Source organism: Equus przewalskii, chromosome 5 (genome assembly GCF_037783145.1).
Source record: "Equus przewalskii isolate Varuska chromosome 5, EquPr2, whole genome shotgun sequence".
NCBI lineage: Eukaryota > Metazoa > Chordata > Mammalia > Perissodactyla > Equidae > Equus > Equus przewalskii.
This window is the reverse complement of record NC_091835.1, coordinates 54474213-55050928: the sequence shown is the minus strand read 5'-3', so window position 1 is coordinate 55050928 and position 576716 is coordinate 54474213. Positions and strand designations below refer to the sequence as shown.

The 576716-nt window shown below is 36.9% G+C and overlaps 1 protein-coding gene across 49 annotated transcripts; it reads right to left on the bottom strand.

Annotated features, from left to right (window-relative positions):
- Nucleotides 1-201652: 201652 nt before the first annotated feature.
- On the bottom strand, nt 201653-563804 carry CCDC91 (coiled-coil domain containing 91). Of its 49 annotated transcripts, none has more exons than XM_070620911.1 (15): nt 532426-532613; nt 531611-531700; nt 466716-466758; nt 464484-464562; nt 425052-425140; nt 423996-424156; nt 422091-422294; nt 421245-421349; nt 366608-366685; nt 340294-340401; nt 285435-285527; nt 285271-285339; nt 282098-282274; nt 259293-259406; nt 201653-202750 (listed from the first exon to the last, which is right to left on the bottom strand). In XM_070620911.1, exons 5-15 carry the CDS (start codon nt 425068-425070, stop codon nt 202640-202642), a joined length of 1239 nt encoding a protein of 412 aa, XP_070477012.1. In that variant the 5' UTR covers nt 425071-425140; nt 464484-464562; nt 466716-466758; nt 531611-531700; nt 532426-532613; the 3' UTR covers nt 201653-202639. The 49 variants fall into 49 exon arrangements, 46 of the variants coding, with proteins under 46 accessions (XP_070477012.1, XP_070477013.1, XP_070477043.1 ...); XM_070620912.1 differs by having other exon boundaries at nt 531607-531700; nt 532426-532600; XM_070620942.1 differs by lacking the exon at nt 425052-425140 and adding an exon at nt 461908-462054 and having other exon boundaries at nt 532426-532600.
- Between the last annotated feature and the right edge of the window lie 12912 nt (nt 563805-576716).

The following is a 576716-nucleotide window of genomic DNA, read 5'->3' as shown; positions in this document are numbered from 1 at the left end:
CACCTGCCCCACCCATCCCCATCAGGCACAGGGGCAGTACTGTACCAGAAAGCATTAGCATTTGAAATTCCAGAACTTTTGCTGTTCTCAGATAGCGGTATGAAGACCTAGAGGCAGAGTTGCGGTAAGATCAAGTTCCCGGGTAACAGTGGCAGCAGTGCTAGCACCCAGCCTCCCATTTTAAACACTCCCACTGTGTTTAAAGCACAAACTGTCGTGCCCTGTGCTCAGCTAACAGAGGAATTCTGCCGCTAGACCACTTCTGCTGTGAGATTTGTGTGTGTGTGTGTAAGGAAGATTGTCACTGAGCTAACATCTGTGCCAATCTTCCTCTACTTTATGTGGGATGCTGCCACAGCATGGCTTGAGGAGCGGTACTAGGTCTGCACCCGGGATGCAAACCTGTGAACCCTGGGCTGCTGAAGCAGAGCACACAAACTTAACCACTATGCCAGCAGGCCAGCCTCAGCTGTATGATTTTTTTAAATTGCTCTTGGCCACCAGCCCCTAGTTTCTCCAGTCCTCCAAGGGAGGCTTCTTTTTCTTCTTGAGTCAGCCAGAGGTCATTTCTGTTGCTTACACTTAAGAATCCTGACTGACACACTACCTAATCCAGATAGAGCAACACTACTGCCCTCAGATCCTCCATTGGTGACTTTGCCGCCTCAAGCAGTGTGCTTAAGTGTTCACCATTTTATCCACATGAAGCATACCTCAACTTCCCATTTTGTGAAATGAAGACATTAATACTTCAATACTTGCTTCCACATCTCCTCCTTTCCTCTAATACAAAAATATTTCTATTTCATTCTACACTTGTAGTTGCCTTCTGTATTTTGTTTATGAGTTGATTCTAAAAGTTGAAAACAAATCAACAACCTTTACACCATGCTCATATAAAAATTATTCAACTCTGAGAGCATAGTGGATTATCAATATCATTTCTTCGTTATACATCTTATATATGTCATAATCCTTCTACCACTCAAATAAAAATGATCCTGCAATCAAATTGGAATGAGCTGTTTTGTTTTTTTTTTAACAATCTGTCTCTTGCTTCTTATAGAACCTTAAATTTTTCCCACCCAGGCCTAGAGGGTTCTATTCTTCTTTTCCGATCTGGATCTTCTAGCGCTGCTACAAATCAATGAGTCTAGAAGAAGATGCCACTCTTTTCCTGCTTTTAATCCAGTGTTTCCTGGAAACCACATTTTGCTTTTCTTTGTTTCCTCCCTTGTTTTATAGGTTTGATATTGTGATTTTTAGTAAATTATGAATATTTGGTCTTTGTTCATTGTTCATCCCAGTTTCTGTCACAGAGCTCCCCAAACCTTTCAATCTCCTGAGCAATGAGAGCAATAGGAGCATCTTTGTTAAATATTTGGCCTCTTGTCCTTAGTTCCTGAAATTGCTTCAGAGCCATGAAGGTGAAATGGGTGTCAAGCCTCTTTTCACCACAGCTGGGTTTATATTAATGAGATGACTTTTGGAAATCACCTAAAGATGGGTCTGGCTGCGAGGGGAACCAACCATGAATAGAGGGTTGGAACTTTCAGTCCAACCCCCTGATTTCTGGGGAGGGGAGAGGGGCTAGAAGTTGAATCAATCACCAGTGACCAATACCATGAAACCTCCAAAACACAAAACGAGGGGATTTGGAGAACTTCCAACTTGGGAAACCAGAAGGCTTCTACATGCCACTGTGCTGGGACCCAAACTTCATAAGGACAGAAGCTCCTCTCTTCAAGACCTTGCCCTATGCATCTCTTCATTTGGTTGTTGATTCTTATCCTTTAATATCCTTTGTAATAAATTGGTAATCTAGTGAGTAAATGGGTTTCCTGAGTTCTGAGAGCTGCTCTAGCCAATTAATGAACCCAAGGAGTGGGTCTTGGGAACCTCTGATTTACAGCCAGAAGTACAGATATCAACCTGGGCTTGGGATAGGTCTGAAATGTGTCTAGGGGAAGGAGGTAGTCTTGTAGGACTGAACGTTTAATCTGTGGAGTCTGATGTTCTCTCCAGGTAGACAGTGTCAGAATTCAGTTGAATTGTAGGACACCCAGCTGGCATCAGACAACTGCTTGGTGGGGTGGGAAACCACACTCCCTCTCAGTGCAGAACTATTTCAATAGGCATACATGTCCAAGCAACCCTCTAAGAAAGGGTCTGTGGAAGATAAATATTTGGGGTCCTTGCCTTGCCTTGCTGAAGAAAACTTTCATTGATAGAAAATTTGGCTAAAAAGAAATTCTGAATTGAAGATAAGTTTTATATGGAAGTCTAAAGGTCTTTATCCATTGTTGCTGGTGAAATGTCTGGTGATGATTAAATTCCTGTTTGTTTCTTTTTGGTCATTGTTTCTGAGGGAATAAATGATACAGTTTGATGACAGAGTGTAGGGGAAAGTAGATAATAAGAAAGATCCAGAGCAAGAGGTGTTGTCCAAAAAAGTTGAGGAGAGATGCTGTACTGGTACAGAAGTTAATGTATTATTTTCGGCAGCTAGGGTAGGAGGGGAGACGTTAAAAGGAAAAAAGATTGAGTGGGAACTGCAAATAAACTCATCTACTTGACAATTGCTTAGTCACTCTGGATTTCCCCACTACAGTGAACTCTATAAAGATAACTGTTCCTCTAGAAATGATTCTCTTAGAGAAATTGTTGATTAAAAAAAAAAATCAATGAGGCAAAATTCTTTTTACCCTCCAAAACACACATACATACGACATATGATAGTACTGAGATTTTTGCCTCTTCTGCAGAAAGGAGGTAGCAAATTAGAACATAATATAAATATCTTGCATCTTTAATAGCACAGTGAAGAAAAAACTTAGTGAATTACTAATGCAGTATTTTGTAATCAGAACATTTTCTTCTCCTGAAAATATATACCCGTATACCAATTATAACCAGCACCATTGGTTGTTCAGAATTTATTTTGCTTTATGAACCATGTAGAATGAAAAGAAATCAGGTTAGAATTTGGTACCCTGTGACATGATAATGCCTACTATCATTACAATTTCAACAAACTTGAACTGGGATTCAAATGAATAGCGTGACTCCAAAGGAAATGGTTTCATAATGGCGTCCAGTGTTCTCAATTAACACAGGAAAGATTAATGGCTTTTTTTTTTCCTTTGGTGGTCTCTGTTGAGGAAAAAACATTAGTTGCCATTTGATTTTCCACTCAATTGCGTTTACCAACTGGCAGACAAACCAACAGGGAAAGTTCCTCCATCCAGGAGCTGGATTTGCCATGGGTGTGGCCCAGGCATGTTACCGCAGCTGATTCTCCACAGTCTGAATAGTCCACAGATAGCGACTCTCACCAAGGGGAAACTCAAAGACGGAACTAGGAGGAAATACAGCAGCTGTCAATAATTATTAGAGACTGTCCACTTCTCTTCCTTGTGTCTTAATCCTCTAATTAGGAACCTGTTCGTCCTTTGAGAACAGCCCAAGTGTATGTCTGATTAGCCACTTCCCAACAGGGAGCAAACTGCATATCAAAATGGATTTGACGCTTCTCAGTAAACTGACAAATCAGCTAAAGACTGAGTAAAATGAAAATGTTAGAAATATCACCTCCCAAAAAAAGTGATGACTGCTATAGGCTGGAAGAGTTATGATCTGTCAGAATCTTCTGTTGCGAGGAACAGCTTAGCCATACACCAATGCTCCATGGCTGCTGCAGTCAAGAATCTGAACACGGCCTGGAATTCTCTGAGGATGTTATTCATAAAGGCACAGTTAATCAAACTCAGACCTCTCTTCAAAATCTCACTGTACAAGCCAAACCTATTGCCAGCAGAAGGAAGGTGCCAGACCAGAGAAGGTAAGCTAAAATCTGTGTGCCCTGGCTTCAGAACTATGAGGTCTCAATCCATTTTAAAAAGCAAAAAAAGTTTGTTTTGTGTGTGTGTTTTCACATTTATCAAATAGCTAGCTTTCTGTCCATACAATCAGAGCTTTGTGCTTATCCAAGGATTTTCGACCTACATAAATAGATATTTTTATTTATACTAATTTAATTTACCAGAAAGGAAAAAAAATCTCTCCTCTCTCTCCCTCCCTCTTTAGAGGAATTCAGAAAGGACAAATATGAGCCAAAATCACTTCTGGCTAGAGTCTATGGTTACCAAGCTGAAAGAGCAGGCAGTTTTCTGGGTAAATGGTCTTGCCTCAAACGCCAGATGCCTGCTAAAAGTATCACAGGCTCTCAGAAGCTTTCTGGGCCTCCCCTGCCATCACAAACACAAATGGTGGATCTTTCAACAGAGGTGCTGGCATCTTCTCCACTGATTACACCCTTGGGTTCTGAGAAGAATGATTTTCTTTATTCTTGGCTTTAAGGAAGTCTCTATCCCAAAGGCGGAGTCACTTGATTTGAGTCAAAGGTGGGGTTGTTTAGAAGTAACTCAGAGTGATTGTCACCCAGAGAAGTCCCTAAAACATTTTGCATGTCTAAGGCTTTGTTTTTAAGTTGTATGTGCTTATAAGAACCAAGGCAAAACATTGTAAGATGGCCAAAACGCAGAACTGGTCCAAACCAGAAAGGTCCTAGATGGCGATGAGGTGCCCTGTGCAAAAGGAAACATGTACAAAAGGGGCTGAGGGCAAAAGGAAACATGTTGCAAAATGTGCCATGTGCAAGAAGGGAAGATCTGTGCTTGCCCCAAATGCCCCCGCCCTGAGCCGTGATGCAGAGGCTCCTCCCCTTCACATCCCATACGAACTCTGCTCACCTTCCCTTTGAGGCAAAGGTCTTTTAGAGCATGCACTCTGCTTATTCCATTTGTTGATCCACCAATAAAGTTTCTGCTCTCCTATTCTGAACCCAGTCTCGTTCTATTGGTGCCAGTGGCTCCAGGCAAAAGGACCCACTTTTGGGTCACTGGTCCCTTCGGGCTTGGTAACATGGTGAGAGACCCTAAAGCGTTGCCATGTTCTTGCCACTGAAAGGAAAGAATAATTGTAAAGAGATTTGGGTTGTCTCAGTTTGTACAATTTCTCTGCAGGTTCACATGCTAGCTCTTTGCTGAACACTGTTTTTGTTGGTTGGTTGGTTGGTTGATTTTTTTCCCTCTTAACTTAGGGACATAGTTGTCAAAGCTCCTTGAAGATGAATGTGAAGCGAAAGTACCAATAGGTGTGCTTGGGTTCTGCTTCCACAGGGGAGAAAGTGAAGCAGCACACATGGGGATTATAAGATTTGAGCCACAGATCTGGGTTTGCATTTAGCTCTGGTCCACATCTCTGATCTTCATCTGTAAAATGTAGATGAATATTCCTACCTCATGGTGTTGTTGAATTTTTTTTTTCATTAATAAACTTTATTTTCAGGGCAGTTTTACGTTTACAGAAAAATTCAGCAGAAAGTACAGAGAGTTCCAATATATCCCCTCTCCCTCTGCCTTCAATTTCCCCTATTATTAATGTCTTGCACTGGTATCATGGGTTGTTGAATTTTAAATTACATATCATATAAAAAAGCACAGCATTTCAAATCTTAAAGGGTGCTTACAAATGTGAACTATTGATTGTTATTCAAGAGCCTCTCATTTGTTAATACATAAGACTTTCATTTCTTTGATGACATTATATGGGTCACTCTTATGGAAGATCTCCCCCAGATCCCTACCAGACCACCACACGATTTGTGAAATAGCATCTGTGAAGATTTGTTCCTTTAGATTTGAGGTCTGTTTCTCCATAACATTTCTTTGAAATGCAAATACCCCTATGAAAGAGAAAAGAATAACCAGTATTATCATAGATAACTATTGTTGATTAACAAAAGACACAGTCCTCATTCAGACTCCAGAAAGCTACTTAGCATTAGTCGTTTTAATAAGAATGATAAAGAGAAGAATCCAGGTTCTTAAGTACAACATTGTGCAAGAGGAAGACTGGAGTGGTTTTATATGGTTCAATGACCTCAGAAGGGGAAATTATGGCACAGGAAAGGAGAAAAAAGGGAAGTCAGTTCTAAAAGAAGGGAATCTTGACTCAGAGCCCTTCTTCAAGGCAGACAGAATCAACCTCTGAGCAGGACAGCAAAGGATCTCGAAGTCTGGCCAAGTAGGAGTTCAGACAGTAGGATGTTGTTCACTGCCTTGACATTGGACGAACGTCAATAGGACCAGCTGGAAGAGCTTCAAAATAGTGCAAAGAGCATGGTTATAGAAACAGTGAAGGTTGAGAAGAATGAACATATTGGAGCTTAGGAGTGATAGAGAAGTAAGCTTAACACAAATGATAGACTGAATCCATTTTGGAATTGAGTCCCTGATGAATACACTTGCAGCTGGTTATAATTGAGGAGAAAAAAGAAGGCAAACATGCATCTTGTCTAGAGTTCAAAAACATGTGTGAGGCTCTCAAGGGGTTCTTAGCCATCATTGACCATTAAAACCCTTGCAAAGGTCTTGTAAGTACAGATAGCTGGGCCCTATTCGTAGTAGATTCTGATGGTGGGGAGGGGCAGTAAAAATCTTTGCTTAAGCCACTTCCCCGCATCTTAACTAATTCTCCTCCCTATTGGAAGTGCTGTTTAGTTTCCAGAGCCTAGTATATTGCTCAGGCAACCCAGAAACTTCCAGGCACTGCTGGCCAGAGCCTGAACCAGACCTAATAATTCTTTTCCTAGGAATCTACCACAAGAAAATAATCAGAAATGAGGATGAATTTTTCATTCAAAGATGTTCATTGAAGCTCATGTAAATTAGCAAAAAACTAAAAATAAACTGAAGTCCAATAATAGAGAATTGGTATATCCATATTATGAAATATTACACATTATTTAAAATTGCTTTCTAATAACTGTATGATATAGAAAAAAACAACACATGATGTAATGTTAAGTGAAAAAAAATCCATGAAGACAAATCTGTGTATATAATATGAGCTCTGTCTAAAATCCTGAGCACCACCACTTACACACTAGATATAATACTCCAAGAAAGAGCAAAATGTCAACCATGGTGTGTCGTATTAGGATTCTCCAGAGAAACAGAACCAAAAAGATAGACATATAAAGAAACATTTCTATAAGGAATTGGCTTATGGAGACTGGCAAGTCCAAAATCTGCAGAACTGACATCCCAGTTTGAGTCTGAAGACAGAAACTGTTGTTGAACCAGGAAGACCAATGTCTGTCCCAGCTCAAGTCTGAAGGCCAGCAGGCAGGAGGAATTCCTTCTCATTTGGAGGAAGGTCAGCCTTCAGTTCTCCTCAGGTGTTCAACTGGTTGGATGAGGCCCACTCACATTATCGAGGGCAATCTGCTTTACTCAGTTTATTGACTTAAATGTTAATCTCTTTCAAAAACACCCTTGTAGAAACATTTGGAATAATATTTGCTCAAATATCTGGGCATCTCATGGCCCAATCAAGTCGACACGTAAGATTAACCATTGCATGTGCTGTCACTGCATCTGTAAATTTAATGACAGCAGGGACCATATCTTTTAGTATGAGTTATTATGTTAATGATTTATGATTTATTAGCCAAGCTGAATTTGCTCTCAATATTCAAGAAAACTAAATCATGTCTTCTTTGATGTGTTATCCAAAGCAATGACATTCTTTTATTGAAATTTTCTTATTTTTGTTAGACTATGAAGAGTTGTTAAATTAGTGAAATCTCTGAGATCATTTAGTGTGCCTAAAATACATCTAAGTGGAAACAATTGGCAAATGATTTCTGTAAATTATTAGTCCCAAAATATTTGACAGAATTCAGTTATAAAGATTGTTTTGTTATTGCTTGTGATACCACACCTCTTAATCTCAAGTTCATGTGTCCAATGAACTGGAAGCCAATCACTGAGACCCCAGTGCTTAGAGGTAGAGAAAGGTTTATTCGAATTGGCCAAAATGGGAAGGCAGGAGGATGGATTCTCTCAAATTCACCTTAATGAAAGAAGAAAGCAGAGGGTCCTTATAGAGCTAGGGGGCTTGGGAGGAGGACTTTCAGAGAAACAAAGGGGAAGTCTGTGTTTCTTTCAGTCCAGATAAGCCCTTGGGCAACCAGACTTCTGGGCGTGAATGGCAGCTGGGAGCTGGTTATCTGGTGGTCTGATCATCTTTAAAAGGCATTCCTTTTCTTCTGCCAAACAAGCTCATTAATTCTTGTGACCCTTGAGTCACTCCTCAGGTTAAACAGAAAAACAGTAAATTAACAAGATTAACTTCTTTTCATCTGTGTCTGTGTTGGGAACAAGGTTGAAGGGTAATCATGAATATTTACAGTAACCCCCAGCTACCTGGCTTCACTTGTATTTGAATACATTGCACATAAAATCATGTACATTCCCCCACCCTCCAAAGAATATGTACTACTTGATGAGGATGATTTTAGGCTGGTTACTTTTAAAAACTGCAGATGGGAAGGAGGCTCTGAGGAGTAGAATTTGCTTGCCCTTTGATGAGAGACATTTGCATTTGTGAAGGAAGTCTCCATCTGTGGGGGGTGTCTCCCTCTCTGCACCAGGAGGAAGGGGTGATGGCCTTATCTCTGGAAACTCTTAATGGGGAAGGCAAGGACTTAAGTTATTTACTGTCTGGTAACCTCACATAACTGACCCCTTCCCTCGCCACCAACATCCTCCTTTGTCTTTAGCTGAAGATAATATTTAAGGTGGTGGCTTCTGCCATTTGCTTAATCCAGTTTGACTCTTATCTAAAAGTTATAGAACCACCCAATAACCAGGCCCTACCAGAACTGATACCATTTTAACAACTTTTTTTTACATATTCTTTCCTTTGTTTTGTAAAGAGATAACTCACATACCTATGCCTTAAATTTAGCCCTACCCTCAACCCATGTTTGCAGCAGCTCCTACTGCCTATGGGTCCTGTCCTCATGCAGCAGCAGCTCTTTACTGCCCATGGGTCCTGTCCTCATGCCAGAAGCAGCAACAGCAGCAGCAGCAGCTCTGACTGCCCATGGGTCCTGTGCCCATGCCTGAAGCAGCAGCAACAGCTCTGACTGCCCATGGGTCCTTTCCCCAAGCTATTTCATACTACTCTCTAAATAAACGAGCACTACTGCCAGACCTTGAGAGTCCAAAAGATCTTTCTTTCGACTCTTCAGCTCACTGACCCCGCATCACTACTGTAACCTGATCCTACGCAGTAACTCTTACTTCAGCTCAGCATTATAGAAATTTGTTCACTCCTCTCAAGGCGGAGGTGTTTTCCTAAAAAGATTCTCTTTATAGAGGCTAACTCTAGGTGTGTGTTGGTGGTCATTGTGGTTAGGAGGGTCAGAAGGACTAGGATGAAGTTGTAGAGAAGAGGAGGAGAAACAAATATTAACTTTTCCCAATTAACTTTTACCCAAAGGATAACTTTTAAGTAAAAACAGTAATTTCCCCCTCTTGAAAAACAAAAAAACTAAGCGAAATAGCCTACTAGAGTAACACAAAAATCAAAAAAGCAGCAATTGACACTTTGACTCCATTTTCCTTCCCAGTGGTATTCACCCCTCCTCCACGTGGAGAACCTGAGACAGAGCCCTTACAGTAGGTGACTTGTCCCAAGTTCAAGGTGAAGGCACTCTGGGCTTCCTCAGATTAATCCTCTGCTCAGATCACCCAGTCAAGACGCTACTCACAAGGAGATAAGACTTGTTTCTTGGGATTGCCCATTTGCATCAAGTGTCATTTGACAGCCCCAACCATAAACTGGTCTGTGTAACTAGGCAATTAAATTTAAGAGGGGGGAGGGATACCTCTCTTGTTAGATCAGGAATTTAGCCCTCTTCAGATCTCCAAACAGTAGCAAATGTCTAGGAATGAGCTTCTGATCAGTCCTGATCCTGTGAAAAAGTTGGAGATCGTCAACACAAAATAACCAATAGCCATTCTATAGATAAGAGAGAGAAAGTGAATTTCACTTGAGCCAGGGTGAGAATTATAATACAGAAAGGGAGTTCCCACAAAGGAAGAAAGCATTCCAGAGGAGCATGGTTTTCAGTACAGTCTTACACCTTTTAAGAACAAAGAGCAAACATTATACACACCCAGGATACACATTCATCAGAGTTTCAAAGAGGTATTCAGTTGCAAATTAGCAGGTCAACATGACCCTGATGTCAAGAAGGGGACTAATTATGGGCATTACTGATACAGCCTAGGAGGGGAAGCATGCAATCTTATCTTAAAAGAGTATATTCTTTAATGGTTAAGCAGATGTACAAGGTCTGTTTGATAGGCCATAAATCAGGCTCCTTTAGTTCACGCTGAATCAGTTTTGAACCCAAATAGTTACCCCGTATATCTCAATATGTGAAAATCTCTTGTCAGAGAGGAACCAGCTTTATAAGACCCCAGTTTCCTTTTCAGCTTCAGTGATGCTCTGCTAAGAACTTACCCTAAATTTGGGTTCCAGAAGGCTCACCCCAAGCCAGACCTGACTCCTGAGCTGTCCAAGTAGTGCCTACCCATCCCAACATGAGTTCAGGCCAGGTACTACCATACTACCTTGTAACCACAGGACCGGGAACAGAATGTGCCATCCTCAAACATGCCTCTTTGGCATAAGGGCTATTTTGAGCTGATGATTATTACAAAAACAGCAGACATAGGGAAAGCTCTGAAAATCTAGTGGAAATTACCTGTTTGTAAGGGAAATTGACGTTTATAAGCAAAATCTCCATTTGTAAGGGTGCCTCACTCTCAGTGCCAGGAGAGGGAGGATGACTCTAAATCTCTAGAAACTCTTATCTACAGGGAATTTTAATTACCTAAATTTGCATAGCAACTTTGCCCTTGCTTACTGTGCTTTTCCTGGAAACCTCCCATAACCGACCTGTTCTTAAGAGGATGTTAAAGCTACTGTTAGAGGCTGCGACCCAGCCAAGAGCATGGGCAGAAGAGAAAATTTTGATGTGCCAATCGAAATTCATCCTGCTAGTGCTTGCAAATACCAGCCTGTCTTCCTTGATCCCTTCAACCTTACCTTATACTCTGGATGGTGGCGACATAATTGAGAGCCGGTCCTTCTGTTTCCTTGCCAATCCATGGTGCGATAAACTTCTTTCAAAGACCAGTATGCCATTGTATTGGTTTCTGTGCATATAGGGTGGCAAGCCCTTGCTGAGTAACAACCTCACCTTGAAATGTCTCTGCTTTCTTGCACCAAGACCAGACCCAAACCTAGAAAACAGAGGTGACAACAGGAACTTGGTCCTAGCTGTGCACCACGCTGGGATGCAAGACAAGGGACCTCAAGCTGGGTGGTAGGTGAAAAAGCTTCAGGTCTAAACTTAGATAATCCACAGGAAAGTCACTAAAGGTTGATTGTACCTCACGTTCAGACTCATAGATCATCTCACTAAATTGGATAATAGTAGTGTATGTGTTTTTGGCTTTAGGGTCTACAAAAAGCTTTTCCATACATTTACTCCATTGATGCCCTTGGTGATCAGAACCCTGTGGAAACAATGTAAGCAGGAGCTGGAAATGCTGCTCATGCTCACATGACCCAATTTCTCAGAGTTTTAATTCAAATGCCGCGTTGATATGACATTTTCTTAGTCCATGTCCTTTTTCACTCCAAAAACAAATCCTGGGGTTTTTTTTAACCTTTCATTTTGATTTTTCACCTCTTCTACCACCTGTGATTCTCATACATTCCTCATGGTAATATTTTTCTTTATCCATGCCCACTTTTTCCAGTAGCCATTGAATGCCTTCCATTGTGCTAGTTACCCGAGGTTTGATGGTGTGTATATTATTGCCAAATAACATAAGACATGCTTCTCTTCACAGGTTGCTCACAAGCAAATTAGGAAGATGTGGTAACATTAAGAGCTGGCATTTACAGGCCTTTTAAGTGCTTTTTATGTGTTAGCTAAAATAATATTTACAAACACACCATATGGTATTATTATCTACACTAATAGATGAGGAAACTGAAGAACAAAGAAATGCTTGATTAGTTGACTAGCATGCAGCTAGATAAGGAACCAAACCACAGTTTGAAAGGCAGTCTAACTTTTTAACCACTTTGTTATAATGTGCCCACTGTATAAATGAGACAATGATTAGAAATATATCATAAAATATTTAATAGTATGACCAACACAGTCATGGAAATAACTAAACAATTACTATTATGTGGTATAAGCATCAAGAATAGGGTGAAGCTGGGGTTCTTGGGAAAGGATTCTCTTTGTTTCCCTTTATCTGAGGGTAGTGGTTAAGCCTGCAGTGGTTAAAACCTCTACTCTCTTATCCCCATCCTCTCTTTACCCTGCCTTTGCGTGCAACACCCATCACTCTATTGACACAGTTCCTAACAGTGGCCACTTAACCACTGGATCTAGTGATTTTGCTTTTTAGCCTCAGTCGTCCTGACAAGGTGAGGTGCTGCTCCTGTCTGAGGACTGGGGCTCTCTAAAGTTGCCCTGCCAGCTCTCTTTTGTAGCAGCCAAATGCCAGGTTCTAGAGTCAGCCTAGCTGTGTGACCTCGCACAAGCTTCTTAAATGCTCTGTGCCTCAGCTTCCACTTCTGTAACTATTTAACAGGGCTTTGTGAAGATTATATGAGTCAATATGTGTAATGTCCTTTGAGTAGTCCTAGCACGTTAGAAAAATTTGCTCACTAAATACCAGTTCTTATTAATATTGTATCATTATTAGTTATTTATTGTTATTATATCTTATTATCTTCTGAGTGATGGTTCAGTCCGCAGTTTGCCTTACATGTCTTTCCCTCACATATTAGAGATCTAGGCTGAGGTTCAGTCCTCATCCTATCTTCCTTTCTGCATCCTGTCTTCCCCAGAAATTGATCCTGTCCTGAAGTTTCAGTGACAGTTTAAGTCAGATAACTGCCTGATCTGTAGTGTATCCCTGGGTTTCCTTTGAATTCTGATTTTCTATTTCCAACTCTTTACTAGACTGTATTGCTTGCTGTTCTTGCTACAGCATTGAACAGAACATATCTAAGACCAAACTCTTCATCTGAAGCTCAAAATTGGTTTTTCCGTCTGATTTTCCTATTCACGTAGTGTGGCAAACAGACCTTAAGGTGACCCCCGGTGATTTCCACCTCCTGGTGTCCAAGCCTTGGTGTGATGCCCTCCCCTGGATGAGGGCAGGACCTGTGTCTTGCTTCTAACCAGGAGAATATGACAAAGGTAATGGGGTGTTACGTGATGGAAGTCCAACTTAGCAGACTGGAGCAAAAGGCTCTTCTTACGGGCTTGATGAAGTAAGCAGCCATATTGAAGAAGCCCCCGTGGCAGAGAACTGAAGGTGGTCTCCAGGACCTGAGGATTGCTTCCAGCTGACAGCCAGCAAAACACAAGGGTCCTCAGTTATACAACCACAAGGAAATGAATTCTGCCAACAACCTGAATGAGCTTAGAAGTGAATTCTTCCCCAGGCGAGCTTCCAGAGAAAATGTAGCCCAACTGACACTTTGGTCGCAATCTTGTGAGACCCCAAGCAGAGAACCCAGATAGGTTATGCTCAGATACCCAACCCACAGAAACTGTGAGATAATAAATGTTTATGTGTTGTTTTAAGCTGTTAAATTTGTTATGCAGCATAGGAAACTAATACGCTTGGTATCAGCTGATTTCCATGGCAACACCATTGTCTTGGTCTTCCTGGAATTAACGTTATCTTTAATTCCTAGCTATTCCTTGTCATTCACTCACTAAATCTGATATGAATGAACTTATAAATAATAATTGCTAATATTTATGGATTAATTTTTTAAGCCATATGTTGTACTTAGTTTTGTAATAACCAGTGACTTAGGCATTCTCTTTATAGATGGTGAGATTGAAATTTGGAGAAGACACGTAATTTGCCAGAGGTTTCACAGTCAATAAACGTCAGAGCGGGGATTCAAATCTGGCACATCTGAGTGCTAATCCTATGCTCTTTCTACTACATTGGACTGAGTACTCAGATAGTCCTAAATTCAGAATCGGAAGTCATAAGTTACAGTTAAAATTAAAACTCTTCATATCATCATTTTAAATCATTCAATATCTGGTCTTGGTTTCATCTTACAGACTTTTTTCCTACTGTTCATTTGCTCTCTCTTAAATTGTTTGATGTTTTTCTATCTCCTAACATTGATCCATAATCTTCCCTAGTCCTATAAAATCCTCAGTAAAACAATATATCCCTTTGATAAGTTAGCATTGGAAAAGGAATGTTCAAGTGTGGAAGGGTGAGCTCGCCAAGAGGCCCTGATGCTGTCACTCTAAATGTCACCTTGAATTCACATCTGAATCACAAAGATTACTTCTTTTTCTTTTCTTTCTTTTTTATTGCAGTAACATTGGTTTATAACATTATATAAATTCCAGGGTACATCATTATATTTCGATTTCTGTGTAGATTACATCGTGTTCACCACACAAAGACTAATTACAATCCATCACCATACTCATGTGCCTAATCTCCCCCTTCACCCTCCTCCTTCCACCTTCCTCTCTGGTAACCACCAATCCAGTCTCTGTCTCTGTGTGATTGTTTGTTGTTGTTTTTATCTTCTACTTATGAGTGAGATCATATGACCTATTTCGCTTAGCGTAATACCCTCAAGTTCCATCCATGTTGTCAGAAATGGCCAGATCCCACCATTTTTTATGGCTGAGTAATATTCCATTGTGTATATATAGCACTTCTTCTTTATTCATTCATCCCTTGATGGGCACCTAGGTCGTTCCAAGTCTCGGCTATTGTGAATAATGCTGCAATGACCATAGGGGTGCACGTATCTTTACACATTCATGTTTTCATGTTCTTTGGATAAATTCCCAGCAGTGGGCTAACTGGATCCTATGGTAGATCTATTCTTAATTTTTTGAGGAATCTCCATACTGTTTTCCACAGTGACTGCACCAGTTTGCATTCCCACCAGCAGTGTATGAGAGTTCACAAGGATTGCTTCTGCCAATGCCATGCTTATCCTCATAGGTTACTGCTCCCTTGCCTTTAACATATGAGCAATGTGCCAGAGATGTCTGCCATTAGCTGCCCTGCCCGCAGCCTCTCCTATAGGAAATTGCCCTACTCACTGCCCTCTTTAAAAGGTGAATGGATTGTTCAATATCAGTGCCATCTCCAGTCATTTGAAGCCCGAGGCAAAGAGAAAAATGTGTGTCCTTAATGCACTTATCAAAACACCCTTGCATAGTTTGAGCCAAGCAAGAAAAGTTAACAGAAACTCTACAATCAAACACAACTATATAAAAGCTCTGCATTGTACGATCTGTTCTTATGTCATTGTCAACACTCCTAAACCTATCTGGTGAGAAAGAAAAAGGCCACAGTGTCCAAGATCCACAAGCTGATAGAAAACAACTCTCCTCCATTGTACAATAGCACAAGATCATAAAACAAACAAGCAAAACCACCCCATCTGCATTTACAATATTAATATTTTGTCCCTCATGGTATTTTTGCATTCATTTTATTTTTTAAATATTGTATTAAATGATAAAATATTATTTGTCTTGATTATTGACTTTTTTGGCATCCCTTTAAATTATGCACCCAAGGAGAGTGCTTCATTCTTTTCCCCTTAATTCTGGCCTTGTTCAAGATCAACTGCTCAGCCTCAGCTGATTGAACTTCCTATGGCCATCTGAACCAGGGACGGCCCATGTGAGAGATTTGTCTTTGTTGTCTCTGTTCTGCCATTAAGGAAACTGCTATGGAAAATACATTCCAGAAAATCCTACAGCAATCATACAAACTTTCACACATAGAATGACATCATCCTTTCCCCACACCTCTCTCCCATTCTTCCAATGTGACCAAGATGTCTCCTGTGGAAGGGAGGGGTGAGGGAGGGAGTGGGAAGGAGAGTTCCCAGGCGGAATCTGAAAGGGAACAGGACTGGGAACTCCATGCGGAAGTTGGCTGTGTAAGATAATGAGGAAACCTAGACCTCGTAATGTGAGGTTTTATGCAACTGGTTCTTCCTTGTCCAATTTTCTTTGGTTTTCCCTTAAGTTTGTACTAAATCCCCTCACTGTAAAGTATAACGCCATCCTCCAGGGGCCTGATCCTTTGATGAACTTTGCCTAACTACTGTGATGCTTGTTAACTTCCTCCTTTTATACCCACTGTCTGTCCCACTGATAAGCTGTCTCTCCTGCATCAGGGGTCCCTCCTATTTCAGTCACCTTGGGCAGCTCCTGAGCTACCTCTTCTAGCTCAGTAGGATCAGTTCCTGGGGTCAGTCTGAGGAGTCAGAATTGTGAAACTGATTCATGACCTTCTCCACCAAAGAACATAACCACACTGGCCACCTACAATTTACCAAGGAAAAGCCATTTATTTTAGTAAACTACACATTTTAATAAATGAAAATTTTAATAAATAAACATTGATATCATCAATTTAAGAGCATTCACCCTTGGAGATTTGTACAGTCCTGATGACATTAATAAGAGAATATCTTTGCTTCTCACCCTTCTTCCTCTGGTGCCAGGAAGACTAGCTACATTCACTCCCTTCCTTGCAATCATAAACTCAGCTTATCTCCTGGGAACCAGACCTTCTCCTGGGCTGGACCTGAATCTCTCATGGCCATAAACACACAAAGAAATGTTAACGCTGCGGGAAGGAAATATTCACTCCTAGTAAGCTGGTGGAAATTCCATGTAGGCCCGTATTTGGAAGTTTTCCCCAATAGTCATGGAATCCAGAAACTTATCTTTACTATTGCAACACACTTTTCAATTGTATGATTGACCTCCCAAAATAAATTCTAAGTTCCTTCTTGGAAGGACCATGTTTTAAATGACTTCCACTCCCTAGACTGCCCGGCAGAAATCACCATATAAAGAACTCTATAAAGAGTGACAGATCAGACAGTTTTGAGCATTGTTGCCTCAGTTATTGCACAGTTGTTTGGGTCAGGCAAAGGGCAACAGGTTACTTAGGTGAAGTTCCTGCTAGTCCTTAGGTCCTTGGAAGAAAGAAGAAAAGACTGGCTGTCGGGGCTGGTCCATGAAGGGTCAGGACTATCCTGCACCAAAGCATGGGGAGGGGAGGCATCTGAGCTGTGCATAACAGGACTAGTTTATTAGGATATTCAATGCAGATCGTGAAGGACCACCTTCATCAGGAGGGCAAATACTTAGTTGCTGTCCCGGAAAAAGCCGCTGGAGGTCTTGGTTTAGTAGGGCAGTTCTGCACCACTCTATGTACAGCACAGATGATCCAGACGCACAAGAATGAGCAGCTGCTTTGCAGACGGTAAGTTGGATGGATGAAGTAGAGAGAAAAAGGAAAATGAGGCTAGAGTTGAAAACTAGGGGCCAGAAACATGAGGAGGCTCTGATAAATAGAAAACTGGCTTAGAGATTTTTTTCACAAATTCGGCCTATCTGCAATGCATCCCTCTTATAAGGGCTTTTCTAGACTTGTCTCAGGGTGGTTAATTAAATTCCTCAAAGTCACACAGTTAGAAAATTAGAGAACTGAGTTTTGGAATCTATCTAAGCAGTCAGATAGAATTTAGCTTAATACTGCCTCTGAATAGGAAATTTTTCAGCATTTCCTCCACCAAATAATGGTATTTAATTATTTTTATGCTTTTTTAATACTCTAGTGTCCTGGCAGTTCTCATGTTACTTTTGTCACTCTTTTAATTTCCTTTACCTTACAAAGACTTTTACTCTGGTAGATCACAGCACAAGGGAATTATTCTCTGTTCTAAAATCTAAAAGATCAAACATATTTCAAGCTGTCGGAGGGCAAAACATTGCAACAATGATGCAGTTCTAGGAGCCCAAATCATTTTAAAAACTTGTTTACCTAGAAATACAAATGTCTCCAGTGACATTTGACATTAGCGATGTGCAATATTGATGACAACACAGTCTCACTGGACTTTGTGTTCCACAGCCTTTGTTTCATCAGTAAAGTGACATAAAAATTTAGCTTCTCATGATCCCACACTTAGTACAGAAAATTAAGCTCAAACTTTTAAAATGCTTCATGCTTAAACATATTGATTATTTTTTCTGGAAGGTAAAAATGAAAGTGATAAATTTTCATTAATGGTCTGAAGGTATGTTTTCAACAAAGTATAGTACCTAATTTCTCTGCTTTAGAAATCTGACTGAATGGAAATGTGCGTGTTTATTTATTTGTTTGAGAAAGAAGTATTGATATGAATCTGAAAAGCCTGAAGACCCAAACTTCTGCACACATGAATAAGCACGTGATATTACGGTTGTGACACAAAGACAGAAGCAAGGATGCTATAGACTGAATGCTGATGTCCCTCAAAATTCGTATGTTGAAATCCTAATCCCCAATGTGATGGTATGTGGAGGTGGGACATTTGGGAGGTGATTAGGTCACGAGGGTGGAGCCCTCATGAATGGAATTAGTGTCCTTATAAAAGATACACTGGAGAACTCCCTCCCGCCTTCCACCATGTGAGGACACAACGGGAAGACAGCCATCTATGAACTAGAAGGAAGTCTCTCACCAGACATGGAATTTGCCTACATCTTGATCTCAGACTTCCTAGCCTCTAGAACTGTGAAAAATAAATTTCTGTTATTTATAAGCCACCAAGTCTATAGTATTTTCTATAGCAGCCCAAATGGACTAAGACACAGGACTTTCTCAGGAAAGATTTTCAGCCTACTAATAACTCTGAAAAATGTTCCCAGCAAGGGCCTAAGTCAAAGAATATAAAGCACAAAACCTCATTTCTTGAAGGTAGAGGAGCACCATCTAATCGGACTTTCTGTGACGGTGGAAATGTTCTATATCCTGAGCTGTTCAGTGTAGTTGCCACCAGCCACATGTGGTTATTGAGCATTTGAAATGTGGCTAGTGCAACTGATGAGTGAAATTTTTAAATTTTATGTTATTTTATTTAAATTTAAATAGTCACATGTGGCTAGCGGCTACCACATTGGCTAGTACAGCAGTAGAATGCAGCAAAGATGTTCTCATATCCTTAACTTCCCATGCTTAAGGAAAGAGCAAAAAGAAATTCTTTGAGGAGAATGGTTTGAGTGAGGAATGGGGAAGACCACATTCATAATCTTAATTTCTGGTTGTATCCATTGTACGCTTCTCAGTTTCACTTTGCAGACCAATAAAATCCACTACAAATTGCACTATGGTTTTACTGTAAGAGGCAGCCGGGGATGGTGAACAGAGCACTGGACAGGGGGGTACTTGATCTGGAATTTAGTTTGGGTGTTCTGCTACCTGAACAAGCCCCTGTCTCTCTGAACTTGAGTTTTCTTAGTTGCAAAATGAAACAGTTGAACTCAACAAATGCTAGAACATCACCCAGCGACAATGTTTTACACTCTCATCCTATTGACAAGACATTATTAAAACTTTTTTAAAAATCAGTATTATTGCTTCATAGAGCTATAAATAAAAATCTTAGAAATCTATTGATTTAAAATAAAACTCTAAGGGAGTGCCAGAAATGCTTTGGATTTTCTGCAGAAAAGATTTTGTGACACATAGGAAATATAAATAGTGGCTCAAACGCATCCTTTGCTAGGAGAACAGAAGTGGGCAATAAAGCTTATGTGTATGCTTAGAGCTGCATCTCTTATTCCCACAAGTTCCATTGGCTTTGCCCATAGAACAACCATAAGTGATCCACAAAATTGTCTCAGCGTCGGGCTCTACGCAGTGGAGGCAATGTTTACACAAAGCGGTTAGCTGTCGTCCTGTGAGAGGCCTCTAAATCAGATTTGCACATGCAAGCAAAGGTTTGCAAGGACTAATCAGATAATTATACCCCAGGCAAGCAATCTGCATGGCAAATGGGGCGGAGTTTTATTTTATTTGCTTTACATTTCAGCCTTAGTAAAACAAGGCACCGCGTAAAATCTCAACTTGGGTGGTGTTTTGTTTGCAATTACTCGTGTTTGCTAAAATAGGTTATGAGTTTATAAGGAGTATGTTAGGCTCTGTGACTTACAGTGCAAAATGACCTCATACTGTTGCCACCAGCAGGGGCCTGTGCCATCCAGAACTGTTTTTCTCCATACTCGTCCCCCAACATAAAACATCCTAAGTTTTTTTGAAAAATAGACAAGGAACTCCACCTCTGGCCTCTGAGGCTTAATAGTCTATCTTCAGATGTGTGGTTTGTAACAGAAAAAAGTACATAAGCCAGTCTACACCTATTATCTTAGTAGACAGATGACCAGTTGAAACTTTAAATGTCTGACGCTCTTCTCTGTGCCTTTTAGCAAACTCTCGATATAGTTCTAATGGGCTCTTAAAATGTGAGGTAACCACCAGAAATAGCAGCTTTATTTGAAAAGCTCACTGTTAAGATGCTTTTGCTAATCTGACATCAGGGAAAACGCAAGTTCAAATTTCATGCTTTGGAAAGCAATAAAAATCACCACCTGGAAATCTAGAGGCACAGGCAAATTGCTATTCAAAGCAGGTGTGTCAGCCTCGTAGAAACATGGCAGAAGTCATTCAGTGGTTCTGGAAGGAAGGTTAGGGTCCCAAGAGGGCAGCAACTTCCTGGAGGGCCTTTGCTGTAGGCATTATAACTGGGCATGTCGTAGGCATCCCGTGTCTAGCAAAGAAAAATCTATTAGTTATGCCTGGGATGGAGACAGGTGGGTTAAACTGACTGATTCAAACCATCACCTTGAAATAAAAGAACTAAAAACAACAGACCCCACATGTTTATGAGCTCAAATCCTAGAGGGCATTTCTATAAATCTTTTCCAATTTTGATTCTTTTTTTTTTCTTCTTGGCTCTGGCCTGGATCGTGAAAAGAAATGCTATACGCTGCCAGAAAGAATATTTTTGGAGCTTCCAGCCCCAACTTGGTAAGTCCCTCTGGTTCAGATCACGTTGGAATAATTTCTGGACTTCCAATTATTTAATATTTACCAACCACTAATGCTATTCTGAGAAAAAACTCAGAGTATCTGATGTAGTCATTAGTTAGCAACTGAAAAAAGGTATGAAGAGACAGGGTGGGAACATACACTCATTAATTTTTTAAGCTTCTATTGAGTTCCTCTAGTGGTGGGCTGCATCAGTATTTCTAGTTTTTTACTCTATTCTGTATCCATACCTTTCGTCATGTGGCTTTGAAGTTTCTTCCACAAGACGTGGAATGTATTTCCCCACTCAACTAATGTTGAGCTTGATCATGTGACTTGCTTTGGCCAATAAAATGCTAACGGACGTGACATAATTAAATATTTGAAGTGTGTGTGTGCAGTTGGGTTGCCCACTCATGGTCCTGCTTCTGCCGTGAGAACGTTTTCTTCTGGTTAGCTGATGCCCCTTCAGCCTGGGTCCCAGGAACAGACCAGAACACAGCCTACAGCAAGCAACGAAGCCAACTGGATCCACAGCTTGAAAAGACTCTCTGAGCTGAACTGAAGCTAGATCTTCTGAGCCACAGGTAACCTCAGAACCATGCTTTAGAGTATACATACCAAGTTTTGTGCGATGCTGAGTTTTAGTGTGGTTGGCAATAGAGCATTTTTGTGGTAATTGTTGACAAAGATACTTCTTATGTACTACGCATTGTGCTGGACCCTGTGGACCTCAAGATGAATTAGAGACAGCTCCTGCCCTTGAGAAACTCTGGGTCTAATAGAGGGGATGTGTACATAAACTGCCCAATGTAGTTAGTTTATGAGAGGTCTGGATCAGGTACTCTGGAAAAAAGGAAACAAGTTGAAGAAAAAGATGGATGGCCACCAGAATAGAATTCCACTGCACTGAGTTCATTCTAGTCCGTTTTTTACTTTCTGAGAAAACTGACCTTTTACATAACTAATCAAATCCAAGCTCCTGCTGGTTAATAATTTTTTCATAAGGTGTGTGTTTAAAATATACTCATTTTCTCCTCCGTACCTACATGTACATTTATGACAAAATGACAGCTGATCCAAAATTAAATTCAGGCTAAATCTCTAACATAAATTGAGTTCTATTCTATTTATCGGCAACACGAGAAGTGTATGTTTCTACCTACCAAAGTAAATACCCAAACCACCTGGGGATGGACAACAAGATATGTTCTTTCTCCATATGTAAATTCAGGTCATGTGGAAATGCAAGGTGTCAAGGCTGGATTCCCTAGGAGACATTTTCACACCTGCAAATTCCTCCCTACCATTTAGGACATCCAACCTGTATCCCACTGTTCATTTGCATTAAAGAAAAAGTTCCATCTTTTTCCTGCAGAAGGAATACTTTGGATTGCCCCCAAAGACTTATGAAATTCTGGAGACGGCAAACAAGGAGGTGAGGGATGGGAGAAGAGATGTTGAAGCTATTGATCTCAGTTGGAGAAAGGCTTATGCTACGTGTCTCAGTCTTTGCAGTGAGAGGCATGGTTGCATCTGCCCTTAGTCTGTGCGAGGCTGCTAGGGGGCCTGAGTCAAGGTGTCTAGGCATTGTGTTCAACAATGTAAATATTCCTCTGCGTCTGATAATTCAGGAATGCTGGAGGATTCGTGCTATAACCAGCATCAGCTGATATATAGCATGAATGCCCCTACTCCACACTTTCTTGCCAATTGAGGCTTTCAAATTCTTCTAAAAATAATGTTGCAAAAAGCTACTGCAGTTTGAAGCTTAAGCACATGAACTTTGGAGCCAAACAACCTAGGCTCGAATGTTGCATCTACCACTTCCTAGAGGTATTATTTGGGAAAATCAGTCTTTCTCTATAACTTGATTTCCTCATCCATAAATTACGTATAGCAATACCACCTATTTCATAGGGTTGTCATGAGGAGGAAATGAGATAATGCGTATAAGTTGCTTAGAAAAGGCCCTCGCACATAGGAAGAGCTACGTGATTGGTGTCTATTGCTATTACTCCCCATCTACTAGACTAAGCATTTTCTAGCTTCCCATCTGACCATCCTTGCATTAGGACATCGTCATCACAAATGTTGGGACTGAGAAAAGACTTAAACATTTAGTCTATCTGCTCATTCAGCTCCTCCTACCCCGGCCCCATCACATCTTCTAGACTAGGAAACAGGCTCTGAGAAGTTAAGTGATTTGCTCAAAGTTAATGGCAGAGTCAGGACTAGAACTGGGTTATCCCAGCTCCTGATGCAGTGCAATTACTATTAAACTAAGCTAAGGTAAGCCACTTTATCTCGGGGGGGGAGGGGTGATCAAGGTTGATCACACCTAGGCAGAGGGCTTTGTGTAGCCCATCGCAGAGAATCACCACCAAGGTGCACGGGGCGAGGTCAGGCCAGCAAGGACCATCCTTATGGCTTCCCAGCAGCACTATCCTTTCTTTGGTTACATTAACTGATGGAAGGATTTGGGGAAGAAAAGTAGAGGCACCACAGATGTCTCTTTCCTACAATTTAATCTCTCTTTTGCAGAGGAATCTGTGGGTTGAGACTCTAAACAATTGCTTGTTCCCAGCTGTGTTTCTAAGGGATTTAATACTTCTGCCTCTTTATATGACAGTTAATATTCTAGCAGGGGCTAGGTTTTACCACGGGTGTCGATTTAGCTCTGCCGTGGGCATGAGGTCCCTTTCCAACTCCACTAAATCCATGCTACTTTGTACAATGCAAAACCTCCCCTCCATGCCAAGACACACACACACACACACACACACACACAGCCCTAACAGGAACTAGTGACACTCTTCTTTATGATAAACCTGTTGTGTAAACAAAGATTATGCTTCCTTTGTCATTGAGAAAATTGGAATTTGAAAAGTTTTATGGATTAGAACAGCAGAATGAGGACTCCCACCCAATCTTCCATTTCCAAATGCTTTGTTTTTTGAGTAAGGACAAATGTGTTAGCCATTCTTGTACAGGGTGCCCTGTCTCAGTGTTCATAGCTGCCACTCAGTGCCAAGGGAAGGCAATTGATGCCAAAGGCTCTTCTGTATTTTTTCATCCCCAAAGAAGAGAGCTCAAGAAAAACTCATTTTTGACAGGTGATTTCAAATGGATAACATATACTTTCCTTTCTGAACTCCAGACTGGCGCAGTGTTTCGCTCAGCCTTCGTGCTCAGATCTGCGTGCTCTCAGGAGATACAAAGCGTTGACATGCAGTTCTGTATTTCTAAGTATTAACACACGTGGAGGGAGCCTTTACAATTACTCACTCACGCCGAGGTCTCGGGAAGCCCGTTTGAGTCCTTCTCTCCCTGACGGCCCGTCAAGCTGCCATGAGCCAGCATGGCTATTGTTGTCATGTGTTGGCAGGAAACCTGCCCCACTGGAACGCTCACAGCAGAGTGGAAAAGGTAAAGACGAGCAAGTAAAATGGGAACGTAAACGATTTTTAGCAATGTTTTTAATGGCACATGGAGATATCTAAATACCCAGTTCTCAACTCCTCCAACTCTAAGCTGATTGTTTTAGCGCTAGGGCATCAGGAGGCCACATTCTCCCCTCTTCCCGTCTCTCCATTCTCCCCCTTCCCTCAAACCCCACACATAGGAGGGAAAACCCCCACAATTTCTCTGTAACCTGAAGGAATGAGTCTTGTCAAGTTAGTTCCATTTTCCTCATATGAGTTGTTCTAGTAAGTTTAAGAGGTCACCAGAGCCCTTTGAATTAGGAACAAATCGCAAATCATCGTAACGTTACACCTATTCCTGTTTTATGACAGCAATAAATCAAAGCAACCTCACAGTGTGAAAACCAGCTACAGCAGTCACAAGTGCCAGGCTCTTGGAGATGCCAGTGCCCAAACATCTCTAGCTTTGCAGTGTATGTTTTGGCTCCTGGGGGCTCAATTTTTCAATTAAGGATTAAAAAAAAAAAGTGTGTGTTTGTGTGAAAGAGAAAGAGAACAGCTTCAGGTAAATTTGCCAGGCCAGACAATGGGGCTCTTGTTCTTTAAGAATTTTATTTATTTATCTTAGATTTACTTTTGTGTTCATACGACTTTTGAAAGGAGTTTTGGATATGGCGTCCAGCCAAAGAGTGTTACACAAAATTTAACGTGACCTTGATTGTGGAGGAAGTGCAGGTCTCCTGAAGATGCTATGTCGTATGGTACCAGCAAGGGCTCTAAAAACCTGTTCAGCTTTCACCTACAAGTCGTGCTTCATTACGTATTGATTAGAATGCCAGGTGGCTTTGCAAAATATTTCTTGCATGATTTCTAGGCAGTTAGAATAACTTAGGAAGAGACTTGGTACATACCCGTCACTTAAAGTTGGTCTTTCCTGGTAGGCAATTGAAATTTTAAAAATGCAATTATTATTTCCTACTAATTTGAGCATCTATTTCAGAGAACATATTTAGCTTTATACTTGCTTCCTGGAATAATTTATCACTTATTACTAATCAATAAAAAAGCAATGAGGGCTAAAGTTTTGAAACAATGAAATTGCTCTCATAGTTCAAAAGCGTGTCTGGGTGCTAATCTTTTATATGAGTTGATGCTAATAAACCTTTTGAAAAAAATTACCTGACTTTTTTTCTTTTTCAAAACAGCAATTATATTGAAATTATTTCACACTTTTAATTCAGGGACCACCAGAAGGTTTATTAAATATCTCTCAATATCTGTCAGATTAGCCTTACTCTCGTGTCCGTAATCAAAATCAAAGACTCATGTTGGGTTGCTGCTTCCTCTTCATACCTGGACCCATGGTGGTGGTCAGTTTCTCCCTTCACAATCTCAACAACACCCCCCACCCCCGTTTCCCACTCCAGACCCTCGTCCACTCAGGCAGCATTTTCACAGCCTCCTCACTACGTTTTATCTTTCATAACCCTTTAATCCTTTGTGCACAACAATGTCAGATTAATCTCTCTAAAGCTCCAATTTCACCATCTTACTTCCCTGATTATTAAGAAGCTCCTATGACTACTTATTGCCTGTCACATGGAAGCATATCATCACTGAGGCCGTAGAACTGTATGAGTCAAAAATTAACCATCACCGTAGCACTCACAGACAGAGCCACATGTGCAGACAGGCCTCAGACAGGTTATATCCTCTTGGGCTGGTTGTGATCAAAGCCTGGTCTTTGACATGTTTTTAGATACATTCTATTTACCAGACTTCCCACTAGGCCCTGGAAAATTGATTCATTCTAATAACACACACAAAGACAGTTAAACACTAGGGCACAGTTTATTAATTTTCAGTGGGCCAACCACCACCAGGCCTGGGAACAGGACTGGTCAGATGTGAACCAGGCACTCCCTTCCTGGTGAGTGGTTCCTCTCGGGAGACTAGACTATTTATCAGCGGGTGTGTAGGGAGCACAGAATCGGAAAAAGGAAATTGATTGTTGCCTGAAGGAAATATGCGTCAGACTCATACAACCCAACATTGACCTTCTCCACCCAAGGGATAGCTCAGACTAAGAAGGAAATAGAACTAACCTTATCATCTAAATTAAAGCACAAATCTCCCTGGAGAGCGATGGATAAACAAGGATGGTTCTTTTTTTATTATTATTATTTGTGTTAGTTTTCAATATCTAAAAAAAAACAAAGAACACTTACCGGTTTCCAGATTTTGTGTCATTATGGCATCTCTTTATGACCTGTTATTACATACAACCTTCCTTTCATTTTAGGCTCTCTTCCTAATGAGGTAAGATTTCATAACCAAGCTATTCCTAAATTGCAATATAGCGTGGGATACAATGACACACATCCGGACATTGCCCATTGTTAGTAAATTGTGTCCATTTCATTGAGACTGACTTCTCAGCCTGGTTTCTGAATTTCTGAATGCAGAGATTTATTTAACTTTCATTCATATATCCCTATCCTATCACCAAATGGCCCTGAAATTCCCTTCCCCATCATAAACCTTTCACCCTACTGATAGAACCCTACCAAGATTCTAGCTACCTCTTCCATATTTGTTAATTCAATAGTTTTTCATTCAATGCTTTCTCTTTGCCAGACACAAAGGCCTTGCTCCCCTGGAACGAAGGTGTCAGGCAATCACACTAATAATCACAGCACTATTTGCTAAGAGCTGTAATAAAAAGTAGCTGCTATGTGTGGAAGAAATGCTGAGAAGGACATGATTCAGTTTATCCTGGAGAGTCACCATATGCTTCACAGAAGAGGTGACACCTAAAGATGACCTTTAAAGGGCATGGGAGGTAGAATAATGCTTCCCAAAGATACCTACATTCTAATCCCCAGAACTTGTGAATAGGTTATGTTACATGGAAAAAGAGGATTAAGGGTGAAGATGAAATTAAAGATTGCTTATCAGCTGACCCTGGGATGGGGCAATTATCCTGTATTATGAATGGGCCCAATGTAATCACAAGGATCCTTAAAAGTGAAAGCAGACTAAGAGTCAGTGTCAGAGCAATGCGATACAGAAAAGGCTCCTATTGCTGAATTTAAAGGTGGAAGGGGACTATGAGACAAGGAACGTGGGAAGCCTCTAGAACCTAGAAAATGCAGGAAAACAGAATCTTCCTCCTGATTTTAGCCCACTCAGACCCATTAGGGACTTCTGATCTCCAGAACTATAAGAAAATTAATTTGTATTGAGCTAAGCAGCAAAGTTTGCAGTAATTTGTTAACAGCTGCAATAGACAACGATACAAAGAGTCAGTAGGATTTCACCTGAGAAAGGGGCTAATGAGGGCCTTGCAGTCAGGGGCATAAAGTTTAATTGAATGCTTGTGGCTAGGCACTATGTCAAGTGCTTTTTGCATCCTGCTACAAGAGAAGAGGTCCTTTTTGTGTAGTATGACCACACCATGATGTACTATCAGTAAAGGTTATTAGTGATGTAAACCAGAAAAAGTGCTTTGGAATCAGCGGATAAATAGTAGTAATAAGAATGATGTTACAATGTGGATTAAAGAGGTTAAATATGTCAAACTCTGGGAAATCAAGCACAGGAATATACTGAGCAGAAGGTGTGAAATCACTCCTCTAGCATACAATTCCAACTGCCGTCTTAACATTCACACCAAGTTCCATTTGCACCTCACGTTCAATTGTTTTTAGATTAAACTCATCATCTGCCTCCTGCAAAATCTACTTGTTCTTCAAAGTGCCCTGTTTCTGTTCACGGCACCACTGTATTGCTAGTAACTCAAGCTTGAAATTTCCAAATCAGCCACCTCCCAACCTCCCTACATTCAACCAATTATCGTGTTATATAGCTTCTATCACCATGATTTTCTAATATCTTTGCCCTCTTTCACTTTCCCGAGGCCACCCATATATGTGCTATTTTAACCTCAAACAATTATTTCTGCTCTTTTCCCAATGAGTCATGAATTTCCCTTTCCCTCATCACGCTTTCTCCATGAAGTTTCCTTGTTCTTTTCCTCCTCTGAACTCCTTCAACACCAATTGTTCTTCAAAACACTTAAAACTTCCTGAGAGAATGTTTTTGCTTATTATGTTTCCCCATGCCCTCTCTTACTCACTCCTTAGCTCACCACTGCTGACATCACTACTGTTGGCCATTCTATTGAAACGGCTTTCCCTGAAGTCACAAGTGACCTTTATTTATGAAATTTCAGGATCTATTTCAAGCCTGCCTCATCTTGACCTCTCTGTGACACTGACATCATTGACTATTCTTTTCTTTCTGAAACTTTTCTCTTCTTTGGATTCTAAACTATCCTATTTCCAGTTTCCCCTTTTATTGTTTTACTAATTATTTTGTCTTCTCTAATGACTATCCAGCCTCTTCTGTTTTCCTAATACTTCCGCTTCCTGCAGTCTTAATCTAAGTCCTCATTATTTTTCACCACACACGTCTCTGCTCTAGGTATTGAATACAAGTATAGCTTGGAAAATGGAAAAGAACACTAGAATTTCTTAACTCTCTGATTATTAGAATTCTTCCTTTCTAAATAGTTTTTGAGTATCTGCTTTCTGTTCAGTAGCATGCTCAACAGAGAAGAGAATTCAAAAGTGATGAAGACACAGTTTTAATCTTCTGAAAGCTGATAACCAATTTAGACAGATGCAACCTATACATATAAAAATTTTGAGAAATGACCAAAGGCAGGATTCATTCATTCACCAATTGACAATGACCACTGAACAACGCCAATTGAGTGTAATTACTAAATAAATATGATAATAAAGGAATGTCTCTTATGGATAAAGAGGACAAACACAAAACCACCAGATAAATAGCTTTTCCCTCTCTTTCCTTGAATAGAGGCAGAAAGAGGAAATTACATGAAGAAAATGTCATTTTCTAAGTTGTATTCAGCCTTGAATACTGCCTCCTTTTCAGTTGTCATGGTTCCTCACTGCAATAGAGGTAACTTAAATTAAATCTATCTTTTTGGATTTGTTAAAATATTTTAAAACATATCATCTTTATATTAAAAAAAAGAAACCTATCTGAGAAATTATAGCAAGGAAAATATTTCCCAGGTGAATTAAACTTGGACCTTCAAAACTGTCCCAGCTCTTCTTACTGAACTATTTATTTACTTATTTGCAACTATACATCATTCACCTGCATTTGCAGCCATTTCTTTCTCTAATAAAATAGCCTCAAGTGTCTGATTAGATAAATTTTAAAAATTGACATTTATACAAGATTTATACTACACCGTCTCTAGTATATAGCCAGCCACTCCTGTCAGACAACATACGGTAACAAAACATTTTGGGTTCTGGCTTGAATGGGAATCAAATTAGCTCAGGCATATCATGATGAAAATTTCCCTTTCTGGTCCATTAGGCTGCAGTTTTAAATGGTCTGGAAAATTGAGAGTGTCATTCTCTATCCCTGATTCTCCATCTGTAAATTGAGAGCCCATATTTCTTACTATTCTACCAATAAGAAAGTTTCTGTTTTTCTACAAAAAAATAATTATTCTATTATATAATTCTCCTTCGGCAGAGGGAAAGGAAGCAAATCTTGTATACACTGATGCTTACCTAAATCCTGGTATAAAAACTATCACAAGTCATAATAGACATAAAATACAATCCTAGAAGTAGATGTGCTAGCTGAAGCTTTGTGGATTAAAATGAAAGAAAAATTTTGAGCTACAAATACTTCAAAACCAGTTTGCCCAATAAACTGAACCAGAAAAAATAGATTTCCTCAGGATATGTTTATTTTGATCACTATTCAGTCCATAAGTAGTATGAAATAAACTTTTGCACTATTTCAAATCCAATTTTCCACTGAAGATTCACTTCAGGCGAGAATCCACAGGTTCATCCAACTTAATCTTCACCACCTCTCTATGGGCACAGAAAACAGGATGAGATATTGACTCCCAAAGTGCAGCCAAAACCAGGCTATAATCTTTTCAAGATTGTATACAAGAGAATACAAAAACAGACGGACACATACACGGCCAACTGATTCATAACAAGGGTGAGACTGGAACAGAGTAAGAAAAGGATGATTCTTTCAATAAGTGCTACGTGGTTAGTTGGTAATTATAAGGGAACAATGCATTTTGACTTCTATCTCAATCTATTCACAAATATAAGTTCCAAATGAATTATGGTCTACATATGAAAGATAAAATATTGAAGATATTAGAAAAGACAGAAGTAAATATCTTTATGACTTCGGAGTAGGCAAGACTTTTTTATAGACCCAGAAAGCAGTAAACATATAGAAAAAAATTGACAAATTGACTATATTAAAATTAAGAATTTCTGTTTTTCAAAAGACATCATTGAGGGAGAAATAGGCAGTTCACAGAGGAGAAGAAGCTGCTCACAATGCGTATATCCAACAAAAGACTCATATCTAGAAATATAAAGATCTATAAATCAATAAGAAGATTGACAGCCCAAAAGGAAAATTGGAAAGCCTTGAGTAACCACATCACAAAAGAAGATACCTAAATGGCCAATAAACATCTGAAAGGTACTTAACATCATTAGTGTGATAGATCGGAAAAATAGTTCACTTCTTCCATCCCTGTCTCCATGCCCTTTGCTGTGTAACTTTGTAGCACTGACTGACTCTGAATCTGAGCTAGGCTGTGTGACTCACTTTGACCAATGGATATTAGCAAATGTCATGCAAACAAAGGCTGGAAAAACACTTGCACAATTGGGCTTGTTTGCTTTTGCACCTGTGCCATGTCCATGAGAATGCTGGGCTAGCCTGCTGGAGATTGAGACACATGTAGAGTAGAGATGAGTAATCTCAATCACTCCAGCTATAACCAGTCTAGATCTGCTGACTGGCAGCTGACACCCCCAGGCATGTGAGCAATCCCAACCAAGAACAGCAGAGCTGCCAAACCAGCACCCAGCTGAGTCCACACTTGGGATCAGCCCATGCTCCCTGTGGAGTGCCACTAACACTTTGTGGTTGCTTGTTATGCAGCTTTATTGTGGCGATATATAACTGATACAGTTAGTCATGAGAAAGATGCAAATAAAAACTCGATGCAATACTACTACATACACACCAAAATTGCTGAAATAAAAAAAAAAGGAAATCCCAAGTGTTAATGAGAATTTAGAGCGATCAAAACTTTCCTATGTTGTTGGTGGGAATGTAACTTGTTTCAGTCACTTTAGAAAACTATTTATAATACCTACTACAGCTGAACCTATGTATACCTTATGATCCAGTAATTCCACTCCCAGGTACATATATATCAAACAGAATGTGTATATGAGTTCACCAAAAGATATATACTAAAATGTTTATAGCACAACTGTTTGTAGTAGTCAAAAAATTAGAAACTACTCAAATGTCCATGAAGCAAAGAATAGATTAACAAGTTGTGGTACATTCACACAATGGAACTCTATATAGTGGTGAGAATGAATTACCACACCTACACTCCATGATGTGGATAAAATTCACAAACACAGTGTTGATCTGAAGAAGCCAGACATAAAAGAGTACATATTGTGTGACTCCATCTGCATAACAAACACAAACAGGAAAAGGTAATTAATTCCGTCAGAAGAAGGGAGAGTGGGTTATTCTTGAGTGGGAATAGCTGTCGGAAGGGGGAATTGGCGGGATTCTGGGGCACTGGTAACATTCTGTTTCTTATTTGGCTATGGGTTATGCTGCTGTGTTCAGATTGCAAAAGTTCCAAGGTTTACACGAAAGAGGGGGAATGAAATATAGATATTAGAAATGCTTCTAGAGTTCAGTCACATTTGACAGAAAAGTCAAGATAGCTATAGCTTAACCACAATAGAAGTTTATTTCTCCTTCACGTAAAGGAAATTCAGAGGGAGGTAGTCCAACAGTGGGGTGACTGGCTTCATAAACCAGTCTTTTCTCTTGATGCTTCACTATTCCTGGGTTCCTTGGTCCCAGATGGCTATTCAGACTTCAGCTATCCTGGCTGCACTGCAACCAGCAGGAAGAAGAAAGGGCCAAAAGAGGATCCACCTTTTCCTTTATGGAAACTTCCAGAAAGTGCACATAATACCTTTGTTTGCATCCCATTGGTCAGAACTTAATTACAAGGCCACCTCTATCTGCAGAAGACATGGAAAAATATAGTCTATATTCCAGGTGATACATACCCAACTGAAAATCACTGTCTATTTTTCAAAGAAAGGGGTGCAGAATGGATATTGGGGGCTAACTAGTAAGCTTTGACATGCCTTCTACAGAAATCCTTTACTGGCTTTCTCTTTCTTTAGCCCTATTTATTATAGGAACTAACTTTCCTTCCTGAGCAGCATTGGCAAACATTAAAAGACCAGGTGGTCAATATTTTAGGTTGCAGCCACTCAATCCTGCTATTGCAGCACAAATGCAGTCACAGACAATAAATAACTAAATGAGCATGACTCTGTGCCATAAAACTTGATTTCCAAAATCAGACAATTGGCCAGATTTGCCCCATAAGCTGTAGTCTGCTGGCCCCTGCTCTAAATGCTCCAGAAAACCAATAAGCCCCATGAGGACAGAGACAACATTTGACTTACTCCCCACTGTGTCCCCAAACCCTGGCATGTAGTCATTGATCAAAAAATATTGATAGCAAAACTGTGAGTACCTATTTAAAAATACCTTCTTTAAGATATTACAATTTTTGTGCTAGAGTTTATTCAAAGAAAGAAAAGGAGTTAAGTTGAATTTCACCAAGAGATAGTACAAAGTTGAAGGTGAATGGAGAGGAAAAGAGGAAGGAAATGTGTGTGTGGAGGGGAAACTAAAAGAATAACCCAAAAAGAATAATTTATAAGCCTGGTAGGGTCATGAAGACTTTATAGTTAGTAAACAAACAAATTAAAAAATTCTTCTCCTCCACTCCCCATGTTCTTTCAGATTCTTTTCATTGAAGTGAAATGGTGCTGGAGGAAAGGTGTTCATTCTCACAATTAGAGGATCTAAATATGCTCTAAGCCTGGGGAAGCATTGTTTCTTCAAGCTGAGAGATTCTTTTCTGTAGGGTCAACTCCCTCACCCCATTCATCCTTTCTCTCTGAAAATGATCCAGGGAAACTGTGTGCTCCTTCTCTTGGCATTCCACAAATAGAACAGAGCAAGACATTAATGAAGAGAGAAAACAGTATTCCATTTATTTTGCTTTCAGAAATAGACTTGGAATGGCCTGTGCCAGAGTTGTACTATATCAAAGAAACCATAATCCAAAAGCCTAACCCTTTTTAGATGATAACCAACTGCATTTTGTATTTTCATAGAATTACTTTATTTCCATAAAAAACAGAATTTCCATTTTTCCAATCAGTGAGCTGAGTTTCTAAAGCTTCCTGTGGTCTATTTACATTTCCTACAGTAACCTTCTCAAGCAACAGACCAAGGAAAATATGAAACATTTTTTTAATTTCATTTTCCCTTTTTAAAGGAACCTCTATATTTTCCTGACCTCATTAAGGCCCCAGAGACAACATCAATTTCCAAATACAAATTAGCAACAAATTAGCAAATGCCTCCTTACTATAAAAATTATCATTGGTTTTCAGTTATACCATCACCTCTGGTCATGTGTTATGGATTAGATACTGGTGTTAATTTGCCAGTTTTTTTCTCAAGAGCAGTTAGTTAGAGAAGCAAGATAGTATGATGAATCTAAATGTCTATGAGCTGAAAAGCAGGATCCTTTAAGAGACTGGCAGATACTGTTAAGGAGAGACTTACTACTAACTGCTTAAACAAGAGATGAGGGTAGGAAATCAAAACCTTAGAAGGTTGTATTTATTCATTTGTTTAAACAATATTTATTGAAGACTTCTATTTGACCATCACTGTGATAGGTGCAGGTAGAGGGAAAGAGAAAATGTAGCTAGTCGTGATGCTGGAGACCCCTAAGTGTTGCTCTCAGGGCTTTGGGGTTATTGCAGAAGAAATGACCATAAAGATAAGAAACCTGGAACTTCATCAAACAAATCATTTTGAGAATGTTCTTGACTTTCCCACATCCTTTAGGGAGCAACAGAGTGGGACCACTATTTAAAACATGGAAATTTAAATAGTTCTGTGGATATCATTCAGCCTAAAAATCCTGCAGGCTTCCTCCGTCTGTTATTGTATCTTCAGCTGTTTCATTCATCTCAACACAAAATGGTCCTTTCGAACTCACGGCTTGAGTTGACATTGTTTTGGGGGAATGCTTCCTCCCTCTTTGAAGGAAACCCGAATTGGCACAGCACTCCTGGACTGCATCAGCGACCGCCCTCCCTCCCACCCAGGCTAAGTGGAATTACTTACCTGAATGGTAAATATGAACAGAAAAAGTAAGCAGAGCCCTCCCCTCTTGCTTTCTCTTGAATACAAGCTTTCTGCAGGGAGCAGGAGTTCCAGGCTGATAATAATGCCTAGGTTTGGGACTTGATATTAGGAAACTAACTTACGTGCAAATATAAACCAGAGTCTCCAATCTGGCCTTTCATAGTCATAAAAGCAAAACGTTGATCCCCACAAGTCAACTTCCTTGTTTTATTTCTCACTTGGTTCAGAGCTTGAATAGGGAAGAAGAGTGTTATTACTGGTCCCTCCCACCTTGACCCTAATAGCTGGTGCAATGGACCATGAATTTTGAGAAAAAGAAGATAGGGAATGAAATTTGCAGCAAAAACAAATCAAAATGAAAAAACAGTGATGGAAACAAAACCATGCCTAGAGGCATTTGATGGAGCCAGGATGCTTGCTCTGAGCCGTGGGGCTTAGCGAGGGGCATGCACCTCTTTGACCTTGATTGCTTGCTTTGTTTCTTTCGAAAGTTCACTTCAGAATGGCTTCTGTGTTCCAGCTGTACAGGTGTTAGTACGGGGATTGGCAAACCATGGCCCATAGGCCAAATATGACCTGCCTTCTGTTTCTATCAAAAAAAAGTTTTATTGGAACACAGCTAAGCCTATTCATTTACAGGTAGTCTATGGCTACTTTCATACTACAATGGCAAAGTTGAGTGGCTGCGATAAAGACCTTGTGGCCCACAAACCTAAAATATTTATATCTGGCCCTTTACAGAAAAGTAGCTTACTAAGCCATGCATTAATGGGTTGAATAGTCTAATACCCTCTGCTGTGTTTCTCAGCCAGTTCTGTAAACCACTAGGAAATTTTGGCCTTGGAATTTTAAGTATCGACTTTCACCTTGGGCCAAGGCAGGACTGACTTAGGAATTGGGTGGCTTGTCTGCCTTTGATGTACCCTGTGCTAATTACACATGTGAATCTCAGAGTTCTATATTTCAGCTTTGCCCATAGAAAAGAAGAGGACTTTATTATGGAACAAACAACAAGAAATGAGGGCCTCTACCTTGCTGTAGATATAATCTGCACTTGGACGAAGGAAGAAGGAAAGCTGGCTGAAATCCTTATTAAAACAAAGGCCAAAGCTCTGTTCAAGAAAGCTGATACAAGTGACACCTTCACCTTGAGAATTATGCTGACACAGAAATAATACTAATACTTAGGGCATCAGATAGAGACATTGCAGGAAGCGTTAGATAATAGACTTTGGTATTTCAAGAAAGTTTTTTCCCCATAGAAATGGCAGAAAACATATAGCTAAGATGTGGTTCAATTTGAATACTTTTTAAAATGTGACTGGAAAAGGAGGTTGAGGTTTTAGTAGTTACCAGGACAAGAAAGTGACTGAGACCCAAAGAACCCTAATAGAAAACAAGTGGGATTGAACCTTAAGAGAGAAATTGCTGAAAGAGAAGAACAAGAGAGTCTAGAAGGACTCCTGATCTGAGCCTCAGACGATAGAGCAACTATGCTTGAGTGGGAGCGAGAGGCTGTGTGGAAGCAGGAACTGGACATGTGACAAAGGGAGGAGGCAGAGAGCCCTTCCAGACGTGGGAAGGTCAGAAGGACATCTCCATCTGACCAAGCCAACCATGCTTCAAAATCCAGATGGCCAAAAGACATCAGCACCAAGAAAGATAGCTTGGCCAACAGCCTTACTCTGTCCAAATGGAGGAGGTCTTATTGGCAGGTATCCAGGTTACACAGGGCCCATGTAGGCAATATTCATCTGAGCCAGAGATATAGTTCAGCAGCCCTACCCAGCTCATTCCATTTGCGGAATCCCAAAGACTCAGGATACACATAAGCCCCACTATACAGAGAGTAAGACAGTATCCATACCTGATCACTGTGAGAGCAGATGAAATAACTCAAAATTGTCCGCATAACTGGGACATTGAGTTTCCTGAGTATGGTATTTGGAGTCAAAAGACTTTGGGTTAAAGTCCATTTTAACAGATGTACTTATGAAACGGTTTTTATACTTTCCAAGACTTAGTTTCCTCATTTAAATGGAAAAATACTTACTTAAAGGGTTTTTGTCAAAATTAAATTCAAAATTGTATGTGAAAATGCCTGTGCCATGTCAGGCATATATGAGATACTCAATATTTAGGAAATGTCATTTCCTTCATATCATTCTTAAAATAAGAGAAAAATTTTACAAAGGGATAGACACAAACCAGGATTCAGTACAAAATGTGTCTAAAAGGTCAGCATCCTTTCCCAACCCCACAGTCTTTAAGACCAAAAAAGAGGCTAAAATTTACAAGTTAAGATTGTAGCAGACACTATGTCTAATATAGCTTTTCCAAATTTCCCATTAAATTAAAATATCCATGAATTTAAACAAAAAGGCAAAATGATGACAGTACTGTAAATAAAAAATAAGAAAAGACCATACCTCAAAGTACGAGGGAGAATTTCCACTGAGTGAATCACCCATGAGAATGGAATCAAATACACATTCTTGGATTATACAACATACACTCCTCCTTCTGAAGCAGAATTGGACAGAAGACCCCAGAGAAGGTAAGAAAAGCTGTGGGCCAACACAAAGGGTGAGAGTGTGTACTACTCAGGAAGACAGGAGCCCATTGAACAAATACTTAGGAACTGTGTGACAGGCAAATTCATTGTCATTCTCTGCTCTCCCACCCCATTCAGCCCTTCTCCAAAATCAGCAACGTTTTCTTATCTCCATTTAGAGACTGACATTCCTGGACATCACTGCAAGAAGTTGAGTAGAGTGCACAGGTAGGGAAGGTTTATATCCTGGGATAATTCAGTAACCTAAGGAAAAGTATTGTAAGAGAGATATAAAGAGAAAGCATACTAGGCCGAGCAGGTGCTGGGGATGAAGTCTTTCATGTACTGTATCATTCACAGGAGCCTTGTAAACTGCATCTGAATCTCTAGCTTAGTCACAGGACCAGACAATCTGAGTAAAAGAAGATCCCAACCTAAGACCTGCAGAGTCACAATACAGGAATGCTTACTGGACATCACACTGAGCAGGTGGTTAAAAATCAACCGTAATGTCAGGAGATGGGCTGGGGTGGGACTAGATGGAGCTTCTAACATGGATAGAAACAGAGAACTTGTTTAGAATGTTTTTCTCTGAGAGCAAATCCTTGACCTAAAGGGACCTCTTCCCAATAAAGAATTGGCAAACAAAATTAAGAAAATAAGTGAAGCCTATGAAAAGACAACAAAATAAGGTAAATAGAACAAGGTCCTTAAAGGTAAAAAAAAAATGTTTAAAAATCATATTATAAATATTTCAAAATTCATAAAAAGAAAAAAATAGTATATTAGTTATTTATTGCTGTGTAACAGTATCATTGCAAACTTAGTGCCTTAAACCAACACACATTTATTATCTCGCAGTTTCTATGGTCCAGTAGTCCAGGCGTGGCTTAAGGGGGCCTTCTGCTTGGTGCCTCCTAAGACTGCAGTCAAGGTATCAGCCAGACCCACACTCTTATCTGAGGCTTAGCTGGCTAACGATCCATTTTTTAAGCTCATTCAAGTTGTTGGCAAGATTCAGTTCCTTATAGTTGTAGGACTGAGGGCTTCAACTTCTTGTTGTCTCTCGGCCAGAGGCCACTTTCAGCTCTCCGTGGCTATCTGCTGTTTCTGCCATGTCAGATTCTTCAACATGGCTGCTTGCTTCCACAAAGCCAGCAAGGGAGAGAGAGGCCCCAGCAAGATGCGAGCTACTATCTTGTATAATGTAATCACATAATCATGTACATGTAACCACATACATCCGTCACCTTTGCCATATTTTGTTGGTTAGGAGCAAATTAAAGTTCCTTTCCACATTCAAGGAAAGGATCACACAAAGGCATGAACATCAGGAAGTGGGAATAAGGAGAGCCACCTTTAGAATCTGTCTGCTATAGTCTGCCCTCTGGTCCCCCATGATTCCTGTCCTTGCCACCTGCAAAATAGATTCGCTCTCTCCCAAAGACCCTAGGAATATCATCTCATTACAATATCTACTCAGATTTCAAAATCTCATCATCTAAGTCAGGTCTAGGTATGGATAAGACCCCTTGAGTATAGCTGCTCTTAATCTGTGGATCTGAAAAACTAAGAAGACAGATGATCTGTCCCCTATATCCTTGATATTTACTGGTTGGACAGGAAGAGGACAACAGCAATAGACATTTCTGTTTTACAGGATGAAAGAGACAAAGAAGTCACTGCTCCATAGCAATTCTGAAATCAAGACGGTCAAACATTGAGAGTTTCTTGATTAAATTTCAAGGCCTGGAAATAATTCCTTTGTGGCTCTTGACTCCTTCTTCTGGGTTCTTGGTTCTATCCTTTGAGTCATCCCTGTTTTTCCATGAAAGGCAGCGGGGGTTTGCAGCTCAGTAGTTTTATTAGGCTACTTCCTACCAGTAGAATTAGGTGTTCCCAATAGCTTCTTTTCATTTTCACTCTCTCTCTCCCTTGTGGGCTTTGTGGAAGCAAGAGGCCATCTTGGGGAACCTGACAGAATAGGAATTATGAGTGACAACTAGGAGCTGAGTGTGGCCTCTGGCCAACAGCCAACAAGAAATTGAAGCCCTCAATACTACAACCACAAGTAACAGAATTCTGTCAACAACCTGAGTAAGCTTGGAAACAGACCCTTCTTTAGCCAAATCTCAGATGAGAGCACAGCCTTGGCTGACATTTTGATTGTAGCTTTGTGAGACACAAAGCAGAGGACCCATCTAGATGAGCTGTACCTGAACTCCCGACACACAGAAAATGGGAGATAATAGTTGTATGTTGTTTTAAGCCACTAAGTTTGTGGTAATATTGTTAGATAACAATAAAAAAAGTAATACAGAGAGCATTAATAAACCAGATGTAATGATTATTAACACATGACTAATTCTTTTTATCTATGCCCTTGATTCATTTTCCCCAACCCCACTGGATTACTTAGAAGCAAATCTTACACATCACATCATTTTATCCATAAGTAGTTCAGTATGTGTCTCTAAAATATGAGCTCTTTTTAAAAACATGATTAAATGCCATTATTACACCTAAATAATGTAAAACAATTCTTTAATATCATCACATATTCCATGTTCCAATTTCTCTAATGTCTCCTAAGTATTTTTCTACAATTTGTTTCTCCAAATCAGTATCCAAACAAGGCCTATTCACTGAAATTTGTTGACATATCTTTTAACCTGTAGCTGTGATCTCTCTCTCTCAATCCCCTTCTCTCTCTCTCTCTATCTCCCCCTCATTCTTTTTTTTTTTGTTTTTTGATGAAGATTAGCCCTGAGCTAACATCTGCTGTCAATCCTTCTCTTTTTGCTAAGGAAGACTGGCCCTGAGCTAACATCCATGCCCATCTTCCTCTACTTTATATGTGGGACACCTACCGCAGCATGGCTTGTCAAGTGGTGCAATGTCCACACCTGGGATCTGAACCGGCAAACCCCTGGCTGCCAAAACGGAACATATGCACTTAACCGCTGAGCCACTGGGCCAGTCCCTCCCCCTCATTCTTTCTATTTCACTCTTTCTCCTTCCTTCCCTCCCTTTTTCCTTTCCTATTTTTTCTTTTTTTCTTTCAATTTATTTGTTTCCCATGTTGAATTTCCCATATTCTGGATTTTGCTGATTGCATTTCCATAGTTTCATTTAATGTATTTCTTTCCCCCTTGTATTACGTAGAACAGAATTTCTCAACCTGGGCACCGTTGACATTTTAGACCAGATAACTCTTCTCTGTGGCGAGCTCCTCTGTGCCTTATAGGACGTCAAGCAGCATCCCTGGCCCCCATCCACTAGGTGCCAACAGCACCCACCCCAGTTGTCACAACCAAAGCTGTTTCCAGACATTGCCAAATGCTCCACGGGGTGGGGAGATCACCACTGGTTGAGAACAATGACCTAGAAGAGCCCACTTCTGACAATAACTTTGTAGGACAAATTTTTAAAAAATTGCAGGGTATATTCTTTATGGCTTAAAACCATACATTAAGAAACTGGATCAGGATCCATAAACAGCAAATAGATTGCAATAACAGCACATACAGAAGCACTGACCTGAGGGTTTTTAAAAAAATTTCAACCAAATGTAAAGAAATCCCAATTTCAATAGCAAAATTAAAATCTGAGTTGAATCAGTAAGTTGGAACATAAATTAGAAAACCTCCAAGAATTCAGTTAATGATCAAAGAGGTGAATTTATTCATACAACAAACATTTATTTATTGAGCATCTACTATATGCCAGACACTGTAATAGACACCGTAGATACAAAATAAATAAGACACATTTGGTTTTAACCTCATGGTGCTTACATTCTAATTAGAGAGTGGACAATTACAAGTAAACAGATAAATAGAAAAAACATTGCAGATTTTTTAAAGTGCCATAAGGGAAATAAATTGGATGTTGTAGTAGAAAATATTTGTTCAGTGAAGCTACAACCTATAGGATGGTCAGAAAGGCCTCACTGAGAATGGCATTTATGATAAAGATGAGACAAAAGATTCACGTAAAGAATAAGAAAAGAGCACAGATAATAGCAACTGCAAAGGCTGTTAGGCACACATCCCCTCCATAAATTTTGCTCTAGGAGCAATTGTAAGGCCATGTAACAGGAGCATGATGTGAGAGAAAGAGAGATTGACATGAAACAAAGTTGAAAATGCAGATAGGAGTCAAATCCTACAAGGCCTCTGTAGACCATCATAAAATATAAAGGATATTACTGTAAGTGCAACAGAAGCTTTTGAAGGACTAAAGCATATCAACATATATACAACGTCCCAGAAAGAGAAACAAGGGAGCAAAGGGCAGAAAAAATATTTTAAGAAATAGTGACTGAAAACTCCCCAAATTCAATGCAAAACATTAATCTAAGTATTAAAAAGCAAAGTGAACTCAAAGTACAAGAAATGCAAAGAGATCCACTCCTAGGTACATCGGACTCCAACTGTTAAAAGCCAAAGACAAAGAGAAAATCATGAAAGAGGCAAGAGAGAAAAGACTCATCACATAGAGGTGGCTAGAAAGTCTGAACCTAGAGTTGATCTCCTCAGTCAATCAAGGCAGTGACTAGAGGGTAGTAGATTACACAACAAGCAGGGGCAGAGAATACTGTAGCTGGGTGGCCTAAGCTTCAAAGAGGAGATTTTATTCAGCCTTGGTTTTGTTTTAGTCTTCATTTCAGTGGAAAGGGAGATGAATTGTTTGAAAGTAATGGCAAGAAGGGAGAGCCCTCTTCTTCCGGTATGTGGGATGTAAGAGAAGACAAAAGGGTTACTTTAGAAGACTCAGGGGAGAACTCGACCTCAGGGAACAGCCTGGTTTCAGTCAAGGCAACAAAGAGAGGAGAACGTTCAGAGAAAATGTGGAATTTATAGAGGATATTGCAGTTGTAAGATAAAAATGATGAGAGATATTATATATGAAGGACAGAAAAGAAATCTCACTTAAGACTTATAGATATTCTAGAAGAGACAGGAACAGAATATTAGGGGAAAAAAAACTAATAAAATATAGCAAACAAGAAGAACTCCTTTGGTTGTACAAATATCTGAGACTACAGAGTAACAGGATTCCTGAGTTTCAAGTAAAACAACGGGCGGTGCTGGGATGGGGGAGAAGGAGGTGGATTAAATACATAGATAAATTTTAAACATGCTTTTTTTTTTTTTAATTTGAAGGAAAAGTAAAAATATCTTCCCAGCTTCCAGATAGAAAAAAAATTTTGCAACACAAGTTTTATGTAATCGAGTTATAATTAATGTGACAGGCAATAGAAAGATATTCTCATATTCAAAGACTTAAAAATACACGTTTTCCTGAGAAAATTGTTTGGTTATTCATCCCAGTTGACCAAGAAATGAATCAAAATCAACAACAGAAATGTCACAGTATAGTCAATATATGGTGAGAACTGTGTTTATAAGAAACCTGGAGTTACTGAAAAACACATTATAACAACAATATCTTAAATAGAAAATTGGGCTTTAAGTTATCTTTCTACAGAAATCTCAGTAATAAAGGTAGTTTAGAGCCAGTAGAGCTTATGACTGTGAAACCTAAACATTACTGAGGTGTTTCAGCAGTTGATTACTTTTAATCTTGTTCAAGAGTATTAGGCTTTCTCTTCCTATCACCAATAGCAATAGCACAGCACAATGCCTTACACAGATCCTTATCACCATTATTGTCCATTGTTATGATAAATACACCATTAGAAATAAGCAGATGTATTGCGAAGCAAGAATGTTTTGTGTTGTTTCCATGAGCACTTGGTGCTAGGTCCCTACTGGACTAGATTTATCACCAAAGGTGTTTTGTGAATCTAAAGTATGCTCTCCACTCAATACAATAAAGAAAGATTCTATGGAGAAAAATTTCTACATAAAAGGCATGGAGGTAATCATGGAAACCAAATAAAACATGGAATTAAGAATAAACATTGGTTGTATTTATGAGGAATAAGAATGACAATGACTATATTTCCTGAATATTTATTATGCACTGGACAGTGTTCTAGCACTGTTCTAGATTCTTTACCTATATTATCTCATTTCATACAAATAACAGCCCTACGAGGTCCATGTTCCCATCTTGCAGATGTGGAAACTAATAAATTCACACAGTTAGTCAGTGGTGGACACCAAACTCAAACACAAGAAGTCTGATTCCAAAGACCATCTCCCCAAATCATCAGACATACTCTCTCTAAACAAAACTGGATACCTTGATAAATAGAAAAAAATGTAGGATTAAATATATATCCATTAAGCTCAAAAGCAACCACAGACATAATTTAAAACAGTACTTCTACTTTGCATGTCATGCCAAAAGGGCAAAGCACATAAATCATTGTTTATGTAACAAAAGAAAATAAAGGAAACGATCAGTGCAAAAGAGTTCAAGTTCTCTATTAAAAGATAAAAGAATAATTCTGCTAAGAAGTATTCTATAGTTTCTGCTCTTTTCTTCCGATTCTGATCCACCTCTCCAATGGAACAGCAGCACCACAAGGTGGCCAGAGCCTGAATGTGTGTGCTGGACCAAAATCTCTACTGAGGCGCAGGGCTCTGTTTCCTTCTGGACGAGATGGGAGCCAGAGAACCAATGGCAGGAATAAGGATAGGAGCCCTCTATATACAAGAGAGATCGGTGGAGCCCCCAAGGGTGTGTTCCTAGAAAGACTTGCTAGACTTTCCCTACCTCTGCAGAGCTGTCTATCCCTATCCCTGAGACTGGGGGTTATAACTCTTGAGTTGTAGGTGTACTGGGCCAGAGAGCTTTCCCCTGGTGACTTAGCTAAGGGCTGCTGGTTTATAGCAGGTACATCAACTGTCCACTAGAGCAGAGATGGCTGTGTCTTTCTCCATGTGCCTGTTTGACACTGTGACTCCGAAGTCTTGGTGTGAACCTCAACATATATCAACCACGAGTAAGTAAAGGTAAATAATGACACATATAAGGAGATCTAAAACCCAAAAGAAGGGTTAGCAAGTAGAATACCTAGATTAGGAAACCTCTAATGAAACAGAACCACTGGATGAGACAGATGGCAATGTTAACAACAATAATAATAACAATAACATGCACACTAAAGGAGATCCTACTGCAGAATAAAATTCCTGATTTTCATGTTAAAAATTTCAATGAATGGACTAAAAATGGGATGGTCACTGAGCAAACGTTCGTGAGATAGATCCCAGTAGCCAATCACATAAATAGTAAAATCTTCAAAAAGAATAAAAGGAACAGAAATGGAGAAGCAATAATAAAAGAAATAGTAGAGGAAAATTACTCTGATTTGATCTCTTTCATTCTGCACACTGATGTCTTAATCAGGATTTCATGATTAGATATGTGTTTACTATCAGAGAGTGTTTTTGAATTTCGAGAATGAGAAAGTAACGATTAGCAAAACTGAAAAGCACAATATAACTTCTAAATTAATAATGGGAAAGTAGAAATAAATAATTTTTAACAACTACAAAATAAGAAGAAAAAGAGGATAATCTAAGTGATAGAAGAACTAAAAGTAATATAGTGGAAATAAACCAAATATCTCAGTGATCTGAATGGAAAGACAGATACGGTTAAAATGTAATTTACAAAAGCTAACTTTATACTGTTTAAGAGAAAATTTTTAAATCTAGACGATATAGAAGAACTGAAAAGTAATAACATTAAAAAAGCCGGTCTGGCTGCTGGTTTCTTTAGTGTTCAATGCTTGAAGAGAGACATGAGTAATGATAAAATGCAAAACATATGAAGAAAATTTGCCAGAAATAAATCCAAAGCATAAAATTATTAGAAATCCGAGAAGAATTAATTTAAAAATTCATTCTTGTGAGATTTTTAAATATAGCTTTTTCGGACATGAACAGATCTAACAGACAATATATAATACAATGAGCAAAATTGTGTGTGTGTGTATCCTAAAATTGAGAATAAACTTTTTTCACATCCATTGAAGATGCACAAAAATGGTACTGGGCCTCAAAATTATTTTTTTAAGTATAGATTTTACAGGTCACATTCACTGACCAAAATTATGTGACATTAAATTAAAATTTAAAATTAGGTTTTTCTTTAGTATTTCTTGGAGGCTAAGACACATGCTCCTGAATAAGACCTAGATTAAACCATAAGTCAAAATTAAAATCACAAACTAAAAGCAATGAAAGGTGAAAATACATAACAAAACCTATGAGATAAAGCTAAAATTTACTCAGAAGAAAATGTACAGCATTAAATATCTTCAGGAGAGGGTAGCAACAACTGTACTTAGTATTCTTTTTAAAACATCAGAATAAGAATAACACATAAAAAAGAAGAAAACAGTGGGAGGAACTTAGTAAATTTAAAGGTGAAATTAGTAAAAAAGAAAACAAAAATATAGGAAGCACAGAAAACAGTCCTAAGGCAACTTCTTTGAAAAGAACGAAAAATGAAATGACGAAAAAAAGACAAAGAATGAAATGAAAAAAGGGTAAAATCCTCAGTACACCAATTAAGACAAAAAATACAGTAATATAATTGAAATTAGATAAGAAAGGAGGCATAAACGCAAATTAAATTACAGAAGAAGGATTTAAGGCAAATTTTATGTTTAATTCTACGGCCACAAGTTTGTAAACTTGCAGAGGAAATGGAAACCATTAATTACCAATATCAAGCCATGGAGAAGTAGAAACGTGAGTGAGATCAATTTCCTGGGAAGATACTTGAAATAAATTAATATGTTGTTACATTGGTATTAATCAGTCCAAGCTAACAACTGTAAGAGATAAACCCAGAAATCTCTGTGGGTTAATAAATGGAAGTTTATTTCTCATTTACATTAAATCTGAACAGGTGAGATTGACTACCCGAAGCAGTGTTTCAGGGGCACATGCCCTTCCACTGTGTGGACCTGCCACTCTGTGAGCTTCAGTGACTGTCTGCACTTGGCAGGAAGGTGATGGAAGAAAGAGAATGTGAAGGGTCAGACAGGAGCTTTTGTTTGGGGCCGGTCTAAGAGTGACTTACATAAATTCTGCCCACATTTCCTGGACCAGAATCTAGTCTTAGGCCATTCTTACGGGAGTGGGCAAAGGAGGCTACAAAATTATCTGTGTGCCAGGGAGAGAAGGAACAAGGCCATAGTGAAAACTAGCAAGTCTTTGCCACAACATTCTAATACCTTAATATACCCTAATAAGAAAAGTGGCTGGTTTCACAACTCCTTATCATTAAAGAATTGATAATCCCCATGGTGTGCTGGAGCTTCTTAATGCCAGTGGATGAGAGCTAATTGTATCTCTTCCTAACTTGCAATTCAGTGAAACTGCATTCGTAGCCGTGATGGAAGTACTTACGCTACAGAAATTGGCATTCGCTACAAACTAAGGCATTCCTCTCCACTGCCATCCGCACAGCTGGTTGTTTGCAAACACCAACACACTACTGCATAATTCAAATACTCTTTAACTTATTCCAAGCCATAGAAAAATATAAAAAGTACAGTTCACTTTAGAAAGCCAGGAAATTGACAATGATAGAATCCTTTTTTTGAAAAAGTAACTATAGACCAACATCCCTAATTAATATAGATTCAAATCTAAATCAAAAATACTCTGAGATTATGTTTGTAAACAAGATGTGTCTACATTCCCTTCCTAGGGAAGTGGAGGTCCTGATTCTCAGGTCCAGGCTGCAAGACACAGAGCGAAAGAGAAGCTACAAATAGCATCTCCGGTGAAACCATCTCAGGAAGCAAAGCATCAGTTTCAAAGTGGTCCAGCAGATGGGCAAGAACCAAATCTGCAGTGAAGAGTTCAGACAAGATGGAGGAAGCAGGTTTGAGAGAGCAAGCAGGTTAACCAATGAATTTCCCTGAGGCTGGAGCACACATGGTGGGAGCCCTACCAGGAACCTCTGGCTCAACATTTCAGTGTTGAGGAGGCTGAGCCATCTTAGAGTTTCCTCAAGAGATTCTCTCCTACCAGTGAAGGGTTTCCGCTGGTTCACTTGGGAATGTCTTTAATAACTCTCACGAATTTCAAACAATAGGAGTTGAATCTCTATGATGGTTTCTCCAAACGTTTCCCTTCCTGCTAAACTATTTGCAGGAGCTGACCGTAGCATTACTGGTGCCCAATGACTCTTTGTGACGTTCTGTGGTTCTCTGTACCTCTGGGTAATTGCTGGGACGTGGTAGGGAATGTAGGGTCACATTGCATCAGAAATATGGTAGAACTTCAAATTTTCCAACTCTATTAAGACTGTTCTTTATGTCTTTGGCAAGGAAATAGCACAGCAAAGAGAAATAGGCTTTTGAAAAGGAGACAAGAATAATCATCATTTTCATTTGATATGACTGTAAACTCTGAAATCCCAGGAATAATAACTGAAAAGGTATGTATAAAAATGGAGAAGTTTATATGACCAGATATAAAATCTAGGAGTAGGAGAAGGAAGATTTAAAAATCAAAAACAAGCAAGACAGAAGAGAAACGAACTGAGAAAAGAACCAGGACAGTGCCATCCCATGGAAGCCAAATTTTAGGAAGCTTTGAATAGAGTTCTAAGCAATGTTAGATGATGTAGAAAATCATAAGAACTCAAACAATTAGGGATGCCAGCTACCGGGCGCCAGTTCACCTAAAGCCCCTGGATACCAAAGACCTGACATCTTCTTAATCCTCTGAGACCCCAGGCCCTCACTCCATTGATGACTTAAATGTCAGATGATGGCAAACAGACATACTCCTCTTCTAAAGTCAAGAACTAAATATTTTATGTTTACATAACATCACTGAAAAATTCTCTCGTATTGCAGGTCACATATGCCCACAGTGGATAAGACATGTGCCAAAGTCTACAGACTTCTGGTGCTAAAGTGCTGATTCTTCCAGCTGAGGAGAAATAATTTGACACCTCTGAAACAGCGTAGTTGACAACTGCATACTTGTTCCACAATCTAAGCCATTCAATTACGTTTCAAAACATCTCACTCAGCGATATTCTCTTTTTTTCCCCCTCATTGGAGCAGTTCTTTCTCCTCTCTGATGTGGCCTTGCAGAAACACTCCAAGCTACCACTGCTAAGCTTTTCATTTCTTTTCCCACATTCACTTACACAGAAGAAATTACTCCCTTTAGCTGGCTGTCTAAATTATTTGAGAATACTTTTATTTATTTATTTATTTGGCTGAGGAAGATTTGCCCTGAGCTAACATCTATGCCAATCTTCCTCTATTTTGTAGGTGGGTTGCCCCAACAGCATGGCCGCTGACAAGTGGTGTAGGTCCACACCCGGGAACCAAACCTGGCCACCAAAGCAGAATGTGCCAGACTTACCACTAGGCTACCAGGGCTGGCCCCAAGAATACTTTTAACAGCTCCCAAAATTGTATAATAATGCATAATAACCTAGAATAATGTAGAATTTATAACACAGTCACAAAACAGACCTGACAATCCAGAGGAGAAAAGCAACGCTAGTTTGCCTAGGTTTATGGAGGAACATCTTGCTAATTTGGGTTAAAAGAAATACCTCTGGGGGCCGGCCCCATGGCTGAGTGGTTAAGTTCATGCACTTTGCTTCGGCAGCCCAGGGTTTCACCGGTTTGAATCCTGGGCGTGGACATGGCACCGCTCATCAGGCCATGCTGAGGCGGCATCCCACATGCCACAACTAGAAGGACCCACAATTAAAAATACACAACTATGTACTGGGGGGCTTTGGGAGAAAAAGGAAAAATAGAATCTTTAAAAAGAAAAAAAGAAATACCTCTATTTACCAATATCTTTGTTTTGTGAACCCCTTCAAACACTACTTTGGATATGAGGCTTTGGCGTGTTTGATCAAGGGGTTTTTTGTACACGTGTTCTCAACTATGTGATTTTAAGTTTCTCTTTCAAAGCAGACCTTCAGGAATGGTGCGATGTCAAATCAGTTTCGAGCAACTCATAATATATAAGACAACGCCATCTGTCAAAATACCAATTTGGGATATCCTGAGTACTAATCCAACTGGTTAAATAACGGTTACAATCAAAAAGAAAAATACAACTTAGGCTATCCTTTGATTAGATAACTCTCAGCTTTTTATACAGTGAGTTGAAGTGATAGGTCTCTTTTGGGGGATCCACACTGAAAGACACATTAGTTATAAAATGAGGTGTTCTGACTATAGTCTGAAAGGATTGATATGGGAGAAAGTTCTATGTAGTAATGAGAAATAATTTGTCATAATATATTTCTTAATTTTATTTTTAATTATAAATAAGTCATGTTTAAATATATAAAACATTTATACAATTCAAAAGTCAAAACTTTGGCAGCTGGCTCCATGGCCGAGTGGTTAAGTTCACGCGCTCTGCTTCGACAGCCCGGGGTTTTGTCTGTTCAGATCCTGGGCGCGGACATGGCACTGCTCCACAGGCCACACTGAGGCGGCGACCCACACAACAGAACTAGAAGGACCTACAACTAGAATATACAACTATGTACTGGGGGGCTTTGGGGAGAAGAAGAAGAAGAAGAAGAAAAAAAAAAGATTGGGAACAGATGTTAGCTTAAGTGCCAATCTTTAAAAAAGAAAAAAGATCAAATCTTTATATTTAGAAAAAGAATATATTCTGAGAAGTCATCTCTTTTCTTACTGTTTCCCCCTGTTTCTACCCTAAAGGTAACTGTTTTCTTTAATTTATGGTTTATTGGCCTTTTATTTCTTTTTTGTAAAAATAAGCTTACAAGGATATGAATATATGTAAGCATATATATTTCCCTTTCTTACATAAACTGTAGCATGGTGTACCTACTGTTTTTATTGCTATTTTAATAAAAAGGCAAATACTTTCCATGATCTTGACAAACAAAACTCAATCTAAACTTTCATAAAAAGCTTCAAAACCTATTTGAACTTTTTATTTGCCATAAACGTCTGGTTAAACCTTCATTTCTCCCCCGCCCCCACCTCTGTTTTGTCCAGGCATGGGGTGGGATTGAGAGAGTTAACTCTTTAAATTGATCTTTTTTAGTAGAGACTGGCGATGTTGATCAGGTTTCTGATATACCCAAATTGTCCCACATGCCTAAGCTAGGTCTCAAAAGAGTTGAAGTTGAATTTTGCTCAGCATTTAAACGGAATCCCCACCTGTTTTTAACCAAAGTTGTCTTTGTTTCAGTCAATTGCCCTTTAAGCTCTAAACTCTAAGGAGAGTTTGAATTTAAAAAGTAGCAATTGGTCTGTCTGTAGTGTGCAAGAATTCTGATTCTCCTCTTCCAGTTTGGTCAGTCTTTCATTTCTCTCCTAACTTTTCTAAAGGAAGAAGAAGAAAACATATCTTAATTGTATAAGGTAATCTGCATCTCCTGTCGCTGCCTATCACTGCCTAATAAACACCTACCCTTCCCGCATTTGTATTTCTCTGCTTGTTTCATATTTTCTAACAAACTAAATAGATGAGGGCAGTGGTCACTGTACCTTCAAGTATCCTTATACTCTTAAGGAATGCTTTATCCCAAGAACAGAATTTTGCTGCTGCCTGTTCTTACAATCCAAAGAAACTAGAAGTATTTGGTTTCCAAATGTTCACTGATTCTCCATCTTTATTGAATTTAACTGTTCATTCAAGAAATAGGTATCAAACCAGCCTATTTGTATGAAGCACATTAGAGGAACTATCAGCCTGTATCAGCCTGTTCAGAGATTTGAAGGAGAAAAAAAGGAATCCACAAGTTTAGTGGAAAATGTGAATTATTTGAAAATATTTATAGGGAATGTGGTGCAATGAGGACACTGAATTTGATTCAGAGGATGTCAACTCCAGTCTCCATTATCATACCAACTAGCTATGGAGCCAGAGACAACCCACTTAACTTGTAAGATCCTTAATTTTTGCACACATAAAATGGGAATAATACATTCTTTACAAAAGTATTATGAGAATTAAATGAGATTATGTGTATGAAAGCACTGTATATAGTGTATGTGAACATGTTATATAAATGTAAGGCATGAAATTGGATCAAGCATATGCCTACCTACTTTTCCCACCTCCAGTCTCTAGAAAAAGCAAAGAAGATATCCTTCAAAGTGAATAAACCCACAACTGCTCTAGAAAATAAGAAAAGCATTCAATAATGGCCCAGAAATTTGGAGGAACCTGCTGAAAGATGAAAAGCAGGTAGGATCAGATTCATTAAATAACCCATATCCCACAGCTTAAATGTGAAAAAAAAAAAGTTAAAAGAAAAAGGTGGAAAGGGTTCTGAGAATTCTACGTTTTACAGCTAAAGAATGTTAAGGAGCAGAAAGAGTCTCTATAGGAACCATTCAGAGTACCTAGGTAGCTACACCCTCTGGGCTTGTGCCAAACAGAGTCAGCAGAAATGTTTTCTGGATAGGACAGTGTGGGCACTTGGAGCCAAGAGACCACAGAGAGTTGGTCATATCCACATTGAATAAGGATCCCCAACTCCAGAAGATGGACACTTTGGCCTGAAACGTCCAAAACATTTCTTGAATATTTATTCAAGAAATATCCTTCTCTTCCCTCACAATCACAGAAAGCAGACTACACTAAAGAGAAACAGCATTCTTTAGCAGGTAAACAGGGATAAGAAGTACAAAGAAAACCACAAGGAAACAAGAGAAACAAGTAGTCCATGAAAAAGAGGCACAAAACAACCGTAAATGCACATAAACATAAGCTGAAGAATTTTTTTTTTTAATTTTGATGCTTAGACTGTGCCGCAAAAAACAATTAAACCAGAGTATCTGGGGTGGGCCCAAAGCGTCAGTATTTTTTGTAAAGTTTCTCAGTTGGTTCCATTGTGCAGCTACAACTGATTATCATCAGAACAAATACCATAGAAAATATAGTTAATCAAACCAATATAATAAGATTCTAAAGAAAGAATCACAGTCCAAAATGGCATTGTGAAGCATGAGGAGCTATGTGGATCCTCTCCCCAGCAAAACAACCATAACTGGTGAAAATTATAAAAGATAATGATTTAAAGTCTTTTTAAAGTGTCCTAAGGGTATATAGCCAAGGGAGAAATATTTTTTCAAGAAATTCCACTAACTCTTAGTAAGAACAGGGAGAGTCTATGGCATTTGAGCAACAACCTTTCCCCTCCCTCACTCTCACCTCAGCATGACAGTAGCTCTACTCCAACTGGGTACAACCAAGAACACGGGGCTCCCTCTCACTACAGTTCCCAGCCTAGAGCTATAGTTTCTTTCCAAGAGAAGCAGACTGCCAGTATTCCTTATTACTCCTAGTTCTACGTGCAGAACCTCTGTATCAAGCAGGTGCAGCTGAAAGGTCTAGGGCTCCTTCTTCTACCCAGATCTCATTTGTAGAGTGGAAGCTCTACCCTAGATGCAATACTGAACCCTAATAACTCTTGCCCTGGTTCACTGGTACAGCAGAGGTTGCATACTGGGAGAGGCAAGTCAAAAAGCCCGAATGTTACCACCTTACACATCCCTCTGGTATAGAACAAGGGTGTCACTCTGAGAGAAATGAGCTACTGTGCCCACCACCAGCTCAAGAGCAGTGGTGCAAAGGTTGTTCCCAGGGGGAAGAAGTACGTCATAAGAACAGAAAACTCTGTAGCTCTCCTTAAGTGGACTAATGTTACCTGGGCCAGAGTATAGGGAAGTGCAACCGTATGGGCACTGTTGAAAAAAATGGAGATTTTGGTAGCAAGCAATTTAGACGAGACTTGTAGCTCCACTGTATTCACAAGCAAAATAGTAAACAAGCTAGAAGTTTAATCAAGAAAGTCAGAGGAAAGGCAGCTAACAAGAGTCCTATTGTGGTAAGAACAATTCTCAAAGACTGCTGAAACACTACTCCTCCAAAGGGGCCTGAATTTGACTGTATAGATGGAGGAACAATTTATGCCACAGGCTGTTGTCAAAAACAAGTTATCACTTAGCAATTAGTGGAGGCTGACAGCTGGGTATGATGCCAATAGAGGCAGAACATCCAGAAACTTAACAGGAAGATCAAGGAAAGATACAGTAAAAGTGGAAACAACTCTCATTTCTTGGGAGAAAGGAGTCAGAGGGAATGTGCTCATGCCCAAAGCTTATGCCCTCAGAGGAGCTGCTGCACACTGCTGTGAAAATAGATTGCATGCAAATAGGGCAGCCAAGTCACTAAACAAATAAACAAGCTAAGAAAACAACAGAAACAAGGCTGGGGAAGAGTAAAGATTACAGAAATCAGGATCTAGAGTTGTGACAATATAGTAACTAAAATGTCCAGTTTTTACCCAAAAATGAGACTTATGCAGAAACAGGAAAGAGTGATTCATACAGAGGAAAAAAACCAGGCAAGCGAAACTGGTTTTGAGACAGCCCAGATGTCAGCCTTAGCAGGCAACACTTAAAAGTAGCTATTGGAAATATGTCCAAAGAATTAAAGGAAAACATTCTAAAAGAAGGTATGATAACAATGTCTCAATAAATAGAGAATGGCAATAAAGAGATAAAAATTATTTTTTTTTAAAAAAAGGGAAAAGAACAGTAACTGAAATGAGAAATTCACTAGAAGGGCTCAACAGTAGAGTTGAGCTGTTAGAACACAGATCAGTCAACTGAAGATAGATTAATAAAGATTATGCAATCTGAAGAACAAGGAGAAAAAAATGAAGAAATATGAAAAGAATTTCAGAGAAATGTGGGACGACACTAAGCAGACCAACCTCTTTGTAATGGAAGTACCAGGAGAGGAGAAAGGAAAAGAGACAGAAAAATATTCAAATAAATAATGGCTGAAAACTTTCCACCTTTAATGAAAAGCATTAATCTAAATGTCCAAGAAGCTCAATGAACTCTAAATAGGATCAATGCAAAGAGATCCACATCCAAATATGTGATAGTCAAAATGCTGAAAGACAAAAACAAAACAAAACAAATCTGGAAAGCAGCAAGAGAAAAGTAACTCAGCACATGCAAAGGAACCCTAGTAGGATTAATAGCTAACTTCTCATCAGAAGCAATGGATGCTAGAAGAGAGTGGGATGACATATTCAAAATGCTGAAAGAAAACTGTCGAAGAATCTGATATCCAGCAAAACTATCTTTCAAAAATGAAGGTGAAATATAGACATTCCAGATAAACAAAAACTGAGCTAACTGGTTTCTAGCAAACCTGCCTTAGAAGAAATCCTAAAGGAAGGTTTTTAGACTGACAGCACATGATATCAGACTAATTTCAATGTACGTGAAGAAATAAAGCACATTGGTAAATGTAATTATGTAGGAAATTATAAGAGACAGTATAGTTGAGTATTTCTTCTTTCTCCTCTTACTAATTTAAAAAGCAATTGTATAAAAAATATGATTTAACTGAATTGTTGAAACTATAACTGAACTGCAATATATTTGACAATAATAGCACAACAATGGTGGTTGAGAGCAAAGCTGTACTAAAGTAAGCCAAAGACACCAGATGGAAACATGAATTCAAAGGAACAATTGAAGGAAATGAGAAATAACAAGTAATAAGGTTAATATAACAAACTATAAATATGTATTATAATCATTTCTTCTCTCAGCTTCTTTAAGACATAAAATAATATAATTATAATAAAGTGATGTTGGGTTTGTAGCATATATAAATATAATTAGTGTAACATTTACAGCACAAAAAGTGGGAAAGGAATAGAGTTATATAGTAGTAACATTTGTATATCTCACTGGAATTAAGTTAGCATAAGTTTTAAGAAAATTGTGAGAAGTTAAGATTACTGTAAGCCCTTGAACTAAGAAAATAACTCAATATAATACAGTGAAAAATCAATAAAGGGATTAAAATATTACACTAGAAACTTTCACTAAATGTAAAAGAAAGCAGTAAAAGAGTGACAGAACAACAAAAAATATATGAGACATATAGAAAATAAGTTGCAAAATAGCAGACATAAAGTAACCACGTCAATATTAGCATTAAATGTAAATGAATTAAGCAATCTAACCAAAAGCCAGAGTTTGTCAGACTGGTCAATATTAACATTAAAGGTAAGTGAATTAAGCAATCTAATAAAAAGACAGAGTCTGTCAATCTGGATTTAACAAAAAACAAGATCTACCATATGCTGTCTAAATGAGAATAATTTAGATTCAAAGATGGAAATAGGTTGAAAATTACAGGATGATAAAAGATATTCCATCTAAACAGCTACAATAAGAGAGCTAGAGTGACTACGCTAATATCAGACAAAATATACTTTAAGACAAAAATTGTTAATAGACACAAAGAAGGACATTTTATAATGATAAAATGGTTAATCCATCAGGAAGATATAATAATTATAAACACACACACCAAAAAAGAGCTTCAGAATACATGAAGCAAAAACTGACAGAATAGAGGCGAGAAATAGACAATTCAACAATAATAGCTGAAGACTTCAGTACTCCACTTTCAATAACAGATGGAACAACTAGGCAGAAGATCAACAAGGGTATAGAAGACTTGAGCAACACTATAAACCATATAGCTAACAGATACCCATGGACCACTCCACCCAACAACCACAGAATAATTGTGGTGAGGGTTGTATGACTCCGAACATACTAACAACCATTGAAAGGCACACTTTATGTAGGTTAACTTTATGCTATCTGAATTCTATGTCAATGAACCCATTTTTAGAATGTTTAAAGAGTAGCATATATTCAGAAGGATAAGAGATCTCACATTTATGATACCATAATAAGAGATTATAAAAAGAACCAATTAGAGATCTCAGAAATGAAAAGAGTGATTACAAAAAAATTTCCAAAGATGGGCTGAGTATCAGAATGGATACAGATACAGTTAAAGAGAAAATATAGAGCTGAAAGATTCAACCCAGTAATTCGCTGAGAATGCCATGCAGAGGGCAACAAAGAATATGTGGATGAGGAGTTAGGAGACGAAGAGGATGACCCAGCATTTCTCACAGCCTCCTAATAGCGGTTTCTGAAGAAGATCACAGAAAAAATTGAGGCAAAGATAAAATCAAAAAAACAATAGAAAAAACTTTCCAGAACCTAAGAAAGCTCAATTCTTCAGATTGAAAGAGTCCACAAAGTATTGCACAGGATGAATTAACCAATATTTATGGATTCAGGTATTGAGGAGATAAAGTAAATCCTAAAAGTCTCGAAAAAGAAAATAGTATATTATCTACGAAGGTCTGAAGAATCAGATTGACACCCAGACTTTTAATTTGCAGCCCTGAACGTAAAAGACCACAGAGCAATAACTTCACACTTCCGAGGAAATGTAATTTTGAATCTGTAGCCTTAGATCCACTCTGTATGCTCAGAATTTTATCATCTACCTTCTTTAACAGAATTACAGAACAAACGTTGAATCCAACAGTAAATCTAGTTTTAAAAGCAAGAAATTCAGAAATCTTTTTTTTCAGATACAAATCATTTATTAACTCTTTATTTGAGGCCAATTCTTAATACCAAAATTTGACAAGAGGATTGAAAGAAAGGAAAAAACACTAGTCAATCTCATTCACAAACTTGTATGCAAAAGTTCCAAGGAAAATATTAGCAAACTAAATCCAGTAATATACATAAGGAATAAAACATTACTTTTTGTTTTTTTTTAAATTGTGGTAGAATATACATAACATACAACTTACCATCTTAACTGCTTTTAAGTGCACAGTTCGATGGAATAAAGCCATTGTGCAACCATCCCCCTATTCTTCTCCAGAACTCGTCTTATTTTGAAAAATAAAACAGTACCCATTAAACAATAATCCTCCATGACTCCCTCCCTCCAACCCCTGGCAACCACCATTCTACTTTTTTTCTTCCTCTCTTCCTCTCTCTCTCTTTTTCTTATCTCCCCTTTTCCCTCATGCCCCAGCATCTAGTAATCACTATTCTAGACTCTGTTACTATGAGTTCAGTTTTTGGGTTTTTTCACTATTCCACATAGAAGTGAGATCTTTCAGTATTTGTCTTTCTGGATCTGGCTTATTTCACTTAGCATAGTGTCCTCCCGGTTCATCCATGTTGTCACAAATGGCGGATTTCCTTCTTTATAAAGCTGAATAATATTCCATTGTGTATAGATAGATAGATAGATAGATAGATAGATAGATAGATAGATAGACACATATATATACACCACATTTTATTTATTCTTTCATCTATCAGTAAATCTTATCAAGCCCAAATAACTGATGATGTATAACGTAAAAATAAAAATATAGCATTTGATTTGAAAAGTATAAGTGATTTCAAAAGAGAGTTCTCAGGACAGAGTAAAAGCATAATACATAATATTTTTGTTTTATATGTGAAAGAATATAGATACTGATTAAATCAAGATATAATAGAAAAATATAACTATGTCACTGGAAGCTCTCTAATTCTTCAAGTATCCCATCCTCAGTCCATAAAATAGGAACTTTATTCTCTCAGAGAAGTTCTAAGAAATTGTTCTAGAAATGTTCTAAGAAGTTCTAGCAAATGTTCTGTCATTCAACCCAACGCTGACTTCTCCTCCCCACGGAATTGTGCAGCACATCTGGCATTATGCACATCTGACTGCATAATGATTGCCAAGACATCATAGCTGAGCATAAAATAAGACTTATTCAGAGCTAAACACTTTTAAAATCAAAATCACAAAAGCCTTTCAAAAATCATAAAGGGAAAAATATACATATAGTAATGTGAGTATGTTTAAATCCATTGATTTGACACATAGGGGCCTCCTACATAAAAGCTGCCCAGCCGGCCTTGGTGGTCTAGTGGTTAAGATTCAGTGCTCTCACCGGTGCAGTCTGGGTTCATTTCCCAGTCAGGGAACCACACCACCCGCCTGTCGTTGTCATACTGTGGCCACTGCATGTTGCTGTGATGCTGAAAGCTATGCCACCAATATTTCAAATACTAGCAGCAGCAGGGTCATCCACGGTGAACAGGTTTCAGTGGAGTCTTCCAGACTAACACAGATTAGGAAGAAGGACTTGGCCACCCACTTCTGAAAAACTGGCCATGAAAACCTTGTGAATAGCAGAGGTAAGAGGATGGTGGACAAAAACTGGGCAGAGTTCCCCTCTGATGTACACAGGGTCACTGGTAGTCAGAATCAACTCCTTGCCAGGGCCTGCAAAGGTTTAAAACAGACCCAGAACTGATCTATCAGGTTCTGGAGGCTGGGGAGGTCACCGCTGTTTGTTGATGGCTGAGTCTCTTGCTCTCTTGCACTCTCTCCTCTCTCTTTGAGTTTGGCCTGGGAGAAGTGGCCCATGATTTCTCTGCTTCCTGTTGCCATGGCTAGCGCACTGGGGCAAGCCCTTGCTCCCCACTCTTCTTACTGGTGGGTATATATTCCATTGTGGGGAGAGGAAGAGGAAGCTTTGTGTCAGCCTCAGACTCAGCTCCTTCTCTGATCTAGGTTTACCAGCATCGGGGTAAATAATATGTCTATCTCTCAGAGAGTCCAAACTCCAAAGAGGAAAAAGGATAAAGGATTCTGCTCCATCAGTATCCTCAATAAATATTTTTATTAAAGGCTGAGTGTATCTATAAAATAACAGGAATGTGATATGTCGTTTCCAAACCACTGGAAGAAAAAGAATATGGAACAAGGAAAAATCAAATGTTTCAACAAAAGATGGAAAAATACAAAATAAGATAGCATAGAAAACAGGAGACATAAAACAAAATGTCAGGAGTAAGGCCCAATAGGTCAGTAAATACAATAAGTGCAATTGAGTTAAACTATATATATATATCAATCAGATTAAATGAATGCAAGGAGTATTATTAGATGTACAAGGACAAGTTAACCATATTTCAGTAACAGAAGAATTTGTACTTGGAATCACATGAAAGCGGTCAAACAAATTCAAACCAACTCAATCGTATTCACTGTCTTCAATACAATCGCACACTGGAAATTCAAAGGGAACCAACCAACAAATATCTGCAATGAAAACTTATGAAAAAAGTTGTACTAAATACTAAAAGTATGTACTAAATTTTTCTTTGGGAAGATAGCAATTGTATTTCATTTCAAGAGGTCTGCCAAAGAAAAGAAAACCTTGAAACTAGAGAATTTTTTACTGTAGTTCCCCTAATCTCCTCACACCTGTGCTGGTAAATATCAACCAGGAAATAAACCTGGGAACTGTCATAGGCTTTCAATTCAAAGGAATTGTGGTTACAAGGAACTGTCCTCAGAAGTTAACACCAAATTCCCTAACAAGCAAACGACTTGATATGTAAGGTTATGTTGATAGAGTTTAGTATCAGTCCTTTGCCCTTTTAAAGTAAATGCGTGGCATAATGGAAATCACATGGATTTCAGAAATACCCTGAGATGGCGTCCTGGTTCTACCACTTCCAATATGTGACCTTGGGTAAATTACTTAGCTTTTATGAGCCTCAGTTTCTTCACTTGTAGATGGGGTTAGTAACAACTTACCTAATAGTTTTTTGTGAGAATTAGAATGCACGTGAAGCAGGCAAGACAGCACTTGACACATGATAAGTGCACGGCAAATGGTACCATATTTATTTGCTAGGGCTGCCGTAACAAAGTGCCACAAACTGGGTGGCTTAAACAACAGAAATTTATTGTCTTGCAGTTCTGGAGGCTAGAAGTCCAAGATCAAGGTGCTGACAGAATTCGTTCCTTCTGAGGGCTATGAGGAAGAATGTTCCATACTTCTCTCCTTGGCTTATAGATGACCATTTTCTCTCCTTCCTCACATTGTCTTCTCTCTGTGCATATTTCTGTGTCCAGATTTCTCCTTTTTGTAGGGATACCAGCCATATTGGATTAGGGCCTACCCTAATAACTTCACTTTAACTTAATTCCTCTGTAATGACCCTCTCTCCAAAGAAGGTCATATTCTGAGGGACCAGGGCTCAAGTCTTCAAGTATGAATTTTGAAAGGACATAATTCAACCCATAGCAGATACCTTTTCTTATTATTTTCTCTAAATGTTCCCATGAAGTGGAGAAAATCATTGTTTTAAGTCAGGTCAAAATAGGCCAATGTGATATGAGAAAAGAATACCAAGTGCTGAGACTTCTGCATACGAAGAGCAATTTCCTCCCCTAACTCTTTCACCGTCTCCCCTCTGTCCACAAAACCCTCTGCTTGGGACACCACAAAACCGAGGAAGGCCACTGTAGATGAGAGTCCTGCCTAGTGCAGAGCTCAGGGCATTTCTCTTGAGTCATCTTGGTAAAGGCTGGCCCTAATTCTATTTGTATATGGCTCAACCTCAAACACCAGCTATAGATGAGTACTTTAATTTAGGCTGGTGAGTGGCATTTGTGGTCATTCTCCCCTTGAGAAACTTGAAACTACAGTTTCTGGCAAACAGACAGCTATGAGTGAGTCTTTACTTAAAAGTTTTCCTTTGCAAGGGTGAATGAGTCCTTTCACAGGAGAAAGTTCATTTAAAAATTCTAGGCAATATTAATACATAAAGAAGAATAAAGATATACGCCATGCTTTTTTTTAGGAATATGCCTTTCTATTGTGGCAACCTCTTAGCCACAAAGTCGTAGAGAATTAAAATGTTTTTCCTCGGACAAAGTATCCATCCACTGTGAGAAGAAAATGGCAAACTCCGGTGCTATTGATGATAAACTCTTCTTCTCTGTAAATGAGCTGAGAAATCCGGGGCTAAAACTGCAAATTCGTGCAATGAATTCAGACAGACTTAAATTTCAGATCTGCCCTGGTGGCCAACATATGAGCTGTCTATATTCAAGGTAAAGCCTTTTTTCCCTTCTTTTTTTTGGCAAGTATACTGACTGCTGGATTATTTCCTTGCATATTTTTAATACCTCAACCAGCTTATATAGAATATCTTGAAACAGATATGCATTTATCTTCAAAGAATGAAAGTACTCACTTGCCTGGATGAAAGAGTAGGGGAGAGCTTAGTTTTCAACCCCTTCCAGCTGTTAGTAAAGATTATGAAGATTTTCTTTACCCTGTTTTCACTTCATTGGTAGAATAATGAAATGCATGGAGACCTCTCCCAAAATGGGACCTCTTATGTGAGTGTTCTGGGAGTCTGGCTTTCTGTACAGACATAAAACTACAAAATCAATTTTCCAGTCAGTGTACCTCCTATATCTTATACAGATACAGGGAGAGAATGACTGCAAAGAACACAGACTTTGGGTTTACATAGGCTCAGGTCTGAAGCTAGCACCATAATTTATTAGTTGCACCCTTGGGAAAATTGCTTAACCTGTCTGAGCCCGTTTCTTCATTTCTAAAATGGTCTTTGGAGGAATAGAAACAACTGCGAATCCCCAGTAGTGAAAAAGAAGAGAAAAGACTGTTCCTAAGGAGAGGCAACTTGAGAGTAGGTAAGCTGAGCACTCTGCTGCTCAGAGGGAAACTTTGTGCAGAGGCCAAATGCATGAGCCTTGGAGCAAGAGAGAAGGCAACGACCCTTCTACTGACATCATTGTGTCCTGGATAGCATGGCAGGCCCACTCATGTAATGGATCACATTTGATTCTTACATTAACCCCAGGACAGGATATCACCATCGCCATTGCATGGAGACTAAATGAAGTTAAATAAATTATCCAAAGCCATGGAATTATAAGATGTAGAGCCAGGAATTAAAATTGTGTCTAACTACAGAAGCTGCAGGTTTTTTTAACACCAAACTATGTTAAATAATAATATCAATAATCATAATAACAATCTCGTTCCTGCAGAGTCCAAAGGGAAGCTGGACCTCTGTCCCTTGGTCCATCTTCTGTAGTTCAGGCCCTGGCCCTCTCCCCTGCTGTGTGTTGTTGCCACCTGTTGCCAGATGCTCTTAATACTTGCTTCTCTCTAATCCTAGCCTGACCCTTGCCCTCCTCAAACTCCTGCCCGGAGTTTCGAGCCTCTATTTTGCCTTCACAATCCCATCATTCCTATTTGGACTCTCGTCCAAATCAAGTCCTTATTCTGACAAGTTATCCCTGAAAAAGTAGGAGGAAAAGACTTTGATGCAGAGAAAGTGTTCTTCATCATGCTCTCTACATCCTCCTTGAGATCTCGGTTCTTTCGGGAGACTATGCGAGCACCCAGGCCAGGTTAGGGACCTCCTTAAAAGTTCCTCAAATCCTCCGTGCCCATTCCTATCATAGCCCTTAGCAAACTCTGTTAGACCTCAATAGTTAACGTGCCTGTCTCCCCAACTAGAGTTTGAGTTCTTGAGGGAAAGTATATATCTTACTCATCATCAGCTCCCCAGCACTTTATATGGCACTTCACACATAGGAAGTACTCAATCAACGCTTGGTGAATAAGAGTAGATATCACACGGTGATATCGAGTGAACCAGAAGACAGTTATACAATTAAACTCAAGAAACATTATAATTATACATTATGATTTGTTCCCACAGATCCTTGATGTGGTAACAAGTGAAGTTATTTTAAAATGGCTTTTGAAAGATAATAATCCAAATGTAAAGAGTATTTTGGGAATGGCAGCACTTAAGAAATTAGAAAGCTGAGTTCAAATTTTTCATCCAAAATTTATAATATTCTGGCTTTTTTGCCATGAAGCAAACAAAAGTCCAGTTGGATTATGATAATGTCTTTAGTTTAATTTGAAGAAATGTCCACTTTGTTGTGATCGTATTTTCTTCCTTTTTTCTATCATCTTAAAGCTTTCTATCACTACCTATCTTAGATATTCTCCAAGTAATAGATGCGATATTATCCAAAGTTTATTCAAACTTATCTGAACCTTTTGGGGCTAGAAATTAGGTGGGAACTGTTTGCTTCTGGAGATTTCTAGTGCTTTTTGGCTTTGAAAGGCTGGAAATGCAACAAGAATAGCTTTTCTTGCGGTATTTTGGTTTCTACTCCCAACCAAAATCAGGAAGTGCAGAGATGCACAAAAATTAAAATAAAGGGGAAAAAGTTAACTCAACTTTTTGAATCTCAAACAAGATTCAGGTTCAATTTCAGTTTAAGGCAAAGATCTTGTTTTATCCAAACCACTTGGCCGTTTCGTTGAAATAACTGGTAGGCTAGCATATGGAATTCTTTTCTAATGTAAGGATAAAGGGAATTGCTGGTATGTAGAATCATTATGTCAACAGAATGTTCTATGATATTATCATAGAACATAATAGATGATAGAGTTCCACAGGACAGTGACGGCAGTGAAAGTATAGAGCTTTACAGCACAACTTTTACTTCTCATAACTCATATTTTTTAATAGATATATTTTATAGAACATGATTAATAAGATGAGCTTTGTCCAGCCTGAGTTTGCCACTGCTTTCTTTGGGAACATCAAGAGAAAAGAAAGGTTACTCTGTTACAACTCCTATTTAGAACCCAAAGTTGGCTTCTGTATTGATCTGATTGGTTACTGAGTCAATCAGGAAGACTCTGAGAATTCTTGCTTAGACAGTCAAGGGAGGGTGCAGGAGAATTAAAAAGCGACTGATCAAATCATGAGGATAGTGAATGTTCAATTCCATGAAATTTTATTTTATTTTATTTTATTTTTTTGAGGAAGATTAGCCCTGAGCTAACATCTACTGCCAATCCTCCTCTATTTTATATGTGGGATGCCTACTACAGCATGGCTTGCCAAGAGGTGCCATGTTCACACCCGGGATCCGAACCGGCGAACCCCAGGACGCCAAAGCGGAACATGCGCACTTAAGCGCTGCGCCACTGGGCCGGCCCTTGTATTTTATTTTTTGAGACTCTAAAATTTCAGAGAACACCAAATTCTATCCATATAGAGCCAAGAACAGTAGGGATTTATGAATGGTAGAAAACCCAAGTTTGTTATAAACCATGAATGGATAAAAACAAGACTCAAACACTCAGGGATAATTAGTATCCTGAAAAGAGTCTGCAGGTTAAATTTATTAGCTGTTCTATTACTGGAGAACAACTTGACTACAGGAACCTATTTGCCTGATAAGTGCCAAAGGAAATAAGTGGAACTATTTTTCTCTTAGACTGTGTCTACATGAAAAAGAAGTTGGCCAGAAGACAAGCCAAGTCAGTCAATTCACTTAAGGGACGTCCATCAAACCATTGCTTGGCACTGGAATGTTCACTTTTCAACTAGTTGCATTGGTGTCACTCAGACACTACCACAATCAAATGTCTACGCAGAATGAAGCTCTTAAGAAACAAACGATTTAAAATTTGAATCTTACTTGAGTTTTAATACCCCTGCAAAAAGGTGCTAATAAGAATGATTGCTTCAGTTATCCAACAAACATTCATAACTTCTTAGTACAAATGCCTACTGAGCTTATTTTGGTTTTATATTTCTGATATTTTGACCTTGGTCATAGGCCCAAAACATTTAAGTGACAGATGTTTAACGTATGTTTTGGTATTAGTACCTTATCTTTTATGGCTTAGAATAAGGGATCTCTATATACATTGTTTTGTACAACGTGCTAATAAACTGTTTGAGATATTATGTTTTTCAGGCCAAGACACAAGGATGTTTAATTGCATCAATGCAGAGATTGCTTTGTTAAATATCACCAACATCTTCAGGGTGCTTGCAGATAAAATTTTTAGTGATGTTTTGAGAAATTTCAACAATCCTTGAAGTACTATAAAAATATAAGGTGGATTATTAGCATGTATCTTTTCTTATTTGAATATATTATAATAATATACCAAATCAAGTTTGAGAAAACCCCACAGTGGTGCCAGATTGAAAAATAAGTGGTATAATTTTGGGGGCTGACCCAGTGGCATAGTGGTTCAGTTCACACGCTCTGCCTCAGTGGCCTGGGGTTTGCAGGTTTGGATCCTAGGTGCAGACATATCCACTGCTCAGCAAGCCATGCAGTGGCAGTGTCCTACATACAAAATAAAGGAAGACTGGCACAGATGTTAGCTCAGAGGCAATCTTCTTCATATACACAAAACAAAATTACAAAAAAAAATTGGTATAATTTTCTCAGGGAAAAATTGTTGGTATTGGTAAATAAGAGTTATGAGCTAGTTGTCCCTAGTTATCACACAAAGATAAAGGTCTATAGTTTGTGATGGGACTGTCTCAGAAATGTATGTCTCAGATCTAATGCAGAGGGAGTACCAGGTAAGCAAAGGAAGTTCCCAAGGACATCTGAACAGTGGACAAGTTGGCTGCATACTCTCTAATTCTCTTTTTTTTTAAGATTTTATTTTTTTCCTTTTTCTCCCCAAAGCCCCCCAGTACATGGTTGTATATTCCTCATTGTGGATCCTTCTAGTTGTGGCATGTGGGACGCTGCCTCAGCATGGTTTGACAAACAGTGCCACGTCCACGCCCAGGATTTGAACCAACACTGGGCCGCCTGCAGTGGAGCGCACAAACTTAACCACTCGGCCACGGGGCCAGCCCCATCCTCTCTAACTCTTGGTGATCCCAGGTCTATTCTATGCTGCTCTGCCTTGGTATTCACTTTCAACTTCTCTGCCTCTGTGTGGAAATGGAAAGTAGACCTTCTGTAGAGCTGTCTTAAGTGCCAGGTTAAGAAGATGCCAGACTTTTCAAGGAAAGTGGATTTCCCTTGTGTGTTCTGGCTTACAAAGTCTGTCTCTTTCATTTTAGGAGTAAAATTGTCGCACCTTCTAAACAGCAGAATAAGCCAAACTCAACAATCAAAGTCCTGTTTTTCTGTGAATGATCTTGACTGGTCCCTTGAGAAAGGGAGTTGGGTGGGGAATATAAATGTGTAAAGAAGGAGCAAAACACTGGCTTGTATTCTTGCCGTAAGCATTTCATCTGTTCACTGTCTGCCTCTATTGTAAAAAAGAAAAACCTGATTCATGATACAAAGGGCTGGGTGGAGCTACAGAATCTTAGATGTCTCTTTATTCAGAATGGAGAGTAGATGAGCAACAAGCAAGGGAATTTCCCCATCCATGTATATCTCAAAATTAACCAGAGACGACCCCTTAGAAGTGAAGAACATTTGAGTCTCTTAAACTACCAACTTCTTTGGGATACCCGGAAACAACGTCGCCTAGTTATATTGATGCCTTTGTGGTACTGCTATCTTCTTTCTTAGAATAAGCCAAATCTAAAGTCACTATCCACAAAAATCATCAACAAAGTATCAACTTCTTATGCTTCACATTGTAGCTACCCTAAGTCATCTTGTCGTTCATATATATACACACATATTTTTGTACATATATTTATTACCAGAATTGGTCCACAGTAGTCTCTAAATAATTTCCTGCCTTTACCAGGAAGATGGCAAAATGCAGGAAGTTAATAAAGACAGAAATCTGAGAATAATATAAAACCAAATAAATCATCACAACTCGAAACAGTCTTTCAATATTTAGTGTATCTTCTGCCACGTGAAACCAATATGTCTTAATTTCTGAAACGTTGGAACGGAAAGAATCAAACGATGCCCTTTTTTTGTTGATGTTAATAGCTGTGTCCCACTGCCCCACAGCTATTCAGTGGTATTAGAAGAAGACAGAGAAGGAAATATTTTCTAAGAGGACTGTGTTGAAAGGTTGTAATGGAGTTTAATATAGTTTTGGAAGCTCACTTCCACTTATTTTGTCTGGTGTGTGTATGTGCATAAGATCAGGTTACCAAGAAAGAAAACAACACACTGCTCTTTTCATTGCTGAGACAAAGAATGAGTTACAGCTAAAACTTGAGGTGGGGATGAGGGGAGGGAGGGAACACAATTGATGGAGTCAGGAGGGATAACTTAAGACATTCTAAGATAAGCAAATGGCTGGTTTGCAGGGGTAGCCCTTCTCTCCTTTGGGAAGACTCACTTCCAGAGACTTCAGTCAGTCCAGATCCCCCCGATGACTCCTCCCCAGATGGCCCATGCGTCTTGTACAGTCATCTCTTTCAAAACTTAGCACACTGTATTACTTATATTGGAGCTCTCTGTCTCATCATCACAACTCTGAGCATCTCAAAAACCACATCAACTAAATACTTGTGTCCACCTTGCTGTTTTTCACTGCACATAAATCCATTAAATCAAGAAACATTTTTCTAATTGAGTTAATAATAGTTTACATCAATGTGAAATTTCAGTTGTACACTATTTCTTGACTGTCACCACATAAGTGCTCCCCTTCACCTCCTGTGCCCACCCCCCAACCCCCACCCCCTTTCCCCTGGTAACCACTGAACTGTTTTCTTTCTCGCTTTTTTTTTTTTTTTTTGAGGAAGATTAGCCCTGAGCTAACTGCTGCCGATCCTCCTCTTTTTGCTGAGGAAGACTGGCCCTGAGCCAACATCCATGCCCATCTTCTTCTACTTTATATGTGGGACGCCTACCACAGCATGGCATGCCAAGCAGTGCCATGTCCGCACCTGGGATCTGAACTGGTGAACCCTGGGCCACCAAAGCAGAATGTGTGAATTTAACCACTGCACCACCAAGCCAGCCCCTGAACTGTTTTCTTTGTCCATGTGTTTGTTCATATTCCACATATGAGTGAAATTGTATGGTGTTTGTCTTTCTCAGTCTGGCTTATTTTGTTTAGCATAATTTCCTCCAGGTCCATCCATGTTGTTGCAAATGGGATGATTTTGTCTTTTTTATGGCCAAGTAGTATTCCATTGTATATATATCCCACACCTTCTTTATCCAATCATCAGTTGATGGGCACTTGGATTGTTTCCATGTCTTGGCTATTGTGAATAGTGCTGTAATGAACATAGGGGTACATATGTTTACTTTGGATTGTTGATTTCAAGTTGTTTGGGTAGATATCCAGTAATGGAATAGCTGGGTTGTATGGTATTTCTATTTTTAGTTTTTTGAGGAATCTCCATACTGTTTTCCATAGTGGTTGCACCAGTTTGCATTCCCACCAGCAGTGTGAGGGTTCCCTTTTCTCCACACCCTCTCCAACATTTGCTATTTTTCGTCTTATTGATTACAGCCATTTTAACAGGCATAAGGTGGTATCTTAGTGTAGTTTTGACTTGCATTTCCCTGATGATTAGTGATGTTGAACATCTTTTTCATATATTTATTGGCCATCTATCTATCTTCTTTGGAAAAATGTCTGTTCATATCCTCTGCCCATTTTTTGATTGGGTTGTTTGTTTTTGTTATTGTTCAGTTGTGTGAGTCCCTTATATATTATGGAGATTAACCTCTTGTCAGATATATGATTTGCAAATATTTTCTCCCAATTGGTGGGTTGTTTTGATCCTAGTTTCTTTTGCCTTGCAGAAGCTCTTCAGTCTGATGAAGTCCCACTTTATCTTTTCTTTTGTTTCCCTTGTCTGAGAGGACATGGTATTTGAAAGATCCTTTTGAGTTCAATGCCAAAGAATCTACCACGTATATTATCTTCCAGGGGTTTTATGGTTTCAGGACTTACCTGCAAGTCTTTGATCCATTTTGAGTTTATTTTTGTGTATGGCATGAGAAATGGTCTACTTTCAGTCTTTTGCATGTGGCTGTCCAGTTTTCCCAGCACCATTTATTGGAGAGACTATCTTTTCTTCATTGTATGTTCTTGACGCTCTGTCTGTAGATGTGCAGTTTTATTTCTGGGCTTTCGGTTCTGTTCCGTTGATCTGTGTGCCTGCTTTCGTACCAGTACCATGCTGTTTTGATCACTATGGCTTTGCAGTACATTTTGAAGTCAGGGATTGTGATGCCTCCAGCTTTGTTCTTTTTTCTCAGGATTGCTTTAGTAATTTGGGGTCTTTGGTTGCCCCATATGAATTTTATGATTCTTTGTTCTATTTCCATGAAGAATGTCATTGGGATTCTCATTGGGATTTCATTGAATCTGTAGGTGGCTTTGGGTAGTATGGACATTTTAACTATGTTTATTCTTCTAAGCCATGTGCATGGAAACTCTTTCCATCTCTTTATATCATCATCTATTTCTTTCAATAATGTCTTATAGTTTTTATTGCATAAGTCCTTCACCTCCTTGGTTAAATTTATTCCTAGGTACTTTATTCTTTCAGTTGCAATTGTAAATGGAATTGTATTCTTGAGTTCTCTTTCTGCAAGTTCATTATTAGAGTATAGAAATGCAACTGATTTTTGTAAGTTGATTTTGTACCCTGCAACTTTACTGTAAATGTTAGTTATTTCTAATAGTTTTCTGATGGATTCTTTAGGGTTTTCTATATACAAGATCATGTTTTCTACATAGAAGATCATGCCATCTGCAAACAGCAAGAGTTTCACTTCTTCTCTCCCTGTTTGAATTCCTTTTAGTCCTTTCTCTTGCTTAATTACTCTGGCCAAAACCTCCAGTATTATGTTGAATAAGAGTGCTGATAGTGGTGTCCTTGTCTTGTTCTTGTTCTCAGAGGGATGACGTTCAGTTTTTGCCCATTGAGTTTGATATTGGCTATGGGTTTGTCATATATGGTCTTGATTATGTTGAGGTAATTTCCTTCTATCCCCATTTTCTTAAGAGTTTTTATCATAAATCGCTGTTGAATCTTGTCAAATGTTTTCTCTGCATCTATTGAGATGATCTTGTGCCCTTATTGCTCAATTTGTTGATGTGGCGTATCACACTGATTGATTTGCAGACGTTGAACCATCCCTGTGTCCCTAGTATAAATCCCACTTGATCATGATGTATGATCCTTTTGATGTCTTGCTGTATTTGGGTTTCCATATTTTGTTGAGGATTTTTGCATCTATGCTCATCAGCGATGTTGACCTGTGGCTTTCCTTTTTTGCGTTGTCCTCGTCACACTTTGTAAACCAAGAAACATTTTTTAAGACAGTTATGATTTTTTTAGGTAATGTCACTTTAAGTTAAAGCATAGCTCAACAGTGCCATTTCTCAAATGGCAAGTTCCTAAAAGGCAAAGACTGCATCATATATTTCTCTTTGATGGACCAGTGTCTGTCTCTACAGAATTCATACTGAAAACATATTTGGTGAGCAGCACTCAATCCCATTTTAACGTTTAATCATTGTAGAATAGCTGTTCTGAAAGTGTAGTCTGGGTCCTCTGGGGATCGCAAGACGCTTTTAAGGAGCTGCAAGGTTAGTAACTATTTTTATGATAATACTAAGACATGATTCGCCTCTTTACCGGGTTGACATTTGCACTAATATTGCAAAGGTGATGATGGATAAAAGTGCTTGTGCCCTAGCACAAATTAAGGCAACGACACCAAACTGTACTAGTAGTTGTATTGTTCACTGTCACACATTTGTGAAAAAAGTCAATTACACTTAAGAATGTCATTGATGGGGGCTGGCCCCGTGGCCGAGTGGTTAAGTTCGTGCGCTCCGCTGCTGTTTCGTTGGTTCGAATCCTGGGCGCAGACATGGCACTGCTCATCAAACCACGCTGAGGCAGCGTCCCACATGCCACAACTAGAAGGACCCACAACGAAGAATATACAACTATGTACTGGGGGGCTTTGGGGAGAAAAAGGAAAAAAATAAAATCTTTAAAAGAAAACAAAAAAGAATGTCATTGATGAAGCAGTAAACATTTTAACTTTTATTAAATCTCAACTCCTCAGTCTTTGTGATATTTGGTGAAGTGGGAAATATTCATAAAGGCACGTCTGCTGAATATTGAAGTAGGACAGCTGTCTCAAAGAAAAGCTCTCTTGTAATTTTTTGTGTGTGTGTTATAAACTGAATTAGTAGCTCTTTTCACAGAACACCATTTTTACTTGAAAGATCAACTTATAGACAAACCATGATTATTCAGAAGTGGGCATTTGGTTGACAACCTCTCAAAAATGAAATACAAGGGAGCCTGTCAGGGCAAGGAAAACAACAGATAGCTCTGTTGCCAATGAATTCTCTCCCATCACTGTAGCTAAACGGCTTCCCTATAGTTGAAAACTCTTCCAATGAAATAGCAAAAGTTATTAACAAATGTGATTTTTTTCCGTTATGTCATAAAATGTGTCAACATTTGGAAGATCTGCATGGCTTAGTAAAGCAGTCATTTTTAAATAATCAATAAGTGATGATACAAAATCGCGATTGCGTAAAAATGTACAAGATTGACCAACTGATTTTACTAAGATAGAGTATGAAAAGTTTATTGATGTGGTTCCAGATTTCACGTAGCACTAACCTTTAAGAAAATATCACTTGTTGAGTTTTGAGATAGATATCCATAATTATCTGAAAAGCTTGTAAAATACTTTTCACTTTTCTAACTTCATATAATTCAACCAAACAATGCATCACAACAGATTGAATGCAGAAGCAAACCCAGCTGTCTTGTGTTAAACCAGAAATTAAACAGATTTGCCACACTGTAAAACAATGCCAATCTTCTAATGTTGTTTTAAAAATTATTTTTCATTAAAAACATGTCATTTATACTAATATATAATGAGTTCCTTATTGTTCTTTTAAATGAAAGAATAAATAAATATTTTAAACTTTGTTTAGTTTTCAGTGTGTTAAATATTTATATAACCCACATAAAACAAAAGCACTGTGGGGTCATCACTAATTTTTAAGAATATAAAAGGGTCCTAAAACCAAAAAGTTTGAGAACTGCTGCTGTAGAAAAATGAGGGGACAATTTTGATCTCTAAGGGAACCAGCAAATTGAGAATTATTTGCCTATAACTTATTGGTCAAAAATAATAAACACCTTGAAAAGCTGAAAAATATAATAAGCATGTAATTACAACATGTCAAATTAGCATAATTTTGATCATGAGATCTCATAATAAATGTTTTAAAACATCTAATACACATTATACAAGAAACCTATCTTTTGAAAACAAAGTAATGAGGTATTCCATTAAGTTCAAGAACCCCTCCTTAATTCTTTACTGTCACAAAACAGGTTTAGAGATTACTTTCCCCCTTTTTGTCATTTCATAAATTTTGCAAATAAGCTTTTAGCTGTCAGTCCTCATTTGCCAGTTAGAAAGGCTTAACCTATTGACTTTCAGGATGTCAGACTCCCTACTATAAACACTGGTATGTCTTCAGACTTTCTCATTTCTACCCTTCCTTTGTTTATTTCAAAATTATTTATTGAGCATCTAGTCTCAACTGAGCAATATGTAAAAAGTTAGTAAAAGTGGAAACCACAGGATTTCAAGAAATGTATAAAGTTTAGCAAGGAATAAACACAAAGATGAATAAGAGATTACCTTTACACCTGAAAATTGGGGGGGGCAGAATTTGGATAAAAATTCATTTTACTATTGTATTCAAGTTTTCCAAAATGTTCGCCTCACACTTGAAAACTTCAATATGATATGATGGGAAACCCCAGAGGGAGTGAATTCACCCAGAAACACAGGGTTTCTTGTCATTGATGGGCTTACACAATTCCCTTCCCCCTGTACCTATACTTAGTCACCTCCACTGGTTCCTAATCTGGCAGGAGGTAGTGAAGTGTCTACACTCACAGACTCACTTGTTGGCAATACTCAAACATACCTGGGGAATGCTGCCTGAGAGCCAAAATGATGCAAAGTCATAGAGCGCTTCAGTCACACTCTGTTTCATAGGCACCAATAACAAATACTGTTGGAAAGCATTTTCGGAGATCCCAGATTCTCCTAAGAACTCCAAGTCTAATTAGCAAGCAAGCTGGAAGGTTTAGAAATATTTATAGATAGTCACTTATGACATCATAATTTCCAGCTAATTATAGAATATTTACACAGGGCCTTTTGTTTTCATACCTGGAAAATGAGCATGCTGTCTATATTGGTAAGCAATGGGATGTGTGTGGAGTGGAGAAGTATTTCTTTTGCATTTCTTCTTCTTTTTTTATTCAAAAGACAACTCATGGCCAAGGAGTCATCTTTCTCTATTACAGCGAGATCCTGAGCATAACCTATGTGATGCTCTTTCCCAATTTTCTACTATTCCCTGAGTGTTCAATCCCATCAAACCCACGAGGACACTTTCTGCCCAGCTTCAGCACCCTTGTCTGCTGCTTCTACCACCAGCGAATGCTATTATTCACCACAACCCAGAAGCAGCAGTTGTATCCCAGAGCACACACAGGGAAGGGCAAGTGTCAACCAGTCATGAGCACAAGCCACTTAGGCTCCCAGGAGTCACCCATAACATGAGTCAATCATCAATAGATAGTGAGAAGTCAATAGAATTCTTCTTGGATTCTGTCTGAAGTATTATTGTCGGTATCTTACAGTTCCTCTCTGAAGACAGCTCGGTTAACAGCATTTTAGGAAAAGTAAATGGAAATGGAAGCTTGGTTCTGCCCTTGGACACAGGTAAGGCATTCTACTTCTCAGGGAACAAGACACAGCGGTGGAAGGGACTTAAGATTGGGATTTAAACAGACACGGGGTCAAATCTTTGCTGCATGAGCTTGAGAAATGTATTTAACATCTCTGCATTTCAATGTTCTCATCTGTAAAGTGAGAATTAACATATCTACCTACTTCAGAGAGGTGCTGTGAGGATTAAATGAGAGAATGCTTTTTGACAAGATTAGTTGCTTTCCTTTTCTTTTCAGGTGTTAGCTCTCCCACCTCTGTCAAAATATTCCACAAGTACATTGTATTAGCTGAGTTCTCCTTTCTGCCGTACCTGACAGATTGCCTTGGAATCCAATAAAATTTTAATAATGATTTAAATATTTCATGCCACAAGCGATTCTGTATTTTTGATATAAGGAATCATCCCACTCCAATTTAATTCAACAAGTAGTTATTGAAGACCTGCAGGTATAAGGTACCGAGCTTGAGCTTAATGAGAAAAACACAGTGCTTGCTCTTTAGAAACATGCAAGAGGAGATTGATGCTCAGTATGAACACAAACAACAGTAATATGTGATGGGACAAGGAAGTGCCTCAAGAGATGCACACATGGTATTAGAGGAGTTCATGGCAAAGCAGATGCCCTGGAGTGTATCTTCATGCAGCTCTTCAACCATGAGAGCCTTTGAAGAGTTTCCATCTGCTGTGAACACACATATCGAGTGGGGACTCTTGGTGACTTCATAAAACACTTCATTCAAAGTGGGCTCTGCAGTTGGTAAATGTGGTAGAATGCCCCCAGCAAATGTGTGGCAAGCCTGTGTTAATACACATTAACACAACGCTATAGACCTTTCTCCTCTCCTGGAGTCAAAATACTTTGTATTCCACTGAATTTAGAAAAAAAAATTGGTAAATCTATATTGCTCCATAAACAGTACAGTGCAAAGTCTGTTGCAATTCTGTGCAATTTTCCGTAATCATGTGTACTTAAGTGAAATTTACATTATCATTATGAGCTGCGCTATGGAAATGATTCTTTTAGCCTACAGCTATTAGAACCACCCGTGCCAGGACCAAGTTGTCAGCACCAGGGGAAGCAATTTCATCGGGTTTCTTTTTACATGGACACACGGCTCCTATTAGCGCTTATGCCTCCTATTTTGTTTTTTCCCCCCGACTCATGCAGTTTGCCTCTTTGGGTGGAAATGAAAACAATTTCAAGAATGAAAAGTTTCAGCTTGTAGCTAAAAATATCCCCAATCATCAGCAGGGGAGGCAGTTCCTCAGCCACTTGCAACAAAGATGACCTCTTTGCCAGGCTTGGTCTACAGCGGGAGGTTTCTACTCAGGAGCTCCTTTTTCATGGGCTCAAAAATAAACAGCCAGTTCCTCTGGCTGGCCTCCCTCCTTGAATGGAGGCAAGGAACGTTCTGTAGAAGGAAATCATCAAGCTGGGGTCCAATCCTAAACAAGTCAATTGAAGCATCTGATGTATGTTAGACACTAATTAATTTTGATTACAGGTGCCCAAGTGGACCAATTTAGCATCTTTCAACCCTGAGGACTCAGCGCATTGAAGGTATTCATATTACAAAGTTGAGGCAGTGTATTGAGTTATTCTCTAAAAAATAAAATAGAAGACTTTTTTTCCACATATGCCTCTACCTTGAATATACATCTCTCTCAAGGTCACAGGAATATATTACCATATATTATAAGGTACCAAGAAAGCAAAACTTGGAAAATGAATGCCAAGTCCAAGAAAAGTCATACTTAAAATTCCCTCCTATCCTTAAGGTTGACAGTGAAACTTACACGGCTGAACTAGCACTCTGAAAAATTGAAACCACATGGTGTCCTTACCCCAGGGACCATTACTGTATGAGAAGGAAACATGCCAAATTTGCTTTTACAAATAGAGAAACTGAGGGAAAACACAGTAAGGAACTGATAGAAAAGTTACAATTATGACCCAAGGATCTCTCTTCTTAATCTCTTCAAGCTAGTAGCTTATTCAACCTCCCAGAGCAGAGGTATAGAATGCACAAAATTTCAAGACATGTATTCATATGTGCAAAACTTTATATTTTTATGAAGCAATATTATATCTACTTTGAACCTCACTGGACCTGGTGTTAGGAAGTGTAATCTTGATCAATTCCAAGAAAATCCAGTAATATAAGATTTATTGTTGGTAAATTCAAAATTTCCCCTGACTCCTCCCCAGGATGGCACCCAAAGTTCCATGAGGTATTCCAGGTTGTGTCAATGGCGTTCAGGTGGAGCAAGGAGAGGCATCCATCAACCGCTGATATGCACGCTATTGAATCTAGTTTCTCCCTATTGCTCTTCCTCCATTTTGTATCCACTGAGATGTCAAATTCCCATCTGCTGAGTATATTCCCTTATCCTCATCTTCCAGGTCTTCTTCCAATGCTCAGTATCACATCTGACCATTTACCATGGTAAAATATTTGGCTATACTACATCTTTGAGGGAGTCTCAGGGACTCTGAGAAGATGCCTAAGGTCTACCTCTCTCAGACACACCATGTGGCTGGGTCTCTTCTCTGTCATGCCACAATGGAGCAGGGGACTTGGGAGCTTGTCCACCCTCCACCCCTGGAGTTTACTTTGGGAAGAAGAGAAGGCATAGCAGGATGGAAGTCTGGCTCAGAGTTCTTCATAAGGAGCTTATTATCTTTCTTCCTGCCCAGCTCTTCTTGCCATTACCAAAACTTAAGGATCTTGATCTAATCTGAGGAATTGGGAAAAGAGATGAGGAGAGCTGGTTCTGCTCAAACTCGTATTCTCAGATATTTTAGTTAATACGTCATCACGTTGCCCTGCCACAGTAAAATAGGTTTAAGGTCATTAAATAAAAACTAAATACTTACTATTCTCTCTTTCCTCAAACAACTAATGTCATAAAACTCTACAGAAAAGTAAGGAGACAAGATAAGAACACTGGGCTGGAAATGATGAATTTAAGAATTTAGAGACTATTATTTTTAAGACATCCTGTATACCATTATAGTTTTTCTTTCTTTCTTTTACTTTTTTCTTTCCTTCCTTCCTTCTTTTCCTTTTTGTTTTGTTTTTGGTGAGGAATATTGGCCCTAAGCTAACATCTTCCTCTGTTTTGTATGTGGGTCACTGCCAAAGCATGGCTTGCTGAGTGATGTGCAGATCCACACCGAGGATCCAAACCTGCAAACCCCGGGCAGCTGAAGCAGAGCATGCGAACCTAAGCACCATACCGTGGGGCCGTCCCCTCTTCTTTTCTTTTTTGAACAAATGGTATGACAAATAGGTAATATGTTTGTATGGTGACTGGTGTAGATGCCATTCCACAATCTCACTACTCTTCACTTATCTGAGCTTTCTCGTGATTGCCCATCATACTCTGTCCCCTCTCTTCCCTCTATTCTGGTTATTATCCTCATTTGCTTTTCCTGTATCTCATTTTCCCTTTATCGATCTCAATATTTCACAATTTTTTCACTTCATAAAAGATGATAATATTTATTTGGCACCAATGGATGAATGGATGATTTCTGGTCCTCATCAGGCACCATGACTGTGAGGGGACTGATATCTTAGACATACCTCTAATCCTTTTGTGGCATCCCTGAACCTCAGAAAATGAATTAAGAATATGTGTCAAATCCTCACTACCCATTAAATTCTTGCTCCTCTCATATCCTCCATGAAGCACTTACCAACTCTTCTAGCCTGCCATGATCTCTTAAGAAGCAACTCAAGGATCCTCGGCACCATCTCACTTAACCCTTGTCTTCTACCTTCTTGTACGGTCATCTCTTTGTTTCAAGTGTGTTAATGTTCTTTTAAACCCTATATTAAGATACTTGAGGATAAAAGTCACATTTTCTAGAACTAGGACCACTTCCAAAGCACTCTAATTCAAGTGCAAATTGTAAATGCTCAAAAATTATGAAGGAAAATAATAATGCATAATGACAAGAATATGGGCAGAGTGATATAGATCAGAACTCAAACCCCTCTTCCTTCACTTATTGACCGGATACATTTAAGAAAGTCAAATTGTGAATGTTGTGAGGATCAAATAAGACGAAAGCATCTAGTAAGGCTTCAAAAGTAATCAATTGAATGAATGAATAAAGACATTTCCATAATACGATGTAAAAGCTGACAGAGAATGTATCACATGAGAAAGGAAGGAGGAATTGGAAGAGGTGGAATAGGCAGAATTGGCAGAGACCAGAGGCAAGTGAGAACACAGCATATTGTGAAAAATGGCAGGTGGTTCAGTATAATTTGGTACAAAAGTGACTGGCCAAGATGGACTAACAGAAGCCAGATCTATCCTTCTGCCTGAAAAAAAAAAAAAAACTGAGCTAAACGTATGAAATGATATTTTCAAGACACAGTTTGGATATCAAGTAGTGAAGAACAGTGATCCATAAGAAATTGGAAACAAATAAAATGAATACTATTTTTGCCCAGGCTTAGTGCCTTTAGTGACTTAATATTCCTCAGTGGAGGGAAAGAGAACACTGTCAGAGTCCAGCACACTCCCTGTGTTGAAGACACAGAGCTGGGAGTCTGAGGAAACCAAGACGGCTAGGGTTAGTAGGAGGCTAGAGTTAGCAGTACAGAGTACTGGGGAGGCAAGTGTTGCACTGAGCAAGAATTTAAACGACCTGAAGAGGGTCCTGCTTGAGCATTCAGCAGAGTTTACTGATTGCCACATTCATGTAAGAAAATAACTCAAAGCCAGGGAAAGAATCACCCAAAAAGGATTCAAGGGCACTCAGTGCAAAGGTACCCGGCACTCACTTAGGCCCAGAAATATTGTTTGTTCCCACTAGCCAGACTGAAAAATCTCATAATTTATAAGACATTTAGAATTTATAAGGATCTTGTCACAGGCGTGGAGAAGGATTTGGCACAGACTAAGCAGCACTCTCGTCCCACCTAACAAATCTTAGAAGCAAAACCCAAAAGGATCAAATGGTTTCCAAGTAATATAACTGCATCCCAGAACAAAGCTCAAGAACAAAGGTAAAATTCAACATGTCTGGCATCCGATCAAAAATTATTCCCACACAGGAGAATTTCAAACAATTTATGTAGATACTTCACTCTCAAGGAGGGGGAGCACAGCTCCCCGTTACTTAAACATGGGCTGTGTATAGTGACTTCCTTCAAAAGAGCACGTTATGGAAAGGGGGGTAGATAATTTTGCACTGGAGAAATCCGACCACCACTACCTCAGCCAGGTGATCAAGGTTAACGTCAACAGCGCTAAGTCATGTTGAGATTATGTACCCTTGATAGGATGTGATGAGAATGGCAGTTTTCCTCTCAAAAAGACATAACCCCAGACTAATTATGAGAAAAAATATCAGAGAAATATCAACTGAAGGACGTTCTACAAAATGTCAGATCAATACCTTTAAAACTATAAAGACCTTTAAAAATAGAGAAAGTCTGAGAAATTATCACAGCCAAGAGGAGGCTGGGGACACATGACTGCTGAATGTAATATGATGTCCCGGATGGTATCCTGGGACAGAAAAAGACATTGGGTAAAAGATAAGGAAATCTGCATAAAGTATGGATTTAGTTAATAATGTATCAATATTGGTTCATTAATTATCACAAATGTAGCACACTCATGTAAGATGATAGTGGGACAAATTTGGTATAGGGTACATGGTAACTCTCTGTACTATCTTCCTGATTTTTCTGTAAATCTACAACTATTCTAAAATGGAAAGTTTATTTAAAATAAAGTACAATTTTTAAAAAATTACCAGGTATCTGAAGAAGCAGGGAAATAAAACCCTTCGCATGGAGAAAAATAAATTAATTAGAGATAATATTGATGTTATAATTAACAGACAAGAACATTAAACTGAGCATAGCTAAATTCCTCATGTTCAAAAAGTTAAGTAGACACATGGAAGATAAAAAAGATCCTCAAACTTCCACAGTTGAAAGCTACAATGTTTGAGATGAAAAATACTCTGGATAGGAATAATGGCAGATTAGACATTGCCAAAGGAAAGATTACTTAACTTGAAGACATAGAAATAGAAACTATACTAAAAGAAAAACAGAGAGAAAAAATAATTTTAAAGAAATGAACAAAGTATCAATGAGCTGTGAGATAACTTCAATTAACCTAATAAATATGTAATTGGAGTCCTCATGGAAAGGGGCATAAAAAATATTTGAAAAAATAATGGTTGAAAAATGTCTAAATTTGATGGAAAATATAATCCCACAGATCCAAGAAGCTCAACAAACGCCCAGCACAAGAAAGATAAAAAAAACTTCACCAAGGCACATTGTGATTAAATTGTTGAAAACCACTGATAAAGAGAAAATCCTAAAAACAGCTAGAGAGAAAAGATACATTATATACTAAAAAGCAAAAATAAAGATGACAGAAGATTTCTCATCAGAAACAGTGTAAGCAAGAAGACAGTGAGCAACATCTTTAAAATACTGGCAGAAAATAAACAAAAAGAAATACCTATCAACCTAGAATTCTATGCTCAGTGACAATCTTTCAGAAATAAAGACACAATACTTTTTTAGATAACAAAAACCGAGAGAATTTACTACAAGGAAACCTGTTCTACAAGAGATATTAAAATAAATTTTTCAGACAGGAGTATGATACCAGTCTTGGACCTACACAAAGATGTGAAGATTCTCAAATATGGTTAAAATAAACGTAAATATTTTAAACATATTTTTCTTACTTTTAGTCATTCTAATGGATAATGAACTAAGAATGATATTGAAGAAAGGGTAGATATTTAGGTTATTGAAACAGAAGAGAGTCCAGACACAGCATCTACAAGCTGAAGACTCACAATAGCCAGTAGCATAGTTCAGTTTGGGTCTGAAAGCCCAAGAACCAGAGAGTAGATATTCTCAGTTGAGGGCAGGATGCTCCAGCTCAACCAGTTAGGCAGAGAGAAAGAATTCAGCCATCCTTGCCTTTTTGTTTATTCAGGCCTTAACGAATTGGATGATGCCCATCCACACTGGGGAGGGCATGATGCACATTGGGTAGGCCACCATCCACATTGGAGAGAGCACCATCCACGTTGGGAAAGGCAATCTGCTTTGCTCAGTCCCTCAATTCAAATGCTAATCTCTTCCAGAAAGAGCCTCACAGATACACCCAGAAATAGTGTTTAATTAGATATCTGGATATTCCTTAGTCCAGTCAAGTTGACACATAAAATTGAACATCACAACAATCTTTTCAGTAAATGGTGCTGAACAACTGAATGTCCATAGGCAAAACGATGCATCTCAATCTAAAGCACATACTTTATAGAAAAATTAACTTGAAATGGATTGTAAACCTAAATGTAAAACTATACAATTTCTGGAGAAAACATATTTTTGTATCCTTTGGTTAGGCAAAAAATTCTTAAATGCAACACCAAAAACATGATTTTTAAAAGAGAAAAATGATGAATTGAACATCATTGAAATTAAGAATTACCGCTCTTTGAAAGACATTGTCAAGAGATTGAAAAGATGAGCCACAGACTGGAAGAAAATATGTGCAAAATACATATCTGATAAAGGATTTGTATTTAGAATATATAAAGAACTTTCAAAATCAAGAAAAGAAAATGAACAGTCCAAGAAAAATATGAACAGACACTACACCAAAGAAAATATAAGATGGTGAAAAGCACATGAGAAGATATTCAGCATCATTAGCCATTAAGGAAATGCAAATTAAAACCATGAGATGGGCCAGCCCAGTGGTGCAGCAGTTAAGTTCACACGGTCTACTTTGGCATCCCGGGGTTCGCCAGTTCGGAACCCGGGTGCAGTCATGGTACCGTTTGGCAAGCCAGGCTGTGGTAGGCATCCCACAAATAAAGTAGAGGAAGATGGGCACAGATGTTAGCTCAGGGCCAGTCTTCCTCAGCAAAAAGAGGAGGATTGGCAGCAGATGTTATCTCAGGGCTAATCTTCCTCAAAAAACAAACAAACAAATAAATAAAATGGCTAGGAAAAAAAAAAAAGCCATGAGATATCACTACTCACCTATTACAATGGCTAAAAGAAAAACCAATCGCCAGTGAGGAGAGAGAGTGACTTAAATTCTTAGTCATTGCCAGTGAGAATACCAAATGGTACACTCATTTTGGGGAAGAGATTGAGAGCTTCCTATAAAATTAAAACATAACTTACCAAAAAACTCAGGAACTCCACTCCAGGGTACTTACTCAAATAAAATGAAAACTTAAGTCTATAAAAATATCTGTATATAAATGCTTCTAGCAGCTTTAGTCAGAATAACTCCAAACTGGGAACAACTCTGGTGTTTCTCAACCCTAATGTGAATAAACTGTGATATAGTCATACCATAGAATACTACATAGCAATAAAAAGGAAGGAAGTGCCAACATACATAACAATGTTGGTGAGTTCCAAATGCATCATGCTATGTGAAGAAGCCAAACACAAAAGGCCACAGAGTCGATGATTCCACTTATAGGACATCATGGAAAAGGCAAAACCTAAGGGACAGAAATCAGATTCAGGCTGCCAAGGACTGGGGATAGAGTAAGAGATTTATTACCAAAAGACACGGGGAAATTTGGGGCAGGTGGGTTGATGGTGCTGTTCTATATCTTGATTGTGGTGGTTACATGGCTGTGTTTGTCAAAACTCTCAGAACTGTACACTAAAAAATGATAATTTTACTGTTTATAGCAAAAATGGTAGCAACGTATTGTGAGTTTGAAGCATATGTAAAAGTAAAAAATGTGATAACGATAGCACAGAAGATGGGATGGAGGAATTGGAAACACACTGTTACAAGGTTCTTACACTACCTATGAAGCAAGGAATATTTGAATTTGGTTTAAAAGCCTTTGGCAATTACTAAAAGTTTTTTAAAGATATATGAATAAGTCCACTATGAAGACAAACGAAATGATACAAAATAATCAACCAATCCAAGAGCAGGCAGGAAAATCAAAGCAAAGAACAGATGGAACAAATAGAAAACAATAAGCAAGATGGTAGATATGAACTCAAAGGAATGAATAAAACATAAAATGTACATGGGCTGAACCCACTCTTTTTAAAAAATCAATATCCTTCTGAGTCACAGGGTCAGTTTAGGACTTGTAGATTAAGAGTGACTTATTAAAGTCGCAAGGGCTTTTTAAAAAGCAGGTCTACGTCAGGAGAGAATTAAACGGACAAGGAGAATTTTTAAATAAGCCTTTATACAAGATTCTGCTTTTAAATAAACCTAATCAGGTGAAACCCTTGTGAAGGAAGAATTCTGGAGGAAGCACTTCTTAGTCAATCAATACTTTGCTCTTTCCAAAGAGTTCCACTGAGTTTTTTCCAGATTGGTTTGGAATGGAGGACAGTGGACAGAGGACCAGGGCTCAAGTACCGAACAGTTCCTCGTTCCATCCCAGCTCAACCACTGGCTGACTTTATAATCTTGGTACTTCACTCAGCTTTATTTTACTTAGATTTTTGAAATAGGTAAAATAAAATTTAATCCTTATCTTTCTAACTGGGAAGGAATAAGGAGAAAGAAGGTAGGCTCCCTGAAAAGTTGTGAACTGCGCAGTTCAAGAAAATTAAATTGTGATTACTCTTCAAAACCAATGAATTTTCACCCGGTTTTTCTCACTTTTTATGCAGAGGGTTAATATTAAATTATATCCTTTGCTACTTATTTTCTTTTTCAAGGTAGTTTTGTTAGAAATTATGAGCTTGAAAAATATAATATTAAGCTTGACCATGGCAAATTCTGATTGAAGAGGAAGCCAAACGTCATGCATCACTACATTTTGTAAAGAAATTGATCATCAGATAAGAAGAAGAAATAAAAGGGATCCAAATTGGAAAGGAAGAAGTGAAACTGTCACTATTTGCAAATACTGATTTTATATGTAGAAAGTCCTAAAGAATACACCAAAAAAATCTTTTGAAATAATAAAAGAATGTAGTAAAGGTGCAGGGTACCAAGTCAACGTACAAAAATCATTCGCTTTTCTATACAATAACAACAAAGTAGCAGAAAGAGAAATTAAGAATACAATCCCTTTTACAAATGCAACAGAAACAATAAAATATCTAGGAATAAATTTAACCAAAGGGGTGAAAGACTTGTACACTGAAAATTATAAAACATTCTTGAAAAAAATCAAAGAAGAAACAAAGAAATGGAAAGATATTCCATGCTCTTGGATTGGAAGAATTAACAACATTAAAATGTCCATAATTCCTAAAGCAATCTACAGATTCAATGCAATCCTTATCAAATTTCCAAAGACATTTTTCACAGAAATAGAACAGATAATCCTAAAATTTATTTGGAACAACAAAAGACCCCGAATAGCCAAAGGAATTCTGAGAAAAAAGAACAAAGCTGGAGGTATCACATTCCCCAATTTCAAAGTGTACTACAAATTTATAGTAATCAAAACAGCATGGTACTGGCACAAAAACAGACACACAGATCAATGGAACAGAATCAAGAGCCCAGAAATAAACCCACACATCTATGGACAGCTAATTTTCAACAAGGGAGCCAAGAAATACAACAGAGAAAGGAAAGTCTCTTCAATAAATGGTGTTGGGAAAACTGGACAGCCACATGGAAAAGAATGAAAGTAGACCATTATCTTACACCATACACAAAAATTAACTCAAAATGGATTAAAGACTTGAATGTGAGACCTGAAACCACAAAACTTTTAGAAGAACACATCGGCAGTACACTCTTTGACATCAGTCTTCGCAGCATCTTTTTGAAGACCATGTCTCACCAGGCAAGGGAAACAAAAGAAAAAATAACAAATGGGACTACTTCAAACTAAGGAGCTTCTGCACAGCAAAGGAAACCATCAACAAAAGGAAAAGATAACCTAACAATTGGGAGAAGATATTTGCAAATCATATATCTGACAAGGGGTTAATATCCAAAACATACAAAGAACTCATACATCTCAACAACAAAGAAACTAACAACCCAATTAAAAAATGGGCAAAAGATCTGAACAAACATATTTTTTCCAAAGAAGATATACAGAAGGCCAACAGGCACATAAAAAAATGTTCAATGTCACTAATTTTTAGGGAAATGCAAATCAAAACTACAATGAGATATCACCTCATGCTCGTCAGAATGGCTATAATTAACAAGACAAGACATAGCAAGTACTGGAGAGGATGTGGAGAAAAGGGAACTCTCATACACTGCTGGTAGAAACCACTGGTAAAACCACTATGGAAAATAGTATGGAGATTCCTCAGAAAATTAAGAATAGAACTACCATACCATCCAGCTATTCCACTGCTGGGTATTTATCCAAAGAACACGAAAGCATGAATGCATAAAGATATATGCACCCCTATGTTCATTGCAGCATTATTCAGAATAGCCAAGCCTTGGAAACAACTTAAGTATCCATCAAGGGATGAATGGATAAAGAAGATGTGGTATATATACACAATAGAATACTGCTTAGCTGTAAAATAAAGTTGAAATCTTGCCACTTGTAACAACTTGGATAGACCTCAAGTGTATTACGCTAAGTGAAATAAGTCAGACAGAGAAAGTCAAATACTATATGATCTAACTCATAAGTAGAAGATGAAAACAACAAAACAATATTCAAACACACAGAGACAGAGATTAGATTGATGGTTACCAGAGGGGAGGGAGGAAACTAGGAGGGCTAAAAGGGTCATAAGGCACATGTGTGTGGTGATGGATGGTAATTAGTCTTCGGGTGGTGGACAGGGTGTAGTCTACACAGAAATCAACATATAATGATGTACACCTGAAATTTATATACTGTTATAAGGAAATGTTCCCTCAGTAAATAAATAAATGGGAAAACAAAGTGTTGGAAGAGTCATGATGATATTCATTTCCATAGTCCACTGGATAGTTTCTTTTGGGAATTATGGTCTTATTAAATTAATAAATAAATTAATTCACATAAAAATGGATTGGTTTTCAAAAGGAATTTTTAAAATGGCTTGTAATCCAGTACCTCTTGAGTGAGAGAAACATTAATAACCTATCCTCATTTCTGTGAGCTCGTTAATTATCCCTTCTTGTCTAGTGACACTACTGATTTCTGCTCAATAGCCATTTCTTTCTTTCTTTCTTTCTTTTTTTTTTTTGAGAAAGATCAGCCCTGAGCTAACATCCACCTCCAATCCTCCTCTTTTTGCTGAGGAAGATTGGCCCTGAGCTAATATCTGTGCCCATCTTCCTCTATTTTATGTGTGGGATGCCTGCTACAGCATGGCTTGATATGCGGTGCTAGGTTCGCACCCAGACTATGCCACTGGGCAGACCCCATTTTCATCAAAAATGTTCCAAACCACAGATTGGTGGTTACCAGATGGGGAAGGGGTGGGAGAGGGTAAAGGGGCACATATGTATGGTGACGGATAAAAACTAGTCTATTGGTGGTGACCATGATGCAGTCTACACAGAAACTGAAACACAATAATGTACACCTGAAATGTACACAACGTCATAAACCAACATGACCTCAATAAAATAATTTTTTAAAAAAATATTCTCCACCACTTCCAAATGCACTCCTAGAGAGTACTATTCTCTGTTGAGAAAACATTGGCCAAGTTATATTAGTCTGCTCAGGCTGCTAAAAAAATACCACACGCTGGGAGAGAAACAACAGAAGTTTATTTTCTCACATTTTTGGAGGCTGGAAGTCCAAGATCAAGGTGTCAGCTGGTTTGGTGTCTTCCGAGGCCTCTCTCCTTGGCTTGCAGATGGCCACCTTGTTCCTGTGTCCTCAGGTGGTGTTTCCTCTGGGAATGCCCCTTGTGTCTCTTTGTGTGTCCAAGTTTTCTCTTCTCATAAGGACACCAATTAGATTTTATTAAGGCCCATGCTAATCGCCTCATTTTAACTTAGTTACTTCTTTAAAGACCCTATCTCCAAATACAGTCACATTCTGAGGTACTAGGGGTTAGGGCTGAAACATATGAATTTGGGGAGACACAATTCAGCCCAGAACACAAGCCAAACATTAAAATCCTGCTCCCCTTTGTCAGATACTAGATTTTCCAACCTCCTTTGAGTCTAAGGAGGGTCATATAACTGACATCTGCCCAATGAGGGATCAGACGAGGTCTGCTTGCTGTGGGGGAGCTTATGGGAAAGCTTTTTCTTTTCTTGATAAAAGGAACATACGTGGCTAGTCTTGCTCCTGCCCCCCTCTTTCAGCTGTGAACACAGAAATGATGTCTGTGACCACATATCATTAGAGATTAGAGGTTAGGGAATGGCAGAGATGCCATCCTAGAGCTTTGACATTGACATTGAAATAATCAACCTCTGGATGTCTTGTCATACGAGAAAAAAAATTGTTAAACTCCTGTCAGTCACGTTTCTTATCACTTGCTGCTGAATGCACTTTTAACGGATGTAATACGGAAATATCTGTGAATTTCAGAATGGTCTTCTACTCTTAACACTAGTGTTTTCCAAAGCAATCGTTAGCAGTTCTCAACCAGGGACAACTTTGTCTTCCAGGGGATGTTTGGTAATGTCTGGACATTTTTGATTGTCGCAAATCGGGGACAAAGAAAGGGAAAAGGATATTAGCATCTAGTGGGTAGAGGCCAGGAATGTCGCCAAACATTGAGTTTGAAAAACCCTGCCCTAAGTTGTGAAATTTATAGGTGCATAGCTGTTCATATTATTTCCTCATTATCCTTTTAATGTCTGTCAGTCTTTAGGGTCTTTCATTCTTTTTATTTATTTATTTTTTTTGAGGAAGATTAGCCCTGAGCTAACTACTGCCAATCCTCCTCTTTTTGCTGAGGAAGATCAGCCCTGAGCTAACATCCATGCCCATCGTCCTCTACTTTATATGTGGGATGCCCACCACAGCATGGCTTGTTAAGTGGTGCCATTGTCCGCACCAGGGATCCAAACCGGTGAACCCCGGGCCGCCAAGAAGCTGAACATGCACACTTAACTGCTGTGCCACAGGGCGGCCCCCAGGTCTTTCATTCTTGATATTCATAACTTGCATCTTCTCTCATTTTGTTCTTGTTGTTGTTCAGTTTGGCTACAAGTTTAACAATTTTATTTAATTTTTTCAAATAATCAGCTATTGATTTCATTGGGTTTCTCTATTGTTTTTTCTGTTTTCAATTTTATTGATTCCTTCTCTGATTTTTATTAGTTCACCCCTTATGCTAATTTTGAGTTTAGTTTGCTCTTTTTTGCCCAGCTCCATAAGGTGGAGACTGAGGCCATTGATTTGAGACCTTTCTTCTTTTTTAATATAAGCGTTTAATGTATGTCTTCCCCCCTAAGCACTGTGTTAGCTGCATCCCATAAAATTTGATTGGGAATTTTCCATATATCTTTCTATTATTGATTTATAGTTTACTTCCATTGAGATTTGTATAATTTCAATCATCTTAAATTTATTAAGATTTGTTTTATGGTTTGAAATATGGTCCATGCGTATTTGTAAACAATGTTTTGTTTTTCTTTTCTTAAATGAAATATGTTTTCATACCTTTTGCCTATTTTCTAATTGGATTGTTTGGGTTTTTTACTGTTGAGTTTTGAAAGTTTTTTATATATTATAGATAAAAGCCTTTTGTCAGTTATGTGGTCTAAAAATATTTTCTCTCAGTTTGTAGCTGTCTTTTCTTCCTCTTAAAAGGGTCTTTTTCACAACTAGAAGGACCCACAACTGAAATATACAACTATGTCCTGGGGGGATTTGGGGAGAAAAAGCAGAAAAAAAAAAAGAGAGAAGATTGGCTACAGTTAGCTTAGGTGTCAATCTTTAAAAAAAAACAAAAACAAAAAAAACAGGGTCTTTCACAGAGTCTTTCACAGAGCAAAAGTTTTTAATTTGGTAAGATCAAATTTATCAAGCTTTCCTTTTATGAATCACGCCTTTGGTATCAAGTTTAAGAGCTCTTCACCCAGCCCTGAGTCATTTGGACCTGTTTTCACATATTCCAACTCTCTTCTCATCGTGCTCATATTTTTCTCTACCATCTTGAACATATGGTACATATTTATAACGTTGTTTAAATGTTCTTGTCTACTGATTCTATCATACACGTATCATTTCTAAGTCTGTTTCTATTGATTGATTTTTCTCCTGGTCTTGGTCATCTTTTATTTCTTGTCATGCCTTGTACTGGTTGATAAATGCCAGACATGATATTTACATTGTTGGTTACTGGATGTTGTTTTAGATCTTTAAATAGTGTTGTATTGGTTTTGTCTTTTGTCGTGGGATGAAGTTTTTAGTATTAATTGGACCCTTTCCAGCTTGCTTTGTTTTAAGCTTTTTGTTAGAATTGATCCAAATCAGCCTTTAGTCTAGGAATCATTTTACTCCACAAGGCGGTATCCTTCTGAGAATTCTAGCTGATGTTGCCTAAATTTTGAGGCCTTTCCACTCTGGCTGGTAAGAACAAACTATTTCCAGCCCTGTGGGAACTTTGGGAATTGCTCTGCCTACTTTTTCCTGGTGATACTTTTCCTGGCATCAGGTGCTTTCCTTTCAAGCAAGTTCAGATTAACACTTAGCAAAAGGCTAGAGACAGTCCACCAGCACAGATCAGCAGCTCTCTTCCTCTCTCTGTGCAGCTCTTTCCCTTCCAGTACGCTGCCCATAGATTTGAGCTGCCTTGGTCTCCACAGGTTCTATTATCTGTTGAACATGACCACAAGGCTCTGTTTGGGTTCCCCATTTGTGATGGTTAATTTTATATGTCAACATGGGGAGTGTTTCGGGATGAGATTAACATTTAAATTGGCGAACTTTTATTTATTTTATTTTTTTTTTTTGAGGAAGATTGTCACTGAGCTAACATCTGTGCCAATCTTCCTCCATTTTATGTGGATGCCGCCATAGCACGGCTTGATGAGTGGTACTAGGTCAGCACACGGGATCAGAACCCACGAACCCCAGGCCGCCAAAGTAGAGTGCATGAACTTAACCACTACACCATCAGGCTAGCTCCTAAATTGATGAACTTTGAGTAAAGCAGATTGCCCTCCATAGTGTGGGTGGGCCTCATCCAATCAGTTGAATGATGTTTGAATGGAAGGAAAAAAACTGGCTTCCCCAAGTAAGAGGAAATTCTCCAGGGGACTGCCTTCAGACTTCATCTGCACCATCACCTCTCCTGGATTGCCAGTCCCTGCCAGTCTTTGTACTGGAACTGGAACATCAGCTCTCCTCATCTCTGCCTGCCAACCCACATCGCAAATTTTGGACTTGCCAGCCTTCCGTAATTAAACGAATCAGTTCCTTACAAGAAATTTCTTTCTATATCCATACACATTTTATTGGTTCTGTTTTTCTGAGGAACCCTTACTAATACACTATCTGCACCCTGTAGCCTATAAGCTGGTGTGATGGTAGAGCTCACCTTTTTTGTTTCCCTTTTCTTAGGGATCACAGATATGAGTCATCCAATCTCTGAAAATCCTTCTTTCATATACAGTCATGAGCCGCATAATGACGTTTCATCACCGACAGACTGCATATATGATGGTGGTCCCATAGGATTAGTACCATATAGCCTAGATGTGTAATAGGTTATACGATCTAGGTTTGTGTAAGTGCACTCTATGATGTTCACACAATGACAAAATCATCTAACAACACATTCCTCAGAATGTGGCTCCATTGTTAAGCAACACATGACTGTATATTGACCAATTTCCTACTTTGTTAAGGAAGATCAGTTAATTCAGTCCCTGTTACTTTACCTTAACTGGAAGTGGAAGTGCTTCCTGCGTTTTTTTTTTTTTTTTTTTTTTTCAAAGATTTTATTTTTTCATTTTTCTCCCCAAAGCCCCCCGGTACATAGTTGTGTATTCTTCGTTGTGGGTTCCTCTAGTTGTGGCATGTGGGACGCTGCCTCAGCGTGGTCTGACGAGCAGTGCCATGTCCGCGCCCAGGATTCGAACCGACGAAACACTGCGCCGCCTGCAGCGGAGCGCGCGAACTTAACCACTCGGCCACGGGGCCAGCCCCGCTTCCTGCGTTTTTTAAACCCCATATATCACTCATAAAATCTCGGGATGATCCTACTTGGAGCTTGAGAAATTAATCCAACCTCTATATTACAAATGAGAAAAATTGAAGCCCATTCATTCTTCTTTTTTTAAAGTCAACAAACATTTATTGGCCACCTTTTAAGGACTTGATATGGGCATATTATGACCTAGAAATTAATAGAGTGGTCTCTCTAGTGAGGAACCTGAGGGAAGCTAGCAAATTCACAGACAGTTCTGATATGTCATTGATAGATCTGGAGAAGATACAGGTCCATGGATTCTTCACCAAATTTTGAGATTTAAGAGGTCAATAAAAAACATCTTCTAGGGCCAGCTCCGGTGGCCTAGTAATTAAGTTTGGTGCACTCCACTTCAGCGGTCCAGGTTCAGTTCACGAGCGTGGACCTATACCACTTGCCTGTCAGTGGGCATGCTCTGGCAGTGACTTACATACAAAACAGAGGCAACAGATGTTAGCTCAAAGCAAATCTTCCTCAGCAAAAAAAATCCTTTTATCTTCCCAACTTCAGACAAACTTAAGAGAAAAAAGTAGGAATGAGAGCTCAAAATAACTGCTTTTAATCATAATAACTCATTAGAGAATGAGTATCAGTTTTAGGCCTAATGGGCTAACACTTTGTTTCTGAATATGCAGACTTATCCACCTGTCACAGATAGTAAGGACACCAGCAGACCTCTGCATCCAGGAACAGAACCTGTTCCACTAACTGAGCTCATTTTGAAAAAAAGCAGACTCAAAGGCGCTCTCTCAGCAGACAACCTGATCCCCAACCAAACATAGAAGAAATTGAACCATGCACTTCAAATTCCTTCTCCTAAACTCAGAAAATCTAGGGAAAGGTGAGTGAGGATTCAGAGAGAGGTCAAGAGAATGATTCAAGCAGAGGTTTCTTCTACAAGAACTGTGAGGGTTGGGAGATGCATGTTCTCCCCAACACCAATCGTCTCACTAGCAAGTCCCTTCTCCTTGTTGTCTTATGCATATTTATCAGAGGTCTCTCAAATTCTAGACCTCTCACCAATGCCTTTTAGTCCCCATGATTCCTACTATTGTCCTACTACTTGCGTATGGGAGACAACATGTAGAAATGAAAACAGCAGCCTGACATAACTAATGAAGAAAAACTGAAGAAAAGCAAAGAATATGACCATCTTAATATAGAAAATGTGACATTTTTTTACTAGTATTTTCTCAAAGTGCCAGGCATATATCAAGTGCTCAATAAATGTCTGTTTGATAAATATTGAAATAATTAGCATAAGCTCATAGGGCCACAATCTAAAACTAGTTAGACTGATGCCAAAAATCACCCCCCCAAAAGCAAAGCAATTCAAGAAATAAGCCATTAAAAATATTGATTTATATTGTAGGGACAAGACCAGATGGAGAGCATAGATTCTAGACTCCAGGTTTGAATTCTGGCTCTTCTTGACAAGTCGTTATAACCTCTCTGAGCCCAAGTCCTCTCATCTCTAAATTAGAAACAATATTATCTGCTCCAAAGTGGTTGTGTGAAGATAAATGAGATCATCCATTGAAAGTGCTTAACCCACAGTGCCTAACATATAATTGCTCAATAAATATTAGCTAATAGTAATAAAACAGTGGTATTAATCAGTTGAGCAAGACAACAGAGATCTCTTGATTTCTGATCAACAAAATAGAATAATTGTACTCCATTGCTTCCCTCACAGTTTGTGAGAAAACCAAGCAAAATATTCATGAAAGAGCTATGTGAACACATGATATTTGCATTAGATCATATTTTTTCAGGCTCCCACTGCTCTTTATTTACTGATGACCCTAATAAAGGTATAGAAAGCTAGAGATATTTGGGGTGAGGTAAGTGTTTTATAGGTGTTATACGGGCTAAGAGGATTTCTTAGCCCATCTGCAAAGCTGCTGACAGTCTTTTTATTGGGAGGGTTGTGCCTCTTAATCAAGCTGTCATCATTTCTTTTCTCAAACTGGATGTGCGTAGAGGGAACCACAGCTGAGAGGCAGGGGCTCTGGACGGTCTGTCTGCTGATGCTCAGGCTGATGCTGCTGTCATTTCTTAAGTAATCATCTCATCAGCTTTTTCATGGCCTTGACTGCTCTTGCATTCATTGATCTCTCTTGCAGATGATACAGTTAGCAAACTATATTAGCTGCAAATTGATAGTCAAACGATTTTGAGGGTGGAAAACCAATTTACAAAGCACAACTCCCCTGATTAAGCAGAGAGAGAGAGAAAAGCACCTACTTTACTATATGTGTGTGAAAGGAAAGAGAACATTATTTCAGTACAGTGAATTGCTTGATAAAATTTGCACTCTTAAAACAACTCTGTGACCTAATGTGATAACTTAGAAGACATTGAAAATTGCAACATAATCTAATGATTAGCCCTTTGAGAATAATTCCTTTCAACATGGATCATACCAATCTGAACTCCTTTATTCAGTTACAATTAACCTGTCTCTGTTTATGGTGGCTCTCCCACCTGCAATTATACAGTGTCCTGAGTTCTAAATAGTAGGACAAAGCAGAAGGTAAGATGCATAACAGAGGTTTTGGATACAACAGACCTTCATCAGTTGCATGTGGCTTAAAGCGTCTGCCTTAATCAAGGCTTTCCTGGCTGCAGTTTTTAAAACCCACATCACATTAGCTTAAGAGGAAAATACACGCAGATTAGGGTGACCATCAGTTCCAATTTTTCTGGGACTGAGGGGTTTCCCAGGATGCAGGACTTTTTGTGCTGAAACTGGGACAGTTCCAGGAAAATTGAGATGGTTGACCACTCTAGCATGGGCGTGGCTAGGGTGGGATACATTGGAAAGATACTTAAATGTCAATGGAATTCTAGGGCAGAAAACACAGACAGGCTCCTTAAGAATCGAGAACGAGAAACTGGATATCTATCAGGGGTCACACAGCTATTCTTTCCTTCTCTATTTTGTTTGTATATTCTAGTTCTCTCTGAATGTATGTTGTATTTTCCCTCCCCCTCCCTCTTCCTCTCCTTTTTCATCTCTCTCTCTCTCTCTCTCTCTATCTACTGACTACCTTACTCTTTTACCCTCAGCAAAAAGGTACAAGGATGTAACTTAGTGGAATTTAGGAGCTCATATCCTTATAACATATAATCTCAAGCAAAAATATGTTCTAATATTTTTCTAGGAATGTAGTTTAACCCAAAGACTAGAATCCTAAAAATGTTTATATTCTCTCAAAATTCATAGGTCACAACCTGCAATTGTTCCTCTATTATCATATTGTTTATTGATCTTGTGGTTTGAGGAAAGGCTACAGAGTAACATGGTAGTAATTTCTTCCTGCTCAGTGAATTTTTAAGTGCCCTTAAATGGAAATTCTTCTGTCTTCTCAGAGCATGTTCTAATTTTTTAGTATAGTTCTCTCGAATATTTTAAGCAGCAGACTCAACTCAGCCTAGAACAATTATTTGATTAATTGAAGCATTTATTTCAAAAAGAGTGGCCTTGAATCTCTTAACATTTGGGCTAAATCTGTGACTATTTTAATAACAAATGTTTCAAGAATTTGTTTGCATATCTAAAATTTTCACTATGAGGAGGATTCTCTAAATGTCTCGTTGAGTTTAATTAAAACAGAGTGGGTTTAGCGTTCAGTTAACAAGTCACCCTCAAAATTGCAAACAGAACAAACCAATGTCTTAGCTAATTGTGTGTTATCTATGCTCTGAGGCAATTAAGTAATTCATATTTCAACTTTCTGTCATGAGCTATTAACAGAACCCTAAAAATACATTTTAAAAATTAAGTTAATAATTGGACATGGCCCTTCGCTGTTGTTTTACAAAGTAAATAAGCTCCAACCAGTGAGTTCTCAATGGATTTTATTCGCTGGTTGAATGAAATTGTTGAGTTTTCCCTAAAAGTTCAATGGCGACTAAATATGGTGATTTTATCTTAAAGAATCTGAAATCTTTTATTATCTATGAAATTTTGTTAATCTCTATTTTTCTTATGATAGCCCCTTCACTGATTTGAGTATAGATCCCTTTTTCGTTGATTATATTTTAAATTTCTCTTGTTGTAGCTTTAACTCTGGTTACATATGTAGATTACTATAGCATTATCTTCCAAATATAGTGCTTACTTTTGTAAAATGTTCCATTTTTATTACTTTATTATCTATACATTGTTTAAAAGTCAGCTAGTTCTCTATGCCTTACGAAAACAAGCAAACAGTACTTCCCTGTTCCAATGATCATCACCTCCAAAAACAACTTCAACTCTTTTAGCTTTTTCCTTGCATTCATATGCTTGTCTATATAATGTGATAATACCACTCTTTCTTGAATCTTTTATTAAAAAGAAATTTCAGTTTTTCTTGTTATACTTCGAATTCCTGTTATGGAATATGAGGATTTAGAAGTCTTAAAATCTTGCTTTCTACCTCACTCTTCACATAAATATCCTCCTCCCTCCCATCTATTCAATGTAGCTCTGATTTGTGGTTAAACCAATATGTCAAATAGTTCACAATGATTATTTAGATGTTATTCAGAGATGAGTCATGTGAAATGCTATTATTATATGTGTTTCTTGTGTATAAACATTTCTTCCCCTGGAGTTAATAGTTGCCTGGGATTGTTTTTCTTTATTTGCTTTTTTAACCTCTTTTACCTACCTACATTGGTTTGCTCTGTTAACCTGGTGAATATGGAAATCGTTGCCCAGAATTCATTTTTCTGTATGGTTCTAGGTTAGAGTTGGCCAAAAGAAAAACTTGTGCAAGATCTTGAAGGTAGAGATTAGCCATTGAGCTCTAGTTTTCAAAAGTCCTTTTATGAACAGATCGATGACAGACAAACACAGAAGTGCCTGGCAGGTACAGGTTGGACTGGCTTTCCCCTGCTCCCCGCCCAGTTCTTCTTCTAGCCTGCTGGCTCTGCTGACCAATACATCTTCATGTCTGCCATCAGATGTGGTCTCTACATAGAAGTAAGAGCATCCCACAGCCAACTCCAGGAGCTCTCCTTGCGGGGGCTCACTTCAGTAGCTGCGTGTACTTGGCTTCTCAGATTTTCCTACAATTCCAATTTACCCACCTGTGCCAGGGCTTTAGGAGGGATAAGTTAGTGGCTTAATTTTCTAATTCTCCTATCGGCCCTTCCAGACTTCACATTCCCAGCTTCTCCCACATTGGATATTGTTTAATTCTAATAATTATCCCTAAACAATTCATCATAGCGATTGCGTTTCTCTGTCTGAACCCTAACCAAAACTCTATCACTAATATTTCCCCAAACTCTTGAAAGAATCGTAAATCTCCTTTCAAAATATCCATATGCATCCGATAATTTATTTTAGCTTTTTTTTTTTTTTCCCTTAGAGACTCCCTTTTGGATCCCTCTGTCCTGCAAATATGTGGACTGGCTGTTCTGAAGGTCTGATGCACTTATGTTATCTGGGATTACCCTTCCCCATTTATCATGGGAATTCTCTTTACATCTCGTGATAGTGAGGTTTTCCATTTCCCAGACTCCATATATTTTTCTCTCTTGATTTGCACTTTTATTTTGGTGAAGCAATACCTGCAGTAGCTTCTGAGAAAGATGCATGGGGATAAAAATATTCTCACACCTATATTAATTCTCCATTTTTAAAATAAGACTTCATATTTTTCATCTCCTTGTGTTGTTCTATTTTCTATGAAATCTCCTCAAATTTATCTTCCAAATTTCTTTTCTTTTTTTTCTTTTTACTTTTGTGCTCTTAATTTCCAAGAGCTCTTGCTCCCTAGACATTTGTCTTGTATGGTGCCCTGCCCCTATTTTTTGGATGTAATAACTACTCTTCCTTCTATGAGGAAATTAAATTTAAAAACTATTCTGCCTCATGACCTATGTCCTTTCTTCTGTTAGTTTCTTTTTGTTTCTGTCATGTTGGAGTAAGGTACCAAGAGTCTGAGTGGATGCTGTGAGCCTATGGACACGGAGGGCGTGTCTGTAAGTAGGGTTCCCTCTATGGTGACTGGACAGGGATAGCATTTTGTGGGTTTGGTTTTGTTTATTTTGTTTTGCTTTGCTTTGCTTTATTTTCAGAGGCTCATACATAGACCTGAGAAATCAGATTTATACACTGAGTGATTGCACTTATTTAAGGGAATTTTCATTCATTTTCTTATTGATGGTGAATCTGAAAAATGGTCTTAAGTGGTTATACGGAATGTATTATCTAAATGCCTTTCAATACTCCACATACTGTTCAATATAAAGGCCATATTTCACTTGTGTGTTCTACTCAAGATAAAAGAGATAATTTGACATATTGTTGGGGTAAATTAATTGGAATGTAACAATACAGAAAATAAAAACATATGGAAAGGAAAAGATAAGAACAAACATGTTGAACCTTGACTGAAAACATAAACAAATAGTAGTTTTTAAAGCGAAAAGTGGTGTCTCTCCTTTCATTTAATAATTCCATTACAAAATATAATATCAAAATAACCTCAGAATCCATCTTTCTGAAAACTAGGCTGTTTTGTAAACAGAATATGTGTGTTCTGACCAAGGAGTTATGACAGAATTTCTTTGCATAGTTCATTCTTATTTTGAACATTCTTTCATATTTGGTCGGAATTCAAGTACTACAAATTTCCTTTAAGAGAAAAGTTCATGAAATTCAGTGTTTATAGAAAATTCCAAAAGAATGTGTCCTTTTGTGAGTTTACTTTAAAATCAGGCAGAAGTGGTAATATATAATAAATAATAATTTCATTTCTTCTTAAAAAGTAATCTTTATTACCACAGCTTGGAATATTTACATATAATAATTTATAGTTTCCAAATCTTTTAGATAATCCTTATTAATTTTCTATTTAGTAAATAGGTAGTGAACACTATGTGCCAGACAAAGTCCTAGGCGCTGGGGTTCCAAAATGAGCAAAATACAATCCTCTCCTTGCCTTCAAGACCCCTACAATTTGATAGAAGAGACATACAAGTTTACGGTCTTCATGGTTTGTTACACAACAGTATGATACACGCTGAAATACAGACTGAGTAAGGGTGCTCAGATCATGCAAGTGGGAAAACAGCAAGCCGTGGGAGAGGGGCGTCAGAAAAGCTGATCAGAGAAATTAAAATGGAAGCAAGGGGACAAAATATAAAGGGTGATAGGAGGAGGATTAGGAAAGCTGACCCAGGTGGAGGAAACAGCCTTGCAAAGCACCAATGGTGAGAGGGAGCACAAAACATTTGGGACCTGAAGTGATTCCTAGTAAAATGTTGAAGGTGAGTTGTGAAAGATAAATCTTTGAAGACAAGCTAAAAACACAACATGAACCTTCTCATACACCAGGGGAAGGATCTGGGGCCTTGAGCAGAGAAATAACTTAATCAGATTTGGATCTGATCTTTAGAAAGATAGTTCTGCTTGAAGAGAAACTTGGAGGCAGGATTGCAGGTGAAGCAGACCAAAGGCAGGAAGAACAGTGAGATGGTTACCGCAAAACTCTGGCTGAGGAACGACAATGACCTGAGTTAATTTACTACCAGTGGGGATGGAGAGAAGTGGCCTGATTCAGAGATAGTAAGAAATAAGATGATCAAAACTTGGTGATTGATTTGATGTAGGAAGCGGATTATTCAAAGAAACCAAGGTTGACAAGAAAGCTTCTGGCTTTAGCGTTGGGGAAAATGAGGTAAAAGAAATAATGAGCTCAACTCGGATGCCTAAGGGACACCCAAGTATAAATGTCCAGTCAGCGCTGGGTCATGCAGGTCTAGAGATCAGAGAATGGTCTCTACTGGAGAAATGATTTGGGATGCTTTGGTAATCACAGAGTAATTAAAGTTGCAGGAGTACATAGTGTCATTCATGGAGAGGAAGAGAGTGAGAAGAAAAGACAACGATTCTGAGGTAGATTGGCGTTCTATCTGTGACAAAAGTCATTTCATCAGAGAGAACACTGTTAGAAACCTTGGCCTAAGATGATTAAGCAAATAACCCAATTCAGAATTGATATATCTTGCATTTCTTCCTCATTGGTTCAGTCACAGAAAAGGCTGACTTTCAAAATCCCAAGTCAATAAGATTGAGAGAGTCTTCTCAAGGCAGATTTAGAATAAAAGCCTCTTAATATATAAAAGAAAAATTTTAAAAACAGCTTTGCCACCAGCAGGGAGTAGCATTACTTAATTGAGAGACATAGAAAATATTTCCAATTCATAGGATCATTTATTCATCAGGCACCAAGTCAACAACAGTGTTGTATGTAAAGACTGAGAATACAGTGACGGGATCAGGTCTGAGGGTAAGACGATGTGCTGGATGTTGTATAAAGTGTATATGAAGTTTTTGTCCTTCATTCAAATGGAGGTTCCAGCAAGGATTTGGAAATCTGAGTTGGATCTCTGCAGGGAGATGAGTCCTGGAGACACAGTTTGGGAAGCTATCAGTATTACAAATGATAGTAAAAACTTAGAAAAAGATGAACTCACCATAGCAACTGAACAGAAAGACATTGTCCGTCTAGTCCACATCATTCAGCAGAAAAGATGTTTTTAGTCCATTTTAAAAGTTGAATCACGACAAGGAAAAGGGAAGTAGCTCGTTCCATAAATAATAAGTGGTGAAAGAGGAGCTTGAACTCTGATTCCTGCCTACAAACTTTGCTAGTTTCACCAACAATAATAAATAATAACAACAATAATAATTTTTACAAATATAATTTGGTAGCCTATAGGTCAGGTGGGTAACCAAAATACAGAAGCAAGTCTAATAGCAGTACTAAATTGGCCAGTCAGTATTTAAACAATCACTAGGTCTTTCATTCGACTGTTATTTTCTAAAACCTTACCCAAAAAAACCCCCAAAACTTAATTTTTAGAAACCTTTAGGCAAAATCACTTGTTGAATTCACTTCAGTAATAAGAAAAACGTCTCTGGAAAGAGAAAGCTCAGAGCCACACAAGTAGAGGCTCATTATCAAGAGAACAATCTCAAAATCATGTCTTTCATTATAAAGAGAGAGGTTCTATCAAGACAAACATTTCAGAAGTCCAGCCAGCGGCATTTCAGCATTTTTATTGTCTTTTTATACCAGCTGAAATTTTATTGTAACAAACAAGACAGTTTGTCCCATTCAATTCAATATTATGAAATGTTCCAGTATTTAAGTTTAAGATAAAAATGAGAGGTTAAAAAAATTAGGAAGAGGCAAAATATTCACTATTTGGAGACAATGTAAATAAAACAGGTAGAAAATCCTCTGTCATATTAGCTGCTACAATTCTTATTGGTTATTGTTAATACATAAGAAGATGATTTATTTTTGTAAACTAATCTTGGTTCCAATTACCTTGCTAAACTCTCCTCCCAGTTTTAATAGATTTTCAGTAGATTCTCTTGGACTTTCTAGAAGGTAGAACTCATGAGTTCCTCAAAGTTATTTTACTTACCTCCTGGGCTCACATGAGGATACTTTTCCTGCTTCTCTTCCAGCAACCTGGGGCAAATGACGGTGTTCTGAATGCAGACAATAGTTATGCACACCACTTCCAAGTCTGGCCATTAAAATCTCCCAAATTATATTTCCTGCTCTTTCTTTTCTTTATGCCTGTTGGATGACAAGACAAAGAGCAACCTGTGAGTCTCTCATTGATGATGGAAGAGCTTCTGTCAATCTAGGTTCCCATAATGACTGAGTGAAGCAGAACACCAATTAACTTGCTCCACATAATACTAGGATGTACATAACATTCAGGGATTGTTTATTGCAGCAGATGGCATAACTTAGCTTGGCCAATACATAAATTAACATAAAATTTAGAAGATATTTATTGAGATAAAATTTAAAATTTACTAAAGGAGCTACACCATGCTGTAGATGTAATGAATCTATATTTTAAAGAATATAGAATCTATAAAAGATTAATCTATAAATCCATACAATCCCAATCATAATCCTAAAATAATATATTGTGGAAATTTAAAATTTAAATCAGAAATTCATATAAAAGAATAAAATAGCTAAGATAATTCTGTAAAGACTAAGAAGGAGAAACATTTACCCTCCCAGATACAAAAACATATTTAAATCTACACAAATTATTACAGGGCTATGATTTTTCAGGATTATTCAGTGGAACCAAATAGAAAGAAAGGAAAAGATTCATGGTATATAAAGACATAATTTGTGATAGAAGTAGCATTTGAAGTCAGAATGGACTGTTCAATAAATGATACTGAGGCAAAAGGCTAATTATTTTAATAAATAAATAAGATTAAATCACCTCATAGCATTAAAAATAATTACTTGAATTACTTGAATTAAAAGTCAAAATGAAAAAACAAAGCTACAAAATAGAATAAGGAAATACAGAAGAATATGCTTATGACCTTGGGGTAGATAAGGCCTGCTTAAACAAGTTATAAAAGTTAAGAGGCATAGATAATTAGTGCCCGGATTATTTAAAGGCAAATTAAATCAAAGGGGAGAAAAAGCAATCCAATAAAAAATAAGAAACAAAAGATATAAATTGGGAAATTTACAGATGAAATTAAAATATTAAGTAAGCAAAAAGATGCTCAGTCTCACATAGAATCAGGAATATACAAATTCAAGCCATAAGGCAGAACATTTTAACCAGGAAATTAGCAAATTTTAACAAGTTTGAAGATATCAGATGTTGGCAAGAATTTGTATCAAATGTTGGCAAGAAATCCTGAGAAAATAGAACCACCAAATTAGTCTAGGTCTTGCTAGACATTATGGATGAGAGAGTAAATTGATACAGCTATTCAGGAAGGGAATTTAAGAATTCAGTAGTATCTGTTAAAACTCAACATGAGCAAGCCCTATGATTCAGAAATTGTACTTGTTCGTTTCTTGCATATATGCCTAAGGAGGTCTGTATAAAGATGTTCATTTCAGCATTGTTTATATTAGTGAAAAATAAAAACAACCTAAGTGTCCATGCTACGGGAGTAGTTAAACTTTGGTCTCTTGCTCTGCATTGGTTATAAAAAATGTCATAGGCCTAAATGTATTAATACGGATATAAGCCTAAGATACACTATTAAAAGGTAGAAGGTGGAAGTGAAATGGAGCCCATACTTCTTGCTCTTTCTGCCTGCAAGCACCATAATGGAGATATTTGCATTTTCTGCCCAGTTCCTGGTCCCCAGGCTTCATGCATATTGAGATGCAAGTCACAGGACATCTGATTTTCTGGCACGGACCATGGTTGCAGCAATGAAGTCCTGAAGCAACAGTTGTGGTCGCAGATTCCTGGTTTCCCAGACAATTACCCATGATGGAGGTAAAAGCCCCCACGGCAGGCAAATAGAACAGTGTTCTGGGAATCCTTCAAAGAAGCCCAGCATAAAGACTCTTTTTCTAAATCATCCAATTATTTGGGAAGCATCTAATTTCCTATGTTATATCCTTTTCTTTCCTTAAACTAACCAGAAAGATTCCTATTATCTGCAACTGGACTTTGACAGATACAGTATTTGGTACCAAAGAAGTGGCTATGGGCAGCAGATTTTCAAGGTTGAGAATCTGAGATTGTTTATATTTCACCTGTTGGGATTTCTTTTCTTTTTCTCCCCAAAACTGCCCAGTACCTCATTGTACATTCTAGTTGTAGGTCCTTCTAGTTCTATATGGGACACAGCCTCAGCATGGCCTGCCAGGTCAGCGCCCGGGATCCAAACTGATGAAACCCTGGGCTGCCGAAGCAGAGCCCACGAACTTAACCACTGTACCACGGGGCCAGCCCCTCACCTGTTAGTTTTGAGCAGTGACAATCGGGATAGCATTAAAGGATAGTATCCCAATAATCTAAGGAAACAAATTATTACCTGTGTTCACCTGGAATAAAATGCAGATTGAAGATGTAGTGTTGCTGGCAGATAAGTAGTGACCGCTTTTACATAACACATATGGCATGTGGAACACAAGGACTGTGGGATGGCGTGGTCACTGCCCAAAACCCCAGTGAACATTTTTTTGAACTACAGAACTGGTTTTTAAATTCTTCATCCCAAGAATGATCAGAGAATTAGGAAATTTATATGACTATCCCAACAAATCCATCTCTAACGGCCACAGTGTTGAGGTAGTCAAAAACCAGAGGCAGAGACAAACTTGCAAATAAATTACGATGTAGTTTCAATCAATCTCTTATTTGAAGGTTATATGCAAGTCAGGACATTGACTGGGAAAAAAGTGAAACCCCAGGAAATATAATTGCAAAATTTTGTCTGATATGGAAGACAGAGAATATCTCCAATCCCTAAATTGCACTGAGGCTTTCTAGCTCTGTCTAATGAAACAGGTCCTTCCCAGCTAGAAGCCTCAGACTGATCTCACTGATCTCACTGGACACAGTTACTTGCAAGAGAATTTCAATTCTCCTCCAGCCGTGTCCCTCCACCTACCATAGCCTCCACACCTCGACTAAGAGTCAGACCTCAGCATTCCTCAGAGGACCGATTGGAAAGTCAAACTTGGGAGGGAAGGCTCAGTCCCTAAAAGAACTGTAAGGATTTACTCATTTATATCAGAAGAAAAACTGGAGAATATGTGCAGAAATGAATTCTAAGTGTTTTAGATGAGGGGTGGAAATAAACAATTTTGCTTCAGGCTGAATGTTATCAAGATGTATACATGCGAGCTCCTCAATTCAGTATGCTAACTCCAGAAGCTGGGAGTATCTCTGTACAGATGATTAATCAAAAGCTGGCCTCAAAGGGAAATATATGCTTTGCATATGTTAACTCATTTGTTCTTCTCAATGACTCTATAAGGTAATTACTAATCTCATCCTGTGGAACAGAGAGGTCAAATAATTTAAGCAGCCAGCAACCAGCAGAGATAGGACTTAACCATTATCCAGAAAGAACACACCAAGTCTACTGAGGATTTTTTCCCCACTTTTTCCCCACATATACTGTTCTATAGAAATTGTTTAGGAAGACACATATTACAAGCATTAGTAAAAGCAAATAATATTTTTTCACCTTCTTTCCAAGGAAAGTGACCTAAATGCAAGTAAACAAACAACAAAAAGAACGATAATGAGAAGGCATCAAAATGGGAGCAAAAAATCATAAAAAGGGAAACAAATACGAAGAAGAGCAGCCAAAATCGTAGAAAGGTATAGAAAAGACAATAAAGGTAAAGCAGGTGAATAAATAACATTCCTCAATGCACTTTTCTTCAAAATAATGATGTGACTGTATAAATTAAAACCTGAGTCATCAGACAGAAAAATGATGGTAAGATGTAACTCACCTTTTCCTTTTGAAAGTAAATCTGAGTTCACTACCTGTTATAATCATAAAATCACAGACTATTAGGGTAAAAAGTACTCTCAAAGGTCATCTAATCCAAACTCTACCTTTACTTTGACGGTTTATATCCCAAAGTGTCACGAAGGGAGCTTTCTAACTCATGTTCACTAACCTACTTTCGTGTGCTATCAAATAACATGTGAGTGGTTCAGGGAATTCTCAGAGATTGTGAGCACATCAGTACATGTACTCCCAGTCATTGTGTAAGGGCCAAAATAATGGGCAATATTTTTCAGATTAGGAATCTTGATGAGGTCAATGTCACAATTTTAAGATGAAGAGATTACCCTGTCCCAATGTTGGAGGAAAACAGTAGCCTAGAAATTATCTTCTTAGTTAATGTGGACAATGGCAAAATGTTTTTTAAAGGATAGTCATTTCATTGCTATGAAAATGTTTGAACTGTACGTATTTGGGGATCAGAGAAAGAAAGCAGCACCTCTTTTGGCTAAGGGGTAAATGTTTAAATGTCTGCTAACTTAGTCATATTGGTTTATGGTGGGTTTTCATCAAAGCGGATTCCAGTAAATTTGACATGTTTATGTCTGATAATGGGAGACTTAATCGAGAAGACGTCACTTTTTTCTTCAGACTGCTCATTTTGTTTACATACCCAGCTGGCACTTAGCATTGCCTTACCACTCTCATCTTTCGCTTTCCAGATCCTCTCTCATTTCCCAGCAGTTTACAGTCCAATTAATTATAACCAACAGATTGCCTGGAAACTGTTTCAAGAAAATGTGATTATATGGTGTCATAGCAATATTCTCTGAATTTGACAAGAATATACGATTCAGTTGATGAAGTCCTGTTTTTATATATAAAGGCATGATTATCATAAAACTGTAATTAATGTAAATCGTTAAGTTGGACTCAGTCTTTCTTGTAAAGATATTAATCAGAAGGAAAAATGATTAAATAAGAGTTTTGACCTGGACTGCAGGTAAGGAAAATGGGTGGTTGCAATGGGCGATGTATATTTGGGACCTATGTGTCCTTCTTTTCTAAAAATATGCATTAAAATGCATTTCTAAAAATACACATTAAAGTGCATTTAGAAAAATGTCTAAGAGAAAATAGCTTTCAAAAATCATGAGATAATATGAAAACAATTAATGTCAAAATTTAGATGAGAAGGATAGTTTTCCAAAACTGACTCAAGAAAGATAAAACCCAAAAAATCATTACAGAAATTAAAAATCACCTTATCCCAAAGGAATCAGATCCAAAGAACTTCAGAGACAGCTTTGACCAAACTCTCAAGAAATGGTAATTCCTATATAATAAATTTGTTTCATAAATAGAAACACTGGAAAAGCCATTAATTTACTTTGTAAAATTAAAATAAACGATGCTAAGCCAGACAAGTAGAGTCCAAGAAAAGGAAGTTATACATCAATTCATTTATGAACATACATGCAGAGAAACTAAGTAAAATACTAAAAAACTGATTTAGACAGTGCCTAAAAAATAAATTTTAACAAAGTAGGATTTATCCCAGGAATTCTTAGATAATTCAACATCAGGATGTCTAACATTATTATTCAATATATTAGCAAAATGCAAGAGATAAGACACATGATCTCGCAATATATGCATTCCTCAAGAGATGAAGGAAAATATTCATTTAGGTAAACTTTCATAATAAAAACACTTTGCATACTAAACATAGAATGGAACTTTCCTCAGCTTCCTTCTTCCTTCATTTAAAGTGATGAAACTTTAGAATTACTCACATATCAGAAACAAGAATACCTACTATGATGATTTTTCTTCAACATTGTGCTATTTTTAAAAAGACATAATAATTTGAAGGGAAAAGACAAAATTATTCCTCTTTGCTGATGATATCTACATAGCAAATCCAGTAGAATGTCCATTAAAAGTATTAAACTTTATATGAGAATTTAGCATTGTTTCTGGAAATTATCAACATATAAAATAAATAGCATAACTACATACCAGTAATAACAATAGAAAATGGGGTAGGAAAAAATCACATTTGTAAAAGGAACAAAAATACAATATTCCTAGGAATAAATCTAATAAAAATATGCAAAACATTTGAATAAAATTTTAAATAAAATTATCTAAGAACATTTGAATAAATGGAGATCTATGCCATGGTCCTACACAATAAAATTTAAGGATATCAATTCTCTTCCAATCTTAATCTATAAAATCAGTGCAATTCCAATACATTCTGATTGTTTTGTATAAAACCTGACAAGATGATCCAAAAATTCATATGGAAAGCATAAACAAGAATAGCTAAAAACAGGTTTTTAAGAAGATGAAAATAATTGTTCTACCAGATATTAAAAACTCTCATAAACATCTAGTAATTAAGACAGTGGATAAAGAGCAGAAGGCTAGACAATAGACAAATATAACAGAATATAGTCTCAAGGAGACGTGCATAAATGAAAACTCAATTTTGATAGAGATGCAGTCATTATAAGCAGAAAAAAATAGATTATTCAAAAATTTTAAAGATGATTGACCATGTAGAAAAAATCTTAGATAACTTATACCATATGCCAAAATAAATTCTAGGCAGATTTTAGATGACGTTCTAGGCAAAACAGAAAAAAACATAGCCCAATATCTACATGACTGAGGGTTAAGAAAGAATTTCTAAAATGAGATGCAGAAAGCACAAACCATGAAGGAAAATCTAAGTAAATGACTAGATTAAAATTTAAAACTACTTTTCAATAAAAGTCATCATAATAGAAGTGAAAATGAACCATGAGTTAGAAAAAGCTGTTTTATAGCACATATATGTGTTAAAGGAACATTACTCAATATAAAACAAAACAATGCCATATAAGTTTTTATGTATTTCTTTTAAAAAGACACACCACCTAATAAAGAATGAGCAAAGGATATGTGCAAGCAGTTTACAGAAGAAGAAATCGAAATAAACAATAAACCTATACATGAAACTGGCAAGCAAACTTGTTGAATTGCAAATAGAATAAAATCTCAGACCCTTCACCGTCCTTGACACCATCTCAACAGCTGATAACACAAACGCAAAAGAATCAGTAAGGATAGAAAAGATTTGAAGAAAACAATTAACCAAGTTGACTTAATTAACAGATGTAGAACATTACATTCTACAACTGAAGAAATCAATACAACAGGTAGACATTATTTCAAGTTTACCCAGGCCATAAAGCAAGGCTCAACAAATTTCAAAGGACTGAAATCATAAAGTGTATGTCCCTTAACCAAGATGGAATTAAATTATGGAGTGGAATTCAGGATAACTAGGGAAATCTCCAAATGTTTGGAAATTAGGCAACATGCTTCTAAATAACCCCCAGTTTTAGGAAGAAATCACAGGATAAATCAGAAAATACAGAGAACTAAATGGCAACAAAAACATAACATATCAAAATTTGTGGGATGCAGCAAAACCAGTGCTTAGAGGGTTATATATTGCTTTATATGCAAATATTAGAAAAGAAAAAAGATCTAAAATCAGTGATTTACACTTCTAACTCAAGAATTTGGAAAAGAGGAAGCAAATTAAACTCAAAGAAAGTAGAAGGATAGAAGTAATAAATATAAGTAGTGACATCAACAAAAGAGTAAAATCAACAAAGCTTTGGCTTTGGTTCTTTGAACACATTAATAACATTGGTTAACACAGCGAGAGAGAGACTATTATAACTATTCAATAAGTTCATTATTTAAAAAAATCTCGGTCTGGCCCCATGGCCGAGTACTTAAGTTGGCGTGCTCTGCTTCAGCAGCCCAGGGGTTCGCTGGTTTGGATCCTGGGTGCAGACATGGCACCACTCATCAAGCCATGCTGAGGCTGCATCCCACATAGCACAGCCAGAGGCACTCACAACTAGAATCTACAACTATGTACTGGGGGGTTTTGGGGAGAAGAAGAAGAAGGAAAAAAAAAAAAAAAAGACTGGCGACAGATGTTAGCTCAGGTGCTAATCTTTCAAAAACAAATCCTCTCACAAAAGCTTCAGGCGTAGATGATTTCACTGGTGAATTCTTCCTACTAGTTAAAGAAGAGATAATACCAATCTTACATAAATTCTTCCAAAGGATAGAAAAATAGACAACTTACCAACTCCCAACTCACCTTATGAGCCAGCAAAACTCTAATACCAAAGCCTGAAAAGGACTTACAAGAAAGATAAATATGGGCCAACATTTCTTATGAACACAGATATAATACATTAAATAAAACTTTAGCTAACACAATCAAGTTTTATATAAAAAGGATAATACATAAAACTAAGTGAGATTGATTTGAAAATCAACCAATGTAGTTCACCTAGTAAGTGAACAAAAGCAGTAAACCATATGATTACTTCAATAAACACAGAAAAAATATTTGATAAAATTCAACACACATATATTATTCAAAAGAGAAAAGCTCAACACACTAGAAATGGCCAGGAATTTCCTTAATCTGATAAAGCGTATCTACAAATTAAAATCTTTTTTTTTCTTTTTTTCGAGGCAGATTAGCCCTGAGCTAACATCTGCTGCCAATCCTCCTCTTTTTGCTGAGGAAGACTGGCCCTGAGCTAACACCCGTGCCCATCTCCCTCTAGTTTATCTGTGGGACGCCTGCCACAGCACGGCTTGCCAAGCAGTGCCATGTCTGTACCCAAGATCCAAACTGGCGAACCCCAGGCCGCTGAAGCAGAATGTGCTCACTTAACCGCTGTGCCACCGGGCCGGCTCTGTGGCCGAGTGCTTAAGTTCACGTGCTCCACTTTGGGGGCCCAGGGTTTCACCAGTTTGGATCCTGGGTGCAGACATGGCACCACACATAAGGCCATGCTGAGGTGGCATCCCACATGCCACAACTAGAAGGACCTACAACTAAATAATATACAACTATGTACTGGGGGGATTTGGGGAGGAAAAAGCAGAAAAAAAAAAAGAAGATTGGCAACAGTTGTTAGCTCAGGTGCCGATCTTTAAAAAAATAAAAAAACTGTTATTATTCAGAGATGATATAATTGTATATATGGAATGTTCAAAATATTTGCAAACGCTAATTATCTAATAATAAATGAATTTAGGAAGGTTGACAGATACAAGGCCAAGATACCCTGTTTTGTGTTTCCTCCAGAGAGGTAGGATGTAACTCGTCCCAGTTAATAGGTAGGATGTAAGGCTGATGACATTCCAAATACCTAGATAATTTGAAAGAAAGCCTCTTATTCACACAAGGGACTCCTGGGGAGAGCAGGGTGGGCACTGCAGGTCCCGGCAGGCTGGAGGGAAGCAGAGCGAGTGAGTTGGGCCTTTATGGTGGCAAGGCGCAGAACTGGGGGCAAGTTACTCAGCTGGGGATATCTTGAATTTCTTACATGTGCCAAAGGAGGAGGTGAGCATTTGCTTGGGCTTTCTTATCAGTTCTGCCCACCTACGGAGGAGGAAGGAAAGACGGAGGTGGGCGTATAAGCAGTCAGAAGCCAAACATCAAACATGGAGTCAGAATCTGTTATACAACCCAAATCTATTGATTTTTCTGTATACTAGCTTTAAAAAAAGACTCAGAAAATGAAGTTCAAAAGAAATACTATTTATAAGAGCATCAAAATGCATCAAACACCTAGAACTAAATCTATCAAAAAACTTGAAAGATCTTTATACTATGAAAACTACAAAATGTTACTGAGGAAAATTAACGAAGAATTTAATAAATAGAGGAACATGCTATATTAATGAGGTAAAAGATTAATGTTGTTAAGACATGGATTCTCCCCAAATGGATCGATAGGTTTAATGCAATCCCAGTAAAAATCCCAGCAGGGCTTCTGTGGAGATTGGCAAAACTGCTGATGAATATGCTGTCTGAGCCAGAGAATTGATCAGGGTGATCACAACGGCAGGCATTATTAAGTTGAACTTACCTGATGAATTTATCTTATGATGGGAAAAAGACTTTCCAGAAGGAACTAATACTGTTTTTTGTAGACCAGGGCACACTTTCTTTTATAGACACTGCACAAGATGCTGTGCCCGTGTTCGCCTCTTGATTCTTTTCTCTTCTTCCATGGTGACCAATCTCCCATCTGATTGACATATTGATCCCTTTTAAAATCAGTATGTTATGCTCTGCACACTCTGGGTGCAAATGAGTTCATACTGAATTCCAACTAATAGTTCAATCTCCTTCCCCAGCTCCAATCTTATTAGCAGGAAAAGAATCTCTCCTTCAAGGCTTTTCCTCGGCAAAGGAAACAATAGAAAAATAAACAAATGGGACCACACCAAACTAAAAACCTTCCGTACAGCAAAGGAAACCATCAACAAAGTGAAAAGACAACCTAACAATTGGGAGAAGATATTTGCAAACCATATATCTGATAAGTGGTTAATATCCAAAATATATAAAGAACATATACATCTCAACAACAAAAAAACTAACAACCCAATTTAAAAATGGGCAAAAGATATGAACAGACATTTCTCCAAAGAAGATATATGGATGGCCAACAGGCGTATGAAAAGATGTTCAACATCATTAACTATCAGGGAAATGCAAATCAAAACTACAATGAGATATCACCTCACTCTGGTCAGAATGGCTATAATTAACAAGACAGGAAACAATAAGTTTTGGAGAGGATGTGGAGAGAAGGGAACTCTCATACACTGCTGGTGGGAGCACAAACTGGTGCAGCCACTATGGCAAACAGTATGGAGATTCCTCAAAAAATTAAGAATAGACCTGTCATATGATCAAGCTACTCCACTGCTGGGTATTTATCCAAAGAACATGAATGCGTAAAGATACATGCACCCCTATGTTCATTGCAGCATTATACACAATAGCCAAGACTTGGAAGCAACCTAGGTGCCCATGAAGGGATGAATAGATAAACAGATGTGGTATGTACACACAAGGGAATGCTACTCAGCCATAAGAAAAGATGAAATTGGCCATTTGTGACAAGATGGATGGACCTTGAGGGTATTGTGCTAAGTGAAATCAGTCAGAGGCAGAAAGTCAAATACTGTATGATCTCACTCATAAGCAGAATATAGAAACAACAGTCACATAGAGACAGAGATTGGATTGGTGGCTACCAGAGGGGAAGGGGGAAGAAGCAGGGGTGAAAAGGGTAATTAGGCACATGTGTGTGGTGATGGACTGCAATTAGTCTTTGGGTGATGAACATGATGTAATCTACACAGAAATCAAAATGTAGTGATGTATGATGTACACCAGAAATTTATATAATGCTATAAACCAATGTTATCGAAAAAAAACAAAAAAGACTTCGTAGAGTAAACATTAAGTTAATCAATGTTATGTGACTAGTAAACCAAGTAAAAAGTGAACACTTTATTACTATAAATAAATAAATAAACCAGACCTGGGCTTTTTGATGGAAATGGAGTTAGAGGTTTCATTACTAATTAAAGTTTTTGTTGTTATTAAAAAAAAAAGACTTTTCCTCTTCCCACTTATTCCCAAATTATCTAAGAACTTTGGGGCTCACTTTATGCAAATAATTCTGCTTCCAAAAACAGTGCAAGGCATGGAGAGAAGTAGAGGTCACCATTGCTGTTGCTTTTGGCTGTCGAGTGGTGCCCTAGTCTGTAGTCAATATGCCAATTATTGTTGCCATGCCAGGGGAAAGTTCCCACCCAAGCTGCAGAAGAGCTTATGAAGGATGCAGTCTATTTAATTCACAATCCAGCGCTCAATTAGTATTTCCCAAGCACAGTTTGTGTGTAGGACAATTCATGTGGAGAATGTTCCCATCTCAGACATATAATGTGCTAAAATCAGTCCCCTCTGTCAAATCTTTTTACTCTAGTGTGAGTCTGAGTTACCTGCCTACACAACACCTACCTAACCCCTACTACTGACACACCACTATGCTACTTCACCGCCTCCTGCCATTTCCTTGAACAAAAACAATGCTTTAAGGAAGTGCTTTTCAGGGTGTGGTCCAGGAACCACAGCCTCAGTTTCACCTAGGAGCTCGTAGGAAATGCAACTTCTCATGCCTGCCTGCTGACTTTCTGAATGAGAAACTCAAGGGCAGAAGCTAGGAATCTGTGTTTAACAAGATTTCCAGATGATTCTCATGCACAATAAAGTTTCACTCGCACTGTTTTTAAGGTGTTTTGATATCTCTGCCTATAACAAGAGCAGGTATGTTAGTATTTTCAGATAGGTTACATATCTCACTTGGCCAAGAGCCCTTCTACTTCTTTAAGTGCCTATTTTTACTCTGTGTAAGTCCTTAATTATGCTTAGAAGTTGGAGGATTTGAAAAGTGCAGCCATTTTCTCAAAGAAAATTCTACTCTTCAACAAACACGTACGCACATGGAAATCTAAGGGACTGTGCAAGAGAAAATTCACTTTTCCCTTAGTCACCTACTAGTCTAAACTGAGTCATTTGGGTATAAGCAACGGAAGCCACTGGTTTTGAGTGGACTGCCATCTTTTGCTTTCTGCTGCAATCCTGTCTTTTTTTTATCCTCACTCCTTCTGCCATATCCTGACTCCTCATTTCCATCCTATGTACATTCAAAACAATAACTGTTTTGTGTAATGCAATCTGCCCCCGAGGAAGTCAGGAGCACTTGATAAACCATAAAGTTGGCATTTCTAATTCTCCACATATTCTGCCCTTGGCTATTAGAACATAGCATTTTGGACAGCAACATGCATTTTAAAAGAATTAAGGATGGGATATAAACACTAACATAAAGATGCTCAGTCTTTGAGACTATAATATAAACAGGCCATCTGAAAACTGCAGGCTGTTAGGGGTACTGAGGAACAGGTGTGAGGAGAAAGGCAGCAGCAGCCCCCTTAGTGTTCGCCATAAGAGCTAATGGAAGGGATGTTCTTGCAACAGTCTTGGAAAAAATTGTCTTTTCCACACATCGTGAAGCCCCAAATTTCTTGAACAATGCATCTCTCTCCTCCTCTCTTCTTTTTTTTCCCTAATGCAATTTAGTACATAGAAGAATCCCAAAATTCATGCACAAAAAAATGCCGCTCTGCATCCACATGAAGTTAAAACCTGACTACATTTTCCTGCTTGGGTTACAACAACCCTTTAGTTTAAAAAGCGAGAGGAAATATTTCAAGGACTTAAAGGTTTGCCAAAATTTCCTCATTTTTCTATTAATCCCAGGTATAGAAGCCATATAAGTAGCCTCTGCATTTCAGGCATAGCCTTAAGGAAAGCCCCCACACCCCCATGTCCACCCCTCCATCTCACTCTCCTCTCCACCAGAAAGCTGTTTGGCAAATTACAAAGAATAATGTTGTCTTTTCTGACAGTTTGGCTTGGGAGCCCCAAATGTAAACTCACATCACTGCTACCAATGAATGATTTCATTCATTTTAAGGTACTTATTTTCTTTTATTCAAATACACTTTTTAAGACATGCAATACACCAAGAGGAAGTGGAATAGGTTTATTTCAGAAAGGAGACTTACATGATGACCTCTACATTAAAAAGATTAAAAATTACTCTGTCTAAAACTCCCATTAAAACTGTATTCCTTTTTGCATATTCGATGCCTAAAACATCAAGGTGTATGTGGGTGTGGGTATGTTTATGGTTGTGCGGGCCTGGTTTGTTTAGGGAGAGGTTCCACTTCACCGTTGCCACCCACTTTGTCTCCAAACCAAAGGTATTCTGAGGTGCCCCTGGGTTACCTGGAAGTGAATTCACCATACTTCAGGACCAGCACGTCTCTCTTCAAAATGTGGCTCGGGAGTCACTAAAAGAAACCACACAGTGTTAAGACTAAACATTCTTGAGTAAGCCTCAGTTATGGCAAGTTCAACAGCCTGGCCGTTGAGAGAGTAGTTACCGAAATTTTCCAAATAAATAAAGCAAACAAGTTACTTCAGGAAGAAGTTCACGTCTATATGATTTATAATCCTGGGAGTTGGCCCACTGAGGCAGGAGGAACCCAGTGAACTAGCAGTAAACCAGAGGCCACCCAGGCATTCAGGGCAGCCTCCAAGGGCTTCGTTCATGTTCAATCACCTACTGAATCCTCACTAGGAGTTGCTCTGTTTGGGGAGGTGATGGCATCTTACAACATCCTGTAAGACTTACTGGCTTGAACTTTATCATTCAGCCTCTAAATGGGTTAATATTAACAGGAAAAAAAAAATAGGGATCCTATTTAGAGGCCCCTGGCAGCAAGCAAATAGAGAAAAAAAAATACTCCTCCAAAATCAATGTTTGCTTTGCTGAGGGCCTCCTTAGGTGTACATTGGAAACAATTCTGTCTGTCTCCCACAGTTAAGTCACCCTGCAGCCTCATATGCCAGCCAGGGGTACTTAGCAGTCCAGAATCAACAGGTTGCTGCTGTTAAGCAGGACCAGAACACTGGGGCAAAAAAGAATGGAAAATGTTCTATGTGACACAGCAGCCTTGATGTATGATGATTGATAAAAGATGAGAAGTACCTTGGAGAGTCCAGCCTCTCTGGATCCCCGGCCACTAACCTCAAACAGGGCACCATCTCCAAGGACCATTCTAGCCATTAGATTGAAAACTACTGCTCTGTGGCTGGTCTCCATGTGTCATTCTCAGGCACTTCCAAATTGACACACACACACAAACACACACACACACTACATACTGTGTATATTATGTTGGAGGATATTATGCTTTGATGGAGATATTAAAATGTATTTAGCATTCTTGTAATCACACCCATATATCTCGCTGTCTTGGTATATATTATACATCTGTAAAATTAGACAAGACAGCACATAAAGGGTATAAATTGTATTTGATTAAATTACCCCATATGTGTTCTTAAGCAGAAGGCCTAAACTCCTACAAATGGACTGGGAATGAATTAGTAATACCATTTAATTGTTCAATCTCAGTATCTTCTTCAGGTTTTGAAGTATCTATTAAATTAAATATTAAAATAACTTATATATGTATCCAAAAACAGCCTAGTGAACTATATTAATCCAACGTCATGATATGACTTTTTTTTTTGAGGAAGATTAGCCCTGAGCTAACTACTGCCAATCCTCCTCTTTTTGCTGAGAAAGCCTAGCCCTGAGCTAACATCTGTGCCCATCGTCCTCTACTTTATACGTGGGATGCCTACTACAGCATGGTGTGCCAAGCAGTGCCATGTCCACACCCGGGATCCGAACCGGCGAACCCCGGGTCACCGAGAAGTGGAACGAGCACACTTAACTGCTGCGCCACCGGCCGGCTCCATGATATGACTTTTTAATCAGCAAATTACAACAGGAATTAACTTCATGTCAATAACAAGACAGAGTTTCTAAGCTCCCAGGCAAGGATGTTCTGTCTTTGGCCCATCATTATATAATTAATACATTGATGTAGATTTTACAAAAATTATGTATAACCAAACAATAAGAGAACTATAGAAAACTAGAGGTGTAAGTATAGACAATGATTAGTAGAAAAAATATTTATAAACATTTTAAGTAACAATTCAAATATGCATCTCAGTGGAACATTCTTTGAGCGTGCCAGATACATGGGATATCTTTGAGAACGTCAGATATATACACAAACATATTTGTATGCACATAAGACACTGGTTAGGTGTCATTCTGTTAAGGATACTCAAGTTACACAATATTCAACAGTTGAGGAGAAACAACCTAGGCTATAAGGATGGGAGAAATCATCTTTTAAACAAGACAGAACTAATGATCATGAAGAAAGCACAATGAACAAACAATAAAACCAGGAAATGGAAGCCATTCATGAGAAGGAAACCTAAGTACCACAAAGATTTTAGAGAAACTAAGTATTCTTCAATGGCATAATATACAGGACACAAGAAAGACTTGTTGAAATTAGAATAAGAATGTGGAAAAATTAAAACAAAACGTGTCTCTACATAAAGGTAAAAATAATGAGAAAAGATCTAGAGATTAAAAAGACAGAAAAGCAGAAATTGTGACAATGGCAAAATATTTCATGAATTTAGTGAACCAGATAGAGAAGAACACAGAAAATGGAAAGGCCTGAACTGAGAGACGTGGAAATTCTTAGGACTCAGACAAAGCAAGATTGGAGTGTTTTGCTTTGTTTTACAACTATATTTACTTCAGAAAAAAAGGTTAATAAAATGCTGAACCAGGGAGCCCCAAAGGGCAGAAGGGTAGAAGACAATTTTGCAAAGGTAAGATTACGTAAGCTAGTTACAAGTTCAAATACAAAATCCTCAACAAGAATCTCCACAGCAGTGCACACTCTGTACCTTTTAGGTAAAGTTATCACAACTAAAGCAAGTATTTGCAGAGCTAGTTGACAATAGGAAGATTTCCTTAGATAACGTGGAGCAGAGCCCCCAGATGGTCCCAGATAGACACATAACATGAGCAAGAAATAAACTTTCCTTTGTTTCTCTAAGTCCTCCAGGTTTGGGGAGTGTTTGTAACTGCAGCAGAACCTGGCCTATCCTCACTGATACAACAAGGGTGAAGAAGAAACCTCCTTCCTACAAAGTCTTCTCACTGTGATTATTATATAGCCAAGATCAATTTTTTTTTCTATTTTATTTCTTATTGAGGTTATGATAGTTTACAACCTTGTGAAATTCCAGTTGTACATTATTATTGTCAGTCATATTGTAGGCGCACCACTTCACCCTTTGTGTCCACCCCACCCCCCTTTCCAGTGGTAACCACTAATCTGTTCCCTTCCACATATGAGTGGAGTCATACAGAGATTGTCTTTCTCTATCTGGTTTATTTCACTTAACATAATACCCTCAAGGTCCATCCATGTTGTTGTGAATGGGACGATTTTGTCCTTTTTTATGGCTGGGTAGTATTCCATTGTGTATGTATACCATATGTTCTTTATCCAATCATCAGTTGATGGGCACTTAGGTTGCTTCCATGTCTTGGCTATTGTGAATAATGCTGCAATGATCATAGGGGTGCATGGGTCTCTTTGAATTGCTGATTTCAAGTTCTTTGGAGCCAAGATCAATTTTAATCACATATATATAATATAGCCACAGTTTCTGAATGCTGTTCATGGTGTAAAGTGAATGATTGGTTTCATTTCCTCAGAGATTATGGTGTTTTGAAGAGACAGTTAGGGAAATCATCATTATGTGGATGTCACTGATTGTGGGCCTCATATTAAAACTTAGACTCTGCAATTGTAAAGAAAGGCAGGAGTGAAAGTCATATAACAAGGGAAACGAGAGCAGTCTGAATACAATTCAAGCAAGTGTGTGCATCATGGAAAGCATCTACAGAGAAGAGCTCAAAAGTAAAAGAGAAAATAAACAAGAAGATGCAGTAGCAAAGGTGAAGACGAAGGCAGATCATAATTTTCTAATACAGAGTCTATTTTCATTCTGTCTGAAATCTGGAGGACACCTCTCCGATGAGCTTGCCTACTATATTCTGGAAGGCAGAGGTCTCCAATTCCAGCGTCCAACCCACAGACACTGGTGATAAGTCTGGTGGGAGAGGATCAGAGAGATAACCAAGGATGATGTGGGAAAGTACATCCAACAGATTCCAAAAGAAGCAGCAAAAGCAGATTTTTTTTTTTAACCAAAAGTAAAGAGGCTCAGCAAGTGGTCAAAGATGGCATTCCTGGTTTCTTGTTTAATAGGTGAATGAAATAGCTCTGGAGCCCCCTCAAATCTTTTGTGGTTAGTTTTGACTGGAAAGTTCAAATGGAATATTTGCTGTTTATTTCCCACTCATTTCCACAAGTAATTTAAGTGCATACGAAAATGATACCTACCAAAATCCACTGGTACTCAAGTAGGCGGAGAGGGACTTTTATGTTTTCCTTCTATATGCCTCAGTATTATTTGAAATCTGTACAAAGGTCATGTACTCATGTATTACTTTAGAATTTAAATGTTTAAGGACTTAAAATGGCTATGGAACAGACTATGCTTCCTGTATTTAGTTCTCTCATTTCCACTCATTTTGGAGAACAAAATAAGACATGTAATTGAACTTGCTGGTGAAGTGGACAATTTGGAACTGAAGAAGGATAATAAGAGGAAAATGCAGACAAATAAGTCATCACAAGCAAAAGATCCTATAAATACAAGACAGATTATAGTTGGGTTCACCTGAGGGTCTGGGGGACGTGCTGAGGGTCCCAGGTGAGCTGTAGGTAAAGAGCTCTTGTTTAGAACCATTTCTGACCATATAGCAGTCTTATTAGTCACAAGTGTACAGAAGCAGAGAGTGGGGTTGGGCAGGTCTGGATTTGAATCCCATTTCCCTACATTCTAGCTATGAATCTTGGGTAAGTAATTTGACCATTCTGAATATGTTCCTTCTGTAAAAGAGAGATATCAATAGATATCTTATGGGGCTGTTGTGAGGAATAAATGTGCTGATAAATATAGAACAGGGATAAGATAATCAGTAAGTGATAGCAATCCCTGTCAAGAGCTTCTTTGAAAAAAAGTACGTAAATAAAAAATCAAGAGAATATAACAAACCATCTGACTATAAAACCCTATGCTCAACATCTACCTAGATTATCCAAAAATGCAATGTACAGTTTGAAGCAAGAAATAAATCTTTTGGCAAAAGGAAAAAAGAAAATTGAATTATCTAATGTGAAAAAGGCGGCTAGTCAAGAACCCTAATCACCCTCAAAATATATAATATAATATAATATAAATATATATATATAAATATAAATGGTGGGGAAACAGGGATGAAAAGCCATTCTTTTAATCTATATGAAGAAATAAGCTTAGGAAGAAGAAATGAATCTCTGAGCATGAGAAGCTCTGAGTCATATAAATGAGTGATGTCATGAAATCTTCCTCTCGGGAAACTTTGAAATAGATTGACAGCATTAGTCTTGATGGGATGGATTTTGCAGAGCTCTGTGCTAAAGGACCTCAAGTCCCAAGATAGTAATGCAGTTGAATAACGGTGACCTTGAACAACTTTGGGAGGAAGTGAAAAAAGAAACACAAGGAATTCAGATCAGGAGACCACGTAAGGCATTCAAGTGGAATGAAAGACGTCACAAAAAACCAGAGGGACAATGGAAATGATTCAGACAAGCATCTCCGTATATCCATCTCCCCTGGACATTTTTGTGCTCGTGAAAGTATATCAGTAAGTAGGGGCTGAGGTGGAGAGAGCTTTGAAACTGGATTTAAGACACAGAACGTTGGGCAATGATCTCCACTGGGATGTTCCTAGCAGGATGACCAAACCTCAGAGTGGTGAATGTTAAGGTCAGTGGCCAGCTGAAATTGCACCTTGAAAGAATCTGTGTTGTCTTCCCCCCACCCCCACGAGATAGAAAATTACATTTTCTTCTTTTTAGTTGTTTTTAATTGAGCTCCATTAGTGCACTTTAGAGAGCAGAGGGATGTCAGGGTCATAACTCAACTTGAGAACCATGTGAAGCAAGGTGAAAGTTTTCTCAACACTGGAAAATCTAAGAATTTGTCTCAAACACAGAACTTAGAGTGCCCGACTCTATGAAGAAATTGATGTTTTTACCTAAAATAACTGTTCAAACTGTACATTTGCTACGTTTTATAAACATCAGAAGGGCACCACTGACACCCAAGTGAAAAATCCCCACCTTGGCCAAAATGGTTTCACATCAAAACAACTTACCTACCAAGTAAAACTTTCTGCACTCCTTGTGCCCAGGAGAATTTGGGGCAGGAGACCTGGTGCCTACTCTGCAAAGATTTTAACCCCCAATGGGAAAGATGCTTTTAGGTTGAAAGGCTGCTGGCTTTCACATCTCTCTTTTTCTCTTGGGAGCCAAAAAGCTCCCTCTTGAGCACACCCTGAGAGCAGCCCCACACTGCGATTTGTCTGTTGTCCACCTTTAAACTTGCTCTGTACAAACATTTCCCTCTCCACCCACAGACAGAGGCCCACCTCTGCCTGCCTCCCGGCTTGCTGGCCTCCCCTCCCCAGGTTTCAGCTGGAGGAGCGCCTTGCAAACAACTCCCTCTTTGGGGCTCAATGTTCTTCAAGCCTGCCAGTTCTTTCAGGAGGTCGTTTACACGCTTGGCTCCTACTTCAATGAGCTACTCTGGAGGAGCCAGTGAAAAGTGCTTTTGCTCCTGAAAAATATTGGAGTGCTTTGTTGCAAATGGTGGGTGAATCCATGGCCCCCAATCCTTAAAGATAATAGGCAACCCAAGCCAATTGAACTGGTGGCCTCTTAGGGGGGTGATTGTATTCATCTAAAGTGTGATATGGCAATTTCAGCTCCCAGGTTATGTTTTGTAAACAATTCGTCATTTTTCTCCTGATTCATCAAACTTCTTTTGGTCCTGCCTACCCTGTCACCCCCTTGTTTGTAAATTGCTATGGTGCATAACTCTTAATGGGCCAAAAAAAGGCACAGAGCTAACATTTACTCGTTACATACACATAGAGTGTATGAAGAAAAACAGCCCCTTGCACACACCCTTTAGAAAAGACATAAATTTTGACAGGAAAAATATTTCCAGAGGCGCTCCATGTATTTCTCTACTCAGTTGTAATGGCAATATTATCAAATTAGTTTGTGTTGCCTCCAACTTAATATTTTCATTTGGTTCTTTTTCCTCTTAAGTGTACTATAAAAAGATGATTAATCAAAAAAGGAAGATTACCTTTGATTAAGGCAGTTAATTATGAGTGGCTGACGATGTGGGTGGGAGGTTTCAGTCAGCCATTTTATTTTCTTCTCCATGGGAGAGCTAGAAAACTGGGCCTTAGGAAATACTACAAAGAAGGCATCACTGGACTAGTAAAACCCTTTAAAGGAAACTTCAACTTCCCCTGCCATCATCAATAAGCAATGCCGAAAATGTTTCTTTGTCTACATTTCATTGCACATTTAATGGGCCTCCAAGTGCTATACAAACACGAAATACGTTTCCAAAATCCCATGACAAATTATATAAGTAATCACCATAATGTTCTACCCATTTCAAGACGAGGAAGCTGAGTCGAATGTGAATTATAAGAAAAGAAATTGTTTTCACTGTTGTTGAGTTTACTCGTGGAGTCCCATTAAAAATATTTAAAAAGAGGCAGTTGTTTGAAGCATGCTCCGTGGAGCCAGAATGCCTAGATGAGATCCCTGGGTCTGCCTTCTGCTAGCTGAGTGAACGTGGGAAAGTATTCAACCTCTTTCTGCCTCAGGGTTCTCATCTGTAAAATGGGGATAATGATGGCACCCTCTGTCAAGAGCTCATTTTAAAGATTCAGTCAAATTGTGACAACTGCTTAGAACAATGCCTGACTTAACGTAATAAGTGCTGCATAAGTGGCAGCTATTATTATCATTATACACATATCATAATATATAAATACTAAATGGAAGAAGCAGTATTGAACAGAGAAAGCACGCATGAGGTATACCTTTAGCCTCCTCAACTCCCATGCATTTCTGTATCTGACTGGCCTATAAGCTTTTGGAGGGGCTTCCCCAGCCAAAGCAGAGTGTGCCCCAAACTGAAGTCATCTTTAACGCTATCCTGAGACCCTCTCCTCCCAGACATCCTTTCTCTGGTGTGCTGGAGAAAAGCTCTGGTAAAAACTCTGTGCTCCCCGTAAAGGGAGAGTCTAGCTACCTTTCTATGAAACCAGCCTAGAGATCATTTTTCCCAGTTAGAATATCTCTGACTCCCTGCCACAACCGTTCCCACCTTGGTCAGGCCTGGGGAGAAAACCTAACGTTATAATTTGTTCATTGCCTTGTGAACGGAATCTGAAAATTGAAACACATTTCTGTTGCTAAAGGTTTGATCTTGGCTCCAAAGCCAGACCCTGTGCCCTTCACACTCAGTGGCCTCTCCTTGTGGCCTGGCCAGCAAGGATGCGCATGAACTTGGCACACACCAAGTGGACACGTTTTCTCAGCCAAAGTTACCCCTCTGTGTCCCGTCAGCTCCTCATGGGCCCCAGAAGTTCTCCATCTGGCTGCATTCTTTGAAGCATGGTCTGAAAGTCAAATAAAGCCGAATGCGCTCCTAAAGCTACCGTATTCACTTGTACACGCGGGCGTGGAGCTTTAAGGTCATTTTCACATTTGCAACCCTGCAATGGTGGACAGGTGACAATCTCTCTAGCCTCACTTCTCTCATTTGTAAAACAGCACTGATAAAATACATCCACCTCAGTCATTGTGGGGATAAAAGAAGATATAGCATCTTTTATACTTACGACAATATTTGTAAATGCTTGGTAGATGCCTAATAAACGTTAGCTATCATGAGCATGTGCTGGAGTTTGTTTGCTTGCTTTTTTTTAACTGATTGTATATCTTGCATTCTCAAGTCGGATTGCACAGTCGGTAAGGGCAGGACTCATATCCTCTGGCTTCTTTGTTCTCAATCAAAGTGGTTTATACTGTGCTCTAGTGACGAAATGACGTCCAGTTTGCTATGCCTCTCCGCCTAAGAACAGGCAGTTACCTCTTTTCTCTGCCAGGGATGAAGTGTCTTCGATTTCTTTTTGTCTGTACACCCTCCTCATTCCTCCACTCAACTGTCTCCTTCTAGGAGGGTCAACCTGGTGTCCTTTCTTCAGGTTCTCTTAATGCAGTTATTCTTATTGTAGCTCTTTTGACAAGGCATGAATAGTCAAGTTTTGTGGGGGGTTTTCACATATACAAAGAATTCTTTGGGGGCCGGCCCCGTGGCCGAGTGGTTGAGGTGGCGCGCTCCACTTGCACGGACTGGGGTTCACCGGTTTGGATCCTAGGCACGGACTTACACACCGCTCATCAACCTATGTTGTGGCGCATCCCTCACAGAAGAACTAGAATGACTTACAACTAGGATACACAACTACGCACTGGGGCTTTGGGGAGAAAATTTAAAAAAAGACCACAGCTAGCAAAGGAGCCAGGATCTGAACTCAGAGCCTTCCTCTAAAAAGAAAAAAAAGAATTCTTTTGCTTTTCTTGAATTTCTTCATTACATTAGAATGATGGAATACAAATATTTCCCCCACATCCCGAAAGGATTTGACAAAATAAAGCCATCTCTGCGCTTAAGTAAAGGGAAACAGGTTTTCAGGTTGCTCAAGTTTTGGTTCAGGATTTAAGGGATCTTCAAAAATCTTTTATGAAAGATCCAAAAGATAATGGGAGGTTCACAAGGAGGAAACAGGGCAGGAGGTAGGGCAGAGAATTTTCCCCAAATACCGGAGGGAAGGGAAAGAATTGAGGAGACAACCAGAGGCTTCCTCGAACCCCAGGAGGTTTCCCAAGAAGGAAAAGAGTTGCAGTCCAGAAGAAGGGCCCTTCTGAAGGACTAGTGTGGGGGCCATTCTTAGAGGACCCAGGAGCCCACGGGGCCCTGAGTCATGGCCTACTCACCTGCCAGCAATGACTGGAGGGAGAACAGGCCCTGCCCCGAGCTCTGTCCACACTCCCATGAGCCTGCTCTGGCAGGAGAGAGAAGGGCCTGCTCCACTTCTTCTCTTCTTACCAAGTCGGCAGGACTGACTGACAGACATGCCTCCAAAGTCCACTCAGACCTCATCTGATGATGCCACCCTTGTACCTCTTCCCCACCCACACCACAGATCCAGAACCCCAAGATTCTCATTTACCTAAAGGGGAGAGTAACCCAGGAGGTGGGGAGAGCTTCACACTTAGGAAGGTGGCTGAACTGAACGAGCTCACAACCCACCAGTAGAGACAGTGTTACTGACAATTCTGCCACTTCATTATAATTATTGGCTTGCCGCGTGTTCTGTGTTCCCTCAACCACTGACCTATAAGCATGTAGGGGTAGGGTGAGGTGTCGGCAAGGAGATGGCTCCTCCACCCCCACCCCTCATTCGCACCTGCGCATTCCTAGCCCTGGAACATTTCCTGGCCCATAGTAGGGTATTTTAGTTACGCCATTTTGCTCTTGGGGAATAGAATCACTTTAGCTAACTCAAAGTGTGGGAAGTTATAAAGTTTCAGGTAGGGCAATAAGAGAAAAAGAAATCCCATGAAATTCCAAGTACAGGAACCACATGTAGATTCGATATTACCATCCAGTCTGCAGACTGACTAAGACCTGCTTCAGCTGCTGAATTCTGGTACAACGGCCGCATTAGTGGGCAGGGCGTGTGGACTTATCGTGGCTGGAGGCTTTACCTGAACTTGCCTTTGAAAGCTGGAGCAAGCCGCCAAATCCTTCTTATTCAAACCCTTACACCTTTTCAGAGTGACACCATACATTTCCATTTCCTGTCTGAGGTATAGGGTCTGCTCTTCATGAAAGAGTTAGTGAGACATTCCTTGAAACTCAAACTGATCAGCTTAGGTTTAATAGTTCCAACTATTCTCCTAGATTCTCTTGAAAGACTCCTCACTCACTTAGAGACCAGAGGTTTTCCAGAATCATATCATTAGAGTTTACAATAGCAAGTGCCTTTAGCATGCAGTACAAAATAGATATATTCACACCTAGGGAAAAAATCTGTCAGTACTTTAAAGAGTCAATGGGTGTTTCACTTTGAAGTAATTTTTGTCTATATTACTTTCAATTTCTGTTATAAAATAACTATTACTACACCCAAGAAAACAGTCTTGCAAGTGATAATGGTCTTAGTTGACTCCGACAGATTTAACTAGGAAAAGGATTTATTGAAAGGGTATTGGGGAGTTCACAGAATTACCTAGAAGACTGGGAAACTAGCTGCAGAAAATGGACAAAAACAAAGAACCACGATGGAAAGTACAATACAGAATCTGACCAGTGAGGACGCAGCACTGAACATCAAACGCCACAGCTTCCACTACTGAGAATGTTGACATCAGACACTGGCCACGAGAAAGAAAACAAGCAGCTCCTGATCTCCGGGAACTGATCTGACGTTCACAGCTAGGATATATTGTTCTCTATTGAACACAATCTCAGAACGTCCGTCTCAGATAAGGTCCCTTTGCAACACAACATACCAAATACCTCCCCTTTTACTAAATGAGTACCTGCTACTTTATGAATTATAGCTTTATCCTTGCTCTAGTCTGCCCTCCCTATGGATAAGATTTACTGAGATATATGGAACTGCTCCTGTGTTCTGATAGCATCCTATCTAGAATTAACTCTCCCTTCCTTGAAATCATCCAACCACAGCCCAAATCTTATAATAGGTCCTTTCTAACACCTTCTTCCTGAGACACACCATGCTTCACTATGATTTGCATACTCCTTTGTTGCAATGAGTAATGAACTCAGCTTGTTCAACTACAGATGTGGTCCTTGATGTCAATGACTAAAGGGCATTGACAGTTGTCATAGCTTGTTCCCTGCTATCACCGCCCTTGAATGTTGCTGCCATCACTACAACTGTCTCCAGAGAGAATCTCCCATCCCTACTTCTTTGTGTCATTAGCCCTAGGTCCAAAAGCCCAAGTCCGCATATCTGATGGTCTGATGCCTATAGGAGTGGGGAAATGTGAGAAACTGGTTTTTTGGGATTTCTTTGCATGCCACCAAGACTCATGGAGAGAGGAATTTCCCAAACATAGTAAGGAGGATCAGAAGGAGGAAGGGGCAGGAAAGATGGAAGGGAGGAAGGGGCAAGAAAGATGGAAGGAAGGAAGGGAGGGAAGAAAGGAGGGAGGAAGGAGGGAGGAAAGGAAGGAAACAAGGAGGAAAAGCAAGAAGGAAGGAAAAAGAGGAGAAGAAAAGAAAGCCCGGGTATGTTATTGTTAAAATGGCTCCTATGAAAGGGACAGGAGCTAAAGAAAGGGGAAAGGATTGCATTGTACTCCTGGAATCAGGACCATAGGAAGATATCCCTCCCTCCGGCCTCCAGATACTTGGTGGCAGTACAGGCAGGAAACCAGGATGGAACAGAAGCTATGCTGCCATATGTTCCCAAGTGACAAACTAGCTGTCTTTTGGCTTCCTTTTCACGTCAGTTAGGATTATGTTTGACTGCATAAATCAGGAAAATCTAAACAACAGTGGTTTAAGCCAGATAAAAGCTGCTTTCCCATTTAGTGGCAGTTTCACTAGCGCCCAGGTCCTTCGTACTTGCTGCTTCATCATCCTTAGCTCATCTAAAGCCCAGGAGCACATCTCCTCCTGGTCCTCAGCTACACATCTTTACATCCATATGTCAGAGAGCAGGAAGAAGGAGATGATCAAGAAGTTCTCACACTCCCCTCTCCTTTCAAGAAGGCTTCCTGGAAGCCTCTCACAACACGACCTTATACGTCTTATTGGTCAGACCTTAGTCACAGGCTCACACCTAACTGAATGGAGGAGGGGAGTGCTGGGAAATCTAGCTTATTAGCTGACAAAACACCAAAAAGAAAGGCAAAATGGGTGTTAGAGTAGCACCTAGCAGTCCCATCCACAACTCATTTTAAATTTTTCAGTGCACCTTAATGAGCAAACATAAGCAAACTGCAGTTTGATGAGTTTAAATGACCTTTAGAAAAATGTACAACTTGTCTCAGCCAGCTCCCTAGAGTGGCCAATTCACCCATACCAGATTCACCAAATTCAACCAATAAGCTGGTTCTTTAAGGCTACTAAAGGCCTTTTTCTTTTTTTTTCTAGATCCTATTTTCCCAGAATTGGAGGAGGTGACAATGTTAAGGCTGACTCCTTGCAACCCAGTCGAGAAGGATGAAAGAGAGTTTGTTTTAAAATGGAAGATGAAAGCCGAATTAACAAATATGAAACATGTTTATTTCATTTCATTCTCTGCCAGAGTGTACATTTGCTGCGGTATAGATAAATGGTTCTCAAGTTCTGATCTCAGGACCATTGGTGGTCCCATATGTCCTAGGTGGTCCTGTAGACCAATTACAAATATGTTCTAAAAATCAGTCTAAACGTGTGTTTTAAATTTATTTTAATTTACTTGTTGAATTTAAATCAAAATACAAGAATCAATATTTTTAAATTGTAACCTCAGCAATGATTATTAATTTGAGAAAAGATTTCTCAAGATTTGGGTGTGTGTGTGGTGGTAGGGTAGGTGGTCCAGTGGGCCTTTGCCCAGTCTTCATGTCTTACAATTTGAAAAAATTAAAAGTGTAGTCTATCCTCTTCAGCAGAGCATGATTCATGAGGCTATAAGACTAAAATCATCAGTCATAGAAGACTCAACAGTAAGTTTTATGTCAGAATTTGGGGCAAGATACAAGATCCCATGTAGAGCCCATGGGATGGGTTTTCTGCAGGAATGGACCCACAATAGCCCATCTTGTATTGCGATTTGGAGTCATTTTATAATGATATAAAGAAACTAACAAAGACCATATTAAAATATAACCAAGATTAAGGAAGGTCAATTGCAAGCTTGAAAATTGTGATATTACTAACAAACTGGAGAGCAAAAACATATGGTAGAGGGGCCAGCTCCGTGGCCGAGTGGTTAAGTTCGCGCGCTCTGCTGCGGCGGCCCAGGGATCAGATCCTGGGCGCACATGGCACCGCTCATCAGGCCACTTTGAGCCAGCATGGCGCATCCCACAACTAGAAGGACCTGCAACTAAGATATACAACTATGTACCGGGGGGTGGTTTGGGAAATAAAGCAGAAAAAAAAAATAAAAAAAGAAGATTGGCAACAGTTGTTAGCCTAGGTGCTAATCTTTAAATAAAAAAATTAAAAAAAAAAAATATGGTAGATTGACGAAGTTAAAAAAAAAAAGTCATTTGAGAGTAAGAAAATTCTAGGTGCATATGGTTTTTTCCAGAGAAAAGGGTGCCCTGAATGAGTCACACTGCTGTTCATGTTGAGTTGGTTGGTCTACCTATTAGCCAGCTTTTGCTTCATGGCAATATGCCATATATTACCAAGGTTTGTTCTAATTCTGGATTGACCAAGTAATTTTCTCATTTTAATTTGGTTTCACAAGTGGACACCAATCCCTGATTGTGATGTGTGCATTGATGTAAGCTTGGCACTTGAGCTTTAAATTGGCTACTTCTTTTTTTTTTTTTTTTGAGGAAGATTAGCCCTGAGCTAACATCTGCTGCCAATCCTCCTCCTTTTGCTGAGGAAGACTGTCCCTGAGCTAACATACATGCCTACTTCCTCCATTTTATACATGAGGCGCCTACCAAAGCATGGCTTGCCAAGTGGTGCCATGTCCGCACCTGGGATCTGAACCAGGAACCCCAGGCCACCGAGCAGAATGTGCAAATTTAACCGCTGTACCACCAGGCCAGCCCTAAAATTGGCTACTTTTAATGCATTCTTTTGTTCCTCCATTATGCTTTACTGAGCACCTACTTTGTGCCAGACAGTGTGTTAGGTACTAATGATTCACTAGTGATCTCGTAAAGGATAAATTTCCATGGATCAAATTTATAATACAGGAACAAATAAAAACATGTTTCTGATCCATGCATGAACAACCTAGGTAGTGTCATTCTGTAAAGCCTTTCTTGAAATAGCTTTCCTGGACTTTCTGTTTGCCTTATACTGGGTTCCCTTAAAAACAGAACTTAAACCAAAGACTTGGGATCAGGTACTATATTTGGGATATGATTATAGAAAGAAGCAATAAAAAACAGGATAAAGCAGAGCAGAGAAGTAGAAAAAGTCAATACAAAGATGGAATATTGAGTTGGCCACCAGTCTGGGGAAACAGAGTTCAATTCTGCAGAATTCTCTGAAGGAACTTGATGAAATACATATGTGGATGGCTTGCCCAGGGGGCAAAATTGGAAAGCATGTATCCATCAGTTCACATCCCACTTTGGTTAAGGATGGCTCCATGGGCATTAACATCCCTGGCTTTCTAGAGTCCACATGCACAAGTGCCAAGCCTAGGTCCACGAGTATCCCATACTACAGCATCAGAGAAACCCCAGGACAGGAAGTAAGAAGTATGCAGCAAGGATCCAGTATAAAGCACTCTCAGGTTATACCTAGTGAAGCTCTTAAGCCATCACAAAACTGGTTGCTACTACAATGGCTGATTGTGATAAACAGTGACTCCAAGGAGATTTGAAAAAGTGTGCAAGAAGTAGCCTATGAATTGTTCTCTGACAATGACAGTGATCATTAGTATGGTCATCACATCTTGTTCTCTATAACCAGAACATCTTCACCGTCTCCAGCTATCACTTCCACCACCACCACCACCTCCAGCCTCTCCCACACCACACCACTATTACCTTCACCCCCACCTCCACCACCCCCCCCCCACCCCGGTGAATACGGCACCCAGCACCCTTCCCTCTACCAGCAGCGCTGCCACCTCTACTGTTAGACTACACTGCCACCTTCATCCACCACAACCACTGTAAGTCACACAGCCACCGAGAGTGTCTCAAAACTCTATTGTTCTGAGTGCTACCTCTGAGTATTTATATTTCTTAATAAACAGAATCTTTAGTCCTTAAAATTCTTGTGGCATCTTAAGTGAGGGAAGACGTGTTCAGGTTCTAAGTAACTGGCAAGTATTAAACAGGTTTGCAAGTTTTGCTACATAATAACTTGAAACTGAAAAAAAAAAAGCTTTGAACTCTTTGTAAATTTCATATCATCTGCCCCAAAAGATACTAAAGAAACAATCAGAGTTTTAGACAAATTTTTGTACAAGAATGTTAATTGCAGCATTGTATAAAATGGTGAAAATAAGAAATAATCTGTCCAACAGTTGGAGAATGGTATAACAAATTATGGTGCATATTTGCAAGAAAAAAAATAATGATATGGAATAATGTTCATACTATATTATCAGTGAAAAGTGTGTGATATAAAAAGGGCTAGTTATCCACCCGATATCTATTCTCCCATTCTCCCTTCTTTCTTATCATCAAAACCCCAGCTTTTTCAGGAGTGGCAATGTGCCCAACTAAAAGATAGCATTCATTATCATCCCTTGAAGCTACCCTCCGAGATGATGCTCCATGCCTGGAGATAAAGCATCCATCTTGCAACAGGGAGCATAAAAACCATATGTTATGGATGGATGTGCAGAAAGCTGGAATGAGCCTAGATCCTTGAGGACTTCCTCAAGCATCTAAACCAGCCCTAGGCTCCCTATAGTCAAACTTTTTGTGTTATGTATGAAAAGCAAAAACCTCTTTTGGTTAAGCTACTCTAGTTGGTTTTCTACTATATGAACCAAATGCAATATTAAGTAATACCCACAAGTTCTGCAAATTTTTTAAAAAAATAGCTGTAGCAAGATGATTTGCATATCATAAAATTCACTAATTTTAAGTGTACAATTCAGTGGATGTTAGTATATTTACAGAGTCTGCAACTTTTTTATTTCGTATTTTTCACTTACTTTGTAGATCATTTTATAGATAGTACATATGGATCTGATGTATTCTTGTTGAATAACTGCATAGTGTTTATGATAGTCATTAGTGTTATATACTGATTATTTCAATTCAACATCAAGACACAGTTCCTCTGCCCCTTGGAGTTAAGTGTGGCCATGTAACAAAATGAAATGTAACCATAAGAGACATACATTTCTTCTAAGTAGAAGCTTTAAATATTCAACGTCTGCAGTTCAGCACTATCTTTCTCTCTGTCATAGTGACTGGCAATGTTCTAGACACTGGCAACTAAATCAGTCTGTGTGCCAAAGTGTGTATGACACAGAGCACAGGAAGAATATACACCATGAGTGAAAAATAAATCTTTGCTTATTTAACGTACTGAGAATTTGAGATTTTTTTCTTATAGCAGCATAACATAGCCCATCCTGCCTGATACAGTATTACATACAAGACTATTCCTTCATTTGTTCAAACATTCCCATATTGAATGCCATTTTGTTTATCTTGAAGTTTTTGATATTATAAACAATACTGAAATAAACATCTTTTTACATTTATCTTTATGCATATTTGAATTGTTTTAGAATAGATACAGTCTTAGAAGTAGAATTGCAGAATCAAGGGATATGCACATTTTATATTCTAATAGATATTTCCAAATTGCTTCCAAAGAAAGATTTTGAGAGCCAGCCCTGATTGCCTAGTGGTTAAGGTTCGGCATGCTCGGCTTTGGTGTGCCAGGTTCAGTTCCCAGGCGCAGAACGACACCACCCATCTGTCAGTAGCCATGCTGTAGCAATGGCTCACATAGAAGAACCAGAAGAACTTACAGCTATATAAAACTATGTACTGGGGCTTCTTAGGGGGAAAGGAAGAAAAAAGAAGGAGGAAGATTGGCAACAGGTGTTAGCTGAGGGTGAATCTTCCCCTGCAAAAAAAAAAAAAACAAAAACAAAATAAAACAAAGATTTTGCATGTTTTTTCTCACAAGCAGAGAGTGCCTGCATCCTAACCATAGCACCAATAGACAGTATTATTACTTTCGCTTTTGCTAATCTGATAGGAAAAATATTTTACTGTGCTTCATTTAAACTTCTCTGATTAGTAGTAAACTAGGGCCTTTATTTTCATATGTTTGTTGGCTGTTTGAACATCTTCTTTGTGAAGTACTCGTTTCACTGTGAAGAGCTTACTCTCACCTTACTTCTTCCTCTTGGATTGTTTATCTTTTCTCCTTGATTTGTAGGAGGTCTTAATATAGTCTGAATATTAATCTTAATATTACGTGATGCAGATATTTCCTCCAATTCAGTCCTGAATTTTTATGTCTGTTGAGTACAAGACTCTAAAAATATTATGTAATTAAATCTATCATTTTATTTTATAGCTTCTAGGTTTTGTGTTTGGGAGGAAAGCCTTTCCCTCACATAATTTTAAAAATTCTCTTCCATTTCCTTTTAATACTTCTATAATCTCATTTTTTTACATTTCACATTTGTAATCCATCTGGATTTTTTAAATGATTGATGTGAACTAGATAAAGCATCTTAATATAGTATTTCCCAAATAGACATCAGTTTATTCCGTAGCATTATTTCTCCTACTTATTCAAAATACCACTTCCGTCACAATCAAAATTAATACCTACAAAAAAATTGGTTGCTAAACTTTGTCCTGTTTTAATGATCAATTTCCCTATTCCTACCCAGTACCCTCTATTTTAACTAAGAAAGACCCCCATGGGGCTGGTCCTGTGGCGCAGTGGTTAAGTGTGCAGGTTCCATGTCAGAGGCCTGGGGTTCACCAGTTCGAATCCAGGGTGCAGACATGGCACCGCTCAGCAAGCCATGCTGTGGCAGGCGTCCCACATATAAAGTAGAGGAAGATGGGCACAGATGTTAGCTCAGGGCCAGTCTTCTTCAGCAAAAAAAAAAAAAGAAAGCGGAGGACTGGCAGCAGTTAGCTCAGGGCTAATCTTCCAAAAAAAAAAGAAAGACCCTCATAATTGTTCTACTTTTAAATCTTTTCTATTAACGATTCTTGCAAGTATTCTCTTTCAGACAAATTTGAGAAACAACTTGACAAGTTCCATAAAATATCTCATTAGAATTTTGAGATTATGCACAATTTATAAATTTACTTTGGAGTAATTTGACATTTTTACAATATTTGCATCCAAGAACACGACATGTCCCTCCATTTGTTTGTCTTCTTTTATGTCCTTGGTAAAGATTTATCGTTTCCTTCATATAGGTCTTGTACATTTCTTGCTCAGTCTTTTAATGGATTATTTTTTACATCTTATTCCCCCAGGTTACAAAAAATGAAGTCATTAGACTGAGGCAATTGCTTCATTTCAAACGCTTTGGTTTCACTCTGGTATTTAATGTTTAGAAAATGTCTACCTATTTCTTCCTTTCTACTCAAGCAAAACATTATCTCTCAGTTGTGACAGTCTCGAACAACTCATTGCATTTGACCTGCACGTTTCCTTTCATCTGATCTATATTTATGTTCTGCTGCGCGAATGATGACAGGTAGTTGATCCCAATTGGCTCAATTCTCATCAGCCAAATGGTTCCTGCATTCTTATGCTGTTTTAAAGAATGGTTCCCTCTGAGTATGTTAGTTATTAAATCACGGTGAAATTCTTTTTGCACAACATGATGTTACATTTATATTAAACCCTTGAGGACAACAGTGTAGTACATATTGCACACACGGGCCTGCAGGCACATAACACACATAGGAATCACACATAGGAATGGAAGGCTAGACCCCTCTTAGAAGCAGTAGCATTGCCTTGTTGCGTTAAGATCCAACAGTTGAATTAGTAATGGTGAAACAGCCTTTGCTGGAGCCCATTTTCATTCATCATTGTGGTACTTTAACTGCTAGGCTTTCACAGAAAACAGAAATTCTAAAACTTGCTTTGAATTTCATATTTTGGCCTAGTATGCTTTTGAAACATTTACAATGGTTTTTACTGAGGACTTTTTCCCTCTTCCATCTTTCAAATGTATGTTTGTTTCTGTGTTTTTGAAGTTCCATAAATCTGAGTAGAATATTAAGATTTGATTGAACTGATAGAACATCTGTGATAGGAAGAAAGTGTTTTGGAAGTTCTCATCTTTCTTCACTTTTCATCCATTTTTTCTTCTTTTCTCTCTATGATTATTTTCTTGTATCTTCTCATTCCTTTCATTTTCAAGTGTAAATAGTAGGAGACATACTGATTCCCCAGCAGCTCATTGGACACTAGAATAGCTTAAGATTCACATTAAGGCTGCATAGACAGAAATGTGAGTTTTCTCAACTGTCAGCTATGACACAACTTCCCAGAGGTTCCTGTGTTTACCGGTGACCTTGTCTTATGAGTTGGATTCTAGCCCCCCCAAAAGATACGATGAAGTTCTAACCCCAGTACCTCAGAATGTGATCTTATTTGGAAATAGGGTAATTACAGATATAATTATCTAAGATGAGGTCATACTAGAGTTGAGCGGTCCCTAATCCTATATGACTGATGTCCTTATAAGAAGACCACCACATGAAGACACAGAGACACAAGAACACGTTGTGGGGGCTGGCCCTGTGGCCAAGTGGTTAAGTTCGTGCGCTCCACTACAGGCGGCCCAGTGTTTCGTCAGTTCGAATCCTGGGCGCGGACATGGCACTGCTCATCAAACCACGCTGACGCGGCGTCCCACATGCCACAACTAGAAGGACCCACAATGAAGAATATACAACTATGTACTGGGGGGGTTTAGGGAGAAAAAGGAGAAAAATAAAATTTTTAAAAAAAGAACACGTTGTGAAATTAGAGGCAGAGATTGGAGAGATGCATCTACAAGGCAAGGAACCAAGGATTGCTAGCTGTCACCAGAAGCTAGGAGAAAGGCATGGAATAGATTCTCCTTCAGTGCCCTCAGAAGAATACAACACTGCCGACATCTTCATTTCAGACTTCTAGTGTCCAGAACTGTGAAAGAATAAATTGCTATTGTTTTAAGCTACCCCATTTGTGGTACTTTGTGACAGCACTTCAGGAAACTAATATACCCTGCTTAAGAATGTAAATACTGGTTCTTCTCTCTAGTGTGCAAATTGGGGGCCCAAGATCAGTTCTTCCCTTCTCCTGCCTCCTCATAGATGCACAGCAGTATGTTCTAGAACCAGATCTTCGGGATATATATTGTACTTTACTGCAATAGGAAGGATTTAGGAATAAAAATGTAAACTAATAGATGAACTCCAAGTACTCAGTTTGCCATAAATCTAACTTGATGCAAAATGTTAGCTTTTATAGTTCAAATCTGCTCTATCTCCCAAGCCAGTGGCTGCCATCCGAAAAGAACTTAGCCCTTTAGATCTCCTCTAAGCCACATCTTCAGCTCCAGGCTGAACTGCCCTGCCCGTACCTATGTGACCCACTAACTGGACGCCTAGATTATGTGCTTAGAACCCTGTGACTCATTTGTCTCTCTTTAGGAACCACAGCCTGGAGAGAAATCCATGGTCAGAACTCCTTGGATCGCTTCCTGGAGACCTCACCTTTGCTGTACCTAGCCCTGATCTTTCACACCTCCTAGCCTTCTAACTGCCTGCCATTTGCCTTATTTTTATGATCTCTCTTTCCCAAGTACGTGTGTGTGTGTGTGTGTGTGTGTGTATGTGTGTATTTTTTAAACTTGTTTAAATTCAACCCTGCCCCACATACCCCAGGTTCCTCCTTGGAGTCTTTTTGCTGACTTCACAGTCCTGTGCACATGTTCAGAAAGTATCTCTCTCCTGGTTCACTATAAGATTGATACCTCTGAATCCCTTATTTATTCAACATGCATAGGATTGGCTGGGGGGAAGGGAGTACTGTCATTCCCTCCAGCGCACACAAGATTGGGGGGGATCTTCATGAATGGAACATACAAATATTTCATGTGCAAGCTTCTCTGTGGAAAAATTATTTTATCATGTATAGAACCCCATAGGGCACTGTTTGATCGAAGACACTTCCGCAGCATTTTTAGTGAAGTCAGTGGAAATCTACATGGGTCCCCTGATGGAAGGAATTAAATTCAGAGAGGGTGAGATAATTTCACCAGATGCCATATATTTCCTATGTAAAACTGAAATCGTAAAATAAGAAGGTTAGCAAAAGGGAAAAATACTTGCATTATCTGACATCCTTCACTAGGAGCCGTTCGAGGATCAGCAACAGGCTTTCTCGTCAGTAGAATCTTAGACAGAAAGGAGGACAGTTAGAGCATGTTGGAATTATTTATAGAAGTGTTTCCTATCTCTAAGAACTCAGACTACCAGCTGGTTGGTTTTCTTTATTTCAAATACTGCCGAATACTTCATTGCAACCAAGCAGGAAAATCACCAATAAGAAACAACCATCCTGGGATGGATTTCCAGAATTTACCGCTAGGTGTAATGTCACCACACCCCCCAGTAAGAAGTGCATTATTTTCTTCGAGTAGGGTAACTGACAGTGAGTGAACTCCCAGGTCTAGGGTGTAGGATCCAAATTATAGGGTAGCATGAGGGAGAGAAACCACGGTCTGTGCCTACTCCCTTAGGCTTCCCACAGGAATGTGAAGCTGACCAAAGATTTCCCCAAGGCGTGCATCTAAATGACTGTGCTTCCTTGATCTGCCTCTCTTCTTCCCCAAACCTTCTGACCACCTGGCCCTTAGGAGCTGTCTGCGTGATCAACTCTACAGCTCAAATGCAGAAGCATTCTGTCCTGACAGACCCTTTCTGTTGCAGCCCCCTGAACTTCAATCTCATCTGGAAAGGTTGGTGGGGACACCGCTTTCAGTTTGATTTTTTAAGCCTGTTGGGTGAAGCAGTCTGAAGAGACAGCATGTCACTGTCAACAGGAGCTCCAAGTCCTCTCCTTATCTAAACCAAATTCGACATGGGCCGGATCTCAGCTTCTAGATAAAATGCAGCCATTTTAAAGTGACTTCTATATGCAGGGATTATTGTTGGAAATAGGAGAGTACAACTGCAATTTTATTTTCTCAATACATAATTAGGTTCTTATATAAATTTAAGTAAGCATTGCCTTCAGGAAGAGGTCCAAACTTCTTAGCTAGGCCATAAAAAGGCCCCGCCTACTTTTCCAGCTCACACCTGGCTTCTCCAGCCCCTCCCACATTGCCCTTCAGCCAAACTAAACTACTGGCAGTTAGCCAGGAGTGTAGCTTCCGCCCTTTCTTTTCCCTCTAACGCCCATCTCAAGGCCCACCCCGCCTCCCTCCCAACGCAGGTAATTCTTACTGTGCTTTGAAGGTAAGAATTTCAGCATTAAAAGCCCTTCCATTCTAGAATGTCCTCCTTGAGCTCCCAAAACTTGAAAGGATGTTCACTATCTGTGTTCACTCCAAGCCATGCACTTGCTACTTTGGAATCTTCTGCTAACTTGCTTGCCTCTCCCACTAATCTGAAACCTCCCTGAGGACAGGCACTGGGTCTCAGTCATCACGGCATCTTTCACACCCTGCACAATGTTAAGCAACAGTAGGTAGCAATTATGTTTCTGATGGAGAATCCCTACCTCCTCCCCTCAGAGCGTTCATGCCAACTACCCATCAGGCAAGTTTTCTCAGTATATTATGTCTTCCCAGTTTAAGAATGTTGTGTATCTGTGTTGTGAGTCACCATGTTGAAACCAAGACTTGGACTGGAAACAACACGGGTGAGGGGAAGGTCAGAGTAAAACAAAAAAATAAACAAAACAGAAGAGTCTCAGCGGTGATTTCATTGTCTCTTGAATGGAAATACTGTACGTAATAATATTTCTTTTGCTCACAGGGTCATGGAGAGGTTAAATGAGATAACCCACATTAAGATCTCCAGTAGAACACCTGGTACAAAGTAAATACTAAATGTTAGTTTAAGGAATGATAGTATAATAGAGTCTTAGAGGTCATTTAACACAGCCTCCTCCTGCCCAGTGCAGGAAGGGCCTTGGCTGAGGTTTGGGCACCCAGCCTCGGTCAGACCACCCAATGGGCTCAAGGCAGCTCATTCTGTGTGTGGACAGCTCTTGTAAGAAAATTCTTCCCCCAACTGAGGTGAAATCTTCCTTCTGTACACATTGATCCTACTATTCTCTATGTGGAGAAGTCAGATTCATTTTCTTTTTATTTTCATTGATTTTATCTGCATCAGTAACGTACAAACACATTCCCTTTCTCAAAAACTTCAAACATTACAGTTCAACTTTCCCCCACATTCCTTTTATCGCCAGAGCCCACTTCCTTCATACATGTCAACTTTCCAAAGCTATACCTCTGTTTCTCTCCCCTTCCCACTCCCTCTGTTCCAACTCTTCTTGTCCTTAGGCTAAATCCCCATTTCCTTCCTCATGTTATAAGGTTTCTGTTATGAAATTCTCCACCATCCTAGTGGCCTTTCTCTGACCATATCCAATGCAGATCGTCAATGCTAGCCGTTTGCAACATGTTATCATTCCTTAGGGGTTGTGGTGAAGTGCCTGCCCCACCCTGAACCTGGAAAAGGGAGAAATAAAATTAGACTTTAATATAATCTGACAATATTAATCAAAATCTAAAATGCATAAATCCTTTGACTCAGCAATTTTACTCACATAAGTATGCTAAATACGTACATATATATATGTTAAATATATACATAATTCATACATATACACACAGATGTTCACATTTGTTTGCTAAGTACTTATTCTCGTGTATATCCAAATGTTAGCATAATATACATCTGATACAAATAGTGAAGTTGATATCGTTGAGTTTATTTGGAAAGATGGCCAAGAGATATCATTAAAGGGAAGAAAGCATTTTCTAGAAAAATATTTTTAGACAACTCCCTTCTATGTTAAACTTTTAAGATAGACAAAAATATTTACTCATATTTGAATAGAAAATATCTAGAAGACTACACAGAAACTGTTAAGAGTTATTATATTTTGGAAGAGAGAATGAGGTATGGTAAAAGAGGGAAAGAGATGAACTTTTCTTTTTTATTTAATACATTTTTATAGTGCTTGAATTTTTTTTCTGCCTTGAGGATATATTACTTTTATAGTTTAAATTTATTTAACTAAAAAAAATTTCTCTTACTATTAAAGTGTGAAAGTCAACACATAGGAGATTTGAGCAAAACAATGCATATTCCTTACTGTGCACATAATCCTATTAAGTGGATTAACACTTCTAAAGGACTATCTGTCACTCAGAAAAGGGAGGTGAAAGTCAGCCAAAGAAGCTCAAGAAAAAAATATCAAAGAGACAAAGGATTGCAGTGAAGAGCCAAGCATAGCCAAAAGGAAACGAAGCCTAGCCAATGGACTTCAAATATCTCTACCTCCATTGGCAAAGCCATCCCATAGTGGTAATGAAGCCGGTACCATGGCTTGTAGATTTCAAGTATTTGGGTCCTTTAGCAAGACCTTCTCAAGTGCCAGGTCACTGCATTAAACTATTTTTGGCTGATACCACAAAATTCAATGATTATGGAGCTACAATAACCAAGGGTGAAGGGTAAAAGTATTAAGAAGTGAAGTAAATATGTTCACCTTAGAGTGGGATGATGAGTGGAGAATTGAAATATGAAGTATCCAGAATGATGGCTGGGTTGTCATATTCCCTATTGTTTTGAATTACATTAGTTTCATCATTCCAGCCACAGTGCATACTTCTTAAAAGAAGAAAGGGGTTACGTGTCCTGAGTGTCTGCTGATAACTTACACAACTCCTACATAGTCCTTACATTGAAGACACCCCAGCTCTAAAGTTCCAGAGGTACCTCCTGTCATGGTCTGAAGGGTCTTACGTTTTAGTCTACTGGCAAGCTAACAAACTCACTTTTTACTGTCTCGTGGATGCTGGCAAGAAACTCGTGGGTCAGAGACAAAAGACTTTATTACTTAAGCAGCATAAGCTTCATATTGGTTTTCACTGATTCCCTCTACCCCCCAAATCCTGTGGGTGACACAAGTGAGAATAGATGGATTTCTGCAAATGTATTTTGTTGTCAGGAGAGAAAGAATGAGCTTGGGATATTTACCACTTTTATAGGGTGTGGCAAGTAAACCTGCTTTTTACCTGAAGGGAGATGTTATCCCATCCCTCAAGGTAACCACTGCAAATGCAACCATAAGACTACACCCACTGCAAACACAGCACAACACTAGACTATGAGACAACTGAGAAATGGCCCAGGGAAAGAGTGCCCAGAGCCTTGTATTCTTGTTATGTCCAATGAGGTTTTGCAGGAGCAGTCAGGACCCACAGAGGATTGCCTCTCCCAAAACTTTCTAGTTGGGGAGAGTATAAAGAGATGAAGGGACAATGTATAATTCTCTACTTGTAGCTCAATATTATAAGAGGTTTATTTAATTAAAAAACAAAAAAAGAAAGCTACTACCAAAAAATACCAGAGCTACTATTTACATATTATGGTGACAGTCCAACCATGCTTCAAGCCTCTGCAGTATCTCCTATAGTATCTCCCACAGAAGTAACATTCCAGGTACTCAGAATCGAGAAAGGAAGTAGGGAGAGAGAGAGAAGACTCATTCTGGACTCAGGCCATAGGACCTGTCGATGAAAATAATCCATAACCAATCTATAAATGAAAATTTGGGATGAGTTTATGCTGAGCTAAAATCTAAGGACCATGGCCCGGGGCCTTTCTTCCCGAAGGAAGAAAGGGCACTGAAGAAGTGAGGTATACAGAGTGGTTATATACCCCCAAACAGGCTGTTTCACATATGATTGAAATGTCCCTCCCACAATAGTCACAAGATCGCCCTGTCGGCACAGCGCTTGATGGACACAGCAGGTAGTGGGTCTGCTATCTCGGAGGGCGTAGCAGGAGGCAAGTCTAGTGTCACAAGTGTGGTCACAGGTGAGCACAGCAATCAGTTCCTAGCCTAAGGAAAGATGCTTAATCCTTAAGGAAATGCCAACGTTGGGAGGGGGAGGGAAGTTGCACCTTTATCTCAAGGGCCTTTATTCTTGCCATAGGGAATATCTAAAGCAGATATACAATGCGTGCTCAACAGCCATGGTCAGGCCCTTTTGGAAAGACAAGGTCAGGCCGAATTAGGTTTACACCAATTGGCTTCCTCATATTCTCCAATATATCCTATTGCTTGCCATTTCTATTTGTCAGACCCGTCCCTGGTCTCTGCCTGGACCCTGAACTCAACAGTGCTCTGAGATGGGAACCTCTGCTACTTTTCTGCCGGCGAACCACTTCTATGTTTTCTCCTTTCTGCTGCACTTTTCCTAGGGCCTGTGTTCTCTTGGAGCAGTTCCAGTCCTTCCTTAGAAAAACTAATACCTATAAGGCTAGATCTTTATCTTTCTCTCCACTCTGCACCCATTGAAACTTATCCTGGACATGCTTCAAGTATAGTATCTCTAACACTAATTTTTTTATTAATACATGATTCTCAAATATGCTCATAATTCCCCAGAATCATGACAGTCCTCCCTATGTGTGGAAAAGTAAAACTTCTCTTCTATTTTTAAGTGCATAGACTATTTTTTCAAATGATTTAGGACTGCTATTAGTAATAATAGACACCACAATCATAACTAACACTTATATGAGATGAGGCCTACTCTGCACCAGGCGCTTTTCTATAAGCTTTAATCCTCCCAGCAGGCAAACGATACAGGTATTATTAACATCCTCATTTTGTAGACGAATAAGCGGAAGTACTAGGAGATGAAGTGATTCGTAAAGGACAGAATCAGGATTCAGACTCAAGTAGTTAGGCTCAAGGATCTGCAATCTTAATCATCACGCAAAATTAAGTGAAACTTTATATTATTTCTTCTCTTTATTACCATCGTCTTTTTTTGCTGAGAAGTGGTAACAGATAATAAGATTGATGAACATTTTGCCTTTTCTATGTGAGTTAGTTGCGAAAACTCTTTGAAAACCACAGCAGTAGATGATGAGATGTTTGTAAACAGGGCATATGCCTAAAGTCTCCACCTCCCAGTGCCTGGTAGGGTTCCTGGCATGTAATAGAAGCTCAGGGAAGGAAGAGGGAGGAAAAGGAAAATGGGAAAGAAAAGGATGGGAGAAGAGAGGAGGGGAGGAGAAGAGAAGGGTCGTGGTATGGGAGAAAGACGAAAAGAAAATGTGAGAGGAGGGGAAATAATCCCAATAATGACCATGGACTACAGACAAACATTTGGGTCTTGTTTTCATTTTTTTTGAGGAAGATTAGCCCTGAGCTAACATCTGCCGCCAATCCTCCTCTTTTTTTGCTGAGGAAGACTGGCCCTCAGCTAACATCCATGCCCATCTTCCTCTACTTTATATGTGGGGTGCCTACCACAGCATGGCTTGCCAAGTGGTGCCATGTCTGCACCCTGGATCCGAACCAGCAAACCCCGGGCCACCAAAGCAGAACGTGTGCACTTAACTGCTGTGCCACCCTGCCGGCCCAGACAAATATTTGTTGATTGATCCAGTATCAGTAACAATATAACCAGATAGGGAATGTCTGCTCAAGAAAAGGAAGTACCTGGTGCTTAGATCCTATTTCACCATGGCGCCCAGGGCCTGTCACTGCATTTGGATATCTCTCTCAAACTACCTTTTTCACTGTCTTAGCTGTTTTTCTCTTCGAATACACATAGACGAAAGGAATAGAAGAGAAGGTAAGAAGATGTTATCCTACCTAATTCCAATACTTTGGATATTTTGAGCAAGTCAGAAATAACGGAATACTACACAGCAAAACGAGCAATCGAGCCTTTGCTAGCACTGTGCTCTATCCAATATAGTCGATGTTTGGTTATGCAAAATAGGAGAGTAAACCAGTCTAGATATACATTTTAAAAAGCAAATGAATCACCGCTCCCTTAAAAAAACAATAATGCCGGCAACTTAGCATTCATGAACAGCACTACAATCACAAACCAGTGTGGGCAGATTAAAAAGAAAAAGTGCAAGGAAACTAATTCATTCCCAGAGTTTCCAAGGGCTTAGTATAAAAAAATAGTGACTACATGTTTTGTTAAAACGAGAAAAAATTGCCTGACAGTGTTTATAACTATTTTTAAAAGGAAGTCACATCGCCTAATGAAGTGCATCTTGGATTGAGAGCCAGGAACTTCAACTTCTGCTCTTTCTCAAACACTGGCTGTGTGGGCTTGGGTAAATTACTAACCCTCTCTGAGTTACCTCATTTTTTTAAACAGGGATTATACTAACTGACTACAGAAGAGGTATTGTGTTCACCAATGCATTAGTGACAAGAACGAATTGTTCAAAGCTGAACAAAGAAGAGCTATGTCAACCTGAAACACACATTTTACAATAGTTGAGAATAGCTCCCTCATCAGGTGAATAAAGCAGTTCAACTAGTTGATTTTTCAAATAAATTTGTGCTTTAAAAATTCAATTACTCTGAAAGCCATATTTCTAAAACAATTCCAGAAAATTCATGATTTACTTTTGATACTGAAACTGTCTACCCTTTTGCATAGTTTCCAAATGAAGATCACCTATTTTTTAAAATATGTTTTCATGAAACAGAATGAGAAACAGAGAAATTTCTTCAGCGTCTGTGTCCTCATCTACTCTTAGCAAACCTTATTAAACTCGGGAATTCTGACTGATTTATTAAAGACCCACAGTATATAGTCAGATATGATAGAACCTAAGAAATCTTTCATGAAACCTCACGACAGCCCATCTGGGATAAGCCTATAGTATTTTGTACATATTTTCTGATATTATCTGCTTAGATGTCTGTTGCCCCGGTTGATTATAGAATGATCTGGGGTGGAGAATTGCCTTATTCATCTTTGCACACACAACACCTAGCATAATGCTTGGTTCCTAAATAAATATCTGTTGAGCAAAACTGAAATCAGAGCAGTTCAGCTGGTTTCTTCAGGAGAATTGGATTAGAAATAAATTTCTTGAATTGACAGTTTTCTGACTAACAGAACCAAGAACAGCTTCAGAAGCTTCTTCTATCAAATTGCTGGAGAGGGGAAAGTAATGCTGCATGGCTAATTTAATAATTTCAATAGCCTTCAATAACTTTCCACTACGCGCAGATTGTCTAAACTTAGCATGACAGATGGGCCCACACAGCTCTATCACCATCCTTGTTGGATAAAAAATTCTCTCCATCTTCACCTCAACAAAGGCAGCTCTGCTCAAGGCACACTTCCCTCCGGCCATATTAAACTCTTGATTAATTTGCAAACACATCAGGCCTTTGTGCATCCTACCAACTTTCATCAGGATTTTCCAAGAGAAATGCTTTTATATGGGCTTGTCCTTAAAGCGGTAATATTTTCTCCCTTTTCTTCCCACGTGAACTCTTACCCATCTTTAAGACCATCCTCTGTGAAGTTTGGCCAAAACTCTCCCGCCCCACTTCTTTAGGTATATGTCTCTACAATAACATATATTTTTATCATGTGTTTATATAACTCCTCAAAGACAGACACGGGGTCTTATTCTTTTTTATGACCCCAATACTAGCATGATGCATGGCTTTTATTACGTGGTCAATACATTTTTGTACAATGAATTAATATTTGTGGGTCCAATTTTTCGAATTAATGTTCTCTCCCCAACCACTATTTTTTGAAATCAGTGGCCACTTGCACTCTGGAGGCCAATGAATCAATATATTGTAGTGGGAAGCAGGGCCCCTGTGAGCTTGAGGGCTATCAGGGTTCCTGTTCAGGAAACCACCTCTCTGAGCCAAATCATGGTGACACAGGAAGCAAATAAGTGTTGTACCGCAAAAGCCACTAGGACATCAGAGACTAGGATTTCGAGGATAAGGAGGTTAGTCATCCAGGCTGTGTGACAGCAAAAGTGGACATATGACAAAACTGCTTTATAAAATAGAGTGAGTTTATACCCCTGGTTTTTTAAAGCAAGTGACCTTTCTCCAAAATGAGATTGTGAATTATAGGGATTAGTGTTTCCATGAGGAAATTCCTTCCCAGCACTTCTCGAGACATTTCTATGTTTTTCCAAGTCCCAATTCTCAGCAAAATCAGTCGAGAAATTGAGAAAACGCAGGAAAGTGTCCTATTTCTACCGCGAGAATTAAAGTAACATAGAGATGTACTTGTTTGAAGGAATCCACAATGTCAAGTCAACTACAAGAAGAAAGAGGGCCGTCATGTGGAGAAGAAGACTAAGGTTGGTATTTCTAGGAACCAGAACAAGGGCATAGGAGAGGGAGGGAAGCTGGGCTGGTCCTGAAATTCTTTTGTCATTAAAAAGTGTGCTGTTAATTGAGTTGGAGACACCCCGCTTAGTGATATGACAGTAGGCTGTGCTCCAATACCTCAACAGTGACCCTGAAGGTCCCCGATAATGAGGCTACTTAATTATGAATATATCCTGTCTTAGAGTGTTAGGTTTCATTAAAAAAAATGGGCATAGGACAGAAAATTGCCAAAGAGAATAAGAAGTGTTCAAGTTCAGGCCTTTGGGGGAGAAAACTCTTGCCCTTATCCATCCCACAGGAGTTTAAGCTAAGAGAGGTTATAAATGTCTGCAAGATACTGTAACTGAAAAAGAACAACCTGCTTTGCGTCAATACCTCACATTTCCTACAAGTGTGGTTTCCCACCATTCTGCAGCTCACCTGTGCTGCTTTGGGCCCTCTTCTTGTGATCACGTCAATTCACCAGTCAATGGTTTTCCAAGCTCTTCGTGTTACTTCTTTCTTGTGGACTTGTGCTGTAAGAGGGCCTGCTTTTATGGAGATGAATTTAGCTGAGCTTTAGTATCTTAGGAACAACAAGTAATAGTTTACATTCATTGACCACTTACTATATGCGAGACACTGGGTTTAAAGCTTTACACATGGTGTCTTTCTTAATGTTTACAACAATTCTGTAAAGTACAAATGGTTAAAAGATAAAGTAAGGCATATAAAAAAAAATTTTTTTTTTGAGGAAGATTAGCCCTGAGCTAACATCTGCTACCAATCCTCCTCTTTTTGCTGAGGCAGACTGGCCCTGAGCTAACATCTGTGCCCATCTTCCTCTACCCCATATGTGGGATGCCTACCACAGCATGGCTTTTGCCAAGCGGTGCTGTGTCCGCAACCGGGATCCGAACCGACGAACCCCGGGTTGCCGAGAAGCGGAACGTGCGCACTTAACTGCTGCACCACCTAGCCAGCCCCCCAAATTTTAAGAGCTTATCTGAGCAAAAGTTGATTCAAAACAGGCAGTGCCAAACTGGGAGAGGTTAGAAGCTTTCCACCCACAGGAGCTGGGGCAAGACTTATAGAGAAGATACGGAAACAAACCAAGGAAATTATTTGATTGGCTATAGCTTAAGCACTTGCGTTATTTGGGAAAGCTCAGTTGGCTATTTGTGACTGGTTGTCCCTTAGGGTTTTGATTTCTTAACCTGGAGGCATTACAGGCTAATGTTTGGGTTTGTAGGCTCCTAAGGCATTCAAACCACTTCAATGATCACCTTGTTTAACTAATTTAACAATTCTCCTAATTATCTCCATTTTCCAGATAAGTACACTGAGGCCCAAGGTCACACAGCTTGTAAGCATCAGAGCTGTAACTCAAATTCAGATTTATCTGATGTCACAACAGTGTCTTATCTTCCACACCATATTGCTTCTGGTCATCCCTGCTCATTGTTGGTGATCTTGTCTATCTGCGGTAAAATCAGACATGTCTTATGTGATGCTGTTGAAAATGTTTGAGAAGCCAGATGCAAAAATATGTATGTCAGGTTCAATTCTCATGTACACCAAAGAGTCACACCAATAAATCCACCTTGAAAATTCCTCTAATTCTCTTATCTGTTTCAAAATGATAGATCAAAGCTGTTTGAGATAGAACAGAGCTTAGAGGTCATCCAATCTGGCCCTTGTCAGATTTTAGCTGCATCAGAATCACCTTGAGAGCTTGTTCAAACAAGATTGATGGACCCCAGTTCCAGAGTTTCTGCTTCAGTAGCTCTGGGGTGGGCCCTAAAATGTGCATGTCTATCAAGTTCCGGATGATGCTGCTGATCTGGGGACCACATTTTGAGGACCAATGATCTAATCCAACCTGGCTTAATTCTCAGGTAAGAAAACTGAAGCCTGGGGAGCTGAAGGGGCTCATCCAAGGACACTCAATGACTAAGAAGCGGAGGCAGAATAGACTGTAGGTTATTTCCCCCTCATTAGGCGGCCTCTAAAAGTAACGGACAATAAAAATAGCATTTCCTGGAGGAAGTAAGCTCATATACTGCCAGTGGAAGTATAAACTGGCACAAGGCTTACTGAAAGTGATGAGACACATGTATTAGGCACTTTTAAATGTTCACACCATTTGACCCCATCATTCCAGTTTTATCAGACTAGCCATAGCAATAACCAGAGATGCGTGAATATTTTTGCACAAAGATATATAAAACGTTTGTGGGGGAGGGTGAAGAGAATTGGCACTAAGATTCAGCCTTCTCTTCTTGGGAGGCTCACAATAATAAACATACTGCTTACAATTGAGACAGCAGGTGTCACCAGTCTCCTGCCTCTGTCTTCGCTCACTTCAGTCAGGGCCGAGAGCTTCCCCCTTTATGCTATCACTATCCTGCTGAGTGTTCAAGCCTCTCTCGTTCTTCCAGGGGCCTGCAAATGACCTTGGCTATTAGACAAGAAAGACAAGAAGAAGAAATACCAGCAATGGAGCATGCGTTTCAGCGTCTTGTCTTGTTCTCACGGACCGTGGGCCCTGCCCCTCATCCTTTTCATCAGCATTTTTCAATCTGGGTATTTTTTAATCTGCTCACTAGATACAACAAACAAAACACCTCATTCTGCATGTATCTATTTGTCTTACACTTAGAATAGCGTCTACTGAGATGCATGAAAGAGTATCTGCAGCCTTTGTTTTGTGTGTCGCAAGTGGGTGGCTGTAAGTCTAGTTTAGGATGGCGGATGGGAGATTTCCACCCCATCTAATGAATACTTCGAAATAGACTATACTGCCAAGCAAGTAACATATATACATGTTCGAGAGTTTAAACAGTCTTTTTAAAGATTTTATTTTTCTCCCCAAACCACCCCCCTACCCAGTACCTAGTTGTGTATTTTTAGTTGTGGGTCCTTCTAGTTGTGGCATGTGGGATGCCGTCTCAGCATGGCCTGACGACCAGTGCCATGTCCGCGCCCAGGATCCGAACTGGCAAAATCCTGGGCCGCCAAAGCGGAGCACGTGAACTTAACCACTCAGCCATGGGGCCAGCCCTAAACAGTCTTAACAAGTCATATTGAAGGACAAAATTTCTCACAACTCCCTCTCCCCACATCTTTCCCCAGAGGTGAGCTGCTCGACCTCTTTGATCTCTTCAGCTTGTCACCTCCAGGGCCAGAGTTAGGTTTTGTGGAGCCTGAAAGGTATTCATTCTGTAGGACTCTTTTAAGCAAAATAATTCCTCTGACAGTGTGTATGGTTCCACACCTTGGAAGGGGCCTGGATTAGTGAGGAGCCCTGAAGCGTAAGTACCATTAGTTTCATGCATACTTGCCCCTTGGCAGCCTCTATAATTTCAAATAACCTCAACCCACTTGGAAAGGTACAGACTTAGCTCACCCAAGATAACCTCTATCTTGCTTTTCCTCTTTGTCTACTGATAGTTGTTTGTTATACTTTTAGTACTTTGGGAGTCTTTTTATCTTTAGGTAATATACTGAAGCCTCAATTTCTACTTCTTCAAAAAAGTTACATATAGGATTAGAAAATGAATGTTCTTGGGGCTGCCCCAGTGGTGTAGTGGTTAAGTTCCTGTGCTCTGCTTCGGTGGCCCAGGGTTGGCAATTTCGGATCCGGAGCCTGTCCTACTCCACTCATCAAGCCATGTTGTGGCAGCATCCCACATACAAAATAGAGGAAGATTGGCACAGATGTTAGCTTAGGGACAATTTTCTTCACCAAAAAAGAAAAAATGTTCCTACACTTCTCTCTCTGTCCCACCTCTGCTACCTCTGAATTTCTGTCAAACATACTAATATTCTAAAAATATTAAACTTGACAAAATATACATTTTGTTCAGTATCTATCATTAAGTTTTCTGTGCTGTTAATGAAATGATCTTAAAAGCTGAAAACTCATAAGTAATGTTGATGACGTTATGATCAGGCAAGTATGAACGACTGCAGAAATACAGAGCAGGATTGGAACTTGGAGGAGGAAATGTAGTCCTATCACATAAAACCTGGGCTTTCAAAGCAAACTATCTCAAAAATTAAATTCAAATAAATCCTTTCATTGCATTCCACTACTTGCCGAAAATTTTGTCATTTTTAGTTTGCTTTATATTTATACAACAACTTTCTTGTATAGATTTTTTCTTAATGTTCCTAAATGGCTTTCTTTTTTCACTTTTGTACAGTTCTCAGGATAATAATGTTTCTAATGATCACTAAGCATTTCCAGCTTTTTCAACATGCTGCCTTGCTGCCTGTAACACCAAATTCACTGTCTTCTTGAAGACATTCTGCTTAGAACTCTCTGGCTCCCTGTTCTAATTTTGAATGGTTGTTTTCCAGGCTTGCTGCACAGTAATCGTTCCAAGAATTCTTTTCATTATATTTCTCTATTAGAGCAACTGAGTCTCAGCACTCATGTCTTCCTCTTGCTTGGATCCCTTTTTGGTTTTGCAGGAGTACATCCTCAAGGAACCTTTTATAGAAAGGAGGAAAGGAACATTTTGTCAGGCTTTCCATGTCTAAATATGTGATTACTTTGTCTTCATTTGATTGATAATTTAACTGAATATAGAATCTAAGTTCAACCTAATTTTCTCTCAGAAATTTGAGGGCGTTGCATCACCAGTTCTAGCATCCAGCTTTTCTGAAAGAAATTTTGATGCAAATCAGATTCTTATTCCTTTCTTCATTTTTTTCCCACTCTGTAGTAACTTCTTTTTATCATTTGTGTTTAAGGACTTCCATAGTCTATGTACAAATATGGGTATTTTTTTCTTTTCATTTCTTTTTGATATTCTATCCTACCTTTCAATAAAAAAATTAATGTCTTTCTTCATCTCAGGAGAATTTCCTTCAAAAATTAAAAAAATTATTTCCTCCCTTCTATTTTCTCTGTTCTTTGATTCTGGAATTTCTCTTAGATGTTTAATCTACTGAATTAATCTTGTATGTCTCTGAATGTTTATATTACATTTTATTCTCTTGTCATTTTGCTCTGAATTCTGGATGACTTCCATGGGTTTCTTTCCAGCCTTCTGTTGAAAAATTTGGCCTTTTTGGTTTAAAATTCAAATAGATCATTCTTGTCCTTGGGTTTAATAAATTTCTCAATTTATTATAAACTTCTCCTCTGTTTTCCGAATTCTCTCTCTTTTCTTCAAGGTTAATTGTCACGTGTGTTTCTTCTCAGTCCTTCTCTGTGTGCTTCTGGTTGCCCGTTCATGTTGAGAATGAAGGAATGAGATTGATTGATATTAGGAGCTTGTTCAGATTTCCTCTGCTCAGGCACAGTCTATTTTCTCTACAGACGTCCCTACTGGAGTGCAAGGCTGTTTTTGAGCTGTGTGTGCTGGTCAGGGTAAGTCTCCTATCACCAGGAGGGAGCTGATAGAGTGGCCACCCTCTGCCCAAATGAGGAAAGATTTGCTACAGAACATAGCATGTACATCCACATGCTAAATCTGCTTATTTCCAGGCAGTTCATTTAACTTCAGAGCATTTCTTGGCCTGTGGATAACTGCTACTGTCAGTTGCTCTGCACATGCAGGGGCTGGGGAAGAGAATGGAGGGTGAGCAGAAACGCGGATCAGGTGTTCCACAGCAGACCTGCAGTTAACACCCGGATGTACACCCCACTTTATACTCTCTCACATCACAGCTTGGAATTTATTCGGGGTTCTACTAGGGAACTGGGTTTCACCTTCACCAATTTCCTCCTCTCTGTGCTGGCTGAGTCTTCCCCACAATCCACGTGCTTTCCATATTCCAGAAATTCATCAACTGCTGATGATTTTTATCCATTCCTTCCCAAATTGTTATGGATTTGCTTTCTTTTGTGTTTCTTTAGTTTCATTTGGGTTTTTTTGTATTTTTTAAGTGTCATTTCAGTGAGATTTAGAGAAATCATGGCTTCAAAGGCCCATTTTGTCTACTAAAGCTTTAACCTTAAAGAACAGAGCTCTCCTCTGAAAGGATTTTGGTCTGTCTGTACACACACACACTGCACACACATAAAAGCATGGAATAAAATAATTCCATGAGGTAGGAGGAATAAGAAAATCAGTATTTGCTCAATAAATACTTGGCTAATTGATTTAAATAGCTTGTCTAATAGAATACAATCATTTTATAATATTATATGAAAAAAGCAATGTGGAAAAGTTGTTACCCTGCTGGACACTAATTATCTAAGGCCTTTGCTGAAAACTCTGGGTAATGCTTTTTCTTAAATAGAGTGATTCATGATTTCAAGGGCAGCAGAATTTTCCAGTTGACGAGTTAGAACACAGCAACATGCTCCTGATATTTCAAATGAAACAGCTATAACCACTTTCTCAGTTTTACCTATACACATGGTCATGAAAGATTTTGCAAGGTTTATTGCAAATATACCTTGTAAGTGAAGTTACACGAAGCAATAAAATGTAGTAGTCCTTGCTTTACTAGGCCACTCTGGACTTTACAAATGCTCTTTTTCTTATACAGCAGCCATTACATGGGGAGCCATAACTCTGTGTAATGTAATTACACGGTAAAGGATTTTTAACATTTTTTATAGGCTTATGAAATACTATTCCCCTAGATCTTTGACATCAGAAAGCAGCAGCACATTGGCAACTTACAATATTGAAGATTCTTTTAATCAAGTACATAGCTTTGAATGAGGAAAAACAAGAAAAATTTTGATGGCGTGTTGGCCCCCTCATTTACCCGTTATCAAATGCTTTTACCTCGCTCCACACTCCCTTTCTCCATCTGCTTTGTTGTTTTCTGAAATGTTAGTTTATTTTTGTTATCCAAAACATAAAAGAGGGGTCGGTTGAGTTTGCACACTCCACTATGGTGGCCCGGAGTTGGTGGGTTCAGATCCCAGGTGCGGGTCTACCACCACTCATCAAGCCATGCTGTGGCAGTGCCCCACATGCAAAATAGAGGAAGATTGGCACAGATGTTAGCTCAGGGCCAATCTTCTTCACTAAAAAAAGAAAACATAAAAGAAATATTAGGACTGTTACTGTCCTTTTGCTAGTCCTAGTGGTGTAGTGGTTAAGATTTGGCACTCTCACTGCTGCATCCCAAGTTCATTTCCTGTCAAGGAACGGTGCCACCCATCTGTTGGTTGTCACACTGTGATGACTGTGTGTTGATGTGATGCTAAAAGCTGTGCCACCAGTATTTCAAATACGAGCAGGGTCACCCATGGTGGACAGGTTTCAGTGGAGCTGCCAGACTAGACAGACTAGGAAGATGGACCTGGCCACCCATTTCTGAAAAAACTGGCCACAAAAACCCTATGAATAGCAGGGGAGCATTGTCTGGTACAGCACCGGAAGGTGAGAGGATGGCACAAAAGGACTGGGCAGGGTTCCGCTCTGCTGTACACAGAGTCGCTAAGAGTTGGAACTGACCCATGGCACTAACAACAAAAAACTACATTATTATTTTTCATGGTTAATATTTATTTCTGCCTGCTGCTTTATGGCCTGGGCTAAGGAGCAGTTCATATATTCTCATTATGTGCATCTGTGTAGGGTGCAGGTGCCACCTCCTTCTTGCTGGCCTTGCCAATGACCAGGTTTACCTCCTAAAACAAGACCACGGAGCCAGGTATTTCCATTTCCTAGGGCTGGAATAGGAGGACACATTCGGCCTCACATTTAAGCTCTATTCTATAATCTACGCTTCGCCAGACAATTCCATGTTGGGGACTATGCAGGGCTAACCTGGATCAATAAAATTAGTGTTTGTTTGTTTAATTGATAATGGATAAATGAGGTGGAAGGTACTCCATTAAAAATACAATTATACAAAGAATTATATGCTAATTAAAGTTAACTAGAAAGCAGTAGGACGGGGACTGGGGCAAAAGGGATTTCTTTGTCTTGGAGAGGTTACTGATCTCTTCTCAGGGAGGAGTATTTTGATTTGGCCCTTGAGGGATGAGGCAACAAGAGCCAGGCTGGGCACTGTAGGCAGAGGGAACAGTGAGCGCAAAGTCAAGGAGATATGAAAGAGCTGGGCCAATTCAGAAAATAGCACAAAACTTTGCATGACTAGAGAGAAGGACATGAGGAGAAGGGTGGCAGGAAAGAGACGGGAGAAATGAGGAAGGTGGACTGCAGTCAGGTGCTGACCGTCCTTGCATGCTACATAAAAAGGCTGGACATTTCCTGTAACTGACTGGTGACGACCTAGCACATGGACTCACCTCCCCTCCCTCATCCCTGGCAACATGGAATTGGTCATCCTACTCTTTCCCACTGAGCCTAGGCATGGCCTTAGAAATCTTTTCAGCATGACACTCCTGGGGAATGGTTTTCAATCAAAGAGAGTTGGCACTTGCATTTGTCATCTCTGACATTAACAATAGGGAGCCTCTGACATAATTGATTCATACTTTAGAAAAGCAGCTTTGGTGAAGGGATGGACAAAACAATGGAGCAGGAAGCGATTGGAGGCCAGCGATGATAAGGTCTGCAGTTACACAGGGTAATTGATACAGAGTGGAAGTAATAAATTGGAGAACAAATTTAGTAGGTGGGCGCAATCCAGGTTTGGCGACTAAGAGGAGGAAGAGAGAGAAAGGTGGAATCCAAGGGAAAATTCGAGGACAGCTCTAGGCTTTATGACTTTGACAAAGGGGTGGGTGGGTGGTGCCTGGTTCCACATGCCCCCAGCCCACCTGTGATTGCAGTGGCAGTTGTGGTGAACAGTTCCTGTGCACGTTGTCAGCATCCTACTTCAAGTACCTGCGGAATGCCTCTGCTTTTCTGCCTCATGACTTTGGAAATTCCTAGCACAGAAATAGCCCAGAAATGTGACAGAATTTATGACGTTGGGGGTGGGAAGTAACATCAACCAAGAAGGAATGTGCGTTGGTGGATGGATATCCCAGACTCTTGTCCACTGGAGGGACAAATCTGTGGCACAATCTCTGTGCTTCCTGAGGGTCCCAATGGGACTGGTAGTAATCAGATCAATAGCACACCCTTCATTGGTCTCTCCTCTTTTCCTGGCTTTTCTCCACTCCACACTCCTACTTCTGGGATGACCCTTCAGATAAACCACTGGCACCTAAGTCCTCGTTTCACGCTGTGCTTCTGGGTCATCCAAATAAAGACTGTGGATGAAAATGCTTTTATTTGAAAGGAATGGGGACTTCAAGAGAAGGCTGGGGGTTGTGAAGAGGAAAATAAAGCAGTTAGTTTGGGAAACGTTAAATGTGAAGTTCTTGTGGTGATTCCAAGCATTAAGGAACAGAGAATGGCCTGGAACCGGCTCTCAGTAATTATGTGATAAACAGATAGTCGTTAAAGTCTGAGTAGATGAGATCTTATGTCAAAAGCTAATTCAACCTGAAAAGAGACCAAAGGCATGGACTAATGCTTCAGGAGATGTTTATGGAGCCTGGTTCTCTGTTCGCTCTTTGCACACTAATTGGCAAATTTATAGGGTTGGCAAGATGGCAAGTTTATGGATAAAGAGAAATTATATTTTACTAGTAAATGTCATCTGTGTTGTATTTGAGTTGCTTTTTTTTTCTTTGAAGAAAGTTAAGCTTAAGAAGAAAAGTTAAAAATTACAGGAAATAATTTGCAGATTGATAGCATTTGTGGAGACTTGTGAAAAACCAAGAGAGTGGAGGTGGGACCCGCTGCCTTCCTTCCTGTTCCACAGCTGTCATTGGCTCACTGAGGAGAATAGTTTCTGTATTTGGCTGAGTTGATGTGAGGTACAGCTTATAAGTAAGCACCTTTGTTTATAGCTCTGTGCTGTAAAATACATTAGCCACTAGCCACACCTGGCTACTGAGGACCTGAAATGTGGCTAGTGCAACTGAGAAATGTTTTATTTTATTTTAATTAATTTTTAAAAAAGAAGCTGAAGTAATGTAAAATCCTTTTGCATGAAACACAACTTTGTTTCTGTAGGATTATATTACACTTTGTCGAAAACTGAGCATCTGAATGGCTACTTCTAAGGCTTAGTAAGAAAATAAAAGAATGTAAAATGTCTCAATAATTATAGCAACTTTATCGAGGTATAATTGATATATTTATACCTGCATGTATTTAATGATTATAATCTGATGCCTTTGGACATAGGCGTACCTACCGTCACCACAATCAGGGTAAAAACATATCCATCACCAAAAATTTCCTTATAGTCCCCCTTTTTTGTGTGGTAAGAACACTTAACATAAGACCCACCTTCTTAAGAAATTTTTAAGTGCACAATGCGGTATTATTGACTAAAGACCCTATGCTGTACTGCAGATCTCTAGAACTAATCCATCTAGCTGATTTTTATGTAATATTTTGCAATGAGAATGTTCTGGATATGTTGGGTTAAATAAAATACGTTATTTAAAATAATTTCATTTTTTTCTGTTCCTTTTTTTAATGTAGCTATTAGAAAATAAAATTATGCATGTGGCTAACTTTATTTTTATATTGACAACACTGGTACAAAATGTCCTAAGAGCGTAAGCCACAAGATCTCAGTTAATGGAGGCGTCTTCTGGGTGTGAGGACGATGCTTGGGCTCCCCTTCAGCAGCCTCTCTTTGGCCTTACGCTTCTCACGTACCTACTACTACTGATATCCTTTAACACTTTGGAGACCGAGAAAAAATAGCACAAGTCCTATAACAAAGGAAAATTTTTCAAGGGTTTAGTTTAGTTTTGTTTTGATTTTTGACCCAGACTTTGGCTCTTCCATGTATTTGTCAGTTTGTTTGTTTTATTAAGGCTTTGTGCACTGGATTTTCTTTCAAAATGGCAAGAAGAGGGTGAGGGTGGGACCTGAGAAGGAAACAAAACAGAAGAAAACAAAACCCCTTGGCCTCGTGGAGAACCGAGCGAGGGTGTGGCTGGAACTGAACTGGCACCTAGTCCTGGAGCCCAGAGACCAAGGATCAGGTGGAGGACAGCCTGGGGTGGAGGCCTAGAGTATCCGGGAGGGGAGGATGCTAAGCCAGGAGAGCAACTTTGTTCTCAAGTCAGGGTCCAAGAGAGAAGATGAGGCCAAAAGCAGCTGGTGCCAGAGCATCACAATAGAGGCAAGGACAAATCGAATGGTGAAAGTCTCATAAATGAGCTGCTAGAGAAAACACAAGGATGAGGGGCAGGCCAGAGGGAGGGTGGGGAGGACGGCCGCAGGGGTGTAGTCAGAGGTGTCCTCCCACTGTCCACCTCATTCCTGCCCAGTGAGATGGCTTTGCTGCACATCCCTCATCTGGGACACTCCAGCTGCCCAACTGCTGACAGATGTGTTTACTTCCCCAGCCCTAGTATTTAAAGCAAAATTTTTCGGGCTCTCTCCAAACGGATTGGTATTGTTGAGTGGTTTTGGCTCCTCTACATATATCACACAAAAGTCTAACATATTTGTTTGTTTCTCTGCCTTGCTAGCCTGGAGTTACCTTACTCCTCTCTCTGTTGCCAGTGCCCAGCACAGTTAGAAGCTACAAACAAGCAGTAGGTGTGGTGGGCAGCGGATGTGGAACTGAATTGGGAAACATCACTCAAGGATACATAAATCCAGTACTTTTTTAAAAAGTTCCCACAAATCCCTTTTGCAACACGACGTAGATACTCAAATACTCATATGCATACCTCTATTAAAGCCCGATTTGTGAAATAACACCTCCATTTTGGTGTCGGTCCAGACGAGGGGCCCCCACTTTTAGGATGGATTGGTGAAGCTGTTTTCATGAGCTGTTCCTTGCAGCTGGACTGTTCACTAACTCGATGGAGCTAAAACTCTCCCAAAGAAGTGAACTGTCCTCACGGAAATAGCTGAAAGAAACACACCAAGTTTTTTGGCATGATGCAGCAAGGCAGGCTGCAATAGATTAGCTCTGCCCTTAACAACAAGTTTTACTGGGCCGATGAGAGATGTTATGGAAACGTATCAAGGGAAAGAGGACTCCAGCTTCAGCTGGCCAACAGACCATAGGGTAATCACTGCAATGAAAATACTGAACCGGCACCAAGACTCACAAAGCAGCTTATTATAAGGATTTAATATACAGTATTATGGAGAATCTGGATAGCTCTTGTAACGGGATACGGAGCATTGCTCTTCTCAGTCCCTGGTTCAGATTTGGAGGAAGTCCATCTCAACTAGAACTAGTTGCCATTTGAGACAATTTGGAGGCCTTGGCAAAACGAGTTGGTCATCACATCCCAGCTACCAGGAGAGCTGACCTCACATACAGGGGCTACAAAAGGTCCCAATAGATGCACATTGTTGTACCATGGGTTTCCTTTAACAGTAGAGATGGAAGTCCCACTAACGTTATTTTAAGGATGCTCCAATCACAAACTTTAACTCTGTGACCAGAAGGGCCCTCATTCAGTCATTCCGTTCTGGGAAGTCAGGATTGCAAAGTTAAAAAAAGAACTCTTCTAAGGCAAGTTTTGGTCTTCAATCAGACTCCTTTTAAGAAAGCAACATGGTGGTTTGATAACTGCAAGCTACTGCAGATATCAGGAGGTTATTTCTCAGAGGGCAAGTCCATCCCGTATTCAAGCACAGCTGAGGATTCCAGGGAAGGCATCTTCCAGGGCCACATGCTTTTGTTAATGCCCACTTTCCCTGGATCCTGCCCTACCCTTGCTTGTCCATCTCTAACCTATCAAATGGCTGAGTTTGTGCAGCAACAAGAATAAAATTAAATCAGCAAAGGCTTACTATCTATCTACATCTGTGAAGAAGGTAGTTGTCTGCCAGCTATACCCTGCATTGCTACATCTTTGTTTCACAGAAGTTTAGAAAATAAGAGATTATCAAAAAACTGCCTGTGAGCATCATGGTGACTGAGGATGCAGAACTCGGGGAGGGGGTTGGAGGGGGCTGCTTCTGAGGGACACTTGGGCCCTCTGAGCATCATTGTTAAGTCCACAATGCAGTAGCTGCTCCTGTCATTGAGTCAATCTCTCTCCTGCATTGCCTCTGGCAGAAGAATGGAGTTGCAGGCAGAACTGGAGAAAAGGCTGCTGTTCCTAAAGCTTGCAGGCTTCCTCCTCCCACCCATCTGGGTCTCCCCACATTCACTGCCACCATCTGGCATCTTGAGACTCTTTCTTGTGGCTCTCTTCCCACAGCATACCTTTTATGCACTAGTTACAAAAATCCTCTCTGAGTGCAGTGTTCCGGTAAACCAAAATCCAGAGTGATACATGCTTTCGGGATTGTGCAGCCTGAAAATTACATAGAGGTGGGCAGTCACCCTGTCTACGCCCCTTCAAGTGTCTGGGTTTCTCTTCAATCTGTCATCATCTCAAATCAGAGTCACTGAAACAGGAAAAGAGAAGATTTGAAAGCACCTCTATTCCACCTAAACAAGGAACCATTTAGCGGCAGAGCCACAAAGACAGTTGGTTGAGGGACACCATCAAAGGCATTCTTAGACACCAGAGAGGAGGGCCAGTACAGTTCTCTGTCTGGTCCTTGAGATCTTGTTCCTTTTCCTTCACAAACAAGCCAGAAATGAAATCTATAGGTAAAATAACCTCCCATTATTCATGAATCCAAAAAGTCAATATACTGCCCTAACATAAAGGAATAATAAAGAGAAAGTAATTTACATTTTAAAAGGCACCTTAAAAGGCATTTAAAGGCACTTACATGCTCCATCTTCAGGACTGAGATAACTCTAAATGTAACCCGACAGAGCTATGTTTTGTTGGTAGCACGCTACCAGTGGTGTGCTTTTATGAAACTGTAGACAGTGCCCATGAATTATGAACAACAAAAAAAATGTAGTCTTTCACATCCACATTCGATGCATTCCTTGAACATTCAGTGTATGCTCAAGCTGTGCAAAAGATACTTAGTGCAGATCTGCAAAACAAGAGTGTTAGTGTCTGCTCTCGGGTGCTTACAGTTTTTTCACCTTTGTGAATGTCCATCAGTGACTCAAAAGTCACAAAGGATGTGGGGCAATTCCCTGTGTTGTGGGGACTAAGCCATGCAGTACAGGACATCCAGTGACCTTGCTCCTGATACCTGAAGGCAAACAGCTTCCCTCCAGCTTGTAACAACCTCAGATGTCCCCACCGCTTTCCAGACTACCCTTGCCAAAACCACTGAGCTAGAACTTCAATCTAGGGATTTGGTTCCTGGTGAAGCTCTGTGGTGTGTTCCCCATAATTTACTGTACATACTTGTTCAATGTCTGTCACACCCACTAAATTATAAGGTCTGAGAGAGCCAGGGCTATGCCTGTCCTGATCATCACTGCATCGGCTGACATGACTAGGCACTCAGTAAGGATTTGTTGAATGAATCAGTGAGGAGATGAATGAATGGATGCCTACTCTATAGTCATCACACCTGCATTAGTTTATAAGCAGCAGGCTAAAGTCTATCCTGCAGTGCTTAAAGAAACTTGCCTTTAAAGATTTTACTTTAGGATTAGTACCTACTTACACTAGGCTTAAATGTATAAATCCCATGGCATTTCGTATGGACATAAGGACACTCCTAGCTCAATATCTTAAGTGTCAGGTGATTTCTTGGCTCAGAATAATGGGGCTTTGTCCCAGAGAGCCAATATTTAGAGGAAGCAAAGAAGGATGGCCTCAGATATGTAAAATCTTTGTCTGTTCCTTCCCCGTTCCTTTTCTTGGTGACTGCCCTTAGTGCTCTCTGCCTGGAGTCCTGCAGTGGCTGGTCACATCTTCGGGAAGATCTCATGTCATGTGTCACATTTGGATCCCAACTTTGTTGGACTGGGAGTCAGGAAGTCTGGCTTTTCCTCCCAGTTTTCTCATTAACTAGCTGTGTGACCTTAGGAAAGTTACTTCACTTCTCTAAGTCTCTGTTTCCTTGTTTATAAAATGAAAGGATGGGACTAAAAGTTTCTGACTGTTCTTTCCAGCTCTAATATTTAACATTTCAGCAATATTTCATAACTGGAAATAAACAGGGACAGGTAGGCTCAAAGTTGTGAAAAAGCTAGAAAAGTTTAAAAAAAGAAGGCAATGGTTGGAAACTGAGCTTTGCCTAGTTAAGTGACAGAACATCCTTGGAACATCACAGAAGGAAAACAAGTCTGTTTAGATTGTACGGTTTCTGTAAAGTGAATTTAATTTCACTCTCTGTTGAAAAAAGTTTGATATTTCCTTTTGCATTAGCTGGCAGGTCCATTGCATGAAGTATTTTTATTTTCCTTTACTTTCAATGTTCAACATAGGCCTTAACAGTAGGTCCTAAACTGCACAAAATATGTGCCACGTTATGAGGGTGGCTGCTCCTGTCAAAAATGAGAATCTGGGGCCGGCCCGGTAGCACAGCGGTTAAGTGTGCACATTCCACTTTGGTGGCCCAGGGTTCACTGGTTCGGATCCCAGGTGCAGACACGGCACCGCTTGTCCAGCCATGCTGTGGCAGGCGTCCCACATATAAAGTGGAGAAAGATGGGCACGGATGTTAGCTCAGGGCCAGTCTTCCTCAGCAAAAAAATAAAAAGAGGAAGATTGGCAGCAGATGTTAGTTCAGGGCTAATCTTCCTCAAAAAAAAAAAAATGAAAATCTGGATATCTCAATGCTTATCACAGCAAACAAATAATTCCCTCCCTTGCAGAATCCTTGAAACTCTGAGCTTCAACTTAAAGATCAATTCTTCTAAACTCTATCTTGCTTAGGCCTAAGCACATGCAAGATTAATACTGAAATTTTAAAGAGCTAGAATTTGGGGGTTCTAAGATCATCCTATGATTAGTCTGTGAAATCAGGGAATTGTTTTTTCTGGAGAGAAAAGAACTGAAATACATTTATGTGGCTACAGGATTTTATTTTAACAGTAGTCAGCCTCCTACCAGCGTTACCTTTAGAAGGGTTATCATCTGCATTGAGGCACAGCACCAGGTGGTTGGCACATGTCATTCTATCTGGCTCCATAGGCAGGAAGAAGCATCTCAAGGGCCCCCTTTGGCACCAGGCTGGGCCCTCTCCGGGAAGCATCTCCCAGTATTGATTGATCAGCTTTCCTCCCAGGTGCTCAGGAATATGAGGTCTGCGTGAGAACTGTGTGTCCATGGCAGGCAGGAAAGTCTAGCAGGCATTAGCCAGCTCTACCAGATGACATACAGCCTGACTTCTTGTACTGAAGGAGTAAACGAAGGACAGAGAGTGTTGTGATTGCTCAGCTTTCTGTATCCAACCGCCATCAGCTGAGCAAATGGCAGAGAATTCCACTTGGAAGCTTTATCATTCTTCAGTGACTTGAAATTGGGCATGAGAGGGAGCCATACAACAGCACTCTGTGTGTGTGTGCATGTGTGTGTGTGTCTGCCGGGCACAGGCCTTTGTATGACACCACTCATCCCCAAACTCCAAGAGCATAATGCCAAACTGTGAGTACTTTAATAGAGAGCAACATAGGAAACTCCGGGATGCACCATAAAAGCCCCAGCTGGAGTCTTCTTCGCCTTTAATGCAGAGCTCACACCTTTGTTACATCCCACTGATTGTCAGAGACTTGGGCCGCTTCTACTCTAGGTTACATGTGGTTAGAGGAGGCAGACATGGCAGAAATCATATAGAATGTGCATCAAACAAACCTTTCCTTCAAGTCCTTGGAAAAAAATGGAACAAACCGATGGCCAAGGCCACTGAAGGGCTGAAGCAACAGTCTTGTCTCTCCCCATCAAAGCCTTTAAAGGCGGAACATAGTTTTCATTTTCAGCATTAATTCAACTCTGAAAGTCCCTTCCCTTCCGCCTCCTTGAACTGGTTGCTCCAGGAGCTTCTTCCCTGCTATTATTAGAGGATAATTGCTTAACATTTTCTAGAGGTAATTAACCTGGCCTTTGAAATGAAAGAAATCCCTAAATTGAGCAATCTGATGAGAGCCATTCTTTCATGTAATTTAGTCTCATTAGCCAATGCCAGCCATTAAGTACATCAACTTCTAGCTCAAAGGCAGTGCTGAAGAACAAGCAGCGGCAATATCATAAAGAAAAAACTCAAGGTCTTAACACCGTCAATCTCAATTTCTCGAGAACATGGTTTTCCAAGGGGCAGCCTGCTCGCAAGAGGCCAGTGGTTCTGTTCAAGCTCCACCCAGTGACCTTGATAGAGGGCATCTGTTAGAAGGAGGCCATGTCAAGAGGGCAGCAAGCTAGCTGTTGCGTGCATACCTGAAGACTGAAAGTTCACCAAGGACTTATAATTCCATGTTAAGATTTAATTTCTCAACATTTTGAGAAAAACAAATCTGTCATGTCTCTTAAGGCTGTGCCCAACTGATTGCAGACTGCTGGATATCAGAATTTTCCTCTTGCTAAGAGAAAGATTTCCAAGATGGAGACTAAACATCCCCTAGTATCCCCTTCCAAAGGTTGGGAAAGTTCTGTGCCAGCAAACCACTTTGTGGTTGCATTAGACGCTCTCTGCCGTCCTGCGGTTAGCTGGAAGTCAGTTTACCGCGGTGTTTTTATCACCCAGAGGCTGCATTTAGCTTTCTGGGTGACTCTGGCCCACACCCCAAACCAGAGGAAGGCCCTAAGGGGCTTTTTAAGGACCATCCAGAAACCCTCAGAGATGCAAGGGCCCATGCCAGGTCTACAGAAACAGAGAAGATGTAAAAAAATCTTTTAAAAAGCATGATGGTCAATTTGGCGCCCTCTAGAGGCAATTTGTTGCCGTCTTGTAGATTGTGAAATAGAACCTTTGGGGAATCTCATGTCAGTAGGGAGACAAACATCTTGTTAGCGATTTCCTCATAAGACTTACCAGTACCCGTTTCTACATTCTTTTTGTTGATTATTTTACATGACCACAGGATCCCTTTTCTCATGGAAACTTCATCATAAAATCCTGTACCAAGGGAAAAAAAAACCAACAACAACAAAATTAAAGCCAGAGATTTTGATTTTGTCTATCCATTCTGTTTATTTTGATGCAAGCAATGAAGGCAGCTCTTCAGGCATCCTTTTCAATGTTTCCCATTCACAGACATGTGATTTGAGTTGGTTTTATTCCCCTTTAACAAATGAGGGCACTCGGATAGGATGCATCATATTTAAGAGCACGGCCTTGAGAGTCTGTCTGGCTATAATTCCCAGCACCACTACTTCTTATCTTTGGGGAATTTGCTTAATCTCTCTGTGCCTCAGTTTCCTCAAGTATAAAATGGGTCAAAAAAGAGCACCTTCCTCATGAGATTGCTATGAGGATGAAATGAAATAATGCCCATAAAGCAAGTCATCAGCCTTCATGTGTACGCAGTGTTTCTAGGTTCTCAAGGCAGGAAGGAGAGTGAGGAAGACTCAGAAGTCAAGTAGAAAAACCCACCTCATAGGTTGTTGAAAGCATTAAATTAGTTCATGAAGGCAAAACACTAGAATAAGACTACACACGTAGTAAACACCAGAAATTGTTTGCTCGGGTTGTTTTCCTTGTCTTTAGCTCAGCTGGGCATTTTTTTTTTTTTTACAGCTGGGCAAATCAAAAGACACAGAGATTAAACAGCTTGCTCAGGGAACCAACAATAGTAAGCAGTGGAGTTAGGAATCCGTCTGACGCCGTGGCCCATGCTCTTTACCATTATGCTCTCTCCCTGTGGAGGAATCGTTACTGTCAGTATTATTTTGACAGAAGAGCTAAGTTTCAGGTAGCCTTGCTGTCACCTGACTGAAGAGCAGTTTCTAATTCATCACCCTGCGAAGCGCACTCTCTGCAGCATGAGCCGACTTCCACTAAGACACTAAAAATTTAACCACCTCTTATCCAGTCTTCCGGTGGCATAGGGCAGAAATCCTCAACTCTTTTTATAGTAAGAGGCTCTTTTCCTCTTGCTAAAATCTTTGAGTTAGTCGCAGAGAGGGGAGACAGTTGATAGGGAATTTAAAGAGACAGTCTACAGAGGAGAGTAGGAAAGTGTTCTGAGGGAGTCTTCCTGCCAAGGTGAACTGGGTCGAATGCCCTGGTACCCTCCAACACTTCTCTACAAAAGGCTCCAGGCCACTCCGATTTCTGATTGATAGATCAGGAATGTCTAGCATAGAGGATGTTTCCCGCTCCTCTGAGAATTGTCCCGAGAAGTTTTCTAATTTCTATTGAACTTGGATAGAGACATTCTATGCCTTTGACCATTGGAGTGTAGTTATAATCAGTGTGCTCCCTGACGGACGGTTCTCTTCAGCTATCTTTGTTAGCCTGCTCCCAACTCTGCCATCTAAGCTGCTAAACCTGAGAGTCTTCTCAAGGCGAGGATTTCCCATTGATCTTAGCTTCCAAAAGCAGACTTCCAGTGGAGCATGAAGCACTTATCACCCGATCATCGCCCTTGGTGAAAAGTTGCCTGCTCTTCTGCTTCCTGTCTACAACTGCTGAGGCAATGGAAACTCAAGTCTCTGAGGTCACCTTATTTTCTCTGAGGGCAGAGAGCTAAAAGGAGATAGTTTGTTATTTTAGGAAAGACACGCACTCCTTAGACATTTTCAAGCTATTGCACAGGGAAGAAAAACTATATTGGAAAATACTAGTTTTTCTGATGTTGGGGTGCAAAAAAAATTACATATTTAAAAGAGATGCTTTCTTCAGAGGAGTTGCTGAGACGTATGCCTACCTTTGAGTTCAATTTGGCCATGAGACTTCCTAGCACACTTTCCTACGCCATATTTAATGACAGTGATAAAATACTTTATGTTAGTTTCTTCTTATATTCACATGCTATATAAAAAGGAGAAAGACCCACTGGTACTGAAGAAAAATTTTCCTTGGAAGTGCTGTCTAGGTGAAAGGAAGATGCTTTCAGGTTGAATATTAGTCTTGAAGACTCTTGAAGACTTCATATTGTCTGAACGTCATCACTGTTAGATAATCAGTGTTATTAGTAGAAGCAATGAGACAGCGATGATAATGCTGCTTCTACTGGTGTTTATATTGGTCTTTACTGTGAAAGTTCAAGTGCTGTATGTCAGGACTTACGTGGTCTCTCAGGGGTGTTATTGTTCCCATTAACAGATGGAAGAACTGAATTTGCTAAGGTATCTGTCTCTCTAAAGGGCCCCAGATAAGTCACTCAGTGGAGACAGAAGAAAACACAAAGTTCCCTCAGTACTTAGTACCTTTTAATATGCACCTTAATTCCAACTATAGAGTTGATAAGTGTGGCAGGGATGCATGAGATTATTACATTAGTGATAGACTAATATAGGAGCAGGGAAGCGTGATATTAGTGTATTCATTCATTCATTCGATATTCATTGAGTCCTCATTACGTGCTAGGTATTGCTCTAGGCAGTGGGGAGTAAAGTCCCTAGTCGCACAGAGTTTACTTTCTGGTAGGAGGAGACAGAAAATAAATCAAAATAAGATATCAGGTGGAGATAAATGCTGCAGGAAAGATAAAGCAAAGGAAGGGAGCCAGGAGCGCTGAGCTTGTACACAGGGTCTATTCTCTACAGCATGGTCTAAGGAAGAATGGGGCATTTGAGCAAGTATTAGAGGGAAGCTAGATTCAGTGAGAATTGTTAAAGTATAATTTTCAAAAAGTCAAAAAGTGAATCTGCAGCTGAATATAGGTCAAAGATTTATTCTACTCCATAATTAATAAGGGAATCAATAAGATGTTAAGATTACCTCAAAAGGAATTTAAGGATCTGGTATTTATAGGAAGCTTAATAACAGGGTGTCCAACTAAGAAAGAGTGCTGGGGCCCGCCTGGTGGTGCAGCGGTTAAGTGTGCATGTTCCACTTCGGTGGCCCGGGGTTCACCAGTTCGGATCCCGGGTACGGACACAGCACTGCTTGGCAAGCCATGCTGTGGTAGGCATCCCACATATAAAGTAGAGGAAGATGGGCATGGATGTTAGCTCAGGGCCAGCCTTCCTCAGCAAAAAGAGGAGGATTGGCAGCAGTTAGCTCAGGGCTAATCTTCCTCAAAAAAAAGAGTGCTGGATTGGACACAAAACTAGTTAACATCCTTCAGGGCAATAAACTATATTCTTTGAGGTTATCTTTTCTAATGGATACAAATTGTTTGGCTCTCTCCCGGGGAAAAAAAAAAAAATCGATACTTTTAGTAGCCACTACTTATGGGACTTTTAATCAATAGTAAACAGTGAGTCAAATAAAGTATGTTCCTTGCATGAGCTATTAAACAAGGTACCCAGAAAAGATTGAAAGGACACACTGCTCACCTTTTCCTTTATTTTCAAGTTCTTTTCCTCTCTTTCTTTCTTTTTTTAACAGAGACATGAAGATAGCTGGAGGAAGACCCTACCAGGCAGAGAGAATGTGAGTGAGTCCGCGGTTTCCATCCACTCAAGGAGGAGCCAAGGGCGCCCTCCCCACACAGCCTCACCCATTCCCCTGGACCTTATTATGAAATTTGGTGTAAGTAAATAGCAGGGGGTAATCTGGAGAAGCTAGAAGATTTATATTGGACAGAGAATGGGAATTGAAGTTGGGAGTTGAGAGTGGGGGGAGAGTTTCAGAAGATTTTAGAGAGTGGTGAATATGAAAAGTGGTGAAGATGGGGAGAAGGGATGTGTACAATGGTTTGCTGCATTTCTATGGCGTAATACTGCACTTCTCCCACCCCAGCCCCATCTGTGACTGTTTCCTGAGACACTAAGGAAAGATATGAATTAGGTTTTGGTTGCTGTTGGACTGTGTTCTGTATGAGATGGGATCACGATGCTTCGGGGCCTCGTGTCTGTCTGGCAGAAAACAATCCCATGCATTAGAGTATTTCAGCATGGGCACATTCTCACTGGAAGCTGAGGACGAAAGGAAATAGGAACGTTCCTCACGTCTGGAGGGATAGAGGAGTGTCCTGCTGCAGGTAGAGAGCCTCGCCAGCTCCCTTTGCTCCACGACCCTCTGGCCTCCACTCTAGTTGAGGTTGTCAGAGCCTTCCTCTGGAGGCTGCCAGCACAAAGCCTCACTTCAGTCCCCATCTCCTGTTGTCCTTTGCATGCTCCAGGCTAAGAATTTACCTCTGTTTTCCAAAATACCTCCTCCTCCCACTCTCTGTGTTCCATAAAAACTCTGACACATGCCCTCAGGCTATCTTAACTACCACCAAGGGAATCAAGGAGCTCCAAACTTTTCACTTGGCCGACTAGATGATCAAACCAGAACTAAGAGAGTTCGTTCAGGATAAGGAACAGGTATGGGTGTAGGGAGACAATTTTTCAGCGCAGTTTGTAGTCCCTCTAGGGTATCCCAGTAGCCTGTTCAGTAAGCAGTTTCCCTTTCCTCCCATCACAGCCTTTCACTGAGAGATGAAGTTCAGACACAAGAGTCTGGGCTTCAGACGCTAGACGAGAATCCGATAGAAGAGAAAAACAGCAGCGTCAGCAGACACCCCTTACCCCCGCCAAGAAGATGTGGAGGAGGTGGGGTGGTCAGGGGAAAAAAGAGAGTTCGTGACCCGAGCCTTTTTGCTTTAAGAAAGAGGCCCTTGCTTCCAAATGTTTTCTTCATGCCGCCTGAAAGTACCAACCAGAGGTTCATTGGGGTTAATATTCAAATATCCCGAAATAATTAAGGAGAGAGACCATCATTCTTTCATCCCTTCCTGTAAATTGATTTAATTAACACTTGTTTACTTCCTGTTCTAGCGAGATTTTTGAGAGGGTGGGATCAGAACCACCCTTTTGGGACGCTTGATTACAAGGACAAGTGCAGAGATGGTTGGGGTAAACAGTAATTGAAAAGGAAAGGATGCTGATCACTTTGGTTCTGGTCTCAACACAGTTATGATGCCCAAGGAAGGTCAGGCCAGTGGTGTGGACCTTGCCCCTGAGCCCTGTCTTCAGGCATTACGTCCAGGGCTTCCAAAGGTCCAGGCTCAGTGTTCTTTTATCTAGAATCCCTGGCTATCAGCTGTGAATTAGTCCTCGATGTTGGTAAAAGCTGTACAAATGCCCATGTATGTCCTCCTATTTATCCTGGGGGATGTTTTCAAATTTCATCCACTCTGTTCAAGCATTCTGTTCTTTCTCCCGTCTTTAAGGTCAAGAATGTGATTCCTGATGCTGAGAAAGGCCAGATTTCTCCTAGAAGGAAACATCTTTGTTAGAGAAGTCTGTGCCGGATTATTTTGTCTGTTAACAGCAGAACCAGAAGATAATGAGGACTGTTTGACAGACTAGCATTGACAAACGCTACACATTTTTGAACTTGTTTCAAAGTACAAACTCCTATTTCATTTCATTTTCTAAGGCTCTGAATAACTTATAGACAATTTAATTGCATGTATTTGGGATAGAGAATTCCTAAAAGGCTAAGTATAATATTTGGATTTAAAGAAAAAGACACCATAATAGAGGCCATTGTTTAAGTAAGTAGAGACAGGTTCATGTATTTCAAACCTTGGATAAAATATAAAGAAGATCATTGAGCTCTCATTTGAAAGAATTCCCCTGAAAGACTCAGAAAACAATCCACTGTGAGAATATGAGACAGAATTATAATATTTACTGGACAATTGTTTGCTATGAAGCATTTATTTCATATCACTTCTTAACAAGATCCAACTGTCAAACTGTTTAAAATTCCATTGGAAAAATTTGGATTATCGCAAAAGTGTTTACTCTTTTATCCTTCCGTATATATTGGATTTGCTCAAGGAAGACAATGGAAAGAATCTGAGAAATGCTGGTTTTAGCAGCAACTCAGACTGCATTTCAGAGATATTATAGACTATGTAAACGAATGCGACTTTTAGGTGTGTATTCACATACCTGCAATACTATTGGTGCAATGTAAGGCACAAAGAAATGGAAAATTCCAGCTCTATCAGTGGAGATTATCCTTTGGAAGATGATGGTACACTTTAAACATTCTTCCCATATAACAACCATGCTCGTATAGGAAAAAAAGAATCATCTTTATCTTGTTTTGCTAAATACTATTGTTAACTCCAGCAGCTGTGATTCAGAACCCATGCAACAATATATGCCCTTTTAAAGTCATTCTGGAACTAAGGAGTTATCACCTATGAAGATTTTGCAATCATATAAATCCTAGATCACTCACTCAATGTACTTCCCTTAAGAGTGTGTTTAGAACAAAGCTAAGCTGTTTCTTGGTATTAAAATCACTTTTGATGACTCATTCTAGTACCAAATGGGCATTTTCACTTTTTTCCTGTAATGCTTGAGTTCCAGAAACATGGATAACTTATAACGATGCAACAGTCCTTCCCTGCATGAGGATCACCTGGAGGGCTTGTAACAACACCTTGCCGGGCCAGTACAACTAGGGTGGGGCAGAAACTACATTCCTAACAAGTTCCACAGGATGCTGGTGCTGCTTTCCTGAGGACCACACTTTGAGAACCACTGCAATAAAGGAATGGGTGGGAGGGCTAAAAAGCGATTTTTGGAAAAAGCTTTACATCTGGGTCAGGCAGTCTTGTGCAAAATGAAAAGAAGTCTAAAAAGCGCTCCCCTAAAGACTCAACTTCTCTGGGGCCTCCCACCTGCACACAGAACCCTCTGCCTCCTGGTTTTCCATTCTCTCCTTCCTGCCTCCAGTTCTCAAAAGTGCTCGCAGATCTTGCTATCTTAATTTACTCTAAAATGTAGATAAATTAGTGCAGCTATTCCTCTCAGAGACCTTTGCATTGTAACGTGGATCAAAACTTTATAGCCTCTGCCGGCCCCATGGCCGAGTGATTAAGTTTGCAGGCTCTGCTTTGGCGCCCCAGGGTTTTGCCGATTCGGATCCTGGGCGCAGACACGGCACTACTCCTTAGGCCACGCTGAGGCGGTGTCCCACATGCCACAACTAGAAGGACCCGCAACTAAAATATACAACTATGTGCTGGGGGGATTTGGGGAGAAAAAGCAGAAAGAAAAAAAAGATTGGCAGCAGTTGTTAGCTTAGGTGCCCATCTTTTAAAAAAACCCAAAAAACAAAACTTTATACCCAATAAATGAAATTCAAACAATGCAAAGACATTAATTTTAAATGGGAAAAATTTTGTCACATTCCCACTCTATCACCTGCATTACACCAGAGTGATCTAAAGGTTGAATCTCTGCAAGCTGCTTTCTTGCTCAAATTCTTCAATGACTATCCTTCTCCTACCAGCAAATTCTAAATGCTTAGCAAGACTTCCAGGCCTTTCAATATACGCCACTGCCTACCTGTTCCACCTCATCAGCCACCGTTCCTTTCTCCCACTTTAAATGTGACAATATTGAACTATTTCAAATTCTCTGAAAGGTCCTATTCTCGGGATCAGCTATATAATTTTGGGGACCTGGTGAAATATGAAAATGCAGGGCACTTTCATCAAAATATATTAAAGAATTTCAAGACAGTAACAGCACAGCCTTCATCCAAGTGCAGAGGCTTCTAAGCATGGGCCCTTTGTGACTGCAGCTCGCACACCCATGAAGTGGCCTTGACTATTTAGACAATAAGGCCAGGTCCCTTGGTACTTGTCTTGGGGTATCACAAAGAAGCCAGTAAACATTTTTAATTTTTTTTTGGTCTGTATTACTATCTTTCAATGTGTTGAATTTCAAATGCAGGAAAGCACCTCAGTTTCATGGTGCATTTGTTCCTTTTCCAGAAAAACTCTTGCATAGCCAGAGAGTGCAGCATAGTACTTTGACCTGGCACCACTTATTCTCCTGACACCTCTGTCACAGTCTCTCCCCCTCATTGGCACCTTTGCAAGGTGCTGTTCCCGCCTCCTGAAATGCCATTCACCTGTTTCTCATCTGATCAACTCCGGCTCAGCCATTGCTGCTCAGCCCAGGCTCCTCCTCTGCTGTGAGGCCTGTGCCAACATCCCGCGGCGCCGCTCGGCACATGATACACTCCTGCACTTTAGTGATTCGTCTACTAGCTTTTAGTCTTGTTTACATGAACATCTGATTCACTAGACTATTCCAGGGCATCGACAGTGCCTTCTTCTTTGCATCTGCAGAATCTAGTGCAATGCCTGGTCTGGAAGAGAGACTCCAAAATATTTGTTAAGGGGCGGCCCCGTAGCGTAGTGGTTAAGTTCACATGCTCCACTTCAGTGGCCCAGGGTTCCCTGGTTTGGGTCCCGGTTGCAGACTTAGCATCACTTATCAAGCCATCTGGTGGCAGGCGTCCCACATATAAAAGAGAGGAAGATGGGCACAGATGTTAGCTCAGGGCCAATCTTCCTTTAAAAAAAAAAAGTTTGTTAAATAAAAGGATGGGTGCTCATGCAATCTATCATTTTTCACTAACTCAAAACCAATTTCTTGGAAGAAAAACATTTCTAATGCCAAGGGGTAGCTGAAATGTGAATCGGTCTTCTGGAATTCCTAGGTGAGGATGTCCATTTACTTCTAGCACCCACAAAAGGGCCACTCAGGGGCAGGAACCGAACTCCTTGGTCTCCCAAACCTCATCTAAGCGGGTGTGGCCCCCAGAGATGTCCACTCCTGCTCAGTGGGGGAATCTAACATGTGGGAGAGTTTGAGAGAATCGTCAGGAATGCCTTTCCTAGACTGGTTTCATATGGGAGCTTTTATCCTTCATTCAAATAGCAGAAACTGTTCAAGGCCTACAGTGGGGTTTCCAGGCCAGTGGGCTCGTCTGTGGTTGATTTAGGGCCTTCGCCCCTCCTCCTTCGTGACTTCTGACTCTTCTCACTGTAGCTCCACCATGGGTGGGTGGGGAAATACTTTACCAGCTGAAATCCATACTAATAAAGTCTGCTTTTTGTAAATTCATCATTTACCTATGAATTTCATGTACCCAAGCTATCTTCCTCCCTGGCTAAAACATCAAATTTGAGCATTGGCAGGATATCATATTTACTTAGTTCTTTTTCTCCAACTTTTATATACTATTCAGGGCACATTTTGGAGAAAATCCAGGAAGCTTTTTTTTTTTTAATATAATCTTTTTCGTTGGTTTTTAGCAATTGGTATGTACCTTGTCCTTCAAACAGACTAGGATTGAAGCAGCATCTGGCTGATTTTTTTCCGGCCAGGCTGTGAGGAGAGGAGAACCACTTGTTCTCGACTTTCTCCCTAGATTTGTGCCTCTGAGTCTTTCTCTCTTTACCTTTGCTTTCTTCTCTCTTGAAGCTGGTGGGCTTTCACTCCCGCAAGGTGCCTCCAGCACTGGGGACATCACTAATGAGCTGGGACAAAGGCTGGCCAGGTCCAGACCTAAATCTCAAAGGCAAGAAAATCCTCAGCAGGTTAGACCCATCTTCAGACAGGTGCATTTGCCCACCTGCTCTGAAAGCAAATCCTGGGCTGCCTACACCAAGCCACTAGTTATGGAGCACAGGGAGCACGTGAGCAAGTCTGGATTGAATGAGAAACTTGTCTCAATAGCAAGGCAACTTTATTCATCCCTTGGATGTTAATGGTTCAGTTTTACTTTTCATCTGTTTGGTTGCATTTCTTTTTTGTTTTTTGGGGCTTTTTAGCTGAAGAAGCTTTGCCCTAACCTAGCATCTGCTGCCAATCTTCCTATTTTTGTATGTGAACCACCATCATAGCATGGCCACTGATAGACAAGTGGTATAAGTCTGCGCCCTGGAACCAAACCCCAGCCACCAAAGTGGAGTGCACAGAACTTAATCACTAGGCCATGAGGGCTGGTCCTCACCCATTTGCGTGGATTTCTTATTCATCCTTTCACTCTGAGCTTTTGTCAACTGTGCATTCCCAAATCCAAGCCTTGTGTTCTTGGAGACTTAATTCATTTAGGAGCCTACAAGTCGCTTTGCCAGACTTAGAATCTGGACTCTCAGGATGACGAGGGAGGTTGACAGGTTATACAGTCTGTTCGCATCTCACATCTCAATCTGCTCTACGCCTGCCATGCCCAGTGTGTGTATTATCTTTGCCTAAATACAACCAGGACCGGGAAATTAACTGCTGCTAAGGTCACGCACTTAATCCTTGAGCAGCTCTATTAGAAACATCTTCTTTCCAGAAACCAGACATGAGCTAAAGTCAACTTGCCCTTTCAAATTTAAATGAGATTGTTTTGAATTCTCATGCCTTATGAGGTAAGCCATTTAGCAACTCTTTCGACCTCTCTGCTAATCTTTGACACGTGGGTAGGAGGTTGTTTATAATTGTCCTCAGGCTAAGGCCTGATGCGCTCCATTTATGGACCCTGTCTTTTTTATGCCTGCTCTCCCTTCTGTTGTCCCTGTTCCTCCACACTAGGCTGTCCTCCTCTTCCTGCTGGGACGTTCCACTGGAGCCTGTCTCAAACACAATGCTGTGTAAGTACATGCGATGTACCGTTCCAGGAGAATTGGGACAAGCGCTAGAGTTTACAACCCTAACCACACAACTTTAACCATACAACTTTAACCACACAACTTTAACCACACAACTTGTGATTAAATTTGGGACATTCCTCTTCTTCAAAACCTCGCAGCCACCTCATTACCAGGAACCTCGCTCCCTGGCCACTTTCCTCCAAAGCTTCCATCTCCCACCCTTGACCTCCTCTCTTCTCTTAACTCCTCCCCTCCTCTGTCTAATTTCTTGCTTGTATCCCAAATTCCAGTTGACTTCCTCTGTAGAGAACTTTGGTTCTGCCTTTGTCTTCTTCTAGACCGTGACCTTGGGACCTCACGTTCCACACCCACGGCAGTTTGTCAATGTGTTTTCTCGGAGATAGCTCACTCCCTAAAAGTCTTGTCCCATATGTTACCCTGTCCCCATGTGGTTCCACGAAGTCCAGGGCTGACTCCCTGTTCTTCTATCCAGTTCTTTACAATCTGCCCTCTCTTGGCTGGCTTCTTGCTCTGGAGCCATTGCTGTCGATGCAGAGAAACAGTCTCTGGAATTAGACCAGAGTTTGAATCCCAGATCTACTCCTCATCAGTTGTGTGACATCCATCAGGCTATGTTTTTGAGACCATGTTCCTCAGCTCTGAATTGGTGATAATTAAACCATCTAAAGGGTTTGTGTGAGAATTTGTTTCAATAATACACAGTGTCTGGCAAATAGTAGACACTCAACAACCTTTATTTCCTCTAGATAAAATAAAATAAAATGGAGACCAGGGGACCGGCCTGGTGGCCTGGTGGTGGTGAAGTTTGCATACTCTGCATTGACGGCTCGGGGTTGGCAGATTCGGATCCTGGGTGCAAACCTAGCACTGCTCATCAAACCAGGTTGAGGTGGCATCCCACATAAAATAGAGGAAGACTGGCACAGATATTAGCTCAGTGACAGTCTTCCTAAAGCAAAAAGAGGAAGATTGGTACAGATGTTAACTCAGGGCCAATCTTCCTCACCAAAAAAAAATGGAGGCCAGACTTGAAAATTTCTGAAGCAGATAAAACTATTTAAGACATGTAAGCAAAACTAAATCTAGCTAATTTCATGAGCATAAGTGCAACTTAACTTAGGTTGTTTCTTGTAAATGCTTCTGATAATCATCAAAGAAACTCATTACCTTCCTTAAATGGTATAAGATAATCACTTTTAACCCATCCCCTGCAGCCTGGAAATGCCCATTGTCGTAACCAATCATTGTAAATGTTAAACGACTTCCTCATTCTCCCTTTATAAGCCATTCCATAACATCGTGCCTCTGAATTTCATGTCAGTTTGGGTTTGAAGTGTCCCTGTTCATGAGCAGTTTGTTTCTCACTTCATGAAATATTCCTATCAAGGAAAGGTCTCTAAATTTTGTTTTAACATGTCCCCTCTCCCCCAGCCTCAAACTTAGGCACTGGTGTGGATGAGCTTTCCCCAGTCTTGTTGGATCCCTGTTTGTTTTGACCTCTGACCCCTACCTACTGTCTTGGCTCTCCTGGGCATTTAATTTGGTCCCTGCTCTCATCTCCAGCTTTGGTGTTCGTCACTCAGCCACTCCCCCTCTAGGCCCCAGAGGTCTGGAACTACTGAGTGTTCCCACACTTGCTCTTTCTTGTCTCCAGAGTCTTGCAATCGTCTTCTCTGTCTCTTTGCATGAGCAGCTTCTACTCAGGTCTCACTTAAATGCCACCCTCTCTTTCAGAAAGCCACCCCTGATTCTCCCATGACCAAGTCTGATGCCACTACTGGCTGTTCCTCCAGCTCTACCTGTGATTATGCCCATGACTCCCCGGCTCACTGTTTTGAAATCACTTATTACTCGGCTACTCCAAAGACTGCAGACTTCCTGAGGCAGAGGGAAACCCATCAAAGTTTACCGCTAGGCCCTAGGCAGCAGGAACCCTTTACGCATGTTTTCAGTTGAATAAATGCATCCTGCCTTGCTTCCACGCTATGTGACAGCTCACAGTGCTGACAGGACAGACAATAAGCATGACTTCTTCATCACTTAAAAACCATCTTCCTTCGCCTTTGCCATCACTGCCCCCCAATCATAAGAATGCATATCTCTGAGCAGTAAAGAATGGCTGAAGAAAGAGAAAATGTAAGATTTATATTTCACTTAACTTTGACATAGAAATTGTATAAAATGGGTGAGATTCCAACAGGTTAGTAAACACAGGCAAGGAATAATAAACTGCAAAAAGGTGGTGAATGAGAACCAACATGCTCTAGTTAAATGACATTTGACAGTCAATAGATAACTGCGGAAAGAGGGAAAAATATTTAAAGAAACTTTCTATGGAAAAGATCAAGTATGCAAATTTCTGAACACAGTGGCCATGAGAGGGCTTTTATATCATCCATACAACCTAAGACCTTATCTTTGTTGCACTCTGTGGTTAAAAAGCGCTTGCGTATGCAGAAGGGAAAGAAATTTCTCTTTCTGTGTCTCCTTTTGTTTGCCCATATGGTACTGACTAACTTGGATAGTTAGCTTGGATAATAGCTTCAGAGATGATAGATATTAAATTATGGGTCACCGACATAACTGAGCCGTCCTGTCTGAGTAGCTCTTAGACCAAGACCGGTAATTTCCAAATGGCGTTAGAAGTGCTGAGATCACATGAAGATGGAGCAGAGCTTGTCAGAGGCGACTGAAGGAAATGCTGGCTGTCACAGCTCTTTTTTGGCATCCCACAAGTCTCTCCTCAGTACCCCCGAAAGGAAAATAAATCAGAGACGCCACGATAGCTCTCACAACCTAAATCTCACTAACACACAGTATTTAAAAATTTTAAATGAACAAATAAAAACTCTTGGAACATATTCTCTGCTTTGATGCTAAGTGACTTGTTTTAAATATATGAAATTCCGAACAGAAGCCCTTAAATGTAAAATGCTAGTAAGGAAATTGGTACGAAGTGAAGATGATCGTTTTTATAATTTATCGACCTACCATATAGGTTATCTGAATCCCAGAACTAACTCAGCCTCTAATGTGGTTGGAGTCCTAGGATGGAAGTTAACAGAGAACGTACCCTGCCCACTCAGCCAGGCAGAAGTTCCAGAAGGCACACTTCCATCAGACTCGGGCATTCCTCTGGTATGGAGAAAGAGCTGTGTGATTTCACTGGCATTTCCATATCAGAGAGGAATTCTAAGAGAAAGCATCATATCTGAGCTGCTTGAAAATACTGTTCTAGAAGTGATTTTAGGCAAATTGTTTGTCTCTTTGAGGCCCAGATGCTCATTTGCACAAAGGGTATAAAAATGAATACCATTATTAGTTAGAAAACAGTTCTGGCTATTGTAACAAAAATCAAAACAGTTGTGGCTTAAAGGAGGCAGGCGTTTATTTCTCTGTCATGATACGGTCTGAACATAACCAGTCCCGAGCTGAGAGGGCAGCTCCACAGTTTCGGGACCAGGCTCCTCTGATCCTGTTTTGCATCTTCAACACTCAACTTTCATCTCAGGGCTAAACTGTCCGTTCCCAATGCTTGCCTTCACGTCCACATTCCAGCCAGTGGGAAAGAAGCAGGAGAAGGGGAGGGCATAACCCTTCCCTTTTTAAGGGCATGAACCACCACTTGTTGAAATCTCTTCTGCTCACATCACATTACCCAGCTCTTAGTCACATGGCCGCGCCAGTCTGTAAGACGAGCTAAAAGATGGAGTTTAGGTTGGGATGCTGTGTGCTCAGCTAAAATTCAGGATCTGTCTTGCAACAAACAAAGGGAGAATACATACTCAAGGACAGCTAGCAATTATCCTTAGGGTGCCTTGAGATCTTTTGCTAAAGAAATACAGGCTGAGTGTTTGATATAGTCAATGTTCAACTGGTAGTACTTAACATTTTTTTTTTAATATCTGGAAATTTAAATCAGTCAATTTTATTTCATTCTTGATAAACAGACAAAAGTGGAGCCGACCCAGTGGCAAAGGGGTTAAGTTCGTGTGCTCCGCTTTGGTGGCCTGGGGTTCGGAGGTTTGGATCCCAGGCACAGACCTAGCACCACTCACCAAGCCATGCTGTGGCAGCATCCTACATAAAATAGAGGAAGACTGGCACAGACGTTAGCTCAGCGACAATCTTCCTCAAGCACAAAGAGGAAGACTGGCAGCAGATGGTAGCTCAGGGCCAATCTTCCTCACCAAAAAAAGGAAAGAGACAAAAGAAAAAGGTATATGTACCTCCACAGATTGGGGCCAGAGTAAGCATGACAGAAGTTTTGAGATAAAGTAATCCACATTGCATTGGCCTCCTGGCCCTGCGAGGTTATAGGTAGTGAAGGCTTCATCCATGGGCCCAGCCATGTCCAGTTCCTCAAGCAATCCTGATCAGGTTATCCCTCAAGGGCAGTCTTACATCTCCATGCTGAGAACCTGAGGGGTCTTGGATGAGTTCAACTTGCAGCCCTCCTTGAACGCCGACTTCATTTCTTCAATTCATGCATCTGACTCCCTGCTGCCCTTCTTCCTCTTCTCCACTTGTCCAAACATACCTCACGATCAAACCTACTCAAAACATGACACAAGGGAAAGGTACCACAACTGTTGTGTACGCTGCTGTGCTGTTATCGCTAGCTTTGATGCAGGGATTTTTTTTCTCCAAGTTCCAAGAAAAGAAAAGAAAGGGAAGAGACAATCAGAAACTGAGACAGTCAGAAACTATGCAACAGAGAGATGTATTCAAACAGAAACCAAGAGAGCAAGAACACATATATGGCCGTGGGGCTCTGCAGTCGGGATTGGTCCCATGGTCATACTCCATAAACTCCAGATCACGATACAGGAAAACAAATGACAAGTCCTACCATACGGGGGATGGATTGAGGGTGATGGAAACGGGGTGGAGTGTGCTTCACGCTCAATTTGATACACACTCAAGTGATTCTCACCTTCAGCAGGACATCCAGGAAGGACATACCCACAAAGCTGAGTGAAAAATTGCTTGACCACCCAGCAAAGTTACTTTCTAACTAAGGTATTTCACTCACATCTGGGAAAATTTCTAATTAACCTGTGGAGGGGTCCCCCTGTAGGTGTGTAAAGGAATAACAGTCTTCAATCCGTATCTTTTGGGCTCTTTCTACCAAAAATGCAATCGTCAGACCAATTAGAACAAAGCTCAATATGGGAAGAAATCTGACATGGATTCTTTAACTAGTAGATGAAACAAGAATACGACTAAGTCAACGTGAGAGCTCCGAGGGATCTTATTGGCCACACAAACACAATATTTTATAATAGAGAAAGCTATGGACCTGCTTATGGTCAGCTAGTGGCAGAGCCAAAATTAAACCTGGGTTTTCGGGGCTCCTGATCCAGAAAGCCCTGTCAGGACTTTCTGACATCAGAGCAACCTATTATTCTGAAAAGAACCTATTATTCTGAAACATCCGCTAAACATTGTCTCTTGTGGGAAATCATTAATATGTTCTTAAACACATTTTTATCAAATAGGACAAGATCTGAGGCGCTGAAACAAATTCTAAGTGTATACATAATGTCATCTAACAGTTTTTAATGACCACATTCCTGAGGAGCTCGCAGAGTGACAAATGACTTTTATACAAACATTTGGTTCTGGCTTCACATTTTGCAAGCAGCTTTGGAGGAAATGTTGATTCAGGAACGCAGAAGAGCCGGGTGACCCAAATCAGCTGGGAATGAGGAAAATCCTGTTAAATGACTGGACCAGAGAACAAGGTAAATATTTCTGAAAAAGCCCTTCCCAGCTGAGTGAAACGGTACAGCCCTTCTAGACCCAGGAGATGCTCCCTTTAAGTTAAGAGCTGCTCAGTTTGATTCAGGACACCCCGGAAGGGTCAGTGTGTACAGGGAGGGCAGGGAGCCCCAGTCAGGGTCAGGCCTTCTAGTTCAGCAATTAAAGCGGCAGGACCTGGCAGGCAGGTGGGGGCTTTGGAGGCAGAGGGTTGAGGTGGAAAGTGCATTGCACAACAATTCAGAGGACCTGGTTCCAGACCTTGTTCTGCCACTAGCTGTCCTCATTGTCCACCTTGGGCAAGTTACTCCTCCTCTCTGGATGGGCTTCGGTTTCCTCCATCGTCAAAGGAGGGGGTTACACTACATCTTTTCCCGCTCTCAGATTCTGTTTTCCAGGCCTCACTACTCAAGTGCCTATAGCAGTGGTCCCCAACCTGGGACAATATGGCACCCTGGGGGACATTTGGTAATGTCTCAACTGATTGTCACACAGAGGGGAAGGTGCTTCTGCTACTGGCATCTGGTGGCTAGAGGAGAGGGGTGCCATGACACATCCCAAACTACACAGAAACAGCCCTCAGCAACAAAGAATTATCTGGTCCAAAACATCAATAGTACCACGGTTGAAAAACATGAACTGAAAGGACAATATAAGATGAACTCATTTCAGCAATTATTGTCATGTTGCCAGGTCTTCTGGTTTTCTAAGAGAACCTGAACATTTCGATTTTTATGTAAAATATTCCAAATTTAAAATATAGCAACATGCCATTTTATTTTTTTAAAATACTCAGGTGGCCAAATAAAACAGGGCTTCAGGACAAATCCTGTCATCAGGCTGTCACATTGTGAAATCTTAGTTAGCCACATACTGTCCAAGTAATTAGTCTAGTTTCGCTGGAAGGGCGGGTTCTTTCATCTGTATCTGGTTATCTGAGCCAGAGCTAAGAAGGTCAAGGTTAATCTATGTGTGTGCTCACACACGTGTGCTATAGTGGAAAAAACACTAAAGAAGGTGTCCAGGCACATTACTGCTTACCATCTGTGTCACTGTGGGGGCGGAGTCATGAAAGGCTCTGAATGACAGGGTCTCCATTTTTGAGGAGGGTATCAGTAGCCTTGCTCTATACTTCCCCAAATTGTCACAGAATGATAGTATCTTGGAGCTGGAAGGAACTTTAGAAATCACCTAATACACAGTTATACCCAGAGCAGTGATATGACTTTGCCCTTGAACTCACAGTTGGCTAATGGGATGACGGGGGTTTAGAAGACAGATGTCTCGACTCCCTGCCCCAAGTTCTCTGAAGCGAGTGAGAGGGAGGAAGGTCGAGTCGGGGAGAGTGCCAGATGTGTCTCCCTGACACACACTCTTCCAGATGTGCCTGAGCAGCTCCAGATGTGATCCAAGGATTAAATGAGAGGGGATGTGAAATTGCTCTGTTACCCTGTCTCCCAAATGTAAGGTTGGTATTTGTATTAATTTGTCTCCGATGTATGACCCCAGGCAGCTCCCTGGCCAATGGCAACAAGTGCCTGCTATTGGTCACAAGGAGACCTGAGCCAGAGCGTGTGACTAGCTCAGTAAGGACACTTGACTGCACCTACAGAAACTGTGCAAAGGCATGGCTGCTGAGTGGAACAGTGTTGTTGCAATGCCATCAGGACAGCAAGTGCAGCTGGATGGCCACTATTTTATTAATGGGAGCGAATGGCATTAGAGGAGAATGTCCAAGGCTAACCATGGTTTGTAGACGTCAGAAACTCTACCCCTTCCATGCCTTCTCCTAGCACCTCCAGTGCTTTCCTGCCTGAGACTTTCTTCCCCTACCACCTCCCGCTGGGCTCTTGCCTCATTCTCTCTGCTTATCTAAGAGCCTCGTCTCTCGCCACACGACATCAGAGCTCCTTTGAGACTCTGCCCTGACGCTGAGTGCACCCTCTGCCACAGCCGGCTTTCCTGAGTTACACCAGGGCAGGGGCTGACCACCACCGTCCGCTCCGATGCAGGCCAAGGCAACGGCTACAGGCTTTATGTTCTTAGAGTCAGTCCCATCTTTGCTTAGCATGCTCATTGTGGTTACACAAGAGAGGCTGGGGTTTTTGCATCAACATTCAGAGTTGTTTTCTTTTTCCTTAGACGTCATGCTTATTTAATGCTAAAATGTCTCCTAAGACCATTGTGAACATCGCTACCAGTTGTGCTGTCTGTGCCATGGCTGAGCCAGAATGTGCTGATGTCGCAGCTGCTGCCAGGTACTCGGCTGGTCCAGCAGGTTTTACACTTTTTAGTGTAATGATAGAGTTTTCAGTTACTTACAGGGTATTATTATAAATACATATTTGCCTTAGAATCAGCTTGATGTGCTTACTTTTCCATTAATGGGACGCTGCACTTTTTGGAACATGCGTACCACCCTTTCCTTAAAACTCAGCTGAAGCCTTACCTCAGATTAGGCTTTCCAGCCAATCTTTCTCCTCTGATTTTCCTTAGTTCTTGTGTCTGCATCATTCATTGGGGCCTACAGGCTCTCTCTTAGTGTTTCTTATCCCTTTATGTGTGATCACAAGCTTCTTGAAGGAGGAAGACTCACCCACTCTTTGTTCTACCGAATATAAATTATTAACCTTGCACAACAATCAATACCTCTTATATTGTTTTTATCCCCATGCCATAGCCTGGTGTCCTACATTTACTAGATTCCCAATGAGACTTCAAAGTTGTTAGACACTATGAGAGCCAGGGGCCTAATAAATAGTATCACACTTCACTATTAGAGTGATGAACATTTTGAAAGAGAAGACACAGGAGCAGCAGAGATAAAGTCTGAGTTACTAAAGGTTAAGTTGCACCACACAGCTCATGGGGGAGAGGCAGCTGAGCATCCTGGTGTTGAATGAGCGGGGTAATGCAGGACGGGGCAGGCCTCCCTGTGGAGAGAAGCCTGTCCCCAGGAGCAGTGGGGACTGAGTTCTCAGAGAGACTGCTCACTCCCAAAGGGAAGAAGGATAGAGTTATTAACCTTGATTGTATTTACCTCAAATTTACCAACCTGAAAATCAGGTTAGCTGCTTTGAGGCAGAGTGAGTACCGGGCAGAGAGAAACTAGGAGTTGCACTTGTAAGTTCCCTCCACACGGAAGCCTGCACGAGAAGTGGGGAGAATTATTCCCCCTGAACAATTATTTTTAAATGATGGTAACATCCAAGTTATTTTTCAAATATTTTTTATCAAATTTTGAACACATCTCCTTCAAACTTCATCCAAATTCCAACACAATGTTCTGATATTACCTATCCCTCTTTTTTTTTGTTTTTTTTTTTTTTTGCAGGGAAGCATTTGCCCTGAGCCAACATCTGTTGGCAATCTTCCTCCTGTTTTTCTTTTTCTCCCCACAGCCCGCCAGTGCATGGGTGTATATCCTAGCTGTAGGTATTCTAGTTTTTGTACGTGAGCTGCCTCCACTGCATGGCAACTGACAGACGGGTGGTGTGGTTCTGCGACCAGGAAGTGAACCCAGGCCGCCGAAGTGGTGAAAGCCCCGAACTTTAACCACCAGATCACCAGGGCTGGCCCTACCTGTCCCTCCTGAAACAGCGAAAGCCAAGAGTAATTTTATAACATCAGAAAATGATCATTTTACTAAGGATTAATACACTAACATTGCTTAATTTATTAACCGGACTAAGTCGTCTCTTCAGTGGCTGTGTGGGTATGACCAACCTCCAGAGCATCCACCTCTCCAGAGACTGGGGCAGACAGGAGAGAGGAACGACTCACAACAGAAGTGTCTCCCTCCCACAGAGACAGCTAAGAAGGGTGACATCTCTCTAAGAGCTTAATTAGACCAATACAAGGGATAAATTCACAGCTGGGACCAGAACTTTTTGAGGCTAAGGGAGCGGCATTGCAAGTTTCGTAGGTTAGGACTTTCTTATTCTTCTCTTTTTTAAAAAAGACTTTACTTTTTTTAAAAGCAGTTCTACATCCACAGCAAGATTGAGAGGAAGACATAGAAATGCCCCCTATAATTCCTGCCCCCACACAGCCTTCCCCATTATCAACATCCCCACTAGAGTGGGACATTTGTTACAATTGATGCACCTATATTGACACATCATACTCACCCAAAGTCCACAGTTTACACTAGGGTGCACTCTTTGTGTTATACATTCTATGGGTTTGGACAAATGCATAATGACGTGTATCCATCATTATAATGTTACACAGAATATTTTCACTACCCTAAAAATCCTCTGTGCTCAGACTATTCATCCCTCTTCCTTCCAACCCCTGGCAACCATTGATCTTTTTACTCTATAGTTTCCAAAGTTTTGCCTTTTCCAGAGTGTCACATAATTGGAGTCAGACAATATGTAGCCTCTTCAGATCGGCTTCTGTCACCAACTAATATGAAGTTTCCTCTATGTCTTTAAATAGTTTGATAGTTCATTTATTTTTGCACTGAATAATAGTCCATCGTCCAGATGTCCCACAGTTTATTTATCCATTCACCTACTGAAGGACATCTTGGTGGCTTCTAAGTTTTGGCAATTATCATTAAAGTTGTTATAAACATCTATGTGCAAGTTTTTGTGAAGACATGGCTTTCAAATCCTTTGGGTAAATACTGAGGAGCATAAATGCTGGATGATATGGTAAGGGTATGTTTAGTTTTGTAAGAAACCATCAAATTGTCTTCCAAAGAGGCTGTACCATTTTGTATTCCTATAAGCAATGAATGAGAGTTCCTGTTGCTTCACGTCCTCCGTAGTATTTGGTCTTGTCAGTGTTCCAGATTTTAGCCATTTTAATAGGTGTGTAGGGGTATCTTGTTGTTGTTTTAAAATGCATTTCTCTGATGACAGATGATGTGGAGCATCTTTTCCTGTGCTTATTTACCATCTGTATATCTTCTTTGGTGAGGCATCTGTTAAGGTCTTTGGATCACTTTTCAATTGAGTTGTTTGTTTTCTTATTGTTGAGTTTTAAGTGTTCTTTACATATTTTGGATATCAGTCCTTTATCAGATGTGTCTTTTGCAATTTTTTTCTTTCAATCTGTGGCTTGTCTTCCCATTTTCTAGATGGTGCCTTTCTCAGATGAGCAGTTTTCAATTTTAATCAAGTCTAGCTTATCTATTATTTCTTTCACGGGTTGTGCCTGTGGTCTTATATCCAAAAAGTCATCACCATACCCAAGGTCATCTAGGTTTTCTCCTATGTTATCTTCTAGGAGTTTTTAGTTCTGCATTTTACATAAGGTCTATGATACACTTTTTGTTAACTTTTGTGAAGGGGTAAGGTCTATGTCTAGATTCCTTTTTGTTTTTTGCATGTAGATGTCCAGTTGTTCAAGCACCATTTGTTGAAGACGCTGTCTTTTCTCAATTGCATTACCTTTGCTCCTTTGTCAAAGATCAGTTGACTGTATTTACGAAGGTCTATTTCTGGCTCTCTATTCTGTTCTATTTAACTATCTGTCTATTCTTTTATCAATACCACACTCTCCTGATTACTAAAGCTTTACAATAAGTCTTGAAGTGTGGTAGCATCAGTCCTCCAACTTTCTTTTTCTCTCTCAATATTGTATTGGCTATTTAGGATTTTTTGTCTTTCCATATGATCTTTAGAATCGTATTGTCAATATCCACAAAGTAACTTGCTGAAATCTTTATTGAGATGGTGTTGAATCTATAAATCAAGTTGAGAAGAACTGACATCTTGACAATACTGAGTCTTCCTATCCATGAGCATGGAATATATTTCCCTTCGTATAATTGTTCTTTGATATCTTATATCTTTCATCAGAGTTTCATAGCTTTCCTCATTAGACCTTGTGCATATTTTGTTAGATTTGTACGAAGTATTTCATTTTTGGAGGTGCTAATGTAAATTGTATTGTGATTTTAATTTCAAGTTCTACCTGTTTGTTGCTACTATATAGGGAAGGGATTGACTTTGTATATTAACCTTGTATCCTGCAACCTTGTTGCAATTGCTTATTAGTTCCAGAAATTTTTTTGTGGATGTTTCAGATTTTCTACATAGACTATCATGTAGTCTGCAAAGACAGTTTTATGTCTTCCTTCCCAATCTGCAGACCTTTTATTTCCTTTCCTAGTCTTATTACATTAGCAAGGATGTCTTGTATGATGTTGAAAAGGAGTGATTGACAGGGGACATCTTTGCCTTGTACCTGACCTCAGTTGAAAAGATTTGCGTTTCTCACCATTAAGTGTGATGGTTGCTCTAAGTTTTCTTCACCAAGTTGCAGAAGTTCTGCTCTATGTCTAGTTTGCTGAGAGTTTTTATCATGAATGGGTATTGGATTTTGTCAAATGCTTTTTATGTATCTATTGATATAATCAACATTGATATCATCAATAACTTGTTGGTATGATGACTACATTAATTGATTTTTGAATGTTGAACCGGCCTTGTACACCTGGGATAAATCTCTCTTGATTGTGGTGTATGATACTTTTTATGCACTGTTGGATTTGATTTGGCAATATTTTGTTGAAGATTTTGCATATATGTTCATAATAGATACTGGTTTGTAGTTTTCTTGAATGTCTTTGTCTGCTTTTGGTATTAGGGTCACGCTGGTATCATAGAATGAGTTAGGAAGTGTTCCCTCGTCTTCTACCCCCTGAAAGAGATTACAGAGAATGGTATAATTTCTTCCTTAAATGTTTGGTGCAATTCACCAGTGAACTCATTGGGTCTGATGCTTTCTGTTGTGGAAGGTTATTAATTATTGACTTTAATAGATACAGGTCTATTCAGATTGTCTATTTCTCCTTTGTGTTTTTGCAAATTGTGTCTTTCAAGAAGTTGGTTTATTTCATCTAGGTTATCAAATTTGTGGACATAGAGTTTCATAGTAGTCCTTTACTATTCTTTTACGATCCGTAGGATCTTTAGTCTTGTCCCCTCTTTCATTTATAATGTTAGCAATTTGTGTCCTCTGTTTTCTTTGTTAGCCTGACTAGAGGCTTATTGATTTTGCTGGTCTTTTCAAAGAACCATCTTTTGATTACATTGATATTCTCTATTGATTTCCTGTTTTCAATTACATTGATTTCTATTCTAATTCTTTTGGGGGGGGGGGTTAATTTCTTCTTTTTCTATTTTCCTAAGGTGCAATTTAGATTATTGATTTATATCTTTCTTCTTTTCTGATATATGCATTCAATGCTATAAATTTCCTTCTGACTATAGCTTTCATCATGCCACACAAATTTTGATAAGTTGTGTTTACTTTCTTATTCTTAGTAGTCCCAAGAATAGGCTAGAATTTGGAAAATGTGACGCTGAGTAGATGAGTCCTGAGGTGACAACCCCTGTGGATAATCAGTGAAATTTCCCAAAAAGTAGGTGTTAATTTCAAACGGTGGAGAAATACAGAAGGGCACTATTTCTTAGAGAGAAAAGTAGAACTGGACACAGAAACAAGGTTAGGAAGTGAGGTGGCTATAGTATACTGCCTGTGAAGACTTAATTTGGAATTTTTTTGACTATGGAAATATTAAGTATCCATTTATTGGGGTCAAGTTTTTCTCCACAATATATCATAATTCTCTTTTTTTCCTCTAGTGCTTAAGAACAGCCAGCTGCATGTCTATAACTTTGTGAATTGGCAGTAAAGACAGAAATGACACAAAAATTAAAAGTAGAACTATCATATGATAATCCAGAAATCCCACTTCTGGGTACTTTTCCAAAAAAATTGGAATCAGAATTTCAAAGCAACACTTGCATTCTCATGTTCATTACAGCATTATTCACAATAGCCAAGATATGGAAACAACCTAAATGTCCATTGATGGATGAATGTGTAAAAAAGTGTTGTATTTATATAACATACAATATTATTCAGCCTTCAAAAAGAAGGAAATTCTGCCATTTGCAACAATCTGGAGGACATTATGCTAAGCGAAATAAACCAAATGCAGAAAGACTAATACTGTATGATCTCACTTATATGTGGATTCTAAAATAGTCAAACTCGTGGAAGCAGAGGGCACAATGGTGATTGCCAGGGGCTGGGGGCCTGGGGCTATGGGAAGGTGATAGTGAAAGGGTACAAAGTTTCAGTTATGTGTGATAAAGTAGTTCTGGATCTATAAAGCATAGTGCCTATAGCTAACAATACTGTATTGTATACTTAAAATTTTCTAAGAGAACAGATCTTATGTTAACTGTTCTTACCACAAAATAATAGTAATATTATTAACATATTAAATGTACTTATATTAATTATTATATTTGTATCAATACAACAACAATATATTATTATGGTTATTTTTATAAAGGGAGTGAGAAAAAACTTTGGGAGGTGATGGATATGTTATTGCCTTGATGGTGGTGATGGTTTCATGGGTGTATACATATCTCCAAGCTCCTCAGGTTGTATCTATTAAATGTGTACACCTTTTTACATGTCAATCATACCTCAATAAAGTGGTTTTCTAAAAAAAGACAAAATGACAGAATTATCAAGAGAAGTGAGGCCCATCCTGTGTTCCACCACTCCCCTTTTGACCATGGTCTGTTCTCTGGAATCCTCTGAAAGGCGGCAGTGACGCACCAAGGAGGAGAGGGGCGAACGATGTTTCAGGTGATTAGCAACTGGCAATGACTCAGAAACAAATATAAACTTAAGTCATCTCTTTTTTCCCCAAATATACAATAGGGAGGTGACTCAATAGGGAGAAACACCTGACCCTTTGGTTATTTATGGAAAAGGCACAGATGCCTTAGTAATACAATTATTTATTTTCTTTGCACATTATAGAAGAAGCCATTCCATTACATCTGTGTATTTTTTGATAAACAAACGTAGACACTAACCATCAGCCAACTAAGGGATACTCGGTGATTCTTTTATCACAGCATATTGAAGAGCTGCTTCCTTTTCTCAATTTCTGTTTCTATGAATAATTTACAGAGTTGTGCAACATGCAGATGACACATGGAAATCAGACTTATGACTTTTATGTAGACCTTGTTGTTTTTTGCCTGTAAATTGCCTCCAAATGGTTTGGAAAGGAATAGTGCTTCAGACTGCTTTCACCCAACAAGAGCTACCTGAAAGCATTTACATCTAATATTGAGGAAAGCCTGTTTCTGGGCTCCTCCATCCTGCCATTCAGATGGACTCTATCAGTTAGTATTTCTTCTTGAAGACAAATTCCACTGGGGCACAGAGAGTTTAGGATTCTGTGATGAAAAGGTAGAGGAAGAAAATACAAAAGAGGGCTGTTTGGAAGAAATCTGGAGCACCCTAAAAGTCACTGTAATTAAAACACAGCAGTTTGTAATTATTCTGAAGGAAAAAAACTGGTAAGAAAGGCTCAGAAATACTATTGTGGTTACCCAAGGCCCTGCCACATTAATTCAAATTGCCTCGGACAGATATGGTATCCTCAGATGGACTGAAAACTAGTTGGAAGGCCTGAAACAAAAGAAAATGCAATATAATTAGGTGGAAAAAGCAGTGGGTTTGGAGCCACTGGACTTCGGTTGGTTCCACCATTGACTAACAGATTGACCTTTGCCAATTCATGGACTTCTCTGTGACTCAAATTTTGAAACTGCAAAACAGGATACTACCACTTAACCTTGGGCTAAAAAGAATGTGTGTAAAGGTTATTTCTGTTTTCAAATGCTGCTCTCCACACCCCTCTATTTGCCTCTTTTTCTCTTCTCTCTACACAGAGATAGACAACCTCTTGCCTAACTTCTCCACTATCCCTCTGCTGTACTGTCATTTTTTTTCTTTCCTTTTTTTTTTTTGTGAGGAAGATTGGCTCTGAGCTAACATCTGTTGCTAATCTTCCTTTTTTTTTTCCTTATCAAAGACCCAGTACATAGTTGTATATCCTAGTTGCAAGTCATTCCAGTTCTTCTATGTGGGATGCCACCACAGCACGGTTTGACGAATGGTGTGTAGGTCTCTGCCCAGGATCAGAATGTGCGAACCCTAGGCTGCTGAAGCAGAGCACGCGAACTTAACCACTCGGCCATGGGGCTGGCTCCTGCACTGTCACTTTTATATTGAAGTTCTTCCTTAGTATACAGACTCTTAATGTACAAATTTTGGGTTTTTTAAATCTCCTAAAGCCAGCATTCAAAGTCATATTTATAAATTAACCCATTAGTATATTCATGTTTAGTGTTTCTTCAAATTACACTTCAAATGAAGAAAAACGTATTCCTCTCATTACCCCTTTGCTCTTTAGTTACCATCGTGTCTTCTTGGCTTCTGTTAGCTAGCCTAATTCCCTGTTCAGATTCTTGGTCTCAGTAAAGTGGTCAGACACAAAGGGGTTCATGGAGGCATTCCTTCTATGAAGTCAGTCACCTCTGTGACGGTTTAGAAATATTCCCCCAATTGCTCAGGAATAATGATTGTACTTATGTTTCACCAGTAAACAACTGGAAAATAAGTTAAAAATGACAATTTCTGAAGCCTTCTTCAGAAGATTCTGATTCAGAAAGTTTAGGTAAGGGATCAAGAATTTGCATTTTAACAGGCATCCCAAGTGATTCTGATGCAGGTGACCCACAAACTACCCCTCCAGAAATGTTACTAGAGATTATCTAGGCAATTCCAAGAGTAATGTGGAGTTTTGAGCACTTGTGGTTTCAAAAAGGATATTTTATAGAGAGGAATATTAGTGAAAGGGTTTTTTATATTAAAAAAATGTGAGGACATTATCAAAGCACAGACTTAAGTTTGGACGGTAGTTTGTTCACTTGATGCCTGTGTGTCTTAGAAAGGTTAATCTTACCTACTATGTGACATAACACCGTGAGCCACCCTGAGGGGTTTATTAGAGGGATGAAATACAGTCATGCACCACATACGTTTCGGTCAATGATGGACCGCATAGACGACAGTACCGTACAGCCTAGGCGTGCAGTAGGCTACACCACCCAGGTTTGTGTAAGCACACTCCATGATGTTCCCACAACGACAAAATTGCCTAATGATGCATTTCTCAGAATGCGTCTCCTTCGTTAAGTGATGCACAACTGTAAAAAGAAAAAACCAACTTAGGCATGAAAAGGAGGATAGAAACATTAATAATAATCTCTTTAGTACGGATAATTTCAAGAACTAGATTAGTCAACTAAATGAAGAAAAGCAGAGCCCAGATTTTCCATAAATTTTTGTTCCATAAATCAGTGTTTTCATCCATGTGAAGTATGAGGGGTGTGTTTGTCAGCACCCAGTGACATACCTGACAGCTATGTCATAGACGCAGGCTAAGGAGCAAGCAGGAAACAGCGTCTATGATCAAATAGCAGTTATCAAACAATAACAGTAACTCAATAAAATCTGTATTTGATTTAGCAGAAAGAACTGCTACTAAGTGTAAATACAACGTAATAGCAAATATTTTTTTCTCATTGCACTAACTCATTTCAGACAACCCCGACCCAAAAAAACCAAAAAACACAAAAAGAAAATGATCAGCTACAGACTGGCTGGAAATGAATTATGTGATTTTCCTATTACTGGGAGCCATCTTTTATTCTGTGCAAGATGGTCTCAGGTAGACTACAACTGCATTGATTATAAATTTATTCTGTCTAGATTTTGGAATTCAGTGAAAGACTAGCTGAAGAATGCAGTGGCTTGTATCTTTCTCTCTCCCCATCCCATCAAGTATATATATACACACACACACACACACATATTTATAACATTTATACAGATTGACTGCATAACAGTGTAAAGCATACACATGTGTGTATGTGTGTGCCATTCTCAGATTAAGACACTTTTTGGTAAGAGAAAAAGTTTTCAGTAAAATTTTCCAATATTGAAAAGCGCAACACAATCTTGAGAAGTACTTTTATTGCAACCTGAAGGCAAAGGGTTGGATCCTCATCATCTTTGTATCTCAGGTATCTTGTGAGGTGCCTACAAACGTTAGACGCTGAACAATATTCATTGTTGTTGAACTTGACGTGATCTTCTTTGGAATAACAAGATGTAGGCAGGTCTCAGTGAGATTCTCAAGGAAGCAATCATGTAAACAGTCCAGATTTGCCCCGAGTTCTGTTTTATCTTTGTCTAGTTATATTAAGATAGATCATATTGTGTTGCAATAATAGAAAACTCCCACATCTCAGACTTAACACACAGAAAAAGGTTTATTTCTCATTCAATTAAAACCATTTGTGAATACAGGAGATCCTCCAAGTCCTTCATGTGGCAACTCATGATGTAGGCTGTTTGGCTCTTGTGTCTCCACAATCTTAACACAGTCCTCTTTGACGATCAGCCAGCCGGGGAAGAGAGCTTCGGGCTGGCGGGCCTGGCAGCGGTAATTGAATGTTTTGCCTTGGTCCTGACACGCATCACTTCTGCTCACAGCGCATTAGTACTAGCAGCTTTGCTCCACCTAACCGCCATGGGGTAGGGAAATGTAATCCATCCTATGTCCTAGAAACAGAGGAGAACTGGGTAGACTAAGAGCAGAAGTCTCCACCATACAGCTTAAACGGTTCCCAGGGAAACACATGACAGAGCAATAAGGTGCTTTTAAGAGGAGGAAACCATAAAAAAATAATAAATGGAGGAACAAACTACTTAATCAGAAATAAAATGAACAGACCTTAGATGCTGATTATGAAGAATTTCTCGGTTTGAATACATTTTTAATCTGACTAAAGTTAACTTTAAAATCAATGTGAATTTATTTTAAAACAAGTTTTTAACGCCATGTGTATAATATTCTAAAGCAATCTATCTTTCCTTTGTCAATTTATAGCTGAACAAGCAATTCTAAACAATAGAAACTGTGATGACAGAAGGCCTGGCGGGAGGCTGATTGAAATGCACTGTTCTCAGGCACATCTTCACTGCCATTAAATAAGATGTTCAATCATTGGGACTTTGATTAAAGCAATTTTTATTCCTTTGACTATATACATTTTTTTCTTAGAGAATTCTTAGGAAAACATTATAATGTAATATAATTATAATTTAAACTCATCCTAGGCCAAAGCTTGAAGTATTGCACCAGTGTACTTTCTGGTCATTCCAAAATCTCTGTAAAAGGGCTGCCAGAATTGAGTTGATTCTCTGAGAGTTCTCTAGAATAACTTTTCTCTGGGACTTTTTCAACACTGGATCCCAGATGGATTAAGAAATTGACCAATCCCAACTTGACACATAAAGCTGACACAGAGAATTTAGAACTAAATTGTTAACATAATTTACGATATTTAGTTTCTTCCTCAGTCACAGAGGTGTGATTAAACTTACTGGTCCAGCCATTGGAGTTGGCTAGAGATCCTTGAACGAAAGGAAAAAAGTGTATGAATTTATGAAAAATGGAAGCCAAGCTGAATTTTAACCTTTGTATGAAAGAGTCTTTAATCACATAATTAATCTTCTTGTTTGGATGTCATTTAGGATAGTCTGAAATACCATCTGCTGTGGGAGAGCTCAAATGCAGTACTTTCTGGATGTGCTGGACTAGGTAAAGTCTGAATTCCCCTCCAGACCTAGGATTTGATGTGTAGACAGAGCGTGCAATTTTGCAATCCACAGAGCCAGAAAAGGATTTAATATTACATTCAGAACTGTACTCAGATTGTCAAAAAATGTTCAATAAAATAACATTGCAAATCATACTCCGTTAAACCAGCTGGCAGAGGTAGCATGACAAAATTGAAAAATAAAGCATATGGGACGTAGTGTTATTTACATGTTTTCAGGGCTTACGCCCTGGGTGGCTCGCCATTTACAAGACAGCAGCTTCCACCCGTCCCCTCTGCTTTAGGTTTGATACAAGGCCAAGTCCTCCATCTGACTTCATATGATGTGGTCTAGTTCAGATTAGTATTTGTCACCACTCTTCACAGCAGACAGGAATGCAGCCGACGGGGGAAGGAGGAAGCCGAGAATCAGGGACTAAGTCTGTTGAGGGAAACATACCTGAGAGCGTCAGAACAGTGGAAAATGAGGTTGCATGGCAGTCAGATGCTCACGGTTAAACAAATTTTAGCTAACAGTTGAAGGAAAGAACATTTTAGAATTCTCAAAATATTTGCTGCCACCGGAAAAAAAAAAGTCATTCAGTAAGGCATTATCATGCACCCTCTCTGAAGATGTTTTACAGAAGTCTAAGCTTCTTGCTGAGAAGCTAATGGGACATCTGGCTGAAAGATGACAGATCATAAATGCTTTTCAAATAAATGAAGACATGGCTTAAAATGGAAGAGAAAAACTAGCAATCAGAACAAATGAATCAATGTAACAAAAGTATTTTTAAAAGCCAAAAACGAATTCTATCAATACTAAAAATAATAACAAAAATTTTAAAAGCAAAGGTGATGGAAACAGCATCTTTTTTCTTTAAGAGCACAGGACATAAACTCTTAACTATGGGCCAGACATTGCTTAATGGCCTTATATGTATTAACCTTCAAAGAACCTTATGAAGTGAGTTCTACTGTCTTTCTAAAACTGAGGAAACTGAGGCACGGGAGAAGTTAAGCTGATAAATGATGGACATGACATTTGAACCAAAACAGCCTGGCTCCATCCTGCATCAACTGTGATAAATTATGAAAGGGAAGAAGGCAAATCCGCTCTGAGTAAAGTTTTGTAATGGGAACAACACTCTGTCATGCATTTCCAAATTACTCAACGTGTGATGTAATTTCTGATGTTAATATCACTAGTGGGCTATATCAGTTTCAATTAATAGGTGAAATCTGAGGAAAGGAGCTAGTGGTTCTTGGCTCTGTGTTGCGTTCTATGACTAAGATTCAGAATAGAATGAAATTACTTTATTCAGCCATTTCTACTTTCTTCTCCAAAAACGTAAGGTTATAATGCTCATCACCCCATCAAGTTATTGATTTGGACTGATGATTTCCCTTAAGAATTGATTAGAGCTTGAGAGACAATTAGTTTCCTAGAAAAGTCTCTATTGTTACATTATATGACCTAATATTGTAATAACCGGTGTCTTGACTTTATATTCCAGCCAGGCCTTCTTGTCACTTAGCTAATGTCACTCCAGGTTAAATCACAGTATTAAGTAGCATTGATTTGCTTGAGTTGTGAAATATAAATTTTTTCCCATCAGGTAAACAATAGCAATTAAGTGGAATTTGACTTAGAAGGAAAATGATTTTCCCACACTCAGCCCCATCAGCACAAGCCCTGACATTACAATAACCCACGGGCTTAGTGCAGGCTTCGGTGACGCACTGCTCAGCACAATCTGGTCGCCAAGGGGCTGTGCCTCGAGCTCGTACTGAGAAACACCATTAGCATCCTTTGAGATATGTTACAAAAGTGAATCCAAACAGAACGTATGGCTAGGTTAAATAAAATAGGTACGTGTAGCTGGCAAAAGGAAACATCTCCCCTTTTGAAAAGCATAAGCTTTGGCATCAGGAAGACCTGGGTTGAACCCAACTTCATACTTTAAGAGCAGTGATCGCAGGTGAGTTACAGAGCCTCTCTGAGCCTCGGTTTCCTCCTCTTTAAAAAAAACTGATAAAGGCATCACCTAGTTGTAACATGTGTTGCACAATACCTGACACAAAATAGGAGCTCAATACATTTTTTTTTTTTAATGAAAAGCTACTTCTCAACAAATTCAATTATTGGGGATGAGGTCTGAATAAAATATTTTTGAAGACATAATTTACTAGACATTATTTTTCATTAATCAAAAATCCATTTTAGAAGACAATGCTTAGTATTCAGTTTCTGAATAATTTGAATTATTCTGAATTGAATAATGAGGTTATTCAATTTCTGCTCAATTTTTAAAATTAAAATCATATTGATTTCCCAGGTTACTCTCAAAAGGAAACCAAAACTGAATCCATAGTATTTCCTCAAATGTAGGAGATGAGTTTCTGATGTTTAGGATAACTTGGGCCAGAGATCAGAGAAATCCCTTCTCCTTGAAGGCACTAAACTAGAAATGCACCTAGCTCCAAGAGTCATACATTAGTCAGAAGGGTTTTTCAATAAGATCTCTTTTACTCTTTACTTATAATAAAATTAAATAATATATCAACAGCATAGGATTCTCAACCTTCTGCTGGTGCAATAACTTTTTTTAAAGTGTTTCACATGCATTTGTACTCGTGACCTGCCTACTCCCCACACCAATCTTAAGAAGGGTGGAATGAAACAAATTTGACTGTGTTAAAGACCAGGGGAAATAACCCGGTCACTGCTTCTCCCTTGCTAAGGGAGTTGCTAGATTCATACTCTCCAATATGGTAGCTACTAGTCACACGTGGCTATATACATTTAAATTAATTAAAATAAAAAATTTACTTTTCTCAGTCACATGAGCTACACTTCAAGTGTTCAATAGCCACATATAACTAGTGGCTACCATATTAAACAATGCATATACAGAAAGTTTCCTTCAACTCTAAAAGTTCTATTGGGAAGCATTGTGAAATGATTGATAGTAAAGGTATTCAATTATAATTTTTCTTTCTCATTGAGCATATGTACTAAGCTACAGGCTTCCTCTTCTTTTCTCTTATTCTTTAAGAGAAAAAAGTATGCAAAAATACTTACAGCACAAAATGTAAGACTGAAGACCATCTCATGCCTTTATTCCCACTCCTTGTTTTGATTTACTTAAATTATTCCATGGGAATGGAATTGCTCCAACCTTGGAGTCCCATGTTCTACTAGTGAGCTTATCAAATTCATCTATGTCATAGAGGAAAGAAGGATGGCCACCTGACAGTGATCTCAGCTTGTTGAAACCTGACAGTGATCTCAGCTTGTTGAAAGAGCATTGCCCCAAGGTTATCTAATACATTCCACCTCTCAAGAATTTATACTAGTCAACTTAATATAATGATTAGAACAGCTATTTAGAAAAGGACAGGCTGGAACAGTTAGCTAAGCCAGGGAGTTCTAGGCGATGCGATGACCCTTTTCTACTGCTCCTGTTTGGAATCTCTTGGATTTTGCTATTTCCTCTCCCTCACATCCCAACGCTCATCTTATTTATGCTTCCTACCTTGTTATTTGTCAGTGTTCACCATAATGGCAGGACTGTTGGTCCACATGGCAAGGAGAAGACAGAACAAACTTTTCATGAGGGCTGAGAAGCCCCTGTCTCTACTCCATAGAAGGCTAATGAAGGCTGAGAAATTGTTGGTCCATTGTGCCCCAAGCAAGGCTATTCCTTCATTACCCTGTACCTAGGTCCTATTTACTCTACACTCTAACTCAGTCAGAAAATGCCCAGAACAGCCTGAAGCTGCATATTCTTTTGTAGCATACACAATTCTGTATGAAGAGATTCACAATGAGCTCAAAGGCTGGGGGAAAAAGAGGGGGTACCTTTTTTACTTCCACTTTTGCCACTATCACCTTGAAAGGATTCTCTAAGAGATTGTGGATATTCATAATGTTGAATTCTGTTCCACAGTAAACCTTCAAGGAGAGACACTGGCTTGAGAAGTAAGTACAGTCGTGCATCGCTTAATAAAGTGGATATGTTCTGAGAGATGCATCATTAGGCGATTTCGTCATGCAAACATCACAGAGTGTACTTACACAAACCTACAAGGTACAGCCTACTACACACCTAGGCTGTATGGTATTAATCTTATGGGACCGCCATTATATATGCAACCTGTTGCTGACCTAGATGTTGCTATGCGGCACACGGCTGTAATAGTAAAGAGAAGCAGGCAGGCCAGACTTTGTCACATAGAAGAAAAGGGGTAAGAAAGGAACCCGCTCGCTTCCAAAAGCTTATATACATACCCACTGGAGATGTGCAGGTCTCTCAGCCCTTCGTTTACCAACTTTCTCCTTTTCTTCAACCCAGTTCTACTTTTACCATCTGTACGTGATCCTGTTAGTACCCTGCTCCGATGACAGAAACCTGCACCGATGACTTGACTCTATTCCTGCTACATGGTGTATGTTCCCAGCATCCAAAGTGAAATTATGAATGCATTTTCCCATAGAGACATTAGTTGGCTCAATAAATTTAGGTCTTAGGAGATCATTAGCTGTAATGTGCAGAACTGATTATTTAGGAGCAAGAATGGAAGCAAGGAGTCACTTAAGAGACTATTTTGAGAGTCTAGGCAAAGTCTAGGCTTTGGTTAGGGAGATAGTAGTGAGAATGAATGCAAAAAAGTAGATAGACTCAGGATAAATCCTGGAGTAAAGAAGACAGGATTCATTTGAAGTAGGGAGTGAGGGAGAAAAGAAGAGAGAAATGGGGAGGGATGATACTGACATTTATTGAGATGGGAAATAGTAGAAAAGACAAGATCTCCGGTGGCATAGGTGGGGTGGCAATGAAGAGCACCGTTTTTGATACGTTAAGTATCACATCAGAGTGGAAATATTAAGCTAAATACAGGACTCTGAACTTAAGAAAAGAGAACTGGGCTGGAGATACAAATTTGGTGGTCTTTATGGAAAGTATATAAAGCCATGGAGTCAAATGAGATCATATATAGAGAGAGAACTAAAAATGAGGGCACCAGCCCTGTTACACTTAAAGTTAAGGTCTACATAACACTGCATTACAGTTTATATAGAATTTTTAGGCTTCCCTGGTAGATTACTTAATATGTATAACAGAGAATATACATCTCAAATTCTAAGGAATAAACACATTCCTGAACACGAAGAATTCTTCATGTGGGGAACTGCCAGCATGAAAAAGGGTTTATATGAGTTAGAATCTCTGTGACACTGAGAAACAATTTCATTCAGATAAAACCGAACATGCCTTACTCTTCAGTAACTGTAGCTGGTTATTTACCTGGACTTCTTGGAAGCTACAGACCAGAGTTTCATAAAAAATCTGAGTTGATATTTCTACCTAGTTTACCTCATTTTACGTAACTGCTATAAACATGCCAGTTTTGATTTGATACAAAGTGTAAAAGTCTTTTCCCTGCTTTATGAGAAAAAGAGAGGATATTATAAGAAAAATAAAATATGTTGCTTAATTTTAGCTATCTAAAAGGCCACGAACATAAAAACCTATCAGTTTGCCTGTAAAATTATAACATAAAATGAATTTTAAATAGCTCAGAGACAATAACTAAAATTTTCCTAATTGAATCACTATTTAACATTTTTATAGTTTGAACTATACATTTTTGGCAGTAATGGAAAGCATACAAAAAGATAAAAAAAATTATAGGAAAAATGTTTCATAAAAGGTAGTGCTTTCTACAGTATCCAGCAGTTACTAATCTTTTCAGAAAAGAATATCACACAAAACAAAAACTCAAAATTCATTACAAGAATATCCTGCCACTAGGAATTTTCTATAGTCTGCTTCAGTATCTGAGCTGTATTGAAGTCAGTGACTTTTACATTCTGTGGCTTCAGTTTTTTCTTTTTAAATCAGCTCCCAGACTTCTGAGAATTGAATGTTTACCAGGACTGAGTCAAGTTTTCCTACCTTTTAAATGAATTTGTTTCTTGATTTCTGTGTATTTCTCAAAAGTATAAGACCAGTTTGTATCACAACTGGGAGTCAGAGGTGGATTGAAAGAGACTACCAGATATTCTTTAGCATCTGTTATCACCAGGACTCTCACATCACATTCCCTAGTCTGACCCACTCCCAAACACCTCTCCTCTCCTCACCCATTTCTACTGGGCCCTCTGAATCTCCTACTCTTGATCAAAAAACCCTATGCATACAATCTTTTCTCCAAACTGTCTTCCTCCCTCCTTGTTATAACTGAAACCTGATGGACCAGGACCAGCGAGTCGAACTTACCTTACAGCCCATTCAGTGGGAGGCTCTTTCTCATTCTTATGGCCAGGCTCCTCAGGGCACCATAAGAAATTACTTCATAATTTTCCACATGTTCTTCCCTACTTACAATCTTAGAAGACCTTCTAAATTCTGTCATTTCTATCAATTTAATAGCATTCTAGATTTAGTCATTCTAGTAGCATTCAGAAATGCAGAATTCATCTTAGAACGCTCCTAAGTTCTGTTGATTCATGGATGGCTGGTTATTATTTTTGAGAGTTCCTTAACTTTCTTATAGGACCTCATTTAGAAACATAGCAATTGTAGCTAATCCTTTAAATTAGTAGTCAGAATCCATTAGCTCGGGATTATAGTTGATTTATATTACAAATGCAATGGTTGATTCAATTATTTATGAACTCACCATTATATACTGAGTCCACACCACAGGCTAGGTACTATGAAATACTATAAGGATAAAATACACAAAACAGATGTGGGCTCTTCCTTCAGGAGGAGATATATATAAACAAATAAAAATTATTAATTATAATTGACAATTAACACAAAATATTATTTAATTCTTTAAGTGCTCCATAGGAAAAGTCTAGTATGTAAAGTTGGGGAAGGTGGAATTTAAAGGGGATGAACTTGTTAGGAATGGATGCTTCTGGGAAAAAGAAAACAGAAAATTAGATGAGAGCAAAGAAAATTTTACAAGCTCTTTTCCTTCTATTTATATATACCAATGATTGATGCCCAAGTAGCCCCTGCATTATGGTAGGCTGGGTATATAAAAATGTTTCTTCTTTGGTTGAATAAAGGGAATAGTTTTAGTTTTGCTGGGCTTAAAAAAAATTCTGGCAGTCATAGCTGTGAGCGCTCATATATAGTTTCTGCCCACTTACTATGATGCTGGTGGTGATGCCTACAAGCAAGTGGGAGACACAGCAGAGTTGGTTACTGGTATGTCAACAGAAGACTAGGGGCTAAGGGCTTTGATCCAACTCTCCTTTTGCTCTTGGAGTTTTATAAACGTTTTCCAGGTTTTTACATATGGTTTCTTTCCTAATTCAGTATTTATTATGAAAAGACTATCTTTTTAATTCAGTGAATGAATAATTCTTCTGTTTTTATTGTTCTTTAAAGCATAGATAGCATTTCCTGATTCCACTCAGTTTAACTGTGTCAGATAAATTTAAAAGTTATACTTATAGATACCTGACAGTGCAGAATAATACCCATCATAGGGGCATTGTTCTGGTTCTGATTTCAAAGCAATCACTGAGCAAGGTTCCTTTGAGTTGGAACATGAATCAGCATTTAGCAAAGCTGAGTTTAAACCTCTACTCCAGATTCTGAGGGACAGAGAACTTCTAAATAGGGCACTGTTTGTTCATAGTTTTAGGTATCTGTGATTTACTTGGCTTTGATAGACAACAGGGGCTTCGGTTCAGCTATATTTTTAACATTTCTTAAAATAAATCAAAGAGTGTTCCCATTTTGGATGTGGATTACTATGGTGGAGGAAATGAAGAACTTACAAGTGCCGAGTATCCAGGGGTATGCGCTGGGCTCCGTGCTGGATTGCCTTGGTTAATATTTTTTTGGTTGCATGTAATAGGAACTGGCTCTGGCTAGCTTAAGGGAAAAAAGTAAGTGGTGCTGGCATATTGGAAGAATATTTGGGTATCTCATAGAATCCAAGACTCAGGAAAGGCAGCGATCAGGCAGACCTCAGAAGCAGAGTTCATGTCTGTCTCCCTAGCGTGAAGTGGCTGCAGCGTCTCACCATTTGATTCTTCATAGGAAGCCCAGGTGGGGTCAGGTCTTTCCCTGTGGATCAGTCAATCAAAGTCAGAGCGGCAGGATAATATTGTTTAGCCAGTTGTTTGTGGGCAACTACACCTGTGTTTTCTGGGCAGTTCCCAGAGAAAGGGGAATTATTGTGAACTGGTGGCCTCACCAGTGAGGTCTACTATGTATGGATTTTACGAGCTTAATTTAATTTTCACAAAAAGCCTATGAAAGTCATGATTTCCACCTTACAAATGAGGAAACTGAGACTCAAACTGGTTAGGCAACATGTCCTACCCTCCACAATTAGAATGTGGCAGAGCTAGAATTCCAACTAGGTATATAAGGGGGCTTAGTCTCCTTCCTGAAAGAGTGAAATAATGTGATAAGACTACATGGGGCAGAAACATCTAGGTATTTTCTCATGGAGAGAATATCTGGTATCTCCAGGGTACTAGAAAGAGTAGGACTGCATGTTGAAAGCTCTGGGGTTGAACTGCAACTCCACCTGCTCATCATGGGCAAGTAAACACCTAATTTTTTCCACTATTAAATATGGATATATCATCTCCCTCACAAGGTTATTTTAACTTTCACATGTTATTGAGATTGGGACAAAGCAGATATTCATTTTTAGGAAGGAAAGAACTCTTCTATTAATGAACCCTCAAGCATGCTACTAAAAATGGAGTCACAGCAGCTTTACTATTTAAAAAATCTAACTACTTTCTTACTTTCAGCCTTTGAAAATGGTGTCTTATTCACCTAAACATAAAGGTAGGCAATGCTACATAACAAGAGTTCAGGAAATCATACAACAGGCAAAGAAAATACAAAACATCTGACTACCTCTCTTTGGGACTTTGGGAAAAACTCTTCCCTTTGATCACAGCACAATACTTGATCATCCAAGTCTCTTAGTGAACCCTACCTGAGATGGTCTGTGTCCTTTTGATAACCAGAGCAGAGACAGAATACAGTTCTTAATATGGAAATCTATAACTTGAACATCATTCAAACAGATTATTAGCTAATTCAGATCGGAAGGATTAACGCATTCAAATAATCAATCCTATGCCCAGATGATTAATCTCAGTCATCTTTAAGGACAGCTCTGTGGGGAAAAAGCACCATAGTAACACAAGAGGTTATTATTGTGCACGGTGGATGTTCTACAATTACTCATAGACTGATCAGTATCAATTTGTTCCAAATTCCTTCAGACTACAATAAGTCTATGTCAACAGAAAAGTTGGAACCCCAAACGAAAGAAGAAAAAATCATTCTGTGGTAGTAGTAGGTAAAAGATGGCGACTACGATATTCTCTTGACCTCCCCAGCATCTCTGGGTCTTAGTTCAGCGACCCTCTATGCTTCCTTTTCATCTAAATCATATCTGAATAATTTGTAAAATAACCCATCATTTTAAATTTGATGACAGAGTCAAGTAATTTTAAATATAACCATAACATTGTGTTACAGGTATGTTCCTGAATGAAAAGCCCTTCTCCCCTTTTTACTCTGTTGCAATTCAAGTCAGTAGTCTGCTTGCTTTAATTTCTTATTTAAATTTGTAAGAGAAAAAGAAGTGGTTATTAACATTTAAAGATTCTTGGTAAATATTACTGTAAATATTTAAGGGGAAGTATACATTAAAGACAGCATCATCCATGGATATAAAAGTTTAAGAAAAACCTTTTAAAAAGAAGAATTAATTAATTTAAAAAAAGGATTAAAGAAAGAAAAGTAATAACCAAATAAGTTTTTGCAGCTCTTTTTTATTACACTGAGAGATCCCAGAAAAGTACAAAGCCCATGAAAGTAGAAGCATTTCAAAAAACAAGACAAAACACTTGCATACAGTTTAATGACAACATTTTGGTTTGATGTTAAAAAACCTCATGATTTCACATTGAAGCACACTGCTCATGAATTAAGTACATTCTGAAGTACTGGAAAGGATTTCATCTCTCTCATATCTGAACCTGAATCCCTATAAATGGCTAAGTTATCTTCTCTTTCTAGAGATCAAGTTCATGGTATGATTCATAAGAAAAATGATTTTATCGATTCATAGTGACTTTGAAGAACAGAAATAGAAAATAAGCATATATCACACACATATCCCTTTAAGCGGTACATCAGATCAAAGTTGAGTTAATATAATAACTCTTAGTGTTTTTAATTGCTGCCTTTGAAAATACATAGATCCCACTACAGAAAAGAGGTTTAGTAATATCAGAATGATTCTCTATCATGTCAGTGTTTTATATACATGTTACATAGATAAATAGGTGCTGTTGAAATCCATGCTGTTTCTATTCTCAAAATCAAATAAATGTATGATTACATTCTAGAATCTTATCAAGAGTCACTGTGAAGCAATAAGTAAAGATATTTATTACTTTTGCCAAATACAATATAACAGGCCACCAGAGGCTATAAACTTTATTTAATTAACTTTTGGTTATGTGGCAATTTTCAATGGCTTTTGGGTCATATCATACTTTCTGTTGCTGCTACTACTACTAATAAAATAATAGTAAATGTAAAGGAGAAAACAAAAGAAAATAAATTAGATCTCTTGATAGTTCTTCTAAATGTTGTTTTGGTTTATCCTTGAAGTAGAAATCAATTCCCCAAGGTTTGGAAAGAAAACAAAAGCATCTTCATAATTCACAGCATGTATTTTAGAGGTCTAATGATTTATCCATTGCCAGTGTGGGTCAGCTTGTTATGTTCTCTTTATTCAATGTCAACCGGTTCTGTAGCTATTAAAGCACTTAACTGCTTCTGAGCACAGGAGAGGAATAATTCCAAACTGGACAGGCTTCTTTGGCGGATGACTTGATCAAGCTGTTGATTTTTTTTAAACAGAGAGAGAGAAAAAAAAATACACTTAGTTGAGGGATAAAGAATATCATGCCACTACAGCCCACTAGAGAAACCTTTTTAGATGATGGATTTAGAAAATCAAATAGTGCTTTAAACTCAGAGACAATGAAGTCACTATTTCTGGCCTATTATCTAAGATGAGACGATAATCATTACAATTTTATAATTCATGTTGGTATTGAGCTATTAGAGAAATACCATAAATTTGATCAGAGTCATTTTAGAAAATACAAAATAGTATAAAAATACCAGTTCTTAATGAATATACAGACCAAACATCCACAAAGATCATATAGACATAACAGATGCAAAGAGACAAAGAAATATACAGTACAGAAACATAGCATAATTATAGTATGCTTAGGGTTTATCAGGACAAAGGATAAGTGAGGAGATAATTTCCTGAAATTAGAGAAAGTTCTTGGGAAAGGTGTACTTTAAGAAATATTTGATATTGTTGAGACTTATTTGACTTGGTCTTCCTGCTGAGTTAGAGATTTTTTATTAGGATTGCTTTAATGTATTAATAAATTAATCTGATAAATCAAACAAGAAGTTTAGTAATAAAAGTCATATAATAAAAAACTTTCTAGAGGTAAAGATTATTGAATAGATCAAGAAAAGTTTCTAACTCTTCTGCCCTAAAATAGTTGCCCATGGTGTGAAAATAACCAACAACACATTGCCTATAGGTTACAGAACAATGGAGGAACTCAAAAGAAAGCCAAATAAATTCCATTTCACAATATATACCTGTTATATTTATGTAAGTTGACATATTCTTCCCACAAGCTCCCCCTAACATAAAGGGAAAAAAAAGACAAATCCAAACAAGAATTCTCTATTAAATACACTTCTATAATCCACTGATACTCAAAATGACTGAAAAATTGGAAGACTAAAATTTTGAAGTATCCTAAGAATTAATCATAGAAGAATGTATTATATTTAGCAAAATGTTCATCTAAAAAGGTTGAACACTATTAAGACTCCCTTGGGGGCTGGCCCGGTGGTGCAGCGGTTAAGTCCACACGTTCCACTTCTGGGTGGCCCCGGGTTCGTCGGTTCGGATCCCAGGTGTGGACATGGCACTAGTTGGCAAGCCATACTGTGGTAGGCGCCCCACATATAAAGTGGAGGAAGATGGGCATGGATGTTGTTAGCTCAGGGCCGGTCTTCCTCAGTAAGAAGAGGAGGATTGGCAGTAGTTAGCTCAGGGGTAATCTTCCTCAAAAAAAAGAAAAAAAAAAAAGACTCCCTTGAATTCTAATAATTTGGGATTTTAATATATGTACAGAAATAGAATCTGCTAATCCTTTTTCCTAGTCTTTTTTTTTCTTCCTCTCTCAGATGATACTTTTAGCTGACAATACACCTTCTGCTTACAAGTCTCTATAACAAGACAGCTCATTACAATGTAAACCCCATGAAAGCAGAGATCTTGTCTGTTTTGCTGACTATTGTACCCCAGCATCTAGAAGACGGTTTGGCGCATGTTAGACACACAATAAATATTTGCTGAGATTGAATGAAGCAATAAATACTTAACCCCAATAGGGCAGGGCAATCTACTAGGAAATGATAGATGCATTTTTAATTATAAAAGTAAAAGTAGGTTTAATCTAAACTAAAAGATACGTAGGAGATTAAAGATGAATTTTTAAAAGTTTCATTTAATATACGTAAAATAGATTGAACTCTAAATATTCACAGTTTTAAAACTTATTTTGTACTTGGCCCAAATTCAAAAACTACAGAAGAGTGTACCAACCCCCTGTTCCAGTCCATTCCCAGTGGTTTCTGTCTACTTTCGGATGCTTTCAAGCATGTAAAGATAAGTCTTTAAAAATATTTGGTCCAGATCTTATAATTGTTAACTCTGGGAGGGTTCACACAATCACTTTGTTCCACTGCCATTACTGGAACTTTCCCGTATCTCCTTTTTAAGTAATTGCTTGACTGTATTCCGTGATTTATTTAGCCAGTCTCCCATTGACAGGCATGTCAATTTATTCCAATTTTGTCTTCTTGTTTCTGGAGCACCACGGAAATCTACAACCTGCACTTGGCACTCCCTTTGGAAGATGGTCAACGTTTTCTTTTGGGCTGATTCTAATATATGGAATCTCTATGTCATAAGATTTGCATATTTTAAATTGTGACAGATATTTCCACACTGCTTTCCAGACTGAGGGTACCAACTTATCAGTCCTATCTGTATTGTATGAGAGAATGTTTGCCCTGTTTTCTTCTTTTAAATGGTTGCATAGTTTTCCATTGTATATTTATAATTTAACAAACATAATGGACATTTTATTATTTATCTAAAAATTATTCTATTGATAGATATTTGGATTGTTCCTAATCTTTTCCTACTATAATCAATGCTGTACTGAACATCCTTCAACATAGGCCTCTGCACACCTATGTTAGTATATCTTGTAGAAATTGCTTGAGCCAAAGAACCTGTCATCTACAATGTTTCTTCCATCATAAATCAGGTTTCCACCTATGCATGAACCTGTCTTTAAGCTCCCTAGTCCCACAGACAATTCGCCTATCCCTATACAAATATAATGCTGTCTCAATTTAACTACAATTTTATAATAAATCTTAATGTCACATATTACCAACCATACCATCAAATATTTCAGAAGAATAAAATTAGTGAACACTTGTAATAAAATTGAATGTAAAAAGGAAGTCATCGGACTGCAGATAATCCGATACCCTTTTTTCATAAAGCACAAAAACCAAGCAAAATTCAAAAGCATATTATTTTGATGCACATCAACAAGCAATCAAACATTTCTTTTTAAGGCGAGGAAATTACACAATCGGAACGGGATGGCTGTATTTGGAGGGTACAGTCAGGCAGGATGAGCTACACAGGTTCATTCTGGAGGTGGCTTCATGGCTGCTTTTTCTACTATTATGCTTCCTAACTTAGGTACATATGTCATATGTGCTGGCTTGAATAATTCAAGTCTTTTAGAAGCCCCCTAGAATAATCAGGAGTTCCACTAAAAACAAATTTGACCTAATATCTTAGAACTTATGGGAGTTAAAGGAAAAACTTTTTTTCTTTTGAGGGCGTACAGCACAAACTCCTACTGTGTAATGTAACTAGCATTCACTAGTAACTGTTGCTAAGTAACAATAATCACCTGGATTTCTGCATTCAGAATGAATATTCTGTAATTCTTTGAAAGTAAGGATATGTATAAGGACAAAAAAGTTTCTATTTAAACACACCAAGCACTTCTCTTCTCTTGCTTGTGTGAGAAGACACCCTGAAATTAGCGACTACAAGATGACGGACACACTGGTTTTGGGTTTAGGCAGCTGCGGGGCTCACTTCGCATCTTTCACCACGCCTCCTCAGAACTGTCTGCAGGCAAGAATCCATTAAATAAACAGGAGCTCAACACTTTAAGGAGCAACACGGTGACACTGATACTCTGTGAGGAGGAAGATAAACTGAGCCATCACAGAGCTGAGCTTCCACGGTGGCGGGTTTTCCTGGGCATGGTACATAGGATCACGCCTGTGAGGGGGAACATTTGAGGCCTTTCTCTCAAAAAGATGGTGAATTCTTCTCTCTGAAACAAGTACATCAAACTGATTTTCTTGGCGAATTCCTGAATTTCAACAGTTTCTGTTTTATTAGGCATGACCTTATTATCCTTTATTGAGGCAAGAAGAATTTTGGCAAAATATACAACTCTTTTTTCCTCTTGAAGAGTGGGGCTTAGTTCTGTATTTGTGGCTTTCATTTCAAAGTGAACCAAAGATCTGTATTCTGTGACTTCATGCTGACAATATTACGTCCAGAGTAGCTGTGGCAAACATTTTTGGATAGGGGATTTACAATCACTTCACAATAATGTAGCTCTAACTGCTTTGTTTTCCCTTCCATTTTCTGTTGCTTCAGCTGCTACTCAGCTCTTTCAGATACCTGAGAAAACCCTGGAAATTCTGAGGTCTCTGAAATAGACAACTGGGTTTTATAAATCTTTTTTTCCCCTCTTTGTCATGCCTTCAGTTTGCTGGCATACTGCTAGAAAACCATTTAGAAGCATACTACTTGCTAAAAGTTAGTATTAATAAGCTTAGGGGGAGAAAAAAAGAACACATGACTTCCCAATAGTTCCCTGTATTAGATTTATGTTTCCATTTATATTTCATGCCACAGCAAAAGAAAAAGAAAAAGAAAACTTCTCTAGATGTTAGCTTTTATTTCCTAGTCACCAAAACACAACTTGATGGATGGTGAACTTACACTGGTCTAAAGAGCAAAGTCAATTACAAACAAATATGGCCTATTTTAATGGGACTGTTAAGAACACTGCTTACATCCCAGAAAATCTGATACATCGTTTTTGAATATATATTATATATATATATATTATATGTATTATACATATAATGCACTTCGTACTAATTGTGATTTCAGTATCTTTTGGACTTTTACCAAAAAGATATACCAAGAGATGTGAAAATATTAGGTTTACCTTTATCAATGTTACTTTTCCAACCTACCCTCCTGTATATTTTAAACTTATGCATAAAAAGTGATCTAATTTTTCAAAAAAGCTAGAATGGATATCTGGTAAATCCACTGATAGAAAGTGACTCATAAACGCTTGTTATCAGTTTAGTAATAATACGTTTCATGGATTCAGTTTTCATTCACTAACAAGTGCTTTCATGGGCATTGAAGAAAGGTTAACCACGATGGTTGGAAACTGGAAGTACTCAGGCAGATTTTCCAGATAATATCATCATCTTATTGAGTAAGAATTGTTCACCTTCTGATAAGAAATGAAACAGTTCTTCAGTCTCTTATTTATTACAATGCTGTCCTTTTAACATTGTTATTTGGATATGAATGCTTCTCTTTTTGTGACTTTATTACATACCCCCCCACACACATACCCTCAAGCTGTTGTTTCATTTACCTGTTTGAGATTGAGCCAATCAATTAATCAATCAGTCAATCAGTTGATCAATAAAAAAGTCAAGACTGCTCACTATTTGTGCATTATTGCTCTGAGGCCTGGGCAAAAAAAGTATACAACAATGTCCTTGTCCTTAAGAGGCTGGTAATCTTTTTGGAGAGACACATGCAACAATTAAAGAACAATTAGGTGCTGGCATATGTAGTAAAGACTGAGTCTAACAGAAGAACTGAGAGGGGGAGAAATCATGGTGGGAGAGTGCAGCAGAGAAAACATCACAGAAGCGGGACTGGAAAAGGCTCTTAAGGAACAAAAGCATTTCCTTAGACAAAAAGGAGCAAGACGTGGAAGAAATCCTAGGAAAGCAGATTAGCAGAAACAAAGACAAACTGCAGAGATATTGAGGAAGGGGGCTTGAGACAAGTGGAGAACGTCTGCCTAGGAGTAGTCATACATTCTTTCATTCACCCACTCATTCAGCATTAATTTAATCTGTGCCAGGCACTGTTTTAGGCACTAGGAATACAGTGGTGAATAAGATAATTCTCTGCTCTTATATAATTTATATTTCAGTTTGAAGAGATAATACTCTTCAGGTGGAGATCAGTACTATAAAAAATAACAAGTAGGGGAAAGGATTAAATGGAGACAGATGGGGATCTTTTGCATAGGATGATGAGAGAAGACCACTTGGAGAAGGTGGTAATTGTAAGAGACTTGAAAGAAGTGAGAGAGGGAAGGAACCAGGCAAAAACAGCAGGAAAGAAAATTTCAAGGCAGATGAAACTGCAAGAGAAAAGTCCAAAACGTGGGTTCAGACTTGGTTTGACCAAGGTCTGGCAATAAATACAAGAAGATTGGAGCAAAATGAGCAAGGCGAAGACTGGTAGGAGAGAGGGTCAGAGAAGCAGAGAGGGGCCAGAGCATGTCGGGCACTGCAGGTCAGAGGAGATATCAGAGAGTTCTGAGCAAGACTGTGACCATACTCTACGTTTGAAAAATATTACACTTGTTGCTGGGGACACCAGCCTGTAGGAGGCAAGAATGAAGAAGAAAACACACGTAGGAGATTGGTTCTGGGAAAGATACAAAGCTAACCAGACTGCTGGCAGTGAGGCTTAACAGCAGGTCACGTTTGGAATACAGTTTGAGACGGGACCAACTTGAGTGGATTAGAACTGTGGATGAAAGAAAAAGAGAAATAAAAGGTGATTCTTAGAATGATGGTGCTATTTACTGAGATATGATGGATTGGTGCTAGAGTGAGTTGGCCTGAGGAAAATTAGAGTTTTGTTTCGGACATTGGTAGTTCGTCTAATCCTATTAGATATGTCAGAGACACTGGATATAAGAGTCTGCAATTCAGGGGTGAGATCAGGGCTAGAGATACAAATTGGGAAATTATCTGCACATAGAAGGCATGTAAAGCACAGAAGAGATTACCTAGGGAATGAATGTAGACAATAGAGACAAGGGTCAGCAGACGAAGTCCTGGGGTGCTCTAACACATGGTGTGGCAAAGGAGCCGTGGGACATGAGGAATGACAGATCATTATTGTAATGGGTTGAATTATATCCCTCACAAAGATACGTTCAAGTACTAACCCCGTACCTGTGAATGTGACCTTATTTGGAAACAGGGACTTTACAGATATAATTAAGATGTAAGTTAAGATGAGGTCATAATGGATTAGGGTGGCCTCTAAATACAATCACTGGCATCCTCATAAAGAGACACAAACACAGACACAGGGAAGAGCACCACATGAAGATAGAGGCAGAGATTGGAGTGACGTGGTTCTAAAACAAGGAACACAAAGGACTGTCAGCAACCCCAGAAGCTAGGAGAGAGACATGGAAGAGACTGTGCCCTAGCGACATCAGAGAGAGCGTGGTCCTGCCAACACCTTGATTTTCGACTTCTAGCGTCTAGAACTGTGGGAGAATAAATTTCTGTTGTTTTCAGCCCCCCAGTTTGTGCTACTTTGTTACAGCAGCCCTGGGAAACTACTAACAATGATTTTTCCAGATTGTTGAGGTTCTTATATAGCAGGATAGTGTTTCTCATAATGAACAAAACACCATTTCTATGTAAAATGTGTTCTGTTTAAAGTAAATAAATAAAAGGCTTTTTTAGTCAAATAAGTTTGGGAAACGCAGGATTAAAAAGATTTCTTTTCTATAGAACTTTTCAGAGCTTTAGTGCTAACAAGCATCATGAATTGCCAAAATGGCGACAGTACAGGCAATGGTTCTCAAACTTTTTAAACTGTGGAATCCTGTGTGTGTGTGTGTGTGTGTGTGTGTGTGTAAACCATACTTTGGAAAATGTCCTGCAAATCAATTTCTCTTGAGAACTCGTCTAGACTCAAAATAAATTGCAAAATATAGGGAGATGATTACACTGATTCAGTTTCCTTTTAATAACAAGTAACTATGGAAGTTTAATGGTAGGAGATTTTGAGACTGCTTAGTCTAACACCTACCTTTTACACTTGTGGAAAACTGATGCTCTGAGTGGTTGAGACCAATTTCACAAACCTAAAATGTCCTTCTACACTTAAAGAAATATATTCTTCTGTAAAATGTATAAATGTATCAACCTGAGTTTATCTTTGCTTATGAAACCCTACTTGTATCAAGTAGGTTCTGGTCTCACCAAGTTTTTGACAATGGACAAGTAAGATTTATCTCTAGAGAACCACTACTATGACAAGAAAGGTGCTGAAAACTAATCTGGGTGAGACGACATGACTCCCCATACTCTTGATGTAGACATGAAGGAAGTGGACCATGGATCAATGTTAAAACTTAACATGCAAACATAATTGTCATGACCTGGTCGGTTTTATGAAATCATCACAATAAACGGCTAACAGACTTGATGAAGATCAAGTTATTCTTGAGTGATGAATATTTTTATTGTGACATTTAAACATTTTTGCTCCAAATACTACCATCCTTACTTTTCTCTGGTATCCTCAAATTCTGCTTCTCATCATGTCAGCCTAAGAAAATTTAGACTTATCTGTAACATAACTGGTTGTATTAATGGAGGTTCTATAGTATCTGTTTTATTACTGGTACACTAACCATAAAGAGTTTTTCTTTATTTGTCTTTTCTTTATATTTTCAGATAAGTAAATTTGATTGCAAGAGGGCTATACTGTATATAAAGCTGAAGTTTAGATATGAAATCCCCTCTCTGGGAACATAACTATGTCATTATTGTAAATCACGATGAAAGAGACTTTGAACCAACTTCAGGATAATAGTGTTACATAAAATACATGTTTAGAATGACTCCAACTCTAAAAGATTCAATATAGTTAGGGCAGTGTCAATTGCCTCAACCTTGAACTTTAGAAAATGTAGGTCTAACTTCTTTACCAGAACACTCACAGGCCATCATTTATGTCCCATGAAAACTTTCAATCCAGAGTTCACATCTCCTTTTCTTTTTGAGTACTTTTCAACTTTAAAATATATTTCAAGTCTATATAACTATTTATACAGTTAAAAAATGTCAATACATGAAGAAGTTGTGTAACTTTCTAGCATGCACAAGATGAATTACAGATGCTCTTTGAGAGTAAGTGAAAAACGGGTATAAAGAGTCTTAAACTCTATTGGCCACAACTAAAGAACTATGTTTTTTTGCTTTGTTGTGTTTTAAGATGTCTTAGGATAAGTAAATTCTCTGTTTTTGAATCATCTAAAGTAAGTTCCACATATTTGGGCAGTTCTGCCTTTTTATTCCAAACTACCATAGAATCCATTGGGAAATAGGAATACTCATTTTTGCTCTTCAGTAAATCATCTGGGCAGAAAAAATGAATATGTATTCCAGACTCTAATGTGCAGGCACATGGTCTTAGAATACAATCTTACGCGATCTTACAAGTGAAGCAACAACAGCTGGCCCCAAAAGGATGCACTACAGTAGTAAGTGAAGGCTGTACTTTTACTTGCCTGATAACAGGCACTAGACTTTCCAGTATAAGCTTCCATATGTGAAGTTTAATGAATCTGAAAAGAAAAGAATTCTGGTAACAACTGCTTTACCCCTAATTCAGACAATTTCCAAAGAAAATCTAAAAATTTCTAAAACAATTAAAAAAAAAGAAAGCTATAGGTTTAGTGGAATTTTAGGAAAAAAGGAAAGGTAGATGAAACTGTATAGTAATTGCACAGAAATCCTATCTTGGGGCTCTGATCTGTAAGCTTACATTTACCTATTAAAAAGTTCCACATTGTACCTTCCAGAGCTCAATAGCAAATAAAGAATTTATTTAAATACAAGATGCACTGATTCTGGCAAGGCAGACTAACTGATTTTAATATGACATTCCACATAAGGTTTTCAATACAATTTGTTACATGCTCACAAACCATGAACAAGCTTTTTCTATGCTATTTTTTCAAGATCTTGTTTAGTGCAAATATTGCAATCTGTAGGATGGCCTTTTGTAAATTAAATAAACATGAAGATCTCAAACAAATAATTGTTAAGTAAAAAACTGTTCAAGTAACAAACACAAACTCTTGTACTTTTATCAATTCAACTTTTAAAAGTTTTAGCAATTCTTTCGTGTCAATCTAAGGAACAATATTCCCAATTACTATCTACCTTCCCTTTTGTTTTAATCTTCAGTAATTTAAATTTCGTCTTATTTTGAAGTAGAAAAAAGAATTACATGACCTCTTGGGTCTTTGTCTTCCCATGCTATCTTAAAATTCTCAAATGACTGATAGATTTTCCCTTTTATGTTTCAATCTACAAAAATAGTCAAGGGACTGTCCACGAGGCTTATCCTTGAGCTCTCTGCACACATATGTTGAAAGCGATTTATAGTGCATGATGAATAACCCTCTAATGCTGGATTAAGTCTGATCCTGTTTTGAGAATAGTGTCACTAATTCTTGATTGGTGGTACTCGCTACCTGCTATGCACAGGTGAACTTCTTTATGCGTTTTATTAGTTGTCTATTACTGTGTAACAAATCACCCCAAACCAAGTGGTTTAAAGCAAAAAACATTTAACATTTATCATCTCATAGTTTCTGTGGCTTAGGAAACTGGGTGCTGGTTAACTGAGTCCCTCTGGCTCATGGTCTCTACTGAGGGGTTGCAATCAAGTTGTTGGCTGGGCTGTAGTCAAGACAGAGTTCAACTGGGAGCTCACTTAGTGGCTGTCAACAGGCCTCAAAACATCCACCTCCAAAAGAGCTCATGTGAGGCTCTCCGCAAGGCTGCCTAGTAATATGTCAGCTGACTTCTCCCAAAGCAAGCAATCCAAGAGAGAACAAGAGAGAGCAAGAGCACACCAAGACAGCAAGAGAGAACCCAAGATGGAAACCACAATCTTTTTATAACCCAGTTTGACTCCGTGAAGCCCATGCTCAAGGGGAGGAGATTATGTAAGTGTAGGGCATCACTGGGAAACATCCACTATCATCTCATCTTTATTCTCTTGAAACTCTATGAATGAGGCCACCGAGGCCTAGAGATGTTCTAACTTGCCCAAGTGGCAGAGCTGAGATTCAAATCCAGGTGTGTCTGACACCAAACCTATTCTCTAAACCACAATACTATATTGCCTTCTCAGATAAGAACTTCAGTTATGGCTGGGGGCCTTGGCACAACATCTGTTTTGTTATAAATATGTAGGGATTTCTTGTATTGCATACACTAGTGCAAAAAGCTGTAAAGATGCCAAAAGCCCTGTAGATACAGTCATTAAAACATGTGATTATCTTTTCTTCCTAAACAGTATGTTCAGGAAGCTTTCTATTATATTAACGTACAAATAGTTCCCTGAAAATGCAACAGAAGCATTTAAAGAAAAACTGGCACATTAAATACAACATATAAGAAATCACTGCCTTAAAGAATCTGTAAACCTCAGTGGCTGTATATAAAAACAATAGATTACTTCCTTCTGGGTCCATAACAAAAGAAATGGGAAACATTCACAAGGGCGATGTATGGTATGGATCTCACCTTGTGGTACCTTTGAGGCTCAGATAATCTTTGCTTGCTTACCTTCACATTCCCACTACCGATAAAACTGGCTAAGCACACAAGCATGATCTGCTCCACAGCTGTGATGCACACTTGATTCCCACTAGGAAATCCTCAGTATCCAAAACTGAACCAATGGAACAAAGCATCATTTAATCAAATGGAAGTTAGTGTGAATAGACTTTTTTCTCTCATTTGAAATAAACAGGGCCGCTCTTCCTCATCATTCAGGATTTTATGGTGTGTACTTGATCACTGAAGCCTTAAAAAACACAATACCATCTGTCTGGCACATTTTAAAACAGATTTATCCTACTGAGGGAACCAAGTGGGAAAACACCCTGCCAGTCCTCTTAAAACTTCTTGCTGCTTCCCAGCTGGATCAAGGAATGTAAGAAAATCCTAACCTTCCTCTTTCTTGTAAACAAGTAAAGGAGGCTTGCTTTCAATTAAGAAAGCTAAACTTGGATATTATTGCCTAAAAATGGCAATAGCACTTGCTCAAATAGAAGATGTGAAACACAATTAACACTAAACACCTACCAAAGAGGAGATATGAGAAGTCAGGGATTATGGCAGAGCCTGCAAGTTCTCTCTCCAATATCCATTCTTCTTCTCTTCCTTACCAATAATATTCCAGTTTAGTTCTAGGAACAATGTGAACATCCTCAAGCCATCATTTCCAAGACTCCCTTCCAGCTGGGGGTAGCTAAAGAGACGTGAGTGGAAGTTACTGGGTAGGATCTCCAAGAAAGCTCCTTAAAAGTGGGACCTGTCCCCAATTCTTTTCCCTTTTTGGTTCCTGCAGTTTCCCTTTCTCCTCCATCACAAATGTGTTTACTGGAGCTCCAGCTGCCACTCTGTAGCCTTAATGATGTAAGCTGGTGCTCAAGACAGAAAATGTACAAAGACAGAAGGATTCTGAATCCTTTATGCCTTTGTTAAGCTTCTGTACTAGTTCTGAACTGCTTACCTCTGGACTTGCTTATGCTGCTGTTATTTCCCATTTCTATTATGAGGAGGCAAATAGAAATCTTAGTGATAAAGGTACCAACTTTACATTGTGCATGTCCACTATTGCATCAGAAACAAAATTTACTTTTAGAGTATAAGGCTCAAAAACTTGAGGATAAGCTCAAAATGTCAAGTGAATGAGACTGAAATTTCCAGCAAGTTGAAAATTTTAATTTGGAGCTGAAAAACAACTAATGGAATACAATCTCCTGTACTAGCTTAAGAGTCTATGAATAGTACAAAATAAAAATAAAATAATCATAATGAACAGGTTATGCTATTCACCTGAAAATCTATGTATGCAAGTTGCATTGGCGAGGGCCTCTTTTTTTCTTTTCTCTGCTACATAGAGCATTTGCATTCACAAACTAAAAGATTGAAAAAGGGAAAAAAAAAAAACACCTAAAAAGGTTAAAAAGAAAAACATGGAATGGGGATAGATTTAAAACTATAGGAAAGAAATTTTGTCTAACCAAACAAGTTAACTTATGCTGTCTGGAAAGAAATATAATGATCCTAATCAATTTAAAAGTGTGAATATTATGGATAAAATATGATAGTAGCTTTGTTGCCAGGAAACTCCAAGCTGATTCTGCAGATTAACTTTGATACGCAGACAGGACCTTATGGCATGTATCTACTTATATTGAATCTCCATCAGTCTCAGGCGCCTTATTTGATGCTCATTTTCCATTCACCATGATTTTCAACAGCACATATATTTTAAGTTGCCACAATCACTTCTGGAACAAAGAGGTATTTCAACTAATAAATAGTTTAAGACAGGGTGGGTAGAACCAAAGCTATTCTGATCTAAAACATATAGTTAGGAAAACTCGTCTCAACAATACAATAATAGCATTAATCGCCAACACTGAAAGCGAACTTTTTACAAGGCAGGAAATGTTGTAAGCACTTTACATGTGCTATCATTTAATTCTCATAACAATCCTATATGAAGTAGGCATTATTTTTATCTCCATTTTACAGATGAACAAAATATGGCCCAGAGAGGTTAAAGCACTTGCCTAAATTTACACATCTAATAAGTAGCAGAGCTCGGTTTTAATCCAGGAAATCTGATTCACAAGCTCACACTCCTAATCATATACCGTATACTTCTCTCACTAAGATAAAAAGTATACCTAGGCGATGCCACAATGTTAATGTTAAAAGCCTTTTCCATAAAATGGGACAATCCAGTAATGCTAAACAAATGAAAGCAAAAAAAGGCCAACAATCTTTCTCTCCTTTTTTTAAAATCTGTGGGAAATTTGCAAAGCAAAGTTGCTGGCATTTTGGGTAGAAACTTCATAAATTGATGGTCCATAGCCCAGAGACATTTGTGAGGCTGGTATACAGTTATTATATAACTTTTGTTTCTATTTCAGTCATTTGCTTTTTTTGTCAATTAACTAACATCGACCTATTGTATTTGCTTTTTATGCCTCCAAAACAAGCAAATGGTTATAAACTAGAATTCATACAGAAAAAGTCATCTCAATTGACAAATATTCCCATTTATTGCCAGAAATATAGGTGAGAAACGTTCAGAAGAAAATCCGGAAAAGTTACTTAAAATTTTTTACGTAACCAATCTTTACCAAGCATCATTACAAATGCATTGGAATAAGAAGTAAGATTAATAATTTTCTTTAAAAAAGTTATTTGTCAGTGCACAATGCAAGTGAGATGCCCCTGAAATACCATATAAAGCAGCAACACAGTCCCAAGACATGTTCTCTAGCCCTGCTGCACAGTGACGACTCAACTGGTCAAGGCATGCAGCCAATGCATTACAACTCTTTTTTCTTGCGTTTTAATGTGAAAAAATGCAGCCAAAATATCGAATTTTTTTCTTCTTGTGTTTTAATGTAAACGAATGACATCATGCAAGGGAATGGAAGGATTCAGTAATCTAAATGGTGTGTGATAAATCTAATGCAAACTATTATCATATAGAAATTCCAAGGGTATGACCTATCGAAATGACTTACCACCTCATTTACTATATAGCTATCACTACGCTTGGATGAAAAATAACGATAGTTTTGCTGATGGATATCCAGATTTGTTTTAAAAAAGACACTATGGAGTTTAAAATCTTCAGGAATACCAAGATAATGATGCCAAGTATAACCGTATACATTAAAAATATGTTAAATCTAAGTATGCCAAACTAAAAATCTAATCATATCCTCTGAAGACTTGGAGGTACTACCTACTTTTCTGTGAAAATCTAGCAGTCAAAAGCAGAGAAAATACTTCGCAACTCATTCTATGAGGCTGGCATAACCCTAACACCAAAACCAGACAAAGATGTTACAAGGAAAGAGAACTACAGACCATTATCTCTCATGACCATAGATGCAAAAATCTTTAACAAAATATTAGCAAATCAAGTCCAAAAAAGCATACAAAACAATTATACACAATGATGAAGTGGGATTTATCCCAGGTATGCAAGGCTGGTTCAACATTTAAAAATCAATTAATATAAGCATCACATCAACATGCTAAAAAAGAAAAATCACATGATCATATAAATAGATGCAGAAAAATTATCTGACAGAAATCTAACACTCACACATGATAAAAACTCTCAGCAAACTAGGAATAGAGAACTTTCTCAACTTGATAAAGACTATCTACAAAAAACTTAGAACTAATGTCATACTTAAGGTGACAAACTCAAAGCTTTCCCACTAAGATCAGGCAGAAGACAAGGATGTTCCCTCTCAATTATTCCTTTTCAACATCACACTAGAAGTCCTTGCAAGTGCAATAAGACAACAAAAGAAAATAAAAGGTATACAGATTGGGAAGGAAAAAATAAAACTGTCTTTGTTTTATGATAAAGATGACATGACCCACTCCATAGAAAATCTGCAAGAATTGATTAAAAAATTAATAGAACTAATAAACAATTATTGCAAGGTTGCAGGATACAGGGTTAACATACAAAAGTTAATTTATTTCCCATATACCAACAATGAGCAAGTGGAATTTGAAATTAAAAACACAAAATGAAATCCTTAGGTATAAATCTAACAAATTGTATAAGATCTATATGAGAAAAAAATGATAAACAAAACTGAAGAACTAAATATACTGCATGTTCATGGATAGGAAGACTCAATATTGTCAAGATGAGAGTTCTTCCCAACTTGATCTACAGATTCAGTGCAATCCCAATCAAAATCCCAGCAAGTTATTTTGTGGATTTCAATACACTGATTCAAAAGGTTATATATAGAGAGGCAAAAGACCCAAAATAGCCAACTCAATGTTGAAAGAGAACAAAGTTGGAGGATCGATACTACCAGACTTCAATACTTACTATAAAACTACAGTAATCAAGACAGTGCACCATTGGTGAAAGAATAGACAAATAGATCAATGCAATAGAATGCAGAGTCCAGAAACCGACCCCCAAAAATATAATTGACTGATCTTTGACAAAGGAGCAAAGACAATATAATTGAGAAAAGATAATCTCTTCAATGAATGGTGCTGGAATAAATGGACATCCGTAGGCAAAAAAAAAAAAAAAAAAAAAAAAAAGCACAATAAACGAATCTAGACACAGACTTTACCTCTTTCACAAAATGTAACTCAAAATGAGTCATAGACATAAAAGTACAATGTGAAACTATGAAACTCCTAGAAGATAACACAGGAGAAAATCTAGATGACCTTGAGTATGGCGATGCTTTTGGGACACAATACCAAAGATAAAACCCATGAAAGAAATAATTGATAAGCTGGATTCATTAAAATCAAAAATTTATGCCCTGTGAAAGGCAATATCAAGAGAATGAGAAAACAAGCCACAGACTGGGAGAAAATATTTGCAAAGATACATCTGATAAAAGACTGTAATCCAAGATATACAAAAAATTCTTAAAATTCAGCAATAAGAAAACAACCCAATTAAAAGAAAGGGCCAAAGACCTTCACAAAAATCTGACCAAAGAAGATATATGGATGGCAAATAAGCATATGAAAAGATGCTCCGTATCATATGTCATCAGATAAATGCATATTAAAATAACAAGATACCACACACATCTATTAGAATGGCCAAAATCTGGAACACTGACAAGATGAAATGCTGATGAGGATGTGGAGCAACAGGAACTCTCGTTCATTACTGGGAGGAATGCAAAATGGTACAGCCACTTGGGAAGACAATTTGGTGGCTTCTTAGAAAACTGAATATACTCAACATACATTCGAAGAATCTCGCTCCTTGGTATTTATCTGAAGAAGTTGAGAACTTATATCTACACAAAAATCTGCAAGTAGATGTTTATAGCAGTTTCTTCATAATTGGCAAAACTTGAGAAGGAGCCAAGATGTGTTTCCAGAGGTGAATGGATAAACTAACTGTGGTACAACCAGATAATGAACATTATTCAGTGCAAAAAAGAAACGTGCTTTCAAACTATGAAAAGATATGGAGGAAACTTAAATACACATTAGTAAGTGAAAGAAGCCCATCTGAAGAGACTACATACTGTACAATTTCAACTATATGGCATTCTGGAAAAGGCAAAACTATGGAGACAATAATAAGATCAGCGGTTGCCAGGGGTGGGGTGAAAGGAGATCAACACACAGAGCACAGAGGATTTTTAGGGCAGTGGAAATATTCTGTATGATGTTACAACGATGAATATGTGTCATTATACATTTGTCCAAACCCACAGAATGTACAACAAAAGAGTGAAACCTAATGCAAATTGTGGACTTTGGGTAATTATGACGTGTCAATGTACGTTCATCAATGTAACAAATGTACCACTCTGGTGGGGATGTTGATAATGGATGTGTGGGGGCAGGAAACATATGAAAAATATCTGTTATCTTCCTCTCAATTTTGTTTTAAACCTAAGACTTCTCTAAAAAAAAAATCACTTTTTTAAAGCTATATGGAGATCTCACTTTACAGCTCTTCATATCTTCAAAGAAAAAACTGAAGTATATTTTAAAATTTATAGTGAGTATATATAGAAACACAAACTTGACCAAACAAATTAGTCTTTCTGGTTATAGGAGAGCTTTACATAAAAATGAATTCAGTGTCCAGGCTTGTGTGAGTTGTTGGGTGAGAGAGAAACTGGGGAAAGGCAGGCATAATGATTAGAGAGGATGACCACCATACTAACGCAGATCTTAGAGGTCTCTACAGAAGCAGTCTTCCTCAAAGGGAGCATTAAAGCTGCGATTGCCGAAATTTCATTAGTCCATGGATTAGTCTAAACATTACCAATCTAGTATTCAGTTTTTTAAGGAGTCTTGAACCATAGTTAAGAAAAGACATGTTTGAATCTTGCTTAGTTAAGGCCAGCAGAAGAAGCCTTAAAATTTGATGTGCTCTGCTTCAGCGGCCTGGATTTGGTTCCCAGGTGTGGAATCACACCACTTGTCTGTCAGTAGCCATGCTGTGGTGGCAGCTCACATAGAAGAACTAGAAGGACTTACAATTAGAATAAACAACTACGTACTGGGGCTTTGGGGAGAGAAAATAAAAGAGAGAGTAAGATTGGCGACAGACGTTAGGCTCAGGGTGTCTTTCCCAGCAAAAGAAATAAAAATAAAAAAAATAAAAAGATGTGAAATTAAAAATAAAAAGTGGGATGAAGTCTCAGAAAGCAGGAAAGCTGACTGACATTTCCTTCTCTTGGGGGGGGGGGGCTTCATTCCACTATTTGATGATCATTCCACAAAGGTTCCTTGTATTGAAAAAGCCAATGACCAGAATTGGTCATGGGTATTCACCCCTTCATAAAAAGTTGTGCAGAGTATTGATATGAGGACTCAGCATTCCTTCCTTCATTTTATCCAGTTAACTTAATATTTTGAAAGGAAGTCTCAAAAGTTGAATGAAAAGTAAGCACTGAATAAATTATGATCATTATTCCTATTTTATAGATGAGGAAATTAAACATCAAAAAGTTCTATATCTGAGAATTGGTAGTAAAACCAAATTTAAAACATGTAAGTTCCTGGCTCCAGAGTCTAAACTCACACTATTACACTGAATTAATGTACAATGCTTTATGATAGAATAGGAAGATTTAATGCAAATAATACTTCTGGAGAGGTTATCTTTTTAAATCAACTTTAATAAGCTGTGTAGGAAGAATGAGTAATACTGGAAAAGACTATTCAGATCCTAAGATATATAAAAGTAGAGGAAAAATGAACAAAAACATTTGATTAGAAAATTATTACTATCCATGTATGATAGAGACTGCAAAGTAACTTCTGTTGTCTAGATCAAACAGTGAAGCTGTTGGAAAGGCTAAGGAAACACCTCTCAAAGTCTGAAAAAAATTACAGCAAAGCAACATTTTAAATCAGGTTCTCATTACTCTATTTTATTCAAAAAAGGTAACAGGGAGGGGGACCACAACAAATAAATATTAAGGATGCTTTCAGTAATTATATTTTCTGTATTCTTGAGTTCTTATAAAGGCAACCACACAAGTCTTGAGATATACATCTCAAAATAATCTTTGGTAATGCAAAAAGGGAAAGTAGACTGAGAAATGTTTTTATCAGATAATCAAAATATCAAAATGATAGTTATCAATAACAACACTTTAAGTGTGACCTATTGGAAAATTAACTCAATCACAAATTACTTGATAAATGGACAAACCACAAAAAATGAGCCTAGAAGAAAATATTTCAGAGGCAGTGTATATTTTAGAGGCAAGCAAACTGTGGATAAAAAATGTAATGAGCAACTTTAATGTAAAAGTAAGCAAACTATTTGTTCCTGTTTGTTTTGGAAACTTGCTCCTAATGAAGAGATTGCACATCTGATCTGGAGTATGAAGAAGCCAGTTGCAATTCTATAAATCTCAAAAAGTGGAAAAAAGACTCAATGAAAATATTTTAAAGTAGAATTACGCTATAATTACAAGCAGATAAGTTGATTAAAAGCTTCCTATAGATGTGTTTTGCTTATAAATTAAGCATAATGAACATTAAAGAAATGCACTAATTCCCCAGATCAAATATGGCACTGGGGCTATCATAACTAATCAATAGTGCCCAAATATCACATACTGCAACAAATAATAGCAGTATCTTGTTCTTGGTCGATATTTAACCGTTTGCTGAATGAACGAATGCTACTGACCTATGTGCTTTGAGAATTTCTTCAAACAGAACTTACACTGACCCTTCCCGTTATTATTTTCCTGGACACACATGGCGAATGACACCCATTTTCTTAATGGTTGATAAAGGTTAGAGATACACTGTGTCACACAGAATACAGAAAACTAACTACACATTAGTACCTTACAAATCCATGACACTGTTCTCAAATTGGTTTACTTTAGCGGTCTCTAAATATTTTGGTCCTGCATGCCTCCTTACATGTTTTTAAGTTGACATCTAAGACTTGTCATCATAAGTTACATAATTATAAAGGATGGAATTTCCAGGGAATTATACTTACTGACATCATAAATAGAACAACTACTTATTCTTTTAGAGGTATCCTATATATACCCCACTATCACTCATTTAAAAAATATATAAACATACTCTTTTTTAATATCTGAAAATTTTACACTGCTCCTTCTCTTTCCTTAAACTTTTATATTCATCCACCATTCCCTCTCATTTTTTTTTTTTTTTTGAGGAAGATTAGCCCTGAGCTAACATCTGCCACCAATCTGTTTTTTTTTTTTTTTTTTTTGCTGAGGAAGACTGGCCCTGAGCGAACATCTGTGCCCATCTTCCTCTATTTTATATGTGGGATGGCTGCCACAGCATGGTTTGACAAGCAGTGCTTAGGTCTGCCCCAGGAATCCGAACTGGCAAATCCCAGGCTGCCGAAGCAGAACGTGCAAACTTAACTGCTGTGCCACTGGACCAGCCCCTATTCCCTCCCATTTTTATCCTAGTAATAGATTTTATCCTCAAAACTTGTACTGATCACTATCCTACTTCTCTGAAATGTATATATATGTAAAAAGAATTTCTCTGATAATAAATCAACTGATCCCTTCAAGAGATTAAATTATAATTTTTGAAGTCCGTTCAGTGTGAGATCATCAGATATTACATTAAGAAGTGCTTAATTCTGGGGCCAGCCACGTTCTGCTTTGGTGGCCTGGGGTTCATCAGTTCGGATCCTGGGTGCGGACATGGCACTGCTTGGCAAGCCATGTGTGGTAGGCATCCCACATATAAAGTGGAGGAAGATGGGCACGGATGTTAGTTCAGGGCCAGTCTTCCTCAGCAAAAAGGGGAGGATTGGCAGCAGATGTTAGCTCAGGGCTAATCTTCCCCCCAAAAAAGAAAAAAAAAAAGAACGGCTTAATTCTAAGTCCACATTTTAATAGACACATTAGCAGCTTTTGATAGAGATATTCACACCTCCATCTAAATCAGTTTTTTCACTTTCGTTTTGGCAAATCTTTCAACTTCATTGCCTAACAGTCTTCCCTTTGCTCATTTTGCTCCAGTGATCCTCTTCCTTGCCCTTTCTCAAATACAACCAAGCCCTCTTCTACATCAGCCCCTTGCACTTGGTGTTCCCTCCTTCTGGAATATCCTGGATAGCTGCATGACTTCATCACTCTGCATTCAAGTCTCTTCTTAAATGCCAGCTGAGTTCCTCACTGAAGCCTGCTTTCACCCACGTTATCTAAAGCAGCAGCCCTGCTCTTCATGTGCATCACTAACTCCTCCCTTCGATCCTTCCTTATGGCATTTACCATCCCCAAAATATCATACATTTGTTTACTGTCAGTCCCATGCCTCACTAAAATGTACGCTCGCTAAGAAAACCCTAGGGAAACAGAGATTCTGCTGTATTTACTTTCATATCTCCAAGATCCAGAGCAGTAGTTGGCACATAATAGGGGCTGACTAATCTTTGCTGAATTTATTGAGTAAAGAAAAAAAAAGAGAAGTGATAACTACTAAATTTTAGTACGTGTATTTCAGAAAAAATACTGTAGTACATTTTCAAAATTTTTGAGTCAAAGGTATTTTTGCCTTCAAACACAATATGTACAAAGGATTTAAAATGATTTAAAGAAACTGCAAATTATTTTATAAATTGCTCATTACACTAGTGATGGTATTCTTTAAATTTACCTCACGCATTAATAAAATACAGTACCACATGGAGTAGAGGCTTGCATCACTAAATAATGAATGACTAGACAGCAGGTTTCCTTTATTTTATGGTACTTAGATATAATCAAGACAAACAGGGGAATAATAATTAGTAACAAATTATAAAATAATTGGAAAATTATGTACATCTTGAAATTTATAACTAAATAAAATGAAAAAAACCTAAGTTTCTCAATTTCTATCACTGAAAATTGTCATTGAGAATCATTCACGTTCTAAACTTTGTTGAATCTATTTAATGCAGTGAGCACTCCAGTCTAATTTTTTTTACGGCACTGCCAATTTTGTGCTCTGAATCTAGAAGAATTAGTTAATGATATGTTAAAATCTCTCTGAAAAGACAGCATTCTGGATTGCTCCATCAGTCTAGATAACATTCCAAGTCCTAAAACAGCCTGGAATCTCGAGGAGTGCTCAAGTGGACCTAAAGGAGGTTCCTTTCAGGGTTTCTGGAAGCAGAAACTCTGCTTGCTTAGGCGGTTTTTAATAACCAGTCCTCTGGTCATTCTTCGTGCAGCTCAAAGAAAATGTCAGCTACATATGTCTTTTTAAAATTACTTTCTGAATCCAAGCCACAGGATGAAGATATAAAATTCTCTCTCAAAAAGAATTTTGTCCGTGTCTGCAGATACTTCCTTATCCGTCTCTTGAATGGGGGACAAGTGGACCTGTATCAGTTACTATGCCTGCAAAACGAATTACCTCAAAACTCCGTGATGTAAAACCACCATTTATTATGCTCATGAATTCTGAGGGTTTGGAATTTGAACGTAGTGCAGCTGTGACAGTTTGTCCTGGCTCCATGTTTACGACCTCAGTTGTAAGACTTGAAGGCTATTAGCTAGAATCATCTGAGGGCTCATTCACTCTCACATCTGGTGGTTGATGCTGGCTGGAGGCTGGAGGCCTCAGTTCCTCTGCACGTGGGTGTCCTCATGTGGTCCCCTATTTGGCTGGTTTGAATTTCATCACAGCATGGGGTCTAGATTCCACAAGTGAGTGTTTCAAGAGGGAAAAAGAGATAGGTGGAAGCCTTATTGCCTTTTATGATCTAGCCTCAAAGTCATGCAGTAGCATTCCATCACATTCCATTTGTTGAGGCAGTCACAAAGTTCAGCCCCTGATTCAAGGGGAGGGAAAACAGACTGTGCTTACCGATGGGGAGTGGCAAGAGAAGGTTGGACTGGAAACGCTGCTGTGGCCATTTTTGGAAAACAGTGCCACAACTCCAAATTAGATACTATTTCTTAGCATTCTCAGTTTCTTGAGGGTGTTAATCCTATCTCAGTTCAGACGGTTGTTGGACTAAGTCAATATTCACCTAATTACAAGGGGTAACATGGGTCTCTGAATTGTAGTCAGGAAAAATAACTTCACTCTTTATGGGACTCAAAATGAAGGAAAAAGCTAGGTTGAGAAATAACATATATGGAAGATTAAGCAAACAATGATGGAGTTAATATATTTGAGAGACAGATTGTTTTCCATATTAGTCTTGTTTTCAACAAACCACTTGCAACTGAATTTGCTTTTCTTCTGAGATAGGTAGAACATCCTTAAAAATACAGCACATCTTGCCTCCCTGGAAAATAAGCCCTCGCCTACACATACCTTTCTGTCTCCACTGTCTCAGAGTACCTTCCTCAGCAAGTAGAAAACAGAGAGAAGCAGGTACACGCACTCAATTTACCCTACTGACTTTACATAAATCTCATTCTTAATCCTGTAGGTTTATATTGCTCTGTGAGTTGAGCAGTATGAAAGTGCTCCTAAAGCCTCAATGTAAATGTTTCTCTAATCCTATTAAAGCCACAAAACAGGCCAGACGAATGAGTAGGAAACTGAGCTCAAGAGCTCCCCTGGCCCTGCCACCACTGTCAGTCTTGGCATTGGCTTCACTGGTCAGCATTTCCCTCCAAGCACAGCATGGCTCCAATGGGAAATCCCAACTCTAGCCTACTCCTGTCTGTTCCACTCAAGTCAATTAAACCTGCGCGCTGTTCCAGCCAAAGCTCTGCGGAGGATTCTGAGTATAGTTTTAAGACGTAAAGAAAAAGGCTTGAAATACTGGACCTATAAAAAATGGACACAAAAACAACACGACAGTCTATTTAAATTGGTTTTCTCTTTTTAAAGCTAAGACACAATCAATATATCATATGCTTAAACAAGAGGATATAAAGCAGGAAGCAAAATCTCTCCCATCTACCTCCTAGAGAAGGCAATCACCTTTGTCTTTTGCTTATTTAAATATATTCTCTAAGACAACATACATGGAGATAGAGAGAACAAAATATACTTAAGTATACAGGATCATATGATTCAGGAGGTTTTGAAACCACCTCAACAAATGTGGATAAATATCATTCTTTTTTTTTTGCTGAGAAAGATTCACCCTGAGCTAACATCTGTTGCCAATCTTCCTCTTTTTGCTTGAGGAAGATATGCACTGACCTAACATCTGTGCCAATCTTCCTCTATTTCATATGTGAGCTGCTGCCACAGCATGGCCACTGACAGACAAGTGGTGTAGGTCTGCACTTGGGAACTGAACCCAGGCTGCTGAAGTGGAGCGTGCCTAATTTAACCACCAGGACACAGGGCCAGCCCCTAAATATCATTCTTTTTAATGTATGCACAGTATTCCCTTGTAACATAATCCATTAATCAGTTCCCTATTGATGGATATTTAAGTTGTTTGATATTCTGAAAATATCAAAAAATAAATCTCTGTTGTATAAATATGTGACATGGGATATTGAAAAAAACACAACTCCAAATTTCATAAAGATTTACTCTTAAACTCTCTTTAGTAGCTTAAATGGCAGTTGAAAGGGAAGAGAACATTGTTTAAAGATGTACTCATTTAAGATGATACTCTACTTCACAAAACAGAAAAGTCAGTCAGTTAAAATGTGTTGGTAGTAACATTCAGGACTCTCGTTAATGAGGCCCTTGGGAAAATATAAACACTCCTCCCGAATTCAAATCTCAAGCCTGCCCACCACATTCCTGTTTTCAGCTTGAGCTTCTGGCACATCAGCCTGCAATTGAGGCCTTGCATCAGATGCCAAACTAAACATTTGGGAACAAGAATTGTAATGACCTCCTTTTTTTGTTTGTTTGTTTTAAGTAATTTAAAAACACGTAACATGAAGTAAAACAAAGAAAAATTAGGATGGGGAAATAACTCTAAGAAATAAGAAACCTGGTATCTTTCAAAGCATTTTCTTGGATATTCATACATTATTCAGAGTATGTAAGTCATTGTCAACGTAGATTAGCACAGCCTTTGGAGCAGAGAAGGAAGGGGAGCTATAAATTCTATCATAGACATTAATGAAAAATACAAAAAATAAAATTACCTGAATGCATGGGGTGATGAAGAACAAAGATTGATTCAAATTCCCTTGCCACATCTCCATGTCTAGCTATGTTTGCATGACTAACTAATGGGCATTCTAGTGAAACCTCAACAGATTATTGTTCTTTTTAATCATGAACTTTTTCATGTAGTTAAACCCTGCATTGCTCTCCACTTTAAGAAGAGGAAAATAATTGTCTGCCCCTGAAGGCTTTCATTTTAAACATGTCAAAGCACATTACTGATGATGTAAAAAGCACTTTGACATGTTTAGCATGAAATATTTCAGCATCAGAAGACTATTCTCTTCTTAAAATGCCAGATTGTTCACAATGGCTTAAAGTAGTCTATGGACTTATTAAAAGAATAGGCTACCATCTCCTCAACTAGTCTTTACGATGTATGTTCCTACGGCAGGAGAGTGGTTCCCTCTGGGAGAGCAGTAGTGACTGGAAGGAGGACTGGGTGGGGGTAGGAGGTGTAGGGGGTAGTCTGGGATGTTGGCAATATTCTTCTGCTTGACCTCAGTTACACAGGTGTGCTTCCTTTGTGAAAATTCATTGAGTGGTATGTTAGAATTTATGTTAAAATAAAAAGTTTTTATAAAAGAAAGCAGCTGAGTAGATACAGCCTCATATACTATAATTTCTCTTGATATTTAAAAGATACTAATGGGTTATTATTGGTAATCAGCATAATCAAACTAAAAAAAAAAGAATGTTTCTAAACTGATGAAACAACAGCTAGTTTTATATTATTGTGAATCACTCTGTTATGTATTTCCTAAATACAGAAGTTTTCTTAATACTTAATTGAGTGATGAAGTCAGGTTAATTTATATGCTTTTCTTACTTTCATGTATATCAGTATGATTAGTGCTATGTGTGAAAGAAAACATGCAATTTCCTCTAAATAATGACAGTAAGGACTTAAGTGCTCACAATGCGCCATGTGTCAGGCACTGAGCTAAGTGGTTTACATGGCTGCTAACGTTTATTTTTCAAAGAACCAGTATCTTTCCTGCTAAGAAACACCACTTTAAGGTGGTAAATATGAATACTCAATAACATTAGCTATTATTTGCACAGAATTTTCCTTCCTTTGTAGTTTGCATGTTCTTTCACTTATTCAAACATAGCTGAGGATCTATGCTACGTCAGGCATGGTTCTGAACAACGTTGCCATCTTAAGAAGCCCATCCTAGTTCTGCAACACATCTCTTTGGGGGAATTATGGAGGACATATAGCTGGGAAAAGCTTTGACAATCAAGTTCTGAATATCTTTTAATTTTATAGCACATCTGGTACTTTACAAAGAAAAGCAGAGAATGACGGGGGGAAAGGCAGCGTAAGGAATCTTTCTATACTTCAACTTACTTAAATAATCAGCTCCTGTGTAAATGAGATTTATTTCCCAACTAATAATCATTCTGTGGTATCTATTCTCTTCAGTATCATACAATTTGGCATTTACTGATTCACCAATTACTCATTTTAACAACCAACCCAATTAATTCATAAACTCTATGAGAATGGGGGTCATGCCTTATATACCAGGAAAGGTGAACTATTCTGTAGAGGGTCAGATAGTAAATATTTTAGGCTTTTGGAGCCATATGGTCTCTGTCACAATTAGTCAGCTCTGCTCTTGTAGCATGCAAGCAGCCATAGATAACATGTAAACCAATGGATGTAGCTGTCTTCCAATAAAACTTGATTATAAAACAACCGGGAGCAAGCTGGATTTGGCCCACTAGTCATACTTGGTCAACCCCTGCTTTATCCCACAATACCTTTTATAGTGCTAGACAGATAGCTGGCCTAGTAAATACATCTTGCTTGACGGAGTTAATGGCATTGACAAAGGAAATGGGGAGAGGAGTGGCATTAATTCTGAGCTCTCTAGGAGAACATTCCCATAACCCCTCTGCCTCCACCTGGAATGTACCTCTTCCTCTTTTAAATCAGATTCTACAGCTACAGAGAATATTCTTTCTACTGATTTAAGGAGTTTTCCCATACTAGGAAAAGGAAAAAAAAAATCTGACAAGAAATTCAAATGTATGGAGGAACATAAACTTGGTGCTCAGTGTGGTATCTTTTCCCCTGCAAGTAGAAAACAGACATTTGTAGATAAGGTATGGAAAGTCACTGGAAGAAAGAACCTATTTGTAAAAGAATGTATCATAGAAACCCAAATATGGGTGGTCCAACCAGGCAAAAGTGGTTGGCAGTGGGATTTAAAAAATAAGATTAACACAAGATGTTAAGTACTGAAATCCATCCAGTCACAAACACGTGTGTTTTTAATGACATTCAGAGCCATTTCCATAAAACGAAAGAAGAGAGGTTAATTTATTTCATTGAAAACATTATGAAAAATCCTAGAGTACCCTAGAACTAAGAACCTTTTATTATTTTCTCATGGCTGAAAATCATGTTCATCTGCCATGAATAACGCTTATGGTTATGGTGGAGACAGAAGCCTGATAGCAGCATAAGATGACAGCAAGGGACCACACCAGCACATTTTTTTTCCAACATAAAATTGACATATGGTATGCAACAGTGCAGGGGGTCCTTCATAAAACAAAGCAACAAAATAAGTACAGCTGTTTTTCAGACTCTACTGAATAGAACAACTATTTCAGTAAGAGGAATCACCCCAGGCTCAGTCCTTGCTGTGACCTCCACTCTCATTTTTTCAGCAAATATTTGGTGAACGCCTATAAACAATCAGGCACCGGTGTATGTATTGGAACATACGGCTTTTTTTTTCTTGTAAAGCATGTCATTTTTCTTGGGGGGAACAGACAATAACCATTTAAAACAGTAAATAAACTAATTTCAGTTACTGCTAAGTGCTAGGAAAAAAAATAAAGCATTGGTGGTAGAGCATGGCAGGGAGGAGGAGGAAAGCATTGAGGGATTTTAGCTAAGATGGCTAGGGATAGCCTTTCTGAAGAGGTAATATTTGGAAAACCTTTGGAAGATTTCAAGTATGGTAATGTGATGATGAGATTTATGCTTTGAGAAGACAGATCCCTGGCTGCTGTATGGAAAATGTACTACGATTGGGAGTGGGGGGCACAAGAGTGGAAGCAAGTAGTTCTGGTAAAGATGACAGCTTGGTCTTATGACATAGTAGTGGAGATGGTGATAAAATGACATACTGAGGAGACATCCTGAAGGCACATCTGACCTGCTGAAAAATGATGTTGGCTTAGGCTAGCGAGGATGCAATGGAGTGATGGCAGTAAGTTGATGAATTCAGTATTATTCCGGAGTATATTTGTCAGCCTTGTTGGAAGACTATGTGAGTTGTGGAAAGCGGATGACTTCTAGGATTTTGGTTTGAATGACTGGTGCTATTCATTGAGACAAGAAAGACTTTTGAAGGAGAAAATCTGGCAGGGGATGGGTGGTGGAAATCAAGAAATCTGCTTTAGACATATTAAGATTTTCTTCCCAGCCCTTGTCCTCAGGCAGACTTCACAAGAGAGGAAGTCTGGGTGTTGTGTTCCTCTAGGGAAAAATAATTGCCTCATATTTCTTTATATTATCCAAAAGATTAAGCACATAACAGAGGTTCAATAAATACATGATAAATTAATTTATGAAACAAGCCATTTTCCAACTAGTTTTCAAAGTCTAACTATGTGAAAAGAATTAGCAAGTTGGATAAAGAGCATGGAAGGCTTTAGGGAAACCATTTCTTATTTCTACTTCTTACCGAAAAAGTAGCGTATCCATCCTTGCCAATTTCAAGATTCAACCCTTAGTAGCAATATTCCCTTCTACACTGGCACCCCTCCCCTGCTGGTATAACCATACTCTCAAGAGAGAAGAGTACAAGAAGAGTATTGATACTTTACTAGAGTTTGCAAAACTATTAGCAGTCGAGAAACGGGAGAAGAGCTCTTGGATCAAGACTGATAGATTTTACATCTAAGTGAAAACAATACTTCTTCACCAAACATCTTTAAGACTAGAAGTAGTCTTGAAACATGAGAAAACTATATTAATGCCTACTTACAAGAAATAGAAATTCTGTAACTTGGTGCTTCAGAGTCTGCCTTTTTTTCCCCTCTTTGTTTCCATAATCATCAGCCTTGAAGAGCAATCTAAATATTTTCATTTGGATAGTACCTAGCTAGCTATCACACACATCTTTTTATACAGTGTACAGCCGGTAACTACTAGCTCTTTAAATACCACATATGTTTAATTACACAATGATTATCTATCAAGACTACTTAATGCAAAAAAATGATTTAAAAAAACCACTTTAAGTCACTCATGTCATCATCCAGAGCTAGCTCTATTAAACTGTGACGTATATTACACTTCTGGCTAGAGACTAGCATTCCCTTCTTGCTTGAAGACAATAAATAGCCTTCTGCCTTGCAAGATGACACGTGCACCTCCAGTACCCCCAATGCCACCTTGCCACTAAGATTTATACCTACATATTCCAGACCTGGCCCCCAGACCAATGCCATGGATTGAGTTACATCATATCCAGCCTGGGAAGTGCTTTGTCTGCTAAGGGAAGAAAGAGACTATATCTCAAAGAACTGTAGGACCTTGCAAAGATGTAACAGCAGGAGGCATGAGACTATGTATGAGAGAGTGCTAGATCAAAGGGGACAGGCTGTAAGTCTGCCTTGTGGAGAGTTTATTGATATGAGAGCATTCTCTCATAGGATTTAATGCCCTAGCAAGACTACAATGAGATGATGCTAAGACACTGCTATGATGGCTCTTAGAAGCATACAGAAAGAAATGGTCCACATAACGTGAAATAGAAATGTCATAACAGCTATGGCAGACAGACATTCTATCACAGACTATACCACCAAGAAGCTGATGGCCTAACAGAGTGATATAATGGTCTACTGAAGGCACAGCTGAGACTCTACCTTAGAGATGATATCCTCCAATTCATTCTCTAGGACACAGAATACATCCTAAATCAACAACCATTATAAGGATCTATGTTCCCAAGAAGCAGAAGTCATAGGTCCAGGAACCAAGAGGCAGAAACAGAGTGGCACAACTTATCCTCATTCTTAATGACTGACTTGGAGAATTTGTGCTTCCCACTCCTGCAAACTCTAGGTTTTAGAGGTCCTGATTCCTGGAAGGGTGATATTCCACCAAAGGACACAGTATAAGTCCCATTAAACTTTAAGCTATTACTGCCACCTGCTCACTTCAGGCTCTTCATGCCAAGAACTGTAGACAAGGAAAGAAGGCAGGGGTAATTGATCCTGATCCATAAGAGGAGATAGGACTGTTACACAATGGGGTATGGTAAAACTGTTTCATTTCCAGATGATCCAGCAGGGCATCTCTTGGAACTCTCTTGCCTAATTTCGACTGTAAATAGACAAGTTCAGCAGCCATAGCCTGAAAAATACATGGCAACAGAGCCTTAGAGGTCTTATGGATTTGGATCTGAGTTATCTCATCAGGTAAGTCCTTAGAAGAGCAGAGGTCAGCCATGAGTAAGAGGAATCTAGAAAAAGGAGTAGAGGAGAAAGATAAGAATCAGTTGTGGCCTTGAGACCAGCTAAAGCAGTAGAAGTTACAGTTCACCCCACCAATTTTCCTTTTATAAGTTTCCCCACAAAAGAATACCAGAAGAGCAAACAGAATCCTGGAGGAACTGTTATAAGAACTTATTATATCAAGGAAGTGGATTTGAGTGGTGCAAGGGATGGACTGTAGGGTACTACCCAGAGTCTACCTTCAGGATTGCCATACTAATCCCCCGAGTTGCTGGGAATGTTGGTGGCTGATGGGGCTCAGCTGAGCCCCTCTCCAGGAATTGGCACCTTGGCCAGGTCATATCCTTTCCCTGAGAGAGTCCCATATTCAATGACTGGTCACTGCAGGCGTATAAAGGCCCAGACCCCTTGCCTCAAGTTGATTCAACGCTGAAGGGTGATCCCAGCTCCAGGGTTCTATGGGATTAGCTGAAGCCCTTGTGCAACTGCATTGCAACTCTTCCCTTTGCCCAGTCCTACCTCCTTCTCCCCCCACAGCAGTTGACCCTAACAGCATTTCCTAATAAATTTCCTGCACACAAATCTCAACCTAAGAGTCTCTTTTTGGGGGATCTGACTTCAGACAAACTGGTAAGACTGTATGTACTAATGTCAGCTGATTATTAGATCTGGATATGGCAAAGTTAAAGGCGTTAATTAGCTCCGAGAGCTAGAGGAAACCAAGAAGAACATCCTGTTCAGTAGTGAGCACTTTTGTCCCCAAAGATGAATTCAGAAAAGTTGCAGGACAGTAAGAAGACAACTGAAAAACACTCAAAATAGTTTTTGAGTCCCTTGGGAAAATATCTTCATAACTCAGGATACTTATTTTAGTAAACAGAAGAATGCCATTGAGAAAATTGGTAGTGCTTTTTGGAATCAGTTGTTTTGGTTGTACAACTAGGGGGTGGGTGCTACTGGCATCCACCGGGTAGAGCCAGGGATGCTGCTAAATATCAAACAATGACTATATAGCTCCCACAGTAAAGAATCATCTGGCCCAAAATGTCAATAGTGCCAATGTTGAGAAATCCTGATTTAGAGGTCACCAAGTATATTATACTTGTCATCTCATTTCATTCTTGGGATTATGGGAATTATTAGTATCTCTTCATTACAGATGGAGAAATTGAGCTCAGCAAAGAAAACTGACTTGCCAAGGTCAAAAAGAAAGCTACCAGTAAAAATGGGTCTAGTAGTTCATTCCATTTTAGGCAATTTTTTTCTGGTCCAGATGGCAGTCACTACCTAACCGGAGAACACTGGAAACTTTTTATGTACCCTAATATCTTCCCTACAAACCAAGAGCCTATTTATGAATAGATTTGATCTGCAGGCTCAAGACTGCCATTCACTAACAAATTCAAACTTTCATTTTATATTAAGAAATTAAACCCTAAATTTGCATCAGAGAAAAAAAATCATTTGCAAATTTAAGCATTCTGTATTTAAATAACATTTATTCCCAAAGCTTGATTCTAATAAAGAACTTCTACATTGTACAGGACTACTGGTGAGTTTAATATATTTATAAATAGCATTTTTAAAAGGTCTTTTTTGTTTTGTCTTTACCTGTGAGAGAGAGGCTCAGGAAATACTATCATCAATGATAATACACAGATCTGTCAAGAGGGAGCATGGAGTTGAGATGTTAGCAGTGTTCTCTCTGGAGTCCCAATTCTGACATTTTCTAGTAGTGTGACCTTGGACAAGCTACCTAACCTTTTTCAAAGGTATAGTTTTCTTACCTGTGAAATAGTAACTGATTATGAGGCCTGTGTATAAGGATTAAACAAGACAATATATATGAAACACAATGACTGATACACCATACACACCGAATAAATGGCAGCTGTGTTGAATATTCATTGCTTTTTGGCTTTCAGCATCTATTTCTCCTTCTTAATGGCAACTTGAATTCCATTTGGGGAATTGATCCTTCCCCATTGGATATACAGTCATCCACCACATAACGATGTTTCAGTCAATGATGGACCACATATTTAATGGTGGTCCCATAAGATTAGCACTATATAGACTAGGTGTAGGCTATACCATCTGGGTTTGTGTAACTACTATACTATGATGTTTGCACAATGACAAAATCACTTAATAACACGTTTCTCAGAATGTATCCCTGTTGTTAAAAGACACATGACTGTAGTCTGGTTGGAGTCTTGTTTTCTCCTAGCCAAAGAGCAGGCATGAAACTCAAATTAATCTAATCAGATGTTCTCTCCTTGGAATTTATATATTGAGCAGAGAAACAAAGACACAGAAACTGGTTAGTGTTGTCCACTCCTGTTACCCTGACCAGTCTATTTCTCATTATGACATCAGTGTTAACGTTGCTGCCTCTGAATTTCCCAAGATGACTTGCTTCTTTTGCCCATCAATTCTGCAAGCCTCTGATATCCTTTCAACAAAATCCCTTGTCCGAAAGTTAGCCTGATCCAGTTCTATTGCTTGTAACCAAAAAACTCTACAGATATATAGTAGCTATATCTCACATCAACGTAAGTTATTAATCTAATTAAAATTTAATTAAAGTAAGTGCAAATAAGACTTAGTGACTTCTCCCTGCTTTCAGAAATATGTTTAATCATTGATTTGCCTTTTGGTTTTAGCCCTAATACATATACACACACAGTGAAATCTACATAGGAATTGAAGACTGTTTACCTAAAAGAAAATTTTCCTGCGAGGCAAAGGTGCTGTTTAAGCAGTCATCTCTGTTTGCTCTCTGTTGGAGCACTTCTTGGTAGGACTTCAAGAAACACAAGGCAAATGAAAAGAAACTGAATGTCTGATTGATGTCTGATTGCCTGAGTCCACAATTCTATAGGCTCACCTGAGATCTTAAATAAGAATCTTTTCAGATACAGAGGCTTTCATTATTTTTGGCTTTCCTTCTGTGTCTTGGATGTGGTTGCTTTTTGGGTATAGCCATGGGTCAGACTCTGTGTGGTAAATCTAAATCTGCAATTACTGGCATCAGGGGTGGAGGAGAGGAGTGTAGCAGTAGTGTAACTGCATGTTTCTTAAACAAGGAAAGAAATGAATAATCACTTTGGGTTTTGCTCTACAGATGCTTTAATCCACTTCATTTTTCACCATGGGAAGACAGAAGAGCAATTCTCTGAGTTACTTTAGCATTTACATCCCAGAATAACTCTTTCAAGGCCATAGAATATTATGCCTCTGTCAGCTGGGTTGCCATATGAAGAAGTTAATAAAATGGCATTTTGGTGCAGAGTACAAAAATACATTCTTTCCCATCACTTGGTACACAAAATTCAGTGCTCCACTGGTTTTCCCATATCCCAGATGAGATGAATCTAAAAACAAACAGTAACAATACTTTGAGCAGGGAAATTTGGAAAAAATGAATATGTACTTAAGAAGCTCAAAGACTCCTTGGTTCTTGCTAAATAATTATGCTAAACACCAGATTTTTGTTAATAGATATAAGGAGAAAAGAAGTCCTTAGCAGATACTACAAAGGGTAACTAACAGCTCTTACTTTCAGGATTGCTGAAGCAGCGTTACCAGTTATAATGTGTATAGTTTATGTTGCTCTAAAGCACTAGTACCCATCTGTCACTTTGTAGCAAGTTTCTAAAACTGAAATTGCAATTTATCTCTACAGATTAATTTATAGCTATAGAGAAGCTGTTCCTCTGCTAAACTTCACTTAGTCAGTTACCTGCTAGACACGGCATTTTTTTTTGTTTTATATATATATGATGAGAGAAATATATGCATAAGACTCTTTTAAGTGACATAAGCATTTCCATGCATAAAGTTTAATAATTGGTTCAAAACTTTCCTGAAAAAAAAAAAAAAACCTTATAGAAGGCATGGAATAAATATATAGTGATTATAGAATTTATTCCTTTTCCTAGGAAATATTTTACACCCTGGCGGTAAAAAAGCAATTGATTCAGGGTGGTCTTTTGATTATTCTTTCTTCTTGGTTGTACGCCCTCTTTTCTCAACTCACTAGCTAGCAATTCTACATTTTGTGAGAAGGATAAGGACCCTGGTTGCAAGGGATTTCACCTTATCACGGATTAAGCTGTACTGAACACATAACAGAACTTATCAAAGATTTTTTTAATTCCTAAAGTGACATTTGCAGCATCCTGTCTTATGGTAATGACCTTGCTCATAATAAAAATTCAAGTCATCAATTATTTCAGTAGGTACTTTTTAAACCATAATTTAATTTTTAAAATTTATAGCCTAGTTTCAAAACATGCCATAAGATTTAGAATACATTGGTTTCAAGCAAGAAAGCAGAGCAAGTGTTCTTCAGTGTGCAGCTGCACCCATTCATTTGTTCATTCCCCATGGGAAACAGAAGGAGGCATCTCAATGAACCCCTCAATTTGCTACATGAAACTCTATCAGCTGTTTCTCACCAGAGACAAGCTGAATGCTAACTATTTTTATTAAACTACAGGATTTTAATCTTTTCTCCTTTTATAAAACTGTCATTGTTCAGTTCAATCAAACACAATTAAGCTAAGACACTCACTGCCTGAGTGTTTTATTAAAAGTAATAATTTATTAAAAGTAATTTATTAAAAGTAATAAATATTTTATTACTTTTGAGAATTTTCTTTTCCCTTAGTTTAAATCAGAGATTACTGTATTGTAGCTCAGAAAACTATGAGATGATATCATACTTTAAAAAATTTGATTCTGTTGAACAAATGCTGGGTGTCACTACTTTATACAGACTGTCCCTCCATCAAAATACTGCTAACAATCTATATCCAGTTCAGCTGACTAACACTTGTCTGAATATAGCATTTCTGTGGTATAAGTTTGTTGGAAAGACAGGCAAAATTATTGTAATGGCTTATCCTTGATGATAGCTCAAGGTTTTTAAATAATCGGGGAAGCTTGAAGAAGTCTACAACTGACTGATGGACTATTGAATAATTTTTAACGTATGGACTTATAGAATTCTGCCTTCATTTAAGAAAAATGGACAGACAAATGCCATATTTTCTCAGATAATTCATAGATGATGACAAAGAAAATAATTAAAAATACTTCCCTAAAATGATTACAATAACCTATATATTTAAAAGTAGTCGAGTAAGTACAAACTTCACTCTGGGGCCTTAGTCTCTACAGTGAACTCAGCCAAGTAACTTCCATATCTGATTCTGAATTGTGTGCTCATGTTGTTGATGTCACTTGTGACAGTGTTCTGGTTTTTCCTTCACTTTTTTACCTATTTAAATCCCAACCATTCTTGTCAGTCAGAAGTGCATTCAGCTGTGTGTTACAAAATCTGACAAACAATGGCTTAAACAGGGATTTATTATTTAATGAGCTATGGCCTCTGGGGGTCAGCACTCCAGAGCTGGTAAGCAGTCCAGGAACCAGACTATTTTCCTACCTGGGTATCTTTAGCGCATATTTTTTTCCTTTGGTCATAAGATGGCTGTTGCACCTTCAGGCATCAGTCTATGTTCCAGACAGCTAAAGGAGTCTGTCCCTTTTTACCAGGAAAACAACAGCTTTCTTATAAGTCTCACTCAACAGACTCCCTTTGGCACCTGAGTGGCTAGAACTAGGTTACATGAATACAGTGTAGAGACTCAGGCCCCGAGAGTGAAGAAACTACTTTCTTGATGTTCCTTTCTAGGAATGCTCACAGTAATGATAGGCTGAGTCACGTATTACAGCAATTATGTACTGCCTTATATCATCACTTATTTTTAAAGATACATTTAGACTCATCACTCTGAAGTCCTTGAAAATGAGGGTCTAATTTTATATTACTTCTGTATCTAATAAATAGGATATTTGACTTATTGATGAATTTATTCATCAATTTCACCTCAAGACTGTTTTGTAGAAAAGTAAATAGTAGCCTATCACTGTTGCTTTAGAAGTTCTTTCATTCTTGACTACTCCCTATGCAATCTAGCTATACTCTGAGTTGCCGTAAGCCTTACTGGTTCTCTACTATATTCCCTAAGTTTAGAGCTTTTCTATCAACATCATAATAATAAAACAAAACAAATGAAACAAAGAGTGTCCCGTATTATACCAAAGGCTTTAGAGAACGAGGTACATTTTAAAATAACCCTAAATCTTGTATTGAAATAACTGTGGTACATATCCATTATGACAACTATTTTGCATCTCTTTCCATCTTGATTTTCTTTCTCAAACATGTCTTCCAATTAGGAGAAATCGGATAACAGATTGAACAGTTACAGAGTCTTCAAAAAGACAGTGAAATTTTCTCAATAAATGTATGAAAGCGCTCCCTTCACCACACTGTCTCCTTCAAAAAAATCTTTATGGGTGTCTTTTCTCAGACGTAAGTGTGATGACAGCTATTGGTCTAAAATAGAAACTTTGTACACCAAAGAAATGCTTATGAATTTATAAATACATATTGTATTTTTCTACTAGTATGTTATGCATAATATGAAACATGTACTTTTTAAAAAGAGAGACTAATGCAATTGAATAATGCTTCATTACATTTGAAAATCCTGGTTTAGTACTTTGTGATACAGCAATTTGGCTCTAGATATAGTTTATTTTAACACTTGGTTTTAATGGCTGTCATAGCTGAAAAAGATACCTCAAAAACAATATGTAGGTCAAATCTGAATCGGTGTATAGTTAACTGTACTCATTAAATCATGATTCTCATTTTTCATTTTCACCCATAGATTAAGTTTAGTGAAATTTTGAAAACACTGAATGGAGTATTACACGAAACTACAAACCTGAAAAAGTTGTAGTACTTTACTATTATGTTGGGCGTTTTCAGGAGGTGAGAGAAGAAACAGAAGGCTGGATCACGTAGGGCCCTGGAGGCCACTACAATGACTCTAGCTTTTAATCTGAGTGAGATGGAGCCCTTTCAAGGTTTTATGCAGAGAAGTGACGTAATCTGACTTAAGTTTCAAAAAATGACTTTGCCTACTGTGGTAAGAATAGATTTTGGAGCACAAAAGACACCAGTTAGGAGGCTGTTGCAGAAGTCTAGGCAAAAGATGACAGTAGCTTGGACAGTAGTGACAGTAACTGAAGTGGTCCAGAGTCTGGATATATATATATATATATTTTTTTAAGATTTTATTTTTTTCCTTTTTCTCCCCAAAGTCCCCCGGTACATAGTTGTATGTTCTTCGTTGTGGGTCCTTCTAGTTGTGGCATGTGGGATGCTGCCTCAGCGTGGTTTGATGAGCAGTGCCACGTCCGCGCCCAGGATTCGAACCAACGAAACACTGGACCGCCTGCAGCAGAGCACGCGAACTTAACCACTCGGCCACGGGGCCAGCCCCACAGAATCTGGATATATTTTAAAGATAGATTTCCCAATGTATTGGATACAGAGAAAGAGAAGCAATTCTTGGTTTTAGCTTAGACCTCATTATTCAGGAAGGGTTCTCTGATCCGTTAGGACTTCACTAAGTCTCCATTCCATGTGCGTCTACAGCACCCTGTCCCTCTTCTCTCATAGCACTATCACATGAATGGCAATTTCCATTTTTTCTCACATCCTTATTAGATTATAAGGCTTGGAAGTACAGGGATCATGTCTATCTTGTTTATAGTATATACTTAGTAGACAAATATTCAATAAAAATTTGTTAATGAATGAATACAATAAGTAAAATTTATACAATAGAATTCAATACTCTGTCGGCAATAAAAATATTGGAAAAAGTTTTCTTGGTATAGGATTGTACAAAACCTTCCTTGTTTTTCAACTGTGCTACATCACCAATTCAATAAAATTGTTCATAATCACTTATATTTTATTATGAACCACTGTAGTTAAATAATGGTATATTCTTCAGCAAATCGTGGCAGCTCTTGAATGACTATATAAAGGGCATCTAATATTGGTGACAGCCTAACACATGAAAAAGATTTAAGAACCTAAAGTATATATGAGAATTACTATGACTGGTTTCATTTGAAATGTGAGATTGGTCAGACCATATACTATCAGACACTGATAGGCTGAGTGAAACATAAAACAACTACAGCTTCAGAGAAGGGGATTAAGAACATTCTTTTTTTTTTTAAAAGCAATGCTCCTTTGATTTCTAATTTCTCGTGTTGTTTTTTAAAGATTGGCACCTGATGCCAAACTTCTTTTCCTTTTTTTCTTCTTCTGTTCGAAGCTTCCCAGTACATAGTTGCATATTTTAGTTGTAGGTCCTTCTGGTTGTGCTAGTGGGACATCGCCTCAGCACGGCCTGATGAGCAGTGCCATGTCCGCGCCCAGGATCTGAACCGGCGAAGCCCTGGGCTGCCAAAGCAGAGGATGTGAACTTAACCACTCAGCCACAGGGCCAGCACAAGGAACATTCTTGTGTTGACTGATAAAGCAGTTCAAATCTCCATGGAACAGATCCATTCTGAAATCTATTGTTAGGTCTTTGCTTGGTTTTATACAGTATATACCTACTCTGAGACAAACTTCTTGAAAGAGAGCTTTAAAAGCCCAAAGCAAATGGGTAGCATAGCTTTTCATGACTAAACACTTAGTAATGGTATCTATTAATTAATTTAGCTCTTCACCATAACCTTTGTGCTTGCTATGTATGAGCCTAACAAGTAAGGACTACTACCTTATCATTAAAACTATTTTTGGTAAAATCTTGAAGCAAAGAAGATACTCTATCTAAAATGAGCAGAATCCTCATGAGACATTGGGTATCATATATTCCATGTAAAAATCCCTTTGTAATATCTTTAATGCTGTATCTATTTAGAAGGGAATTAAAAGTATACTTATCCAATGGTGTCTGTCTCTTAAGAAGTTTCCCTGGGTGGTTTCACCTTGGTGAGTTTACTGCATTCAGGGATTGGTTTTCAGTTGCACAGGTACAGACCCTGGATCTGCCAAAATACTAAGCAAAGATCTTTCTCTCAAGAGAAGACTTGGAGTTACTCAAGTTCACGAGGCTGACTACAAAAACTTCCCTAATTTGTAAACGAATTACAATCAAAAGGTTGCCTAAGGAGCATGGGATTTGAGCAAACAGTGAGCAAATGGGGTTAGACTATATAAATGTTTAATGGCATTCCTTCATTCATGAAACAAAATTTTATTGAACATCTGCTATGTGCCAGGCTTATTCTAGATGCCGAGAATACAGTGGATAACAGAATAGACAAGGTCCTTTCTCTCTCAGAGCTTATACTTTAGTGGGGAGACAGACAATTAACATGAACTTTTGCCTGTTTTATTTATTAATGTATCCCTAGTGCTTAGAATACTGCCTGGCACATTTAGATGTCTGAAGATATTTGTTGATTGAATGAATAACGTAATCTAAACTATTAACATAGTTTCAGATAATGATATGTGCTGAGAAGAAAATGTGTAGTGAAATGATTCAGTAAGGTTAATAGGAGGGAGGGTAGCCAACCTACATTGGGTGGTGTGGTAGATTAAATTATTGTTTGGCAAATATACAACCACTCTTTCGCCTCACCTCCATGGGAAGAACAGACTTTTCCACTCCACTGATGTTGAATTTGACTGTGCAACATGCTTGGCCTCATGGTGGGTGGAATGTGCTTCTCTGCCTTTTGACTTTGGGCTTGGCCATACGACTGACTTTGGCCAAGAAGATATCAGAGATATGACACAATCAGAAACTTGTAGTGTTTATGGGTTTGCGCTTTCCGTCTTGTACTTTTGTCATTGACATGAGAAGAACATGCCTTGAATAGCCCATCACAGATTCCTTCTGAGTTTTGGAAACTCTGCTCAAGTGGCTTAATTTCTCTCACTAGACTCAAGGACTTTGATTCGAGTGTCTACGTTACTTTCACTAATCTTTTGACAACTGATGTGGGAGTCTTAAATATAAAAGAAGCATGAGTGAAGAAGTTGCATTTTGGTGGGAGAGGTGAAAGGAAGGGATTTTTCAGTAAGTACAAAAGTACACAACAAAAAAGGTAGATGTAAAACTTTTTTTAAACAGGATTTTTCAGTAATTTAACCACTAAAATCAACTAAGAGCAGAAGGAGAACATGTTTGTTTAGTCCAGTGGCTAAGCTCCACCTCAGACAAGATATTTTCATTTTCAACACATGATACATAAGAAAAGGAAAATGTGAACCACAGGAATGGAATAAATATTGAGGACAAAAGCAAAGTGTTGAATATATTATAGTCACACTAAATCTTAAATGAATAAGCACTCTATAAAGGAAAAACTAAGCAACAAAGTTACTTTATATGCCAAATGTCCCCACAGATGAATAAAAAGCAAATATTAAAATTCTTGTAAAATGGCAAAGAAACTATGATTAATATGTTCCTGGTACAAGGTAATAATCATATTATACATGCAAAAAATATGAAAAACCATGCTGACAAGAATAGTGGGATTATTTAATGAATCAATCCTAATATACACTGAATGCTAGATATAGGATTTATCCTAAAATATTGTACATCGAATCAAATGTTCAGAAAGTCATTTATATCGGAAAACATCATCTGGAAAATACAAAAATGGATTGGAGGGATCTAACTTTGAAACTTACTACATAATAATGTTCTGACTGGCAGCCAGAATCTTCCGTAATAACCCAGAATCTCAAAGAAAGATAGATGTGAAAAGGACCAGTGAAAACAGACACAACAAAACCTATATATTTATTACATAGTTAAGGACTGAAGCTTCTCCTTTTTCAGGCTTAGAATATATGTGACTTAATTTGATAAACTGTACTTTGATGTCTAGTTTCTCATTGTTTTCTTCAGTTTTATAATCAGAGTTGTAAAAACAGTAGAGGCCATGAATAGCAGGTTTAATAGCAAGAAATGGACAGGAGGGTAGAAGAAACAGACTCACTGATAAGAGTGTGAAGTCAATATAGAGAACAAAGATGGTGCAAAGGACACAAGAACAACTAAAATTTAATCCAGGTGAATCAGTAGAAAGACAAGTTAATCAAGCTTTTTACTTTAGTAATTTTTGTGGCCATGATTCTATGAAAACAAGTGCTATATCCAATGTATATAAGATGTCCCTGAATTGCCAGGGAGAAAACCATTGGTTAACTCAAGGACAAGTTTAATCACTAAAACTTAGAAACTCAGAAAAAAAATCTACTTACACGTACCTTCTAAAATTATCTATTTTTCGCATAAGTACATGGAAACGAAAACTTTATCTATCCAAAATATTGAATATCCTCTGAACAGTGTCACATAATTTAGGCATAACTATAGAAACCACAGATTATTTGAAAATGGATGAAATTGTGGCGGCCAAGTGGCAAACTCTGTACAAGATGTCGGATGAATCTGGTGATTGCTAAAGCCCTGTTTCAGAAAGAATGAAACCCACCTAGTTTGACTTCAAAAGATTACTTTTAGAATTAGCCAAGAGACTAATAAGCTGGGAAAATATTTCTACAGTAACCACAGCAACACGGAAAAAAATCCCAAAGCATGTAGTGGCCCTTTGTAATGTTCTCTGATTTCTGATAGCCTTCCTATGTTTGATGACTTTCTAGCATTATGAGGTATGACTCCCCTCGGCAAAACCCAGAAAACTCAGTTATCTAGCCTGCTCTACTCCTAAGGCTCCACTAATCAGTCAACTGTGAAAGACTGAATCAGAAGTGAATAATTAGAGGAAGGACGCTCTGTACAGCATTCATTTTGCTCACAAGGATGAGAAGCATTCAACTGTTGGGCATTGCAATGGTTGAATTAAGAAATGGGTTCTCCCAGTGATTCATGGGAATGTTGCAGCGAAGGAGGACTTAGCTTCTTTTTTTTGTTTAAAGGTATGCTTTTTGGTAAGGAAGATTGGCCCTGAGCTAACATCTGTTGCCAATTTTCCTCTTGTTTTCTTTTTCTTTTTTTCTCCCAAAGCCCCAGTCCATAGTTGTATATCCTAGCTGTAAGTCATTCTAGTTCTCCTATGTGGGATGCTGCCACAGTACGGCTTGATGAGCGCTGTGTAGGTCCACGGCCAGAATCCGAACCAATGAACCCTGGGCTGCTGAAGTGGAGTGTGTGAACTTAACCACTTGGCCATGGGGCTGGCCCCAGGAAGACTTATCCTTTAGCAAGTATTGTGGTATAGTTTTTGATATTGTTTCTGGAAGCTTAACCTTGACCCTGGTTTTCCAGGTCTCAACAATTTGGTCAACTACTCAATTTCCTTTTAATAAACTTTTTTGTTGCTTAACTTGCCAGAGGTAGCTTCTGTTGCTTAAAAGAAGAACCTTGCTTGATACTAAATGGCTACTAGAAGAGGTTGAAAGCATTATAACCTCAAGAAAATCAGACAGATCTACGATTAATTATCTGGCTTTCTAAGGGCTGACAGCTCTAAAAATCTAGCTAGTTGTTTTTTTTTTTTTTTTAAAGTAAAACCTGGCAGCCTATAGCCTGCAGTAGCAAAGTAACAAATTATTAACTATAGTCACTTGAAATGAAGTAACCACTGAAGACAAGACTTTGGGAGACCCAGTGGCAATTACATGGAACAATATGAAGAGTAAGAAAAATTCAAAGACAAATTAATTGCTTCTAATTCCACAGCACAGCTTTAAAAAAGATAAGGCAATGCTCACAGTCCTAAATTCTCAGTTCAAGGCAAGAATCACAGCCAAGAGCTACTCCCTTTGTTCCCTGGGAGGGAAAAGCCAACATCAGTGAACAGCAGTGTCTATCTTCTGTAGGCCAGGAGTGCTAATGGTAACACTGCTTTCACTGTAGATAAGGGGATGCTGAAGTGGCAGACCTCAGGTAGAAGCACTTAAATGCAAGAGGCAGGAGGAAATGGTGACTGTTCCTACTAGGAGGTTTGGGTTGTAATCAGAATGCTTTGACCTGCAGGGATCATTGGCTTTGGCTACTTGATCAGATGATCCATATGGACCAAACAGATAAGCATCCAAAAAATCCCCACTTAATAAAATTATAAGATATCTAGGTTTAATGAAGAGAGGCCTGATCTGAGCCACTGCAACAAAAATTTGTAATGTCTTTTACAATTTCTAGTCCTAAGTAATTCACAGACCTAGAGTTTTTGAGTGAAGGAGAATGCAAGTCCTTGAAGACATATATTATGATGACATCACAGGTGTAACAAACTGTAGACTGTTGTCTTGGTCTTTCTCATCAGGGTAACTGCCCTGGACAAAGGGAAATACCAGGTCTTTTGGGTACTGTGGTACAACAGCTATGAACTAACACTAAAACGGAGGACCTAGAATAGCACTGTGGACTAGTGGTAAGAAAGGATGTTTGTGGGAATCAAATGATGAATGGGGTTTTAACCTGAATCTGCCTCATATCCAGCCCAGAAGGGCCATAAACACACATAGAGTATGTAGTTGGCATTGGAAAAGGGGAATATATTATTAGAGGCTTAATCCGAGAGTGATTTCAAATGCAGCTGCCATTACAGATGTACATTCTTTGCTAGAGAGAGCTCTTAGCACCAGGTACATAACTATTAATCAGACAAATGCTTTTTCCCCTCTATCACAACAGACAGAGAACTATAACAGCTACGACAGGTAGGGCAATAAACTATTTTATCTTAGGGTTATATAAATTATTTCTCTCTGAACCACAAGATATTTCACAAATATATTACTGTCTCACCATCATACAGGACAACCACATTGATGACATATGTCTCCAGGAACTGGAAAGCAGGAAGTCATAAGTATTCAAGATTCTTTGTCAAGAACAGGGATGTAAAACATATGTAAGAGTCCAATATGAGTGCAGTAGGTGGGAGATACATCCCATGAAAATATGAGAGCTATACTTCAGTGAAGTTTCTGAGGGCCTAGCGATCATGAGCATAGCAGGATAGCCTCGATGAAGTGCCAAGATAACTTCCTGCACCTTACCTCCTGCCGTTAAGAAAGAGGCACAGTGCTGGGTGGGTCTCTTTGAAGGTGACATGGATATCACTTTGAAAATCCTGCTTTGACTTATTTATGAAGCGACCTGAAAGCCTCTAGTTGTGAGTGGATCCCAGAGAAAAAGGAGACTTCCCAGTTAGTCCAGGCTACAGTGCATCTACCTGGCCTTAGGGACCAACAGATTCAATGGATGTTAGAACTGTCAATAGTTTATCAGGATGCTATATGGAGCCTGTGGCGAGTTCTGACAGAGGAATCCCAGCAGAGATCTCCCAGGTTTTGAATACAGTCATCAGGCAGGAAATTCTTGTCCCTTTGAAAGTATTATTTAGCTTACTACTAAGTGCTATTAGAGTCTGTATGTTTGACTGTGAAGCAACAAATATAACATGATCTGCCCAACATGAACTTGGTTTAGCTGATTCATCAAACTATTAAAGCAGGCATGCTCAGAAGCAAGCCATATTAAGTGACTGTGACACATGCGGAATGAGACGAGAAAGTTCTGTCAGCAGAAGTTGCATGATCAGATCACTCACAATCTCAGCAAAACTCGCCTTGTGGTTGGATGCCACAAGAGACCTCAGGCCGGCCCTCTGTGAGCACATTTTGTTTTTATAAGGGAGAGTTGAAGTATCTTGCTATTGTTTCAGTTGATGTTACTGTTAGTAAGTTTAAGTATGGAAGAAGGGTGTATTCTGAAGGTTAGGTTTAAGTACTGGCAAAGAGTGTACATCGATGATGAGTAGTCCAGTACAGTGGTGTGTATTTTTGTTGCATTTTCTTGTTTTGGCACTTTTTGAAAAGCCTTAAAATATCAGGGGCTATTCTATGCTTTTAAGTTCTGTCACTGCAAGGTAGAATGCACAAGAAGTGTTTTCTTAGCTTTCTTTGTAGCCGGTATGCAAGCATGTGATGAAAATTCTACCAGTCAGGTTTACCCATGAGACATCAATAAGAAATGAACAATTTGAAGAGGGAAACTCCATGTGGGACCTTCTTTGCTACTGAGGGTGATGGCAGAGATCTTGGCTTTGGGGGGCAGCAGAGATTGTGAAATGGAGTTAGTGACACACAAGTGGCATAAGTGGGGAAGCAGAAGCAACTAGTCATCTTCAGTGCTTGGTGGGGAAGCAGCACCAATGGGATTTCCTCAGTAGGCCAGTTTAGGGTTCTGGGCTGGAAGCTGAGCTTCAAAGTCTGTTTCTCCACCCATATAACCTCTTAATAAACAGACTCCTTTTCTGCTTAACCAATCAGTCAACTTCTGTTGCTTAAAATCAGGAATTCAATCTGAATTTAAAAATATAACTATCCAAATAGACCAACAACCTGTCAAATATTTATAGAATCTTAGTATTAGGTTAATCTCAAATTCTCTGATAAAGGGTCGCAATGATAAAAGTTAGTTCTTAGGGGGTAAACAGATGTGAATGTTGGAACTTTATGTATAAAACTGAGGATTATGGAATTTCATGCATGGAATCTCAATTGAACCAATCAATGATGAGGGGAATGAATAAAAAATTTCTAGGAAAAATATAGGATAATAAATATCTTTAAAAAGAGAAAGAACAGGAAGAGATGCACATTGGTACATCAATCCTAGAGAAGGGAAAGAAGTGCTAGTAAAACTACTGTCTTGATTACTCATTTAGTATTCCCTGTTTAAAAAAATAAAAATAGTCTGACAATTTAGTCAAAGACTAAGTCAAGCATGTGATCCACCCATAATCTAATGGATTTCATTCAAAAATAATGTGATGACACCAAATGATATATCTTTCCCTCTCTTTGATAGACTGGGGTTCACATATATTAAATAATTGGCTTCCCTTTAAAGAGTGAGCACAAAGCTTCCAGAGCAAGAAAGGAGCACAGAGAGGTCATGTCAGTGCATATGAATCAGCACCAAACAGAATGTCAAGGACTTTTTCTCTGTTTTCATATGAGAAGAAAAATACCGCATCTCTTAGAAAATGATTTTTTCATGCTGTTTCCAAGGCACTATTAGTTACAAACCAAACTGTTATTTTTGCCATTTTTTCAAAGGAAAGAATTGATGGCTGAGGAGATACATATGATGGAAAACAACTATACAATAAATCAAATAGATTAAATTTAAAAACTACCAAATGGCTTTTAGTAATAATACCACCTCCTTTCTACTGAAAGTTAGAGATTTTGATAGTGGAAGGAAATAAGAAAATAGTCAGTTCAGGAGTTTCACTTAAAAAGCAGCACATGAAAAACAACTGGTCTCTTAACTATTTATATATTTATATATTTGAAAAATAAGTCAAAGAATGGGAAGCAAGAGATATTCATAAATATTAAGGATAGTTTAAAAGAATATTAACCTATTATGGAGTAACCCTGCAATCCTATAGTCTAATTGTTTAAAGCACACAAGAGGAAATTGTTATATTTCTAAAAGTTTTACAAGAAACTCTGTAGACATTAGTGCAAAGACTGAATTGTTATTGTTCAATTTATCGTATCTTTCTTATAAATGACAATAATTTCTTCTCTTTACCTAGCAAGATGGAATTAAGAATTGAGAGCCATTAAAGAGAAGTGTCAGACTGGAGTAAACAATGGGGTGTAACTGCTTAGCTACATGTTAAAATAGAATAAAATTAAGTTTTTTTAAAAAAATTCTCCAAGCCAACACAACTTTCAAATGTAACAAAATGAGTGGTTTTCAAACAGAATACATTGGGATCATGACTCAGTTTTCTTAATTTGCTACATTAAAACTTGTTTGTCATAATGACTCGTATGCTTGAATATATTTTAAAGGACTGAAATAACTCTGACATGTTAGTTTTCTTTCGTTCTTTAATTTCTAGAGGAAGTAGAATTTTAAGGGAGTTTGGCGTTAGCCTATATATCAGTGGTAATGTGCATTAATTCCAAGGATATACCTATGAGGACTTCCATGAAAACCAAAGAGAACACGCTAAGGGTTCCAGTTTTAAACACTGGTGTTAATGGGCTGTATTGGACAATAGGGGCAGGTAATACTACCTAGAATGATAGAGCTAGACTGGATATAACAAAAAAACTACTGTTCATTTATCACTGCTACTACATAAGCTTGTGGTGTTTTTAATTTCACAGCCTGATTTACGTTGTCTATTTTACAGGAATCTTATTTTCAGACTTTTTTACCACCACCTAATATGGTCATGACAATTAGGAAAACATCAGGCCTATTTTTCACATAATCAAAACCTTTAAATCTTACAGAAATGAAATAATATTTAAAGTATCTAAACCAATAGTCTTTGTTAGGATATTCAAAAGTTCACAGTAGGTAAAAAACCTATTTAAAAGTTATAAACTGTATCTTATACATAATTCCAAGCAATTTCCCAAATGAGATGTGTGTGTGGCGTGTGTGCGCAAGCTGTCCATGTCTTTCTACTTTTCTTCCTAATTTATGTAGATGAAGGTAATTTACCTAATTTATCTAGATGAAGCCTTTAAAAGTAGAAAGCTGTATTAAAAGCCTGTTAGTGGAGAAACTGAAAATCCTAGAATAGTATGTGAAAAATAATGTGTAAAGTAAATTATCCAAACAGATTTAAAGAGTTACTGAGGAATCTCCCTATATGGTTTGCAGTCAGACAGAAGTTAAAATCTTTACTCTCGTTTACTGATCTTGGGCAGTTATCTACTATCACAAACCCTAGATTTTCCTTGTCTGTAAAGTGCAGATATTATTTTAAGATAGTTTTGAGGATTAAGTGAAACCATATAAACAAAGCAGCCACCATATTACCTTGGACATATTTGGCACTCATTAAATGGTGGTTGTTCTGTATTTTTTTCTGATATAGAACATTTCACTTAAACAACTTATATTACACTTCAGTTGAACATTTCTAGGTATTCCTTTAGTATTAAGGTCATATTAGATAATGTTTTCTGGGTTTCTATATTGCTGAATTTTCACAGTAACTTTTTCTTTAGTTGAACAAGCTCAGATCTTTCAAACTCTTCTCCTAGGTTATATCCTCAGTAGTTCACTCTGGAAACTCTAATTTTCATGAAAATATCAACATCTTTTCTTAAACCTGGAACTCAAAGCTGGGCATAGTTCCAATGTTAAAGAATCATAAGAGAAGAAGATGGTGTAACATGCAGGCTCCTGTTTTCATGATCAGTTCTTTTCTGTAGCACTGAATATCTCACGTCTTTATAGTTTTCTCAGCTGTTGGTGTTAGGTTGTACAGGTTCTAACTACTGTTGGCTTTGATAATCATCTTCAGATATTGTCTTCATCCTAGATAGTACAATGAAACTGCTAGCATACATCAAACTGACAAGGCCAGTTGGTGTGATATAGAGGAAAGAGTACAGGATCAAGAACAGGAAAACTCAAATCTCAGCTACGCTATTTATTAGATGTAACCTTGGAAAAGGCAAACTTTCTATCATCCTTGATTTTCTGGTTTGTAAAATCAGAATAGCAATTATTCACGTGATTCTAAGAGTCAAATAGTTCATGTAAAAATCTTTATTAGTTTTAGTTGCTAAACAAATATATATTGTTATTATGGATACTAGGGTCTAAGCTCTCTTTCTTGGTTGTCTCATTTATCTTTGTGTCCTGAGCAGAGTGCTCAAATGCTCAACATTTCTCTTTTCTTTTTTTTGAGGAAGATTAGCCCTGAGCTAACTACTGCCAATCCTCCTATGTTTGCTGAGGAAGACTGGCCCTGAACTAACATCCCCATGCCCATCTTCCTCTTCTTTATATGTGGGACGCCTGCCACAGCATGGCTTTTGCCAAGCAGTGCCACGTCTGCAACCGGGATCCAAACTGGTGAACCCTGGGTCGCCGAGAAGCAGAACATGTGAACTTAACCACTGCACCGCCAGGCCAGACCCTCAACATTTCTTTATAGAACGGTAGAAACACTTATACTGAAGCTTCTCAGTATACAGCCTAGGATGGGGATGGGCACACACAGATGCAAGTTGTGTAGATATGTGGATGGATTAAGATGCTGGCAGTTTGGAATACCATTTCATTTCTTTCTAAACAGTTTAATAGCTGTGGCTGGAACAGCACAGTGAAGGCAATTGTGGGCCTTCAATAAATAGTACATGAATAAATGAAGGTCCATATACATATGCTTTTTAACTTCTAAGGTTGGCTGACGGGTAAATCAACATAAACTAAAAAAAAATCTGTCTCTACTGCCCCCAATAATCTGAACTTCACGAACCAAGACATTCTAGAATTGCAACCAACAGGTAATCAAGAATCTAAAACTAGACTTTTTAATAAAAATTAATTTGCTTATTTCTAGAAGAGACCAAATCCTTTGGTTTCTCACAGACTCCTGTCCGTCCTCTTTTTACTATATAGCCTAGTCCATAACTAGCTTCCATTTGACTGAAATAAAAAAACCCACCCTGATCACCAGACTCTTAAGTGATCTTCTGGAATTCTACTGTCAATTATTGTCAGCATAATGCTTTTGATCTTTATCCAAGCACAGCCCTGTGTTATGGTGCCTACTATTTCTTCAAGGCATTATTTTGACCTTACATAATTACTTAAAGTAATATGCTCTTATACCTTCCTCCTAAAACAAGACTTTTAGCTTTTTAAAGATGGTGTTCCTGGTCCTCCACAGCTGCTTTGATCTGGTAGACACTACATAGTGCCATGCAGCTAAAAAAACATACACATGGGTCTCTGTTATCCTCTTGCTTTTCTTGGCTTTTAACCTGAAACTTTTATTTCTGACCTATTCACAAACTTTTGTCCCTATTCTTTATTGCTGTATCTTGCCCACAGAAGTGGTTTGCCTAATGCTTAACAGCTCAGACTCCAGAGCCAGACTGTCACTTTCTAGCTTTGTGATTTGGTGGCTAGTAATCTGATTGTGAATAATGAATACACATACACACATACACACACACACACTTAAATAATAATATCCTTAGACTAGGGCCTGGAACATAGTGAATGCTATTGTAAGTATAGCTTTCATCATCATTGTTGTCATCATCATTTCAATTTTGGGGCCTTTGACAGATATCGCTTCCACTAGGTCTGACCTCTCGTTTTTCTTCTTGACCACTTTTTATATGAGATATCTAGCCATTCTGACTAAAAACTTCACTTGGTTTGGCCCATCTCAAGAAGCTATACTTAATTATAGGCCTTCAATGATAGTATCAATTCCTAACTGCACAGCCTATGACTCCAAATTGACACTCTGACTTTGTCAATTTGTCTTTGATTTCAGTCAATTCCTATCACCATCTAAATTTTAAGAGCCTTAGTATAGCGTGCTAATGGAGAAAAGTCATCTGAATACTTAAGAAAAAGTTAAAACCTTTCACTGAAGAATAAAGCTAATTGTCACTGTAATAATTCAAGAAGTAACTGAGTAACTATTTAGATGAACATTTTAAATTATTACACAAAAACAGAGATAAATATTTTTAGATAACAAATGAGCTCAAAAGAAATATTTACACTTACTGTACTTTGATTCAGAAATTTTGTTTTGCTTTAAACATAAATGCTATTCCAAAAAACAGTTAAAGAAGGGTACATTAATTGCTGTACCAAACTAGTTCTTGTGTGCATAGGCATAAATTTTCATTTTCATTTTAAGTTGGAATGTATGTTGTATTCTTTGAAGCAGGAAAAATGGGATTTAATCCAGGCATTAAGCTATGTCTATAATATCTTCTCAACTAACCCACTGTTGAAGTGGAAATAATCAACAGATTTGCCTCACCAAAGTCTATGACTGTTCACATGCCAGTAAGTTCTTTCAAGATTATTCTTATGCAAGTGAGTCCAACAAAATAAGAAAGAGGATCAAGAAGATTGTTAAAATATAAACTGGAGGATAGCAATAAATTTGACCTTAAAGTATATCGTATGAAATAAGCTTTCAAAGAAGAGTGTAAGACAGAAAAATAGTTAATTTTTCATATTTTTAGTTGTGGGTCCTTCTAATTGTGGCCTGATGAGCAGTGCCATGTCCGAACCCAGGATCCAAACTGGCAAAACCCTGGGCCGCCAAAGAGGAACATGTGAACTTAACCACTTGGCCATGGGGCTCGTCCCATAGAAGCATTTTTTATTATGAGACCCAAATCAAAAGTTACAAGGGCAGATGCCGAATTGCTGCTGAGCTGCTTCTTGCACAGGCAACTATATACTAGCCTGCCCCAGGATGAGAAGTTGCAAGGCTAATTAATTAGGATGAGAATGAGCAGGACACTAGGGAATGTCAGAAAAGTGCCATTTCTTTACAGTAATGTATACATAATGTATAAAATAACTATTATGATGCAACTGATTTATATCAAGAATTAACAACCCTTGGAGAGATTCATCATTTCCTTTGTCAAGGAAAATGTTACAGTCTTAATAGATTTTAGAACTCCATGAGACAGTAGAGATCAGCTGGTCCAACTTCCGTATTATTAAGAGGAGAAAAGTAAGGCACCATAAGATATTAAATAACTTGTCTTGAAATCATGTTTAACCCAAGTAACTGTAGGATTGATCAGAAACTAAAAAGAGTTCATGTTGGCCAAATATTGCCTTTTAATAAACAGTTTGAGATGCAAACACTCAAGAATATTACAGCAAAACTGGATTAAACAAGTCTTTTTCTAATTAAGAAATTCTGACAATGCCTTGACCACAAAAACTTTGAAGTAGAGATAATTGCTCTTTACCCCTCTCTAAAGATCTAAATTAAAAGGATCCTCTACAGTGAAGATTATTTTCCTGGAGGTGATTTAGAAAACACAGGCCATAATTCTGGTTCTTAAGAGGAAAAAAAAATAATCTTTTATTACATTTGGATGAGATTTTATTTTTTAGGAATCACTGCTTGGCTGTAAGTAGTTGTTGCTTGCTGAATGTTATTCACACTTCCTCCCTCATAGCAAGCTCATGTGTAACAGTCTTAACTTGTGGGATGGGTTGGAACACTTCATTCTAATCCAAGGGCCATAGGTCATTATAAACCACAAATTCTTCCTCCCCAGGGAAGTGTCAAGGGATGTGGTCTTTCCCATCTCGTTTTTCTACCATCTCCTTTAGTCTAAAATAAAGTTTATGGCACTAGTGACCAGATCTAAAATATTATAATACCTTATCTGGCAATTAATATCAAGAGAGAAATCTTCTCCAGAATAGCACCTAAGGAATTTCAAATGTTTAGTTACAATGAGGCATAATGAAAGAATAAATATTTTAAAGGACCGACAGGAAGAGATTTTCCCCACAAGATTTTGATGGCCTGAAACAGGGGTGGACAAATTTCCTTCTGTAAAGGGCCAGATGGTAAATATCTTAGGTTCTATGGGCCTGGTGTTCTCTCTCAACTACTGAACTTTGCTGTTGCAGCATGAAACCAGCCAAAGAACAAGACATAAGTGAATGGATGTGGTTGTGTGTTTCAACAAAACTTATTTGCAAAAATAGGCAATCAAGCTAGATTTGACCCATGGCTGTAGTTTGCACCCCTCTATCTAGAATATATAATAATTCAAGAGAGTTTGAAACCAAAATTTAAATTTTAATGAAATATAGTATGGCCTTCCATTGCAAATCACTACACTTGCAAGTACCTAGCTGATTCTCAGACAAATTAAATACGTCTTTTATTCTTTCAGGTTTTTCTGTTTACCTTTTCTTCTCTATGGTACAAATTACAGTGATTTCTAAATTCATCAAAAAATTAGACAATTTCTATCAACTAATACAGAAAATCTATGAGAGCTGAGGCTGCAAAACATTATCTTTTTAATTCCATACTAAATTTCTGAATTCAATATAATCATTTTTTCCTGGGCTTAACAAGATAGATTTTACAGAGGAGTATTTTTTAAAAACTATCATTTAGAATACTTATAAAAAAGGTATTCTTATCACTAAAACAGACTCATTATTAATTTGAACTATTTTTCTGGTTGATCACTGAAAAAACTCTCCTTGTTTGGATATTTTGATTAAATACTAATTTTTGGTTATTATTATGACTCAGACTAACAGTATAAGTACTATGTATCCAACATAGTAAGTAATATAGGATGCAAGTTTCAGTGAAATTTATAATTCACTTAATTAGCACATGTATAGGAAGCCCCTTTGTCCTGTCCAAGACGTTTAGACCACATGAATAGCGAGTATTTATAAAGTTTGGTGATATCCCTAATGATCTGATACCCAAAAAACCCTGGTAAATGGCACTTAAAAGTAAAAGATTTCCTCAGTATAATTCAAATTTCAATTTTAGTATAATTCTAATTCTGAGTATAATTGTAATACTCAAAAGGATTAGATAACTGATTAAAAACTGGTTGACTGCAGATACACAGAAAAAGCAATGTTATCCTCTACGGTGATTCCACTGCATTTTATATTATAGGACAAGATGTAAGTTATTTGAAAAGTTGTGTTTGAATGTTTCATTCTCCGTTTCTCTGTCTTTTAAAAGTAAAAGACTGAAAGAAAAGACACAAGGAAAAAAACAGTCTTCATTTCAGTCTTTTAGTGAATTTGTTAAGGGTAAAATGATGTCAAAGGAAAGGTAGTTTAGGACAAAAGACATATAAAGACAGGAACTAACACAACATTAGACTTCTCCCTTCAAAGATTTTTGAAAACTTCAAGAGGGGAAGATTACTTCACAGACTGGAATGTAAGCCCAGTTGGAACCAAGGTCTATAGGGCTTTTGAGGTGTCTAATGTTGAAAATCTCAAGTTGACTCTCTAGTTAAAAAGAGCTGGAGAGGAGAAAGGAAAATTTTTGTTCTGGAAAAGTGTTCTTCTCTGATGCAAATAGAAATTCATCTTACAAAGGAAGAAGCAGAGATGAGTTGCCCTAATTTAGTCTTTTGGAAATAGACAAGAAGATTGTGAATTTTCTAAAAAACTCTTGTTTCTTCTAAATATTATTTTATAAGCTATGAGATGTCTTATTTTTTGTGAAAATTTTCCAAGCCCAAAGATATTCATAAAAATTAACTTGAAACACTGAAATCCATTTTTGGAAAGAAGAAGTGTATAGAGAATCTTAATTTTTAAAAAGTTATATAAAAAAGAGGTCAGGTAATTAGCTGGTGCTTTCATTTCAGATATTTTATTCACTTTCCTTTTTTATGCCTTTTCTGTTTGGAGAGATGGAAACATTCAAATGTTAAAAGTATTCTACAATATGTGTTATTTAAAAACCTCCCAAATCCCAAAGTGGAAGTAATAAACTTCCGACCAGAATACTGACTAAATCAGTTTTAATCTTCTGTGAATCTAGTAACAAGAGTGGAATAAACTTTTAGAATCACACTGTAAACTTGAGAGGAAATACACTGCCAAACGTTAATCTGAAAAGCACGTTTTTGATTAGTAAAAACTAATGCTACTAGAAATTTTTGTTTTTTTTAATAATGTGGTGAAAATGACAATAATCATATTTATTGAGCCCTTACTTTAGTTGTTCTATTTTATTACGTGTATTAACTCATAACAATTCTGTAAGGTAGGCATTAAATTTATTCTCCTTAACATATAAAGGAACAAGCATAAAGAAGTGGAACTTTGGTACAAACAGAATCTAACGTCATGATTTTGTTGTTGTTTAATGAACATTTCTACCTGTGATAACTGGTTTACCTAACACAAATGAATACTAATCCTTTAATATGATTTGCAAGAACACAGATTAAATGGCAGAGTTCACTGTCAGTTCTCTTAATTTACCTCACACAGGGACCAGATAACTCCTATAAAGGTATTTCTTGCTCTCATTTTAAACATTTCTATGGCGGCCACATGACTCCTTTTGATAGGAAAGTTATATGAGATTTAAAGTCTTTTAAGAAAAATCTTTCATTTTGATCAAAGAAATATTAATCTAAACTAATCTTATGAATGGGTTTACTTTGTTATATAATCTCATCCAGATTTAGAGCTCAAATAAGGATTGGTCATATGTTAATAAGAAAACATGATAAAAAAGGATATACCCACAAGACATCTTGAATTTATTTCAAGTGTATGTTCTTTCACTGTTGCAATTCCTGTATGTATGCTGAAAGTATCTATAACTCCTTTGCTGCCTGACGACTTTCGAATCAGATGATTTAAAATAAACTCTTCAAGGATACATACGTAAATAGGAGTTTTCTGAGAACACATCACTTCCTGAAAGCCAATTCACTATTTTTGGCTCAGAATTTTCTCTTCAGAAGATTAGGCACCTATCAGGAATTTGGGGGAAACTGCTTTTAAAAACACCTTGAGATAACATGCATAAAGATTCAATCCTACACAAAATGCTTCTGTGAATGGTTAATTTATCTGGAAAGCCTACCTAGGAATTTCTTACTCTGCTGACAAACTCTCCTTTGTTGAAACCTAATGGTAGTTATTGAGGGGTGAGAATTTTCTTTGTGTCATAACAAGTTTGACTTCAAATTAAGAGTGTGGGACTAAAGTGGTGTCAGGAGCTTTAATACACTCCTAGTCTTCTAAGAAATCGCCAACTGAAGGATCATCTTATATTTTCTATTTATTTTGGCATTTTGATTGCCAAGTAAGTTTAGATCTTATGTGTCAAATTTCCTCATACACACTATGTTTTATTTATATTTTTATTATATTATATAACACACATGATAAATGTTACATAATATATTTTATATTATACATTATACTTAATATTATATATTATGTACTATATAACCCTTAAACATACTATTTATATAATAGATAATAAACATATAAATAAAACATAAAACATTGTGAGAAAATTTATTATATAATTTGAAATATAATATGTTTATTACAGAGATTACATTAAACATCTCATCTTACGTGTTTCTCATCTTGCATATTACTAAAGATTTGTTCAAAATACTAAAAATTAAGTTTGACCTGTTATTTTTGACCACAGCTCAGACTCACACATTAATAAAATCACATTGTACTGAATGACATTTGCTTTGTAAAGCATCAATATGCTTTCTGAACTCTGACAAGCATATTCTGAATTATGTGTCTGAAATGGAACGATGGCAGAAGAGCCTTAGGGAAGTCTATTGGAACCACAGTGGTGTTAACACAGTCAGAAGGCCTAACGGGTGCATGCAGATTTCAACAAATAGTACAAGAAATTAACAAACTTATGGCAAAAACCCTAAAAACTAGAACTATCTACTTTTTTCATAAGTGTCAAGTTAAATTGGAAATACTTTAGGTCATTTCTAGCCGTCTAGCCAGAAATTACTCAGTGTTGCTTTTTTGTTGACAGATGGCATTTGTTTACAGACATAACTATTAGAATATATAACTTATGAGAAAAATAATCTTAGATGGAGATTCCTAAATTAGATGACAAAGGAGATTTTAAATTTTTTTAAACTTCATGTTATCATATGGAAACCAATGCTTCAGTTTATGGAAGCACAAATTAAAACCCTTCAGGAGATACTTACCCTTTTCTGTTCTTTGACATACTCTATCAATTCATCTCTTGTTCTTTTCACTGCCTCTTCCATAGCCTTTTCACTTCGCTTCTGCTCTTCCATTATTGCTGCCTTAACAGTTTCCTGTTTGTGGGAGGGGGAAAAAGATCAGGGAGGGATGCATATGACATGCTTGTGTCCATTTTATATAAACTAAAAATCCTCTTCCATGGATTGAGCTCATTCTGTTCAAAGTGTATCTTTAAACAGGAATAAGAAATTACAAAATCTTTTGAGATCTGTTAGAGATTCCACAGAATTCACTTTTCTAAAATGAGTGAGAGGGAAACGAAGTGGAATAAGCCATTTATTGCAGGGAGCGCCTGACAGACTTCAATGGCTTCCTTACCAACCTTTCATTTGATGTTTACATGATTGATTGCCTTCCTGTACTTTGCACTATCCACATAAGACTTCCAACTTGTGTTTATTCTTCCAAGAACACCCTAATGCTCTAGCTGTTTTATTCACGTTTAATTTTCCCATCATACAATAATCAAGTGTGGTCTGGGTGGTAAGATTTACAGCTAGTTTGGTCCTCCTGCCAGGTTAAGATGTTGAGAGCTGGACACCATGAATAACAAGTAAAAATTCCACCCTGTGTGCTAATATTTGAAATGAGAACTCTAGGGAGAAAAGTGGTACTCCTCATTTTACTGAAATAGTAATCAGGTACCTAAGAGATGTCAGAATTTCAGGTAAGGAGAAAGAAGACTAAAATTCTGAAAAAGCAATGTAATACTTCCTAAAAATTAGCAATATTTTCTGCTAAAATACCATTTCATGGATTGGATGAATGCCACAAAACAAACTTCTTTAACTTCCATTTATCTATATAGCTACCATCCTTTTTTTGGACAGGCAATAAATTAGGAAACGTCTTAAAATTTCTCAAACGTATTTTCTTCATTGTGTTATTCTTAAGGATTCTTCACTTTGTAGTTTACATGTTTTTCTTTAGTTTTTCCCAATTAATTTTAGATATGTATATATAACCCAGAATATATGAAATAATGTTAAGAAATTCCTATTCTAAATATATTTACTGTAGAAAATTTGAAAACACAGAAAAATATGAACATAATACGCACACATATACACACTTGGGGATAAGGAGGATGGGCCTCAAACTGTACATACTATTTTCTAACTCTGACATTTTCCACTTAAAATTTATTTTGAATATTTTAAAGCCATTACATATTCTTTCATAATATGATTTCTATTCCATTACGGGGATGTATAACAATTTATTTTACCAATCCTAATTCATGAATATTTTGGTTGTTTTTAATAACATAAAGCAGTAAGGAGCATCCATAAATATATCTTTGTGGTGCATGTTAGATATTTCCTTAGGATCAATTCGAGAAGTAAAATCATTTTGGCCAAAGGATATAATTTTTGAGCTCTATTATAGCTTTTGACATTTTGTACAAATTTTTTTCCATAACTAGCCCATGAAAACGGCTGTTTTCTTGCATTCTGGATTATATTTAGTTTCATCAGTTTCTAAAATCTTTGCTTATCTGAGGGAGAATGACATTTAATTTTATTCCGCATCTTTAAAAGATTATTATGTGATAGCATTTTTCATAGAAATATTAGTAATGTACATATTATGTCATCATTCACTTGATCATGTCCTCTTCCCACTGTAATATTGGTCTACTCATGATTTTTTGGATTCTCTTCCTAATAGAAAATGTTAAGTCACAAATCTGAAAATCCCTACAATGAAGATTTTGAAAATTGTTCCTATTTTCAATCACTGAGTACAATAAGCTTTAGTTCCATTGATAAAATATTTAATAGAGTACTAAGTTGTTTCCACAATTACTTGAAAAGATTAAAGTTGACAAACTACAGTATTTTTTAAAAGAAAAAAATGAAGACAAATAAGATTATTTAAAATAAAACCATCTACTATTACAATTCCTAGTGGTTTCACACTTAACTAATTTGGAATCTGAAAATTCTCAGATTTTAGAAAGGAAAAAAATATTGCATATATTACTAAGCATATATTACTACAGTGAAGAGTATGAATAATCACACTACGTGGGTAAATTAAAAGTATAAATACCTTCACATCAGTTCAGGTCATGTTTTGCCAATAGTAGAGTTGAAAAATCCCTAGTTTTCAGGGCTTTTGGAATTTTAGAACTGCCGCTAAGAACTGTGGACTTGGATTATTTGAATGTAAAACATAAATTCTTGCCATACTAAATATTAGCCAGAATTTCTACCTAGCAAGGGTAATATCAGTAAATCTGACCAGACCTGTTTGGTTGAAAACAAAAGCATCCATTTAAATAAAAGGGATACATCCAGAAAAAACATGAAGAGTTAGCTAATATGCTCTTCAGTTGACATTTCTCACGGGCTGCGAGTTTACATTATCTGCTCAGTCCACATTTTCGAGGATCCTCCTTTCCTAATATTTGAGCTGATAGAGAGCCATTTACACAGAAAGTTTCCCTTGATTCTCTCCTCCTCAGTTGGGAGTTAGGTGATAGTCAAGGTTGTGAAACCCATCCTTAAAAACTACTGGTCAATAAACAAATTCCTTTGACTATGATACAAAGGTTAAAGTTTAAGCCATTTTCTAACCAAATTCTGAACTAGCTGGAAATGATAAATTTTGTGTGCATGTGTGTATGCATGTGCCTGTGAATATCCGCCTTCATGTTTTGTTGAATTCCATGAGTAAACCTTATTGTCCCTGTGAGTCACGAGAATTAGTCTAAAATAAAATATACCTCACAAGGAATGAAGATTTGCACCAATAAGTATATTCAAATAGGAAATTCTGGAAGAGTATTTTCCAGAACATTTTAGTAATGGCCACACCATTGGAACATGGTATATTCTTAAGGCAGGGTTTCTCAACCTCAGCACTACTGACAATTCTTTGCTGGCGGGAGTTGGGAGGGTGGGGAGGTGGGATGTCCTGTGATAAGTGGCATACATGGCATCTATGCATTAGATTGCCTCCAGTTGAGAACTACTGCTCTAAGATAAACAGTTTGGAGGAAAACATCCATTTTCATATATATTATAGATTGTTAAAATATATCAGTTAGGGGCTGGCCCCGTGGCCGAGTGGTTAAGTTCGCGCGCTCCGCTGCAGGCGGCCCAGTGTTTCGTTAGTTCGAATCCTGGGCCCGGACATGGCACTGCTCGTCAGACCACGCTGAGGCAGCGTCCCACATGCCACAACTAGAGGGACCCACAGCGAAGAATATGCAACTATGTACTGGGGGGCTTTGGGGAGAAAAAGGAAAAAAAATAAAATCTTTAAAAAAAAAAAAAAAAAATATATCAGTTACATTTTTATCATATCTTAAATATTTTTATCTAAAATATATGTAAGAAGTAATAAGCAAATGATTATATAACTAGTTTCTAAATGTGGAAGAAAGAGTTCTACATACTAATTTTCAAAAAAATGAATGACTGGAGTCAGTTTCTACATTGTTACAATTAAATAGGCCATGATGAATGTCATTTAGAACTAAAAGCTTATGTGACATTTTGTACAAGACTTTTTGATTTCTCCTTATTGCTTAAAAGTATAGTTATACTTTAGCATCCATTAAATCTGTCATACATTTCAGTAATCACAAGATCATAAATTAATAAGTGATGTGTGGTTTTTTGTTTATAACTGCGATTTAGTTAAGGATTGCAAACACAGTCAAATTATTTACATGAATTTCAATCAACTCAATTCTGGTCTGTGGGCTGTAAACCATACTATCAAAAATTTTCTGGGGCAACTGTGTGCTTTACTTATTTTTTGTTTCTATACACAAAGTATGCATGTTATCTAGTCACGTAATATTTAAAAAGTTGCACATGGTTGTGAAAATACACCTTAGAAAATGAATGTTTGAATCATAAGTCAGGCTGCTTTATATACTTCCCGTGCATCAACAGTTAAAAAAAAGAAGTGAGACTTGCATTCCTATACAAATTTATGAGTTCAAAGCACAGTTCCATCAGTGCTTTTCAGATGCTGATGCAAGTACAAATGAAACTTTCATATTTCAAAATCCATTTACTGTTCAATTGAGAACCTTTCTCTAACCTTCAATTGGAAGTAATTAATCTGCACTGTAATGACATGCTAAATGGAAAATATTAATAGAAGCATCTAATTCTATAAATGGTTCTCAAGTAATGAATATGCTCAATTAAAATCATATGCTCATTGACTGCTATCAAGATTTGGCAGTAGCTATCTTTGTGAAAGACATTTTTGAAGATGAAAGACGTAGAATCTCATTACATATCAGCATTAATAAATGAGTATTTGCTAACATTTTTGATGACAGGGATACCTAACTTTGAACCACAATTAAGCAAAATGTTATACTTTCCAGATAGAATTCTGTTCTTCTCATCAGTAGATCTATATTATAAAAAATTATTCTTATTACTATACTTTGAATTTCATCAATAAAAAATTTGTGAAGATTTGTTTTTCTCTTGTTATGTAAGCACCTACATAATATTCTCAATTAAGCCTCTTGGCCCATAAAGCCTAAAATATTTATTATTTGGCCCTTTACAGAAACAGTCAATTCCTGTTTTAGGTCATGATTCTGCAAGTTGGCAATGTGAGCTGAGCTCAACTGGATAGGTCTTAAGGCCTTGACTGGGTTCTTCGCAGGTATTTGCAATCAACTGCTGGGGCTGAAGTGGCTGTTACTACTAGAATGGCCCCAGGTAGGACGCCTTGTTTCTCCTTCCTGTGGTGTCCCATTCTTCAACAGACTAGCTCAGGATGTTTCATATGGCAGCTGGACAGAGTTGCAAAAGAAAGTGAAAGCACGTAAGGTCTCTTAAAATATGGGCTCAGAAATGATACAATGTTAATGCAGCCAAGTTATATTGGCCTGAGCAAATATGTATTATAAATTGATTTCCAAATTCTTGTCTAATTGTCTAAACATCTTCTCAATATGTTCAAACATAACCAGCCCTGGTGCTTAGTGGTTAAGATTCAGCACTCTCACCAGATTCATTTCCAGGTCAACTAACTATACCACCCATCTATTGGTTGTTATACTGTGGTGGCTGCATATTGCCGTGATGCTGAAAGCTATGTCATCAGTCTTTCAAATGTCAGCAGGGTCACCCATGGTGGACAGGTTTCAGCAGAGCTTCCAGACTAAGACAGACTAGGAAGAAGGACCTGGTCCCTCAAGAAAACACTATGAACCGCAGCAGAGCATTGTCTGATACAGCACTGGAAGGTGAGAGGATGGTACAACAAGACCGGGCAGGGTTCCGCTCTGCTGTATACAGCGCTGCTAGGAGTTGGAATCAGCACAAACAACAAATGTTCCAAGATATCAGGCATTCTATTATGTTTATCTTCTTGGAGACATTATCTCCTGGACATATCTTCAAACTGGATTGGTTGCTCTCTAGGTCTGCTACACAGCTCTCTATTCTGGTATCTCCCTCAGGGATATTTCTGGGCATTCACTACATCTCTCTTAAATTGTATCTCCAGCTTTCTAAACACCAGTGGATTCTTCTTTCTTGGTTTACTCCTTTTGTTTGTTTTGTTTTAAAACTGGTATATAACACTATACAAGTTCCAAGAGTACATTATAATTCGACATCTGTATAAACTACAAAGTTATCACCACCAAAAGTCTAATTACTATCCATCACCATATAATTAATCCCCTTCACCCATTTTGCCCACTTCCCGAAGACAATCAGTATTTGTCTGATTTATTTCATTTGGCATAATACCCTCAAGGTCCATCTATGTTGTTGCAAATGGAAAGATTTCATTCTTTTTTATGGCTGAGTAGTATTCCATTGTAAATATACATACACACACACACACACACACACCCACATCTTCTTTATCCATTCATCCACCTAGGGACACTTAGTTGTTTCCCTATCTAGGCTATCGTAAATGATGCTGCAATGAATATGAGGTTGCATACATCTTTTTGTACTCCTTTGTTATGATAGAGAACCTCCTCCAGTAGATTCCTGAGAAAAGGCACATAGGAAGTAAAAGTTTTGGTATCTCCTTTGTTTGAAAAATGTATTTATTCTTCCCTCACAATTTAGTTTGGCAAGGTGTGGATTTCTAGCTTGGAAATTTCTGCAGTTTCAAAGGTTGTGGAGAAGCCTGATTACATTCTGATTCCTCATATTTGCATAATTTTTTCCCTCTATGAGAACTTTCATGCGGTTTCTTTATCCCTATTTCTCAAAAATTTCATGACAAACCTAGTTATATGCCTTTCTAGAAACTCATGTCTTACAATCTAGAAACTCATATCCTTCAATTCTGGGAGATTCCTTTTAATAATAATAATTATAAATATATTATTTGCTGCATTCTATTTTCTGCTTTTTATTTCTCAAAATCCTATGATTCAGCTGATGAACCTCCTGAACTGACTGCCTAATATTCTGGTCTTTTCATTCCTATTTTCCATTTCTTTTCTTTTCTCTAGAAGACTTCTACAACTTCATCTTCTGGCTCTTGTTTTTGTTTTTTAACTTTCTACTATATTTTAAATTTCTAATCTTTTTCTTTGACAAAAAATAGTATTCTCTGTTTCATACATGCAAAATCTTATCTCTGAGAAAATTAATGATAGTTTTTTTAACTTTTCGTATCTCCACAGAATCTCTGTTTTATTCTCTGCTTTTCATAAATTATCTGTTCATACTTGACTATTTGCTCATGTTTAAAGAGAAGAGCACTAAAATGCTGAGTAACATCTCTCTGCTTGCAGTTGTGGTTTATGGACTGTGATGTTAATAGCAGAGTAAACCGGCTGGGTTGTTTCCTTGGGGCAATTTCTGATACCAATATAGTTAGGTCTTTTATCTTGGGCTGTCTAGATTCCTTAGCAAAGAGTCTTCCAATTTCCTGTCTGGTTCTCAGCATTCTGAGAGCTGGGATGGGAAAAATGGCTAAGGTTCTCAATAAGCAGCACAAAACTTTTCACCTTGCCCTCCTCCCAACCCCATTTTACTGTAGCACCTATACCTTCAAGCCCTGGGTGATCTCTGGTCAGAGACCCTGTGTTTTACTTTTTGCCAAGGAACTAAGCCCAGTTTTCTGCCAGCATTGGAAAAAAAAATGAGTGGGGATCTAACTACTTATGAAACAGACTTTCAAACTTTCCTTCTTTTGAAGCTTCGTTTTCTTTCCTAGTTCCAGAGGTATCTGGTGCCACCAACTAGTAAGCCCTGTGGAGTTTCTACAACATATATTACTCTTCTCAGTTGCCTCAATTTCTAGCTTAGAGTCCCATTTCAGTAGAGTTTTATTTCAGTGGGGTTTTAGAAGGGAGTAGATAAAAATGAGTATTCTATCTGTTCTTTTTAGCTAGATATGTGTTAGGAAAAAAATGTTAAACTTTTTATTTTGAAATAATTTTAGTTTACAGAAAGCATGTGAGGATAGTACAAGAGTTCTCATATACCTGTAATCTAGCTTCCCCTAGTATTAACATCTTACATAATTATGGTACATTTATCAAGCTAAGAAATTAAGATCGTATAATAATATTAAATAGATTACAGATTTTATTTGTACTTCACCAGTTTTGCACTGAGAGTTTCTTAGTTCTTCCTTAATATAACATTTACACTTTTGAAGAGCACTTTTCAGGTATTTTGAAGAAATCTGGATTTGTCTCTTTTGTCTCATGATTAGACTAGGGTTTTAGATTTTGGAGAAGAATACCACAGAGATGAAACATGCTTCTCATTATATTATATCAGGAAGACATGGCATTAAACATAATTTATCACCCTTGATCATTAGGTTAAAGTGGTTATCTGCCAGGTCTCTCTAAAGTTACTATTTTTTCCCTTTCTACAATCTATTCATTAAAAACAAATTCCAGCCAACACTCAAGGGGAGGTGAACTAAGTTCCACCTACTGGACAGGGGAATATCTATGTCATTTTTAAGAGATATATGAATATTTTTGAACTATACAGTTTCTTCTATAGCTATGGAATTATTCAGCATTTCTACTTCTTGCATCAGTTCTGGGATTTATATTTTTCTCAGTAATTTTTCATTTCATCTAAGATTTATAACTGATCGGTATTAAGTTTTTGATATTGCTTGTATCATCTTTAAAACCTGTATAGCATCTATGTTAGGTGACTTTATTCATTCCCCTGATAATGTTTATTAATAACATCCCTCTTTCTTCATCAATCTTGTCAAAGATTTGTGAATTTATGTCTTTTAAATAATGACAGTATAGTATTTTGAAACTTTCCAATTTATGTCATGAATTTCTGTTATAATCTTTATTATTTCTTTCTTTTTATTTTATTTGGACTATTCTGTTTTCTAACTTACTTAATAAATTAAAAGTGTTGGCCTATTATTTTCCAGTCTTTTTTATTTTCCAGCATAACTTTTTAAGACTATAATTTTCCTCTGAAGTACTCTTTTAGACTCTACTCACCATTTTTAAAGTAAATAGCTATTTTAATAATGACTGCATTATTTTTTCCTTGTGCTTAGCATTTTTTAAAAAAGAACATTTATACATAGTGAAATGCACAAACCTTAAGTGTAAGACTCACTGGACTTTTAGATACATATACACCCATTTACTCACTACCCAGATCAAGAAAAATAACATTTATATGCTGCAGAAAGTTCTCTCATGCTTCTCCCCATCACAGATAACCATTATTGTAATTTTTATCATCATCGATTATTTTTGTTGGTTCTTAAAGGTCACAAAAATGGAATCACACAGAATTTATGCTTTTGTGGCTAGCTTTTGTTCAACATAATATTTTTGAGATTCATCCATACTGTAGAGTGTATCATTATTTTGTCCTTTTTATTTTGGGTAGTGCTCCATTGTATGAATACACCACAATTTATCCATCCCTTCTACCACTAATGGATATTTGGAATGTTGCCATTTGGGGTTATTATAAGTAAAGCACCTTTTTTCATTCCTTTACACATCTTTTAGTGGACATATGTTCTAATTTCTGTTGAGTGTATACATAATTGTGGAAATAGTGGGTATCAGAATATATATGTGTTGAGCTTATTAACAGTTACTGCCACACATCTCTAAAAAATGGGTAGACAAATTTATTGGTCCACCAAGAATGAGTGAAAGATCCAGTTGCTCCAAATCATCACTGTCAGCACTTAGTACTCTCAGTTCCTTTAATCATCCCCATACCCAGAGCAGGGGGATACTAGTATCTTACTGTGCTCTTAATTCACATTTCCAGGAAGAATAATACTATTGAACACTTTTTCACATGCTTGTTGGCCAGTTTTACATGTTCTTTTGTATAGTGCCCTCATTCCTAGGTTGTGGCCTTTATCTAAAAAATTAAGGCCTTTTGGGGACCTCAAACAAAAGCCCTTGATTTACCAAAGCCCTTCTATCTTGACAGAAGTTAATCCCCAACTTTTCCTTCTTCAAAGTGTCTGGTCAGCTCTTTAGCCTCCCAGATGTTCTTTTGTCGTTGGATTTTAAGAGTCTTCCCTTGGCAAATGGAACTTAGGATTTGGCCAATGACTTGGGAGGGGGGGGATCTGAACACAGGTTTTTATTGTTCTGAGGATTTTGTTGTTCTGAAAATCTGCCCTTTGGCAGGCCTAAACCCTGCCTTCTGCCTCATCAATTCTGTAAGACTGATGTTTTCTGCTTGGGCTTTGATCCCACACGCTGCCAAATAGAAAACACTTTTTAAAGCCTGATTCTAAAGTTCACCTTGAATATTTCTATTTTCTCAAGCATTGTAGCTCCTCCAATCCCATGTGTATTAGTTGCTCTGCAATGTCTTCAGAAAGCTGATTTATATACTTTGTACTGCTTTTACACTTGTTTTTTAGTAAAAGGGTTAGTCCCAAACAAGCTATGTTGTGAGGGCTGAAATAAGAAGTTCCACTCATTAAGTTTTAAATTCATATCTAATATCATCTATTTCATTTCTAGAAATTATCTTTGGTTCTTTTAAAACTTTATCTGGTTGTTTTTCTCAAAGTCTCTTGTCTTCTTCCTCACTCACACAAGAGATTTAGAAATTAAAGATTTTTTTCCCTTTAAATCAATTCTATAAAATACTATTAATCTTTAAATTCTATAGAATCTGAAACATTTATTCATTTTATCATTCAACATATTTTTTTTCTCCTCTCACATGATACTTTTTTGTGGACAGGAATAATAATGCTATCATTGCACAAAAGATTCAGTAAAAATCTGTAGTAGTGTGGTAAAACAAATAATACTGAAATTTGTGAAACACAGATATTAATATATTTGTGACATATAATGGTTCTCAACCACACCTGGATTAGATAAATGTATAAAATATAAAGCTGACAAAATAGAGAAAAATCAAAATACTTAAATATTCTGCTCCCATAAATATGACATTAAATAGAACGATCACTTGTTACTTGAAAGTAAAGTTATTAGCAATAAATGATATAACTAAGGAATTATGAAGCACTTAAATCTTGCTAGTTTGGTAAAATATATTTCTTTTGTTTACTCATTGCTATTCAGAACAGGATTACACTAAAAATGGTTAATTTTTTGTTGTTTGCCCTAGATACAGGGTTACTAAATTATACTTAGAATAAACTTTTCAGTCACTAAAATTTCAAGCCTTAGAGATATGTTTGATTTCATAACCTATTTCCAGTCACCAGATTCAGTCTTCTTTCCTCCAAAATATCTGTCTTTTCTTCACCATTTTAACTGCCATCACTTGGGCTAGGCTGCCCTCTTTTTGCATGCAAAGTATTCTAGAAAATTCTAGAGAGTATTCTTAACCTCAGACTCTCCCCTGCTTCAATGAATCACATTTAAGGCTGCCATGTTAATCTTCCATAAAGCATAGTTAGCCCTTGTCACTCTTGTGCCAATGAAGTCTTCAGTGGCATTCAATTTCTGATAATATTTAATGTGAACTTGACTATTTAATGTCAAGGTTCTCATAATCTGCTGAAGCATATCAATTACATCTTTGTTTTATACTACTTTCCCAAGAAACATTTTCAACTTCTATCAAATTGATATCCACCTCCCACTACGCTTATTCCTCTCTTTGTGTTTTCAAATGACTCAACCAGATGTGCTCTGTCATCTCTCATTCTACCTCACGTTAGAGCAATTTATGGATTTGAGATATTCCCTAGTTTATTTTAAGATCCTTGAAGACAATGGCAAAGTCTCATTCATGTTTGTAATCTCTGTAGAAACTACTGTTCTGCCATGCAAATAGTTAAGTATTCAACTTGCAGTGCCCTGGACATTTTACGCTCTCTCAGCTTGGAATAATTTCCCCTTATCCTTCTCCTCTGATAACCAAACCTATTCCTCTCCTCTTGCATGATTCAGTTTAAGTACCATCACCATCTCTAGGGAGCCTTCCCCAAAATGCTCGAGGTCTTCCACACTCCCTCGTACTGTGGGTGGATCGAGTACCTCTTGTACGTGCTCAAAGAACCCCCCATATTTTCTCTCTCAAAGCACTCTATAACTCATTACTTATTGTATTATTGGAATATTGCTTTACTTATCTATCTTATAAACTTGAGATCTCTTTGAAATCAGGGACTATATTTACTATAGTTCATATTCTTTGTTTTTTTTTTAAAGATTTTATTTTTCCTTTTTCTCCTCAAAGCCCCCCGGTACATAGTTGTATATTTTTAGTTGTGGGTCCTTCTAGTTGTGGCATGTGGGATGCCGCCTGAGCATGGCTTGACAAGCGGTGCCATGTCCGCGCCCAGGATCCAGACTGGCGAAACCCTGCGTCGCCAAAGCGGAGCATGCGAACTTAACCACTAGGCCATGGGGATGGCCCCTACAATTCATATTCTTTATGACTAGAACCTTAGGATAGTATCTGGTACAGCGTGTAGAAGCATAATTCATCTTCAGTGAATGAGTGAATTTCTTTCCCCAATTCGAAGAAAGTCTATGTAAGGGTAGCAACTATATCTTACATTTCTCGTGTCCCCCCACAGTACCTGATATGGTGGGTATACACTAAATTAAAGCTTCCCAAACTTTCAGTTAACGGCTTTCCTGTTGCCTCAGTAATTTTTTTCATGGTGCTCTCTGGGTCAAAAGAAATACCTAATTGTTCTATTTATTAATTAGTTGGGTCATAACTTAGCAGCCATTTGATAATACAGAAAAATTGAAAGAAAAATACTTTTCTTTCATCCTTAACCACAGTTACTTCTTCATGAAAATTTTGTACACACTAGGACTTGCACAACTTCTTAAAACTTGGCATAAGATCGAACAGTAACACTCTCATTTCCTGTTCCACATTGTTACTTGCATGGTACTTGCTTTTTATCACAGCAACCCCTAGACGCAACTCCACTAACAGAAAAGAATGTAAGACAAATTAGTATTGACAAGCTAGTACTTTACCTGGTTTCCCAGAGATCTTAAGTATCACTGTGTTGCCCTCTAACATTTAAAATACCCTTATGAGTTCCTTACAGCATCCCAGGGCACCTGGATGCAGTTTGGAAAGTATAGCCTTAGGTAATCACAGTAACCATTCATTCACTCATGGTTTATTATGCATGGCACTATGCTGGGTGTTAAAACTACAAAGGTGATTGAGATAGTGGTAATGATAATAATAGTAATAATAATAGGATTAACACAACATTGGCCATCTCAGCAACAACAACACATACTATGTGCCAGGCACTACGCTAATAAGTTAAATGAATTTATGCTGGGTTATAAACTCATTAATGGTAGTTACAATGAAATATTCTGTGACCTAACAGAGATCTGTGTGAAAGATACAGCAGAGTTAAGCAAAATACAATATTAAAAGCATTAAAATAAAAATATAAAAGCAATGATATTTGGTGTTTAAAGTTCAGAAAATAGTTATGCACATTTTCATTTAATCCTCAGAAACATTTTGAGACAGGAATATCCTGAGATTTAAAGTAGTCAAGCTACTTAACTAATGTTATATGTTTAAAAAGTGGCAAAGTAAACATTTTAAATGTGTTTTAAAGAGATTTTACAGTATTATTTCTGAAAGACAATTTTCAACAATTAAATTATAAGAATCACAGATTTTCTGAACATTAGCAATTGGGTATAAATCTGCGGAGATGGAAATTGCCATGTACATATAAAGACACAAAAATAGAAACAGAGCAAAAAGAACAGATCCTTAGCAAAAAATGACAGCAGAAATTATATTCTCAATACATACATTCTTCAGTCTCGTACCCAACCCATTTTTCACAATCTTGGATAAAAATTATACACTTTTTGCTAGAAAACTCATGACTTGATAGTTTTATATTGTACTGAGCTAAAAATTTTCACCTGCTTTTTCTAATCTGTTCCTCTTCAGCTAAATAGAAAAAAATATCCTTTTACAACAGCCTTCAAAAATGTGAAGAATGTTGCCATATCTTTATTCTCCTCTTCTCTGAGCTAAATATTCCAATTCCTTCAATAGTATGTGACAAGGTTTCCTGCTCTGTCATTGGCTTAACCACAATACCACCTAATATTTACATGATATTTTATAGTCTCTAAAAACTGTTGTACAAATCTATCTCAGTTTTCATTCTTTTTTTAAACAACTTTCCAAGGGCCTCACAACAACTCTGTAAAGCAGATATTATTAATCTCACTTTATAGATCTGGAAATGGAGCCTCACACATCTTTTAAAACTTGGTCAAGGTTACATGAATCACAAGCTAGGACTCAAATCTAACCCTACTTACTTCTTAGCACATTTATTTGGCTATCAGTTAAGATTCTTTTGATCACAGGGCACAGAAAATTCAGCACAAACTGACTTAAAAAAAAAGAATTTACACCCTCACATGAAAGAACATAAAAAAACTAAGAGTAGGCTTTATTTAGTGTTCAAGCAATGTGATCAGGATGCAAATTTCTCCCTCTCCAGTTCTTAGCTCTGCCTTTAGTGCTGGCTCCATTTTCACAAAAGCTCTACACATATGGTCCCAAGATGGTTACTAACAGTTGCAAGGATTTTCTCATTTTCTTCCTATGAATGAGAGTGTTTATATACCTGAGGATCCAAGTCCCAAAATGGAGTCTTAGAAGCTTGACTCAGAATATGTGTGAATTCTTGGAGCCTGCTAACATGTGGATGGGATATAATTCTTAGCCTAAGTAAACAAGGGCTTATGCCTAGATGAGAAAGTAGGTTAAATCTCACCTAAACCACATGGCTAAGAAATAAAAAGTATCACTTTGGGAAGAGACGAACGGATGCTGAGGAGGCACCAATAAGTGTCTAAGATAGTCCTATTCTGAATTGGAAATGTCTCTCTTAAACCGGTATATGGAACTGAACGTGATGCTTCGACGTGGCCAGTGAATGAGAGTGTACTACTTTACTGGGACCTAAAAATTCTACTTGGACTCATGCAGCCACTCACCACCTTAGAGCAGATCTATATCAGTTGTTCAAAGTAAACACTTTGCTGGAGCTGAAAGTAATTATCCTTGTTTCTCTCAGATTACTTTCTAAGTATTTCACTGAATACAATAATATTAAGAACTGTTTCAGTTTGGTACCCAACAATCTGATGAAGACTGTTTTTAAAGGGATCATAACATCTAAAGTACTATTTTTGGTAACACTACTTTTGGTTAAAATGTTACGTTTAAAAGCAACCAAAACTCTAAAAGAGCCAAAATGTGTGTTGGGAATCAAGTCCATTTTTTAAAGATTAATATGTCTCCTTAAAATAGTGCTGATACTGCATCATCTTATAATCTATTGTGGTTTATTCAAGACTCAGCTCCCACTTTCAAGGCACATAATATAGTGGAGAAGACAAAGAAACATCCTTTTAGTTTTTTTAAGGAAGATTAGCCTTAAGTTACCATCTGTCACCAATCCTCCTCTTTTTGCTGAGGAAGACTGGCCCTGAGCTAACATCTGTGCCCATCTTCCTTGACTTCATACGTGGGATGCCTGCCGCAGCAGGGCTTGATGAGCAGTGTGTAGGTCTGCACCCAGGATCCAAACTGGCGAACCCTGGGCTGCCAAAGCAGAATGTGTGAACTTAACTGCTGTGCCACTGGGACGGTCCCAGAAACAACCTTTTAATGTTGTTGAGCAGAGGTATAGTTATACACTGAATACCAAAGAAGAAAAAACACTTGATTTAATCTGAGAAGTGAAGAAAGTTTTCTCAATTAGAAAAAGCTAAATTATTAAATACAGGTGGGTTTTGCAAGTTAGGGAAGCAGTGGCATCCCAGGCTGAAGGCACAGTACGACTAAAGGCCCAATATCGTAAAATAGCATGGCATGTGAGTACGTGTACCAGCACTCTGGCACTGAAAGCATGAAATGAGAAGCAAAGTGACAAAAAATGAGCTGGAGAGGAAGGGACCAGGTTAGCCAAAGGCTTATAGTTCATGCTAAGTGTCTTAAATGTTATCGTATAGGCTACAGGGAGGCACTGAAGAATTTAAAGTAGGAGAATGCCATTCATTTTTTATTCCACTTTGAAAGGGGACAAAGAAGTCAATGTAGGAGGTCAAGGTAAGCAATAAGAACTCTAAGACAATGGCAGCAGGTAGGAAGGAAACATATATATTTAAGAATTATTTAACAGGTAAAAGGGAAAAGCTTTAATGATTAAAAAGATAGGAAAATGGAGATGAGAGAAAGTCTAGGAGAAATTTCAGTTCTCTGAACTCGGTAACGTGGTAGACAGTTATCTCATTGAATGAAACAGGAAATAGAACAGGAGGAAAAGGTCTTGAGAGATAAGAAGGTAGTTGATGTACTTGTTTGCTTGCCCCTAGATACAATACTTTTGACAATTAAAAACATAATTAAGATTTTACCTATAATTAAGTAGGTTACTATCAAAATTTTGTAAATAAAAATTTTAAGACAAACTAATGAATCAAAACTAACTCAGTCAATAGAGAAAAATTATTTTGGTGTTGTGAAACCATTTGGCGGGCTAGGCTAAAATAGAAATACTATTTCTTTTTTAAAAGAAGGGTCAGGCGGCAACGCTAAATTTCTTAAAGAAAATTTAACCACTGATTGTAATGTCTGTGGCTTTTGGGGAAAACATAACCCCAAATTACAGTGGCTGAGGTTATAAACTATTATGAAGAGCTTCCAACGTCAGACATAGTTTAAGTGTCTGTATGCACTGGAGTCCTTTTACAGGACTTTGCTAGAACAGCAAAATTAATGACTCTTCTTTTTGCCCACTTTGGTGTCAATAACAAATGTACTTTCCTTTCTCTAACAAAAATTTTCAAGGGACATAGAATTAATTTAATATGAAAATCAAAAAGGCCAGAGTCATAAATTTTCTTCTGAATATCTCAGGAGAAAAAAGTACAAATCTATAACAACAGTAGGAATTAGTCTTGATTTACGTCCAAGACCAAACAAGATCATCTCTCAAATAAGTTCGGAGAAATATGTGCCACAATCCTTAGGTAGTGTGTTTTCTGTCATAGTTTAACTTTCATCTCTTCAGTTAATGTCAGTATTAACACAGAGAAAATCTAGAGCTAAATTATAAAGCAGAAGCTATTTTTTTCCCCATAGATTTCTCAGGAGTAATTTTAGTTGCTTAAGTTTACACTCACAGCTTTTTGCTTTGCCATACTCTATCCTTTTCTCATTTCTTGTGTGACTTAGTAGCCGAAGATGCTAACTGCTGTTAATTACAAGTTTTATTTTTAGAGTTAATTAAAGAAACATTTGAGTGCTGTGAAGTGAACTAAACCTTAGAATTAAAAAATAGCTTCCAGGCTTTTATAAAGTCAGTCCCTAGCCAGTACTCAAGGAGTCTGTAGTTTCCTGAACAGTAGCTCCTCAGACCCTATGGATCCCAACTAGCTGCCACAGAACTACAGGACAGAATGAGTGTTGGCCTCTCAAACTAGGCAGGAGCTGGGCAGAAGGTGGCAGAAGCTGCTGCTCATACTGTTGACCCTGAGCTTCCTAGGAAATGTAGATGAAACTCAGGCCACTCAATCCTGGGTAACAGTATGATACACAAAGCACCAATAACTTTAACACCTTCACAGTTTCATCTGAAATAGAATAATCATTAAGTGTGAGACTACTGCCACTATTACACAGTTAATATGAAGTGGTCATTATAGTTTCTAGGTAGAAGATGGCCAGACTCCATAAAAGAATGTCATGTAGAGTCCTGAAGAGAAAATTTTTCTTTTAATCCAAAATTTTGATCTCCAGCCTGAACTCCAGAACCATATTTCTAACCGCCTACTTACCATTTCCTCCAAGATTACGAATAGGTACCTCAAATTCAATACACACAAATTGGATTTTTTATTCCCATCAAACTCAACCCTCCCTCACCACAGTAAATGATGTCACCATCTGAAATGACCATCTATCCAATAATTTATTTTGGAATCATTTTTTAAAAAAATAAGCTTTATCAAAATATTATTTACACATCATAAAATTCATCCATATGAAATACATAATTTGCTAAGTTTTGTCAAATGTAATCACCACCACAATTATGATTAAAACATTCCCATCACCTTTAAAAAAATCACCCTCTCCCATCCCTGGGAACTGCTGATTTCTTTCCTCTCAAATTAGTTTTGCCTTCTCCAGAATTTCACATAAAAAGAATCATGTAGCTTCTACATTTTTTGAATCTGGCTTCTTTCCTAATTTCCTTACCTAAACAAGTCCCCTATTACCCACTCTCAGCCAAACACATTACCCTGATTATTTCTGTTCACAGCCCATATCACTATATGGAATTATCTTACTTATTGCAGGTATTTTCAAACTTGAACATAGGCTCCATGAGCACCTAGGAACCTTGTCTACCTTGTTTGATGCTACATGCCCAAAACTTCCAACAGTGTCAACACATGGCAGAAGCTCAATAAATGCCACTGAATGAATAAAGAAATGAAAATAACTTCAAGTTTTTCCTACTGAAATTATCTATACATTAAATGATCAATAAGATGAATGTGTACTTTATTCTAAGATGAGAATACTGATAGGGAGAATAGTGTAGTGGTGAGTTGCAAGGCCTCTGGAGAAAGGCTGCCTGATTTTGAATACAGCCTGTTGCCTCTTTTAAGGAGTTACTATGGCCTTGAGCAACTTACATAATCTTCCTAAGCTTTAATTTCCACATCTGTAAAAATGGGGATAATAATAGTTTCTGCCTCATAAAGTGGTTGTGAGGATTAAATGAGATCAAACATGTAAAACAGTCAGAAAAGTGCCTGGCACTTAAAACTGAATTAATGATAGCCAATATTGTTATAATTATTGCCATCTCTACCATCACCACCACTACTATTATCTTTCCATTTTCTGCTGCCAAAGCTAAAGAAAAAAATTCCATAAAAATTCCTTTTTAGTTAACAGCTTAAAATACTTGTTTAGAATAAAGTCACATAAATGAAACTTGAATATGGAGAACTATTACTGTTTTCCTTACTGTTGTAAGAAACAACATTTTGTCAACTTTTGTAATGTCTAATATTCTAGGCATTTTCCTAAAAGGAGTAATAAGGACATTAATTATAAATCTGAAACTCATAGCCAAAATCCTCAAGGGTATGAACAAGTTCTAGAAGCAGGATTTCAGATTCCTATCACTAGTAGCCTAGGTAAACTCTACTTACAAATTATATTTCTGGTCCTGCAACTTGAGAATTTAGGGTAATTACTCAAGGTCATGAGACTTTTTACAAACCAACCTTTAATATTTCACTGCTTTTTCCAACTTGCTTTTCTAGGGAATTAATGTGATTAATTAAGGAAGTGATGTCTATAAATTCATTTGAGAATTTTGGATGAATACAATTAAGTCTTAGAAAGTCATCTTTCTGAAAATGTCCTCTTCAAGTATATTTACTGCATGTTGTTCTCTAAATGTCATTTTTCTTGCAGCTGGGATTTTATATCTAGCATAATCTTTATTTTTATGAATTATTTTAATCAGACATCATTATTAATTTGCTTTTTCCTTTGCCTTGGGAATTTAGAAAAATACTAAAATATGATCACTCCTTGTAGGCATATTACTTACTAAATTACTCAAATTATTTCTTTCTTGTTTCTCACTATTCCATAGAATAAATAATAAAAGAAAATGTAATACTGTTATATCATTTATATAGCATATCATTAGTTTCATTTTATTGCACAGAAATTGGACTGAGAGAGTCACATGTGGTTTTCAGCATGTCACACAGACAGAGACAGACGGGGGGCATCAAAAACTTATAATGATACCAACATGAATCATTCTGCATGTGGTGACATTTTATGTGCCAGATATTCATTGAGCAAAATTTTATATGCTGCTGGGAAACTCACTGGTGGTCTTCTATCTACTATGAGAAACGCTAGGCAATACTGATAACCAAACTAAATTCTATTCTGTTCTATTTTATAGTATAACCCATTTTATTTCAAACCACTTATCTTGAAATACAGTGAAAACCAGTGTTCCTTAAACTGGAGTTCAGACTACTGAGAGTCTGAAACATTCTCTCAAGATAGAATAAAAATTTGCATGATTCTTTTGTGTTTGGTGATCTCCTAAAATGCCAGTAATAAAATGTTAATGCGGTGTTTCCTAAACCTCAGGGTTGATGTGAATTCTCTTCCTTTCAAAGGCGTCCCTCTAGAAAAAATTGTACATAGACCAAATCTATGAATATACAAATTTTGGTTTATTCTGTAATAAGCATATTTTTTAATGATAATTAACCTACCTAACTCCTCATCTACCGACCTATTTATCTAGTATAATATTAAATTTTTCTGATAACCATATGGAGATTATATCAGGTAGAAACTTGATTAAGGATCATTTTTTCCATGTATGAGGAAAAACAAATTAGCAGTTCCTTAAAGATGGAGATTCATAAAATTTTCTGCTCCAGGATCATTTTTTTTTTCTTTTGAAGACTATTAGCAAAAGGCTTCAGTCAAGGAACGAAATAAGACAAGCTTGACTAAATTTTACATACAGATATGCCCAAAGCCTTGACCATATTTCAGGCATATTAGTCAGAGGTAGACCCCCCAGAAAGCTGGGGTACGTGTAGGGGGAGGAGAAGGGTAGCAGACTTTACTAGTGATGAAAGACTCCAGGTCTAGTGGGCATGACATTTTGGCTACCTTACAATGGCAAATCTGAGTAGACTAAGGTAAGACTTCATCATCAGCGTTGATCCTAAAAACATTTGGTATGTGAAAGGCATACCAAGTTCCAGCCCTCATGGATCCAAGGGCGAGAACAAAACCTAACAACAGAATAGGTATCAGAAAGGGTTTTAAAGACCATGGCCACATACAGCAAGCTCATTTAGACATGCTCAAGTAAGTCCTTAAGTTAGCACTGCCTCTTCAAAGTTGAAGCCCAAACCATATGCATGTTTCACCAAGAAATACTACCATTAAAATTTAAAACTTACAAATAATTCAAAACACTATATTTTACATCTCATTTTGCTTTTCTCCTTTGTATAATGATAAATATGGGATTCCAAATTCTGCTTCATGATATGATAAAGATGTGACTCCTAGTACTGGTGTACTGTGTAATTAACATCAAGAATCCTGCTTTAGAAAACTGAAGAAGCTGATCCAAGTAAGAGAAAATAAACAAAAATGTTTTAAAAGCATCAAAGATCTTACTAGATACTAAAAACTACTGGTTCAAGATCTGAGAGAAGACAGAAGTAAGGCCTGTCACTCAAAGCTGATTTGTCTTGAGGGAGTTTACCTATTCTGAGATTAAGTAGTAGCACTGAACAAAATGACTTATTTGAATAGGAAAAAAACAAGTAAAAATTCTAGAAAACTAAAAAGTACACGAACTAAAATTAAGAAGGCAGTGAATGGATTTTAAAGCAAATTAGAGTGAGAATGAATGAATTAGAAGGTGAAGTAGAAGAAATTATCCATAAGCATAATAGAGAGAAAAATGGATGGAACTTAAAGAACACAGTGAGTGAAAAATGTATTAAATACACAAACGTAAAGGTTATATACACAGTACATTTACACTGTAGTCTCTAAGTTTCTAAGATAGTTTTCAACTAGGTCAGGGTTTAGCAAACTAAGGTCTGCAGGTCTGTTTGTATAAATAAAATTTATTGGAAGACACTCACACCCATTCAGTACATATTGTCCATGGCTGCTTTCACACTACTACGGCAGAGGTGAATAGATGTAACACAGCCCATCTGGCCCACAAGCTAAAAGATTAACTACTATCTAAGCCTTTGTAGAAAATGTTTGCTGGTCCCTACATTAGCAAAATGATACTGAAGGAAATTCTGAAGGATGTACCTCATGTGGAGGCAAAATGATCCCAGAAAGAAGAGTAGAGATGTGGTAAAAAGAAAAAAAATGAGAAGCACTTTATTATTTATAATAAATGTAAGCAAGAATATACTGTATAGTTAGAGCAAGATTTAACAATGCAGAATTAAGATTCATAATAGCATAAAATTATGGAAGAAAGTAAACTGAGCTAAAGAACGATGAGATCTTTACATTGTCTGGAAGGAGGACAAAAATAGATTAACATTGCGTTCATAAGTGGGAGATACAACCTGAAATTTCTAGAATAATCACCAAAATAATAGAAACACATAACTTCTAACCCACTAGACAGAAAAATATGCTGTCACAAGTGGTATTTTCTAAAATTTCCTGTTCAGTCTGATGAAGATATATAAAAATACAAGTAATTTTTGTATATTAATTTTGTATCAAGGAACCTTGCTAAATAAATACTCTTATTATTTAGTATATTTTTTGAAAATTCTTTTAGATTTTCTACATACACAAAACATAAAGGTCTTTGTATACAAAGGCTTATTATATAAACTTTACTGACCACCTAGATAACAGATGTCTCAAAACAGGAACTTGTGACATACTCTACTGCAAGGAAATAACCTTTTGGATATCCTAACCTCATATTCTTTTGAATCTGATGGGATGTGTAACAGTCCCGTGGTGGAGTAATATACCTGATTCAGCATTGTCAAATTGGGGAGGCTTCCTATATAATAACTTCACTCACATAAAATTTCAAAACAGATATCCAAGGGGAAGTCTACTGTTGTTTCATATTATTAATATAGGTATATGTCCTATAAAAACTGAGAGAGATTGAGCACAACTTACCCACCCCCCTCAAAAAAAAGTTTACCCGTTTACCTACCAAAAATGAGTATGTTCAAAGAAAATAAGACAGCAGTAAAAGTGAAGTGTCATGAAATAGTATTATTAACGACTGAACACTGAAGGTATAGAAACAATACTACTATTCTCATGTTCCTAATAGCCTCTTTCTTGACCAGTCTTAAAAATATATATACTTTGGGGCCGGCCCAGTGGTGCAGTGGTTAAGTTTGCATGCTCCACTTCTGCATCTTGGGGTTTGCAGGTTCGGATCCGGGGCGCGGACCTACACATTGCTCATCAACCCATGCTGTGGCAGCATCCCACATACAAAATGGAGGAAGACTGGTACAGATGTTAGCTCAGGGACAATCTTCCTCACCCAAAAAAAATATATATATACACACACATATTTACATATATATGTCCACTAAAGTGATTTTAAGTAAGATAAAATAATAGTAAGAATATTTCATTTTGAGAAAAATAAGAAAGAAAGAACATATTTACAAAGAGTTAATTTTACTAACCTGACTTATTTTTCTTTGTTCTTGTATAGCTTTTTGAATTGCCTGAGATACTTTTTCTTGGTCTTTTGCATGTTCAGTCTTCCATAACTCCCTTTCTTCAGCGTGGGCTTTTTCCAAATTTTTTCTTTCTTCCTCTGTGGCTTTTAAAATTGCATCCTTCACTGCTTCTTTCTCAAGCTTCAAAACAAATAATGACCAAACAAAAATATTTTAAAGAGTGACTGCACAATAATTCCTTGTATAAGACAGATTTGGGGTATCTTAAAAGACACAAAACTTTGATTCTATAGGGTTTAGTTCTGTCACCGCTGTTTTTATGCATATTTAATAACTGCTTTAAAATAAAACCAATTATTTGTTTTTGTACAAATATTCCTTTGTACTTCCATGGCATTTCTAAACTAGTCTCTTAAAGTAGCAGTTGTCCAACTATTTGGTCTTAGGATCTTTTCCACTCTTAAAAATTATTGAAGACTTCAAAGAGCTTTTATTTATTCTGGTTATACATATTAAGATTTACCATATTAGAAATTCAAATCAAGGCAAAATAAAAATATTTATTAATTTATTTAAAATTAATACCATTAAGTGCATTGAATATTAATGAATAATATATTTTATAAAAAATAACTATTTTCCAAAATTAAAAAGTGAGAAGAATCTCACTGTTACGTGTTTGTAACCTCCTTAATATCTGACTTAATACGAGACAATTAGGTTCCTATATCTGCCTTCTGGATTAAATATATAATGATACATTTTCTGGTTGAAGTTTATAAAGAATACTCAGTCTCATACAGATATGTAGTTGAAAAAGGAGGAGCATTCAATAGTCAGTTTAGATCACTATTGATATTCTTGATAATTCCACACCAAAACTTAACAAGGGGCAGTTCTTAAAGGTTAATTGCAATAAAGAAAATCATGTCAAAGACATTTCTGTACTCTGTTATATTGCAATCTTTCTTGCACTTTGAATGAGTCTTTTATCTACGCATGATTTCTAAAAAATGTTTCATTTGGAAAATACTGATTCAACAAGCTATGCATCTCCTCCAGATGTGGACACATTTTCTTATGTCATAACAAACAAAAGGTCACATTTATTAATATCACCGTGAATCTCATCAGAAAAGTCTTTAAGTATTCGAAAGCAGAGATACAAATTTTCAAAATTCTGATGCTTGCTCTAAAGCTCAAATTTTATCATTGGCAACAAAAACTGTCAGTTTTCTCGAATGATGAGCTCATTCTGTTTATTTTGGATAAAATGTCTATCAAATACTACAGTCTGTATAACACTAGTTATTCAGTAAGATGGTGTTCCATGAAAATTGCCTACTCCAGTTGCAACTGAAAAAACTGCAAAAGAATTTTCCTCAAGAAAACCATCATACTATGGTATGTAGTAAAGTCCAAGGACCTCCCATCCCTGATCCTCACAGATAGCACTATTCTCTTGCTGCAGGTAACAGGCAAATTTGACCAAAGTTATTGAAGGTGCCAGTTACCATTTTCTGAACCCTGTTAGACTTCATAATTCTTCTCTTAAACTACTCTCTTACTCTGCTCACCAATGTCCTCCACGCTGTTAAATCCAAATGCTATTTTTCAGTTTTTGTTTTAATCCTTATTTTTCTTCACCTCAAAGTGACAATCGACAAAGTTGATTACTTCTGTTTCACTGAAGCCCTAGCTTCTCTTGGTTTGCACGACAGCATGCTGCTTTCATTTCTCCTACTTCTCTGGCTGACTCTTTTCAAGTCTTTGTAACTTCCTCCTTTCTCTAAAATTTTGGTGTTCTTTCAGGGATCAGACCCTGTACCCTATAGATTGTTACTCTATAGTCTCTTGTGTGGTGATTATGCATGACAATAATTTGCATGTCTACCATTACCATCTAACTGCTGAAAAAGAAACAAACCATGTTATCAGGTCATTCCCTTCTCCAGAGCTGTAAATGTCAGGGAGATTTACTTGCCTACTTGACTTTGTCATCTGGATTTTATCACAGGCACCTCAAACTCTATGACAAAGAAATGGTACTACTTTCCATGTTGTTGTTGAATCAACACTCTTCACAACTTGGCCCCCTTCTATATTATCCACATCGAACATATATGTTGACTCCATCTCCAAACTATTTCTAGAATTTGTCTCTTTCCTTTCTAAGCTACTACTGCTACTGTATTTCTGCCACTCACTATCTTTTACCCAGACTTCTTATATACTCTATTAATTCCTTCCCAAAGGCTCGAGCCTCTGCTCTTCTAATTTCCCTCAAATTAATGTCAATTACGATTATATCACACCTATATTAAAAAATTTCAGTATGTCTGTCTTTACCCGTGAAATAAAATTCAGACTCACAATTCAGAATACTAGCCATCCTTCAAGGCTCATTTCAAAAGTAATTTATTGTTAAAAACTCCTATGACATAGAAATACTATCTATACATTCATAATAACTTAATGCATTCCTCCTTGCTTTATTGGTATATAAATAATATTTTTCTTACATGATTGTAAATTCTTCAAGAAAAAGACAAAATCATAGTCATCCTTGAACTTCCACCCCTGGCACAGTGATTTGCACATATGAAACTTCCAATATTTGTTTACTAAATTTAAATTTATTCTCAATCTCAGAAATTATTGCTATACATGTACTTGTTGCAATATGTATATTTAAAATCTATGAATATACAACTTAGATAAGCTTTTCAAAGTTGCCTTTAAAAATCACAAATCTTGAGAAATATATATTTAAATTTACATATAATATATAAATATATATACACAAATATGTAAATGTGTATATATAATTATATATCTACCAACACAAATGGACATACACACATACACGTTACTTGTGATGATATCTATCAAACACCAAGTGGTTACTGGCGTCCCAACATACATATTCTTTTTAATGAGTAATTAATAATCTAAATGTAAGGCATTTCAATGTCATCCTAATCTTGTGTAATGTTAATTTAATGACAATATGAATAGCAGTATCCTCAATTTAAGGGGAAAAATAATAAAGAAAAAACTTTTTATTTTTCTGTAATGAAACAGTATATAAAAAGTAGATCGACTCCATCACTAATGAACTCAGCTTTTTAATTCCACTTACTTACAAAGAAACCCACTATTACAAATGGAAATACCTTTGCAGCAGACACTAATGCCTCTTTATTTCTTTGCCTTTCTTCCTCCAAACATTTTTCCAATATTTCCTGTAAATGATAAAACAGTTGGATAGACACTAATTATATTATTTGAGGTAATAGAACACATTCTTCCCACACTCTGAGTAAACTTAAAGTATTACCTTCTGGTCTTGAGACTGCTGAATCAAAGTTTCCTTTATTTTTTCTTTTAACAGTTCTTTCTCTGTATCTAGCATTTCAAGGAGCCTCTGATGCTACAAGGAAAGATAATTGGATTATGATTATGGCTCTGAGACTAATAATCTATCAACAAGGAGAACAGCTGGTAGAATTCATTTGCCCAGAAGTACTGAAGTAATTACTAGAGGATACAATGGGAAGTTTGCTAAAATGAAGGTGTAAGGGCCAAAAAAACACAATTCACCTTTCTCCAATTAGCTAAGATATATTTCTTTTAGTCCTCAATTCAACAAAGTACATGACATGAGCTCTAATTTAAGAATAACTATTCCGAATTGGAAAGTGAATCGGAAAATGATAAAATGTCCTTTCCCAAAATTAAATCTGGAAAAATTACTAAAATTTATTAACTTGCAGCAAGAGAATCAATTAGATAAAAACTGATGTTTGCTTGATGAACCACTATCATAATATTATTTGTGTTTCTGGTAAAGCACTGTTAAAGAAATTGAAAGATTTATTACTGTTCTTGCCTCAAGATTTTACCACAGATTCAAAAAGTGAATCTACGAAAACAAAGGAATATTATTTGATACCTAATATAAAAGTATACAGACTTCACGTATTTACTTTTATTCCAATGTACTAGTGAAACAGCACACAAAACCATCAGCCAGTTATCATGGACTAGGCACCTGGAATTTGAAAGAAGTTTTCTAAGGAAATTAGATTTTTGTAGCCTCAATATCTTCAATAGGGATGAGCCAGATACTTATTCTGAAACAGCGCTCTTATGGAGAAATACAACCAAAAGGAAAATACATATTCCTACTCACACAGATTTCTCTCATTCACTTACTAAAGGCAAACAGGGTATCTTCTCAGACTTAGAATGCTATTTACATAGAAGCCTCCTTTAAGTATGAACTTACGCAGATACCCAACATTTTAAAACAGATCTATGCCTTTTAAAGTTGTTCTGACTTAAAATGCTTTTTAGGGAGGCAGTCTACAGCGAAAGTAAGTGACCACACAGTCATGTCTAGTTAAGATAATCTATTATTCCTGTTCTTAAGGATAATGTTACTTTTTATCTTTCTTTTTCAAGAAAATAAGAAAAATCACAAGATGTGGTTTTTCATTAAAAACAAATCCAAAATGGAATACAAATTATGGCATGATTATGAGAAATTATTGGTACCATATGAATTTGTGAACAGCAGCTGACTAACAAAGCAGTAGACTTACCACAGGCTATGCAGTGACAACTGAGACTTAACTTTGGATTCTACATAAGTCTAGAGGCACACAGAATCTCACAGTATCAGAAAAATGCCTAATCCTATTTAAAATACACATATGAGAAAATATCTGAAAATGTTATACCAGGCAAATAATTAGACTTAAAAATGGTAAATACAGGGGCTGGCCCAGTGGTGTAGTGGTTAAGTTCGTGTGCTCTGCTTTGGCAGCCCGGGGTTCCCAGGTTCGATCCCAGGTGTGGACCTAGCACCACTCATCAAGCCATGCTGTGGTGGCATCCCACATAAAACAGAGGAAGATTGGCACAGATGTTAGCTCAGCAACAATCTTCTTCAAGCAAAAAGAAGAAGACTGGCAATAGATGTTAGCTCAGGACCAATTTTCCTCACACACACACACACAAAAAAGTATATACAATTCTCACATGAGACCAAAAATATTCAATTTAGGCTTTGGGTGGGGGTAAACATAACAAAAACAGAATAAAAAATTACTGGAATTAAACTACACAGTAAACTTTTCAGAGTCATTAATAACTTTGAAAATTATTTCTCCTTAATGAGTCAGACTAATATCTGAGTTAATTACTGAGTAATTAATTATAGGTAAGCCAAGTTTCTCCAGTGGTCTAACCAGAACTAGTCAAAGAGGATACAGTAGCTAAAATGACAATGCAATGTTTAGAAAAAGTCTTTTCTGAATGTCATTCCTTAATTCTGACAGTTACTGTACACTGTCAGGGTGTACACTGTTATACTCACTGTAACAGAAGCTAGTTTTAGCTTGCTTGTGGACGCATAAACCTGAAATTACCATTTGAAAGAAGCATCCTACATAAAATATACATTAAGTAAAATCATTGATCCACAAGATAATAGCAGCCAACCTTTTCTGAGCATTTTAAGGTTTCAGGCACTGTTCAAAGTGCTTTACATGTAGTTGTACCACATTACACCTTCACAATAAACTCCTAAGTTAGGCAATATTCTTCTTCATTTTCAGATCAGTGATCTGAGACTTAGAATGGCTAAGTAACATGGCAGGTCTGTAATGAATCATTTCAGCAACAATCATATCTGTATACTGATGGTCAGCAGCAGTAATTACCCAGTAGCTAAAATCAGCCCCAGTACTACCTAGCGGTTACCTAGTAACTAAAAGCTACTTAATACAAGTCAGATGTCAAGTGTTTGTTTTTTTTTTTAAACTAATGTATGCTTCTAACTTTGTTCTTTTGAGAGTTATATTAAAATAAGATAACTTCCTGAGCAAAGATCAATTGATACTGGGAGAGACAATTCAGAAAGATGCTGAATGGCATGGGAAAAGTTTAGGTCTTAAAACTAAACACAGTTAATTTGTAAAGTGAATAATCTGCAAGTGGCTAATCAACAACCATATAAAGTTCAGTAAAATGTATAGTTTTGTAAAATTCACACATGCTGATTGTGAAAAAATGTAAAGAAGTGAAAATCACCCAGAGATCCATCACCCAAAGGAAATTACCGGTAGCATTCAGGTAAACATCCTTCTGGAGAGCTCTCTGTGTATGTAAATATATAGATATATGTAAACACTTTATACAGTAAGTTTATAAATACTGTTCTATAATCTCTTTGAACTCAACAACAGTATTGAATTATCTGTATATAAATATAACTATGCTATTATTTTTATTACATTAATTATACATTTTAACATTGTCCTATTACATATATTTATGTTGCTTACAATATTTTACTTTTTAAAAATCTTGATTTTTGTGCATGTATCTTTGTGAAGTTGTACAATTATAGCCTTAGGAAAAATTCCTGGGAGTGGTATTAGTGGGTTGATGATTGAGTATGCTTTAGATTTTAACACATATCCTCAAATTACTCTAGAAAGAAAATACCAAATTACACTTTTACTAACAATAGCAGGACAAAGGACAAGGCAGATTCTCCTTGAGAACAGAATCATGGACTGGAAGAACAACTAACCAAGGAAATTGTCTCACTCTTGGAACAGGGAGACCAGCAGTATTTGGTATCTGCTATGGGCCAATCATTGCTGTTTATTTCATCCTTCTCTTCTTTTGAAAATGGGGATTTTTTCTTTCAGTTATTCTGTTCCTTCTCTTCTTTTTGAATGTATTGATTATAGTTTTGGGGGCACAAGGATCCTTCAACTTCAACATTTTCTCTGTTTCTTCAAAGTTCCTTTTTATTTGTTTGAGTCAGTAATTTTCTCATTTAAGATGTTCCTCCCATGTTTGGTAATCTTTTTCTGTCCATTCATATTAAAACCTCAGACACAAAAACACTGGTTGGAAATTCTGTGTATATGGCAGGTGCTAAAAGCTGGCTTGTTCACGGTTGTGGTGGAGATTCCCAAATGCAGGTCTATACAGCATTTTCTCTTAAGTCACTCTTTTTGCCTAGAAAAGAATTCCCTGAACTCCTAAGTGGTGCTTAAGTCAAACATCCAGCATTCTACAAATGATAGAGGTTAAGGGGGAGTGGGTGGAGAGCTCATTGTTAAGTAATGGATTTTTACTTTAAAAAAAAATTAAATTTTTGGTTTAATTTCCCAGTTTTCAGTCCCTTGCCTTATTCCTGCTCTTTATGAGGTCAGAGACTATCTCGTTCAATTACTCTTTGTTTTGCTAGGATGTACAATACATCCCCAAATTAAGAATAACATACAAGGAGACTTTCAACCATTCCTCCTATTTTCAGAGCTACACAGCATCTAGTGCCTCTATGTCCTGAGGCTTTCTAGGGTTTTGCAGGACAAATCAGCTTGCTTTGCGGGTTTCACCTCAGCTGGCTAAAATTACAACTTTCTAGCCTCAGGTAAGTCAGCGGATATTTGCCTGTCTGTTACCTCCTCTAGTCTGTCATTTTTACTTTGCTTGTTTCGGTCCCTTTTAGTGTCATTTTAGTGATTTTTTGGGGGGAGAGATATAGAGAGGTAGAGGAGATGAGTATGTCTAATTCACCTTATTTATCTAAATTTAGAATCACTTTTTAAAAGATTTTAATTACATCATTTCTTGACTGAATCTTATGTGTCAGGCACCATGTTAGAACTTTACAAATATTACTGGTAATCCCCACAACAATCTAGAAATGTGTTATTACTTATATTTGACAGATTTTAAAACTGAGTTTCAGAGAAGTTATGTAAATTTCCTCTGTTCACAGGACTAATGAATGGTTAAACTGAGACTGGCACCCAGTAAGGGGTGAACACAAAATCCACGGACTTTATTCTCTAGAATTAACACACAACTAAGGACTCTCTCTGCTCTATCTCTGTAGACTGCTTCTTTGACTTTTTGGGTTTTAGTCATGCATTCACACTATTTACCTGGCCTTATAATTTATAAGAATAACTTGCAGAATTATAGTTATGTTATGGTTGAGGTGTGTCTTTCCCTCCCACTCTCACATCTGGCCCCTTAAAGGAAGATAAGAGATGGCAAGATCACAAAAACTAAAAGAGAAGGGAAAATACCCATCTTTGACAAATAAACTTTTTTTTTTTTTTTAGCAAGAGTGTAAGATGTTTACGTAGCTGAGACTCTCCCATTGGAAAGCCAAGAAATATACAGAGTGAACCAAAAAATTTATTTGGCAATCAATGTCTCTACCGCTGACATGTTTTCTTTTTCTCAAAGATATACTTTCAGGGAAACAGACTTTTCTGAAAGAACAGACTAATATGTAAGCCACAATTACAAAAATTATGTTAGATACTTCTGTAAGATGAAAAAAAGGTATTCTTCAGTTCAATTTACATTTTGGGGGCATCTCCCTGGAAAGCAATATATTCTATTAGAATTAACATGGGCATTGGAACCACACAGACTTGGGGTAAAATCAGTATTTCTTCACTTATTAAAGGTACGACAAACTTTTCTAAACTTCTGGTATTTTTTCTTTTATTATATAAGTAAGGCTAAAAATGCCAACCTCACAGTGCTGTTATGAGAATTAAATGAAGTAATGTAGGTAATGTATCTAGGACTCAAAAATGTTAACTAGACTTCTTGTCAGGTAGTTGATAAAATTATGATAATGAAGCTAAGTTCACTTATGAAAAGGAATTTCTTTTTGCATATTAAGGAAAATATTAGTTACCACTCAAAATTAAAATCCTCAGAAGGAACATCCACGCACTCTTTCAAAAATAATTTTGAAAATATCTCTCACTAAAATATAAAGTGTTAACTTTTATAACCCATATCAATTTAATTTTAGTGGATATTAATAAGTAGTAGACATTATAATCAGGGCTTTATTCCTGTCACAGAGTACCTAAGTCCAGGAAAAAGAAGATCCATTAAGCAATAGTTCTAGACGTTCTATTTTGAAACTTTTCACATCCTTATTTCAATACAAATTAATTTTGCAATGTAGTTTTGTTTTCAACATGCTTGCTGTCTTTACTATTTCTAGACTTGAGAGACAATAAGCCCTCACTGTATAGTCTGACCTGTGACCACTGCAGGTCTATACTGGGAGTCAGTGAGCTATGCTTAGAGCATAATGGTTGATAGCACCAATCATAGACTTAAGGACACAAAGACATTGATTCAAATAGTAGTTCTCCTTGTTATCTCTATTCTCGTCATGTGGTCTTTGATAACTTTTAAAACCTGAAATTCAGCACCATCATCTGAAAAATGAGAATTAGCATCCACTTCATAGTGTTGTTCTGATGAACAACCTACAGTAAGTGTTCAATAATTTTTAGTTATTAATCACTCACTAAAATGAAAGATGAACTTCTATAGATATGATTTGAACAATATCCTATGGATGTTCATTTTCTACTGGTCCATTCTTTCCTGAAATTGTTAAATTATAAATCTTCATGGTAGAAATTCAACTATATATTTTAATATCTTATTTTTATATTAAATTGTCCCTGATATATTAATTTGTAAATTACTATACATAATTTATCTATGTATAAGTTTAGAAATTCGTTAATGCACTTCTTTCAACCACACACATGTGAATGGCGTATTTGCCCGGTGCCGACCAACACCAGATACTGGAGCAGTTTCTAGGGACGCTGCCCTCAGGGGTATTCATGTCTAACAGACAATCATGAAACATAAATACATGTTCTTACATTTGACTTGGAGAATTATTTTATAAAACAAATAAGTTTTCTTCAATAAACACATTAACAACCAATTTTTTCCCTCAGCGCAAAATGATTTTTTAAGTAGAAAGTATCAAAAATGAGAAGTTATAATAGAAAAAACATAAGTGCTTTTAGCAGAGCAGATGGCAATAAAATATGTGGTGGCTATAATAATTAAGATCTCAGGAATCAAAATACAATTTTCTTGCTTTTCATTTACTTATATTAGCTTTTCATGAATAAAATATGTCTACAGTGAGAAATAGGTACAGTTACTACATGTAACCACCTTAGGACAGCGCCTATTAAATAGCAAAAACTTAAATTGTTAGATGCTATTATTATACTATTACAACTTCTACTTCTACTTCCTTTTTTTATTGTGGTAAAATATACACATATATAACATAAAAATTCCCATTTTAACCTTTTTTTAAGTAGACAAGTGGCATTACCTATATTCACAATGTTGTCCAACTATCATCACTATTTCTTAATTTTTCATAATCCCCCATAGAAATTCTGCACCCATTAAGCAATAACTCCCCATTCCCCCTTGCCCCAGCCCCGGTAAGCTCTAATCGGCTTTCTGTCCCTACGAATTTGCCTCTTCTAGATTTCATAAATGCGGAATCAAACAGTAGTTGTCTTTGTGTCTGGCTTATTTCACTTAACACAATGTTTTCAAGCTTCATTCATGTTGTGGCATGTATCTGAACATCATTCCTTTTTATGGCTAATATTTCATTTTATGTATACACCTCTTTTGTTTATCCATTCATCTGCTGATGTACACTTGGGTTGTTTCCACCTTTTGGCTATAATGAACAACGCTACTATGAACATTCACGTTTAAGTACCTATTTGAGTCCCTGTTTTAATTCTTTGGGGTATACACCTAGGAGTAGAATTGCTGGGTCATGTAATAATTTTACATTTAATATTTTGAGGAACACCAAACTGTTTTCTACAGTTGCTGCACCATTTCACATTCCTACCAGCAATGTACAAGTGTTCCAACTTCTCCAAATACTCTATGACATTTGCTATTTTCCATTTTTTAAAATTATAGTCATCTTAGTGGTTGTGAAATGGTATCTCATGGTGGTTTTTATTTGCATTTCCCAAATGTCTAAGCATGTTAAACATCTTTCCAAATGCTACTTCTACTTCTAACTACTACAACTACTACTTTTCAACTATTACTAGTATTATCTCCACAAAAAAGGAAACTGATTAGAATTCGTTTTGCAGCCTTTATAAAGGACTGTAGTAGCAAGTTTATTGGATTTGAGGTTTACTCATTATCTGAGATTCTGCCAGAGGTAGAGATGCCTTTCCCCTCTGGGCCAGACGTTATTTAGTTATTTAATCAAAGTAAGCTAGAAATTATATCGTCGAGAGAGCTTGGCCAAAAAGGTTTCAGCCTCCCTTTATTCTATCTAAAATAAAGTATGAAGCGTATGTGGAGATTGTCTATATTACTGCTGCCTCCTGTTTCAATAAAGAATGGTCAATATATTCTTCTGCACCTTACTAGTTGACCATTCCAAAGTGGAGATATTCTGAATGCCTTTTGTTACATAACTCAGAGCCAAAACTGAACCAAATGCAACATCCAATCATAAGACTCTTTTACAAATATTTATAATTTCTAAACAAAGAGGGACTCTGAACAGAGTTTGCAAGACATAGCCTTACAGTATTTTAAAAGGCTTTGTGAAAATTAATTGAAATCTATACCAGTAAATCTCATCCAAGAATAGTGAAGAGTAGTTTATTACATTTTGCTTAACTAAAATGTTCTGATTGTTTCTTACAATCATATTGAAAATTTAGTACTTTTTTTAGGAAACTGAAGAATACATGCAAACTATAGAGTTCCATTAATCTTATAGAGCAGATGCTTAGTGCAAGGGTGTCAAAAACAATCCTTTGAAATTTAGCCTAAAACAGAAGGCTTTCAGAAATAGGTTATGCTTTTTTCTCCCTTTGGAAGAAATTCTTCCAAGTGAAAAATGTTTGATGCAGACTCAAATATAAATATAGAAGTTCTGTGGTTTTTACTTGATTCCTGTAAAAAAAAAAAAAAAGAAATATAAAAAATCTCTTCTTTCCTGGAATGTGAGTCACAAGAGATATTACAAAGAGATTAATCACGATCACAGGGAATAGTTTTTTGTATATTATATTTTAGACTAAGCAAACATGGAAGTTCAGGTTCAGGTACACAATTATTCATTTATCACAGATCCACAAACTTCATGTTATTTTATATGTATGTGGTATGTGTGTGCGAGTGTGCAGCATATATTCTGGTAATGCAAACTCAACAAGTATCTTCTTTCACCTTCTATAAAGTGCAACATTAAACAAGATCAAATGATCTGGTAGGGCAGTCAAAGTACACTCTCATATAAGCCTCCGTTTAACATGACCTGAAAAACACTACACAAATTTAATAAATGTCTTAATATAAAGTGAGTCACAGACATTTCACCCTTTCATGGGCCAATATATTAAATATTGTTTAGAAAGAAAACCTAAAAAAGATAAACTATGGGATTAAATCTACTTAAAGAAGTTACTATAAGCCCAATAATATCAATAAACTTCTTACACTGAATAAAATAAAACTATAATATAAGCTACACTATATTTATTTTACCCAAATGGACATATTTCTAACAGGCATGAAAAATGTAACCAAATAAGTTATTCCCCCAATTAAATAGGCCTTTTACTTAAGGTAGTGATACAAAGGAATGAGGTAAAAATGGGAAGATACATCAACATAAAAAAAGGCAGGATTAGTTTATATTTCCATATGAGGTTTCTATATTTGGATAACGTACATTTTCTTAAATGCCAAAGATATGTCACAATCCTGAATTTAAGCAGAAGAATATTTCTGCTTTAACCATTTTCAAAAGAAATAACTCTTGACAACACATCTCAATTCTGTTATTCCTTCCATTTGCCTGAGCACAACATAGTAAACTTATTTCAGCAAAATAGTAGCTTTCAAATGAGCGTTTGGAATAAATGAACTATGTATATAAGATAATCCCTTTAGCAAGAAAGAAAAAAAGAAACTGATTTATGCACGCTTTCCAAAAAGTGTAACATAAGTGGTGTAGTACTTTTTAGAAAACAATGTGATTCTATACTTAAGTGTCATTAAGTTTGGTCTGTGCTTCCTATTCCTAAGAATTTGTCATCAGTTAGCTCTCAATTTTTTGTGTTTGTTGATTTTATAACCTCTACTTTCATACTTTGCACAGTAATAGTCCTAAACCAGTTAGAATCAGACGTTTTGTTCCTAATCAGTTGACAAAGGAATATTCCAGTTTATTGCAGGGTGAGGATCTGCCAGACAAGAAATCAGCTTCAGAAGCACAGCTCTTACTGTTTGTATTCTGTTGTCTGTGTTGGAAATTTAGTTTTGTTGAGAGAGAGAGAGAGAGAGAGAGAGTGCATGAGTGAGAGTCCATATTTTATTTATTTATATACACATATATAAATTAAATAATGGAAAAGAGAAGTGTTGATACAAATGACAGGAACATAGGTTTCATAAAATGGATGCAATTATGACAAAATGGAAATCATTAAACTTGTTAAAAGGAATGAATTGTCGGCCTTAATTGGATACTCATTGAACTAAGGACAGTCTACATAAGGTCTACAGTATAGAAATAATATAACCGAAGGATCTATCAAGGTTAGGTATAATTACTGATATGACAATTTTTAGCAGTCTAGGAAATTAAAACCCTTATACTATGTAAATTTATTAATCGGCATTACCATTTTTTCAAAAAAGCGTCATGCATGAAAAGTAGGGGACTACCTACAATGCAGAAAGAATAAAAACAATATGCACAAAGATCTATACAGCAACATTCCTCATAAAAGTGCAAAAACCAAAACACTGCAAATGTCCAACAAGAGGGTACAGTACAATAAACTACGTTATGTCAACTAAAAGAAACATCATGTTGTCATTAAGTATAAAAAATATGCAATATAGAATTATGTTTATAAAACACAAGTACCTGAAGAAATGTCAGAAAATTTTTTAAAGCCATCCTTATAACTATTTATATTGTATATCTGAACAAATATTGCAAGGGATCACAAGAAAAAGTATTTATTGGGAATCGGTAGATGGAATATTATTCTTTTTAAATTTAATATCATCTTAATAAAAATTCAAAAGACAAAGTATACAACAACTCCTTCAAATGGCAGCAGGAGTATCAGGACTATTCTACAGGGCAAATAAAAGGTGAACAGGACTAGGACGTGCTTAAAATACTTGACAGCAACTGAATAATCAAACATACTTTCTGTCTACGTTTTAGAAACTGTTAAAATGAAGAATGTTCCATAAGCAATTTACTCTTTTTTGTTAAATTTTACAAGGTACAGGGAAACACAAGCATAGGGGAAAACCTGGATTATGTATATTTTCCTGGGTAAAGATATAAATGTTATTCCTCAGTTCTCCCCCCATTAGCATCTAGTATAAAATCAGCTTTGAGTTTGGAACTCAACACCTCCCAAATCTAACCCTAACACACCCTTTTTCATTCTAATTTACCTTCAAGGTCATTTCAACATAATGACCAACTTATTTTCTTCTACATTTATTTGCTATACTATCATTTTCATATTTCTCTAGACATTTAATAGATACTCCCTGTCAAAAGGGTTTCATGGGTCAAATACTGATTGAAAGCTGTGTGTTTTTAGTGTAGAACCTTTAACAAGCTGATGAGCATTTTAAACTACTAGATGGGAAGAGTACGCATTACTTCCTAAGTTTCATTATCATGTTTTTCTACAGAACATCTTATATTTTTACTCTGACATACGTGGTTTGAGAAGTGGTGGTTTAAACCATTATTGTCTTGCCTGTTTACTTATTAAGTAATTTTAGCAATTTTAAAGTAATTATGAATGTAATATAAGCTCACTAAACATATAACGTTTACATTTATATAAAACAAAGGGGAATAAATAAAAAGTGAATTTTATACATTTCTGGTTACATGACATAAAATAGCTCATGAAAAATCCAGTACAAAAATGTTGGAAGGAGAATACAAAACATCCCTTTAAATGTTAAAAAGCACAAATCCACAGAGGTAAGCATGCTATGAATCCAGTGACTGTTATTAGATCTGAAGAGCGCCAAAATACTGGAGTTTTGGTTAATGGACCATGCTTGTGAACAGGAATCAAAACCTGGGGACTAAAAAGGGGGAAGTTAGTTATGAGAATTTGCATAAAGCTACAATGCTTGAACACTAACACCATAAGTGGGTGAACTAGAAAAACATCTGCTCAGGAAAGAGAATGTGAAAGATTTTTGTTTTGAGTTGGTGTGTAGGGAGGGTTCCCTGACAATTCATAATCACATGCTACCTCCTGTGGACGTTTGAGGCTAAAATGCCCACAAACCGTGTTCTCAAAAAGTTCAAACTAAAACTTTTGCATTTGAAGGACTGTTAGAAGCAAAACGATTCTTCCATGGGAGAACAGACCTTAAATCCAAGCATCAAAGAATTATCACAATTAAAATTCCAATGAAGATAATCTCACAACCATTAAACACAAAATATCTGAGGATACAAGCTACCATGAATGTGAGAAGGCAAGCATGTAGCATTAGACCTTAAAAAAAGAGCAGACACTGATTAGATACGGAATATTTGCAAGAGTGACATTTAGTATATATTTTGTGTGTATGTGTGTGTGTGTGTGTGTATGTATGTGTGGGTGTGTGTGTGTTTCATGGATTTTTCTTTTTTGAGGTCATAACAGTTTACAACAATGTGAAGTTTCAGTTCTACATTATTATTTGTAAGTCACCATATAAGTGCGCCCCTTCGCTCTTTGTGCCCACCTCCTAACCCCCTTATCCCTGGTAACCACTGAGCTGTTCTCTTTGTCCGTGTGTTTACCTTTCACATATGAGTGAAATCATATGGTGTTGGTCTTTCTCTGTCTGGCTTATTTCAGTTAACATAATACCCTCAAGATCCATCAATGTTGGACCTTAAGGGTACTGCAAATGGGACAGTTTTTCTTTTTTATGGCTGATTAGTATTCCATTGTATATATATATATACATGACATCTTCTTTACTCAATCATCAGTTGATGGGTACTTGAGTCGCTTGCATGTCTTGGCTATTGTAGATAATGCTGCAACAAACATAGGGGTGAATAAGTCTCTTTGAATTGTTCATTTCAAGTTCTTTGGATAAATACCCAGTAGTGGGATAGCTGGGTCATATGGTATTTCTATTTTTACTCTTTTGAGTAATCTCCATACTGTTTTCCATAGTGGCACCAGTTTGCATTCCCACCAGCAGTGTATGAGGGTTCCCTTTTCTCCACAACCTCTCCAATGTTTGTTGTTTTTGGTGATTATAGCCCTTCTAATGGATGTAAAGTGCTATCTTAGTGTAGTCTTGAGTTGCATTTCCCTGATGATTAGTGACTTTCAACATCTTTTCATGTCACTATTGGCCACCTGCATATATTTTTGGGAGAAATGTCTATTCATATTCTCTGCCCATTATTTGATCAGGTTGCTCGGTTTTTTTTGTTCAGCTGTGTGAGTTCTTTATATATTATAGGGATTACCTCCTTGTTGGATATATGATTTGCAAATATTTTCTCCCAATTGCTGGGTTGTCTTTTTGTTTTGATCCTGCTTTCCTTTGCCTTGCAGAAGCTGTTTAGCCTGATGAAGCCCCACTTCTTTATTTTTTCTTCTGTTTCCCTTGTCCAAGAAGATATGGTATTCAAAAAGATCCCTTTAAGACTGATGTCAAAGCATGTACTACCTATACTTTCTTCCAGAAGTTTTGTGGTTTCACTTCTTACCTTCAAGTCTTTGATCCATTTTGAGTCCATTTGTGTGCATGGCAAAAGATAATGGTCTACTTTCATTCTTTTGCATGTGGCTGTCCAGTTTCCCCAAGAATGTTTATCGAAGAGACTTTCCTTACTCCATTTTATGTTCTTAGTTCCTTCATCAAAGATTAGCAGTCCGTAGATGTGTGGTTTTATTTCTGAGTCTTCAATTCTGCTCTATTCATCTGTGTGCCTGTTTCTGTACCAGTACCATGCAGTTTTGATTGCTATAACTTTGCAGTATATTTTGAAGCCAGGGATTGTGATGCCTCCAGCTTTGTTCCTTTTCTTGGGATTGCTTTAGCTATTTGGGCTCTTTTGATCCATATGAATTTTAGGATTCGTTCTTCTATTTCCATGAATAATGTCATTGGGATTCTGACTGGGATTGCATTGACTCTGTAGATTGCTTTATGTAGTATGGACAGTTTAACTACATTTATTCTTCCAACCCATGTGCACAGAATATCTTAATATTTCTTTATGTCATCATTGGTTTCTTTCAATAATGCCTTATAGTTTTCATAGTATGTGTCTTTCACGTCCTTGGTTAAATTTATTCCTAGATATTTTATTCCTTTTGTGGCAATTGTAAATGGGACTATATATTTTTTTAAATAGTAAGGTTTATTCATTTACTTATTTATTTTTATTTTTGAGGAAGACTAGCACTGAGCTAACATCCAATACCAATCCTCCTCTTTTTGCTCAGGAAGATTCATCCTGAGCTAACATCTATGGCCATCTTCCTCTACTTTATATGTGGGACGCCTGCCAGTGCATAGGTCCATGCCCGGAATCCAAACTGGTGAACCCTGGGCCCCTGAAGCAGAGCATGCAAACTAAAGCACTATGACACTGAGCAGTCCCCAGGATTGTATTATTGAGTTCTCTGTTAGTTCATTAAGAATATAGAAATGCAACTGATTTGCGTAAGTTCATTTTGTACCCTGCAACTTTGCTGTAGTTGTTGATTATTTCTAATAATTTTCTGACAGGTTCTTTAGGGCTTTCTATATATATATAAAATCACGTCGTCTGAAAACAGCAAGAGTTTCACTTCTTCATTGCCTATTTGGATTCCTTTTATTTCTTTTTCTTGCCTAACTGCTCTGACCAAAACCTCCAGTACTACGTTGAACACGAGTGGTGAGAATGGGCATCCTTGTCTTGTTCCTGTTCTCAGAGGTATGGTTTTCAGTTATTCCCTATTGAGTACGATGTTCGCTATGGGTTTGTCATATACGGCCTTTATTATGTTGAGATACTTTCCTTCTATATCCACTTTGTTGAGAGTTTTTTTTTTAAATGATAAATGGCTGTTGGATCTTGTCAAATGCTTTCTCTGCACCTATTGAGATGATCCTGTGGGTTTTATTGCTCATTTTGCTAATGTGGTGTACCACATTGATTGATTTGCAGATGTAGAACCATCCCTGTGTCCCTGGTATAAATCCCACTTAATCATGGTGTATGATCTTTTTGATGTATTATGGTATTTGGTTTGCCAATATTTTGTTGAGGATTTTTGCATCTATATTCATCAGAGATACTGGCCTGTAATTTTCCTTCTTTGTGTTGTCCTTGTCTTGCTAGGAAGTGTTCCATCTTCCCCAATGTTTTGGAAAAGTTAGAGAAGCACAGGTAATAAATCACCTTTGAATGTTTGGTAGAATTCTCCAGAGAAGCCATCTGGTCCTGGACTTTTCTTTTTCAGGGAGGTTTTTGATTACTGTTTCCATCTCTTTACTTGTCATCGGTCTATTCAGATTCTCTGTTTATTCTTGATTCAGCTTTCGGAGGTTGTATGAGTCTAAGAATTTATCTAGTTCTTCTAGATTGTGCAATTTGTTGGCATATAATTTTTCATAGTATTCTCTTATAATGTTTTGTTTTTGTGGTTCAGTTGTAATTTCTCCTCTTTCATTTCTAATTTTATTTATCTGAGCCTTCTCTCTTTTTTTCTTAGTGAGTCTGTCTAAGGTCTTGTCAATTTTCTTGATCTTCTCAAAGAACCAGCTCTTAGTTTCACTGATCCTTTCTACTGTTATTTTAGTTTCAATTTCATTTATTTCTGTTCTAATTTTTATTATTTCCATCATTCTGTTAAATTAGGGCTTTGCTTGTTCTTCCTTTTCTGACTCTGTTAAGTGTAGTTTAAGAGTGCTTATTTGAGATTTTCCTTGTTTGTCAAGGCAGGCCTGTATTGCTATGAATTTCCCTCTTAGGACGGTTTTTGCTGCATCCCATATGAATCGGTATGGTGTGTTTTCCATTTTCATTTGTCTCCAGATATTTTTATTTTTATTTCTCCTTTAATTTCTTCAATGACCCATTGGTTGTTCAGTAGGATGTTGTTCACTCTCCACATATTTGTCACTTTCCCAGCTTTTTCCTTGTAGTTGATTTATACTTTCATAGCTTTATGATCAGAAAAGATGCTGGATATGATTTCAGTCTTCTTAAATTTATTGAGGTTTGCCTTGTTTGCCAACATATGGTCTGTCCTTGAGAATGTTCTATGCACACTTGAGAAGAATGTGTATTCTGCTGTTTTTGGATGGACTGTTCTATATGTATCTACCAAGTCCATTGGTTTACTTTTTCATTTAATTCCAGTTTCCTTGTTGATTTTCTGTCTAGATGATCTATCCATTGATGTGAGTGGAACGTTGAGCTCCCCTACTGTTATTGTGTTGTTGTTAATATCTCTTTTAGGTTTATTAATTGTTGCTTTATGTACTTTGGTGATCCTGTTTTGGGTACATAGATATTTATAAGTGTTATGTCTTCTTGGTAGAGTGTCACTTTTATCATTGTATCTGGCCCCTCTTTGTCTCCCTTTATCTGTTTTACTTTGAAGCCTACTTTTTCTGATATAAGTATGGCAATACCTGCTTTCTTTTGTTTTCCATTAGCTTGGAGTATCGTTTTCCATCCCTTCCCTCCCAGCCTGTGTTTGCCGTCATAGCTGAGATGTGTTTCCTGGAGGCAGCATATTGTTGGATCTTGTTTTTTAATCCATCCTGCCACTCTGTGTCTTTTGATTGGAGAACTCAATCCATTTACATTTAGAATGATTATTCACATGTGAGGGCTTCATGCCGCCATTTTATAACTTATTTTTCAGTTTTTCTGCATTTGTTTCTCAACCCATGTATTTTGGACTAGCAATTCCGTTAGGTAGTTTTCTATGCTTATTTTCTTAGTTTTCTCCTGATTTCATTTTTGTGTCTCTGTCCTAAGTGTTTGTTTAGTGGTTACCCATGAGGTTTGCAGGAAAATCTTGTAGATGAGATAGTCCATTTTCTGATGACATCTTATTTCCTTGAACTAAACCAATTCCATCCCTCTCCTCTTCCCCTTCTAAGTTGTTCCTGTCACATTTTATTCCATCCTGTCTTGTGAGTTTGTGGTTACAATGAAAAGATTATATTTATGTTTGGTGTTTTCCTCCCCTTTATCTTTAATGTTACAATTAACTGTTTCCCAATCTGTTCTGATGGGTATCAACAATTTTCTGCTTTTGTCTACCTATTTATCTCCTTACTGAGTGCTTTGTAATCCCTTTCTTTTTATTCTCAGCTATAAGGGCCTACTTGGATTTCTTGTGGGGAGCATCTTGTGGCAATGAACTCCCTTAGGTTTTGTTTATCTGGGAAAGTTTTTATTTCTCTATCATATCTGAAGGATATTTTCACTGGATAGAGTATTGTTGGCTCAAAGTTCTTGTCTTTCAGAGTTTTGAATATATCATTCCACTCTTTTCTAGCCTGTAAGATTTCTCCTGAGAAATCCACTGAAAGCCTGATAAGTTCCTTTGTAAGTTATTTTCTTCTGCCTTGCTGCCCTCAGTATTTTTTATCACTGACTTTTGCCAGCTTTGCTACTGTATGCCTTGCAGTAGGTCTTCTTACACTGATAATAGTTAGGAGATCTATTGGCTTCTCCCACTTATATTTCCAGCTCCTTCCCTGGTTTGGGGAAGTTCTCAGCTATTATCTCATTGAACAAACTTTCTGCTCCATTCTCTTTCTCTTCTCCCTCGTGAATACTTATAATCCTTATGTTGCATTTTCTAATCGAGTCAGATATTTCCTGAAGAATTTCTTCATTTATTTTTAGTCTTAGTTCTCTCTCCTTCTCCATCTGAAGCATTCCTGTATTTCTGTCCTCAATATTGCTGATTGGTTCCTCCATAATATCAATTCTATGGTTTAGGGAATCTATATCCTGCTTTATCTCATCCATTGTGTTTTTCATCTCCAACATTTCTGATTACTTCTTCTTTGTAGTTTCAATCTCTTTGGTGAAGAAGTTCCTGAATTTATTGAACTATCTGCATTTTCTTGTAACTTGCTGAGTTTTTTTATGATAGCTATTTTGATTCTCTGTCATTTATATTATAGACTTCTGTGCCTTCAGGATTGATTTCTGGGTACTTGTCATCTTCCTTCTCATCTGTAGATTTAATATATTTTTTCATACTGCTTACTGGCGTGGATTTGTGCTTCCAAAGTGGTAGTATTTGATCGGCGCTTCTACCTGCTGCCACTGGGTGGGAGTCAAGAGCTGAAATAATATATCAGTAGAAATTTCCAAAACTGGAAAGCAAACAGAAACAAAGGCTAAAAAAGAGGAAGAGAATTATCCAAGAATTGTGGAACTACTACAAAAAAGTGTAATATACATGTAAGGGGAACATCAGAGGAAGAAGAAAGTAAGAAAGGAACAAAAGAAATATTTGAAGTGATAATGACTGAGAATTTTCCCAAATTAATGTCAGAAACCAAACCGCAAATCCAGGATGGTTCAAACAACATGGAGGATAAATGCCAAAAAAAAAAAAATGACACTTAGGCATATCATATTCAAACTGCTGAAAATCAAAGATAAAAAAACACTAGTGAAAGAAGCCAGAGGAAAAAAACACCTTGCCTATAGAGGAGCAACAATAAGAAATATACCCAACTTTTCCTCAGGAACCATGTAAGTAAGAAGAGTAAATGAAATATTTCAAGTGATGAGAGAAAAACCCCACAAACCTAGAATTCTGTGTCCTGTGAAAATATGCCTCAAAAGTGAGGGATAAATAGACTTTCTCAAACGAACAAAAATTGAAGTGATTTGTTGCCAGTAGACCTGACTTGCAAGAAATGTTAAAAAAAAAAAAAAAGTTCTTCAGTGAAAAGAAAAATGATATAGGTCAGAAACTCAGCTCCACACAAAAGAAGAGCATTAGAGAAGAATAAAAAGACTCAAAATAAAAAATGTTATTTTTCTTATTCCTAATTGATTTAACAGTTTGCTCAACCCAATAATAGCAACAATGTATTTGATTATGTATGCTTTTATACACATATATAATCTCTACGTATTCATACATACACACACATATATTATGTATTCTTATATATAAATGAAATGAATGACAGTAATGATACACAGAACAGCAAGGGGAAAAGAATTAGAAATATTTTATTATAAGGTACCTGTACTGCACGCGAAGCAGTATAGTATTATGTGAAAGTAAATATGAATTAGTTGTAAATGATATTGCACAGTGTAGGGCAACCAATGAAAATAGTTAAAAGAAACAGTATAATTGATATGTGAAGAAAGGGGAGAATATACAAGGATATAGAATGCTCAAAAAGCAGAAATACGAAGAAGACAAAAATAGGAACCAAGAGTAAGGGCAATAAATAGAAAATAGTAGCAAAAATGGTAGACATTAATCCAACTACATCAATAATTAACTGAAATGTCAATGGCTGAAATACACTAATTAAAAGACAGACACTGACAGAGTGGATTAAAACAAGAAATACAATATATGTTGTCTTAAAGAAACCCACTTGGGGAAAAAAACATACAGTGGAAAAGAATGGAGAAAAATATACCACACTAACATTAATAATATTAACTTCAGACAGAGTAGATTTTTTTTTCAGAAATCAATGGAGAAAATAAACAAAGAAAAGCTGGCTCTTTGAAAAGATCTATCTAAGAGATAAGCCTCTAGCCAGCTTAACTAAGAAAAAAGAGAAGACACAATTTATTAGTATCAGAAATAAAAAAAAGAACAGAAATACAGATCTCATGAACATTAAATGGGTAATAAAGGAATACTATGAACAACTCTATGATCACAAATTTGATAACCTAGATGAAATAGACCAATTCCTTAAAAGTCACAATCTGTCAATCTCAAGAAAAAATAGATAATTTGAATAGTCCTGATATCAATAATCAAAGAAATTAAGAATCAATAACTAATAACCATTCAAAATAGAAAGCAGCAAGCCTTGATTGGTTCAATAATGAATTCTACTAAATACTTAAGGAAGATTATCTACAGTGTCTTCCAGAAGACAGAGGCAAAAACACCTGTTTCTCTACAATCTCTTTTCTCTATGATCTCTTCCAGAAGACAGAAGCAAGAAGAGAGAATACTTCCTAACTTATTCTATGAGGCTAGCACTACTCTAATAGAAAAATCAGACAATGACATTAAAAGAAAACTATGAACTAATATCTACCATCAACATTAGATGCAGAAATCCTCAACAAACTATTGCCGAAATGAATCCAAAAATGTATGAAAAGAATTATACATCACGACCAAGTGGGATTTCTCTCAGATATGTAAAGCTGGTTCAACATTCAAAAATCAGTGTAATCCATCACATCAACCAATTAAAGACGGAAAAATTACATGATCATATCAACAGATGCAGAAAAACCATTTGACAAAATTCAATAGCACTTCCTGAGAAAAACTCTCTGCAGCTTGGAATAGAGAGGAACTTACTCAATTTGATAAAGAACACCTACAAAAAACCTATAGCTAACATCATCCTTAATAGTGAAAAACTTGAAGCTTTCTAGCTAAGCTCAAGAATTAGGTAAGGATGTTGCCTCTCACCACTACTTTTTAACATTGTACTGGAAGTCCTAGGTAATGCAATAGGACAATAAAAGGAAATAAAATTATACGGATTGGAAAAAGAAATTAAGCTGTCTTCATTTGCAGATGACATGATTATCTAGTAAAAATCTGAAAGAATCTACAAAAAAATTCTGGAACTAATAAGCAACTACAACAAGGTTGCAAGATACAAGGTTAATTTATAAAGTTAATCTCTTTCCTATATAGGAGCAATAAACAAGTGGAATTTGAAATTAAAATCACAATACAATTTACATTAACACCCCAAAAAATGAAATACTGAGGTATAAAACTAACAAAATATTTACAAGACCTATATGAGGAAAATTACACTGATGAAAGATATCAAAGAAAATCAAATAAATGGAAATATATTCCATGTTCATGAATAGGAAAATTCAATACTGTAAACATGTCAGTTCTTCCCAACTTGATCTATAGATTCAACACAATCTCAATAAAAATCCCAGCAAATTATTTTGTGGATCACGACAAACTGATTATAAAGATTATAGGCAAAGTCAAAAAAGTCAGAATAGTCAACACAATACTGAAAGAGAAGAACAAAGCTGGAGGACTGACATTATCTGACTTCAAGTCTTATTATACAGCTACAGTGATAGACAGTGTGGTACTGGAAAAAGAACAGACAAATAGATCAATGGAACAGAAAAGAGAGTCCAGAAATAAACCCCTATAAGTAGAGTCTACTGATCTTTGACAAAGGAGCAAAGGCAATACAATGGAACAAAGATAGTCTTTTCAACAAATGGTGCTGGAAAAACAGGACATCCACGTGTAAAAGCAGGAATCTAGATGCCAACTATACCCTCTCCACGAAAATTAACTCAAAATGGATCACAGACCTAAACATAAAATGCAGAATTTATAAAACTCCTAGAAGATGATATAGGAGTAAACCTAGATGACCTTGAGTATGATAATGACTTTTGAATACCATACCACAGGCACAATCCATGAAAGAACTAATGGACAAGTTGGCCTTCATTACAACTGAAAATTTTTGCTCTGAGAAAGACAATATCTAGAAAATGAGAGGACAAGCCACAGATTGGGAGAAAATATTTGCAAAAGACACATCTGATAAAAAGCTGTTAATGAAATATACAAAGAACTCTTAAAACTAACGATAAGAAAATAAGCAAGGTGATTGAAAAATGGGCAAAACATCAGAACAGATACTTCACCAAAGAAGATACACAGATGGTAAATAAGCATATGAAAAGATGTTCAACACCATATGTCACTAGTGAATTAAAAATTAAAACAAGAAGACACCACTATATACCTGCTAAAATGGTTAAAATCCAAAACACCAACACCACCAAATGCTGGAGAGGATATGGAGCAACAGGAACTCTCAACTACTGCTGGTGGAAATGCAAAGTGGTACAGCCACCTTGCAAGAGAGTTTAGCAATTTTTTATAAAACTAAGTATGCTTTTACCATTCAATCCAGTAATCTTGCTCCTTGGTATTTTCCCAAATAAGTTAAAAGCTTATGTCTACACAAAAACCAGCACATAGATGTCTAGAGAAGCTTTATCCATAATTGGCAAAATTTGTAAATAAACAAGATGTCCTTCAGTAGGTGAATGTATAAATAAACTCTGGCACATTCAGACAATACAGCATTCTTCAGTGCTAAAAAGAAATGCATCATCAAGCCATGAAAAGACATGGAGGAAACTTAAATTAATATAACTAAGCAAGAAAAAGTCAATCTGAAAAGGCTACATGCTGTATGCTTCCAACTACATGACATTCTGGAAAGGCAAAACTGTGGAGACAGTAAAAAGATTAGTGGTTGCTGAGGGCTAAGGCGGAAGGAGGGATGAATAGGTGGAGCACAGAGGATTTTTAGGGCAGTGAAGCTATTTTGAGTAGTAATACAAAGGTGGATACATGTCATATTATATATTTGTCTAACCCCCTAGAATGTACAACACCAAGAATGAATCCTAATGTAAATTATAGACTTTCGATGATAATGTGTCAGTATAGGTACACTGTGGAGTGGGATGTTGATGGTGGGGGAGATTGGGGGGGTCAGACGGTACATGAGAACGCTCTATACTTTCTGCTCAATTTGGCTGTGAATCTAAAACTGCTCCAAAAAATAAAGTTTATTTAAGAAAAAAAAAGATCATCAGGCCAAATTAACGATAAAAATCTAGGCATATGCTGCTTATAAGAGATATATCTAACCCCAGAAAGACAGATAATTAATAAATGGTAAAGAGCTTCAGGTAAATTCTAACCAAGATAAAACTTAGTCATATTCATATCAACAACAGACTTTAGGCAAAAGGCATTCTTAGAATGAAGATATCACTGCAAAATGACACCAGAAAGACAGAACTTAAATTTGTATGCACATAACAACATAATCTCATAATATATAAAGCAAACATTGACAGAACTGCCAATAAAACTGTCAGTCCCATTATTATACTAGGGGATTTTAACACATTTCTCTCAATAATCAACAGATGAAGCAGTAGGAAATAAGTAATGGTAACATAAAATTTGAATATAACTAACAGGCCCGAGTAATGTGTATATGTGTAACACCATATCAATAGTAGAGAATATATATTCTTTTCAAACATACATAGAAGATTTAAGAAAATTTGCCCAACAGTGGGTCGCCATTTCAAAGATTCATTGTCACAGAAATATTATTCTCCTACGACAATGCAATAATTAGGAATCAATAATTAAGAGAGATTGAAAAATGTCATACCTATATTTTTTTAAAGTTCCAAATATGATTTTATAGTGAATAAGACACATTTATCTGTTGCAGTAAACTATAGGGCTGAGCAACTACAGGACACCCCTGGTATGGGCAGAGCATTTCTCTTTCACAGGGAAACAAGAGGGGCATAAAATAATTTTTTACTGCAACACATAATGATGTACTTCATTACAGACAAATTCACTGAGGCAGGATCCATCCTGTAATGGGGTTCATTATCGTTTCAATAGTGAACTCTAATAATATTTTCATATAGAGAAATTTAATGGAATCTATATACAATTTCTTAGGTTTCTTTCCAATGTACACACAATTTCTTTATAGCGAATTAAAAGGAATATCTACTTTTTTCTAATAATATTTTATGCAAATAAATATAATGCTACAAATCAGATTCCCATCCTCGACTACAAGGTTCTTTAGGGCAGTGAAAAATCTGCTTTTGCAAATTATACAAGCATGTACTGAGAACAACTTTGACAAAACAGAATGAATCCTACCTACTTAGAGTACTGCTTTCATTAAGTGTGCTGTGTGTATGTCAAAACACTTACATTAACTGTTTCCTCCCATTGTTCTGTTTCTACCCTCTCCTTTTTAAAACCAGCAGTTTGTTCTTTTGTCATGCCTTGGTCTTTTTATAAAAATCACAAAACAGAGGAACCATTTTAAAGTATAACATAATGGGTTTTTTTTGAAATTGAGGTAACACTGGGTTATAACATTATATAAATTTCAGGTATACATCACTGCATTTTGATTTCTGTGTAGACTACATGATGCTCACCACTTCCAGACTAATTACCATCCACTGCCATACACATGTACCCTATTATCCCTTTCGCCCTCCTCTCTGACCCCTTCCCCTTTGGTAACTACCCATCTAATCTCTGTATCTACGTGTCTATTTGTTGTTGTTGTTTTTATCTTCTACTTATGAGTGAGATCATACAGTATTTGACTTTCTCGTCTGATTTATTTCACTTAGCATAACACTCTCAATGTCCATCCATGTTGTTCCAAAGGAACATCCTCTATTCATCCCTTGATGGGCACTTAAGATTGTTTCCAAGTCTTGACTATTGTGAATAATGCTACAATGAACAGAGGAGTATATATATCTTTACGCATTTGTGTTTTCATGTTCTTTGGATAAATACCCAGAAGTGGAATAGCTAGATCATATGGTAGTTCTAGTCTTAATTTTTTTCTTTTTTTTTTTTGGAGGAAGATTAGCCCTGAGCTAACATCTCTTGCCAATCCTTCTCTTTTTGCTGAGGAAGACTGGCCCTGAGCTAACATTGTGCCTATCTCCTCTACTTTATATGTGGGACTCTTGCCATAGCATGGCTTGATAAGTAGTGCATAGGTCCATGCCTGGTATCTGAACCGGTGAATCGCGGGTCACTGAAGCAGAGTGGCAAACTTAACCACTGTGCCATGGGGCTGGCCCCTCTATTCTTAATTTTTTGAGGAATCTCCATACTGTTTGCCATAGTGGCTGCAGCAGTTTGCATTCCTACCAGCAGTGTATGAGAGTTCCTTTTCCTCCACATCATCTCCAACACTTGTTATTTCTAGTCTTGTTAATTATAGGCATTCTGACAGGCATGAAGGGAAATCTCATTGTAGTTTTGATATGCATTTTGTATTTGCATTTTGCATTCAGCTTTGCATAACTACTAATAATTGGTAATGTTGAACATCTTTTCATGTGTCTCTTGGCCATCTATATATCTTTTTTGGAAAAATGTCTGTTCAGATCTTTTGCCCAGTTTTTAATTTGGTTGTTTGTTTCTTTCTAGTTGAGATGTATGAGTTTGTTATATATTTTGGATATTAACCCCTTATCAGATATATAGTTTGCAAATATCTTCTCTCAATTATTAGGTTGTCTTTTTGTTTTGTTGATGGTTGCCTTTGCTGTGCAGAAGCTTTTTAGTTTGATTAGTTCCATTAGTTTATATTTTTTGTTTATTTCCCTTGCCTGGTGAGACACGGTATTCAAAAAGATGCTGCTAAGACTGATGTCAAAGAGTGTACTATCTATGTTTTCTTCTAGAAGTTTTATAGTTTCAGGTCTTACGTTCAAGTCTTTAATCCGTTTGAGTTGATTTTTGTGTATGGTGTAAGATAATGGTCTACTTTCATTCTGTTGCATTTGGCTGTCCAGTTTCCCCAGCAGCATTTATTGAAGAGACTTTCCTTTCTCCATTGTATGTTTTTGCCTCCTTTGTCGATACAGTGATTTTTAATCTTATATCTCCTTACTAATGGAAATAGTTCTTGTAATTTAAGATTAAAAATAATACATGTCTGTAAATTATTAAATAATTAACTTCTATAATAGTCTTTCCTAAGTTAACTTACTAAGACACCCATCTAAATAACCCAAATTAGGAAGCTTAGAAAAAATCCCTGGTAAAATATACCATATGAAACTATTCAATATCAGAAAAGTAAATCCAAAAAACATTTCCACTCAAAAGTTCTACTTGATACCTTTTAAAAATACATGTATGGATTGACTACAAAGGGGCATGAGAGAAAATTGGGGGGCATGTAATTTTTTTTTTGGTGGGGAAGATTGGCCCTGAGGTAACACCTGTTGCCAACATTCCTCTTTTCTGCTTGAGGAATATTGCTGCTGACCTAATATGTGTGCCAATCTTCCTCTATTTTATACATGGGATGCCACCACAGCATGGCTTGATGAACAGCGTGTGGAACCCGTGAACCCCAGGCCACCAAAGTGGAGTGTATGAACTTAACCACTATGCCATTAGGCAGTCCCTGGAAATGTTTTTTAAATCTTGATTTAGGTAGCAGTTGTAAAACTTTTTAAGTCTGTCAAAATTCAAAGAATGGTATACCTCAAATAGCTGGATTTTACTGTGTGTAAATTATACTTCAATAACTTAAAGAAAAAAAATACACATACACTTTAAGTAAGTCAATTTTGAACTTTTACTATTTCTGTCTACTCATAACACCCTTCTTTTCTCTTCCAGTCAAAAGCCAATCTTTCAAGTCCCGCTAAAATGTTACCTCTTTTGAAATCTTTAAAAATTCAGAAGAATTGCCTGCTCTCTTATCTGTAACCCTAGAGGACTTTGTTTCTATTGCTAGTATACTGTTTATTATATTGTAGTATAATACACTTTATATCTGTCTCCCACAATAAGATTATTCGTCTCTTGCAGGCAGTGAATGTCCTTATACTTTTAAAAAAACCTATCTAGTTTAGTGCTTAGTATGTTGAAAGCTCTCAATTTAATTTTATGATACCACTACTGTTAGAGAGAAGTTCTACCAGGTATTAAAACGACTGCCTAAAGATAACTTAAAGAAAAAAGAGTACTGAATTAATATCTGACTCTGATAACAACAAGCATCTGTCTTTTTCTGAACCATGATGAAAGAAAAAAAAGCAGTGGTCACCTAAAAATTGTACACAAATATTATTGGGAAACTAATTAAATAACTCTCCTAAGTGCAACCTGACCAATGCTTTAACAAGGTTACAGTTTGAACCACACCAATCATCTGGTTTGCAAGATTTCCTGCTGGACATCAACACCAACCACTCGTTAGACCCAAAACCACCTTGGGAAATAGCTGTGGCTAAGATTTACACAGACCAGTAATGGACTAAATTACTGGTTCGGTGGAAAAACAGGTCAGAAGCATATATAACATGACAGAAATTGGAAAGTCAATAAAAAGAATTATATATCAGACTCCAGCCCCACTCCTCAAAATTTAGCTGAGAGTTTTAAGACTCTAAAGTCGTTGGAAGACTTAAGAAAGTTCTGGCAATTTTCTCACACAAACCTTTTAATTATCATGAAATGCAGATTTGCTGAATAACATCTTGGGAAAGATTATCACATTTTTAATCTTTTAGATAGGAAATGAAGTAATCACATCAAACACCTTTGATATACTGTCTTAAAATCCATGTAGAAAATAAAAAGACAATGCCTCTTTCTCCTCCATGTGCAATAAAAATGTATTCCCTAGATGAGAAGTGGGTTTTTCCAACCAGGAGATTTTATTCTCTATAGTCACACAAAATACATATTTTAAAATACAACAAACTCCATTCTTTGCCCCCAAAATAAACTATATTTCTATGAAGTATATGAAGGTATACAGTAAACACTGTGAATTATCATGAATGAGCACACGAGGTAATGAAAAATACAACATTAAGTACTAAGATGAATAAAAGAATGCTTGACAAACAAACAATAGAATGTTCAGAAGGGTTCAGCCCTGGTCCTGATCAGTTTATAATAGTGACCAATAGTTTGTAAATTCTGTCCAGAAGACTACTAGATATCCCCGCGCCCAATTCAACTCGCCTTTACTAGTCTTATTTGTAAGAAAAGTCTTCAATAGGAACTTCTAATCTAAGAAAAGGTTTGATGGCTAAAACAAATTGGCTAAAGTAGATAATGAAAACATACATGCACACTTCTGGTTTCACCTTTGACATGCAAAGAGCTTGGAAGTCATGACTCCGATTCTTAAAATAAGAAAAATGCTGAACAAACTAAAGATCAATTATGTGCCTTGGATCCATCAGAGAACTGTTACAGGGCAAACCGCCAACCCAAAATCTACAGACAAACAAATCTATTGAGTCACGGCCAAGATCTTCTTACCTAGAGCAGAAACTGCTGGAGCCATAAACTGGTAGGAATACTTACTTCAATGGTAAATTTGAAGAACTGCTGGAGGCTGAATGAAGATGAGCATCAGAGGGAGAACTCTTGCGGGCTGATGTCTAAGGGGGTTCCCTGCACTTTTAGGGGTTCTCCCCCCCAGAAATCCACCAGGATCCCAGTGTGAAGAGCCAAGAAATTTCCCCTCATGGCTCTGGGAAGGTGAGTAGAAAAAGTAACCTTTGTGAAATATGCCCTGAGCATTCTCCATAACAAAGACCTATTCTTTAGGTGAAAAGACTTTATCAAAACCTTATAGGGGCCGGCTCCATGGCCAAGTGGTTAAGTTCGTGCACTCTGCTTCTGCGGCCCAGGGTTTGGCTCCTGGGCGCCGACATGGCACCACTCATTAGGCCATGTTGAGGCAGCGTCCCACATGCCACAACAAGAAGGACCCACAGGTAAAATATACAACTATGTACTGGGGGGATTTGGGGAGAAAAAAGCAGGGAAAAAAAATAAAAGGAAGGTTGGCAACAGTTGTGAGCTCAGGTGCCAATCTTTAAAAAAAAAAAACCTTGTAAAACCTTACATCTAGGGGAAAGACATTACCAAGATCCCCCCCTAGCCTTCTTGTTTCACAAAAAGGAGAGAGAAAAGCCAATAAACACTTGCGAAGGTTGCAGAGCCACTAAAAGACAGATTTAATCATAAGATTATAGAATGCTTCACCCCTCCCCAACACCTTATCACCAAAGCAACAGGGCTCTAGTATATTAACAGGGGATAACAGTTGAAAGAGTTGTAAGATGCAGAGTCTATCTAAGGAGGAGTTCTTAGGGAAGCCAAAGATAAAAAGGGAGACAAAAACAAGATCCTTTAAGAAACGTGAACCATCTGGCAACTTACAGCAATGGAAAACACTAAACACAGTCTCTCACTCCCAGCCAAATTAACAAAACCTCCCACCGAAAGTCTATTTACCTCAATTTCTATTACACGACACAACACATTCATCTCTTAACAAAGTAAAAGGTTAAAAAGTCTGAAGGAACGAAGAAAGCATGGGAACTAGTTTCAGATATGATGAAGATTTTGGAAGCTCAGACTGGAAATTTTAAATGAAAATGATTAATATGTTGAGGAATCTAACGGAAAAAGCAGGTAACATGCAAGAACAGGTAGATAATGTGCAGGCGGGAACTCTAAGAAAGAATCAAAAGGAAATGCTAGAAATCAAAACTGAAAGAAAGAATGCATTTGAGGGGTTCATCAGTAGACTCAATCTAACCACAGAAAGAACCACGAGCATGAATACAGGCCCATAAAAACTCCTACAGTGAAGTGCAAAGAGGCAAAAAAGGGGAAAATAAAACAAAACACAGAACTGTGAGACGATTTTAAAAGGTGTAACATATGTGTAATTGAAATACCAAAAGGGAAAGAATGATAGCATTGAAGAAGAACATTTGAAGTAGTAATGGTCAATTTTCTAAAATTAATGACAAATACCAAACCAGAGATCCAGGAAGCATGGAACACACCAAGAAAGAGAAATACCAAAATTCTACATTTATGCAAATCATATTCAAATGGAAGAAAATCAAAGAAAAAGAAGAAATCTTGCAAGGAGCCAGAGGAGAAAAAACACTTTAAGAGGAAAAAAATAAGAATTACAGTATACTTCTCCTCTTCAGAAATATGCAAGCTAAAAAAAGAGTGGAGTGAATTATTTAAAATATTAAAAGAAAAAAAAATCAAGAAGAAAGAGCAGAGATTTACCATACCACATATTAAGACATACCATATTCTAATAAAACACAGTAATAAAAATACTGTGGTATTTATGCAAGAATAAATACGAGATTTACTTATCTTTTATAAACAGATGGGTTACTGCATCAGAATAGACAGCTCAGAGACAGAACCATGTATATATGGGAACTTACGATATGATAAAAAAGCACCACAAAACAAAGTGTGCAGGGGACACCATTTATTAGTTCAGTGGTTCTCAAACTTTTGCATGTATCAGAATCACCTGGAGGATTTGTTAAAAGAGATGGATGGGCCCAAGAGCAGCGTTTCTGATTCAGTAGTCTGGCACAGTGCTAGATAACTTGCATTTCTAACAAGCTCCCAAGTGACGCTGACATTGAAGCTGCTGCTCCAAGAACTATACTTTGAGAACCATGACCTTAGTGTTGACAGGAGCTCAGCTGAGCTGGCGAGGGGGAGTCTCAGGTGTAGGGGTTGCTAATTAAGCAACGAAGAGCCAAAATGAAAGTAAAAGAGAAGCCTTCAGTCACTTATGGTGAGAGTATAAGCAGATGGCTAAACCGGAGAAAGCGCTGACAACTCCTTGTGCCATTTTCCCCCATGGAACCGCATACAAGGTTACGGTTACGGGAATCAGCACAGACATGGGAGTCTGTGCAGGAGCCCCAGACATGAGTCTATGGCAGTTTTATGGACCCTGGGGTAGAAGAGAAAGGCAGGGAGGACGAGGAGTGGAAAAGTACTGAATACTGAGTCAGAGTGAGGAACAGTGTCTTTAAGGTTTTCCCCTCGCAATGAGGGGGCCTCGGCAGAAACACCTGAAGAGACCTCTGCCCAAGGCCTCAGATAAAGATACTTAGGAATGAAGGTGCCTGAGCTAGGAATGCAAATATGTGAAGAGCATGTCAGCCAGGCGGCCTGAGTACTTGAATGCAGCCCCTTCAAAGACTGCAAGGCACTGGCTGTGCAGAAAGTCTAGTGTGAGAAGAGTAGTTTTTCCCTGTGAGGCCTGCCAGGTAAGTCTTTGTAATTGCCCATAGTCAGGCCTGAAAAGTCACACATGGGTTTTTAACCATGAGCCCAACCCCTCAAGTATATGCTATGAGGAAAAGTGGCTCATTTTAGAGAAGAAAATGAAAATGGATATTGGATTTTATCTAACATCATATAGAAAGTTACCCTCTATAGGGATAAAATACCAAAATGTGAAAGGTAAAATTATAAAGTTAGTAGAGAAAAAAAAGGTACAGATAAGCTTTTGGCTGTAAGGACATTAAAGGAATTCTTAAAGGAACTTAGAAACTACAAGGCAAAAATCGACAGATGAGATTACATCAAAATTAGGGATTTTTTTAGCAATGAACTTTAAGGACAAAGTTAGCATTCCACTTACAGATGAAAGGACTTTGTTTTATCTAAATGCTTTAAGGATTAATATTTCAGTTTACAAAGAACCACTGCAAATTGACAGGAAAAACAGATCAACTTCAAGAGAAAAAAAGGCCAATGAACAGGGAGTTTATTGAAAAGGTAATCCCAAAAGTTGTCAAATTTATAATAAGAAATACAAATCAAGAATGAAGCATCATTTATTAAAAGAATAAAAGTTAGAAGCTGGATAATGCCAGGTCTTTTGGGGAAAATGGGGATGCAGGAATCTGTCCATTGCTGGTAGGACTGTAGCCTGTCACTGCCATTCTGGAGAACAAATTGGCAGTATTTAAATATCTGCACAACCAATCATACAGCAATTCAACTCCTGGATGGACATAATGACAGACAGTTGATGGACAGATGGAAGGGTAGACTTTTTTTTTTCCCCTCATACTGAACCATAAGGCCACATACAAGTTTTTGGGTTGGTGAAGAGTTAAGAGACAACCTAGAAGTCCATTATGGGAGAACGAATAGAAAAAAACATGGTGAATTCACACCATGGATTCTGCCATTTAGAAAAATGAAGTAGATTTTCACACAGTAACGGATATTAAAACATAGAATTTATATGTACACACAGAAAAAGTTTTGCATATTTAGAAAAATGAAGTGGATTTTCACATAGTAACAGATGGATTTTAAAATACAGGGTTTATACGTACACATAGCAACAGTTTTAGATTTTAAAGGCATAATGTTTAGTGGATCTTAGAAGCATAATTCTTAGGGGAAAAAAGGAAACAAAATGAGTTCTATATGATACCATTTTTGTAAAATAAAATGTATCCACACAAAATGACACACAAATTGCAAGAACACATTCAAACAAGGACACATATTAAACACTTTAAAATGGCTCCTCCAATGAGAGGGAAGACCTTATGAGTGGGAAACAAGGATAAAAATTTCATATATGTACACATACATACGCTTACACAGACACACACACACGAAAAGGCCTTATAAGACCAAATAAGATAATATGCTATGAACTGGGGAGGTTATGATTAACTCCTTCACCTGATGTTAAAAAAGAAAGAGACACTGATAAAGTGAAAAACAATATTACTGACAATTAGCCTAAGAGGGAGAACTGTGAATGGAAACAGAAACCACATTTTGCAAACAGACTTGAGTTACAAAACAAATAAATTATGCCAGACCTAGCCATAATGTGCATAACAGACTAAGTTCAAATCTTTTAACGATACTGCATTCAGACCCATATATTCCAAAATAAGACCACAGAAAAACTAATCTAAAGTAACTCTGGACAGACTCATGTGTTCTATAGATCACAGATTGTTCCAGCAACTATTTTAAAAAATAAATTCTGAGACATCTCAGTTCAACTATTCTACGACTACTTCTAGCCCCCTAATCCTCTAAGTATTCTTCCGAACTCCCCATTTTAGAGATTCATAGTTCCTTTACTACACATTATCCCTTGCTGCAGCAAGCTTATGAACTCAACTTTGTTAGACCAAGGTGAGTTCCTGGCAGCCTTTGACTCACGGGCTTTAACAGTGCAGCACAGTGGGGTAAACAGAAGCAGCTGCTCTGGAATAGCTGGAGGAAGCTGGCACTCAAGAGCCTTCCATTCACTCCTTCCAGGTCCTTCTTCTACTCTAAGGAGAGCTGACGGGATTACCGTTTTGGGCACAACTATAAACTCTTCATGTAGCTCTGTTCGAGGTAGTCTAATCTATTTGATTCATTCTAATGAAATATAAGTATATAAGTATTAAATGAGTTAATACAGTAAAATGCTTAGAGCATGTGCATGGTATATAACATAACTGCACATGCTTTTTTGGACATACTACTTGTGCTAAGTCTGTTAACTTTATAATGTGAAGTTCAATCCTCACTTTACCTGTTTATTTTCTCTTTCACTGCCACTCATATGATCAAAGTATTATAGGTTTTACAATGGTTAACATAGAATAGGGATAGATGGAGAACTCATAAGTATAAAAATTTTTCTTGAGATACCTAATGGATCACCACTTCTGAAAACAGACCTTGAAAGTAGTTCAAGTGATGAAAATTTAAATGCAGAATATTATTTCAGAGGTTGATTCAGATAATCTTTGTGGCCACTGAAACAATGCCTTGTTTTGAGAGTCTAGGTAACAAACCTATGTTTCACCTAACATCAAAGTTCTGATTCATGAGCTTTAATCATGAGGTATCAAAACTAACGAATAGCTTTCCCATCTGAATTACTAAATTCCTTATTTGATAGAGAATCCACTGCATATAAAGATCTTTCTCATGCTTCCATTTTTCATCAAAATTATTATTACTTAAAACAGAATATACATTAAACATCTCTAAGCAAAGAAATTTGGTGCTGGAAACTAGTTTTCAAGATAACTTTTCTACAATAAACAGTTGTTTTACTATCATTTTTGCTATCTACTTCCAATGCTTTATCTTATAAAAGCTAATTGAAAGTATTTCACAAGAAACTATTTCTATCCAAAGTATTAATTTTATCCAGAGTGGATATTTTAAAGAAAATATTAATCTTTCTGAAAGAAAATATCCAAGATATTGGTTTACAGAAATAAAATCTTGTTTAAAAAAACAGTTGTCAATGTAAAGATAGAAATAGTTAAAAACAAATCCCATTAAACATTGGAGTAAACCAGTACTACATAAAATATTCACTTATCATTTCCTTAAATTTAATAAAAGGTGTTCACGTATCTGGACAAATGAAGACATTTTAAATCAACAACAATACTGTGAACCATAGTCACGCCCATGTATATCTGGATTCCCATTCAGCAAATGCACAGTGAATGCAAAATTGAATTTAATTTCTAGAATCACAAAATCTTCAGATCAGAAATGAACTTAAAGGACACAATCTATTTATGCAATGCTTGAAACCCCTACACAAATTATCCATTAAATGATTGTCCATGTTATGACTAGCTTACTCCAGAGAAAAGAAATTTCCTACCTCAAGGCACTGCTAGTCATTCACTACCCTTTAAGTTGAACCACAGAAAACAGCTATTTTTATACACAAAAATTGTCTAATATGGCTGATTTCATATCAGTGAAACACAATTAGATGAAACATAATACAAATTTGTATTTTCATGTTGAGTTAAAATGCTTCCCTCTAGATTCAATACACTGCCCCTAGTTCCATAATGATCCAAAATAAATCTAATCTTTTACCGATTCTACAATCTTCCAAATAGGCAACTTATTTCAAGTACCTTCAATGATTCTCCATACTATACGTCTTCCTGTCTCTTCAACCATGTATCCACCGTCCTTTAAATATGTCCCAATTTCAATATAATCTTTTAAAAGTACTAAAGGGAATTACAGTACTAAAGGGAATTACATGCTGTAAGTTCAAATGAGAATGAGACTCCCCTCTTCTCATTTTTTTAGAAAGTGACTTTCAATTAAATCATACCCATTCGTTTTTAAAACTTACCGTTAAATAAAACCCCTAAATGCTAAATACATGCATGTATAGCTCAGTTTGGCTACTAAACCTCTACTAATGCTGAAGTTTAAGTATAAAACACTAACATTTATCGCTTTTAAATTTCATTTTGGATATAGCCCACTACTCCAGCCTTTTAAAATATTTTAAATACAACTTCATGTCATATACAAATACGAAAATGTTTTCAATATTTTCATTCAAATCATTGACAACAATATTGAGCAGAATAAGGATGAAGATAGTACCCTGTAGCATTCCACTACAGACCTTTCCCTTAAGTGGATATCATTCCATATATTTATCTATTTGGTGCACTCATTTAATCATTATTTATCTAATGCCCTTGCTCTCATATATTTCATACTTTTGTTCACAATGACTTTGTGAGAGACTTAATTTATTTAAGTTTAGATATCCTGTCCTGTCCCATTTTCCTGACTAATTAGCCTAGCAAATCTGTTCCCCAAAAGGATAAGTTTAGCCTTACAATATTTTCTTAGCAAATCAATCTTGGTTCCAGAAGCTACCATTCTTCTTTAACAACCCATCGTGGAACATACCAAAAACCATCATTACAATCACCAGTTTGTGAAATACTCTTTTTGAAATTTAAGAGTACTTTTCCATGTGCAGTCAAGGACACTTAGCTTTTAAAACGCTTCAAAAGATTATAGGCAATGGTTCATTGTTTTCATTTGCAAATTCCTTGATCACAATTTACCCAGACAGGCAATTATGTACATATTATCAGCAGGTTGGTGTACAATCACAATCTTTTCACTACTCTAGACCTTGCGATCTCATTTAACAATGTCCTCTGTCAAAAAGAGTGATCTTTGTACTGAGGGAGATTAGTGAAGGAAAAAAATCCAACAACACAGGAATTAGAGAAGAAAAAACTAAACAGGAGTTAAGAAGTTCTAATTTCTCCTTACCATCATTATAAATTTTCCTCCAAGCAAGGAGTAGGACTACTCTTTCCACGGCTTTCTTCTTAACGTAAACATTACTCACTTTAAATGAGGAAGATAATTTGTCTATTCTCTCATTCAAGGGAGAATACATTCAAGGGAAATAGAATGTAAGCTTCTTAGTCTCTGTGTAGTGATTTCAATTTAAAATTTCACTTCTTTATTCACTCTCATAAATTTATTATATGTGGAGAATAAAGAAAAGCGAAGTATGTGGTAAGAGAGAAAAACAATCTTATGGCTAGCCACAAACTGCCAACATAGCACTATATACACTTGGGACAATAATTAGCAGGTAATAAAATGTGTTTTTCCTGGCAGATAAATGGTCTCAAGGCAGACTTTTTCTGCCTATTTTATGAGAATGAGACTCAAGTGACCCTAATGGTATGCTAAGAATGGATTGGAATAATAACACCTTAACTCTTGTAAAAGTAATAAAATTAGTGTTGCTATTGTTTCATAACCATTATAGATGAAATTAAGTAAAAAGAAAAAAGTAATATCTGTCATTAACTAATTCTCATAAAATTTGGATTTTGATATCTACCCTTTTACCTATAACCCATATAAACATCAGCATGAAAAAATAACCAAAAGAGTGATAAATTAATATAACTGAATGAATTCTATTTGAATTTATGAGAAAACCAAACTTTGATTACTTTGATGTAATTACAGTACTTTTGGATACACGCAGTAAAGACGACAACTAGAATTCCTCAATATCTACCTAAGTCAATCACTCAATCATATGATTTACAGTAAGCATTTGGTATATCCTAAAGTGATAGGGCTGATAAGAGTGATAGATGCAAATACAGGGTTCCAGCACTTTCAGGGACTATCTGAATAGCTAAACAAAACCCCAAAAGAAAAGCAGCACAGAGCACGTATAGAAAAGCAAGACAAAGCACCCTTAAAAAGTCATGGCAATCTCAAAGATAAGTAAACAAATACAAATTTACAAACTGCATTAGTCGGGATTCCCTAAAGAAACAGAACCAATAGGATATGCGGAGGGAGGGAGGAAGAGAGGCTGAGATTTATTTATTTCAAGGAATTGGCTCATGCTATTGTAGGGGCTAGCAAATACAAAATCATTAGGGCAGGAAGGAAGGCTGGAAACTCAGGTAGGATTTCTACGTTACAGTATTAAGGAAGATTTTCTTCTTTTTTGGGAAATCAGTATTTGCTCATAAGGCCTTCAACTGATTGGTTGAGGCCTATTCACATTATGGAGGGTAATTTTTTTTTTTTTACTTACTAAATTATCAGTTTATTATAAAAGGATGTAATTCAGGAACAGCCAGATAGAAGAGATCTACAGGGCAAGGTATGGAGAAAGGGTGTGGAGCGTCTGTGACCTCTCCTTGTGAGCCACTCTCCCCAAATCTCCACTTGTTCACCAACCCAGGAGCTCCGAGGGTAATCTCTTTTACTTAAAGTCAACTTATTATAAATAAATGTTAGTCAAATGTACAAAATACCTTTACAACAACATCTAGAGTAGCGTTCGACCAAACAACTGAGCACCACAGCCTAGCTAAGCTGAGATACAAAATTAACCATCACACAAACCTAACAGGTTTTACTTATTAAAATTTGTTGCTGCAAGTTCAGTGAACGAGCACCTTCTTTTATTGCTTGTTATTTGTAAATTGGTACACACAAGTTTTCAAGATATATTAAGAGGGCTTAAAATGTTAATAATATTAATAGTAATAATAATAACAAAGGTTCTTGCCATATAAATAATTTCACACCTAGACACCTATCGAAAAAATATAAAAAAGGAATATAATACTTAGGCAAAATTACTTATTGCAGCATTCCTTACACTAGGAAAAAAACTGGGAATAATCTAAGCTTCCTACAATAGGAAGCCACCGGCACAAAGTTGTTTAAGAACAAAAGGTACATTTGTACATTTAAAATTGTTTTAGTGACTCTAAAATGATAGGCAGTGAGGGGATAAAGAAAATTTAATGAAAATATCATTGCACTCAGTGAGTTTTCAGGGTACTGAGAAAAACTTAAAAACACACCTGTAACAATATTAACTGAAAATAGGAAGATGTTATGTAATCTCTAATTATAGTATGGGAAAAGGAACAAATTTGTGGGAAATAGAATAAAGTATACATAGTGCTTTTGTGGTGGGACTACAGCTTTTTGCCTTCTTTTCCCTTTACCTTCCATTTTCCAAGGAACAGATAAACTCTGAGAGCAACAAACAGGAAGCTGCATGAGGGAAAGGACTGTGGCTTATTTGCTGTTCTGTCTCCAGCACTCAGCAACACAGTTGTCAAGTAAATATTTACCTAATAAATATTTGACCTATAAAACAAAAACGTTTTAAACAAAAGAACTATCTACATTTAGCTTCTATGTTTCTACTTCATTTTCACTTAGAGCTATTTGGGCATCAAAGACCTAGCTGATAACATGCTAAAATATATCCATTTGATCTAAACCTGTCTAGAATAGTTTCCAGTTAAATGAAATGTCAAGTTCTATTCAAATACACATAAAAATCATAGAAATATTTCATCTAGAAGAAAACAGTGAATACATCGAATCTTCTACATATTTTCTAGATAACACAATTTATAGGAGGGGGGTACAGGCGATTTTAAGCAGATCTAAAAACACAGACATTAATCTTATGGAGTAAAATAGGTCCATTACTTAAAATAAGTCAAATATTCACTGTAATCACCTGCCCAATTTTCACTTGACTTACTGAAATTTCTTTCAAGAACTTCATAAAAATCTGCACTTTGGTAGCTTATTTTACTAGAGGGAAAGAAAAGGTGCTATTTATAAGTAAAATAATGTCACACAAGGTAATATATCTTGGAATACAACCTATAAGATCTGTTTGGTAAAGACAGTGAAATGCAATAAAAGGTCTGACAATATTCAGAGTATTTGTTTCTGACATAAAGAATATAACCCTTTTGAGTTTCATAAGGCTGAATTCTAAAGTAAAAATAACAATGGCAGGATTTTTGGTGGTTGTAAACTAAACCTGTGATTTAGCTGGATGGTAAAGTTGAAGTAGAGATGCCAAAAAGTGTGATCAGAGGCATCGTTGTCCTTTTTGTTGTTTCTTTTTGTGAGGAAGACTGGCCTTGAGCTAACGTCTGTGCCAATCTTCCTCTGTTTTTTGTATGCAGGACACCGCCACAGCATGGCTTGATGTAGGTCTGCGTGCAGGATCCAAATTCACAAACCCCAGGCTGCTGAAGCAGAGCACGTGAACTTAAACACTACACCACTAGGCTGGCCCCCATGGCTGTTTTTTAAGTGTATGCAGTACAAGGAATATAATATAATAACAGGAATGCAATATTTGAAACCACAGATACGAGCTCTTCTATGCGCTAGCTGCGTAATCTTGGGCAAGACTTGTAATGGATCTAAGCTATAGTTTTGTCATCAGTAACATGGGTGAACTAAAGCTTATCTCAGGAGATTATTTTAGGGATAAAGTGACCTGCCTGTAAAGCAACTGATAGAGTGTAATCAGTAGCAGACAATAAACAACTCACCAGCACTTTATAAGGAGCACTTTAAAAAACAAAACTTGCTGAAGGATTATTGCTTTCTATATATTTTATCTTATAACGAGAAACTATAGCTTCATTCACTTCATACTACATATTTCTGACTTAAATTTATTTAGATTTCATGTCATTTAATTTCTATAAATGTTCTCCAGGCATCCAACAAAGAAAATTTCATTATCAGGTATTCTATTTGGTAACTTATTATATTCAAATACTCTATACCTTGACTTCAGAAATTTTAAAATTATATTCAGTGGAACACTAGTGTTGCATGGATATAAACACTGTTCCAAAAAGTGTGATTGTGAATGATGCTGGGGAAATGATAAAGTTTCTTTACAATAGAACTGTAAGCCTCTTATATGCAAATTTAACCACTGAACTTCTTTTCTCCATCTTTCTTCAGGACCCCTATTAACAGTGAATGATAAAATTACTTTTTGCTTTTCCCAAAATCATCTGTCACAGACACATTGGTATGTTTATCGCCAACTGAGTTTTTATTAAAATTCTCCTTGTACTTCTGACATGTTTTGCTTTAAATCTTGACGCTAGATCTGTAATTAAATCCAAACTTTGTTACCTATTAGACGTAAGATGTTAGTCAAGTTACTAAATCTTCCTGACTCACTGATTATCACTGCTACAATCTCAGTGTTTTTATAAAGAAATAAATAAGACAACACATGGAATGGACGTATTGTAGTATTTGACACATAGTTAAGTAAATAATTCCTGGTTATCTCTCCATTACTGTTGACTTATACCAATAAACATGGGTGTAAAAAATGTCTTTTAATACGTTTTATCCAAATTCTACTCTGACAAGAGTAGATACTTTGTTGACACTGCTACCTCTGCTTTTTATTGGAATTGTAATACAAAAGCTGTTTTCATTTGTTCATATTTAGCCTATGTTGTTTAGTTTTCTAAATCTCTTGTAAGTAGTAAATAATTGTATTTTGCATTTAAATCCAATCTGATCTGAAACTCTTAAAATGTAAGGAAAATAAGACCATTTATATTTACTCTCATGATAGTTTTACTTATTAGCTGACTGATGCTGTTTCTACACGGACGCACTAGGGTAATGTAAGATTAGATGGACCTCTGAAGATTTCTTTAGCATCCTGAGCTTACCCGATCCTACTAATTTCCATTTTTTATTGTTACTGTCTGGTACTAGTTTTACTAGTTTGGGTTTCCATACTGGGCTGTAAGTTTTGGGGACATAGACTTTTTTGTTGTTCTCTCTCCAGGACCCACCTTAAGGCTTGGTATAAAACATGCAAAAGTATTTGTTGTTCTTGTAGAATATTGGACAAAGGTGTGAAAAGTGAGTAAATGAACGGATAAATAAGATAATGTATATTAAACATTTTGACAAATATCTAGAAGATGATTAGTTCGCATTACATGTTATAATTATTTAGTGACTCTATTTTTATATTTGTCTGTTGGATTTTGTTTGATTTGCCTTTATCTTCCGCACTTATTTTGATGGTAGATGCTCTACTTTAAATTCTATAATAGCCATATTAAAGTTTTCAACAAACATTCAGAATGTCATATTTATTAAATTTGGCTGTGTATAATAATAGCCAAAACTTTTTATTTTATTTTATGGAAGAAAATTTTAGCCCACTTTGGTCCCATCTTTTACTCTCTTTTTCAAGAATTCAGTATTTTAATCTGATTTTGAAAAATCACATTTTAAGAACTTCTTTTTCAATCTATTTGTTTGGGGTGAAGAGAGGGAGAAATGGCTATGTGAAAGACACCTCTCTTGCCTCCACGTTGTCTAGAAGTAGTTTTTAATGTTTTAGGCGCTTAATTTTCAGAGAGGGCTTTTACACTTCTATGATATCACGTTAGGTCACCTTAACAGTCTGCAGGGTGATTTTCCATGTCTTTTCAAGTATGTATATATATGGGTATGGGTATACATATATACATTCATATGTTTTAATTTTACCACAAAGTGGCAATACTTTCTTATTAACTTTGCAGACATTGTCAGTACTCTCCCAGTTTCTCTCTCCAAGGATTAATTTTTCTGGATTTTGAAAGTTTTCTTTTATTATGCGTTGATTGTTGCTCTTGCTTCATTTGTCCTTTTTCTTCTTTGAAAATTACCAGTACTTACATGTTAAAGCTCCATGATTAGGCTCCTAAGCCTCTTATATTCTCTTTTTTCCATCTTCATTAATTTCCTCTGCATTACTTTCCTCATATTTATTCTTCTATTAGTAATTCATTTTTCTGCAACATCAAACCCACTTGTCACAGGTTTCAAAAAATAGCTTATTTTCGCTATTGAATATTTAATTTAATCATGTTCTTTCTACCTACTTTAATATCCTCTCTGACCTTTTGACATCATTGATAGTAAGAGGTAAGAGTTTGCTAAATTTTCATTTGTCTTATAAAGTAAAGCTATTTCAGAGAAATGACTTGTTAAAAATCTTACAGATCTTCTCCTACCTTTCCTGTATTCTGCAATTATTTTCATAGTTTCTTATTTTAATTTTCTGTTTATAGTCGTTAGGCTTTACACGTTAATCTTTATTTTGTCATCCCATTGCCTGTTTAAAAGCTAACACCCACTTTTATTTCAAATTGCAATTGAGTAACAGGAATCAGATACCCTCCTGCCTTAAGCAACTAAAAAACAGGAAAAAAAAATGAAAAAACTTTCTCAGACATAAGACAAAAGGCAGTGTAGAATAGTCTTGAGAGAGGGGAAACAAATGAGGTGAGCTCTACAAATATCCCATTTTACTGCTGAAGACGGTTTCCAGGACTCAGTGCAGGAAGGGAAATCCAAGGCTAATCTTGGCCATGTCCTTGAGCTGATGAGGCAGAGACTCTGGAAAAGCCAAAGCAAGACAGAGTTCACCCAGCAGAGTACCAGGGAGGAGAGAGTTGCATAGAGAGAGGTTCGGAGATCTGCAAAAGGTCCTTTCTGTTGAGTCTTTGGCTGAGTACTGACCAGCGTATGCAGGTGAGGAAACTACCTAAGGTCAGGGGAAAACACACCCAAAAGGAGAAGAAACAAGCCCCAAAGTTCATACAGTGCCCAAAGTCCAGGAATGATTAGTGTTCCCACTAGCCAGAGTGGAGAAACCTCATAATGTGGGTTATTGACTAGAGTACTCAAAAGGGTATTGCCTCAGGAGTAGAACAAAATCAGCCCTACCCTACAAGCTTCTTCAGTCCTAACTAAATATAAAAACAAGCCTTGAAAGGATCAGACTATTTCCAAATAAGAATTATATATCACAGGAGAAAAGCTAAAGAACATGTATTTAAAATATAAAAACATCCAGCACCTAACAAGATAAAATTAATAATGATTGGCATCCTATCAAAAATTAACAAGCATGAAAAGAAGCAGGCAAACACAACCCATCACGAAGAAAAAAAGAAATCATTCAAAGCTGAACCAGAAATTACAGATGATAGAATTAGTAAATAAAGACATTAAAACAGTTATAACCACATTCCATATGTTCAAGAAGGTTTAAAAAAAGTACATTAAGAAGAGACATGGAAGATTTAAGATGGAAATAAAATTTCTAGAGAAGAAAAATGGAATATCAGAGTTGAAAATCTACTGATGGGATTAACAGCATATTAAACACTACAGAAGAAAAAAAATTAATGGTGAAAGGCTGAATGCTCTCCTCCAAGATTGGGAATAATGAAGTAATTTCTACTCTTACCATTCCTATTTAAGATTGTACTGGAGATACTAGTCAATGCAATAAGGCAAAAAAGAAAAAGAAAAGAAAAGCATGCAGATAGGAAAGAAAGGCATTATTTCCATTCCAAGATAATACAACTGTATAGAAAACTGCGAAGAATCTCCAAAACGAAAAAAGCTCCTAAAATTTTTTTCTCATTGATAAAGTGAGTTTATCAAGGTCACACAATATAGGTCTATATGTTTTAAAAATCATATTTCTATTAGCAATAATTTGAAATTAGTATAAAAATCAGTACCATTTACAGTTACACTAAAAACATGAAACAGTTATAAACCAAGCAAATTATGTACACGATGCATACACCGAAAACTATAAAACACTGATAAAAGAAATCAAAGCAGAAACAAACAAGTGAAGAGATATGTCATCACTCATTGATCAAAAGATTCAACAGATCTATAAATTCATTGATTCAACAACATTAACATTGTTTGCAGAAGTCAACAAGCTATACTGAAAAAAAAAGGAAATAAGAGTCAAAAAGCTTTATAAAAGAAAAAGTTGGAAAAATCACACTACCAAGTTCAAGATTTACTATAAAGCTACAGTAATCAAGACTATGATGGCACTGTCATATAGAGCAATAAAATAAGGTAAATAGTCCAAAAAACGATCCATGCATACATCATCAATTAATTTTCAACAAAGGTGCAAAGGCAATTTAATGAGAAAAGGATTTTCATAAATGGTTCTGGAACAATTGGACACATATATGAAAAAGAAACCCCAAACAAACATTGTTCTATACCTCATGCCATATACAAAAATGACTCAAATGTAAAACCTATAACTTTCAGAGGAAAATAAAATCTTTTCTTCTTTCTGAGAAAAATTCAGCCTGAGCTAACATCTGTTGCCAATCCTCCTCTTTTGTCTTGAGGAAGAATTGCCCTGAGCTAAGATCTGTGCCAATCTTCCTCTATTTTGTATGTGGGATGCTGCCACAGCAAGGCTGCTGATGAGTGGTGTAGGTCCGCGCAGGAACCAAAACCAGGCAGCCAAAGTAGAGTGAGCCAAACTTAACCACCAGGCCATGGGGCCGGCCCCTATAATCTTTTTGACTTGGGTTAAGAAAGAAGGTCTTTAATATGACACCAAAAGTACAGTTCACAACAAAGAGAAAACTGATAAAGTGAACTTCATCAATATTAAAAACGTCTGTTCTTCCAAAGACACTGTTACAAGAATAAAAAGTCAAGCTGTAGACTGGGAGAAAATCACATCTGATAAAGGACGAGAATGGAAAATATGTAAAGAACTGTCAAAACAAAATAAGAAAATTAACAATCAAAAAAATGATCAAAAGAAGAGAACCGTTACTTCATTAAGGAAGATATACAGCTGGTAAATGAGGACATGAAAAGATGCTTAACATTATTAGTCAAATGCAAATTGAATACAACTTAAATGCAAGTCAATGCAAATTAAAACCACAATGAGATACCACTACAGGGCTACAGGAACAGCTTAAATTAAAACAAACAAACAGGATTATATCAAGAACTGGTGGGAATGCAAATGAACTGAAATATTCACACACTGCTGGTGGGAATATAAAATGCACAGCCACTTTGGAAAATAGTTTGACAGTTTATCAAGTTAAGCATGCACTTGTCTAAAAACCAACAATCTCACTCCTACAATCCAAAAGAAAAAAAATTCATGTTTATTCCAAAACTTGCACGTGAATGTTTTATAGCAGTTTTATTCATAATCATCAAGAACTGAAAATAACCCAAATTTCCTTCAACTAGTGAATAGATAAAAATATTGTGGCACATCCACACAATGAAGTATTACTTGGTAATGGAAGGAACAAATTAATGGTAAATGTACAACAGGGAGCATCTGAAGTGTATTATACTCAGTGAAAGAAATCAGACTCAAAAGGCAAGATACTATTTGATTCCATTTATATGATATGGAAAAGGCAAAATTATAAAGGCATAAAACAGATTAGTAATTGCTACGTATCATGGACGAAAAATAATACTGGTTATAAATAGCATAGAGAAATATTTTGAGGTGATGGAATTCTTGTATATTTTGACTGTGACAGTATTTACACGACTGTGTTTATCAAAACTCATAGGACTGTACTTTCAAAAGAATGAATTTTACTATATGCAAATTATAGCTTTTTGTAAATGAAAAATAAAGGAAAAAAGTCAATAACACACATTTTGAATAGAAAGAATGTGTGAAAGCAAATACCCTAAGTTCCGGGCCCAATATCTAGAAGCTGATATAGGTTCCTTCTCTCATTATTCAAGGGACTGATCATCACAGACAACAGATGTTAATGAATACAGGAAGAGGGGTAGAGAGGCTCAAGGGATACAGATATAAGCACAGAACAAGATGAGACAGAGGCCACTGAAGCAACATAACTAAATGCAAAGACAAAGACCAAGAGAAGGAAGAGGCGATTTCTTATGTGTATAATCGCTCATATACCTGATACCACACATACAATAAATATGTATATAATTACTAATATAGATTGGTCTGTCTGAGTCCTGATGAGTACTAAGACATCTCTTGACCAAACTTCAGTCAGGCTCCTCCAAGCCCTCTTCTCTAAGAGGTCTCAATCTTGGCCCCTGTCCTTGCCATAGCAAAACTCCTGCTAAATCAGTTTAGAGAGAATCCCCCCAACCCTAGATATCTAATTAAATTCCCCATACCCTTACCCATATCTGATCACTCTCCATATCTAATTAAATCCTCTTGCCCCATCCTTGATATCTAAACATCTTGGCCAGCCCCTAGCAAGAATTCTGTTATATCAGTTTAGTAAGACATCTCTCTACCCTTGACGTCTCATAGTACTTTTCCATCCACCAATCCCCCCAACCTGTGTCCCTGGCTTTAAATCCCCACTTGTTGTTGTATTTGGAGTTGAGCCTGATCTCTCTTCCCTATTGCAACAGTCTTGATATCTATCACAATTGCCCTGAACAGTCTCCCCTACCCTATTGTAACAAGTCTCAGAATAATTGTTCCTTAACAGTATCCACACACACACACACACACACAGCTTTACACCTTGATTACACACAAGAAGCTTTTGGGTAGGAAAGATGTGGTAAAAGAAAAATACAGTTCCCAAAACAGCTCCTACCTATACATACCAAGCTAGTGCAGTAACAATAATGACAGAGACGGAGCATAACCCTTTGCTGTCAGAAACAACACTACAAAGACAAAAAGCAATTCAGAAGTTTATTAGATATAAAGGCTAGTATCCTTTTCTCCTGTGTGAGATTTTTGGGAGCCCCAAGTAGGAGCAGGATGGGGAATGCTGTCTAGGTGCTGATTCCTCATCCAGAAACAAGGTCTAAGGGCCATTCCTGCTTCATGATAAATTCTCTCACCAACCAGTTTCCAAGAAAAAAGAAAAAAATCATTCATTACTACTGAATATTCAGAAAGTATCCTGATAATTATATTCAAATGACTTTTGTAGTGAATAATATCAGGAATAAAAATACAGTTATTTTGTAAAATATGCTAAAACTTTTAATTTCAACACTGTTTTTTCCACTTCACTCTTAGGTTTTTAAATCTCATCTCTGATATTGATCATAACCACTATATATTAACATAGACCTTAGTAAGAATCTTTTCAGATAGAGAGATAACATTCAAGTGTGATCAAATGCCTGTGCCATACAGAAAAGAATCATGTGCTAATCTTAATTAAACCCAGATATAATTTTCTTTCATTTTAAACATATTTCAAAGTAATGTAGTTCAAAGTAAATTTTAAAAATTAAACGAATTCTTTAAATACTGGGATACTTTTTTCTTTTGAATTATATTCTTGGATACTTTCATCCATTAATATTTAAGTCTTACCCCAATTTTCAACCAAAATGAACTCTTACCTTCCACCTTGCCCTACACACAGACAAAACAAGAACTTTTTACTTGCTTGGAATCCAAACTAACTTCTTGCCTACATTCATTTATTATGATAATACATAATTATTATGACACATTTATTTATTATGATAATATTTCTCAACTTTTTAAACTTCGCAACAGGTTTCTAGATGTTACTGTGATAAAGTCTGAGTTCTAAAAAAAATATATTTGATTAACAGTATAAAAGTTTTTGAAAGATAATGAAGCCAAATGAGTCCTGATGTATGAAGGTAATGCTAGCTACCAACAAATAATTCCAAAAATTTCAGTACTTATTCTTTCTTATTCATGGAAATGTTCCTGAATGACAGATTCCCTCCAAGAGGTAATTCACAGATCGAATCTCCTCACACCTGTGCTTATGCCATTAACAAAGATCTTATTGTTTTTCTCTTACAGGCAAAAGAGGAAGATGAGCCCACATACTTCTTAACCACCTTGACCAAGAAGTGACATATAGTACTTTCAATCAAAAATCATTAGTGAAAACTAAGATACTCAAACTTTGTTTACTGTTCTCTGAGCTATTCTGGCAAATTATCAAACCTCAGGAGGGGGTCGTGAAAACCCCCAATCTATAGCCAGTCAGTCAGAAATACGGGAGGTCTGGGAACTTGCGACTGGCCTGAGAAGGGGCTTACGGGAACTCCCAACTTATAGCCAGTTAGTCAGGAGTATGGTAGGCCCAGGACTTGCAACTGGCGTCTGAAGTGGGGGTACTCTTGTGGGACTGAGTCCTTAACCTGCAGGATGTGCACTAACTGTAGGTAGTCTCACTTGTAAGACACCCAGTTAGTGTCCACAGAGAAGTGGAGAATTGCTTGGTGTTAAAATCCACACACTGGATGTCAGAGTGTAAGTAAATACAGTTCATAACATCCCAGCATGCTTTGTTGTAGAAACTGACTGGCTGATTGTAAAATTTACGTGGAAATGCAAAGGGTCTAGAATAGCTAAAACAACTTTGAAATATAAGAACAATATTGGAGGACTAACACTACCTGATTTCAAGACTTATTAAATATCTACAGTAAATAAACAGTGTAGTTACTGGAGTTGAGATAGACAAATAGGTAAATGGAAGTGACAGAGAGTTAAGTAATAAACTCACACACACAACTGATTTTTGATGAAGGTAAAAAGGAAATTCACTGGTGAAAGAAAAGTCTTTACAGCAATTAAATCTGTAACGCTTGGGCATTGATGTGCAAAAAAAAGAGAACTTCAATCCATATCTAGAACCATAAACAAAAATCAACTGGATAGTTTCTAAATCTGAAACTATAAACTAAAACTTTTAAAATAAAACACAGAAGAAAATCTTTTTGACTTGGAGATACGACTTCTTAGATATGACAAAAGAATGATCCACAGAAAAAAATTTGATAAATTGGATTTCATATAAATTTAAAACTTCTGTTCTTAGAAATAAATTAGGAGAAAGAAAAGACAAGCCATAGACTGTGATAAAATATTTATATCCAGAATATGTAAAGAACTCTCAAAACTCAATCATAAGAAAACAAACAGTAACAACAAATTGGGAAAAGATTTGAAAAGACACTTGACCAAAGGTGTAATGTAAAGCATTACCACAAGTGAAGTTTAACATACATTTACCATATGACCTAGCCATTCCACTGCTGGGTGTTTATCCATAGGTTCATACAAAGACTTGTACACAAGCGCTCATAGCAGCATTATTTATAATAGCCAAACATTGGCTACAATCAAAATATCCATCAACAAACAAATGGATAAACTGTGGTATAACTACAAAGTAGAACACTACTCAGAAATAAAAAGGGGCAAATTATTGATACATAGAACAAAATTAATAAACATTAAAATAATTATGTTGCAATAAAAAGGCAAAAAGTACATATTGCATAATTTCATTTAAATAAAAATTCTGTAGACTACATACTATACAGTCACTATATCAGTGACTTTCTAGGAATGAAGAAGGATGAGCAGGACAGGGAGGGAAAAAACATTACAGTGAAACACAAGGAGATCCTTAGGCATGCTGGATATGTTCATTACTTTCACTATGTTGATGGCTTCACAGGGTTTTTACATATGCCAAAACTTATTAAAATGCTTTAAATATGTGAACTTTATTATGTATCAATTATAGCTCCATCAACGTGTTAAAATATAGGACAACAACAGAATTTAAAATGGTATACTAAAAATATTTAATACAAAAGGTATGAGTAAGAAAGGAACAGAGGACCAAAACCATGTAAGACTAATAGAAAACAATGGCAAATGCCAGACTTAAATCCAGGCATATCAAGAGTTATCTTAAATTGAATGGACTAAATACTCCAATCAAAAGGCAGAGAGCGGGAGACTGAATATAAAGCAAGATAGAATAACATGCTGTTGACAAAAGATTTTACTTCAAAGACACAAATAATTTTAAAGTAAAAGAATGGAAAATGAAAAAGCACACAAATAGCATAATACAGCAAAATTGACTATGTTAATATAATACGAACTAGACTTTAAGACATGAAATACTATAGGAAGATATAGTGATTATAAATCCATGTGCATTCAACAACAAAGACCCAAAATACACGAAACAAAACTGACAGAATTGAAAGAAGGAAAAGACCAATTATAGGTGGATATATCAACACTCCTTTCTCAGTAACTGAAAGAATAAGAAAATAAAATTATTGAATTTTCAAGCACCGAAAAACACTATTAACCATATGGACCTAATTTGACATTTGTAGAACATTCTATCTTACCACAGTAGAATACACATTCTTTTCAAGTGCACATAGTACACTCATGAGGATAGAATACATGCTAAGCTACAAAACATGTCTCAATAAATTGAAAAGAAATGATTTAACAGACAATATGTTCTCAATACACAAAATTTTAAATTAGAAATCTGAGAAAGCTAGAAAAAAATCCCAAAACATGAAAACATTGTCAACAACACACTTCTAAATATTTCATAGGCCAAACAAAAACCTTAAGAAATTTTTTTTAAACATCTTGAACAGAATGAAAATGAAAATGTGCCATATCAAGACATGTGGGATGCAGTCAAATCAGTGATCAGCATGAAATCTATAGCTCTAAAATCATACATCTGAACTTCCACCTTAAGAATCATAAAGAACAGAACAAATTAAACTCAAAGGAATAATAAAAGTCAGATCAGCAATGAAATAAAAAACAAAGAAATCAATGGAACCAAAAGCTGCTTCTTAAAAAAGATTAATAAATAAATAAACCTAAACCAATTGATATAAATTCCCAATATCAGTAATGAAAGAGGGGACATCACTATAGATCTTACAGACACCTAAAAGAATAAGAGAACATTATGCTTTTCTAATAAATTTAATGACCTAGATGCAAAGCAAAAGTTCCTTGAAAGACACAGATTACTAACACTACTAAAGAATAGAAAATTAGTAATTAAAAACCTTTTCACAAAGAAAATTACAGACCCATAAGACTTCTCCAGTGGATTCTACCAAACATTTAAGAATGAAGTAATATTAATCCTATTAAAATCCTTTTACAAAACAGAGGAGGAAGGAATACTTCCCAATTCATTTATGAGACCAGTATTACTCTGATATCAAAACCAGAAATAGATATCACAAGGAAAAAAAAACTATATACCTATATTCACCATGAACATAGACAAAAATTATCAACAAAATTTTATGCCACTGAATCCAGCAATATATAAAAAGGATAATTTCTCATTAACAATAGGATTTAGCCCATGAATATAAAGGTGGTTTGCTATATAAAATCAATTAATAGAATATATAATATTAATAATATAAAAGAAGAAACACATAATCATGTTAATAGATGTAGAAAAATAAAGTGACAAAAGCTAAACACTTGCTCATGATTTAAAACTCTCAGCAAAACAGTAACAGAATATAACTTCCTCAACCTCATAAATGGAATCTATGGAAAACCTATAATTAACATAACACTTAGGGGTGAAAAATTGAGTGCTTTCTCTCTAGGATTGTGAATAAGTCAAGATGCCAACTGTCATCACATCTATTAAATGTTATACTGGAGGTCCTAGCAGGTGAATTAGGGCAAGAAAAAGTAATGAAAAACATAGAAATTGCAGACACAGTAGTAAAACTGAGTAATTCCCAGATGACATAACAAGGTACAAAGAAAATCTTAGCAAACTGAAAAAAAAGCTACAGACTTAAAAGGTTAATTTACCAAGATCTCAGGATGAATATCAACATACAAAAACCAACTGCACTAATATCCTAGCAAAGAAAATCTGAAAATATAATTTTAAATTACATTTACCATAGCATCCTAAAAATGAAACATCTACAAATAAATTTAACAAAGTATGCCTGAGACCTATATATTGAAACCTATAAAACATTACTGAGAGAAATTAAATATGAACTAATACACAGATAAAAATACCATGTGCATGGATATTGGAAGACTCAATATTATTAAGATGGCAATTTTCTCTAAATTTACCTTAGACTATGCAATTCCAGTCAAATCACGGTAGGCTTTTTTAGGGAAATTGACAAACTAACTCTAAAATGTATAAGGAAATGCATATTACCTAGACTAGTCAAACAATTCTCAAGAAGAATAAAGTTGGAGTTCTTACACTACATAATATAAGACCTACAATAAAGCTATACTAATCAAGAGTATGGTATTGGTGTACAGATAGAAAACTAGATCAATGCAGGGGTCCTCATCGAGGGGTGATTAACCACCCCCATCCTCCCAGGGGACATGTAGCAATATTTGGAGACATTTCTGGTTATCACAACCAAGGGCATGATATGGCACCTAGTGGGTAGAAGTGAAGGAGGCTGCTAATAATATTAGAACACACAGGACGGTCCCCACAACAATTATTCAGCTCCAAATGTCAATAGCGCCAAGGTTGAAAAACACTACATCAACAGAACAAAATCTGCACTCATATGGTCAAATGATTTTCTCTAGAGATGTTAGTGTAATACAATGAAGGAAAAGATACTCTTTTTTATAAATGGTGCTGGAATAAATGGATATCTGACTCCAGAGTGCACGTTTGTAACTACTTGGCATTAGCGTTAATTTCCTTTTCCCTTAAACTCTTAATTTGAGAAAAAAAAAAGAGAGAGAGACACACACACACACACACCGCCCCACACACAAAAGGTTGAACCAAATTATTCCTAAGGAACCACCCAGCTATTACTTTTGTTAAAATAAATTTACTTATTTCAAATTTCAAATGGCATCTCAATAAACATGATTTGAAAAACAAGTGTGGGGTCATCATTTTTACACTTTACATGATTTTACCTACTAATCATCTCCTCTTTTAGTGTTTGGATTTTTAGATACCATTTCATCACACTGAACTGCTTATGATCCTCTACAAGTCCTGTGGTAGCTCTGAGTGCTCTTCACCAAATACTGCCAATTGATGAACACGGGATGTCTTTCTGTTTATTTAGGTTATTTTTGATTTCTTTCAGCAATGTTTTGTAGTCTTTGGTATACAAGTCTTTCACCCCCTTGGTTAACTTTATTCCTAGTATTCCTTAAGATACTATTGTAAATTTAATTGCTTCCTTAATTTCCTTTCTGATTGTTCATTGATTTTTGTGTGTTAATCTTTTAAACCGCAACTTTGCTGAATTCATTTACCAGTTCTGCTGTTGGCTATATTTGACAAGGCATTATTAAAAAAAGACAAGTTCAGCATTGTTTTCACAAGAAAAAGACAATTCACCAACATCGAATTCCAGGTAACAGGAAAAGTTCAAAAATGTGGAGGCTTGCAGGGATAGCCACCTTCCTAAGCTCAACTTATAAAATAAACAATTAAGAAGGCCTTTGAGCAACAAAGACCAACTAAATTCAGCCTTGCATTTAAGTTTTAAACCAAGAGTATGTTAGTCACATGCACTGTTAAAGATTCAGTTGATTAAAGTATCGCTAAACAAAGATCCAATAGGCTGTGACTGTCCTGTACATACTGCATTTGGATCAAATGGTTTGGGGAAAAGAGACCACTGCGATTTCTTCAACCAAAGTTTGACAAAGTAATCTTTAATAAGAAAAAGAGACACAGACAGGCAAGCACGAAGATAGAAACATACAAACACATTAAATCTAGGAAGTAGGTCTCTAAAATAACTGTGGGTTTGCCTTTGACAAATGGATCTGATTGTAATCAAACAGATAAGAAGCAAGAAGAACCATTACTCTAAACTGTGACCATTTGCTACCTAAAATGACCCAAGGCTCCCAATTTTCTATAGACAGGAAGCAGGCTGAGAAATGGTATAATCTCAAATACTCACATTAGATACAGCCAACAAAGATATTGAAAAATTTAGCATCTACAAAGAACAATGGACTAGAGATCCTGTCCACAAAGCCTGAAAAGAGAATCATGGTAAATCAAAGAGCAATCCTACCCCCAAGTCAGAGATTCTTAATCTGTCCATAGAGATTTTAGAATTGTTGCATATTAATGGTAGCTGTGCACGTCTGATCCTCATCTTTCTTACTGAGAGTGTTGACAGCAAATACCCTACCTTTATCTCGACGCTATGCACTAGACAAGTTTGGGGTAAACAACAGGTATTTTAGTTTCTAGTTCTTCAGGTCAAAAGGGACTATATATCTAGAGCTGATAATGTAGAGACTGTAGCACATCACTCCCCATCTAGCATCCAAAGATCCTAGACTTGAGGCCACAGCGAGAGAAAACTTTCACATTTTTTCCCATGGGGCCAGGATAAGCAAATTTGCTTGTGAGATGGAGACTGCAAATATTTGGTGACCGAAAGAGCAGACTGTGGTATACTAGTGCTGTTTATTAAATATTTCCTGCTCTCTCTCTTCCAGGTTCACAGCAGGATCTCACTACCTGGGCCCCATTATGATTGGGTGGGGCACTGTGGATATAAATTAGGAGTGGAAGTGTCATTTCCAGTCCAGAATACTGAATTACTGGTCGGAAATTTGACTGGGCTTGTTTTTACTCTGCAATGGTCACAGGTAATGTTCTACATAGGAACTACACTATCAGGCTAGTTCCCAGGGTGAAGACAACATGAGACTGAGCCCCAAAATAACCCTCAATATTTATGTAGCATAAGGAAGATATAAATTTTTGCAGTCTGAAGCCAGCGAGTTTAGGGCATAACCTGGTCTGTCCTGGCTAGCACATGCCTTAGGAGGTTTCACAGTTCTATGACCTTAATTCTTCTTTGTGATTTTTCTGTCCATTAACAAAGTCATATATTTCATACCTTGACAACCTGGTATTTCACTACCCAAGAGTATAATTGTTACATCAAATTTATAAAATTCTCTGTGTATTTCTTCTTCTAAGCCATTTATTTAAATGACGATAAAAAATAATTAATAGAACTGACCCTAATCTTGGGGATGGGGTGGCATATTTATAAATCTCCATTTAAATTCTACAACTAATTCTGTTTTCCTAATTCTTAGTCTATTTCCTTCCCATGATATAAACTAGGTTCTTTAAATAAAGGTGATTTTATTTTCACCTGCCAAGTTTTACATTATTCAAAAATACTACTAGGAACATTTTGCGTATATTATTTCTACTATGACAAATCTATAAACGCTCTTCAATTGTTTAGTGTAAATCAGCTAACCATGTTTTTAATGACTTCTAAGACATTAAATCAAAAAAATTCAACAGAAAAATTCAAATAGAAATCAATGTCTATATGCAACGAAAGGTAACTCAAACATAAATAAGTACTTAAAAAAATTCAAATATTATTTATCAGTTTTATATCACTAGAAATCATTTCACATGCCATAACATACTTATAGTCACCTCTTTGCTTCTGTTATTTGATGAATAATATTTTAACCAAGAAATTAAGATAAGAATTATCATTAATTTGAGAGAGAAGCATGTATTTCAGGCCTTTAATCCTATTTTTAGTCTATCATAAAATTCCCAAACTTTAACATTGAGTTTACATAAGCATATTTTTTTCTCCAAAATACACCAAGGAAAGTAAATGGCACGAAACTGAATAAACAGTTATAGAGCTCTCAGGGGAGGAGAGTCAGAAGAAAAGTATAAATATATAATGGATGTGCAATTTTATTACCTGAGTATTTAACAACTCTTCACATTTGTGTGCTTGTTTCTCAATTGCAGAAATGTACTGTTTTTCAATAGCTTCTATTTGTTGTTTAACTGAAGACTGCAGCAGTGCCTAAAAACAAGCAAAAAAGTCATGTGGATCACAAACAAAACTTGGAGTCTACTGTTGGCATGAGAATCTTTTTTGACAGTTGTACATATCTGAAATATGATACTCTTCTGCATTACAAAATACACTTTTGTGAATACTGAAGTACATTCATATATAACACTACTTTAAGCTTTCAGTTATAGGCTTTCCTATTGCCAAGACTCGAGTTTTTGGCTTAGATGTTCCTTCCACACACCTTTTCCTTAAAAAAGGCCAAGTCATAGAAGATGATAAAGAGGGTGAGTAGTTCTGTTAAATATAAATTCTGTTTAGTGAAGACCACACAGGATGAGAAGTGTATGAAAGCTGCTGAAAAATAGAAAAAAAAAAGAAAAAAACCAGACATATTTCACTGGCTGACAAAACTCCACATCCTCTCGGCACACTGTAATACCCCATGGGCCAAGCATGATCTTCAAGACCACAAGTCAAGTAAAAGCAGATGGAAATTCTGAGCAATTTCAAACATAAAGGAACTACCCCCCAGGAAGTTCATGCCCCTAATGTGAAAAGGTATAAGTCAAAGCGTGGAAGTCAGAATCTCAAGGCAGTATTCAGAAAAAGTAATAAAATTTGGGAGACTGGAGAAACTTAAGTGGGTAGTGTAAATGCTGGAACCTCAGTCAGTTAAATATAAAGACACTAATACTGTTCTAAGCGAAGCCAAATCAGCGTTTGAAGATGTTCCACCCGCTCACTTCCTTATTGGAGATGCTTAGAATATTATCATCTTTTTTCCTTTCCTTTTTTTTTAAAGCATTCTATGTTATACTTACCATGCTGCCAATATTATCTAACATGCTATTTATAAATCCTAAATCATTCTAAAATATGCACTCAACCATATCCATAAGAACTCTTTAGCAAATATTCTATTTTGAAGGTCTATCTGGATAATAAACTACTCATAATCAAAATAGTAAGTTGAAACAGACACATGTCTTATAGGAAACAGATCTTTGGCACGTTCACCAAGAAAAGAAAAATAAGCCAAATCTCTTAAATAATCTCTGTTTTGAAAATAGATTTACTTGGTTGGAAACAACATGCATTAAGAAGCTAACTAAATATGCATGTATCTTTAAAAACTGAGACAAAAATATTTTTAAAACCTCTGGATGAGTCTCAAATTTTCAGAAAATTAACTTTCTTTTGTAAATGTTAGACTGTCTGATGATGCTACTACTCCTATAATTCAACAGTCGTCACTCTGAAGCTTGAGAATTACTAGCACATTAGTAAAGGAAAATAAAGCTCTGACTGAGGTTTAACCAAAATATAAAGAACTGCTTAAAAGAACTGCGTTAGGTCTTCATTTCTACATTATACGTCCTCTAAAGATTCCATAATGATTAATTTACATAAAGCACCAAAATGTAACCTCTTAAACCATGACTAGACAATGTCCAGCTCTAATTTACCTTTGGTAAATACAACATACTACTTGTTGGACTTTAGAAAATTTAAAGAACAGTACAGTTACAGATAATTCCCTTGGGTATATTCACAGCATCTTTCGTAGAGAGAACAGTGTCATGCTTTTTTGGGACTTGGGATATGATAGAATTGTTTTGCTTAAGAGAAAGAACTGTTTTCACTTACCTATTTGTCATGGTTCCAAATAATCCCACAGTTTAAATACCCAATTATTAAATACCCAATTAGACTACATCCTTTGGAAGGATGGGTACATTAATGAAATACAATAATATTTTCTCATCATAATTGAGAAACACAATAGTATTTTTTCCCTCTAGTTATTGATTTGTACACCTTATACTCATTTTCTTCCAACTTCAAGGAGGCAATCACCATAGGACAATGAGTCAAGTAAGAGCCAAAGCTGTAGAGAAAAGCTGTGCAAAAGTAGCCAGCCTTTCATATAGTTCAAACCTCCCACTATAACCCCATTCAGTTATTTAAATCCACCCATTTACAAAAGAGAAATGAAGATAGGGACTGGGGACATAATGACTAAAAGAAAAAAAGTCTGTCCTCACTGACTTCAGTCTACTGTTTAGAAATATTCTCTATATAACTATACACCACAGGTATAGGTAAGGAGTGTATCCGAGAAAGAAAAGATGCCTGAAGCCTGCTTGTAAGGCTCAGGGCTAAACACAGGGAACATTAAATGGATAAGAATAGCTGGAGTTAATAGTGGAGGCAAATAGTAAGGCAAGAAGGTAGAAAGTAGGAAGATGCCAGATATTAAGAGACCTTGTATGCCATAACAAGACTGTTTAAAAATTTAGCCTACACTATTTAAAAATGAGCCAGCCCTGGTGGGCAGGGTCCTGCTATGCTGTACACAAAGTCACTAGGAATAGGAATCGACTCGATGGCACTAACAAAATCAACAATGGGATTATTAATGCACACTCTAAACAAAGGAGGTAACTTCTAAAAACTATCCATACAACTAGAATATTAACCATTATGGACATACTTACAAATACACACTGGTACTAGCTACCTGCTTTTATGGCTTGATCTATCATTACATAACTGGAAATTTATTTTCCAATGTAATATACCCTAATAATTGTCTTTAAATTTCTGATAAATTCTAAGTATAAAAATGAATATTAATCTTAACACTTTCCTGCAATTTTTTTCCCTCTGTAATTGTCTCTATAGATACCAAAGACAAACAGAAGTCTTCTCTTGGTCTTATACAATACTATGAAAAGATACATAAAAGAATTATTTCCTTTATAAGCTATTTAAAAATATTCTCAACACATATAAAGCATTAAGACTCTCATGGTATGTAGAGGCAGAAAAACAAAGATGTATACAAACATTCTATAATGAGAAAAATGCTATCAAAGGCAAGGAACATTTTGTTAATTTTCAACATATGTAAGTTTTAGCCTCAGTTCTATCAGCGATTTTCTGTATCATCCCAGGGAACTAAAGTCACTAAGCTTGAGGAAAACTATTTACCATACTTCTTTAAGAATAATTTTAAAGATGTGAACAAGACTCCTTGTTCCTTTAGTACAGGAACTATATCTTACTCATCTTTATATATCACACACAGCTTCTTACAGAGTCCCTTGTACATACACAGTAGACACATGCAATAGCTACTTGGTGAGTGATGATCCTTGTACTAAGATTAATATTTTTAAAGATCATAGGATGAACAGCACCGATATTCACTGGAAAGTTCACTCTGCTTTAAACTGTAACTACCAAAGTTCAGTTAGCAAATTTGTTGCTGAACATATTTAATCCCTACCAGGGATCTCAATTTTTTAAGTTATTATTTTAGACTAGGAATACCCATTCTTTCTACTCCACAGGATATATTCTGAGTAAATAAAATAGTGTGTGTGAAGGACTACAAACTCTTCAGAGGGAAAACTATGTTATAAATTCTACAATTATTAGACTCATAGAAAACAAAGATAAGTCAAAAACCACCCCACCCCAACCAACACTGATAAGCAGTAGATATCTATTTTTAATGGAACTCAATATACACTGGAATTTAACTCAGTAGAGAAGTACAGTCAAAGTAGACTACTGCAACTCAAACTATAGCCCATTGTCCCATCAAATCCTGTGTTTCTTCTCCCTTTAAACAGTCCATTCTTACAGATCTGATTCTAGACTCATCAAATTAAATGACTCATCCAGATTCGCAGAGCAGATGTGTCTAAAGAACCAGATGGCCTCCAAAACATTAATATCATGTTGGTATCTAGTACATAACCTTAAAAGAACACTTCATAGCTAATTTTAGGCAACAGTAATTAGATTATTTTACAAGCTGCAAGAAAATTTCGTTCTCTAAGTTATACTTTACAAATGAAAAGTATAAAGGTTGAGAAAAGTATAAAAAGTATAAAGTACATGAGTAAAAGTATAAAGCATATGAGAATAAAGTATAAAGCATATGAGAAAAGTATAAAGCTATGGAGGCTAAATGTATAGAGGCAAGCTAGAGGCAAAAATGTATAATAAATAGCCCCACTAAAATTTAAGCCCTAGGGGAAGAGGAATCTTTGCCTAATTCACTGATGTACCCAATGCACCCACAACAGTACCTAATACATAGAAGACATTTGACAAATATGTTTTGAATGAACTGAAGAAATTAATCATAATTTCAGTATTTCCAAGCCTCATTATTTCTCTATTCACAGAGAGACTATTAAAACTTTGATGTTAATTATATTCTCAGTTTAGCTTTTTGACTACCGTAGTTACAGACAAATTAATTATTGTAAAGGGTCATTTGAAATCAAGCACAATTTCATCTTTCTTCCAAAAGTATCACAGTTTGCTTTTCAAAAGTCTATTTCAGACATTTTCCAATTTGTAACTAAAAATAAAATAAGCAAAACCAAGAGGTATCTGCAAAAGGGTAAGTTAAAACTCTGAAAGGATACTTTTATGTTTTTTCTGGTGTAAGTACTCTTTTTAAGCATAATATTACTTTGAATTCTGCAAAGCTATTAAACTATTAGCAAGCCTTATAATATTTCCTCAAAATTTCAAACATATTATAAGTTTATTATTCAAAAGGAGAGCCTACTTGACATTTGAAAAAAATGATGAATGCCATTTTACTCAATCATTCATCCATCTTTTTCCATGAGTTCTACATACCTGTTTTACAGATAAAGAAACAGACACTGAAGTGAGGAAATGTGCCCAAAATCACATGAAAAGACTCAGTGGAACAAAGAACTGGATTCAGATCCACCTACGCAGTTCCCTGCTTGTCTCAGCTGTTCTATCCTGGTAAAGTGAATTTCTCTTCATGAACTAAGCACTTAGTCTATTTTATCAACCATTTAATTATTTATCCATTCTTCATTTATCAAACTAATATTTACTAAGCACATACTTTATTCCAGGTACTGTTCTAGGCACTAGGGATACAGAATGAACAAAGCAGACATGAGCCTGCCTCTCCTGAGCTTACAGCATTAGCAAGGGGATTAGCAAGGGGATGGGGAGGGTGGAGAGAACAAGGAAGTTTGGAAGGTAGACTATATAAGAAGTCATTTTTGGTTTTTTTGAGGAAGATTAGCCCTAAACTAACATCTGCTACCAACACTCCTCTTTTTTTGCTGAGGAAGACTGGCCCTGAGCTAACATCCATGTCCATCTTCCTCTACTTTATATGTGGGATGCCTGCCATGGCATGGCTTGATAAGCAGTGCATAGGTCTGCACCCAGAATCCAAACTGGCAAACCCCAGGCCGCCGAAGCAGAAGAATGCAAACTTAACTGCTGTGCCACGAGGCCAGCCCCTAAAGAAGTCATTTCTGATGGCTATTAAGAAAACAAAAAGGGATAACAAAGAAAAGAATAATGGAGGAGAAAATTTTCAGAGAGGATAGTCAAGAAAGAGCTCTCTAGAAAAGTTGAGGTATCACAAGTGAAAAAAACTCAGCCATATATAAAGTCTGTAGGAAGAAGATTTCCATCAGAGGAAAAAGTGCAAAATCCTAGGGTGGGAATAAGGCTGATGAGTTCAAGAACTAGAAAAAAGGCCGAGGTAGATCACATGATCCAAGGAATTCCACCAGATGCTACAGCTACACCAGATTGCTTTTTATCCTTAAACAGGTCAAACTTCTTGGGGAGCCCTATGGTTACCAGAGGGGAAGGGAGAGGGTGCGGGTGAAAGGAGTAAAAGGGCACATGTGTACAGTGATGGATGGTAATTAGTCTCTGGGTGGTGGACATGATGTAGTCTGCACAGAAATTGAAATATAATGATGTACACATGAAACTCATACAATGTTATAAACAAATGTTACCACAATAAAAAGGTGAATCAGAGAGCAGAAAAGTAGGTAGAGGACCAGAATCATGCACAACCATGGAAAGGCATTTAAATTCTATTCTAACTGCAATGAGAAAACCCTAAAGGCTTTAAATGAGAAAGTTTCTATAATCTGATATATTTTTTAATACCTTCAAACACTGTTGCAAAGTACCAAAAGCACTCAATGCTATCAAAACATTCTCAAACAATGGACAGTTTGTAAGAATAAAAATATGCAGCAGTGATTTTTGTGGGCTACACATATACAAGTAAGTTAGAAACTTATAATTAGTGCACCATGCAAGAACATTTTTTTATTCAGTAGTATTAAGACTAATGCAGTTATTCTCTCTGGTAATGAAGGAGTTAATCCCAATAAGAACTAGTTGAGTGTTTTTCATATTCTCACAGAAAAGTGCCACAGATATACTAGAAGTATATAGGGCAAGTAATGCATACTCAAATGTCATCTGGACCCTTTGTCAATTGGCATGCAGCTCTTCTTCAATACTTACGTTCTCCATTTTATCTCGAATCAACTGCCAACGAGGACTATGATAACAAAAACATAGTGTCCAAATGATGGCAGCTGACTACCTTTGGCTCTGAACGCTGATCTTGGGTTCCAATTTGTCTTAATGTTCAATGACTCTTGGCTAATCAAAGAGATCTTCTGCCAATTTTGGCATCTAAAATGTCAATCTATAGCTCTGTTGGCTTGTACTTTGGGAGGAGAAACTGATAGTTTGATATATCATATATTATACAAACACACAAATTGATATATCATACATATAAATATGTATTTTTTTAAAGACCTCTGAGGAGTGAGTAATCCAATTAAGGTACAGATGTGGTTGTGTTGAAAGAAAAACATTAGATTATCTCTGAAAACAGTATTTAGACATTTTAGAAAATTTTGTTGGGACACAAAGAGAAATAATGTGATTAAAACCTATCATTGAGGGCTGGCCCCGTGGCCGAGTGGTTAAGTTCGCGCGCTCCGCTGCAGGCGGCCCAGTGTTTCGTTAGTTCGAATCCTGGGCGCGGACATGGCACTGCTCATCAGACCACGCTGAGGCAGCGTCCCACATGCCACAACTAGAAGAACCCACAACGAAGAATACACAACTATGTACCGGGGGGCTTTGGGGAGAAAAAGAAAAAAATAAAATCTTAAAAAAAAAAAAAAAAAAAAAAAAAAAAAAAAAACCTATCATTGAGAGGAGATTTAAAAGTACAATGTAAAAAGGACCAGGGAGTGCAATTCTCTAGAAGGATTTCAACCTGGACTCAAGGCTTTCATTTACTCAAAATTGTCCTCAAATTCAAGTTCTGGTTCATGGTCTCCTGCTACCCAGGCTGGCCAAAGTTGAGCAACATTCAGATCCTGTAAGTTCAACCCTTGGGGAAAATGAAGGTGCACATTTCTCAGGAGTAAACTCCAGATGTCTGAGGAGTGATAGTGATGGATTTGGTCATATTTCTTTTTAGAAAGTAGGCTAGAAGCTATTATCTAAAATTATAGAAAAAATGGATTAAAAACAAAACATTTCTCCTTTCCTTTTTCCTTAATTTAAAAAAGGAGAAGTAATGGAATCGTGAAACTACTACTTTTCAAAAGTAGCAAGGCTGCTGAAAATTTACCCTGCTACAGATCTCAAGCATTTGCAACTGCATTGATTCTCAGGTTTTTCTTATGTATTTGAATCACAGTGCAATGGTACAATTCAAAAAGAAAAATGTTAAATTATGGGTGTAGATCTAAACATGGAAATTCAATATTGTCTAGCCATGCTATAATGTGCTTTGGAGGCAGTAAAAGCCAAAGAAAATCTTCAGGACAGAGGGCAGCATTCCTGTTGGCCTTGTTGTTAAGGGATTCTAGTAACATAAGAGTTGTTACCTCAAACACCACAAAAGTCTCCCAGTGAAAATTTCTTTTGTGCCATGGACAACACATTAAAATTAAGAAGTTTCTAAAATTAAGTTCAGCACAGAGACTCTGCATGTCTGCCTTCCAGATACTTTAAACTTCTGAAAAGCTGCCATATGGATATGCCTCTCCCTCAGATGCCACAACATTGTTCCTTGTGACTTGAATAAGAGCTACAGATTCAATTAAAAAAGAAAAAGAAAAGAAAAAAGAAAGGAAGGAAAGAAAAGAAGAATTCTGACTAAAAGAATCTCTTCAGAATCGTTCACAGGATTAAATGAAGCACCTGGTTATTAAAAACTAAAGACCTAAGTATCTCATTTTCTGAAACATCAGAGACCACAGAAAGAAAGAAACCCATCTAGATGTCAGGAATGTTTGGCTTAAATACACAGGCATTAATGTTCCAAGGAGGCAGTATAATTTGTTGACTAGAGCCCTGCATCAAGCTTTGAGTGACCTGGCTTTTCTTTAAAACTCCTCATCTGCTTATATGTGTTGGATCAAGGCATTGTGATTCCTCATCTAATAAATGTGGAGAATAATAGAGTTTCTTCTCCATCAGTAATGAAGGAATTCTGTGAAATTATGAGTTAATTTAATTCTTTATATGGATGATATTTCAAAATAGGATTTTCTCTAACCATTTGCTGATTTTTGAGAACTAAATTCCTCACTTTTTCATGATAAATGAAATTCATGCTATGTGGATTCAAGTTAGGATCAACATTATTTTTTAAATTACTAGATTTAAGACCATTAAAAGTAAGAATTTCCTCCAAATTAACTGAGATGCATTCATCAAATATATATCTCAAAGAACAGAAAAGAATTTTTTTCACACTGAAAAGTCATCAACATTGAGAGAAATTAGAGGTTTCATTTAAACCAATATTGACAAAGATTAAATTTTGCTTTACGTTTTCATTTTGATTATAAAGAGAATAACACTGTGAACTTCAACGGCAATGTGAGATACTTCAACTGGGTTCTTTTCCAGTTAAAAGTTAACAGTATATTACAGAAGTGATTATGTTAGGGTGATAAGTAAAATATTTAAAATCCATTGGTCTGGGCACCAATGAGAAGTGCCATCCGGAGCACTGGAACAGGTGCCAGAGGACCCCTGCGGTGCCAAGCTCTAGCTTGACTGTGCGGGCTTAGGGAAGTCCCATGGGAAGGGACAAAGTCTTCAAAGGGGCTCGGAGAAATTTTTAATATATGAACTGGTATGGAAGTGTTTCATTATTATAAGATGGCACAAAGTAGTGTTTGCTGGCTGAACATTAGCCCAGATTATGTTGTTATAATGGATTAATTATTTTAAAAAATTGGCTACATGAATATCCTGCTAACACACCAAAATAGGATAATCTTTGGACTTGGTGCTTTTGACTACATGGACTAAATCAGACTGTATATGAATTATTCCTCAAATGGTTCCTATCTCACTGTTATAAAGCAATTTGACAATCAATTCACTATAAATCAGAGACATGACAAATTCAAGTAAGTTATCCCACCTCTGGAAAAGATAAAGCCTGAGGAGTAGAAGGGGACTGATACCCAAACAGTAATGGGGGAAAAATTTAATTTTTTCTAGGCATTCTTGTATATCTTTTGAATTTTGTATTGCATGTGTATGTTACCCTGCCAAAAAAATAAAGTATTTTGAAAATAATAAGGCAAATAATTCTATTCCCTAATAATTTATCATTGGTATAAAATCTATATTCTCATACATCAAGTTTCCCCAACAATGAACTTAACTAGAACTTAAAGATAAAATCAAAACCAGCCTTCTATTCTGATGCTGTATTGCACACTAATTAGAAAGATGATAGACATCTTAAAATGGTATTTTCCCAAATGTCACTGGTTCTTATATCTCTGCTTTCCTTGCTGAGAGGCTGAGTTTTATAGTTCAAAGGAAAGAATAAAGTTAACCATTCCTCTCTTATATCCTTTCAAACAGGCACGAAATTTAAAAAATTAAAAGTAGTTTTTTGCATACATATCCTTACTTGGACTTAGAAAATTAAATGAGTATAATGATAACTTCCATCAGTTTATCTTTTCTGCCTCTAGGAACTATGGTATGCAGCCTTTCACTAACTAGAATATCGGTGGCCAAGAAAAATTAATAAAAATAAATCTGTAACACACACACCAATTATTTTTTTCCTAAAATCTAATAACGTAACACTTTTCAGGCACTATCTAAAATTGAAAATGCCTGTATCCAAATAGACCTTACTGACAATTCTGTTCATTAGAATAATGAAAGATTCAGAACCACATAATTTATATATTCTATTGACTGGAATAGTTACATAAATGATATTCTTTACAGATACTGCTATATAATCACTCTTCTAGCATTATTCCTAGATGTAGAAATTTGTTGAATAAGCTAAGATAAAACGAAGATTTGGAAAAACTTTCAACCCCACGAGAACAGGTCAAGCCACATTCAGGTCAATACGGAGAGACAAAATCATTACAGATGGAAGATACTTATGATTCAGTTGCCTGAATTTTTATAATAATAAGTAGAAATGTGTTATTAATCAGTTTCTGGGTGGCATAGGACTGACATTGATCAAATTTTCAAGTCTGATCAACATTAGTCATAAATATTAATACGATGTGATATAAAAAGGAACCCATAACATTTAAAGTGCATTTTAGAAGGTAAGCCATAATAACCAATGGGGAAAAGGCAGGGCTTACACGTCTTAATAAACAACTAACTAAATAAACCCTATCCATTTAAAACTACTTATCTTTGGAGGGATTTTTCAAGGTATGCTCTGCAGCAGAAATTTAAAATTTGTATTCTCAGTACAGAGTGAAGTCTTCCCCGCTTCAGTCCTTTGACCATCAGGCTGTGGATCCAGTCACAATATAAACGAAAGCCTTCAATCTATATTAAAACAGTTTTCTTACAAGGTTTCCAATGCCTTTTGGTTTTGGCCCGGCTGGAAAAACCACAAGAATAGCCTTGCATGCAAAATTCTGGCTTAGCCCAGGAAACTCAGAGGCACATAAGAACTATTCTCAACTACCAAACCTTTCTCAATCCTCCGCTGAGGTTAAGTTTGGTGGGAGGGATAAGAATGGACAAGCCAAGTCGTTAGTTCCAAACCAATCACTAGCATCTAGCATATTGTTAGGCCAAACTCTACTGGCAACTGCAAAAATCTTTATTTGTCCAGGAAAAATCTGATCATACGATAAAAGCTGGAATTTATGAGAATCCTTGTTCAATCAAATAACTAAAACTATAAACTTATTTCATATCCTTGGGTTAACAAAATGGTGAAATTCAAAAAAAAAGATATATGACAGGTCTCACCATATCTTAATTTTTACTTCTTCCCTCTTTGCACAAAAAGTTAGCAATCTCTAATTAGGGGAAAATATCACAAGAAGAAAAAACAAAGTTGTCCCCCCCCACCTTGTTGGAGCAAAACTTTATACAATACAAGTAATTCTACACCCTGGGAAAAATTGGTCTCCTAAATGTAATATGTTCCCCCTTATAAAACAGTACAAAACAACTCAAGAGTTCAAATAAAATACTAGCAAGTGGATGCTTTTGAAAAAAGAAATATAGCAGGCATGTGATATTCCAAGCTGGCATTTAACATATGGTACACTGCTAAAATTCAAAGTAATCCTTACCAAAACGTACTTAAGGCATACTTAACCTTTACAGGTCTGGTTGGCAAATGCATGCACATAATATACCAAGGTAAGAAAATATAGCTCTACAGTTTGAGACGAGGGTATACAAAACTCTTCTAGCATCAAGACGAATGTGATGACCAGAAACCAATCTTCATATCACCAAAACACTTTTGCAGAAAATGTTTAGGTTAGGCACCCACAAGAAGGCCAAGAAATATAATACACCTTAAATCATTATAGTTATAATTATAGTTCTAGTTATACACATTATAGTTATAGTTATATAAATATCAAACAAAACTCCATTTTCTTTTTTGCATGCTTCAGGCTATTTTCTAATCTCCATTTTTGCCAATCTACTATGTTAAAATTCAATGATGTTTCAACACTTAGCCTATCTGCTATGATTTGAAAAATAACTAAATCCTTTAAATTTAAACAACAGAGTATAATTTAATTCGAAAAACAAACAAGCTGAGCCAGAACCAAGAAAATAACTTGTAAATATAACTTCAGGATAAAATTTGAAAATTTGTATAGAAGAGTTTCAAAAGGGAAAGCTCTTTTTCTAACTAATCTATTTTAAAGTGAACATCAGGATTAAAAGAAAAAAAAAGGGAAGGGAAGGAGTCTATTGTCATTGCTTTGAAAAAGAAGATTCTGTATACCGAAGCAAAACAAAAATGTTAACCAAAAAATATGTCCATATCTTACTTGAGTCCAACTGGAATTTTTAATGAACTGGGCTTAACATAAGATAAAATAAAAACAACATGTTGAACTTAATTTCTTGAGCACTTTCCACTCACTGTTAACAGCATGTTAGCAAAAGTTTCAGCTTTGAACTTTCACACACTGAGTCAACTAGTACTTTCCTTGGAAAATTCTTGCCAAAAGTTATTTAGGATAAAAAGAAAAGTCATTTCAAGAATGTGGCAGCATCTAAAATGGTTTTACCTCAAGTGCTTAGATACAGGGTATTAATTGTATAGATGTATACAGTGACACTTCTGAAAAGAAAAATAAGAAGCAAACCTATCTATGCAAGAGGTAGAGATAGTGATATACTTTCTCTTTAAAAGACAGGCACCTTAATTCTTTAAGTTATAGAATTACATCTTTCTGTATGCAAAAATTTCCCAATGTCAAGGGAAACACACACACACACACACCCTTGACAGGTTCAATATTAGATGATAAAATGGGAAAAAATGGTACCAGGCTGAAATACAATATTTTGACAGACAAATAAGTATGAAGGGATAAGACAATGATTAACAACACCCTTCCTAGCATAACAACTTCCAGAACTTTAAAGAAAATACAGACACCTAGATCCGACCTACATCAACCACTTTGGAATTTCCAGAGAAGAAACCCACCTTGGCATATGCATTTTTAAAAACCAATAAAAGTAATTTATCATGTGCTGCAAAAGGTGAGAACAAGGGATTAAGATATCTTGATCAATGACAACTGTTGAGGCCATCTTAAACAAAAACGTATCACACTAAAATGATTACTCATTATCTTTTAAAAAAAATTAAGATATTCTACATCCTGGATAGTAATCTTGATAGAGAAAACTACAGACATAATAACTGTGAAGTCTGAGCCAGTATATATACTCGAGAATGACAATTTCAAGACAAAAGCCCAATTAAACAAGTAAAGGAAAATTCTTACGCTGCTTGTAAACATTCTTAGATGTGGCATGCTGCTATGGAAAGCCTTCCAAGATCTACATTTACTTCACTGTTGTTAATTATCAGGATAAAAGATTTTAAAAATCACGACATGAAAGAAAAAATAAACAAAATTAAGTAAACAATATGGGGAAAGTTGGCATATGTAACATATTAGCTTTAGCTTTGTTTTCTTCTGTACTTTAACAGAATTTCATATGTCCTTTTCATCAATCTGAAGCAAGCTATTTATTTTCTAAATGAACAAAAAAATGCCGGGTTTTTCACAGGAGCCCAGGAATATGAAGGGCTGGGCCACCATCTCTTTGCCTTAAATGGATATTTCTAAAAAGACTGAAACAAAAATCCACATTGTATTACTTTGAGAAGTAAATTAATTAATAATCAGCTGTAAGACAATGACAAGGCATTGAAATTGCTATGTCAGAAAATTGACATGTTAAGTATAAATAATGGTAATTAATAATAGCTAATATTTATTAACAGCATTATTATTGTCCATACAATATTCATTATCTCACTGGATCCTCACCACACTCCTATGAATAGGTTCTATGGTTTATTCCCTTATTTACTAATGAGAAAACTAAAATTCATATATAAGAAATGGCCCAAGGTCACACTTAGTAAGTACCAGAGCTGGGGCTTTGATCCAGGTCTGTCTGACTTCAAAATAATCAATCAGATCTACTCACAGAAGTACTTAGCACTCCTAAACTACAAATTTTTGCAGAGATGCAGCACCCCTTCAGAAATTCATAAAGATACATAAATTTTTACATGTCATTATAAAAGGTAGAAAAAATAAGAATATGAGTACATAACACACAACAATACAAAATAACTTTGGATTTTAAAGTTGTTTAAATATGGCACTAAGTTGCAGATTTTCTTTACCAGTTCCTGCAGTGGATGATTTGAAGTTGAATGAATAAAGAGTTACAAAAAGAACAGAATTCCAATTTGATGAGGTCAGCTAATCTCTTAAATAGAGGACTAATTCAAGGTGATTGAGAATTTTCAATTCTTTGTGAGAAATTTAAATCATAACATAATTTACTTCTATTTTTTAATCAGAAACTGCTGAACAAATCACTTGGGAGCTTTAAAAAGTGTTATTGCATTTGAATGGTGTTAGTACAACAGGATATGCTAATCAAAATCTACTAAAACTTCAGGAGACGTTTTTATCTGGTTACTAATGGAAAAATAAGACTGGCATATAGATTTTTAAGGTTTAAATTACTATTTGAAGCCATGGTGATTTGCTGAAACGAAACTTCAAAACTTATTCTAAAATTCATTAAGAGGTACAATACCAGAATTTAATCATGCAAAAGAACAGTCCTGCACTTTAGAAAAGCACTAGAAAAAGAAATCAGCAATGATCCACGGGTTGAAGTACTCTTATACAAGATGATGTAAATGAATCTTTAACTCTTGTCCATATAGTGAGAATAAAGAGAATGTTATGACTCCTACGTATTCTCTGATCCCAGGATCATCATTTTTTAAATGAAGAACATATGTAATGTAGTAACCACTATTTTAATAAGGATTAAAAGAAATAAAGGAAGAGGCAGGACTTCTGGAATGGTGATGTTAGAAGCTCAGGGAAATCTCTACCCCAGAGAGGTATCTTTTAAGCAAGACAGATTAGCAAAAGCAACCATTCAAAGTCTCTGGAGATTGATCAAAGGGCTTACAACAAATTGAGCAGCATTTATTCAACAAAATTTATAGAAACCACTAGTGAGAACAGTGGGAGGCTGTGATACTCAACCTAGGGACTTTACTCACCCTCCAACCCACCCACAGCTCAGCTTTGCAGAAGAACTTTGTCAGTGGGCTCAGCAGCCAAGTGACAGTTCTCATCTCCCCCAACCTATCAGTGTAAAAGACCATTCCTGGTGGTTTTGGCAGCTGGTGAATATTAGCTGATCCTATTTTCCACAGCTCCATGCCGTGGAATGTGGACAGGGCCACTGATAAAAAATACAATCCTCTTGTCCTGCAAAGCTCTGTATTGCAGGAGAGCTGCTTACTTGGGCTCAGAAGTCAACTGTCAGTTCCCACCTCTCCTAGCTTCCTAAGTAGAAGAACTATATCAGGGTTATTAAACAGCTGTAAACACTGGATGATCCCATCCTTGCGAACTCTGTGTTGTAGATGATTTGTACTGAGCAATGGTAGTAGTCATGTGGCAGATTAGCACCTACCCTCCTTCTTCTCATGCATTGCTCCATCTCCAAAAGGAGGATCTGAATGAGGAAGCCAGTGAGGAGTAAATTAACTGTCCTACTCTTCCAGTGCCGGTGCATAGCGCAGAGGTTCTGTAATAGGGAAGGGTTACAGCAAGCCTCAAAGACCGGCACAGACACCGCCCCTGCACCAAGAGGGATGACTATAATTGAAACAGACTGTGAATCACTGGATACCCTAAAGCACTGTCAAAAAGAACAATCAGCTAGAAATTAATGGAAACTAATAGCTAGATACAATAAAATATACACAAGTCAGAATCACAAAAGGGAGATCAGGGAAAGTGATAGTCAAAGAAAGCGTGGCATTAAATAGTCATTTCTGGTAGTCAGAAAGAGTATGTGCATGTCTATTTTGCTCTATAGAGCAAAATCAGAGGCTGCACAATTGGAGAGAAAAAGATTACACTAAATAATCAACAAACAAAATAGCAAGTCCCCTGAGGGTTGGGGACGCAAAGTTGCTAAAATATCTTATCTACAATGTCTAGCTTTCAACAAGAAATTACTAGACATGCAAATAAATAGGAAATTGTGTCCTATACACAGGGAAAACAAGAGTCAATGGAAACTGCCTTTGATGGGGCCCAGAAAATAGACAGCATAAAAAGGCTTCAAAGTACCAATTATAAAAATGTTCAAAGACCTAAAGAAAATCATGCTCAAACAACTAAAGGCAAGTATGATAATAACATCTTATAAACACACAATATCAATAAAGAGACAGAAATTATACAAATGAAATAAAGCAAAAATCTGGAGTGGAAAAGTAAAATAACAAAAATGAAAAATTCCGTAGATGTTCTAAATAGTGGATTTGAACTGGGAGAAGAAAGAATCAGTAAATTTGAAGAAATATCAATAAAGACTGTGAAATCTGAAGAGCAGAGTTTAAATAATGGGGAAAAAAATGAATAGAGTCTCAGAAAAATGTGAGACACCATAAGACCAGCATTTACATAATGGAAGTAACACAAAGAAGAGAGAAAAAGGAAAAGAAAAAATATTTGAAGAACAATGGCTGAAAATTTCCCTAAAGTGATCAAAAACAATCTACACATGTAAGAGTTGAATGACTTCCACATAGGAGAAACTAAAAGACATACACACCCAGAGATATCATAGTCAAAATGCTAAAAGCCAAAAACAAAGACAATTTTGAAAACAGTAGAAAAGTGACTTATCACATACAAGATAAGCTGAAAAAGATCAACAGTTTACTTCTCATCAGAAACAATGAAAGACAGAAGGCAATGAGATGACATTTTCAAAGCGCTAAAATTAAACAGAACAACAGAAAAAACTTACATCCAACAAAAGAAAAAAGAATTTTCAAGATAAAAAACTATTTCTAAAGAATGAAAATGAACTAAAGATATTTCCAGATAAACAAATTAACTGTTAGCAGGCACAACTTATAACAAATACCAAAGAAGTTCTTCAGGCTAAACCAAGTGAAATCAGAAAATAATTGACCTACATGAAGAAAAAAAGAATGCCAGTAAAATAACTATGAAGGAAACTTAAAAAGACAATATAATTGGATATTTCTTCTCCTTTCTTCTCTTAACTGATTTTAAAAGCAATTACATTACAAAAACATACATAATAATATTTGTACAAAAGACAAAGTTTAGATTCAAAGATACAAATGAGCTCAAAGTAAAAGGATGGGAAAACATACACCATGCAAATAGAAACTGTAAGAGAGATGGGTGGCTGTAGTAATATCAGAAAAAAATAGACTTTAGGAAAAAACAACTCTTACTAGAGATAAAAACAAACATCTTATAATAATAAGAGGGTAAACACATTAGGAAGATAGAACAATTAAAAACATACATGTATCTAGCAAACTATCCCCAAAGTACATGAAACAAAAACTGATGGAAAAACAATTCAACAATAATGTTGGATAGCTCAATATCCCTACTTTCACTAAAGGACAGAAAAATCAGGCAGATTATCAACAACATATACAAGACTTAAACAACACTATAAAACAACTGCATCTATAGATATCTGTAGAACACTCCACTCCAATCAAAACCACCAAAAACAAGTTCTTTGACCACAGTGAATTAGAAAGTAATAAGTCAGAAATTTGGGAAATTCATATACATATAGAAATTAAACTTCTAAAGAAACAATGGGTCAAAGAAGAAATTACAATGAAGATTACAAAATACTTTTACATGCATGAAATAAAAATACAACATAAAACTTATGAGATACAATAAAACAGGATTCAGAGGGAAATTTATAAGTGTAAATGCCTACATTAAAAAAGTATCAAGTCAATAACCTAATTATCCATCTTAACAAACAAAAAATAACAAACTAAGGCCAAAGCAAGCAGAAGGCCAGGCAAAATGAAGGTTTGAGTGGAAATAAATGAATTAGAGAATAAAAAAACAGGATAGAAAATAAAAAGTTAATTTTGTGAAAACATCAACAAAATGAACAAAACTTTACACAGATTGACTAACTAAAGAACAGAGATGACTCAAATTATAAAATTAAGAATGAAAAAAGAGACATTACTACTCACCTTACAGAAATAAAAAGGATTATAAGGGAATACTATAAACTACTGTACACCAAAAAAATAGATCACTTAGATGAAAGACAAATTCCTAGAAAGATAAAACCACCAAACTAACTCAGGAAGAAAACAGAAAATCTGAAAAGAACAATAAAAAAAGACTGAATTAATTTTAAAAAGTTCCCACAAAGAAAAGTCCAGTATCACATGGTTCACTGAATTCGTGAATTCTACAAAATTCTTAAAAAAGAATTAATACCAATCCTTCACATACTCTGCCAAAAAAGAAAAGAGAAAGGAACACATCTTAACTCATTCTGAGGTAAGTATTATACTGATAGCAAAGCCAGATAGAGACACCAAAGAAAACTACAGACCTTTATGAATACTGATGCAAAAATAATAAAATTATTAGCAAACTGATTCATGCAACACACAGAAAAGAACTATAATTATCCCAGGAATGCAAAATTGACTTAATACCCAAAAATCAGATGAAAGTCACATTCATAAAGAAAAAAAATCATCATTTCAACAGACACAGAAATAGCATTTGAGAAAATCCTGCAAATTTTCCAGGATAGAAGAAATCGAACAAACTAGAAATATAAGAGAACTTCCACAATCGAAGAAGGGCCATTTATAAAAAACTCACTGATAACATCATACTTAATGGTTAATCACTGAAGGTTATCCCCCTAAGATCAGGCAAATGACAAAGATGTATGTGCTTGTAGCTCTTATTCCAATTGTATTAGATGTTTAGCTAGGGCAACTAGGTAAGAAAAAGAAATAAAAGGCATCCAGATTGGAAAAGAGGAAGTAAAATTATCTCTGCCTGCAGACGGCATAATCTAGTACATAGAAAATCCTAAGAAATCTACTAAAAACACTGTTAGAACTAATGAACATGCATCTAAGAAGAATATACAAAAATCAATCCTGTTATTAGATGCTAGCAATGAACAATCTGAACAAGAAATTAAGAAAAACAATTCAATTTACATTACCATCAAAAAGAATAAAATGTATAGTGAAAACTATAAAACATATTGAAAGAAATTAAAGAACATAAAATAAATGTAAAGACATTTCATGATTATGGATCAGAATACTTACTACTATTAAATGGCAATACTCCCTAAATTGATCTACATATTCAATGCAAATACGATCAAAATCCTACCTCAATTTTTTTAAAAATTCACATGATGATCCTAAAATTCATATGAAAATGCCAATGACCAAAACAATTTTGAAAAAGAACAAAGCTGAACTATGCACACTTCCTGATACCAAAAACTTACTACAAAACTACAGTAATCAAAAGTGTGGTACTGGCTTGAGGATAAATATACAGTTCAATGGAAAGAAAGTGAGTATAGAAATAAATCCTCATACACACAGTTAACTGATTTTTTGAAAAGGATCCAAACACAATTCAATGAAGGAAAAAAAGAGTCTTTTCCTCAAATGATGCTGGGAACAATTGGATATGTAGATTAAAAAAAAAAAATGTAGTTGCATCCCCTCCTCAAAACATATACAATAATTAACTCAAAATGGATCAAAGACCTAAACGCCACTTCAAATTCACTAGGATGGCTACAATTTTTTTTCTAATGGAAAATAAGCATCGGTGCCAACGTAGAGCAACTACAACCCTCAATCACTGCTGGTTGGAATGTAAAATGGTCCAGCTGGAAACATTCTGGTAGTTCCTCAAAATGTAAAATATAGAGTAACCATATGACCCAGTAATTTTCAATCCCAGGAGAAATGAAAACATACATCTACACAGCATTATTCATAAAAACAAAAAAGTGAAAACAATCCAAATGCCCATCAACTGAAGAAAGGATAAATAAAATGTAGTATATCCATACAATGGAATATTATCTGACAATAAAAAAGAAATGAACTACCTAATACATGCAACATGGATGACTTTGAAAATACTATATTAAGTGAAAGAAGCCAGTCACAAAAGACCACAAATTGTACAATCCTATTTATATAAAATGTTCAGAAGATGCATACCTATAATGACATAAATAAATTAAACTAGTAAATTAGTGGTTACCAAGGGCTGGGGGGCAGGATAGTTAGAGAGGAGTAAAGAGTGACCACTTAATAGATACAAGGTTTCATGTAGGGGTGATGAAAATGCTCTAAAATTAGATTGTGGTGATGGTTGTACAATTCTGTGAATATACTAAAAACTACTGAATTGTAAACATTTTAAATAGGTGAGTTTTGTAGTATGTGAATTACATCTCAATAAAGCTGTTCAAAAATAATTATAAAATACTGAAATAAAATAGTATCACTAGCCTACTCTAAATCAAAATATATGACTAATAAACTTTCCTCTGTAATGATCATTATTGGATTATTACTTCAGGTTCTTGGAAATCACAGTGACAAACGGAGAAAAGCCTCTAGAGAGGCTTACATTTTAAACTGATTATAGTTTCTAAAATACATATGTACAAAAGTACACTTGCTCCAAATGGTTTTAATAGTTTAGAGTCCTGCAATCAAACTCTGTTTAATAAAGAAATCCTAAGCCTTATCACAGGATAGATTATAGAAGAACAAGTAAATAAATGTGGAATACTCATAATAAAAAACATCACACCATTACTGGTGTTGGCATTTTACTAGTTCAGGGTAAGTGCAGAAACACTACTTCTCTTTATGTCCTTTACTCACCTTTGTTTACAATATAATTTTTCTAAAATTTTCCTTTATATACATTGAGAACCACATCAGACAATGTTATAATTTTTGACTTAACAGTCAAACATAATTTAGAAAACTTAAAAAAAAAATAAAGGCTATTGTATTTACCCATATTTTTGCTCTTTCCTTTGTTTTTTCCTAATGTTCCAAAATTCCTGTCTTTACCATTTCCTTTTCTCTAGATAACTTCCTTAGCCGTTCTTTTAGGGTATGTTTGCTATGACAAATTCTCTTAGTTTTCTTTCATCTGAGAATATACTGGATTTCCTGCCTTCATTCTAGAAATATATTTTCATTAGATATAGAAATCTGGGTTGACAGTTATTTTCTTTCAGTACTTGTTCCATTTCCTTCCAGCCTCCACAGTTTTGATGAAAAATCCAATGTCATTCTAACTGTTTTTCTCCTATAGGTAAAATGTAATCTTTCTCTGACTGTATTCAAGATTTTTTCTGTCTTTAGTTTTCAGAAGTTTGACTATAATATGTGTATTAGTCAAGGTCTCTAGAGAAATAGAACCAACAGGATATATACACATAGCAAAAGATTTATTTTAAGGAATTGGTTCACACAATTACAGAGGCTGGCAAATTCAGTATCTGTAGGGTAGGCCAGCAGACTGGAGACCCAGGGAAGCGCCAGTGCTGTAGGTTCAAGTCTAAAGGCCGTCTGCTAGCAGAATATCTTCTTGCTCAGGGGAGCTGACTAAGACCTTTTACTGATTAGGTGATGTTCACCCACATCATGGAGGGCAATCCGCTTTTCTCAAAGTCCACAGGTTTAAATGTTATCCAAAACACACTCTCAGAAAAACATCCAGAATGGTGTTTGACCAAATATCTGGGTACTGCGGCCCAGCCAAGTTGACACACAAAATTAATCCTCACAATGAGTCTCAGAGTGGACTATTTGTTTGTTCGTTTATCACATTTAGAGTTTGCTCAGCTTCTTGAATATGTAGTTTTATTTCTTTTGCCAAATTTGGGAAATTTTCAGGCACTACATTTTGAGTATTTTTTCAGCTCTACCCTCTTTCTCCTCTCTTTCTAGTACTCTGATGACATGAATTTTAGATCTTTCATTATAATCCCATGGGTCCCTAAATCCCTGTTTGTTTGTTTTCTCTATATTGTCTATTTTCTCTATATTGTTCAAATTGGGTGATTTCTATTGCTCTTTTTTCAAGCTCACTGATTCTTTTTCTGTTTCTCCATTACACTACTGAGCCCACTGAGTTTTTTACTTAGTTTACTGTGTTTTTTAGTTCTAAAATTTCCACTTAGTTCTTCTTTTGCCAAGGCTTTCTATTCCTTTGCTGAGATTTTGTGTTTTTTAATTTGTTTCAAGCATGTTCATAATTGCTTGTTAAGCATTTTTATGATGGATGCTTTAAAATCCTTGCCAGATAATTCTAACACTGATGTCAGCTCAGTGTTGGCTTCTATTCATTGTCTTTTTTCACTCCAGATGAGATTTTCCTGATTCTTGGTATGTGTAGTGATTTTCAATTGAAATCTGGACATTTTACATCTTGTTTTAGCAGACTTCCTCTGATAGGACCCTACTTCAGCAGGGAAAGGGGAACGGCCAGATACACTAGAAGTCCAGGTTCCTGTCTCATTGTCCACTGACAGCCAGAGCAGGGGGAACAAGGATCTCATTATTGCTGGACATGGTTGGGAGTTCAGCTTCCCACTAGGCCTTCACTGATATCACTCCAGCTGGGAGTAAAAATGCCACCTTACTGTTCCCCAAATGGCCTCCAGTGACACTGCAGGGGTGTGATCTTATTACTACTGAGCAGTAATGAAAGCCCCGACTCTCCATTAAACATGCCTTGATACCTTGCCAGCAGGGTAAGGGAAAAGTGTCTCATTACCACCAGGATGAGGCAGAAGTCTAGGCTTCCCATACGGCCTACCCTGACACTCAGGGGAGAAAGGACTTACTGCTCAGTGAGACTAAAGATCGTGGTTTCCCAGTCAGCCTTCTCTGCCACCACCCCAATGGGAAGAGGAAGGGTACCTCGTTACGGTCTGGTGAGGGTGGAAGTCAACGCTGCCTAACCAGTCTCTGTGGGCAGGGCTAGGGGTGGGGCCACAGTTTGCTCTGTGGTGTTTGGTAAGAGTTGAATGGTTATTACCTAATAGTTTTCTGTCTTGCCAGATGGAGGTTTTCCTGGTCTGCTGGGTAGAGAAAGCAGGATTTTCTTGGGCTTTGTTGTCTGTGTCCATTTAGTATTTCTGGGTTGCTCACTTCTCCAGCACTAGTCTGGGGCAAATGAGGCAAAGAAAAAACCCAGAGAATTCAGCATTAGAATCCCAAGGTCCCTAACCAGTCTGCCTTCTTCTATTTAACTTTTACGGTCTTGTCTGTTTTACGTATAATGTCCAGGGTTTTTAAAGCTATACTTAGTAGGAAGAATGGGGGGAAAAAGTCTACTTCATATTTCTGTAAGCAGAGGTTAATGCAAAAATAATGCATGTTCTTGTCCATTATTTTTTAGGTTTTTCTCATTTTTATTTTACTTTACTTGGTATTTTTCATTATCTTTTCTAATAAAATCTTTTTTCAAACTCCTCAACGATATCTCAACTCAACTTGGAGGGGAAACTAATGATTGATCACATCTAGTCCAAGATAACCAGAAGTATGTAAGATCCCCAGAAGCCAAGGATGGTGGTAGGACCGTAGCAGACTTCTCGAGTCTAGTTGCATAGTTGATTAAATACCCACACGGGTAGGAGAAGTAAAAGTGTGAAGCCCTAAAAGCCAAAGCATTAAGGAAAGCTATGGTTTAAGGTTCCTTCCTTCCTATATGGTATGTGCATGTGCATGGTATATAGGTGTAGAATATATACTCCAGTGGACGGAGGATTTGGCTATTTTGTTCAGTGCTGTATCTACGACAGTCCCTAGCATAAAGAAGGAAGTCAACAATATTTCTTCAATTAAGGAACAAACAAATGCAAAGAAAATGTTCACACAATTTCTGTTAGCAATAGTAATTTGAAGTTGTATTTTGGTCTGTTTTTGAGTTCTCTAACAACTAAGGAATCGCCCATCAAAACGTTTATATACTTTAACAAAATAAAGCTTTAAAAGATATTAATGAAAAGTAAGTTACTGTCTGAAAAAAGAGAAACATAGTAAAATAATTGTCAAATGAACTTCTCATGCTTGAATTCAGAATGGCAAAAAAAATTGTTTCTTTTCTTGTTTCATAATGGGCCACAAATTATCAACACTTACATTATATAGACACCTAACCTATCAAGAAAACATTACTTATTTTTTAATCTGAATTACTTTATTTTTTCCATATTACTATGAAGTTGATTCTCAGTATGTTTTTAGAACACCTTGGTTGTAAATTTTACATGATAATTAATGTATCAGATGTTATTCCTCCTAAGAGTATTGTAATACCATTGTGCAAAATGTAAAGGTCATCAATAAATCAATATGGAAAGCTTTTTGAAATGTATTTACACCAAAGTTCCCTGCTATAAAAGAATTTATAGTTTGTATATTAACTGATTATAAGTACAATATGACAAACTAAATATAACATTACAGGCTATCTGATTCAATTCCTAACCCTTTTAAAGGAAATCATAAAATATCTAATGCCTGAAACTTTTAAATCTTCTCTTTCTAAATGAGTGTAAAATACTGATACTAGACAAAGAAGAGGTGAAATGAGTAGTTCTCAACCAAGTTTCTTCAAAATAAAATTTGCACAAAATATTTGCAAAGTTTTCACACATGCTTTTAACCTCATTAGTTCCCAGTGTTGAAAGAAATAAATAATAAACACGTTTTCTGCAAAGAAAATATGTGGAACTAGAACTAAAACAGGATTTAAAATATCAAATACTGAGCTGTTTAGAAAAACATAAGCACACACACAACGTAAAAAATTGCAAAACGTTTAATTTAGAATTCATAAATAAAAGTAAGTAAAATATAAATTCATCCAAGAATATATCACTTAATATGCCAGGAGAATTATGTAAATTCCAGCATTATAATTCTTCCCATCTCAGCCTTAGGGAAAAAAGAAGACAGTTCAAAACAGATCCTATACTTTTCCTCAACTTAATAACTATAAAGCTGGTTTATATTAATAGAATTAAAAATTCACAACATTATAAAAAGAGCCAATAATCACAGCTGTAAAAGCCAGGTATTTTTTAATGACTTTCTCAACAATGGCCCCAGTTTCTGTGTTGGGTGTGGTCACAAAAATGACCTTTCATGTCCCAAAACATATCTACCAGACTATTTTAATTTCTTGAGGTAAAAAAAAAAGAATGCTTTTCACTTAAATTAATTCTGGATCTACTTCTTTCTCTACTTTTATCCAAATGACTGTCACAAGAAGCTTTCTGACATTAAATTATCAGCTAATTAAAATGACATTAACTTCAACTGAGTCTAGGGATGAAGTGTAATCAACAATAAAAAATTTCTACATTCCACATGTAGTAGGATTTTTTTTTGAACATTTAGTGTAATAATGAACAACTGAAAAGAAACCAAATGCCTATCTATAAAGGTATAGGCACACCAAATATGATACATACAAACACACACACACACACAAACACACAGTGGAATGCTATAGGACAGTGACAAAAATAAAATAAATTTATATATACTGACATGAAAATATCTCCAAGTCATATTGAGTAAATAAATACAGCAAGCAACAACAGATTGAGTAGAATGTTTTTTTGTAAAAGCAAATCAAAATTATATAGCATAATATGAGCATATATATTTTTGTGTAAATATAGAGAAAAACCTCTAAAACGATGCACAAACTGCTAACAGTGGTTATCTCTGAGGAGAACTGTGTGAATTTGATTTCAACAAGAATGCAAGAATGTTTTCCTCTTTTACGTGAGGGACAACAATGATCTAACATGAAATTTAGGGGGAAAAAGATTTTGTTATTAAATTCTCAATTTGATTTAAATAATTAAGCTTATGCAGGCACAGAATCAAAGGAATAGTACTGTGTATATCATTGATATTGACATTTATCATAATTTCTGTAATTACCTAAATGTACCCAAATCTATTTAAGAATGAAAAAGGTATAACAATATTTTTGAGATTTATATCATGACTTTTTTTTCTATAAGAGGTAAAACCACAGTAAAGACAAAAAAGCTAACCTAGCAATTAATTGTATAGAATTTTGTTTCTGAACTTCTTCAGCTACCAATCCTGTATTCGCAAAGTCATGGTATTTCTATAATTTCTCAAACGCAGAGCAACATCTAACATTACCTTTGTAATTTACCAAGTATGCTTTCAATGAACACTTACTGGTCAACTGAAAAAAATTCTACACCAGAATAAGACTTTACTATAATTCTATAATTTGTGTATATTTGTATATGCTGTGTGTGTAAATTTTTTACTAAAGTTTGCCAAAGTTTAAAAGAATAAAAGAACAGACTCTCAAACCTCTACCTTATATTCATCCACAATAATGCTGAGGGCTTCATGACCAGCTTTCCTCATGTCTTCCAATTCTTGTTTATGTTTTTCCTGAAAGAAAAAAGAAACTAAACCATGATTTGTTCTTTTGTTTACAAAATAATAAAACCATTTGACTTTTGCATTCATGAATAATTGAGTGGTTTGTGGCGCACCAATGCTGCAGCTGAAAACAAAGAGAAAAGCTATTAAAAAAAAAAAGTCCTGTTTAAAAGCATTGGGGAGGGCTGTGGCAATGCGAACTTAATGGGAAACAAGAACTCAAGAAAGGAAAACCTCTCTGAGAGGTGAGATAACAGGCAAGGGTGTTATCCCTTGGGGCATTTGGCAATTTTGTGCACCTGGATCAAGAGACAAGAGGCCCTGTGTTACTTCAATAAGCCGGGGTCTCTCTACTTTCTTCTAATTACTTCTCCAGTAATACATACATACCAATAGTCTAATACATACGGAAGTGTGAGAACCACTGGATTAAAGTGACCAACCCTCTGTTCTACCCTCCTCAGAAAGGAAAGGAGGAACTCTCTTTGGAGAACGTTAATATCCTCCAGAGCCTGTCCAATTTTTCAGACACAATGTACATACAGCTTTCAATACAAAATTATCAGAGATGACAACAGACGAGATGAAAAAAAACTGGAAATAGAAAAGACAAAAGAAATAGACCCAGAGAGGATTCAGATATTAGTTATCAAAGAGTGTAAAATATATATGATTAATATGTTCAAGAAAACAGAGGAGAAATGGTGTTCAAATGTTGAGAACCATTTGCAGTTTTCAAAATGGAAACTCAGCCGTATACAAATCCTAGATTCACATTTTCTTTCCTTGAGTTATCTTGACTACGTTACCTTATTTTTTGGTATAAAATGTGTTTTTTTTTAAAGTACGACAGTCAAATTTTCTTTACCTTATATTTAGGTTAACTATACAATTTATCTGCCAAACTGGGTCACTTTTGAGAGTAAAAGGGGTTACTATTAATAACTATACTAGGATAATAGGCCTGAACATGGACTGTCTGGGTAAACCAAAAAGCAAACTCATGCTATTTATAGATTTCTCAGATCTTCTTTTCAATGTTACTTTCTTTAAAGTCACTAGATTATGTCTCATAATTGACTGTTTTGGGTTTATTTTCACAGGTACACATGTGCACTTTCAAAATATAAGGTCCCAGGCGTTTTTTATTTCCTGAAATTTTATTAAATTATATTTTGCATATAGTTCTGTTTCATCACTTTCATTTTCTTCTTCAGGGACTCCATTTATACACATACTGGATCAGTTTTACTTATTTTCTATAATTATGCCTTTCTCTGAAAATCCTTCATTTACTTGATATTTTTCATTTTTCTTTTTGCCATCCTTTATTTTTCTCTCTATAGTATTACATTCACTTTTTTTATTCTTTCAAGCTTAGTCTTCATTTTGGAAGTTTTTCTTTCATTTTATTTCTAATTCTTTTTTGTGTCTGTCAGCTCTCTCTTGTTATATAACTGTTATCCTTTCTCATTTCTGAACTACTCTACTTGTGATTTATGCTATTCTTCAAATTCTTCCATCTTTCTATACAGTTCCACCACAACTCCTTTCTCTTACCCATGTTTCTGTTTACTTTTAGGAAGAGGTTCCTGAATAAGGAATAAGTGAGCCTGAACAACTTCCCTAGCTTCATGATTCTAGGGATCCCTCTTCTGTTGTTAACATAAGGTAACAAAAAAATTTTTTTCAGGATAGCTACTTCTCCAGTACTTTCTGCTATTTGCTTTCTCTGAACCCCTCCTGTCCCAGTATTTGAACATTCTCCTTCCTTCAGTGTCTGTACTAGTCTTACCATTTCCCCTCACTATGCATCTCCGTACTTGAAGAAGTGTGCTCTCTGTGGTTACTTCCAAGAGAAATGAGGGCTCAGAGATGCTGCCAGTTTCAGCTGTTGTCCTCAGATCTGTCTTTCAAGCCCTCTATTCTGATTGGGAACTATTCCTTTGAAGTGGCAATGTGTGGGACCCTAGGCTCTCTTGGGACCATCCTAAATCCCCTTTATATTCTCCTCCATTACTTCAGCACAGATGTGATAGACATGCACGTCTTGCTGTTGTCAATAGTTTAGCTCTACCACCTTGTGCTCTAAAATTCACACGAACTGTCACCTATTTTTTGATGACGTTATTTATAGATTTTTTCTTTAACTATTTTAGCCTAATTTCATAACAAAATCTAAGATTTAAAATTTACGCAGCTTCTGTTGCTGCCATCATCATGCCAAATCCACCCCTTCTTTCTTGGAATATTTTCTTTACTTGGTCCTCCTGCTATCTATTTCTTCTCAGTCTGTTCTGTTGGCTCTTTTCCATTGCCCCAAGTTTGAAATGCAGGAATTCCCTGGGGATCAGATCTCTTCTTTAACTTGTTCAGCCTCTAAGTAATCTTAATTAATTCTATTACTTTAAAAATGATCTATGTACAACTCCTTAATTTATATCTCCAACTCTGCCACGGCTGATCTATGAAGGTCTTTACATGGATATCTAAAAAGCATCTCAAAGTTAACATGTCCAATGTCAAACTTTTGATTTTCTTCTACCAAACTTCCAGTTGCTCAGACAAGAAGATCTTGAAATCATTTTTAATTTCTTTCCTTTTTTCCCTCACAATTCACATGCAATATCTCAGAAAATCCAACTGACTTGATCTTCATTTTTATTTCTTTAACAAACTCTTAAATAATAGGACTGTGTGCCAGGCACCACTCTAAACTCTTTACAAATATTGGTTCATTTATTTTACTTATTTAAACCTCCTATTATCCCCATCTCATAATCCAAAATCTGAGCACTTGTCGACATCTCCACTGCTACTTCTCTAGTCCACATCATAGTCATTTCCCTGAAGATTTTATTTTTCCTTTTTCTCCCAAAGCCCCCCAGTACATAGTTGTGTATTTTCAGTTGTGGATCCTTCTTTTTGTGGCATGTGGGATGCCGCCTCAGCATGGTTTGAAGAGCGGTACCATGTCCGCGCCCAGGATTGGAACTGGCGGAACCCTGGGCCGCCGAAGCAGAGTGCGCGAACTTAACCACTCAGCCACAGGGCAGGCCCCATGGTCATTTCTCAATAGGACTATAATAACATCCTTGTCTCTTTGATTCTACCCTTCCTCCAATACAGCAGCCAAAACAAATCCTTTTAAAGCTTTGGGGCAATCATAAAGAATGTAAGGTGTAATCTTTATGATGGCAGGAATTGTTCACTGCTATATCCACAGCACCTAAAACAGTATCAGGCACAGTGTGGGTGCTCAATAAATATCCGATGAATAATGAAATATCACACATCTGATCAAAATTCCTAAGTAGCTTCCATATTACTGCAAATAAACTCTATAATCCTTCCCATAGCCCAAAACTATATCACTGTCTCCCTAAGTCCCTCCATTTGTTGTCACTGGCTTTTTTCAAATTATTAAGTACATTCCTGCTCTAAGGCTACTGAACTCATCTGCTATGTTTGATATACTCTTCGTCCCAGATACTGCGCACTCATTTCCTCTAGATATTGCTCAAAAATCATCGTACCAGATAGTCCCTGACCTACTCTATACAAAATAGCACACGCTCATCATTGTCCACTGGTCATGCTTTATTTTTATTCATAGTATCTATCACTACTTCTTGTTTTGTACTTATTGTTCATTGCCTGTCTCCCTCTACTATGTTGGGAAAGACAATGATGGTACTCTCTAGGGCTACAGCACTTGGGAAGGTGAGGAAAAGACAAACACTAAAGAGATTTCAAAGTTTGACATTAAGTTCAATTTGGGAAAGCAAAATTTTACTTACCATTGAATATATGTATCTCAAATGGTGCCTTGTATATAATGTCAGCTCAATAAATAACTGAATAAACAACAGATAGAATGCACAGGATTTGAAGGCCAAATATATTTAGAAAGTGAGAAAAGTGTTTCATTCTTCATTAAAGTGACAGAAACTTATTTAACATCATAATAAGAATGCTAAAAATGTATTTAAAACCTGGTCTTCAAAAAGGAGGCTACTTAATAGGTTCACATGCATGTTTGTTGAATAAATGAATGAGATTATGATCAATGTTCTTTTTCTGATACAAGCTCAGCATATAAATTAACAAACATTTTTTGGCATGTTTATCTGTTAAATGAGTGAGTTGGATTAATTCATTTCTAAATACCATTCCAACTTTCTTAATGCTATTCTATGATATAGTATGCTAAAACTAGATCAAGTTGCCTTTGCTTACTTCAAAGTTACCGATGGCAATCACACAACCACATTGTGACACACCAGGCTGTCCAGTTACCAAAAGAAAAACACAGGAACAACCAAAGAGTCATCCACGGCCTGCATTTTTATTTTAAGAATATAGAGCCAAAAATTTACAACCTATCTTCAAAGTAGTCAAAACCAAATTTGACCATGATAGCTTTCTTTCAAAATGTCAAACCTAAAACCATCACTAGAAAGGGAAGATTCAGGAAAATGTCCTCACCTTAAATAAAACTACAGACATTTTAAACAAGAAGAGACTTTAAAGGTAAGCTATTCCAGTGTATTCATTTTATAAATGAGGAAACTGAGGGCTATAGAGGTCAAGAAGTTTGTTCAAGGTCACTGAGTTCAATAAAGGCAGGGTAAAGCCTGAATCAGATCTGATAGCCAACCCAATATTTATTGAAAAATATCCTGTCAAAGACTTAACTATTTGAGAATATTCCCAATTCCTCATCAACAGATTTGTTTTCTACATAAACATGTCATAAGTCACGCCTTCTGATGAAAGAAAGACACAAATTGATCACTCTTGGTAAAATCTGAAATAGTCATCAATGCATTACTGCCAACCAGAAATTAAGGTCTGACAAAAATGATGTAAAATAAGGTGCTTTTCAAAGGTTACCAGAAGCACATTCCAACCAATTCTCCACTATCCATAACCACTCCAATACCAACTCCTTGCCAAAATTATTAAACATACACAGGTCTAATACCCTTAACATGCCTGGACATGATTAGTATTGAAAAATTATTTGTTGAACAAATACATATATAAATAGGAACCACAAAATTAACAAATATCAATGCTTCACAGAAAAATGAGAAATCAGCAAAATTTTTTAAGTAATCTCATTGGTATATTGATGACAAAACTCAATTCAGACATTTGAATCCAGATTTATACAAAATTTTTTTAAAGCCCAAGCTTATGGCACAAACTGATAAACATTTCTCAATTAACATTATATTATTGTTGGCCATTGCCAAACCAAGTAGAACCCATACTAATCACCTCTAATAAATTAATCCATGCATAGTAACAGGATCCTCTGCTACACAGATGGTAAAAGCCAACATGTGATTGACATATTTGGAATGGATTACTACAGTACTTAAAAAAGAGGAAGAGAGGGAGGGAGGAAGGAAGTTAAGAAGGTAGGAAGTTAGGAAGTTAAGGAAGGAAGGAAGGGAACTCCAAAGATCAATCAACCATTATATTCTACCTATTAGAAAGCAGTTGCTTCTCACTTTCTAAATTCTTTGGCCAAGAACAAATCTATAATTAGGCTGAACATAATTAGCAGAACATAATTAGCTAATATTGTCTGATTGAGAAAAATTTTCCAATACAAGTTTCACCACCACTTCCTCTGAAGCCACAAGATTACTTCCCTTTCACAACAACTAATCAACTATATTGGACAAGGCGGCCATAAACACCTCCAGACATTCCAAAAGGAAATTTGCAGGGCAAGAAATCAAAATAAAGATAGTAGGATAAAATCCAACCGATGCACTGAAACGTTCTGACTGAGAAATGGTATCAAATCTCCCCACCAAAATCTGAAGAATCCAACACACCGACGTGGCCTAGTTGTAAATGTCAGAGAAGCACAAAGAAGATTAAAATACCCCATATGTGCCTACTTTGTCAAAACAGAACAAAAACAACAAGACACCACCTCACCATCTCCCACTGACCCCACAATTGACAGCTGTAACAACCTAGTTGGTTTCTAAGGGAAAGTAGGTTTCACTGGCATGACACAGCATTATGCAATAGGAAGTTTTTCCCACTGAATAAATGTTTAGTCACTATTTCCTCATTCTATCTCATTTCTTAGTCTCTCTATACAACCGGTAACAATTAACAACACATGACAGAATCCTTCAAAATCTTACACTCTCACAGACTAGTTCAAGTATTTAGTCAAACATAAAATGAGAGAAAAAAATAACACAAGTACATAAGAATCAGTCTAAAGATATAAAGTAATATTACATAGGAAGTAAAGCATTTTTGCTATAGTAAACTATACCCAGTACTGAAACAGACACCCTTAATAAGTGTGTCCCTTTAACTTAAGATTTCCAAAATCTTTCAAAGGATTAATTTTCATTTCTGGCCCTATCTCATTAATGGCTGCCTTAACACATGGCATGGATTTTTATCAGCACACAGAATCCAAAACCATAAGCTTTGCTGAATCCTCTCAATCAAAAACAAGATAAAACAAACTCCTTCTGGAAGCTTCCTAACAGATGCTATGATAAAGAAATGCAAAGCACCCCACAACTTGTTCACACTAGCACACAAGTAATTGACTTTTCCATATGCTAACGTACAAAACCCAGACATGACAATGTCAAATCCATGTCTAAACCAAAACTTTAAGAAAAGGATTTAGCAGTTAGCAAATGAGAAATGAATAAGCAGGTCACACTTAATTTATCACCCTGAAGATGAAAATACTTATGCAAGAGAAATTCACAAGTGAAGATGATATATTTACAACAGTGCCATTATTGTTATTAGCATTTCTCCATTAGCATAACATCTCCTCTACCAACTACAATCTGTTAAAGAATAAAGGCCAAATCCTGCACAGCCTAGAATATGGTCTCTTGCATAACCCACGCTACATTCCTGACTAATTTGTTGATTGGATTGGCCCTGTTCCAACCGCTACTTCAACGTCATCTTATTATTTGCTCCAATAGGAAAAGCAGAAACTCCACTTTGCGCCAGATTTAAAAGAAATTACTATTTATCTTCGACTTTGAGTGAAAGTCAAAGGCAAAGTGCCTTGAGAAGCAGATGCTCAAAACTAACTCAAGGCAAGCAGAGAAAAAAAAGAAGAGAATGGAAAGGAGAAAAGGAGGAAAAGAAGATGAAGGAAAGGGAGAGGAAGGAAGAGGGGGAGGAGGAAGGAAAGGAGGGACTCAAAGACAGTTTCAATCATAAAAAGGGCTGTACCGACTTGTCTTGGGACAATCACAAAAAATCATCCTACTTTCCTACTTTGGGGTATCAAGGAAAAATTCCCACCAGCTAATGTTAAAGACTTACGCCTTATGAATACAATAAATCTACAAACATTATCCCAATCAATAAGGACATAAACCTAAAATTCTTCTAATTTTTTATCACTTTTCCCATTTTAAGCCTACTCTCCAAAGTTTGATTGTATTTCAATTCTGGTAACAGAATGTATTTTAACTCTGGTAACAGAAAGGGACTTTCTAATAACACGGCTTCTCAAAACATTTAATACTTTGATTGAGAAAAGAAAAATCACTTAATAATAAAACTTACTTTTTTAATGTTTTGGTCATTTATCTTTGTAATCTGAGTGTTTCTGTCCACAGTATTATAATTTGCCTTCACTTTTTGTTTTCTTTTTAAAGATTGGCACCTGGGCTAACAACTGTTGCCAATTTTCTTTTTTTTTTTTTGCTTTCTACTTTTTCTCCCCAAACCCTCCCCAGTACACAGTTGTATATTTTAGTTGTGGGTCCTTCTAGTTGTGGCATGTGGGATGCTGCCTCAGCATGGCCTGATGGGTGGTGCCATGTCCGCGCTCAGGATCCAATGCAGCGAAACCCTGGGTCGCTGAAGTAGAGCGTGCAAACTTAACCACTGGGCCAAAGGGCCGGTCCCTGCCTTCACCTTTTTAAATACACTGAAATTCATCTTTGGTGCTTATAGCGGGTTGAATTGTGACCCCCAAAAAGATATGTTCAGTCCTAATCCCTGGTATCTGTGAATGTAGTCTTATTTGAAGATAGGGTCTCTGCAGATAGAATTAAATATTGTGAGGTAAGATCATCTTGGATTTAGAGAGGGCCTTAGATCCTAAGATTAGTTTCTTTATAAAACAAAGGAGAGTGAGATGCGAAACACAGAGATTCTGGGGAGAAGGCCACATGAAGATGGAAGCAGAAACAGAGTTACACCGCCACAAGCCAAAAAACATCAGGTGCCAGTAAAAGTAGGAAGAGGCAAGGAAAGATTCTCCTCTAGAAGCTTTGGAGGAAGCAAAGTCCTGCTGACATGTTGATTTTAGACTTCTCACTTCCATAACTGTGAGAGAATAAAGTTCTGCTGTTAAGATAACAAGGTCATGAAATTTTGTTATAGCAGCTTTAGGAAATTAACACAGATTTTGGTGCTAAGAATGCGGGTGCTACCGTAACAAATACCTAAAAATGTGGAAGTGGCTTGGGAATTAAAGAGTAGGTAGAGGCTGGAAGAATTTTGAGTTACAAGATAGAAAAAGCCAAGATTGCTTTGAAGAAATAGTTGGTAGAAATATGGACATTAAAGGTGCTTCTGGTGAGGTCTCAAAAGGAAATGAGGAACATGTTATTGGAAACTAGAAGATAGGTGATCTTTGTTATAAAGTGGTAGAAATCTTGGCTGAACTGTGTTCTGTTGGGTGGAAAGTAGAACGTGTAAGTGATGAACTTTCATATTTAGTTGAGCAAATTTCTAAGCAAAGTATTGAAGGCATGGCCTGGTTTCTCCTTGCTGTTTACGGTAAAATACAAGAGGAAAGAGGTATACTGAGAAAGGACATGTTAAACAAAAAGGAACCAGCACTTGATGATTGGGGAGGTTCTCAGTCTATCTAGATTGCAAAGGATGCTAGAATTTAGAAAATTCACTTTTCTGAAAACATGCTCTGAGAGAAGGTCAAGGGTGTGACCAGATAACTTTTTGCTCAAGAGATTAGGCATGTGACTCAAGGATCCAATCAACCATCTCAGTAGAAGTCAGGAAAAGAAACAAGATTATGCAGAAAGGATCTGTGGAAAACCCATTTGTCTGAGGCATGAATCTCCTCAACTTACACAGGAAATCCATAAGGTCTTTAAGAATGTTATACCAGCAGAAATATCGCAAGCCTAAATGGAAGGAGAGAGAAATGGGATGAAATGAAAGAAGGTTGTTTGGGCTTCTGGGATTCTACAGGAAAGAAACAGGCTGTTAGCTACATGGCTGCAAACATGGGCTAACCTTCAAGAAAAAGGAGGAATGACTCTGAGGGCAGAGCCTTGAGAGGCTAGAGCAAGGGGCCCAGATACAGCAGCTTGAGCTATGGGGGCAGAGGCTGGCAAAACCACAGCCACAGAGGGTGACAAAATCATGCGTAGAGAGTGTGAACAAGCCAGAGCCATAAGCACAGACAGCAAATGAGCTGCAGCCAAAAACCCAGATACTGACCAAACCAGAGCCATAGTTCCACAGGCTCACCAAGCTGGAGCCACGGGCAGACAGGGTGGAGCATCAAGCCACAGAGGATTATTCTCAGGCCTTGAAACCTAATGGACTTTGCTCTTCTGTGTTTCAAACTTACTTAAGACTGGTGATTCCTTTATGTCTTCCAATTTCTCCCTTTTGGAATGGGAATGTCTATCCCATACCTGTTCCATCACCGTATTCTTGAAGCTGGTAACTTATTTTCTAGTTTGACATGTGCACCAATGAAGAGGAATTTTGCTCCAGGATGGGTCATATCCAGAGCCTCATCCATATCTGGTTTAGATAATTTAGATAACATTTGGGATTTTTTAGCTAAAGATATTTAGATGAGATTTTGGATTTAGAGCTGGTGCTGAAATGGGTTGAAATTTATGGGGATACTGGAATGGAGTGAATATATTTTGCACTTTGGAAGGACAGGAATTTTGGGAAGCCAGGAGGTAGACTGTAGTGGGTTGAACTGTGTCCTTAAAAAAGATATGTCCAAGTTCTAATTTCCAGTACCTATGAATGTAAATTTATTTGAAAAACAGAGTTTTTGCAGATATAATTAAGTTAAGGAGTGTCACATGAGATGATCCTGGATTTAGAGTGGACCCTAAATCCAATGACTGGTTTTCTGGGTGTTTTTGTTGTTTTTTTGAGATAGAATTGACACATAAGACTATACTGGTTTTACATGTAAAACAATGATTTGATATTGTATATATTACAAAATGATCACCATAATTAGTCTAGTTAAGATCTGCCACCATACAGCTACAAAGTTTTTCTTTCCTTGTGATGAGAATTTTTAAGATTTACCCCCTTAACAACTTTCAAATATGCAATACAGTATTTTTAACTATAGTTACCATGTTATACATTACATCCACAGGACTCCTTTATTTTATAACTGTGAGTTTGTACCTTTTGATCCTCTTTACCCATTTCTCCCACCTCCTCACCCCCATCTCTGGCAATCACCAATCTGTTTCTATATCTATCAGCTTGTTTATTTTTTAGATTCCAAATATAAATGAGATTATATGGTATTCGTCTTTCTTGGACTTATTTCACTTAGCATAATGCCCTGAAAGTTCATCCATATTGTCACAAATGGCAAGATATTCTTTTTTATGGCTGAATAATATTCCATTGTATATATGAATACACCTCATTCTCTTTATCCATTCATCCACTGACAGACACTTAGGCTGTTTCTATATCTTGGCTATTGAAAACAATGATGCAACGAACATGGGGTGCAGATATCTTCTTGAGTTAGTGCTTTTGTTTTCTTCAGATAAATAACCAGAAGTTGAACTGCTGGGTCATATCATGGTTCTACTTTGAATTTTTTGAAGAACCTCCATACTACTTTCCACAGTGGCTGCACAAATTTACATGCTCACCACCAGTGCACAAGGGTTCTCTTTTCTCCACATCCTTGCTAACACTTATTAGCGTCTTTTTGATAACAGCTATTCTGACAGGTGTGAGGTGATAGCTCATGGTTGTTTTGATTTTCATTTCCCTGATGATTAGTGATGTTGAGCACTTTCTCATGTACATGTTGGCCATCTGCAAGTCTTCTTTGGAATATGTCTGTTCAGATCTTCTGCCCACTTTTTAATTGGATTGTTTGTCTTTTTGCTATTGAGTTGTATGAGGTTTTTTTTTAATAGATTTTGAATATTAACTCATCAGATAGATGATTTTCAAATCTATTCTGCCATTCAATAGGTTGCCTTTTCATTATGTTGATGGTTTCCTTCGCTGTTTAGTTTGATATAGTCCCACTTGTTTATTTTTGCTTTCGTTGCCTTCATTTTTGGTTTCAGATCTAAAGAAAATATCATTGCCAAGACCAACATCAAGGAGCTTACTGCCTATGTTTCCTTCTAGGAGTTATATGCTTTTAGGTCTTACATTCAAGTCTTCGATCCCTTGAGTTAATTTTTTGAGTTAATTGTTCTGTATGGTGTAAGATACTAACAGCTCACATTTTGAGGGAGGAAACAATAATTCTAGCTTCCCTGTAACTCCATGTAGGCAGATGCTTTCTCTGTCTATTGGCATCTGTTTCACATCAGGCAAAGGATATATATATAAGCAAGTGTTTACTAAATATTTATTGAGGAAGAGAATAGTGGACCTAGAAGAAAGGCCTCATTCAAATGCCAATAGCTAAACTTAAATTTCCTCATTTGTAAAAAGGAGATAATAACCTCACAGGATTATTGCGAGAATTAAATAAATAACACACATAAAGTACATAGCATAGTGTCTTGCGCATAGTGCCCACTCAGTAAATATCAGTTTTCCTCATCATCATCTTCCCTTCACTTTTGATGAAAAATGGGAAGAAGATAAATCAGAGAGATTTTATTTGAAAGTTTCTGTCTCAGAGAGAAGACTATATACACTGATCAAGTTTGACATTGAATATGGATAAGCGTATTACACACATGAAAGAAATCTATTTTTTTTAAATGAAGGAAGAAAATATTCACAGAAATGGGGAGAAGGCCCACACTATAAGGAAATTTCTTCTACTCTCTATACATGACCACGAAGATGATATCTCTTCTAAATACATATTCATTTATTAGAGTTCAATTGTGTCGAAAAGGAGATAGAAACCGGCAAATATATATGCTGGCACAGCCACCACCAAAATTCACTATTGTCTTATAAAATTAGTCAATTAATGATTATTATGTGATTTTATTAACTCCAAATTAGATATATTCTTTTAAGATTTGAAAAGTCACTCAACGTAATTCCTCCATAAATGTTACCGTCTTAGTATAACTTTGACTTCTTATTGCAATTATGCTCCTAAAATTTTACACTGCACTTTTTTCCTTTTGTCAAAATACCTATTGGTTCCAAAGTATAAGAACAATAATTACTTTAGATATGAATTTAAAATACCAGAAGAAATTATTTGCAACTTACAAAATATGAATTACATCTTTCAGATGCTAAATTACTTTTCTGTCTCTCTTATTCTGGCAAAAGTAGCTGGAAAGTCAGCAAAAACATTATCTCATTCTGAGAAAAGTCATGTCAATTTTTCTGATATTGTTAGGGTAATGCATACTGTCTGTCGAGAAACAGAGGCATCAGCCTTGATAGGGCTACAAAATCCTCAATGCATCAAAAGATCAAATAACACAGATCCCTGGAGAAGTTGTTTGATAAAATGAGAGAAAAACATTCCACAAATATTTGCTATATTATAAAAATGTATGTGTAACAGTCCTACTAGTGAATATTTAGTTTCATACTTATAGACCTAGAAAATACCATAATGATGAAAAAGACATATTCCTCCCCCCTACTCCCTATTTTGTAAATGATGAAATTATAGGTAGTGATATAAAGAAATTGAACTGTTGGTAAAAAATTTTTCCCCAAGTTCATTATTCCATGTGATAGGAAACTGAGTAACTCTTTTGACTCCTTGCTTCACCCACCTACTTACTCCCTCCTTCCCTACACACAGAAGGTAAGGTGATTTGTATAATTGTTGAGTTGATAAGAAAAAGTTGAGCATGTGTAGTTCAGCATCCTTACTTTTTCCATCAATCTCTTTCTTTCAATCTCTCCCTTTCCCACTTCCATATATAGACATGTGTGTACACAGAGACATATGTATATGAATATAGGCATCCACAATATTATGCATGTATGTCACATATATGTTATATATGATATATCAGAAATTGATAGGGATATTGATAGAGGGGATATAAATGTATGTTTTATATACACACACACACATTATATATGATATATGTCTGTGTGTGTATCCTTTTGTCTCATATCACTCTTAATCTTTCTCTCTCAACTGACTGCAAGAAACATGAATTTTCTACTCTTCAATGCCTTAAATTTACAGGGCCAGGCTCCTAAGCAGAGTATCTAAGGTTGTCCAGCTACACTAAATGAAAAGGCAAACAAGTCTCTAAAATTCAGACATGTAATATTAGCGATCCTTTCTATCCAGGAACCTAGCCTATTATTTCACACCTTCTCTTCACAGTCAAAGATCCAGTATCTCCTCAACCCTCCTTACTCCATTCTCATAAACTGGAAGCTAACAGAAAAGACTTTCCACATTCTCCTACTATCATATCTACTAGTTTATCTCTACCAGTACCCATATATGCAGTCTTCCCTACTCTTATTATAAAAGAACCGAAGGTAACAGTTTTATCTGAAGATAACACTTCTTACTCATCTGCTAGATCCTATACCCTCTCGTCTATTCAGGGACTTTGTTCACCTCCTAGCATCTCTCTCACTTGATCATCAATTCTCCCATTCAGTTGATTCAATCTAGTAATGACATAAACATGCTATAAATTTCCCATCAAAAAAAAACTTCCCCCGTCCCACACCCACTGAAGAGTTGTCTCTACTCATTGTGCCTCCACTTCCTTTTCTCCCATTCTCTTAAATATACTCCAAGAGGCCTTCATTCCCACCACGATGCAAAAACTGCTCAGCAAGATAACAAATGGCCTACTGCATTAGTTATCCACTGCTGCCATACAAATTACTACAAACTTAATAGATTAAAACAAACACAAATTTATTATCTGACAGTTCTGTAAATCAGAAGACAACATAGGTGTCACCAGGCTAAAATCAAGGTACTGGCAGGACTGCTTCTTTCTGGAGGTTCTAGGGGAGACCCTTTTCCTTGTTCTTGGCAGAACTCAGTTCCTTGCACACAGTTCCCACATCTCAGGACCAGCAACAGGGCACCAAATTCTTCCCACGCTTCTCTCTCTGTCTCTCTCTCACACATACACACATACATGCACACACACCACAGCCAGGAAAGGTTCACTTTTAAGGAGTATGTGATTAGATTCGGCCCACCAAGATAATAGAGGATAATCTCTCCACTTCAAAGTCTAAAACCTTAATCATACCTATAAAATCCCTTTTGCCATGTAAGGTAATATATTCACAGGTTCTGGGGATTAGCATGTGACATCCAGGAGTGGTAGGGGCATTATGGAGCCTACTACACCTATAAAAGTTGTTTCTCAGTCCTCATTTTAGGTAACCTTTCAGCAGCATTTGACAATTTGACCACTCTCTCCTTTCTGAAACCGTGTCTTCTCTCAGCCTAAACAACCAATTCTCGTTTCTCCTCTTACCTCAATGGCCACTTATTCTTAAATCTTTTATTGGTCCCTCTTCATCTTCTTTTAAATATTGGAGTGTCTCAAATTTCAGAAGTAATGATAATAAGGATGATGAAACAATAACAAGATTCATCTACAGAGAACTGCAGTTTTCCAAGTGTGGTCAAGGAACCCTAAGTGTAATAGGCAAAATAATGGCCTCCCAAAGATAAACACATCCTAATGCCTGGAACCTGTAAATAGATAGGCAACGTGGCAAAGAAGAATTAAGGTAGCAAATGGAAGTAATATGGCTAATCACCTGGCTTAGGGAGATTATCCTGGTGAGTCCAATGTCATCACCAGGGTCCTTGAATGTCAAAGAGGGAGGCAGAAGAGTCTGTGTCAGAGTGATGCAATAGAAGAAAGCCACGACTGGCCATTACTGGTTTTGAAAATGCAAGGGAGCCATAAGCCAAGGAATGAAGACTTATAACAGAAACGGAAATCTAATTTACTGAGTGTTCCCTGAACCCTTTCAGAAAGTTCATAAACTCAAAACTATTTTCATAAACATACTAAGGTGTGTCTTTTTTACTCTCATTCTCTGATGAACACACAGTGAAATTTTCCCAGAGGTGGCAGGACCTGTGATATCACCAAAGATTGAATAAACAAGGAGATGTGAGAACCCAGCTGTCTTTCATGAAGCCAGAGGGTAGAGAGATTTGCAAAAAGATAAAACAATGCTATTCTTCTCACTAAATTTGTTTTTATTTTGGAAAATATAGTATGTTTTCATAAAAAAATGTTATTTAACAGATAATTAGTTTACTATTGTTTCTTAAATGAGTTAATAAATATTTTTTAAATTTCTGTTTTATAATCTAATATGGTAAATATCAATAGATACAACCCACATAATCAAAAGCCCCTTTGGGATCCACAATAATTATTACAAGTATAAAATGGTCCTAAACACCAAAATGTTTAAGAACCACTTAAATAGAGCTTACTATGTGCCAAACACAGCTCTAAGTAGTATTTAGATTAACACAGTAATTTAATCCACACAATGATCCTAACAGAGAAGTACTATGTTATCCTTATTTTACAGATGAGGAAATTGAAATTCATTAGGAATAAGCAACATGCCCAAAGTCACACTAAATAGCTGAGGTAAGATTCAAACCTTAGCAGTCTGCCTCAGGTCTGTGGTAGAACACAGCCTCTCAGGTTTCAAACTTTATCAATATTTACTCTGAAGGCGATCTCTAGTCACATGTTTAAATGCTCCAGCCCCAAGCTTCTAACTCCAGACTCTCGTACCTATTGCCTATTCAACATACCTAACTGGACAACTAAAAGTCACCTCAAATTTAACCTTCCCCCAGCTGAAGTGATTCCTCTCCTCTTCAAATATTTTGTCTCTCATATTTCCCATGTCAGTAAATGAGAACTGTTCAAGCTTGTTACACCAAAGATCTGAAGGATTCTTTCCTTCACGCTACACATTAGTCCATCAGAAATCCCCGTCAGCTCTGCCTTAGAGACATACCAGAATCCAACCACTCCGCACCTCCACTTGCTACTACCCGCTAAGGCAAGCCATCTCCTCTGCCCTGAAATACAGTGAGAGCCTCCTACTAGTCTTCTTCCAGCTATATGGTATATTTTCCCCACAGCAATCAAAGTGATTTTTTTTTTAATGAGGGCCAATCCCTCTTTTCCTCAAAATAGCGTTCCATGTCAATCAGGGTAAGGGCCAAAATCCTTATCTTAGCTTACAAGGCCTTATATAATATGGCTCTACCGTATCTCTCTAATCTTACTTGCCTATGATTATTTCTTCCAGCAACCCAATCTTCTCTTTCTAAAAACACATCAAATACAACCTTAGCTCTTCACACTGTTTCCTCTGCCTGCCTCCCATCCCCCACACACCCCCAAGATTCATAAGGTCTATACCTTTCTTTCCAAAAGGTCTCTTGTCAGAGAGGCTTTCCACTACCACCCTAACATATCCTATCATTTTCCAGCTCCTTACTCTGTGTTATTTTTCTTCATAGCACTTATCATGGTGTGACAAACTACAAATTTACCTCTTTGTTCCATGTCTATGTCCCCACTAAAAGGTAGACTCTAATAAATTCAGGACTTTGTCACTTGGGTTCAGAACTTCTCCCCTAACAATGTCTGGTGAGTTGGTGCTCACTATTTATTAATCATTCGTTAAGTTGATTAATCTAGGAAAAATACTCGCAATAAAAATAATACTCATAACAGAAAATATATCTATCAAGGTTTCTAAGAAATATTGTAATTCTAAAAGCGAAATGTTCAAAATATGGGAACAGATAATTCGTAAAAACAAAAAAAAGCACTTGAAAATATTTTTAAGTCCAACACAATGAATAATTTTTTAAAATTCAAATGAAACTATTTCATGAGTTTCAAATAACAAAACTCTTCCTAAATGCAAGTTAAGTTGACCAATAAGGCAAGCATGAGACAAGCACTGACAATGTAACTTGGCCCAACCTTTTATGAAACCAATTAATGTTTATATTTTCATCCTCTGATCCAGTAATTCCTCTTCCTCACTAAAAAGAAAAATCAAGACAGGATTTTCTACATAAAGATATTCAGGGATAACATGATTTTAAAGTAGTAAAGAAAATAAAAATAACAATCTAGATGTACAACAAACAGCCGATGATTTTGAAAATTATGGCTAATTCCTATGATGGAATATTATGGAGTTATGTTTGTAAAGAATTTATTAGAATATAGGAAATGTTTAAGTTATGTTAGATGGATAATAATAGCATACAAATAGTATGACTTTGGTCACATTCAAATAGTCATTAAAAAGAAAAACATATCAAATGCACAGTGTTGTTTGTTAGAAGTATTACAGATAATTTAATAAATCTTGGCACAAAAGACAAATCTCCAAGGAACAATGATTATCATCAAAACTATGCTGTAAATTGAAAGAACTATAGTAAAGTATTTAAATTGAGGACAACTAGCCTGGAAAAACTAGTTGATACTAAGGCTTTAATAAGCACTCAGTAACTCGAACCATTTTGCATATCGTCCAGATAAAACACAGCACTGTTAAAACAAAAATCTTTTTACAGAAGGAATTAATTTGAATACACTGAAAAATGGAAAATACTGTCTTCAGTTAGTAGCAACTCTTTAAAAAAAAAATGGAAAATTACATGCAATGATTCATATAAATATACAAAATTAGAACAGTTATCAAATTTTAGTTTAGAAAAAAAATTTTCCCACAGGACATTCTGGCAAGGACTATTTCTTTTCTTCTTCTTTAAGGTGATTCAACAATGAATTACCCGTGGTCACAGAAGCATAACCAATGACAAATCTTTCTATTCTCCCATCTACTTTTATGTTTGTAATCATTCCCAAAATGCTTCTCCATTTTCTAGGAATAAAAAATACCATGCATGCAGGAAATAACAATTTATTAGGATTTGAACAAAGCTTTAGAAAATAAATTAGTCACCAATGGACTAAGCCTAACCCTGCCAGATGTTAGCCTAAAACAAAATTTTGAAGTTGAATTAAGACCTTTACAAGTTTTCTTTGAAAGATAATGTAACCACAACTACAAAAATTACCACTGTAACCACTAGAGAAATGTCCAATATGTGTAATAATATACAGTATAAATCTTCTTGGTTCCAATAGGACATAAGGAACACTTTCAAAACTCACATTTAGCAGTATAATACGGATATGTCCCAATTTTCCAATAATTATTATTGTGATTGGTGTATCTATGAATCAGATTCTCTTCCTGTCTTGCCATCAATTACTAATTAGTTTCTGCTCACAGCTAACCAGGCTAGACGAGAATAAAATATTCCAACCAATTCTACTCTGGGAGTATCCCATTCTCTTGAATTAGGGTCCTAGTGACTGGGAGTTGCCTGTTTATTTTTTCCATTTATTACTAAGAAACTAGATAAAATGACCTATTTGTGTTTCTTTGGGAAGGGGTTTAGGGTAAGAAAAAAACAAGAGGAACTACTTTTTGTCCTTTAATCTACTGCTCAAGGTAGCTCAAACCTTACTCTCTGATAATAAACCAACAATCATTTCTGAGAAAAAAAAAATCCATGACAAATATCTCTGCTATATATGAGATGAAGAAAACAAAATTTATATGCTATTTTTGTCCTGGTTTTCTTGTGGTGACAAACAGTCCCGATTCCTCCACAAACCATGATCAAGCAACACTGATTAACATGAGTATAAGAATTGGTACTCATAAAGCTTTCCCTCCGCCAAACAAATGGTAACAGATTTAATATAATCTCTGAAAACAAACAGAAGGGAGACAGGGAGATGTTTGCCATATACTAGAGCTCTATTTAAAAGGGGTGAAGTATTTAAATAAAATACTTTTAAAATTAAAGCCTGAACAAAACAGTAACTAATATTTGTTATCTCCTTTAAGTAAATAATTGCAGTACAATTTCACTTCCAATCCGAATGTAGTAAAAAGAGCACATATAGTCAGGTCAACCCAATTTTAAATCTGGCGGCTGTGCTTTACTAGCTATGTGACCTAAGACAAGCAATTTACTGTCTCTATCACTTTCTTCAACTGTAAAATGGGATTAATAACACCAATCACACTGTCTTGCAGTGGAAATTGGGTGAAAAAAGTATGACAAGTGATTAGTGTAGTATTTGGTGTATGGCAGACAATCAAATATTGAAGTATGTGATAGTATTGAAGTATAAGGTAACTCTTATCTTATATGGAAATTCAGTTGTAGTCAGAATACATGGAGAAAATTGTATACCATCAAAGTTACTCCTGACAAGTCCTTGGAAAGGGACACATAGGAGCCCAACATATTGTATCTTCTCTCCTATCTAGCTTCTCTAACACTTCTATCTCTGGCTAATCTTCAGAGAAACTAATCAATTTGAATTAAGGAGTCAGGTTGTATGGGGGAAAAAATTCTAAACATTAGAATCACATGCATTATAGTGAAATGCTAACAGAATCAGAGAGACACTTGCCACTGCCTGCCTGAGGACACAGCACAGTTATACCTGCCATTTCCCATTCTAGGGCACATGTTAATTTGGTTTCTCTATCTGGAGAAAAGGGGGGCTATTATTATGTTTGCCTGCTTATTTTAGAGCCCAAGTGTTTTTGCTTTTGTCAGTACATAAACAATCTAGATGTGCTTGCTCCCAGCCTAGCAAACAACTGCCTGCAGATATGTGAGACCCCAGCCAAACCAGGGGAATCTGGCCTAGATCAGCAGAACCAGCTGATCCATAAGCTCATGAACAAGAACAAATGTTTACTGTCTTAACCTCCTGAGTTTTGAATAACTTGAATACAAGTGCTGAGTAACCTGTTACTCATCAATACCAAAGTGATACATATATAAATAAAATTAAATAAATAACAACTTAAGATGGCGGAATAAACTAGAGCACATTATCTTCCTCTCCCAATATCTAGTGAGATTTGTTTTCAGATAGTATAACTTAGCGTAGAAAATTAGCAAAACAGAAACTTTGGAGGAACACAGAGAAGCATCTCATCGTCCTGGGCCCACCTCGATTCACCTTAGCCCCACTGGGGAATTCCCTGAGAATGCTCACTAAGACTCTCAAGAGAAACAAACTGAGGGGCTATCTGCAAGGTTTCAGGGAGATTATGGTTTGGCCAGAAGAGAAGACCCCCTTTAACTTCCTGATGCAATAACCCAAGAGAAGACAACTTATTTAAAGTGAGGTGGTCCTCACAGGAGGAACAGTTAAAGCATACCCCTTCCCTTACTCTTGGGTTCCATGCTAAGGTATACAGTGTTCTGCCACATCTGAGAAAACATCTGCCTAAAACTCTTATTTTCAAGGCTTATATCAACCATTCTGGAAGAACATACATTAATAATCCGTGAGCTTCCATCTAAGAGAATGTTTCTAAGCACGGGAGTCTCCTAATTCCTAAACCAAACCCAGGATCATCAAGGCCACAACACGGGTGGAGCATGGGGAGAGGAAATGGAGTTAGCGCTGGACTCTAGCTTTCCAACGTCTCAGAAAGCCTTTTCCCAGCAGTCAGCACTCTTTTTTTTTTTCTTCTGAATGGAGAGTACCCAGCTGCTAGATGAAGTAGATGGAAATAAAGTCTTCAGAACTACCCGCTAAAGCGAGGAAAAGATCCCAAGCTCAAAAGTATTAAACACAGATAAAAGAAAAATAGGTACACTGCACCCAACAAAAAACATTTAACAAAATCTGTGAAGACACCAGAACCCAGGTATTCTAATAAATACTGCCTCAACTGAACACTCCTGAATTAAACCATTGCCTCACGTGACAGAAACGTGAACAAGTCTCAAACTGCACCTCACAGGAAGGGAAGCTGATCTCATATAAAGTGGGAAAAGAATCACAAATTTTTTTACTCACAAATGTTCATATAACAGCAAATAAAATTTCTAGACAAAGCCACCCAAGCATGAGTAACATAAAAAGGAACAACATGGCAACTATGCCAAGACATAAACACTCCTCCCTCCACCACACACACACATACACAAAGACTAAGAAAGAACAAAGTTTGTGAAAGAATATTGATAAGGACTTCTTCTGTTATCTCAGAATTGCAGTTAAGCCTCAAACTAAAGAGATACAATGTGCCCTCTCACTCCCAAAGTTTACTAAACGGCGGCCGAATCGGCCCTTGCCACTTTCAAATACTTACACTACCGCTACCATCACCATCACCACTAGTCTACATAAGAAAAGGAATAGGAAGAAATATAAGTCTTCAGTCTTTTTTTTTTTTTTTTGAGGAAGATTAGCCCTGAGCTAACTGCTGCCAATCCTCCTCTTTTTGCTGTGGAAGCCTGGCCCTGAGGTGACATCCATGCCCATCTTCCTCTACTTTATATATATGGAACGCCTACCACAGCATGGTTTTTGCCAAGCAGTGCCATGTCCACACCCGGGATCTGAACTGGCGAACCCCGGGCCGCAAAGAAGCGAACATGCAAACTTAACCACTATGCCACTGGGCCGGCCCCAAGTCTTCAGTCTTATGGAAAGGACATTGTTCCTGGAGAAAAGCTTTTTCCTTCTGCTCCCCTAGGAGTGTGTTTACTCCCATCTGAAGTCAAGTTAGGAGAAGGAGTGACCTGCAAGAGATCACTCATAGGAAGCAGGATCATAGGGAAGGGGGACTGGCATCTTGGTCTTTTCCCTCCTTACAAAGCTGCAAAACATGCAGACTCACCCTTGTCCTGCCATTGGCACAAAGCCAAGCACAGTGAGGGAGTTGTTGGGAGACCCTGACATGTGTCCTCTGGAACCCTCTGAGGTCAGTGAGCATACATGAATTAAACAACTAGAGCCCAGTTTTGATCTGGAGATAGCCAAAGACATGAGACTCACTAAAAGAGCCCATGTCAACAGGACTCTGCCGTGTAAATGGGTTTGGGGTAAAAATGGAGCCACCCTCTCACATCATCTTAGAAGGTTCTCCTGACTCCTGATTCTCTTGACTTGCTTAGGCATTTGCTGAAGCAGGTGAGCAGTGACCATCTACAGAAGAGACTGCCATCCTGACAGAGCCAGGAGATGACCAAGCTGAAGAAGTCCTCAGGGAACTCTACTGCTGAGGTAAATCAGCACTGCCCAAGGGAAACCATGCAGAACCTGCATGAGGACGGAGAAGTAGGTAGGCCCCACCACCAGCCAAAGAAATCAGAGCTAACCAGAGGGACGACAGGCATGTTTCACATCAACAACTAAGCATAAATGAGCTTCCCCGTTCCTCTAGTTCTTCCCATTTCACTATAAGAGCTACAGCCTAGAAAAGTCAGAGGGAAGAACAGGCATCAAATTGGATTGGTCTATTTTACACTAATCAAATTAACAATCCCAATCTTTATTAACTTTCACAAATGATAGAACACATTTTCTATCAAAATCAAGGCAAATAGTCTGAACAAGAATTTTTTTCCTCATTTGTTAATTTCTTCCTATAAAAGCTAATACGGGTATACAAAAGTAGTATTTTTTTAATCATTATTAAAAAGAAATATTCTGAAAAATTCAAGATAAAGTTCACCGTACTTATAGGTCATATTTGCCCTTTAATTATTCAGGAGGTTCTTTTCTGAATCCTCTCTAGGTTTTTCAATGTCTTTCATAAAATATAAACTGTAAAAATTAGAAAAGTCATTCTTAAAATGTTCAAGAGATGTCAAATACATCTTAACTCAAGCTAATGTATCACCATGTTACAATTTGGAATTTGTATTTACTGATTATTTTTGTCATTACTGAAGCAGTAAGTCTCATCTGGTTTGACTATAACTTTGACAATATTGTACTTACAATATATGTATAGTTTAATTATACATCTTATATTTGTAATTTCCTAATAAGTAAATTAGCTGCCCTGAATCCTTTCTAAGTGAAGAATATAAATTTATATAACAATCTGTACAAACTTTTATGAAATATTCAATTACATTAAGTGTTTTCTGATTATGAAAGAAACAAACAGTTCCTTTAAGGAAGGACTGGGGCTTAAAATGAACACAGTTCCCAACTAAAATAATTACTAAACTCTACCACTATCTTACAAAATTTATCACATATTGGATTATCTTATATATATATTATCTTATCTCCAATGCTAGAATTTAAGCATTTATTTTATTTAACTCATTTAAATGGAGTTATAGCATTTTTTATACATTTTTATATTCTTCATAACCCATTCCTAGAACAAAATAGGAGCACAGTTGGTAAGGATTCATTTCTTTTCAATCCCTAAGAAATCTGTTCTCAAAAAGGGATCTTTCAAATGGCAGAGTTTCTAATAACGATCTTGACACTTGAAAGCATCATACCAATAAAAAACATTTAATAGAATTAATATTTGGTTCTATTTTTACTTCTCTTATGCTTACTAATAAATAAGAGTATCAGGGCAAACATAACAGCACAAAAACAGCAAACTGTGTTCTAGCTCAGGGTAAAGAACTGTGGCACACAGAGTAATCTTTCCAAAAATAGACAGATTTGTTTTGACTATCATCCCCATAATGTCCTAGGCTTCAAAACAAGGGAAAAAATTATATTTCAAGATCTGTGGCATTTCAACAGTGTTTTAAAAATGATTTTCCAAAAGGGTTTATGGCAAAAACTAAAACATCACCATTTTCATAGAATACAATACTTTTGCTTCTCTTTTGTCCTGTAATTTTAGCCCAGTCTGACTTTTTTCCCTCACATGAACCTCTGTCAGGAGGACGTTGTGTTGGCTGCAAATAACCAGTCCACAGTATTCATCTTGGAGATTACTGACAACTCAAAAACCACAAGCATGGAGTTAAGATAGTATTTAAACATGCCTTTGGGGTTAGAAAGTAGTATTCAGCCTGTAGTTCATCAGTCTTTATATGATCAAGGTGAAATAAATATAAGGAGAAATCTATGAATGACTGGCTTTGCCTCAGAATATTTCCTGATCTTTTTAATAAATTTTAAAAACACCAGATCGCAGCCTTGTCAGATGCCTCTCACTTGGAAACTTAATTCAAAACACAAAAATAAATTCTAATCTGGGAACATGAACTTTTTTTGCTGAAACAAACAAACAAACAAAATCAAAAAGAACAAGCTAAAATCAATTTTAGGATCCTTACTAGTGATGACAAATATTCTCTTTTCAAGACTTTCTTTCACGACTAAGTTTAAAAAAAAAAAAAAAAAGCAGAAAATATTGAAGCATAAGAAGTGGTAGTAGGAAAATACCTATCACCCGTGAGATTGTAATAAGCTCCACAAGAGCAATAACCTTGGCTGTCTTGTTCACCAATCCAGCTGCAACACCTAGCAGTGTGCCCATCAAGGCATTCTACTCCACTGTGTTAGCGACTATCTCAATGTTAGGCAAAATGTTCCTAATTTTACACTATATGTTCCTGTCATTCGGTCACTAATTACTGATTCAGCTCCTACACAATTAAAAAGTGTGCCCGGCATGTGTGGACTCAATGATATAAAATAAATATAACACATTTAGGCATATACAATGGAGTTTACAGCATATGGAAAAACAGTTTAGCTTATCAACGATATCTTTAGGTCTTTGATCCTGCACGTCCACATTAGTGCCAGAGGTGCAAAAGGAAGAATTTACTGGGAATGAAATAAATGCCACAATACTATAAACAAGTACTCTGAAACGAATAAAATGAAAGAAAGTCAACCAAAGGACATAGACTTTAAAATCCAACCCAAACACCTTGCTTTAGTAATACTTTCATAAAACTTATTGGCCTTTGAAGTCCAACATTGCACTGAATCATTATTTGCATAACAGGGAACTGATTCACATTTAAACTTGCTTTCTTCAGTATTATTTCAGGAAGACTTCTTTGTTTTCCATTCAATGCCATATGTAGAGGCTGGGTATAAAAAACGCATTTTTATTTTTGAAAAGACCAATTTTATGAGGTTAGTGGAAAGTAAATGGATTACAATTTTTCCCCAAACACCATCATTTCTCATTTTTTTTCCACTGTCTGTAGCTTATCATTTGCCTCTACCTTCAAGCTACCAACTGAAAGAAAATTTCCTTTTTTAAGCATCTATTTTCAATAAAAGTACCCTATAGCTGAGTGGCCTAAAAAGGAAGATTAAGACTATATTTCTTATGGAATTCTACATATGGAATTACAGTACCTCATTTATAAACAAAAAGTGAGGTTAAAAAAAAAACAAAACAGGAGACCAGCCCCATGGCCAAGTGGTTAAAGTTCTGTGCACTCTGGTTCAGTGGCCCAGGGTTCCCGGGTTCCGATCCCAAGTGCAGACCTACTCCACTCATCAGCCATGCTGTGGAGGCATCCCACAAACAAAGTAGAGGAAGATCGGCACAGATGTTGAACTCAGGCCTAGTCTTGCTCAAGCGAAAAAAAGAGGATTGGCAACAGATGTTAGCTCAGGGCGAATCTTCCTTACACACACACAAAGAAAGTTTGACATGTATTTACTTCGTATTTAATGCCCTCACAAAAAACAAAAGTAATTCTTGTTAGCCATTGGCATATAGAAAACGTGACGCCTCTCCCATAAAATGAACAACAGAACATCAGCATGGGAATAGGAAAGTTTTATCCTCTCACCACACCTTTCACTCACTACAACTATACTGCTTTGAAGCACAAGCCTTCACCCAAAGGCCTCATTACAGCAAATTCGACTCAACTTCTATGCAACTTCCGCTAGGGAAGTAGTAAGCTTTTCTTTACAAATTACAATGCTGCCCTTTCTGTTTAGTAAAATTAGTAATCTGAGAATGAAATCTGTAGCTCAATTTTAACAAATGTTTAGAAGTAACTATAAATGTCCTGACTTTCTCTTGGTCTTGATATGTCATTCTATGTGCATAGTCTTTGATCCTGATTTTTTTTTAATTTATAGTTTTCTACTTTGATGTTTAAAATCAAAAAAGACATTTGAAACTTTTATGGAAAGTAACAAGTTGCAAATAAGTAAATGCAAAAACTCCAGTAAAAATTTTGCTTGCAGAAAACAAGAAACAACCAAAGCTACAAACAGCTAAAATGGAAATCTGAGTTGAAATGTAATCCAGATACCTTTGTCTAGATAATGACATAAGGTAGATGGGAAAATCTGTAAGACTCATTTTTCCTGCATTCTTTAAAAGGCTGGTAGCAATACAAATATCAGTTAAATCTGTGATGACTTTGAAAGGCACAGAAATTTAAAACTTCTATGAACACTGTAAAATTACAGTGTTCAAATTAGCAAAGTGCCTCTATATTATCAAGGACATACGATAGAAGGGCATCCTTTGAATTCTACATACAATAAAGTCTATTTCGTTTCTCAGCTCTCATTTCTTTAAAAAACTAGCTGTGAAATTTTCGATAAATAGAATGAAATTTTATTTATTTATTTATTTATTTTTATTTATTTATTTATTTTAAGATTTTTTTTTTATTTTTTCCTTTTTCTCCCCAAAGCCCCCTGGTACATAGTTTTATATTCTTTGTTGTGGGTCCTTCTAGTTGTAGCATGTGGGACGCTGCCTCAGCGTGGTTTGATGAGCAGTGCCATGTCCGTGCCCAGGATTCGAACCAACGAAACACTGGGCCACCTGCAGCGGAGCGCACAGACTTAACCACTCGGCCACGGGGCCAGCCCCTATTTTTATTTTTTTAAAAGAAGATTAGAAAGCAGAGTGTGCAAACTTAACCACTGTGCCACCAGACTGACCCCCTAGAATGAGATTCTAAATTGTCTTAGAAAACGGCTTTAAAAATCATTAAAACATTACATCTACTAAAAGTCTACAAAAGATGTATCATGTAAGAAATATCCTAAATGTCCATCAAGTTTAATCTTTGCTTAAAAACTAATCCTAGTGAGTCACAGCCACGCCTCACAATTGTAGAGGAATAAAGATGGACTTGTGTTTTACTTCTAAGCAGAATGTAAGCATCATGTTCATAATGGCACAAAGGAAAAAGGAGAGATCCACTGAACAGAAAAGTACAGATTGCCACAAAAATATTTTAGATAAAAAGAGCTGAAACAAAGAGTATGCTGAGCCATGTCTGAGTCACCTATAAAGGAATAAAGAATGTTACTACTGCTGAACAAGTTTCACTTGCAAAAAAGAATACACATGCTATCAAATGACAACAGACATCCTGTGCTGCAGAACATAAAGTCTTATTTCTCACAGTACTTCTTACTGCGGCATACTCTTTAAAAACAATTTGATTTGATCATATCTATACATTTTTTTAATTGTGAAACTGAACACACTTTTATAAAAATAAAACAATTTCCCTAAAGTCAAAGTCACTAAGCCCTCCTCATCCCCTGCCCCACTTCTACTGCTAGGTGACTTCACCTCCTCCAAAATTTCCTCCTCATTCATTCTGTTCCAGCCACGATGCTCTCCTTGTAGGTGCCTACTCTAGAGCACTTTCAGTGGCTGTTCCCGAGGCCTAAAATCTTCTCCCCTTACCATCTTCAAGTCTCTGCTCAAAAGTTACCTTTTGAATGAAACCTTCATCGCCACATCTCAAATTGTGATACATCGCTCCCCACCCCCAGTGCTCTCAATCCCCCTTATCCTGCTCTATTTTTCTCATCACTTATTCACTTTCTACTTCATGCTTAACTTATGTGTATGTTTATTAAATACTCTTTCTCATAAACTGAAATTAAGCTCCATAAGCAGTGATTTTCTACTGTTTTTCCATTAATATATCTCAAGCATTCAAAACAGTACCCGGCACAGAGAAGGCACCTAATAAATACTTCTTGGATAAATGAACACATGAACAAACTTAGTTCTCAACCATTTCAGAAGAAAAAGTACATTCAAACCCCATAGTAGATCAACTTTTTCTTACATAAAAAAAATCACGTCAAGATACCTATTAATTTTAGTTAATAACTCAACGTAGCCATTGTTTCCTTTTGTTTGGACATAATCAATTACTTTATTTTACTCCCTATTTATCTAACGTCTTTCTTCAATAATAAAAAGCATTTCAGAGCTGCTGTCTTACAACAGAAGCAACTAAATGCAATTGGTCCTTTTCTTAGCAATGCAAAATACTGTGAATATTCATTCTTCTGTTATATTTTAACAAACAGTACAATTCTACCTATGCTTTCAATTTTTTGAGTGCTTCATTATCATGCTTCCAAATGACATTCATTTCTTCATTCATAAAATGACTAAGTATTAGGCACTTATTACCATATCCTGTGCTAACCAGAGAACATAATATCAAAGAAAATAGACATCATCTCAAACCTCATGGTTCTTAAAGTCTGGATGGAAAGTTAAGATACTAAACAAATAATAAAAATAACATGAACAAACATTTATATATTGCTATGTGCCAGGCATTGTTCCTAAACACCTCAGAACATGAACTCATTTAATCTTCACAATAACCCAAAGAGAAAGTATTACTATTATTATTCCTATTTTACAAGTTTACTTGTAAATAAATGACACTTTGTAAGACGTTTTGCAAGACTGGCCTTAATCCTAAGTAAAATAGCCACTGGAGAATTTTAAGACAGAGGACGAAATGATCAGATCTGAGAAATTATTCTGAGTCAGCATGGAAACTGGATTGGAGCACAGCAAAACTACATGCAGTAATCCGAGTAAAGAGATTGCTCCCTAGGCTAGGGTAATGGCATTACTGAGGGAAAAAGCACTACGAATTTGAGAGAGATCAAAGAAGAGAAGCAAGCAGATTTAACGATTAAATGCAAGTAGAGATTATGTGTCCACCTCTGACAGTCCCTTACCCCATCAATTTCATATCACATTGCTGTTGTTAATTTGCTATGTGAAACAGTCAATATTTTATGAACCATACATTAAAAAACATTTTCACGAGTTTATGACTTAGAGCCTAAAGAATTCTGCAAACTTGGAAGCCAGGCCATGCCAGATTCTTTCCTCTTCTTCACTCCCACCAGTTAAATTCACTAAATTTTTTTGCCTAAATATCTTTCAATATCATTTCCTCCTCTCCAACTTTACTTGTATGTTCCCACTTTATTAACATCTCCATCACATTTCTCTTGGACTAATGTATCAGGCTCTAAAGAGGTCTCCCTAACTCCATCTCATCTCCCTCCAACTCATACTTATCAATTGCAAGAAATATCTTTCCAAAATGCAAGCATGTTCAGTGCTACTCAACTTCTCAAACCTTGACAGCCTCCAGGAACCTTTTCAGATTCAGCTACTAAAATGCCTCCCCCTCACATCCTATGCTAATATACCAAACCAGATACCCTCACTAGTGAAACTCGAGTACTAGGAATTTTTCAAACAGGTTGTACTATTTGATAACTACAGGACTTCACAGGTGTCGCTCTCTCTACAAGACTTCTCCTTCCCCACTTGATTACCTGAAAAAACTTGTACATCTTCTGAGACTAAATTCTAATGACTTCTCCTCCTTTGTGATCTTTCATATCTCGTACACTATCTCTACTCTAAACCTCATCAGATTGTATGGCAAATGCTTACATTTATTCTTTCATTCATTCCTCCAATGAAATTACACGTTTTTTTTTAAAGATTGGCACCTGAGCTAACAACTGTGGCCAATCTTTTTTTTTTTTTTTTGCTTTATCTCCCCAAACACCCCCTGGTACATAGCTGTATATCTTAGTTGCAGGTCCTTCTAGTTGTGGCATATGGGACGCCGCCTCAACGTGGCCTGACGAGCAGTGCTGTGTCCCCGCCCAGGATCCGAACCAGCAAAACCCTGGGCCGCTGCAGCAAAGTGCGTGAACGTTAACCACTCGGCCACGGGGCCGGTCCCGAAATTACATGTTTTTATCTTCACTGTGTGACATGTTTCTGGGAGAGCAGATGTATTCTAGTCTTTTGCAGTGAATTTGGGCACCAAATTGATAGCAATTTTAGGTGCTAAAGGGCTTTTAACCCTCCAGACTGAAAGCCAGGGTAAGATCACAGGAAATCTGATTCTAAACAAAAAGGATATTACTAGACGTGAAACAAACAAAAACTCTTAAAATTTTAGAAATGTTAACAATAAATGTCTAGCAGCTATAAGAAGAAAACTATAAAACTCAATTGAGGGACGTTTAAAAAGTATGGAATAAATGAAGAAACATACCTACTAAATAGAAAGATTAAATATGGGAAATAATGTCAATTTTCTGTATATGAATCTAAGAACTTAAAATCTCTATCAAAATCCCAATAGGGTTTTCTTTTTAAATTTAACTTGCTTAATGATCTTGAAATTTAACTGGAAGATTAATTGGCAAGATTCGCCAAGAAAAGGAAATACAGTCTTAAATATCTAAATGTTCAATAGAACAACAGTAATTATAACAATGTAGCTGGTACTACTACAGGAATAGACATACACATATCAACAGAAATGAAAATAAAGTCTAGAATATTTCTAAGTATACATGGAAATTTAGCATATGACGAAGGGACATTCTAAACAAGGAGGGGAAAAAGGGATTATTCTACAAATATTGTCAGGGCAACTAGCTAGACATTAGGGGAAAATGATAATTGGACCCTACCTCACTTTATCAATAGAAAGTTCAGATGGATCAAAAGTTAAATATGAAATGAAATTATCAAACGACTGAAATAAAACAAGGCTGAATATTTTCTAACCCAAAATTCATAAACAACAGACTAAACTACTCTTTTCATTTGAAATAGTAGAAGATACCATTAACATAAAAAATAAACCAGAAAAAAATCTTAATAATATATGGCACTGTAAATAACCCTCATATATAAAGCTTCCTATAAATCATTAAAAATAAGATGAACAGAGTATTTTTTAAAAATAGACAAAGGAGAGAGGAAATTCAGGGATGAAGTGAAAATGATTAATAGCCATAAGAAAAAAAAAGCATACATACTAATAAGAAAATAAAATTAAAAGAGAAGACATACATTTTAGTTGTCTGTCTAAAAAGACTGGTAGTACCTAGCGTAGCCAAGGATGTGGTAAAGCAGGCACTCTCATTTACTTCTTGGTGAAAGTGTAAATTTCTTTCCCCAAGTAGACTTGGTAAAGTTTGCAAAGTATTCTAGAGGACAAATTGACAGTAGCTATCCTAAAGTTATCTGTAAGGTATGAAATTTGGGCAACTTTCACAGTTACATATTTCTATAATATTTGAATTTTTTATTAGAGTACGTTGCTAGAAAAATTATCTACGTTTTAAGAAAAAGAGCCAAAGAAAATCTGTTAAGACAGAAGAAATAATAAAGAAGGCAGAGAAGGTATATTTAGACACATACTGAAAAAAAGAAACTGTCTAGGAAGCATAATAGTTGGGAAAAAGAAACTGTAACAAAATGGGAGGGACTTTTAAAAACAAAGTGGGGAACAAGATTGAAATCATAGGGGGGAAAACTCTCAGAAAACTGAAAGCAAAAGAGAGTCAATGATTTCAAAAATGTGTGAAGTCCTCGGTCAAGTCTGACAGCAGAAGCAGGACTGGAGCTGCTAGCTGCTGCCATATCCACAAATTCCTCCACAGGAAAGAGCAGGTTAGCGTTTGCCATGAAGGCTGCCTTTTTCAGATTCTACGATTCGTACTTCTCTGTGATTCAGGCACTCTTGTAACTTGTGAAACTCCCGGGCAGCTAGTCTGTGATTTTAGAAGCAGATCGAGTAGGCAGCACATTTACATCTATTTTTCATTATTAAAATGCTCTCGATCTACAGCTGAAACCAAATTTAATATTTTATAAGATGTTACCTAATAGGATACAAGGATAATATACGTATTAGCTTGAAAGAAAATACACATTTCCTAATACTTTAACCACAAAAACCTCCTTCAAAAACCATAAATTCTTTTAGTAGCTTTATTATATGAACTAGAAAGTATTTTACTTTTATCTTTTTAACAATTAAATCCAACTAAATTTTAGCATAGAGATGGATCACAACAGGGAGCACTAAATGGATGATAAAATACACTACAGCTTTAAAAATAAAACACGCATATTCCATGTCTCAGTATGCTCGGGCTGCCATGACAAAATAGGTGGACTAGGTGGCTTAAATGATAGCGATTTATTTTCTCACAGTTGTGGAGGCTATAAACCCAAGATCAAGGTGCCAGTATGGTCAATTTCCCATGAGAGCCCTCTTTCTGGCTTATAGAAGGCTGCCTTCTCACTGTGTCTTCAGGTGGTACGGGGAAAGAGTGAGCCAGCTCTCTGGTGTCTCTTCTTACAAGAGCACTAAATCTCCACATGAGGGCCCCACCCTCATGACCTCACTGAAACCTAATTATTTCCCAAAAGCCTCATCTCCAAATACCACCACATTAGGGGGTAGCATTTCAACATATGAGTTTGGGCACTGGGAGTGGGAGGTTGGTTATATTCAATCCATAGCACTCCACAAGCCACACAGTTCAGTCAACCAACTAACCAACACATTATCTGCCAGGCACCATTCTAGGGGCTGATAATATAATGATTAAATAAGATAATGTCTCCCGCCAGGAGCTTACATTCTGAGAGAAAGGAAGAATAGTCAAACAATAAGTACATAAGATTCTGCTGACTATTTTGAGAAAATTAAACAGGAACGGGATGGGGGGAGGAAGAACTACTTTAGCCAGAGAAGTCAGAAAAAGGCTGTCTCAGAAAGCGGCCTTTCAGGCGAGAGCGAAATCACGAACACGAAGTAGCAATGAACAAGCTAAACCAATCACAAAATGCTCAGAAAGTATTTATTCTACATAATCATCTTTCCAAAGTTTTGGATTTAGGCCACTATCCTCTGTACTGTGCAAAGATTTTATATGGTAAATTCCTTACCTATTCCCTTCAAAATCACAACCTCTTCTCTCCTTCAGATAGAGTAAAGGCACACACCCTTCTCAACAAGCAAACATTCAAAGAGGAAGGGAGAGCAGAGGTTTTCAAAGCAACTCAGCCATTAACACAAAGCAAATACCCCTTAAGTCACTTCTTTCCACATTAAATGTTTCTACCTGAGAAGTCCAAAATTAAAAATCCATCAAGTATATACAGAAAACACAGAGCCTGGCAGCCACCTAAACCTGCCCAAAAGTTTCTCAGGTTTTGAAGCTTTGGGTGCGTCTTCTCCTTCAACATTCATTTCTGTCTACTGAAAGTGTAAACACATCCTTTCTCCTTCACTTTAGGTACACTCAGCTGTCTGGGTGAGAGATGACAAAGGCCCCATGACTTACCTACCATATAAAGTACATGGATTTTAGAAGAACTTGCTCCCAACTAGTATTTTCACTTATTGCTGAGGTCTGTGGCTTTGTTCTAGAATGGTTGAGGTCAGAATTTGACCTCAGATAAGTAGGGCAATAAAGTAAATACATCCTTTGAATCTCTTGAGATTGTAAACTAGAGTATTCAAAAATAACAGGTTTGCCTCAACACTGGATAAGAATGAGGCTTAGCCACATTATAAGTCCATGTTTTCCTATTTTTTGGCAATACCATTATGCACAAAAAAATCTATCACTAAGAACTTCTCAAAAACATTCATCGGGTACAAAAGAAATCTGTGTGCACTCCAAGAATTCTCCTTGGGTGATTTACAATCTAGTAAGAAAGATAAAACACACACTCCTAAAGTGATAAATATACTTAGAAAACATCCTAATAGCATATGGGAGACTGTAAATAAACATTAAAATTATATTTTTCCAACTTAGATGCTCCTGAAAAGAGTTTTAAAAATTATTTAAATTTGTAAGTCAACGTCATAAAGACTTGTCAAACTCAATGACAAACTCAACATCATAGACTAAGTATCATGACAATTCTATTGTCATGAAAAGAACACATTTCTGAATGAACATTATGAACAGAACACATTTCTGAAACGTGTTCATATAAACTTTTGCGTTAGCAAGATCATAACTAGTCACGTACTATTTACATTTTAAAGAAATTATGGTTATGAAATTAGCATCCAGCCTTGAATCACTCACAATTAAAAGTGAGTAAAAATTTTAAGATCAAGTGAATATATAGAACTAATATACTTGCTGAAAAGATTTTATGCAGAATCACATTACAAGAACATAGATATTCAAATTTAAGGTAGACTTCTAATCCATTTTTTGGTATTAATAGTTTTCTTCTGCAGGAAATCTTCTAATTAATGACACTAATTCATTTAAATTGAGGAACTATTTTTAAATTTAAAAACAGGAAAAATATCTTTATTTTCGATTTACTGAAATATTTGAAGTTTCATTTGAACTAACCAAAAGTTCACTTTTTTTTGTTTTTAAACATTTTGCCTTTCCAATTAAACTATTTACAAATTCTAAATATGTTGAAGAGTATGTGGAACACAAAAACTCATTTTATGTACTGAATCAAATCTAAGATGTATATTTCACACATTTTAAAATCTCTGAAATTAGGTTTTTGGTGGGTTTTTTTTGAGGAAGATTAGCCCTGAGCTAACTACTGCCGGTCCTCCTCTTTTTTGCTGAGGAAGCCTGGCCCTGAGCTAACATCCGTGCCCATCTTCCTCTACTTTATATGTGGGACGCCTACCACAGGATGGCGTGCCAAGGTGTGCCATGTCCACTCCCAGGATCCGAACCGGCAAACACCGGGCCACTGAGCAGCGGAACATGCGAACTTCACTGCTGCGCCGCTGGGCCGGCCCCTAAGATATCCTGAAATATACATTTAATGTTGTCTTTTCTGTCAACTCAATCTATTCTTAAATTGATGGTATGTCTTAAAAAATCTATGTCATCTTAGATTTTAGCAGGTACTAACAAACACTTCAAATTTCTATTGTTGTATGAGGGAGAAGAAATATTCTCAGCCAATTAGCCTCAGAATTGTAGACAGTATTCTTCTAATGACTTAAAAATTGTTCAATTTAGTTTCAATAAATAAAACTTGATTTTCTGAATTATTAGAACAGGAATGAGAAAAATCACATAACACCTTCAAAATCTGAACCAGCATGAAATTTCAAAAAATTATACCTATATTGTCAATTCTCAAAAATGCCCCCAATTTGGCATTTTTTGAGACTTACAGGTCAAGTTTCTCATTACTACTGTTATTTAGTAACAAATAACCCAATTTTTAAAGTATATATATTTCTCATTGGTTAGAAAGGTACTAAAGAAATTGTTTTTGTTTCTTCTAAAAACTGTCTATTTGGAAGATAAAATTGGGGGTGGGATGCTATCTTAAAATGTTTATAATTTTTGTCATCGTTTAAACTATTTAAACCAACAAGCTAGTGTTTTTATTAACAAGAGTTTAAGCTGTTTTCATTTTGAAAAAAACATACAATTTTTATTTTCTAAAAATGATCCTCATTTTTTAAAAAAAGATGCTAACCACTAAGTTAGGAAATAAAGACGATGAATGAAGAGAAATAGTAAAAAGCTAAAGTGCTTATTCTCGAGATAATATTTTCTTATTATTAATAGTGGGAAGAGCTGACTCAGGTCCTTATTAGGAACTTCAGTCCTGGTGTTGGTGATCTGTATCTGCAGATACAGTTAAAAAGGTACAAAAACAAGTCATGTTGTAAGACAAGGAATCAAATGTGTAGAACTCCTATAAATATGCTTACATTCTCTTCTTCAAATTAGTTTTTTAAAAGTTTTTCATCTTCACCTAAAAAAATGGAATAAACTATGTGAAATTCAGTGACTCTCAGGTAAATGCAACATAATTGACTTTCTGTAAAACCGAAGATGAAAGTAAATACAGCAAGTTTTCCCAAGTAGTTTTGTTATTCTCCAGATATTTTCTTCTGCATTTCAACAACTCTCACAGCCACCTACAAGTACCAAAGAACTGTATACAAACATGAATGAAGCATGGCCTTTTCCCTCAGATTTCATTAAGCAAGAGTGAGACCTCCAACTCCCCACAATCTACCACTAGCTCCAAAAGGACCCTGGGGAAAGCCTATGTTGAACCTTTACTATCACAGATAATTCCCGTTAATAATAATAAACAATGAGAGGATACGGAGAATACATCAGCAGTGGTGGTATAGTTTTAAGGTCTCTCAAAACCCCCTCACAAAAATACAGAGAACACCTAAAAAAGAAGAACCAACAACTCACATTCAATATCTATCACAAAAATAGACGTCACAGTATCTCTGTGAACGCCTCAATATGAAGAGTTCCAAGACCTGCACGGCATCACAATTTGTGCAGGAAGAAGATGTAAGGAGGAGGATATCAGACAGAAATGAGAACTCTAAAGAGCTAACAAATACAGGAATATCTTTCTTTTTTTTTTTTTTTTTTTTTGAGGAAGATTAGCCCTGAGCTAACCACTGCCAGTCCTCCTCTTTTTGCTGAGGAAGCCTGGCCCTGAGCTAACATCCGTGCCCATCTTCCTCTACTTTATATGTGGGACGCCTGCCACAGCATGGCTTTGCCAAGCAGGGCCATGTCCGTACCCGGGATCTGAACCAGGGAACCCCGGGACGCCGAAAAGTGGAACATGCAAACTTAAGCGCTATGCCACCAGGCTGGCCCCACAGGAATATCTTTTTATTTCACTTTGCTTTACTGTGCTTCACAGGTACTGCATTTTTTACAAAGTGAAGGTCTGTGGCAACCCTGCATGGAGCAAGTCTAGCAGCACCATTTTTTCCAACAGCATTTTCCCACTTCATGTCTCTGTGTCACATTTTGGTAACTCTTGCAACATTTAAAACTTTTTCATTATTATTATATTTGTTATGGAGATCTGTGATCTTGGATGTTACCATTGTAACTGTTTTGGGCTGCCATGAACTATACCCATATAAGATGGCAAACATAATGAACAAATGTTGTGTGTCTTCTAACTGCTCCACCGACCAACCGTTCCTGTGTGTGTGTGTGTCTCTCTCTCCTCGCACCTCTCTATTCCCTGAGACACAACAATACTGAAATTAGGTCAAATAATAACCTACAACGGCCTCTCAGTGTGCAAGGGAAAGGAGTCACACATGTTTCACTTTAAATCAAAAGCTAGAAATGATTAAGCTTAGTGAGGAAGGCATGGTGAAAGCCAAGAGGGGCCAAAAGCTAGGCTTCTTTTCACCAATTAGCCAAGTTGTGAATGCAAACGAAAAGTTCTTGAAAGAAATTAAAAGTGCTACTTTGGTGGACACACAAATGATAAGAAAGCCAAACTGCTGATATGCAGAGAGTTTTAGTGGTCTGGATAGAAGGTGAAACCAGCTACAACATTCCCTTAAGCCAAAGCCTAATCCACAGTAAGGCCCTAACTCTCTTCATTTCTATGAAGGATGAGAGAGGTGAGGAAGCTGCAGAAGAAAAGTCTGGAGAAAACAGAGATTGGTTTAAGAAAAGAAGTAATCTCGATAACATACAAGTGCAAGATGAAGCAGCAAGTGCTGATGTAGACGCTGCAGCAAGTTATGCAGATCTAGCTGAGATCATTAATGAAGGCGGCTACACTAAACAACAGACTTTCAATGTAGAGGAAACAGCCTTCTGTTGGAAGAAGATGCCTTCTAGGACTGCCATAGCTAGAGAGCAGTCAATGCCTGACTTCAAAGCTTCAAAGGACAGGCTGACTCTCCTGTTAGGGGTTAATGCAGCTGGTGACTTCAAGTTGAAGCCAAAGCTCATTTGCCATTTCAAAAATCCTAGGGCCTGTAAGAATTATGCTAAATCTACTCTGTCTGTGCTCTACAAATGGAACATCAAAGCCGGGATGACAGCACATCTGTTTACAACATGGCTTACTGAATATCTTAAGACCACTGTTGTGACCTACTGCTCACAAAAAAAAGGTTCCTTTCAAACTATGACTGCTCACTGACAATGCACCTGGTCACCCAAGAGCTCTGACAGAGATGTACAACAAGGTTAATGTTGTTTTCGTGCCTGCTAACATAACATTCATTCTGCTGCCCATGGATCAAGGAGTAATTTTGACTTTGAAGTCTTATTATTTACAAAATATATTTTGTAAGGCAATAGCTACCAAAGATAGTGATTCCTCTGATGGATGTGGACAACGTAAACTGAAACCTTGAGGAAAAGGCTTCATCATTCTAGATGCCATTAAGAATTCATGATTCGGGGCTGGCCCTGTGGCAAAGTGGTTAAGTTCATGTGCTCCACTTTGGCAGCCCAGGGTTTGCCAGTTTGAATCCTTGGTTCAGACCTACACACCACTTGTCAAGCCATGCTGTGGTGGCATCCCACATAGAATGACTCACAACTAGGATATATAACTGTGTACTGTGGCTTTGGGGAGAAAAAGAAAAAAGAGGAAGATTGGCAACAGATGCTAGCTCAGGGCCAATCTTTCTCTCCAAAAAGAGCAGCAGACCTTTAAAAAAAGAAAAAAGAACATTCATGATTCACAGGAAGAGGTCAAAATATCAACATTAACAGGAGTTTGGAAGAAGTTGATTCCAACCCTCATGGATGACTTTAAAGGGTTCAAGACTTCAGTGGAGGCAGTAACTGCAGATGTGGTGGAAACAGCAAGAGAACAGAATTAGAGTGAAGACTGAAAATGTGACTGAATTGCTGTAATCTCATGAGAAACCTTTAACAGATGACGACTTACTTCTTACGGATGGGCAAAGAAAGTGGTTTCTTGAGATAGAATCTACTCCTGGTGAAGATGCTGTGAAGATTGTTGAAATGACAAGAAAGGATTTAGAATATTCCACAAACTTAGTTGATAAAGCAGAGGCAGGGGTGAGAGGATTGACTCCAATGCTGAAGGAAGTTCTACTGTGGGTAAAATGCTACCAAACAGCATCACATGCTACGGAGAAACTGCTCACAAATGGAAGAGCAAATCAACGCGGCAAACTTCAACACTTATTTTAAGAAATTGCCACAGCCACTTAACCTTCAGCGACCACCACTCTGATCAGTCAGCAGCCATCAAAACATTAAGGTAACACTCTCGACAAGCAAAAAGATTGTAACTCGCTGAAGGCTCAGACGATGGTTAGCATTTTTTAGCAAAAAAGTATTTTTTAATTAAGATACGTACATTGTTTTTTTAGACATAATGCTATTACATACTTAGACTACAGCATAGTATAAATGTAACTTTTATATGCACTGGGAAACCGCAAAATTTGTGTAACTTGCTTTATTGCAATATTTGCTTTATTGCAGGGGCCTGGAACTGAACCCACAGTATCTCCAAGGTATTCCTATACTCAAGAGGTCAGCAGACCAATATGAGGACAGCTGCTGAAACTCAGGGGCATATACATTCCAATAAGGAGTAAGTACAAACAATCCTCAGTAAAGTATCAACGGCCCAGGATACACTGGGTCCAATGAACTCTAAACACTTGCAGGCGAAAGTCCCACACTGAGGAGAATAGCTGAGAAGAGAATTCAAACTGACCAAGCCAGAGACAACAGACAGAGAAGAAAAGGAAGGTCAGGATAAAATGGAAGAAGGGAACAGAATCTGAAAAATCTACATATGTCACATTTTTTTAACCTAACAAAAACATAACAACACTCTAGGATCATGAGGGAGAAAAAAACTATCTTAAATCACCCCTCCATTTAAGAAGTTCAAGAAAACTAATTTCATAAAAAACAAATAACAGAAAAGTATTAAAGTCAAATCCCATACAAAGTTATTATATTAAAAAAAGGAACAGAATGACAGTCCTAACAAAAATAAAAGCAGAGCAGAAATATATAGTAAAAACAGGAATTCAAAACTCTACACCTGTATTGCAAAGTGAGTTAAAAAATATTCATAAGTGATAAACTAGATTAAAGAACAACACAAATCATAATTAGAAAAATTAAGAAATGATGGGAGAAATTTCAGAAAAGAATTAATCATTTCAGAAATGATGACTAAATTAAAAAGAACATAAGATTGAATAAGCTAATTGAAAATATCTTAGAGAAATAAAATAAAAAGGAAACATGTTTTAGATCAAAAAGAAATGAAGAAAAAGAGAAAAAAGATTCAAGAGTAAAGGCAAACACAGAAGACAAAGACTATCCAACACACCCATCAGAGTCACCAGAAGGAAAAAGAAAACGCAGTAAGGAAATAAAACAAGGATTAAATTTATAATTTAGTAAAAACTCCTTGAAATGTAAAAACAAGGAATTGAAACTATATATATACTAAAAGGACACACTGCAAATCTTGGAAAATCAACCCAGAATGACCAATACCAGGACATCCTCTAGTAAAATTACTTGACTTTTATAATAAGAAATTCGAAGAAGAATTAGATTGAAATTAACGCTTTGACAGCAATACTTTATAACAGAAGAAAATGGAGTTACATATTCAGATACCCATGAAAAGAAAAAAGAAAGGAATCTGTTAATAAATGACTGTGGAACGGCCTCTAAGAGAGATTCTTTAAGAAGGTGGGAGGATTTTTTTTCAAATAATAAAAGTGTATTATTTATTACACTGTCAACTGTATAGAAAAGAAAGGAGATGATGGCTGGACTGATTGATTGATTTATGGATTGACTGATTTACGGATTGACTGATTGACTGTTGGCTTTTGTATGCATTATAAAAGACTCTGGAAGGATAAAAATAACCCAACAGTGTTTACCTGTTCAGAGGAACAGAAACTATACAGATAGAGCATAGCATGAGCAGTCGATTTTTCTTTATATACCTTTTTTTACTATATATATGCACTTTCAAAGAACCACTTAAATACCTTATTTAACTGATATGGGATAGTATCTGAGGGTTTTTTAAAGCATTCCCTAGAGATTATAATATGAACCAGGTTAAAATACAAAGGTAGTTAAATTAGTGAAGCCAAATAGATAAAATGAAGAAATTAGTGAAAACTACATAAAGCAATATTTTTAAATGTATTACTTTGACCTAAAAGTCTTCTTTTGGGGGCCGGCCCCATGGCCCAGTGGTTAACTTAGGCAGGCTCAGCTTCGGTGGCCCGGGTTCGGCTTCCAGGTGTGGACCTACACCACCTGCCAGCAACCCACATACAAAATGGAGGAAGACTGCCACAGATGTTAGCTGAGGAATTTTCCTCAGCACAAAAAAGAAAAAGCCTAATTTTTAAGAAATGTACAGGGGACTGGGGCAAGCAAAATGTCAGGGTGAGCTGACCCGGGACTCTCTCCCCTCCAAACTACAACAAAGGATTGGGAAAAAAACTGAATGTCAGCTAATAAACCTAATGCCAGGATGTCAGAGCCCTACAGTACCAAAAAGACGGAGGACAGAGACCCTGCAGCAGATCTTGGAGGAGCTGGAACGGGGTAGGAGAGAACTTCGCTCCCTCCCCTAGAGACTAGGAGCACTGCCGCGGGTGCAGGAAGGAGCAGGGGAGGGGCCGCGCAACTGGGGGATCGTCCAGGACTCCCACCACTGGTACAGTGGAAACCCTGGAAACCCGCTGACGGGGGAAAGCTTCCGTGCGTAGGGACCCCATAAACCCAGGGCCCCGGAAGACCAGAGAACAGAACTGATCCAAATCCAGATCAGCGCGTGAGAAAAACAGCCCCTCCCGCCAGCAAACCACACTGGGTGCCGCCATCTCACCCAAAGGCGGAGAGCTCAGAACACGCGGCTCTCGACCCCCATCTAGTGGAGACAGGCCGTAACTGCAACCGAATTCTACCATCATGCAAAAAAACTGCTCCTTTACCATCCAGCAATTTATAAAAGCTCCAGAGCAGAAGGAAAACAACAAAAACACAGAATTAAGTCCCGAGGACTTGGAAATAGATAAACTAAGTGAAAAAGAGTTCAGAGTAGCTATAATCCAAAAGCTTAATGAGGTAGAGAGAAAGATACAGAAACAAGCCAACGAGTTCTGGAGTTACTTCACAAAAGAGATTGAAATTATAAAGAAGAATCAAACAGAATTACTAGAGATGAAAAACACAAGGGACCAGATAAAACATAATACGAATTCCATGAATGCCCGTATAGACACCAGAGAGGAGCAAATTAGCATAATCGAAGATAGACAGTCTGAATGGCTCCACACAGAGGAAGAAAGAGAACTAAGAATTAAAAAAAATGAGGAAAATCTCCGAGAGATAGCGGATTCAATGAGGAGAAAGAATTTAAGGATCATAGGAATTCCCAAGAATGGGTAAAGGGAAAATGGAGCAGAAAGTGTGCTTAAAGAAATTATAGAAGAGAACTTCCCAAATCTAGGGATTAAGGGAGAAATGTGTGTAGAGGAAGCTTTCAGATCTCCTAGATTTGTCAGTGTAAAAAGACCTACTGCACGGCATATACTACTACAAATGGCAAAAATGAAAGACAAAGAAAGAATACTCAGGGCAGCAAGACAGAAGAAAATAACCTACAAAAGAACTCCTATCAGACTTTCAGTGGATTTCTCTACAGAAACCTTACACGCTAGGAGAGAATGCAGTGACATATTCAAAACTTTAAAAGATAAAAATCTTCAGCAAAGAATACTCTATCCAGCAAGAATATCCCTAAGATATAAGGGAGAAATTAAATCTTTTCGAGACAAACAAAAGTTAAGGGAATTTGTAACCAAAAGTCCTCCACTAAAAGAAATCTTCAAGAGGCTCTCATACCTGAAAAAAGAAAAAAGGGAGAAAGGGGTCACAAACCACAGAGTAGGGAGACAGATAGACAGAACCAGAATAGGATAGCAAATATTCAACTATAGTATTAGGATAAAGGTAAGGAAACTACCAAAGCAAAGATGATCTTATCACTCTAACTACAACCTCATAACACGAGTTGGAATAAGAAATGAAAATAATTAGGAGGGGAAGAGCAAAGGGACTGAATCAGTCTAGGCCAAGTAAGTGAGAGACCACTAGAGAATAGACTATATTATACACGAGATTCTAAATACAAACTTCAGGGTAGACACTAAACTGAAAAACAGAACACAGCCACAAAACATAAATAAGGAAAAATCTAAGAAACCCAGCATAAGAAATTGCAGTATTAAATGGGTAGGATAAAGCACACAGGAAGAGAAATGCAGGAAAACCAGGTAACGAGTGACAGATTGACAGCATTAAGCCCACATGCACCAATAATCACTCTCAATGTAAACAGATTGAACTCTCGAATAAAAAGACAGAGAGTGGCAAAAAGGATTAGAGAAGAAGATCCAACAATTTGTTGCCTCCAGGAAACACACCTCAGCCCCAAGGACAAACACAGGCTCAGGGTGAAGGGGTGGAGGACAATACTTCAATCTAATAGCAAGCAAAAAAAAGCAGGTGTTGCAATTTTTATATCAGACAAAGCAGATTTCAAAATAAGACAGGTAGAGAGAGACACAGAGGGACAATACATAATGATCAAAGGGACACTTCATCAAGAAGAAATAACGCTTATAAATATCTATGCACCCAACATAGGAGCACCAAGGTTCATAAAGCAACTATTAACAGACCTAAAGGAAGAGGTTAAAAACAACACAATAATAGTAGGGGACCTCAACACCCCACTCACATCAATGGACAGATCATCCAGACAGAAAATCAACAAGGAAATAGTGGAGCTAAATGAAAAACTAAAACAATTGGACTTGATAGACATATATAGATCACTTCATCCTAAAACAGCAGAATACACATTCTTCTCAAGTGCACACGGAACATTCTCAAGGATAGACCATATGTTGGGAAACATGGCAAGCCTCTACAAATTTAAAAAAATTGAAATAATAACAAGCATCTTCTCCAATCATAATGCCATAAGGCTAGAAATTGATCACAAGGAAAAAGCTGAGAAAGGCACAAAGATGTGGAGACTAAACAATGCACTACTGAACAAGCAATGGATCATTGAAGAAATTAAAGAAGAAATAAAAAAATACCTGGAAACAAATGAAAATGATAACATGCCATACCAACTCCTATGAGATACAGCAAAAGCTGTATTAAGAGGAAAATTCATCACAATACAGGCCCATCTTAACAAACAAGAAAAAATCCCAAATAAGCAATCTTAAGCTACACCTAACTGAACTAGAGAAAGAAGAACAAATAAAGCCCAAAGTCAGCAGGAGAGAAATAATAAAAATCAGAGCAGAAATAAATACTATTGAAACGAAAAAGGCGGTAGAAAGGATCAATGAAACAAAGAGCTGGTTCTTTGAGAAGATAAATAAAATTGACAAACCTCTAGCCAGACTTACAAAGAAAAGAAGGGAAAAAGCTCAAATAAACAAAATCAGAAATGAAAGAGGAGAAATAACAACAGACTCTGCAGAAATACAACAGATTATAAGAGAATACTACGAAAAACTATACGCCAACAGAATGGATAACCTAAATTCTGGACTCCTACAGTCTCCCAAAGCTCAATCAAGAAGAGGCAGACAATTTGAACAGACCAATCACAAGGAAAGAGATTGAAACAACAATCAAAAACATCCCAAAGAATAAAACCCCAGGACCAGATGGCTTTCCTGGGGAATTCTACCAAACTTTCAGAGAGGATTTAATACCTATCCTTTTCAAGCTATTCCAAAAAATTAGGGAGGATGGAACACTTCCTGACACATTCTACATGGCCAACATCACACTGATACCAAAGCCTGACAAGGACATCACGAAAAAAGAGAACTACAGGCCAATATCACTGATGAACATAGATGCAAAAATTCTAAACAAAATTTTGGCAACCAGAATTCAGCAATTCATCAAAAGAAACATACATCATGACCAGGTGGGATTCATACCAGGGACACAGGGATGGTTCAACATCCGCAAATCAATCAACGTGATACACCACATCAACATACTGAGGAATAAAAACCACATGATCATCTCAATAGATGCAGAGAAAGCATTTGACAAGATCCAACAGCCATTTATGATAAAAACTCTGAACAAAATGGGCATAGAAGGGAACTACCTCAACATAATAAAGGCCATATATGACAAATCCACAGCCAACAACATACTCAATGGATAAAAACTGAGCGCCATCAACCCGAAAACAGGAATGAGACAAGGATGCCCTCTATCACCACTCTTATTTAACATAGTACTGGAGGTACTGGCCAGAGCAATCAGGCAAGAAAATGGAATAAAAGGAATCCAAATAGGGAGGGAAGAAGTGAAACTCTCGCTGTCTGCAGACCACATGATCTTATATATAGAAAACCCCAAAGAATCCATGGGAAAACTCTTAGAAGTAATCAACAACTACAGCAAAGTTGCAGGGTATAAAATCAATTTGCATAAATCAGTAGCATTTCTATATTCTAATAATGAACTAACAGAAAAAGAACTTAAGAACACAATACCATTCACAATCACAACAAAAAGAATAAAATACCTCAGGGTAAATTTAACTAAGGAAGTGAAGGACCTATATAATGAAAATTACAAGGCCTTTCTGAGAGAATTGGATGACGACATAAGGAGATGGAAAGACATTCCAGGTACATGGATTGGAAGAATAAACACAGTTAAAATGTCCGTTCTACCAAAAGCAATCTACAGATTCAACACTATGCCAATCAGAATCCCAGTGACATTCTTTACAGAATTAGAACAAAGAATCCTAAAATTCATATGGGGCAACCAAAGACCCCGAATTGCTAAAGCAATCCTGAGAAAAAAGAACAAAACGGGAGGCATCACAATCCCTGACTTCAAAACATACTACAAAGCTACAGTAATCAAAACAGCATGGTACTGGTACAAAAACAGGTGCACGGATCAATGGAACAGAATTGAAAGCCCAGAAATGAAACCACAAATCTATGGACAGCTTATCTTCAACAAAGGAGCTGAGGGCATATAATGGAGAAAAGAAAGTCTTTTCAACCAATGGTGCTGGGAAAACTGGAAAGCCATACGTAAAAGAATGAAAATTGACCATTCTTTTTCACCATTCACCAAAATAAACTCAAAATGGATCAAAGATCTAAAGGTGAGACCTGAAACCATAAGGCTTCCAGAGGAAAACATAGGCAGTACAATCTCTGACATCAGTATTAAAAGGATCTTTTCGGACACCATGTCTTCTCAGACAAGGGAAACAATAGAAAGAATAAACAAATGGGACTTCATCAGACTAAAGAGCTTCTTCAAGGCAAATGAAAACAGGATTGAAACAAAAAAACAACCCACTAACTGGGAAAAAATATTTGCAAGTCATATATCTGACAAAGGCTTAATATCCATAATATATAAAGAACTCTCACAACTCAACAACAAAAAGTCAAACCACCCCATCAAAAAATGGGCTGGAGACATGAACAGACATTTCTCCAAAGAAGATATACGGATGGTCAATAGGCACATGAAAAGATGCTCATCATCGCTGATCATCAGGGAAATGCAAATCAAAACTACACTAAGATATCAGCTTACACCCATTAGAAGGACAAAAATATCCACAACTAATACTAACAAATGTTGGAGAGGTTGTGGAGAAAAAGGAACCCTCACACACTGCTGGTCAGAATGCAAATTGGTGCAGCCACTATGGAAAACAGTATGGAGATTCCTCAAAAAATTAAAAATAGAACTACCATACGATCCAGCCATTCCACTACTGGGTATCTATCCAAAGAGCTTGAAGTCAGCAATTCCAAAAGTCCTATGCACCCCAATGTTCACTGCAGCATTATTTACAATAGCCAAGACATGGAAGCAACCTAAGTGCCCATCAACAGATGAATGGATAAAGAAGATGTGGTACATATATACAATGGAATACTACTCAGCTGCAAAACAGAACAAAATCATTCCATTTGCAATAACATGGATGGACCTTGAGGGAATGATGTTAAGTGAAATAAGCCAGTTAGAGAAGGATAATCTCTGTATGACTCCACTCATATGAGGAATTTAAAAATGTGGAGTAAGAGAACAGATTAGTGGCTACCAGGGGAAAGGTGGGGTGGGGGGTGGGCACAAAGGGTGAAGTGGTGCACCTACAAAATGAATGACAAACATTAATGTACAACTGAAATTTCACAATATTGTAACATATCCTTAACTCAATAAAAAAAATAAATTAAAAAATTAAAAAATAAAGAAAGTGTACAACTGACACATTAAGTGAAATACCCTCACAATGTTGCTCTTTTTACATAAATAATTCTACCAGTTTGTTTTGGATAAACTGTTTAAAAATATATAAAACCATTGTTTCCATGCTTATTATTCTAATCCAGTTTGATGAAGAGGGCTTCCAAATGTTAGTATTTAAACTGAATTTGATAATTCAATCATTCAATTCATTTTGGAATAAGAAAGAAAATACTTGGCTGTAACTCACTGTGACTTCCCCTCATAATGACTCTCCCTTTACAGGGGTTGTGTAGAGGATGGATTTCCTAACAACTGAGATTTATTCATTGCCCAATATTTAATCCAATCTAAAATACTGTAGTAAATGAAAGGCATATGGACCAGCCAAAACATAAAATCTTTATTTTCCTTTCATTTTTTTTCTCTTCTTCAGAATGTTGTTAATCATTCTTACAGATACGTGAATAAACAGGATGTCTTCAAGCTATGCTTAATTCGTATTTTCTTCAGCATTCTCTACTTAAAATAGGACCACAACTACATTTTGGGTTTAGTATGCCAAATTGGTTAATTCCTCACATACCGAGTCGTCGAGCTAAATGCTCACGTGTAACAAGCCACTTCTCTAAATCTTTCTTTAACCAAATTCCATAAAGCACAATTATTACAGCCGCCTGCGGGTCTAAGGGTCCAACTGTCCAACACCTGACTGGTATTCACTTTAAAATAGTACACAAAAATATTGAGAACACTACTATTCATATTTAAGTAATGTAAACTGTAAAATCAGCAACAGAACATAGGTAGTAACCTGCAGCGGTATAAATCCATTTAAGAGGTCAATTTAAGGGCCTCTGAAACACTGTATTTTCACATAACTGCTTTTTTTTTTTAAATAAAAGCTCAAACAGAATAATCAAAATACTATAACCAGGAGGTATTTCAATAGGAAATGACACTTGGAAGAACAGGCCCAGTCTTTAAAAAGTTTATACAGAAAATTCCCAAAGCTAGCCATAGCTACTAATACTGATAACTACCAGAGATAATATGATAACCAGCTGTGTCTGTTAATTAAATTTTTTAAAAATGTGGTAGCATTATGATTTGTGTGATCTGATAAGCTGCCAAGTTTCTTCAATGAAAGTCACAGGTGTGGAGTGACTGGCTACAGGAGCCAGAGAAAGAAGACAAAAAAGACTGGAATCCAAGTTGTACTAAGATGAGTTCTCTATTCAAGTTTCACGAAAAGTCCTTTAAATAGCCACCTCTGACAAATGCAGCATGACTCATTTTGCTTCCTCTGGTTGGGCTACACACCCTGGACAGAACAGGAAAGGAGAGGTAGTGCACAGCCCCATTGTGCTGCAGAGTTCACAGTATTCGCTATTTCCTTCTGTTAGGGACACATTCACACCCCTCCACCTATCCTGGTCATTAGACCATATCGCATAAAACAACACTGTTAGAATTCTCCATAATAGTTAATGTTGGCAAAAAAAAAAAAGAAGGCTGTTAAAAGGTTTTGCAAACATTCCATTTATTAATTACTTTTACTCTGGTCGGACTAAACTCTTGACAAAGGCACACCCAACAGTGGCCTAAGTGGAGGTAGATTTCTTTACAAAATTGAAAATTAAAGTCTTATATTTGAGATCAAATAAAAATACTTGTATTTCTCATGGTGTTAAGTATAAATTTTTTCTTTTTCTGTTTTGTCCACATTTTCTACAATAAATATTTTTTTTAATAAATAAGCCTACTAACATGTTTTAAGGAGAAAGGCCTCTCAGTTAATTTAATTGTCAGTACTATCTTTTTATATTCCTAAATGTTCTGCTTTATTTAGGATACCATAGAGAGAGAGGCACCGATATACTATCCCTGTCATTGTAAATAGCAGGAAAGAAAATTTTTTCTGTTTCATTAAGGTCCACAAATATTTAGAAAACCTATATGTTATATACGCCTACAATATAAAAAAACCTATGGATTGCCACATCCTACAGAAAACATATGACAAATATATTGACTTTCAAATATCTGAGGGCTGGCTGGCAGAGACCATAAATTCAAGCAAGAAACTTAACATACACTATTTAAAAACTCACTTTTGCTAATATTTCATCCTATATAAATTTAGCACACAGTGGCCCCCTTTGACACTCACAAATTTAATATCTCCTATTCCTAAGAAATTATTAGATAGAACTTCGTATCATTTTGAAGAAAAGGCTATGTGACATAAAGAAATGGATTATAGAAAGGAAGTCAAATAGTGAAGGCCCAAGATTTTCTAAATTCTTAATGAATCAGGTCTTTACAATATAATTTAAATATTTTATTGAAAGCACATTTCCAGGAAGTCTAACACATATATCTACGCATATACAAACTTGCTAAGTATAAAGCAGATATAGAGTCTTATGAATTATCTCCCCGTTTGAGTTATCCATATTTTTATTTGCCCCTCCTCCATCTACAATGACTCAGCTGATTACTTAAACTGTTTTCCTTAAAAAAAATTTTCAAAATACCTGTTTTAATGTATTTTTTAAAAGAAATTAAATTTCTGCTGCAGCTACAACAAAGAATATTTAAAATTTAAAGTGTTCCCTTTATTCACTAAGATTTCTCCCTCTTCTTCTCAGTAAGTACAACTAAAAGGCCTGGACATTCTATTTAAAACAAATGTAAGAAGATTCTAGAAGGTGGCAAGAAGGCAGATCACCTAGGGACCTAGGGACCCAAGGAATGACACGACTGTAAGTTCTGTGAGGTTTTTTTAGGCCTCATATATTCCAAATTGGGTACTGGCATGGCCAGCAACCAGGAAATGCTAATGAGCACAAACAAAAATAACCCCAAGAAAAGCTATTGCCCTCTAGCCAAAGGCCCATGAAAGAAGCAGCCCAGAAGAACAAAAAACTTTTAGATAACAAATGCCCTATGACAGCCAAACCCCACGGAAAAATATATGACCCCACTTCCAGCTCTGTGAGCAAAGGCCAAAATGCTGAGCCCAGACTTCAACCCTCGCCCAGCTTTGAGGAGGTGCCCCTGACTGTCCCCTGAGGTGGTAACACAGAAAGCCAGATGGTTTGGAGCTCTTTTTTAAGACTTGCACCCCCACTCAGAGATAAGGATGCACAATCTCACTCGCTCTCTCTCCATTCAGAGGTAACAAGGCCTCCCCTCTCCATGAGGTCAGTACAAGCACGTGGGGAAGAGTAAGAAAGAGCCTCTCTCCTCCCAGCAGGATGGTATCAGCCAAGGCCTATGTTGTTGTCAGTGTAGTGAGTCAACTCTGACTCCTAGCAACCCTGCGTACAGCAGAGTGGAACCCTGCCCGGTCTTTCTGTGTCATCCTCTCATCTTCCAGCTCCGTAACAGAACAGTCTATATCAGACAATATTCTGTCACTAGGGGGTTTTCATAATCAATTTTTTTCAGAAGCACGTGGCTAGGTCCTACTCCCTAGTCTGTCTTCGTTTGGAAGCTCTGATGAAACCTGTCCACTATGAGTGATCCTGACCCTGACAGTATTTGAAAAACCAGTGGCATAGCTTTCAGAATCACAGCCAACACACAGCTGCCACAGGACGACAACTAAAAGACAAGTGGTGTGGTTCCCTGACTGGGAAACGAACCCCAGTCCCATGGCAGAGGGACGAGGGAATTTTAACAACGAGGCCTGTGGGGGGACCTGAAATCCCACTTTCTCCCTGGAGTAAGGAGGCACCCCTTCTGCCCAGGGTGTCAAAGGCAGCTTGAGTGGGAATCTTGGAATTTCACCCCAGACCTGATATTAACAAAGTGGCATCTACATTTCCTCAACCTGTACAGTGTCGGAGGAAGCCTGTTAAAATATAAGATTTAAACAAGACCCAAGGTATCATACAAAATACCCAAAATGTGTAGAATATAATTAAGACCTGCTCATCAAGCCAAGAATCAGGAAAATCTCAACCTGAATAAGAAAAGATCATGAACAGACAGCAACACTGAGATGACACCGATGTTAGAATTATCTGACAAGAATTTTAAAGCAACCATCATAAAAATGCTTTAAGAAGCAATTATGAATATGATTGAAACATGGAAAAGAACAAAGTTTCAGCAAAGAAATAGAAGATATAAAAAAGAACAAAAATACAAATTTTAGAACTGAAAATTACAATAACAGAATAAAAAAAAACTGGCTCAACAGAAGAATGTTGGGGACACTGGAAAGCATCAATAAACTATAAGATAGAACAATAAAATTACCCAATCTGAACAACAGAGAGAAAACAGACTGAAAAAAAAAAATGTCCAAATTCCAGAACAACAAGGACCTGTGGAACTATAGCAAAAGAAATGCTTTCATCAGGGACAGTGGCATACAAGCTAAATAGCATGCCTGCCTTTGAGTCCAAGTTAGCTATGAGACCTCCTAGTGCATTTTTTCTATCATTTATTTAGCCAAAGTGATAAAATACTCCATAAGTTAGTTTACACTTTTATTCACATGGTATAAAAAGGAGAGAGGCCTTTCTTGGTGTTGAAGTAAAATTATCTGAAAACAGTTTTCTTTGGAAGTACTGTTTCTTGTAAAAGGAAGATCTCTTTAAATTGAATATTAGTTTTGAAGACTCGAGTTGTTATTCTTAGATTATCACTATTAATAGTAAAAGCAGTAGGACAGCAAGGATAATGCCACTTGGCATTTATATTGGTCTTCACTGTGAGAAGCTCAAAGTGTTGTATGACTGGTCTTAGATGGTCTCTCAGGTGTGTTATTGTTTCCATTAATAGATTGAGAAACTGCATTTGCAAAGGTACAGGTCCCACCAAAGGGCCCAGAACATGTCACTCAATGCAGATAGAAGAAAACAGAAGGTTCCCTCAGTGTTCTGTACTACACCTTCCAATACGCACCACAGTTCTAAGTACAGGGCTGGTAAGTGTGGCCATACACAATGTAATTATTCACTAGAGGCAGGGTGCATTATATTAGTGAGTAATTCATTCATTCACTTAAGAATATTAATTGAGCCCACACCACATGCCAGGTACTGCTCTAGGCACTGGGAAGGAAAGTTCTTAATCTCACAGAGCTTACACTCTAGTGCAGGAAAAACAACAACAACAAAAAAAAACAAATGAAAATAAAATAACAGGTGGAGATTAGTCCTATGAGGAGGAGGAAAAGAAGCAAAGAAAGAAAGCTAAGGAGTGCTGAGCATGTACACAGGTTCTTATTTTCTATATCATGGTCAAGGACAGCCTCCATTAAAAGGTAGCATTTGAGCAAGAATCTGAAAGAAGCCAGGTTCACTGAGAGTGGTTAAAAAGCATAATTTTCAAACAGTTAAAATGTGACTCATATAAATATAAATTGAACATATATCAAAGATTTATTCTACTCATTTATTAATAAATGAATCATTTATGTTAAGATTGAATGAATCAAATGTTAAGACTGGTTTAAAGAGCATTTAAAGAGGTATACATATACATACAGAAAATTTAAATAACGCAGTTTTTGACTAAGAAAGAGTGCTGGTTAGAGACAAAACTGGTGAATGTCCTACAGGGCAATAAACAGTATTCTTTGAAGTTACCTTTTCTAACAGACAGAAATTATTTGCCTCTCTTCTGGGGAAAAAAATTAATTACCATGTCAATACAGTTGAGACTTTTAATCAGCAGTATACAGTGAATCACATAAAGTACAGTCTTCTAAATAATCCTTGGGTAGGTCTATTAAACAAGATCCCCACAGGACTCTGCAAGAACACACTGTTCACTCTTCTCCTTATTTTCAAGTTTTTTATTTTATTTTTTTTAACACAGCCATGTAGATATCTGGAAGAAGAGCATTAGAGTCAGAGAGACTGTGAGTCATAAACCATTTCCCTCCACTTACCACTCCAACAGCCAAGGAATGTCTCCCACAGAGACTCACACATTCGCCTGGACCGTATTATGAAGTTGGGTGTAAGTAAAGAGCTGGGGGTGAACCATAAAAGCTGGAGACGTCAGAAGATTTACATTGATAGGTGAATGAGAATTGAGGTTGGGAAATGACTTGATTTACATTTCTAAAAATACTAGTCTATCTGCTGAAATACTCATTAGGGAGAACAGCAAGGGCAGAAGCTAGAAGACCACTTAGGAGGCTACTAAAATGATCTAAGCAAATAAACAAGTAAATACGTAGTTTGTCAGGTGTAAAAAGTGCTATGCAGAAAAATAAAGCAGAATATGGGAAGGCTGGTAGGGGATGTCAGTGTTGTCTAGAAAGGTCTCTCTGATAAGGTGATATTTACACAAAGACATGAATGATATAAAAAAGAAAACGATGCAGAAAATTGAGGGAAGAATGTTCCAGACACAGGAATAAAGCAAAACGATTGAGAAAGAAGCAGAGAAAAGACAGGGAAAGGGATAAAAGAGAATGTAGGGCCTTGCAAATCATTTTAAGGACTTACTTGACTTCTAGTTTGGGTGAGATGAGAAGCCACTGAGGCAGAGAAATGACATGATCACCTTCAAGTGTTAAACAGATCACAGTGGCTGCAATGTGGAGTACGGTCTGTAAGCGGGCAATGACAGAAGCAAAAAGACTGGTTAGAAGATACTTTAGTACTCCAATGGAGAAATAAGAATGGCCTCGAATAGGCTGGTAGCAGTGACCACAAAAATAAAGTGTCAAAACCTGGATATTTTGAAGGTAGAGCCAACAGGTTTTGCTAAAGAAACAGATGGGTAAGTACAAGGAGGAATAAATATACGTTTTGGCCTAAGCAATTGGAAAGACAGAGTTCCCATTTACTGGAATGGGGGAAGACTGCAGAAGAAACAAGTTTATTGAGGAAATCTGAGGAGGAGAAAAAGAGGAGACATTTATTACAAACAATTTATGAAAAAGGTTTAACATCTCGGTTTGGGGTTTATAGGATTCTAAGCTCTTTTCAAATGTAATCACAATAAGAAAAATTAGAATGTCCAATTTCCAAATTTTATCCATCAGAAACAGAATATTTTCCACCAAACTGAGTCTCAAACAAATAACCCTCATGGCTTCTCACAGATTCATACTTTTCAAAATGGCATTTATCATTACCTTCATCCCCATTGATCAATATTATACATTTAAGCAAATATCTGATTCTTCATTCATACAGTATTTTTGAGCACTTTTTGAAACTACATTACATCCTTCATCAAAAGACCTAAGTATTAAATTTTAAGTTCATTCGGTTTACCTGAAGTTCTTTGTATCTCTCTTGAAAAGAAATGGCCTCTTGCTCTTTTTCTTTAAGAAAATCTTTCTCTAAGACACTATGCTTTTCCATCAATGATTCCACATCCTAAAAGAAAAATCCAAGCATAAGTTTCATAATATTTATTGGCATAAAATATACTTATTTTTTCAATTGAACATACCAGAAAGTATTTAGTAAGGAAAGTACCTATTGGAAGTATGGTTGAAAGTTCAACAGTATTATAGATTGTATGCTTCACTCCAGACCAATATCAAACATTAATATAACACAAATTATTCATGCTAATGAACAAAAGAATCCAAACTAATCACAATAAACACAATCTCTCTCTGCACATACTTTCTATAAATTTGCTAAGGTCTTTTCATAGATGTATTTGCAAAAAAGAGAAATGAGAACATAAATAAATAATTTACTTAAACAGCTGTATATCTAAGTACTCTTGTCAAATATCCCATGATGCCTGACTTCCCACAGGGGCAAGTCAATGTTACAAATGTTCTCATCTACATAAGAAATATAATACTACCTGCTTTCAAAGTAAATAAAAATAAACCAGAAGGAAAGCATTAGTTAGAGAAAAAAAGTCAAGTAAAAGATGTTCCATATCTTTAAAAGGACATATTGAGGACTAGAGATTTCTTATCAAAGACTTTTCTAAGTGATAAACATCAAATGATTGATTTAAAGCTACAGCCAAGGGAGAACTGCATCTTCTTCTACTGAACTTCTACTGATGAGTTTTTAATCAGTGATTGGGATTATATCAAATTTTTAGTAAATGCAATTCAAACATTTATTGTTTTTAGGCAAATGTATATATACCTTTTTAATTCTCTGCTTTTCCTCTTCAGAAACTTTGAGTTTAATCTCTAGACTTGAAATTTTCTGCTGAAGCTGTATGTTTGATAAATTGGCTCCAGGATCCTCAGAATCATCCACAAGAGCAATTGTTCCATTACTTTTCTCATCAGTTAAACCCAATGGAAAAAGTGAGATATCCAGATGAGTGTGTGTTGATTGCTGAATCTAAACCACATTAAAAAAAAAAAAATACACAAGAGGGGAAAGTTTACACTGTACCAATAATGAAAACATCCAAAGGGCACCAGAAACCACATTTGGAAATTAAGTTGTAGCAAAGGTTCTGAAATTATTTCACCCTTTAAGTAAATCAACAGAAGACCTCAATTGTTACAACAACCTGATCTTTGCAGTAAGAAACAAAATTTCCTCTAAACTTTTAGAGTTTAAAGCATTTATTATTTTTCAAGCAAAGCATTAAAAAACTTGAAACTGTTTCTTATGCTTGAGAATGGATAGTTAAGTATAGACACATCTGTTACTCACCAGTTCTCAAATTTAAACAAACACATAGAACTTGTTTATATTTTAAATTTAAATCAGAATTTGAAATCTATCAATAACCTCTAATTGATCATCATTTTCTAGTAAAATTAACAGGTGACGCAAGACGTATACAGCTCTTTGGAAATCTGGACAACCTCCAGCATCTAGCATAATGACTGGATCAATAAATATTTGAGTGAATAAATCCTATGATTGCTGTCTTTTTGGTTTTTACTCTAAAATTGAAATGAACACTCTAATACCTGCAAACACGTGGTGAAATCCCCTGAAAAGAGAAAAAAATTATCCTTTTTTTGTAATTATTTTCCCTTTTGAAGTTCAAGATTTGAAATGCAAAGCTAAGGCCATTTTAATAGATTAGATACTCAAACTATATTTTGTTACCTAAGGCTAATTAAATTATCTTGCAATTGTGCCACAAAACAAACATATAATTCAAGGTTTTTCTATTCTAGATATTATCCTCAAAGTTAGAATATCTTCAGAATTATTTTTTAGAAAATAAAAAAAAGAAATCAGAAAAGCTTCACTTAAATCAGTATTTTTAAGTATGCAAACTTCTCATAAAAATAGGCTTGTCTTATTTTTCCAAAGAAGATATACAGATGGCCAATAAGCACATGAAAAGATGGTCAACATGACTAATCATCAGGGGAACGCAAATCAAAACCACACTAAGATATCGCCTCACAACCATTAAAATGGCCATAATCACTAAGACTAAAAATAACAAATGTTGGAGAGGGTATGGAGAAAAGGGAACCCTCATACACTGCTGGCGGGAATGCAAACTGGTGCAGCCACTATGGAAAACAGTATAGAGATTCCTCAAAAAACTAAAAACAGAAATACCATATGACCCAGCTAACCCACTACTGGGTATCTACCCAAACAAGTTAAAATCAATAATCGAAAGTAACACATGTACCCCTATGTTCATTGCAGCACTATACACAACGGCCAAGACATGGATGCAATCCAAGTGCCCATCGACCAATGACTGGATAAAGATGTGGTATATATATACAATGGAATACCACTCAGCCATACAAAAGACAAAATCACCCCAGTTGCAACAACATGGATGCACCTGGAGGGTATTATGCTAAGCAAAGTAAGCCAGACTGAGAAAGACAAACACTATATGATGTCACTTATATACGGAATATAAACAAACACATGGACAAAGAAAACAGTTCAGTGGTTACCGGGGGAAGCGGGGTGGGGAGTGGGCACAGGGGGAGAAGTGGAGCATGTATACGGTGACGGACAAGAAATAACGTACAACTGAAATTTCACAATGATGTAAACTATTATGAACTCAATTAAAAAAATATATATATATATGCTTGTCTTTACCTGTGCTTTAGGAATAGTCTGCCTGACAATGCTGTTGTCTGCATGTGTATTCTCTGGTGATGAAATGATGGGCTCAGAAGAGAGGCAGCCAACTGAGGGAGAAGAGTGGTCATGGTCCAGTACAATCTCAGGAGAAGCTGGAGAAAGATGGACTCCAGATACTAAAGGAAAACCAAAAGAAAAAAAGGATTATTCAAGAGAAAATAAAGAACAAAAGAACAGGTTGAAAGGGAAGAAAGCAGAGGGAGGGAAAGGGAAAAGAGCAAGGGACGTAAAAGCAATGAGACTGAAAATGAGGATTCTATGACTATTGCTCAGGGACCATTATCTGAAATCTAAAAAACTAGTGTTTCTAAATTTAACATGACATTTACGTGTGAGACTCAGGCAAAAAAAAACAATTTAAAAAATGTCTTAGTGTTTACATACTAATACATTACCATAAGAAGTGCATTTTCCAACTCAGAGAAAGTATTCAAATATATTACCTATCTATTCAGTTAGTTAAGAAAAAGCACTCGTGTGCCTACTAGTGCCAGGCACAGACACTAGGCAGGCACTGAGAAGACAGCAGTGAAGACATGCATCCATGTCCTCAATGACCTTATGACCCAGGAGGCAAGTGAAATCATTCATTTACTACAATAAAGTGAGCTAAAGGGAAGAACAATTACTTTAAAATAAACTAACCTATCTGTCTCTGTGTGAACAACTTCTTTTGCAACAACAAAAGATTTTTCATGTTAAAGTCAGTTTTAGTTGGCTGAAGTATTTCTACAGAAAAATAATGTTGAAACATAATTCTGTAATTCGTTTCATAACAAAACATGATTAGATTGTGACTAGGGCTCAGATACAAAGGTCATGAAAGGAAAGCCAATTGCCAAGCATGAAATAAGACAAAAATATCGATGAGGGCAAAATAAACAGTTTATTTTCAAATGTTCTAAAAACTCAAATATATTTTGATTATGAGTTTTAAAATTTAAGAAGAGTTACATAATCATTTTTAGCAGTAATTCATTTATATGTTCTGACTTTCTAAATTATAAAGACCTTTATTCCACATTGGCATCAGTAGCAAGTTCAGCGCAGTTCTACTATAAATTCTGGAAGGCAGCTCACAATGGAAATTGCATTTTTCCCTGAAGAAAGACATTTATAAGGTCATTAGGTATTAACAAACTACAGAATATATCAATGTCTGATTGGTACCCTATGAGATCATTTAATTATCTTATATGCACTTCTATTGTGTAGCAATATTATGTTTCTAAAATACCATGTGCCATATTGGATAAGGTATCCTAGCTTCTCCAACAGGCATTTCACTATTTTAACTGAAATATAGAAAACTAAAACTTCAACTCACCTTTGTAATTGATATATCTAACAAATTTTTTTTTCTAATTTTCACTATTCTATACACTAACAGCTTTCCAAATAAAGGACAAAATATTCTAACTTCTAATTCTGAACTATAATTTACAACAAAATATTAGTAATTAATTTTTAAAGGTATAAAAATAAGTACTATAGTATAATAAGAGGAAACACAGCCTTGTGATTAAGAGCATAGACTCTGGAACCATATTGCCATACCAGGCATAGAACTGGCAAGTTTGCTTAACTTCCTTCAGTTTCCTCATCTGTAAAAGTGGCATAGAGTTGCTAATTAGGCTTACAGTGACTAAAAGATGTAAAGCTTTTAGCATGTGCTGATATTATTTTCATTATTATTTCAAAGATTATTCAAATTTGTTGAACAAGTATGTTTATTTCTGGGCATAAAGGGTATGTGTGACTATGATCCCAGGTTCAAGAAAGTCTTAAAAATATCTTTCTGATCTAACACCTGAACATTTTAACATTTCTTTATGTCATTCATATTTACAGCCACAATCTAAGACAAGATGTCATGTTGTCCCAAGTTAAATTCTCATCCTATAATAGTAAATGTTCAAGTATATCATATTAGGGAAAGAGGGAGGGAAAACGGGTAGAATAAAGTAAGGGAAGAAGGAAGGGAGACAGGAAAGAAAAGAGATAAATAAGGGGAAAAGAAAAGGATTAGCTGAGGGAAGAAAGTAGGGAGGGGAAGGAGGGCATCCTCAACCTGACACTTTCCACTAGCTACCATCACCTTATCACACTTTCCTTTCAGAACCAAATTTCTTGTCTCCAAATGATTCCTGTCTCCATTTTCTTCTTCCTCACCCAACACGCATCACTCCATTGGACCCAGCACTTAAGACATTAATTTTCCCTTCACTTACTAAGTCAAATGAACACTTCTTATTTATCCTTCTTTAATTCTCCAGAGCACATAATACCAACGACCCTCCCTTCTCCTTGAAACTCTTCCGTTGGCACCTGTGAACCACTATATCCCAGATGTTCTCCTAACATTTTGACCATTTTTTTCTTGTTTCCTTTTCAGGCTCTTTCTCTACTCAATCTTAAATTTCACTGTTTCCTATATCCTCTGATCTTCTCAGTGTTCACATTATTCTTACCACTTTCAAAATCCATTATTTAAATCACCACCTATAAGATAATGACACCTAAATTCTCATCTCTAGGACAAACCACTCTGCAGACCTCCAGATCCATATACTCACCTAACTACCAGACAGTTTCATTTAGCTGTCTAATAGGTACATCAAACTTAATCCATCATCTTAGATAAACCTGCTTTGCTTGATGTTTTCCATCCGAGTCAAATGTATCTCAATGAACTACTTGCCCAAGCCAGAAATGATACCAACTTCACTCCAGTCACACTGTGCTAACAGTTCCCTGATTATGCCCTACTGTTCAATACCTCTGTGACCTCACAATATTACTGCCTAAGTAAAAGCTATGGCTGTGAAGACAGAAATAGATTCAAATTTGAACAATGACAACATACTCATTATGCAGCCTTCAACAAATTATATAAACCCATCTAAGTCCCAGTTTCCTCTTCTGAAAAATTGGGAAATAATATGTACTTCAAAATGATGTTATGTCGCTTCAATTAGATAACGTACATAAACCACTTAGTTGTACCAGATAAGTACATGGTAAACATTCAATAAATGGAAGTTGTCATTGAAATTATCATTTGCCAACATTCAAAACAAGCTTTTCCAAGAATCTTTTCACCTATTCCATTACCTGCCCAACCACAATATAATTTTAATTTCCCCATGTCAAAATATTACATAATTTCTAAGAAATAATGATAATTAAAACATATCAATCTATGGGCTATATTTAAAGCAGTGTTTAGAAAAAATCTGTAGCCTTGAACACAATTAAAAGAAAATCAATGAATTAAATTCTCAGCTAATAAACTAAAACAGATACAAAGAAAACTTTAAAAACACAATAAAGAAAATAAGATAATGCAGATATCAAAGTAGATTAAGAAGAAAAGTAACCAAAATCCTGAATTTCTAAAAAAAAATTAAAATAATAGTTTAAACTTATTAACAATAAAAGGGAAAAAGTACACATATACAAATTAAATGACAAAGGGAACATAACAATTAAAACAGCAGAAATTTTTTTAAAAATCATAAAACTGGGGCTGGCCCTGTGGCCAAGTAGCCAAGTTCGCATGCTCTGCTTCGGTGGCCCAGGGTTTCACCAGTTCAGATCCCGGGTGCAGACCTAGCGCTGCTCATCAAGCCATGCTGAGGCAGCATCCCACACAGCACAACCAGAAGGCCTACAATTAGAACATACAGCTATGTACTGGGGGGCTCTGGGGAGAAAGAAAAGGAAAACAAAGATTGGCAACAGATGTTAGCTTAGCTGCCAATCTTTAAAAAAAGAAATCATAAAATTCCTCTACAGACTTCTAAGTAAATACATTTGAAAATCTAGATAAAATGGGCAATTCTTCAGAAATGTAGTTTATAAAAGATGATGTGATTAGAGCTTAAAAAAACAACCTGTAAAAAAGAGATCGATTTCCTAGGGGAAAAAAATAGTTATCAGGCAAGTACCCCACAGATAAGGCATTTCAAGAGGATTTCTGACAAAAAATTCAGAAAATGAATAACCCCAGCGTTCTAAAATTGTTCCAGAGTATTGAAAACGAAGGAAAACTTTATTAGCATTACATAACATTAACATAATATTGACAGCTAAGCTTGATAAAGACAGAATAAAAACAGAATAATTAGAGGTTTTAGAGTACTGTATAAAAATAATGAGGTAAAAATTTTAAATAAAATAGCTGTAAATGGAACCCAACACCATATTGAGAAAATGATATACTGTGAACAACTCAGATTTCTTTCAGGAATGCAAGGCTGGTTCACTATCAGGGAATTCATTAATACAATACTCCATAGTAATAGACTTGAAGAGAAAAATGATATAATTCTCTCCAAGACTGAAAACGCTTTTGATAAAATCGAACACCCATAACTGTTAAAAACTCTCACGAAAACAGAAATCGATGGATACTTTCTTTCTTTCTTTTTTTTGCTTTTTGTTGAGGAAGACTGGCCTGGAGCTAACATTTGTTGCCAATCTCCTGGTTTTTTTTTCCTTTTTCTCCCCAGAGTTTCAGTACATAGTTGTATATGTTAGTGGTAAGTCCTTCTGGTTCTTCCATGTGGGATGCCGCCACAGCATGACTTGATGAGCAGTGTGTAGGTCCATGCCCAGAATCCAAACCAGTGAACCCCGGGCCACTGAAGTGGAGCACACGAACTTAACCACTATGCCACCAGGCTGGACCCTAGATATTTTCTTAACATGACTAGACCTTAGTCCCCAAATCAGAATGTTAATGGAGAAAAACTAAAGGTGTTTACTCTAACATCAGGAACAAGATAAAGATGCCTACCATCTCTATACCATTTAACACCGCAATAAAGGTATGAGCCAATGCAATTAGACAAGAGAAACTAAGTACAATCATAAAAATAGGAAAAGGTGGAAAACTATCTCATGTTCCTGCTAACTCAAACAATAAACACATTCAGTAAAGTAGCAGAATATCAACTTAATGATCAGCAATCAATAGCATTCATATGTAAAAACAATAACTATTTACAGGATATAATGGTAGAGAGAATAATATTTTCCATAGCAACAGAAAAGATAAAATACTTAGGAATAAAATTAGCTAGAAACATGAGGAAAACTTTAAAATACTGTTGAAAGACTGAAAGGTAGACCTGAATAAAGGTAAAGATACCCCTTGTAATTAAATAGGGCAACTAAATATCATAAAGATGCCAGTCTTTCCTTACTTAATTATTTTTTAATTAAGGTTTTTTTGGGGGTTTTTTGGAGTTTTTTGTTTTTTTGCTGAGGAAGATTGTCACTGCGCTAATATCTGTGCCAACATTCCTCTACTTTGTATGTGGGACACCATCACAGTATGGCTTGATAAGCAGTATATACGTCCATGCCCAGGATCTGAACCCATGAATCCTGGGCTGCCAAAGCAGAGCACACGAACTTAAACACTACACCACGGGGCCGGCCCCCTTAGTTAATTTATAGGCCTAATATAATTCCAATAAAAGTATTAATAAGCTTTTTTATAATGGAGCTGGACAAATCTAGCTAGACAGTCATCATCACATGGAAAAAGTAAAAATGCGAAAATAGAGAAAACTACAAAAGAAAGAATATAAGGAGAAGACTAGCCCCTCTTAATAAAATATACAAAAGTAAACTGTATTAAAACATACTACTGACCTTAAGATATACTGTAGTAAATTATATTAAAAGATACTTTAGGGGGGTGGCCCGGTGACATAGTGGTTAAGTCCGCGTGCTCCACTTCCATGGCCTGGGGTTCACCAATTCACATCCTAGGTGCAGACCTACACACTGCTCATCAAGTCATCCTGTGGCAGCATCCCACATGGAAGAACTAGAAGGACAACTATGACAGACAACTATGTACTGGAGCTTTGGGGAGAGAGACAGTAAAAAAAAAAAAAAGAGTAAGATTGGAAATAGACGTTAGCTGAGGCCAATCTTCCTCACAAAAAAAAAAAAAACCTTAAAAAACAAATAAAGAAACTGTTTGTAAGTAAAATAGGGTGTTTATTTGGTGCAGCAATAAACAGACCAAAAGAACATACCAGGAAGTCCAGACACAAACTCATGTAGGGGTGAAACTTAAGTATATGATGAAACTGACACTTCAAATCACTGAGGCAAATACAGGTTAATAAATAGTGCCAAAACAATTGATTAGCCATTTGGAAAAAAGATAAAATTACACTCATACCTTACACTAGAGACAAAAAATAAACTCCAAATGGATCAGGGATCTAAATATTAAAAAAAAAGGAGACAATATAAGTACCAAAAAAAAAATATTAAGTGACTTCCACTTTACCTTGGGTGTAAGAAAGGGCTTTTTAACTATGACTCAATTCCAGATACAATAAAAGAAAAGACTGATAAATTTGACTACAGAATATATAGGGGCTGGCCCAGTGGCATAGTGGTTAAGTTCACACACTCCACTTCGACTGCCTGGCATTCGCTAGTTTGGATCTGGGGCATGGACCTACACACCACTCATCAGGCCATGCTGTGGTGGAATCCCATATACAAAATAGAGGAAGATTGACACAGGTGTTAGCTCAGGGCCAATCTTCCTCACCAAAAAGAAGGGAACATAAACTTTCTGTGTGTCAAAAATTATCTTAAATAAAATTAAAAAACTGACAAACTAAAAACAAGATATGTATAATACCTATCATAGATAAGGGCTAATATTCTTAATATATAAAGAACATCTAAAACTTAGGGGGAAAAAGACTGGGGGAAAAAAACCCTACAAAATAATGGGCAAAAAATGTGAACAGACAATTCTCCAAAAAGAAAATGTACAAACAGTCCGTAAATAAATGGAAAAATGAAGATATGTGCATTTACTCATTTGTCAGAAAGGAAACACAGGAAGGATAAAAGGATAAAGCCAAAACTAATGAGGCTGACAGGTGGAGGACAGGTCGAATGAAGTGGAAAGACAGAAGAAATTAACAGTAGGAAATTTCTCCGAGTGTAGTTTTTTAATATTGTTCTGAGTTTTAGAATCATGTTAACATTTCACATACTCAATAAAATAAAAATAAAATCAACAAGCAGGGGAACAGGGGGATTGAACCCTAAAATGAAACACAAAGAGCAACAAATGAACTAAACCATACTGCAAATAAATAATCTAATCACATTGCAAGGGGGGAGAGTGGGAGAGCAAGAATTAACCTAAGTTTCCTCAGGACATAGTATTTGAATATATGGCCTTAGCTAAGAACAATAAATAAATATTGAGACAAAGAGGAAGAAGAAGAAAAAGAAGAGAATGAGGAGGAGGGGAAAGAAGAGTAAAGATAAAGCAAATGTGGTAAAATGTTAACGTGAAGAAAACGGATGAATGGTGTATGGGAACTATCTGTCCATTTCTTACAGCTTTGCTGTAAGTCAAAACAAAGTCAAGAGGAAAGAGCAAAAAGAGAAATTATATAATAAAAAACAAGAGATCCAAAGAATTACTCACAAGGAGAAAATACTTGGTCTCAACAAAAGTCTTCCCTATGCAAAACTGCTAAGTAAAGACTGGATATCTCTGAAAACACGTATAAGAACAGTCCTAGCAGTACTGTTCATAATAGCAAACAAGTGACAACAGCCTAAATAACCACTGACAGGAGAAGGTCAAATGAGCTGCGGCATAATCATACATTAGAATCCTTTGTCTCAGTGAAAATGAAGGAACTACAGGTATATGCAACAACATGGATGAGTCTTAGAAACATAACTTTGAGTGAAAAGAGTAAATTACAGGTGAGCCCGCAAGGCACTAAGCCATTTTTATAAGGCACATAAACAAGTAAAACTCTCTCGATACATATCTACACACATACAATAAAACTGGTTTTTATAAAAACAAGGAAATGATAAGATTTAGGACCATGGTTCCTTCTAGGGGAAAGCACAAGGATTAAGACAGAAGAGGAGTACTAGAATTGGTAATGTTCTAGTTCTTAAGTTAAATGGGAGATTCATGAGTGCAATTTTTAAGTATAACAAAGAAAAAAATAGTTACACATGGTTAAAAACATAATTCTGAACACATCTTGCTCTAATGCCCTTACTGGTTACAGTACTCAACCCCCATGAGCGACATTTCCCGCTGACTAATACTTGCTCTGGCTAAGTAAGATAGGAAAAAAACTCTAATTCAAACTAAAGACTAATAGGGACCAATTAGTTTACTTAAAGAAATGATGCGTTTGTGAAAAGATGTCAACAACCAGCAACAGACCAATAAACATTATAACTGGAGGTGCAAACCTTTCTGGCATCCTGCTGATCACATCAATACTTATTTCAGACATAAGGAAAGTTGAACCTAAAATATCTAAAATTTACGTGTGTTTTCAACTTAGGAGATACTAGTGAGATTTTTCAGAAATTCGTTTAACTTAATAATATGTTTACTAAATATGTCAGAATCCACATCTCATTTTAAAAATAAAACGAAAAAACAAATGAGTGGAGCTATAAAACAAAAGAGAACATATAAATGTATTACCCTCTAAATAAAAACTAGATTTTTTTCAGTTAAGCCTCTAAGTTTTTTGCTATGCTAGAATTCACACATCTTCACTGGTTTTAGGTAACTATCCAATAACAGTAACTCACCCTAAAAAAAATCCACATTGGTAAATATTTTTCACACAAATACACTCAAAATATTATTCAATAATAATCATGGTATACATGTTTTATATATATTTATAAATGGGAATTTTTAAGCTTAATAATAAGAAAATTACAGATTGCAATATGTAAAATATAATTACCTTCTCACTTAGCCAAGAAGATAGGATTTTTAGTTTCAAACTGCTACAGTATTCTGTGGTCTATTAAAAGTGGACTAGTGTCAGTCTTCATGCACAAAATCTTTACATTCAGATCAAGTGTACCTGACAGCGCCAATGTCCATAAAAACTCAGTCAAAACTTTTTTAAGAAGTGGAAATATAAAAATTTTGATTCTTTGCATATTTTGTTTGTTTGCTTCATTTTGTCTTAAGCAAGAGTACAGACACAATTTGCTTCATTTCAAATGTGAAATCTTTGGTTTTCTAAGACTTAGAGGATACAAGGTCAGCATATACTCCTCTACAGTATAAAGCTAATCAAAAGTGCAATGAATGGCAGTTCTTCATCTTTAGCTTTTTAATGGTAATTAGCAAAGTCACTGGGCATATCATTTTTCATTGACAGGCCTCTTCTAAAACAAAAAAGCCTACTACCACACAAGCCAGAACACCACACAAGCAAAGGCACACAAAAGTTTCCAAACAGTATGCAATTCTTTTTTCCAGTAATTCTGCCTGTGGTCAACTCTGTTTTGTTTACATAAGCATAATAACTCTTGTAAAGTCTAAACAAGAAACAGGTGTAAATACCCACAAACTTTGAACTATACCTAAAGAAATCTGTTTATTTCTGTTAATGATTAAATAATTCAAGAGAACACCAACAAAATGATAACGGTTTTCACAACTTTTAACTTAGAAAATACTTTTGATCTTTAATTTTCATTCAAATATTCTCTTACCCAATCCAGGACCCCTTTTTTCACCATCCTTTCATCTCGCAGGTATATTAGAGGCTGGTAATTACCTTTCACAAACTGTCAACTCCCTCAAATACTCTGATATTCTGATTTATTACCAGGTCCATATACAAATCCACTTTTTCCTGTTTAATGCTTACTAGTGAGATTTTTGAAAGTCACTCATGTAGGAAAATCACTCATTTATGGAAAACAAAGAATATACGAGAATTGAGAAAGCTCCAAATAGTACATCTAAATATGAAGATCTGTTAGTAAATGCAAAATACGAGGATAGATTTAGTTTTTTTAACTGACAGAAAATAGAGTCAAAGTCAGTGCTTAGAAAAGTATTAGTATTACCTCTCTCCAATGAAGGATCCCTATAGGAAATGCCCTTTGATTTATAATTTAATGGATAAATATAATTTAATGGAGTTCAAGATATATCTAGGATATCTAGGTCTGAGATTTAAGAAGAAATATCTGATACCTTAAAAAAAGGCTAAGAGGTAGAAACACAAGAAACAGGAATGGTTGCTTTCTTAATAAAAGAGGGATTACATAATTGATGAAATTTCTACCATTTTAGTTATTTTTAATTATTCTTTGGGGTATTTTATAAATAAAGACTCTACTTCTACTTGCTTCTTTGAGGAATAATAGTGTGTTCCTATTTTAGGCAACAACATATACCACAAATTATAATGAACAATTTTTAGAATCACGCAAATGACTAAAGGAACTATATTTTAATTTCTAAAAGAGATATGTAGAGGTGGAGTCCTCATAACCCATTGCTAGCTTGGTCAACACAAAATCATATAACTTTTTGAACACAGAAATTTAAAAGTAAGCTATTTAAATCACCACTGTTTATTATTACAGCAGGAAGAAAATCCTTCAACATCCAAACAATAAATAAGAATAAACAGAAACAAACTAATAAAGTACAGAGAGCACTGGCTAATGAGTAATAATTTGAAGACTATGGAAGAAATATTTCAAAATCATAAATATATCTTTAAGCCAAGTTACTATCTCAAGTCTGAGATTTTTTTTCTTTTGGTTTTTGTTCACACAAAGTGACCAAACATAGGCAAATTACAAGCAATTTCACAAGAGGAAGAAAAAAACTGACATCATAACTTAAGTTAAAGTGATATGTTAAAGTGATATGCTGAGAGAGCTTTTGGCCCCTCAGTTTACGGAAACTGTAAAAGAGTTTCTTTTAGACTCCAAAAGCAAAGGTAACAAAAGCAAAAATAAACAAGTGGGACTATATCAAACTAAAAAGCTTCTGCACAGCAAGGGAAACAATTGACAACATTAAAAGGCAACCTACTGAATGGTGGAAAATATTTGCAAATGATAAATCTGATAAGGGATATATCCAAAATATATAAAGAACTCATACAACTCAACAGCAAAAAAAAATCTGATTAAAAAATGGGCAGAGAGGGGCTGGCCCCGTGGCCGAGTGGTTGAGTTTGCGCGCTCCGCTGCAGGCGGCCCAGTGTTTCGTTGGTTCGAATCCTGGGTGCGGACATGGCACTGCTCATCAGACCACGCTGAGGCAGCGTCCCACATGCCACAACTAGAAGAACCCACAACGAAGAATGCACAACTATGTACCGGGGGGCTTTGGGGAGAAAAAGGAAAAAATAAAATCTTTAAAAAAAAAAAAAAAAAAGGGCAGAGAATCTGAAGAGACATTTTTCAAAGAAGACATACAGATGGCCAACACGTACATGAAAAGGTGCTCAATATCACTAGTCATCAGAGAAATGCAAATCAAAACCACGATGAGTTATCACCTGTTAGAATAGGTATTACCAAAAAGACAAGAAATAACAAGTGTTGGTGAGGATGTAGAGAAAAGGGAACCCTTGTGAACTGCTGGTGGGAATGTAAACTGCTGTAGCCACTACAGAAAACAGTATGGAGGTTCCTCAAAAAATTAAAAGTAGAACTAGTATATCACCCAGCAATTCTACTTCCAGATATTTATCCAAAAACAAAACATAAATGCTAACTCATAAAGATATACGCATCCCCATGTGCACTGTGGCATTATTTGTAATAGCCAAGATACAGAAACAAAGTAGCCATCAAAGGATGAATGGATAGTGAAAATGTGTGTATACACACACTGGAATATTACTCAGCCATAAAAAAAGGGAAATCTTGCCTTTTGCCAAAACATAGATGAAGCCTTAAGGGCATTACAGTAAGTGAAATAAGTCAAACAGAGAAAGACAAATACCATATGATCTCACTTATACGTGGAATCTGACAAAAAAACAAGCTCTTAGATACAGAGAACAGATTGGGGAGTTGGGGGCTGGACAAAATGGGTGAACAGGGTTGAAAGGTACAAACTTCCAGTTGTAAGTCATGAAGATGCAATGTACAGTATGGTGACTCTAGTTAATAATACTGTACTGCATATCTGAAAGTTGCTGAGAGTAAATCATAAAAGTTTTTATCACAACAAAAAAAATTTGTAACAATGTATGGTGACAGATGTTAACTAATTGTGGTGATCTTTTTGCAATATATACAAATATTGGATCATCATGTTAACTGAAACTAATATAATGTTATACGTCAATTATATCTCAATTAAAGAAAAGTTTCATCATTACAACATGATGAGACACTTAAAGGAAAAAAGTGCTTGTTCTCTTTTCAGGACTCCCTTATCTATTCACTCCTTCAAAATACAATTGTAGAGTTCCACTATATTCAAGACACTATGCAATAAAAGATACAATGCAATCCTTTACACTGGAAAATTTACTCTTAGAATATCATATTGGTATTGAAATAATAAAAAATAAATAAATCTTACCTAAAGTACTTAGTGGTTAGATATTATGGAAACACTTGCCATTGCTTGTAGAGTGGATACTACAGTTGGAACATCCATATATCAAATGATTAAAATAAAATACTAGTGGGGGCTGGCCCAGTGGCACAACTACTAGTTTGTGCACTCTGCTTCGGCAGCCCAAGGTTCACCGGTTCAGATGCCAGGCGTGGACCTACACACAACTTATCAAGCTATGCTGTGGCAGGCGTCCCCACATATAAAATAGAGAAGGATGGACACAGACGTCAGGTCAGAGCCAATCTTCCTCGAAAAAGTAAAATACTAGTGTGCTGCACTTAACAGACATTTAATAAATCAATCTACTCTTGAGAATTTATTTAGACATTTCTTGGAAATATTTTAAATATTAAATATTTTAAATATAATATAAAAAGATAATTTTCCCAAAAAAGGGTAAAATTTTACTCTCAGAGAGAGTGAATACATGTGAAAGATTTTATTCTATTCATACAATGAGGAACCAAGCAAACATTATAACCAGTTCAAAGGAAAAGTCGAAATAGCACAAATTCACGGGGAGTAAAGGAATGCTGAAACGAATTGCAAAGGGAAGTAAAACTTTTTTTCCTAAGGGGAGAAGGAAGTCAATCAAAATTCTACTAGACATCACAGAATTTACACATTTATCAACTATCTACAACAAATAAAGAGCTGTAAAATATAAAACAGCTCAAAGCCAATGAACAGGGCTAGAATCAGATAACCCTGAAACTTTTGCTGAATGTAGACAATGCATAGTTTTCATCAAAAAACACTTCATTTACATGACCAAAAAGAATAGTTGAAATTTCTGTTAAGCTGGGTAAAATGAAGACAGGGGAGAGGACTGCTAGTGACTGAGTCTATACTTTGCACCAGGTATGGTGCAAAATATTTTTTGTGAGTCAACTGACTTGATCCTTACAACCACCACCATTTTATAAGGGAAGAACCTAAGGTCACAGGTTTAACTATTATGTCCATGATCCCACAGCTAGAAGATTGTCAAGTCAGTATCAGAATTCATGTCTGACTCAAAAGCTGCGTCACACTCTCCACTCTAGAACAATTAAAAACGCAACTTAAAAATCATGTAGGGTTTTTGGGCTTGTGTGTGTGTGTGTGTGTGTGTTTATGTGTGTGTATTTCCTACGAAGAAAACAAACAATGAAAAACACAAGACAAGGAAACAAAATACAGACCATCTAATAGTAAAAGCATAAAAGTAACAAAAAGAGAGAGATGAAAACTTAAGAATTTAATAAAACTAGTGTTCTCAATGAAGTGTATATTTAAATGATATCAACAACAGAAGTTACTGTTGTTATTAAAAGCCTAAAAAGAAGAAAAAAAATGCCTACCTAGCATTTAGACAGTAATTTAACAATATCAATTAAAAGAAGAAAGTGAAACCAGCAGTCCTCAAATAAACTCTTACTATACCCTACTGCCAATGGAAAACAAAACTACTGAGGTAAAACAAAACTAGTTTAGAGTCCACTTCTGCCCTTCCAGTTAATCAAATAGCAAAGGAAATCTAGTTACAGTATGTGAATATTAGCAAAACGCAATTCACAATTTTTTCTTCTTTCCTCTCTTTCTTTTAACCTTCAATGTAAAGCTTGCCATAATTTCCATTCTCTTTAAGCTATGGAGATTATTTTCTATTCTCTCTCTTTCTTCTATATGTACTATTCTTTCTTCAAGTGTAGATCACTTATTCTCTGAAAGAGCTTCTATTATTCTTAATATTTTCTTTTTATAGGCCCATGTCACTCTTGCTATAAATCTTTCTATAACGTATATTAATGCTTTTTGATTTAATCACTGTCTTGAAGTTAAAATATTTTTATTTTCCTGTTATCTAAATCATGAAATAGAAATATCAATAAAAAAGCTTTCAGAGCAACATCCTGACAGGTATCAGTAGATTACAACATAACTCCCATTTGCCAGAAGCTGATTCAGCCTCCAAAGATGAAATAAGTGGTCCCATAAGAATTTTCAGAACTTACACAAAATGAGTACCATCGTATACAAACAGAACTGTTCACTTTAGAGTTTTGGGGGTATTTTGCCCACATTTAAGTCTGAAGCATCTATACTATCCAAAGAGACTGCTATATTTAGGTATTCCTATCAAAGTTAACCAGCATCTACAAGACTGTGTACATAATATATCTATGTGGCTTTTATAAACTTAATAAATTTTATAACCATAAGTTTTCAACAGCAGCAGACCAGCCTACTTTTTATCAATATGATGAAAATATTGTTCTTAAAAAAAACTTAGCATACCAACATATTCTTAGAGGCAGCTATCTAGAGCCATATACCATTAACCCAAAGTGGGGACTCAAAAGAAAAATTGAGTATACTACAGATCATAAAACTCCTAACTCTAAAGGATGTCATTATATCCTCTTTTCCAGCAATACCAACTATTAGACACCAAACTCTAGAATTACCTCCAAGAAATTTTATATGCCCAAATCCAGGAGGAATACATAGTTTAAGTAAAGTTCTATTACCATTATAGTCATTAAAATTAATAAGTCATGTGGCTAAAATAAATTGAAAATGGTATACATCTTGCAGTTCTCAAAGTAAAAGTAAAAAGAGGGGGGCTGGCCCCATGGCCGAGTGGTTAAGTCCGCACGCTCCGCTGCAGGCGGCCCAGTGTTTCGTCGGTTCGAATCCTGGGCGCGGACATGGCACTGCTCATCAAGCCATGCTGAGGCAGCGTCCCACATGCCACAACTAGAAGGACCCACAACGAAGAATATACAACTACGTAGCGGGGGCTTTGGGGAGAAAAAGGAATAAAATAAAAAATCTTTAAAAAGAGGGATATGCTTTCATCCAAGAAAGGTTTGTCACAAAAAAGTCCAATGAAATGCCAAAGTTATACTTCTTGGTAAGCATAAAAGACTAAAACAGACCAAAAAAGAAAATTCTAATAAGAAATACCAATACTGAAAAGCACTATCTTTTTTTTTTTTTTTTCAAAAACTCATGGAGGGGCCGGCCCAGTGGTGCAGCAGTTAAGTGCGCACGTTCCGCTTTGGTGGCCCGGGGTTCACCAGTTTGGATCCCAGGTTCGGACATGGCACCACTTGGCATGCCATGCTGTGGTAGGCGTCCCATGTATAAAGTAGAGGAAGATGGGCATGGATGTTAGCTCAGGGCCAGTCTTCCTCAGCGAAAAAGAGGAGGATTGGCAGCAGTTAGCTCAGGGCTAATCTTCCTCAAAAAAAAAAACCAAAAAACTCATGGAATGGGTGTGAAGCCTTACAAACTGTTTATTTAAGGGAAATATCAATCTGAGGTTTAGAATATTCAGTACTCAACTCATCAAAAAAAGTGATAGTTAACTGCAATACGATCTTATATCTAAAATTAACAAAAAATAAAACACAATTGGTTTACATTGCCTTGACGAAAACTTATTTTATCGCTTATAAAGGTATAACTTAGAAAAGAAAAAAACCTTTGAGATCAGAGGTACACCAATACCTTAAATATATATTTACTTCTCTCAGTGTTCCCTTTAAGGGAACTCAAGTCAACCCTCAAGAGAAAGCATAGAATAGCAAGGAAAAATTGAACTTTAAGAACTAGATTCACATGCGAGTTCTACAGTTAGAGCTCAGTACCCCAGAGCAGTGACTGGGCCTTGATTTCCTCATCTAGAAAATGAACAAAACAACACCATCTTCCTCAAAAAAATTTCATGATTATCAAATAATATAATAACTGGGGAATCGCTTTAAAAACTAAAGTTATCAGAAGAACCATCACATAAGTGACCAAAGCATACATATATGCAGAATCTCCTAAATAGGAAAGAACTATTCCCAAGCAGAAAGACTGAAATATAAAATAATAATTTATCCAGGTAATATATTTTAAAAAACAATACAAGCAATCAGAAAGAAGACTGGTTCATCAGCCACAGAAACTTAAATAAAAGGAAAGCTATACAGACAAATATTGGCAGAGTTCATCTAAGTACTACCCAGGGAAAAGGACACTTGTGCCAACATTGTAAATTATTCCAGCCCTCTTGGCAAATCCATTTCTATAATGCGAAAGAAACATGCTGTCTCACCATAATGTCATTAAACTCAATTTATTTAACTCCCTTTATTATAATTCCACGTTCACCATACACCTTTTGATCATAATGTAGTTTACCATTTGTTATCCCAGCAGATACGTCACAAAAACGAAGTAAAACCTGGCCATGTTTATGGAAATGGAGAAGGACTGGCTGACAATCACCATTTCTAAAGACACACATTAAATACAAAACAGAATAAACACAAAGGGTGAAAGGAGGGACTGTTAGAAAGTCCAGAAATCCTAATTTGAGTCAATCAGGCATCCTCAAAACTATCAGTGTGCACTAAATGTTTATAAAGAAAACAAAGTTTATTGGTATTCCACACATGACAACAAATATGAAGATAATATAGGAAATACCTTAAAAATTTGGGAGAAATGCCTTTCTTAGAAGCAAATTTTCTACCCACCCCAACACACACAGTTTGGGAAACTTCTATTAACCAATTTAGGATCGTGAGCAGAGATGAGCTAGGAATTAAAGGCATCACTGTGGTAGCCGTGTTAGAGAACAGACTGCTGTGGGCAAGAGTAGAAGATATGAGATCTATTTAGTATGCTTTTTTTAGTAATCCAGTCAAGAGATGATGATGACTCATACCAGAATGACAAGAGTGGAGGTTCTAAGAAGCGACAAAATACTGTATATATTTTGCAGGGATAGGTAACAAGATTCGCTAATGGAATGAATGTAGGGTGTAAGAGAAAAAAGAAGAATCCAGGATGACTCCAATGTTTTGATTAAATGATGGCAGGATGGGGTTGCCAACAACTAAGATGGGGAAGGCTGCTGGTAAAAAAGGTTAAGGGCAAAAAAGAAGGAACTCAGATCTGGACTTTGTAATACCCACAACAGGGTCTTTTATTTCCAACTAGACACTTGGACTCTTAAAACTACACTAGACCATAGGGGCATCAGACTCACTCACAAGATACAGGATAGAATCATAACACACAAGCAATGTCAAAAGTCTCTCTTCTCACATGCAAAGTCCCAGCAGCAACAAAGGGGCTAGTCTCTGCCCTCACCCAAGTCATAGTTCACGCAGAAGGAGACAAGGTCTTCACAAGTGAGAGTGAGGCCCACTTTGGCTTAGAAGCCAGTCACATGCTCCACAAGAGTCACTATCTCTTGAAAAAACCTTACAGGCACAGCTACTAGGTCTCAAAACAGACAGGTCCAGTTATAAGAATTAACACACTCAGGAAAGTCCAAAACCATGGCTTCCAACCAGGTATATACAGCTCATTCATAGAGCTCCTAGAAAAGACAGAATTTACTTATCAGGGTCATTTTTATCCATGAGCACTGTTGCCTGCTAAGAATGATGACATTTTACTTCATCATGTTTCCAGCGGAAGAGAGCCAAAAGTTAACCCAATATCAAATACATCTTTAGAAAAGGACATGCTGATTTTGATTGTCTAATAGACATCCAAGTGGATACAGTGGATAATCTGTAGATTACATGAATCTAAAGAGGCTAGAGACTTACTGTTTACAATATTAATACTAGAAAGAAACAAACAATTGAAACAATAACACGCAGACTGACTACTTCTAAAAAAAAAAAAAAGAGATTATCAAAATGTGCCTCTAAAGTGTCCATACCCTGAATACAACAAAAAGAGCTTATTTTACCTTACAGAAACATATATATATCAATAAAAAGAATTACTTTTCATGAAACAAAAAATGTGCTATGTAAATACACCTTAAATTTAAAATCTAAGCAAAAATAGCAATAAAATAAAGATGACATTCTATAATTACAATCAAGTTTTAGAATTATAAGCAACTCAGAATAACCTCTTAAGATTAGCAAAATTATCAATAATTCTACAAGTTCCATTCTTTCACATATTTTAGCTTCTATGGTGAACAGCATCATTATCCCACAGTGCTCCTTAAATCACATTAATTTGATTTAATTTGGAACAAAAAAACACAGTTTCGTACTGATAAGAAGATGGTGTGGAAGATCAGAAGTTGCCATACCAAAATGTGTCCCTTTGAATTCATTATTTTTAAGAACAAAAGACTCGGAAAGAAAGCTACTTCTAATCACAGAACTAATAAGAAATGATATGATTATAGTAAAATATATATTTAAATAGATGTACAGACATACACAAAGAAAATAAGAATACTGTGATGGTCTTCTGATGTGTCAACTTGGGCAGGCTGCAGTCACTAGTTTTTCAACGCAATGTTAATCTAGGTGTTGCTGTGAAGGCATTTTGTATGATTAACGTCCATAATCAATTGATTTTAAGTAAGGGAGATTATACCAGATAATTTGCGTGGGTCTGATTCAATCAGTTGAAAGCCCTTAAAAGCAGAGCTGAGGTTTTTCCCTGAAGTAGAAATTCCTCCTGTGAAGTGCAGCTTCAACTATGCCTGACAGTTCAAACCTGGCCTTCCTGATGGCCTGCCCTATGGATTTCAGACTTGTCTAGCCAGCCCCCAAAATCATGTAAACCAATTACCTGCAATATATTTCTTAACATATATCTACTACTGGTTCTGTCTCTGGTTGAACCATGGGTATTACAAATACCATGCCCACACGATATACGATACTCAAATCTTTCCCAAAACAGCTTAATGTATAAAAATCTTCCAATTTACTTAGACCAAATAGACTACTGCCAATATACATATCAATGCTTTACACCCTTTCTAGAACAAAGTGAATAATGAGTAAATGAAAAAAGATACAGATGGAAAAAAGGACAGTATAAATCTCCCAACTTATACAGGAAGCCGTATTGCATAGACCATCTTAAACAAAGGTTTTGTGACTCTTCAATCATTAATTGACAACTATCTTTAATAGAAAGATGTTCATAAAGAGGTATACATCATTTACCTATTTATACATTCTTCTAATCCAACATCCCATCTGTCGTCATTACAGACACATGGATCACAGAAAGAATTCTATTTTATATATTACCCATCCAACATAAGTGACATCTAGAATAAGACCAGTTATTACCTTACAGAATGATTTTATAGCCAGTTTCAGTTTGTGAATGCAGTTATTTCAGCCTGAATTAAACCATAAAACACATAGTCAGATGGTAATTTCAGACATGAGAAATGTATACAGGGAAAAAGTTAATGACCTACAGGAAACAGCCATGGGAGAAGAGGAATGGGTGACTAATGTAAAAGAATAACTTAAAATGTTCTCTCTTCATATATAAGATGTAAGAAAGAGAATGCTTTCCGACCTCTCTGAAATTCTATCCCTTATATTTCATTCAATGTTATAAGATTATCACAATGTCTTCCTAAAATCTTGAGGTATTATCAAAATAAGAGCAAGACTATTAGCTTAAATAGATCTTAGCCTAGAAAAAGAGTTGTGTACTTTCTGTTCTGTTCTGCACACTGATTTTTTAAAGGTGACAACCTGCTCATATCACAGTACTTTCTGAGACAAAATTTTTTTTAAAAATTGAATAAGTTTGGAGATTTACTGCCTTCAAAGCACTTATTTACTTATTCTCTGTTTATATTCCCAACCTAATAAAGCAGACAGACAAAAATAAGCCCTAAAAAGGGAGATATGACGTTATCTTATTTTAGGCTGAGCCTAGTTTCTTAGACTAACATGTATGACCAACTACTGCATTTTACATATATACATATATATACACACACACACAGAGTGAGAGAGAGAGCGCACACACTTGAGAGCAGACATAAGATGTCCTAGGCCAGTGATTCTTTACCTTCTTTAAGTAACAGATAACTCTGAGAGTCTAAAAGGAGCTATGAACTCTTCTTTCCAGGAAAGTCCATATACTCCTATGTCCACAGAATTCTGAATACAGCTTGAGGGGTTTCATACGTGCCATATTTAGAAGGTGGTTTTTTTTTTTTTTTTTTTTTTGAGGAAGATTAGCCCTGAGCTAACATCTGCTGCCAATCCTCCTCTTCTTGCTGAGGAAGACTGGCCCTGAGCTAATATCCGTGCCCATCTTCCTCTACTTTATATGTGGGACGCCTATCACAGCATGGCTTGCCAAGTGGAGCCATGTCCACACCCAGGATCCAAATCAGAGGGCCCCAAGCTGCCGAAGCGGAACATTCGCACTTAACCACTGCGCCACCAGGCGGGCCCCTAGAAGGTTTTTTTTTTAAAGAGGATAAAAAGGTAAGACAGTTTCCCATCCTAAAGATCACATTCTCAAGAGGAGACATATAAACAAATTATTATAACACATAATAGAAGATGTAGATGATTAAATCTAAGTACAGAGGGGAAAAGAATTATACCTATCTGTACAGAAAAGACTTCACAAAGGACATGATCCTTAGTAGGTTTAAAATATGACATATAGCTTGTCAAATAAAGAAAAGGCAAGACAAAGGGGAAAATTAATATTTAAATAGCACTATCTCAGGCATATATACACATTTAATCTTTAATAATATATATCAGTCACCTTTAATACCATATATACATGTGATTAAATATCTATTATATATATAAATATACAGCTATATAATGTAGATTATATAACATACACGTTTATGTGTACATATTCACATTTGATCTTCACAATATGTCTTATGGGCAGGTATTATTACCATTTTACAGATAAGGAAACAGGTACTTGAAAGACCAATTAAGTTGACCAAGATAACACAGCTTTTAATGGCGAAGCTGGGATTCACACCCAAGTCTGTACAATTCTTACTAGGACTTTCTAGACACAGTAAACAGCATATAAAAAGGTACAGTCATGAAACCACAGAACGCGTGTAAGGAACAGCAAGTTCTTCCAGGTAACTGAAAAGTAAAAAGCTCAAAAGAAATATGATTTCAGAGGCCCCAGTCAACTAACTGTAACAAATGAAGAAAAAAACTTAAGAATAGCATAGTTATCTGGCTGGTGCACTTCGCTGAATGGTGATTTTATTAAAGGAGAAAAGAAATACAAGAAGAGTGCAGGTTTGAAGCAGTAAAAAGGGGAGATATGTTTTAGATATGTTGACTTTAAGGTACATATGGAACCAGCCAGGTAGAAAGAGCCAGAGGGCAGCTGAAAAATCTAAGTCTGAAGCTCCAGAAAAGAGGACAAGCCTGGATATCCTCAATTAAAAGATTTCATCAGTGAAAAAATAAAAGCATCAAGGACAGAACCCCACAAAACAAGGATATTTAACAAAAAGAGAGAAAGGAGATAATAATAATGGGAAGAAGCCAAAAGGAAGTATCAGAGAAGAAAGAACGAACCAGGGGTATGCAGTGTCATAACTATCAACCAAAAAGAGAACAGCTAACAGCATAAAATGCCACAGATAAAACAAAACAGTAATTAATAGAAAAGCAAAGGTCATTTCCAGATTTGGTGGGTATCAAGGGAGCTGGAGAAGTGAGTGAGGGGAGCTCAGTAGAGAAAGAGACATTTAAACTAGGCCTTGAAGGAATGGTATGATTTGAACATGCAGCAATGGAGAAGAATATTCAAGCCAGAGACGAAAGGTGGAACAGAGAACCAGAGGTAAGAATACACTGGGAAAATGTGCTGGGAAGACCAAGTAATTTCAGTTTTACTGGACCACTGGTATGTCAAGGGTACTAGTGAGTTAAAAGTCAATATAGTTAGGCCATTAACAGATAATAGCGGACCTTGAAAGTTAAAAGAACTTACGAGTTTTGTGTTTTTTTTTTTTTAAGATTGGCACCTAGGCTAACAACTTTTGCCAATCATTTTTTTTTTTTCTGCTTTATCTCCCCAAAACCCCCCCGTACACAGTTGTACATCTTAGTTGCAGGTCATTCTAGTTGTGGGATGTGGGACGCCACCTCAACGTGGCCTGATGAGCGGTGCCATGTCCATGCCCAGGATCCGAACCCTGGGCCGCCACAGCAGAGCGCACGAACTTAACCACTCAGCCACGGAGCCAGCCCCGCACTTACGAGTTTTGAACTCTACTATATAACAACTAGTCTAGAAACCAGGTACAGAATGAACTAGAAGAAAAGAAAGCCAGTTAAGACAGTATTTATAATATTTCAGATGAGATGTTATATAAATCTGAACTAGTTTGATAGAAGTGAAAACAAGGAGTGGGGATGACACACCAAACAGAAGAATCTGACCAATAGCACTGACCAATGCAGCTGTACTCAGCTTTCGCTAAAGTTAAATAACTGGATCAACCAAAAGGCAATGTCATTTCAAGATAAAGCTAAAATAGAGTATCTGACATACCAAAAACTGATTACCCCTAAAAAAACACCTGTAACTTAAGTGACACAGTATCTATAGAACTCATAATGAATACCAGAAATTCCCTTTTATCACAATAAGAAATTTATAAATCTCTAAACTGTCCAACTACTATTAAGAAGGTGAGTTTGTAGCTTACTCTTATAAAAGTATATTTGCACATAAGGCTTTGTCAGTTCCAAAACATTTATCAATTTTAATGTCCACTTTACATGATCTTACATAGAAATGTTTATATTACTTACCAAACCTATAAATACATCACTCTAAATTATGGGTTTATGAAATATGGCTTCAATTAGCCTTTAGGAAAACTAATAACATATCTTTGAAATTTAATGTCCCATAAATCTTAGGAGGTAAGTAAAACATAATTATAAAATTGAGGTAAGTAAAACACAATTATAAAATTAAAAATCTAAAAACAAAGAGCTTAAATTTCTCTAAATTAAACATGCAATAACTAAATATCAACCCATAAAAATACACATACAAATTTCAACAGATAAATGCAGAAAAGTTTATAGGATGGACTCTGTTAACATCAGTTTTTTTAAATCTACAAAGAAGTCTTAACTAATATTTGCAACAAGCAAAATAATGAGAGCTTTTATAAATTAAATTTGACCCGTTAAACTTCTACACTTACAAGCCTGGAAAAACACTGACCTTCCATGAAAACTTTAAAAACTTCAGTTGCCCCTAGAACTTAACTGAAGGACTGATTCACACTCAAAAACCTAAGAGACCGACCCAGTACTCTGAATAGGCAAAAATTATAATTTATCCGTCAGCCCAGTTGTTTACCATTTCATGGCCTACACACAGAACTACATAATATGTACGAAAGAAATATGAACATGAACTACTTTCCAGAAGTAAACAATTCATATAATTCATATCCTTTTCATCAAGATGAAAAAGAAAACTAATTATTTTCATTACACACTTGTGAAGTATGACTGCCTATTTAGTTCACTTTAACCATAAGAGAACCTAGGAAACAAATACATCTCTTTGGTTTATACCCAATGAATCCTAAAGGACATCAGGCTTAAACTCTAAACAGTACTATTTACCATGACCAATAACAATGCCTTCTCTTTCTAAAGAAATGTAACTCAAGAATCATGTATATATAATATTCAATTAATGTAAAGATATCAAACATTTTTAAAGATAATCAAGGGATATAAATTTATGACTTACATAGTTCATGAAGCTAAGAAAAAAAGAATTTCAATACAAGTACATTTGACATCATAATATTGAATTAGGCCATAGCAAATATATTACAGTGATGATACAAAATTCTGAAGTACCTTAAAACACACAAATGTCTTAGCAATAGAGACACACTACTTATCAGAATCTAGCAAACACAAGCCCATAAGCTTAATTTTTCATGCCAATATTTTTTACTTTCAATGAAATTAACAAAATCCAGGCATCAAGAAGCAGAATATATAGGTACAGTAGATTATATATAGGTAAAGAGTGTTTTCATTAAAAAATCCTGGAATATCCGTTGCCAAAAGTATGAGAGACTAGCTACCTGGCTAACCTACCCATAGCAAGCAATTAAAAGTACGGAGTAACATAAAAAAGGAAAAATCCACTTAACTGAGGATCTGGCAAAATAGTAAGAAATACTCAGGCAAAAACTAAGTACACTCTGTAACAGAGAGAGATAAGCCAATTTTTGCCTTGAAGACATTTTCTGAACTTTGTAAACCTCTGCTTTGAGGTTCATGACCTCAAAAGCACAGGAGATGAAAGAAAAGTTCAGAACCAACTCAAGGCCCTCCTTCACAAATTGAGGACCCCAAAAGACTACATATTTTCAAGGTAAGAGCGAACCAAAAATAATATACCCATCCTAGAACACAAGAAAGAAAACAGCCTGTATCTAACAGTGCAATGGATCAGGGGAAGAAGCAGAAAGGAAAGGAATAGAACAGAAGAGAACAAACAGAATGGAAAGGAAGAGCAAAAGGAAAGGAAAAGGAAGAGGGGGGGGAGAGAGAGAAAGAAAGAAGAAACTAGAAACTCAGTGGATAGGTTTTACACCAGCTTAGACAATGATGAAGAAAGAATTAGTGAGATGAAAGATGAACCTGTAACTACTCAGACTGCAGCACACCAGAATGTGAAAAAGAGGTAAACAGACATGGAGATAGAGTTAAAAAAAAATGCTATTTATCTAATATTAGAGTTTCAGAAGAAGAGGAGAGAGTGGAGCAAAACCAATATTGAAAGAGATAATAGCTGAGAATTTTCTAGATGTGATAGAATTTTCCATAAGTGATTTGCTGGGTTTCTTGAATCTATAGACTGTTGGACTTCTTGAATCCATGCATTCAATCCATATACTCAAAAGGCCCAACACATTCTAAGCAAGGTAAATAAAAAGATATCCATACCTGTTACTTCACAGTGAAACTATAGAACACCAATTACAAAGAGTAAATCATAAAGGTAGCAAGAAAGAAAAGACCATTTGTCTTCAAAGGAGCAACAATTAACGAAACCAACTAACTTCTCAACAACAATTATGGAAATTAGAAGACAGAAGAGTAATAATCACACTTTGTGGAGAAATAAAATGACTGTCAATCTAGAACTCTCTACGTGAAACTAACAAGAATAAGGACAAGCAGTTCCAAACAAGTTTACACTGGAAAAGTTTGCCACTAATGTCCCTCTCTATGGAAAAATTCTCAAAGATGCATCTCATACAGAAGGAAAATGATTTGAGATGGAGAGTCTAAGTTGCAGGAAGAAATAAAAAAAAGAAAGGTAAACATGGAGGTAAATCCAATATACTTTGTCTATATAAAATACTAATAATATTAACAATGCCTTGTGGAGTTAAATATATATTAAATACATAATACATATGCAGATTTGGGGGATATATATGCAAAAAATACTGGACAATAGCATAATAACCAGACAAGAAATTACTGAACTTCAAATGTTCCACAGTCCTTGTGTTTTTCAAGAGGAGGATAAAGCTACTGATTTCCTTCAGGCGTTAGTAAGTTAAGGTTGCGTGTTAAAACTTCTAGGAAAACCACCAAGAGAAGAGAAGCAGAATGTGTAACTTCCAAACTGGTAAAGCAGGGGAAAAAAGAAACAGGAAAATCAATTCAAAAAAGGTGAAAAAAAAACAAAGAAAAAGAAATAAAAAATGGCAGTAAAAATAGAAAGCTAAAACCATGCTAGTAGAAAAAAGAACCATATATGTACATCAGTAATTACATTAAAATATAAATGAACTAAATGTTCCAATTCAAAGACAAGGATTGTCAAACTGGATAAACAAAATCTAGCATTATGCTCTTTATGAATGATATATGTAAAAAACATAAAAACTGAAAAAGAAGTACCAGCTGAATTCTAATCAAACTAAAACTGCTATATTTACTATCAGACAAAATGGATTTTGGAGATAAAAAATTCTAGAGATATAAAAACTATACAATGATAGAAAGTCCAATACACCAAAAAGATATTCTAAATATAAATGTACCTGATAACAAATCTCAAAACAGACAAGTAAAAGTTACAAAATTTCAACAAGTTTATAAACTACCATCATAACAGACTGTAATATTTGCATAATTTAATATTTATATAAAATATATGTATATTCTGCAGTTGTAAAACATAGTAGCTATATAGGTTCACTGCAGTAATGCTTCCCAAACTTTAATATGCATGAGCATCACTTGGGGATCTTATTAAAATGCAACTCAGGAATGACAGGTCAGGAATGGAGCCTGATTCTGTATTTTTAACAAGTTCCCAGGGATGTCAATGCTGCTCATCCTCAGATCACATTTTGCCACAGAGCAAGTTTCATCAAGTCACAAAGAATCTGTACTAAACTACTTTCTCTAGGGCCGTCACTTGTTTGGCCGTCACAAGTAAGTTAGGAGACAATAACAATAAAAATAACTAAGAAAACCCCCATGCTTAGAAATTAAGAAATACTTTTAAAATAACTCAAGGACAAGTTCATACTGAATATTAGAAAATATTTATAATTGAAGGATGTTTGTCAAAAATCAAAACTGGCAAGAGGCAGCTAATGCAATAATCAGATGAAAAATTATAGCTTTTAAGACTAATATTTGAAAAGAAAGGTTAAAATTAATACAATAAGCATCAAATTTTTAGAAACAGAAGAGTAAACCCAACAAAATAGAGCAAAGAAAATAATCACAAACGATAAATAAATAAATCATAAAACAAACGAAGTTAAGAGTATCAACATTGTCAAAAGTTAATAGCTAAAAAGCAAGAGGTTCTCTCCATCTCCCTCTTCTCTGCTTTCAGGTCTTTCAGATAAGCCTTGCCTCCCTAACATTATAGGCCTTTGCCCGCTGATCCCTTTTTGGACTCAGGCAATGGTCTGATATCCTTCCTGGCTATAATGCAGTGTCCACCTCACTCTCTCTCTTCCACTATGCTGACACTTTGTATTTAACCTTACAAAGATAACCTAGTTATAATTAAGTAATTTTCTGTAATTATTGTTTAACTTCTGTGACCCCACAAGATGGTAAGACTCATGAAGGCAGACATCTCATATGTCAAGAGTTTAGCTAAGCTACTCCATGATACTGCTGCCTCAATATCCATTTGTTTGGTGAAGCAGCCTGTGGGGACCTTAAACTGACACCAGTCCTCTCATTCAAGCTCACTCCCTAGATGACAGCCCGTATAATCACAAGCAAATGTAACTTCCTGATATGACTTCCCTAACTACCTGTGATCAGCAGTTTCCCCTCCCTCCCAGGGCCTTCCCCTCATATATCCCATAGATAAGACCTCCATGGAGCTTACCAAAACCCTGCTCTTTTGGTCTGAATTGATCAGTCTGGCCTTTGCCTAGGAACCCCAAAGCACTCCACCCACAGACCCTAATAAAGGCATGTGCCCCAGATCCCATCAAGCTCTCTGCACTCTGCCTTGACCCTCCCATGTGGCTTCTCCAGGCATGCTGTGTACTTTCTCCAACACCTGTGAGTAATAAACTTCTCTATTTCAATTTCTCTTGTGGCCTGCTGTCAAACTATATCTCATCATCCAGCACCCTGTGTGCTGTCAAACTATATCTCATCATCCAGCATCCACTTAAAATTGTTAATGTAATAAAGTCAAAGCATTGTCTATCTTGTTTGGTCTTCATTATGCCCGTCCCTCCATGTACTTGGTACACAATAAATACTTACATAATAGGATAAATAAATAAACCAAGAGAAGGTAGAAAGTAAATAGTCTCATCCCCTAACTTCAAACAGGATCACAACCAATGAGAATCTAGTCTATCTTTAAAAATTTAGGAGAAATAAAATTCATCAATTTCATCAAACATACTTCATCAAAGTTAAAGTACTTGTGTTTAGATCATAATACCAAGGATTTAAAATACTTTAAGATTGTTTCTTTAGAAACCTAATGGAAGTTCAATAAGTGTTTATTCACTAGACAAATGAACAATTCTATCAGCAAAAATTTCCTTACTTGCTGTGTGTTCACACAATATTACGGAAATGGTTGAAGAAGAAAAGTAACAATTGATTTAGCTGGCTAAAGAGTCTCTTAATAACCAAACTTCTTGTAATATTTAATTACAGCATATTGTCGTCTCAGTGATATCAGCCAAATTAAATTAAAATTTCTCTCCAAGCTAGCCGAATCACCTTTTACCCATTTTCCTTTATTCTGACCTCATACTTGACAGATAAAAAGGATCAAAAGATCCATGTTAGGCAACAAACTTTTTAGAGGATGAAGATTAGGTAAAAATTTCACTATTTATTCACAGTTCTAAAGCATATCCCTAAACACCTTTCTGTTCTCATTTCTAAGTACTTCAGGCAGTCTGTGTTGTTTACCCAAATTACTTGGCCATTATTAAAGGTCTATTATCCAAAACAATCCATCTGAGGAGGTCCACAGTCACATTTAATTCAAGAGAACAAACCTCAAAGGACTTTTCATTTGAATTTAAATGAAAGAAATTTTCACAATGAAATTATTAAAAATGATTATATCTTCACCTTGGCAATGCCTTAAAGAAAAACTTTAATACATACTGGCTGCCAGCCAATAGAATAATGTAAATTAATTACAGAAATGAGAGTGAGACTAATAAAGACTTTGATTAGGCACGATAGCAATGCCCAAATTATGCAGGATTTTATAAATGCAATTAGTTTATACGATTTATTCAAGAGCATATCCTAATAGCAGGTACAACCTTTAGTACTCAATGTAAAGATTACAACAAAATATCCACAGGAATATCATAAGGCTCAAAATTAAAATCTCCAAAATTATAGTCCAATAATGTGTTTTATACTTTGATATTCAGGAATCCACAAAAATGAAAAAATCTCAAACACTTCTAAACTTTAAAATGAAATTCCACAAGTAGCCATCATTTACTGAGTATTCATTGTGTGCCACTCCTCTGGGTGTCACTTAAAGAAGCAGGGTTTGGGAGAGTAAGAATGGATGCAAGGGGAAAGCTGCTGAAGTCATCTAGAAAAGACATGATGGTGGACATGACTGGGATAGTAACCAGAGCAGTAGAGAGAAGTAAAAAGATTCCGATGTTTGAAAATATTTGCAAATCATATATCTGACAAGGGGTTAATCTCCATAATATATGAGGAACTCACAAAACTGAACAATAAAAAAACAAAAAACCCGATCAAAAAATGGGCAGAGGAGATTAAGAGACATTTTTCCAAAGACGATATACAGATGGCCAATAAACACATGAAAAGATGTTCAACATCACTAATCATCAGGGGAACGCAAATCAAAACCACACTAAGATATCACCTAACAACCATTAAAATGGCCATAATCACTAAGACTAAAAATAACAAATGTTGGAGAGGGTATGGAGAAAAGGGAACCCTCATACACTGCTGGTGGGAATGCAAACTGGCGCAGCCACTATGGAAAACAGTATGGAGATTCCTCAAAAAACTAAAAATAGAACTACCACATGACCCAGCTATCCCACTACTGGGTATCTACACAAACAACTCAAAATCAACAATCCAAAGTAACATATGTACCCCTATGTTCATTGCAGCACTATTCACAATAGCCAAGACATGGAAGCAACCTAAGTGCCCAGTGACCGATGATTGGATAAAGAAGATGTGGTATACATATATACAATGGAACACTACTCAGCCAGAAAAAAGGACAAATTAATCCCATTTGCAATAACATGGAAGGACCTAGAGGGAATTATGCTAATCGAAATAAGCAGTCTGAGAAAGACAAACACCAGATGATTTCACTCATATGTTGAATATAAACAAATACATGGACAAAGGAAACAGTTCAGTGGTTACCAAGGGAAGAGGGGTGGGGGGCGTGGGCACAGGGAGTGAAGGGGAGCACTTATGTGGTGACGGTCAAGAAATAACGTACAACTGAAATCTCACATTGATGTAAACTATTATGAACTCAATAAAAAAAATTGAAAAAAAAAAAAGATTCCCATGTTTGACTAAACCTAGAACCTACAGAATTTGTGATGAATGGGTTGTAGAATAGATAACCTTCTGTTCCACAAGGAGGGAACAGGAACAGAAAAGGATTAGAAAAATCAAGAATCTCAGGAACTCATGGTACTCCGCAAAAAGGAAGCAACAGGAATGCAGCATGTACAAAAGAGAACAGCATCAAGAGTTGGCGACACTGTTTGAGAAGATCAAATACCCAGTATTCAAAACAAAGCAGAAAGTGCCTGAAAACTCAACCTGGTTGAGCACAAAGTGCAAGCTGACTTAAAATCTACATTAGCAACAATAGTGTTCATCAGAGACACCAGTCCAGAGACAAGCCAAGTGTGAGCAGAACAGATCAGTCAAGCCTCTGGTTATACTGGTCCTATTGTCCTGTCAGTCTCATGTTCCTATGGGCCCCTGCCCTGTCTGGCCACTTGAAAATTCCCAAAGTAGAAGAACTGAATTGACTGTTTCCAGCTACAGCTAGGCTAGGAGTCCAAAGCAACAATTTCCGGAGTGAACAGGCAGACGGGGAGAGTGACGCAGGCAGTTCTGTCAGCTTCAAGTCTGGCCTCGGCCTCTAGTCTCCATACCAGAGACTTCAGATCACACTGAAATTTGTCCCAGTCTCATACTGCACTGTTCATCCACAGACCCTATATCTAAAGTCTACTCCCCCCCGGCCTCCCATCCCATGCCATCCTAAGTGAACAGAATGAGGACTTCTGCCCTTTAGAAGATTCAGACATGGGGCTCGCTGTGAACCAGTCCTAGGCCTGGCTTTCTGGACAAAACATGGAGCCCTCATCCTGGTGAAGAACAAGAATTCCAGACTCCAAAGGGAGGCTGATGCTCTAGACTTCCCAGATTCCAGAACTAGGATCTGAAATTATAAAACAGATGTCAACTAAGAACACTTACTGATCCCTTAAAGATACTACGAGGACAGTACATACGGTCATAAGATTCTTTCATGTTGTTTGAAGTTTGTCTATTTTCCAACTGCATAGTATTGTTTTATATAAATATACCCCCAAAATATCAAACTTTCTCATTTTGGTGGACATTTAGGTTATTTCTAGTTTGAGGCTATTATAAACAATGCAGCAATGAACATTATTTTACACATTAAAAAAATACAACATGACAGCTAAAGAGCATTTCAATCTACCATGCTACCACTAATTTGTCCATGGTCAGCTAAAGAAAACTGGATTTTCAATGCACTAAAAATTACCGTCACCTTCAAAATGACCAACATTTTCTTATGTGTGAACATATAAATATGAAATCTGACACTATTTAGAGTTAGAGAACAAGTTTGCTCTATGCTTACATTAGTAAAGTTAATAAATGAACTATGTGTCAACTTTAAGTCTCCTTTCCATTAAGTCACAGAAACAATATAAATTATCATCTAAATTAAAATAGCTTTGCTGAAAACACATACAAGAATATTCATTGCATTCCTTTCCCTGAATTTGTGTCGGGATCGCTCCCCAGAAACAAATCTGAATATGGAAACATAGTACAGCATGTGATTCTTTTGAGTTTCCAAATACCTCTAAATGGATACTTCTGTAAAATAAATCTCACTAACATGTTATAGGAGAACGTCAAGAATAAAAAAGGGGAAAAGTCCAGAAAAAAAAAAAAAGAATATTCACTTTAGGGCTGTTTATAACAGCAAGAAACACGGAGAAAAATAACTGGCTACATGAATACTGGTCTATCCATGCAAAAGAGTACTGCACAAGGGCTAAAATGAATTTGAATGATCTACTAGTACTCCCATAGAAAGCCCTCCAAGTTCTTGTGGAAAAAAAGTAAGAGGAGTTAGTATGTATTTACAGTATGCTGTCATTTGTGTAAAAAGAAGAGGAGGAATCATTCACATTTTATATGCCTGGGAAATATCTGGCAGGTTACAAAACAAAATGTAAAACAAGTTATATTAGGGGAGCGGGAATAGGGGACTAGGGTAAAGAAAACATTTTCACTGTATACCTTTAATATTATTTCCCTTTGCTGTCAGGCCTTTCTACTACATATGTGTGTATATGTGCCTGTTTATCTGTCAAAAACAATAAAAAGTGTATTTTCTGAGGCCAAAGAAATATAACTCAGCAGCCTAGCTAAACCGAAATTTATGCTTTGGTATAAGAACACTAGGCAATGATTCCTACTGTTACTGAGTCAAATAGAGCCTAAGATTTTTTTTTCTTTGCTAATTCTGGATTATGAATGCTAAAGAGTCAGAGTACCATCTTCGTCTTATAGAAAAAAGATTCACTGTTAAACCTTCATTTTTCAGTAATAGGAGAAAATCCCTACAAAGCCCTTATTTTAAAATTTTTAGTGTATTCTATTATAGTCTAAAAATCAAACCACTGTCTTTTTAAAAAGCAAGTTCAGAATCAGGCCAAATACTCTAACATAAAATACTATAAGAAAAATCAATTTAAACATTAACTGATAATAATTAAAATATACAGAAAAGGACCAAGTTTCTCTTAAGTATTATAGTTCTTCCTATTAATATTTATCTTCTACGTTTATAGCTGTTTTTAGAGAAAATGTAATTTATTAGATCAGTACTGTGTCAGTTGGACCATGCAGTTAAAACCAGGCACCACGATTCACCTAGTGGAAGCAACTCTTACAGACACTATAACCAGAAAAAAATTTAAAAATAAACTCAGACCTCAAAATTTGGAAGAACACTTAGATGTTGTCTAGTCCTTCAATTTATAGATTAAATAACTGAGTTTCAGAGATGTTACACAGTTAGTTGAAGGCAAAGCCAGAACTCCCCCACTCCACGGTCAGACAAACTTGAGTTCAGACCACACTATAAACCTAATCTTCAAAGTCACGACAAATATCACCAATACATCCCCTATTATACGTTTTAATGAAGACAGAAACTGCCACAAATCACTGAAAAATCCACATAAAGATTAATACTTACTTGTACAGTAATAAGTCACAGCTTTATAGAAGTTATCATCTTAGTTATTTATAAAAACTGGCTCCAGAATAAAAGAAGGTGAGTTAATAACCTTGGAGGTAAGAAAAAAAAATACAGAAAGTAGCAAAAAGAAGCTATCTGGCAAGCTTCCATTGAAATAATCTGTGGAAAGATATTACAAAATTATCACACTACAATGGAAATCTAGTTTATGTCCTAGGAAAAATGTCCAATGTGGATACAAAGCAGAAGGCACAGAAAGTTTTTAAACATAATCCATTCTGCCTATTATAAGACAGGTATGTGAATATGAAATAAGTCATCTTCAAGTTTTACCTCAAATATAGATCAGACCACTAAATTCAGTTAATGTTTACTATTACTATGTGCAAACCACAGATTAATTTCAAGAAAATTATCGCAATTTTTTCTTAAAAATGTGTGGACTCAGGTTCTGAGCTCTTGTAGCTGTGTAACACAGATTCTACTGGAAAAACAGGGTTAGCAAAGAGAGTAATGGGATATTAATAAAATGACCGATTTGTTGTCCTAGGTTTTCCTGGCCAGGAGAATGGAGAATGGAAAAACTGAACCATGAAATCAAAAAGGCATCTGTCTTCCAGGTTTCTCTCTGCCAATGTCTTGAGAAAAATGTTTGAACTTTCCTGTTGGCTTTGTATGCAAATAGCTCCAGATGCAAAGTGAACCACATCTAAGTTCTTTGGTTCAACATCTGCTGGTCCAATTCCCATTATTCCTTCTAAAGGGTCGGCTTGTGACAGGCAGTTTAGTTTGCCCTCTACATAAGCTGTTTTGAAGGAGCTAATTTGGATTAAAGTATCTATCTGGACCACTTGTTTTTCCCTTTGATGGTCAATGCATTCTAATGTGGTCTGTGTAGTGCTACAAGGAACGTAGCAACATATTGGAAAGGACAGTATTCAAGGTTTTGCCTCCCACCTCGCCTTCTAAACAACTTATATTTATACACTTAAAAGTAAAAAGTGAACAGTCTTTTGTCTCTAAAACAGCACCACCCGCACTGTACACAACGGCAACATGACACTTTCCGACCTCATATTCTTTTCATGCAAACTCTATCAAAGCTTTGAAGTTAAAGTTACTGATAAAAGAGCTTGCAAATATTAACAATACACTTCATGAAACATGTCATTTGAGAAGACAATTTTCATATGGCATCACTGAAAATGGAATAAGGTCCACAGTACGTGGCACATAGAGTCTGATACACAGTATACTTTCAAATATATGACAAATGAGTGAATTAGTGAATTAATGAACAAACAAACTAGAGAAGCAATTTAAATAAACCCCATGGATTCTGAAACTTTGGGTCTGCTGCAATCAAAAACATACTGAAGCCAAACTAAGACTAACAGTCTCATGTTCTTAGACCTTGTAAGGTCAAGTGAAGACAAAATGTTTCCTTCAAGAGAGAAGACAACTTGCATCGGAAGTGGAGAAAAGGGAAGAAATCAGAATATCTATCTACACACATTTACATTCTGATAGATATATTTGCATTTATATGTACATATATACATAGTGTGTATCAAAAGACAGGCATTCATTTTGAAAAGTTAGTTTCCTAAAAAGTAGAGCATTACCAGTCTTATAAAAACTTATAAGAGTTAATTGAGAATGATTTCAAAAAAAAAAAAGATTTGTTAGCCAAAAAACAAAATCTTTTTCTAAAAATACACTTCCATTAGTAGCCAAATCAAAAACTTTCTGACATAATACGCTACACAAAATCTAGAATGATTTTCCTTTGGAAAAATGTTTAGAAAAACAAATAAGAAAAAAAAAAAAAGGAAATGGGCCAGCCGAGTGGTGCAGCGATTAAGTTTGCATGTTCTACTTTAGCGGCCTGGGGTTCACTGGTTCAGATCCCAGGTGCAGACCTACACACTGCTTGTCAAGCCATACTGTGGCAGGTGTCCCACATATAAAGTAGAGGAAGATGGGCATGGATGTTAGCTCAGGCCCAGTCCTCCTCAGCAAAAGAAGAGGACTGGAGACGGATGTTAGCTCAGGGCTAATCTTCCTCAAAAAAAAAAAAAAAAAGGAAGTAAAAGACCTAAATACTACTACTATTGTTTCTAGATCCCTAATATTTTGAACCAAAATTTAGTCTAACCTCTATTGTCCTCTACTGTCACTTGCTGACACAAAGTATGAGCAGGAAAGAAATTAGGGGAAAAAAATGGCAAAACAGCTGTTCTCTCTTTCTGAGAATCTGTGACTACTCTTATTAATCATTATTTCCAGGTCATTTGTAGGAACTGGGAATGACCAGGAAAGCTAACTGAGCCCCACAGGAAATAGTTTCTTAGCCATGTTTGAGTAATTATCTAAGATTTCCAAGATTACTATATTTTTTAAGAAAAGTTTAGGTTTGCCTTCCTCTAATTTGTGATTGAAAGACTATTTAATTACCCCCTAAAGAATTAAAAAATAGTAATCAAAAAGAGTTACTTGAAAGTAAATCTGCTCCACTAATCATCAAGAAACAATTACTGAGCATTGTTTATTAACAAGGCTCAATGCTATACAGTCCTGTCCCACTTAACAGGGACATGTTACAAGAAACGTGTTGTTAGCCGTTTCACCATTGTGCAAACATCACACAGTGTACTTACACAAACCTAAATGGTAGCCTACTACACACCTAGACTATTTGGTACCAATCTTATGGGACTACCATCGTACATATGGTCTGTGATTGACTGAAACAGTATGCAGCATATGCCTGTCCTAGGTGCTTAGGATTCACAAAGGTTTAAAACAGTCTCTGCCATCCAAAGCTTAGACTAAAATAGACATGTAGAAATAGAAATCATACTGGTAAAATATTTTTAAAAAATACAAATTAGTCTACCCATGGTCACAGCAGCATTGTTTATAATAGCCAAAGGAAGCAACCCAAGTGTCCATCGACAGATGGATAGATAGGTAAAATGTGGTCTCTACATACAGTGGAATATTATTCAGCTCAAAAAGGAAAGAAATTCCGACACATGCCACAACATGGATGAACCCTGAGGATATTATGCTAAGTGAAAGAAGTTAGTTACAAAAAGACAAATACCATACAATTCTATTTATATAAGATATCTAGAGTAGTCAAATTCATAGAGATAGAAAGTAAAACAGTAGGTGCCAGGGGCTGGGGGGAGGGGGAAATTGGTAGTTTAATGGCTACAGAGTTTCACTTCTACAGGATGAAAAAGTTCTAGAGATTGGTTGCACAACAATGTGAATATACTTAACAATAACGAACTGTACACTTGAAAATGGTTAATATGGTAAATTCTGTTATATGTATTCTGCCACAATTTAAAAAGATATAAATTGGCATAAGCTAAGCAAGTGGTACAGAAAAAAAAATGATACACTAGCCCAGAAGAAGGAGCAGTTATAAGATACAGAACAAATTCTTGAAAGCTCTATATCCTTTTCTTGAAAGAAAAGTAAGACTCAAGAAAGCAGACGAGAGATGAGGGAAGGTGTTAGAATCAAGAGCAGTGGCAAAGAGCTAGGAACAGACACCATCTAGGAATACAACATAGATCACAGTTTAACTGGCTCACGGGCTTCAAACAGAACAGCCATGGAAGACAAGCTAGAGGGTAAGGCTATGAAATAGAGAGGAAAACACCTGAATAAAGGCAATTTTTCTCACTTGAGTAGCTTTCACTAAAACAAAGTAATAATTACCACACCTACTGAGTGTAAAAGCAGGAGGAAGAGGAGACTGATAATTTCATATTCATTCACCTCTTATTTACATTCTCCAACTCCTATGATAACGGAACTGCAGAGACACATTTTATAGGTTAGATGTGCTACATTAAAGAGATATGGGCCTAGAGATAATAGTTTATGAAAAGAACTAACACGTGCATTTCATTTATTCTGACTGGCAATTTATTAATTTCATCAGCAGCAATACATATAAATTAACATTTTAAAAGATCCTACTATCTAAATGATACTAATATTACAGCAAGATGCAAGTCCTGAGGTACCCTGACTCATTAACAGTTTTGAGGCTATACACAGACACTTAGAGAGAGAGTCCAGCTGCTATCATGAAATCCTCCTCTCAGGAATGCCAGCCCTGAAGCAGGAGAATCACTAGCGCCCTGAGCCCACCACACTCTTGATTTAACACACGCTTTATCCTAACCCCAAGAATGAAAACTTCTATTCTCCCGCAAGCACTTCAAAAACTTAAACCAAACGTTTCAGGGTAATCTTGGATTTTAAGCTGTGGTAAAACTTGGTTAATATTCAGCCCTTTAAAAAATATGTTTCATATAGATTACGGACAGCTAGGGTGTACATAGAGAAACAGACAAAAGGAGAATATTAGCTCTTCCTTAAACTGAAAAGAATCTGCTTTAGATCTCTTGAAGGCTCCTATCTGCTCTGGACTTTAGTGTAGAAGTGATTAAATTGTATGCTAATTGAGTTGTTCACATCACTCTTGTCTAAACAACCTGCAGATACCTGAGTTAGAGGCAGACTTCTCCAGCAGCCAGAGGAAGACAAACTCGCTTCAACAGAGGGGAAAGACTGCTTTGGCTGAGCAAACACCTACCACGCCTTTCACTTCAGCTCTTGGCCAGGTTTGTTTCCTTCCACTTCCACGAGTTACTGAGGAAATCCAGAAATAGTTTCTTCAGATTTCTTTAAGGGAGTGAGGGAGAGACTGTGTGTGTGTGTGTGTTTGTGTGTACACATTAGAGGGGTTGTTCTTTAATTCTAATTTCATCAGGCTCTGAGGACATGACCAACAAATATATAGACATAGGTAAACGTGACATATAATATTCACTCTTGAAGAACAGGAATTGGATAATTTGCCCACAATATACAATTCTCTACTACACTGCCACAATAATTATAGGAAAATAGACTGTTCCTGCTTTCATACGAAGTAAAGAAGTGCAATTTGGCTTCAACTTCCAATCTACTGAAACCATTTCCTTAAAAGCCACTTATGACTGTCTGTGGGTTTTTTCTCAGTCTCACATTTCACTGACCTCTCTACAGCCTTGGACACCAGCGACCATACCTTCCTTAAAATCTCCTACTCCTGATGTCTGTGCTACAGCACTAGCCCATACACTCCTGCTCTCTCAAGTCTTCTGTCTCTTTCTTCCTCCTGTTCCCTAACTATGGATATCCAAATTTCTCTCCTTCATGGTATTCTCGCTATATACTGTTTCACCATGATCTCCTACAACTTTAACTGTCATATCCATGGGAAAATTCCCAAACCAAGACCTCCAGCCCAGAGCTTTCTCCTGAACTCTAGGTACCTTAAATATACATGTCTAAGACAGATTCATTAAGGCCTCATGCTGTCCCAAACCAATTCTTTTAAATTCTCTATTTTTGTTCACGGTAATACCATTCTTTCAGAACCAAGGACTGAAACCTCAAAAATCAATTTTGACTCCTCCTCCTCCACCCTCACATCCAGTCAGACAGTCCTGCTGATGCTTATTTCAAAAATAGAGTTACTGAAAAAGAACTGAGACAGAATCTGAAAGACTAGATTTTATTCCTAAACATAATTATCTGTACCAAATTCCAAAACTTTTATAAGCCACCATTTCAACATCTGTACAAGAAGAATAGTGTAGTTGCCCTACCTACCTTACCTTACAGTAAATAAATATGTGACAGCAGGCTGAAAATCATAAACTATTACATAAATATCATTATCCCAACTCTTTCTATCGGTTTCCACTTCCACCCCAGTCTAGTCACTCAGTTACTTATTCAGTCATTTTTTTTCTTTAATTATTCTTTATACAAATATTTGAGGGCCAAACACAGGGTAGCACTATGCTCAGCATTTAAAACACAACACAATAGGACAGACATAGTGCCTAACCCCACAAAACTTACAGTTTAACATGAAAGTCAGAAATTGGGTGCATGTAGACGTGGCAGGGTTCCCTGGGAAGGTTTCCCAGAAAAAGAAATATTAAAGCAAGAAACAACACATGAAACAAATAGGAGTTAGTAAGTTAAGGGGGAAAGAGTGGCAATGGGAAGCTAGGTGAGAAATTCCAGGCAAAGGAAACAACGTACATAAGGTCCTCAAAGAAGAATGAGCAACCCAACTGTTTCACCCTCTTCCCCTCATTTATACCTTTGTTCTATTTCCATCAAAACCTTTCCCTACTCTCTCATCTCTGCCTATTGAAATTATATGCATCCTCAAAGCCCAGATCCACAAGATATACCCAACTTCAAGGACAGTGCTTGACTCATACCAGACATGAAATAAACATTTGCTAAACGAATGGATGACAAAATCATCATTCTTCCCAAATCAAAAATGTGCTTCATATTACAAATATGTATGTGTCCGCCCTATCTTCCTTTGAAGTAAAGGGCATATCCCCATAGTGCCTAATACATAATAAGCACTGGAAAATATTTTTAGGATGAATAACTCTAACAATCTAAGACTATACAGAGCTGTTAAAGAAGGATATTTTCATCTACTCCTGACTTTACAACGATTTGGCAGAACAAAAAGTCTAGAAAACTCAAAATATTATTTAGACATGGATTAATATTGAACAGTAGGTCTTCCACAAAATATCTCTCAATAATGGAATTTATTTTTGTATTTAAATTCTTGAATCATTTAACACTTTTAAATGACTTTTCTGCAAAAAAAATTCCAAATTTAAATACTAGTGGCAGTGATAAATTATTTTTAGAATATAAGAAGAAGGAGTCTTTAATTAATGAACTGAACAACCTAAAGAAATTATTTGGCACCTCACTTTCCTAAAACTAAGACAAATTAGGAAATGTAAATTGTACTTCAATTCCATTTAACGTTCATGATATCATTTTGGAATCATGTCTCAAGCCACCACTGCAGATTTTGTTATGCAATTCATAATTTGTTATGAAAAAAACCTAGATTAAATCTGGGTCATTCCATTTTTCAGATCAGAGAAGTCCAAGTACAAAGGTGGAAAGAGGGCTTCAAAGAAAAGGCAAAAATGTTAAATAACACACAAAAAAAATTCCTAGTTACTATATAATAGTACCTGTAGGAAAAGCAGCCCAAGGAATAGCAGGAGATGTAGTTTGGGTTTCACCGTTTCCACCATCAAAAATCTCTGCAGCCTAGAAAACAAACGCAAAATTATTTTAGATGATCTGAAAAGTAGAAATGCTTTTTAAACAGTCAAGCTTCCCAGTTCTACAAGCATATTCTCTGTAAGAAACCACACATTTTCAAATTTCCTCTGCACACTCGATTGTTTTTCAGTCTTCATTGCTACCACCCCAACCACTACTCGCCATCTCCAATAGTCATGCCCCATTATCTTTAAGGAAAAATCTTCCTTTTTTACTCAAATATATCTCCTGCACATGAAATTTTTATTTTATTTATCCTTAATCACATTTTCACTTGTGAACTTTGTATATAAGTACTCTAACTCATCACAACACTCAACCATTATATACGAAAAACATATTTTTCTTTAAAAGACTAGAGACTAAAACTTTTTCATTAATTAGCACAAGACCTAATTAGAGATCAATCTAAAGAAAGAGGATTCATCTATATTCTTGATTTATCTACCAGCTGAACCTACTAGCACTCAACATTTACAGAATTCCTAAAGCTGACTTGTGAAATTAACAAGCCCTCCTATTAAACAGTTTTACAACTATGGGACAGTCAATTACTGAATGCTGAGTTTGTGGGTAAGAGTGCAGAGTTTTTTGTCTCTTAAGTGTCCGGGTCACAGCAAAATTATTTTTTTAAAAAGCCAGAATTTCAATTTGGATTCTGCACTGAGTTGTCAGCCAAGGAGAAGTCAACTGGGGCAATCTGCCACAGGAGCTTAGTGACATAGAATACAGTAGCTACTTTCTAAAAACTATGAAAATGAACACGGTTTATGTAACCAAGTATAAAGACCATCCATAGTTCTACAACAAGATGTGGAAAAAAAGAAACCTAACGAGCACAATTAAATTGGAATGGATGGTTAACCCCGTACCTATGTAATAATGAAAGGAAAAGATCCATTGAATACAGCATTGAAGTATAGTTGTTACTCTAAAGAGCACTACCTACTGTATTTTTTTCTGAAATAATGAATCAAACGGTTTAAATAAAGGAAACAATATTAAACTTTAACCTTTAAATAACTGACAACTTCTAAACAATAAACTAAGATGATATCTGAAACATTTTCCTCAAAACAGAAGGAATTTTAACAAAATTTTCAATGTTACACTTCAGTAACATAAACAAGATTCAATCACGCAATGAAATCCAAAATATTAAAGAAAATGCAGAAAACATACAAATGTGCTAAACAAAACCACTTTTAGATGAAATGCAGAAAAGAAGTATGTCCATATTCTAAATATCTCCATATTGACAGATATTAAAGATCAACAGAAGAGAAAATGATCCTAACCTAAAAAAACTCACACCACTCTTTCACGGTATTCAGAACACTGAATATATATTTAGTATCTTATTCCTCCTATTAAGTCGTTAATTACACTCCCTATTTTTAACAATCTCCTTTTTTACCAAATTCCAAATTAGGTGAAAGTCTTACTAAAAAAAAAAAAAAAAAATCACAGAGCTCACTTGATGGGAGTTCCAGGACTTGAGCTCAGGCATCCTGACTCCTAATCCAGAGATTTTCCTGCAAGACTATACTGGCTCCATAAAAATAACTGGGTTACAAAATATTTCAATAAAAGGAACACACACTGAAAAGGATTAAGGAAAAGACAGTGCTTCTTCAGCTAACAATTTCCACCTACAAAGCATCCAACTCAAACCTGAGAGAATAATCTAACAACACACACTAATTAGCTCTGCAAACCACCGAACGGCTATATCGTTAATATACTAAATCAACTCATTACAGGTGTAAACATGAAAATGTGCGACAGATCTGCAATACTCCTCCCTCCCCTCACAAGTATTTCCTAAGAGACATGTATCCCAGCAAAATAATCTGCTGACAATTTTTAAAACCTCTTAGTGCTTCTACTAGTAGCACTTAATTACCTCCATTTAAACCATTCCTATGGGCATGAGCAAATGTTCAATAATAATAAATCAGAGAGGATAGATTTCAATTTTCCTTGATTTCATGTTTTTATTCCAGAGTTACATTCAAAATGATTAAGAAAAGATCAAGAATGCCAATGATAAATACATTTTCAAAATAATATACTCCACTATAATCCCACAGTTAAAAAAATTACATAAGCAAAATAAGGTAAATAATAGCGCATACCTCAAAACCACCAAAATCATCATCATCCATTCTCCAAGTTCACCTGAAAAATATTAGAAGACATTGAAACAAGCCCACACACAGAGTCATTTATGTCAAAACACTTCTCTGACTTAAATGTATATACATTTTGATTTGTAAATTAAAACTATTTCATCTGGGTTTTAAAAAAATCTCCTTTTTTAAACCATATGAGTATACATTTTTTAACGGAAAAAGACTGAGTTTTGGGGCAAAATTAGCCATTCTGGCAAAATTAGCAACTTCTGTGACTTTTTCAGCAACCATGTATTTTGCCATTTTATGTTGAGACGCCAGGAGTGGAAAAATATTCTTTTACATTTTAATTTGCCTTGCCCAAATTGGCGCTAGGGCTCAATTCAATAATGCTTCCTGCTTTTTGCATCTATTCCTCAGTTGTCTGGCAACATCAGCACAAACTCCAGCTAAGAACAGGACTGCGGTGAATTTTTGGAAATATGTCCCCACCACAAAGGTTCTTCCCTCGGTTTCATGGCCGAGGTTGATTTAGATTTTCAAAATTGATCAGCATTTTTGAGCTGTGGCCACAACTTCTGGAGCATTTTGATATGTGTATTTTTAGCTGAAATTGCTTTGCACTTTTGGAAAAATGTGGAGCAAGTTACTAGGCTGATCAAGATAAATCAAGTCATGTATTCATGGGAGAGCAGGGAGAAAAAACTACAAGCAAATACACAGAATTCCTCTCTTCTTTATCCTTAAAGTAAATAAGAGGGAGACGCAGTAATACATGCTTTATTTTGTCCTAAATGTATATGATAAAAATAGAAAGAGAAAACCATGAGTACTTGGGCTTTAAAAAAAAAAAAGAAAAAGGAGAACCTTTTATCCAATGAATCAAGAAAGAACTAAAAACACCTGGAAAGGTAAAACAAGTAATAGGTGCCACACGTTAAAATGAAAAATAAATTCACAATAAATTGTGAATCATAGCTGCAAGTGATACTCTGGTCAATAATAACTGGTTTCCTTTTCCAGCTTTCAAAAGTGAACATACCAAATATTAATTATAGCTTCCTTGACTCAGTAATATAAGATGGACTTGACTACGGGAAAACAATATTCTCCAACTTCTAAAAAAGCACGTAAACAAATTAAACCATATGTTACGCAGTAATTCTAAAGGCATTTTCCAAGGCATTTTGCTTTGAGTGATGAAGCAGTAGTCATCTATAGCCTTGCTTTGCCTTGTCACTAAATTAATACTAATGCCTTCAAAAATAAAACTCAAAAAGAGTCAAAGTAAAATAAACAGGAAAAGACAATCTTGAGGGTTGTTTTGCTTTAAAAGTCAAAGAAAATTTATTTTCACAGAAATTCAGTAGGTAGTGACACTAAAAGGAATATAGGTAGACAGAAATATACTATAAAAAGGAAGGACATTAAATTAGCCAGAATATAATACCAGTATTGTCACCATTACCCACAATTTAACAATCTGATGAAAATTTTTTAAAAGATGTATTTCTCCAAAAATCAAAGCTAAGCAAGTCATCCACATACAGCACTTAAAAAAATATAAACCAGACTTTCAGAAACTTTTGATGGTGGTTAGTTTGAACTGGAATTCACATTAATTTTGTGTTGCAAGCGAACAGAAATCTGTATGCGATTATATTTTTCATGAAGAAATTATGAAAGAAGAGTGATATGGATACTGAGAATTAACCAACTCCAACTATAAACACCAAGTTTGTCTTTTCCACACGTATCCCACGAATCTCAGGAGACAATAAAAAAAATATATTTTTAGCATCTACAAATACTGTACCCAAATAAAATGGTTTCAAAAGAATGGAATTTTTAGAGTAATACTTCTACGTGTTTTTGTATGTCACATCCAAATAAATTATTTGTAAGGTACCAAAAAATTTGAAAACAAAAACAAATACCCGTGCCTAACAATCATTTCAGCTTGTATGCTTGTGGTAATGAACCAAATACCATCAGTTTCCTAAGTTCTGATTTAGCTCTACAAAAGAACATATTAGTGACCACTGATGTTTTCCATACCCCAGCGACTTTCACATATTACAACGCAGATGACAGTCTTCCTCTACTTTACTTCAAAGAAATATTAATACACTTCAAAACATAGTAGTTTCTCAAAGGACAGGACTAGAGAAATAAACATTATTATTTTAAAGCAATAACCTTTCTCCAAATAACTTAGTTTGAAATCCTACAATAGTTTGTTTCCTTCTGAACATTTTAAAGAGCAGGAAGAAGGAAAATTAACAGCACTGATTTGCAAAAATCAATTTTACAAAATACAAAAACTAAAAGTTAGTTTTTAAAAAGGAAATATTACAAGTGTGGGCTTCTTTATGGATTTAGATACTCCAATACATTTAAAATATTATTTTATCTAAAGTGCATTTATAGTTTTTAGAATATTTCTAGCACTTAACATTATATCTCATCAAACTACAAATATACCCGTCATCTAAGTTATAGAATCATGAACTCCACCAAAAAGTTAACAGATCACGTAGTTTATTCTTTTATGTCATGGCAGGGGGAGAGATGTATACTTTGTTATGATTAAGTATCTATACTGAAAGATTTCAAACATCTAGGTTTAACAATTCTCAGACTTATTTATATATGAATTTAATCTTTTGTTGCACTCTTGTATTAATTCTCTTTTACTGTCCTCAGAATTTAACCTACTGCTGATATTTTATGAGAAAAACATACACATAACACTTAATGTAACAAACTTTCATTGCACAACTCTGTGAAAGAGATCACTCAAGATCCTTAAGGAGTTATGGTGGGGGTGGGGGGGGGGCAGAGTGTAAGAAAAGCATGCAGGGGCCAGCCCAGTGGCATAGCAGTTAAGTTCACATGGGTTCAGATCCCTGGCACGGACCCTCGCACGGCTTATCAAGCCATGCTGTGGCAGGCGTCCCACATATAAAATGGAGGAAGATGGGCACAGATTTTGGCTCAGGGGCAATCTTCCTCAAGCAAAAAGAAGAGGATTGGCAGGGATGTTAGCTCAGGGCTAATCTTCAAAAAAAAAGGAAAAAGCATGCAAATTTAAGTAACACGGTACATAAAAGAGCATTAAGAAAAGAAAAAACATCCAAGGTGGGAGGAAAGATTTTCAGACAGTGATATATCCAGTTGAGCATCATGCAATGCTTCAGTAAGAGGTAACATGTGAGATCTATTTCAATTGATTTAACAGAAAATTTGAAATGGCACATTAAGAACATGCATTTTATTCAAGTCTTTTCCTAAAAGACAGCAAAGACTTGTTTTGATTGTTTGCTTCCCCATAACACAAAGTCAAAGATAACGTGAGATGAGAAAATCACAAAAAATTTGAAAGCAAATACAAGAAGATGAATCTTAAACTACGAGTGGGGAAAATGAGAATCAATCACTTTTATATCATAGAACCCACAAAAGGCTCAGGAATGGGCAGCAGTGAAGTTGGGGAAAGGTGAGACTCGAAATAAAGAGCCACAGATATATCCCAAGATGCCCTCCCAGAATCTACACAACTGTGCAACTTACAGTTCCTCATCACAGCAGAAGAATGCAGGTTTATTTCCAAGTAGGGTGAAGCCCAGGGTCTCTGGACTGGCAGACACTGAGACAGGGGGACTAAATCAAAGTTGTAGTAAACATTGAGACCCATTCCCCATCCTCTTTCACCACTCAACAACCAAACTGCCAGCAGCTGGGCTGCAACCTCCAGTCAGTAGATTGGATTCTTCTCTGGTGAATCTAACCAACTCGTGAGAAAGGATCTCACGGGGGGCTCCACAAAGAAAGAGTTCACTCAGGTGGCACTACTTTAACAAACCCTACCCACATGCACAGAACTTCCAATTGGCTCCTGATTTTAAGAAGAGGCAGGGGGCCAGCCTGGTGGCGCAGCGGTTAAGTGCACACACTCTGCTTCGGCAGCCCGGGGTTCACCGGTTTGGATCCTGGTTGCAGACATGGCACTGCTTGATAGGCCATGCTGTGGCAGGCGTCCCACATATAAAGTAGAGGAAGATGGACACAGATGTTAGCTCACGGCCAGTCTTCCACAGCAGAAAGAGGAGGATTGGCAGCAGTTAGCTCAGGGCTAATCTTCCTCAAAAAAAAAAAAAAAAAAGAAGAGGCAGAATAGTATAACGGTAAAAAGAAGAGACAATGGAGTCAGGCTACCTGGATTCAAATTCTAGCTCTGCCACTCACCAAAAGCATTATACTGGGCAAATTACTTAAACATTTTGTGCCTCAGTTTCCTCATCTATCAAATAGAGATGATAATAATAATGGTAACAAACTCCTATGGTTATTATGAGGATTAAACAAATTAAAACAGATGAAGCCCTTAAACAGGTGTCTGACACATTCGAAGTATTATATGTGTTTGCTTCTTTATTATTACTGCCTCACTGTAACATGAGCAGACTGTCAAGTACAATGAAAGATTTTATTTATCTAATGTGAAAAACAGAGACCAAACCAAAAAAAGAAGTGGAAGAAATAGAGACTACACAAGAGAGAAAATCTTTTAAAAAAAAACTATAATACTTTTAGAGAGTTAACAACAGAAGATAGTGCATTCATGAAATAAGAACAGGAAGCCCTAATTTGGGAGGGGGGAGCGTATGAGAGAGGGGTGTACACCAAGACTACGGTTTCAAAAATAAAAACGATTGGGGCCAGCCCTGTGGCCAAGTGGTTAAGTTCATGCACTCCACTTCGGCGGCCCAGGGTTTTTCACTGGTTCGGATCCTGGGCGCGGACATGGCACCATTCATCAGGCCATGTTGAGGCAGCGTCCCACATAGCACAACTAGAAGGACCCACAACTAAAAATATACAACTATATACTCGGGGGATTTGGGCAGAAAAAGTAGAAAAAAATAAATAAAATACAATAAAAATAACAAAATAAAAGTGATGATTACAGAAATAAAAAACTGAGGCATGGAAAATAAAGCTGAGGAAATCTCTTTAAAAAGAAGGGTATAAAAGAAAAAAATGGAAAATCAGAGTAGAAAACATAAGAAAGTTACAAGATCTAGTCCAGAATATGCAATAGCTAATTATGAGGAATTCTAGAAAAACAGAACAGAGATTTATAAAGGGGGGTGGAGGTTCATCAGCAAAATAATTCAAGAAAATTTTCTAAAACTAAAAGATACGATTTCTAGATTTAACAGTTCCTCAAGCATCAAAAAAAAAAAAAAAAAAAAGAAGAAAAACCCCACGCTAAGGCACAGTAAAGAGAAGATCCTACAGGCTTCCAGAGAGATACAATAGGTTTTATGCAAAGGGTAAACAATATAACAGCATTAGACTTAACAACAGCATTACTGGAAGGCGAAAGACAATGGAACAAAACGTAAAATTGTGAGGGAAAATGACTGACAACAGAGAATTCTAGACTCAGCCAAGTCAACAAATAATTAAGCTGAGAGAGAGAAGAATAAAGATATATTCACACCTGCAATGTCTCAAGAAAAATGTATTTCCCAAACATTCTTTCTTAAAAAGCTATGGAGTAAACCAAGGGAATAAGACATGAGGAACACACGGGATTAGGAAACAGGCTATCCAACTAAAGTGAAAAGCAAAGGGAATTCTCCCAGAATAATGGTGAAGTGAGTTCTCAAGATATCTATGTGGCAAGAACAGAGAGCAACCAGTCTAAATTGGAGGAGATCAGAAAGCTCCTGGGAGATTTATTCAAGCAAATGAAACTAATAGCTTGTCTCATGTGTTTTATGATCAAGAGACTAATTTTAAACAACTGGGGGGAAAACTTAGGGTTGAATTAGTGAAATGAAAATTAACCAAATAAAAACAGAGAGAAAATAATATGATGGACAGGAAAAGTAAACATTAAATACTATATTTTTCAGCTGTGAATAGTATTTACATAGTCATAAAAATGTAAACAATGAACAACTAATTGCACCAAAATTATAATAAAATCATATTGGGAAGGTAAGAGAAAGAAGATGAAGTCTGTGGGCAGAGGGGCTGGTGAAAAACAGCTAAAGCCTTATCTTCTGTATTGGAAGACTAACGGGTATGAAATTGAAAAATCACGAAGTAACAATAATAAACATGCTATTTAGAGATACACTGGTAAACACTAAAAGAATCAACTATACGTGCTAAACATCTTGCTTCTAGAAAACAAGAAATGGAGAGGCTGAAAAGAAAGGAGAACAGAGGAAATGGCTGCATTTCTTAACAAACCTTTTACAACTTTAAACTGTGGGCATACATAACTGATTTTTTAATGATAGTATAAAAAAATATCATGCCACAATGAGCCAACTATCTATTATTTCCATCAAAATACTCTGAAAAAAGCTCGTTTTTTTTTTTTTACAAAACTATAAAAGGCTTAAATGCTTTAATTTAGCATTTAACCAGTGAATAAATCAAATTTTTTCATTAGTCTCCTTTATAACATTTTCGCATATTACAAGTATTTATACAAAATGTAAAAGTTGCTCAAAACAAAACAAAATGAAAAAAACGCCTAAGAGAAAAAGACTCAGGTAATTGACTTCAAAAAATACAATCTCCAGAGATCATCTAGATTATTCAATCATCCCAAAGAGCCCTACCAGTTAACACTATCCACTCAGCATTTTATTCAATCTCTATCCCATCTGGAAAACTACTGGCTAACCAACATCCTCAAAATCAAAATATTTTTCCATTTGATCCTGTTTCATGCCATGTTTCCTAGAAGCAATAGAGACAAGTGATTTGTTTTTTCTGACTGTCTTGAGCAGACGTAAATTGGTAAGAGGAAAAAGAACAAAGGAAATACACACAGACACAGACACAAAGACACACAGACACACACACACCCCTTAGTTAAGGTTAAAAATGAACAGCCACTAATACTGAACTAATTGGAAGAGTCTAATCACACAAGATCAGAATTTCAGGTTGATTTGTTTAAGGAAATTATTTGTTTGCCTAAATTTCTATAAATTCTTCTAAAGTAGTGTAGGGACCATTTCTTAATCTTTTTTCCTTCCTAGCACCTTGAACTGAGCAGTTCCTAGCACACAGTAGGGGCTTAAAGAATATTTTGAAATCAGTGCTTTTGGAATAAAGACTGAATGAAAGCAAATGAGTTGCTAATAGTTCCCACCTGACTTCTATTTCCCTCTTATTTCTCCAAGAAAAACATGTTGGAGCTTGAGCAGTAGAAGATCAGGCTGCCACCACTAAAACAGCTCTACCCTTAAGGCACGAGCTTGAAGACCTACATCTTAAAAGAAATTACATTGCTACACTCCACTCTCCCAAGTATCCGATTATTATTGGGGCTAATGATAATTTTGAAACTTCCTATATGAAGTTGAATTAAAGAACTATTGCTATACTATAAACACTACTGCCAAAGGCAAAATATTGTCACAAGATAAAAAAAAAAACTAAGATATATATTCACTACCTGAAAAATATTCCATTCATAAATGATCAGATAGGAAAAATCCCTAACTACTAATAATTCTAATAACTAAATATTTTCATTTATATAATTTTCATCTGTGCTATCAATTAAGTTTTGTCTTTACCAGACTTCATTCAGAAAATTTATATGTCCTAGCAGCTAAGAAAAAAAAAACTGCAAAGGACTTAGACTCTCCAAACTCTTATCTACTTTCCAACCTCTTTGGTTAATTCTTCTACCTCCTCCAACTCCTTAATAGCAATCTTTCCCTGGGCTGATGAACCTGTGATCCTGCCTTATTATCCTCTCCTTCAAAGAGTGCACTGACTCTCATAATCTTAACGCTCTGCCCAAATTTCCCAGATTAACCACCTCACTGGTGCCAGTCATATATTCCCAGTCAAATAATGAATATTTTTATACGGCTATCTGCTGGCAACTCAAAATTCTCACTCTATGAACTGTACTCCTCCTATCTGGCAAAATCTCAACCCTCAATGAATGTTAGGGGGTAGATCTATCACTCTCCTTACCACATTTTAAAAGAGGATGCAGGTGTTCTCTGGAGAGAAGGAAACCAGACTGAAGAAATACTATAGTCCCTATCTCTACCTTCCTTACTTCTCTCCAAGAGAAAAACAAGAATAATAGTGAGAGCAGGACATCCGTAGGTTCTCTGTTGGGTAAGATTAATGTATACAGATCAGCATGTATGCACAGTGTTAAGTTCTTTGGGTTCCTCACTGGGAACTTTGTGCCCATAAACAGTATCTTCTTCCTCTAATGCAGCTTCCATGAGAGAAGCTCACCAGGGAAAAACTTCATTTTCTTAGTATGGGGACGTGTTTTTTAGCCTGTAACTGGATGGGTAAATGTAATTCAGAAGAGAACTTGTGGGAGACTTCACTTCAGCCTCAGTCCAAGCCACATTTACATTAAACCTTTAACAACAGAACCGCCTTTCTGATTCATATGATTCTTGGTTCTATTTCTCAATTGATTGAGAATCTGGAACAGTTACAAAGCAACTGATAATGGTTTCCCCCCCCCAAGAACCACCAACAATATCCATTTATCTGTATTCTGCTGAGAACTATCAAAGAATTCACTATAAAATTCATGTTTCCCATCTTCACGTGGATTCACAGTGCTGCCTACTACACCCACTTTTTCTCTAGTTAAGCCTGGTTCTCTCATTCTCCAGAAGCTATTTCAAAGATTCTCAACTCTCCCTCAAACTTCCAAGCTTTCTATTCATTTCAGCAATCAAGGGACATGACCAAGCCTTCTGCTAATAGAAGGCATTTTAAGAGAAGTCTCTTAACTTCTTTCTACCAAACTACAGTTACAGCATCTGTACCCAGCTATTCCGCTTTATTCCTCTCACAAAGAAAAAGGACTGCCTTTACTACTTAAGGCTAGTTCCTCCATCTGTGCTTTCAGAGACCTGGCTCTCTCAATTGTTCCTTCTCTTAAATATTCAACTCCCCTCTCTTATTTGGCTCCTCCCTAAACACTGAAACATGTTTCAGAACCTACATCATTAAAAATGAAACAAAACAAAAACAAAAACAAAACCATCCTCAACTACACATTCCTTTCCCACCACAGCCCTCTCCTTTTCACAACTCAACTTCATAGATGCTCTATTCTTACAGCCCAGGCCTGCAACCAATTACCTCCTTTTCACTAAATGCAAAAAGACACTTTCAATTCCTTATTTGAATACTAACAGCATTTAAGTAGTCTTCCTTCTCAAAACACTCTCACCCCATGGTTTGCAAGACAACCCTACTTTTTCTTATCTCCCTGACTACTTCTTCCCAATCTTCTTCGCAGGTTCTTTAAATGTTGGTGTTACTAAGCACTCCAACCTAACACTTCTTTTTATCTCATTTCAAATACACTCCCTGGACTACCTCATTCACTCCCTTGGATTCATTTATAAACGTAAGCTAAGGAATCCATAGTTCAGATCCATCTTCCAAGCTCCAGATCCACATACCCAAAGACAAGTGAATAGCTTCTCTTTCAATCTAACAGGCACCTCAAATTCAATACAACCAAAGCTGAACTCAAGATCTCTCCTATCAACCTCAAATTTACTCTTTTTCCAGGATTTCTCTGTCCAGTAACTGGCACTATCATCTACAACACAGTTGGCCAAGACAAAAACCTAGAGTCGTCTTTGCCTCCTTCTTCTCTCTCTCACTCCATACATCCAATCACCAAATCCTATGTCCTACATACCTCTACAATCCATCTACTCCACTCAATCCCCAATAACTTCACCATAGTTAAGGCCACCATTATCTTCCATCTGGTTTATAGCATTGGCCTTTAAAATAGTTCTCTACTTCCAGTTTGCTCCTTTGTACTCCATTCAACACTTTGCTACCCAAATGATCCTTCTAAATATTCACCTTTTAAAACCCTTTAATGGCTCCTCATCATTTTAAGGATGAAGTCAAAACTCTTGACATGAATTAACAGACCTTTGTAACCTAGTTGCTGCTACCATCCTCATCTCTAGCAAATGCAAATGATGCAATCACATAGGAATTTGTATTTGAACCATATTACTCTAGCCAAATCACCACACCTCTCTTGACCACAGTGTCCTCATATGTAAAATGAACAAGATGATTAGATGACTTCTAAGATATTGCATCATAAGACACTCTAAATATATTATTCTATGACTAAAATCAAATTTCTTTCTTCTTCACAAAGGACTTTCTATTCTGAATCTGTAACTTTCAGTCAATAGTATTATCTTTGTTAAATCATCTATAATGCAAAAACTAGGTGTTACCTTTTACTCTTCATTTTACACTTTATAGGTACGTCATTCAATCCTATATTCCTTTCCCCACTCCTCCTTTCCTTTCTCCTCTAGTGTCATATCCTTGTGATTCAGATATCTATCACTATTTCTTGAAAATTACCAGAACTTCCTTCTTGTCATTCTGCTCTCCAATCCTTTCATTGAACTACATAACTCTTTCAAAAACAATGAAGTGTTACACTCTAAAACTATCATCATGTCAATCTCCACTCCAAATCTTTCAAAACAAGAATGACAAATCCATACATCTATGGGACACAAACTTTGGAGCCTCACATGTAAGTAAAGTAAGCATAAAGACAAAGCTGTGAACTGCACTGGCGCTAATGATTAAAAATAAAAATATGTCCTACAAAAAGCCGACAACAATATCACAATATTAAGGCACAAGAGGTCACTCTCTGCAACAAACAATAGAGAAAAGTGCTAGATAATAACACAGTAAAATCAGGGTTGACAACATTAGCAAGTGCAGAAGATCCCAAATTTAATGTTCTCTCTAATATGACAGTGTTTCATATCCTTCATGGTTTTATATGCTCTTGTCTATATTTTTTTCTGTTTATAGTGAAGTCTCATTTATCCGGAAAGATATATCTAATCATCTCATCTACCTGGAACATGGCTATTTTGACACAATAAGTACAAAACTCTTTTGGGTGAACAAGAGGGTAATTATTAACTGAATGTCTCAGTATTCAAATACTATATTCATAGACAGGTTTAAACCCTTGTTAAAAATGTGTTTACTGTTCTATTAGATATAATTAGAGGCCCCCAGTACCTCTCTGACTTCATCTATAACTCCCCCCTGACTCACTCTGCTCTAGCTACATGGCCTCTCTACCAATAATGGTCCTGCCTCAAGGCATCTCATTGTTTATTATTTCATTTTTTAATAAAATTAGCATATGGCAACCCACCACTCAGCATAAAACTGAAGAGCCTAACAGAAAATTACATATAACCCCTCCCTGTACCTCCCTGGACTCACAATCCTCAATTTACTTTTCACCATTCCCTTGCTTTCAAATTAATAAAGTTTCATCTCATCCATATCTACTACCAAAAAGCATATTATTTTTATTTTACCTACTTTTAAAAGGTATTCATAACACATAAATTTGGAGGACTTAACTTTTTCACATAATATTATGTTGCTAATATTATTTTAGCTATCATTCATTCTTTTGACTACTGTAATATACCACAGTTTATTCACTTTCCTGTCAACAGACATTTGGGTGGTTTACAATATTTTGTAATTGAAAACAGAACTGCTATGAACATTCTCCAACACATCTACTTTTGTATACACACAAAATTTCTCTTGAGCATATGCCTACAAGTAAAATCACTGGGTTGTGAGATTTGTCTATGTTTAGCTTCAGAGGATAATGAAAAACTGTTTTCCAAAATGGCTGCACAAATAGTACTTGCAGAAGCAACATATAAAGTTCTGTGGATCCTCATCCTTTCCAACACTTGGTTTTAAATAGTATCTTACTGTGTACTTAATTTTATTTCCCCAATCATTAATGAAGTTGAAATCTCTTCACATGATTATTAATTATATATGGTTCCAATTTTGAGAAATACTTATTTATAACTTTTGTTATTTTTCTACTGTGTTGTCTGTGTTTTTCAATTTGTATGATTTTTTAAATATTCTTGATATTAATCATTGTTAGCTATGTATACCACAAACATGCTTTAGTTTTTAACCTGTTTTTTCACTTTAAGATAGCTTTTGATGAACAAAAATTCTTAATCTGTTAATCAAAATTATCTATTCTTTTATAATAATTTATCAGTTTTTAGTCCTATTTTTAAACTCCTTTCCTATCCCTCAGTCTAAAAGATACACACCTGTACGTTCTACAAATAAAGCTAAAATTTTATTTCTGACATTTAAGTACTTAACTAATCTGCAGTTTAATTTTTGTATATAGTGGAGGCAGCGATCCAATTTCTTTTGTTATTTTTGCCAATATGGATAATTTTTCCAATTTCATTTATTGAAGAGTAACTTCTTTCCTCACTAATCCAATATGCCATCTTTATCACCTACAAAGTTCCATAAATGTGTGGATCTGTTACTGGCTATAGAATTATTTCAGTAGAAATGAAATCTTTATGATATTTAGTCATCCTGACCATAAACATGGTATATCTTGTGGCTAAGATATACCATAGTTAAGTCTTTTTTTAAATGCGTATTAATAAAGTCTTATAATTTTCCCTAAAGAAGTCTTGCATATCTTCCTGCTAGGTTTATTCCTAGATGCTGATATTCTATGATATTATTTTAATGTCTTCTTTTAAATTACATTTTCTAATGTAATTTTGTTGTTTGTTGTTTGTTTGCTGTTTGTTGCTGTTGTAGAACAATGCAATTGACTTCTGTATATTAATCTTATATCTATTCATCTTTGCTAAACTCTTATATCTAATAATTTATCTCTATTCTTTTAATTTTATATGTAAATGATCATATTTCCTCCAGAGAACAACAGTTTTATTTCTTCATTTCAATTCTTATGTCTCTAATTCTTTTTTCTTGTCTTAAAGCACTGGCTACGTCCTCCAATACAATGCTAAGTGCAAGAGGTAATGTGGTGATTATATTTTCCAAAGAGAGTATCAAAAATATCTCCCAACCCATTTATTCTTCTAAGAATGTAACACTGATACTCCTCCCAATGAGTTGTAGAGTCTCTGTCCTCTCCCAGTGAACCTATATAGATCATTATGACTTCCACAACTAATATTATTTATTACAATTATTATTAAAAATGCAATGCACTTCTGCCTTGTGCTCTTGTAATGTTTGCACTTGGAACCTAGCTGCCAAGATGTGAGAAAGGCCAAACCAGTTGACTTGGAGAGACCACATGGAGAAGCCACATGTAAGTTTTCCAACTGACTGCCTAACTGAGTTCCCAGACAAAAACTGGAATCTAATCACTGGACATATGAATGAAGATATTTCCAGATGATTCTAGCCCCTAGCCATCAAGTCGCCTCCAGTGTTCAAGTCATCCCACTGAGGCATCAGAAAGAGGGGAACAGTAACAAACCTTCCTATTCTGCACTGTCCAAGTTCCTGACCCTCAGAATCCATAAGGAGAATAAAATAATTGTTTTATGCAATTAAGTTTGGGACAATTTGTTATGTAGCAATAATAACTAGAATGGGTGATAACAACTATGCTTATATCAATCCTGTTTTTAATATTTCCCCATTTAAAAAGATGTCTGCTGGTGATTGCTGGTTTGTTTTCTCTTAAAAGTCCCAACAGGTTAAAGAATTTCCCTCTTCTCCTAATTTACTAAGCATTCTTATCATGAATTTACACAGATTATCAGATGCATTTTTTGCATGTATTGAAATTATCATATGACTTTTCTCTTTTAATCTACTAATGTCACCCTTTATATTTATGGATCATATAATAGTAAACCATCCTTGCATACCTGAAATAAACCCAACTTGGCAATGGTGTTTGTCTTCTCTTACAATGTTGGTTTGAATTTGCTAATAACTTGAGATTTCTACGTCTACATTCGTGAGTGACATACATCTGTAATTTTCATTTCTTGTAATGTCTTCCTGGTTTGGATATCAGGGTTATGCAGGGCTTTCAGAACTAGCTGGGGCAACGCCCCTCTTTTTGTATTAATTAAAAGATATTGCATCAGATTGGAATAATCTATTTCTTAAAATTTTGGTAGAAACTTGCTTAGCAAATCATCTGGGCTTGTTGGTTTCTTTGTGGGAAGATTCAATTTCTTATAATTATAGGATGATTCAGACTTTTAATTTCTCCCTCAGTTTTTGTAAGTAATATGTTTCTAGAAATGTGCCTATTTCTTCTAAGTTTTAAAAAAATAGTTGGCATATAGTTGCCAACAGTATTGTCATTATCTTTTTTTTTTATTGTGGTAAAATAAATAGAACATAAAATTTGCTATCTTAACCACTTTTAAGCGTACAGGTCAGTGGTATTAAGTACATCCATAGTGTTGTACCATCACCACCATCCACCTCCACAACTCTTTTCATCTTGAAAACTGAAACTGTACCCATTAAACAGTAACTCCCCATTCCCCTCCCCCAGTCCCTGACAACCACCACGCTACTGTCTATCTCTATGATTCTGACCACTATAAGTACCTCACATAAGTGGAATAATACAGTATTTGTCTTTTTGTGACTGGCCTATTTCATTTAGAATAATGTCCTCAAAATTCTTCCATGTTGTAGCATATGTCAGAATTTCCTTCCTTTTTAAGAATGAATAATATTCCATTGTATGTATATACTACGTTTTGCTTATCCACTTATCTAGCAATGGACACTTAGGTTGTTTCCATGTTTTAGCTATTACGAATAAAACTGCCATGAACATGGATGTACAAACATCTCTTCAAGACCTTGCTTTTAATTCTTTTGGGTATATACTCTAAGGTAAAATTGCTGGATCACATGGTAATTCTAGTTTTAATTTTTGAGGAACTGCCATACTGTTTTCCACAACAGCTGTGCCATTCTGTATTCCCACCAAAGCACACAGCGTTCTAATTTCTCTACATCCTTGTGGACACTTACTGTTTTCTGGGTTCTTTTAATAGTAGTCACCTAATGGATGTGAAACGGTATCTCATTATAGTTTTGATTTGCATTTCCCTAATGATTAATGATGTTGAGCATCTTTTCATATGCTTGCTGGTCACTTGTATATCTTCTTTGGAGAGATGTTTGTTCAACTCCTTCACCCATTTTTTAATCTGGTTGTTTTGTTGTTGTTTGAGTTTTAGGAGCTCTCTATATATTCTGGATATCAATTCCCTATCAGACACACGACATGCAAATATTTTCTCCCATTCTGTGGGTTGCCTTTTTACTCTGTTGTTAGTCTATGTTTTTTGTTGCATAAATTTTTCAAATTTCCATCAAGTCCAATTTGTCTATTTTTCTTTTGTGGCCTGTGCCTTTGGTGTTATATCCAAGATAGCACTGTCGAATCCAATATCATAAAGATTTGCCCTATGTTTTCTTTTAAAAGTTTTATAATTTTAGGTCTTACACTTAGGTCATAGATCCATTTTGAGTTAATTTTTTGTATATGGTATTAGGTAAGAGTCCAACTGCATTCTGTTACATGTAGACATCCACTACACTGGTCAACTAATCTATAACAAAGGAGGCAAGTATATACAATGGGGAAAAGACAATCTCTTCAGTAAATGGTGCTGGGAAAACTGGAAAACTACATGCAAAAGAATGAAACTGGACCACTTTCTTATATCATGTACAAAAATAAACTCAAAATGGATTAAAGACTTAAAGGTAGGGGCCAGCCCCGTGGCTGAGTGGTTAAGTTCACGCGCTCCACTGCAGGCGGCCCAGGCTTTCATCGGTTCGAATCCTGAGCATGGACACGGCACTGCTCATCGAGCCACACTGAGGCAGCGTCCCACATACCACAACTAGAAGGACCCACAACTAAGAATACACAACTATGTACCTGGGGGCTTTGGGAAGGGGGAAAAAAAAAAACGACTTAAAGCTAAGATCTGAAACCGTAAAACTCCTAGAAGAAAACACAGGCAGTCAGCTCACTGACATTGGTCTTAGCAAAAAAAGCTTTTGCACAGTGGAGGAAACCATCAACAAAACAAAAAGGCAAACTACTGAATGCGAGATGTTTGTAAACAATATACCCTATAAGAGGTTAATACCCAAAATATGTAAAGAACTCCTACAACTCAATAACAAAAAAACAAACAATCTGATTAAAAAATGAACAGAGTACCTGAATAGACATTTTTCCAAAGAACACGTACAGATGGCCAACAGACACATGAAAAGATGCTCAACATCACTAATCATCAGCAAATTGCACATCAAAACCACTATTAAATGTCACCTCACACCTGTCAGAGTGGGTATTATCAAAAAGACAACAAATAAGTATTGGCAAGGATATAGAGAAAAGGGAACCCTTATGCACTGTTAGTGGGAATGTAAATTGCTGCAGTCACTATGGAAAAGAGTAAAAAATTAAAAATAGAACTACCATACAATCCAGCAATTCTACTGGGTATTTATCTGAAGAAAACAAAAACACTAATTTGAACAGATATATGCACCCCTATGTTCACTGCAGTGTTATTTACAATGGCCAAGATACAGAAGCAACCTAAGTGCCCATCGATAGATGAATCGATAAACAAGATGTAGTATATATATACACATATATTTATATACACACAACGGAATATTAGCCATAAAAAAGAATGAAATCGTGCCATTTGCAACAATATGGATCAATCTAGAAGGTATTACGCTAAGCAAAATAAGCCAGAGAAAGATAAATACTGTGTGATTTCACTTATACGTGAAATCTAAAAAACAAAACAAATGAGCAAACAGAACAAAACAGTAACAAACTCACAAAGAACAAACCGGTGGTCACCAGAGGGGAGACAGGTAGGGGGATGGGCAAAACAGATGAATGGGATTAACAGGTACAAATCTCCAGTTATAAAAATAAATGTCACAGCGATGTAATGTACAGCATAGGGAATATAGTCAATAATATTGTACTAACTTTGTATGGTGACAGATGGTTACTAGACTTGTTGTGGTGATCATTTCATAACGTATAAAAATGTCAAATCGCGATGTTATACACCTGAAACTAATATAATATTTTATGTCAACTACACTTCAATTTAAAAAATTGTTTTATCACAAAGAAAACCCATTCATTTTTTTATGAGTATTTCTTCTAAATTTTGCTTTGTAATATTTGAGCTATACTTTTCTCCAAAATTTTATTATAAAAACAATTCACTATAATGCCACTACTGTTTACATTTTATTCTATTCACTTCCAGTACTCAAATACATATATATTAAATTATATATGAAATTATAAAACTTTCTTCATCTATTACATCATAAATATAGTTCTACGTGATTAACAGCTTCATAATTGCATTCTTGAAAATTGCATTATTTATGTTGTATAATATTTCATCAAAATGACAATTTAACCATTTTTCCTATTTGTAAACATTAAAGTTTATCCAACATATTCCCTATTATATAGCTAACACCACAATGACTTCTTTATGCATTGACTTTTTTCCTCTTTTAGGTTATTGCCTTCTTTTGGGGTAAACTCCCAGACACTGAATGATTAGCTCAGAGTATCAACACTGCTTGATGAAGTGTGTTGAATCACTTTCCAAAGGAGCTATACTAATTAAAACCACTACATGCAGTTTTTAAAAAGTCTTTCTAACATTTATAAATACAGAAATGAATAATTTTAACTTTAGAGCATAAATATGATCATAGCATCATAAAACTGTTGTTTTTAATGTAATCTTCCTTTTTCCTTTGTGAACATGGTTCTGTACCTCAGATATTCCTCCCTTTCTCCCACCATATGACAGCCTCACCCATCTGCCAACGCAGATGGTCCAACAACCTAATATGTATCTAGACTGTATCTCTATTCTCATATAATCATCTACAAATATGCATTCTCATATACACATCTACATACATAATGGTACTGTAACAAAGTTTGGTTTTTTTTAAACATAGGATGTCACTCACATTTTTCACTATCTTATTTTTTCCTCACATAATATTACCCAGTGGAAATTCCTCCTAGACAACTGGTGTGTATCTGATTCAGTCTTCTTAATTGCTACTAAGATTCCATCAGTATCTGTAGATACATAATAAATACATATTTACTCAACCCTACTGATAGACATGTACTTTTTTCCCAGGTTTTTGCCACTACAAGCAAACACTTCTACAGAAACCTTTACACATGGAGGTATGTTTCTATGGGCTAGATTCCAAAGAATGGGATTGCTAGATCAACTGTATATATATAGTTTTAATTTTAAAATATGTTGTCAGATCATCTTCCCAAAAAGCTCCATTAATCCACATTTCTACCAGCAAAGTATAAAAATAACTTTTTCCCTTAGGTCCTTGCCAGCAAAAGATTATTATTGGTCCTTTACTTTTTTTTTTTTTCCATGAAAAGCAGGGGCTGAAAGAGGCAGTTTGATAGATATAGTTATATTACATTGTTACTTTAATTTGCATCTCTCTACTAGTAAGTTTGAGCATCTTTTTATATGTTGTTGGCCATGGGGATTTGCTTCTTCATATCCTTTGCTCATTTCCTATACTGCTGTTTGCTCCCTTTTTGTCAATAACTAAGCAGTTATTTCGAATAATAGATATCAATTTTGTCCTTCCTCTGCACTGCAAATATTTTTACCAAACCCACTGTTAGTACGGTATATTTTTTCACTAAACATTAAGGTTTGTAAAGTCAAATATATCTTTCTGTTTTATAGTTTGTAGATTTACAATCATGATTAACGTCTCCCTCACCCCAAGAATGCACATGTAATCTCCTATATGTAGTGTAGAATTTTTATTATTAAGTCTTTCCATGTGGAATTTATTTTTGTATACTGGGTAAAATAAAGATCCAATTTTATTTTCCCCCAAACGGATAGCCAGATGTGCCAAACTACTTATGAAATAATCCCTCTTCATTCTCCTGAATTGAATTTTCATATATAACATTCTTGTATGTATGAGAATCTATTTCAAGATCCTCTATTGTGTTCTCCTCACTTATTTTAATTCAAAGCTTTTCAATACTATCAAATTATCTTTCTCTTGGCCATCATCACATCCACAGTGTCAAGCCCAAAGGCTGACATACTATACCTGTTCAAACATTATTTGCTGAACGAATGAATGAAACTTATTAAACAAAGTAAATTTTTTATTTGTAGTCACTTAGTCCATTTTCTTCCTAAGAGTATGTCTTGCTCCCATTCCTATTGCCCACATACAGCAGAATACAAATATTCCATAATTAAATAATAATACAGCTGATTCTGGATGGACTCTAGGAAGAAAGTACTTTGTTTCCTAAAGTTCGTTAACCCTGTTGACTCCCTAGAGTCCAACTGGGTATTTTCCTTAGGGTTAATGAAGTCTTACCACTTTGTTAATATATAAGTATTGCCCAAAATAATATTTATTTATAATGCAAGGTTATTTGTTAATCAACATTAAAGGAAATACCCAAATATTATTGAATCCATTCTATTTAGGGTATGTGACTAGTTCTATTCTAAACCATTTAAACTAAAACCAATATATTTAAGAAAATGATATTTCAGTATAGGATCAGGCCTACTAAGTACAAATTTAATATATTATTTACATTTAGTAGAACTAAATTTTTAACTAAAAAGTTTAAGGTTTTATAAACCTTAAACCTTAAAACCTTGAAAATAACAATTAGATATCCACACAAAAGCCTGCAAGAGAATGTTTATAGAATTACTTTATAGATTATATTATATTATATATATTATATTATTGTTTATAGATTATTCATAATCACTAAAAATTGGAAGCAAACAAGAAGTCCTTCAACATGGGAAAGAACAAACTATGGTACACACACACAATGGAATACTTTTCAGTGATAAAAAGGAATGCGCTACCAAACTACAAAAAAACAAAGATGAATCTTAAATGTACAGTACTAAGTGAAAGAAGCCAGCTGGAAAAGGCTACATACTGTATGATTACAATCACATGACACTAAAAAAGGCAAAACCAGAAAGATGGTAAACAGATCAGCGGCTGCCAGGGTTTAAAGGTGGGGAATGTTGAATAGGTGAAGTACAGGGGATTTTCTGAAGGAAGTGCAACTATTTTGTCTGATACTATAATGGTGGCTATGTGACACTATGCATTTGTCAAAACCCACAAAACTATCACACAGAGTGAACCTTACTGTATGCAGATTTTTTTTAAAAAAATCATTTAGAAAGTTGAGGGATCCCAGAAGAGAATGTAGAATGTGACAAAATTATTTAATTGCATTACAAATGTATGAAACAACCTCACTGATGGGGAGCTGCAAGAAAAGCGGGGTAACTAAGTAACTTTGGAAATGAGCGAGGTCTGTAACACTAAAGGGAAAAGGAATTGGACATAAGCACTATATTCTAGTATCAATTCTGAAACCACTATACATGTATACTGAAATTGAACAATTAAGTAAATGGATGGCAGATGGTGGGAGCAAGACTTCTCACTGTTGGAGAGAAGATTTCAAATAAACAAGGGGAGGTGGCAAGAATGATGCTTGCAGTAATGTATGAGAGTTGGAAACAGCAATATGAAGTCATGTTTAGTTTAATATAGATACAGATGGTTACATATGGAAATATATAGAGATAGGAGCATATAAACACACATATACTTTATTTCTCTGTCAGCTGAGAGAGTCAAAAAGCATCTACACCCGGACAGCAATGAGAACACCTCATACCCAGATCTTGGTTTCCAACACCATTCTCCAGTAAAAGAAACCAGAGCTCTTTGGGAAATTGGCACATACCACAAAATGATGGGGATAAGGCAAGGGGAGCCAACTAGAAACTTAGTAAATGCCACCTTCTCACATATACATCTCATTTCTGCAATGCCCCTTCTTGAATGACCTTATCTACCTGATAAGTTCACACTCATCCTTCATGACCAAGGCCAGGAAGGGCGGTAGAAGGGAGGACAGATGGGCAACATCTCTCTTTATTCACACATCTATCTCACGTCACACACATCCGTCTTACGTCACACATCTAAAAGAAAAACAGCTGAACCTATCTGGCCACTAAAAAACCCCTCTATTTTATCAACTTTAATAAGCAAGATGGTGGTATAAGGCAGAACTTTTCTTAAAAAAAAAATCCTATTTTAACTGACTAAAAGAAATGTGACTGAATGCCTAATATTCAAATAATCATGTCTTGTATTGTCATTAACTTCATGACTTGTTATAACCTTATTTTCCTTCCTGACTCTCTCCTTTAGCCAAAAGCAAACACAGATACCAGGGTTGACTTCTTTATAGTACTATAACATTTTCTTCCCAATCACACAGCAATACCTCCCTTAAAATGTGTATGACAGTTACCTAATTTTCCCTAATGGACTATACAGCTCCCATGAGGACAGAGTCCATCTTTTAACCCTGTCTTTATATGCCCCTATATAAGCCAATACACTGCTTTGCCAGTAGTATCCAACAACTGGAAAAATGGCTGCCTGACTTGTCTTTTGTACTGAACACTGAACGCACTCAAAAATCAAATGATCTGGGGCCGGCCCAGTGGCATAGTGGTTGGGTTAGTGCACTCCATGTTGGCAGCCCAGGGTTTGCTGGTGCAGATCCTGGGTGCAGACCTACACACTGCTCATCAAGCCATACTGTAGTGGCATCCCACACAGAAGAACTAGAAGGACTTACGAGTAGGATATACAACTATGTACTGGGGCTTTGGGGAGAAAAAAAAAAAAGGAAGATTGGCAACAGATGTTAGCTCAGGGCCAATCTTCCTTACCAAAAAGAAAGAAAAAAATTATATGATCTAAACATACCTAAGGACTTAAAAAAGAAATGAGCCGATAAATCTTAGGCTCTCTTATTCCAAACGTTCTCATATTTTTCCTTCTATTAGAAGCCTATATAAGTGATGCAGAGAACTGTGAAGAAATCTATTTAGAAAAATAAAACAGCATGAAACAGAGTAATAACTGATAAAGGCAAAACATCACATCATCAAAAAGCAAAATATACTGAGCGAATACTTGAGCAAGAAGAGCTGACAGACATCACTAGGACCGAGCCAGACTAATCTCCTGAACTGGACATATGATACTGAAGTTAAAAGCAAAATCAGAACATGCCATCACACTGGAGATCAATTAAGAATACTGCACAGTCAATGAGACTGTCAGATAGTGGAATTAATAATTTTAAGAATTTTCTCCCATAAGCAATTGAAAATTTCCAAGAATTTTTACTTATTGAGAACAAAATATATATTAGGCACTGTTCTATGAGTATAGAATAGGACAACCATTTTCTCTGCCTTCAGGAAGTCTACTTGCTAAAATGACATTTAACAAAGAAGAAGTAAACAAATCATTATCAATTTGGATGAATGATACAGAAAACAAGAGTCTGACAGAGGAAAAAAATAAAGAACTGGGTGGTAAAAGAAGGCTCATCTGATGGGCTGATATTTAAGCGGCAACCCAAAGGGCAAGAAGGAGGTGACAGTAAGAAGGCAAGTTCATCTGTGAATATGTCTGGCTTGCAGAAAGAGAGGAGCAGATTGCTTAAGTCTGGGATCCCCTCCTACTCTATGATGAACTTTCAGTGATTACAGAAACATCTACTCATACGTACTAGTTCCCTATGGCTGCCATAACAAATTACCAAAAATTTGGTGGCTGAAAACAAGAGAAATTTATTCTCTCCTAACTCTGGAGGCCAGGAGTCTGAAATCAGTATCACCAGCTGAAACTAAGGAGTTGGCAAGGCCATCTTCCTCTGTTGGCTCTAGTAGAGAACCTACACCTTGACTCTTCCAGCGTCTGGTAGCTGCCAATATTCCTTGACTTGTAGCTACACCACTCTAATCATCAAGGCCAGCATCTTCAAATCTCTCTCTGCTCCTTCTTCACATCACCTTCGCCCCTGTATGTCTGTGAAATGTTGCTCTGCTTCTCTTTTCTAGAACAGTTGTGACAGCATTAAGGTCCTATGTAGATAATCTAGGAAAATCTCCTCATTGCAAGACCCTTCACTTAATAACGCCTGCAAAAAGTTTTCTCCAAATAAGGTCACATTTACAGGTTCCAGGGGTTAGGACCTGTTATCTTTGGGGGACACTATTCTGCCTACCACAGTGTAATAAAAATATATACATTAACATAACTGGGTAGGAGAGACTAACATAACTATTAGTGAGAGAGATGTTCAGATTACATGAAAATCAAAGAAAATAATTCAATCACTTATAATAGATAATACCACAGTTGCATATACTTCTACCTACTTCTTTTCTATGAAAGAAATCTCTAAATACGACACCTACTAAATTCAAATGAAAGAGACCAAAGGGGGATAAATGTTCAGCTTTGTAAAAGAGATAGAGCTGTGAACAATTTTTTATTTAAAATTTATTATCATTATAGTTTATGCAAAAGGAAAACATATTAAGTACTGAAAAATACTTAACTGTACAAATACTAAATATATTACACACCTATTTATACATGAAAGCATCTTATTTCAACAAACTTTGGGGAAGAAACATTCTATAATGAAAGTAAGTCCTAATCTGTTTCCATAAATCAGATTTTCACATGTTATGTGGTCCTAAATTGTAGCTCACCTGTATTTTACAGCTTTTAAAGATACCCAAGCTACTAAGAAAGGCTCTCATATTTCACCAGCTGGCTAATTTTAAGGCAACAGTGACTACACATCACTTTATACACCTGAGCTATGGTTTAATGTAGTCTATAAACTTTCATATTTAGGGTTTTGGGTAGAGTTGTCTCAGGTTTTCACTTCCTATGAAGAAATGATACTTCAACATAAAAATAACAGATATTAAAATAATTTTTTGGAAGAAAATAATTCAAGCCAAGAAACATTTAAGAGAGAAAAAGCATGTTATAATACAACAGTGACATTAAACTTATAAATGTAATTTTATACTGCTATTCAGAATATCTATATTATATATAAAACATAAAACCAAACAGAAATACTCTTCCACAGAAAACTGCCTCTTCCTTCTAATACATAATATTTATATAAAATAAGGGGGTAAAGTTAATGACTACAAAAAATTATTAATTTAAATCTATGAATTATATAACAAAATAAAAGTACATACAAAATTTAATGAGTAATTTCCACTAACAATATTTTACAAGTCACTGGAAATAACTAGTCTTTGCCTAAAGAGAAGAATCACTTAAAATTCTAGGGGAATTAACATCTGAAAGTAATTCTTCTGGGTACCATCAGGAAAACAGGTGCCAGTACCAAACAATCACAAGGAAAGAAAGAGTATTTCCATTCTTGCTTAATTCAAAAAATAATTAAACATCATTATTAACTGCATTAATTTAATACAGATTAAATAAGAATATGTAGATCAAATTTATTTGATCTACATATTCTCAGTACCTAATAAAACATAACACACATTCAAATGTTGGCTGATCTTAATAAACAGCAAAGCATAGCAAAACCTAGTGAAATAAATTATTTCTAATAACCATTTCAGAAATTCTTCACTGTTTCTTCATTGGTCATCAAAAAAGATCTCAGTAAGTGTGTCACTGAAAACAATGTTACTCAGAAGATCTGACTGCCCTTTATTATTATGGATGCTAAAAGACACTGCATTTAAAATCAACGGTAAATTTTACCAACTTATATACAAAAATAACACTACATCCAGCTTAAGTAACAAAGAAGAAAAAAGTTATTTATAAATGTCAAATTCATTTTAAAATGCTGCCTTCTTCTAAAACATGAAACTCAGACCTAGTCCACTTAAAACCAATTCACACTGTTGTCCACCACGTATGTAATTAGGATACCAAATGTGATTTGCAGCCTACCAAAAGATTAAAACTCAAATTCATCTATATACATTATCAAGCTTTGTTCTCCTCCCTTTTTTTAAAATGCTATGAGGTAGTGTAACTCAAACCTAATGGTGGGACAGGAGCTGAACTGATAAATAAGAATTTTACAATAGCCATTATTATAATGAAGTTGCCGCTAGCATTCTACCTTCAACCGTTTTACTCTCCAGATGTTTCATATTCATTTATAACTCAAATCAGTTAAATACAGACCCATGCGTTCTTCCACAGATTTCAATGTTGATATCCACCAGAAATATTCTCAAGCTTTTTAAAATAAAAATGTTATTAATTATATATACCACTTAAACCTGTGGCAGATTAAAAATAACCACAAATTCTTTGGTATGCCTCCTATCAAGAAGCAGAGTTTGGGCCAGCTGGCGGCCTAGTGGTTAAGTTCGGTGTACTCCCCTTTGGCGGCCTGGGTTCCGTCCTCAGGCACAGACCTACACCACTCATCTGTCAGTGGCCATGCTATGGCGGCTCACGCACAAAAAAAAGAGGGAGATTGGCAGCAGCAGCAGAGTTTATGTCTCCTCCTCTTGAATGGACGGGCTCTGGGATTGCTTTGACCAGTAGTACGTGGCAGAAATGACAATGTACCATTTTCTGGCCCTAGGCCTTATTAAACTGACAGCTTCCATTTCCTGTCTTTTGAAACACTTGCTTTGGAGGAAGCCACCCTCCATAGAAGAAATTTGACTATCCTGAGACCACTATGCTGTAAGGTAACCCAAAATAGCCATATGGAGAGCCTCCATGAGGGGAAAAATACCTACTAAATCTCCCACTCTTGCAGTTATTGTAGCCTCCATGCATGATATGTGAATGAAGAGGCCTTCAGATGTCTCCAGCCCTAAGCCACAACCTGACTATAACAGTAAAAGACCACCAAAACCATTCCCATATTCCAGACCTACAAAATTCTAAGCAAAATAAAATAGTTGTTTAAGCCACAAAGTTTTGGGGTTGTTTGCTGTATAGTAACAGATAACTGAAACAAAAACTATAATTTAATTTTATGGCATGAATAAACTATAACAAAAGGAAAGAAAGCAAACTGCTAATTTGTAGCTGTAAGGTAATGAAATTTTTTAAAACTTTTAAATTATCAATTTACTATTTACAGTAGAAGTTCTTCTAATTGTCTTCCATTAACCAATTCCTGAGTTAATTATGAGATAAACCAACGTTCCCCATTACTTTTGATCTCACAGTGTGAAGGACAGTGTTGAAGTTACTAAGACACAACCCGGCACTTAGTGGTCCCATCAGCTGAATTGTACACTATCAAGAATGAGTCATTTTTTTCCTAAATATTCTCAGTTTTATTGTTAATATAATTATGTAATTTGATTAAATATTTTTAAAAATCTATAAGAACTGGAAGTAGTTGTTTCTATGAAGAAGTTGAATATTTATAAAAATTTGATAAAGGCTAGTTACTTTAAAAAAAATACCATCAAGAGGCAAGACTATAAAAATTTAGTACAATAACCACTGGGACTATTTTCAACTGTCTCACTACTTAAAAGGAAATTGAAACTAGAAATTGAAGATAACGGTTTAAGGTGTGATTTAAAGAAAGTCCATGATGAATTCCAATCAGGAAACCTATGTCTATAGAAAAGATGTGGGCGCAATATCAAAAGATTGGACCATAAATTTATGTTTTAAGGTACATACATATCATTTTTATGACTACCCACTCTAGCCTAAAAATTTTCTATAAACTTAACAATTACCAGGCCCAAGTGAGTTGGATAAAGGAGCTTGCACTATAAGCTCTTTTAAAAAATCTTTTTTAAATTAAGAAATAAGGATGAAGTTTCAGTTTTGCAAGATGAAAAGAGTTCTGTGGATGGATGGTGGTGACGGCAGCATAATGTGATTGCAGTTAATGCCAGACTGCACACTTTAAAATGGTAAAGATGGTCAATTTTATGTGTCAAAAGGACTGAAGTGAACAGACTTCATAAAAATCAAAAAAATCAAAAACATTACATTGGGCAAATTAAGCAAGCCACCAAGAGTACATATTGTATGATTCCATGTATATGAAGTTCAAGAACAGGTATAACTAATCTATGTAATAGAAATCAGAAGAGTGGATCAGAGGACAGAGTAGAGTGGTGCAGAGGGACATTGACTGCAAGGGGAATTAAAGAACTTTCTGGGGAAACGGAAATGTTTTATATCTTGATTGGAGTATAGTTACACAGTTATATATCTGTCAGAATTTCAACAAACTACACCCCTCTGATCTCTACATTTCACAACATATGCAAATTACATATTAATTTTTAAAAACAGAGGGGGGAATGAGGAGAGAAAAAAAGATTGAAGAAATTAGACTAGAAGTTAATTCATGAGAGTCATCCCCTGAAACACATGGTATTTTTTAATCACCAGAATTATTACACAGAACAGCTTATTGAAGGGTAAATTGCTAGCTGATAACAGAACGACACTCTACAATTTCTGAGTAGCCATTCACAAGTTTTAAAGGTGAATAAAATATCACCATTCTTGATTACTTCACAAACAAGATAACTAGAAAGACTATAAGACTTAGCTTCCCTCTGCTCAGCCCTGTTTTTCCATCTGCCTAATTCCTCCCCTCTAATTCAAGTCAACCAAATTTAATTCAACAAACCCATTATACTTACTCCATGCAAGTAATTATGTGAGGAGCTAAGTGTAACAGAATACAAAGATGAATATATAGTAACCTCTATCCTCAAGGCATTTACAATGTAGTAGATAGTATATCACAAGCATATAATAGCTACAAGAAAAGACTTCCCATACCTGTACTATTCAAAGTGAAACCCTGTGCAATTCAGACCAATGTTTTGAGAAAATTTTTAACAACTTTTTTAAAGTAAAGCAAAAGAGCAGTAAGTGACTCATGCTCTAGGCTTATCCCCCCATTCTTCTCCTTTTATTACCAGTGCAGGAAAATTCCATAAATATCTTGTGTTTCCAAAAAATTTGAGAATACAAATACAAAGGGTCTCCTGCAGTTTTATAAATAAAAAGTAGAAAATTCATGGTTACAATTCTATGAGTGGGTGAGTAAAAGGCTCCACCATATTTCTAATAAAGGATATTCAGTTTGATTCAAACCATTGACCATCAATATTCCTGGCAATGTAGTGAAAATCACAGATTTTTTACTTTTCTGGAGTGAATTATTCTGCTTTAAAAACTGGAACTACAAAATCAGAATTATGAAGTGACAGAAAACATCACAATCTGAATTCTACTTACACAAAACCACATGGTTTTCAATGCCAAGTTCCTAATTTACAACTGGGAAAATCACCATTGAAGATAGCTGGGCCTGGATCAGATTGACTTAACATAAAACCAGATGTAGACCTCAAATTACATGTGACATCTCCAGCCACTCATACAAATAAGAATAATGCAAGCTGAAAGACAATAAATTCACCTAGACCCTTCTAAATTAGGCCACCCTAATAGTTCTACAATGTTCCTTTCCTAAAATTCTAATTCAAATAAATTAGAAGAAAAGAAGGAAGAAAAGATACATATCTTCATTTAACTACAATTAAAAATCTAAAATTACTCATTTCAATTCTAGGAAAAGTCCTTTAAATAAATCAAGATATTCTAGATCTTCAAATACACCTGTCATTTTAAAAATATAAAGAAAAAGCCCAGGGCCGCAGTGGCGCAGCAGTTAAGTTCACGGGCTCTGCTTTGGTGGCCCAGGGTTCACCAGTTTGGTTCCTGGGCGTGGGCCTACATCCCGCTTATCAAGCCATGCTGTGGCAGGTGTCCCACATATAAAGTGGAGGAAGATGGGCATGGATGTTAGCTCAGGGCCAATCTTTCTCAGCAAAAAGAGGAGGATTGGCAGCAAATGTTAGCTCAGGGCTAATCTTCCTCAAAAAAAAGAAAGAAAGAAGAAAAGAAAGAACTCTTCTAAACTTTTAGGATATCAAGTCTTGGCATGTCATTTCAGAACTCTTCCCCAAACTGTCACAAGTGAACAGGAATAAGCTGTATGAAGCATGTACAAATATATTTCTTTAGTTGTTTGCTTAATTAGCTGATTTCCTACCATAAGTTAACAAAGCCAAATGTAAGTCAACAGGAGTCTGTCTGCAACTATAAAATCACTTTACGCTATTTGGCTTCAGAAATTTGTACCCTATGGAAAGTCCATTTAAAATTTTACCTGGCATGTACATGCTAAAATATTTTGTTTGCCATTTGAGGCCACACCAGGTTCCAACCCACAGAAACAGGATTTCCAGTTTATTTCTCACAATCCACATGTACAAAACCCAAAATTACAACATAGGAAAGTGTTGTTAAAATTCTATAATAATAGTAAGGCGAAGTATTTCTCTGCAGAGCTCTATTTCTTGAAAATTTTTTAAAACTTCTAGTATCCATAATAAACATTTCAAGATCTAAATCAAGTACTCAAACACACAAGGCTCACCTTGGAACTCTAATTAAGAGTTCTTTCTAGGTTATGAATCAAACATAACCTAGCTCAAACTCCATAAACTGAATAAATTATGGCGTGATTTCTTAAAAAGAATATGATATCAAATACTACAATTACTGCCACTGTTTATTAACAATAAACCTCATATTCAACTCTTTATAGAAATTAGCCTCATGCTTCTTTATAGGCACCTATTCCATGTGACTTCATTGCTATACAGAATTCAAACCATGCAGCCTGTCTACCATATTGGATCAAAGATACTATCAAACACCACAAGCAGGGGCCGGCCCAATGGCATAGCAGTTAAGTTTGCGTGCTCTGCTTTGGCGGCCCAGGGTTCACCAGTTCAGATCCTGGGCGTGGACCTACACACCACTTATCAAGCCATGCTGTGGCAGGCATCCCATATATAAAGTGGAGGAAGATGGGCATGGATGTTAGCTCAGGGCCAAATCTTCCCAGCGAAAAGAGGAGGATTGGCAGCAGATGCTGGCTGAGGGCTAATCATCCTCCAAAAAAAAAAACCATAAGGAAAAATATCACTCAAAGAACACTAGATTCAGAATACTTGGAAGATGAAACAATATGGGTTAACAAAGTTTTCTCAGTCACACAGAGACATTTGGAAACTCCTTTTGTTTTCAACTTAAAGAAATGCTTTCTAAAATACTGCCCAATTTCCCTGCCTGAGGAGATAAAAGTACAGAGAATCCCCAGATTACATATACCCTTTACATGTGAATTGCTGTTCAGTGAATGAAATGGATACATTCATAGGATTCACTGAATCTTCCACCTTCTCTTTCCACCTTTCACCTGCACCACTACCATGCAATGTTAAAGTAAACATGTTGTTAAAGATTCATTTCAGAGAAGAAAGAGATACTGAAAAACTACAAATGTTTAGCCTTGATAAAAAGCCAACAAAGCTATGAAACAATAGGTATCTTCAAATGTGTGAAGACAGAACTCTTACGTAACAAAATGAAAAGCTCTTGACCCATAAGACCTATAAGTGGCATCTCTTAATTTTGTCAACCTAACACCCTTCCCACCAAGTTTTTTCTAGCCATAAGGGTAGGTAATTAACTCAAGCTGAGCTAAATAGAATAACACAAACCTCAGCCATAATAATTAGTCCTAAGGATAGGAAACTGACGCCAGCTGGATGAATCAATCATTCCTCGGGATGTTTCTAACCAGAGATAGAAGGAGAAAGCCCCTCCTCCTTCTGATCGCAAAACTCTCATCTACTAAGTTCTGAACCCCGCTGCTTTCTCTCACTTCTTTAGTATGGAAGTTCATCCCACTTTAGAAATTCTGCCCTGGAATACTCTTCCTCCCGAGATCTGCAGGGCTGGCTATTTATTGTGATTCAAATCTCAGCTTTAATGCTCCCCTGGACAAAGGTTTTCTTAAGCGGCCACTTAATCACTGTCACATCACCTTATTTTAATTCTCTGCATAGTACTTATCACTTTAATATACTTCTTTTTAATACTCACTGCTACATCTCCAACACCTAGAATAGTGCCTGGCACAGACTATACACTCTGTTCATAATTTGTTGAATAAATAAACAAAAATTGTGAAGAAATGAGCCCAAAGCCAGCAGCCATTGGTCCTAGCCCCAAAGAGAAGCCAGTCTGAAAGAGTGAAGCCATCAGGAAAGAGAAAAAAGAAAAAGCAAAGCAGAACCCTTGGAGGCATCTGAGTCTTTTCAGTCATCCCAAAGACCAGCTCAAACCCTGCCCATACTACAGTTTGATTACATATGTCAGAGGTCTTAAAAATGGTATGCACATACCACCCTGAGAGGGAGAGGGGTCATGTAAGATGATCCATCAGAACCTGAGAAGAAATACTACTTCTAAAATAAAATACATGTATTTTGTATTATCTTTTGCAAAGTACTATATTAATGTCTATTTTATAATGTACATATTATTATATGTATACACAATGTACAGATAAATAAACCCACACTGGATGTATACCTGATACCTGATAGAAGTAAACAATCGAAAAAGTCTGGAGAATATCAATGTTAATGAACAAATTTCTTTTTCTTTAGCTTGTTTCAGGTTTCTTATGTACTTAATACATATTTGGCGCTCAAATACTTGTAAAAAGCTTAATGCACAAACTAATTCTTTATGGCTCCAGAGAACAGACAAATGAAAGCTAAACGTTGAGAGATTTCAAATCTCCATAAAAATAACCTTTCAAAATTTAGACCATCCAAAAGTAACACTCTCTCTCCAACTATAAATTTCCCACTACTGGACGGGTTCAAGTAGCACCCTCACGACCATTAGGCAAGGAAACTGCAACATGATTTCTCCACTTGCGAGGTAGTCTATGTAACAGACATTAACTCAGTGATACTCAGTCCTAGCGATGTAATGATAAATTAAGTTTAGTCCTTGTCCCCTTGGAGGTCACAATTTCACAGAAAGACAGACTTGCAAATATACATAGTAAACATAATACATCTATACACACAGTACAGTGACAACAGAGAAAGGTGGTGATTAACTCTGGGAACATTTAAGTTAAACATTGATGGATAAGTAAAAGCCAGTTTTCCTGTTAGGCAGGAAAGAAAGATAAGTGCATTCTTGACAAAGAAACGTGAGAGGGGCCAGACCAGTGGCACAGCAGTTAAGTGCGCATGTTCTGCTTCTCAGTGGCCTGGGGTTCACCGGTTCAGATCCCAGGTGCGGACATGGCACCACTTGGAAAAAGCCATGCTGTGGCAGGCGTCCCACATATAAAGTAGAGGAAGATGGGCATGGATGTTAGCTCAGGGTCAGTATTCCTCAGCAAAAAGAAGAGGATTGGCAGTAGCTAGCTCAGAGCTAATCTTCCTCAAAAAAAAAAAAAAGAAAGAAAGAAAGAAACGCGAGAACGGAGAGGTATCTAAAGCACACAGTATGCAAACCCAAAATACAATGAATAATGTGGAACTGTTGGATGATAAGGTATCCCTGTTGGGAGAATATCCACAAATGAAGCTGCTAGATAGGTGGCTAGGAGCCAAATTACGAAGGGTCATGCTAAGGAGTTTGGAAAGCGCCACAGAATAACAAATATAACTATCCTTTACAGTGTACTATTTTGTATCAGACACAGACTTAAACTCTTCAGACACTCTATCACTTTTAATCCTCAGAAGATCCCTGTCATTATCGACACTTTTTAACAATGGCTCATAGCCATTTTTCTAAAATAGGTGTCACTTATTCAAAATACTCCCTATCTCATATCCCTTCTCAGAATTCTTTGATGAGTTCTGTCTCTGACACTAATTTAACTGTGATTTTAGACAAATTACTTGGTCTCTCTCTAGCCTAAGTTTCCTTAACTAAGTTTCCTTAACTTAGGCTAGAGAGAGACCAAGTAATTTGTCTAAAATCGTGTGGCAGTAGAATAGTCTAGTTTTCGGAAATGCCAACAGACAAATATAATCAAAATGAGAGCTAGTGAGAAAGTGAGAATAACAGAAAGGAAAACTCAAAGATTTCACTGGTTTCTAGCTTAAGAAAGCAGGTGGAAAAGCAAGTTTGAGTAGAAGAAATGAGGCATAAAATGAAGGAGATGAGCTACAGAATGATTAGTTTGAACTTAGGGAATATAGACACATTTAGTTTGCGGTTTCAATAAAAGAAAGACCAAAGGGAAAAGGTCCAGTAGGAAGCTGACTAGAAAGAGCTCTTTCTAAAAGAGAGGTGGGAAGACTTGCTGGGATAAACATATTTAGAAATTAACACATACACAGCAATTAAAAAACTAGGCCAAGCAAAGTAGACAAATATCCATGAGTCCATACTCATATAAATGAAATAAATAAATAAAAATAGATACATTTTTCATGCAGAATTCCAAGGAATTTATATAGGTACTCTACCCTCGAGGAGGTGGAACTCCCCCCTCCTTAAAGTGGGCTACACAGTTGCCAAAACCTAACTCTTACTCAATCTTCTTTCACAGTGTAAAGTCTTAGGACAGTACACTTTCATTTGAAAGTAACAGAAAATTCCAAAAATAAACTGGCTTATACAGTAAGGACCATTATCTCACATAAAAAGGCCACAAGTAGAGCAGGCTCTAAGCACTGCAAATCAGAACTTCAGAAATTCTCTCTAAAATTCCCTGGGATCTGACCTCCTATGTGTAGCTTCATCCGTAGGCTAGAAGGGAGATGATTAAAATATTCCGATATTGTGATCTGCCCATCTTGGAACCTATCACTAGCAAAGAAAGGGAACTACCATGTTTCACCTACACTTACCAGAATCCATCCTGGAACTAGGAATGAGGACCCCTTTCTCTGAGTCACATGAAGCAGTAAACTGGTTCTGCTAGAAAGGTAGACACAAAAGGAGTAATGCTATAAAGGCAACCAGCAGTAGCCAGTACAGGAGGCTCTTATTTGCATGTTCTCCTAGCTTTGGGGAAGTTTTAAAAATTACTTTAACACAATGAATAGGCTTGAACAAAATAAGGGCAATTTTCTTCCTCAAATAACCAAGTTATAACCTCAGAGACAACCAGTACTGTTTTACAAGTTAAGAGGGAAAATATGGTATGAATTTGTAAGCTTTCTCTTAACACTCAAATTTATATCACAAAAATAAAACGTATTTGGGTATTTTAAAACCAGAACCTTATTATGTTTTACTCTTTAAACTGTTATTTTATTGGGGATAAGATAGTAAGAGTTCCCAAGGTAGTGGAAAGAGCAGTGGTCTTGAAGTCGGGACACTAGGCTCTACCTAACTCTTACACTAAGTTACAGAGTTATCACAGATGGTCACCTAACATATCTAAGTTTCAGTTTCCATCTCTGTTAAATTAGAAAGTTCGGAGAGGTGATCCTCAAAGTTTCTGTCTACTTAATTCCTAATTATAAATAATATTCACTTGCTAACTAGAAAATTTACGCAAACTATTTAAAGTTGTAATTCTGGGCTAGGCAAATCCTAATCCTAAAGGTGCCTTCGAAGACTACAAGCTGACGACATGAAGCTTTGCCTACAAAACTTCACTTTGACAAAAAAACTTCACTGTGGCCAGAAATGTAAATAGCATGATGTTACAACTTCTTATATAACTCAAGAATTTAATTCAATTTCTCTTTAAATCCAAATTCATTATTAGAAGGTTGTAGTGTACCTACAGAAGCAAAGCCTCACTCTTGGACAGGGGAACGGAAAATGACAGAAACTTAACCACTTTGAAATTCAATTAAAGACAAGATTTCTAACCACTAGGCCTAAATGAGGAGGAAGATGGAATCAAAGTCCAATGAGAAAGCTGGAATTCAAGTCATAATCAGAAATGGAAATTTCTATATAGAGTAAGAAAGTGACAGGAAAATACCCCCCCAAAAGTAAAACCAGTATATATGCCTAGAAGAAATTAAATCTAAATGTCTCATGAATTTCCCTTGAGGACTACTGATTTACACAAAACTGATAGAAATACTTTCCAAAAACAGGTTGATGACAGTGAGAAACAGGAGAGGAATCTATTACCCTGCCTTTTGGGAACCTCAAATTAATGGATTTTGGCAAACCAGACACAAATCATATGGGATGACTCCACATAAAACCCCATGACTTCAGCTAACTGCATTATGACCTGGAGTTGGTTCTTCTCAAAGTTATTAATAATGAAAAATACTTACACAGGATGCACATGATTGCCAGGAAAAAAAAAAAATGCATTTCTTTGAAACAGTTTTTAAAACAACAAACCACCCACAGAAACCACATGGGCACAAAATGAAACGATTCTGGTCACTGATTTGCGGAGCATTTAAGCACTCCCCAAGTGAAAGACTCAGCTTTAGGCTTCCTTTCTGGGACAAGCAGAATGTCCATGAAAATACCTGAGGAGCTCCCAAGAAAACAGTGCAAATATACCTCCTCTGGCCTGAGGTTCAAGAGAAATAATTTTCTCCAAGAAGAGCCTTACAGTTTTACGAGACTTCTTACTTGTTTCAAGAAGACATTTCTTTTCCTCAAAGTAAGAATCCAGATAAAGCTCAAAAGCTCTAAAAATAAAATAAAATAAATCTCGAAGTGCTTAACATTATAATATTAAAAACCTCCTGGAATTGTCAATTTAAATACCAAAACACCATACCATCAGTAGCAACATCATTAATACATGACTACTCATTTTATCAGATTTTATAATAATACCCCAGGGAAATGGTACACTAGAGAGGTAAGTTTCAAAAGAAAAAAAGAATATACAGGAAGGAATACTGCTCAGGAGACAGGCAAAAGGAGAAGCAGGAGATGGGTGGCACACAGTTGCAACGGAACACTAGAAGCTCGACTGGGTACACGAAATAGATAAAGAGGCCCAGAAAAAGGAACCAAACAAAACCAGAGTCAAACACAGTCTAGTACACAGCATGGCCTATGGTAAAATGCAAAGACTACATAAAGATTTCACTGGGGGCTGGTCCAGTGGCACAACAGTTAAGTTCATACGCTCTGCTTCGGCGGCCCGGGGTTCACTGGTTCAGATCCTGGGTGCAGACCTACGCACCACTTACCAAGCCATGCTGAGGCAGGTGTCCCACATATAAAGTAGAGGAAGATGGGCATGGATGTTAGCTCACGGCCAATCTTCCTCAGCAAAAAAATGAGGAGGACTGGTGGCACATGTTAGCTCGGGGCTGATCTTCCTCAAAAGAAAAGATTTCACTTATGTACAGAAACATCAGATAGGTACTAGATACATTAACAGAAAACAGAATGAGTGGGGAAAAAAAGATGGGTTTTTTTGCCATGGCCTATACTATATTGTCTCTACAAGACATAAAAAGAACACAATAAAAATCCAGCAGCATGCAGGAGCTACAAGATTATATATATCTGCACACATACTTTTCACCATACTTTGAATTTCCTGACACAATGCCATAAAAATCAGGGATTTTTTCCCCCTCTACTTTGGCTTTATGTAAGGTGCTGACTTTTCTCTTGGATAGGCTGACAAAGCTCAGCTTGTCAAAGCTTGCATAACCTTGAAGAATACATATAATTTCCAGAAGAAATAAAGAATGGAAAAACAGATGAGTTTCCAAAAGAAATAATTTTAAATTGTACATATCTATAGTTCTCATCCTTTAGAGATGATGTTACTGGTGGTACTTGTTACCACATACATGAATCCTAAAAAGACCAAAGTATTGGAGCCACCCAAGTGCAACTGTAGCTATCTTCTAAACTATCGTTTCAACACAATGGAAGGAATAATAACGGCAAGGATGGAAAGCCCTAGGACTGTCACTAGTCAGAAAGAATACAGATCTGAAGAAAGATCAGATTAGACTCATTTCAGAAAATGAACAGGGAAAACCCATAATCATACTAAGTATCTCTAATTAACAGCATAAAATTTGTATACCAAAATTCTTCACATTATGGTAAAATAACTGGGTGTTTTCCAAATAGCTGCTGAGTACAATGATCCATTATGGAAACAGAAATGAGAAATGTTTGGTTTCTCAAGGTTTACTAAGAGTAGGAAGCGATGTGTCCAAGATACAGGAAACTACCAAAAATTACAGTGCATATTCCTAGTGTGTAAATTTTAGCCAAAGATTTAACAACAAGAGGAGAGACTTTACATTTTATAAAGCAGATATTTTATAAAGTATACTTTATAAAGTATAAAGTAGAATAAGAGATAAAGAGTAAACAAAAAAACAAAACACACTTCCGAAATATCAAGAGTAGTTTACTTGCAAACATCTTCACTACCACCCACGCCTGGAGTACCCATTATCTTCTGCACTGTGGTTACTTCAAAGGAAAAATATGACAAAGGTTAGAAGGAAGTTTAAATTACATTATATAGATACCATTCTACTTCCAGTCAAAATGGAAACACAGGGACCAGATTTAACCTCCCAACTGAAACAACTAGAAAACTGAACACAATATTGAAACAACGGTTTTCAGATATTGGACAACAGGCAGCACAGAATTATAATTCCTGAGAGAAAGGAAACAAACAAGGTAAGCATTATAACTGCCCAGTTTACAACCTGGAGTAGGTTTACAGGCCTGAGCTCATGGTGGGGGAACCTAACCAAAACTAGCCTCTCACTGAGTTGAGGGTACAAAGTTAAAAAGTTATGAGGCAGCTAGAATTTGCAGGGTCAAAACTAGAGAGGAGAGAACTACACCACTACACTGAGTAAGAATTTCAGAGATAGAAAGGCCTGCTCAAGTTTTGGGCTGAGGACTAACTGTACACATAGGAGAGAAAACTACAAGGCCAGGAAAAGAAAAATGAAAGTGAGTACATAGAATAATATCTGGAGCTCAGACACAGCTGGCAATACTTTGTGTTCCTACTAGTCAGAGTGAATAAATCTCGTAATACATAGAGCATCCAGCTGAATCCTCAGGAGGGAATCTCCTTAGTCGTGGGGCTAACTTAGACCTACAACAAAAGGGTATTCTGAACCCACACTAACAAATCTTAAAAATACGCCTCAAAATAATCCAGTTGATTCCAAGAAACATAACTCAGAGCCAGAACAAAATACAACACTACTTGAAATAAATCAACAAAATTCAGCAATCAACAAAATTCAAAATGTCTTAATCCAATCAAAAATAAACAGGCATACAAAATAAATAAGGAAAATATAACCTGTAACCAAAATAAAAATCACTCAACAGAATGAAAGATATGATAGAATGAAAGCAGCTATTATAAATATGTTTCATATGTTTAAGAAAGTAGAAGAAAAAATGACCATGATGATAAGAAACATGGAAGATATGAAAAAGATTCAAATGGAGCTTCCAGAGGAGAACTTTTGAAACAAAAAATAGAGAGGATGGGATTCACACCAGATTAAATATTGAAGATGACAAGATCATAAAGTTAAAAAAACTGCAACAGTAATTATTCAAAACACAGAGAGGAAAAATACTGAGAAAAAAGGTGGGATAACATAAAGTAGTCTAAAACATGTGTAATTGGAGGTCCAGAAAAAAACTGAAGAGTGTGGAACAAAGTATTTAAAGAAATATAGTTGAAAATTTTCTAAATTGCATTAAAGCTATAAACCCAGAGATCTAAACGCTAGCTAAGCAGAATAACATAAAGAAATCATACCAATACACATCATACTATATTGCAGAAAACAAAAGAAAAATTTTAAATAAGCCAGAAAAAAGGACACATTACAACCAAAATAACTAAAATAAGAATAAAAGCAAACTTCTTATCAGAAACCATGTAAGCCAGAAAACAATGGAGAGAGTTTTAAAATATTGAAAAGAAAAATAATATGGCAGCATATAATTCTTTGCTCAGAGAAAATATCTTTAAAATTGAAAGGGAAATAAAGATATTTTTCCAAACAAACAAAAGCTGAGAGAATTCTCTGCCAGCAGACCTGCACAAGAAATATTAAAGAAAGTTCTTGAGGAAGAAGAAAAATGAAACCAGACTGGAATTTGGATCAGCACAAATGGAATTAGGAGTGCCAGAAATGGTAAATATGTGGATAAATACAAAAATTTAAAAGATTACTGACTACACAAAGCAAAAGTAATAACAATGCATTTTGGCTTTATATACTATGTAGAAGTAAACTAAATGATACCAACACCACAAATGAGGAGAGAGGAAATGGAAGTATACTGTCAAAAAGTTCTTACACTGTACACGAAATGGAATAACATTATTTGAAAGTAGACTAATAAGTTAAAGATATATATTGTGGACCTTAGAGCAATTAATTAATTAGCAAAAATATACACCTAGGAAGCTGACAGTGGGCATAAAATGAAATCATTAAAAACACCCTCAAACCCAACATGAGTTAGGAAAAGAAAGAAAAGGGAGAAAGGGAAAAGGAAAAACAAACAGCAAAATGATACAATTAAACTCAATCATATAGATAATTACATTAAATGTGGATGGTCTAAACAATTAAATTAAAAAGCAGAGATTGTCAGACTGAATAAAAAGCAAGACCTAAATACCACAAGAAATCCATTTTGGCTACGAAGACAAAAAAAAAGATAAAAATAAAAAGGCAGAAAAAGATATATCATGGAAATACCAATCAAAAGAAAACTGAAGTAGCTATATTAGTATCAGGAAAATTAGACTTCAGACTAAAGAATATTACTGGAGATAAAGAGATTTCATAATGATAAAGAAGTCAATTTATCAAGCAGACATACAATCCTAAATGTGTATGCATCTAAGAACTTCAAAATACATGAAGCAATGAGTGACAGAACTGAAATGATAAACAGATAAACCAATAACCACAGCTAGAGATTTTGACACTCCTCTCTAAGTAACTGATAAAATAAGTAGAAAGAAGATCAGTAAATACATAGAAGATGTGAACATATTATCAACCAACTTAATCTAGTTAACATTCTGAAAAACTCTACCTAATGTACAGATTAGGCATTCTTGTCAAGTGCACATGGAACATTTAAAGATAGATGCTACTCTGAATCATAAAACAAGTCTCCATTGATTTTTTAAAACCTGAAATCATACAAAGTATATGCTCCAAGCACAGAAGAAATACATTAAAAATCAATGAAAGGAAGAAATTTGGAAATTCCTCCAAATACCTGAAAATTAAACAACACACTTCTAAATAACCCATTACAAATCACAAGAGAAATTGAAGGATATTTTAAAGTGAATGCAATTGAAAATACAACATATCAAAATTTGGGGGATGCAGCTAGAACAGTGCTTTGAGGGAAATTTATAAACATTATATGGTTACATGTTGAAAGTAAGAAAGGATCCAAATACATGATCTAAGGTTTCTCCTTAAGAAACCTCAAAATGTAGAGCATATTACACCCAAAGCAAGCAGAAAGGAGAAAATAACCAAGAGCAAAAATCAATAAAACAGAAAAGATAAAAACAGACAAAATTAAAGAAAGCAGAAGATGATTCTTCCCAATATCAATGAAATTAATAAACCTCTACCTACAATGATAACAAAAAAAGAGAAATGACACAAATTACCAATATCAGGAATGGGAGAGTTTCAATATCAGGACATTTCTAAAAATCATACAGACATTAAAATGATAATAAGGGGGGGGCTGGCCCCGTGGCCGAGTGGTTAAGTTCGTGCGCTCCGCTGCAGGCAGCCCAGTGTTTCATTGGTTCGAATCCTGGGCGTGGACATGGCACTGCTCATCAAGCCACACTGAGGCAGCGTCCTACATGCTACAACTAGAAGGACCCACAATGAAGAATATACAACTATGTACCGGGGGGCTTTGGGGAGAAAAAGGAAAAAAATAAAATCTTCAAAAAAAAAACGATAATAAGGAAACATTATGAAAAACCTTTTGCCAATATTTCAAAAACATAGTAAGGAGGAATTCCTTGAAAGATTAAAAAACTTTAAAAAGTCACTCTAGGAAAATAGATAAACTGACCAGACCTGGATCTATTAAAGAAGTTGATTTTATACTTAAAAACCCTCCACAAAGGGGCCAGCCCTGTGGCAGAGTGGTTAAGTTCGCGTGCTCTGCTTCGGCAGCCCAGGGTTTCATGGATTCAGATCCTGGGCGTGGACACGGCACCACTCATCATGCTGAGGGGGTGTCCCACATGCCACAACCAGAAGGACCTACAACTAGAATATACAACTGTTTACTGGGGGCAGCTTTGGGGAGAATAAAAAAAAAAAAAAAAAGGAAGGGCTGTTGATGTTAGCTCAGGTGCCAATCTCCAAAAAAAAACCTTCCACAAAGAAAACTTCAGCTGCAGAAGGATTTACTGGAGAATTCTCTGATATTCAAAGGAAGAAACACAAATTTTTCACAAACTCTTCCAGAAAATAGAGAAGTGAACTGGTATTCAGTATTACCCTCATATCAAAACCAGACAAAGACATTAAGAGAAAATAAAGTACAAAACAATATTCCATAGCAATATAGATGCAAAAACCCTTAACAAAGTTTCAAAAAATCAAATCCAGCAATATAAAAGGAGGATAATATGTCATGAAAAGTACGATTTACCCCAGGAATGCAAGCTTGGTTAAATATCTGAAAATAAATCAACATAATTCACTCTAAAGAAAAACCATATGATCAGCTCAATAAATGCAGAAAAAGAACTCTGACAAAACTCAAAACCCATTCATGATAAAACTTCTTAGCAAACAAAGAATAGACGAAAATGTCTTTAATCTGATAAAGGGTATCTCCAAAAAGAAACAGAAAAGAAACTCACAGCTAACATCATATTTAAGGGCCAAAGACTGAAAGCCTTTGCCCTAAGATACTGGAGAAAGTCAAAGATGCATGCATGCTCTCATCAGAGGTCCCAGCTTGTGTAAAAAGACAAGAAATAGAAATGAAAGGCATATAGACTGGAAAAGAAGTAATACTATCTTTATTCACAGGCAATGTGACTGCCTATGTAGAAAATCCTAAGGAATCTACTAAAAATTACTTGAAGAATATGAAGTCAACATAAAAAAGACAACTGTATTTTATATCCCAGAAGCTAATAATTGAAAATTAAAATAAAAAATACCATTACAATAAGATCAAAAGTTTGAAATACTTAGGGATAAATCTAACAAAAAATATACAAGACCTAAATAAGGGTCAGGCAATTTAAAATTGTTGCTAATTTTCTTCAAACAATGTATAGACTTAACATAATCCTAATCAAAATCCCAGCAGGCTTTATGGTAGAAATTTTCAAGCTATTTGTAAAATATGCATGAAAATGAAAAAAACCTGAAGCCAAAACAATTTTTAAAAAGAACAAAGCTGAACAACTCACACTACATGATTATGAATCTTACTATAAAGCTGGGGCAAGTCAAGATAGTGTGGTAAAAATACAGTCCAGAAATAGATCCACATATATGCCACAAAGCTCCCAAGATAATACAATGGGGAAAGAATAGTCTTTTGAGCAGCTGGATATCCATACACAAAATAATGAACCTTGACACTAACACTGTATCATACAAAAAAAATTAACTTAAAACAGACAATAACTCTAAAACTACAAAACTTTCAGAAGAAAACACTAGAGAAAATCTTTGAGACCCCGGGTTAGGCAAAGATTTCTTAAATAGAACAAAAAAGTACAAACCATAAAAGAAAAAAGAAGATTTCATCAAAATTAAACACTTCTGTTGAAAAAATATGTTTACCTGTCCTCACTTTCAGAAAGTCTGAATCAGTAGATGGAGTGACATTCGGGAATCTGCATATATAACAAGCTATTTTTGATGCCAGTGGTTGTGGACCACTTTCAGAGAAACACTGATTTTCAGATCAATACATTAACAAAGGTGACGGCTCTTATGGAAGTAAGGAAGGAAGCATGCAACACGGTAGCTTTTTTGTCTAATACTCTTCTTATACTAGTCGCTCTTTCCCAGTGGTTCATTGGCTAAAATGTCTAAAAGCACATTCATTGAACCAAGGGGTAAAGGAAATAGACTTTAAAATAGTGGGGGTCTAAGCAAACAGTATGGTGGTTCCTCAAAAGATTAAACATAGAATTATCATATGATCCAACGATTCCACTTCTGGGTAAATACCCAAAAGAACTGAACGCAGAGACTTGAGCAAGTACACTCACGTTCATAGCAGCATTATTCACAATAGCCAAAAAGTGAAATCAACCCAACGGTGAATCAAGAGATGCATGGATAAACAAAATGTGCTATATACATACAGTGAAATAATTCAGCCTTAAAAAGCAACAAATTTCTGATACATGCTACAACACAGGTGAACCTAAACATATTATGCTAAGTAAAATAAGCTAGAAACAAAAAGACAAATAGAGCATGATTCCACTTATATGAGATACTGAAATAGTCAAATTCACAGAGAGAGAAAGCAGAAGAGTGATTTACCAGGGACTGAGGGGAGGAGAGAAGGGGGAGGTAGGTATTGTTTAACGGCTACATAGTTTCAGTTTAGAATGATGAAAAAGTTCTGGAGATGGATAGTGATGATAGTTGCACAAAATGTAAATGTACTTAGTGCCACTGAACTGTACTCTTAAAAGTTATTAGAATAATAAATTTTATATTACATATTTTACCACAATTTAAAAATTTAAAAATATATGTAATGATAAGAATATAAAAAGGCACGTCACAGATTAGGAGAAAATATTTGAAAAACATATCTGATAAAGGACCCTTACAACTTAATAATAAGATTGACTCAATTTTTAAAAGGACAAAAGATCTGAATAAACATTTCATAAAAGGCATATAAGAATGGCAATTAAGCACATGAAAAGATGCTCAACATCAGTCGTGAGAAAAATGCAAATTAAAACCAAAATGCAGGTACCAGTACACCTACTAAAATGGCTAAAAGCAAAAAGACTTAAAATATCAAGTGTTGGCAAGGCTATGGAGCACGTGGAAGTTTCATATACTGCTGGTGAGAATGCAAAATGGTACAGTGACTTTTGAAAACAATTTGGTAGCAGTATATAAACAGGCAACTTGCCACATAAACCAGGAATCCCACTCCTGGCTATTAATCTTCCTCCAGCAAGGGTGGGAGTAGAAAGAACACATTAGGTAAACTGTCCAGTTAATGGGCATTTCTTGAGAGTGAGGCCAGAGGAAAGATTATCTCTTAGGCAGAAATACAGTTGCTACCAAAATCAAAGGGCGAGTGGGGGTTAAGAATTAGAGAAAAAACAAGAACAGTATGTAAAGTGCCTCAGGGTGTTTAATGCAGGTAAGCTTAAAATGGGGTGCCCAAAAGATCAAACACAGGACAGAAGTGAGAACAGAGCACGGAGTCACCAAACTGGAAACCAAAGAGAGAGAATGGGAAGGAATAGATTTAATAGGAAAACAGGAAGACAGCCTTAGCTGATTAAGTGAAATAGGGGATGTCACCTGCATCAGGCCTTTCAGAGCTCTCTACAGTAAGCTCGGCTGCCTGAGACTAGGGAAATTATCAGGCACACCCAAATTATAATCATCTTTCTGCTTACTAAAAGTTTGTCTTACTTCTAAAGTTTCTGTCATACCACAACCCTCTGTCCCCAAAAAAGTCTTATTTTTTTCAGATTGTTATACAACAGAATGATTACATACTGTAATCATAGTATTCATACTGTTATGCTGTTGGTAATCTATCCCTAAGATCCTAGAGTTCCTTAATGATCTGGCTCAAATTTACATTTCCAGTCTCATCTTCTGTCTCTTCTAGTCATTCTGAAAAGTTCACCTTTTTTTCCTGCACAGAACAATAGCTCATTAATAAGCACTTATTATTTTCTAGTGACTTACTGACTTCAACTTCTCAAATACAGTGGTCCCCCCTTATCCATGGGGGATATGTTCCAAGGCCTTCAGTGGAGGCCTGAAACTGCAGATAGTACCAAACCCTATATATACTATGTTTTTTCCTATACACACATATATACAATAAAGTTTAATTTATAAATTTGGCAATTATAACAATATACTGTAAGAAATGTCATGGTACTATAGTCTCTCTCTCTTCCAGTCCATATGCCTAAACCTGTGTAACCATCCCTTATTTGCAGTAAATGGCTTGGTGTCGCTGGTTTCAGGGAATCCCTTACCGAAGTCTTCATACAGGCTCAACGTTTTCTCGCACAACATGTTGCCATCAATCAGAACACATTTTCTGTTCATGTCTTCTACCCACAAATTTAATGCCTTTTCCATTTTAACTAAGCACTTATCACACACTGTGGCCATAACTTTTGCAGCTGAGGTGCAACAGCAAAACTAGCACAAATTTCTTTTTCCTTCTTCACAATTTCATGGATAGGAGCTTTCCTTCCTCCAATGGATATTAGCAACCTCAGCGTATGATGTTTTTTCTTTCCTTACTAAGTTGAGAACTTTCACCTTTTCACTTTAAGGAAGCACTTCACGGTCTCCCTTTGGCATATCCGAATTGCCAGCACCACTACTCTTGCGTTTGGGGGCCATGATTAAGCAAAATAAGGGTTACTTGAACACAAGCATGTGATACCATGACAGACAGCGAATAACTGAGAAGGCTCACCAAGTGACTAACAGGTGGATAGCGTACACAGTGTGGACACGCAGGCAAAGCGATGATTCACATTCCAGGCAGGATGGAGCAGGATGGCTCAAGATTTCATCACACTATTCACAATGGCACGTAATTTAAAACTTATGAATTATTTATTTCCAGAATTTTCCATTTAATATTTTCAGACCAAGGGTGACCATGGGAAACTGAAACCTGCAGAAAGCAAAACCATGGATAAGGGGAGACTACTGCACATGGGAAAAAAATCTGAAACATACATGCAACTATGAATATAAGATTAGGGAGTCAGTTCAAAATTGCTATTTCAGAAAATTTCTTAAAACTTTTCCAAGAGTTACATAAAACTCAAATATGCACAACCAAATCTGGTTTATGTGCAAACCACTACTACAACAAGATATTTAAAGAATACAATGAACTGGAGGATTTCAACATTCCTAGGCAATTTAATGTGAAACACATACATACGTACATATGTGTACATCTATATACACATATATCAATTATGTGTCCTATTCTGTGCTAGCATCTCGGCTGTCAGTACCACAATACCACCACCTAGCTCACTTTTGCATATTCCCTGGTAATATGTTAAGAGCTTAATCCAGGCCATAATTTTCTTATCACAAGAGAAAGGTATATGCAGTATGGGTAACAGGAAAGGAATGGTAGTGATGTGAATAAAAGTGCAATTCTTTTAGTGCTGGTTCCTTTACCATCATTAAAATTGATTTTATAATAAATTAAAATTGATGTTTATAATATTACCTTCTTGATATTCTGAGAAGCTAAAACAAAGAATCTCTTAAAATGAAAGCAGCACTCTATTTACATCCCTCACAATGACTTTCTTTCTCAACACACACATATACACTTGAAGTCATCAATAAATTTCACTTTCAGTTTCCTAGATGAAGAGTAATTAGAACAGCATGCTCTGACCAACTACCCATTATGTCATTTGAAGAATGGATAAGAATAGATAACTAAATAAAAGAATGCTACAGTTCCTACACAAACACATGCCCCAGCTTCTCTACATATATAACCAACCAGTGGTGTTTTATTCAACTGTTATGGTTCCTTCCTCCAAGAAAGTTGGCAAAGTCTACCAATTCATTGCACATAAGCTCCCAAAAAGATGGCACACCTTTCTTGATTAGAATAACTGTTTTGTGATATTTTTGAGGCACAACATAGTTTTTCTTTTAATTACTGAAACTATGTTAAAGTAACTGAATTGCAGGGGGAATAAAGATTTACTCTGCTTACAAAATCTCTATACATTTTCTAAGCCTGAGAACCAACAAAAGCTTGCTATATAATCCAACATCAGAGACAGAGAAAGAAGTCTACTGAGAGTTGACTTAAAAAAAAAAACCCTCAAATGATTTGCATGATTCCAGACCTCAGCATTGCTACACAATCACAATGGAAAGAATGTGTGGTAATTAACCAGCTTTAAATGCTGAAAGTATCCAAACAATCATTCTTTTTCCCTAACAACTTTTCATAAAGGGGGAAATCCTATAGTCTTGATGATTACTCCTTCAGCTTACTTTACTTTTAAAAAAATGAAAACAAACTAAGTACTGAGAACTGCTATTCACAGGTTTCTCCTCTAATTCAGAAGTCCCTTATTCAGCATAGGATTCTATTTTACTATATTCATTAAATATCTCCCCAGTATATCTGATTAACGTCTTAGCTTTCAACAGGGAGAAAAGGGGCACAATGACTATTTTCTATAATCTAAAATGAGACTGTGGTAAAAACGAAAGCTCAAAGAACAATAGCTATAACATACCTGAGTTTTACCAAATACATTTAGCCAAAAGCAGATATTAGTCAGTAATCATTATAGACTGTTGTTAAATTTCAACATACTTGGTAATGGGGTACGCTGTTTCAATGTGTCTATGACTAATCTAATTCTGAGGTCTTAGCCTTGATTTCTAAGTGTTTTACTATAAATTACCCTTACACTAGGATTCAGCATCTTAAGGATTTTATTATTTTTTTCATCCCCCTTCAAGTTGGCTTTAGGATACTACAGGAATGAAAGCAATTTATAAAGTAAACTACAAGACCACTCTTCTTGACAGACACAGGAGTAAGATGACCATGCATTCTTTAAAATTTGTATTAGCTCCATATGTGACATTCCACCATGCCAAAGACATTAATTTTTTATTTCTATGGCGAGTGTCTTAGGGTGCTCCAGATAGAAAGAAACAGAGAGACAGCTAAAAAGAGAGAGAAATAGATTAAAAGGAATTGGCTCATGACGTTATGGATGCTGAAAGTCCCAATATCAGCAGTTAGCAAGCTGGAGACCCAGGAGAATCAATGGTGTAGTTCCGGTCTGTGTCCAAAAGCCTGAGAACCAAGAGCGCCGATGGTCTAAGTCCCAGTTCAACTGCAGAAGACCAAGGTCCCAGCTCAAGCAATCAGATAGAAGTTCCCTCTCGCTCAGATTTTTGCTCTATTCAAGTTGTCAGTTGATTGGATGACGGCCACCCACATTAGAGAGGGCAATCTGCTTTACTCATTCTACTAATTCATATGTTTATCTCATTGGGAAACACTCTCACAGACATATTAAGAATAAAATTTGATCAAATATGTGGGCACCCTATGGCCCAGTGAAGCTGACATATAAGATTAACCATCACAAGTCCACCCCTCATCAACTTGGCACCCATACACATCTCCTTAAACCATACTTAATCTCCAAATAAGGACAATAACAAAGCCAGAATTCTGCCCAACGTGATATAACTATCCTGTGTACAACTGGAAACACACTAACCCCTTCCCCAGGAGAGGAGATAAAGTCCTTGAATGATGTTACTCTTCTCCTTAATATCCCAAAATTTAAATACTATGATGTAAAATTAATAACTCTTAAAATACTATAATATACATTCAATGCATCTTACATTACATGATAACTGAATAAGAAGAAAAAAGATATTGTACATATATATAGCCATATATACACACATACACACACACACAAACATATTCATAACAAAATAAGGAGGAAATACTCATGACAATTATAGCTCTGGTTTCTGTAACTGGTCACATGGTTGTAGCCAGTATTTAGAACTACCTTCTTCCACTACCCATTCTGTATTCCTTTTATCTTCAACAGTCACTTCAGGCAGTCATGGTTCTTTAGCTGGTGGGGTGACCAAAACTTTTATTCCTGGGAGGGTCTGGGAATAAGTACTCATCCCTGAACTGGGCCACTGTAGTTTTCCAATGACCCTAATCACAAGGCATGGTAATACTAAGCTGCCCTAAGGGATCCCCTGTATTTCAGACATACTCTTCCTTACCTCCACTGTAGAGTAGCAGTCCAATTTCCCCTTGCTAGTCAAGATCAACCACTCCAGCCAGTATAGTAACTCACTTCTTTGCCTGTTGATTCAGGGTCCAAAGTGGTGGGCAGCAGTCTTAACTTCCAGTTCAATGGAATCATTGAACCCTGATGAAAGCATTCCTTCCTTTGGAACTAAGACCTCTAGGCCAGCAGAGCATAAAGTCATGGAAACAGGAACCAAAAATTTTGCTAGTGGGTCACTAGAGGTAATAGTGAATAGTGTCACTCACATTTCCACCCCTTGATTCTTAGACATGTGAATCTTGCCTATGGGAGAAACAGCACCATATATTGGATGCTAATTCAGAGCAAACACAACCTTCTGGAGAACCCTGCCCCAGCCCTGTAACGTAGTGACATCTAGCTGGTGCTCTAACTTAGAGTTCAAAAGGCCATTCCACCAGTCTATCAAGTCAGAGGCTTCAGTGTGATAGGGAACATTATAAAACCAGTGAATTCCATGAGCATGGGCCCATTGCTGCACTTCTTTTGCTGGGAAGTGAGTTCCTTGATAAAAAGCAATGCTGTGTGAAATACCATAGTGGTAGCTAAGGCATTCTGTAAGCTCACAGATGGTAGTTTTGGCAGAAGCACTACATGCAAGGGAAGGCAAATCTGTATCTAAAGTATCTATTCCAGTAAGAACAAATAGCTCCCACTTCCATGATGATAGCAGTCCAATGCAATCAACCTGCCTCTAGTTAACTGGCTGATCACCAGGGAATGGTGCCATATCAGCGATTCTGTGTTAGCCTCTGGTGATGACAGACTGGGTACTGAGCAGTGGGCATAGCCAATAGGCCTTTATGAGTGGAAGTCCATGTTGCTGAGCCCATGTGTAACCTTCATCCCTGCCAGCAGGGTCACTTTGTTCATGAAACTACTGAGCAATGACAGATGACTGGGGGAAAGAGACAGAATGGTATCCATAGAATGGGTCATCCTATCCACTTGATTATTAAAATCCTCCACTGCTCAGGTCACCCTTTGGTGAGCATTCACATGGAAAACAAGTATTTTCACATTTTTTGCCCATTCAGAGAGGTCTATCCACATATCTCTTGCCCAAACTTCCTTGTCACCAATTTTCCAATTATGTTCCTTCCAAGTCCCTGATGGTCCAGCCAAACTACTGGTCACAGCCCATGACCAGCATACAATCACATCTGGCCACTTCTCCTTCCAAGCAAAGTGAACAACCAGGTGCACTGACCAAAGTTCTACCTACTGGGAGGATTTCTCTTCACCATTGTCCTTTGGGGATGTCCCATAAAGGGACTATAGTGGTACAGCTGTCCAATTTCAGGTGGTGCCTGCATATCATACAGAACTATCTATAAACCAGGCCTGAGTCTTCTCTTTCTCTGTCAACTCATCTTAGGGAACTTCCCATGAGGCCATAGGTGCAGTCTGGGAAAAAGAAGACACTGTAGCAGAGTAGAGACCATCAGCATTTAGGCCACTTCTTCATGTAACTCACTTGTGCCTTCAGGGCCTGCTCAGGTCTGATCACATATATACCACTTCAACTTGATGATGGAGTGCTGCTGTCCATGCCCTGCTTTATGGCTTGGTAGGTCAGATAACACCCAGTTCATGATGGGCAGCTCAGATTGCATGGAACTTGGTAGCCCATGGTTAAGCAATCAGACTCTAAGGCCCAGTAGCAGGCCAACCGCAGTTTCTCAAAAGAAGTACAGATTTCCACAGAGAACGGCAGGGCTTTGGTCCAAAATCCTAAGGGCCTGCACCATGATTCACCTATAGGGGCCTACCAAAGGCTCCAAACAGCATCCTGTCTGCCACTGACACTTCAAGCACTATTGGATCTGCTGGATCATATGGCCCAAGTGACAGAGCAACATGCACAGCACCCTGGACCTATTACAGAGCCTGCTCTTGTTCTGAGTTCCACTCAAAACTAGCAGCTTTTGGAGTCACTCCATAAATGGCCACAGTAACACACCCAAATGAGTATTATGTTGCCTCCAAAATCCAGAGGCCCACTACGTGTTGTGCCTCTTTCTTGAGTGTAGGAGGGGCCAAATGCAACAACTTATCCTTTACCTTAGAAGGTATGTAAGACCTTCTAAGGTAAAGGTACCTTCTAAGGTATCCTTACATATCCTTATACCTCAACACACCCTACATCACTGGACCCCTAGAAATTTCACAGAGGTAGAAAGCCCCTGAACTTTTGTGAGACGTATTTCCTACTCTCTGACACTCAAATGTCTTACTAATAAGTCTAGAGTAGCTGCTGCTTCTGGCTCACTAGATCCAACCAACATAATGCCATCAATTTAATGAAGCAGTGTGATATCTTGTGGAAGGGAAAGGCAATACAGATCCACAAAAACTAAATTATGACATAGGGCTGGAGAGTTGATATACCCTGAAGTTGAACAGTGAAGGAGTACTGCTGACCTTGCCAGCTGAAAGCAAACTGCTTCTACTGGACCTTATTGACAAGGATGGAGAAAAAGCCACATGCCAGATCCAGCAATAAAAACATATCCAGAACAGCAGCTACAATTGGAGTCACCACCTGGCTAAGCTTACAATGATCCATTGTCACTCTCCAGAATCCATCTGTCCTCTACACAGGCCAAACAGATGAGACGAATGGGGATGTGCTGAAAATCACCATCCCTTCGTGTTTCAAGTCCTTGATGGTGGCACTAACCTCTGCAATCCCTCCAGGAATGAGGTACTTATTGCTTTTGGTTTCCTATCTTCCCAGGTGGAGGAATTCTAGTGGTTTCTATTTGCCTTTCTCATCATAACACCTTCACTCCACTGGTCAGGGAACCAATGTGGGGATTCTGGCAGCTGCTGAGCATATCTATTCTAATTCTGCATTCGGTAACCGGGGAAATAACCACAGGCTGGATTTGAGGACTTACCAGACCCACTGTGAGATGGACCTGAGCTAAAACTTCATTGATCACCTGACCTCCATAAGCCCTTTATGCTGACTGGTAGACCACAAGGACAATTTGGGTCTCCTGGAATTAGTGTCAGTTCAGAGCCAGTGTCCAGTAGTCCCCAAAAGGTCTGATTATTTCCTTTTCCCCAGTGCACAATTACTCTGGTTAAAGGCTGTAAGACCCTTAGGGAGGGCTGGGAGAAAGTCTGACAGTATAAATTTTTGGCAGTGTACCCGGGTGTTTCCTCAAGGGGACCCTGCCTCGTCTTCATTCAAAGGATTCTGGGTCTATAAAAATTCAAGTCCCAGAACTGATTAAAGGGTCATGACTGCTTTTATGATTTAGGCTAGACTCTGTTCACTCGACCTAGAACTTTTCCGCTTATACAGATCAAGGAAGAATTTAATAAGTTTCCTATCTATTTCACTTCTAGAAACACCATGATCAACTAGCAACACCACTGGTCTGCATGAACCAGAGTATTCTGACTGCTGCTTTGACTTGGATGTCCAAACCATGCTCACCTTGCCTTTGACGGCTGAGTGCCATCATCTGCCCTCTGCCACCCTGGAATTCACTTATTCCCATTATATTTAGGTTTCCCAATTCAGTGACTGCATTCCTACTCTGAGGTCTAGCCTATAGAGAAGAGCAATCATAGAGCTCTTCAAGGATGCCAGGGCTCCCCTCACAATATATTTCTCATAGTATTGGTGAATGGCATGTCTTCTGGACTGTCCCAGTATAGGTGAGCAGGTCTTAAATGACAAATCCAACATTCCAATATCCCTAAGCCTTTGAATCTTTTCCTCTACATTAAACTAAGGCAGGTCCAGCATTTCCAACTCACTCACGGTGGGCCACCTTTTGGTCCGTATTTTAGCCAAACAATCAATTAAACAGTTACAGCCCTTTCTAATTCTCCGAGCTGCAACAGTAAATGCGGAATGTCTGTGAGATAATGAGCCCATATCAATAAATTCCGCCTGATTCTACTTTATGTTCCTTCCACCATAATCCCACATCCTTAGTATCCACTCTCACTCATGTTCCCCAGATTTCTGTCTGTATAAATTAGAAAACTCAAGTAGTGTAGCATATTTCCTTGGGGGTCACATTTTGTACTTCACCTTTAGGGGCCTGCTGGATTTAAGTCTGGTTATAGGTCTAGAAGCAAAGAGGGATGGTGAGGGAGAGTCCTGAAATCAGGATTGTCTTGCATGGCAACTGCCTCAGGGGAGGCCATTACAGTTTCCTTGAGCAATGCAGAATTAATCCCCTCAGACCTCAGACAGGGGGAGAGAGGCCGCTCCCACTGGGAGTGCGAAGGCCACTATTACTGAGGGTAGGGAGTGTGCTCCCACTGGCAAAAATATTTACCAAAATTTAGGGGCTCAATGTCTCCAGCTTCATCAGGGTCTTCCCACATGCCCCTATTCCAACTTTCAGGATCCCATTCCATCCCAATCAATGCCCTCACTATAATGTATTAGTTTATCTTACTCTCAACTACTTAAATGTGAGGTCCTTGAAGACCAAGTGATATTTACTTCTATATCCCCTAGTGCCTGAAATATAGCCGGGGCTGAATACAGATTTCTACTGAACTGAATTTTGCTTCTCAACATATCTCAGTTGTATATTATTTTAACTTTCATAAACTCGGTTTTGACAGTTATGAAATCCTTGTTTATGTATCTATCAAAGGTCCTAATCTGCTAATAGTACCCCTATAACAGAAAACAGACTGGTTTACTAAGGGAAACACATAAAGGACGTGCTTGCTCACATTTTTCCAAGATGATATAAAACTTGTTCTAACCACTAATTTTTTTTTTTTGAATTAAAAATACCAGTACCCTCAGCAGAATCATTTTTTCATCTAACTTTAGTATGAATCACCTATAATTTTTTTTCACTTCCATACCTAATAAGTAATTGAGTACCAATTTTATCTATAAAAGACTTCTAATGCATACTCTAATTTATCCAGAAGAACATAAGTAAATACGCATATTAAAAGAAAAAGAAGATCCACATGTCTGAAGCACACAAAGTTCTCCCTTCCCTCTATAATTGGGTGTATTCCTGACAAACCTGACCCTTCATGAGCAATACTTGAAAGACTTTTCCTCTTCACCATTATGAAAACCAACTGAGCCATTAGCTAAAAATCCAAGGCTTCCCCACAAGGCAATCTAGGCACTCCCAACATATTTTATATGCCATAATGTCAGAATCCTACAGAAATGTCAACTAACCCTGTTCCTCTACTGAGTAAATATATACTCAAATCCATACTGTTTTTGGGTACGCATCCACAGTAAAGTTAAAAAGGCATGTAAGAAATGATAAACTACATTTTCAGGATACTGCTACTCTCTGGAGAAGAAAAGAAGAGGATGGGTTCAAGGGTTTAAATTCTATCAATGGTGATATCTCCTTCTAAAAAATATGAAGCAAAGGGCAATGTTAAGATTAGAAAAATTAATGCTGAATACATTAGATGTTAATTAAATGAGTTAATATTTGTAAAGTCCTTAGAACAGTGCCCAGAGTATGTAAGCACTATATACCATACCTAATGGGTATGGGTGCTAAAATATATATATATCCAGCTCTGATGGTCTAGTGGTTATGTTTCAGTGCTCCCAACACCATGGCCTGGGTTCGTTTCCTTGTCAGGAAACCACAGCACCCATGTGTCAGTTGTCACACTGTGACAGCTGTGTGTTAGTGTGAAGCTGAAAGCTATGCCAGCAGTATTTCAAATACCAGCAAGGTCACACATAGTGGACAAGTTCCAGTGGAGCTTCCAGACTAGACAGACTAGGAAGAAGGACCTTGCCACCTACCTCTGAAAAGACTGGCCATGAAAACCCTACGAATAGCAGCAGAGCATTGTCTGATACAGCGCCGGAAGGTGAGAGGATGGCACAAAAGGACTGGGCAGGGTTCCGCTCTGCTGTACACAGGATTACCAGGAGTTGAAATAGACTTGATAGCACTAACAACAACCATAAAATATATATAGTATTATTATTTAAATGCTTGAAATATTTAACTAAAAATTTTCATAGAACCCCTACCTCACACAATAAACAAAACAACTCAAAATGGATCAATGACCTAAACCTAAGAGCTAAAACTATAAAACTCGGAGGAAAAAACAGATGGGTACATCTTCATGATCTTGGATTTGCCAATAGATTCCTGGATATAACACCAAAAGCACAGGCAACAAAAGAAAAAAATACATAAACTGGACTTAAAACATAAAACTTTTATGTATCAAAAGGCATTATCAACAAACAGAAAAGAAAATCTATAGAAGAGGAGAAAATACACACAAATCATATATCTAATAAGGGTCTAGCATGCAGATTATATAAAGAACTCTTAAAACTCAACGTCAAAAACAACTCAATTTTAAAATGGGCAAAAGACTTGAATAGATATTTTTCCAAGACATAAAAATAACCAAAAAAAACAAAAAAATAATACTCATTATAATCATTAAGGATATACAAACCAAAACCACAAAGTAGCAGTTCACACACATTGGGATGGTTATGATTAAAAAAAACAGGAAAATACCAAGTGTTGGCAAAGATGTGGAGAAACCAGAACCCTCATACATTGCTGGTGGGAATGTAAAATGATATAGCCACTTTGGAAAACAGTTTAGCAGTTCCTAAAAAGGTAAACATAAAATGACCACACGACCTAGCAACTCCACTCATGGATATATGCACAAGAAAACTTAATATAAGTACTCAAACAAATAATGGTACACAAATTTTCAAAGCAGCACTATTCAAAATAGCAAAAAGGTGGGAAAATGCAAATGTCCATCAAGAGATGAAGAGATAAACAAAGTATTAAGTGTAGTATATACATACAACAAAAAAGGAACAGAGTACTGAAACAATGTGGATGAACCTTGAAAACATCATGCTAGGTGAATGAAGTCAGACACAAAAGGTCATACATGATAGGATTCCACTTATGAAATATCCAGAACAGGCGAATCCATAGAGACAGAAAGCAGACTGGTATTTGCTAGGGACTAGGGATAAGCGAGAAGAGGTAATGACTGCTTAATGGGTGCAGGGTTTACTTCTGGGGTGATGAAAATGTTTTGGAACTAGACAGAGTTCCACAACATTGCGAATGTACTGAATGCCACTATGTACACTTTAAAATGATTACTCTTATGTTTAGTGAATTTCACCTCAATAAAACACTTAAAAATATTTAAGAAAATGTTTGAAAAGTGTTCAGTGTAGCACCTGGTACATTCCAGATACTTAAAAATAGTGGCTACTATTATCGCCACTATTATATATTGCTATGTATATTACAATATAGTATATCACTGAACAATTGGGCCATCAACAAAGGCAGTCACTATGATGATACTTGTGATACCGACATAACTGTTCCAATTTCAGGATCTTAACCTCTGAAATTTCACTTTCTTACTACAATTTGGTATCCTTTTATTTATACTACTCTGCCACTCCTTCTGAATCTGCCATTCACCTCTACTGGAATTTCTGGTATCCCAAACCCTCTTTATTCTCTCAGCCTATTAATAACTCCTCCTTTCTAAATCCAACTTTCTGTTACTACTGTTACTTAAAGCTTTTGTCTTACGCATCCAGCTTCTTTCTTGATTGCTCTCAGCCCGTCTAAATGCCTGTTTCTTTTTCATATGTCTAATATGCTGTTTTAAACACTCAATACACTCAATAGGTGACAGACAGACATACAGACCATCCATCCAATGTCTAGGCTTCCTCAACTGAGATTAATCAGTCTGAGAACAGAAACCAAAAAGAATGAAGAAAACAAACAGAGCCTCAGAGACCTGTGGGAAGCCATTAAGCATGACAACATATGCACTATGCAAGTCAGAGAAGAAGAGAAAAAGGGGCAGAAAGAATATTTGAAGAAATAATGGCCAAAAACTTCCCAAAGCGTACTTCGCAAAGTACACACAGACACAACACACCTCATCAACAGATGCACTCTGGAATGTTTTTTAAAGTAAGAAAATATAGGGGCTGGCCCTGTGGCTGAGTGGCTAAATTTGTGCACTGCGCTTCGGCAGCCCAGGGTTTTACCGGTTCAGATCCTGGGCACGGACCTAGCACCGCTCATCAAACCATGCTGAGGTGGCGTCCCACATGCCACAACTAGAAGGATCCACAACTTAAAATATACAACTATGTACCAGGGGGCTTTGGGGAGAAGAAAGAAAAAATAAAATATCAAGAAAATATTATAAAGTAGGAAAAAATATATGCTGATTAAAGAGTCAGATCCAGCCTTATGATTCCCAATTCACCACCATGAACTATATGCTGAATTATTTTGCCCAGATGAAAATAACTATGATGATAATATCCATGGCCCTTCTGTGCGAGAGGAAAAAAAATCATCCAAAAATCTCATGTACATATTATTTCACTTGTTCATAAGATTTTCTACTCTTCAGTATTTTCTGAGTCATGCAATAAAACAACATTTTGCAATCTGAGAGGACTCTGAATGATCAGAGCACTTCTCATCAATCACATGTGAGTCACTTTTTATGTTCATCTCTGTGACACTGAGAATAACCTTGAGGCATTCCTTTCTTCTCTTACTGACAACAAAAGAAGTAAGATCAATAACACCAAACTTTGGTACTATAAAAAACAACTCAGTACGCTGATGAAGATAAAGTCTCCTACAAAAGGTTCTTGCAACAAAAAGTACTGTATAAGTATTCTTACCTAAAATAACAACTGGAAAACATCACATATACTAAATGAGCAAGTGACATCGTAAAACACTATTCACGTTAAGCAGAAGCTAGTCCTAAAAATAAATTAATAAAATATGTCTCTTTTGCAAAACACACGAGAAGAAACTTATCTAAATGCCCCATGAAAACTACTGCCAGTTATTCAACAAACACTTTTTCCCATTCAGCAGAATAGAAAGTAAGCATTCATTTCAACCTATCTTCTGACTCAGGATGACACATTTAAGGCCACTGAGCTTTCGTAGGCTTATTTTCAATTTTTCATGCCCAATTTGGGCAAACTGTGAATAAAGGGTATAACCTCATTTTAAGTTGTCTTTATTAAATTCATAATTAAAATAATACTTAATCTCACCTTTAATCATCACCTTTTATTGATGTCTAAGCATGTAATTTTTAGTAATATTCACGTAAGCCCCTATAGTGAAGTATACTCATTGATGAATGGATCTTACATAACACTGCAGCACTGCCTTTGCTCCACTGCAGAAGATCTGAATTCTCATAACATACAAGCAAAGCATCTTGAAATGATCGTGTAGACTATCTTTTACCACAAGGTTGGACACAACACAAAAGGCAATTTGGCTGGCCTCTCCATTATGTAGGCCTACTTTTGGTAGGAGATGCACATGGTCTATGTTAGCAAGGCTGGCAAAGAGAGAAGAAAGTCAATCATCTCTGAATACCAGGAAAAAGTGATTTCACACTTTACAAAATAGTGGCTATTTCATTCATATAGTTAGTCTATTTGACTATGTGTGTTGGACTGCATTATGTAAATACCAAAATGCACACACACCCATTGAAGGAAAACACATTTACTAGAATTGTAACATGCTGCATTTTAAAGCAGCTAACATTTTCGCTGATCTTCATCTATTAAACCTGTAATTAAAAAAACTCTTCTCGGGGCTGGCCCCGTGGCCCAGCGGTTAGGTTCGTGCACTCTGCTGCAGGCAGCCCAGTGTTTCGTTGGTTCGAATCCTGGGCGCGGACATGACACTGCTCATCAGACCACGCTGAGGCAGCGTCTCACATGCCACAACTAGAAGGACCCACATCGAAGAATATACAACTATGTACCGGGGGGCTTTGGGGAGAAAAAGGAAAAAATAAAATCTTTTAAAAAAAAAAAAAAACTCTTCTCATTTCAAAATTTAAAAATTGTTGTATCCTCTGCTAGTGACAGTAAATGTATCCCTAATTCCTTAAGTAGGATTCTATGGCATATAGTTAACAATAGTCTTTGTACCACTTATTTGGATTGAACAGGGGAGGAAAGAGCCTACAGGTCAAGAAATGTCTAAACTAATTTAAAATTAGAAAATATAAAAGGACATAAACTTGGGTAAACATTTTAGAAGTAACTGAAACCATCTCACGTTGATTTACTATTTTGCTGAATGAGTTTATTCTAAGTAGTAAAATTAATAGATTCAGAATAAGCACAATATACAGATGGCCCCTGACTTATGATGGTTTAACTTACAATTCTTTGACTTTACCATGGTGCAAAAGCAATATGCATTCAGTAGAAACTGAGCTTCGAACTTTGAATTTTGATCTTTTCCCGGGCTAGCAATATGTAGTACAACACTCACTGACGTCAAGATGCTGGGCAGCGGCAGCGAGCCACAGCTCCCAGTCACCCACGTGATCGCAAGGGTAACCAACCAGTAGGCTTACAACCATTCTGTTCCCATGCAACTAATCTGCTTTCTACTTTCAGTGCAGTATTCAATAAAATGCATGAGATATTCAACACTTTATTATAAAATAGCCTTTGTGTTAGATGATTTTGCCCAACCATAGGCTAATCTAAGTGTTCTGAGCATGTTTAAGCCAGGCTAGGCTGAGCTATCACGTTCGGTAGGTTAGGAGCATTAAATGCATTTTCAGCTTAGAGTGGGTTTATCAGGATGTAGCCCCATCATGAGTCCAGGAAGATCTGTATACAAATGTTTACAAGAACTCAACCTTGGTAGTGTAGCCTATGAATAAAAGCAGATTAGGAAGACGTGATCAAACCCCAGCTCTACTACTTACTCTTAATGCAACCTTGGATAAGTCTGCTCACTCATCTGAGACTCAGTCTTCTTGTTTATGAAATGGGAAAAATACTAGCTACCACAAAAGGTATTGGTTGAAATGTAATAAAACAACATACATAAGGGGTGTCTGCATGGTACTAGGCACAAAGATTTCTATAATTCTTATCAAAAGAAAAACATGGGTAGTATTTTACATTACACAAAATACATCAGGAATTCCATGCAGGTCATTTGCAGCAAAATAATAATGTGAGTGGAAAAGCTATGTTATTATTCCAGACTCTAAACCTGAAAAATAAATGGGTTGAACTAGATAAAATCTAAGGAATGGAGTTCCTGAAATTCTAGGATTCTACCTTAAAATGATGTCCAAAAAGTCAGTGATATTGAATACTACATTTCACTCCAAAATTTACTACAATAAATAGCCCAGAGGACCAATTCTAAGACTATCAACTGAAACAGAGGCAATGTATATTAAGAATCTGAAAAAATTTCATATACTTTGAGTGATAACCACATTTTTAAACATCAATTAAAAGAATCTTATCAGAGTTATGCACAAAAATTTGATGCTAATTCTAATGGGGAAAACTTAATCTCAACTACAAATCAAGAACTTATAAATCAGGTTCTCAAAAGATTCATGATGTAGTAAGCACTCACAAAGTAATGCTGAGTGAAAGGGAAAAAATATAAAACAATATTTACAACTTTGTTTTTAAAATGTTTGAAAAAGACTGAAAGCCAGCAAAATATTAGCAGAAATTATCTCATATTAATGGAAATGGGTTAACTTCTTTCTTTATAGGATTATTTTCTAATTTCTACTAAATCAACTATAATTTCCAAAATCAAAAAAAGCAGTACAGGGGCCAGCCCAGTGGCACAGTGGCTAAGTTCACGAGCTTCACTTCAGCAGCCCGGGGTTCACAGGTTCGGATCCCAGGCACAGACCTAGCACTGCTCATCAAGCCACAGTGTGGTGGCATCCCATATAAAATAGAGGAAGATGGCACAGGTGTTAGCTCAGGGAAAACCCCCCTCAAGCAAAAAGAGGAAGATTAGCAACAGATGTTAGCTCAGGGCCAATCTTCCTTAGAGAAAGAAAAAAAAAAAGCAACACAATACTCACTCATGATTTTTTTTAAATTTTCAGCAAACTAGAAACTAAAGAAAACTTCCTCAATCTGATGAAAAGTGTATTTACAAAAGAACCTATAGCAAACTGCTTTTTTAAGGAAGTTCACTCTTTTTTTTTTGGCAGGGAGATTCTCCCTGAGCTAACATCTGTTGCCAATCTTCCTCTCTTTCTTTTTCTCCTCCCCAAAAGCCCAATATATAGTTGTATATTCTAGTTGTAAGTCCTTCTGGTTCTTCTATGTGAGCCACTGCCACAGCACAGTTACTGACAGATGAGTGGTGTGGTTCCACACTTGGGAACTGAACCCGGGCCACCAAAGCAGAGCGTGCTGAACTTTAACCACTAAGCCATCAGGGCTGGCCCTACAGCTAACTTTTAATGGTAAAAGACTACATGCCTTCCCCACTAAGATGAGAAACAAGGCAAGGATGTCCGCTCTTACTTGTCCTATTCAACATCACACTGGAAGTCCTAGCTACTGCAATGAGACAAGAAAATGAAATAAAAGGCAACCAGATGGGAAAATAAAACTGGGAAATAAAATTGTCTCTATTGACAGACAACAAGATTATCTATGTAGAAAATCCCAATGAGTCTGCAAAAGCTCCTAGAACTAATAAGTCAATTTAAAAAGGTGAGGATTCAAGGTCAATACAAAATATCAACTTATTTATAAATAATTGGATATTGAAATTTTTAAAAGATTACCATTTACAACAGCACAAAATAACATGAAACACTTTACACACAGAACAAAATATGTGCAAGATTTTTATGCTGAAAGCATCAAAACATTAATAAGAAAATCAAAGACATAAGTAAAGAGAGAAAGATATTTTATTAATGGATTAGAAAATAATATTAAGATGTTGTTTCTCCCCAAGTTTATCTCTAACTTCCATGCATCCTCAATCAAAATCCTTCAATGCTTTTTTATACAAACAGACAAGCTGATTCTAAAAATTTACATGGATAGAAAAGGAGCTAGGATAACCAAAACAATTTTGAAAAAGAACAACAAAGTTGGAAGATTCAGACTTCCTAATTTCAAGACAAACTATGAAGTACAGTAATGAAGACAGTGTGGTTTTGGCTAAAGGAGAGATACAGAGAACAATGGGACAGAATTCAGAGTCTAGAAATGAATCCACACATACATAATCGATCGATTTTTTTTTTTTTTTTTTTGCTGAGGAAGATTCACCCTGAGCTAACATCTGTGCCAATCTCCCACTTTTTGCTTGAGGAGGATTCACCCTGAGCTAACATCTGTGCCCATCTTTCTCTATTTTGTATATGGCTCACCACCACAGCATGACTGCCAACGAGTGGTGTAGGTCCGTACCCGGGAACCAAACCTGGGCCACTGAAACGGAGTGCACTAAACTTAACCACTAAGCCACAGGGTCAGCCCCATAGTCAATTGATTTTTTATAAAAGTGCCAAGAAAATTTACCGAAGGATAGTAAGGACAGTCTTTTCAATATATGGTGTAGGACAATTTAGACAAAAAGAGAGAGACAGAGAGAACCTTCACCCATATCTTGCACCACATACAAAAATCAATCAAAAACTGATCAAAATAAATCATAGACCTAAAGATAAAATCTAAAACTATAAAAGTTCTGGATGAAAACATAGTAAAAAAATCTTTGCGTCTTTGGGTTAGGCAAAATTTCCTAGATAGACCACAAAAGCACAAATCATAAAAGAAAAAATGATAAACTGGACTTCTTCAATATTTAAAACTTCTGCTATTTTAAAGACACTGTTAAGAAAATGAAAAGACAAACCAAAGACTGAAAGGAAATATCTGTGAACACATATTTGATAAAAGATTTGTATCCAGATTATGTAAAACTCTTATAACTCAAGGAGAAAATAATCCAATAAAAAATAGACAAAAGATTTGAACAGACACCTCACCAAAGAAAATGTACAGACAGCAAATAATAGCACATGAAATGATATTCAACATATGAGTCAATAGGAAAATTCAAATTAAAACATCAGTGAGATATCACTAAATACCTATTAGAATAGCTAAATTAAAAATAAAATGACAAATGCTGACCAGGATGCAGAGCAACTGGAATTGTCAAACATCATTAATAGGGATGCAAAATGAAACAGTTATTGTGGAAAATAGCTTGGCAATTTCTTATAAAGTTAAACATTTGCCACAAGATCCAAGAATTCCACTCCTAGATATTTAACCACAAGAAATGAAAACATATGTCTACACAAAGACCTGTACATGAACGTACAAAGAATTGCTCATGAATGTTTATAGCAGCTTCATTCCTAAATGCCAAAACCTGGAAACAACCTAACCATCCATCAACTGGTGAATAAACAAATTGTCATATATTCATACAATGAAATAGTATTCAGGAATAAAAAAAGAACAAAGCACTGACACATGCAGCAACACGGATGAATCACAAACGCAGTAAGTGAAAGAAACCAGAAACAAATTCTACATTCCTAGAGAGAGAGAATAGATCAGTGGTTGCCAGGACCTATGGGTGAGGGGAGGGAACTAACTAGAAAGGGGCATGAGGGAACTTTTTGGAATGATGGAAATGTTCTTTGGATGGTGGTGGTGGTCACATAACTACATGCATTTATCAGTTTACAGAACAACATACTAAAAACAGGTTTTTTTACTTGTAAATTATACCTCAATAAATCTAAATTTTAAAAGAAATAGGACATACCCTTTTGAAAAGTATGCATCAAATTAAATGAGCTAAACCCAACTTACTGTTGGATATGGGGGTGGGGGACAGACAGCAGGGAAAACAAAAATCCTTAGAAATATTACCAATCAAAAAAATTGATTTATGATTAGTAAATAAGAAATAGGCATTGATACAAAGAGGTAATCTAAAGAGAGCTGCCTTTTTTTATTAGTCTCATTGTTCGGACACAAAATAATAAAATTGATGAGCTTTCAAGAAAGACCAAAAATCACAAGGAACAGGCTGATAAAGGTGCACAGTGATTATGAGCTATAATTTGGAAACAACTTAACTAAACACTCCCTTTCCAATTGACCAATGGAAACAATCTCATCTACCTCTGCGCACTTCCACCCCAACTTCTGCTATCAAGAGAAAGACGATAAATCTTCAGATACCTTCTTTATTCATAACAATCCTATATACTTTACAAATCTTAAATCTACAGCTAGAGTTACAAGATAAAACGCCTCTTAGAGACAATTTCTTATTTGTCCATGTAAGTTTCAGATCAGCTAATTGGTAAACATCTTTTTTTTACTGCCATCACCATCAACAAAAAAAAAAAGTGCTGTCCCTCTGTGATGACTTTCTGCAGTTTCTTTTTGTCGGGTATTAAGATGATTAAAATAAAAAGTTCTCAGAAGTTTTGGGCCGATCCCTCCAATAAAAAGATACATTTTTCCATTTAATAAAAGTGAAGAGGTAACTTGTTACTTTCATCACTTTGTATTTTTTTATGTTTATTCCATTTGGCTTATACTGTTGCTAAGAAACCAGTTCATAAGAAGATTTCTCAGCCCACAGAACAACCTCCTAGCCAGCCTGGAGGATACCAAACTTTGTAACTAGAGCAATTCTCTACCACACAATTTCCTAGCTAGCCAGCACCATGCAGGTGCACTCTCCCCGGCATCCCCCAGCTCCATTTACCTAACAGATACAGGACAGACAATCCCCTCAACTCAAGAGAAACTGTAGCAGACGACAAATGGGATGATTAGAAATGTAGAGCTCTTCGATGGCAGAGAACAAAGAAATTTATTGCCAGTCCCTGTCACCCTAACCAATTAAATATTCCGGGTATTTTGCCTCAAATTGTGGGGTGAAACGTTAGTCTACCCCAATCACTCTACTATGCAACATGCAGACTACTTCCAAAAGCCGTCATCCAACTACAGCCCGGATAAATATTTGGAGAGGAAGGTGGCATCGGTATCCGCATGGTTCAGAGGGGGAGGGAAGGAAAAGAGTCGGAATTCTTAAGGGGCGGCTGAGTCACCTACAGCTGTGGCCAGGAATTTACCCTCCAGGAAATCAGGCTCTGCCCCAGCTCTCATCAGGGAAGCAAGTGAGAGTACCAGCAACACATCATCCTACCAAAAAAAAAAAAAACCACTCAGCTCTGCTTTTCATAGAGTTGCCACTCCTTAAAGTGAAGCCAAAAATAGGTTTCACGTCCCAAGATTTTCTCTGCAGTACACAACACCGGCAGACGGACGAAACATCTTTATTGGGGGAAAAGGGGGCGCACTTACGGGGATGAAGGTTGCCTCGCCACTTGGAAAGTTACTGGCTCTCGCCTTAACCCCGAAATGCCACTGTGATTGCAACATGTGGCCCAAAGCAACTATAACGAAATGTCGCTGAGGACGTTGCAGAGCCTGGACTCCGGTGTATTTGCCAAAGTCGAAGGGGAAACATAAGCTAGGAGCGATCGGTGAAAACTGGGCAAGCATCTAAGTGTCCGCTCAGAGGGAGCTTCGGTGACACAATAATCACGTGTACTTGTGCGCAGACTTTCGCTCCTAGAACGTGCAGGGGCCGAAACCTGCCGGCGAGAGCAAGCACCGCTGGGCGCTCCCTGCCGGGCAGCTAGGCTCGGTTCCAGCCCGAGGCGGGTCACGCCCCCCGACGCCCAGGCCCGGCGACCTCCGGGGGCGAGGCCGGCACAGGCGGGTGGCGGAAGCGCTGCCGCGCTCCCCGCCCAGGTGGGGCGCTCCCGGCCCGCGCCCAGGCCGCCTCCGGGCGCGCCGTCCGCCCCGCGCGGCCCGCGGCCCGCGGCCCCCGGCCCCAGGCCCGAAGGCGAGCGTCCATTTACCTGCTCCCGGCTCTCGCCGCCGCGCCGCGCCGCTCCCCCACGCCGCCAGGTGAGCCACCCCCGGCACACAGACCCGCACGCGCACCCCGGGGCACGACCCAGACCGCGGGGGGCGCCGCGGCCCCAGCCACGCCACTTGGGGTAGCCCACGCACCACCCGGCTTCGAACACCTCTGCCCCCGGAAGTTGATTTCCGCCAAGGCCCGCCCCACGCTGCGCCTGTCACTCAACGCAAGCGTGCGCGTCACGTGGTCCCATGCTGAGGGCCCCATTTTCCGAGCCCCGCGCTCTCGCTTGAGTGGTCCGCCGAGGGTTGGGGATGGATGACTCAGGTGCCACTGCCAGTTAGTTATAGCTTCCCATTCCTCTTGAATGACAGGCCTCATTTCAATGCCTAATCTGTGCAAATAAAACCATCCCCAAAATGCCCCTCCCAACAGGGGTTCTATAGGATTGTTCCTGAGAAGAGCCCCGCCTCATCTCTTCACCACCTCAAAGCAGAATTCAGTAACAACTGGAACTGAGGTAAGTGCCTGACATGTAGTAAGTGCTCAAGAAATAGTTGACTAGACAACTGCTCCGTCGCATCTTGGCATAACTCTAAAGCACCCGGATGCACCTGAGCCCGGAGCCTCTCCAGACCACCGCTGTGTGACTTCCGTCGAAGAACTCTGCTCTGGAATTACTTTTGGTCTTGTCAACACTGGATCACAGCAGTTTATACATGCCATCTCTGTTTCAGAGACAATTTTCAGCTACCAAGCCACCCCTTTTATCCAGGCCTTCAGTCAAATAGCTGCTCTTGAAGAAAAGGAAAAAGAAAGAATGACACAACTGAGTTTTATTTGAAAGAAAGCATGGTTATATCGATTTTTTTTGGTCCATTTCAGACTGTCAATAGCTGTAAAAGAGAAACAGTCAGCAGTCAAGCCACTTGTTAGAGATTCTTCCATTTTGATTGGGAGCGATTTGGAGAATATTTATTTAACAGTTTTTTATTCAGTGTCTAACTTGGCCTACTGGAACACGCAACATTCAAGATCTCTGACTTTGAGGAGTTTGCAGTCTAGTGAGACAGACAGACAAGTAACCTGGGAACTTTGAGCATAAGTCTCTGGACTATTCATATTCATTGTATAGCAGGCATTCTTTAACATTTGGACATTTTTTTCATCTTTCCACGGAACAAAATTGGCTCACTCCTGTAATAATCTCTGCTCTGTGTTTGAGGTGGAAAATATCAGCAAGGAATCCTAACAGTCAATTCTCCAGTTAAGTATAGGCTGCAGTGGTTAGTGAGCAGTTTCAATACTGAGCACAAATGTCACCTGTTCTACACCCGTTTTTCCCATCCACCATCTTCTTTGTATGCACAGCAAACAGATTTCTATTATAGGAAATACGCTTTTTTACGCATATTTGTTTACCTGTCTCCTAGACCACCAAATCAAGGGCCACTTCTCATTTGTGTATCTGGCAATCTACTTCTCATTTGTCTTTGTATATCCAGCGATCTAGCATAATGTCTAATGATTAGAAGAAAGGTATTCCATGTTTCTTAAACTGAATACAGTTACCTTTATATCATTTTGTGTCTCATGTCTCTTTCTGCTGGAAACTTCAGATGAGCCTCTGAGAGTTTCCATTATATATCTACATGTCCCATCTGTCTTACCTAATCCAATATTCAATATTAAACAGATTTATAATAATAATAGAAACTAATATTTATTGAGCACTTACCATGTGCCTGGCATTGGGCTAAGTATTTTAAATCCATTATCTAATTTGTCATCACACTAATCCTCCAATTAAGTATATTAATATATTCACTTTTTAGATAAGGATACGGACTTAGGGAGGGGAACTTGACCAAGGGGCAGAGCAGGATTCAAAGCCAGATCTGCCCGACAAAGGATTTGTTTATTCACTACAACACACTGCCTCTGCTTTTCACATCATTTGTTTATCAGTGAATCCAAATCTCAGCACCACCATGATGTCTTTCTTCCCTCCCCAAAGCAATCTATGACTTTTCTTTTTTTTTTTTTGAGGAAGATTAGCCCTGAGCTAACCACTGCCAGTCCTCCTCTTTTTGCTGAGGAAGCCTGGCCCTGAGCTAACATCCGTGCCCATCTTCCTCTACTTTATACATGGGACGCCTACCACAGCATGGCATGCCAAGCAGTGCCATGTCCACACCCAGGATCCGAACCAGCGAACCCCAGGCCACTGAGAAGCGGAACGTGTGAACTTAACCGCTGCGCCACTGGGCCGGCCCCTCTTTTTTTATTAAGTATACAATTCAATGATTTTTAGTATGTTCACAGAGATGTGCAACCATCACCACAATCAACCTTAGAACATTCTCATCACCCCAAAAAGAAACCTCATACCCTTTGTCAGTCACTCCCCATTCCTGCCATTCCCCGCCACTCAGTCCTAGACAAGCGCTAATCCACTTTATGTCATATGACTGGAATCATGCAATATGTAGTCCTTTGTGACTGGCTGCTTTTACTTCACATCATGCTTTCAAAGTTTGTTTATCCGTTCTTCAGTGCGTTGTGTGGGTTGTTTCCAGTTTTGGGCTATTATGAATTATGCTTCTATGTTCATTCATATATAAATTTTTGTGTCAACCTGTGTTTTCATTTCTCTTGAGTATATACCTAGGAGTAGAATTGCTGGGTCATATGGGAACTCTTATGTTTAACCTTTTGAGAAACCTTTCTGAAGTGGCTATATCATTTTACTAGCAATGTGTGAAAGTCCTGATTTTTCCACAGCCTCTTTTTATCTCCTCTAGAATTTATGAGTCTATTGCCTTTCAGGGTATTTTCCATAAGCCATCTTGTATTATTATGTACCTTGTTGTGTATGTACCTTCAGGCCCATCACCCTAATAGATAGTAACCTTCTGAGATGAGAAACATGGTTCCTGCCCTCAAGAGGATCAAGTTTGAAGAAAGATAAGATAATTAAATCAGTGATAATAAGCACTAAAATCAGTTTATTGTTAAAATATGGAGGAAGAGCACCTTGCTCAACCTGCATTAAATAAGTACTTCTCGGGGCTGGCGCTGTGGCTGAATGGTTAAGTTTGTGCGCTCCGCTGCAGGCGGCCCAGTTTTCATTGGTTCGAATCCTGGGCGCGGACATGGCATTGCTCATCAAGCCACACTGAGGCAGCGTCCCACATGCCACAACTAGAAGGACCCACAATGAAGAATATACAACTATGTACTGGGGGGCTTTGGGGAGAAAAAGGAAAAAAAATCTTAAAAAAAACTAAGTACTTCTCATAAAATGTAAAGCCCAAGATGAGTCTTGAAGAATCAATAGGAATTGGCAAAGCTAGGAAGAGACAAAAGTGTACTCCAGACACAGGAACATGTACATGTGTGTGTATTTCCTTGCCTATGAACTGTGGAGGTAAGTATAGTGTGTCAGTAGGTATAATGGAAGCAAAGGTGGTGGTGTGTGGGAATGTGGCAGATGAAATGGGAAATGTAGATGGGGCACGATGAATGGGGAGTTTTGTCAACTGCTAAAGAATCTGAAATCTATCCTGAAGATAATGGAAAACTAATGGATTATTTAAGCTGGGTTGAGGGAGAATTGCTTCAGCAGCAGTGTAAAGGATGGATTATTAGATAGTGAAGAGGTGACCAAGACTGGAAAAACAGAGAGACCAGTTAGAAGACAAAGAAATAACTAGAATGAAGAACTATCAAGACCTGACTTGAGCCTGGAGCCATGAAGTTGGCAAAAAGGATTTGAAAAGCATGTGAGTAGCAAAAAAATAGGAAAGGACAGAAGATGTATCCCAGGTTTCTGGTGCTATTCAAAGAGGTAGGGGATTCGGCAGGAAGATACTACACTTGCTGTTAAGAATAATGAAACACTACAACTTACTACTGTTGTCATTTACATCCTGTTGCAATCACCCATAGAAATGAGAAGGACACCCACCTTAAATCTGGTTCAAATTTCAAGACTTATGATGCCACACATGCACCAAGAGAGTATAAGAAGGTTTATTAGTCACATAATGAGACTTCCGAGGAAGAGCAGGGCAGGCTTCCCAAACAAGTCCAAAATGGCTGGGGTGGCTGGGGGGAGGTGAGGTGGGAGACTGGCCTCTGGGGATGTTATGGTGGCTAGGGCATGGAGCTAGGGTGAAAATTCCCATGCAGGGGCAGGGGCTTGTGTAGCCTGAATTTCTCACTGGCACCAAAGGGAGCACCCAGGCTTTCTTATCAGCCTGCCCAGATGTGGGGCAAGACGGAACAGGTGAGGGCTTGAAAGTTGTCAACAGTCAAACATCAAAAATGAAGTTAGAGTCTTTATTACATATGCCTAGAATTAGGTGTTTTTTTTACTCCAATAAAGAAAATAATATAGTTGTTATATACTTATATGCTTTGAAAAAGATTATAGTGAACGCTTGCCTTCAATATATTTCTTCCACTCTTCCCATATTGTGCAGCACGCATCTGAGAAGTTTGGGCAGAATTAACCTCGCCCTTATCCCAAAATTGATCCAATCAGGATAATCTAATCCTGACCTATTATGTTCCCCTGGCCACAAGAAGTGTTTTGAGATTGAGCACCAATCACAGGACTTTTTCTCCAAAATTGTGTGATATGGCTCCCTTTCACCCCCTTGATATGAATAAGAAAGCGTGTGGTCCTTGCTGAAGGCAGTCATTTTATGACCAAGAGAATGAAAGAGACCTGGAGTTGGAACCCTAAGCAAATAAAATAAAGGTTTAAAACCTTGTATATAGGGAAAAGGATGTAAAGAACAGACTGTGAAGGTTTTAAATAAGCACATTTCTGGCCCCTTCCTTTTCCTATACTGGATTGTTCAGTTATGTGAGCCTTCACATCAAATCGATAGAGAGTTTGATCTTTCTGCTACTGGTCCTTACAGGTATCGAATATTGTTTAAGTCAGTTTGAATTTGTTGTTGTTATACTTTACCTCAAATTGCTTTAGTGCGTGTAGTGTGATTTAAATGTGCACGTGTGTTACTTACTTTACTTTATCCTCTAATGGTCATTAGTTGCCATAATCTAGAATTCACACGGTACAAATATTCAGCTGGTATTTTATTAGAAAGCCTACATTCCAAATGTAGCCACCAGACATGCTTCAGCTGTCATTATCTTCCATCAATACCTGAGACTTTGCTAATCAATAAAATAAATTTATAAATTGCTTTTCATAGATAAAATTAGGGGCTTGTTGGTTAACGTAACGTACGTTATAAATTGACTCGATAAACCAGTGATGTTCATGATGTGTAGACTAGATAAGATATTACAGGGACAGTCCCTACGTTGCAGGTTATAAGAAGCTGGCAAGCTCTGTAGTCTACACTCTTAGGAACAGTACCCTTCAGACCTCAAACCTAAATGTCTAACATCCTAGTAATCTTAAGCATGCCAAAGGTGCAAAAGTCTAATTTCTGCTTACCTAAAAGGAGAATCATTTTCATTATGGAGGTGACTGGAGACATCATGCATATTCTGGAAACAAGGAATACATTATTGGTGGCTTTCCCTCTCCACTACAAGTTCATTTTTAGAATATTCCCAATGCAGGTGCCATTAAACTGAGATCCCAGGATGGGCCATTGTACTAGATTCAGAATGGCAGAGCATGTTTTCTACTAGGAAACAGAAATCCAACATATAAACACTTGGACTAGATATGGTCTCTGGCCATGATTACTTGCCTACAGAAATAACGAGAAGAAAATAGTTCAAAACCTAATATTTAAGGGAAAATATATTTCTAAATAAACCTCAAGCCTGACTAATAATAGCCTGTGACTATTTAATCTTAGGACAAGCTTTGGACTTCTATGCTCAACCTAATAGGAAATGAGCTTCCAACATGATGTAACCTCCTGAAAAGAGCATCTTCCCCAGTGACCATCTCAGATAGGGCCATAAAGGATACAGAGAGCAAAACAGTAACCAAAGAACACACACCACTGCCAGCCAGGAATCCTCACTATTCCTGTCTACAGAATATGACAGGGATCAGTGACCACTGTGTAATGCTTCCAAATATTCTCTTTTTAATTGGGAGTTTCTATTGCAATTACCTTGTCCTTTCTCTCCCATTGAATTTTACATTTGTTGGGAGTAAATAATTTTTCATTGGTTACTAGACCATAAGGAACTCCAGGTGAAGCTAACACACTTTGAAGAGACAGAAGGAAGATATATGCTAATTACAGTAGTTGGGCAGCAAAAGGGTATACTACAGTGAACCTGGTAGTTGTGACCCAAACATGCATTTCACTCTAACTCCCCCCCCCACCACTGTATTGAATAGGCAATATTCAGATATATTACGTGAGACTGACCCTAACCTTTTCCAAGGTTAGTCCTGATTGATATAAGGCAGAAGTTAGTCCCAACTCCCTTGCCACAGTTATTGATAGGGAGAAAAAACAACCCAGTCCTACATCAATCATGACATTACCCTAACCTTGTGAATTGTTCCAGGGATTATCCAACAAGCGCAAAGCTCAGGAAGATTGTTCAGTGGCTGTTGGAAGGAACGAACTTTCCTCCCAAGGATATAAGTGAAGAAGCATGTAACTCCTATTGCTTTTAACAACCATCCTGTGACCATGAAGGAAACCAGTCTAAGGACAAAAAGATACAGATTGTAGAACAACACTGATAAATTCAGAGAAATGGAGCTGAAGCTTGGATCAAATAGTTCTAAAGCTTCCTTCACTCCTGTGGGACTTTTTATTTATGTAAACAATTCCCACTTATTATTTAATCCAGTTAGAATTACATTTTCTGTTACTTTCGATCCCAATTGTTTTAGCTGGTAGAATTCTGTATCTCTAGCTTCATGTTAAATGTTAGAAAATGAATGGTCATTTTCTTAAAATGGAAAAGAGCCTTATCTACCTTCTTCCCTTTGTCCATGCTCATGTCATAGTGAGATTGAAAATGAGCTACTGTCCCTGAGAGCACGTGTTTCAGATTTCATGTGATACTCAGCTTTCACATTAAACCAATGGAAAACCATTTCAGATATTAATTTGTGATATTTTATATAAAAGATGTAAAGAGTAAACTGTGAAACTTTTAAATAAGCACTTTTCCGGCCCCTGCTCCAATCAGGTCTCCTTTGAATTCTGCACAGTATGTAACCTATTTACGAAATCTCCATTGTATAGAAGATACACAGTCCCTAACTTCTCACTCTTTTGTGAGTTGTCATTGGCCGCCATTTAGGTTTGCACAATTTAGCTTGAATCATTACTGGGCAAGTATCGCTCCCTTAATATTTGAAAATATGAATTGATTCTATTATTATCTCAGGGCCTGATAGATGAAAGAAGCCCCAAGCCAGAATGGGAAACGAGACAAGCCATCATTTCATCCATATAATCATTGCAATAAATTAATAAAAACTAATTTACATGACCAGTTGCCTTTAATTATGATCTCTAAATAATAACTCAGAAATGTGGTGATTGTAGATAGAAAGCACGTGTCCACTCTGTTTCCTTTACTCTCATTATATCCTAAAAAAAAAAAAAATTGTATCTGTGAAATTAAACTTTCTATAAATGTTAAAAATCAATGCTGAAATATTTTTTCATATCCTGGGTTAATTCTAACACCTAAAGTATTTACATAATTCCAAATGCTTAATTAAATGTCATACTTCTGGCTGCTAAACACTACTTTTTATGATGCATTTTGAAAAATCAAAGAGTGACCTAGGTTTTGTGTCTATATTAAACTATCATCTTACTTCTTTACAAGTTATTCTACCACTTTTGCAGATGCAGCAAGCAATGCTTTTGGTGGAAAGCCATGCAAGAGCTGCTACAACTAAGATAAGTTGAGTTTGAATTAAACTTTTTCAAAATTTTTGGTGCACCACAAAGTTAACACATCATGAGAAAACTCCGAAGTTTGAAAAACTGAGTTAGAAAGAACATGGTCGAACCCCTGGTGGCATTCTTGGGTTGAGAATCTGATCACTTTTTTTAAGTTGACCAGAAAAAGCAAAGTATTACATATGAACAGTGGAAGCCCTTCCATTTGTTTCTCTTTTTTGAGGGGTTTTGGATATTAATTGATTCTAATGATAAAAGAGATTTTTGTGTCCTTGTGTCAAACTTTAACCTAGCATAGAAAAAAAAATCACCCAAACATCTGAAAGAAAGTTATCCCTATTGGAGACCAGTTCTGCCTGGATATTTGTTATGTTGTCAATTCAGGAGTACCTGACTTAGAGTTTAGAATATACATAAATAAAAAACTAGTCAAGTTTTTTTTTGATAACAGTTTTCTAAGTTTGAAGGCATAGTTGTAAGAATGTAAAGGCACAGAGGGTATCAAATCTATAGTGTCTAAATCTGTTTCTGGCAATAAACCACAAACCCACTGCTTTTGAGGGGGGAGGGGAATTCACTAACAGTTAAGGCATTGTTTTGCCTATTATTCAAATTATAAATTTCTGTATTATTTTAATATATTTATCAGAATCTTTGCTTAAGATATGTATTTTAAATCCCAGCATCGTATAATAATTTGCCTAATTTTTCTATCAAAAATTATAACTTAACAAATGTTAGTAATGCCTTTAGATAATAATAATGATGCCTAGAGATTGAGTGACAAAATTGACTTTTACCTTAACAAAGTTATTTTTTTAGTAAAATTATGTTTGTGAGATAGCTAAAATCTGGGCTCTTATGGAAATATTTGATAATCAGGCTCCAGAGTAAACCATGGATTATATGAGTCCTGTTACAAGGAGTATGAACAATGGTATGCTCTTTGCTTTCCAGTGAAATGCTATGAATCCTTGATCACCATGTGATTACCTCTTGCATAGGCAAAATTTCCCCCAGGTTTATAATAATAGCATAAAGATTTATTGATAATAATCTGTAGTGACATGGATATGCTTTACAATCACTACATATAAGATATATGTATGTTGTATATAACTCCCAATTATATGTATTCACTAAAATATACATGCATTTGAGACGACCAGTCACTGGCTCTTTATAGAAATTCACTCCCCCATCAACCTCAACAAAATTATTCTCTCCTGATTCTCTGACTTTTCAGACTATTCTTTAGCCAATTCCTAGGGTCCCTTTCCTATGCCCTCTACTTCAATGAAGTTGTTCTGCAAATTTCCATCCTTATTCTCTTCTCACTCAGATTTAACCATTGTCTGTGGGTGATTTTGTCTACTCACCACAGACTTTATCCCCTTAATGCAAATACTTCTGGAGTACACAGGTGTTTTCTGTATAAAATCTTCTCTCTCAACGTACATTCATATATTCTACATGCCCACCCAAAACCCATTCACTATATCCACCTTTGATGATCCCATGGAAGTTTTTGTAAGCTTCACCAGCCCAGAATTATCTCTTGAGCTCAGAATAGACTTGATAGCTGCCTGCTAGATATGCACCTAGATGTCGCACAGGCAACTTACATGTTACAGAACAAACTCATTATCCATCTTCCACAAAACCTATCTATCTAACCTTGCTTAACCACTATTGTAAGCATCTGCATTAGTTAGGACACTAATTTTAGCTCCTTTAACAAAGGCTTGAGAATAATAATGACTTAAAGAAGATAAGTCTTGATTTCTAATTCACAACAAATGGAAGCATTGGCAATCCAGGGCTCCATGGAGACCCAACCCAGTCTCCTTACATCTTATTGCTCTCCCATTTTTAACACATGGCTTCCTTTGCATGGTTTGATATACCTACTCCAGCTCCTGCCATCACATCTGCATTCTAACTGGCAGAAAAAGGGAAAGGAGGAAGTGAAAGTAATGCCTTTTAAGTGCAGAGCACAGAAGGCACACATTCACTTCAGTTCACATCCCATTGGCCAGAACTTTGCCACATAGCCATGCCTAGCTACAAGGGAAGCTGGGAAATTCCTCTTCAGCTGGGCAGGTTTGTGGCCTGCTAACACTCAGGGACTCTATAACGAAAGAGGAAAGGGATAATATATACTGGGGAATAACCATCGATTCCTCTCACATCCAGTTCCATAAGGAACTCTTTGACCCTCTCTCCTGTACTTCACTACTCCTACTGCTTTGTTAATATATATTTATTCTTTCCACATGAATGTACGCTGGACAGTTTCTGTTCCTGTAATCTGCATAGGATGGAAAAGAATGCATTCACCAAACCAAGGGCCACATACCATGTACCTAAGGCTGTATTAATTCACTCTAACAACATGGATTAACTAACAAACGTACTACATCTGGCATCATCAGTAGCTGTGATTAGGGATACTACAGTCATGTGCAGCATAACAATGTTTTAGTCAATGATGGACCTCATATGTGACAGTGGTCTCATAGATTAGTACCATGTAGCCTGGTGTGTAGTAGGCTATACCACCTAGGTTTGTGTAAGTACACTCTATGATGTTCACACAACAACAAAATCACCTAACAATGCGTTTCTCAGAACATATCTTCATTGTTAAGCAATGCATAACTATATTTGCAACAGTCTATAGTCATCTTTCAGAATCCATCCAGTTTCTACAAGAGTCAGAAAGTGGATTAAATGGAGATATGATGTGGATCACCACCCCTGCATCTTTTAGATCCAGGGTCAGTGAACTTTATCTGTAAAGGGCCAGATAGTTTATATTTTAAGTTTTGCAGGCCATGTAGCCTCTGTTGCAACCACTGGACCCACTGTAAGCTAAACTTTGGACAGAACTCCAGTTAGTGACTGCCTTTCATATGCGCCCACTCTAACAGGGGGACCCTGCTGATGTGTTAGGTCTCCTGGTACCAATGTCAACTAAAGCTCAGTGTCCAATTATTTTTTAAATGTTTGAGTGCACATTACCTGAGTAAATGGCCTTTGGTCTCTTTTGGGAAGGACTATGGGAGTAATAAAGATGTATATTTGCCGTGGCATTACAGAGTTCATACCTGTGGTGACCTAGCCACTTCAATGAATGGATTCTGGGTCTGAAAGTTTGCTCAGATCCATAAACTGGGCAAGGGATTATGACATTTTTACTGTGGTGATACTTAGTCTCCCAGTTATCCATCCTTGATTTCTTCTGCTGGTACATACTGAGTGATTCTATTGTCACTGCCCATCTATTTTGCCTGTAGGTTTGTCATATTGTGTTAACCTCTTCCATAGCTCTGTGAGTTTTAACGGGCATTCTGACCTTGTTGGTCATTGCAATAATTGAAAACCCCTGGCTTCTGGCAGTTAAGTGCCACTATCTGGCCTCACTGTTTCAGGGTCATATCATCTCCTTTGCTATCAGTAAGGCAAATTCTATAATGGCCTCTCCTCCTGTCATCTTTGGCCTAAAGAGGAGCAACACCAATCTACTGTTTAGTAATGCTGGTGCTCCTCTCACCAGTACATTCTTTATGACCTTGGTACATTGTTTATCCTCTGGACCTTCCCATGGAGCATATTCATCTCACAGTCTGCCAGCCATATTTGTATATTTATTCCAGCGTACCTATTTTCCAGAGCCTTTACTTCCTTTCCTATCCTTCTGCCGTGGCAATCCTAGCATTTCAGCTTTGCTTAGCATGGGCCATCTGTTTTGGTTAGTATTTAACCATCTTTGAAATTCAGCCACTCTGACTATAAAGTCTTGATCTTGGTCTTCAGCTTTCTCCAGCCTCCCCTTACAGGAAATGAGAGCTTCTTTGTATGCAACCAAAGAGGCCCCCTTGACTTCCCACTGGGCTTTTAATTGCTTGTTATTAAGTCTCTATTGTTCCTTATCCTTCTGCAGAGCATCAGTGCTGATTAGCAGTAGCCATCCAATCTCATTATCTTTCTAGCTACTGTATTCTCCATCCATTTCAAATATCTGATTCATTTGGCCAGTTCCCCAACAGTGACAGTTTTAACAGTTGGACCACTACCTTGTGTCAGGGGCTGTCCATGATCCATGTACCACCAGTGAGAAGGTTTTCATTGCAAATGGTGCTGGAGCAACTGGACATCCACATGCAAAAAAATGAATCAAGACACAGACCTTACACCCTTCACAAAAAGTTAACTCAAAATGGATCCAAGACCTGAATATAAAATGCAAAACTATAAAACCACCAAAAGATACTATAGGTGTCCTTGAGGATGGCATTGACTTTTTAGATACAACACCAAAGACATGATCCATAAAAGAAATAATTGAGAAGCTAGACTTCATGAAAATTAAAACTTCTGCTAGGTGAGAGACAATGTCAAGAGAATGAGATGACAAGCCACAGTCTGAGAGAAAATATTTGCAAAAGACATATTTGATAAAGGACTATTCTCCAAAATATACAAAGAACTCTTAAAACTCAACAATAAGAAAATAAACAACTCAATTAAAAAGTGGACCAAAAACCTTAATGACACCTCACCAATGAAGATGTACAAATGGCAAGTAAGCATATGAAAAGATGTTCAACAACATATGTCATTAGGGAATTTCATATTAAAACAATGAGATACCACTAAACACCTATTAGAATAGCCAAAATCCAAAACACTAACAACACCACATGTTGGTGAGGATGTGGAGCAAGAGGAACTCTCATTCATTGCTGGTGGGAATGCAAAATGGTACAGCCACTTTGGAGGACAGTTTGGCAGTTTCTTACAAAACTAAACATACTCTTACCACATGATCCAGCAATTACACTCCTTGGTATTTACCCAGAGGTGTTGAAAACTTACACCTACACAAGAAAACTTGCACACAAATGTTTATAGCAACTGTATTGATAGTCAAACTTGGAAGCAGCAGTGTCCTTCAGAAGGTAGGTGGGTAAATAAACTGTGGTACATCCAGACAATAGAATATCATTCATCACTAAAAAGAAATGAGCATATCAAGCCATGGAAAAGTATGGAGGAAACGTAAATGCATATTACTAAGTGAAAGAATCCACTCTGAAAAGGCTACATACTGTAGGATTCCAACTATATAACATTCTGGAAAAGGCAAAACGATAGAGACAGGAAAAAATTAGTGGTTACCAAGGGTTAGGAGAGAGGGAGGGATGAATAGTTGGAGCACAGAGGATTTTTAGGGCAGTAAAAATACTCTGTATATTAGTATAACGATGGATACACGTCATTATACATTTGTTAAAACCCATAAAATGTGCAACACCAAGAGTGACCCCTAATACAAACTGTGGACTTTGAGTGTAATGATGTGTCAGTGTAGGTTCATTTCTTGTAACAAATAGACTGCTCTGGTGCGGGGGATGTAGTAGCTCTCTGTACTTCCACTCAATTTAGCTGAGACCTAAAACTGTTCTAAAAAATAAAGTTGAAAATAATTTTTTTTTTAAATTGGAAAGTGCTTTATGAAAATAAGGTGTCAACATCATAAACTGATAATAAAAGTCATTTTTAAATAAGCCATTTAAATTCTATCATCTTTCACTTTTTTTTAATTGAAGTAACATTGGTTTATAACATTATATAAGTTTCGGGTGTACATTGTTGTATTTTGATTTCTGTGTTCTTTGTTTCTACATTGTGTTCACCACCCCAAATCTAATTACCATCCATCACCATACACATGTGCCCTTTTACCCCTTTTACTCTCCCCCGTCTCCTTCCCCTCTGGTAACCACCAACCTATTCTCTGTGTCTATGTGTTTGTTTGTTGTTGTTGTTGTTGTTTTATCTTCCACATATGAGTGAAACCATACAATATTTGGCTTTCTCCGTCTGACTTATTTCCCTTAGAATAATGCACTCAAGGTCCATCCACGTTGTTGCAAATGGCAAGATCTCATTTTTTTATGGCTGAGTAGTATTCTATTGTACATATGTATGTACCATATCATCTTTATCCATTCATCCACTGATGGGCACTTACGTTGTTTCCAAGTCTTGGCTATTGTGAATAGTGCTGCAATGAACATAGGGGTGCATATATCTTTTCAAATTGGTGTTTTCATGTTCTTTGGATAAATACCCAGAAGTGATATAGCTGGATCATATAGTAGTTCTTTTCTTAATTTTTTGAGGAATCTCCATACTATTTTCCATAGGGGCTACACCAATTTACATTCCCACACCAATTTACATTCCCACCAGCAGTGTATGAAAGTTTCCTTTTCTCTACATCCTCTCCAACACTTGCTATTTCTTGTCTTTTAATAATAGCCATTCTGATGGGCATGAAATGATATCTCATTGTAGTTTTGATTTGCATTTCCCTAATAATTAGTGATGTTGAACATCTTTTCATGTGCCTGTTGGCCATCTATATATCTTCTTTGGAAAAAAGTCTGTTCAGATCCTCTGCCCATTTTATAATTGGGTTGTTTGTTTTTTTGTTGTTGAATTTTATGAGTTCTTTATATATTTTGGATATTAACCCCTTATCAGATAGATGGTTTGCAAATATCTTCTCCCAGTTGTTAGGCTGTCTTTTCATTTTGTTCATGGTTTCTTTTGCTGTGCAGAAGCTTTTTAGTTTGATGTAGTCCCATTTGTTTATTCTTTCTTTTGTTTCTCTTGCCCAAGAATACATGATATTCAAAAAGATACTGACAAGGCCCGTGTCAAGGAGAGTACTGCTTAAATTTCCTTCTAGGAGTTTTATGGTTTCAGGTCTTACATTTGAGTCTTTAATCCATTTTGAGTTAATTTTTGTGTATGGTATAAGACCATTACAATTTTTTGCATGTGGCTGTCCAGTTTTCCCAACACCACTTATTGAAGAGACTTTCCTTCCTCTATTGTACGTTCTTGGCTCCTTTGTCCAAAGTTAATTGTCCATAGATAAGTGGGTTTATTTCTGGGATCTCACTTCTGTTCCATTGATCTGTGTGTCTGTTTTTGTGCCAGTACCATGCTGTTTTGATTACTGTAGCTTTGTAGTATATTTTGAGGTCAGGCACTGTGTTACCTCTTTCACATTTTTGTCTTTTTTGTCTTTCATTTCTTGATTGGTATCCATAAGAACAAATTAGATATAAGAAAAAGCAAAAGAAGAACTTTATACAACATATTATAATATTGTATCACATATCTTGATATCAATTTCCCTATTTGATTTATAAATATTTATTTTAAAAGGGTTTACTACAATACAAAATACAGATAGGTCCTGTTTGATTAAATAGTGACTAGACAAAGAGTTGGTAGATATTTAATCAAAGACTGAGTAACATTACTTCTGTGGTGAAAAACAAATTGTATTTATACCGTTTCTCCTTATGGTACTTTTTCAGTTACAAAATATACAACGATACAAAGTTTAAATACATATTATACATCTGGTTAATATTTAAAGGTTTGAAATAATTATTCACCATTGTATGATATCATTGGAAACATAGAATATTGCAAGTTAAAAGACCTTAGATGCTATTTTATTTAAACTTCTCTCTGCATTCAGGAACCTATTTACCCAAATGTAAGCAACAACTCAGCAGAAACCAGTGTCCAACCTCCCACAGAAACTTCTTCTTTTTTGGAAGTAAAATAGATTAACAATAAGTAAAAACCAATTTACTGAGTTTGCATGAAAACAGCCTCAGAAAATTAGAAGATTCAGAGTCAAGAAAGGATTTTAGTTCTAGTATAATTTAAACTTTCAACTACATAATAAAGAACTTAAGGAAAAATTACATTTCTATTTTACAAGATTACAACCTTCTAAAGCAAGATCAATCACTTGGAGTTTCAAGAGAGTCAAAATTTTGATAAAAGGGGACTTTTAAAAAGATTTTTTACAAAATTAGCACTCCATTAAATAACAAGAAGTCGCTTATTCCGTGTTTCTAGTGGAAGTTTCACTTATTTGAAGATCATCCATTACTGGTATCACTCTTACAAAATGTAGTTTCCCAAAGTTAGGAACAAGATAAGAAAATAACAGTTGTCCTTGTGTACAAACAGTAAATAGAGTTGATCGCAGAAGCCAATGAAACACCTCATTGGGTACTGGGTTATTTTTGTCCCTCCTAGAACATGAGTTTTGAGCAGTTCCATGTCTATTTTGAAACTTTTAATTATTGATTTAGTCATGGATGGTATTTGGTCAGGTGGTAATGAATAAATGAATAATATCACCCAGCAAAATGGCAGTTTTAATATGGTCAAGAGCCAGATATACTTGTGGTCCTTCCAAGTCAAACAGTACTTCTAATGTTATTAGGTTGGTTATTTGGTTTTTGGCCTTCTCTTTAAGAATGAGAAAGCTCTATATTTTTATATATGAAATAGGACTTGTTAATGTGGATGTAGGAGAATTTAGTATGTTAATTACTGCATCTATTTTCCTTGCAAACTGAGGAAAATATTTTTTACCATTGTTTTCATGCGATGCTTTGGGGCTATGTGAAGATGCAGAGAAATGTCGTGCATGGAAGTAATAGTAATATTTTTTTAAAAGCTTGGGTTAGTAAGACTCATTACAACTATTCTGGACCCATTTTTGGCTAAATGAAGAGGAAAGTTTTACCAGCTGATGGCCGTTTGATGACCTGCATGGAAAGAATTGGTAGACTCAGGATAACACAACTGAGAGGAGTGATCACATAACAAAATGTGACATCACCATTTGGCACCAGCTGTCATCCTGGGCATGGAGAGTCAGTTAAACTCTCAACCCTGAATTTTCCCCTCTAGATTACTCTTGTGGCTCACCAGAGGGCAGTGTGCAGTAATCGGCTGTACTGCTTCCTGCATTGGATGTCTCCTATGGAAAAGCCAACGTCAGATCATCAGAACCAGACAACAGGCAAGATAATAATTATGGAAACTGTTTTATTAGATTTGTTGTATCTGTGTGCCCTTTATATGGAATTCTTAATATTGAGAAGTTAGCACCACATGAGATATAACATGTTTTTATGAGTTTTTAGCAAATTCTGTATAACAGTTTCAAACTTATGACAACAGTTTTGGGATTACTGAACTCAATTCTCCTCTTGAGACTTACAAATGCAATGATAATATCCAAAGGTGGATAATTGCCTTTTTTCACATATCTCACACCTAAAGTCTCAAGGATTTTCAATCTTACACACAGATTACATAAATCAGTGAATATATATTGAACAATTGGAGTGTGGGACATAACAAGATAAAGCAGCTATAAGTCTTCTCAAAAGTTTGGAATCTATCAAGAGATTAAAGTGTAAATAAAAAAATTTAAATCCATGAGTAAAATTTTACAAAGTGGGAGCTATGTATAAAGTACTATGAGAATTTGAAGGATGGAGAGATGAAGGCTTTTGGGAACGACTCAATCTGAGATAAGTCTTGTAGGTGAGCCAAAACTCGTTTAGACATATTGAGAGTGGTGAAAGCACATTCTAGGTAAAGGAGCCATCGTGGGTATGGAAAGTTAAGGAGCTTAGAGTATGTAAAAGGTAGTAGTGGGAAATAATACTAGAGAGCTATATTGTGAATAGGTCCTTGAGAGTATTGAATACCAGGCATGCTCCCAAAACTGAACTGACATGGGAAGTTGTAGGAGCGAAAGATCAGCATTAGCATTGTATACTAAGAAAATTGATCTGGCAACGTCGTGTGGGAGGGATTGGATAAGTAAGAATGCAAAGGTAGGGAGTCAAGTTAAAAGGCTGTTTCAACAATCCTGTAGGCTTTGAGATTGAAAAATAAGGCAAGCAAGAGGTTCTGTGAAAGTAGAATTGGTGTGAGTAAAAACTAAGTAGATGCGGGTGGGGTAAAGAGAGAAAGAAGTCAAAACATAGTTTGAGGTTCTGAGTTGAAGTAGGAAGATGATAACTTCATTCATTGAAATACAGGATCCAGGAGAAGTAGGTTTGTGAAAGAAATTGATATGATTACCAAAAATCTTACATAAAAATCCTAGTCAAAATCTTTTTGAAGCTAAATATTCACTTATTTTTTTTTTCCAAACTAATTCAGATGAATTTGGAGAACTCATTACACTTGGTACCCCCAAAACTCTACTCAAACAACAAATTTTTGTTTATTAAAATGTTTTGAAATTTTACATGTGAAAATCTAAGAGAAGTTCATTGTTCACTGGGGGTTAATAGACGTGAATTACCTCATCACGTTAAATGGGAGCAGCAGCAAGGTATTCTCCCACCGCTGAGGAAAATAAGGTTTTTAAAGCTCTATTATTGTTAAAAATTAAAGAATATCCTAATTTCACCAAACGGTGAATTTCTGCTTAATAAAAAGGAAAGAGTTGCAGCCTTTCAGTGATTCAACCATGTTCTATGTGTTTTTTTCTTTCTAATAGAAAAATATGATAGAAGATTTAAAGAAATCAGTAATAATCTTGATGAAGAAACAAAATAACAAATAGAACTTCCTTTAATATTTTTAAATATTTTTTATGTACTAACTGAAAAAGGCTGTGATGGAGTCACATTTGCTCAAACACATTGTAATATTTTCCCCCAACTTGGTTGACAGTTACAAAACCCAGAGACCAAACTGTGAAAGAAACTCCTCTAGTTGAAGCATCTGCTTTTGTGGCAAATTTCTCAATCAATCATACAGAAAGTTTTGCAGTTGTCTTGAGTTCTTCTGTTATTTTTTATACTCATATTAAATAAATGACATTATAAGTGACATGGACTCGTTCCTTGGCCACTGAAAAAATCTAGTAGTGAATTTTCTGCACTTAATTGGGTTCTATAATTCTATCTTTCCACTCTTAACCCTTGAAACACCTGCTAATCAGATAGCTCTTGTCTATACTTGGGGAGCCTGCAGCTTGAATTTTTTTTCTGTATAAACCACAAAGGAGTCTTCCACGTGTTAATCCTGTCCTCTCCACCCTGCCCTCATACTTGTGTAATTATTTAGAACAAGAATAAGCCTTTCAGGGGCCAGCCTGGTGGTGTAGTGGTTAAGTTCATGTCCTCTGCTTCAGTAGCCTGGGGTTCATGGGTTCAGATCCCAGGTGTGGACCTACACACTGTTCATCAAGCTGTGCTGTGGTGGCATCCCACATACAAGGTAGAGGAGGATTGGCACAGATGTTAGCTCAGGGCCACTCTTTCTCAAGCAAAAAGAGGAAGACTGGCAATAGATGTTAGCTCAGGGCCAATCTTCCTCACCAAAAAAAAAAAAAAGAATAAGCCTTTCATCTCAATTGGCTATTGTACATGATATTTCTTAGTGTATGTCTTATCAAATTGAGCTGCAAGGCTTTCTGCTCTTATTAACACCATTTTACTTAGTCCCTTAGATGTGCTAATGAGCTAGAGGATGCCCTCTTGAATGCAACACCATCAGGGACCTCAGGTGAATTTTTCAGAAATCAACACCACCACATTGTGTTATGCTTTCCCCTTTCTTGTTTATATACCCCTACTGGAATGTAAGCCATCTGAGGGGAAGGATGGTGTCTAGTTTGAAAAGCACTCTGAGCACACCAACTTGTTAGAAAATAATGAGAAAGTGGAAAAGTCAGCTAGTGCCAAGATTTCTAGCGGTGGAAAAGGTCACAATATTGGCTGGTATTCTGCTCAAGGGGAAGAAGGGAGGTACCAGGAAGTAAGACTATAGTTATTATCCTTTTGTTTTCCACTGACAGTTTTGCCCTGAGCTAATATCTGTTGCCAATCTTACTCTCTCTTCCCCTGCCCCGAAACCCCCAGTACATAGTTGTATCTTCTAGTTGTAAGTCCCTATAGTTCTTCTTTGTGAGCCGCCACCACAGCATGGCTACTGACAGACGAGTGGTGTGGTCCTGTGCCCAGGAACCAAATCCTGCCCGCTGAAGTGGAGCACGCTGAACTTTAACCACTAGGCCATCAGGGCTGGCTCCCATCTTAACCATTTTTAAGTGTACAGCCCAGTGGCATTACATACATTTACAGTATTGTGACGCCATCACCATCCTTCACCTCCAGAATTCTCCATCTTGCGAAACTGAAACTCTGTACCAATTAAACAATAAATCTCCATTCTGCCTCCTTCACCCCAGCATCTAGAAACCACCATTTTACTTTCTATCTCTATGAATGTGACTACTCAAGGTAACTCATATAAGTGGAATCAATATTTGTTTCTTTGTGACTGGCTTGTTTCACTTAGCGGAATGTCTTCAAGGTTCATCCATGTTTTAGCATTTCTCAGAATTTCCTTCCTTTTTTAAGGCTGAAAAATACTCTATTGTATGTATATACTATATTTTGTTTATCCATTCACCTGTCATTGAGCACTTGTGTTGCTTTCACTCTTGCTTCGCTATTGTGAATAATGCTACTATGAACATGGGTGTACAAATATCTCTTCAAGAAGCTGCTTTCCGTTCTTTTGGGAATATGCCCAGAAGTAGAATTGCTGGATCACATGGCAATTCTATTTTTAATTTTTTGAAGAAGCATCATACTGTTTCCCATAGTGACTGCACCGTTTTACGTTCTCACAGTGCACAAGGGTTCTAATTTCTCTACATCTTTGCTAACATTTGTTATTTTCTGGGGTTTTTTTTTCTCCACAAATATTAGCCCTGAACTAACATCTACTGCCAATTCTCCTCTTTTTGCTGAGGAAGATTGGCCCTGAGTTAACATCTGTGCCCATGTTCTTCTATTTTATATGTGAGATGCCTGCCTCAGCATGGCTTGATAAGCAGTGCATAGGTCCACACCCAGGATCTGAACTGGTGAGCCCCAGGCCGCCAACATGGACTGCATGAACTTAACCACTACGCCACGAGGCTGGCCCATTATTTTCAGATTTTTGATAGTAGCTATCATAATGGGTGTGACATGATATCTCATGTGGTTTTTGCATTTCCATAATGATTAGTGACGTTGAGCATCTTTCCATGTGCTTATTGGTCATTTGTATGTCTTATTTGGAGAAATATCTATTCAAGTCTTTTGCCAATTTTTTAATTGGGTTTTTTGACTTTTTGTTGTTGAGTTATGCTATTGTAAATTTTTCCCATCATCTTTCCTAACTGGATACTGATTGTTATTGCTGACATGGAAAAAAAAATCCACAAATTTCTACTGATTTTTAAGCTCATTCATTTGAGTTTTACAGAGAAAAAAATCACATCTGAGAATAACAAATATTTTGTTCTTCTCCTATTCTGTAATTATACCTTGTGTGCATAGATTGAAGAATACAGAAACGTCAGCAAACAATAGTGGTGTTAGCAGGCATCATGTACTGCTTCTGACTTTTGCTGGAATGCCTGTATTGTTTTACCATTAAACATGATGGATCTCAGAGGAATAAGATATTATCATGTTATAAAAGTGTGTATTCTTAGGTTATTATGGGTTTTATTTTTTTCATTAAGGATTGGATTTTGAATTTTATCAAATATAATTTCTGTATTGTATCAATCAGAGATTGGCCGGGAAAACAGAAGGCACTCCATGTAATCCAGGTACAAAGAGTATAAGATAGGAATTATGGGCTTACACAACTCTTGGAAGAACTAGAGAAACAAAGGTCAGGGAGTTCAAAGCTGGAGCTCTCAGCCTGAAACACCGCTGCAGGTGGTTCTCAAGATGTTTGTGAAAGCCACTTGAATCTCACGCTTGCTCACTTGTCAGTCTGCAGCTGCCTCCCGAGAATGAAGGCCTCTCCTTCTCTTGCACCCTAAAAATCTCATAAAAGTCAGTGCTTCTCATTGGCAAATTCTGATGCAGCGTGGTAGCCCATGGCCCCTCCTCTGCAATGAAAGAGCAGAGAATTGATGCTAAGTGAACAACTATCCAGTCCAAATTATGAAGATAAGCATTATTGCAATGAGCATATCATTTTTTTAATGTGATGAATTATGTTAATGGGTTTTCTAATATTAAGCCTTATTTGAAGTAAAACCTGCCGCATTATGGTGTACTTTTAAAGATATTGTCATATTTAATTTAAACTGTATTTTATTATTATTATTTTTTTTAAAGATTGGCACTTGGGCTAATAACTGTTGCCAATCTTCTTTTTTTTTTTTTCCTGCTTTTTCTCCCCAAATCCCACCAGTAGGTCGTTGTATATTTTAGTTGTGGGTCCTTCTAGTTGTGGCATGTGGGACACCGCCTCAATGTGGCCTGACGAGCTGTGCCATGTCTGCGCCTGGGATCTGAACCAGTGAAACCCTGGGCCGCCAAAGCCAAGTGTGCAAACTTAACCACTCAGCCACAGGGCCAGCCCCCTAAACTGCATTTTATTTAGCGGGATTTTTGTATTATATTTATGAGAGAGTTTTGCAGTTATATTGTACTGTGCTGTCTTTGTCTGGTTTTGCTACAAGATTATACTTTCTTTATAAATTAAATTAGGAAGGCTTCCATCTTTTTCTGTATTCTGAAAGAATTTAAATGTATCACATGCGAATTACCTATTGCTTGATAATTAGAAATAATTCACAAAAACTTTTGGTCCATACCTCTTTACCCTTCTTCTTCTTCTTTTTTGTTTTTTCCCCAGTTTCATGAGTAAATATTAACCTGTGCTCTTCTCAATGTAACCAATATTGTAATAGAAAAAAATTAACTTTCCAAAGCTGAAGAAATGTGTACATTTGTAATGGAAATAATTTAACAACTGAATCAGGCTAGAGGTAAAATTGGTTTATAACATCATATAAATTTCAAGTGACCATGATATTTCAATTTCTGTGAAGACGACATCTTGTTCACCACCCAAAGTCTAATTGCCATCCATCACCATACATATGTGCCATTTTACCCCTTTTGCCCTCCCCCCTTCCCACTTCTCCTCTGGTAACCACCAGTCTATTTTCTGTGTCTATCTGTTTGTTGCTGCCGTTTTATCTTCCACATATGAGTGAAATCATACTGCATTTGGCTTTCTCCATCTGACTTATTTTCTTAGCATAATGCACTCAAGTTCCAGCCATGTGGCAAATGGCAAGGTTTCATCTTTTTAATGGCTGAGTAGTATTCCATTGTATTTATATACCACATCTTCTTTATCCATTAATCCACTGATGAGCACATAGGTTGTTTTCAAGTCTTGGCTATTGTGGATTGTGAATCTTTTCTTTGCTAATTCAACTACTTGAAATTTTGTTCTTTTTTTAGATCGCCTCCCTTTGTCTCAATTTATGGACTTGCTCTCTGGTCTTTCCTCTGTTATTTTATAGAGATCAGGTTCTCTTGAATTTTATTTAAAATATGTATGAGATGTGATTTTTCTTAACATGGCTCCACTTGTACTGTAACCCATAGAAATCCCTTGAATGTTACGCCAGCAACCCTTCCATAAGTTCCAGTGCTAAATCTGGGATTAACCATTTTTACATCTCAAAAGGAAGATGCTAATAGAGTTAGACAGCTGTGCTCATGTTGTCATGCTGGCAGGAAGTGCTCTTTGAATGATGCTGTATACAGCAATGATAGCAGCGTGATGACTCCAGCAGCAATGTGACAAACAGGGAAGAGAGATGTTCACATCTTAGGCAGGGGACCTACTTTTGAGGATTAAAAAAATATTCTTGGGGGAAAAAGATAATAAGGGTCCAAACTATGCCTATTTCAGTGGAACTGAGAATGCAGGGTCAATTTGAGAAATATGTAGTTGGTACTAATAACAAACATGGTGGTTTATTCATGTGAGAGTTGAGAGAGAGAAAGAACAAAATAGAGAGTTATTCAAAAATACCTACCTTGGATGACTAGGCTAAGGACAGATTGCTGATTGAGACAGGAAATATAAGAGGAAAATCAGACTTCTAGAGTTTAGACAATAATTTCAGTTTGGAACTTTCTGAGTTTGGGATATTTACAGGAAAAACAGGTTGAAATGTCAGGTAGATAATTTAAAATATGAAACTGGATCTCAAATTTTTGGAGGTAGAGATATGGACTTAAGCATTATCCACAGACTATCGTTTAAAAAAACCCTCTGAATCAGATTCCCCAGGAAGAAGGTATAGCAAGGAGAAAAGGTTGGGGATAGAAAACAGAAGAACATCAATATTAAAGAAATGGTTAGAGGAAAATCTAGTGAAGGAGGTTGAGAGGGATCAATTTTCTAATTAGAATTAGAACCAGGAGAGTGTGGTGTCACAAATGCCAAATTAGGAGACAAAATTTTTTTTTTGAACTATCCTGCTTTAGAGAAAACTTTAAATGGAAAGAATGGGCAAAGAGTCAAAGGGACCAGAGCCATCACAGCAGGTAAAGATTGAAGAGGGGCCATGAGAGATGCTGATTCTGTCATTAGCCATCTTATAGAGAGCTGGATCATTGGACTGTTGTATGGAGTTTGCTAGAATGTTGTAGTGGATTGAGTAGTAACAAAAGGTAGAGGAATCTTGGCTGAAAAAGAGCAGATACATCTTTTAAATATGTATTCAACAGTTCCCTATCACTTTTTCTCTTCAATTTTACATAAATTCTTACTAACCTAAATTCAGGAAAGTGCCCAAATCATAAACATACAGCTCAGTGAATATTCACAAAGTGAATATATTCATGTAACCAACACACAGATCAAGAAACAAATTACCACAACCTCAAAGGCTACTTTGTGTTTCCTTCTTTTCTCTACCCATCTCCCATCCCTGCCAAGCCTAAATGTTATCTTGACACCTCAAAGCATACATTGATCAGCTTTGTTGTCTCTGTACTTCCCTTTTAAAATAAAATGTAATTAATCTAACATTTTTCAAAAACTCAGGATAGTTATTAAGAGCACAAATTACAGGATAAGGCAGTGGCCTCGTTGGCATCCATCTCACTAGAGCCTGGCAGAGGGCCTGAAGCATCATAGGTGCTATTCAATCAAGTGAATGAAAGAAGAGATTTTCATAATCAGTCATCATGCTACTAACCTTTCTGTTCCCCACACTTTGTATGTCCTTCTCAAGGCCATTGCAACTGCTGTGGATTGAAATTACTCTCTTACCACAAGGTATGAAGAAAAAACAATGGAAGAATAAGATGAGAAAAATGCTCTATCAAAGAGTTAAAATAATTAATTTATTTCTAGTCAAGAGATATCTTTTAGATTGCCCCTTCCTACAGTATTTGTAGCACATCCTGTTCATTATTTCTAGCACCGCTCAGGACTGCTTCCTAACAACCTTGAAAGTTTATCAATTCTGCAACTCATTAGAAAAATCCCTGACTCATTTTTGTACTTCAGGCTCTTTTATAGATTTAATAAATGTAGCTGTTGTTATTAATAGCAAGATCCTTAAGAACTAGGACTTATTTTATTCCTTAAATCATAAATATATATTGTAAAATCGTATAGCTCTGTGTACAACTCCAAATGTTTGTATATTTTTATTGTAAAATACAGTCATTTGTAGTGAAAAACAGCTGGGTGGAAATCTGATTAAAAGCGACCGTCATTGATTTCGTATGGCTGTGTTAATTGCCTACCATTCCTTCCACATATTCTCTATTTAATTTTCTCTGATACCATTAAAATATTAACCTCAAGGAAACTTACAAGGATTCAAACATTTAAGATTAAAGCCATAAGTTAAAGCTGCTTCTTTGCCCATACTCTCCACGCTCGTTCCTAACAAAAGCAAAGATTAAATGGAATCTTTTCTTAGATGTGGAGAGTGCATTTAACTCACTTTGCCTGAACAATATGTCCATTATGACAAAGCACTGAGATTACTTTTATGAATGAATGTAGAGATACACATTTTTTTTTTCTGTTCAGGAAAAGAACTCAAATTCTTTTTTGGAATTGCTAGGTTGTATTCTTCTATCAGAAGCTCATTTGTGAACATAAGGGTCTCTGTTATCCAAAACAAAGCAAAATATTGTTATAAAGTGCTGTTTTATCTATAGAGAGCTATAAGGAGAAAAAAATTCAGATATGAAATATTCCACAGCTCTAGGGAGAATAGACTTTTTGAATTGTAAATATTTTATATGGAAGAATACCAACTGGTAGTCCTAGATATTCTAGAAGCTAAGTACTTATTATTTAAACCCTATCTGCTTTAATTTACATAGAAAATACAGATATAACTGATTATTGAAGCAAGTATAAAAGCACAAAAGTCAAGAAATATAAAAGGGGAAAGGGCAGGGAAAGCAATTTGATTGTACTAGAAAGTCTGTGCTCTGGATAATTACTGATTTACCAAAAGAATTAGCTTTAACCTTCTTGGCAGCCAAGCAGGGGGAAAAAAAAGAAGAATATATGAATTACACAGCTTTTCTTTATATAATAAAATGAATCACGCTAGTTATAAATACTTCTTCCCAGCATAAAACTCTAAAAAACGTTGATTATATGGATCTCCATATTGAAAATACAGAACAAAATAATAGTTATTTTCTAAAGTAGGGATTTTTTAAAAGTTTCTGAAATATTGAGGGCATTTTGGAAGTTTATATTGTGATACATAAAAATAAGTTGTGGTATTCTCGAGGCAAATGTAACTTTAGTTTGTTAACTGAGTTTTCATGCCAATTTTAAACTGTCAACATTTAATATCTTAAAACATCTTTACATTTGCAAAACTTTTCTTAAAAAGCAAAAATTCACAGGTAAGGGGAGTTAAGAAGGGAATAAGCAAGGAACTGAAGTTAATATTTATTGAAGAATTAATTTTTGCTGACTACAGCATCTTTGTAATTTTTTGTTTACCATTCCCTGGATTTATGATGCATGAAGCTATGAATAATTTAGAAAATTATTCTCAATGCTTTAGAATCTGTACAGCAAAAATAGAATCCACATTTCCTATTCAATCTCTTAGTTGTTTTTCACAAAACAGCCTCTTAGTCTCTTCAAAAATATATGGTTTTATAGTCTATAATAATTTGAAATGTTTTTATCAACACAATAAGCATTTGATATTTACAACATGGGCAAAATACTAGATATTTCTTTCTGGGAAATAGAGACATATCTAACTATTCAACTGTTATCTTTTTTTAAACTCCTTCATACATTAATGTTAAAATTATTTCTGTGAGGAAAATATTTTATCAAATAAGTATAGGAGACAGCAATGTTTTCTTCCTTATATATAAATAATGTTTTTTTATTTCCTTGTGGTCCTGCTGTTTCATCCTATATTTTGTACACTTTTCCACTTTCATCACAAGCTGCTGAAACAGAATCTGAGAATACAAGATTCTTAAGCCCAAAACATTGCAATAGAGTAAGAAATGGTACTTATAAACTACCTACGGTGCTGCAAACTTCTGGCAATTAATTTCAATTAAGTTATTTACAAGGTGCGCCACTACTAACTTGTGCCCAGATGTTTCAGTTGGCAAAATGTGACGGCCACCAATGCAGTCAATTTCAGTAACAATCACTCATTGATGGAATTTTCACACTGAATTCACAGCACCTTCGTAACATTAGTACATGATGTCATCACCCTTTGCCTCATCATAACCATAAAAATGCCAATACGAGTTGCAACAAATTACTGCAGGCAATTGCTGAGTTCTAGAGATGTTGTAGTGAACACCTGGGCTGGCTCGGAATCGAGCAGCTTTCAAAGTTTCGTTACCAGATGTTTGTGGAACAACTTATGCATGTATGGAAAACATACACTTTTTTTTTTCATTTGCATGAACAATTACCAGATCTCTGGAAGTAGTGGAAACATATGTTTCATGAAAAAAACTTAGCTAATAAGACTTTATTAGGGAAATATTTTTATTAAAATCAGCGTAGTTCCTCTTAAACATTGTGAGTTGAATCTGCATAATCCTGTTTGTATACAATTATTTCTTTATAAAATAAAACACATCTTCACAAACTAGGTAAGTGGTACAGTGGTCTATACCTTTCTTGGGTGAAGAAAATAAGAATTTAGGAAAATTTTATTAATATTAAAACTAAAAGTTAGCTTTTGTGTCTGATTTTGTTTAATAATTGTGTATATTTTTAGAGTAATATTCATTTAACAATTGCCTTACTTTTCTTAAATATGCTACATCCTACATCTTCCAAGAAAAAGACAGACTGCTTAAAATTATCTGTGTATGTTTATCTTTGCCATTAATTTAACGTAATATCGACATTCAGTACGCTTTAGGAAAATTGCACTTTGTGATTCAAATTATAAAGAATTTTAGAAAAACACTTGCCTATGCCATTTCGAGATATATTCTTCACCCATAATGAGAGTATAAATAGGAAGAAAACCATTACTAATTTTTTTGATGGGTCTATTCCTTAGAGGATTCTTATTTTTCATTTAAGGAAAGTGATGATTTTTGATTTTTTAACTAACTGAAATATCAGTTCTATTAAAATAAACAGGTCTCCCCTTTATTAAAGTTAAACTATTATTCTCACTGTAATTCACTGTATTTTATATAAGGACCTGAAATGGACCACATTTTCCTCCCTCTGGGCAACTGGAAGAAGTTGTTAAAACTATTAACAGCTGTCTGGTAACTGTTAGATTCTGTGATTTCATTTAGTTCAAAAGAACTCTAAATTTATCCAGGTGTTAAATATATTAAGTCCTGGATAAAATCAAAGGATACTCCATTAGGGATGCATTTTAGGATTTGATGAATACATTATGTTCATAAAAGCCAGAGTATAAGCAAATATATTTCTGCTGCCCATGAAATGAACAGGTAAGTGAATGTTTAAAAAACAAAACAAAACAACAAAAAAACTCCTGTCTTGTTTAAGAAGCAAACATTTCAACTCCTTTACTGAGAAATGAGAATTACACATACCATTAAAACAGAATTGTTCACTATTAGAGTATGAAGTGAGTGAAGTGCCAGAAGCAAACACACATTAGTAGGCTGGATAGTAAATTTGAAATGAAAAACCTCTTTGCAGCTTTAACACTTAGTGGATGGATACACATCACTCTTTGCACTGCTATGAAGTTCACGGTGGTCCTGGGGTGCTGCCCCGATGACTTAGTATGCCTTTCCTTCTTATATGTCCAGAAATCCCTTCACGTCTCCAGGGAGTCATTATGAGCTGTGGGGTGGCGCTGCATGCAGGCGCCTCATGGACATCTCTGGGGAGGCACAGACCAGAGATACACTGAGAGTCACTGTAGAGCCCACATTTTCTCATTCCTTGTTTGTTATAAGGCTTGGGCCCAAGGGTGTGTGAAAGAATGCCAGATGAATATAGTCCCCTATGTTTTAAGAAAATGTAAATTTCTTACTGTTGCAGTTTTAACCCGAAATGATCCTGAAAGTTTAATTTTCACCCAAAGGCAAATGAACAGAATACCTGTTAATGCCTATGGTAAAAAAGAGCTGCAATTTGTTTTTGGTCCTTGGGACCTTTTTACACTCTCATTAAATAAAAGAAATAATCACAAAGGAAATTAAACCACAAAGAAAAAATGTTCAAGCCATGTTTAGCGTCTGACCTAAATATATAAAACAAAGGAAATACGTGGTTGCGGTTAGAACTTGGTCCTTAACCCGTCTTTTGCATTTACAGCACACAGTAACATGGTAAGAATATATCAGGGACATTCTTAAGCTGTATTTACTCAAAGTAACATATTTGGAAGAAGAGTGAAAGATTCACTGGATTATCCTAATGTTTATTAATTTAAAGTAAAACTTCCAGCTTGTTAGAAGTGTCAGTAGCCTTGGAAAGGTCAGAATTGATGATTTGAAGATATTTACTACTTATATCTCCTCCATATGCAAATGTAATTTCCACCGAAGAAAGTTGAACATCTGTGGGTAGCGCAAGTCACCTATGTCAGTACCCCGTGAAGCTCTAGCCTCCACAGTCAATATGGTCAAAATTATCCTCAGTCCAACTCCCTCCACTGTTATATTTCCAAAGAATGGAAGAGTTAAAGGAGTCCAGTACTGGCACCCACAATGCAGTAGTCTGTCATCTTATATGTTAGAGGTAATATACCACATTTATCCTCTGCTGCATTTGATGTCCATAAGCACACATATTAACGGAGGCAAGCAAACAAGAGCAGCACCCAGAATCTTTGCTTTATACCTAAAGGGTAGTCCTGACATGGTTCAGTCTGAGACCCAGGTTTTGACCACTTTGTGGCTCTATCATCTAGAATTATACCTTCAGGACTTTAGCCATTCCAAAAATTTAGTCTAGTTCAACTTGCAGGTAGTCATATACAGAGTAGGCCATATGATAAAGTAGAAATTATTCATTGGCAATTAAATTTTTCACATTACAAAAAGATGAACATAATGTTCTTATTATTACCTGGAGGCATTGCACAGTAGGTATGATATTTATACAGTACATTACTCTGCAAATTAGTGTATTGGATTGCTTAAAATTGAGTATGTTCTATGTAATCTAAAGCAATCAGGTAGTCAAAGACCCTCCTTGTGCATGGGAGAGTGGTTGGAGAAATCAACTATAGCGGAATACATGCTCCTGTCTAAGATAGCACACTGGGCCTACTCCAAGAAGCAAATGGAAGGAGTGGAGTTCTCCTATCCTTTTGGCATGAATCTTACAGAAATTTATAAATGTGTCTTTGGGAAATTTGTTTCTGTTGAAACAGTATTTTGATAATATCTTAAATTTTCCTAACACTTCACAAAGATTTTTTTACATGTATTTTCTCACTTAATTGCCTTTCAGTTTTCCCCACAAGGTTCAGATGAGCTGATTATTTGGGGAGTATTTAGGACCAAAAACAATTAGGAAATTTACAACTTTAGTAGAAGAAAGAAAAATTGAGTTCTTTCTTTTTGTTTTTTTGCTGAGGAAGATTTGCCCTGAACTAACATCTGTTGCCAATCTTGGTCTTTTTGCTTGAGGAAGATTAGCCCTGAGCTAAACTCTGTGCCAGTCTTCCTCTACTTTGTATGTGTGTTGCCACCACGGCATGGCCACTGATGAGTGGTGTAGGTCTGCACCTGGGAACTGAACCCGTGCTGCTGAAGTGGAGTGTGCCGAACTTAACCACTAGGCAATGGGGCTGGCCCCCCCAAAATTGAGTTCTTTGTTGAAGTACTTACTTTTATCATGATTAAATTTGGCCCTTATGTGAAAGTACCCTAAAATCTGTCTCAAAGGAAGCAGGAGTCTAACAGTTTAACACAATGTGTCTCTGCAGATGGAGAGTTAACCAACCTAGAAAGAAGTCATTATGCTAGCTCACGATTGGGAAGTGCCCCACCGGGTAGGCTTCAGCATCTGCACCAGAACCTTCATTCAACAGCCGTTGAAGTCCTGAGAGACAACCCACAGAGCAGCTCAGGGACAAAATTAGACTTGGGAGTTTCCTGCCCCTTAATTAAATTTCAACTGCTTTCTGTAGTGACGGGGCTCCAATTAGAGGACAAGTTCAAAGAAAATCTAACAAAGTTACCTGTGGCTGTATCATAAGCTTTCATGCAGCCAGGGTTTGGAGAGCACAGTCTTGAGTGAGCCTTCTGTACCTATCTTAACAGTGACAAATTTAATTTATATAAATCACGAAGCCCGGAGGGGAAGTTTCTTTTCTTTGTTGAGTTTTTTCCTAAGTGGTCTAATCCACATATATGAATCACACATAAATACAGTTCTTGGGGAGACTATTTCCCTTCGCTCAACATGAAGTGTACTTCCCACAAAAGCTATGCCTGAGATTTTCACACACCGCAACAAATACTGACACCAAATAATGCTGTCATGCTATAAGCATTTCCTACATATTTAACGTTCTCCAATAGTAAGGAAGATACTAGAAAAGAATACTAATGTAGTTTTGAGGATATTTGTGAGGCTTCCAAATTCTCCATGTCTCAGACCTTCTCAAAGGAGAATACATAATGATTTCTTCAAAATGTCACTTAAAATTTGTTCCCCTTGCCCTCTACTCAAAATTAGCGTGGACCATCCATTTTAAGTCAGCATTTTCAAAAAGGATCAACTGAAACTTGAACAGGCAGAAGGAAAAATGTTTCCACTTCTACCAGACTTAAAAGAAGTTGGACATCTTTTCATATTTTTCTTATTAACATTGTAATATAAAACATCTGTAACAATTTAGTAAATTAAATACATTAAAACAACAAATAAAAGAGGCTGTAATGAATAAAATACAGAAGACCCCATGCAGCTGCCTGTTCTTTTCTTGACAAGCAGCATAGTCAAGTAGCTAGAGCCATGAGTAACTGCTGGCAGGAAATAAACCCATGAACACGATTGAGAGCTGCAGTGTGCTAATATGAAAACCAGCTTTTATTTATTTCATCACCTTTGTAACAGAATGTTATATTCTGCCATTTTTCTCCAATTTTCTTACTTCCTGTGGAAACAGCAGTCTCATAACTTCTTTTTCCTTTATCACTCTTGTCTAATTCCATTTTCTCTTACCTCTTGTTCTCTCTTCTATGTTTCTTTCCATCCTCAGAACTACCACCTTTATCCAAACTATTTCCTACCTAGATTACCAAAAAGGTTTTGAGCTCCTCTCTCTCTTCATTCAAGTTTAACTGTTTTATAGCAGTCAAGTACTTTTTCTCAAATAACTCAAATCACACTCAAGCAAGAACTTAAGAATGACAGACAGCTGCTTAATGGAGAAAATCTTAATTCTTTGATCTAGTTACTTATGGGCCTCTGTCACCAGATCCTTCTGAAACTATCCCTTTTCATCTATTATAATTACATCAATGGAATCTCTTAGCTTCTTACAAGCCAGTCTCTATTACACCCCTCTTTCATACACACACATTCATAGCTATCTTCTCTTTGCTCTTGTACATGCTAGTCTCCCAAGAATGAAAGATTGCTCGCTTCTTTCATCATGACAGTCTACAACTAGGGGCTGTAAACTCAAGTATCCTTAGGGGTAAGGCAGACAATATACTCATGGTAGAGTAAATGATGGAATAAAGCACTAAGGAGTGGTACAGGGTATGGCTAAATTGGAAAGAGGAGTCCCATGTAAAGACATTCAAATTTAAGATGTTTTTTCAAAATGCTGTGCTAGCCCAACAAAACATAAGTAGACCTGATTTGGCCTCTGGGCCACAAATTTGCACCCTCTGAGGTATCATTATCTTCTTCAATATCTGTTAAAAATTTGCCTTCAGAAAATCTCTCTGAAGATTTCCATCCATAGTCCTAATTTCCTATTCCTTCAGTAATTTATATGCAGTTTGGCTTACAGTACTATATATTTGCTTTGGCTCTCTATTTTGTTCATCTATGGATATGTTATTTTCTCAATTATTTAGAAAACTTATTTTGGGAAAGCAGAGGTCATAGGTTTTGATTCTTTTGTCCTCACGTTCTAGAGAAAACTTCCCTCTACTTGTGCACATAACAATATGCTTGTTGAGCATGAAAAAGAAATGATAAATCAATATATTAGCAAGGTTAAGATCTGAAAAATTGTCTCTCTTACTTACATCTAGCATTTTCTTTAGTTTCCCAGAGAGAAACAAATAAGAAAGTAGAGGAAAGAGGACTATGGGATTCAAAGTGATAGAGAAGCAAACTGGTATTTTGGTATAACTTACTTAATGTTAATCAGTCTACTGTCCAGAGAGCTGTCACATGTGAAAACAGCACTGGATGGGGAATGCTCAGTTTATAACCTTGGTCAAATAATTTAATATTTGGAGGAATGTTTCCTTACTTATAAAATGGTGTATTTGGGGTGGGGGTTTGGGGACAAGGTGGGAGTAGCTTCTCTGACAGACACATTTTGGAATGTCTGCTTAGCCTACAATGACCCCCCTTAACTGTTCCCCTACTCCACCTCAAACTACAGAGACATATTGCTGGAAGTCATGTTTAGACATTGTGGTCCTCATTTCTGGAACACAGCTCATTGGACTGAGGGGTATCAGTCAATGTCTCTCCCCAGGGGTTTGGAACCATGGTAGAGAGAAAGAGATTCAGTATTTAATCTTGTTGGACATATTCAATATTGTAGCACATAAATCTGAGCCATATTCTACCTTCCTGACTAGGATACAGAGGAGGCCAAATTGGAGAGAGACAGAAGAAAGAAACAGTGATAAAAGATAAGTGGTAGAATCTGCCTGGGTTCAAGACATCCTTCCTGTTGCCAGTTGCAGTCATTCTACTTTTAGTTGTTAGTAACAATGGTCCTTATCTTCAAGATTGCTCTTTCCCTAAAATTCTGTGAAGCTATACATTTAAGTTTTCTCATCTGTAAAATAGAAGCTGTGAGTGGAAAAGCAGTTAACCAGACTAGTTCATTTTAGCGGGACTCACAAACCAGGTAGTCAGCCAAAACTTCTGCGAAAGCCGTATTTCCTGGTATAGAAAGCAGAATTTGTCATAATGACACATATCTTACTTTCCACCTAAGGTGATGATATGACGTTCAGAAAAAAAATAACCTAAAAAGCTGTGAGGATTACTAAGGTATTATCTGAAAGAGGTTTTAAGTTTCCCAAATATAAGAACCATATGTATTCAAAGCACTTTATGCGTTTCATTTCTTTTTACATATGTAAGGAATCTGAGGAGACAGACTCAAGTATGTTAGTACATAATTATCAAAAAATTACCCATAACACTTTCAACTTTCTACAAAATAAATGCTTATTGAGTATTTTTTAAATTAATGTTCAATCTATCAAATGGATGTAATACCTGTCATAGTATTATTAAGTCTATTTGAAAATAATTAAAAATACTATGATAGGTATTGCATCCTTACACACTGAGCTGAATGGACTTAATTTTACTGGGTGGCTTTTAATTTTTCTATTCTTGGAATCTCTAGCTGGTGGCTTCACATGGTCTTCTGTGTGTGTACCATACAATCTTGCTGTAGGATGAAGGGCTGTGAACATAGAAGTTGTTCTACTGCAGATCACATTGTGCTCCTGGAAACATAACTGTAGATGATAAAACCTGATATGAAAGAATTGTCCCCCAAAGCAGATGTTCATAGTAGCCTCCCAGATCAGAGCATCTCTTTGGAATAGCAATTCTCTCCTTTATTTTACCCTAAAAACCTTTTGTTTCTTAGAAAGAGAGAGAGAAGAAGGGGTGGGAGGGGATAGGAGAAGAGAAGACGAAGAGAGGAAGAAAGCTCGCCTTCTACCTCTATTCATACTCACACTCCTTCGAAGAGTAATCCACCCTGATGTTGTCACTCCCTCCCCTCCTTTCTCTCTTGAATCCATTGCAATCTGGCTTCTCCCTGTCTGTCTCAGAAAATTGTTCCTGTGAGTCTCCAAAAACCAGATCTCCTTGCCTGCAAACTTTCCCACCTTTCTTCCTTCTTGAATCTGTATTCTACACTGTTGCCTCTAGTATTTAAAGCACAAAACTACTCATGGCACTTCTCTGGTTAACACCTTTCAATGACTTTTTATTACCTATGAAAAAGAATCAGCCCCTTTTCCTTGACGAACATCAAAGGCCCTTCATTCTCTGGCTCCTTCCTCCCTGTTAATTTTCTTTCTCTGCTTTCCCTTACTCTCTCCCTATGGTTCGGCCTAACTGTCTCCTTGCAGTTTCCCAAACACGCCCATCTATTTCACATCTCCAAGGTTTTTAGACACGCTGATGCATTTTCCAGGAATGCTCTTTTCTTCTTGTGCACCTAGCAAATTCCTGCTCAGTATTCGAAAATTCCATAAACATCTCCTCATGTGCATCTTCCTATGACCATTATCACCCGTAAGCATGGAGGTACATGTCTCCATTAGCATTTTTCTCCCTGTGTGGTAGTTTGTAACATGAGAGGGCCTCCATCAATCCTCAAGGCCCCTGAGACATGTCTTATTCATGTTTCTTTCAGTGTTTTAAACTATCCTTGGTGCATGATCTGTGCTCAGTACGTGTTGGTGCAATGAATGGAAAATGAATAAATACAGAAAATGACTAGAGAGAGAGTACCTGCTTGAAGGTGTTTGGTACTCCTTTCCTGTGCCATTTGGACTATTTGGAGTACTATGCAACAATTTTCTGAAATCTTTTTTTTTTTTCTGAGGAAGATTAACCCTGAGCTAACTACTGGCAATCCTCCTCTTTTTGCTGAGGAAGACTGGCCCTGAGGTGACATCCATGCCCATCTTCCTCTACTTTATACGTGGGATGCCTACCGCAGCATGGCTTTTGCAAAGTGGTCCATGTCCGCACCCGGGATCTGAACTGGCAAACCCCGGCCACAGAGAAGCTGAATGTGCGAACTTAACCGCTGCGCCACAGGGCCAGCCCCTTAAATCTCTTAAAAGCTAAGTTTCAGAGAAGCAGAGAACTGCAGAACAAAGTAAAAGTTTGAAAACCAAGCTCCTTTATAACAAAAGATGTGGTTTCTTAAGGCAAGCATCTGAACTAATTTAAAGGAGAAACTTTTGCCTGTTGTTACTAACTGATGAAATAAGGGCAATTAGGTCTGGCTTTCTCATTGTTAATTCTTCCATGAGAAATATTTGGAAAATAGTAACCAATCTTACAGCCTGTGAGGTCAATTCTGCTCAGTGAACAAAACATGGACGTGTGCGTCACCATCTACCTTGCAAAATTCTCTAGCAGGCCTGCATCTACATGCACGTCTCTGATTTTATAAGATCCTGTACGTGACAATAAACACATCAACAGTGTGTCTAGACTACGAGGTCATATTCTGAAATTTATGACTTCAACAGGGGTGGAGATTGTGGGGAAACAGAGCCCAGATCGGGTGCACTTCTAAATAGAGAAGGCATTTGTGTGTTCATGTGAAAAGGGAACAAGGAAAAAAGCATGGTAACAAAAGAATGACTTGTCATAATTCTGGGAACTATTGGAGCAAAGAATTAGAAACTTAAACAATCCGATACCTAGATAATTGTAATGACAGATATAGCTTTTCAGGAAGAAGATTTCTACTAATTCGTGGAAGAGCATGGGGTGAAGAATAATAATCAGAAGTGCAGATTAAGATCAGTTTGCAAAAGACATTTCCGCTTAAATGAAGAAGTTTCTCTCTTTGGATGATATGTGATGTCAAACTGAAAAAACGGTGATGAGCTGGAAGCATAGTTCTCTGAATAGGAAATAGAAATAAAGGAACTTCCCTGAGCCACGGGCCTTGCCGGAATCTTTCCCTCTTAAATATTTTTTATACTGTTCCCTCCTCTTTCCTCACTGTACCCCACTTTTATCCCATGTCTTCCCAGTTTTATCTGTAGCAATTGTTCATATCTTCCATAATCATTTTTCTCTTTTTATTTGAGGGGAAGGGTGATTTTACCAATTCCAGAAACCAGAAGCACTAGGCATGAGCATAGCCAATTTCTGCTCAACTGCAACTCAAACTTGAACGAACAAATGTGTAGAAAACAAAAAAGAGTAGTAGCATTAGCTTTGTGTTGTTTTTGAATCTTCTTAGTAAAATTATAAAAATCTATTCCATTACTATTTCCACTTAAATCCTTAAATTACCAATTTTGAGTATAAATAATAAATGGTAAGCCATCATTAATTCATATTCCATTAACCTGGAATTTGTAATGGGAAAAACTACAGTTTTTTGATCAGACTCGGATTCATCCAACTCAGGTCTCTGTCTCTGGCAGGAGTAATAAGAGATATTTTATGGGGAAATGTACAGTGGAATTTCCTAATGTCAAATTAAAGTGTTTAGAATTATACTCCCAAATTCTCCATTTCCTTTTAATAATCTAATGTTAATTTTATAATGCAAGAATTCTTTCTTCAACCCATTTATCTATGTAGTCTCCCTTCTCTTCTGGAGGTAATGAATTCTAAGTTCATGGTCCATCATATAAAGTACACGTTTTTCTTCTAAATTCCTGTTTCAAAACTTTTATGGGGATAGTCCCCTTTTCAATAGGGTTATCAGTACGCATCAGGATTTTAGAATTTAGTGGTGTTTTTTTGACACTTAACCCTCATTTTCCAGCTGTTGATTCTTAAACTTTTCCTGCTCCTCTAGATTGTTTGTGCCGTGCACTTGACTTTATCTAGCTTCTTGGGTTAAAACATGTAATTATGGTTTAGTACAAAAGATATCCATTGTTATGGACTTTTTTAGCTTGTTTTGATTGTGGTTGCATATTGGGCTGCCGTCACCTGATTTCTTCAGCAGTGTTTTTCAGTGACTTTAAGTTTCTTGTTTAGTTCATTGTTTAAAAATGAAAGTTGTGTTTTTTATTAATAAAAAATCCAACAAAAAATTCAAAAAACATAGAAAATAAAAATCACCTGAATATCTTTCTTGCAAAGACAATTGTAGTCAACATCCTTCTGGACAATTTTTTCTGTGCTTGTATTCATATATGTTATTTTCCTAAAAGGAAAAAAATACAGCCATGATTCTTGACCCAGGAAGAGTCTGGGAGGAAGGGCGGGGTGCGGTTGGTGATTCAGAGCCATCTGGGAATCTTTCTCAAAGGATACATGGTTCCCTACCTTACTCAAACATGGCTCCTGCAAAGGCAAATCAAATTTCTGAGGGAGGGGCGAGAAGAAGAATGACTGATCTATCTCCTTCTCTCACCCTTCCTACCTCTCCATTCGCGAATCACTGCTGTAATGCCATTTTGTAATCCACTCTTTTTTTCTCATTTACTTTATGTTGTAAACGTTTTCTCTGCCAATGACCAGGTATCAACTATTCAGCCAAAGAAAGATGTCTACAACATATTTTAAGCGTAAAAAGCAAATTACAGAGCAGAGTGTTCAATATGTTGTCATCTTTGCCCACCTTTCTATTGGGGTGTAGATATTTTTATTATTAATTTGTAAATGCTTCTTATATGTTAGGTATCTTAATAGTACCATATATTATGCCAACATGAAATATGTGCAGTTTGCTATTAGTCTGTCTAGGGGTTTTTTTGATTATAGAAATTTGTAATGCTTTCCTTTTATCTGTTTACCCTTTCCTTTATGATTGTTGGCTTCCCTCAAAGTTATAATTCAAAAACTAAACCAAAATTATAGTTAAATTAAAATTATAACTCAAAATTGTAAAACAATTTACCTCTATTAATGATATCATTTCTGATATGTATTTAAATCTTGAGTCCATCTGGAATTTATTTAGGTATTCTTGCTTCCTTTTTAAGCAAACATTATTCTGCAATATTTTGACCTTAATTTCTGAATACTCAACAAAGTCCAAAATCCCATTAATACTAAAATAAGCCATTTTGCATTTATTATTTTTATTTGCTTAGTGCTATTAAAATATAGTGTTTTACCTCATTATTTCTCACACATCTTCCCTTTTCTTTTTATTGTCACTTGTGAGCAAAGTCTATTAATTATATACATGGTAAATATCTTTTTTTAAATATGGAAGTAATTTATTCTGTTTTCATATACTCTGCATAGCTGTATGGACTGTCTAGTTACTTCAAAAGTGATTTAAAACGCAGCATAAACCACATCCTGATAGTCCATACTGCCTGACACATTGCAGCCCCTGGGTAAGGATCTTTGGGATGGCTAGACTGACAAATCAAACAAAATATTTATATTATAGCAAAGAAGTGGCACTATAATCTCACAAATAATGTGATGTTTTTACTGATGTTCAGTACTGAGTTGTTAACTATTCATTTATTCACTTTCCCATGATATTGGTAAGCATGTTATTTAGCAACCTGGGCTTTCCAATCTACATTTGCCGTAGAAGTCTAGTCGTTTTTACTAATGTCTTCACGAGATTGTTGGAAGATTAACAAGGTACAGGTTCTGAAAATACTTCGAAAGAAAATAACTTTTTACATGAAAAATGCTGTCATATAAACAAAAAGCAGTGGCCATGGATGGTCTGTTGCTGTTATATAAACAAATAAAAGCATGATAGACCGTCAACCTGTTTCCAACTGGTCAATAAAATTTTGTGAATTTATTTCTGAAAGAAAAATGAATTCCCCACGCAAAAATTCACGAAGAAGGTATCACCTGTCCTGCCAGACCACAGTCAGGAGGAGATTGATTGCAGGTTAGATATTTCCTGTGGCCTCAGCTGTATCTATGATTATAAGCGGCGAGTATTCATTTTTCAGACTTGATGTGTGTTGATGACATGGTCTGCACTCTGCGGCTTTTCTCCAAGGCCTTCCACGTTACAGCCAAGCCATGATAGGAGGAACAGCATTATGTAATAATGACCTACCTCACCTCTTTCTTATGTAATGTTTCACACCCTTGTGGTACTTTGTAGTCATATTGCAATTATTCTCCACAGAATTCTGAGGAAGAAGGTAACTTTCATTACTCCATGGGAGTTATAGTAATATATGCCATATAAATTTTTCATTAGAAAAGCTAATTTACAGAAGTCTGACTTGGCAAATTTAAAGATGCATGCTCCTCAATGGTAAAATCAAGATCAGAAGTCAGGCTTATCTAGAAGTATTTATTTAGAAACTACTATGTGTCCACAACTGTGGTGAATGCAAGAACCACTTGTTTTTCCTTAAGAAGCTCGTAGTCCTCATAGTCCAGGGGACCGCCCAGTGGAATAACAATTAAGTTCTTGTGCTCTGTTTTGGTGGCTTGAGGTTTGCTGGTTCGGATCCCAGGCCTGGACCTGCACAGGGCTTATCAAGCCATGTTGTCACAGGTGTCCCACATACAAAGTAGAGGAAGATGGGCCAGAAGTTAGCTCAGGGCCAGTCTTCCTCAATAAAAAGAGGAGTATTGGCAGCAGATGTTAGCTGAGGCTAATCCTAAAAAAAAAGAAAAAAGAAAAAAAGAAGCTCACAGTCTAACTTAGAGAGGGTGAAGACATGAAACTCAAAAATAGATGTAATTTAACAATCCACTATACCTCAAGGGTTGTAGCCATGGGTTCAGCTAGAAACTCTACCACTATGAGAAAAGAGAAGAAGTGTCGGTAGCAGCCAGCCCCTTCTGCCTTGCAAGGACTCAAACAATATACCTTGCCTACATCTTTTTTAGGCAGCTACTGGAATATATGTGACACAAAAACAGGGAAATAAACCAAAAAAGAGAAAGATGTGGGATCTTGGACAAGGAGCTCCAATAGAAGAAAGAAAGTCCAGGATAATGCAAAGGCAATCCTAAGGTAGTTGGGTGTAGGTAGTGCACAACCTGTTTAGATTGGAGCAGAAGAGCAGAGAGTGACAGGAATGTGACTCAAAGAAAACAAAAAGGAATTGATAAGTTACCCAATATGTTTGAGATTGTATTCACAGCAATTTTATAGATAAATCCTATAGAGAATTTGAGTATACATGAATAATAGGTTCCTGGAAAACAAAGTAACTGAAAAACAAACAGACACACACGATAGCTGTTACCTCTAAGGAAAACCAAAAAGTCGTGCAATAAAGGAAATGCAATCCTAGCACATCTTATAGCTCAGTGATGAACGAAATGGACAAACATAGACACAATATAATGTACCTCTCCTGGTAGAAGAGGAAGAAAAGTATGTGTGTGGGTGTGTAAACTGAGGGAGCAGCATTCTTATCTCCCATACTTGGAAGTCAACAGATATATTCTACTATTGAAATATAAAGAAAGAAAGAAAGAAAGAAAGAATGCCACCGTAAGCATGTTATTTAGAAATGCCAGAAGAAATAACTAAAGGAGTTAAAGGATCACCTCGACGGGGCAGGATTCGGGTAGAGAGGGCATAGTATAGATAGCTGCTGTTTTCTGTCATCATTCCTGTGGTACTGTTTGACTTTTTAGATTGTTTTCCTATAGGGTTTGATTTGATTTAAAAGGAATATAAGAAGGGGTGGCTAAGAAGGATGGGTGAAACCTAAACCTTTTCTATTAAGGGTACTTTGCAGATATTCTTTCCCTACTCTGCCTGTAAGAGTAGAAGTAGAGAAGGTTTCCAGCAGTTTGTTCCTTTGTCTCAGATTAACAGTCCATTGGTATTAGACAACTAACATTATTAGAGCACTCACTACATGCCAGGACTGCTTAATTTAATCATCAAAAAGGTCCAGTGAATTAAGCAGTATTATTGCCCCTGCTGTATAGATGAGAAAACTAAAGCTTAGAGCAGCTCACATGACTTGCCCAAGGTGGCATGGCAAGATAAAAAAAAAATTCAATAAAACAACACAGTTAAAAAGAGCAACTCGTTTAGTGACTAACATCACAAGGGTCCCTTACTCTGACCTATGAATATGATTTATCCTTTAAAAACTCTAGCAAGCTTAGGGCAAATGCAATTTGGAAATTTGTAGCACCTTTAATCTGTACCTGATCGGACACCCAAGAAGTTTCCCACAGACAGCTTGCCAATGTCCCTCAGGCTTGACCTGCTGCAAGCTAGGTTTTGATCTCTTCTGAACTGAGTATGCCAAGAACACTAAATTCTATGAAATGATGTCAGTGCTTTCATTATATGAATAGTGCACGAGGCTTTGGGGCAACGTCAATAAAAGTTCAATTTATAAGGGCCTTAGTTAAAAGTCAAATTATGCAATTATCACCTCTCTGTCATGTCTGATGAAGATACACATCTAAGAGGTTAGAGGAGTGGTGGAGATAGGAGGATGAGAGAAGAAAGGGGACTATCCCATTTGCTCTTCAGCCTTCACCTTTTTCTGGACGGTGTTGAAAAGGTCTTAGCCCCTTTCCTTAGGAGGAACTGCTCCAAGCAGAATAACCAAGTGGGAAATGTTAATTTTTTGTGCCTTTCCAGTCCTCTTTTTGGAAGGTTTTGGATGTCTCCAGTTTTTCTGATCCTCTTTTCCTCTCACAAAAGATGTGCTTTTCCAGGGTTTCCTCCTAGATTGTTACAAAGTTCTGGGAAACTAACCCTGTCAGCCTCATGACTTTGGCTTAACATGTCAACGGGGCTTTGAAAAGGGCTTCCTGGGGACTCTATGGGCCAACATCTCCTTCCCCACTATAATAGTAGCGACGTATCTTCACTCAAAGAATGGACTCATTTGACAATTTGAATAGAGAAGAGAGGGGATAGTACATAAGCAGAAAGCTTGAAGAAAGCATTTTGTCATTAAAAATAGGACTAGTTTTTAATTTAGATGACTGATGGATTTCATGCTGTTAAACTAAAATGGTAAATACTGAGAAAGGAGGAGGCTTTTGAAGGAAGATGGGGAGTTCAGTTTTGATGAAGTGGAGTTAGAAATCTGCAGAACATCCAAATGGAGACGTCCAATAGACCGTTGTCCTATCTGGGGCAATTCTGTAGCAGAATCCAGGAGACACCATTGAATCCAAACTAGGGGGACAGTGCTGAGAACAGTTTCAGTCTTATTCAGGGTGTGGTACCATAGTCTGGACCAAAAAGACTGTTTTTCCAGACATCAAGGGATGGACAGAAATAGCTCAATCCTCTGTTTTAGTTTCAATGCCTCCTTTTACCCTTCGGAGCTGTCCCTTCTAATTATCCTCATCTGTTTCTGCTTTAATTGCTTTTCTGGCTCAATGTTTACCCCAGGCTGGGGCTTGCAGATACCATTCTGCCACTCCCTACTCCTGCGCCCACAGAAGACATGCTGATTGGACAAGACCCTCCTCCTACTGAGTCCAGGTGATCAACAGCGCTTCTCTACCCAGTGTTTTCAGCAAGCAGAGCTGGCGCAAGAGATGAAACCCACTTCTTTCCATTGTCCTTGCCTAGGCTTAGATTCTCCAATATGGAGCCAATGATTTGGGTTTTATTTGAGATCTTTTTTTTCCTCTCATTTTCTAAACATCCCTACACAGTTTTTCATATTTCTGTCTCTCCTTGGTTACCAAGCATTATTGGGCTTCCAACTTCCTAACCAAGACCACAAATTTGACAAATTGATGGAAGAGCAGCAGAAAAGGCACAGGCTGTGAACTCAGACAGACACGGGTTCAAATCCTTGCTCCATTACCTGCAAATCATGTGACTTGAGCATGTTACCTGACCTTCCTGAGTCTCTGTTTCCACAGCTGTAAAATGGTGAAAATAATATCTACGTTGCAGGATTGTTTGTAGTCTCACTAATTTACATAAAAGTTGGTACATGGTATTTGATCAATAAGCATTTATTTTTATTATTGGGATCTTTCTCTATGTCATGCATTTCCTCTAGAAGACATTAAGTTCCCTTAGAGCTGACTTTGTGTTTTATATCTTTATATCTGTCACTATGCCTGCGATAGCATAGGTCCTCAATATGCCCTGAATGTATTCTTCTTAAATAAATGGATAAATTACTTGATGATTTTTTGGGGATAGGGATCCGTTATTTTTATTTTAAACAAACCAGGGTATATCATAGCATAGAATGCAAGTAATTATCTTCAAAATAATCAGAGCTAGCATTTATTGAGTGCTTACTGTATGCCAGGGCTTCTTGTAATTATCTTCAAAATGATCAGAGCTAGCATTTTTGAGTGCTTACTGTACGCCAGGGCTTCTTGTGAG

Coding starts and splice junctions, on each gene's coding strand:
- CCDC91 (XM_008517658.2), bottom strand. CDS start 466,745: ATGGATGATGATGATTTTGGTGGTTTTGAG. Junction 422,295..423,995: donor AGACTATTCCTAAAGCACAG/GTAAAGACAAGC, acceptor AATGTGGTTTAG/ATTCAGCAATCAACACACAC. Junction 202,751..259,292: donor ATGTCAAAGAACAGAAAAGG/GTAAGTATCTCC, acceptor AAAAATCAACAG/CTTGATCAAGTCATCCGCCA.